The sequence below is a fragment of the Pan troglodytes genome, chromosome 5 (genome assembly GCF_028858775.2).
Source record: "Pan troglodytes isolate AG18354 chromosome 5, NHGRI_mPanTro3-v2.0_pri, whole genome shotgun sequence".
In the NCBI taxonomy this organism is placed as follows: domain Eukaryota; kingdom Metazoa; phylum Chordata; class Mammalia; order Primates; family Hominidae; genus Pan; species Pan troglodytes.
The window spans coordinates 75463241-76039956 of NC_072403.2; the positions used below are offsets into that span (position 1 = coordinate 75463241).

The window sequence follows — 576716 nt, forward strand, 5'->3', positions numbered from 1 at the left end:
ATCTAGCTTTGTCAGGAAACTAGTACCATAATAGAACCAATACTTGGATGCCTTTTTGTCTCCTGAGGTTCAAACCAGGGTTAAAAATACAACAGAATGTAAGGGAAATACATGATTGGATTCCCAACATCCAGGAGCAAGCAAATAACCAAGTTAGAGAGAAAAACAATTACCACGTGTGTTTTCCCATATAATCAGTTATATTTTAAGTTACAATGAAGTGATTTAGAAGTCCCATCTATGCAAATGTATATGTGTCCATTATATTTTGAAACCTATCATAATTAGAAATTGTTTCGCTCTGCAAATCTGACAGCATGCATCTTTCTCTTTGACTATAAAATGTGAATAACCAACAGAACAAATATTTCCAATCCATATCAATTTTTCCTAGTAAACATTTTGATGTATTAAATAACATTTTGAATGCATTGATTCTTAGACTATCTTAACATTTACAGAAAGAAAATAGGAATCTTTCTTTCCAATATGCAGTCTTATTAAGGCTCCTTTAGTTAACTCATGCTGTGTGTTAGAAAGCCTAATCACTGTGAGATTTAACAAAACGAAGTCAATACACTTATTCTCCTATGTGGTCTGAATTACATTAAATGGGCTTCTAGTAAATTATTACTTGTCAGACACCGAAATCATCGTAGAGCAGATGTTTCAGAGCTTTCACATCACCAGTCCAGAAAATAGAAAATCAACACTAACTTCTTCATATAAGGGTTAGGTACGTAAATGGAGAACATTTTTGGGACAAATTTGAGGGTTGTTCATGTGTGTCTAGATCTGCATTGCTAAACCATGGGGCTTTAGATAGCTACTGTTTGGTTTTATGACTTTAAATATATACAAGATTCTGTCACCAAAACATCTCCCCTGTGTGATTTTAGCCTCATAAAAATACTTTGGAAATAAAGATTAATCATAGACAAAATATGGCAAATTCTTACTTTGTCAAAAATGAGACCAATTCAGTGATAAAATAATTAAAAGTATCATGACGTTGTCCATTCTATTTCAAAACATTGAAAAATTTGCATTAAGAAAATAGAATTAATTGAAAATTAAAAATAATATGACAGAAGCCCTTGATAATTATAATCTATAAATTATATATATATACACACACATATATATATATACATATTTTATTTTTACTTATTAAAACTGGAGGACCAGGCCCGGCGCGGTGACTCACGCCTACCATCCCAGCACTTTGGGAGGCCGAGGCGAGCGGATCACGAGATCAGGAGATCGAGACCATCCTGGCTAACACGGTGAAACCCCGTCTCTAATAAAAATACAATAAATTAGCCGGGCGAGGTGGCAGGCGCCTGTAGTCCCAGCTACTGGGGAGAGTGAGGCAGGAGAATGGCATGGACCCGGGAGGCGGAGCTTGCAGTGAGCTGAGATCGCGCCACTGCACTCCAGCCTGGGTGACAGAGCGAGACTCCATCTCAAAAAAAAAAAAAAAAACAAAAAACAAAAAAAAACTGAAACTGGAGGGAGGACTACTTTAGTATTTATTAGGTAAGTCAGTTTTTTTTTTTTTTTTTTTTAAGACACAGCCTCGCTTTATCGCCCAGGTTGGAGTGCAGCGGCGCGATCTTAGCTCACTACAAGCTCCGCCTCCCGGGTTCGCGCCATTTTCCTGCCTCAGCCTCCCCAGTAGCTGGGACTACAGCCGCTTGCCACCACAGCCGACTAATTTGTATTTTTAGTAGAGACGGGGTTTCACCGTGTTAGCCAGGATGGTCTCGATTTCCTGACCTCGTGATACGCCTGCCTCGGCCTCCCAACGAGCTGGGACTTCATGCGTGGGCCACCGTGCCCGGCCTAGGTAAGGCAGTTTTAAATTAGTTAAACGTAGGAAGTAAAGCTACTTTGAACTGATCCTTTGACAAGACATTCACTTCTCAGCAGAGTGCTATGAGGGACTAATAAATTATTAAATTTTATTGTGCTAAAACTAAAGTGAATTTCAAATGTGAATAACAAAAATTTGTCCCATCCAAAGCGTAAGTGTACATGTTTCTTCCTTTAATGTTAGATTAGAACTAACTCAGTGTTATCATTAAGCTATCACATTTAGGAAATACTTGCTCTTCAAACCAAACATTTTTTTTTTAATTTAACTTTTTCAGCCAAGTTTAATTCAGGATAGATGAATAGTGGGCATAGAGTGGTAAAATATATGTCTCTTTCATAATGAAAATATTAATTTTACAGTAAATTTACTGACTGTGTTAAATGCAATGTCCCATAACCAGAATTTCTATAATTCACTTACATCAGTTTTAAAATATAATTTTATACAGTATACTGTATTGGAATACTTTTATATACATTTTTTCAATTTTCATAATTCTATGAAAGAATAATTTCTGTCTAACAGATGAGGAAGTAAGATTTTCAGGAGATTGCATGACTCTCCCAATTATACTGTGAATGAGTTGCGAAGGTGATGTCGAAAGGACCGCATTTCCTGATTTCAAAGCTGTCACTTATTTCAACCTGCCATAAGCTCCTGCATAGCTATGATTCTCAAGCATATCAGCATACTGAGGTGCCTTCAACAATGCCAAATAACACTTTAGGTTATTATTATTTCTATTGTACCAAAAAGCAAGTTCAGATCATAAGTGTTGATAATTGAAGTTTTTATGTGATTATAGTTCATGGTGCAGACTGAATTGTCCATAGATTACCTTTAATATTTAGATTCTTAAAGTTGGGAAGAAATCCCAGAAGGTTAAAGAGTTTAATTGATATGTATATCACTTTTTTAAAGCTGCATTTAGACAATTTCCCTGTACATGACAACTCAATGCTTGTATATTTCTGAAACCACAAAAAAATAAAAAGACAAGTGGACATAACAAGGAGAATGGATTTTGCCATTGCAGTCTTCCAAAATAAGACTGGCAGCCGGCCTGAGTGGGCTGCAGGCCTCCTCTAGGGGGCGCATCATTGAGGGTAGCCCGTGGCTGTGAGCATCTTTTAAGGTCATTTCCATGTGAATAGGCCTGAAATACATAAGCAGTGTTAACCTAAATGTTTTCAAATAAATATGGGTTCATTTACACTCAACATATGTCCAAAACATATTTGAGGTGGCCTATGATAAAAGCTACAAAAGAGTTAACATCAATATAATTGAAACAGAAAATAAAAGCCATAAAAAGGAAGAAGCATGCATGCCAACTGTGAGGAACACATATAATTATTGCATAGCTCTGAATTTCCTAGCCTTCAGGAAAAGGAAAAAGTTATGGGAATGTCAATATCCAAAAGAGGAATCAATGGTAAAATATATCTGAAATCCAACATTATTCTGTATCTCTACCCTTAGACTCTTGCAGCCTCATAACTAAGCATTCGACTCAACAGATAGTAATTAAGCATATGCTATTTGTTTGAATCTGTTCTACATCCTGGTAATACAGGAATTTTCAAAGCACAATAACAGTCTATTCCATTATGAAATTCACAAACAGTTCATCTCATAAATCTGACCGTGTTGTTCGCCTTAAATTTAAGTTCATTATGGACCCTTCTTCATCCACAGAGTAAAACTTACTGTGGAGCTTAGCATCCCAAGTTTTTACGACCTACCCTGAGAGATCCTTTTCAACCTCAGCTCCTGCTAGTGTTTCTTACTAGCCACATGGAACTTCTCTCTCTTAACTGCACATACCTTTTCTCACTGTTTACTTTTCACATCTGTGCTGTTGCCAAAGCTCTAATATCTGTCCCTAAGGCCCTTTCCTGTTCTTCTACATACGAATATTTGCTTATGATGAAACACCTTGCCAAATGCCACTTCTTGCTGTAGACTTCTTCCTGAGTCTCCAGTCTTCCCTGGCTCCTCATAGCATCAGCTTTTCCTATATCTTTCGGTGACTTGACAGTGAGTTTTCTGACAGCAGTAGTGAATATCCAGCATCCAGAACAGACTCTGGCCCCCGTGGTAGTCGGCCAATATTTCTTTGATAAATAAATGAACAAAGAATGAGCAGTGACTCTTCAACAAAAGTATTTTTTCTTCATGCTAAATTCTAGCAAAACATTGTCAGATGGGTTCTTATATTTGGGCCATTCATCATCATAACAGAAGTGTCATTGGTAAGTTTTCCTAAAATGTTAGGGTGATTTTCAAATATCCTAATTTTATAAAAGTCCTTTAAAACTTGAGGGAATAATTATAAAAGCAAGGATGATGATCATTCTGAGGGCCGAGATAATGAATTTCAAGAATGTACCATTTCAGAGATCTAATCAGCTATAAGGCTAGAACTCAATGTATCAGGAGGAAGGGATGGATGTCAAGGCCCTTCTTTTAGTCTCCTCTCACACTGTTATAGGTAACTACTTGAGACTGTAATTTATGAAGAAAATAGGATTAGTTGACTCACAGATCCACAGGCTGTACAGAAGCATCACTGGGAGCCCTCAGGAAACATACAATCATTGTGGAAGGTGAAGGCGAAGCAAGTCACATCTTACCGTGGTGGAGCAGGAGAGAGAGAGAGCCAAGGGGGATGTGCCACACACTTTTAAACCATCAGATCTTGTGAGAACTCACTGACTATCATGAGTACAGCAAGGGAGAAATCCTCCCCCAGGGTCCAATTACCTCCCACCAGGCCCCTCCCCTGATATGTAGGGATTACAATTTGATATGATATTTAGGTGTGGACACAGAGCCAAACCTTATCAGCCCTCAACTTCCTCTCTTAAATATTACTGAGTTTTTGGTGGTTCAGGTCAAGGCCATTCTCTAGGTTGTGGGACTTTCTGGCATTAGTGCCCCATGCTGCTGTTATCAGTTTGGACACTGCATTACAAGAGTTAGGGAGCTGAATCTGTAGATTTGACCTCAGATACCTGCCTAGGGGAGTTACCTATAAACCCATGAAACCCTTCCTGAGAAATTATCATTAACAATCACCAGAACACTTTAATTCCACGGAAGCAGTTTTAAAAAAGCTTAAAAACAAGATTTTTCTCAAAAAGCATCATCACATTTACGTAAGAATAAGTAACCTTTGATTCAGATCCCCCTGAGTTTTATAACATAAAACTCTGAAAGGATGATTTGACTTGGATTTTTTTTTTCTTTCAAGTCAAGCCAGCTTCCTCAGCAATAGAAAATACATCCCAAGGACTCTGTGTCTTTGAACTGGCTAGTGTACCTGCCAGGAGAATTTAACTGCCAAATGTTTCCATAGATATGTGAAGAAACTAGCTTACTTTGTAAAACGATTTCATATTGACTATTAAATTAAGTAAAGCATGTAAAAAAAGAAAATTGCAAATTTTGAGAGAATGTGTATGTTGTGTCTTGACAGACAGAAATAACTGAATTTTTTAAGCTCATGCTAATAAAATAACATCACTGCTGTAAAGGAGATAGCTATGGCAACAACATATTTGGCAAGAGGAAGGAAGTTAAGCTCATCTAAAAACTGTATCAGTTCATTAAGAACTTGCATTGCTGATAAGGGGCTAAAATAGCTCAGACTTATGCCATGAGAAACTATGCTTTGATGTGCTATAAGAGTATTCCTGGCTACCATTGTTCTTGAAATAATTTTAAATTCCTATGATGTACAAATATCAGACATCTATTTTAAACAGATTTAATTTTAAACAATATAATTTTTTATTGTTTCAAATACTGTTGATGGATGGATTTATGTTAGTTTTCCTGCAGGAGTCCAGCACAAGATTAAAAAACAACAACAACAACAAAAAACTGTCAATAGCAGAGAAAAACAAATAAAATGAATGTATTCCTTATATAAAACTTAAATGTGTACTTTTCAAAAGGAAAATAGATACATAAATAGAAAAATATTATTTTGAAAATGAGTGCATTGCTAACATCGAATAAATTGATGATTAACCTTAAAAAAACACCAGCCTCCGGCCGAGCGCAGTGGCTCACGCCTGTAATCCCAGCACTTTTGGGAGGCCGAGGCGGGCGGATCACGAGGTCAGGAGATCGAGACCATCCTGGCTAACACGGTGAAACCCCGTCTCTACTAAAAGTACAAAAAATTAGCCGGGCGTCCTAGCTACTCGGGAGGCTGAGGCAGGAGAATGACGTGAACCCGGGAGGCGGAGCTTGCAGTGAGTCGAGATCGCGCCACTGAGCTCCAGCCTGGGCGACAGAGCGAGACTCCGTCAAAAAAAAAAAAAAAAAAAAAAAAAAACCAGCCTCCTGTCTGGTTCTGCCATTTCTTTTAAACCTTTTGTCTTGTCACTCTTTCTTGTATACCCACCCTCACTATAAGGGAGCCATTAACCCAAATATTAAAGAAACACAAATGTAATAATTACAGCTACTGCTTGTATGGCACTGCTGTAAGTACTTAGCATGCATTTACTCATTTGACATTTATGACAGCCCTATGAGATCGGTGTTATATTATCACTACTCTGTAAATGAGGCAATTGAGGCACAATGATTAAGTAATTTGCCCAAGTTCCAGAACTAGTACATGCAGGAGCCACTCTGGCACCCTGACAGTCTGGTGCTAATGTCCTCATGGTCATACATGGTAGAGGTGAGGTCCCTGTTAGACTTTTGCTTTCTTATCCATTTATGCCAGGGAAGCTCACTTGCCCATTTTTGATAATGTTAAGTCACTGCATACATACTCCTGGAAAACCCAGGCCTTTGCATTTATCCTCATAATCTTCTCATTAGTGACTAATGATACTTATCTGGTTTTACTTCCTTAAAATTTGTCAAAAGTTCTTTTATCCAAAGTTTGGGTATTTCTGAGTAGCAGCTTGAAGCAAGAAACCCTAGGTCATGGGCTATTCCTTCTCTCCCAAAATGGCATCTTCAGTTAATAGGTACTCACTATCCCTGATTAATAGTTTAATCTTTTTTTAATGAGGATGTTCTCAGAACCTTGTTTTATTTTCAATGATCAGAGATATGTAGATACATTTGTATGTGTATGTATATACATACCTACATATTTAAAATAGTATAAAATATGGAACTGCATCACAGAAAGAAGCCATAACATTTTTTGTTTCTGCTTTTTATGTTGACTCTATCCTAATGATTTGTTTTTTTAATATTTTCAGATATCATTACTTATTTTAGTATTTGACAGCTCAAAATACCACAAGGTAAATGGAATAGACATTTGTTCTCTTGTTTCACTTATGCTGAATACTGTTTATAGAAAAGACAATACGCCCTGTGCTATTCCTTTTTTTCCTTAGGAAATAAGGTACTTAATCATAGGATATCAATGACTGGGTTTTTCTAAATTCCCAAGCAATGAAATTAGTAAATAAAAAGTTTTTAAAAAACCTAGAATTTAAGATGGGGAAGAGGAATTCTAGATTTCTTTAAAAAAAAAAAAAAAAAACTCTCCCAAAATAATGACAAGTAGAATGTACCTAAAAAACTCAAATAAAAAGAAATTGTGCCAATGTCAATCTGTTATTTTAGCAAACGTAATAAGTAAATTGGAGCTCTGCACAGTTAACATAATCAATGTTATGCAATCAATAATGAAAACAGGAAAAACACTGACTAAACCTTGCCACGGTCAATTTAGTCCCATCATCTTGACACAATCACATTGGTTTTCTAAAACAGTTTTCTTCCTGATGGATGCTCTGAGAACATAAAATAATCCATTTAAGGCTCTGTGGTAACAATTTACCACACTCTGCATTTGAATTTAAAATGTTTATGCATCTTCCACTAATTCCTTTCTAGGAGGACTTACTTGGTGAAACATAATAAACTAGGTTAATCAGTATAATTAACACAATTTCCTTTTGATATGCATGTTGGAGACATTTTAAACACCATTGGTATTTAATTGACACAAAACAATTTTGCCATACCTACACAATTTTTTTTTTCTCAGAACTGCACATTGTTTGTGTGATTTAGCCTTTTAAAATGAGGAAATTTGATGACTGAATGTCAGCTTAAATGCAGCTTTATATTTATATTATGGATGTTGTGTACCTGGAGCAAACATAAAATTGTGGTTCCTAGGAACTTGTCTAAGAGCGAACAGATACGTACCATGAAGCAGGAAAATTATGGTCCTTTAAAATTAATAAAATATTGCCTTTTCTATAAACTGTATTCAACATAAGTAAAACAAGAGAATGGATGTCTATTCCATTTACCTTGTGGCATTTTGAGCTGTTAAATACTAAAATAAAGATACCTGAAAAGATTTTTAAAAAATAACTGGATCTGTATACAGGACATTCTGGGGCAGGGGAGGGAATCTGTAAAAAATGATTACATTTGGCTAACAGTTCTATGTACTTATTTTTTATCATTTTATTCAATTTATTTTCATCATAACAAATTTTTATACCCCATATAAATTTGTTTCCTTCACTTGATTTTTAAACCCTCTTTATCAAAAACAGAGTGTTACTTGTCTACTTGTAGTAATGTCCACGTCAAAAGTTACCTTGCAGTAGACCAAAATGACTATTTCTGGTATCATTATAACTTTCCAAAGGCCTCTTCAATGAGCACGGCATTTCAGAGTTAAGCAGAAATGATCAAACTATAAGAAATAGCACATTATCTCATTTACTCAGGAGCAGGGATTTGTTTATCTTATTAACATAACTTATTGTTATGTTACAGTTCTCAAAATCAGAGACATGAACATTTTGATAAGGGGAAGCAACTAAGGAACTATAAAGCAGTCTGAGGCCAGGTGGATTTGCAGGAGGTACTAAGAGCTTTAAGTACAAAGAAGAAAGCAGCCTTAAAAAAAGACAGATAAGAGGTAGGATATGAGCAGATCATTCTGGCTTGTCCAAAAAATAAAAATAAAAAAATAATTAAGCCAGGACACACCAAAACAGTGCAAAAGTCTCACTCCTGAATTTCTTTAGTACACTCAATTGCACAGGCATGCCATAGCAGCAAGACTCCAAAAGTCTAGATTTAAAGCAAATGAAAACAAAGTCAGGCCCAGACAGTTGTTGACAACCACAGTATGCTTTACAAGCATAAAAGCTGATTAGCAGTTTCTAGTTAGCCAGGGGAATTTTCTGTTCTGTTGAATTAATATGTGAAAAGCCAAGAGACATAAAATAACATGACACAGTCTCCGTGTTTGGAGAGCAGATTTGGTGGGAGGAGTTTTGGGAAATAAAGTTAGCTATACATATAATCACCAGATTTTAAATGTCCTTATCTTCTATGCTTATTTTGATGGTTCATAATGAGATACCATCTCACGCCAGTTAGAATGGTGACCATTAAAATGTCCGGAAACAACAGATGCTGGCAAAGATGTGGAGAAATACGAATGCTTTTACATTGTTGGTGGGAGTGTAAATTAGTTCAACCAATGTGGAAGACAGTGTGGCGATTCCTCAAGGATCTAGAACCAGAAATACCATTTCACCCAACACTCTTATTACTGGGTATATACCCAAAGGATTATAAATCATTCTACTATAAAAACACATGCACACGTGTTTATTGAAGCACGATTTATGATTGCAAGACTTGGAACCAACCCAATGCCCACCAATGATAGACTGGATAAGGAAAATGTGGCACATATACACATGGAATACTATGCAGCCATAAAAAAGAATGAGTTTATGTCCTTTGCAGGGACATGGATGAAGCTGGAAACCATCATCCTCAGCAAGCTAACACAGGAACCAAACACCACATGTTCTCACTTATAAGTGGGAGTTGAACAATGAGAACACATGGACACAGGGAGGGGAACATCACACACCAGGGCCTGTTGGTGGGTGGGGGGAAAGGGGAGGGAGGGCATTAGGACAAATACCTAACGCATGTGGGGCCTAAAACCTAGATGACGGGTTGATGGGTGCAGCGAACTACCATGGCACATGTTTACCTATGTAACAAACCTGCACGTTCTGCACATGTATCCCAGAACTTAAATTAAAAAAAAAAATGAGTATGTAAGAGCTAAAAGAGGTAGAGAAAATGTGACTTGTTTATACTAAACTGACTATTTGACATGAAGGAATCAATCTACATACCAATAGATAAGAACAGAAGATTCTTGGGTTCCAAAAATTGTTTTCAGGACCTATTAGCTTTGTTACCTTCACTAAGCTATTTGATTTTCTGTACTTCCCTGTTCTCATCTATAAAATTGTATAATAATAATTTAGTAACTCTCTATAGGGTATTGTGAGCATTAAACAAGTTAAATATATAAATCACTTAGAGCAATAAATAACTTAAAGGATACTAACAATAGCTATTTATATGAAATATACTGATTGATGCTCTCAGAGAACAGAGATTGTAGAAAACTTCCACAAATCAAAATAGAGAATGAAAGTGTCTAAATAAAGTGAGTCTGGTTTTAATATACTTTATCATTCACTCTAACTATACTCAAGATGGAAGTTTGAAAACTTGGTGTGTTTGGTTTTCCTTACCTTTCACTCCATCTATACCCAGACTCTAAATAAGCTCACTTCCAAGTGCCCTTGCCTGTATGCATGTCATTACTATTATTTTTGTTCACCCAGGCTCAAAAATGTACAATGGCTCTGATTCATCTTTCTTCTTCCTTCCTTTTGTCAAGATAGTTACCAAGATTTATTATTTCTGAAAACAAATAATCAAAACAGCATCATTAATCACTCTTTTATATTCACATTTCCAAATCTCAATCTGGGTTGTTATTGTAACATGCCTGGGTTAATGGGATACCTTCCGAACTGGTTTGCCCGTGAATCTGTCACACTCACTCATGAGATTTTACATACACATCAGTTTAGTATATCACCCCTCTACCAACACTTTTCAGTATAATCTACTTCTAATACCTCTTCCCCTATACTTTTCTTCTATTTTATCAATTATGTCCCCTGCCCTTTTGCTAATCCTGCTCTTGTCAGTGGGTTTCTTGTGCTTGCAATCACACTGTGCCCATCTGCTTCTGGGCTCATGTTCATTTACTTGCCTGGAATGCATTGTGAAATTCTTCAACCATGTAAGATATCCAAATTCTATCTATTCTTCTAGAGTCAGATCATCAACTAAATGTTTAAGGATAATTATGTATTTTGAATGCAGAATGCTTCTTTTAAATTGGCTTGAGCAAAGATTACAGTCAGAGCCCTTCTTGACTATGCAAGGCCTCAGGCTTCTGAGTTTGCAAAGCAGTCACAGATAAAATTTTGTCTTCTGTTGTACACTATGTGCAAGTAGAATAACTTTGTAGAATGTGTGCTCCCAAAACAAATAGTATTTTGAAGTCTTTTATACTTGCATTGTGTCTGTTACTACATCTGCTATGGTTTCTGGCAAATAGTAGTAGGTCTTCAATATATATTTAATTGAACTGGGATTTGAGGCATTACTCGGAATTTAGTGGAAGTGAAGAAGAATGATAAAATCACAATATTAGGATAATAAAATAATTCACTTCCATAATTCATTATTTTTATACTATGGCATAAATCCTTTACAATATACAACAAACAGGAGACAACTAAATTATGTGGACAACTTTATAATTTGTAAAATAGAGAATCCAATCCAAGACAAAAATATAAACTTGTTGCTTTTGGAACTAAAAATTTGAAACTAATAATCACGTGGCATAATTTTAAAAGAAAATGAGTAGCATCCGCAAAGTTTAAAGAATGGGTTTGACATGAAAGCTTATAATTATAACATTTAACATTATAATTTATCTGAAAACTAACAAAAAGAATAATAGATATCTAAAATGGTTTCTGAATAATTTTCAAAGATAATACCAAAAGAAAATATGTAATGGATGGCAAAGTGGAGGGAGAAACAAGACTGAACTCTACTTAAGAAGAAAGATATACTTAGAATTAATATCTGCTTATATAATAGAATGAGACAATGACAATAAAAATATAAAATGACTTTGACACAGAGACATTCTTCTTATCAGTGGAATGAAGAAAAGAAAATTAAGTCAGAGCCCTTGTGCCTTAAAAATTAACTACTAGGTTTACAGTATAAACAAGCAAGGCCACTATTCATTTGCAGACAACTAAATGAAAGTCAAGAGAAACATGGTAGTTTTGTTGGATTTTTCATCACTAAACTATAATCCAGTTGTAATTTTTAATTCAAAAGAGATAACTTGCTAATTGTGCCACTTTCTCAATATTAAGCAAATCAAAATTTCCTACTTAATATTCAGTATTTATAAATATTCCATGGTATCAGGTTAAGAAAGCAAAGAATTAATCAGAAATTCCCTCTTTATTTAAATAATATATATTTTCCTAGCTGTGGACACCCCAGCCTCAAAGCCCATATTTTACTCACCTTTGCATATCTTGATTAAAATGAATGTTAAATAAATGAGTACATGAATTCATATTAAATAATGAAAGTAAATGTTGCCTCTTCTAGAAGGAAAAATATGTTAAGAAGAGTAAATTTTTAAAATACAGCACTTTTATATGTGTTTTTCAGGGTAATATGTTTTCAAAACAATGATTGAAGAGAAAATAAAAATCTGATATCATTTAATACTCAGAAAATATATTATTAAATCCTCCAATGGAAATTTAATTAAGTTCATTGAAATGACAGATGTATTTAGAATTGTTTATTAATTAAAACTAGAGAATCATTAGTGATTCATAGCATACAAAATAAAAAGAAAAATACAAATAACAAAAGGATAGTTAAGGGAAATAAAAGGTTTAACGTCTTACTCTATTTATGTCTTGTCTACATTGCTCATTTTGATTTGTTCAAATTGACTCCATCTGTTACCCTGTTTCCACAACAAAAGCCATCAGACAGTTACACAAAGTAAGAAAGGACTGCTGAAGCCACCAAGCACAGCACACGTCTAATTTGCTCGATTTCTCATTAAGTTTTTTTCTATTGGTATCACTCATTTAAGAGTTATTCTGGTCTGGAATGCCCTTTAGCTTCCATTTCATTCTATCCAAACCATTTTGATTCTTTAAGCCCTAATTCAAGAACCAACTTTCCTGGCTATTGAAGGACAGGTGATTCCAAGTTATTGTCATCTTCCAAGTCCAAGTTGAGATCCTCACTTAGGATATGACTTTAGGATATGTGACTAAAAAGCATATATAACAAGAAGCTAGTTGCCGAGTTGTTGTCTGACCTGACTCCTGGCTCCATGGATATTACATTCCCACCAACATGTATGTAGTAATATCCATGGATATTACATTCCCACCAACATGTATGTATCACATATGGCCAACTCTAGCCCCAACCAGAGTGAGTAGGGCAATCTGTTCTTTATTATCTTAGCAGTAAAATAATATAAAAATTTATTCAGTCTACTGAGAGAAGTAGGCTTGGCTACTTCTGCTACCTTACATGTGATAATAATAATCTTACATATGACAGTAATTATAAATCCATGAGGCTCCACCTGAAAATAAGCTGCTGAAGGATCATCAAAACTAAAGGTTTTTCAGAGCAACTAAGTTTTAAAAATAAGAGCTGTGATTAACTATGGCTTCCATATTTATATGCTTTCCATATTTATATGCTATTTATGAATCATACAGTTAATTTGATAAGACAGGTAATATAGATAAGACATGATGCATTTTTGCTGAATTTATTATCTGAAGCTGCAGTAAACATTTAAGTTCACTAGATTGATAACGGCTAATACTATTTATCGTTAGGATTGCGAAATCTGCTCATGAGTGATCCTCTCTGTCTTTTAAGTCAAATATGTGAATTTACTTCCAAGTATATCTTTAAAGACTTCTGAAGCAATCTTGTCCAATGGCACTTTTTCTACAAAGCCTATCAGGGTCTGTTGGCTGAACTTTACAGATGAAATATGGTAGAACCAATTTTTCATATAATGGAGAAGCTCTAAAGAAACAACTAATAAATGCCCTGATGATGCCCACCTGGGTTTGGTCCCTCAGACCTTTCAGCCACAATATCAGAGTATTGTGAGTAATGGATTAGTTCCTTCTAGAAAGAGGCCAGATCATCTGTTTTGGTTACTTTGATGATTTGTTATTCTGTAAGTCTGAAATAGAAAGACCTGGAGCCTAAGAAGAGGCCTCCAACTTAGGGAAGTCTGTAACACAAAGACTGAGCAAGTTTTACTTTTTCTCTATGTTTTTTAGTGAAGGGAAAAGGTGTTCTTGCCATGATCTGGCCTTACCCACATTGGGAAACGTGTGAATTTCAGACCAAAGACCAAGTAAATGTTAAAGTATTCCTTTCTCTCTCATTGTCCTCCGTACACGTATTTCCTTTGGAGGCCTCTCTCAAATGTATAGTTTGTAGATAGTTATGTGCTGGTATGTTTTTAACAACTGGCTCTAAGAGAAAAGTGAATACGCACATATACATACACAAAACATTTACACACCTATATCCATACATATATATGTTAATAAAATCCATGGTACCACTTACAAGTTAAAGTAAAAACTTCCACTAACATTTCTGTATATAATTTGAGAAATAAATTTTAAGCTAAACTGCTTTCTTGATTTTCAGTTTAGACCTATAACTTCAGAAGAATTACTATTTCTTGTAAAAATTCTATCAATTTTTAGAATTTTATTGCCAACAATAGTGTCACAAAATCAGACTGCAAACTGCTTGATTACTATCTGTTTGATCAGAGAAGTCACTTACACATCAACTAATGGGTGCAGTCCTGACATAAATGTTGGTTATGTGCTTTTATTTCAGGTTTCAAAAAAAAATGAAGGAAAATGAAAGTATGTCAAAACTTTGCTCAGATGTCAATGGCATGAGCAACTACTTGCTGAATTGGATAATAGTTTTGGGGTACTGAAATAATATTTCCTTAATATTTCGGGCTATTCAGAATGTAATAGCTATAGATATGTCATACTTTTAAGTTTAATCTACATTATTAACATTTTCTCCAAGATTTTCTTAAGTCTAGACAATCAATAATAAAGTCCTAATTTATAGTGGTTGTTGATTTCCATGGTGTAGGAATGTCCACCAGGCTGATTTCCAGCTACCCACACATTATTGAATGCAGAGTTGGGAAGAGATGCACAATAGCATACCATTAAATAGCATTTCTACAATTCAGATAGTATTGACATAAATAACCTCAAGAGCATGGAGAGCAAATAGTAAAATGTACTGTATTTTCACCTTTCTAAATTTAATTTAACTGTAATTTTATATAATTTAATTTTTAATAATGGTGGTGTTTAACAACCAGTTTGTAAAATTCCTGCAATTTTAATAATTGGTCCTTGTGAGTAAGATTGCATTCATTTGAGCCAGCTCCAGCACAACCCTGGCTCTGTGACTGCTTATAGAGATTAAGATTAAGTGACTGCTTAGGAGAATCCCAACTTTCTGTCTCAAGCAAACTGGACAGGTGTGTTTCCTCATATTTCACCACTTCCCCATTGCAATCCATCCACACTGATGCTACCAGTTTCTTGATTACTCACACATCTGACCATTTCACTCCTGTACTCAGAAGCCTTGGATGTCTACTTTTTAAATTAGAGTTTCCAATCTCCTTAGCATGCCACACAAAGGTTTGTGTCAACTGACCTTAAGCTGCCATCCAGTCATATCTCCCCACTCTATGTCCATGTTCTCTAGTCATATTAGATTAGTCTTTATTACTCAAAGAAGCCATGGCTGGCCACACCTCAGTGCCTTCAATGACTCTCTTCTATCTCCCTGAATGGACCTTGCCCTTTTCTCTGCATGGAACTTAGTGACACCCTTTTCCAGATCTGACTCAAATATTCTTCTCCTTGGGAAACTTTTCTCACTCTCTTCTCCCTCCAGTCAGAACCATATGCTCAACCCAGTAATTCTCATGAACTTTTGTACATATATCTGCTATAGCACAGCTTTCTTTCACATTTATGATTTTCTGAAAGCATGTGGTTTATTTATTTATCCATTTTATTACACATAAACTCCTTGAAACATTACCTAATTTTCCCAGGCCAGGAGCAGTATCTGTCATATGTGCATGCTCAGTAACCCTTGTTTAATGTGGATGACATTTAAGACCTTAACTATACTGGCATTGCAAGCATAAATCAAGTACTTTCACAATATATTTTTTCTTAATAAACTACTTAATTGAATTTCATATTATTCTGTTTAGGACTTCTGCATCTACTCTAGTAATTGAGATTAGCTTCAGGTTGTCTTGTTTTTCTTTCATCTAGTTTTGATTTCATGGTAACACTAACTCACAGAATTACATAGAAGGTGCTATATTTTCCTATGCTTTGAATTGGTTTATAAAACCTAGAAAGTTTTTTTTAAGTTTCTGGCAAAAATAGAAGGCATCTCATAAAGAATGTATCATCAGAGAACTATATTCAAAAGTCATTGGAAATAATCTGTTCTCTGTGTAATCATGTTACCAATACAAAATACAATTTATTTCATTCGTTTCAGTTTGCTTTCAGTGTCAGAGTTTGCTTATTTTCCTTTGGATTTAATTTTATTTCTTGAGCTTGTAAATCATTAACATGGTTTAAATTGTTACTCCTTTTTACAAAAAAAAGTAGTACTCAATACACAGTTTTTTCACCTTTTTTATAAAAACTTCAAATATATCATGGAGATTTCTGTACCAACACATGGAGATGATTCTCATTCATTTCCATGGCTTCCCAGGTGTTCTACTGTGAGTCTGTTCTAGACATTACTCAACATTTCCCCTGTGGATAGACTTTAACATTATTTCCAATTTTTAAAATTACAAATAATCTGCATGTACAACCTTGTACATCTTTGTTGTTTCATATATGTGGAGTTGTATTTTCAGGATAGATTGTCAGGAGAATTCCTGGGTCCATGGTTAAGGCATATGTTATTTTGTTAGGTTTTACTAAATTCCGCACAAAATGTATTAATTTGTGTTTTTATTTTATTATTATTTTTTGAGAAATGGGGTTTCCCTCTGTTGCCCAGTGCAGTGGCAGGATCATAGCTAACTGCAGCCTTGAACTCCTGGGCTCAAGGAATTCTCCCACCTCAGCCCCTTGAGTAGCTAGGACTACAGGTGTGTGCCACCACACCCGACTAAATTTCCCGCCATACATATTATACCATTGTACACTTCCACCAGCAGCTGTATGAGTGTGCCTATTTCTCTTCCAGCCTTGGAGTCCCCAGTAACTAGGATTACAGGTGCATACCACCACACCCAGCTGTTTTTTTTTTATTTTGTTTTTTGTTTGTTTTTGTAAAACAGCATTTCAATATGTTGTCCAGGCTAGTCTTCATGGTCTCAAGCCATCCTCCCTCCTTGACCTCTAAATAATGGGATTATAGGCATGAGTCACTATGCCCCACTGGGTTTTGGTTTTATAACAAAAGTTTCCTGCCCAGGTTCCCAGTCAGGCCCATTTATACAAATAAAGGATTTAAATTCACTTAGTTCTGATCGGTCAATGTAACTTAGTTCTGATTGGTCAATACAGTCAAGTCCTGATATGGCTGAACTCTGATTGGCCACCATAGTTGAACACTGATTGGTTGGCTTCCAAGCCCAGAAGTCTCTGGGCCAGATGATTCTTTTAACCTTGGAAGTGGTTGCCCAGAGGCTTTGGCTGTAGTTTTACCTTGGCACCAACAATGACCGGTTTGGCTTGATTATAGAAAGGGAAGTTTTGTGATACTTTTACAACATTTTTCTGAGAACACAGAGTATTTGAATGCTCCCTCACCCAGCTGTGGCCCTCTGGTTCTGTTTGAAGTTTGAGAGTCTCAGTTTGTCACAGGGAGTCCATTTTGTCTGTCGGCCAAGGATATACTTCAACAATGTGATATTTTGTATACATTTTTTTTTTTTTAGACAGAGTCTCACTCTGTCTTGGTGTGATCTCCGCTCACTGCAACCTCTGCCTCCCAAGTTCAAAGGATTCTCTGCCTCAGCCACCCGACTAGCTGGGATTACAGGCATGCACAACCATGCTCGGCTAATTTTTTTTTTTTTTTTTTGTATTTTTGTTGTTGTTTTTGAGACAGAGTCTCGCTCTGTCACCCAGACTGGAGTGCAGTGGAGTGATCTGGGCTCACGGCAACCTCTGCCTCCTGGGTCCAAGCGATTCTCCTGTCTCAGCCTCCTGAGTAGCTGGGATTACAGGCGGCCCATCACCACGCCCAGCTAATTTTTGTATCTTCAGTACAGACAGGGTTTCACCATGTTGGCCAGGCTGGTCTCAAACTCCTGACCTCAGGTGATCTACTCACCTCGGCCTCCCAAAGTGCTGGTATTACAGGCGTGACCCACTGCGCCCTTTTTTTTTTTTTTTTTTTTGGATTCTTAGTAGAGACGGGGTTTTGCCATGTTGGCCAGGCTGATCTCAAACTCCTGACCTCAAGTGATACACCCACCTTAGCCTCCCAAAGTGCTGGGATTACAGGTGTGAGCCACAGTGCCCAGCCATATTTTGTATACTTTAACAATGTGATATTTAGATACATGCATTCAATGTGTAATCATTAAATCAGGGTAATTAGGATATCCATCGCCTCAAATGTTTATCATTTCTTTGTGTTGGGAACATTACAAATCTTCTCTTTTAGCTAATTTAAAATATATAATAAGTGATTATTAACTATACTCATCCTACTGTGCTATCAAATGGTAGAACTTTTTCCTTTTATTTTCTACCTATTAACCAACCTTACTTCATTCCCTACCACCTCTTCCACCTTTCACAGTCTCTGGTAACCATAATTTTACTTTCTATCTCCATGAGATCAACTTTTTTAGCTCCCACATATGACTGAGAACATGTGATATTTTTCTTTCTATGCCTGTCTTATTTCACTTAACATCCTCCAGGTTCGCCCACGTTGCTGCTAATGACAGGATTTCCTTTTTTAAGGCTGAATAGTATTGCACTGTGCATATATAGCACATTTTTTAATTCCAGTCATCCACTGATGGACACTTAAGTTGATTCCATTTCTTGGCTATTGTGAGTTATGCTATAATTAACATGGAAGTGCAGATATTTTATATATTTTCTTAATGTGTTAGAATTGAGATTCATTTTTTGAACCATTTTATTTTCAGAATTATCTTTATAAAAATCTCAGAATAAACTCACTTTTCTGAGAAAGGAGCTCATCAGTAAAGTCAGTATCTTGCATTCCATATAGTCCATTCTTTGGTGGTTAAATTTTTTGCAACTTACATTTTATTGTAATTTTAAACCACCCCTACTGTTATTTATTCTTTTCCTAATGAAATTAGAAGTTCAGTTTAATAACTGTTGTAATACAACAAATAACTTATATTAATCAATAAGTTCTAATATTTGAGAAACCCAATTTTAAAAAAAAATGACTTCGTAGATGCTTGAAGTTGTTATATCTTGTAAATATCCAGGTGTTTGGTTTGTTTTTTTCCATTGTCTGGAGAATGTGGATCATATTTTAGTTTTCTAAGTAACTAAGGTTTAGGATCATTGTCTTCCCTTATGTCAGTCAGTTCCTGCTCCAGCCTGTGACTTTACATTTCTCTTCATAAAATTTTAATTTATTTTTATAATGTTATTTGATCCCAGATTTCTCCAGCTCTGGCTTTGTTTTCCCTAGTAACTAATGGATATCAGTTATACTGTTGCCTCATAGCTAAAAGGGGCTGGTTTTAACTTTTTGTTTTGAAATAATTATAGGTTCACAGGAAGGTGCAAGGCTAGTATACAGAGGTGCCCTGTATCCTTCATTAATTTTATCCCAGTGGCCTTATCTTAATTACTATAGCACAATTTCAAAACCAGGCATGTGACATTGGTACAATGTGTGAATAGTTCCATATAATTTTATGATGTGTGTAGATTTGTGTAACCATCACAATCAAAGTACAGAACAATTCTATCATCACAAGGATCTCCTTAATGTTACACCTTAATAACCACACCTCATGCTATCCCCTCGGCCTCACCATCCCAAACCCCTGGAAACCATTAAGTTATTCTCCATCCCTATGACTTTATTTTGAAATGTTATATAAATGGAATCATACAGTATGTAATCTTTTGATATTGGCTTTATTTTCAGTCAACATAATTTCCTAGAAGTCCATTCTACTCATTCTGTATGCCAATAGCTTTTCTTTTTTGTTGCTGAGTAATATTTCACGGTATAAATATACCACAGTGTGTTTAAACATTCACTCATTACAGGACATCTTAATTGTTTCTAAGGCTTACCTATTAAAAACAATCTGCTATGGATATATGCATACAGATTTTTGTGTGAGCATAACATTATAGACTGAATATTTGTGTCCCTTAGTTCATACGTTTGTGTCCCCTCAATTCGCATGTTGAAATTCTAACTTCCAGTGTGATGGTATTAGGAGGTGGAGTTTCGGGAATGTAATTATGTCATAAGTGTAGAGCCCTCATGAATGAGATTAGTGCCCTTATGAGAAGAGAATCCAGAAAGCTTGCTTTCTATCTCTCTTCTCTCTCTGCCACGTGAGGATACAAGAAGGCTATCCACAAACCAAAAAGAGTTCCCTCACCAGAGATCAGATCTGCCAGCACCCGGATCTTAGACTTCCCAGATTTCAGAACTGCGAGAAATATTTTTGCTTGTTTGTTTAAGCTACTTGGTCTATAGTATTTTTGTTGTAACAGCCCAAACTGACTAAAACACATACATTTTCATTTCTCTGGGATGAATGTTCCATAGCGGGGGTACTAGATCATGTTGTAAGTATATGTTTTGATTTTACAGAAACTGCAAAATGTTTCCCAAGGTGATCTGTACCATTTTATAGTTTTACCAGCAATGTATGGGAGATCAAGTTTTCCCATATTCATGCCATCATTTGATGTTGTCAATTTTTTTATTTTAGTTGCCCAGTAAGTGTGTAGTGATACCTCATCCTAGTCTTAATTTACACTTTCCTAATGAGCATTAATGTTAAACATCTCCTCATGTGCTTTTTTGCCCTTTGTGTGTCCTTGGCAGTGAAATGTTTCTTCATGAATATTGTTCATTTTTTACTGGGATAGTTTGGTTTTTTATTGTTGAGATTTGAGAATTCTTTATATTAACATAGATCAAGTATTTTACCATATATATGGTTTGCAAATATATTCTGTAAGTCTGCAGCCTGTCGTTTTTTTCTTCACAGAGACTTTCACAGAACAAAAGCTTTTGCTTTTTTTTTCTTTTCTGGATTGTTTTGATTTCATGTCTAAAAACTTTTTGCATACATCTAGACTCAAAAGACTTTTCTCCTACGTATTTTTTCTAAAAGGTTTATAGTTTTACATTTTTCATATTTAAATATATGATCTATATGAGTTAATTTTAGGCAAGGTGTAAGGTTTAAGTCAACATACATATTTTTGCCTATTGCTCTAGCATCAGCTATTGAAAACACTATCCTTCCTTCATTAAATTGTTTTTTAATCTTTGTCAAAACTCAGTTGGTCATACTTGTGTAGGACTATCTGTGTGTTCTCTCTTCTGTTCCATTGATCTATTCTGCCATTACTACACAGTGTTGATGACTATATTATATAATAAGTCCTGAATTTGGTTACAGTTATCCCTACCACTTTATTCTTTTTCAAAATAGTTTTAGATGTTCTAGTTCCTTTTACTTGTACTTTTAAGATTTAGTGTGATTTTTCACATAAACAATCATATCATCTGTGAATATAGGGAGTTTTATTTTCTCCCAAATCCATATGCCCTTAATTTCTTTTTCTTGCCCTGTTGTACTAGCAAGGACTTCCAGTATACAGTTGAATTTAATTGTGAGTGAACATTTCGCCTTGCTCCTGATCTTAGATACCAATCTAGAATCCAGGTAGAATCTGAATGTCTAGGATTAAGGGGAATCAGAAGAAACATGTTAAGAATAAAACACTTTATATAATGTAGGACTTATATTTCTCTGTCATAACAATCGTAGAGAAGACTCTTTTGAAGGAATTCCTAATTTTGTTATTATATTTTGAAAGGGGGAAACTGTCAGTGATCTAGTAACATTGTTATTTCATTGGAAGGCAGTAACTTTTATTTCCAAAATCATGTTATTTGGGTGCCATATGATGGTCATATATTACTGGTTGTAATAGCAGTTGTAACCACCCAATGGGTTTCTTTTGCCTGCTGCCCAGATAAAGCCAATTTATCAATATAAGGAAATTGCAATAGAGAAACAGTTTAATACATGTAAAACAGGCTAGAAGGGAGACTAGAGTTTTATTACTACTCAAACTAACCTCCCCGAAAATTTGGAGGCTAGGGTTTTTCAAAGATAGTTTGGCAAGCAGGGGGCTAGGGAATGGGTGCTGCTGATTGATTGAGAAAGCAATCATAGGGATAGGGAAAATGGCCTTCCTGAAGCTGAGTCCACTTCTGAGTAGTGGCCATAGGACCAGTTGAGTCAAGAGTCATGGATCCAGTGGGGCCATCCAGTCATCAGAAATGCAAAAGCCTGAAAAGACATCCAAAAATCCAATCTTAGATTCTACACTAATGACATTATTTACAAGAGTAATTGGAGAAGTTGCAAATCTTGTCACCTATAGAATAATGGCTGGTAATGGAATAATGTTTCAACTACAAATTAAGACCCTCTCATCCTCCTAACCTGGTAGGCTTTCATTAGTTTTACAAAGGTGGTTTAATTTATTGAGAAGGGCTATTATAACTTAAACTAGAAACTAAATTTCTCCCAAAGTTAGCTTGGCCCATGCCCAGAAATAACCAAGGGCGGTTTGGAGGTTGGTTAGGTAAGATCTAACAAGATCTAGCAAGATGAAGTTGGTTAGGTCAGATCTCTTTCACTGTCATAATTTTCTCACTGTTACAATTTTTGCAAATGTGATTTTATAATGAGTTCAGTTGGACCATGTAATTTTGTACAATTTAATGGAAAAGATAATAGGGTGTTAATTTTATTTTTACTGTGTAGAAAGACCTTGAGAACAATTTAGTTAAATATGGTCCAGTTCTGATAAATTTCAGGATTTTAAAAGAATCTTGGTGTGACAGAAGACACTGAGAGTCAGACCTGCCCATCCCACTGGTCTGATATGGGTTCTTAACAGTAGAAGGAAGGAATGGGTTAATGACCCCATGGAAGGGAGTCAAAATGTTCTGAGGATCCAAAAATCTTCTCAAAGCACCAGCCATACCCCTTGTTTGGCTCTAAATTTGTCTTCTAATTGCTTTACAGTATTAAAGGAAAGAGAAAAATTCCATCTTTTAGCTTAATTTCATGCTTCTTCCTTATTCTTATCCCTTCTGGCACACCCGGATTAAGAACAAAGCCATTTAATCTCACCGAAATGAGTACTGAGATACGGGGCCATGGTTAAAGACCAAACACATTTAATTGACTATGATTTTGGGGAGGGGTTTTTATTGTGTCAAGCCGAAAATTTTGCTTAAATTTGTCAGACAGATGTTCTTACAAAAGAAACTCATTATTGAGATAAATTAAGGAGGAAAGGGTGGGGCCCATTAACAGTTCTCTTCTAGGGTAACCGTAGACTAGAAAGAAAAGCTGCTGGGACTGAAGTCCTCAGAGAGTGGAATCTGAGATACACAGACATTCCCCCTACCACCCCACCCCCACCACCTTCTCTTTCAACAGCCACAGAAGTTTTTATTTCTGATGTCACCTTTATTTTTTTAAGTGCTCCAAGAGCAAGAGATTCAGCCACTGGCAGCTCTGGATTAATTTTCTAAAATTTTTTATTTGTCCTGCAACCCTATAAATATGTCTCTTCAATCTCCAGGTCTGAAAATATCAGAAAAGATTCTTACTGGCTCAGCTTGGGTGGCATGCCCAACCTTTGAACCAATCATGGTACCCCAGTGAGTGCAGTTCCTTTATTGATTAAACCTGAGTGCAGAGTGGAGTGCCCTGATTGACCATTTTCATCATCCCAATCTTGTTCTGAAGAGCAAGTCATGAACCACTTGTGAAATAGAACATACAATAAAACAATAGAACACAACACAATAATTTAGAAAGTAATGTCAGAATGCTTCCACCATAGCATATTGTTTTTGAAAACTTTTGTTTTAGCTCTTGGTGTGTACATGTTTCCCTAACTGTGACTTTGGTCATGGAATAAAAGGTATTTCTTAAATGTTTGTTGTAGTTAAAAAAAAAAAAAAGTGAAAAAACTTTTAGCTCTACTGTATGGTTTGGGTACTTGAATTCAGTCAATGTTGATGTTTCCAGATTAGGAGTTTGTGATGTGTTACAGCAGTAAGACTGTTCCCTTGTTTGGTCTTTTGCAGAACAGACTGCACTAGAGCATGATTGCTCACTTAATCTCTCTGCTCCTCATTCACCCACTTTAGAGGGTAATCAGATGTACTTATGTCCCTTCTGGGCTTTAACACCAAGTATTATGTGTCCTTGCTCATTCTCCATTTCATTTGTCTTTAATCCCGCTACATTCCCTATTTTCCACAGTATAATTACAGTAGAATATTGTCATTTCCTTTAGCAAATGTTTACTATGGCTTTCTGAATTTATAAATGAAAAATAGCCAACACTCACCAAAAATGTTCTGTTTTACCTATTAAAATCCCTTGTCATATAATACAATCTGCATGAACTAAGGATGATAGATTAATGCCATCATTTTGAAGCAGCTGCAATTACTACATTGAACATAAGCGAGTTACTGAAATGATATTTTTTGAAACTTGATCACAGCTCCTTTTCTGAAAGGGTGTGTGGCTCCGAGGAGAACTGTTGATTTCCAATAATTATTTCCCAGTTAATTGTGGGGCATTGCCCTGCAGTTGTTACTTAAATCTGATTTTATTTTCCTTCTACTAGTATAGGAGAATCTTTTTAATACCCTTTTTAAAGATTTGTCTAATCATCAAGAACATTATTAAATAACAGTGATTTTAAAAGTCCTCTAACAACAACTACCAGTATTCCACTAAGAAACAAAGATTATCCATCTAAACATATTAACAAATGCCTTTTAAGCATCTACTGAGTTTAAGATTTATTTTTCCTTTAGCAAACAGGTTTGCATTTTACTCAGCATTCAAACATCCTTACACTCGTAGATGGATCCTGGTTTATCACTGTTAACTTTTTAATTGGCTACCAGAGTTGATTGCTCATATTTAATGGAAGATTTGTGTATATTTACTTATAACTGAGAATGTGCTGCACTTAGTAGCATGCCTTCTTCATTCACTTTTGGGATTTTTTTAATAATTGGAAACCATTTCGTTAGCTATAGATTTATCCTTTTCTTAAATGTCTAAGAAGAAGCCTGATATTTGAGGATGTTAGCTCATTGGTAACCTCATTTTTTTCCCCATTCGTCTTAATCCTCACTGCTTTCTAGGTTTAATTTAAGCAATTTCTATTTTTTCAGAAACTCTTACATTTCTTCAATATTTTCAAATATGTTAACATAGGTTTTTTTAAACTATGTCCTTGTAACCTTAAAACAATTCCTAAATATCTCTATCTAAATTAAGTTCCCAGGAGGTTTAATAATTGTTTTCAACAAATAGCTCTTATATTTATTTAATTCTATAGGTTTAGGGTAATAATTTTATGGACACAAGGATTGTGAAGAAAATAACTTTTGGCCGTGCGCAGTGGCTCACCCTTGTAATCCCAGCACTTTGGGAGGCTCAGGTGGGCGGATCACCTGAGGTCAGGAGTTTGAGATCAACCTAACCATCGTGGTGAAACCCCGTCTCTACTAAAAATACAAAAAACTAGCCGGGTATAGTGGCACGTGCATGTAATCCCAGCTACTCGGGAGGCTGAGGCAGGAGAATCACTGGAACCCAGGAGGGTGGAGGTTGCAGTGAGATTGTACCACTGCACTCCAGCCTGGGCGACAGAGCAATACTCTGTCATACACACACACACACACACACACACAAACACACACACACACACACACACACACACACACACACAGTATTAGGCTTTGGTTTGAGATATAACCCACATACTAAAATATTAGTATCTTTATACTTATAAATACGAGTATTTATAAGTATGAACATATTTATATCTCAGCGTGTCCATTATATCTCAAACCAAAGGCTAATTATAGGTTTGTATCTTAGTGTGTATGTTATAAACCTTATAAACATTATAAACTTTATTATAGTGTATTAAGCACTTCACATAAGTAAGGTATCACATATCTGTATGTACCTTTTATCTTTTGGTTTATTAACATAGCATGGCTACGGTCTTCTAGACATATAACCATCCTAGAATTCTCGGAAGGTAATTCTTTGGCAGAAGAAAACATGCGCCCTAGGAGTATGTTTAGATATGCCCATTCCTTGACTGATGTCCATACAGTCATGCTCTCCCAACAAGAGTTGTGCTGAAAGCTGCAAGTTTACAAATCTTCCTTTGCTTCTAATCATTTAGTCTAATTCGACACTCTAACTAAAATGCAACCCCCAAAATATGATTCCCCATCTTCACATTATTTTTCTCAGGAATTACATAGGTTGTCACAATAACGTCCTAATTTGTTTGTTCATTTTCCCAAGAAGAATGGCATTTTCCCTTCCAGGAGCCTGCTATAATCACTGCTCTGCCTACCTGAAGTAGGTGCTGAAACAGTTCCACCCAGAAACATCAAGTTCTGCTGTCAATACTACCGAGTGTTAAAGGAAACTGCTTCGGATACCCCAATAACCAGAACTGTTCTGAGTCCTGTTTACGAAAGCTGTAGTCTTATTGACGAAACAGCATTGTGTAAATCTATTGTAAACTAGCTCTTTCTCAGAAATTGAGTGGCTCTGAAAAGGGCCTTTGATTTCAGCTTTGGGGTTTTGGTTTTTGGTTTTGTTTCTTCTACACATTAGACATTCAAGTCACTTCGCTGGCTTTTACAACTTGCGTGGTTATTCATACTGGACTTTGTGGTAGTGGCTCCCAATCCTTTGGGACAGCAGCACAGCTTGGATGTTGGGCAAAACGTCACCCTAAGCCATTGTCACTCGGGCCAGCAGCTTGTCGAGCTCCTTGTCGTTGCGGATGGCCAGCTGCAGGTGGCGCGGGATGATGCGGGTCTTCTTCTTGTTCCGACGGCGTTGCCCGCCAACTCCAGGGTGTCGGAGGCCAGGTACTCCAGAACCGCCGGCAGGTACGCTAGTGTGCAGCCCCCGACCCTCTCGGCATCGTTGCCCTTGCTGAGCAGCCGGTTGACACCGCCCACGGGGAACTGCAGAACCTCTCTGAATGAATAGCGCGTACCCTTCCCCCGAGCTTCCCTAGTCTAAGCCATAGCCCAAAACTAAAAGTTATAACGGAAAAAGACATCCGTTAAAACGGGTACTCAGCGTATTTCTAGTCTGAGAGCAGATTGTGGATTATCTGATTGATTGGCTGATAGCCATCTATCCAATCGGAGAACCTTACTGCTATTGCCTTATTTACGTACTCTACCTATTATCCAATCAGATGTTGGATGCAAATGACGTAGGTTGAGGGCCATGCCTGTAAATATCACCCTTCACTCCAGTCAAACATCAGTTAGTGATCTCCCCGTGAACTTGGAAGATAAACATGCTGGAGCTTGCTTCAAAGGGCACTACCATTTCCAAAAAGGGCTTTAAGAAGGCAGTCGCTAAAACTCGAAGGAGGACAAAAAGCACAAGAGATGCCGCAAAGAGAGCTATTCTATTTACATCTAGAAGGTGCTGAAGCAGGTCCACGCGGACACTGGAATCTCTTCCAAGGCCATGAGTATCATGAATTCTTTTGTTAGTGATATTTTTGAGCGCATTGCCTGTGAGGCTTCCCGCCTGGCGCATTATGACAAGCGCTCGACCATCAGCTGGGCTAGGCTAGGCTAGGCTAGGCTAGGCTGGGCTAGGCTAGGCTTCGCTAGGCTTCTTCTTGTTCCGACGGCGTTGCCCGCCAACTCCAGGATGTCGGAGGCCAGGTACTCCAGAACCGCCGGCAGGTACGCTAGGGTGCAGCCGCCGACCCTCTCGGCATCGTTGCCCTTGCTGAGCAGCCGGTTGACACCGCCCACGGGGAACTGCAGAACCTCTCTGAATGAATAGCGCGTACCCTTCCCCCGAGCTTCCCTAGTCTAAGCCATAGCCCAAAACTAAAAGTTATAACGGAAAAAGACACCCGTTAAAACGGGTACTCAGCGTATTTCTAGTCTGAGAGCAGATTGTGGATTATCTGATTGATTGGCTGATAGCCATCTATCCAATCACAGAACCATACTGCTATTGCCTTATTTACATACTGTGCCTATTATCCAAACAGATGTTGGATGCAAATGATGTAGGTTGAGGGCCATGCCTGTAAATATCACCCTTCACTCCAGTCAAACATCAGTTAGTGATCTCCCCGTGAACTTGGAAGATAAACATGCTGGAGCTTGCTTCAAAGGGCACTACCATTTCCTAAAAGGGCTTTAAGAAGGCAGTCGCTAAAACTCGAAGGAGGACAAAACGCACAAGAGATGCCGCAAAGAGAGCTATTCTAATTACATCTACAAGGTGCTGAAGCAGGTCCACGCGGACACTGGAATCTCTTCCAAGGCCATGAGTATCATGAATTCTTTTTTTTTTTTTTTTTTTTTGAGACGGAGTCTCGCTCTGTCGCCCAGGCTGGAGTGCAGTGGCGCGATCTCGGCTCACTGCAGGCTCCGCCCCCCGGGGTTTACGCCATTCTCCTGCCTCAGCCTCCCGAATAGCTGGGACTACAGACGCCCGCCACGTCGCCCGGCTAATTTTTTGTATTTTTAGTAGAGACGGGGTTTCACCGTGTTAGCCAAGATGGTCTCGATCTCCTGACCTCGTGATCCGCCCGCCTCGGCCTCCCAAAGTGCTGGGATTACAGGCGTGATCCACCGCGCCCGGCCTCATGAATTCTTTTGTTAGTGATATTTTTGAGCGCATTGCCTGTGAGGCTTCCCGCCTGGCGCATTATGAGAAGCACTCGACCATCAGGCGAGGCGAGGCGAGGCGAGGCGAGGCGAGGCGAGGCGAGGCGAGGCGAGGCGAGGCGAGGCGAGGCGAGGCGAGGCGAGGCGAGGCGAGGCGAGGCGAGGCGAGGCGAGGCGAGGCGAGGCGAGGCGAGGCGAGGCGAGGCGAGGCGAGGCGAGGCGAGGCGAGGCGAGGCGAGGCGAGGCGAGGCGAGGCGAGGCGAGGCGAGGCGAGGCGAGGCGAGGCGAGGCGAGGCGAGGCGAGGCGAGGCGAGGCGAGGCGAGGCGAGGCGAGGCGAGGCGAGGCGAGGCGAGGCGAGGCGAGGCGAGGCGAGGCGAGGCGAGGCGAGGCGAGGCGAGGCGAGGCGAGGCGAGGCGAGGCGAGGCGAGGCGAGGCGAGGCGAGGCGAGGCGAGGCGAGGCGAGGCGAGGCGAGGCGAGGCGAGGCGAGGCGAGGCGAGGCGAGGCGAGGCGAGGCGAGGCGAGGCGAGGCGAGGCGAGGCGAGGCGAGGCGAGGCGAGGCGAGGCGAGGCGAGGCGAGGCGAGGCGAGGCGAGGCGAGGCGAGGCGAGGCGAGGCTTTTGAAATGTCACATATTGTCTTCATTTGTATTTTCTGAAAATGTCTTCTTGTGTCTTATAAACTGTGACTATGGATACAATTTATTAGGCAATGGGCATACTGACAGGCTGTGACTAAGATAGATGTAATGCCCTGATGATTTCATGTCTTCATTAACATATGCTCGTTATTGGTTCCATCGTCTAATTTTAAAACTTCACAAGCGAGGCTCTTTCTATATTTAGATTAGTTGTTTTTAAATTCTAAATGCCTCGGACCCAATCGTTTGGTAAGAATTCATAAAGTGAAAAAATACTGTTATTTTCTTCTATTTTTAAGCTTGATTGAAAAGAATGCTTCTGTCAGAAATAAAATGCAGAGCTGTTGTGTTTTCTCTGTGGGCCTGCAAACATTTTGTTATTTTGTTTACAATAAGTCTGATAAGATTAGAAAATCAAATTGACAGACGATCAATGTAAGATCTACTGGAAGACTACCTGCACAAATAGAATGCAAGATGAAACCTCAAATGGTCACTCAAGCCTTGATGGTCATGTGGAAAGCATGCCTGCAGTAAACACTTAATGTAAAAGTGACTTTGATGTGAATATGCACTTAACATGAATTTCACATTAGCTTGTGAAGAATAGTTTTAAAATGTCTAAAGTATACATGATGAAGTAGCTATTCGTCATGATATACACTGAGAATTGACTTTTTAATCTATATCATTTTAATTATTAGACTGTTAATTATAATAATTTTAAAACTAAGAGACAAAACATACCTTTTTATTCAAAGTGAATTATCATTATATGTATATGTATATACACACACACAAACACACAAAAACATATATGTGAGATATACATGCCTCAGAATATATGTAATCTGGCTGCAGTTTGAATTTTTTAACTATTGAATCTTTTCATGCCTTTGGTATCCTGACAAAAACCAGACTAAGCTTACAGAATTCAATATGGTGTATTTTAAAAGTGAAGACATATGGTATTCGATAGCTCTTACCTTTAGCAGAAGAAACAATATAGATTAAGAATTCTACATTCTAAGTACTCTGGATGATTTTTAAATTTTCTTTAGAAATATTTTTGTCAATTTATTTAAGCAGTGCATAAAATACATTTCAAAGTTTAATATTTTATTTACAATGGCTTAAGTGATCTTTGAATTATTTATCATTATTAAAATAGCATTTCATTTTTAGGATGTGCAAGACTCAAGTACCGCCTTACCTTACCAGTGAGATAATTTATGCGATACTTTTATGTATTGTTATATAATTGAGAATTTTGAGAGGTTTCCATCTCTTAGCTCCCCCTATATTTTCCATTAATTTTCCTTCATTTAATAATCTAGCTTATCAAAAACAGAGAAAGAGGTTTGTAATAATGATAGCAACTAAGAAAATCAAGACTACCGTTAAGAACAACCACACAAAATGAATAAATGTACAAATAGTTTACTCTCAAAATAAACGATTAAAATCAGCTCGAAGTTACTAACTTCAAAAGTTGTCTAATATTCTTATAGCATATTTAGGTAATATAATTTGAAAACAACGAATTGTATTTTAGAATCAGTTTACATTTTAAACCAAATATGGTAAAGTAAATAAAGATGTTTAGATAAATAATACAGATTTTTTTTAACCAGGAGTATGACATTTTTAAATATATCTCTGAGAATTTGCCAGAAAATGTTTAATCAGAACAGGCATACTGGCTCAGGAACCAAGATCAGTCGTTTTGAAGAATACAACAGAATCTTTGACTTTCATCTCAGTATACACTACTGCAGGCAGAGGAACTTTTGTTTTGTTTTATAGGATTGCTGAGTAGGAAAGAGACCTATTATATTACCTTTTATATATTCTCCTGTCAAAACAAGCTAGATCATTCCCTCTAATCCCAGCTGAATTCTGGGATTTCATACAGCTTTAGAATAATTATTTTAGACCAAATTTGAGTAAAATGCTCAAGTTGCAGTTAACTTCTCATTTCTTAACACTATAAATACAGAACCATGTGTGTTTCTGTATGTGTTTGAATATTCACAGGATATAGAATAGCCAAATTGCTACTTTGTAATTATATAACTATGTTTATATAGCTTCATACTTGACTATAAAGATAGTTTTCTATAAAAGTCAACAAAAAAATCAACTTTTTGACAGAGCCATATTACCTGTATGTGCATGTATTTATAAAATGTTATTGTAGAAATAGTTACATATAGATATAACATTGCTAAGGTAGGCAAAGTAAAAAAAAAAATAACAATGATTGACTCCTTGATATTTAATAGGCATCAACTTAATATGGCTGTGACCCAACTTCCTCTCTCTTTTTCCTTCACTGACTTCTACCATTCTCCTATTTTCCCACTGAAAACTCTTTTATCACATGATATATGAAGAAAAATCAAAAGATTACATTGGATCTGAGGTATATATCAAATTAAAATTCAATAAATGCAGTAGAATGTCTCAGAACACCTGCAGTTTAATAACAGAATTGTGTTTTAATTCTGCTCTTTACTAGCCATATACCTTCTCAGAGTTTCGGGAAATATTATTAATCCTACTGTAATATTATTTGTCATGATCTTGCCAAACAAGGGTGATAAATACCATGTCTCTTCTAATTTTGCAATCTATATTTAACTTTTCCCAGAGGTTGATATTTTTAAAATATTACACTCATAACTTGCTGTTGAAAATTTCTCAGTGGTGCCTAATCATTTAAGAAACTAAATGAACACTTATTTCTATGTACATGGACACCTAATTTGCCCTTGCATATTATATTTCAGTATTACTGAATGATATATAGTTTTCTTGTAAAATGTATATTTTTCACAAATTATTGCCTCTGCTCTCTTTCAACTCTTCCTAAGCTTTCTGGTCTCACCTCAAATTCTCCTTCATTTTGAAAATTTTTATGACTTTATCAGGGAGATTAAGGAATTTTCTCTCTTAGTCATTATATCAAATTTTATATTTTATTATTAATTTTTCTTACGCAATACTGTCTTTTCTTGAGATTATTAAACACTTTGAAGGAAGAAAATGAACATTTTTCCTTTGTCTTCCCAATCTAACATAGCAGAGCAAACTATGGGCAAATATAAATGGCTAAGGGTTTTACAAAGTTTTTTTTTTTTTTTTTAAATCCACAACAAGCCAATGGTTTACCTCGTTGCTAGTTAACATCATTTTGCACAAGTGCATCAATTTGCAGAAAGTGAAATAACCAGTCAGTGTTGGGTCTGGGATTCCAAGTCAGGCAGGCTGACCCCAGAAAGTACACTGTTAACTATATTTATAGTTTGAGTTACCTGAGCCTCTTCTATACTACTGATTACACAAGGGCGATCTCTGCTTAGAAATTATAATCAAGAAGGAGTAATTTAGTTTAAATGCAAATATTTGTCTTTTTAAAAATATACCTGAAGAAGTTTCTTTTAACAATCACCAAAAATATTAAATTGCATCACAACTTCAAGAGACAAAAAAAAAATGAAGAATCAAATGGCAATATGATTAAACTCCATAAGTTACTAAATTTAAAAATATTTACATACTAGTTTACGCAGAGTGCATATGTTTTATTATACATACATGTATATATTTTTTATTTTTTATTTTTTTTGAGATAGAGTTTTGCTCTTGTTGCCCAGGCTGGAGTGCAATGGCACAATCTTGGCTCACCACAACCTCTGCTTCCCGGGTTCAAGCAATTCTCCTGCCTCAGCCTCCTGAGTAGCGTAGCTGGGATTACAGACAGGCATGTGCCACCACGCCTGGCTGATTTTGTTATTATACATAATTTTTAAACAATCATGTTCAGTTATAGAACAAAAGTTTCAGTCTTTTTATTGATCTTAGATATTATCTACTTTCTTCATCCTCCTTGTGGGGGTTCTGTATTCATCAGGTGACTATAGCATCAAAACCAGGACATTCTTAAAAGTAGTAAACACTAAAGCAATTAAAATGAAAACAAACGTCTAGGACAACCCATAGAAACCAGCAATGTACTGTGCAAGCTGAGATGGGTGCTTAGATTTGTCTATTGACCATTTCCTCAGTGTCTTATGAGCCATTATTTCACAAGACACACAGGATCTTCCATATCTCATTGCGTTTACTTCATGTCTTTTTTAAAAAATTCAGATGGATTTTCTAAACTTAGATGCATAAAAGCAAGTTCTTACTCCTCCTATTATCCTTTCCTAATTTTCTCTGTCATTATCTTTATACTTGAAATTCTATAATTTTCCAAATCTTAATACTTCTCTAATATTAAATATCAGACTAGTGACTTCTGCAGGTTTTATTGTAAAATAGGGTTTTTTTTATAACCTCATGTTAAAAATCAGGATGGTACTAGCAAATGTGTCCCTAAAATGCCAAACATCCTCCTTTCTCTTGCATTTTATAAACCACCACTGGTACAGTTTCGTTGTAACTATGGCCCAAGACTTAAAAAAAAAAAAAAAAAAAAAAAGAAAGGAAAAAAGAAGATTGTTTGCTTTTGAGGGCTGTGTCTCTATCAGAGCTCTCCTTCATCTTTTCTTCATTTTTACAAAGTTACAAGCTATATGAACTGTAAAATTATGCAGCATAAATTCATTGTAGAATACATAAGGAGAAAAATGGGAGAAAAGAGAGAGGAAAAAGGGAGGAAAGAGGGAAAAAATAAAACAGAAGTAAGGCTGGAGAGAGAAGAAAAGAAAGAGAAGGAAGGAAAATAGGAAGAAAGGAAGGAAGCGATGAAATCTATTTGACTTCTTGTTATTATTGGGAAATTTGATAGAATGCCTTATATTATTTTCTTGCGTAGTGCTACTTATGAAGACCATTTTACAAAGCTTTGTCTCACCTTGAAGTGTATGGTATTTATTTATTTATTTATTTATTTATTTATTTATTTGCTTAATAGATGTCTGAGCATCTAGGTATCTCAGGAGCCAAGACCATATGAAAGAAGGGATCAAAAACTTACAATGTAATGGTGCAGTTATTATTTCCAAAATTCTAAAAAGTAAAATATAAACCTTCTCTATGAGTTGAAAATTAGCCTAGAGTATATCTTTCAAACAAAATATAATGCAAAGCATTGAAAATTGTCTTTCCACCTTTTTTTAAAATTGTAGCAATTTGAAAACATATTTTAAAGAATGACTTTCTTTCTCCAGAACTGGATAGTTCTACATGTTTATAAATATTACATGTCGTGTTAGAACCAAAAAAATTATATGTTTTAGTCCCTTTATAGTTCCTTATGGAAAACAATTCTTATAAATGATTAATTGGAAAATTATACTTTCCATTTATATTTGTCATTGTAGTGACATCTTTTACAATTATAATATCACAAGGAAAAATGTATATCCACTTTTTTCATTACCAGGAAACAAGTATGAAAAGATCTTCTTTTAATAAACTAAGTACCTCAAATTAATATTTAGTGTTTTCTATGAATTATGTCAATTTTTTCATATTCTGCTTCTTTTTAATTTTATTTTTATAGTTTTAGGGAGCACAAGTGTGGTATTATTATATGGCTATATTGCATAGTGGTGAAGTTCACTCCTTCAGTGTAAACATCACCCAAATACTGTACTTTGTACCCGTTGGTAATTTCTCATTCGTCACCTCCCCACTTTCCAAGTCTCCTATGCCTATTATTCCACTCTCTATGTTCACTGTTAACATTATTTAGTTCTTACTTACAAGTGAAAATATGCAATATTTGACTTTCTGTCTCTGACTTTGTCACTTGGTATAATGGCCTCCAGTTCCACCTAAAAGACATAATTTTATTCTTTTTTATTCCTGAGTAGTATTGCATGGTCTGTGTTTATGTGTACAAATTTTCTTTATCCAATAATCCATTGATGGACTCTTAAGTGTATTTCATATCTCCTATTGTGAGAAGTGCTGCAATAAACATACAAGTGAGGTATCTTGTACTGGTGCCAAAACAGATATATAGACCAATGGAACTTAACGGAGGCCTCAGAAACAACACCACACATCTATAACCATCTGATCTTAGGCAAACCTGACAAAAACAAGAAATGGGAAAAGGATTCCCTATTTAATAAATGGTGTTGGGAAAATTGGCTAGCCATATGTGGAAAGCTGAAACTGGACTCCTTCCTTACACTTTATACAAAAATTAACTCAAGATGGATTAAAAACTTAAATGTAAGACCTAAAACCCTAAAGCCCTAGAAGAAAACCTAGGCAATACCATTCAGGACATAGGCATGGGCAAAGACTTCATGACTAAAACACTAAAAGCAATGGCAACAAAAGCCAAAATTGACAAATGGGATCAAATTAAACTAAAGATTTTCTGCACAACAAAAGAAACTATCATCAGAGTGAACAGGCAGCCTACAGAATGGGAGAATATTTTTGCAATCTATCCATCTGACAAAGGGCTAATATCCAGAATCTGCAAAGGACTTAAACAAATTTACAGTAAAAAAACAAACAACCCTATCAAAAAGTGGGCAAAGGATATGAACAGACACTTCTCAAAAGAAGATATTTATGCGGCCAACAATTGTATGAAAAAAAGCTCATCATCACTGGTCATTAGTTAAAGGCAAATCAAAACCGCAATGAGGTACCATCTTACCCCAGTTAGAATGGTGATCATTAAGAAGTCAGGAAGCAACAGGTGCTGGAGAGAATGTGGAGAAATAGGAACACTTTTACACTGTTGGCGGCAGTGTAAATTAGTTCAACCATTGTGGAAGGCAGAATGGCGATTTCTCAAGGATCTAGAACCAGAAGTACCATTTGACCCAGTGATCACATTACTAGGATATACCCAAAGGATTATAAATCATTGTACTATAAAGACACATGCACATGTATGTTTATTGTAGCACTATTCACAATAGCAAAGACTTGGAACCAACCCAAATGCCCATCAATGATAGACTGGATTTAAAAAATGTGGCACATATACACCATGGAATACTGTGCAGCCATAAAAAAGGATGAGTTCATGTCCTTTTTGGGGACATGGTTGAAGCTGGAAAGCATCATTCTCAGCAAACTAACACAAGAACAGAAAACCGAACACCACATGTTCTCACTCATAAGTGAGAGCTGAACAATGAGAATACATGGACACAGGGAGGGGAACCTCACACACTTGGGGGCCTGTTGTGGGGTGGGGGGCTAGAGGAGGGATAGCATTAGGAGAAATACCTAATGTGGATGATGGGTTGATGTAGGCAGACCCCGTGAAACTATTGCTACGGAATAAAAGATGAAATGCTCCTGATTATTGTAAATACAAAATTGCATGCAGGATTGTGTTAAGACAATGCTAGGTTGGACTGCCAGAATGAGCCAACAGCGCGTGATGTGCTTCCGCCTGCAGAGAGCCTATGAATGGACGTGCAGTCAGGGAGGTTTCACATCACCAAGATTCCTATCCCAGAAAAGCAGATGTTCATAGCTCTGGGAATGGAATGCGACCCTTGTGGAGAGTTTATAAACGGACGCATGAGGGGCGCCTGTCCATATGGATAAGATAGGGCTATAAACGCCCTCATCTTGGCACAGGTCTTCTAGGCCTGTTTAGGGTTAAGGCATACTCCCTTCTGAGAATTTCTGGTCTAACTGGTTGTCTAGCTTCACGTCCTGCTTCTATGGATTGTTTGTAACCAGCTTTTGCTGCAACTGTTACTGCTGATTAATATCTTGCTAATCATAGGTTATAGAAAGACTGTTTCTGTTTTAAGGCTCTGTTAGAAATTACTGATGCACACACTATATTGTAAATTCTTACCTCTGTATACTGTACTTCTGCATACAGATGTTATGTTAAAGAATTACTTCATCCCCATGTGACCATCTCACCTCATAATGAAATGACCCTAAATCCCTCACTAACCTACCCCCGCCCTCACTAAACTTAGTAATAAATGCTGGTATATCCAGTGCATTGTTGGCACTGCGGGACCAGAATGCGGTGACCCCCCTGGACCCAGCTTTCACTATCTTGTGTGTGTCTGTTATTTCTCGACCTGCCGATCCGTCTGGGAACAAAGAGAGATCCCCATTGCATTGAGGGCTGCTGGCCAGATCCCACAATATCTGGCGATGTTGGGTTGAGGGGTGCAGCAAACCACCATGGCACATGTATACCTATGTAACAAATCTGCACATTCTGCACATGTATCCCAGAACTTAAAGTATATATAAAAAAGTAGATTTTCTAAAGGAAGATCATATAAAGTTGAAAACAGGATGAAGCAGTAAAATACTTATGTTATTATTAAACATATCTATATTCATATATATCACAGCAACTCAAAATAATATAGGATAATTTTTTCTACTTTTCAATTTATCTTAATTTTTACACATAATTTTTTTTATTATACTTTAAGTTTTAGGGTACATGTGCACAACGTGCAGGTTAGTTACATATGTATACAAGTGCCATATTGGTGTGCTGCACCCAGTAAATCGTCATTTAACATTAGGTATATCTCCAAATGCTATCCCTCCCCCCTACCCCCACTCCACAACAGGCCCCAGTGTGTGATGTTCCCCTTCCTGTGTCCATGTGTTCTCATTGTTCAATTCCCACCTATGAGTGAGAACATGCGGTGTTTGGTTTTTTGTCCTTGCAATAGTTTACTGAGAATGATGGTTTCCAGCTTCATCCATGTCCCTACAAGGGACATGAATTCATCCTTTTTTATGGCTGCATAGTATTCCATGGTGAATATGTACCACATTTTCTTAATCCAGTCTATCATTGTTGGACGTTTGGGTTGGTTCCAAGTCTTTGCTATTGTGAACAGTGCCGCAATAAACATACATGCACATGTGTCTTTATAGCAGCAAGATTTATAATCCTTTGGGTATATACCCAGTAATGGGATGGCTGGGTCAAATGGTATTTCTAGTTCTAGATCCCTGAGGAATCACCACACTGACTTCCACAATGGTTGAACTAGTTTACAGTCCCACCAACAGTGTAAAAGTGTTCCTATTTCTCCACATCCTCTCCAGCACCTGTTGTTTCCTGACTTTTTAATGATCGCCATTCTAAGTGGTGTGAGATGGTATCTCATTGTGGTTTTGATTTGCATTTCTCTGATGGCCAGTGATGATGAGCATTTTTTCATGTGTCTTTTGGCTGCATAAATGTCTTCTTTTGAGAAGTGTCTGTTCATATCCTTTGCCCACTTGTTGATGGGGTTGTTTGTTTTTTTCTTGTAAATTTGTTTCAGTTCATTGTAGATTCTGGATATTATCCCTTTGTCAGATGAGTAGTTTGCAAAAATTTTCTCCTATTCCGTAGGTTTAGTTTAATTCGATCCCATTTGTCAATTTTGGCTTTTGTTGCCATCGCTTTTGGTGTTTTAGACATGAAGTCCTTCCCCATGCCTATGTCCTGAATGGTATTGCCTAGGTTTTCTTCTAGGGTTTTTATGGTTTTAGGTCTAACATTTAGGTCTTTAATCCATCTTGAATTAATTTTTGTATAAGGTATAAGGAAGGGATCCAGTTTCAGCTTTCTACATATGGCCAGCCAGTTTTCCCAGCACCATTTATTAAATAGGGAATCCTTTTCCCATTTCTTGTTTTTGTCAGCCTTGTCAAAGATCAGATGGTTGTAGATATGCAGCATTATTTCTGAGGGCTCTGTTCTGTTCCATTAGTCTATATCTCTGTTTTGGTACCAGTACCATGCTGTGTTGGTTACTGTAGCCTTGTAGTATAGTTTGAAGTCAGGTAGTGTGATGCCTCCAGCTTTGTTCTTTTGGCTTAGGATTGATTTGGCAATGTGGGCTCATTTTTGGTTCCATATGAACTTTAAAGTATTTTTTTTCCAATTCTGTGAAGAAAGTCATTGGTAGATTGATGGGGAGGCATTGGATCTATAAATTACCTTGGGCCCTATGGCCATTTTCACGATATTGATTCTTCCTACTCATGAGCATGGAATGTTCTTCCATTTGTTTGTATCCTCTTTTATTTCATCTAGCAGTGGTTTGTAGTTCTCCTTGAAGAGGTCCTTCACATCCCTTGTAAGTTGGATTCCTAGGTATTTTATTCTCTTTGAAGCAGTTGTGAATGGGAGTTCACTCATGATTTGGCTCTGCGTTTGTCTGTTATTGGTGTATAAGAATGCTTGTGATTTTTGCTCGTTTATTTTGTATCCTGAGACTTTGCTGAAGTTGTCTATCAGCTTAAGGAGGTTTTGGGCTGAGACGATGGGGTTTTCTAGATATATAATCATGTTGTCTGCAAACAGGGACAATTTGACTTCCTCTTTTCCTAATTGAATGCCCTTTATTTCCTTCTCCTGCCTGATTGTCCTGGCCAGAACTTCCAAACTATGTTGAATAGGAGTGGTGAGAGAGGGCATCCCACATAATCTTTATCTGTTTATGTTTAGAATCTTTCTACTTAGAGGTTGTTTTACTGCTGGAAAAGTGAGGTGGTAATTTATTACAAAAGGCAGAAAAGTAGGGAGTTATTTGACCTTGATATGTCCCTAAATTATTCCGATTTTTTCTATTGTCATTCACTTCAGCATATGTCATATTTAAAGCTGGAAATTTCCAACTGGACTGTTATGTTTATAGATCCTGAAATATTATCTTGAGTTTATCTTTTTTCTTGCATATATAACCTTGCATTTTTAGTATGTAATTTTTCAAATACTGCTGTATTCTTTTTAAGTAGTCTCAGTGCTACTGCTTATAAATTATTCAGTTGCATTTTTTATGCTTTAAAGATGTATAAACTTAAATCTGAATATTTCTTGGTTTCAAAAACACAAGAAGAACAATAATATGGCTAATGCATCATTTATCACTCATGCGTGAAACTAGTCTAGGTATAAATGTGTGACTAAAGAATATATTATGCCTTTTATTTCTATAGAATAATTATACTTCTAATACTTTAAATTAAAAATAACTTTTTTGTGTTCTAATAAAATCTATTTAAATAGCCTATAACATTAAAAAAAAAAGCTCCCTTTCAATTTTTCATGTTGTCACCAAGCCCCATCAAATCTAGCTTCCAATGAGTACCTCTTAACTTTTACCAGTGTCAATACCCAGCTTCAGGTATTCATCATCTCTCACCTCATGTGTTATAATAACCTTTGCATTGGTCCTGTTTATGTATACAACACATGGCTACTATTTGCCTTTTAGGAAAACATTCAGATAATAACACTCTCTTGCTTTAAAAACAATCCATTACCCAAGGGATAAATAAGAATTCCTTAAAGTGATATTTTAAAAGTTCATTTGTATTTATCTTTCATTTTGTAGTTTGTTTAACAAACATATGAATCCTCCTGTTCTCCCCATTTATGTGTGAGCATATGTTATATATGTGTGTTTATGTATTCGTATGTGTTTGTGTGGGGCTAGCACAAGCACAGAAGCATACACATGCATAACCACATAATCGCGTCGACTCCACTACATAGGCCTCCTTACTGTATGATCAAGGAGCCACTGGAGCACCAGAAAGAAAATAATAATTACTAAAAAATGGCATTGTAATAAATGGCTTTTGACCTTGGAGGAGGACTGATTCCAGTCTTTTCTGTCCCATATTAGATTTTTCAAGATGCAGAGGTAGACATCAGTATCAATTAAGGGCTCTTAGCATTGTCTTCTGGGGAAGAGCCGGGAAGAACGCCAGAGAAAATGGGCTCTGATACAGTCTAAATAAAGACCTCTAGAGATGTCCCTTCAGGTTGTCTTAAGTAGAAAAGAAAGGATTAAGTTTTCAGTCTGTTAGTTTGTTTTATACCTGCATCTGGCTATCATTAGACGTAGGGTGACACTGGGAAGAACATGATCTTAATCAAGGCAACATTCTTCAGGTAGAACAATTCCTGAAGTTGAGGAAGAGCTCGAAATAATCTCGCAATGCACTTCCAGTAGATGGGGGAATAAGTTTTTCAGTCTTGAACGGAGATCTGGGAAGCACACCATATGGTCTTCTGTACTTACCTTAGAACAGTGATCAAATATATTTTATATGAATTTAATGTTTAGAATATTAATTTGAGGATTGAAGGCATTAGAATTTTAATGAGAATATATTGCAACATTATTGTACCTTCTAGAATGTGAATGACTCATTCAGTACATAAAAGATATAGATTACAAAGGAAAATATGAAATTTGGACATATTAACTGTCTTCTCTCACATATGCATGGAAACACACATTTCACTGTAATGGAAATAAAAAGAGGTTAAGACAACAAAAAGAGAATATTAAGGCAAATATGTCAAATGATTAATACTCTTGCAGCTGGTATATTGAACAGGGAATGAAGGTTGAACTCTATGTGATATAAATAGGAAAATACTTTACTTTTCTCCAGACCTTGCCTTCAATTATACTCTAGTAAATTCTTTTTGCTGAACCTTAAGTCTATCTATTGGCTTTCCAATCAATTTCAATTAAAAGAAAATTTTTATTATGGTAATTCTGACACATTCAGACATTAAAATGTCTAGTTTATATAAACAAACCTTCAATTTGATGTCGTAGTTGTAGCTTCTTTCTTCCCAGCACAGACTTGATTCTTGATTCTAGGTTTAAGAAACAATAGAGGAAGTGAGCAAAGGAATTAGAGAAAAAATGCTGCTGAAATATGGCCATTGACGTCTCTATGTGTCCATCATTCAAATTGAGGTTCTTCTTCATGTATCAGGCTTGCTGTTTTTTGGAAGTGCTACAGGGACTTTGTCCCTACTCACCTGTCTAGTATAGGCTATGCCCTTATAGAGTGACCCATGTGAAAACATTCCTTCCATATCTTATTACCCTCACTCTAACCCTATTATAGGTTGGACTACATAAAAATAACAGGAGCCAGCCCATTATCCGCATCGTCTCCTCAGGCCATAGAAGCCCTATACATCTTTAGGCTGCCTGTTTTCATTCATAAGTTGGAGTTAAACATTGAGTACCTATGGACACAAAGAGGGGAACAACAGACACCGGGGCCCACTTGAGGGTGGAGGATGGGAGGTGGGAGGAGGTTGAAGATAAAAGAAAAACAAAAACAAAAGAAGAGAAAACAACAACAACAAAAAACTACTTATCAGATCTATGCTTATTACTTGGGTGATGAAATAATCTGAACACCAAAACCCCGTGACACACGATGTACCCATGTAATAAACCTAACCATGTACCCCTTAAACCTAAAATAAAAGTTGGAAAAAAAAAGGACACATGTTTAACTGCTGACCCTTCTCTCCTCACCTTACCATGGGAAGTATCTCAAAACAGACTGCTGCTGCTTTTAAACTTCTCCAGTGGAAAACAGCCCCTAGCTTCATGTATATTACCAAATTCTCTAGAACACACACAAACATGTATCAAAAACTCTCACACAACACTTCATTTCTGTACCATGTAGCGTCTATACATTTCTGCAGCTCAGCAAACATTGTTTGAGAAAGAAGGTTCTGGCGGGTGTCCTCTCTACATTCTTTTGAACGTGCTCCCACGTTTGGCTTTAGGAAAAGGACCCCCTCCCACCATCTGACAGAGGAAGTGCCACAGCTTTCTTTATAGCCTATTAATTCCCTTCAAATAATCCATTAAAATGTTATTATTTTCTTGTAGAGCTTGGGGAGATAAGAGGATTTGCTATTTTTAACTAAATCCTGCATGACTGTGTCTCGCACCCTTCTGTAACATAGCAGAATGTTTGTCTCCTATTGTTTTCAATCCTGGTTTTATCAGAATTTGAAGACAATAAATCAGTCCTTATTGTTATCATGTTACATCTCCACCAAACAAATTGCTTATACAAAAATTGATTGGCAAGTATCATGACTTTAATAAATTCTAAGGCAATGAATATTAATCTACAATCCACTAAAGAATAAACAGAAACCAAAAGGAAAACCAGCTTTTTCCCCTTTTAACAGTGATGATACCCTTTGCCTAAAACTTTGGTCCAAAATTAGCATTATTGCAAAGAAAATGAAGTAAAAACACAGTATAGTCCATTTGCACTGGTTCTATTTAAATTACTTGGCTTTAACTATTCATGGTTGAGAGAGGGAGTGGATACATTCAGATACTGTTGGAAATGTTGCCTGCCATTCTGCTGAGTATATGTCCTAGACCCAGTGGGTTGTGGAAGAAAATATGAATCTGCTGCTCTCTCAATCCTTGTCAGTTCCAACTCATGTCCCTGATACTGTGAGCTTCAGTAAGCACTGAATGTGCTGCTAGTTTTTAAAAACACAGTACTTATCTTAATAAAACATGGACCCTAAATACAAGCCACTACTTCATCTGATATTTCCATGGAGGAATTGTAAACTGTTTTACCATGGAGAAAAAAGTAGTGTTGTTATTTTGAAAGACAGATTGTGGATCTTCAAAATGGCACCTTTATCAGAAACTGACAAGGATAATTTGCACCTGACAGTTAAACAGGCAAGCAAACTTTATTCAACATTATTGCAATAGTAGTTAAGACTATTGCAAGAGGGGAAAGATTGAACTCAACACCACTGAAACAAAAGGCAGGAGAGTTTTTCATTGCTGGAGTAACCTAGTACTTTGAAAGACAGATTGTGGATCTTCAAAATGGCACCTTTATCAGAAACTGACAAGGATAATTTTGACTTTAGACTATTTTTCATCAGATGTGCTGACATTAAAACTAAATTCTAATGAAGATATAATACTGCTGTAAAATATTTTTGAGAAACAATTTGGCAATTTTTATCATGAGTGATAAAAACACATCAAATATATTTTTGAAATGAATACACCATGGGTAAAGAAGGTTTGGGAATTTATATTCCCTGTAGTTAATTCAAGACTATGACAGTTTCTAATAAGAGTCTCTGTGTAGAGCATTGCCTCTCTTTGATCCATATCTGAACATAGTACTGTTCTGCATAAAATGCTTAAATGGCACCACATCATTTACAAATAAAGCCCAACTTATTGATAGTGGCCTAAACTTTCCTTTCTGCCATGACCGCGTTTATATTTCCAGGTAATTCTAGCCTCTCTCATATGGTATTTACTGTTCCCTCAGATACTCCATATTAAAGCCATTTTACCTTCTTTTCTTTCTTTTTACTATATACATGGCCTTTCCTTCTCCTTGTCTGATAAATTTAGCATCACCTCTTGAAACTCTGTATTTGTCTCTGTGCTCTGGCTCTGATTTCTTTGAATGTGGTACACAACTAGAAAATTATTTAGCTGCTATATTGGAGCTCCTGGAGAGCATGAATTTACTGTGTCTTATAGCTCTTGATCATAGCATGTGATATATATTAGGCAATCTATAAAAATGTTTGTTGAACACTGTATTAAATAAATTAATATGTGATTGAATAATAAAAATATTTGTATTTCAAGAAATAACTATATTTTAATATTTTCAAATTATAATATACCAAATGAACAAACATTTATTATGTAAGTATTAACTCTTATATATAAAATTATTGGTGACATAGGTTAGGATAGCTAAAAGCCTTGGAAGATACAGATAAGGTTTCCTTTTGGGTCAGAGACAAGATTTGTCTCCTAATCAGGATAATAAATACCATGTTTTCTTCCCACTCCGTAGCTAAGATTGGACAGACTTGCTAGCAACCCTCTGATGAAACTGGAGTTTCCTATGCTTGTATTTCTCAGCAGTGACATAAACAAACTATTACTGCAGCTTCTACCTGGACCACTCTTCATTGCTCCCAAGAGACTTCAGAATTTCAAAGAAAAATTGCACCTGACAGCTAAACAGGGAGGCAAACTTTATTCAACAATATTGCAATTGTGGTTAAGACTATTGCAATAGGGGAGAGATTGAACTCAACACCACTGAAACAAAAGGCAGGAGAGTTTTTAATTGCTGGAGTAGCCTAGTGGAAAAGTATTGAAGACTATTTGTTATGTAGGGGTCAACGTGATTAGGCTGTGTTTGCTGATTGGCACTTACCAAAGTCAGAGTCCCACTCTCTCACAGAGCTTGACAGGTAGAGGCACTATATTTCTTAATGATTAGATTTTTAGAAGGATGGCTCTCAAGTTCTTAAGACAAATATACGTGAGCTATAAAACTAGCAAGAGGCTCAAAGATGCTTTACATCTCAAAGGGCGAAGGAAGTCAGGGGCCTAAAATCAAGAAGAAATCTGTTTAGCATTTACTCAAGCTGAGGGGAACATTAAAATTGTCTTGGTCAGAGGACAGGAGAATGATATTTATGCTGCCTGTTAAGCCATAAGTAATAAGGTCTTTTGTCTCTGGCCCAGGAGTCTCATGTCTTCTGCTAGCATAAAACACATTGTTCATGTCTAAGGGGAAAATTTAAATAAAGGCTTGTAGCCTACCATTGTAATTCAGCTCTGCTATATCGTGAAGATCATTAACGTAAAGCAAAAAGTTAATTCCTTTGTTAAATTATCTTCCTCACTGAAGCTTTCCACTGAAATATTGATATTGATTTAATTTCACTTAAATTTTTCTTCAGAGTGTGGTATTATGAAATATATATTTGGTCTTTGACCCCATTTCCTGGAATACAACTCCTAAAATCCTTAGAATCTCCAAAGTCTTTTCATATGCTAATGAGTTGGCTGATAGCTGTTAGCCCCCACAGATGATGACAGTTGGTTGCCAGATAGACCAAGGCTCTAGGGATGAGTTGGGGCTGAAGGTTAAAATGATCACTGGTGGCCAATGGGAGGCAATCTCATGAAACTGAGCCTTCAACCTGTGGCTCATTTGCTACGAGGTAGAGTGTGAGAACTGAATTGAGTTAGAGAATTGAATTGAATCCTTAGAATCTCCAAAGTCTTCTAATATGCTAATAAGTTGGCTGACAGCTGTTGGCCCCCATAGATGATGACAGTTGGTTGCCAGATAGACCAAGGCTCTAGGGACGAGTTGGGGCTGAAGGTTAAAATGATCACCGGTGGCCAATGGGAGGCAATCTCATGAAACTGAACCTTCAACCTGTGGCTCAGTTGCTACATCAAGGTAGAGTGTGAGAATTGAATAGAATTAGATGTAGCTCAGTTGCTACATCGAGGTAGAGTGTGAGAATTGAATTGAATTGAATTGAGTTAGCCCAGCTGGTGTTTCTGCAGAATTGATCACTTCTTTGCTGATGGTGAGGAATCCCCACATCTCCTCTGTCGGAAGAGAATTGTGAGAATATTTGTTATTAGGTCATTTATAATAGAAAGCTGAAATTGAACTCAGCATATAAATCAGAGTCAATCACAGGGCTAACCTAAACAAATTGCAGTCTTTAAACCATATTTACATTTTTAGGTCTATAATAAAGGAATTTCAAGATATTAGTTTAGCCATAGAAGTGATCCATTTTTCTTGAATCTTAGAAAACAAAATAAACTAGTTTACTTTACTGTCATTAATAGACTTTCAAGTTCTTATATTATTTTCTTTACTATAGAATGAATAAAATGCTGATGATGCTTTTAATAAAGTTCAAAACCACCAATTCTTTGCTTTTCAAAATTAAATTTTTTTGCTATTTCTGAGGTTGAAAACAAATAGTATGATTATCAGGATCTTATGTAATGTTGAAAGTGGTTGGAACTTTCAAATCTAGTTCGTATTGTTAAGGAACTTTGAATAGTTTTACTTAATTTTTGAATAGTTTTACTTAATTTTCTAGATCTGAAATTAGTATGGATTATCAGTAAGATTAGAAGAGTTTAGTGAAGATACGTGACCCACATCTTAGAGTCAAAGTCAAACAATGAATTTAACTTCAATGTAACTTATATTGATTAAGAACATTTGCTTTGTGTGTGTGTGTGTGTGTGTGTGTGTGAAAATTCAGGAGTGCATAATATATATGAATATAAGCTTTCATATAAAGCAATGTCACAAGTTTTATGTACATAATTTTCACCTGGAAAGAATACTTAAAATACAGATTCCTGTGTACCATCCACCATAATTCTGATTCAGTAGGTCTGGAGATGTTCTTAGATACCAGAGTTTTTATTCTGACTGAAGGCTACTGCAGACCACACTTTGTGAGAAATTGGTAGAAGAAACAAATTGCTATTGTACGACTTGAGATTAATAACAGATTACAACATGATCTCAAATAATTCATAAATATTTCAGGATGCAGTTTCCTTTACTATACCGTAGTGATTTTCTTGTTTTTAATTTGTCATAACAAGGAATACTTTTTATTGTGGTGAAAAAATCTCACACAACATGAAATATATCTTATTAACAGTTTTTTAGTTATACAGTACAGTGTTGTTAACTATATATACTTTATTGTAGAAAAGGTTTCTAAAACATTTTCATCTTGTATGACTGAAACTCTATACTTATTAGACAATAACTCCTCATTTCCCCATTTCTTTGGACTCTGGCAACCAACATTCTACTTTCTGCTTCTATGAGTTTGACTATTTTTTGGTGACTCATAAAAGTGGAATCATGCAGTATCTGTCCTGGTGATTGGCTTTTTCCACTTAGCATGATGTCCTCAAGTGTCATTTATGTTGTTACAGATGACAGGACTTCCTTCTTTTTTAAAGCTGAATAATATTCTATTTTATACATACACTTACATACACACATGCACACACATACACACACACATGCACACACATACACACACACATATATGCAACTTTTTAAACATTCATCTGTCAGTGGACATTTATGTTTTCATGTCTTGGTTTTTGTGAATAAAGGTGCAGTGAGCATGAAAGTGCAAGTATCTCTCCAAGATCCTGCTTTCAGTTACTTTAGATAAGTATGTAGGAGTAGAATTTCTAGATCATATAGTAGTTCTATTTTTAATTTTTGAGATATCTTCACACTATTTCTTATAGCCCCAGCACGATTTTACAGTAACACCAAGAGGGGATATGGGTTTCAATGTATTCACATCCTCTCTGATTATTGAGGATTATTATTATCACATCCTTACTGATTATTTTCTGTTTTGTTTTGTTTTGATGTCGGCCATCTATAAGAGGGATGACTTGATATTTCATTGTGGTTTTGATCTGTTTTTTCCTGTTTAAAAAGATTTAGCATCTTTTCATGAAGATGTGGGTCATTTGTATGTCTTTTTTTTTTTGGAGATGTATCTTTTCATGTCCTTTGCCCATTTATAATTGGATAATTTCTTTTTTTCTATTGAGTTTTACAAGTTCCTCATATATGTGGATATTGCTGTTTATTAGACATATGGTTTGCAAATATTGTTTTGTATTCTACAGGTTGCCTTTTTACTCTGTTGATTTTTTACTTTGCTGTGTTGAAGTATTTTAGTTTGACACAGTCTCACTTGTCTGTTTTTGCTTTTGTTTCCTGTGCTTTTTGTGTCATATTCATAAAATCGTGACCTGCACCAACATTATAAAGCTTTCCACTATGTTTTCCTCTGGGAATTTTATAGTTTCATGTCTTATAGTTAAGTCTTTAATCTATTTTGAGATAATTTATGTTTATGCTGTTAGATAAGAATACAATTTTATTCTATTGCATCTGAATATCTTTGGCATGTGAAAAAAATTCAATTTTTCCCAACACCTTTTATTGAAGATACTGATATAATTTTAATGTTTGTCCCCTCCAGATCTCATGTTGAAATGTAATCCCCAATGTTGGAGATAGGGCTTCGTGGGGAATGTTTGGCTCATGGGGGCAGATCCCTCATTAATGGCCATTATTGCAATAATGAGTGAGTTCTCACTCTGAGTTCACACGAGATCTAGTTGTTTAAAGGAGCGTGGTACCCCACATCCCCTTGCTCACGCTCTCATCATGTGACCTGCTGGCTCCCGTTCCCTTCACAATGATTATAAGCTTCCTGAATCCCTCACCAGAAGCAAATGCTGGAGACATGCTTGTACAGCCTGCAGAACCATTTGGCAACTAACTCTTTTCTTTATAAATTACCCAGCCTCCACTATTCCTTTACAGCAACACAACAATGGACTAACACAGATACTATCCTTTCAACATTGTGTATTGTTGAAGATCAGTTGACTATATGTGCATGGGCTTATTTCTGCACCCTCAAACTTGTTTCATTGGTTTATATATCTGCCTTTATGCCTGTATCATGTTATTTTGCTTACTGTAGCTTTGTAGTATGTTTTGAAGTTAGTCCTCTAGCTTTGTTATTGCATGAGACTGTCTGGCTATTGGGGGTCATTTGTGGTTCTTTATGAATTTTAGGATTATTTTGTCTATTTCTGAAAAATGAAATGGCATTGGGATTTTGATGGGATTGCCTCAACCCTATAGATCGCTTCGGGTGGTAATGACATTTTAATAATATTAAGGCTTCCAATATTTATACAGGATATCTTTCCATTTATTTGTGTCTCCTTTAATTTCTTTCATCAATGTTTTATAGTCATTCATTCCCTTGGTTAAGATAATTCCCAAGTATTTTTTTCTTCTTTTTGATGTCATTGTAAATGGTATTGTTTTTAACTTATTTTTCAAAATTGTTCTTTGTTAACGTGTAGAAACACAACTGATTCTATATGTTGATTTTTTATCCCGGAAATTTTCCGAATTCATTTACTAGTTCTAACAGTTTTTATATGAGATCTATTGTGTTTTCTACATGTAAGGTCATATCCTATGTGAATATAATTGATTTTATTTCTTCCTTTCTGATTTGGTTGCCTTTTATTTCTTTCTCTTGCCTAATTTCTCTAGCTAGGACTTCTGGTACTATGTTGAATAGAAGTGATAGGAGAGCACATTCTTGCCTTATCCCTGATCTTACCAGAAAAGCTTTCTTTCTTTCTTTTTTTTTTTTTTTCACTAATGACTGTGATAAAGCTATGGGCTTTACATATTTTACCTTCATCGTGTTGAGATTTTTTTTTCAATTTCTAGTTTTTTAAATTTCTTTAATCATAATCAGTGCTGAGTTTTGTCAAATTTTTTCTACATCTATGAAGGTGATCAGGTGGTTTTCACTCTTAATTCTGTAAATGTGGTGTATCATATCGATAGATTTTCCTATGTTGAACAGTCCCTTCATCCCTGAGAGAAATCCCACTTGGTCATGGTATATGATTCTATTAAGATACTATTGAATTTGGTTTGCTAGGAAATTTCAGAGGATTTTTACATCTGTATTCATCTGGAATATTGGTATGCAATTTTTTTCTAGTGTTTTTAATCTAGCTTTAATCTCAGAATAAGGCTGGCCTCATAAAATGATGTTGGAAGTATTGTCTCCTCTTCAATATTTTAGCAAGTGGAAAAAGATTGACATTAATTCCTCTCTACATATTTGGTAGAATTCACCAGTTAAGCCATCTAGTCCTAGACTTTATTTCTGTTGAGAGGTTTTTGCTTATTGATTCAATTTTCTTACTAGATATATGCCTGTTAACACTTTCTATTTCTTCATGATTTAGTCTTAGTAGGTTGTATGTGTCTGGGAATTGATCCATTTCTTTGACGTTATTCAATTTGTAGACGTATAATTTTTGTAATACTCTTTTATAATCTTAATTTCTGTGGCATCAGTTGTAATGTCTCAATTTATAATTTTATTTCAATACTCTCTCTTTTTGTCTTAGTCTAGCTGAGGTTTTGTCAATTTTGTTGATATTTCAATAAACCAATTCTTATTTTTGTTGATTTTTAAAATTGTTTTTCTATTTTCTATTTTATTTGTTTCTGCTCTAATCATTAAAATTCCTTCCTTCTGCTAACTTTGGGCTTATTTTGTTCTTCTTTTTCTAGTTTCTTATGGTATAAAGTTAGGTTGTTTATTTGAGATACCTTTTCTTTATAATGTAGGTGTTTATCATGATGAAGGTCTTTCCTAGTGCTGCTTTTGCTACAGCTCATAAATTTTGGTATGTTAGGTTTTCATTTTTGTTTGTCTCAGTACATATTCTAATTTCCCTTGATTTTGTCTTTGATCCATTGGTAGTGTGTTAGTTTTCATATAATTGTAAATTTTCCACTTCTCCTTCTTGTATTGATTTCTATTTTTATTCAGTTGTGTGCAAGAAAGATACTTGGTGTGATTTCAATCGTTTTACATTTCTTAAGACTTGTTTTGCAACCTACAATGTATTCTTACCTGGAGAAGAATATGTACACTTGAGAAGAATGTTTATTCTACTGGTTTTGTGTAGACTGATTCTATGTATCAGTTGGGTTCAATCAGACTATAGTGTTGTTCAAGCTCTCTTATTCCTTGTTGGTCAACTATCTGGTTTTCTATCCATAATTAAAAGGGGAGTGTGGAATTTCCTGCTATCATCATGTTACTCTCTATCTCACTCCAGTTCTGCCTATTTTACTTTACATATTTGGGTGCTATGTGCATATATATTTGGTATACATTCCTAGTGACTTCACCCTTTTATAATTCTAAGATGTTATTTTTGTTTTATGACAGATTTTGACTTAAATTATATTTTGTCTGATACAAATATGGCTACCTCTGCGTTCTTTTGCTAACCACTTACACATAATATCTTTTTTTCATCCTTTCATTTTCAACCTATGTGCATCCTTAAAGCTAAAGTGAGTCTCTTGTAGGGTGCTTATAGTTAAATCATGGTTTTGGTTTTTATCTTAATTTGTTTAGCTACTCTATATCTTTTTATTGGGGATTTTAATTTGTTTATATTTAAAATATTTATTGATAAAGACTTATTATTGCCATATTATTCATTGTTTTCTGTCTATCTTGTAGCTTTTCTTGTTCCTCTTTTCCTCTCTTGCAGTCTTTTCTTCCCATTGACTTTTATACTGTCAGTGTTTAATTGCTTTGTTATTTTCTTTTGCATATCTCTTATAGATATTTTCTTTGCAGTTACCATGGGGCTTCCATAAAACGTCTTATAATTATAACAATCTATTTTAAGCTGATAACACATAATTTCAATTGCATACAAAAAACTTTACATATTTACTTCCTCCTCCACACATACACTTTCTGTTACTGATGTCACAATTATACTTTCTTATATTGTGTATAAATTTATTTTAGTTATATTTTTATACTAATACTTTCATTATACACCAGAACTAAAAGTGATTCATATGCTACCATTATAGTATTGAAGGATTCTGTATTCATTAAATATTTACCTTTGCTACCAAGCTGTATACTTTAATATGTTTTTTTTGTTGCTATCTAGCATTCTTTTGTTTACAATTGAAGGACTCCCTTTAGTATTTTTTGTAAGGCAAGTATAATTATAAACTACCTCAACTTTTGTTAATCTGGAAATGTCTTTATTTCTTTTTCATTTTTGAAGGACAGATTTGTTCCATATAGTAATCTTGGTTGGCAACTTTATTTATTTCAGCACTTTGAATACGTCATTCTAGTCCTTCTGGCCTTCAATATTTCTGCTGAGGAATCCTGTGTTAGTTTTATGGAGGATTTCTTGTATATAATGAATCACTTTTATTGTACTGCTTTTTTTTTTTTTTTTTTTTTTTTTTTGAGACGGAGTCTCGCTCTGTCACTCAGGCTGGAATACAGTGGTGTGATCTCGCCTCACTGCAATATTGTGCTGGCTTTTAAAATCCTCTCTTTGTCTTTTATTTCTGACAATGTGATAACATTGTGTCTTATTGTTGTCTTCTTTGAGTTTATGCCACTGGACTTCTTCAACGTGGATGTTCATTTCCTTGCCCCAGTTTGGGAAGTCTTCTGCCATTATTTCTTCCAACAAGAATTTTACCTCTTTAACTCTTCCCCTTCTAAAACTCTCATAATGTGTATTTGTTCCCTTGATGGAGTCACATCAGTCTTTTAGGCTTTCTTCACTCTTCATTCTTTTTCTTTTTGCTTGTCTGGATCATTTCAAAAGTTCACCGTTTTTCTTCTGCACAATTAAGCCTGCTTTTGAGTTCTTCTAGAGAATTATTTAATTATATAATTTTATTCTTTAGTTTCAAAATTTCTGTGTGTTTATTTTTATTAGTTTTGCACCCCCTCCCTTCCCTACACATCAAGCTTGGGGATTTGCCCCTGCCCAGGACTGGCAAATTGACTTTACTCATATCAGGAAACTAAAATGCCTCTTGGTCTAGTTAGACACTTTCACTGTATGGGTAGAGGCCTTTCCCACAGGGTCTGAAAAGGCCACCGCGGTTATATCTTCCCTTCTGTAAGACATAATACCTCAGTTTGGTCTTCCCACCTCTATACAGTCCAGTAACAGACCGGCCTTTATTAGTCAAATCACCCAAGCAGTTTCTCAGGCTCTTGGTATTCAGTGGAACTTTCATACCCCTTACCGTCCTCAATCTTTAGGAAACGTAGAATGGACTAATGGTCTTTTAAAAACACGCCTCATCAAGCTCAGCCTCCAACTTAAAAAGGAGAACTCTGACAAGGATAGAGCCCAAAAACTTACGCTGAACCCCCTTGGCCACTCTCTAAGTGTATGTCCTGGGTCCTCCCAATTCTTAGTCCTTAAATACCTGTTTTTCTCTTTCTCTTATTCAGACCTTGTATCTTCTGTTTAGTTTCTCAGTTCATACAAAACCACATCCAGGCCATCACCAATCATTGTGTATGACAAATGCTTCTTTTAACAACCCCACAATATTGCCTCTTACCACAAAATCTTCCTTCGGCTTAATCTCTCCCACTCTACGTTCCCACGCTGCCCCAATCCCACTGACAGCAGCCCTGAGAAACATCGCCCATTATCTCTCCATACCACCTCCCAAAATTTTCGCCACTCCAACACTTCAACACTATTTTGTTTTATTTTTCTTATTAATATAAAAGACAGGAATGTCAGGCCTCTGATCCGAGCTAAGCCATCATATCCCCTGTGACCTGCACATATACATCCAGACAGCCTGAAGCAACTGAAGAATCACAAAAGAAGTGAAAGTGGCTGGTTCCTGCCTTAACTGATGTCATTACCTTGTGAAATTCCTTCTCCTGGCTCAGAAGCTCCCCACTGAGCACCTTGTGACCCCTGCCCCTGCCGCCAGAGAGCAACCCCCTTTGACTGTAATTTTCCACTACCCAACCAAATCCTATAAAATGGCCACACCCCATCTCCCTTCGCTGACTCTCTTTTTGCACTCAGCCCACCTGCACCCAGGTGATTAAAAAGCTTTATTGCCACACAAAGCCTGTTTGGTGGTCTCTTCACACGGACTCGCATGAAAATTTTCTGTCTTTGTTGATATTGTCATTTTATGTATTTATTTTCTGTATTCATTGAGCATCTTTACAATGGTAATTTTGAATTTTTTGTTGAGTAATTCATATATCTCCATTTCTTTAGGACTTATTTCTGGAGATAGTTTTTTGATACTTTGCTTAGTTCATGTGCCCAACTGTTGGTTACAACAGTTTCTTCATGTGCCTTGTTACTTTTTGTTGGGATCTATGCATTTGAAAAGTAGCCCCCTCTCCCAGTATTTATGGACCAGCTCCAAACAGGGAAAGTTTTTCTTGAAATGACCCAGCTACATATTTTGCGGGTCTCTCAAATGTTTTCTGTGAATTTGTAAATTCCTAATTAGGGAGATTTTACTGGTTTCCTTTTTTAGAAGCTTAAACTTCCTCCTTCTTATGGTGTCTGTCTCCACTAATGAAGATCCTTTGATGTTACTGTAAGTCACTCATTTCTTTTTCTCCTCATTGGCCTCAGGCATTTAGAGTATGCCAGCTCCCTTTAGTGCTCTGAGACTAGCAAGTAAACAACCAGTTTTTCAGGCAGCTCCTCCCGAAAGTCAGAATATTTGACACACCTTTTATTCTTCTCTTTTCCCCCTGAGGGACAAACTGTCAAGTTGAATCAGCTTCTGTCTGCTATACTGTAGGTCCTCTGGAGCTCTTATGTTTGTTTTCAGTATCCTCAAGCATCTAGAGCATTCAGATTCCTGTCAGTATGCCAAGTCAGGTGAAACTGTTATGCTGAGCTGGGGAGAAAGATGATGGTAACTGAGTGTGTGCTAGTTCAAAGGGCTGCCTCTGTTTCCACTGGTTTCTTATCTGACACCCTTTCCTGTCAGCACTTAGATTCAAATAGGGAAGAAATCAGTCTCTTAGGTAGTGCCCTCCAAATCTGAACATTAGACATATGTTCCAGTCTTCTATTTCCTCCCCAGGGAGAAGTGAGGAGTTAGGATCTTCCTTCTGATTGCACATTTCTGAGCTAAGGGCAGGGCTTTGGCAAGTGGGTGCCACAAATTTTCCCATCAACTTCAGTGTGGCTGGCATGATACTCACTTGGGCTACAGGAGTCTCTTGGCTGGTCTCTGGGTTTCTCACAAAGGAGAATGTTTTGCATATTGTTGAGTTGGTGTCCTTTTCAGAGGAGGGTTTGGTACTTATTCAGCCATCTTCCTTACTTCACCCTGCAACAAGGAACAAAATTTATTCCTAATATTATTGTGTCAAGAAAGCCTGTCAGAATTTTTTTTCCATTAGTTATGTGAAACATAACAGTATTTTATATTAGTTTTATTTTGTTCAAAGTTTATTATTATTTATTCCTCTTTTTAGGTAAACTAATTTGCAGAACACAAGTGTTAGTCAACCAAATTTTAGAACCTTACAAAATAAGATTAGTAGAGAAAAAAATACTATAATTTACCAATGTAATGTTTTTAAAGTACAACCCTTTGTTTTCATGTAAAATAAAATAATATCCAAAATAGAAACATTTACAAATTTGATCGTTCTGTTTCATGATTGAAACAAGAGTGGAACTGATTTTAATTTAATGATCATACTACCATCTGGCATTTGCAATTTTGTTATCTTCACAGATGCCCTAGGATGTGGGAGGCTGGAACAGGAGAAACAGAAAGTGGATGCATAAAATTAACATATAACATGGCATAAATTCTTAAATTTTAAGTATTCAATTACTACAATAAGGACTATCTCAAGTTATAATAATCAGACAAATCAATGTTTAACAACATTTGAAAAGACATATTTCTGAAGGTTTTCTCCTTTCTTTGTGCTTTAAAAGATGGGTTGTTAAATGTATCTTGGTGAAAAGAAATATAGGTGCCATTCATATAAAATGTGTTTTCTCCTCTGTGAGATAGCTATAACTGTGGCCAAGGAAAAAAGGATTGTAATTAACTTGCTCTTTTTATGTTAAATAAATGTTTTTAAATATGGAATGATGAAGAGAAAATATTCTAGTGTTGAGGGTAAACTGATCATTTGAAATGGCATATATTTTGGAAAAGAAGATAAATTAGTTCCTAAGGTAAGTAGCAGGGCTTTTTTCTTGAAATAAGGTCTGATTGTTTGATCCTATTAGTCTTAAGTTAGCATTCATTATCAATTGTTCAAATTTCTCAGTATCTGGCATGTAATAAGCTATTAATAGAGTTTGGATGATTAACCCTGAAACTGTTAGACTAACACTTCTACTGACTCCATAAAGATCATAGGCATCTGTATCAGTCATGGTCCTGGCACAGAACAGTAGCACACACAGAGTTTAATATGATATTTCAATGAAATAACTATTTACAGAAGTGTGAACAGAGTGAGGAAACCTTAACAGAATGGTGAAATACCTCATGCCTAGCAACAATGGGAATCCCTTACCACCCCTAAACCCAAAGAGATAAGGGAAACCAAAAGGTCCATCCATGCAAAAGGAGATATGCAACAGAAGTTCTTTGGTTCCATAATTGACTTTTAATGAGAGAGTGTTTATATTACAAGGAAATGTTAAGAAAATAACAAATAGTTGAACAATAAATAGCATTCAGTTAGAAGGCATCTAAACTAGAGGACAGAGAGAAATGGCCCTTAGAAAGAAGCCAAGTCCTCCATTGAAAGATGATAAAAGGAGAAACAGAAAGGTGCAGGGTTAATCTTGTTGTATTTGTTCTAATTTCTCAGGTGAAAGAGTAGCATATGGGTTACATGTTCAAAAATGATGAGGAGGAGGAGGAGTCAGAGAGACATGATGGAGGCAATAAATCATTTTTATTAGGACTAACTGTATGCTATGTACCATTAATGCTATCACAAGTATATGTTATAAACATTATTGTCATCATTTTACAGGAGAAAAAACTAAGAGATGGAGAGTTTAACCCATTTTTTCCAGATCATGCCATTCCTGTGTGACAAAGCCATAGTTAACTCACATATGTCCAACTGTGCAGGTGTTAATAACTCTATTTGACACACAGTTTTTACACAATGATAGTAATGAGGGAAACAGGAGTTTACAGAAAAAATGAAACAAGGTGGTCTTGCTATATTAAGGACTCATTTAATGGTGATGACCATGGATTTAATGTGCCACCAATATGCATAGCTCTTACATTTCTGGCCTGCAAATCATAGTTGTCTGTGTATAGGTGAAGAGAAGCTGACAGAAAGAAGAGATCAGAGCAACCAGTGAGGGACAGCTATTGACATCATGAAGGACAAAGCATTCTCTGGCAATTGGTATTATTTTTCTCTGATTTTAAGCTATACCTAATATTTCTGGAGGGCCAGAGAGGCCAGAAACCCTATTACAAAAGGGAAATTTCAGTCTTTTATAATCCCTACTGTACAGAGAGTCTGATGCCTTTAAAATTATTTAAGTGTTTTTGTATGACTAAATCTTATGCCTCTAGAAAAGGGCCTTAGCTCCAAGTCAGATTCCTTTTAGCATGAATATATCATCTACTTTGTTTATATATGAGGATTCACCAATGAGTCCACACACACATTCATCGCCTGTAGTTTAGAAGCAGGTACCTCAAGAGCATCTCTTTACCTTGTTGTGGGTCAAAATTAAAAGTTTTATTGCAAAATGAGAGATCCTCCTATCTGCATGAATGATTATATACCAAGAAATTCATAATAAATGTACTTTAGATAACATCATAACCATATATACTTAAATAAACATCATACATTTAAATTTTCTTAGAATCCATAGTTTATAACTGTATAGGTACTAAGTCAACAGGCTGTGTGCTATAGCTATGGGCAACAAATTGCAGATCTTTATTTCCAGGTACAAAATTAGTTAGCAGTGGCAGTAATTGCCCACCCCTTTAGTGAAACTAATCATTTTTTCAAAAGCTTAAAGCAGCATAATCTACTGATTTACACTGTGGTTTATTGGCTTCCTGCTAAATAAGGTAACTTGTCAATTAACAGTTTTATTAAGAAACTAGTGAAAACGAAGTAGTGTCTGTTTGCCAATGTCTTCAATGTTTAAAGGCTAATAAGAGATCTTGAAAGGTAATCTTTATATTGTATGGAAAGGGAGAGAGACAGATATGACTCAGTAAAGCTGATGGAAGAAAATGATTTGAATTTTATATAGTTTTTAATCTCTGTAAAACAGTGGTTTAAAGTAGGGACAAGGAAGCTTTCTGATAAAGGGCAGATAATACATATTTTTTTGTTTTGTTGGCTGTACAGTCTCTGTTGCAATGATCCTGTCATTGTAGAGTGAAAGCAGTCATACACAATAAATAAATAGGTGTGGCTGTGATTCAATAAAATCATGATTACAAAAACAGCTGCCAGCTGGATTTAGTCCAAGAGCCACAGTTAGCCAAGACCCAATATAAAATAATGAGGTGCAAGGTTATTGCCTATTTAATGTGATAATGAAGTAGTATTGAAAGATATTTTAGAAAACAGTCAGGCTTTCACTTTAAATGAATTGATTTTAGGGTACTTTTAAACACATATGTGAAGAAGCGTGTTAGTCACAACAGTGATTTCTACTAATCATTGATTCAAGTAAGACTAAGATTCACAGTATAAAGACAACACCTAATTAGAAGACAGGAAGAAATATGATAGCCCAAAATAAAGTGGGCAAAGGGGATCTAAAGAAAGAGCCAAATATGAAACTTATGGAAGAGTTAGAGTGTAAACTATTTCGTGATGAATTGGCTTTGTGTACTACTGATACTACTTCAATGGTGCATTTGCTGATATTTCTATTCACACTTCATGTTTCTCAGTTGCTGTTGTACAATACATATCAACCACTCACCCCATTACCATTGAATATCTTTTCCACACTTTTTATTCCAAATTTACTGATAAAATTCTGTTTGAACATCAGCATCTTCATATTAGCATATCAACAAGCTTCTCTTTTGATTTATGTCCTTTTATTCATTGCTTACACAAATATGTATTGTGATACTGTAATTTAGGAAATATTGTTCTGGGTGGGAAAAATGTACCAGTGGAAAATGCCAGCAAAATCTTTGGTCTCAAGGAGCTTGCAATCTTGCAATCAAGAGGTAGATGAATGAACAGATAATTTCTGAGAACAATCATGTTAATATGCTACAAGAGTAATGTGATTGACAATTAATAAGGGTATTCGTGATAAGAATGGAATTTAAACAACAATTGATTTGGTAGTTGGGAAAGTCCTCTGAAAAGAGGCGTCACTGAGTTAAGATCTGAATCATAAGAATATGGTAATGGTGCTAAAATCTAGATCCAATGCTTACCAGTCAGAGGAAATGGCAATTACAAAGTGTCTTTGCTGGAAATGAACATAAATGTGTTCCAGAAATAGAAAGTTATGGGTGAAGCCAAATAAGTGAGAAAGAGAATGGTATGAATTTAAGTGAGAGCATTAGGCAAGGAACAGATTACATGAGTTTTGTAAACAAAGGTGAGGAATTTAGTTGTATTTTAAGCACAGTGGAAGAATTTGAAGAGTTTTAGCAGAACAGTCACATAATCAGTTTCATGTTTTACAAAAATTGCTCTGGCTACTGTGGGAAAAATAGAATAAGTAAGAGCAAGAACAGAAGTAGAATAACAAATTAGGAGATAGGGCACTAGTCAGAGCAAGAGATTAATTCTGTGTTTGCATTTTTAAAATCACTTTCATCAAATCTCTTAATAAATCTCTTCAAAGGAAGTTCTGATTTGTTAGTACCTAGAACTTACCATCTCCAGGCATATGTATTGAAGGAATTTAAGTTAACAATTCAAATCTTTTTTTTTTTTTACATTGGGTGGCAATGTAGATTTATGTTTCTATTTTTTATATTTTTTATGTATTTTTTATTTATTTTTAATTTTTATTATTTTTATGTATTTTTCAAGAGTATTTATCCTTAATCTTTCTTAGCTTAATAAAATGAAATAAAAATAACAGATAAAGAACCTTTTTTATTCTATGATTCTAGAAGATGTCTATAGGATGCTGATATTACTTTATTTTCACATATGGTTTCTATAGTCTCATGAACCCAGCAATTCTATATTTTAGAATATTTTAATATGTTAGAGAAAAGTCAAAATTTAAATTTCTCAAAAATTATATTTAATCAATATCTGTAGAACACAATGAAGTGTGTACTATTAAGAATATTAGAATTGACAACCACAGCTTACTATTTAGTACAACCACATAATATTTACTACCTGACAGGTATAAACTTTAGTTATGCTAACATTTAATTACTACAGTAATTAGTAATTTAAATATGCTATGAAAAGCATATGTATAATTATCCCCATTTTAAAACTGAGAAAACTGAGACAAGAAATTTTGAGACTTGTTAGAGAACAAAGCAAATAAGAAATGGAGATGGGAGCCAATACAGATTATTCTGGCTCCAAAGTCCCTGTTTTTAACTACTATTGCTTCTACATTACTATAAAAAAATAAGTAAATATTGGCCAATGTGTCTATAGATATTTTATGAGAATAATGTTTGACAACCTATTATATAGCTTGGAGTACTGATTTCTTACATTTTTGTACACACATACTATTTCTTTCTGGTTTAGTATGATGGAATCTTAGCTATAGGGAAATGAACATGACACCAATGACTTAGTTTTAAAGAAACATAAATCTAAATTACCACCCAATGTAAAAAAAAAAAAAAGATTTGAATTGTTAACTTACATTCCATCAATACGTATGCCTGGAGATGGTAAGTTCTATGTACTGACAAATCAGAACTTCCTTTGAATACTGGAAAAATATTACCATGTTTTGAATTGGAAACCATCAGGCACAAGAGAGAAGTTTGACACAAATAACTGGGAGTGTATATGATTTATGAAGAAATAACCCACACTGTTATTGTTGTTTGTATCTTAAAAAGAGAAAGTTTACAAAGTTTATCCATACTTATCTTATTTAGAGATTTATTTATCATGGTTATGTAAATTTAGATCTGGTGGTTGTTTCAGTTAAAAGGTACAGATCCCAGAGTTTTGTTTCATTCTCTAAATATTTCATACAAATCATGAAGGGTAAGAATGGAATATTATTTAAGAATCTATTAATTGCTCACTGGACCCCTTCACACATTTTTACAACTATGTATTAGGAGACTGCATATTTACAAATATCCACAATTTCATATTATAACATCAAGGATACCTAAGTAGCATAGACTGAATATTTAGTACATGCCATGCATGATGCTAAGCAATGTTTCTGCTGTAATTCTCATAAAACCTTGTGCCATTTTTAAGAAAATAATCTATTTTACTGTGTAGGAATTCATTGTTTCCCACAGTTTAGTGGCCATTTCTTGAGGGGTCACAGCTATTATGAAACAAATATAAATTGAAACTCAGGCCTTTAGCCCCTTCGTCTTAAGACCGAGCTTTAAGAGATAAATGAAGAAAGAAAGTATACTTCCTGGCGCAATTATGTGAGGGACTTAAGAACATCTCATAGCACAAGTAAGACTGCCTTTTCTGTCCTTCAGTTCTCATACCTTAACTTCTTATGGATTTTCGATATTTGAAGTTAAGACATTATGACTTGTATGTCCCTAGTTAAAACTGAACTATAACCACAGACCTATTCCATTATGTAATTTTAGATTGTAAAGATTTCTCTCAATGTCTCTATGAAGATTTCCCTCAAAGAAAGCTGATGTCTAAGATCATACCACTGAAGGAGGAAACTGGGTACATTTAACTGCAGAAAAGTTTAGCCTGGATTATTAAGAGCTCTTTTCCTGATGGGCAGATCACAGAGACAGAATTGCTATGTCCCATCTTGTCACAGACCTTTTGTTATCTACTGGGATGAGAACGTTGAAAACTGAAAAGAAAACACAAAGCACAAATTCTTTTAACCTCAATATTTTGCCTAGTAAATATGGTGATCAGATACCTTAGTTTGTCTAAGTTTTGCACCTGTTGTCACATCATAATTATTAAAAGGATCTCTGTTTACTCCCTCTGAAAGAAATAATATGAAAACAAATTATTATCCTGTTTATTTGTGAGCATATTAAAAATGAATAACTTCCCTAAGGTGAAATAATTTATAAGTGGAGAAATTTCATATTGAACCCAGAGAATCCTTCTCCTCTGCCCACCATCCTCTCTAGCAACTTTCTCATATATACTAAGTGCTTATTAATGCCGTTGTCTTCTTTTCTCTATCAAATTATATTTCCCTCTGACTCCTCTAGACAATACTTCTTTTGTAACTCCTCTCTTCAACTTTCTTTAATATGTTTGCTTTACTTAGCTATCATATTAAAATATTCACAGCTGTAAAAATGCATTGTCTGAAGTTATCCATGGGTTTTGTATCCTGGATTGATGTTCTTCTTTTCTTTACTCCCTTCATTTCCATAACACTTCTTGAACCCTAATGACCCACATTCATCTCAGTCTGCCCTTTCTTCTGTGTGCATGGTGTGCTTTTGCCCATACCATTTGAGACTGAACGTTTGGTGAAGATTGTCACTTTCTGGTTCTTTCACTATTATTATTCTGTTTTTCTAATTTTGGTTGAAATATATAAAAATTTATGGGCCGGGCGCGGTGGCTCATGCCTGTAATCCCGGCACTCTGGGAGGCCGAGGCAGGCGGATCACGAGGTCAGGAGATGGAGACCATCACGGCTAACACGGTGAAACCCCATCTCCACTAAAAATACAAAAAAATTAGCCGGGCGTGGTGGCCGCACCTGTAGTCCCAGCTGTTCTGGGGACTGAGGCAGGAGAATGGCCTGAACCCGGGAGGCGGAGCTTGCAGTGATCCGAGATCGCGCCACTGCACTCCAGCCTGGATGACAGAGCGAGACTCCGTCTCAAAAAAAAAAAAAAAAAAAAAAAGAAAGAAAGAAAAAACAAAAAATTAGTTGGGCGTGGTGGCGGGCGCCCGTAGTCCCAGCTACTCGGGAGGCTGAGGCAGGAAATGGCCTGAACCCGGGAGGCGGAGCTTGCAGTGAGCTGAGATCGTGCCACTGCACTCCAGCCTGGGCAAGAGAGCGAGACTCCATCTCAAAAAAAAAAATAAATAAATAAATAAATAAAGATTTTATCTACTAATGATGTATCTACATAAGTTTAACTTGCTTTTGTACCGTGATCCAAACCATGACAGATGCATTTCAAAGCTATCTTTCTGCCCACTTTGGCCAATGAACCCATTTGGTTTCCCTGATGCCTCCAGTAAGGATAAGTCCAAGATGGTATATTCTCATTATATTTGCTAGTGATAATTCCTTTCTTTAAGTTTCTTCTCCTATCTCTTGACTATATTTAGTTTTGCTAATTACCCTTCCTTTTTGTAAATGGGACTATAGCCTGATGACACTCTACTCTTATTTTTCTATGGTGTCTCCTGTGGTCCTATACAAATTCATGGCTCTAACAATCTTTCTAAGGGTTTGACTCCTGTGCCATATACTCTTAGAATTGGTTTCTCTGCTGAGCAACATATCGAACTCTCTTCCTGTTCTCTAGATACCTAAACACAGACATAGTTCTAAACTAGCATGAATTTTTAGAGGCTCTAATCGCTGGAAAGAATGAAATTGATAAACAATGCCAAACTGTAGAGTGCATATAAGAGCATAAGAACATTGTGATTACCCCCGTATGATTACTTTGCTGCTTCAAGAAAGAAGCTGCTGCTTCTTTGAGCTGTCAAAAATAGTTTCAAAGTATTATTTTCAAATATTTTTCTTATATTTTAGGGGCGCTCCCTCTAAACCCTAACATACGCTTAGCCTGATCATCATTACATTTCAGAGTAGATTCATTTTTTCTTATGTATCCCATTTTGGGTATTATAGTGCCAACATCCTAGTTTACCAGAGGTAAAATTTTATTAAGTTTATCTAAATCGTCACATTTTATAACAACCTTGACTAACTTGTTATTTTTCTTCCACCTTCCCTTTTATTTTTTCTCTATAGTACTGTTTAGCATTCCAGATAATGCTAGCAGATATTAAAGATAAACCTTAAAATTTTAGTGTTTATAACAGAGCATGTAGTCATTTCAACACTGTGGTTCTTGACATGCTGCCTTCTTCAATACGGGGTTTCCACATCCACCCTGAGCATGGATTATTGAGCTGAAAGATGGGGCAAAAGATGTGGAGCACTCATTTATTGGGGAGAAATTCCATTTACAGACAATTTTATGGTAGATTAAAATAAAGCAAATATTAATTGCAATTGTATAAGTATGTAACAATGCAAAATAGATTGTTCTAAATTCTCTTGTTTTTTATTTAACATCGATGTCTCCCTTGCCTTTGAGAGAGAATATTGCATTGCAAAGCTGATGGGTGTTTGAGTGAAAAAATATATATCAAGCTCATCCTTAATGTAACTTGGTGATCATACTTTGGCTGATATGAGATTGGACATTAGCTTGGAGATGAGCCATTTCATTAAGCCACAGTGACCTTCTCTCTTCACTAAATTTGAGTAGAAGATAAACCTCTTCCAGAAATTAAGTGGTAAATTTTGGGAATGTTCAGAATCAGTACCTTTTATCTTTTTATTCTGTTGTTAGATATGTATGATAGGTTGCAAATAATTTATTTACTTTCACCTTTTTTTAAATCCTTAACCTTAATTTATCCTTAACCTTTACTTAAAGGAAGTCTAGAAATATGGTGTGACCAGAAAAAAAGTAAAATGAGTGTGGCGAATTTGCATCCAGTTTCTTCCCTACTGTCTAATCTCTGGTGATTATTAACTTTGCCTTAGCTGTAGCCTTTTAAGTAACCTCCTTCTTGCCTCTCCATCCTTTCATTATGCCTCCATTCAAAACTGACACAGAAAGATCCTATACATATAAGTAGGAATTCAAAGTTTTATAGATCAGCCTAATATGCATTTTCCAAGAATAGCTGCCATTTTGTGTTCTATTCTCTAACCAAACCAGACTGTGTATTGTTCCTTGTGCAGGCACAGATTTTTACCATCTTCATACATTTGCTCATATAATTCTAAAACTGCTTGGAAGAAGTGGTACAAATGACCACTCATGAAATCATCCAAAAGTTCCAGGTAGAATTTGCCTTATCCTCCTTTCTGTTCACATAGCAATATGTCTGTAACTAAATCATGAAAATAGTGTATAATGCAATTCCTTTCTCTTCCACGGAAGTGTAAGGCAAGAATATCTCATTCATTCAAAATTGTATTATTATTGGAGCCTAAGTGACTTTGTTTATGTGTTTATTATTGAGCTAAATAGGAAAATACTTTGTAAGTTGTAAAGTTCTGTGAAAGTATTTTAACATTGTAGCATAACCTTGTGCAAATTTACTCTGTTTAAATTTATATAATCTTTTTAAGCCTCAGTTCCCTCAAGATACGTATAATAATGGTCACTACATGGAAGGGGCATAGAACAAAGCAAAAACAAACACCAAACAAAACCTTTTTTGCTTCTGATATAGCCTGGAAAAAGTTCTCAAAAGATGCTTATTGTTGTAATTAATATTTTACCGTCTCATATATGGTGGTTATATAAACCTAAGTATGGTTCTCTGGAGGTGAGATATAGTCCCTAGGTCTCAGAAAGGATCTAAACATTCCTTTGGTAAGGAAGACCATCTTTCCATTATAATCACTTTCTGAATACATTTTGGAAAGTGTTTAGGAGCTGCAGAAAAACAAATAAAAGACTACCACTTATAGACCGAGTTATTTTGAGAATTTAGCATTTAAGCTCTGTAGACTGTACTTACAGCTTATTTCAAGGCACAATTTATATTATTAAATATCGCTTTTATTATCATCATTATCATAATAATCATTGTCATACTAGTGCTACATAGTAGAGTATTAAAGCAATTACATAAGAGCAGTGTGTTACAAAGCAATAAAAGAAGGACACTATGAGTCCTGAGGTGCTTTCTAATTGACTCTTTCAATTTCAAAATATAAGTTTACAAAGCTTCACATGCAAATAAAATGAATTATCAAGAAATTAAGGTGATCACAGTATCAGAAAGTTAATATATCAATTTTCTGTAAACATTGCATACGTCTGTTATTTCATGTTATATTCAAACATAATAGGGTACTAAAAATATATAATTGTGTGTGAGTGTGTTTGTGTGAGTATACATATATTTCCCTTACCATAGAAGAACATCTTTTTTCCTAAAAATGTAGAATTCAGGAAATTACAGTACATATGGATATCTGTCTTTAGATGTTCAGTTGTTTGTCCTTACAGGTTTCAAAAAGGCATATAGTTATATAAATTAAACATTAAAATAAAGAGCCATGAAGCGCTTTTCCACTCCTCACCTATGACTAAGTGCTACATGAGGAACTGTCCCCTCATCATATTTCATGTATTTGAAGGTTTATCAATTAAATAAATACAAGAGAAAAGCAGAAAAGCTTAAAAGGAGAGATAGTACATGCAATGGTATACCAAAGAAGAGAAAATAGTTTAAGATTATGGATTCATACTTAAAACAGGGGATCACTAAGTTACCAAAAGGAAAATAGTATTTATTCCCTAATTCTCACTACCCCTATGCAGGACCAGCTTCATGATTTTTTACATTTGCACAGGACTCAATGCTTAGAAGGTTCTTGCTGTTGGTTTCATGATCTTTTGACACCATTTTAAAATTCTGAATAAATTTTTAATAAGCAGCTCCTTATCTTCATTTTGCACTATACCCTGTCATTTATACAGCCAGTCCTGTCCCCAACTATAGTAGAAACCAGTTTATGTGACTAGTCAGTTCACAAAAATTTCTCTAAACTCATGAACACCCTCCATACTTAGGGGTGGACTTCCAAGAGCTGTTATCTGCAATTCTGACTTCTTGACTACAATAATTTGATTAGCCATAACCTTGTGTGCATTATTTTATTAACCACCTCAAAATGAAAGAAAATATACTCTTCATTGTATAGTAATGGAATACTGTACTTAGAATAATAAATAAATAAAATAGTAAGTTCATAAAATTAGTAAATTTGTTTGAAAATTCTAATGTTTGTGTCTCAAAAAAAAAAAGAAATAGAAAGCATAGCAGCTAAGAAGACAGCAAAACATTTTTTCATAGTATATGAATCTAAGGATATTTAGTATCTCCTATAACTCAGTATTTCCAGTTCTCCTTGTGATTCTTTTAACTTTTATCAGCTCAGCTGTTTCTAAAAATTGATCAGGAACAGTATATATATACTCCAGTAGTGAATTCAACAATGGCATGATAAGTTTTATGAATCTTGGTGGAAATCTGAGTTTGGTCTCAATCATTGAAATCACCAAAGGCAGAGATTTAGCACAGGATTCCTTATTTTATATTCCAACATTTTACTTTCTAGGATATTTTCTTACGGTTTTCCTTCATAAAGTGCTTAATATGTGAGTGTCATGCAGTTCTGTTTCAAATAAACTTGTATTGCCAGATAGTACTCCTGCACAATAAAAATTGTTGAAAACAAAGTTTCCTTTTGTTAATCCTGGAAAAAAATACTGAATATAATATATGTTGTTTGTGGCAGAGCAAATAATAAAGGAAGTTTAAAAAGTTATCTGCAATACTTTTATTTTTCCTTCTTAAAAATAAAAATCTAAAGGAACATTTTCAAGTTGTTCCAGGATATTGATATGTAAGGCTATAAATTAAATAAATCAAGAGAGATTTAAATTGACTACAAAAACAATAGGATCTAGATAAACTAAGAGTGAAATAAAGCTGCACCCATGTGGTCTTCAAAAAGAGAAAAAGAAAAAGATTCTGGAGAGTGTGAGAATAAAGCTAAACAAACCTTCTAGACTTTTCATTAAAAAAAAGAAAAAAAGGTTTAAAGATCATTTTTATAATGCTTACTATATGAGATACAATGTATTCTTTCCTTTATCCCCATCCCAAGACAATATCTGTAAACACAATATGATTTGCCAGTGTGCTTAGAGTTGGGTTAGTGTTGGAATTGGCAAGTAGGGAGGTGGAGATGCTCCATATTAAGTTAGGAAAGGCTGCAGTTCAATTCCATATATGTTACATGTATATCATAATTTAAAATTTAACTTTACTCATTTACTTCTGGGCAATGTTTTACTTTTAAGTATGTTTCCATTAAGCAAACATTAAATTTGAAATATACTGAATATCTGAGTAGATTGATCACTCAAAATACAATCATGTTAGTCATAGTTATCATTATTCATAGTTTTCAGGGAGTTTATTAATATTTTAACTATATTTTACTAATCTAAGTTTTTAAAAAAATAAACTTTTCATTTTATAATAGTTTTAAGTTTATGGAAGAGTTGCAGGAATATTAGTCTTCTCTTAAATTTCACACCTAGTTTCCCCGTGATACATCTGTTGCAACTAATGAACTGATATTGATACATTATGATTAACAAAAGTCCATACAGTTTTCAGATTTTTATAGTTTTTATGTCATTTCATTTTTCTGTTATAGGGTCCTATATAGGACATTATTTTACATTTGGTGGTCTTATCTCCTTGAGCTCATATAGACTGTGACAGTTTCTCAGACTTTCCTTGCTTTTGATAATACAGGCATACCTCATAGATATTGTGAGTTCAGTTCCAGGCAACCTCAATAAAGTAAATCCCACAAGCTATTTGGTTCCCAGCACATATAAAGCTTATGCTTACACTATACTGTAATCTATTAAGTGTGCAATAACATTATGCCTAAAAAACAATGTGCATATCTTAAATTAAAAATACTTTCTTGCTAAAAAATTCCAGTGATCATCTGACTCTCCAGCAAGTTATGATGTTTGTGCTGGTGGAGGATCTTGCCTCAATATTGGCTTTTGCTGACTGATGAAGGAAGGTTGGGATATCTTTGACAATTTCTTAAAATAAGACAACAATAAAGTTTGATACATCAATTAACTTCCTTTCATGAAAGATTTTTCTGTAGCACGCAATGCTATTTGATAACATTTTACCCACAGTAGAACTTCTTTCAAAATTAGAGTCAATCCTCTCAAACCCTGCCACTGCTTTCTCAACTAACTTTATGTAATATGCTAAATCCCTGTTATTTCAACGCTGTTCACAGCATCTTCACCAGGAATAGATTACATCTCAAGAAACCACGTTATTTGCTCATCCATAAAAAGCAATTCTCATCTCTTCAAGTTTGATCATGAGATTACAGCAATTCAGTCACATCTTTCAGCTCCTCTCCCACTTCTAGTTCTCTTGCTATTTCTACCACATCTGTAGTTACTCCCTCCATTCAAATCTTGGGTCCTCAATGTCATCTATGAGACTTGGAATCAACTTTTTCCAAACTTCTAGTATTGTTGATATGTTGACTTCCTACCATGAAACACTAATGTTCTTAATGGAATTTAGAATGGTGAATCTTTTCCGGAAGATCCCTCAGAGAAATCATGATCTACGGCATCTGTAGCCTTATGAAATTTATTTCTTAAACAATAAAATTTGAAAGTAAAAATCACTCCTCAATCCATGGGCTACAGAAGGATATTTTGTTAGCAGGCATGAAAGCAACATGCTTCTCCATTGTATACCTCTGTTAGAACCCTTGAGTGACCAGGTGCATTATCTATAAATAGTAATATTTTGAAACAAATCTTTTCCTGAGCAGTATGTCTCAAGAGTGGGCTTAACATAGTCAGTAAATCATGCTGTAAACAGATGTGCTATCATTGAGGCTTTGTTCCTCCATTTCTAGAGGACAGGCAGAGTAGATTGAACATAATTCTTAAGGGGCCTAAAATGTTCAAAATAGTAAATGAGATTCAGTTTCAACTTTAAAATCACCAGCTACATTAGCCTCTAACAAGAAAGTCAGCCTGTCCTTTGAAGCTGTGAAACCAGGCATTGACTTCTGTTCTCTAGCTATGAAATTCCTATTTGGATCTTCTTCTCATATTAAACTGTTTTGTTTCCATTGAAAATCCATTGTTCATCTTAATCATCTTCATCAATTATCTTAGCTAGATCTTCTGAATAACTTGCTGCAGCTTCTACATTAGCACTTGCTGCTCTACTTTGCAGTTTTATATTATAGGAATGACTCCTTTCTGTAAACCTCATGAACAAACATCTGCTAGTTTCAAACTTCTTTTCCAGCATCTGAGGTAATGACTTCCCAGTTACTTTCAAACTTTTCTTCTGTAACTTCCTCATCTCTCTGTCTTCACGGAATTGAAGAGAGTTAGAACCTTGCTGCAGATTAAACTTTGGCTTGGGCAAATGTTTTAGCTGGTTTTATCTTCTATCCAGATCACACAGCCATAAGCCTGTTTTTATCATTCATATGTTCACTGAAATAGCACTTTCCCTCACGAACTTCCGCTTTGCATTCATAACTTGGTTAACTGTTTGGTGCAAGAGGCCTGGCTTTCAACCTATCTCAGCTTTCAGCCTGCCTTCCTCTCTAAGCATAATCATTTCTAGCTTTTGATTTTAAATGAGAGATGTGCTACTCTTCCTTTCACTTGAAGATTTAAAGGCTATTGTAGAGTTTCTAATTGGCATAATTTCAATATTGTTGTTTCTCAAAGAGTAGAGAGACTGAGGAGACGGGGAGGAAAGAGGGAACCGCCAGTGGGTGGAGCAGTCAGAATACATACATTTGTTGATTAGGTTTGTGATCTTATATGGGCATGGTTTGTGGTGCCCCAAAACAATTACAATGGTAACACCAAAGGTCACTAATCACCTTAACAGATATAATAATGAAAAAGTCTGAAATATGGTGAGAATTACGAAAATGTGACGCAGAGACACGAAGTGAGCACATGGTGTTGGAAAAATGACACCAATGTACTTCTTTCAAAATTAGAGTCAATCCTCTCAAACCCTGCCACTGCTTTCTCAACTAACTTTATGTAATATGCTAAATCCCTGTTATTTCAACATTGTTCACAGCATCTTCGCCAGGAATAGATTACATCTCAAGAAACCACGTTATTTGCTCATCCATAAAAAGCAACTCTCATCTCTCCAAGTTTGATCATAAGATTGCAGCAATTCAGTCACATCTTGCTGGACACAGTTACCACAACCCTTCAATTTGTTAAAAAACAAACAAACAAATAAAAAAACACACAGCATCAGCAAAGCACAATAAAACAAAGTAGGCCTATTTTAAAAGTGTTGAGGAACATGATGAGATATTTTATGAAAAATCCTTAAGTCTGGGTTTTTCTCATGGCTAGATATGGTTTATCTATTTCAAGGAAAATAAAGAGGTAAAGTGCCATTTTCATTGTACCATTTCAAGGGGATACACTATCAACATATATTTATAATTGGTATATATACTATATATACTATAAACAACAACTTATTAATGATGTTAACCTTGATTAACTCACTAAAGCAGTATTTTCCAGGTATCTTGATTGTACAGATGTTATTTTTCCCCTCATTTTCATACTATATTCTTTAGAAGGAAGTCACTATATGCATCTCATACTTAAGTGGTGAGCAGTTATGCTGTATCTACTTGATGGCAGAGTATTTAAATAAATTATTGAAAATTCTCTATACATTATTTGGAATTTTTCTAATAATGAGTTTTCAATGTCATCCAGAAACTTATCTCTAAATCCAATTTCATTTGTATTACACAAAATTAATAATACATTTTAATTATAAAAATGCATTGAGTTACTACAAATTCCTGTTATGAATAGAAAAGTAATTCTCATGAAGATATTTTATTCCTGCTCTAAAATCTTGGACAAACACTTTTTTTTTTTTTAATGAATGACCCAGACTCTTCAGGAAGACAAGCACATTTTAATTTGGACATATTTCCATATGTGAAACTTTGACTTACCTGTTTTAGAATATCTTTTAAAAACAAATTACCATAGTTGTATATGGTAAACTTAATGAGCTGGTCTCTGGTACCACTTTGTGTCTCTCCGTGGTATGGTCCTAAATCATTTCTTTCGGTGATCTCACTTTTGTCAGGTAATTCTCAGGAACAATTATAGTTCTTTTTCCCTTTTATTGAGCGTTTCTTGACTCAATTCAGTGAACAATACTTGTGAGAACAGAAGTGAGTGACCTTTTTAATGGACTCTCACCTGGTATAGGGATGTCTCTGTAACCTTTTGACACCCAGTACTATGTAGCTCAGAATCTTTAACACTTTAGATGTCATTTCTGATATCTATCAGTTTTGAGGAAAACCAAATTTAAACCTTACAGTGGCAGGTCAAAAACTGGGAAGTCATTACCTCAGATGCTGGAAAAGAAGTTTCCTCAAGAGTAAATAAGATAATGGTCCATTTATTAACCATTTGGAAAAATCTTTGGGTTGTCAAAGAATAATATCCACGCCCAAGAGTTGTGTTTTCCTCTCCTACAGGATTTCTTATATACAATCTTATTTATTCCAAGTAGTAAAATAAGCCAATTACAGAAGCTCAGGTCTGTGAGTAACTATTACAGAAAGGCAAAGGAAAGTGACACATATACTATGAATTCATAGGCTATTTCTGACTGAAATAGTTTCATGCTACCTTTTTTAAAAGAAACTTTCACACTTTGAGAAAATTGTTTTGAGAACTAATAAATAATGAAAGGAGTAAAGCCGAGGGGTTGTCTTGTCAATTTATGACTAACTCTGAAGTATTTAGTGGGCATGCTAAAAACAAAAATAAGTATAAATACTTCTAATAATCCTATAACTTTTTATATCAATGAAACTTACTTTTCTTCAGTATGAAGGACTGTCAGATATCCATGGCAGGAAATGAAAATGGCAGCTCGGGTTGTGGTGGCTGTGTTGACCTAAAAAGTGAGGGCAGAAGATACAGACATATTTTTGCTTCTGGAAGTTGCCTTCCTATGTCCTTATAGATGACACAAAGGATGTGAGATGTAGAGGACACTTGGACTTTGCCAATGCATTAAACCTGCTAGTAACTGGTTATTTCCTAAAAAGCTCTTATAAGAGGAAATAGGGTTCTCTAAAGTCACCACTCTTCGGCTATGTCAAAAATCTGACTCTATTTGCCTGTCCTTGAGATACAGTGCTGAATATAAACAGATCCTGGAATGGGAGAGATGACAAACCAGTGCAGTTCAACATGGTGTTGCTGTAAATCAAGAAGACTTACATGAGTCAGAATTAAAAGTTGGATTGCCCGCAAATCAGTTTAAATGTTGTGAATACGGCAATGATATGATATCTGAGCTGAAGTGGGTTCCTGTATAAAATTAAATGGGTTCTGAAATTTAATTGTCTCAGTGGCACCAGTATCCTAATGGGGCTCTGAAATCAGTGTATATCAAAGCTAGTGCTAGGCAAACTTGTTTGGTGGCAATTTTATCTTCATTGTTACTTTATATCTCTAGATTCACTCTTTTTATCAAGTTATTTGATAATTTGGTCCCCCTTACATATAAACTATGCCCATCCTGGGTGTGTTTGACCAATTATTTGTTCTTTTCTTGCTGTGCTCTGTGTAACAGGAGTGATAATCTTGTATTTTCTGGGCAACCCTGTCATCTGCTTCTGGGTGGTTTTGGACAAAGGTAGGCACAGGTAAAAATTAATTAAAGAAATAGAAAACACAGGGTATTTCTCTCTCCCTCGCCCTTTCTCTCTGAATTAGGTAGTATCCAGAATCTGTGTATCCTTTGTGGCTCCCACTTTTTCAGGACATGTCCACATGATTGTAGCTTCTGCCTGTTAACACTATCTTCTGGCTTAGGTTGAACCTCCTCTTCGTTTATCCCTCCTAATTAGTATTGGTAGTGACTTCCTACTGGGAGATATTTGGCTTCTCCATCATCTGTGTAACCAAACCTCTGCATCACAGTCCTGTTATGGAAAATACTTGAAATGATTTCTTATATCCTGGATAGTTATCACTGATTCAAAATGTAGTTATTTAACATAAGTACAATCTCATGATTCATTAAACTAAGCTCATGTTGATATTAGATAACTGGTATTTCATCTGCACCCTTCCTGCCTTAAAGATCTAGACAATATCAGCTCAAAATTTTACTGTATTTTAGGGGAAAGTTCAATATTCACCCTAGTATGTCTTTACATTCCTGATGTTCTTTTTTTAGTGACCTCTAGCTAAGAGTTCCATCTTCTTCTAAATTATTTAAGCTTATTAATTTTCTTTTCACTGAGTAGGTGCTCTCTATATTTACACTAACTACACAGAAGTGGAATCAGTCCTTTCTGTGATTTGAACATACATTAAAAAATTTCAAAATATTAAAAAAGTGACACCAACAAGCCATCCAATGCCACCACCATTACACTTCTCTGGGATGTTTTCTTTCTCTTCCTGTCTCCTCCTCCCTATCCTCCTTAACTTCAGCACAATTTTTCCTCCAATTGCCTCAATAAACATCTAACTCGTTTCTTCTGCTTTTCAAAACAATTTTCAAAGTCAACTACAAAATTACTTCTGCATCTATAACTCCATCATAGTGTTCAGTGAGCAAAAAAATAAATTATTTCATTTCCTAAGATGTATACCCTTTAGTAAGCAGTATTGTTTGCAAAAAGCATTTTTCTTTTATTTCACATCAATCAATTCTTTGATTTCATTTATCATTTTCCTTCCTCAAGCCATTCCAGCTTCCCTCTAGTTTGAGCTACACATTTTTATAGTTGTTTTAATTATTGATGTTTTGCTTTTATTTATTTTAATTCTACACACATCAGAAAAAAATGGAGTTTCTATTGTGTCTAATACCATCAAAGTGAGATGGAGCCTAGGGATTTAGTGTAAAAGAAAGGATCTTTTATATGTTTTTCTCTCTTTCCAGGAGTTCTCAATTTAGCGTATTAGTTATTTATTGCTGCATAACAAATTATCCCAAATAAGAATGGTTAGTTTATTTTTTCAGTATGACTGCTAATACAGCACTGAAAATACACCTTGGATTAAAGAGACTGGTTACACAACTACAGCAGAAATTTTGACTGGATAATAGGAGACTCCGGATTTTTTACAGAAAAAGAGAGAACTGGATAGTTTCAAAAGTAAATATGAAAGTAAGGACATAATGAGATAAGAGAAGAAATAAAGTAAGACTTCCAAGATTCTAGCCTGCATCCTCTAGCGGTTGCTGTGTTATTCATTCATTTACAAAGAAGGAAGAGTTTTCCAACTGGAGAGGGGAAATGATGTCTTATGCTTTTAAAAATTTAAGTTTGAAATATTTATAGGAGATATACACGAAGATATCATAAGATTAAATATAAACCTAGGACTCAAAGAAAGTTATAGAAGAGACAATGGCAGTCAATATCAGATATATATGTACAGAAACACTATTGAATTAATATAAACATTGTCTCCAAAGAAACCGAAGTTTCTTTCTAAAATTGAAATCCAAGCTCTCTTACAAGCCTATATTTTCTGACAGTAACATTAAATATATGTATATATTTTAGACCATTCTTCTGGTTTTTTTTCACTTATTTTTCTGATCTAAAAATTTAAACAGTTCCTTTAGGTAAAAGCATGCAAGGTCATTCCCTGGAAAATGATCAGCTTCTTTGGTTTCCACCCATTTGGAGTAGCTTTCTCGAGTACAATTTGTAATTGATAATATTAACACGTCCCTGAGTTCTCTAAGACTTTTGCCACCATATAATTTAATAGATATTAGACATTTTATTATATTAATAAAGGTTTTTATATTTAAATTTGTTGGAAACTGCTACCTTGTTATCCAGCACTTTCATTTTCAAAACATAAGTGAATTCAGTCCCATTTTCTTGCAGCTCAACTCTCTGAAGCAAACTAATGTGATAAAATAATCCCTGTTATGGCGTTGATGAATGATAATGAAGTCAGTGACACTCCCATTTAGGTATTTTAGTTGCATTTTAAAAGGAACCTCCTAGATATGTAGGATCTGTAAAAATAAGATAAAACAGTAATAGAGATTAGTAGATGGGCAAATGTGAGAGTATAAGCAGGACACTCAGCAGCTAGAGCTGTTTTTGCTCTCTGTGTACCCTCAGTCTGGACTGCTGTGAATGTTGTTTCCCCAGAAGAAAACATCCTCCTGAAACACTTGTAAATTTGAACTTCAACAAAAATTGTCTCAAAATGCAAGAATAGAGGGAAAATAATTTATCATTCATCTTTGCCTTTGATGTCAATGATCGAACAGAGAATCCTGTTTACCTTTAACATAAATGACAGTAAAGCCACACAAAGTATTCTGAAATAACCATTGCAATATTTCAAACTCACCTGGCGTCTGGCAATACACTGCAGGTCTAAAATCAAAATGAAATAAAATAAATATATGGCTACTGTGTTACAACCCAGCCTGGCATGCTAAATAGTGTTAATCTCTTCAAGCCTAGATTTTAGTTTAATTGTAAGACTGAGAATCTGTTATGAGTATAGCCTTATAACCTTCAGACCTCAAAGATAGCACTGTGTGTTGAGTTGGAAGAGCTGTGTTTGAGTTCTTATTCAGCCTATAGATATGTAACAAAGGGCTAATGTTTTCTATTTAAAGTATTATATGGTATAGATACTCAGTTTTTTCTCTCTATTTTGCCTGCCTTCATTCAGAATAAGTTATGTAGGCAATGAGAATGCTCAGATAACCCTGAGAATACTCAGATAAAAAACTGCTTTCCCTTCATTCACAGAAAGTTATGTAAACCATTAAATAATTCAGATAAAACACTGAAAACACAGGCATCCTTTTCCTGCAAAATATATCCATTTTAATACATTTAATGCTAGTTTTAAATCATTCTTAAGTAGTGTATATTTAACTAATATTTTAGAATGCATTTTTAATGAAATTTTATTCATGAATTTTAACTCTTTTGACATTCTGTATGTTTCTATGTAAATTAAGTGTGTTTTCTTTCACCCATTGTCATCTACAGGTGACTTTTGGTTCATCCTCTGTGTCATTTTACCACTCTAGTGACAGAAATGTGGGGCTCAATGACACATCATTACATCGATGCTATTCACACCTATTAAAAAACAAATTCCTTCATACTGAATTTGTAAAAAAAAATCTAAATAGTTCTGATCTAGAGAAAGGAGCGAACTCATCAATGGTCTAATAAAAAAGAATGGAGTATTACTTTAAAGAAATTACAAATGGAGTTCTATTTTGCATGTATCAGCATTTCATGGATCAAACCAGTTCAATCCTGTTTTCTGGCATCAAACTTATCTTATGAAATCACTTATTTTTATTTATAATTTAAATGGATATTTGATGATTATATGTTTGATGAAGAGTAAACAATAAGGTTCATTATATTCTTAGTAATCAGCTTCTTTTAGTTTCAGTTATTACAAATGCACATGAATGTGTGTATGTGTGTGTGTGTATTTTAAGATTGGACACACTTTCAGAAAAGAACCTATGCTATACACATTATGCACAAACACATAGGTTAAGGTCTTTGAAAAGGCATCCAATCTTAAACACAAAACAAACAAAACAAAACACATACAAAACTCTTGCTAGAATAAAGGAAATCATAGAAAATAGTTGGGTCTTGCAAGTAATGTCAATTTTTATTGTTTAAGTTTTTCTTTTTTCCTTTTTTTTTTTTTTTTTTTTGAGACAGAGTCTCGCTCTGTCACACAGGCTGGAGTGCAGTGGCGCGATCTCGGCTCACCGGCCTCCCAGGTTCAAGTGATTCTCCTGCCTCAGCCTCCCGAGTAGCTGAGACTACAGGTGTGTGCCACCATGCCCAGCTAATTTTTTGTATTTTTAGTAGAGATGGGGTATCAGCATGTTAGCCAGGATGGTGTCTATCTCCTGACCTCGTGATCTACCTTCTCCTCGGCCTCCCAAAGTGCTGGGATTACAGGCATGAGCCACAAAGCCTGGACACTTTTTAAAAATCTTTTGTTCTCTTTCTTACATGTGTAAAAGCCTAGGTGGAATAGTGCGTTGTTCAGCCACCAATTTCAGTTAAATATGAATGAAGGTTGTTTTCTTTTTTCTTCCCTTTTCTCTGTTTGTTTTATAAATTGATTTTTTTTTTAATTTCAATGGGTGTTTGGGGAACAGGTGGTGTTTGGTTATATGAATAAGTACTCTAATGGTGATTTCTGAGATTTTGGTGCACCCATCACCCAAGCAGTGTACAATGTACCCAATGTGTACTCTTTTACTCCTCACGACCCTCCCACCATTTCTCCCAAGTCCCCAAAGTCTATTGTATCATTCTTACGCCTTTGTGTCCTCATAGCTCTGTTCCCACATATGAATGAGAACATACGATGTTTGGCTTTCCATTCCTGAGTTACTTCACTTAGAATAATAGTCTCCAATACCATCCAGGTTGCTGCAAATACCATTATTTCATTCCTTTTTATGGCTGCGTAGTATTCCATGGTATACACACACACACACACACACACACATATTTTCTTTATCCACTCATTGATTGATGGACATTTGGGTTCATTCCATTTTTTGCAATTGCAGATTGTGCTGCTATAAACATGTGCGTGCAAGTATCTTTTTGTTATAATGACTTATTTTCCTCTGGGTAGATACCTAGTAATGGAATTGCGTGATCAAATGGTAGATCTACTTTTAATTCTTTAAGGAATCTCCACATTGTTTTCCATAGTGGTTGTATTAGTTTACATTCCCACCAACAGTGTAAAAGCGTTTCCTTTTCACCACATCCACGCCAAGATCTATTATTTTTTATTTTTTATTTTATTTTGGCCATTCTTGCAGCAGTAAGATGGTAGCACATTGTGGTTTTGATTTGTATTTTCCTGATAATTAGTGATGTTACGCATTTTTCTATATGTTTGCTGGCCATTTGTATATCTTTTTTTGAGGATTGTCTTTTCATGTCCTTAGCCCACATTTTGCTAAGATTTTGTTTGTTTGTTTGTTTGTTTCTCACTGATTTGTTTGAGTTCTTTGTAGATTCTGCATATTAGTCCTTTGTTGGATATATAAATTGTGAAAATTTACCCCCAGTTACTGGGTTGTCTGTTAACTCTGCTAATTATTTATCTTGTTGAGCAAAAGCTTTTTGGTTAATTAACTCCCATCTATTTACAATATCTTTGTTTTTGTGGCATTTGCTTTTGGGTTCTTAGTCATGAACTCTTTGGCAAAGCCAATGTCTGCAACGGTTTTTCTGATGTTATATTCTAGAATCTTTATGGTTTCAGGTCTTACATTTAAGACTTTGATGCATCTTGAGTTGATTTTTATATAAGGTGAGAGATGAGGATCCAGCTTCATTCTTCTACATGTGGCTTGCCAATTATCCCAGCATCATTTGTAGAATAGTTTGTCCTTTCCCCACTTTATGTTTTTGTTTGCTTTGTCGAAGATCAGTTGGCTGTAAATATTTGGCTTTATTTCAGGGTTATATATTCTGTTCCATTGGTCTATGTGCCTATTTTTATACCTGTACCATGCTGTTTTGGTGACTATGGCTTTATAGTATAGTGTGAAGTCACGTAATGTGATACCTGCAGATTTATTCTTTTTGCTTAGTCTTGCTTTGGCTATATGGCCTCTGTTTTAGTTCCGTATAAATTTTTCAGATTTTTTTTCTACTTCTGTGAAGAATGATGGTGGTATTTTAATGAGAATTGCATTTAATTTGCAGGTTGCTTTTGGCAGTATGGTCATTTTCATGATTTCAATTCTACCCATGAGATGAGCATGGAATGTGTTTCCATTTGTTTGTATCATCTGTGATTTCTTTCAGTAGTGTTTTGTAGTTTTCCTTGCAGAGGTCTTTCATCTTCTTGGTTAGGTATTTTTTGAAGTATTTTATTTTTTATGCAGTTATTGTAAAAGTGGTTAAGTTCTTAATTTGATTCTTAGCTTGGTCGCTGCTGGTGTATAGCAAAGCTACTGATTTGTGTACATTAATTTTGTATCCTGAAACTTTGCTGAGTCATTCATCAGTTCTAGGAGCTTTTTAGATAAGTCTTTAGGGTTTTCTAGGTATACGATCATATCAGCAGACAGTGACAGTTTGACTTCCTCTTTACCAAATTGGATGTCTTTTATCTCTTTCTGCTCTGATTGCTCTAGCTAGAACTTCAAGTACTGTGTTGAATAGAAGTGGTGAAAGTGGGCATCCTAGTCTTGTTCTGGTTCTCAGAAGGAATGCATTCAGCTTCTTCCCATGCAGTATAATGTTGGCTGTGGGTATGTCATAGATGGTTTTTATTACCTTAAGTTATGTCCCTTCTATTCCACTTTTGCTGAAGGTTTTATTCATAAAGGATGCTGTATTTTATCAAATGCTTTGTCTGCATCTATTGATATAATCATGTGACTTTCGTTTTTAATTCTGTTTATGTTGGGTATCACATTTATTGACTTGCAGATATTAAACCATCCCTGCATCCCCAGTATAAACCCACTTGATCATAGTGGATTATCTTTTTAATATGATGTTGCATTTCATTAGCTAGTATTTTGTCCTTGTGCTCAACAGGGATATTGGTCTGCAGTTTTGTTGTTCTTGTTGTAGTTGTGATGTCCTTCTCTGGTTTTGGTATTAGGGTGATACCGGCTTTATAGAATGATTTAGGGAGGATTCCGTCTTTCTTTACTTTGTGGAATAGTATCAGTAGAATTCGTTTGAATTCTTCTTTGAATGTCTGAAGGAATTCAGCTGTGAATCCATCTGATTCCGCACTTTTTTTAGCTGGGAATTTTTTTTATTACCATTTCAATCTCGCTGCTTCTTATTGGTTTGTTCAGAGTTTCTTTATCTTCCTGGTATATTCTAGGAGAGTTGTTTATTTCCAGGAATTTAACCATCTCCTCTAGGTTTTCTAGTTTATGTGCATAAAGGTGTTCATAGTAGACTTGAATAATCTTTTGTATTTCTGTGGTATCAATAGTAATATCTCCCATTTCATCTCTAATTGAGCATACTTCAAACTTCTCTCTTCTTTTGTTGGTTAATCTCACTAATGGCCTATCAATTTTATTTCTCTTTTCAAATAACTAGCTTTTTGTTTCATTATCTTTTGTAGTTTTTTTGTTTCAGTTTCATTTAGTTCTGATCTTATATTCATTATTTATTTTCTTCTGCTGTGTTTGAGTTTGTATGGTTCTTGTTTCTCTGGTTCCATGAGGTGTGACCTTAGATTGTCTATTTGTGCCCTTTTAGACTTTTTGATATAGGCATTTAATCCTATGAACATTCCTCTTAGCACCACTTTTGCTGTATCCCAGAGGGTTAGATAGGTTGTGTCACTATTATTCAGTTCAAAACGTTTTTAATATCCATCTTCACTTTATTGTTGACTGCTGATCAATCAGGAACAGTTTATTTAATTTCCATGTATTTGCATGGTTTTGAAGGCTCCTTTTGGAGTTGATTTCTAGTTTTATTCCACTGTGGTCTGAAAGAGTACTTTATATAATTTTGATTTTCTTAAATTTACTGAGACTTATCTGTGGCCTATCATATGGTTTATCTTGTAGAATGTTCCATATGCTGATGAACAGAATGTATATCCTGCAGTTGTTGGGTAGAATGTTCTGTAAATATCTATTAAATCCATTTGCTGTAGGGTATAGTCTAAGTCCATTGTTTCTTTGTTGACTTTGTATCTTAATGACCTGTCTAGTGCTGTCAGTGGAGTGCTAAAGTCCCTATATTAGTTCATTTTCAACATTAGTACTGAGATGTGAGGTATTATTATCCTATTCATCATGCTATTTGTTGTCTGAATACCTTGTTTGTTTCATTATGTTATTGTTGTATAAGTCCTGTGAGATTTATGCTTTAAGGAGGTTCTATTTTGGTTTATTTTGAAGTCTTATAGCTCCTTTTAGCGGTTCTCGTAGTGCTGGCTTGGTAGTGGCGAATTCTCACAGCTTTTGTTTGTCTGGAAAAGACTGTATCTTTCCTTCATTTATAAAGCTTATTTCAGTGGATACAAAGTTCTCGGCTGATAATTGTTTTGTTTAAGGAGGCTAAAAATAGGACCCCCAATCCCTTCTGGCTTGCAGGGTTTCTGCTGAGAAATCTGCTGTTAATCTGATAGGTTTTTCTTTATAGGTTACGTGATGCTTTTGCCTCACTGCTGTTAAGATTCTTTCCTTTGTCTTGACTTCAGATAACCTAATGACTATGTGCCTAGGCAATGATCTTTTTGCGATGAATTTCCCAGGTGTTCTTTGAGTGTTTTGTATTTGGATGTCTAGATCTCTAGCAAGGCTGGGGATGTTGTCTTTGATTGTTCCCTCAAGTATGTTTTCCAAACTTTTTGATTTCTCTTCTTCCACAGAAACACCAGTTATTCTTAGGTTTGAATGCTTAACATTGTCCCAAACTTTTTGTAGGCTTTGTTCATTTATTTATTACTTTTTTGTCTTTGATGGATTGGGTTAATTTGAAAGCCTTGTCTTCAAGCTCTGAAGTTCTTTCTTTTGCTTGTTCTATTCTATTGCTGAGACTTTCCAGTACACTTTGGATTTCTCTAAGTGTATCCTTCTTTCTATAAGTTGTGATTGTTTTTATTTATGCTATCTATTTCACTGAAGGTTTTTTCTTTAATAACCTGTATCATGTTTTTGATTTCAAGTTGGATTTCACTTTACTCTGATGCCTCATTGATTAGCTTAATAATCAACCTTCTGAATTTTTTTTCTGGCAATTCAGAGATTTCATCTTGGTTTGGATCCATTGCTAGTGAGCTGGTGTGATCTTTTAAGGGTGTTAAAAAACCTTGTTTTGTCATGTTACCAGAATTGTTTTTATGTTTTCTTCTCATTGGGTAGACTATGTCAGAGGGAAGATCTGGGACTCAAGAGCTGCTGTTCAGATTTTGTTGTCCCACCGCGTGCTCCCTTGATGTGGCATTCTTGTACCCCCTCCCCCTAGGGATAGGGCTTCTTGAGAGGTGAACTTCAGTGATTGTTTTTGCTTTTTTGGATCTAGCCACCAAGCAGAGGTACTGAGCTCTGGGCCGGTACTGGGGAGTCCTCTGATGTGATTCATCTTCAGGTCTTTCAGCTGTGGATACCAGTAACCTGCTCTGGTGGAGATAGTAGGGGAGTGAGGTGGACTCTGTGAGGGTCTTTGGTTGTGTTTTTGTTCAGTGCGCTCGTTTTGTGTTGGTTGCCCTCCAGGCAGGAGGTGGCGCTTTCAAGAGTGCATCAGCTGTGATACTATAGGGAGGATGCAAACTTGCCCTAGGAATGTCTGGTTAAGTATTCAGGTTTCTCAGCCAGTGGACAAGGCCATAGAGCTCCCAAGAGATTATGTCCTTTTTCTTTCGCAACTACACTGGTTAGAGAAAGACCACTGGGTGGTAGCATGGATAGGCATGTCTTAGTTCAGGCTCTCCTTGGGTGGGGCTTGCTGCAACTGCTGTGTGGAATGGGAATGTGGTTCCCAGGCCAATGGAGTTTTATTCCCAGGTGTATTAGGTTGCCTCTGCTGAGTCGTACAGGTCACCAAAGAAGTGGGGGAAAGTCAGCAGTCACAGGACTCACCCTGCTCCCACACAGCCCACAGTCCTAAAGGCCAGTGTTACTCCCACTGTGTCCCCCCAACAACACTGAGTCTATTTTTAGGCAGCTGGTGACCAGGGCTGAGAACTTGCCTCAGACCACCAGCGTCCCTGCTGAGAAAGCAAGTACACTCACAATGTTTTGGCATCTCAGGGAGCCTGCAGTAGCAATCCAGTTCCTTCAAAGGGTCAGATAATTCTCTCAGCTTTCCTGGTATTTTCCTGTGGTAGTTCTTGGAGCAAAATTTTATGATGTAAGTCTTCACACACTGCTCTGTCTGTCCAAGCAGGAACTGCAAGCTAGTCCTGCCTCCTATCTACATTTTTAATCAAAGCTCTCTAAATTATTCTTAAAGTTATTTTCTGGAGGCTAGGTGTTTCCCATAATGGGAGGATTGTTTGTACAAACAATTCTATTAAAAACTTCTAAAAATCTGCATAAGATATATTTTAAAATATCTTCTTAAAATCACTGCAAGTCTTGTAAGAAAAGAAATAATTATTAGACTGAAATCAAAGGGAAAACTAGAACTAATAGTAGTATTTGTTAGTTACATAAATGTGAATATTTGTACTGACATATCTATAGTTAAAAAATATAGAACAAAATGAAGAATCTAACAGGTAAGTGTCCCACAATAAGTTGCTACCTAATAAATACACCTTTGGGACAAAGGTGTATTAAAAAAATAAAATGATTGGCTTTCTTGAAGAATTGTAGCCCAATTTTAAAAGTCTGGAGGCTTCAGTAATCTAACATATTCAAATTGTTGAATGTGACTGAGGACAAGTAATGCCCCCATTGACTGAAACAAACAGAAATCCTCTCTGGATGAAGGCTTTCCTTCATCTCAGTCCTCTAATTATTCCTACAAATAATTATGCAGTGCTTAATTATGCTTAATTATACAATTAATTATGTGTAATGCTTAGCTCGATCAAAGATAGCCAGGTACATAAAGTAAAAACACACCAAAAGCATGTACCCACCGAAACACAAACAACAAAATAAATAGACCCAGAAGTACATCCTATTGAAATCATCAGGGAGAGCACAAAATAATTTATCCTTTTTTGGCCATGCTTTTATTCAACAAATATGTATTGAGTACCTCTCAGATACTCAGAACTCCTCGAGGCCCTATATATTCAGTTGTGGATAAAATAAGCAAATCTATTTTTTATAAGGACTTTACAATCTAGTGTGATGTTAAACAAGGAGAACTTATTTATTACTTAGGAACTGGTCCAAGTTTTGGTTTGAGCTCAGTTGTTTCTAAATCTTTTCGTGGATTACTCTGTGAGATGACTAATTTCAGGCCAGAAAGACCACTAGAGCCCAGGAGGTCAAGGCAGAAGAAACTCTTAAGCTTTTTAACTTAAAGAAGTCAAAAACAAAAGTTAAGGATATCAACAGAAACAGGGAAATAAAATGTGATGCTACAGATGTAAAAAAGGATATAAAGAACATAAAGATCTCCAAAATTTAATAAATTAAAAATTCATTGCATAGACCTCATAGCTAATTATATACAAGGATGTGAAGTTAGTGTTCTTAAAAAGAGTGCAGTAAAACAGTACGCAGTACAGACAAAGTTCAACCATGTGAGCACTACCACTGTAAGTAATACAGAATAGGACATTTATTATAGCACTAAAACTTTAGACAACTACACAAGACACTGGGTAAGTAAGGGTCAGAATGGGTGAGTTAGAGGATGAGAAAAATTTGCTCTCCTCCTCTCTGAAGAACCAGTATGGGTGGACAAATTAGAACTTGCCAGAGATCTCAGAAACCAGGCATGGCTGACTTGCAGAATGGGACCATTAAGGAGAACTAGTGGAGACATCTGTGTCAGGGTATTGCCTTTGCATCTGAGATGGAGTAGGCCTGAGGTCACTCTTGGTCAATAGGGCTAGCAGGTGAATATTACAAATGCAGAGTTGGGAAGAGTATGGTTAATTTTGAATTTGCTTCTCTGAGCATTGATGCTTCTGGTTCTTACAGCCTAACACCAAAACAACCAACAGAGGTTATGGCTGTTTCTTCCTCTCCACTTTCCAAATCATGTACAAACTTCTATTTTGGCCCACTATAACCTGGAAGCATATAGGGAAGCACATATGGAAAACATATTTCTAGCTAAGCTAAGTTTACACTGTAAAAAACACCACAAGCATGGGAGACAAAGAAATAAAAGGAAAATACAGGAAGAGAATAAAGTATATACAGGACAGAGTGAGAAAATGTAACATTATTTCAACTGAAGTCCTAAGAGGAGAAAAAAAGAAATAGGGCACAGATAATAAATTTTACCGGCCAAGGGTAAAAAAAAATTGTGGCTGATAATTTTTCAGAAATGGTCAATGACAGAAATCCATAGAGTCAAGGATCCTAAGTAATTTCAGGAAAAAAGAAATAAAAATAAATCCACAACTAGAAACATTATAATGAAACTGTACCTCATCAAATACACCATAAAAAAATCTTTAAAAATGGCCCAAGAGAAAATATTAAGTTGAAAGGTGACTTGTCAATAGCAGCAATAAAAGTCAGAAAACAGTAAAATGATATTCTCAACATGCCAAATAAAAACCCAGAACAACACAGAAAGAACAATAACAGCAAAACTCCCAACCTTGAATTCTATATGCCTTGAAAATACCCTTCAAGAATGAAGATGAAGTAAAATACTTTTCAGACAGAGGAGTAGCTGATCTTGCTTTCAACAGCAACTGAAGACATATACATATTTCACGGATAGCCTATGTATTAAAAAGTTTCCTAAAGGAAAAAAAAAACTCTTTTTAATGAAAGAATTATTTTTGAAATTCATTTAGAGATACTCTCATGAAAATCATCACTATGAAAATACAAATATGATCCTGCATGTAATTTTAGAAGTTTCCTGCCAAGTTGAAGCCCTTTCATGGACCCACTGAATTACTGCTGACATTTCCCTAACATTTCTTTCCAGTATGGCATTTGGGTTCATAGGTTTAAAATACAATGGAATGGGAAAAGCATTATTCTATAAATAATGTACTATTGTATTATTTGAGCTTATACTTACTTTTATTTGTAGAATTTTTGTATGTCAATTGCTTTCAAAGACTTTGTTACAGCTACACTGCCCATTTTGAAAGTTAATTACCATCTTATTTTTCTCAGTAATTACACAGACAATAAATGCAGGACTATAGCTAAAGGCAGGATACTGGCTAATCTGAAAGGAGGGGATTATATCCCTCCATAAGATGTGGGAGAGCTTAGGGATGATGAGAAGAAACTGAAAGATAAAATAATTTTTCTTATTTCTTTTTTTCCAGCTTTGTGCCTCACTCTTCTCTTACACCTGGGGAGTCAAGTCTGGATCCTCTGCTCCATATTTATTTAGCAAATAAAACACTGATCTCAAACAGCAACGGAACCTGTGTACTTGAGGTAAGGATAAGAGTCATGAGGAAAAAACAGGTTCTGTATTTTTATAATCTTGCCTCATTCCCTGCTTTCCATGGCAATTTTTGCTTCCTTATTCAGAATCTTTCACCATTCATTAACATCCTACTCTAGAGAATTTCAGGTTTTATCGTTTTTGGCTCTACTAAATGGTTCCTACCTCTTAAATTCACTTTAGATCCGCTAAAAGTGTGCTGAAATATCTCAATTTTTGTAGTCACAATTCTATGGGTTTTCACATTGTTGGTGTTACTTTGTCATAACATTATTTGGGCCTTGGAAAGAGAAAGAGATGCATTTAAATAATCCATTATTAAATGCATCTCTTTCTCTTTCAAGATGAAAGGGTTGAAAATTTTTTTTTTTGAGTTAATGGATAAACATATACAGGTTTTTATTCTTCTAGAAGTGACCCTTTATTACTTCCCTAATAACTTTTCTTATTTTTTCAGACTGGAAAATTCTTCCTGAAACTTGACTTAATAGAGTTCTATTCTCTTCCTTTCTCTACTCCTTCTACTGACAACTAGTTTTAAATGTAGTATTTTCTCATATTGATATTATCTTAATCATACATTCTCAGCTTTTTTGTTCTCTGTATTTTATTATGAGCTTATTTGCTTTTTCTCTTAGATTTGGCAACTAATAGGATATTGTTCTGAAGTAGCTTGATATCTGCTTGTTCTAGTATCCTGCCAATCTCCATTTCAATCATGTTACTATTTGTTTTGTCTGAACTTTTTTCTACAGAGCAGCTAGGAGAATATAGAGCATGGTAATTAAGAGGGTATTGTGTGACTTCACAATTTCTAAATTAAAATCTTGGCAACACTGCTGTCTTGAGTTCCTTAGGGTGTTGCTTTTCCAGCTGGAAACCTCTGTGGCCAGTGGCGCGTTTGCCTGAGTTTTGCTTGGGCCCACTGGCTCGTTCTGCCCCGTCAGCCTGCCAGGCTGTGCTTGGCTTGCACCACCGGCTAGGATCCCACGCCGGCCAAGGGTAAGCCAGGCACGGAGTGGCAAGGGATATGTGAGAAAGTGAGCGTGGGGTCCACCCACTGCGCACAGCCAGGCATGCTGGCTGCCGCAGCGCGGTGGGCAGCTCCAGGCACCGGCACAGGTGCGGGCTCTGTGTAAGGCTGTGGCTGGATCAGATATACCACAAGCAGCTTCCACTGTGGGCACCTGTGTCTGGATGAGGGGACTGCGGTGGCACCCAGAAGCTTTGAGACGCCAGGAACCACAGAGCCCCAAAGAGGGTGTCACGGCTCTGGCTCGGGGAGCCCCTAGGTCTGGCGTCCCCAAAGGGCCTCTTCAGCTCTTCTCTCCTTTTCATCGTCCACAGCATGGCGATCGGGGGGAGTTTCAGCCCTGTTTGTGTTACAGCTCTTTCATTCCCACCATTCAGTTGGTCTTGACTTCTTGTCCTGCCTCTTAAAAAAATGAGGTATGCGGACAACTGGAGGGTGAGCAAGGTGGAGAGGAGCTTTATTGAGCAACAGAACAGCTCAGAGGAGACCCCTAGTGGATCGCTCCTTTCTGCAGACAGGTCATCCTTATCACTCCAGGAGACCTGAAGTGGGTAGTTCCTTCCCACAGCTGGTAGTCCCGACATATGTCCGAGTCTGGCTGAGTCCAGGGTTTCAGTGGGCTCAGAAGGGAGGAAATATGCGCTTATTTGTCCATGGGCTGTCATTGGCAGGCCCGAAAAAAGCACCGTAAGTTCTCACTCTGGGTAGTGGACTCCAGCTGGAACTGACAACCCGGCCCCCAGGCTTCAGGCCATCCCTGCCTTGAAGGTGGGGTTTCACCTGGGATGCACCTCTTTCCACCCAAGGGCCTGTCTGCCTCTTGCCACCATCAACATGCTGTCCCCAGTGCCCAGGCTGTTTGTGTTGAGGGGTGCTGCAGGCCCATGCTGACCTGCTCTCACCACCCACCCCGCCCGCCAGCCTCCCTCCTGTGCTTGTTGGTGCCCAAGTCTGGAGGAGGCTGAGGCAGCAGGGAGCTGGTGTGTCAGTGCTGTCCCGAGTGCCCGCACACTTGGTAGAGTTGCAACAGTGCCCAGGCTTGGTCACAACTTTGCTCCATGCCAGAGTGGGTGCTAGAAGTGGGGAGAGGCCAGGGAGCAGGAGCAGGTACTTTCAAGCCTGCGATGGCAAGGAGCTTCCTGGGCCCCCAAAGAGTGCAGTGATGCTGGAGTCCAGAGCCACAGCTGGGTGGCTGCAGCTGTGCCAGGGAGCACGGGCTTCTGCCTCATCAACTAAGTAGGGGTCTGGGCTCTCGCCTGCTCCTGGCTCCCACCAGCTCTGCAGAACATGCAACCCTGTCCATGTCTCATGCTGTGCAACCAGCATCCTTGCAGCAGCTGCTCCACACTGGTCGTCACTTCCATCACTAGTTACTAGCAATGTGACTAATGCCAATTATTTTAAATATAATAAATTTGAGTTTTTTCCTTTTTTCTGTGGCGGAAATAACTCATTAATGTGAGGATTAAATGAGAAAATGCATATTAAATACTTCACCAGAAACTTACTAAAAAATCTGTGGGCTCTCTACAAATAAAACAAACAAAATTTCTGCCTTTATCGTTTTTAAATTAAATTCAGGAAGACATGTAGTAAATAATAAATAAATGTGACCAAGTGTGTTGGCTCATGCCTTTAAGCTTAGCCTTTAATCTTAGACGCAGAGGTGGAGGATCGCTTGAGCCCAGGACTTAAAGACCAGCCTGCACAACATAGGGGGATGCCATTGCTACAAAATTTTTTTAAAAAACAACATATCCAACTGTGGTGGTGTAAACTGGTAGTCCCAGCTATTCAGGAGGCTGAGGTGGGAGGATTGCTTGAGGCTGGGAGGTTGAGGCTGCATTGATGAGCTGTGATGACACCACTGCACTGCAGCCTGGGTGACAGAATTGAGATCCTGCCTCAAAAAATAAATAACTAAATAAATAAAAGTAAAGTATATAGTGTCATAGAAGACACGAGTTAAGGAGAAAAAGCAAATACTTAAGAGTAGTGTATATTATAGTACATAAATTATATATCATAATAAAACGTTAATGATAGAAATAAACAAAGAATGGAAGATTAGAGAATATAGGAAGTACTAATGGGAAAGAGAAGTGGATAATCTTTTATGCTTTTATTTATTTTTATTTTTATTTTCCTCATTCTTGCTGTCATCTTAAGGGAAGTGGTTAATTGTTGGCTGTTTTATACAGAATAGTCAAGGAAGAGCTCACTGAGGTAATCAAATTTGAGCAGAAATTTGCAAGAGATGAGATATCCATGTAGCTAGTTGGGTGAAGAGCAATGCAAACAAAGAATAACCAGAGTAGACTTCCAGACAGGAGAATGCTTGGCATGTTCAGGAAGACAAGCAAGCAAAAAAGTGTAGCCAGAGGACAATGAATGAAAGAGGCTATAATATGAATTGAGGTCATGGAAATAACAAGGTAGGGTTGGGGAGGAAGTGGGACTGACTGCAAAACATTTTGTAGGTTGTTGTCAAAGATTTTGGCTTCTGTTTAAGAAAGACAGCAAATCATTGAAAAATTTTGAGCAGAGAAATGACCTTGTCTTCTTTTCAGTTTTACTGGGTCATTCTGACTGAGGTATAGAGAATAGACCAAATAAGACAAGAGTAGAAGGACAATTGCTTGATCAGTTCTTCCTGCCCGCTGCATAAATAAAGACCATGGCATTGCACTAAAGAAAAGTTTAATTGACACAAGGCCTGCCACACTACACAGAAGATGGGGTTGTTACTCAAATCAATCCCATCTCAGGCTTTTAGGTTAGCAGTTTTTCAAAGACAGTTTGAGGGAAGGGATGGGGTGGCCAGGTAATGGGTACTTGCTGCTGATTGGTTCAGGCAGAGATGAAATTGTAGGAGGGCACAGCTATCCTCTTAAGCTGAGTTGCTTCCATGTGGAGCCATAGGAGCAATCAGGTCCAGGTGTCAGACAGGCAAAAAACCTGAACAAATATCTCAAAAGGGCAATATACTATAGTGATGTTGCATATCTTGTGATCAGACCACACCTTAGCTCTTCCCCCTAGCCTGATAATGTTTCATTAGATTTACAAAGGTGGTTGAGTTTTGGGAGAGGCCTATTATCATTTAAAACTAAATTTTATATTGAATGGGTGCTGTGGCTCGTGCCTGTAATCCTTGTACTTTGGGAGGCCAAGGTGGGAGGATTGCTTGAATCCAGGAGTTTGATACAAGCCTGGGCAATATAGGGAGACCTCATCTCTATAAAAATAACAAAATAAGATAAAAGTCATAAACTAAATGTCTCTCAAAGTTAGCTTAGCCTAAGCTCAGGAATGTTGAAGGGAAAGGCAAGATGGGGCGGGGTGGTTAAATCAGATCTCTTTTACTGTCATAATTTTCTCCCTGATATAATTTGCAAAGGTAGTTTTAAACCCTGCTTTGGGCTCCATAGCACCTTACTCTTAAGGTGTTGGCTATAGAGATGGGAAAAGGCTGATGATCACTCTAGCTTCTTCCTGTTGACAAGAGGCATAGTTGTGGGGTTGAGGTGGGTTATGCACAAGGGAAATAAAAATAAAACCACTTTGCAGTTATCTGCATCTACTCATGGGGTTCCCAGTTAGTGTTCCTAGGCTTATGTGTCAAAGATGTTGATATCCTTACCAACAGTTTTAGCACAGCACTTAAATGAACTGCAGACTAGTCCTGAAACTAGATCAGTTCAGTTAAACAGCTGTTTCCAATATGAGGAGATGGCATCTCAGGTGGTCTAGGCTTCTGTCTGTGATGAAGGCAAATTGATTTTTAATAAGAGGCATTTCATAGAGACAGAAGAAAAATGAAGTTTAATGTTGGGCACAATTTATCCAGATGTTAGACTCAAAGAACTTTTAGTTATAGAAGAGGAAGGCACTAGCAATCTGACATATTCTTCTCACCTGTATAACAAGGACTAAGCTTCAGCTTGCAGGGCCTCAGGAAATATTTTGATGGGGTTACGACTAGATTTGCTAAAAATATGGAATGTAGATGACAGAGAGAAATCAAGGATGACTCCACAGTTGTTGGCACAAGCACTGAAACATTAAATTGCTATTAACTGGAATGGGGAAATCTTCAAGAGGATCAGGTTTTGCAGAAGTCAAGTTTGAAATACGGATAAACTTCCATGTAGAGTTGCCAAGTAGCTAGCTGAATAGATGACTGGCCTTGTGATAGAATTAAGATTAATCATCACATAAACACTGTATATTCATGAGGTTATATAAGATCGCTAAGGGAGTGGGTGTAGATAAAGGAGTAAAATGCTGAATCCTAAAGTGATTCAATATTTAGTGGCCTTAACATGGAAACTAACACTATTGTTATGACTCAGTAAATGACAGGACATTTGAATGCATCCATTATAATTTTTTAAAATTATAATCAAGTAACACTACTAACAGTGTATTTAATATGTAGAGAATCCTTTATAGATCCACGAAGTCCAGGGCTGAAGAAGTTGCTCAGAAATGTAATTAGGCACCCTAACTCTGTTTTCTTTCTATCCGTCCTCATTTGTCCATATGTTTGTCTCTTCATGTATACAAAGTAACGACTGCAATCCCAGGTGTTGTTCACAATACAGGTTGGAAGAAGCAAATATAGGAAAGGGACAAAGAAAAGAAGAGCCAAGCCAGTCAAGTCTGCTTATTTTAAAAACATTTCCTGGAAAGATTACTTAGAGATTTCTGTAGTTTCTGAAAGAATAGCTGCAAGAGTCTGGAAGTATACTTTGGCTTTTCATATTCTCTAGCAGGGGTCAGCACACATTCAAGGCAAAGGCCGAAGAGCACTGAAGACTTTGGGACCATGTGACCTTTCTCCCAACTACTTACCTGTGCCATTGCGGCGGGCAAACAGCCATAGACAATATGTAAATGAATGACTGTGGTTGTGTTTTAATAAACTTTATTTACAAAAGTAGGAAGGACTCCAATTTGATCTGTGGGCTTTAGTTTGCTGACCTCTGCTCTATAAAAGTGTGAGAAATTGGAAAAGGGCCAGTTTGTGGCTTTGAGGGTAGGTATTTCATAATTATAGTAGATGTATTCTAGGCAGCTACTATTAAGCAACACTGATTATCTCAGTAAACTGTAGAGGGAGAAGCACTGAATAATGGACAGCTTCACCACTTAATACCAGTGTGAACTTGGGCAAGTCACTTATCCTTCTAATGCCAAGTTTTCTCATCTATAAAACAGAGACATTAAAACCTACTTCGCCTACCTCTACAGATTAGTGGGAGAATTAAATGAAATAATGTGAAATAAAATGAAAATGCTTTGAAAACTCTCTGGTATTCACAAGTATGTGGTACTTCAGACTTGGCACAAAATGCATTCTGTAAAATACATTGAGCTTTTCTTTCCTCTTTTTTACAATGTCTTTTCATATAATTACAAAATGAAATATAGCACACTGCAAGAAGGTAAAGTGTTACCATTGTAGCCTAACCCTGCTTAGAAAAGTGGTGAGAGCAAAGTGAACTCAGATGTGAATTACTAGAAGATCTAAGTGAGAAAGCATTAGATATACAAAAGTCAAAAAATAAATCTTATGATGGATAGTTCAGAGAAAACACAACCCTAACAATGCAATGATTACGTTGTGGTAGCAAGAAAAATGCTTTATATAGTATCTTTATATGAGCCAACCTTTTTGACTTCTCATTTACTATTAAAAATACTATTTAATAAATTTCTGTAGATAGACATATTTGCTGTGTAACATTGAGGCTTTTATTTTATTAATTACATAAGCTACATGGAACACAGATTCAAGGGCCCTCAGTTATGGTCCTCGATTTATCCCTATTTACTAGTATCCTCTGAAATTCAGGGAAAATTATTTAACTTACTTGGGACTCAATTTCTTCACCTATGGAACATGGAAGTTAAACTAGGTATCATAAGATAATCTTCTAGTTTTTCAATTCTTTGTTTCTACTTGAGAAAATATAACTTACCTAGTGGTATATATTACATTCTTATAGTCATCCAAGTAGCATAATAAGTTATTAAGGAATAACTAATACATTTATAACACTGTTCAGAATGCATATTTCTTCTGCTCAAAAACCACACAAACAGCAACACTGACCTTTCAATGGAAAATGAGGATAGTAGTTGATATGCTAACCTGTAGCATAAAATGAAATTTGGAATATGATAGAGCATGAATAATAACATGCTCACCCGCACCAAGGGAGCTCTTTATACTATAGGAAAAAGAAGAAAATTTGTATTTTTGTCTGTATAGAGTTAGTGAGTATAAGTGCGGATTTCTTACATGCATACGTTGTCTAGTGGTGGAGTCCAGGCTCAGAAAAATTTTATTAGACATTGATTTTGAATTTTATTTAAGTATTTACACTTCCAAAATGCATTAACTTGTCAAGTGGAAATCAGGAACATTCATCTGTCTACTGATGAACGAGCAGAGAAAATCTGGTACCTATAAAGCATCCAGATAAGAATATAAGTACAAAGCATGCAGTTGCTTTGCATTCAGCATTGTAACAGGCACTTTCATAAACTCCTCATGAGCTCATTTTGCCTACTTTTTATTGGTTCTGTCCATAGAACTTTCAGGATTTTTTTTTGGTTTTTGGCAGTTAAGTGTTAGGCTCTGTGGCAAGTTTGAATCCCACTTCTATTACGTTAACAATTGTGTTACCTAAGACATATTGTTTACCATAATCTTTCTGTCATTAAATTTCCTCATATATAAAGTAAGAGAAGTTGTAAGAGAATTAGAGTGATGTGAGAACTAAAGAGTGTCTGCCACATTGTAAATATTCAATGACTTTAGCCACTAACTGAATTATAACCTTTCTTTCCATTCATTATTCTCTTTTATGCTTGGGAACTCTAACATCCATAATAATGGACTTTCTAAAATTTGGCCTCACAGTTCCTGGAACACCTACTAGTAAATTTTACTTATACTCTACTCGAATTATCCATAGGCACATTAGAACTGCTGACAGAATCTTATTTGCATGTTAAAAAAATTTATTCTCCCTCTATGGAAAGAAGACTTGCAGATTATGAACATGAAAGAGAAAAATCAATTATAAGTCTGTTATAGTAAATCAGAGTAGAGATGACAGTATTTGCGCTTGTTCAGTCATAATGAAGTTGTAGAGAAACAGAGATCAGACTAAATTTTTCAAGTAAAACTCACCTCCCACTTGCCCCAAAGAGGGAAAACAAGACAGGATTTTTTTTTTTTTTCCATTCATGTTAGGTGTCCATTATAGCCCATCTGGTGTATATGCCATCCTCATTCAAGGACCAAAGCTAATATTACTTTTCACAGTAGCTGGAGGAAATAACACACTGGAGGATAGCATAGTGGATTAAGTACTTTGGTCCAGAAATGATGTGCATTCTTCCACCCACACCTCACGGACTGAAACTCACCACCCAGCCCCATCCTCCAGACAGAATTCAGGAAGTGCAACTACCTTGTGTCCAGAAGGTGGGCTGGAGAATGAGGATATTTTTCAACAGCACAAATAATGGTCACATCTGTCTTCATTGTCACCAAAAACTTGGTTGATCCTCTTTTTTACAGGGGTCTCCCATTAATCACAGTAATTTATTCCTGCGAATTAGAGGTTTATGTGTGAAAATACTAACAAGTAGTCTATTTCTTAATAATTTAAATGAAAAATATTCCTAATGAGTTACACATCAGTCAAATATTTACAACCAATATATTACTTTTTAAAATGCATTGAAGAATACACATTATGAACTATTGCCTAAGTATATAAATTGCTTACATCTTTGGTTCTTAACTACCAAACAACTAATACGGTTGTTAACAAGCAGTTCTTTTGCATTCAGTAAGTTTTCTTCCATTGATACAGCTTTTCTCAATAATTTTTATACAAATTTCTTTATTGTTTGGAGGACTTGTTTTACTATTTTAGACAAGTACTATAGAAATATAAAAAGTAACGTGGCAAGATGTTCAACACAAGTACAAAGTCACAGAATATTTTAACTGACAATGACACTGTGATGTGCTTCATATAAGAATGGTATTTCTTTTGTTGATACTCTGCAAGTTTTCAAGATATCTGCATATGATTTAGAAGTTCTGTCAAATGTATTTGTTATGCAACCTGAGACTTTCACATATACCATTTTTGCTAAAATATTGCTATTGAGTTTTTGAAATTTTTTTAGATAAATATTGGTCAAAATATTTACATTGAGAAATATGTAAGTTCTACTAAGTTTGGATAGAAAAAGCAGAAAAATGCTCTATTAAGAAAATATTAATGGAGAAGATGTTCCATAAGGTGTAACTGTTTACTTCTTCTGTTTCTCCTGTTTCCCCAGGCGGGGGGAACACAAAGTCCCAAGCAATCTTAGTATCTAACTAAAATCCATGAATCTAGGTAATGTGATAGTCTCCAAATGAAGTCTGGATGTGATTCCTATTGACCTAAGTGTCAATGATCCCCTTTCCCCTACCAAATATTACATAGTGAAGCAGACACAAGACAACCACAGTGACCATTTTGACATGGGAAGAACAGGAGATATAATGGTCATTGATCAACAGCAATTCTGAAATCCAGCTGTGTGGAATTTATGAGGTGCTTTTACACTGGAAGTGTATTCCTTGATTAGACCCTAATTTCACTTCCTAGGATTAGCAATCCAGTTCTGTACCTTGTTCTCCATCATCCATGGGATTGACCTTTGGGAGTTCTTTAACTTTCTATTATCCTTCTTGTCTTCACTTAAAGTGGGAATTTGAGAATTTGTCTTCTCTGGAGGCTGTGCAGGATTTTTTTATAGGCTTGTTTTACATCTTTAGAATATTGAGGTCATTTTATTTTTTATTCCAAAGAGGTAGATTACTTAGTGGAATTATAGCCTCAAAAGGTTCATTGCCCATTGCCCTACGCACAAGACAAATCAATACACCAAGACATCAGGTTGCAGCAGAGAAGGAGGTTTAATTGTAGGGCCGCCAAACAAAGAGACAGGAGGAAACCTGAAGGCTGTCTTCTCGAGGAGTTTGAGGGTAGGGTTTTTAAAGGTTTTGGAGTGGACTGATGTGTGGAGATTGTTGATTAGTTGAAGAGTGCAGGGTGCAGTCATGAGACAGGGAGAAGAAGAAACTGCATTCTCATGCTGATTTAGTTCTCATGTGGGGTTTTTGGGTTGGCATCATCTGTTCTGCTGGAATTCAGGATTCTTAAAAGTCTTATGATTCTAACTTTAGATATCCTACCTAGAAGAACAATGGACATGCAAATGGTCGATATCTAGTGACTTTGATTTTGGTTACAAGGAAGTGAATCAAATTGCAGCCTGACTAATGCACACTTGTAACTATATTTCTGTCCAGAATTCTTGTTAACCCTGTGTTGACAGCTTCAGAATAACCCCCTTAAAGATTCAAGTCTTTTGTGTGTGTGTGATAACTTCTGGTTATAAAACATACTATTCTTTTAATGATATGACTCTCCCTTTAGATTTAATTTTGGGTACCTTGATCCTGCCAGGAATCTGTAGAACAGGCTTACCTTCAGTCTCATTTCCTTGCACTATTTGTTCAACTGAAAGGATTGACTGAGCATCATCTTAAACTACTGTATAGTTTTAACAGTGAGTGTGATAGTCATACACTTGACTTTACTGTGAATCTGAGTTTTGATTGACCTTTGCTGATCAAATCATTTCTCAATTTTGCTTTTTAATGGTTGTGGTTAAAAATGTGTTTCAACCCTACACACCCCTAAAATTCTAAACAATGCCATCATATTTTTGCATGAAAACCATTGAATTATTTTCCAAGCTCATCTCTTTCCTATAGTACTGTGTCTGGAATTGGTGGGTTCTTGGTCTCACTGACTTCAAGAATGAAGCCGCGGACCCTCGCGGTGAGTGTTACAGCTCTTAAGGTAGCGCATCTGGAGTTGTTCGTTCCTCCCGGTGGGCTCCTGGTCTTGCTGGGCTCAGGAGTGAAGCTGCAGATCTTCGCGGTGAGTGTTACAGCTCATAAAAGCAGCATGGACCCAAAGAGTGAGCAGTAGCAAGATTTATTGCAAAGAGCGAAAGAACAAAGCTTCCACACTGTGGAAGGGGACCCCAGCGGGTTGCCATTGCTGGCTTGGGCAGCCTGCTTTTATTCTCTTATCTGGCCCCACCCACATCCTGCTGATTGGTAGAGCCGAGTGGCCTGTTTTGTCAGGGTGCTGATTGGTGCGTTTACAATCCCTGAGCTAGATACAAAGGTTCTTCACATCCCCATTAGATTAGTTAGATACAGAGTTTCCACACACAGGTTCTCCAAGGCCCCACCAGAGCAGCTAGATACGGAGTGTCGATTGGTGCACTCACAAACCTTGAGCTAAACACAGGGTGCTGATTGGTGTATTTACAATCCCTGAGCTAGACATAAAGGTTCTCCAAGGCCCCACCAGAGCAGCTAGTTACAGAGTGTCGATTGGTGCACTCACAAACCTTGAGTTAAACACAGGGTGCTGATTGGTGTATTTACAATCCCTGAGCTAGACATAAAGGTTCTCCAAGGCCCCACCAGAGCAGCTAGATACAGAGTGTCGACTGGTGCACTCACAAACCTTGAGCTAGACACAGGGTGCTGATTGGTGTGTTTACAATCCCTGAGCTAGATATAAAGACTCTCCACGTCCCCACCAGACTCAGGAGCCCAGCTGGCTTCACCTAGTGGATCCCGCACCGGGGCTGCAGGTGGAGCTGCCTGCCAGTCCTGCGCCGTGCGCTCGCATTCCTCAGCCCTTGGGTGGTCGATGGGACTGGGCGCCGTGGAGCAGGGGGTGGTGCTCGCTGGGGAGGCTCGGGCGGCACAGGAGCTCATGGAGTGGGTAGGAGGCTTAGGCATGGCAGGCTGCAGGTCCCGAGCCCTACCCCGCGGGAAGGCAGCTAAGGCTCGGTGAGAAATCGAGCGCAGCATCGGTGGGCTGGCACTGCTGGGGGACCCAGTTCACTCTCCGCAGCCACTGGCCTGGGTGCTAAGTCCCTCATTGCCCGGTGCCAGCAGGGCTGGCCAGCTGCTCCGAGTGTGGGGCCGCCAAGACCACGCCCACCCGGAACTCCAGCTGACCCAGAACTCCAGCTGGCCCGCAAGCGCGGCAGGCAGCCCCGGTTCCTGCTCGCGCCTCTCCCTCCACACCTCCCTGCAAGCTGAGGGAGTGGGCTGCAGCCTTGGCCAGCCCAGAAAGGGGCTCCCACAGTGCAGCGGCGGCCGAAGGGCTCCTCAAGTGCCGCCAAAGTGGGAGCCCAGGCAGAGGAGGCGCCAAGAGTGAGCGAGGGATGTGAGGACTGCCAGCACGCTGTCACCTCTCAGTACCATTACAAATGCAACCATCACAAATTCTCTTTGTTAAACTTGTTCAACTTTTGACCTAAAGCTACAAGTTCACTGGGATATTTTCTCTCTTTCATGGTATCACAAGTGACAGTTTTATGTTTCACTCTTGCATAATACAAATTGCCATTCTTACAGCCTCCAGTAAGAGTTCCCTTGCTGTTTACTGCCCAGACTTAAAGTAAATACTGTGCATTTTATTGTCATTGTTACAGTAGCACCAATTTCAGGTAATCAATATTTATATGAAGATAAACTGGGAAAGGAAAGAGATGAAACAAAGAAAGAGAAAGAAAGAGAAAGAAAGAAAGGGCAGAGAGAGAAAGAAAGGCAGGCTGAAAGAAGGAAAGAAAGAAAGAAAAGAAAACCTGAAATATATTGGTTTTTAACAAGACAGTTTTTGTGTGTGTGTGTGTGTGTTTTTTACATAATATGCCCATTTCCATTGAGCCGGGGGCTCTCTGTTCTTATGAGTCCATACAATACATAAAACACTGCCGAGAACACACATAGTCAATATGTATCTATTATTACTATTACTATCATTATTAATTACAACTTTGAGGCTGGGATATTTGTTACTATCTTTGAATTTGTTATTTTGTAAATTAGTCATTCCTCACTTTTGACCTCTTTACTCCATTCCTGGTCTGTATTCTAATCTACTCCTTATTCGGGTCCATGGCTTGTTTTAGGTATACAAATACAATTGATTTCAATGGTCAGAGGAGCTTTAATTAAAAATTTAGGGTTTGTTTAAAACAGATTCAATTATACAGGGAGTGGATTAAGGTTTAGTTTATTCATTGTATCTATCCCTGTATAGACTCTCACCCTTATCAGAGGGATCATGTGAGTTCCACAGTACATCATATAGGCTTTTGGACATTCCAGACTTCCCAGTGATATGAGATTACTAAATGCATATAGAAGATAACAACAACAACAAGAAAACAAAGACTATGATCTTGGCCTTAGAATTCAAGCAAACTCTAGGTAGTGGCTCTGTTTTAGCCCCTAAATATGGCAAGGTCTGAGCCAGAAATGAATTTGATGAACTGTGTGACTTGATGAACTACAAATTCAAGAACCAAATAATCACTGTGAGATTTTAGACCTCAAAAATCTCCCAGGACTGAATAGTCTGACTATAAGTGCTTTGTATCATCGTCTAGGAGGTTCAAAACGTGTACAGGAGATGATTTTTGTGGAACCTCTTAGGGACTAAGAGACTATACACATCACTACACAGGCTTCAGTGATTTAGATCATGATTGCTACCTGGAAGCTGCTATCTGGAAGCTACATTTGAAAAATCTGCAATTAAAGGAAGGGAAGGAATAATTTCAGAACATCCACAGGAAAGTTCAGTAAAGATAAAATAGTTTTGGTAACTGAAAAATATTACATTTGCAAATGATTATTGCGATGTAGAATTCCAAGAGCAATTTTAGATAGACAATTGTTACATTTAACTTCAGGGACTACATTAAGAACCTTTTCTTGAGAAATTTGCCTTGCTTAATGGCTTTAGAGCTAAATGGAAATCATTGTCACTGTAATTTCAAATATAAAACAAAACAAAATAGTTAGATGCAAGTTTTCAATTTGCATATAAGCAATTGTGTTTAATTTTCAGAAACTTAACTCAAACTAGTTAAATTTCATTTATTCAGTAAACATAAAAATAGAAAACATGTATGTTATAATTATATGAGACTATTTCATAACCTCTCTTTGCCTAAAATATGCGGTATTATATTGACATTTTCACACCAGAACTTTCCTTTTGTTAACTGAGGCAAGTCACAAAATTAACATGTTTTTGTTGTTCATATTGGAAAGATTTAAAAGTAAGCAAATGAAAGCTGGATAAATTTGTAATTATCTGAATCCTCCATTATGCCTGCATTAGTTTTCTGTTGCTATAACAAATTGCCACAACCTTAGTGAAATAAAACAACACAAATAGATTATCTCACAGTTTCAAGAGGTCAGAATTTGGTGATTTCAGCTAGTTTCTCTGCTCCAAGTCTCCCCAGGAAGAAGTCGAAATGTTGACAGAGTACCATGGCTTTTCGGGGAATATAAGATCATCTGTTTCCTTGCTCGCTCAGATTGCTGGCAGAATTCAGTGCATTTTGATTTTGAGATTGAGGTCCCTGTTTTCCTTCTGACAATTGGCTTGAGGTCTTCTCAGCCTCTAGAGGCAGCCCACTTTCCCTGTATAACAGCCCCCTTCCTCTAGGTTGAAATTTTCTCAGGCTTTGAATTTCTCCCCTCCCTCCCTTTTCCAGAGCATCTGTATTATTCAGGGCTCACTAGAGGAACAACATTAATAGGATAGATGTGTATATAAAGGGGAGTTTATTAAGGAGAATTGACTCACACGATCACAAGGTGACGTCCCACAGTAGGCCGTCTGAAAGCTGAGGAGCAAGGAAGCCAGTCCAAGTCCCAAAATCTGAAAAGTAGGGAAGCCAACAGTGCAATCTTTAGTCTCTGGCCAAAGGCCCAAGAGCCCCTGACATACAGTAGTGTAAGTCCAAAAGGTCCAAAGCTGAAGAACTTGCAGTTCGGTGTTCAAGAGCAGGAACCATCCAGCACAGAAGAAAAATGAAGGCAGGAAGACTCAGCGGGTCTGCTCTTCCACCTTCTCCTGCCTGCTTTATTCTAGCTGCTCTGGCAGCTGATAGATGATGCCCACCCAGATTGAGGGTGGGTCTGCCTCTCCCTATGCACACTAACTCAAATGTTAATCTCCTTTGGCAACACCCTCACAAACACACCCAGGAACAATACTTTGCATCCTTCGATCCAATCAAGCTGACACTCAATATTAACCATCACAGCATCTTTCTGAATTCAGCTGAAAAAAGGCTCTCCTCCTTTAAGGACTAGAGTGATTAGACTGAAACTGTCTAATCCAGGATAGTCTCCTCATCATACCCTTCATCACCTCTGCAAAGTTTCTTTTAGCATGTAAGCTGACATATTCGTAGGTGCAATATCAAGGGATTGAAGATTAAGGGGGCAAAACTGCCAACCCCAATACTAAGTCATTTTAAAATACAGGGTTTAATGTAAACATAACAGTCCCATACTGATATCTATCAGGGGAACTTTCATTGCTTTTGTATAAGTTTGAGATTTCTATATAGCCACTAAGTGTGTCTCTTCTATGCCTAATATCATTATTTTAGAAAATATTTTCTCAGATTCTTGAACTGTAATATGAGATATTGAATTAAGTTGTAATGTTTACTTTAATTGCTGTTTGAGAATATCTGCCTGTCTGCCTATCTATCTATCCATCCATCTATCATATACTTACCTGTAGTTAATTATTTAGGAATAGGATGCATTAATTCCTGAAAGCAGAACATTCTTCCATGTGATTACTCCCTTGCTTCCCACTCAACATGAGCCTATGTTCAAGAAAGGTGAGTTATGCTAGGTTATACAAGAGAGACAGAGAAAATACCAATTCTCTTCTGTCTCACTTTATTCCAAAAGTAAACACTATGCACCATTTATGACTCATTGGACGTCTACTGCATGTTAGACATCATCTAAGAAATGTACATACATTACTTTTAATTCACAAAATAATTCCATGTTTATTTAACAATGATTCATATGTACGTACTCAAGACTCTGAACTGAACTGATTAAATGGCAAATCCAGGCTAACCTATTATCGCTTCAATTTTTTTTTCAAAAAGTTTTTAGTGAATACCTATTATGTATTAAACTTTCCCCTAGGCACAATACTATACTAAAAATTTGTACGTGTAAATTCATAAAAATTATTTATCTCAGCTGTCCTTTAAAGATAAATTTATTTATTATAAACAATTGTTAAAAATTACCCAAATTATTTTGAGCTGAAGCCACCTGAAATATCTGCATTAAATTTTAATGTAGTTCATTTCAAGGGATAAACATTCATTTTATATAAGCAGTTTAAAAATTAAGGCAAATGATTTTAAAATAATAATATATATGCAAAATGTTTTTCATGTTAGTTCCTCCTGGATGATGACTTCGCTGTCCCCTGCTTTCTACTAGGTTCCTACGAAAAATAGAGATTGAGAAAATTACAACCAAGTCTTTGGAGGTTATCCAGCAGGACATTGTCCATCAACTGCATCAGCTTGTGTGCCCAGAGCTCAGACTCTTTCTTTCCTCCCAATTCTGTAATTAGAAGTAAGGTCTACTGTTTGCCTGGCCATATCTCAAATTAAGGTATTAAAAAGGAGAATCGCCAAGCGTGGAGGCCCAGGCCTACAATCTCAGTACTTTGGGAGTCTGAGGTGGGAGAATCACATGAGCCCAGGATTTTGAGACCAGCCTGGGCAACATAGACAGATCTCAGCTGTACGAATAATTTGAAAATTAGTCGGGTGGTGTTGTGCATGCCTATAGTTCCAGCTACTTGGGAGGGTGATGTTGGGAGGACCACCGGACCCGGGAGGTTGAGGCTGCAATGAGCTGCAGCTGCCCCACTGCACTCCTGCCTGGGTGACAGGGAGATACTGTTTCAAAACCAGAAAAAAAAAAAAAGAAAGATTATTCCTATATAGTAAGAGATATTCATTAAAAATGTGGTCTTACTCTTGATTAACTCAAGAAATGCAACAATCTTAACAATGATAGTCTGCTTTGAAGTACGTTTTTCTCCAATGCAATAATCCAAACCAGGTGTCCCAAATATTTATTCTTATTATTCCAAGGAAAAATAATTTTAACACCACCATCCCATAAAACTGTTGTATAGATCTTAAATAGGAAAAAATATGCAAATTACTTACCATAATTGAATAATGTATAAAAGAATGTAGCTACTACTATTATTTTAATAATAATAATATTACAATAATAATGGAAAACATTTCTAACGAAAATTTGATTAATAGCAGAAGTAATTTTGAAATCTCTAAATCAGAAAATTTATAAAAAGTTGATGTATTTCAAGGTAATTTAAGTTGGTGCTCTAACTTATGGCTAACCAGATACAGAGCAACTGTTTTCAGTGTAGCCTGTAGAAATAAAGAAGAAAAATATAAAGTTCAAATTTCTCATCTCCAAAGGTTCTCCTCTGTGTCTAACCTGTATGAAGAAAACAATGGATTAACCAACTGGGGAGAAGAGTGAGCCCCAGAGAGAATCAGCTGAGAAGGACAAACGATTCTGTCTCATTCTGGCCTCCATTTAGATATCCCTTTATTGCTGACATAAACTGGAAAAGTTGTTCAGTAAAATTTATAGGCATCTCTGTCTTGTGCTTGGAGACTTGGGAACTGCTTATTTTTTGTTTTGTTTAGTTTTATTATTGTTTCTATAATGTGCCACAATATTTGCCACAAGGAAAGATTAGTGAAAGCGTAACACCACAGCTTTATAAACACCTGTTAATTAATTCACTTAACTTCTCTTCATTGAATGCTATGATTATCTGTATTTGGTGATTCATCATATTAGAGCTCAGTAAAAGAGACACATCAAGGAAACATTTAAAAATAAAAATTATACTTTACAGACAAGCAAATGCTGAGAGATTTTGTCACCACCAGGCCTGCCCTAAAAGAGCTCCTGAAGGAAGCGCTAAACATGGAAAGGAACGACCAATACCAGCCGCTGCAAAATCACGCCAAAATGTAAAGACCATCGAGACTAGGAAGAAACTGCATGAACTAACAAGCAAAATAACCAGCTAACATCATAATGACAGGATCAAATTCACACATAACAATATTAACTTTAAATGTAAATGGACTAAATGCTCCAATTAAAAGACACAGACTGGCAAATTGGATAGAGTCAAGACCCATCAGTGTGCTGTATTCAGGAAACCCATCTCACGTGCAGAGACACACATAGGCTCAAAACAAAAGGATAGAGGAAGATCTACCAAGCAAATGGAAAACAAAAAAAGGCAGGGGTTGCAATCCTAGTCTCTGATAAAACAGACTTTAAACCAACAAAGATCAAAAGAGATGAAGAAGGCCATTACATAATGGTGAAGGGATCAATTCAACAAGAAGAGCTAACTATCCTAAATATATATGTACCCAATACAGGAGCACCCAGATTCATAAAGCAAGTCCTGAGCGACCTACAAAGAGACTTAGACTCCCACACATTAATAGTGGGAGACTTTAACACCCAACTGTCAACATTAGACAGATCAACGAGACAGAAAGTCAACAAGGATACCCAGGAATTGAACTCAGCTCTGCACCAAGCGGACCTAATAGACATCTACAGAACTCTCCACCCCAAATCAACAGAGTATACATTTTTTTCAGCACCACACCACACCTATTCCAAAATTGACCACATAGTTGGAAGTAAAGCTCTCCTCGGCAAATGTAAAAGAACAGAAATTATAACAAACTATCTCTCAGACCACAGTGCAATCAAACTAGAACTCAGGATTAAGAATCCCACTCAAAACTGCTCAACTACATGGAAACTGAACAACCTGCTCCTGAATGACTACTGGGTACATAACGAAATGAAGGCAGAAATAAAGATGTTCTTTGAAACCAACGAGAACAAAGACACAACATACCAGAATCTCTGGGACACATTCAAAGCAGTGTGTAGAGGGAAATTTATAGCACTAAATGCCCACAAGAGAAAGCAGGGAAGATCCAAAATTGACACCCTAACATCACAATTGAAAGAACCAGGAAAGCAAGAGCAAACACATTCAAAAGCTAGCAGAAGGCAAGAAATAACTAAAATCAGACCAGAACTGAAGGAAATAGAGACAAAAAAGCCCTTCAAAAAATTAATGAATCCAGGAGCTGGTTTTTTGAAAGGATCAACAAAATTGGTAGACCACTAGCAAGACTAATAAAGAAAAAAAGAGAGAAGAATCAAATAGACGCAATAAAAAATGATAAACGGGATATCACCACTGATCCCACAGAAATACAAACTACCATCAGAGAATACTACAAACACCTCTACGCAAATAAACTAGAACATCTAGAAGAAATGGATAAATTCCTTGACATGTACACCCTCCCAAGACTAAACCAGGAAGAAGTTGAATCTCTGAATAGACCAATAACAGGATCTGAAATTGTGGCAATAATCAATAGCTTACCAACCAAAAAGAGTCCAGGACCAGATGGATTCACAGCCGAATTCTACCAGAGGTACAAGGAGGAACTGGTACCATTCCTTCTGAAACTATTCCAATCAATAGAAAAAGAGGGAATCCTCCCTAACTCATTTTATGAGGCCAGCATCATCCTGATACCAAAGCTGGGCAGAGACACAACCAAAAAAGAGAATTTTAGACCAATATCCTTGATGAACATTGATGCAAAAATCCTCAATAAAATACTGGCAAACCAAATCCAGCAGCACATCAAAAAGCTTATCCACCATGATCAAGTGGGCTTCATCCCTGGGATGCAAGGCTGTTTCAATATACACAAATCAATAAATGTAATCCAGCATATAAACAGAACCAAAGACAAAAACCCCATGATTATCTCAATAGATGCAGAAAAGGCCTTTGACAAAATTCAACAACAATTCATGCTAAAAACTCTCAATAAATGAGGTATTGATGGGACGTATCTCAAAATAATAAGAGCTATCTATGACAAACCCACAGCCAATATCATACTGAATGGGCAAAAACTGGAAGCATTCCCTTTGAAAACTGGCACAAGACAGGGATGCCCTCTCTCACCACTCCTATTCAACATAGTGTTGGAAGTTCTGGCCAGGGCAATTAGTCAGGAGAAGAAAATAAAGGGTATTCAATTAGGAAAAGAGGAAGTCAAACCGTCCCTGCTTGCAGACGACATGATTGTATATCTAGAAAACCCCATTGTCTCAGCCCAAAATCTCCTTAAGCTGATAAGCAACTTCAGCAAAGTCTCAGGATACAAAATCAATGTACAAAAATCACAAGCATTCTTATACACCAACAACAGACAAACAGACAGCCAAATCATGAGTGAACTCCCATTCACAATTGCTTCAAAGAGAATAAAATACCTAGGAATCCAACTTACAAGGGATGTGAAGGACCTCTTCAAGGAGAACTACAAACCACTGCTCAATGAAATAAAAGAGGATACAAACAAATGGAAGAACATTCCATGTTCATGGGTAGGAAGAATCAATATCATGAAAATGGCCATACTGCCCAAGGTAATTTATAGATTCAATGCCATCCCCATCAAGCTACCAATGACTTTCTTCACGGAATTGGAAAAAACTACTTTAAAGTTCATATGGAACCAAAATGAGCCCACATGGCCAAGTCAATCCTAAGCCAAAAGAACAAAGCTGGAGGCATCACACTACCTGACTTCAAACTATACTACAAAGCTACAGTAACCAAAACAGCATGGTACTGTTATCAAAACACAGATATAGATCAATGGAACAGAACAGTGCCCTCAGAAATAACGCCGCATATCTACAACTATCTGATCTTTGACAAACCTGAGAAAAACAAGCAATGGGGAAAGGATTCCCTATTTAATAAATGGTGCTGGGAAAACTGGCTAACCATATGTAGAAAGCTGAAACTGGATCCCTTCCTTACACCTTATACAAAAATCAATTCAAGATGGATTAAAGACTTAAACGTTAGACCTAAAACCATAAAAACCCTAGAAGAAAACCTAGGCATTCCCATTCAGGACATAGGCATGGGCAAGGACTTCACGTCTAAAACACCAAAAGCAATGGCAACCAAAGCCAAAATTGACAAATGGGATCTCATTAAACTAAAGAGCTTCTGCACAGCAAAAGAAACTACCATCAGAGTGAACAGGCAACCTACAAAATGGGAGAAAATTTTCGCAACCTACTCATCTGACAAAGGGCTAATATCCAGAATCTACAATGAACTCAAACAAATTTACAAAAAAAAAACCCATCAAAAAGTGGGCAAAGGACATGAACAGACACTTCTCAAAAGAAGACATTTATGCAGCCAAAAAACACATGAAAAAATGCTCACCATCACTGGCCATCAGAGAAATGCAAATCAAAACCACAATGAGATACCATCTCACACCAGTTAGAATGGCAATCATTAAAAAGTCAGGAAACAACAGGTGCTGGAGAGGATGTGGAGAAATAGGAACACTTTTACACTGTTGGTTGGACTGTAAAGTAGTTCAACCATTGTGGAAGTCAGTGTGGCGATTCCTCAGGGATCTAGAACTGGAAATACCATTTTACCCAGCCATCCCATTACTGGGTATATACCCAAAGGACTATAAATCATGCTGCTATAAATACACATGCACATATATGTTTATTGCAGCATTATTCACAATAGCAAAGACTTGGAACCAACCCAAATTTCCAACAATGATAGATTGGATTAAGAAAATGTGGCACATATACACCATGGAATACTATGCAGCCATAAAAAATGATGAGTTCACGTCCTTTGTAGGGACATGGATGAAATTGGAAACCATCATTCTCAGTAAACTATCGCAAGAACAAAAAACCAAACACCGCATATTCTCACTCATAGGTGGGAATTGAACAATGAGATCACATGGACACAGGAAGGGGAACATCACATTCTGAGGACTGTTGTGGGGTGGGGGGAGGGGGGAGGGATAGCATTGGGAGATATACCTAATGCTAGATGACGAGTTAGTGGGTGCAGCTCACCAGCATGGCACATGTATACATATGTAACTAACCTGCACATTGTGCACATGTACCCTAAAACTTAAAGTACAATAATAATAAACTTAAAAAAATTATAAATAATACCATATGAACTTATTTTGCTAATTTTATATAATTTTAATTCAGGTCTCATTAAACATTTACCAATATACCTTGCTAATTTTATATAATTTTAATTCAGGTATCATTAAACATTTACCAATAGATATGTGATAGAATAGTTTTTGAAGTCGTAACAAGTGAGTTTCTTTTTCCCTATTAATTTGCATTCTGACTGTCACTAGTAAACTAGATATTTTAAGTCTCTCATAAGTAAATCAGTAGCTTCGTTCACAGGCTCTTGTTATATTGTCCACCTGCTGAATTATTATCAAATATAGATCAGAGTTTAAACAATATTTTTTCTCCAAGTCAACATTTCTTAGTTATACATAGGTTTCTAACACTCTAGATGTTTAATGAATGTCTGCAGAAACAAGCACGTTAAAGTTATTTAAAATCACCTGAACTAAAGATCAAAGAAAGTATAAAAATATTTCTCCTTTTCCATAAAAATCCATGTCCTAATGTTAGAAATCATTTGTTGTAACTGCATATGATGTTTCATTTTTATTTGTTTTAATGTTTATACACATATTCAATACTTAATTCGTATAAATAAGCCAGGGAAATAATAACATTTTTAGAAGCTTCAATGTATTAGTTAGTCATAGTGATCAGTCACCAATCGAAGTAAAAATACTGAACTAAGCTATATACGTATTTATTTTTTCTTAGTTTTATTAGAAAATAAAGGCTTACTTTTTTTTTTTTGAGACAGAGTCTCACTCTGTCACCAGGCTGGAGTGCAGTGGCGTTATCTCGGCTCACTGCAACCTTGACGTCCCGGGTTCAAGCTATTCTCCTGCCTCAGCCTTCCTAGTAGCTAGGAGTACAGGCACGTGCCACCACGCCCAGCTAATTTTTGTATTTTTAGTAGACACAGGGTTTCACCATTTTGGCCAGGATGGTCTCAATCTCTTGACCTCGTGATCCACCCACCTAGGCCTCCCAAAGTGCTAGGATTACAGGTGTTATCCACTGCGCCCGGCCTAAAGATTTACTTCTTAAAACATATAGGAAAATAATGCCATATTAAATTATCTGGTTCAATAAAATTAGTCTTAAAATTGGTCTAACTTGTGGGTTTATTATTTGAAGCAAACAAGGTTGATTAACACATTAATTGTCTTAAACAGTGATTTGATTATTTGCAAGAGTAATGAATTTCTAGAGAGTGAACAAATAATTTTGAGTGAATTAAAACAAACTCAGAGAAGACTTAAACACAAGAATTAGTGAAGAAACTCACAGAGCAGAAACATTTTATATGACTATTAACACTAGAAAAATGTCATTACATCAGAAAAAATGAGTAAAACATGTAGAATAAAAGCTGGCTTTAAAAATTGGATATCAGCCTTCCATTATACTAAAATATATAATTTAATAAAATTAATTACTTAAAACTGAAAAACTGTAAGAGTAAACGTTTAATACTTGATGCTAATGCATTAACATGTTCTTCTAACTCTTGATACAATTTTGTGTCAAGAAGTTCACATCAAATTAATTTGTGTTCATACTATTTGATAATTATTTTTTCTTTTTTTTTTTTTCTTTTTTGAGACGGAGTCTCGCTCTGTCGCCCAGGCTGGAGTGCAGTGGTGCGATCTCAGCTCACTGCATGCTCCACCTCCTGGCCTCACGCCATTCTCTCGCCTCAGCCTCCCAAGTAGCTGGGACTGCAGGCGTCCGCCACCACGACCGGCTAATTTTTTGTATTTTTAGTAGAGACAGGGTTTCACCGTGTTAGCCAGGTTGACTTTGATCTCCTGACCTCATGATCTGCCCGCCTTGGCCTCCCAAAGTGCTGGGATTACAGGCATGAGCCACCGCACCTGGCTGAGAACTTTTTTTGCTAAGTAACCATATCTGAGAAGTATTCGTGTAGATGCCCTGGGGGAAAACATACTTTAAAAATCAAATATATATATCTGGTCTCAAGAAAACATAATATTTAAAAAATTAAAAATCATATTATCCAAAAGACAGTAAAAATGTGGCACAGTAAACATCATTTAGCCTTGTGCCTACATAGATAATAGAGTACATATATATGTACTAAATATATATATTTATATATACACACACACACATATATATATATATAAATAAAATGAACTCGGTTTTGAATATTCGGATAACTGGGATGAATTATTTTTCTCAGAGTATTCATTTAAATTGGCCAATGCTCATTTAATACCCACTACTTGCCAGTCTTGTTCAAAAGATGAAAACTGCAAAGTACCCTAAACTTTGTCTCAAGCAAGGTATTGATCAATAGTAATGTAGATGTAAAATTAAAAATGAAAGGACAAAGTAATTTGCAAAGTATTTTAAAATAATTATTCGAATTCAATTAACCTACTTGCAGACAAGTTACTAAGCAACATTTTTCAGATTTTTGAAATAGCAAACACGATGATTGAATTTCGCCTTTTGGTATGTTCTAGAAAGTTTTGTTTGATTCTGCACAGTGTAGCAGTAAGCTAGTGGTTTTGAATAGATAATGAACAATGAGAACATACCTCTCATCTTTTGCAAGGACTAGCCTTTGTAGTATGTATACATGCACACACAAACATGCATGTATATGTTTATGTCTATAATCTTTATTGATAATCTTTAAAGATTACTACAGAATATGCATAGATTGTATTTGAATATTTACAGATTTTATTTAAAAGGCTGGCATATAAATGCAGGCTGAGAAGTATTTCATTAACCATTTTGCCTCTAGAGGATTTAAGAATAATGACAAATAAAAAACAAATACTGTCATTTATTTGCTATAATTGATGCAACCACTTTCTCTATCTAATAATATAAATGTTTTTCTTGCCAAGTAGAGTAAACCTCATGTAGATCCATTTTAAGTACACCTAGTTCATTTTTATGCATTTTATAACAAATGTACATTTTGTGGAGACAACTGGTCATCTATGGGGAAGATGGTTTATTGTACTTTCTTCTGAGTCATGACATTCATTGGACTACATCCAACATATATATAATTTTTTAATACAAGGTATTCTGGATCCTTTCACAGACATAGATATTGCTAGGTGGCGAACTTTTCTGGAGATATCCATAGATATTACCATTTTTACCAAATATATGGACATTAAATGAATTAAAGCTTTGACCCCAGACAACAAGATTCTTTAATTAGGGTGTAATTGTTAACTAGTCCTGTGTATTTTGGTGAAGTACAGTGTAGCAAGAGTAATTTTTATATTGTAGTCTAAATTTTCAGCATCTCACCATCTGTTTGGGGGTCCATATCTCCAAAAACACTCATAATGTGCATTTATATAGATTTCAGATTTAGTTATGAAATGTGTAGTTATTATCTGTGAAATAATATAAACCTAAAGATAATGGAAAATGAAATAAGTAAAATTTAAAGACATGTCATATTGTATATCCCATGTGCCTGGCACTCTGTGAATAATTAAATTTTGTACTAATCATGGACACCATGTTGCCTATAGTAACTAAATTGCTTTTTTTTCAGTTGTTTAAGAAAATTATGCAAAAGTTTCCAACTTTATTAATTTAGGCTCTTTTATTTCATAATCTAAATAAATATTTTTACCTAATAACCATAAACCATCCATATGAAAAACATAAAAAAAATTAGGTTTGAAGTTATCAAAGTAGGAAATCATATTACAAATGAAAACATGTATTATGTGAAGACTGAGGTAGTGTGTTTTTAATCACTTTATCATAATTCATCATAATTCAAAAAAGTCAATACTCAGTTAAACGAATTGCCTGGATCCTTACATTCTGTTGTACACATGGCTTACATTCAAGACAAAGTTATCTGCTAACTTTTAGTACCTGTAAAAACTACCCTAAATCATGTAAACCCATTTACTTGTGTACATATTTAAATAAATTCTGTTTGGCTGGCAATCAGATCATGTATTTGAATTGCTGCTAATGCTCACACACAGAATATTTCAGGGTTCATTTCTTTCTTTCTTTTCCACTTAAAAATGATCTTACCCAGTGTACCAGACTGAAAATTATACTTCAAATTCAGATTTCCCACACTGCAGATGTTTTTCCTTTTTATGTTCATAATTACTATGATGAACAGTGAATTATTGACAAGATTGCTTGAAGAATATTCATAGAAAGGATTCAACTAGGTCTCTCACCTTATCCATAGAGAAGTCACCACCATATTAAATAATAAAATTAATTTAGTCAACAAATATACCAATATTCTGAACATCTATTGTATTCCAGACACCTCTAATTTAATATATTGATTTCTGCAACACTAAATAATGTGATTTTGCATGTACTGTTATATTCATAAGAAAGACAAGAAAATTAAAGTTATAAGACAGACGTGTATATCTGTGCAATGGAAATAGTTGAAGCAAAAACCATCTATAAACTGAGATGCCTCTGTAGCTGTTTCATTTACAGAGACTTCTGGGGTGGTTAGAAAAAAGTTAATTTAAGTTTTAAGATTGTTATTTTCTTTATATATTTATCTTGTTTACACAGTAATGCTCAAGAAAAATTCATACCTAAACAGCCTTCATATTTTTGATAAAATTGATGAAATTCTAACCAGAAAAAGTAAAATAAGTTAAAAAAAATACTTAAAAGGAGGGAAAATATGATGAGCAATTCTATTTTTCCCCAATCAAATAATATAAACTATCTCAATTTAAATTTAATCGCTTACTTTTTTTAAGTTATAATAAATAACACACCAGAATAAAGATTAATAACATTCTATAAAATATATGAAAAGAAAACTTCTATGATTAATACTATAGAATGAGTGATTATGTAATACCAATATCCACAATGTGTTTTAATTAAATGATATTAACATTTCATATTGTAGAATGTTTAGTTGTTGCTTAGTTAACTCAGCAATAGAAATATTTAAAATAAAGTATTATTTTTCCAGAGGGTTAGGAATTTGTTTATGAGAATATTTTTATTCCATAATGCAGTTAATAAATACAATTTAGTTTATAGCTTGCAAGAATTAGTTTAGTCAGTGCATAATAAATTTAGTATTACCTAATTTAATCAGTTCATGGTAAATTTAGTACCTGTGTTTTTCTTTAAGCAGTAATCAGATAGATGGACCAAACAACAATCCGAATCAGTATCAAGGAAGTTCAATTCATCATATTTCATGAGCTCTGAATTATCTTTTGATTAAAATAGTAATACCCACGATTATATGTCATACATAATAAATATATATGATATATACATATACACATATATATCATATATATACATATATATACAGGGTTTACATTCAAAGACACATGCCAATCCAAGCACCATTATATTAATTATTTTAACATCCTGTTAGGTGTCTAAAATGCTGGCTATGTCTAAATAATTTAATATATTTTTATACCATTATGAGTGTTCTTTTGGAGTTTGCTAGTGAAATTGTTAAGATAATAAGTATTGTTAGGGCCATTTTAAATGGCTTATATATGCAAATAATGTTTTCTGTATTACTAGATAAATTTTGAGAAATGTGACAAGTTTAAAGCAAATGTCTACTTTGCACTTTAGACTTTATTCTTCTGTTGATATACCTTTTGAGCAATGTTTCCTAAGCTTGGCTCAAGAATAGAACTTCTTGGGGATCTTTTAACGATCCTGATGATGAGGCAACATCCTAGGCCAATTAAGCCAGAAGTAGTGGGTTTGAGGCCCGTTTATTAGTATTTTTTAAAGCTCTATGGGAAATTGCTGTGTGCAGCCAATGTCAGAGAACTGTACTGTAAAGGTATAGAAATCTTGCGATAAATCGCAAATGCCATACTATTACAACTTTATGTGTACTAATAGGACATTTAAACAGATTGGAATTTGTAAATATAATATTTAACTGTCTCTGATCAATCAATATAATTTTTACGATAAAATAATTTTAATTCGAGATCTTTTCAGTCTTTTTCTGCTTATCATGACTTAGGGCTTTAAGGAATTTATCTATAAAAAGAAAGCTAAACATAAAACTAAGAAAATTAAGATTTCATGAGAAAACAAGAAATAGTCTTTCTTATATACCCATATTATATTCATACTGAAGGTATACTTTATACTGACTTTTCAAATAATTTATTTATGTTCTTAGAGTTTCACCAAAACTGGTTGGAAGCATGCTGCTTAAAGTTTTAAATTGCAATTATACAGAAAATGAACTTATGTAGGTTGAATTCTCTCAATTCTTCATCATAATCAGTGAAGAAGACATGCATATACCAAGGAAGGGTAGCCAAGAAGAAAGGAAGCTTTTTTTTTTCAATATTCTAATTATACCCACATGATTATTTGATTCAAAACATAAAAAAGTGTGGAATAAAAAGTATGTATTATTTCCTGGGCATTAATTTATTAAATTATCAAGCCAAAACTAATAGTGCCCTTTGGGTCAACAGGCCATTTAAGCATTTAGTTAAATTTATATGAGTACATTGCCTGAAAGATAATTGTAATCGTATAAAATGATTCAGTTCAATGATTCCAGTGTGGCATAAAGATAATGAATCTTTTGTATCATTCATCCTGGGAATATTAACATTATCGAGTCCTATGACTGCTAATGAGCTTTTTGCTAGGAAAAAGAATCAGTTACACAGAGAGATATTTTGATCATTATAAACACGATATTTTAAAAAGTAATTAGTATGCTTGTGAGTAAATAGCAGAATTAGAATTGGCTTTGATCATAAGGAAGCTGAATATTGCAAGCATCATAATCATACTGTGAAAATTAATCCGTTAATAAAACTAGAAAAGTTATAGAAGTTTTAAATAAAGTACAGTTAGGAAGACTTTGAAATATTGTCAGAGACAGAGGACATGTGTCAAATTTGAATACAATAATTTGCTTTATATATAGGATGTTCCCCTGTAGTTATGGCACATAGGTTAGAATATTTGCAATGAAAAAATGCACCTTTTGACAAAGAGAAGTAGAAAGTCTGGAATTTGCAGCTCCAGAAACCTAAAAGTATCATAAGAGGAAAATATAAACATAAAAATGTATCTAAATGATGGAACAAAATTTATCTGCGTATCCTTCTCTGCCCTCACCAATTTAGATTTCATTGTTAGCAATTAATGACTAATGAAGATAAATAATCCCTATGAGTTTGAAGTCATGCAAATCTGAGTAGACAAACTCTGATATGTTAAGAATAGTTTAAAAAAGGGGGAAAAAAAGAACAACACAATACAAAGAAACCAAAAAAAAAAAAAAACCACCAACAAATAAGGAATAGTTTAATAGGCCGGGCATGGCAGCTCATATTTGTAATCCCAGTGTTTTGGGAGTCTAAGTGGAAAGGTTCACTTGTGGCCTGAGTTTGCTTCAAGTCTGGACAACTTAGTAAGATACTGTCTCTACAAAAATAAAAAAAATGAAAAAACTAGCCAGGCGTGGTGGCATGCACCTGTAGTCCCAACTGCTAGGGAGGCTGATTCAAAAGGATACTTGAGCCCAGGAGTTCAAGGCTGCAATGACCTAAAATTGCACCATTGCATTCCAGCCTGGGCTGGATATTTTTATATCCAGTGTGTGAACTATATCTCAAAAGGTGAAACACAATGCATTCAAAAAGATAAGTGTAGACACATGATATGTGGCCTATATATTTTTAGTGGCATAACAATTTAGTTTTATGTAACTTGCTTATGAACATGATACATATTCATATTATGCATTTGATTCAGAGGATTAAATGTATTTAGAATAGCTTTGGAGAAACTGATTGTTTAAAGAACTTTTTGTCATTGGTTTTGTCTGCAAAGAAATATGAACTTGAATTTCCATGTTAGATATCTGATAAAGAGTGAATGTAAAATATATTATAATACACTGCCAGGTGGCAATTCAAACCTTTCCAAGTGTGTGAGATAATGCAATAAAGGAAATAAAAAGTGATATTCAGTGTAAGTGAAATTATATTATACTGAATGAGAATCTCCTTTTAAGATGATTTGCAATTGTGATGATATTTTTCTCATCTAGAAAAAGGAGAGTCAGCTAAGTATTAGGAGTAACAAGGGTACATTCTCTATTTTAAAAGATTCATGTAATTTTAAAATTAAATTTTATACAGTTCTTACAATGTTAGTATTAGATTTTTTTTTTTTTTGGCTATCTTGGATACGTACAGTTGTACACCAGGTAAAGTTGTTTCAGTCAAGGATGGACCACATATACTAAGGTGGTCCTATAAGATAATAATAGAGCTGGAAAATTCCTGTCTCTTAGTGGTGGTAGTCATGGTAATGTAGTAGTGCAATGCATTAGTCACGTGCTTGTGGTGATGATGGTGAAAACAAACCTACTGCTCTGCCAGTCATATAAAAAATATAAGCAAATATAATTATGTGCTACTTTATAATAAAAGATTATGTTATTGATTTGTGTATTTACTATACTATGTTTTTAATCATTATTTTAGATTGTATTCTTTCTACTTCTTAAAAAAGATTTAACTGTGAAACAGCCTCAGGTAGGCCTTTCAGAAGGTATTCCAGAAGAAGGCATTATTATCATAGGAGATAACAGCTCCGTGTGTGTTATTTCCTCTGAAGACCTTTCTGTGGGACAAAATGTGGAGGTGAAGGGCAGTGATATTGATGATCTTGACACTGTGTAGGCATAGACTAATATGTGTGTTCGTATCTTAGTTTTTAACAAGAAAGTTTAGAAACTACAAACGAAAATAAATTTTTAAAAATTTTTATAAAATCTTGTATAGTAAGGATATAAAGGAAAAAGCTTCTATAATAAGGATATAAAGCAAGAACATATTTTTTACGGTTGTGGAATGTTTTTGTGTTTTAACCTAAGTGTTATTACAGAAAAGTCAAAGAGTTAAAACCATTAAAAAGTAAATAAACCTAAAATGTTATGGTGAGTTAATTTATCATTGAAAAAATAAAATATATTTTTAGTAAATGTAGTGTAGCCTAAGTGTACAGTGTTTATAAAGTGTACACTGTTTATAAAGTGTACAGTGTTTGTAAAGCATACAATAGTGTAACATCCTAGGCCTCCACATTCACTCAGCACTCAATCACTGACTCACCCAGAGCAACTTTCACTCCTGCAAATTCTATTTGTGGCAAGTGCCCTATACAGTGTACCATTTTAAGTCTTTTAAACTGTATTTTTACCGTACCTTTTCCTGTTTAAATATATTAAAATACTTACCATGTGATACAGTTGTCTCCAGTATTCAGTACAGTAGTACCTCATACAGGTTTGTAGCCTAGGAGCAATAGGCTATAGCATTTAGTCTAGGTGTGTAGGAGGCTATCCCATTTAGGTTTCTGTAAGCACACTCTGTGATGTTCACACAATAACAAAATTGCCTAATGATACATTTCTCAGAATGTATCCTCATAATTAAGTGACACTTAACTATATCATTCTAAAGATTGCTGAATGTGTTTCCTCCACAAAATCAAGAATTTTTGAGTGGAATCTATTCTTATTCTTTAGCAAGGTAAAAATAAAAATATAAGAATATGAAATTATAATTTTAGAGTGTTTTGCTTTTGCTGCTTTCTCACATTCCAGGGAAAGCTAATTTGCTTTTCTGTGCAGAGATTGACACATAAGATGAAATGTAATTTTCTAACTGTATTTCCAACTAAACAATAAGAGTGGCATTTTATTTCTGTGAATATCAATTCTGAAAGGAGAAAATTCTGCATAATGTATGTGTGTGGTTTTAAATATAATTGATTTTCACTCCATTCTTTTCGCTGAGATAATGAACTTTAAAGCACAAATTTTGTTTGGCCATATTAAAACAGATTAATTATCTCAGATAACAATGCATATTTGAAGGTATGCAAAATAAATTTAAGATGAGTTTGATTAAACATACTTCTTAAAAATAAAAGTATTTATTTTTCAAAAAGTAATTAAAAGAAGCAGTAATATCATAGGGCGACTCTTATAAAAAGTACTATTTTAATAAACAGACAAAAATAAATAGAAGGCGTGAGGAAAGTTACAGCAGGAATCTTATTAGTTGTATTGGTTCTGTTACAATGAAATTTGCAGAAAAGTTGTCAAGAGCACAAAGGGTAAAAAACTTGAGAAAGAATAACTTTAGAGAGAAGTTACTATGGTTTCTGTCAGATGTGACAGTATTTTTTTTTAAAGTGAATACAGAGGAAAATAAATATTTTGCCTTGCCAATTTTGTGCAGAGTGCCAACTTTTATGACAAACTAAAAATGTGATCCAGGGTGAAATCTCATAAATGAGATTCTGGAGGCAAGTTTGAATATCACTGATGCCTGATAGCTAATTAATTAAATTGCAAGTGGTTGAGAGAATTTAAAGTTCCCTCAAAACATTAACTTCAAAAGTTTCACAAGAAATTGTCACAATATCTAAATTAAGCATATTTGCTGAGATCATTTTTATTAGTTATTCAGTTTTCATAAATAAATATCCAATATCTCATTCCTGTTCTTAGATTAGATTTTTGTATATTCTACTCATTCCTGCTTAAGACATTATATCCCATTATTATTTCTTCATTCATTAAAGTAACCAGTAAATTCAAAATTGCAAAAAAAAATACTTTGGAAGAGACTAATTCAACTCAGATATTAGAAAAAAGTAAACTGGTAAACTTCTCTTTTTTTACTTATATCTGTCTGTGGTTAGATTTCTAGCTTTAAGATTGTTTAATTCATGTTTAGATGCAGAAGGATAGTCAAGCTGATTAAAATTTTGAGTCAATAACTTTAACTTTTACTTTTCATTTAAGTAATTTTAAATGTATTAAATGGTTCAGATGTTGTAAAGCCAGTTGTATTTGTTATAGAATTTCAGTTTTCCACATTTTGAGTTGTGCATCATCCTGAAGGCTAAGAGTAATTGATTACCATGGTCAATGTCCAAAATTGATCTAATCAGGGCGGAATGGTGCTACATTCAAAGGAGATTTCATTTCTTCTTTGAACTCATGAATGATGATATAATCTGAATGTTATTTATAATCCTTTTCAAAAAAACAAAATTCAACAAATTTATCTTAGAATTTCATTTTACGAAAATGGTATTTTATTTATACAAACTCGTATGCTTTCTTTAGGCAATTACAATTACATTTTAAATACATTTTAGTATAGCTTAGAATATGTAGTAAGTAAATATAAAGCAATAAATAGTTTTACTTTGATGTGATCATTTCACACTTGTGTGTATAGAATATTAATGTACATTTAGAGTGGTTAAACATGTTTTTAAAACTATTTTTGAATACTGGTTGTAAATATGTGGAAGGTAAAGAATACTTATTCTCTATATTTCTTATTCTCTGTGTTTCCTAGAGACTACCATTTTGTCATGTAAATAAATATTGTTTTTAAAAATTTGCGACTGTTGGTAGTTTTTAACTGTAAGAACTCAGTACTTTAAGAATATTAATTATTCATTATATCTGATGTGAAATATTTCCTCAAGTTTTTATCTGTAAATGTTTATTTTTACTTTTCAAACTACTGAAATATGTAAAAGGAAATGTGTAAAAGGAAATATATAAAAGTAAACATTGAGCACAATACAGCATTTCCAGAGATAGCAAATTTTATTTTATTCTGCATTTTCAGACATTTATTCTTTTATGCATACAAACATATATAAATATATACACACTTACACACACATATATATTCAACATAATTTTTCATAGCTTGCCTTTTTCACTCAAAAAAGTGTGGCTATCTTTTTATGTCCATAAATATAAATCTATATCAGTGCTTACAATACAATAAAAAAGTTTAATCATATTATTTATACCAAATGTATTTAATCAAATAATTTTGCTAAATATGTATGTTATGTACTTTCAATTTGATAACTATAAACTTATGGATATATATCTTTGCGTCCAGTCTTTCAATGTTTTATGAAAATACATTTCTAAAATTTGAATTGCTGAATCAAAGGTAATGTCATTAAATTTATTAGACATATATTCAAAAGGAGTATTTCTAAAAGGCTGTACAAATTTATATACACGTGGACATTGTATATAATTCTCAACACCCTCACACTCAAAAACCTTGTGTATTATAATTTATTTTCTTCTTTCAAGACATAATAGAATAAATATCAATTTAATTTTAATTTATGTGATCGACAATGAAGTTATGCATTATTTTCATTTTTTTCACTTGTGTGTTTATTTTAAATTTGTTATTGATACCATTCATGTCACTGCAATTTTTAATTGGTATTCAATTGCATTATATTATTTATTAGAAGTCATCATGTAGAAATTTTTCAACATTTTATTATGAAAATTTCAAATGTGCAGTGAAAGCCAGTATGGTGACTCATGCCTGTAATCTCAGCAATTTGGGAGGCCAAGGCAGGAGGATTGCTTGAGTCCAGGAGTTCAAGACCAGCCTGGGAAAAATAGTGAGACCCCAGTCTCTACAAAAAAAAAAAAAAAAAAAAATAGCTGGGCGTGGTCGGCCACACGTTTAGTCCCAACTACTCAGGAAACTAAGGTGGGAGACTAGCTTGAGCCTGGGAAATTGAGGCCGCAGTGAGTCATGATTGTGCCACTGAACTCCAGCCTGTGTGACAGAGCAAGACCCTGTCTCAAAAAAAAAAAAAAAAAAAGGGGGCAGTGAATTTAAAGGTCTTTTACAATGAACATCATTGATCTACCACCTAGATTCTAACACTAATATTTATTTAAACTTGTGGCACAAACCAATCCATATTTCCTTCATCCTATCCATATATTATTCTACCTTATTTTTGGATGCAATTTAAAATACTTTGCAGGAATCAGCGTACTTTCGCTTAAATACCTTATTATTACTATCATTAACTAGAGTTCAAATTTATTTATTTTAATATAAATTTACATATAATAAAATGCACAAACCCTAAGTGTACATTCCAAATTTTGACAAATATATACACATGTATAACCCACACTTTGATATTTTAGTACTCATGTGGATAGTTTGTATTTCATGGCTTTACTTTTCCCTTTTCTCTTTTGAACTCTTTAATGTGTTTCCATGTGAATTTTTAAACGTAATTAATTGTGTGAATTTTCCCCTTTATGTATTCTGGGTTTTGAGTCTTCCCTAGAATTGCCCGCACATCAACATTGTAAAATTACTTATTATTAGTCTTCTGGCATCTAATTCAAATGTGATCGGAAGTTGAATGAAATTCCTCCTGTTTTATAGCAAAGTTGAGAGAAATAATGAATAATTACCAACATCAACTCCCTCCCATATTTAAAAAACAGGGCAGAACAAACACATTGTTCATGACTATTAATCAAAACAGAGCTAATTCCAACCAAACTATGTAAGAGAAAACTGGAAATCTCTTGGTATTTGTTGAGAGGAGACTTTGAGGACATAATAAGTCAGTATTCCTATTTTTTCCGCATCTATTGCTTAAAAAGTACAATTTGAAAATAATTCACATATAAGTACCTGAAAAGAAAAAAAAAGTCATTCAAATCAAGGAAAATCATCTAAAACATGAACAAAGATAAAGTTTGCAGGTAACATTCTGTATGACAATTTTTCTACTTGCTGTTTGAAACAAACAAAAAAAAATGAGCAGTTTTATTTTTAAATGTGAAAAATCAAGGAAGTACCCCAAACAATCATAACCTGCTAGTATAATTTATACAACAGGTTATGCTCAGAAATTTCTTTGAAAGCACTGAGGGGAAAAAGGAATAGAAACCTAAAATGTTTTTGTCTTATTTAAAAGATTTTTCATAGTGCTCATTAAGAAAGCTCTGGGGTTTACAAAAAACAGATAATAAAGCTCAAGTTTAAAATGAACAGAAGAGTATTTATGTAGGAACTCTTCAATGTGATATGTATTATAAAGTGTTTCCACGTTAATGTATTAAGCTTCTATTATTTTCATTTCAAAATAGATTGCCTTCTCAGGTAACAGGGGGTTCAAAGAAATATTAATAAATGGAATTATAAAACTATCTTTCTTCAGAAAAAATGTAAGCAATTTATGAAGGCAAATTGTAGTTTTCATTCACCAAAGTTAGGACCTCATACACCTACAGAGATATTATCCCAATTGACAAATGACCATCATTCACTTCTAAATCTCAAGTCCATGGTCCATTACTCTGTGAATCTTTTTTGTTTTTGAATATAGTTAGAATTCACCTCTCTTTCCTTGGTGATCCACTTACCCATTGCCAATTACACTAGGATTCCTGTAGCTCTAAGTTATATGCATGTGTTTATTTGTCTGTCTCTTTCAAATGGGCTGTGAGCCTCTAAAGCAGGAAGTGGTGTATCATTCTGTTATTTGAACTTTAGAGTCTTGAATGCTACTTTTTCTTTGAATAGATAAGTGACTTAAATACAGGAATGGAAAAGAAGATTATTTAGAGTATTTGTATCAAGTGTATCCACATTTCTGAATCTCAGTTACTATCACCCTAAACCCAATCAAAACCATCCCTTACCGAACCTGCTTCAATGCTTACAATCAGTCTCCTACTTTACCTTAGTCATTCTCCTAAATATTTGAGTGGAGCAAAGGCTACTCTGACAGACTGTTAGGACAACAAATGTGAATTAAAACTGTCTTAGGCAAACTTAAAAGTGTGTGACGCCATGGAGTTATCACTTCAAAAAGGCTTCCCTGTCTCTTCCCTACAATGGGCCTTCACACATTATTCTGTATCACATCACTCTTTCATTCAGATATTTACAACCTGTGCTTCCCCTGTTGACTTGTGTGAAGAAGAGTTTACTGCCTGCTTAACCACAAACTGCAAATGTCACAAAAATAGTTTTTGTCTTTTTTATTTAATATACAAAACATGAGCACAAGTACCACAAAGGCCAGCATTTAGAATGTTTTTGTTTATTCATGTGTTCTTGCTTCCAAGAACAGTGTCTGGCATATTTCAAAGCTCAATAAATATTTGTGGAAAGAATGGATAAATATTTTTCCATAGCCTAAGATGCATGTGGAGAAAACATTTGTGGAATTATACATTATTTAATTCATTAATGTTTATGTTTATTTAAAAGCCTCAACTAATCAAATTTAGTAAAAAATTAAATTTCATGAGCAAAACGTGTTTTTATAACTCAACTTGAGCTTGTGTTATACATTTTTACATGTATTACATGTGTTTCTATTATAACCCAATAACTTTAATGATGAGAGTTCTAAACTATATTTTCACATTTATAATTTATACTAGTAGACATACTTTTGTGTACATCTTGTTGAATCAGTGACTCACTACTTAATTTTAAGTTTTGGAGGAATGGAAAATATAAAACATTGACAAGATACTTTAAATTGTTGAACTTCCCCAAGAAACGTAATTATATCCTTAAAAATATCCATTCAATTTGATAACAAAATTATGCATCCACACTGCGAAAGACCCAGACCAGTGAGAAATTAGATATCTGGATGTTTTTGTCATGCTTTGTTACATAGGCTGTAACAATAAAGCTATTTTTATTTTCTTCATACCAACATTATAAGCCCACTATGAAAGCAAAATACAACAGATAAATAGGTATTTGTGTTTAATTAACCAAAAATTTGAAACTAATTATATGTTTTGATATTTCTATTTACAAAGTTTAAAAACTGCCACTATTTCCCACAACTTTATTCTCAAAGTTGGCATGTTATTACTTTTAATTGGTCAAGAAAGAAAAATGTCTCACACTTGACATTTTCCCACATATTCACTTCTTGAAACAGCTGCAGTTTTACTAATCTGTGTTTCGAGAAAAATTAACAATCAGTTCTATTTTTATTCATGGAGAAATTCATTTTGAGCTATTATTCCATCTTAGATCTCTAGTATTTGATAGGCTTACAGTGGAAAAGGTTAATATTGTCTCCTGGATAGAATTAGCATCCATCAGATGCATTGACTGGACCCATTTCTTATTATCGATATTTCGAGATATTCACAAAAATCACTGCAAGAGGCAGAATAAACTGTTCTCTTATTGGTGCTGGTATCTCTGTGGGGGAAAAAAAAGCATAACTGACTGTAGCCATGGGGATTCAGACAATTGTATGGGGACTGATAAGAGGGATTTATACAAGGTTTCATATTTCTAATCTCATATGGTTTCTTTGTAGACATTATTAGACTTATTGTTTTGCTATTGTTATAATTTTTTCCAGATGAAAAGATATGGCTAATGTATGTTCCTATGGAATTAAAACTACTCTCAAATTAACCTTAATGTATTTAATCTTAATGTATTTAGGCTATGCTTGAAAGGAAAGCACTAATAAACTTGCTTCCATGAAACAATATAAATGCCCCTATGTAAGCTACCTAATTTTAAACTGGAGTATGAATCTATAAATTCTGCATTACTTAACTTTAGTATTCATAATAAGCAATGTGTATTTAGATATATTTTGAATCTATCACGATACATAAATGATAGTTTTAAAAGGAAAAATAACTCATATAAAGAAATAGACATGGAAACTAAGTGACATGACTTGTACTAAAATCCCAGTATCATTATTTTCTTTGCAAAACAGATATACTGACGGCTTACCTGAAACAATAGGGAAAGGAATTCCATAGAATAGCCCATGAGGGTAGATAGTACTACCAAGAAAATTGCCACTTTTGTTTTGATTACTATGTGTCCTATATATATCTTTGTCAAAGTCATATTTTAGAAACAAATTTCATGCAACTAACATAATTATATAACTACTAAAAATTTTTATGTTTTAATTTTGAAATCAGAGGTACAATTTCAATACACAGTACTTATTCTCCTGATTGGGATTTGGCGGTACCACAAAATGCACATAAATTACCAGGAACTTGTTTTCGTGTTCATGAGGGGACATTATGCTTTCATCATTTGCATTTCTGAGTACCTCCCTATGTTGTTGTATAGCTTTCATTTGCTTGAGAATAAGGATGGAGGGAATATAAAGATGATGTCAGAGATAATACTTAATAGTTGACATTTAATTTAGGATTATATAAGAATATAAGAGCCATCCTTATCCATGAGGTATGTTACATATATTGAAGGAATAACAATGAGGAGAAAACTCTTGCCCATAGTCCAGGAGTCTGGGATGAGGTTCTTCTTGAAGGTTTACTTGAATCACTAGGGGCTCAGCTATAATTACTTAGCAATGCAACAGGTCAGGGAGAAAAGGCCCTATGTTGTAGCCTTTTGGAACCACCCTGGGTTCCAGAGTTACAACAGGACTCAGAATTTACCAAGAGGCTGATGGGAGAACTGTATGAAGTCAGAGGTCTTTGCACAAAAGGTTAGGAATCACTACCTGCTATCCCCAGATGAAGGAAAATGAAATTATAGCGAGAGCTCATAAGTGACAGGTGCAGTGGAAGCTGAGATGAACCTTCCACTTGATCAAGATCACTTGATCACATGATCACTTTTACATTCTTTCTAAGCTGAGAGACTCACACTCGATACAGAATCAGCAGTGATCACTAGCAGATGTCAACAGCACATAACCAATTCTGTGTCAACAGCACATAACCAATTCTTTGGAAACCGTAGAAATCTGAGGACATAGCCCTCAAGGTATTTGTTTGTTTGCTTCCCCTACCACCATGAAACCTTATAAAATAAGTTCCATTTATCCCCCCAACCCCTCCCCTATGAATAGGCACTATCTTAAGGAGACAAAAACTAAGAAGGAAAGGTGTCTGGGAGACTAAACATTTTTACCTAGAAGACACTGAAAGTCTACTGGACTAAATTTTTATCTGAATAAACATTTCATATTTTTTAATGCTAAAAATGGGTAGGATCTTCTAAATTTAATAGAAACATAAAATTTATATTTTTCTGAACATCTAGTAATAAGAGCTGTTCTTTTAAACCTGCTATAAACAAGAGAGTTTGAATCATTAAGTTCACAAAGATGGATCAAGGACCAGGGGCATCTACAAGTCAATGAAGTAAGAGAAAAAGATAATACAAAGTCTTGGACCTGACGGTTGGGATAGCAAGATGAAGAACATAACCTCTGTGAATCTTCTGGATCAGCCAATAGAGATAAATGTGGGCCCACACTCACATAAAAATAAACAAGCAAAGGAAGAAATCCTCTGGGTCCATGTGTTTCCAAATGGAGAGTCCAGAAGAGATATACAGTTTACCGTTGAACAACATGGTTTGAACTAGGCAGATCCATTTATATGCAGATTTTTTTCAATAATTACAGTTGGCCATCACTATACGTGGGTTCCTCATTCACATTCATCTGCCAAAATCAGCTAGAAAAATAGTATTTGCAGGAAGCTAAATCCGCATATATGGAAGGCCAACATTTTGTGTCCATGATTTCCACAAGGCTGACTGCGGGACTTGAGTATGCATGGATTTTGGTATATGCAGGCAGTCCTGAACCCAATCCCCTGAGGATACTGAGGGATGATTGTATAGATATAGATATATAAATATAGATATAGATATGTACACCACACACCTGTTCTAAGTGATGCATGTATTAGTACATTCAATTTAAGTGATGACCCTAACTCATACTATTACTACTCCCTTTGATGACAGTTGTGGAAAATGAGGCAAAGAGGTTAAATAATACATTCAAGGATAAAGAGTTAGTAAGTGACAGAGCGAAAATTTGAACCGAGATAGTTTGTCTCCAGCTACTGTGTCCTGACTGCCATAACACTATTTCTCTTGCTCCAGATTTTGGTCCAATGGACAATGTACTGGAAAGCCTGTAGTTTACTCAAGTATGGAACAGAAACCAGGATGTAATTTCCACAAAGGAGCTCTGAGAAACAGCTGAGATATAATTTAAAATTTCTCTGAAATAAAGTATGTTGGCAAATGGAGTAAAAAAGGTATATATGAATTATGTTTTTGGTGAGCTATCCAGATCATTCTGCTGCATGTAGGCAACACATCAATGCAGATATTGTGTGATTACTTGGTTCATATGCTTTGTTCGATTGGCTATAATCCAGGTGATGCTGGATGGTATAAATATTGGTTAAAAATCGTTGAATTATATCTTCAAGAAGTAGCCTAAAGTTATTCTCTCTGTGTGTGCCCTTAGAAAATCCAAAACTCATTGAAAATAGTGTATCAGTTTTCCTGATAAAAGAGAAAAAAAGAAGGAATTACTAAATACCTGGAGAGAAAAGTTTTAGTTTTTTTTTTTTTTTTTTTTTTTTTTTTGGGTGGGTGGGGAGGAGAGTCTTCTCAATAACAGAAATCTATTACTACCACCCTGTGGTAGAAAATTTTGCATTTAGCAGTGAGGACTTAAAAATAGAGTTTTTTTGTTTGTTTGTTTGTTTGTTTTGTTTTGTTTTGTTTTGTTTTTGTTTTGACAAGGTTTTGTTCTGTTGCCAGGTTTAGAGTGCAGTGGCCGGATCACAGCTCACTGCAGCCTTGACTTCCCAGGCTCAAATGATCCTCCCACCTCAGCTTCCTGAGCAGCTGGGACTACAGGTGCATGCCACCATGTCCAGTTAACTTTTTTATTTCAGTTGAGACAGGGTTTTACCATGTTGCCCATGCTGGTTTCGAACTACTGAGCTCAAGTGATCTGCCCGCCTTGACCTCCCAAAGTATTGGGATTACAGGTGTAAGCCACTGCGCTTGGCCATTTTTGCCAGTCTATGATGATTTCAATACCTTCCACCTGAATGGAAGCTGCACAGATACCAGCTTTCAAGGAACCTAAATAAGGTCTTGGATAACGTTGATATTAGCCGCAGTCATGACAGATTATTCTTGAGTGGAGGGTCCTTCCTTTGATCCTGTGTGCTGTTATAGAAGCCTCCAGACTTCTGAAGTGACCTTGCATTGAGATGCTGGTAGAAAGATGAAGAGAAATAAATCATTATTTGATGCAAGACTACAATTGAAAATAATATATGCATGTAGCTAATACTTTCCAATGTACAGTTTGGGGGTGTCTATCTATTCATTCATCAGTAATTTCCTAGTAAAAGCCTGCACTGTCAGTACTGTACTTAGTACTGGGAGTACACTGGGAATGGCTAAAGGTGGTTCCTGCTTTCTTGTAGCTTACTGTGAACTCTTTGAATTATGATACTTAAGAGTGTTCCTCATTTATTGTTCCATGGAACATTACTCTGGGCAAGGCTAATCGTTTAGCCTTCACAAAAATCTCAATGCTCAAATGAAGGTAGGAAATGCTGTTTCTTGGCTCACTCTTAGAGATTAATCGTGCGTATTAGTAATTTAAAGCACAGGAGAGCCCTACAATTAACAAGCCTGTCTAACCAGCATTTTTTTCTCAAACTTATTTGAGCATGAATCATTTTTAAAAATATTATAACTGCTTATATATTATTAGGTAAAATACCAGTTTGGGATGCAATGGTCTCTAATATAATGTTCATATGCATTAGTATATTTTGAACTTCTGATCCTTTGTGAATCTGTATCAAATTTGAGTTGCTTCAGTTCTCTGGCTTCAGCAGAAGTGCATCATTCTAATGATGTTCTTGAAGGACTATCATTTCCCTAATTGATGACTTTGTTCTGTTAGAACTACTGAAACAAAAATCTTATCATCCCTCTAAATAGTTAGAATAAGATATTAACAATGCTTTTTCATCCATATCAATTTTAAATGCTTTGTTATCCAAATCAATTTTTCTAATGGTAATGAATATTTCTAGTTTTATAAATAAAAAGTAAGAAAATGATGTACCATTCCTTATTTTTTTATGGAAAGCCTACTGACATATTTGGCATTAATAAGGAGAATTATCAAACACCTTTACTTAAAAAAAAAAATTCTTCCTGCATTTAACCTAGAATATGCTGTGGAGAACTGGTCTGTGAGAGAAGCCTCACTGTACATGAAAACCTGTAATTCATAGTGCCTGCTCCTGTCTTTCATTTCAGGATTCATATTGGTCACATTTTTGTTATCTGCACATATGGTGCATTTACATAAAAATCACATCTTTCCCAATATTCAGTAATGTAGGCCTTTGTTTTTATTTGGTTCTAGCTGCATATATATCTATCTGTTTGAAGTTTATGTGAAGATTCCAAAATGAATTCACATATATCACATAACCAAAATATAAATTATTAGTTATCTATTGCTGCATAAAAATTTATCCCCAAATGAAGTGCCTTAAGAAAAAACTTATCTCACAGTTGTGAATGTAGTTCAGTTGTGTTCCTCTGGCTCAAGGTCTCTAAGGACACCGAAGTGAATCAGCTTATCCAAGATGTTATTTAGCCACAGTCATCTTAGAGCTGAATTGGAAGATAATCCACCCCAAAACTTGTCAAAGGGACTGACAGTAGGCCTCAAAAGACGCTCTTTCACACTCACTCATGTAGCTATAGGCAGGCCTCAGAATTTTACTGGCTGTTGATGAGAGATATCAATTCGTCTTCAGATGGACCTCTCTCCTCATAGGGGTGCTCGCAATAGGCTGTTTTTCCACTGAGGTAGGGGGTTGGAGAGAGAAATAGCAACACTCAGAGCTCAAGGCTGAAGATACTTTCTTTTTATAACTTAATCTCAAAAGTAATATCCCATTATTTCTGATATTTTCCATTCATTAAAAACAAGTCTTTAAATCCAACCCAGACTCAACAGTAGGAATACCAAGACTCAGAGATCATTGGCGGTCACCTTAGAAGCTGCCTACCACACCCATATTCTGTATTTGGTGAAAAGACAGTGATGTCGCAATTCTAGACTGTTTTCTCTCTTACATTTCCCAAAGAGATAAACCTTTATTTAACTAAACTGATTTTTTTTTGAGATAAAAGAGCTGTTTTATTGACGCTTTATGTGCTAGGTATTTTACATGCATTAACTCCTTAGATTCCAAACGGTCCTGTGAAGTACCATTATCTGAATTTACAGATAAGGAAAGTGAAGCTTGTGGAGGTCATTGGCTCAAGGTTATGTGGATGATGGATTCTTTTTTTTTTTTAATTATACTTTAAGTTCTAGGGTACATGTGCACAACGTACAGGTTTGTTACATATGTATACATGTGCCATGTTGGTGTGCCGCACCCATTAACTCATCATTTACATTAGGTATATCTCCTAATGCTATCCCTCCCCCCTCCACCTACCACACAACAGGTCCCAGTGTGTGATGTTCCCCTTCCTGTGTCCATGTGTTCTCATTGTTCAATTCCCACCTATGAGTGAGAACATGTGGTGTTTGGTTTTTTGTTCTTGTGATAGTTTGCTGAGAATGATGGTTTCCAGCTTCATCCATGTCCCTACAAAGGACATGAACTCATCATTTTTTGTGGCTGCATAATATTCCATGGTGTATATGTGCCACATTTTCTTAATCCAGTCTATCAAACTATACTACAAGGCTACACTAACCAAAACAGCAGGGTACTGGTACCAAAACAGAGATACAGACCAATGGAACAGAACAGAGCCCTCAGAAATAATACTGCACATCTACAACCATCTGATCTTTGACAAACCTGACCAAAACAAGAAATGGGGAAAGGATTCCCTATTTAATAAATGGTGCTGGGAAAACTGGCTAGCCATATGTAGAAAGCTGAAACTGGATCCCTTCCTTACACCTTATACAAAAATTAATTCAAGATGGATTAAAGACTTAAATGTTAGACCTAAAACCATAAAAACCCTAGAAGAAAACCTAGGCAATACCATTCAGGACATAGGCATGGGCAAGGACTTCATGTCTAAAACACCAAAAGCAATGGCAACAAAAGCCAAAGTTGACAAATGGGATCTAATTAAACCAAAGAGCTTCTGCACAGCAAAAGAAACTACCATCAGAATGAACAGGCAACCTACAGAATGGGAGAAAATTTTTGCAATCTACTCATCTGATAAACTGATATTTTTTAAGAACGTCAGGCTAACAGATATTAAGTAAGACAGACAAAAATATATATAAAAAAAGGAAAATGTCTCTACTGCAAAGTAATGTAACTAAGTTTGAATCATAGATATACAAATTCAATTTAATTCAATTCAATAAATAATAGTTTACTACTGTTTTAGAAAACTATTATTAAATCCTGTACAGGATACAAAATGAAAAAGAAAAACGCCATGGTTTTAACTATGGGTTTTTGTTCAGGCTCATCTGCTTATTGGTTGGGTGACTGAGACAAGTTGCTTACAGCAGTAAGTGTTCTCATCTCACAGGGATATTGTGAGGTTAAAATGAAATAAAGCATATACAACCGTGTAACTATGTAAAGTTCTTAGCATTATGCCTAGTGCATGGTAATCACACAGTAAATAATAATAATCATGATCATAATGATAACAGTGAAGTAAGCAATAACCTAACACTTGCCAGAGCTGTTCTAATTGCTATATAACTATCAACTCATTATTTTGTTATTATTAGTCAAGAACCATGCTGCTCTGGGGTTGTATCATGTCTATGCTACCTAACAGCTGACTGATTTTTAGTCAAGTTATTTGACCTTCTCTATGCTCCAAGTTCCTTGTTTGTGAAATGAAGATAGCGATAGTGCTGTAGACTCAGTATTGGAAAAGTTTTTTGGAACAATACCTGGTACATTCTATGTGTTAATTAATTTTTAATGCAAAATATTATTGCATTATAATTATAAAGTAAAATAATTATAATACCTGACAGAAACACTTCCTAAAGAGAAGGACAAAATATAATTAGAGTACTAATGACCTCTTTGTAATGTATATGGGGAGAATAAAAAAATAATATCGTGGGAAATACATGAAATTTGTTACGGGAGAGTATGTAGAAAAATTGAATTTTAAGAATAGACTTTATTTGTTTAGGTTTCTTACCTCTTAAGAGTAGTTTTCAATAGTGTATGCATATGAGAAACACCTTGAAACTTTTCAAACTCTAAACATTCTGGCCCCATCCAATTACAACTTAAGTGTTCTGAGGTGGGCTGTCAGCTTTCATGTATTTACTGTTTCAAGGTGATTCTAATATGTAGTAGTATTAAAAGCCCATGCCCTAAGGCATTGATTTTCAACTCTTAGCTTGCACCAGTTTCACCCGAAGTATCAGAAGAAAAACAGACAACTAATAAAATATTATAGAGAAGCAAAAAGTCTCAATTTGATCTTCTAATATGAATAATATTTTGTTTCTGAAGAATATGGTTTTTTCCATTTATGTTTAACAAATGTCCTATACTACTCAACTATGTAAAGATAGCTGAATAGAAGTTTGTTTTGAAAGACAGTTTTGGAAAGACAGATGACATTTATGTCTAGAAATGTTACATAAGAATTTCTTAATAAGGTGCACCTTTAATGGTTACGCATCAGAGGCCAAAAACAAAGGATTTACTGGACTGTACATTGAAATAATATATGCTCTTCCCTAGCCCAACTAGGGGTAATGCTGAATTATTAGTGATTTATTTACATATTATCTTCAACATTGACTCCTATTGCTGGAGTTACTGGAAACAGGAGGCGGAATTAAAGATGGTTCTCATGCTGTTGTCCATAATGTTGTGCTATGTGGTAGAGAAGGATGCTACGTGCAGGAATCACAAAAGAATAAAGCCAATGTTAAGTTTCATTCATTTTAATTATAAACATGTTGTACTGCTCAGTGACATTAGGAAAGGGATTTTAATAAAACCAACCATTCTTCTTAGTTTTATTTCTCCTGCTCCCACAGATAAATTTTAAGGATATGTGTAGTTTAATTTTAAACTGTGTTTAATGCAATGAAGTAGTGGTGCATCATGGCAGGGCCTCAAGCATTTGAGTTAAGCTTCTTTTTTAGAACTGGATACCTAGTTATGACTATAGTTTCCTCATGTCTAAATGAGAATAGTGGCGTTTACCCCTCTGGGTGGTTGTGAGGGTTACATAAGATAGCATATGTCAATCACTTATCCTATACCTGCTCATGATAAATGTTAGCTGTGAGTTTTGTTATTGTCTTCATCCTGTATTTCAGTTATTTATTTATTTCAAGTAAATAAAATGCAATAAAACAGGAAACTTTGAAATATAGTAATAAAATATCTGTTTCATAAAAGTTACCAGATGTTAAATATTAAAACTTGAATTCAATGCATAATTTGTAAATATCTAACATATATAAAATTCAGTTATATACTATATTATAATTTGGCAACTTCTAACTTAACTAAATCCAAAATTAATCAAATTAAGTTGCCTTTTACTCTGAATGCCGTTAGAATAATTGATAAAGCCTTTTTTTGAAGTTATGAAAATGTTCATTTTTTATTAAACTTTAATTATGAAAAGTGAAAGCTATAGAATAGAAATGTGTTTTGAAAAAATGATCAAAATTAGCAAATATTAAGATGAACATACAAATTGGTACAATGATGCTAAGTATGATTAGCCTAGAAATACCATTTTCAAAATAGTTGATTATAAGGTACTGCAGTTATCCATCACATGCTTTTGTGTATCTGTTATGTTCTCATCATAGCACTGTGCTTGCCTGTGACAAGATATGTCAGAGATAATGACACATGGTGCTTGTCTTTAGGTAGCATATGGCTTAATGGTGGATACAGAAATGCCTTATTAAATATAAAAAATAATTTAATTTTCAATTTTGTTAAGAATAAAAAGAGTTAAGAATGCAAATTATGAGAGAGTATATAAGTCCAGGACCCAGAGGTTTTCCAATGCAAAGGCATGTCAAGTGATAGCTAAAGAATCAGTAGTACATAACCAGGCAAAAATCAGGGGAAAGATTATTCCAGACAGAGAGAATGGTGACATGCATATAATGTGTGGGTGAATATAACAAAAGAGGTTAAATTAGTAAATTCAGAAGAAATTTTTGCATTATTTGGAGCTTCAAAAAGTGAGTCAGAGATTTAGTCTAAAAAGGCAAGAAAATAAACCAAGAACTAGAAAGAGAAAGAGAAAAGATAATATCTAGAACTATGAAATGGGTTGTTTTCTTTTAAATGTATTGTGTTTACTGCAATTCCAAGGACCTTCTCAATATGTTCGTTACATTATGGAAAGGCATTATGAGAAACACACACAGGCACACATATATATACACACACACACACACACACACACACAGAGATTAAGTATATAGTAAGTAGCTACTTGGGAGGCTGAGGGGGGAGGATTGATTGAGATGGAGTCAGGGCTGCAATAAGCTGTGATGGCACCACTGTATTCCAGCCTGGGTGACAGAGTGAGACCCTGTCTCAAAACAAGCAAACAAACAAACCACTGTAAAATACCATCTCACCTCACCTTCAATGGCTATTATCAAAAGACAAAAAATAACAAATGTTGGAGAGGCCATGTGGCGAGAAAGGGGAACCTTCACACACTGTTGGTGGGAATGTAAATTAGTGCAGCCATTTTGCAAAAAAGTATGGAGATCCCTCAAATAATTAAAAATTGAACTTTAGTATGATATAGCAATCCCAGCACTGGGTATATATTCACAGGAAATGAAATAAATATGATGAAGAAATATCTGAACTCTTATGTTTATTGTAGCACTATTCACAATAGCCAAGTTATGGAATCTAAGTGTCCATCAACTGAAGAATGGATTAAAAAAATGTGGTATATTTACCCAATGTAATATTATTCAGCCATAAAAAAAAAATTAAAATTCTGTTTTTTGAGGCAACACGAAATTGCCTGGAGGACAATATGTTAAGTGAAACAAGCCAGGCATAGAAAGACAAATGCCACGTGATCTCATAAACGGAATCTTCAAAAGTTGATCTTCTAGAAGTAAAGAGTAGAATAGTTGCTAGCAGAGGCCTAGAGGGATTTGGGAGTGGGGGAATAAGAAGTTGTCCAGTGGGTACAAAGTTACAGTGAGATAGCAAGAATAATATTTAGTGTTCTGTTGTACAGTCAAGTGACTATAGTTAACAATAATATATTGTATATTTTTAAATAGGTAGAAAAGAGAATTTGGAATGTTCTCACCTCAAAGAAATGATAAATATTTGAGGTTATAGATATGCTAGTTACCCTAATCATTACATATTTTATACATGTATTGAAACATCACACTGTATCCCATAAATATGTATAAATATTACGTGTCAGTTAAAAATTTAAAAAGAAAAAGTTTTGTGTTGATATGTTTATGTGTATTGTAGGCAGCAGGATATTCTGCTTCAGGTTGATGGAGGCTCTACCATCTGTTGCACATTGCTTCATTGGTTACTGTGGTAGTGGAAGAAAGAACTAGAAGGTTCCATGCTACCCCTTCCTTGCTTTTGCCTATAATTGACACTCATCTTGCTACATCTTCAGAATCATTTTACAATTACACTTAATATTAAAGTGGAATTGTGGGAAAACACAAAGAATTTTATTAAGCACTAAGGTCTCTAGTATTGTGCTGTAATCCTTTCTTTCTTTCTTATATGCTTTAAAAATGTCCAACGTGTTCATTTTGCCAATGGTTTTGCTTTCAGCATATGACTTTTTAAATTATAAAGATATATTTAACAATTGTAGACATTATAAAGACATATTTAACAATTATAGAAATAATTGATTTCAGAAGTAACAGATTAATAAACATTAAGCCGAAGTTAAAACGTAGGCCATTATCACCCCCCAAAACCTTTAACATTTATTTCTAATACATTAGAAAATAGAAATGTCAGGAAAATGGTAAAATGCTACATTCAGAGAAAGTGTTTTTTCTCAGTTGAATTATTAGAAATATTAATATGTACTTTTAAGATTTAATTTAATTTTTTAAGTATACAATCTAGTTTGGTTTTCTAGGCATTCTAGAATGTAGCCAATTTCTAAAAAAAATAATAATCTGGGCCTTCAATACAGCGATAAGTCCAATTGAAGTTTATATATTGGCTGTTTGAAAAAATTTGCTACATAAGAGTACAAGCAGAATTCAAGACAAGAATCAACCATTTCTATCTAGAGAGGTAGTGACTGTGTGTACAAGTGTATGTACTTAAGTGGGTGTGAGGGTAATCATTAAAAGGAGAAAGTATTTAAAATAGATATTGAAATAGAAGTAAAATTTCAACTGGAGGTAAAGAAAAAAAAGATAATTGCAGACTGACGAAACAGGCTGAAGAAGAGCACTGAGTAAGGATCGTCAAGGAGTCAAATGAGAGGAATTCAAAGCAGTGCACTCTGGCCAGAATGCAACATGCAGAGTGCCTGGTGCTTTAAAGGGTTGGTTGGAAGTAGAGTACAACATGCACACAATGCTCTGCTTAGGATCTTGGGATCAGAGAAAAATAGTTTCCATTCAGGGATAGTGACTGTAAGCAAATCCTGGTAGGAAGTCACAGGGCATGAGGAACACACCATTATTCCTTTTGGAAGTTAAGAGGTTACTAGAAATTTGAGTGGTGTGATACAGGAGAAAATAAACTTATCAGGAGGGGAAGAAATGGAAGTAGAAACTTTTAAAGAATGATGACTATTATATAATAGCCTCATTTGGTTTAAAAAGTTAATTTAGGGGTTTCAAAAATATAAAAGTCATTGATTTGCCTCTAAGATCATATACGTTTATTTCACTTTTTAAAAAGAAAGCCTGATGTATATATCCTATTAATATATCAAAACTATCCAAATTATATATGATCCCTCTTGAATATATATATTGGCATGCCATCTGCAGAATGTTAGTTTAGGGGTTATAGAGTCCTGCAAGAGACACATAGTTATGATGAATACTGTTTCATTTATTTTTATACAAATGTGTCAATGTAGCTCTCTGAAAGGCTTCCCAGAGGAGCCCATCCCTTTGCCAAAAATATAGGAATGATCTTTCTTTGAGAAAGTCTCATTATTTTCCTGTGAGCATGTATTTTTAAGTAAAATTCTGTGTCTAATAATATTATATTTCGAATACAGAGGCACGATATGGACAGGGGGAAGGTTTAGAAATAGCTTAAAAGAGATCAGGGAAGGAAACAGACAGGCAAGTGTGACTGATGCCAATTTGCTGAGACCTCAGAGGCATAAAACTGCTTCTGCCATCTCCACAGTCTTAAGAGGCTCAGCAGATACTCCCCCCGCCACATGACAGGCCCACATCTGGAGATACCTCTAAGGATAAAGTGACATCTCTTTCTTTATGTTAGCCTGTTAGATTTTATATTAATAGTATTTGGCACAATAAGAATATGATTTGTGGGAGAAAAAAATCAGTAAAAATGTTAAATGAGGTGGATAGAGGTTTATGACACAGAGGAAAAGAAACACAATACAAAAATATGTGGCAAGAGAATTTATTCAGTGATGGTATGTGATACACAGCAGGAAATTTCATTATCTAATTTCATACTCTCAATTCCCTTTTGGATCAAGGATTTTAGAATTTAATCACTGTCACAAAATTATTCTTCTAAACATCTTTCTAATAGTAAATCTTAACACTATTTCCTCAATCTTCTCTAAGGGGAAAAGTAAACAACCAGCTGGGCACCACCCTCTGAATGATTTATTGTTCAAACTTAAGATAATTATTATTACTCTGCCATCTTTAATTTTGATAATAAAAGCTCAGTAATTTCAAATCTTGGAACTTCATCCACATCTTTTAATTTATGAAACTACAACTATAATAAGTTGGTTATATCTCACACAAATTTATACTTACAGTGAACTTCTAAAAATATTATTGCATATGAAAGTGTAATATAATATGCTGTTTTATTTTTGAATGAAGGTTTACAGTTCATCTTTTTATGTTTTCTTTTTAACTCTTAACTCCAAATACTGTTGTCCCAATAGAAAGGGATTTATGTTGGCCTTTCGTGTAAGTCCATTCTCACACTGCCAATGAAGACATACCTGAGACTGAGTATTTATAAAGGGAAGCAGTTTAATTGACTGACAGATCTGCAGGGCTGAAGAGGCCTCAGGAAATTTGCAGTCATGGAAGAAGGGGAAGCAATCACCTCTTTCTTCACATGGCAGCAGGAAGGAGAGAGTTAAGGGAAGGGGGAAGCCCCTTATAAAAACCATCAGATCTCATGAGAACTTTCTCACTATCATGAGAATAGAATTGGGGACATGGCCCCCATGATTCAATTACCTCCCATGGGGTCCCTCTCACGATACCTGGGGATTATGGGAACTACAATTTAAGATGAGATTTGGGTGGGGACACAACTGAACCATATCACCTTTTAACACCATCACATTAAAAACTTTGTTAGTTCTCTTCGGCTATCTCCAGCAAGTAGTAAGTTGAGCCAAAGGATTGTAAAACCAATGATGATAATAGTGTTATACATGGCAGCAAGGATTGTACTATAATCTAAACAGCTGGCTGTTTAGTTTCATGATTAGTGTTATCAAATGTTGCTTAGAGAAACATCTTCTCAATGGTAGCCTAAAATATGGAACATTTAATGCATATACTTCAAGATATTTTATATTTGAACACTCAGATTTTAATAATCTTTGTCTTCTAAGCTTTGGAAATAAAATAAAAGCATGTATTTAGAGTTAAGTGATCCATAACTTGAATTTTAAAAGATGTTTGACATCTAAGAAAAAAAATCGTACTGAAATTACTAAGGCATTTTAGTTGAAAAGAAAAAAATACGTCTAGTTAAAGATAAACTGTCTATCATAGAAATTTTAGTGGCTCTAGATTTAGACTTGCTTGTAATAGAATTGGACAGGGAATGTACACACTACTACTCAATATGTCAATGGGTTTATTTTTTACTTTACAAAATTTCTTTATTCCCTCTAATAACAAATATTTTCCTATCAAAATTATATTTCCTTAACTTTTTAAGTGCAATTCTTATTCTGTGGTGGGAATGAACACACTTCTTTATGCGTTTCATTCTTCAGTTGTTTCAACCTAATTTTAAGTATAAAAAGTATGTTGCTACTCAAATGTTCCACAGTTCTGACAATCAGTTTTGTCTCTAATGGTGAACTTGACAAGAAACAAATGCAGGTATGTTCTACATTTAAAAGTGCTGTCCTAATTCCACAATGGCTACATTCCTTAAGATAGGATACCCTTAATCTCCAGCATCTCAATAGTTGCCCCTTTTGGTTATAAAATTATTCATAGAATTTAATTACCTAAACTTCAATTTTAGTTTTTAATTCTTGTTTTAAATTACTTGACCAAGAGATCAGTGTAACAGCAGTGCATATTACCATATTAATTTGAAATTATCTACCTTTGTTGTTGTTGTTCTATAAATCCCTCTGTTCAGTTAAAAGCCTCTTCTGAAATTCTCTATGTGTATAGTTACAAGAGAAACTACTTTGATTAAAGTAAAATGAAGAAATTACATCCAACAAAATACCCTCTCTCCCAACCTCTCCTAATGCAGACATTCCTGAAACCATAAAGAAACTCTAGAATTCCCCAAAATGGAGCCTGAAACCACCAAATAATTGAGTGGCCACATAACATGGAATGTTAAATAAAATATTGATTTTCCTCCTTCTATGAATAGCTAGGTGCACAAGTAATTGCTCTTTTTGCCTTTAAAAGTAATGGTAAAAGCCACAATTACTTTTGCAACAACCTAATAATAAAATATTTTAGTAACAGGCAAATTCATATTGAGTAGTTACTAAACATTTTAGTATTTTTTTCTATAAGTGAAGCTTTTATTTTAGCTCTTACAACAATAACTGTAAGACTCTCATATAGTTTACTTTTATTAAAATCTTCTATTAATCTTTTCTAGGTAAAACTCCTTCATCATTGAAATACAACATACAGTCACATAAATGTAGTCTCATATGCCAGACAACCTTAATATTTGGAAAAGATGTTTAAAATTGTCTTCTCATTATGACAAAGAATGTTATAATATTTCTGCTTCAAAGAGTACACTAAAAACTTATTGAAATAATATACTGAATTGTATTATTTATTTAACATTTTTATATCACTTCAAATTCTTTATGTGAATAATAATTCAGTTTATTTTAAAAATATTTTAATGTACATTTTTGATTATGTTAGTTTTAAAATTATCAATATGTGTTTATACCATCTAGATTCATGAATTGAGGATTATTGAAGCAAGTCTTAAATTCCTTCAGTCAGTCACCCATGAAAATGAGCCAGTCTGTTTATTTCTTTTGTTCATTCATTTAAATAAATAATTGTTCTTTGTCAGAGATGAATACATTAGCAATAATCATTCAAAAGAGCTATAACTTTGGTAAATACAGAAAATGATGACATGAAATGGCTTATGTGACTGTTCATACATTTATTTTTTACTGTGTTCCATTTCATGTATTTATATTGGCATTCTTGAATTATCAAATTAATGCTTTATTGTAAATATTTTCTAATAAATTAGAAAGTATTTTCCTGGTGGTCTTAGTACTATTTAAAATTTAGAACTTTAGTAAAGCAAATAGCAATGGACCACACTTTTATCTTGTAAAATATCCTGCAGAAGCATGAACAGAAACATAAGATACAAATACAGTTTGAACAAAATTGTACTTTTATTGAAATTATAAAATCACAAAGTTTGGGGACAGAGAGATGAAAAATGTTATATATATAATATATATAATATTCCTATAGTGCTAACTTCTTAATATGTTTATAAGTAAATTGTATTTGCGTGTATACAATCATGTGTAAAAGACTTATATATTATTCATGCTTTAGAAGTGATTTAAATGGATTATAAAGATAGGTATATCATCCATAATATTCATATTATAATTATATAGCAATGTAAGATATTATTGTAAGACTGGATAAATAAATGCCATAAACTTTGGATGGGGACCTCCACATTGAAAAGTGAAAGATTAGCCTTAACATAGTATTTTCAAAGAAAAATGATTCGTTTGAAGGTATTTTATAGAACATTCTGGATAATACAGTTTGAACTAAAAGTTACTAATTCTTCAAATTTTTGTTTGAAAAAAACCTAATTGGTAAAAAGGCATCTCAGCCCCTCACTCTACCTCATGTTCCCCAATTAACTCTAAAAAACTCATCCTGAAATCCCAGATATAGAAACCATAAATACCGCCTGTTCTAGGGTCTCCTAATGTTGACATTACTCTTTTGGATTGGATAATTTTCTGTTGTGTGGAGTTCTCCTGTTCCATTTTACCTAGTAGATGCCAGTATTGCCAGCCCTAACCCCCTTCCCACTGTTGTGATATAAACAATGTCTTCAACCGTTGCCAAATGTCCCGTGGGGATGCAAAATCATCCAGCAAAGAACTGTTGATCTAATACAACCTACCTATTTTCCAGGTAATAAGACTATGATGCAAAAATACTCCATGAGTTATTAAATTCATGTAGCTAACTAGAGACATAGTATCAAAGAGAGATGGCTGGGGTTCTTTTTCAGTTGTGTTTTTCTCTATTTGTCATAGCTGGCTGAAATATATTTCCTATTCACCCTTAGAATTCATCCAGTCAATAAAAGTTTCTGCTTTAACTTTCTGTAGTCTGAAAATTTTTTTTTTATTTTAAGTAATATGTTCATAAGGTATGTTAGGTAATATGTTAATATGAACATATTAACTTTCTGTCAATATCCCTATTTTGTGTAAAACATAAAACCAAATATAATATTGTCCACTCATGTAAACTGTGAATATAAATGCACTTGTATTTTAAAAACAAATAACTTGATTATTTAAAGAAAATAATAGGAAGGTCCAATTGCATCAATTGCTTTCTTAAACAGAGAGCCACTTTAGACCATTATAGGAGCAGGTTCATTTATGAATGTATTAGTTGCTGATTTGTTAGCAGTTGAAGCTTTCCATTTTCCACTTTAAAAAGTGAAGATATTAATGAAAATGGGAACTCAAACTTTTTTTTCCTCCTGTCAGTGACCAGATGGAGTTCAAAGCTATCCAAATGAAATGAGAGTCATAGAATTAAAATATTATTTGTAGTGGAATACCGGCTTGGACTTGCCATTTTGTTTTACTTTTGGCATCCTTAAGGTGTATAAAGCACTACAAGAAAACTTCTACCACTTATATAAAGTAATTCATACTTAAGGAAAAGCGTAGTAATTGCCTTACTGAAAATGTGACATAAATATACCATTAAACTATCCTCTGCATTTTTATATTTAATATTCTTTATAAAATTCTTCTTACGGCAAATTAGTTTAAGAGAAAACAATATTAAAATAAGTATACTTGAGCCCCCATTTAAAATCTGGAGTATTATAACCTAGATTTTATTCCATAGCAGAAGGGAATTAAAAAGATTTTACAGCAGTATTATCTAACAATTAGAACAGTAACTTTGAGTTATAGACATGGAATTCAAATTTCTTTTTTTGTCACTTATGTAACTTAAATTAAATTTAAAAATAACTTTGCATTATAGCGATCAATATTACAATCCGCTTGCCATTACTGTGATGAAATGAAGTAGTAGTATACTACTATCAGTATATTAGTAACATGAGTGTTAGCTACTATTGTTATAAAGTCATTCCTAGAGTTTGCAAGTAAGATACTAGGCATAAACATTTTAGTATGGTTACATCTTTCAAAAAACAAAACAAAAAAAGTCCATAAAATAGTGATAATTATAACATTTCTTAGGTGTATTTCTTTGTCACTTATTACACATGAAATCTGTCTTGTTTGTACAGGAGTATTCCAAACTACTTGGTTATGGTATTCTAAATTTGTGAAATCCCTCTGTTGGGATAGGCTAAATGAATTTATTTATTTCTGTAGAATCATGATGGTGTGTGGATAGTGATGGGGGAGTGTATGGGTTTGTTGAAAGTAAAGAAAGATCATTTTATTCTGTTTTCCAATGATAGCAAAATATCATGTAATTCCCTCAGTCAAAAGTACAGATGAGTTTCATCCATTTCTTTGGTTCAGAATGACATGCAGAAATGAATACAGTTGACATGAGAGCTAGCCTTTGTTCTTTGAAAACTAATCTACCTAAGCTTCTATAAACAGGACTAAGGGGAAATTTATAAATTCGTTAGACAATCTTAAAACTGAATTTCTATTTATTAAGTTTCCTGGTCCTGACTGTGGGTGATGTCTTAATACATAACTCCAGAAATTCATGAAGTAATATAAAGTATTCCCTATAAATGAAATAACTTCACGCCTGCTTTTCCAACAAAACACTGGTAAAAGATCAAATGTTCTCAGAAAGCTTTTATTTATTTATTTATTTGTTGAGATGGAGTCTCACTCTGTCAACCAGGCTGGAGTGCAGTGGTGCCATCTCAGTTCATTGCAACCTCCGCCTCCCGGGTTCAAGCGATTCTCCTGCCTCAGCCTCCCGAGTAGCTGGGATTACAGGTGTGCACCACCATACTTGGCTAATCTATCTATCTATCTATCTATCTATCTATCTATCTATCTATCTATCTATCTATCTATATTTTTTTTTTTTAGTAGAAACAGGTTTTCACCATGCTATCCAGGCTGGTCTCAAACTCCTCACCTCATGATCTGCTGGCCTCAGCCTCCCAAAGTGCTGGGATGACAGGTGTGAGCCACCATGCCCAGCCAAGCTTTTAGATTTTAAAATCATTTTGAAAAAAATCACCAATAGGATTGGATGTATACATAATAGAGATATAATGGATTTATCTTGCTACTAATTTTTTTATTTTTACAGACATTTATTTGTCATTTTTATAAATGATTTTCATTATTTACTAATGGGACTAATAAAAGCATGATGTATATACACATTTTTGGTTAGGTGAATATAGGTACTTATTTAAGTATTACAATAATTTTGGTTAATAAGAGCATCACTAAGGAACTAAGATCATAGAGTTTACATAAAGCAATTAACAGTAACATTAAACATTAGAAGGGATTGTTGTAAAGCAACATTTTTGTTTCCCTCATTGACTGGCACACCAAGTATTGAACATTGGCAATTATTGTGTTTCCCTGGCAAAAATTTTACTTTGACCATTCCTGAGGCCTACTAAGAATAATTCTGGCCATTATAGATGAAAGATATATATTTATTAATGGTTTCCGATTGTATAGAAATAGAACAAATATAGCATTAATTTTTGTTAAGTGGCTTTTAAAATGTTTGCTGTACAATAAGTCAGTTTTTCTTTCATGTCTTTCCTCCATATCACTTTATAAATCATATATTCATAAAATTCTTGAACCAGTCCTAGTCTACATGAGCCACTTTTTTCCCCTCTATATTTAATAAAGGATGGGGTGGGTGAAGACAACGAGTACATGAAATATTACTGATTAGACCCACAGCAAAGTTGCAAAGAAGTCCCACATCAATTTACAGTTTCTTTGATTAAGCCATTAATAACATGTATTAATTTCTAATTATGTTAATAGATAATTCCTTAAGAGATCCATTATGAGAAATTCACTTTTTTAAAAGTTGAAACAAAGTGCCAAAATTACTCATTGCAACTGAATAGATTAAAATATGTCAAATTATATTTAACCACAAAATTCATTAGATGACATTTTAATGCTTACAATTTGAAATACTGGAATATTAATATATTATCTATATTTCAGGCTTACCTTGAGATAAAAAATGGCCTTTAATATCTCTGTCTGGGGGAGACATGACACTTGAAGTTTTAGGATGAAGTATTTAACATTATAAATTTCTGGTTAGAACATTGGCTATATTAAATTGAAATAGTAGCTTTATATAGAACAATGGAATCAAGGTTAAAATTGTATCCAATTATGCATTATGCCATTTTGAATGGACTCTGTCTCATTTCATTTTAATTTTTGTACAGATCTATGACATTCAAATAACAGCACAGAGTAAAGCATTAATCATTAATAATTGCTTCAAAGAATGCAATGTGTAGAGTACTTACAAATGCTATTTTTTCTATGACTGATTAGTTATATTTTAAGCATTCTACAAAATTAGGTTTTCAATTAAAAGAGAATTTCTTACATTTATTATCCTAAATCTTCTTAGTCTCTTAATTACTTTTGTAATTTGTTGTCTACAAATCTTCCTAATTTCAGGCTAGTAGTTACTAGACCCAATGAGTTCTGTTTGGATTCTAAATCTTGAATAAGCACAGCCATATTTTTAGTAACTTTATTGATCGTATCCTTAATATTTATAGTTGTTTTCTCTCTGAGTTGAATTAACTTTTATTTCAAAGCAATCTTTTCTCCAAATAGAACATTTGCAATTTTACTAAATACACTCCACTTTTGCTGAATTAATCTTGGAATATACTTGTTGATTTTGAATAATATTTTAATGGGCTGTTCCTTCCTGAGGATACAGATATTTTTCTGTGACATTTTTCAAAACCTAACAAAGTACTGATGCATGTGTCTTAGGTCTGTAAAACAAAATTATTGAATTAATTATATTCTGATATATTATTTAGTAAAATGCCATGGTAATGGAGATACTTAATATTTACATGACCATGTAGATACAATAACCCTATTATTTAAATTTTATGTAACTTACCTTTCTGAGTAAATTTCACATTCACATTTAAAAGATGGAAATTACAAAAGAGTAGAGTGAGAAACGTCTCCTTCTCTTTTTTGTCTCCCGACAATGCAAATTATCTCCCTGGAGACAAGATTCTACAGACTGAATTTTGCCCTCTCAAAATTCATATGTTGCAACATTTACCCTTAGTGTGACTATATTTGGAGATAGGGCTTTTAGGAGGTAATTAACGTTATGTGAGATTATAACTGTGGGTTTCTAACTCGATAGAACGGGTGACCTTATAAAAAGAAAGAGACAGATTTCTGTCTCTCTGCCTCCATAGCACATACATAGGTAAGGCCGCGTGAGGACTCATGGAGAAGGTGGTCATCTGCAAGGAAGAAAGAGAGGCCTCACCAGAACCTCACCGTGCTGGCACCCTGATCTCAAAGTTTCAGCTTCCAGAACTGTGAGAAAATATATTTCTGTTGTTTAAACCACCCAGTCTATGATATTTTCTTTTGGAAGCCGAGCTGGCTAATACACAAAGACCTTTGCCGTCTCTGATATATATTCCCAGAAATATATTGTAAATATATGTATTTTCTGTACAAATATCAGCATACTGTTTATATTCCCCCTTTTCTTCACTAAAATTATACTTTGGAAATCCTTGTATTTCAATGTCTATAAAGCTGCCTCATATTTCAAGTTTCTAAATCTAATATATGTTGTATCTTCTTGATTCTTGTAACTGGCTTATGTTTTTTAAGTACTTGCTATTTTCAAGTATGCTTAAGTTCCCTAAGAAAGGAACAAAAAAACACATGTATACAGGCAAACGAATAATCGTCAAAAGTTTCTCATTAGTCAAAGTTGAGTTGGCCATTAGGTCACTGCCATATTTGAAGAAAACTTAATCCAGTCAGAGCAAAAGTAACTGGACGAAATGTGTTTTCTTTTGTGTGCTGGATTTATTCTTACACGGCTTTGGAAAATAATTTAAACTAGAAGCATACATAAACAAAGTTTTAATTATCTAATTAAATACTGTGTGACCATAAGAGAATGGGGTATGTTGTAATCTTTGTGCTTCTTTAATGCCTCAGTCAATATGCAAGAACATTTTATAAAAGGATTAATAAATTAGTTATAGTCCTCAATTTATTATGAGGTTATTTTCTTGCAAGATTAAATTAAATGTGTGAAAGATGAGTCCAATTTCTTTTCTGTTTTTGTAAATTTAATTTTTAGTTAAGTAAAAATTATGTATATATTCGTGGTATACAACATGTATTGGTATGTGTATAAATTGTGAAATAACTGAACCAAGCTATTTTACCTATGCATTACCTCACACACTTATCATTTTTTTAATACTGAGAACACTTCAAAATCTATTGCTTTGCAATTTTTAAGTATACAATATATTGTTATTTACTGTGGTCACCATGATGTATAATAGATCTATTATATTTGTTTCTCTAACTGAAATTTTGTGTCCTTTGACCAACATCCTCCCAAGAATTCCACCCCAAAGCCTCTTGCAACAACAATTTTACTCTGTTTCTATGAATTTGACTTTTTTAGTTTTCTACGAATTTGACTTTTTTAGTTTTCACATGTAAGTAGGATCATGCAGTATTTGTCTTTCTGTGCCTGGCTTATTTCATTTAACATAATGTACTCTAGGTTCATCTATGTTGTCACAAATGATAGGACTTCCTTCTTTTTAAAGGCTAAGTAGTATTCTATTGTGTGTATATATATATATATATAATATATATTTTCATTATCTGTTCATCTGTAGATCTACACTCCTGTTTAATCCATACCTTGGCTATTGTGCATAGTGCTGCAAAAAGTGTAGTGTAGACATATCTCTTTGACATACTGATTTCATATTCTTTGGATATATCCCTATTGGTGAGATTGCTGGATCATTTAGTGCTCCTATTTTCAATTTTTTGAGAAACCTCCACACTGTTTTTCATAAGGTCTTTACTAATTTATATTCCAACAAGTGTACAGTTGTTCCCTTTTCTCAACATCCTCTCCAGCAGTTATCTTTCCTCTTATTATAATAACTATTCTAACAGGCATGAGGTGAGATCTCATTGTGGATTGATTTACATTTCTCTGATGATTAGTAATTTGAGCATTTTTTTCACATACCAACTAGCCATTTGTATGTCTCCTTTTGAGAAATATTTATTCAGGTATTTTGTCTGTTTTTTTTTTTTAAAAAAAACAGGCTTTTATTATTATTAATATTATTGAGTTAAGTTCTTTATATAGTTTGGATATAAAGTCCTTATCAGGTGTATGGTTTACTAATATATTCTACAATTTGGTAGACTGCCTCTTCACTGTGTTGTTTGTTTCCTTTGCAGTGCAGAAACTTTTTAGTTTAATGTAATCAACTTTGTCTATTTTTGATTTGTTGTCTGTGTCTTTGGGGTTATATCCAAAAACATTATTACCCTGACTAATGTCATGGAGCTTTTCCTCTATGTTTTTTCCTAGTAGTTGTATAGTTTCATGTCTTATGTTAAAGGCTTTGATTTATTTTGAGTTGATTTTAGATGGAGATGAGAGTCTAACTTCATCCTTTTGCATAGGGATATCCAGTTTTCTCAGTGCCATTTTTTAAAGACTGTCATTTCCTCATTCTGTGTTCTTGGAAATTTTGTCAAAAATAAATTTACCATAAATGTATGGATTTTATTTTTGGAGTTTCTATTCTGTTCCATTGGACTACAGGTTTTTGTTTGTTTGCTTGTTTTGCCAGTACCATGCTGTTTTGATTACTATAGCTTTGTAATAGATTTAGAAATCAGGTAGTGTGATATATCTGGCTTTGTTCTTTTTACTCAAGATTGCTTTGGCTATTAGGTTTTCTTGTGTGTGTTTTCATTTAAATTTTAAAATTATTTTGTCTATTTTTGTGAAAAATGTCATTGAAATTCTGAATTGCATAAAATTCATAGATTGCTTTGGGTCGTATGGACATCTTAACAATATTAATTATTCTAACCCATGAAGAGGAGATATGTTTTATTTATTTATGTTTTTTCTTTAATATCTTTCATCAGTGTTTAGAGTTTTCAGTATACAAAGTCTTTCATTTCTTTGTTTAAATTTATTCCTAAGTATTTGTTTTATAGCTGTGGTGAATAATCTTGTTTTTTGACTTTTTAAAAATAGTTTGTTGTTAGTGTATAGAAACACTAATCAATTTTATATGTTGATTTTGTATCCTGAAACTTTACTGAATTTATTAGTTCTAACAGTTTTTGGATGGAGTTTTTAGGGTTTTCTATATATAAGATTATGTAATCTGAAAACCAAAATGATTTCACTTCTTGTTTTCTAAAGAGGATGCATTTTATTTCTTTCTCTTGACTAATTTCTCTGGCTAGGACATCCAGCTCTATTTTTGAATAAAATGGGGAGAGTGGGCATACTTGTCTTATTCCTCATCTTACAGGAAAATCTTCCAACTTTTTACCATTTAGTATAATGTTAGCTATGGGCTTTTCATACATGGCGTTTGTGTGTTGAGGTACATTCTTTCCATATTTAATTTATTGAGAGTTTTTATAATAGAAGAATGTTGATTTTTTTCAAACTTATTTGATGCATGCATTGAGATAATCATATCGCTTTTGTCCCTCATTTTGTTAATGTAGTGAATCACATTTACTGGTTTGCATATATTAAATTATCCTTGCATCCAAGGATAAATCCTCCACTTGATCATAGTAAGTGATCCTTTTAGTGTGCTGTTGAAATCTTTTTGCTATTATTTTGTGGAGGAATTTGCACCTATGTTCATTAAGATTATTGACCTGTAATTTTCTTTTGTTGTAGTGTGCTGTCTGAATTTGGTATTTGGGTAATGCTGACTTCATAAAATCCATTTGAAAGTATTATATCCTCTTTAATTTTTGGAGGAGTCTGAGAAGAATTGGTGTTAATTGTTTGCTAGAATTCAGCACTGAAACCATCAAGTCTTGGACTTTTCTTTGATGGAAGAATACTCATTACTGATTTAATCTCTTTACTTGTTATTGTTTTGATCAAACTTTCTTTTTCTTCACAAAATAGTCTTGGTATTTTGTATGTGTCTAGGAATTTATCCATTTTATCTAGGTTATCCAATTTATTGGTGTATAATTGTTTAAAGTGGTCTCAAGATCCTTTATATTTCTGTGTTATCAATTGTAATATCTCCTCTTTAATTTCTGGTTTCATGTATTTGAGTCTTTCTTTTTTTTCCCTGTTGGTCTACCTAAAAGTTAGTCAATTTTGTTTAGTTTAAAAGAACACAAATTTTAATTTGGTTGATTTCTTTTCTGTTGCTTTTCACATGTCTATATTATTTATTTCTACCGTAGTCTTTATTATATCATTCATGCTACAAACTTTGGGTTTATATTGTTCTTTTTCTAGTTCCTTGATATGTCTGTCACATTAAGTTGTTTATTTGGGATCTTTTCCTTTTTCTTGGTAGACATTTATTACTAAACTTCCTTCTTAGAAATACTTTTGCTAAATGTTTTAATTTTGAATATGTTGTGTTTCCATTTCTGTTTCTCTGAAGATATTTTTAAACTTTTTTCTTTTAATTAATTAATTAATATTTATTTATTTATTTATTTATTTATTTTGAGAGGAAGTCCCACTCTGTCACCCAGGCTGGAGTGCAGTGGCATGATCTCAGCTCACTGCACCTTCCACCTCCCAGATTCAAGTGATTCACCTGCTTCAGCCTTCGGAGTAGCTGGGGTTACAAGTGTGCAATACACACTTGCAATACAAAAAAATTTTGTATTTTTAGTAGAGATGAGGTTCCACTATGTTGACCAGGCTGGTCTCGAACTCCTGACCTCAAGTGATCCATGCGTCTTGGCCTTCAAAGTGCTAGGATTATAGGCGTGAGCCACCATGTCCAGCCATAATTTATTCTTGACCTGTTTGTTGCTTAGGACCATGCTGTTTAATTTTCAAATACTTCTATTCTTTTTTGAAATTTCTCTTACCATGTATTTTTAGTTTCATAACACTATGGTCAAAAAATATATTTAATATGATTTCAATCTTCTTAAATTTGTTAAGACTTCTTTTGTGGACTAAAGTATAATCTATGCTGGAGAATGTTCCATGTGCACTTGAGAGAAATTTGTTTTCTGTAGCTGTGGGTTAGAATGTTCTGTATATGTCTGTTAGGCCATTTGGTCTAAAGCATATAGTTCAAGTCCGATGTTTCCTTACTGATTTTCTGTCTGGATGATCTGCCCATTTTTGAAAGTGGAGTATTGAAGACTCCTACTACTGTTGTATTACAGTCTATTTCTCTCTTCAGACATATTACTATTACTTAGCTTCTCCAATGTTGGTTATATATGTTTACAATCATTACATCTTGATTAATTAATACATTTATCATTATATATTGCCCTTCTTTGTCTTGTTTTAGAGTTTTTTACTTAAAGTTTATTTTACCTGATACACGCATAGCTAGCTACTCCTGTTCTCTTTTGGTATCCACTTGCATAGAATATCTTTTCCATTCTTTCACTCTCAGTGTACATATGTTCTTATGTGTTATGCTTTTTTTCTCTTGCTACTTGCAGGACCATCTCTTTGTCTTTGATTTTGGACAGTTTGATTATATCGTGTCTTTGTGTAGTCTTGTTTGGACCGAATTTGATTGGAGACCTTTGACTTTCCTGTACCTAGATATTTGTTGTACCTAGTGGGTTGCTCTTGGCACTCGGAATGGTTTAGGGTCCCACTAGAGGTGCCAGTGGCACCGATGTCTGGGTGGCACACATGGAACAGTCACAAAGCTGAGGACTAAAGAATGAGAATGTGTGGAGAAACTACAGTTTTGGGAACTGGGGCAGTAATAGCACTAATGCCTAGGGCACAGGGACTCCCACTGCCATGTTGGTTACTGTCTGTGAGGCATGGATGATTGTGAACTAGCCAGAGTGCCAAGAATGACAGAATAGGCATGCACAGTGTTAGAGCAGCCCCAGGACTAGGATACTGCTTAACTCTCTAGGCAGCTGAGCTAGTGCCTGGGTCATAGAGGCTTACACTGCCACATTAGTAACAGTATGCAAGGTGATCATGAAACAGTATATTCATGAAATAGTTGAGAAGATGAGAATGGGAATGCAGGTGTGTGCAGGTTTAGAGCAGCTTCAGAAACAGGTATTCATCACAGCTGGGCTGATGTTCAAAGCATGGGCATATACTGCAAGAATTTGGCCCTGGAGCCTATGTGTGCAAACTAACATCTTATAGCTGTGGTTCCAGTATCTGAAAGGTAGGCTGTACCAGTACAGCCACAGAGCCTGGAGCTGAAACATGGGCACTTACAGGGAGGCTGGGCTTCAGGGTCAGGTTTTGCACAGAATACCTGCGTGAACGTATGCATGTATCTATGGCAGTTCTTTTCCTGAAGAAGCTTCTTTCCTGAGGTGACTGAACAGCAGCCAATTCTTGTATGGGAGAAGAGTAAACAGTGGCGTCTCCCTCTCTGGGTTCCTCAGCCAGGATAGCTATTGATTCCTTCAGTGGCAAAAGATCCTGGTCTCCTTTGCAGAGCAGACTTGTGGAGACCACAGTGGTTCCGACCATGTAGCTGATATCAGTAGCTTTTACATTTCTTCTTTGCTTGTACTGACATCTTGGGTATTCTGATCTCATCAGTGATCCTTTCTATATACATGTTTTCCATTTTTGCTTCAACATGTTGTGGCAGATTCATTAATGAGCTCTTGAGCCCTCTCTGGCCTATTTTTGATTTTGAATAGCTGTCTATAGTTTTTCTGAGGGGGAGATGAGAGCTGCTATGCCCACTCCGCAATCTTTGTGACATCACTCCCAAGGTGAATTTCCTGATTCTCATTGCCTATATTAACATAACCATAAAGGCTAAATTATAGATGTTTCAGAAGCACACACATTAGATCTTTAAGAGCTTCCATGGAATTATCTCCTCAGCCCATTGAAGTAAATCATCAATTGTCTTGATAACATCTATCAAAAAGCAGGTATAAGCTGCCTGGAGAAAAATGTAGTTTTATTTAATGGAAAGCATGCAAATAGATTTTTAAAATGCTTAATCATGGTTTTTTTGCAATTTTTAAAATAGATGTTCCTGTATAAAACATAAAACTAATGGGGGAGTACATATATAAATATATTAATGTTTTGCTTAGCAAAAGGTACACATTCTGAGAAATGCATTGTTGGACAATTTTGCTATTGTATGAACATCCAAGAGTATACTTACACAGCCCGAGATGGTACTGACTACTACATACCTAGACTACACAGTATAGCCTGTTGCTCTGATCACCATCTTATATACGGTTCATTATTGACTGAAATACTGTTATGTGGCACATGACTGTATATTTTAATTTCATTTCCCCTGCATATGATAAAACTAGTAGAAAGAAATATAATTTATCCTTCCCCACATCGATTTTTCATGTATGACAAAAATTTCTTCTAATTTGTGGCTTATCATTTAATTTTCTTTACTTATGATTTGTGTTTTCTGAGACTTAACAACATTGTTTATTATTATTTTTGGCTTCTGTGCCTTTTTAAAGAACTGTTTCTCTATCTAGAACCAAGACATATATTTTAAAAGTTTTTAACATTATGTTTCACATGTATGTATTTAATTTACAAGAAATTGATTTTTGAATATGAAAGACTGCTATATAATTTTATATCTCTGTAAGGATATACAGTTATTCCAGCATGATTTATTGAAGAGTCTATAATTCTCCAGCTTGTCTACACTGTCATATTTATTCAATAATTAAATGCCATATTCTGTTTCATGAGTTGATTTAAAAGGAATTAATGGAGAAAATTGTGGTATCTTACAAGCATAGCTTTTCATGTTTTGATATTCGCCAGAGAAGATTTTCCTTTCTCATTTTAGGTAATGTTCCTTAAAAAAAAATTATTTAATGTTTGTAACTTTGGGCTTTTGCCTTTCCATATGCATCTCATTACATCTTTTCAAGTTTTACAAATGATCTGCTGAAAATTTGATTGAGATTTCTTAAAATCTATTGATAAATTTAGGCATAATTGACATCTTGAATGTATTAAACCCTATATCCATAAACATATATTTTCATTGATTTGGATCTTCTTTACTGTTTTTCGAAGGTTTTTTAAAAAATGTTTTTTATAAAAGCTTTCTATATAGACTGGACTTGGGCATTATACATTTTTATCAAAAGCATTTGAAAAATTTCATTATCAAACTATTGTTGTTTAGAAATGCAACTGATCCTAGTACATGGAATTTATATTATAGTGGATCAGAATACGTTACCCGGGACTATGGCTATAGGAGACCAGATTATGTCATCCCAAAATAAAAAATACACTTTTTTTGGCCTATAAGATTATTTTGAGAAACAGCAGATATAATAGAAACTCTAAAACCAGAGTAGAAATTACACTTTTATAAGGGAAAAGTACATTTATAAAGGAAATTTCTATTTGTAAAAGTCTATCCTTCTTTGTACCAGAAAGAGTATATGACTCTAAATCACAAGGTAATTTTATCTATGGAGAAGGCACTGACATAAATCTGCCTATCAACTTTTATTCTTGTTCACCTTGGTTTTCATGGTCACCTTGCCATAACTTACCTCTCAGATATCCTTCTTTTTATATATATATATATATTTTTTTTAGCTGAAGATGGTATTTAAGTTTAAATGCTGAGCTACCCCTTTGAGAGTTGATTGCCCTGTCTTTTCTCCCATGTATGTATGAGATATACACGTTTGTTTTTCTCTTGTTAATCTGTCTTTTTTTACAAATGCCCCAGCTGAAAACCTAGAAGGATAGAATGAAAACTATTGTTTTTCTAAAGTATAATATGTGTAATATATATTCTCCCGCCCCACCAAAGCAATTATTCAGTATTTATGGCAACCTTACAGAACATAACTGATGTGAGTAATGAGAAACAAATGTACATGTGTAATGGAGTTTCTAAAACATATGGCCTCCAAGTACATTTCTTTTAGAATATAAACAAAGGAACAAGTAAAAAATACATTGAAAAAAATCTCCAGTTACTTTTAATCTACTGAAGACATTCATTTTAAAAGGTATTCACTTCTATTTATTTCTAAGGCTGAAGTTTCCAGAAGCAGTCCAAACAATAATGCAAAAGGAAAGGAATGAAAATAAACAAAACCTTTCTTTTTATTGAGACTTTATTCAGCTTCCATTTCTAGATACATTGTAGGAAAGAGTCCATCTCTGTTTATCTTAAAAGTTATTGGCTATTTTTTGTTGACAGTTTTAACAGATTCACTTGGTGGAACCTAACTAGACTGCTCTGTGACAGTATCAGCAGGAGTTCTCACCCCCAGTTCAAGCAATCTATAAACCCAGCATGAGAGATCATGATAAAAATCAGTTGTGAAACTCATACAGTGGGTGAAGTAGATAGTAACTCTGCATTTTTCATGAATTTTGAGGGGAAAAATGGCACAGCAGTTAATCACAGCATGATAACTTCAAAATGACTTGCTGATGAGTTCCCAAAAAAGGTCCTAGTAAATCATTGAAGAGTATAGAGAACCTATTTGCTAAGCATAATTTAGCATGTTTTCTGCATAGGCTATTTACGATGCTAATTCATTACCATTCTTAAGAAAGGTCTAGGCTCTTCTTTCTTTGCAAGCTTCATTTAGTTGGTAGAGAAATTGTTCAGTAATCTCAAGTATACTGGCAGAATTGGAGGAGGAAACCTATCCCCTTGAATACCTTTTACTTTTTCCCTAGAGGAAAATAACTTTTTTTTTTTTTTTTTCCACCTATCCCCACACACCTAGAGCTGAAAACCTGCCAGGCATTGAGGTTGGAATAAGAGTCCATACTTAGAATATTTGAATCTTTCTTTCATGGCTGACTCCTCTTTCCCTCATTCCAACTCCCTTGTCCTTCCACATCAGTGTAACCACTCAACAGGTTCATTTTGCCTGCTGCCTAGATTGAGCTGATTTATCAAGGTAAAAGAATTAAAATAGAGAAAGAGCTTAATTCACACAGAGCAGTCTGAAAAGAAGACCTGAGTTTTATTATTACTCAAATTAGTCTCACCCCCAATTCAGAGACTGGATCTTTTTGAGGATAATTTGGCAGGTAGGGGGCCAGGGAGTGAACATTGCTGATTGGTCGGGTTGGAGATAAAATCAGAGGGAATCAAAGCTGTCCTTTGTGTTGAGTCAGATCCTGGGTTGAGACCACAAAACCAGATGAGCCAGTTTATTGATTTGGGCGGGGGCAACTGATCCACTGAGTGCAGAGTCTGAAGAATATCTTGAGCACCAATCTTAGGTTTTAGGAGAGTGGTGTTAACCCTGGAAACAATTGAGGAGGTTCAGAATCTTGTGGCCACCAGCTGCATGACTCCTAAGCCATAATTTGTAATCATGTAGCTAATTTGTTAGTCCTGCAGTGGCAGTCTGGTCCCCAGGCAAGAAGAAAATTTGTTTTCAAAAAACTGTTACTTTCACTCGTGTCCGTGTGAAGAGATCACCAAACAGGCTTTGTGTGAGCAGCAAGGCAGTTTATTTCATCTGGGTGCAGGCGGGCTGCGTCCGAAAAAGAGTCAGCGAAGGGAAATAAGGGTGGGGCCGTTTTATAGCATTTGGGTAGGTAAAGGAAAATTACAGTCAAAGGGGGTAGTTCTCAGCGGGCAGGGGCGGGGGTCACAAGGTGCTCAGTGGGGGGGCTTTTGAGCCGGGATGAGCCAGGAAAAGGAATTTCACAAGGTAATGTCATCAGTTAAGACAGGAACAATTCATTTTCACTTCTTTTGTCATTCTTTAGTTACTTCAGGCCATCTGGATGTATACATGCAGGTCACTGGGGATATGATGGTTTAGCTTGGGCTCAGAGGCCTGACAGTTATCATCTTTGTCTCAAAGTTAAACTGTAAACTAAGTTCCTCACAAAGTTAGTTTGGCCTATGCCCAGGGATGAACAAGGACAGTTTGGAAGTTAGAGGCAAGATGGACTCAGGTCAGATCAGTTTCACTGTCATAATATTCTCACTGTGATCATTTTTGCAAATGTGGTTTCATCAGTGTTTTTTATACGTACATTTGTCTCTAATTCTTCAATTTTGTATTCTTGAGATAAGTCATGAGTAACTTTTGTCAATTAGAAAAGACAGCCTGACATACACAGCACTATTTCTCAACTGCTTCTCCTGAGAAAATCAAATAAGTGAGCCACTTTAGAAACAAAAGCAGCTTGGAGGACATGACCACATAGAAATTTCCTAGTCTAATTTTGTCATTGAAAAGTCATGCTCAACTCTTTTGCTATTATTTTCTGTTTTTAATTTGAAGTATAATTTTCACTTATGTAAAACATAAACATGTGTTAAAAAGTTTATTTAATTGTTTAAATAGCTAGTGAGGGGGCCATGGGCTCTTGGTCCCTTAAAGAGTCATTGAAAAATCCCTGACATGAGGCAGATAGACTGATAAGAAAAATGGCATGCAAATGTATTTAGTGTATATACACAGAAGCCTTTAAAATGAAGACCCAACTTTCCAACGAGTTATGAGGAAGCTTATATACCATCTGGAGGTTACAAAAAAGGAAAAAAAGGAAGTGGGAGCTCAGATTCTGGTAAAACAGATTATGGGAGAGGGGAGAAGAGGAATTCTGTTGAAGGACAATAAATGGTTTCTAGGGAGGAATGAATGGTTATGGATCAGGAACAGAGATTAACTTGTAAATAGTTCAGTTGGGGATTTAAATAATCCTCAGAGACAGTCATCATAATTGTAAAAGGGTTTGCTCAGGTGTTGTTACTCTTGATCTTCTTTTCTGCAATAGATAATGAGGTAATAGGGAGGGGGAAGAAAAAATAATTATTGTTCTAGGTGGGAAAACGGAAACTTCAACATCTGTGGGAGATACATGGAGAGGTGGGGAAAAGTCAGAGAACTTGAGCTTCATCTTCAGTTCAGCATGTCAAAATGCCATATTTTGGGGTATTGTTTTCTGAGCTATTGTTTTCTGAGCCACAACATTAGCAAGCTAATTAGGCAATTATGAGTTCAATTAAGGGTCCAGAAAGGCCCACTTAAGGGAGCAATATTCAAAGACAGTATTTGAATAATATAACTAGCTTAGAAAAGAAACTGGTTAAAACCCTGCATAACTATAAATCCGCTAGGGGTTATCTTTTTTACTACCAAAATTTATTTTAATTGGTCTGAAAACTAGAGGTTAACATCTAACTTCACCAAGTGTAAGGCTTTCATTAATAGCAAATATGAAATATAAAATAATGATACATTTCCTAGAAACCTGAATAATCCTTACTGGACTTGAATTTTTGAAGCAATCCTTCAGTGGAATATTAGAAGACATTCAGTGATCATCTGGCCTTATTTAAAAAGCTGCATCATTTTTATTACCTACTCTTTTTAGACTATAGAGTTTAGATAGAATGTTGACTAATATATATTTAATAAACATCAATTTATAATTTAAAATTTTTACTTCTCTTTTATTACTATACAAATATAAATACTTTTTCATTTCATTTGGGTCACCATTTTAGAAAATGTATCTGTTAGAACAGGTAACTTATATTTAATTTATATGTATATATTATATATATGTGTGTGTATATATATATATATATTATTCATACACATATATATTTCTGACAGTTCTGAAGAGTGGGCATTCCCAGGTTGAAGTGCCTGGATCTCGTGACAGCCTTCTTGCAATGTTTTCTCATGGCAGAAGGTGGAAGGACAAGAGAGGGCAAGAGCAAGAAGGGTCTGAGCTAGATTTTATAACAATCCATTCCCACAATAACAGCATTAATCCATTCATGAGGGCAGAGCCCTCATGATCTAAGCACCTTTATTTGGCCCCACCTACCAACACTTGAACTGGGGAGTAAGTTTCCAACACATGACATCTGGGGGGACACATTAAAATCATGATGATGTGCTAAGTAATTTAACCTATGTTTCTGTGGTAAACAAATTTTCTTTGATTTTTAAAAATGCAGTCATATTGTAATTTTGTACTTTCTGTTAATTTCTGAGCTAACTCTTTGGATATGATTTTTTAAACTACTAAATCATATAAACCTAGAGAAGAAGGAAACTCTGAATTAATTGTGTATAATTTTCTTACTTTTTAGATGATGAAATTTAGGCTCTAACATGTTAAGTTAGCTTTTTCAGGTCATAGAGCTAGGCTGATGACACCATGATTAAATATAGAGGTTTTTGTTTGTTTGTTTTTGTTTTTTAACTTTTGTTACTGGTGGCAAGTCTGGGTAGACTCTGCAGTCTTCAATTCTTGTCTTGTTCAGAGAAAGAATTCAGCCAACACACAAAAGTAGATTTAAGGCAGAAATGAGAGTTTACTGATGCAAAGAAAAACACACTTGGAAGAAACCAAGTGGGCAACTCAACAGATCGAGTGCCCTACCTGATTGTTGGTTCAAGGCTCTTAAAGAATTGTTATTTCCTGTTCTTTTTTTTTTCCAGGTTTTGTCCCCTCAACCTTCCCCTTGTGTGAGCTGTTGGCTAATCACCGCATGCTCAGTGACTTGCCAGTATACTGGAGGAGCTGAGTGCGCCACTTGGTGGTTGAAGTTACAGGCATGCTCTCTTGGGGAACTTTTCCCTTACCAGTCTAGTGCATCTGGTGGAAGGTCAAACTCCACCATTTTGACCCTTACTGTAAACACCTATACATGTCCCCAAGGAAAGTCAAATTCCAACATTTTGCCCTTACTGCCCATGCCTGAATATGTTTGCTCAATTCTTTTTTTTTTTTTTTTTTTAATACTTTCAGTTCTGGGATACATGTGCAGAATGTACAGGTTTGTTACATAGGTATACACGTGCCATGGTGGTTTGCTGTACCCATCAACCCATCATCTACATTAGGTATTTCTCTGAATGCTATCACTCCCCTAGCCCCCCACCCCACAACAGGCCCTGGTGTGTGATGTTCCCCTCCCTGTGTCCATATGTTCTCATTGTTCAACTCCCACTTATGAGTGAGAACATGTGGTGTTTGGTTTTCTGTTCCTGTGTTAGTTTGCTGAGAATGATGGTTTCCAGCTTCATCCATGTCCCTACAAAGGACATGAACTAGTCCTTTTTTATGGCTGCATAGTGTTCCATGTTGTATATGTGCCACATTTTCTTTATCCAGCCTATCGCTGATAGGCATTTGGGTTGGTTCCAAGTCTTTGCTATTGTGAACAGTGCCACAATAAACATACATGTGTATATGTCTTTATAGTAGCATGATATATAATTATATATAGTAGCATGATATATAATTATATACCCAGTAATGGGATTGCTGAGTCAAATGGTATTTCTGGTTCTAGATCCTTGAGGAATTGCCACACTGTCTTCCACAATGGTTGCACTAATTTATACTCCCACCAACAGTGTAAAAGCATTCCTATTCCTCCATATCCTCTCCAGCATCTGTTGTTTCCTGACTTTTTAATGATCGCCATTCTAACTGGCATAAGATGGTATCTCATTGTGGTTTTGATTTGCATTTATCTAATGACCAGTGATGGTGAGCTTTTTTTCATATGTTTGTTGGCCACATAAATGTCTTCTTTTGAGAAGTGTCTGTTCATATCCTTCACCCACTTTTTAATGGGGTTGTTTGTTTCTTTTAAATTTGTTTAAGTTCCTTGTAGATTCTGGATATTATCCCTTTGTCAGATGGATAGATTGAGAAAAATTTCTCCCATTCTGTAGGTTGCCTGTTCACTGTGATGATCGTTTCTTTTGCTGTGCAGAAGCTCTTTAGTTTAATTAGATCCCATTTGTCAATTTTGGCTTTTGTTGCCATTGCTTTTGGTGTTTAAAAAGTCGTGAAGTCTTTGCCCATGCCTATGTCCTGAATGGTATTGCCTAGGTTTTCTTCTAGGGTTTTTATGGTTTTAGGTCTTATGTTAAAAGCTTTAATCCATCTTGAGTTAATTTTTGTATAAGGTGTAAGGAAGGGGTCCAGTTTCAGTTTTCTGCATATGGCTAGCCAGTTTTCGCAACACCATTTATTAAATAGGGAATCCTTTCCCCATTGCCTGTTTTTGTCAGGTTTGTCAAAGATCAGATGACTGTAGATGTGTGGCATTACTTCTGAGGCCTCTGTTCTGTTCCGTTGCTCTGTATATCTGTTTTGGTACCGATACCATGCTGTTTTCGTTACTGTAGCCTTGTAGGATAGTTTGAAGTCAGGTAGCATGATGCCTCCCACTTTGTTCTTCTTGCTTAGGATTGTCTTGGCTATATGGGCTCTTTTTTGGTTCCATATGAAATTTAATGTAGTTTTTTTCTAATTCTTTGAAGAAAGTCAATGATTACTTAATGGGGATAACATTGAATCTATAAATTACTTTGGGCAGTATGGCCATTTTTTCAATATTGGTTATTCCTATCTATGAGCACGCAATGTTTTTCCATTTGTTTGTGTCCTCTCTCATTTCCTTGAGCAGTGGTTTGTAGTTCTCCCTGAAGCGGTCCTTCACATCCCTTGTAAGTTGTATTCCTAGGTATTTTTATTCTCTTTGTAGCAATTGTGAATGGGAGTTCACTCATGATTTGGCTCTCTATTATTGGTGTGTAAGATTGTTTGTGATTTTTGCACGTTGATTTTGTACCTTGACACTTTGCTGAAGTTGCTCATAAGCTTAAGGAGATTTTGGGCTGAGACGATGGGGTTTTCTAAATATACAATCATGTCATCTGCCACATGTTTGCTCAATTCTTAGGATTTTATTGGGAGTTGTGGCCCACAATTAAGGGGCCACCTGACAATTACAAGACAGTCACCTGACATTACTTGGGGCACTATCCTGCCCTACTATTATCTGCCTATCTACCTACTCTAACTTCATAGCAAACCTGAATCTGATTCACAGTTTTAAGTGCCATGCATTAGTTAACTAAATTTTTATATTCTCTGTGTACAATGTCATAATGGTTGTCAATTGGAAAGTGGGGTTTTCTTTAGAAAAAAAAAACTGCAGAATTAAATTTGGAGATTGATAGTCTTAATTTTGTTATATATTTCAAAAGAGATACCATGCTTTATAAAATATTGCTGAAATTGAATGGTTTTCTATAACAAATAAATTTTGATCATACATGAAACTGTAGCTGAATATTAAATTAACAAAAATAAAAATATAACATAGTTTTATATTAATTTTCTCCGGCAATTACTCTGTAATATGACTACATATTTAGTGAATGAACTTGAAATACTTATTGAATATTCTACTGAATTTCTGAGATATTTTGATTTAATTTTGCAACTGGTATAATTGGTAATAAATTACTGATATCCTTTTCACTAAAACCTTGGCAGTGTTTTGTGTTGAAATGAGTATGTACTGAACTAGGAAGCTGGAGACATAAATTCAAGTTTGTCTCACAAGCCGGGGCTTGTTATATAATTGTTTGAACAATTTTTTCAAATTCTCTCGACTGCAATTTCTTTATTAGTAAAAAGAAGCAGTTGGATGAAAGGATACTTAATTCTTTCTAGAACTAACATTGTATGAATTCTATAAGTGTTGCTTAAAAAGTGGTACTACATGGCTCACTGGCTTAGAATGTATTCAGGCAAAAAAAGTACCATTTTATTAAACTTGATGAAGCATCAATGATCAGTATCAGCTTCAAACCACCCACAGATATTATAATTGCTTTGGAAGTCTTAGCCAATTAATATCACATTTTTACAAAATTATTTAAACTGTACTTCATGCAGAGGACTGTTAAAATCACAGCACATTTTTAACAGTTACCAAAGGAAACTTTTACAACAGACTATAGAAATAAAATTAACTTAATTAACACAGTATTTATTTCATTTCATTTCAGTCAGGCTAATTATATATAAGTCATATCTACGGAAGGCATTCTGTCCCTGTGAAATTTAAAATAAAATTGCCTCAAACTTTATATATTTTGGGAAATTGAGCACCCTGACCAACTATCTCCAGGGTCTTGCTATGTGGAGGTCCAGAGACCATGGTATACCTACTTCAAGTTTCCTATGTTTATTAAACTTGGAAGATTTCTAATATTTCAGGGTTTTTTTCATTTATTTCATTCTTTCCATTCTGTCCTTATGTTAACTACAAATTTTGGATAACAGTATGGGAATACACTACAATAAGTTATAGGTGACTATTAAAATATATTAACTCTTCCTCTTCAAATTGTTTGGCTATGACCCCATGGGTGATATGTACCCTGCTATATGTTTTATTATTAAACTGCCTCATTCGAATTTGATGTTTTCTTGTCTTTTCTAGCTCACATCTGATGTTTGTTCCTGATATTTGCTGATAACCTTTTGCAAATATAAAATGTCAAATTGCCTCTTGAACAAACATAGCTTCTTCCAGAGGAAATATAGTAGTCAGATAGTAGGCTAATTTTTTTTTTGTCTTTACTAAACGTGCATGCTATATGTGTATATGGTGTATATGGTAATTTTCTGTAATTATTATATACAAAAATTATTATATACATATATAGCATGTTTATATAATATACAAAAAATTTTACAATGAAAAAGTTGGTGGAGAAATTAGGATATTGTAAAATATTTACACTAAAATACTGTATTTTTATAACCATTTAACTAATTTAGAAAATTACTTTCTGATAAAAATATTAAATGTTATATAAAATTCTGCTTATTAATATTAACTAAATAATATTCATGGTATGAATCAGCACTTTCAAGGTTATAATAACATGTATTTTAAAAGATTTGTAATAGAAGTAGAGTAGTGGTTTTCATTGCTTTTGCATTTCTAACCCCCAAAAGTATTTTGAAAAACCGTTGACAGCCCTACATATTTTTAAGATGCCATCTAAAATTTATTAGTTTAAATATTTAAAAGGTGGTAATTTCTAAAACATTGTACATATTGACACTTAAAAATAAAACTGTTACATTACCTTTTGAATATATCTAAAAGATACCATTTAATACATACCATTACCCATTAGAAAAGCAAAATGAGACACACGAATGTGATACACCTGGGAGTTAACAATTAGGTCAACAAAACATGTAAGAGATAATGAGGGTCGGAATTCAATGACAAATGAAATAGAAAAGGGGGACTGCACTATAAATATTTGAGAAATAGAACTAATAGAGGGACCCTTGAGAGATAAGTAAATGGTGACTCAAGAAGTCTCTTCAGCTAATTGGGAGCATTAAAGATTTAGGTTTGGTTAATGGAAAGTGTTTGCCTAAGCCAATTTTGTGTTATAGAGTGTAATGTTAATAGTAGAGCTTACATGAAAATATCCAACATGGAGTTTTAAATTATCTCTGCCTATGGATGGCAGTCTAAGATGTGGGTCCCAACTTGCCTGTAGAAAAATAAATGCCACTGGGGGCAAAGTTGATTGTCAGCCTTAGCAGGAGATAACATTGATGCTCTGGGTCTTTCCAATCACATTTTCATTGGTATTGTCCGCAAGATACAGAGTAAATTCTAGAGCAAACAACTTTTAATCTGAGAATATCTGTGAATTATCCAAGGTAGCAACAATCAAAATAAGAGATGATGAAAAAATAACAAAGTACCAACAGGTCTTTAAAAAAAAATCTTCAGGCTTGAAGATTATGGCTAGACCATTGGTTGTCAAATCTCTCTGCAACTTACAACAATTGGAAAGCTTTAAAAAATATAATGACATGGATGTACCCATAGAATAAGAAGGTACTGTTATGGGACCAGTATATATAATAATATACATACCCACTTTATACTCTTTAATGTAAATGTTGTACTTTGTATATTCATTATATTACGCATATTCATTATATATATCCATTTAATATGCTTTAACTTAAAAGTTGTGTGCTTTTAGATCCTTCAGAAAGAATAAAATATGTGAAAGACATGCAGAATTATGTCTGCCTATGGATGGCAGAGATGCATGCCATCATTTCAGTGCATGTTGAACAATATTTTATATACAATGAGTAAGAGTCTTGCTTAAATACACACACGTACACCACATACACACACATGCATTTTTGAAGTGAAAATTACAAAATAATGGACACCAAGAACAGTCTAACACCTTTATTTGTGTCCTGCAATATATAGAAGTTTTGAATATTGTTATTATATAATTATATTATATATTATACACAATATATAATAATGTATTATTTTATGTTATATTATATACAATATATAACATATATGTTATAGTAATAATATATTATATATTATTATATGTTATATTAATATGTTATATGTCATATATTATATATATAATAATTATATATAATTATAATATATTATAATTATTATATTTTATAATATAAATATAAGTATAAATATTATTATTACAAGTATTATAGTGATTGATATAGCTTAGTATGAATGAATGAATATTAGCATCTTAGTATATTAGTAAATGCAGATTATAGTTTGTCAATGTTTTGAGTAATAGATATAATGTAGGATATGATCATTGATCATTATAAATATTTGACAAAACATAAACTAAAACTGAAATACATTCTTTAATATCATTTGAAAAAAATGTCATCAAAGTGTTTGAAATATTTTAAAGAAACTAGAACGTATTTTAAGTAAGACTGCAATAAAAATCTTTGAACTAATTTTTAAAATTCAAAGGACTGTAAATTCTAAATTAATGCTGCTTGAAAGGTACAAGCTAAAATATACATCAAAAATTAGATATAAAGTAATTTTCAGTACCATAAATTCAAAAATTGGACAACTTTATTGGAAAAGTTTTATAACTATATTATTTGTGTATCAAAATATCAGAGATATATTTAATGAAATAATTAAACATGGTATTTAAATGATAGTTATTCAGAAAATTGCTCAACTGTATACTTTATTTGATGATGTAAACTATAATAAAAACATAGTATTTCTTCTTACTTTATTAATAGTTAACTGAGATTGAGTTATTCCTGTTTGGGTTTGGTTATTGGCAAAGATGAAAAATTATATTTATGCCCATGAAAAACCTTACAGCCTAATTTTGGGGAGTGAATATGTGGCAATCATTTCTGTACCTGCAGAAAAACAACCCAGTAGTTACATGCAAAATCTATTGGGAGTAGCCAAAAAAAATTTTTTTTCTTTTCTTTCTTTTCTTTTTTTCTCTTTTTGAGATAGTGCTTACTCTTGCACAGGCTGGAGTGCAGTGACGTGATCTCAGCTCACTGCAACCTTGGCCTCCCAGGTTCGAGCAGTTCTTGTGCCTCAGCCTTTGTAGTATCTGGGATTACAGGCATAAGCCACCATGCCCAGCTAATTTTTGTATTTTTAGCAGAAATGGGGTTTTGCCATGTTGGCCAGAAAAGAACTAAAGACTGATTTCAAAATCCTGGCCTCAAGTGATCTGCCCACATCATCAGCCTCTCAAAGTGTTGGGATTACAGGCATGAGCCACTGCACCCGGCCTGCTTTTATTTATTTTGCTTAGGTTTTTATTTATTATAGCTTCTCTCTTTATTCTATTTCATGTTTTATGGATTTTGTATAATATTAACTTTGATGTTTCTAAACAGATTTTAAAGGACTGTGATATTATTAAAAGTGGGAGATTGTTTAAAATCTTCCATTTCATCAAACTCTCTCATTATAATTAAGGAAACTAGGATATGGTGAGGTTGTGACTTTTCTGGAGTTACGGAGCAAAACACAGTGTAGAACTTACCTAGATTTGACATTGTTAGAATTATCCTCTGTGTGTTCTCCAGACATAGGCCAGGCTGATGCATTTGCAGAATAAATGACATGACAGTGCATCTTGGGGTCAAGTAGAAAGGTAATTTCTTTCAGTCCCATTTTTCTTTTTGCTATATCCGAAGTCGTGTTTCTTGCTATGTTCTTGTTGTTCATCTTCTTGGTGGCAGTGGTGGCCCATCTGGAACAGCTACTACATGGAAGCCAGCTGCAGTGGAGGAGGCTTGACTGGGGATGTGCAATCTGTGGAGCTGGCAAGGGCTGGGAACAATCAGGAGCCCAGTGTTCCCAGGTGCAGTGGCAGCCACCCGGCTGTGGCTCCTGACCCAGATATCCTTGTGCTCTTGGGGTCCTGGGAAACCCCCTGCCCCTGCAGGTTCGTAAGTGCCTGCTCCTGGTCTCTGGCCTCTCCGCACTCCTAGTGCCTGCTCCAGTGTAGAGCAAAGTTGTGGCCGAGCCCAGGCACCGTCGTAAGCCAGCCTGGTATGCACACACTAAAGGCTGTGCTGACATACCACCCCTACTGCCGCCTTGACCCCCTCCAGGTTTGGGTGCTGGTGAGCTTGGGAGGGAGGCCAGGTGTCTGAGGTCAGCTTGGTGCTGGCCTGCAGTTGCCCCTTGGCACTGACAGCCTGGGCATGCCGGATGGCATGTTGATGGCAGTAGGAGGCAGACAGGTTTCTAGGCAGGAAAGAAGGTCCCCAGTGAAACCCCACCTTCAAGCAAGAGCAATGGACAGCCTGAAGCCTGGGGGCTCGGATGCCAGTTCTGGGTGGAGTCTGTGACCAGAGTGAGAACTTACGGTACTTTTTCTAGGTCCTCCCATGGCCACCCATGGATTTCCTCCCTTGTGAGCTCATAAAAACCCCAGGACTCAGCCAGATTCAGACACTCTTCCTGATGACCTCCCTGCAGATAGGAGCTACCTACTTCGGTTCTCCTCTACACAAAGACCTGTCTGTGGAAAGGACCCATTTTGGGTCTCCTAAGAGCTATTCTGTCACTCAATAAAACTCCTCTCTGCCTTGCTAACCCTCCAGTTGTCAGTGTAACCTCATTCTTCTTCGATTCAGGAAAAGAACTCAGGACCCACCAAACCTCGGGAGTGAAAGGAGCTGTAACATGTTCCTGGCTGGCTTGCTGAGCTGCAGGTGGTGACGCACTCCCGGACTGTAAGAGTAAAGAGTGGCAGTTCTGGGAGCCCAGACCTCGGAGCTCCACGAGCCAGGGCTGTGACATGTTGTAACACCCTCTTTGGGGCTCCGCAGTTCCTGGCATCTTTGAGCTCTCAGTTGCCACTGTGTTCTCCTCCTCTGGATGCCGGCGCCTGCAGCAGAGACTGCTTGTGGCGTGTTGTATGTCTGGTTCAGCTTTAGCCTCACACAAACTCGCACCTGTGCCAGGGACTGGAGCTGCCTGCCCCACTGCAGTAGCAGTAGCTGGCGTACCTGCCTGTATGCAGTGGCTGGACCCTGCACTCTTTCACGCACACACTCCTCACCACTCTGCACCTGGCTCAGCCTTGGCAGGTGTGGGATCTGGGCTGGCAGCGTGAGATGAGTGAAGCCTGCTGGGCTGGGTGGGCGGAACAAGCCTAGCAGGTGCCAGCAAATCTCAAGCAGAGGCTTTACTGGCCACAGAGGTGTCTGGCTGGTGAAGTGACACCCGAAGGATCTTGCGACATTGTTATAATTCTTGTTATAATTTACTTTGGAATATCAACAATTTATCATAACTATACCATCTGTACATTTTTAATTACTAAAATCTCTTTATATTGATTTCAAAACAGTTCTTAATATACTGAAACCAGATCTATGACATATATTATTACCATATACTGTTATGATACAAATAATGGTATTTGTTTTCTACTTTTATTGTCCAAATTATCCTAAGAAGTACATGTGATATTAGAGATAATTTAAAAACATTTTAAGGTTCATATTCATTAAGTTATATAGAATTCATATGAAAAGATAGTAACATTGGACAAGATAAAAGTACCAGCAGCCTTAAGTGAATTGTTGCAAAATTAAGTCAAGGTACACCTGAAAAAACTAAAGAGATATTACAAGAAAAATTTGAGGATATTAAAATTTATAATGCCCATGGAACTAATATTGCTAATATTTTTTTCTGAAAGTAGCTACATTATTATAATATGGTATTGTAAAGATTTCATCAATTAGGATAATGTTTTCTTTAGAGAACCACATACTGGACAAGTTACTCAATCTTCCTCAAGATTCTTTCTCTGTCTGTAAAATAGGAATGATATCTCTCTTACATGGACTTTAATTAAAATGAGACATCTCATGTAATATCACTAAAAGAGGATCTGACACATGTTAGTCCTTCAGAATTCTCTCTTAGTCACACACACACACACACACACACACAAACCCAGCAGTCTCCTCCACATATTAAATAATAAAGCTGTAAGGGAAATTTTATGAGTTCAGTTATGCGTATATTTTTTAAAATAAATGGGGTCTTTCTATGTTGCCCAGGCTGTCCTCAAACTCCTGGTCTCAAGCAATCCTCCTGCCTCAGCCTCCTGAACAGCTAGGACTACAGGTGTGTTCCACTGCACCCAACTTAAGAGTTTAAGTATTATAGGTTGGTACCAATAATGTGAAAATGACCCCCTAAAACAGTATTTTTCAGGTGGAAAAACAAAATAGCTAAAGATTTAAAGAAAAATGAGGGCAACAATATGCAGAAGGACCATTGAGCAAAGCTAGAACAGCATAGACCAAAGGAAATATAATGTGAGCCACAAAGGCAAGCTATTTATGCAATTTTAAAATTTCTAGTAGCCATGTTAAAAAAGTGAAAATAAAGGTAAAATTAATTTTAATTATATATTTGATTGACTCCAATATATTTTAAAAGTTTCAATTGCCTTATTGAGATATTTTACAGTATTCATCTTTTTACTGTTTTTGAAAATCTGCATTTTTTATACTTACAGCACACCTGAATTTGAACTACTCAAATTTTACATGTCTAATAGTGACTATTCATTATTGTCTCAGACAGTTCAATTCTAAAATGTAAATTAGAGTCCCAAAAACTAATTACGAAAGTAAGAAACAGTTATTAATTTGCCAACAAAATTTGGCTAGACAACAATGAAGTGTGAGTGTTTTAAGACTAAAAAATATTTGAACCAGCTTCTGTGAGTAATCACAACTTCAAAGTAAAATTAAATTACAATATGAATGTTTTTAATAAAAGTGTCAAATGTAGTTTTATGCAAAGTGAAAATTAAATATATAAACATTTTTTCTTGAATAAATGTATAATAATAAAAGTATATTGCTAAGTAATATGAACTAATATATAGTGAAAAAATAAACAAAGTAAAGGGCTAAATAGATCATTTAAGCAGTCATATGCATTGTAAAAGATAAGAGAAGAAATAAAACTCTAGGTGGTAAATTTATTTCTTACTACACTTTCAGGAATGTTATTTGGTAATTTATAAATCTATTAAAGTAGAATTGCTAGTAATGGTGTGAAGTAAATTCAGTTTATTTCACAAAGTAGAATGAATTAGTTTATTTCATGGTCGTTTTAGGTGTACCATAAAGATAATGAAAACATAAATTTTATTATTTGGTCAGAAATCACTTTTATCACTTTTGATTGATAGTGACTGTAACTATCACATTCCATAGCCTGATGATCATCTTGGGTTTGTGCTCTGAAATTTGCTTTGAAACCGTCTTTGGAATATAATTACACCAGGTACAATTTGAATTGTTTCTTCTTTTTTCCTTGTGTAAAGTTACAGTACAAAATCAATATTTTTATGACCAAGAAGAAATTGAAAACAACATATAAATGCATAATTGTGCAAATTAAGAGTTTTGTAGTGAAATATATGTTGAGATCAAGGCTGATACCAGACAAAACTGGGATATTTCTAACTTTAATTGTGGTGCACTGTATGCACTGACTTAAAGCCTTCTACTCCTTCTTGGCTAGACATTGCTTTCTGTAATTAGCCTTTGTGCCATTTTATGAATCAGGAAACAGAAGGCCGTTATTCACTTAGTAATCTTTCTGATAGGGCACTGCTATTTTTAACTGAGGACTTTATCTATTCAACTGAGTACCTGCAAAATGTGAAGTACTCAGTCTTGTGTCTGGGGGAAATGGTGAAGAGGACAGAAAGTAAAAGTGGTGTATAGTAATTACTGTAGAAGGCAGATAGATAAGTAGGCAAATATGGCATACCATGACAAAGTTATGGAAACTGTAATAGAGTGAACATATAGGAAAAGCATCTATCAAAACAAGATGGGCTAGGGAAGGATTCTTAAAAGAAAAGCGAATATTTTCTTGGCTGATATCAGTATAAAAGCAAGCCAAAAAATAAAGAAGGAGGTTGAGAGAAAGTTCAGGAAAGAGATTGTTTAATTAATTTCTTGTTCAAAGATACAATAATAAAAATGTAGTCAAATAATTGCTTGATAGGTGTTAGAACATATCACGCGGATACTAAATCTTTGAAAAACCCTCACAGGAAAGGGAAAGTATCTTTGTATCTTTGGGCTACTATAACAAGTACCATAGCCTGGATGGCTTATAAACAACAAAAATTTAACACAGCTCCAGAGGCTAGAAGACAGAGACCCAGTGACAGGACGATAGGATCCTAGTGATGGAATGCTTCAGATTGCCAATTGCCATCTTCTCATATCCTTACATGGCAAAAAGAGAACTAGTGAGTTTTCTGGAGTTTCTCTCATAAAGGCAGAGCCCTCATGACCCAATTACCTCTCAAAGGTACCACTTCCTAATGTCACATGGGTAGTTGGAATTTCATCTTGTGAATTTTAGAAGGACACATATATGAAGTTTATAACAGAAAGGTTTCTTTCCATTGACATATTTTTTAAATATTTTATATATTTTGATTAATGAATATGAGTATGTAATAATAAATAACTTCCTTTATTTAAATGTAAAAATCAGCTTGAGATTTGGACATTATCAATTGCTTAAAAAGGAGTACAGAACACCTCATGTTCTAATACGTTGGCAAAAATTAACTACATATAACTCATCATTATTTTATAAAAGATTATTATGGTGTTTTAGAGATGTTTTTGTTTGTTTTGTTTTAATTTGTTTTTACAAGCAAGATTTCTAAGTGTTAATCTTAATGAAGGAACTGGTAAATTTTCATCAAATTAACAATAACCAAAGTCTCATAGGTAAACTTTTTTTTCCTATTAATATGATTTCCCTCAATAGTACAATATCACTCTAAGATATAAATCATTGAATTCTCTGTGCTTGTTTTAGACAAAAGTACTGACAGGAGCATAATCCAGATTCTTGTTTTAGATGCTGGACATAGCTTCCTGTTTATCACTTTGTTTTCATGTTTCTACAGTTTTACATTTTCCTTTTATTGAACAAAACATTATGATCTATCCTATATCCCACGAAAGGAACCTCAGTAATAGATTGCTGTGATCTTCTGTTGCCTACACTGCCATTTCTAAACTGTTTCTGATTACTGAATCCTTTTCACATTACAATATGCTGTTTCAGATGAAGCCACTTGGCAAAAATAAGACATGTCAGGTTATCATTTTAGGAGGATATCACTATAGAAGTGAATTTATATTTTTCTAATGATTTTTGTCAGAATGATTTCAGTAGAGCTGTGGACATAGAAACTTAAAAACAATGAATTAATCTGCCATCACTTGCATCATATAAATTCAGGTGAGATTCTAACTCCAATACCTTGTTCCCAAAACCAAAGTGCCGATTTGAATCAATTCTTCATTTAAAAGAAACAACAGATAGTGAATATATTTTTCATTAATGCAATTTCCTCGATATTTGGCTTTATTGTTTAAAATAAGTACCTTAGAACTGAAAGGCTTTTGCCTCTGATCACAAATTTGAATCTCATAATTTCTGGCAATTTTGGTTACTCCTTTTATTTTGAATCTTAGCTCTAATGTGAAAGATAATTACATTAGTATCATCACAGTTTGAGAGTAAATTAAATTTAAAAATGGTTTGAACCCCTTGTGAGAAAGATGCTATGTCCCCATTAATATGACACATAAACATCTTATCCATTTGTTCCTGGGCATTAAATTAATTAAATTGCCAGAGAGAATGCATCTGCACATGATTAATAAATTGAAAATTTCAGCTTCAGCTATGTGTATAGTGTCATTCTTGATATATGAGAAATTCAGCAGGTCTTCAAATGTTACCTACTGAATTGGTAGTTTGTGCAGTATTTGAAAAGAAAATTGCAGTTTAAAGTAAAATTATTTAAAATAATTTGAATCATCAAGCCAATTTCATTTTCATGTTAAGTATAATGATTACAAGATTTTTAAAAATAAACTCCTGTTAAAATGTCTTGAACAACTTGAGAGAACAATGTTTATTTCTTAGTTAGTGGATTTTTACTTCTAATAAAGATGGATCACTTTTGCTTAGGGTCACTGAAAAAGTTCCAAATAAATGTAAAAGCAATCTTTAAAGACAACATAAAGCTAGCAAAGTAGTCGAGATAACAAGTTTGAGATGCCGTGAAAGATAAGGAGATAAGAGGTAAGTCTGGAATCTGAATCCATTTTGCCTTGAGGTTTTTCCCTGATCAGAAAGATATAGTAGAGTCAGATATTAACTTCTGACAGGCTTAGGGGAAAAACAGTTTCAGCTAAAAAAGGGCTCAGTGAAAAATAATGGATGGGAGTGGACAAAAAGCATCTGCCTAGTCATTTGGGGAATTCACTGTACCACTGCTGGTCCGGGGAGGATGGTTGCCACCTTGCCCCTCCCTGAGACATTTCTGGCCAACTCCAGAGCCCAATGCTCCCTGCATTCCAGACCAGGACATCTGTATGGTGGAACATGGATCTCCCTGACTAATGTAATCTGTAACTGTTCTGGCCAATGGGCGGCAGCCATTGAACCAGATCAGGAAGGACAAGGATAGGCAGACAGGGTTGACTGGGAGTAGCTGTCAGAAAAATTCTTCCTGAGGAGAAAGTCAGGTTGGAAAAACATATGAGCTGAGGCATTAAGCCCCCAGTATATCATATGTTATCCCAGCAGACTTTATAAACACTAATTCAAAAATGAATGTTTTAAGAATTTCAATAACGTAATTGCAGAAAATGAGACCTTAAATATAAGCCCTTCTCTGTGTGGTACCCTGTGGGAGTGCACTGGGCACATGTTCGTAAAGACAGCCCTAGGAATACAACAGATAAGGTGTTCATAGCAACTACACAGCTATAAGCACAAAAGCAGCTACACACAGCAGTAATGAGCAGAGGTGTGGTCTCATAAAATTTTATTTACCAAAACAGGAAGGCAGGCATATATGGGTTCAGGCTGCAGTTTGCCAAATTCTGGTACAGAGCATAACAAAGTAGAGCCAAAGTATTTTAAAATAGTTTATATAGGAAACATACTGCATCTCCAGTTCTCCCCATGGGCATTTGGTGATATAGCTTTAAGTCTCTGCATTAGGTTTAGTTAATACATTGCCTGCTATAAAATTAGATACAGATTATTGTAGTAAGATCTATTAGTCCAGGAATATCTGCTACAGCAAGCGTCCTCAGCCCCTGGGCCAGGGACCAGTGCCGGTTTGTGTCCATTTAGGAACCAGGCCTCACAGCAGGAGGTGAGGGGAGGGTGAGAGAGCATTACTGCCTGAGCTTTGCCTCCTGTCAGATCAGGGGTGCATTAGAGCCTCACTGGTGCTCAAACCCTATTGTGAACTGCGCATGTGAGGGATCTAATGCCTGATGATCTGAGGTGGAACACTTTCATCCTGAAACCACCCTCCCCTCCCATCTGGTGGAAAAATTGTCTTCCAGGAAACTGGTCCCAGGTGCCGAAAAGGTTGGGAACCACTGTGCTACATACAGAACATCAGGAGCACACCTCCTTCCTCAGGCATAAAACTGAGTTAGTCTTTGGGCAAGTTTGAGTTGAATTGTCTGTGTATTTGTATCCAGAGAATGCTGAAGCAGGGCTTCATAGGGTGGGTTTAATACTCAGCAAATCTTACACTGTAGAACAGTTGCAGAAAATTGAAGTGAGTTCATAAGGAGAAGCATGAATTTAGATCATCGGGTTCAAATTGGAAAGGATGCAATCATAGAGAAGAGGTGGAGATAAGTGCCGGGAATCAGACAGATACAGAATTTCTTGGAAATGGATTGGGAAAAAGGAACAGATTGAATCGCTGTGGAAACTTCCATTGGATAGTTCCTTTGCAGTGCAACTTAAAAATAAAAGTGTACATTTACTTTTCAAGAGGTACTACTGTGCTGGGTCTACAGAAGTCTACAGTTATTATGAAATGACTTCATTCAGTTATTAAAAGCTTTGACAAGTTGCAATTTTTTAATGTCCTATAAAAATAATAATTAGAAAAAGAAGTTGCCATAATTGATAACCTAATTGATTCAGTGAATACAGGTTTATGGAATTTACCTTCAATTTAGCAAACTAAAATTTAAATAATCACAAATAATGAAAATATATTTCATTTCCTTACATAAGTATCTTTCTTTATCAATAAATTCTGCATTAAGTATGATCATGTCACATTACTTATTTGTAGAATAGTTCTTTGGACATTTTCACTTTTGTAGTTTGTTAGTAGCAGATAACACCACTATTTTTATAATTTAAGAATAAACTATATACCAAAGTGTGGGTCAAAGTTCAGGGGCCTGGGTGAAGGAGAGAAGTCTGACTAAAGTTTGATTAAGTTTTATCTAAATTTGTCAGTGGGGAAAACAGCTCAGCCAACCATTTATGAGATAAAGAATGGGAATTTGGAGAGTCTGTCTAGCCTTGTCAAGGTAAATAAGGAGGCCTCTGTATCTGTTTAAATCATATTGGGAAGAGTGTTTCAGAAGCTGTTGCCCAAATCACAAAAGGATTAGGAAGATTTCTTGACATTCTCTGTTTCAGGGAGTATAGGGCTTAGGCAAGTTGCAACATTGTCACTATAACCAATTACATTTGATTCCCTTAACCTGAAAAGAATAACAACAACAAAATTCCAAAAGATACAGACAATTTTCAAAGTAAAAAGTTCAAATGGCACATAAATATATAAAATATTTTCCATTTCAGTTATTGCATAAATACAACTTTTACAAGTGTTGTATTTTGCCTATGATATTAGATACTACAAAATCCAATAATCCCAATACAATACAGACACTATATACACTAATATTAAAAGTAGGCATGCAAACATTCACATACATACACACACACATACAAGTAATCAGGAACATATTTTATCTACATAGATCTAATTCTAGAAGTAGTATAAAACATTCATTACTGTAATATTATTAAAATTTATTTTGTAGTTGAATATGGTATGTATACTGCTGTTCTCAGATCCATTTAAGATAGCAAACACTTGAATACCCTCTATGACCAACATTAGAAGAGGGCTTATATAGTTTTTAGTAGATTCATATCATGCAGCCATTGAAATCTTTCTAAGGATTTCCTAATGATATGAAAATATCTGTGGAAATAGTGAAATTTAAAATTGGCTATACTAGATGAGCTCAACTCTATAAAGAACATTTTGCATAAGAATATGCATACAGTGGCAGGAAGTAGATAAGACCTATAAAGAGGAGTGGGGGTTACAGTCAGCAAAATTTGTCAGACTTGAAACAGGCAGAAGAGATGACTGGCAGTTTTTTCGTAGTGGCATTCTCGACATTGTCTAGTGAACCTTCTGATTCTATAGAAGTGTGTACCTTTAGTTGTTTTAGATTGATTAAGCTATTTATAACTCTGAAGGAGTAGTAGAGTTGTAGAAAACTTAACGGCAAATGCTGCCTGCTCCTAGCCGTGAAGATACTTTTTCTTCATTAAAGTGCAAATGAATGGCCTGGTGTGGTGGCTCATGCCTGTAGTCCCAGCACTTTGGGAGGCCAATGTGGGTAGATCACTTGAGGTCAGTATTTCAAGACCGCCCCGGCCAACAGGGTGAAACCCCATCTCTACTAAAAATACAAAAGTAGCTGGGCATGGTGGCGGGCGCCTGTAATCCCAGTTACTCAGGAGGCTGAGGCATGAGAATCTCTTGAACCCAGGAGGCAGAAGTTGCAGTGAGCCAAGATCTTGACAGCCTGGACAACAGAGCAAGGCTCTGTCTCAAAAAACAAAAAACAAACAAGCAAACAAAAAGATCGAGTTGTATTTAAAAAATTAAAAAATACAAATGAATGTTGTCTAGTGGAGAATAAAACTCTTTGTAAGTCAAATTCTCATTTGAATTGACTTATTTCATTTATATTCACATTAATCAGTAAGTTAAATAAAATGAATGACATATGTTTATTTTATATTTACAGAGTCACAGTTTTACCATTTTGAAAATTATACATTTTCAATGTAATTAATGACCAGAGATAAAACTTAGAATTAAAAAAAAAAAAGTCTAGGCTGAACTTTGGGAGAATCCCAGAATTTTGGGAGGCTGAGGTAGGCAGATAGCTTGAGCAGGAATTTAACAACAACCTGGGCAATATGGCAAAACCCTGTCCCTATATATTAAAAAAAAAAAAAAAAAACTAGACAGATGTAGTCGTGTGCTCCTGTGGTCCCAGTTACTCAAGAGACTGAAGTGGAGGATCGCTTGAGCCTGGGAAGTACAGGCTGCAGTGAGTCATGATCACGCCACTACACTCCAGCCTGAGTGACAGATCCAGACTCTATCTCAAAAAAAAAAAAAAAAAAAGTTAAAATATTTTTTAATTAAATTTTTTACAAATCTAAAAAGGTTTGCCAAGATGCTTATAAGTTTGCTAAATAATATAAATACTAAAATGGTTCAACAGCAATGCTAGTGTATACAAGTTTAACTATTTCATCAATCAGCATCAAATCTTGTATAATCTTGCATAATTATCTAATCTTGTATTCAGCACTGGATCTTCCATAATAGTCATGAAATAATTGGTCTTTGTAAATTTTATTTGATGGTCTTTCTTAACTATTAAATTTGAAGATATTCCATGTTTGTTCATTGCTTTTAATCCTTTAATCCCTCCATAAATATGTAGCTTATTTTGATTTAGCCATTTGTATTGAAAATTGATTTGATACTTCTTTATCAATTTACATTACGTACATATACAACATACATATTGAAATTTAAAACAGCAAGTTGTAATTCTGTCTCTTGTAATTATAACATAACCCAGATAATATACTCTTTGATCCCACTTTCTTCATTGACATTTATGGGTTGAAAGATTATTTATATTGACATGAGATTCTTAAAACACAATTCAATTTTGAGATCATGGCCATGTGATTTTGCTACTCATATCAAGCTCCATAAAATCACTTTAAAAAATAAACATGTATAAAAATGTTTGTTAATATCTAAATACTAATTTAAAATCTGTAGTACTAAACCAAGCACCTATTCACAACCAGTCATATATTCTAACTAAACAACATTTTATTTTAATATTTAGAGGCAATAATGATCAGAGAAAAAAAAACAGAGTAAAAAAAATCTAGGCCAGGAACAGTGGCTCGCACCTGTAATTCTAGAACTTTGGGAAGCTGAGGCAATTTTTTAGTTTAGAGGCAACGTTTTTCTTTTTAACATCTTCTTTCTTTAAACTAAAGAATGTAAGAGTACTGAAAAGTCTCTTTCCCAATTTATTTTCCAGTAAAATGTAATTTTCCGTTATTTTTAAAGCAAAATTAGATTCACTGCCCAAGTGACTGCCTTAATACTTTTGAATAAAATAACTTTTTACATAGAACTTTAAAAATTATTAGTAATCTGTCTTGTGATTATCAGTTCTTTTAAATTATTTTATAAAGAAGATTTTTGTAAACATGTACTTTGGTTAGAATGAATTATGTCAAAATAATCTATTAAAATAATCATGTTAGTTATTCTTTTGCCTCAATGAGACACCAAGACAGAATTTTCTCAAACTGTTTAGATCACTGGCATGGAATTTCACATTTAAAAGTTTTGATGGCTTTTATTTTTACTTTTCTCTATATTAAAAATTTTACTCAGCACATGTTAGTCCATTCTCACACTGCTATAAGGACATACCTGAGACTGGGTAATTTATAAAGGAAAGAGGTTTAATTGTGTCACAGTTCTTCAGGGCTGGGGAAGCTTCAGGAAACTTACAATCATGGCGGAAGGGGAAGTGAACACATTCTTCTTCACATGGTGACAGCAAGGAGAAGTGCAGAGCAAAAGGGGGAAAAGCCCCTTACCATCAGATCTATGATAACTCACCCAGTATCATGAAAACAGATGGGGGAAACTGGAACTACAATTGAAGATGAGATTTGGGAGGGGACACAGCCAGACCATATCACAGTATATACAGGATACTTTAGTCCAAAAATAATTTTAGCCAAAGTTACCAGCCAGATGCAACTATTAAATTGGAAAATATGCACAAAATGACATTCTGCAAAATAGACTTAAACGAATTTTTAAAAACTGTTTTTCAGTAAGAACTTCATGTGTTCTCATGAGTAATGAGCTACTGCTATAAAATACAAAGTGCAATGACAAACAACATCCATATCCAAGTTACAAACCAAAGGCCACACGTGTGGTCATGAAAGAGTTAAATGGAAAAACAAAACAAAACAAAACAAAACAGATCTTCCATATAGGGTCTGTAAAGAGGTCTCTTTCTCTCTCTCTGTCTTTCTCTCTCTCTCTCACACACACACACACACACACACACACTTTCTCCTTTTCAATAATAAGTGGAAAAGTTTGATTCTGTGTTCACACTGAAATTTTTCACTCTCAACTCAAAAGCAAGGCCATCTCTACTATGATCCCTCATACCCTTCACTCCAGCAATGGTAGAGAGAAGTTGACGAATTACTATTCACTGCAGCAGACTATTTTTATGGAGCAAGGATTGTTCCACTCAAAGTCGTCTGTTATTTTAGAAACTAACAAATTGTGATTCACAATGTTAGAGCAAAAGCAAAAAATATCATAGTCATGACTCTACTTAAATCTGAATTTTAAGCAATTGTAGACTCTGGTGCAATCAGTGCTGACTATGGTTTTAAATCATAGGGAGATGATTAATGAATAACAAAGATTGAAGTGATTACAAAGCAAAACAACAAAATCTTGAAAACACCTGGTCTGAGAGATTCCCTTTTCTATGAAGAGATAAACATTTTATCAATTCCCATATGGTAAAACTATTGGGACTATAATATAATTATATATATATATAGATATATACACACACATAATTAATATATAAACAGTATACATAATATATAATGTATTTATACATAATATACATTTATATATTATATATTTACATATATAATTATATAATATATATAAATATTTAGCAAAAGATAATTAGTTAAGTAGGAAAATGCCAATGTAAAATAATGTAAAAAAACAGCTGACTGTGTGCAGTGGCTCACATCTGTAATCCTGGCACTTTGGGAGGCCGAGGCAGGTTGTTCATCTGAGGTCAGGAGCTTGAGACCAGCCTGGCCAACATGGTGAAATCCAATCTCTACTAAAAATACAAAAATTAGCCCGGCATGGTGGCAAGTGCCTATAATCCCAGCTACTCCGGAGGCTGAAGCAGGAGAATCACTTGAGCCTGAGGGGCAGATGTTGCAGTGAGCCGAGATCACGCCACTTCTCTCCAGCCTGGGTGAAAGACTGAAACTCTGTCTCTAAATAAATAAATAAAAGTAAATAAAACAGAGAACTGTGATCACATTCTAATTATATAATTGTCTAATTTAATTTTTCATGTGGTTTGTGCAATTAGTTCAGAGAAGAGAGATGTTAGTATAAATGTTGGTGCTTTTATTCATGTTATCAAAGTAACAGTGCAGATAAATATTTTGTGTAGAAATATATTTGAATGCTTAAAATATGCATGTCTTTACAAAAATTCAAGTCATTGGTAGATTTGCTCATAATAGTATTTACCAATGTCATTTTTAATGTTGCCAATATCAAGGTTTATCAAGTAGCAGGTGTTTATGTCATTGAAATAGAGTTGGGGTTATAAATCATCTTTGAGCCATCCCTTAGATAACTTAAAATCTAATTAATCAGCTTTTAATCTTCAAACATAATAAAAAATGGAATTTGGAATATGACCGAGGTTGCTGTCAAGACCAAATATTCTAATTTTTTAATACAGTGAACATATGATTGGTGTTGACACATATCCTTAGTGTTTCCAAACATAACACACACACACACACACACACACACACACATTCTATTGTTATCCATAGCCACAGTTATTTTTTTGAAAAATCTCCATATGAAATACTATTTGGAAAAGAATATTAGGTATTTTAAAATTCGATAGACTGGTGGTTATACAATGTTCACTCAAATACAAATTTAATGGTATATTGTAAAATACTTTGTAAACTATCAAGTCTGAGTCAAATCTAGCTATTATTGGAAGATAGATGCCTACTATATCTAGTTGATTTTATGAAATATTTTTTGTAATGTATTTAAAACCAGTTAGGAGTAAAGAAGTGCCTGGAAATAATCCCATAGCTGGAAATAATCTTAGAATTCATAAACTACTCAATGAAAACTGCTAAAAAGTCAAATCTATCTGTATATTTAGAATAAATGAAGTTAAATATTTGCAAAGTGTGCAGTCAATTCCTTGCACATTAATGTATTTGTATTTAAATATTATTAATTTGATTTGTGTAAGCTCTCTTTAAGCTTTCCAACCATGCTAGAAATTTTATGCTTTACTAGCCTTCCAGCTTATTAGAAAGTCAAACCTTCTATCATTCCAGGTTCCCAGGTAATTGCATTCCATCCTCCGTGATGGTGAGCACTTGGCTAATATACAATCACTCATGTCTTAAATGTTCTGTAGGCATTCATCAAAGGAATCTTATTGGAACACATCTTCATTTTGAGCAAAGAAATAGCTTATATATCTATTTAAAGCAGTATTGTTGGGCAGCATACAAGATCTGACTATAGTTTCTAATAAATACGCTATTATTCACATGGGACAAGGGTAGGCTAATTTGTAAGACAGCTTGTATCAACCCTTGGGGAAAAATGTTATGCATCTAGTGATTAAATCTTGGAAAGGCAGATAAAGTTTCTTGATGGGAAAGTTAATATTTAAAATTCAAATTAAATTAGCAATTAAGTTGAAAGATGTGTTAAAATATAGTCTGGATTATAACAAAATAATGGATAACATTGTTGTGATTTTGAAACACAAGAGATTCAGAATTAACCTCCAAATTCAGTTTAAACAAGATGGCTTAATCAGCTCAATTAATCTTCTAAAAAAATACAACTTACATAATGGCCAAATATTGATTCATGAACAAATGTTCATAAACTTCAATAATCTCTGAAATCAAACTTGTTTACTCAACAAAGAGTCTTACTCTTCAGTGGTTATACACTATTAATCGCAATGTTTAAATTAACTCAGAATCTCTTACAATCAGTATACAATTTGTATATTAGATTAAAGGAACATAGTTTTGAACTATTTAATGTACATTTGTGTGATAAAGTGGCACCACCTAACTTTAAGGGCTATATTTCCAGATTTTGCTGTGAGAAAATTTGCAGAAAAGGAATATGAGGCCAACAGGAAAAAAAAGTGTCAGCAAGATTGAAGATGTGAATAAATTTATGCAAACTACATAGGCAATTTTATTTACTAAAATGAAGGAATAAATATAAGTACTAAATAAAAATAAAAATTGTGATACTTATGTCAGTTTTATGGTAGTGATTTTTAATTACCTTTCTCTAATTTTTTTGAGATAGAGTCTCGCACTGTTGCCTAGGTTGGAGTGTGCAATGGCGTGATCTCGGCTCACTGCTACCTCTGCTTCCCGGATTCAAGCGATTCTCCTGCCTCAGCCTCCCTGGTAGCTGAGATCACAGGTGCCCACCACTACACTCGGCTAATTTATTTTTGTATTTTTAGTAGAGACGGGGTTTCACCATGTTAGTCAGGCTGGTCTCGAACTCCTGACCTCAGGTAATCTGCCTGCCTCGGCCTCCCAAAGTGCTGGGATTACAGGGGTGAGCCACCGCACCCGGACACCTTTCTCTAAGTTTTAAAAGAACATTGCTTCCTACTATATAAAAGTATGTGCTCACATTAATTTTGCTTTAATATTGGTATTTAAAAGTATGCTAAGAATTTTATGTATATTTGGCATCAGCTAAAATAATTAATTCCCTTCTAACATTACCTCATTCTGATCAATAGACTTTATAATTCTTGTCTCTAGAGGCACAAATTGGCTTTAAAATGTGGCATGTTTTTATCTGCTTGCATTTAACAAATATGGCATCGCTGAAGAGGTTCTAAAGCATCAGCTCTGAATTTTGATGCCTCCCCTTTCTCCTCACCCTCTTTATTTCATTTCCCTTGTTGCCCACAAAGTATTTATGCCACTAAAACTAGATAGTGGGGCAGGTTAGAGAGTTTGTTCCATTTTCTTAGAATACAATGTGCTTGGTATCATTGGAATGATGGCTTAATGGAGAAAGCATTGAGCTGGGGACAGAAAACTTCCATCTAAACCCAGCTCTTCTCTTATGTCCCTTCTGGATTTATGATTCTGTTAAAAACTAAAGTAAGATTCCCCTTTACTACAAATGTAAGTGTTTAGTGTGTGCAAAGACATGGGAATATATCAGTCTAAACTTTTTTATGCAAAGATAAACACCCGCTGAAACAATAATGTTAAAACAAGGCTTCACAGATGGCTGCGTGCTATAGTGGCAGCAAAGCATTATGAGCTTTCTCCCTTTCTTTTCATGGTCTTGAGCTTACACATCTGGTTGGATGAAATGCATGACAGAAGGTGTTTGAAGGACTATACTTCAGAGAGAATTCGATCAGTAGACAGTTCATGAATATTTTTAATACTTTCAAGATTGAAACTTTTCACTCATCAATTTTACTTCAAAGAACATAGTTTTCATCTTAATTTTTTCCAGCAAACTGCTGTAATATTTATTTATATTGAAAATGAAGCTTCATCAGACCGTGATATACTTTCAAACATTTGTTTTATGTCATTCTTAGTAGCTAGAAATACAACACATATTTGATATATATAAGAACCATTTTAAGGATATATGCCTACCTGTCTAAATTAGCATGGTGATTCGGAGTATTATTATAATGTCATGATTTGCAAATGTGATTCATTATAAACTATGTTGAGTGTTATCATTCTGTTTAATTCTAATCATTCTCAATGAATCGGTCCAATATATTTATATTGTATATCATAGCTTTCTCAGAAATTGCTATCTGATTAGTCTTCTATAAGTTTGTTTTAGGAAATTTTACTGAATGAGAACTATGTCTTTGGCTTATGTAGTGTTATAATTTAAATCAAAGTAAGGAACAAAGATGGCAGAAGAACTTCGTCTCCTAGTGCATTTCCAAAAATGTTTCTGAGAAATATTATTCTATGAGATGTGTTCTGAGGTCAAATAATTTTGGAAATTATTGAATCTCCTTAGTGATGCAATGATGCATATTTTTGTGCACCAGCTAGAAGACTGGAGAAGCAGAATTAATGCAATTTCCAGTTAGATATTCTTTAATCTGCAGAGTTTATATATTTTGCAGTGCAATAAAATAATAAACACTTTAAATACAATGGAGAATAATTTACCTTAAAGACATAATTATTCTAATAAGCTCTCTATTTCTTTTTATTAATTTCCATTTAGTTCACTTATGCTTTAACTGCATTAAACTTGTTGCCAGAATATTAACAGAAATTGTGTTTTCAGTCCCTGAGGATGGCATATATCTTTGCAATACTCAAGGTGTAGCAACACTAGTATGGCTGGAATGCAGTGAGTGAAGGCAGAGGGGTGAGGTCAGAGACTTAGCAGGATGCCAGATCATGTAGGGTTTGTAAGGCTTATTATGGTATGGAATTTTGAATACTAGGAGGAGTCATGGAAGGGTTTCAAACAAAAAAGTCTCCTTAAACTTTGAAAGAATTGTTGCGACTATATTTTAGTGTTTGAATGGATAAATGGGTCATTATATTATATGGGTCATTATCCATTCAAACATTAAAATATAGCAGTGGTCTATTCATGACATTCTCTGCTTAATTACCTACTTTCTTTGGGAGATACTCAATATATGTTTTATTTGTTAGGAAGGTGAACCTGGAAGTACTTGTTTTACAAATAGCAATTTTTAAGGGTTAAATGAGGTAATATTTGTGAAGCACTTAACAACAGGATCTGGTACAAAGGGAATGCTAAATATAAGTATGTCCTGGATACCTGTAACCATCTTTTTCTGTGCATAAGTATGATAATGTAATGCCAAGACAGTTTGTTAAAATATAGATTCTCAATTGCCAACCTCTATTGGACCTTTGGAACTGTCCAACAATCAAACTATATTTCATTATTATTATTCTTTATTATTTCCTTCAGCCACTCTTCTTGCTTTCTTAATTCTCCTAAAGACATTTACCTTTTCTTTCAACTTATATCCTTACCATTTATTGTGGAAAACAAAGGATTGTAATAATTGTCCACCAATATTAAACACTTATTTTGCTAGGAACTCTTTAAAGTACATTTTATTGGTCTTCTTAACAATTCACCTAATCAAGTTATATTTTTTATTGCTATTTAATAAAATGAGGAAATTGACACACAGAAAGGCATAAGTAACTTTCCTAGGCTTACACAGCTACTAAGAGGCAAAGCAGGAAATTCAGATTCAGACTCAGCCTGACCGAAGAATTTGACTCTTAATCATTCTCAATACTAATTTGAAAATCCTCTCAGCATCAGCACTTACTGCAGGGATCCTGCTATCAGTAAAGTCCAATCTGTCTTCATATTTCCTGGATTTTGATTCTTCCATTATTCATCTTCTGTTTCTCTAGCTGTCCCATGCTAATGGCTCATCCAATGAATATTCAAGCGTGTTCTAGTATTTTGCATATCTGCAAGTCTTTTCTGGTAGCAATAATTTTTATCAGAGACGATCATCTTAAAGTATCCATTAGTCTTCAGTGTCTGTTTCTTTAATTTCTGTTTCCTTTTGAAATGAATTTTTGATTTTCCAACTAATAGTAAATACATTCATAATTTAATGTTTATCCTCCCAGATCTCTCTCTCTCTCTTTCTCTCTCTGTATACATAAATATATGTGTGTGTGTGTGCATGTTATATATAAATATAACAAGTGTGTTATGTATACATAAACAAGTCTTATTTAATTATTGTTTATGCATAAATATATATAAATCTTAGGAAATATTTAATGTTTAGGGTTTAATTTACATATACACATACTTGAAGGGTATGATATTCCACATAGCATGAATTTTTATTATTATACTTTAAGTTAGGGGATACATGTGCAGAACTTGGAGGTTTGTTACATAGGTATACATGTGCCATGTTGGTTTGCTGCACCCATCAACCCGTCATCTACATTAGGTATTTCTCCTATTGCTATTCATCCCCTTGCCCCCTGCCCCCTGACAGGCACCAGTGTGTGATGTTCCCCTCCCTGTATCCGTGTGTTCTCACTGTTCAACTCCCACTTATGAGTGAGAACATGCAGTGTTTGTTTTTCTCTTCATGAGTTAGTTTGCTGAGAATGATGGTTTCTAGCTTCATCCCTGTCCCTGCAAGGGACATGAACTCATTCTATGTCCATGTATTCATATGTGGCTACATACATCAATACACATCTGTTTAGTTACAAAACTTGTTTTAGTAATTCTTAGTTATTAGCGTTGCCATATGAGTTTAAGAATAATATTCTCAGTTTCTATGAAAAAAGTCCAATTGTGATTTTTATTTTGGGTGCCTTGGATTGAAATTTATAGGTTAATTTAGAGACGTTTAACAACCTGACAATATTGAGGCTTTCTGCCCACAAGCATATTATATCTCCCCAAAGGGTTGTGCATGCTTTATGTCTTTTATAAGGCTTTATTATCCTTTTCTTTGTTGAGGTCTTATCTAATTTTTGTTTGATTTGTGGCCTTCACTACTTTCTTCTGTTTTACACCATCTCAGACAAGCATGTAAAAAATATTACTATCACATTTTTCTAGCATTTTTAGATATTATCCAAATAGCTAGTGCACTATAGCATTAAAACCAGAAGTTTGAAGCCTCTGCAAACCACATCAGGCTGGCTTTTTCTTGAACTACTCTAAAGAAACAGCCCTTGATAACTCCAATCATTACCTCCATGTTGTGAAACATAATTGTTAATATTCATTCAACTTATTAGTCTCCCCAGTACCATTTGATAAAGGTGTCACCTAGATTTTGTAAACATTTCCTCTATTTGTTTTTCAAGACACTTTATTCCCTGTCTACCTGAAAAAAAAAAAATCTCTGCTACTCCTTCTCAACCACTTGCCCTATATTATCTTCCTATCTGGCCTCTAAATACTAGAATTTCTCAGAACTCAGGTCTCGGTGCTATTTTTTTATTTAACTATAGTCTTTAACAAGGTATCTCTCCTATCACCATGCTTTGCTTGTCTTCTATAGTCGTATGATTCTCAAATTTATCTATTTAGTGTCATTGTCTTCTTCCCCGTATTTACTTGAATATATCATTCTATCTCAAATTAAATGTATCTGAAGTAAATTCATCATCACGTCACCACATTTAAATTTCTTCCATGATTTCCTCTTTTTCCTTATCTCAGATAATTTGACTTCGTGCTTTATATTGTCCATTGATAGCACTGTTTCCACTCTTTTCTGTGTGGTAGGGGCTAGACACCTGTATATTACTGTGATGGTTGATTTTACATGTCAACTTAACTATGCCCTGGGCTGCTCAGATACTTGGGCCAACATTATTCTGGGTGTTTCTGTGAGGGTGTTTTTAAGTGAAATTAACATTTAAAGTGATAAACTGAGTAAAACAGATGGCCTTTCCTAATGTGGGTGGGCATCATTTAATCAGTTGAAGGCATGAATAGAACAAAAAGTTTGACATCGCTGAGTAAGGAACAGCCTTCAGACTGGAATATTGGCCTTTCTTCTGCCTTTAGACTTAAACTAAAATATCAGCTCTATATTACTCTGTTCTCATGCTACTAATAAAGACATACCTGAGACTGGGTAATTTATAAAGGAAGAAAGTTTAAAGGACTCACACTTCCACATTGCTGGAGAGGCCTCATAATCATGGCAGAAGGCAAAGGAGAAGCAAAATCACATCTTACTTGGCAGCAGGCAAGAGGGCTTGTGCAGGGGAACTCCCATCTATAAAACCATCAGATCTCGTGAGACTTATTCACTACCATGAGAACAGCACAGGAAAGACCTGCCCCCATGATTCAATTACCTCCCACTTGGTCCCTCCCAAAACAAAATGGGAATTATGGGAGCTAAAATTCAAGATGAAATTTGGGTGGGGACACAGCCAAACCATATCAAGCTCTTTCTGGGTCCCAAGGCCACTGACCTTTAGACTGGAACTACATAGGCATTCCTGGTTCTCAGGCCTTCAGACTCAGACTGAGATTAAAACATCAGCTATCCTGGGTCTCCAGTTTACTAACTCACCCTACAGATCTTGGGATTTGCTGGCCTCTATAACTGGAGGAGCCAATTCCTTATAGTAACTAACAAAATATCTCCTATTGCTTTTGTTTTCCTGGAGAACCCTGACTAATACAAGCACATTTTCCAGACTGTCTCTCATCAGGATGATTTTTGATTCAATGAGATGCGTGTAAAAGAATATTTGAAATGTGAAAACAGAAACATCGTGTTTTCCAGCAGCAGCTAAATCAGGTAAATGAGTGTAGAAATAAACATAAACCACCCAAATGAGAAGTAAAAGTTGTTTATTCAGAGCAATGGAGTCAGGAATTATCACTTGTATTTGGCAAAGACTTAAAGGCAAGCAGTGGAGTGTGAAGCTTTACGGTGGAAAAAGGGGAAGGCTTCAGTTGTGCCCTGATTGGAGGCTGTTGCCATGGAGAAGCTGTAGATAAGCTAACTAGAACCAGGACATCCAATGTGATTGGTTATGTGTGCATCTTTGACTTTCTTCATTTGGTCCTAAGTTGCAAGCAGACGCAAAAATTAAGGAAGCCGTCAGTCAATGAAGTGCTGGCTGTTTTTCAGCTAGTTGCTATGGGGTTGTTTTTTGGCTTTCTGGACTGGTTGCTGTAGAGGTGGGTCAGAGCTCTACTTTCATATATGGTCTGGCCATTGTGTTTGTATATTCCGGCTCATAGTCACCCCTTTTGGTCATTCTCTTACTTTCAAGAGGTTAGCCAATTTAAGGAAAGCTGCAAATCCAGCTCTTTACCACTCAGAGATTATTCAGTAAAGTTCATATAAAACGGTATTACAAAATATTCTTGACCTTTTTGTTGTATTATCATAGTGATTTTCTGACTAGAGAGCAGATGTGCAGAACCTTTTAAAAATCTAGATAGCACGCAGCATCATGCCTCTCTCACAAAGCCAGAATGATTAATAGTTCCTATAAGGTGATTTGGAGCTAGGAACCTCAATTGCCAAATCAAGGCCAAAATAACAAATTTGATAGACCATGAAGATTAACCTTAGAGAGCCAAATAGCTTATACTTTAAAACAATATATAAATAGTTCCAACTTGCTTGTTTCTTTGATCCAAGTACAAGAAGTATGAGCAATGGCACAGACACCAGGATGACTAAAAGACAAAAAAAAAAAATTAGGGTAATGTTATTGTCTATCACTACCCATGCCAATGAGTTGAGATTGATCTGTGTTTCTACCTCGGACAAAGGCAATATCATCAATAACTTCTGCCAGAGTGAGTGTCTTAGTCCATTCAGGCTGCTGTACTAAAATGACATAAATTGGGTGGCTTATAAACAACAGAAATGTATTTTTTTCAGTTCTAGAGGCTGAGAAATTCAAGATCAAGGTGCCAGCAGACTCCATATGTGGTGAAAGCCTGTTTCTCATAGATGGCATCTTCTATGTGTCCTCATATTGCTGAATTGGTGAACAAGCTCCTTTGGGACTCTTTTATAAAGGCACTTATTCATTAGGACAGAGGCCTCTAACCTAATCATCTCCCCCAATTCACATCTCTCAGTACCACCACATTAGGGATTAGGTTTCAACATATGAAATTTTTGGGGACACAAACATTCAGACTATAGTATTAAGTGTTAGTTCTTTTACAGTCTTTTCTAGCTGCATGATTGCCACCAATGGGAACAATGCTCTGATTGCATAAACAATGAGGCAGTAATTTCTCCAGATAGTGTGCCTGTATAATCAGCAGTTACCTTATTTTGGAGCTCATATCTGAGTCAGTGTTTCCAGCCCTGGCAATTTATAGTACTAGCTAGGTTACATATTTGGATCTCTGTCAGTCTCTTTTAGGTATTTGGTCAATTGCCCCATAAAGGTTGTTGAATTCAACTTTAGAATTACCTAGGGACTGATGAATACAGCAAAATACTACCTACTTGGTGGATTGAACAACGGAAATTTATTTTCTCATAATCCTGGAGGCTAGCAGTTTAAGACTGAGATGTAGGCAAGGTTGGTTTCTTTTGAGAGCCTCTCTCCTTGGCTTGTAAGTAGCCCTCTTTTCTCTGGGTCTCCACATGATCTTTCCTCTGTGTGTCTGTGTCTTGATCTCCTCTTCTCATAATGACATTGGTTATATTGGACTAGGGCTCACCCTAATGACCTAGTTAAACTTTAATTATTTATTTAAAAGCCCTCTCTACAAATACAGTCAAATGTTGGCATACTGGGGATTAGGACCTAAACATTTGAAGGGATGGGGAGAGCACAGTTAAGCCATTACTACCCAAGTGAGAACAAACAAAAGCTATTTATTCAGAATATGCTATATAGCGAGGGAGTTGGGAACAATCACTTGTGTTTGGCCTAGACTCAAAAGCAGATGGAGGAGTGGGAAAGTTTTATAGTGAAAAAAAAGGGAAGACCCTGATTGGAGGCTGTTGGAATGAAAAAGCCGTAGTCTTATTTGGAACTCTGAAGTTTAATTTTTTTTATTATTATTATACTTTAAGTTCTAGGGTACATGTGCACAACGTGCAGGTTTGTTACATAGGTATACATGTGCCGTGTTGGTTTGCTGCACCCATTAACTCATCATTTACAGTAGGTATTTCTCCTGATGCTATCCCTCCTCCATCCCTCCACCCCATGATGTTCCCCACCCTGTGGCCAAGTGTTCTCATTGTTCAATTACCACCTATGAGTGAGAACATGCAGTGTTTGGTTTTCTGTCCTTGTGATAGTTTGCTCAGAATGATGGTTTCCAGCTGCATCCGTGTCCCTGCAAAGGACATGAACTCATCCTTTTTTATGGCTACCTCGTATTCCATGGTGTATATGTGCCACATTTTCTTAATCCAGTCTATCACTGATGGACATTAGGGTTAGTTCCAAGTCTTTGTATTGCGAATAGTGCCACAATAAACATATATGTGCATGTGTCTTTATAGCATGATTTGTAATCCTTTGGGTGTATACCCAGTAATGGGATGGCTGGGTCAAATGGTATTTCTAGTTCTAGATCCTTGAGGAATCATCACACTGTCTTCTACAATGGTTGAACTAGTTTACACTCCTACCAACAGTGTAAAAGTGTTCCTATTTCTCCACATCCTCTCCAGCATCTGTTGTTTCCTGACTTTTTAATGATTGCCATTCTAACTGGTATGAGATGGTATCTCATTGTGGTTTTGATTTGCATTTCTCTGATGACCAGTGATGATAAGCATTTTTTTCATATGTCTGGTGGCTGCAAAAATATCTTCTTTTGAGAAGTGTCTGTTCACATCCTTTGCCCACTTTTCGATATTTTTTTTCTTGTAAATTTGTCTAGGTTCTTTGTAGATTCTGGATATTAACCCTTTGTCAGAGGGTAGATTGCAAAAATTTTCTCCCATTAAGTAGGTTGCCTGTTCACTCTGATGGTAGTTTCTTTTGCAGTGCAGAAACTCTTTAGTTTAATGAGATCCCATTTGTCAATTTTGGCTTTTGTTGCCATTGCTTTTGATGTTTTAGTCATGAAGTCCTTGCCCATGCCTATGTCCTGAATGGTATTGCCTAGGTTTTCTTCTAGGGTTTTTATGGTTTTAGGTCTAACATTTAAGTCTTTAATCCCTCTTGAATTAATTTTTGTATAAGGTGTAAGGAAGGGATCCAGTTTCAGCTTTCTACATATGGCTAGCCAGTTTTCCCAGCATCATTTATTAAATAGGGAATCCTTTCCCCATTTCTTGTTTTATCAAGTTTGTCTAAGATCAGATGGCTGTAGATGTATGGTGTTATTTCTGAGGGCTCTGTTCTGTTCCATTGGTCTATATATCTGTTTTGGTACCAGTACCATGCTGTTTTGTTTACTGTAGCCTTGTAGTATAGTTTGAAGTCAGGTAGTGTGAGGCATCCAGCTTTGTTCTTCTTGCTTAGGTTTATCTTGGCAATGTGGACTCATTTTTGGTCCCATATGAACTTTAAAGTAGTTTTTTCCAATTCTGTGAAGAAAGTCATTGGTAGCTTTATGGGGATGGCATTGAATCTATAAATTACCTTGGGCAGTATGGCCATATTCATGATATTGATTCTTCCTATCCATGAGCATGAAATGTTCTTCCATTTGTTTGTGTCCTCTTTTATTTTGTTGAGCAGTGGTTTGTAGTTCTTCACATCCCTTGTAAGTTGTATTCCTAGGTATTTTATTCTCTTTGAAGCATTTGTGAATGGGAGTTCACTCATGATTTGGCTCTCTGTTTTTCTGTTATTGGCGTATAGGAATGCTTGTGATTTTTACACATTGATTTTGTATCCTGAGACTTTGCTGACGTTGCTTATCAGCTTGAGGAGATTTTGGGCTGAGATGATGGGGTTTCTAAATATACAATCATGTCATCTGCAAACAGAGACAATTTGACTTCCTCTTTTCCTAATTGAATACCTTTTATTTCTTTCTCTTGCCTGATTGCCCTGGCCAGAACTTCCAACACTATGTTGAATAGGAGTGGTGAGAGAAGGCATCCCTGTCTTGTGCCGGTGTTCAAAGGGAATGCTTCCAGTTTTTGCCCATTCGGTATGATATTGTCTGTGGGTTTGTCATAAATAGCACTTATTATTTTGAGATACGTTCCATCAATACCTTGTTTATTGAGAGGTTTTAGCCTGAAGGACTGTTGAATTTTGTTGAAGGCCTTTTCTGCATCTATTGAGATAATCATGTGGTTTTTGTCATTGGTTCTGTTTATGTGATGGATTATTGATTTGCGTATATTGAACAAGCCTTGCATCCCAGGGATGAAACCAACTTGATCGTGGTGGATAAGCTTTGTGATGTGCTGCTGGATTTGGTTTGCCAGTATTTTATTGAGGATTTTTGCATCGATGTTCATCAGGGATATTGGTCTAAAATTCTCTTTTTTTATTGTGTCTCTCCCAGGCTTTGGTATCAGGATGATGCTGGCCTCATAAAATGGGTTAAGAAGAATTCCCTCTTTTCCTATTGATTGGGGTAGTTTCAGAAGGAATGGTACCAGCTCCTCTTGGTACCTGTGGTAGAATTCTGCTGTGAATCCGTCTGGGCCTGGACTTTTTTTTGGTTGGTAGGCTGTTAATTATTGCCTCAATTTTAGAACCTGTTATTGGTCTATTCAGAGATTCAACTTCTTCCTGATTTAGTCTTGGGAGTGTGTATGTGTCCAGGAATTTATCCATTTCTTATAAGTTTTCTAGTTTATTTCCATAAAGGTGTTTATAGTATTCTCTGAGGGTAATTTGTATTTCTGTGGGATCGGTGTTGTTCATTATGATCATAAATACTTATTTTCTATTTAATATGGCAATAAATTATACACAAATAGAGCTTAGCAATCTTTTAAAGCAGCTAATATTAGTAACTTTTATACATATTTTTAATTAAAAACAAAATTTATCCTTTTTTATTATTAAAAATCTATAAAATCGACAATTGCAAAGTTAAAATTGAGGAAGCAATTACAATAAATTGTAGAGATATTTTTAAAGATCCTAAAACAAACTTCATTAAAAAGGATAGTTGAACTAGTTTACACTCCCACCAACAGTGTAAAAGTGGAAACTTCAGAAAGCAGAAGTAGAGATTATACCCTTTAGTTTATCTAAAAAATACTTGCCATATTTTTTTTCTGTTGGTAATGTTTACTCTAAAGCTTTTTAGTACATATCCATCTAGGGAATGTGGGAAAGGGAAGCATTAGAATCATTTCTAATCTCTGTTATTTGTCAGACCTGTGCTCCAGGACAGCAAAAGTGAGAAAATATTCCTGATTGTCCCGGTGTGAAATCGAGGCTGCTTTGCTGGAATTTTCACTTTTTCCCCTTTAAACGTAAAGCAATTTTTATACCTAGCTTGATAAAACAGTAACAAATGTGATATTACATTGCTTCTTGAACTAATAATGCATCAGGGACTGTAGCTGTAATACTTAATGTTTTGATCTAATCTTGAAGAAAGGCTAAGTCAGAACAAGAAGAATTAGACAGAATTAATTCACCAGCACATGGCAGAACAAAACAAGTATTCTAACATCATGCACCATAATATGGATATCAAACAATTTTGGATCAAAGAAAAATATTATGACTTGAGATCATTCAGATTGAATAGAAATATGAAGGCTTTAAAATACGTAGCAGAGTAAATATAGACTTTCTTACATGTAGAGTTATGATACTGGTTATAATCTTAGATTTTTGTTTTAATTTTAAAAAATTTGTTAAGCATATGATTATATATAATTTAGCAGGTAGTTGAGTTCAATAATTGTTTAAATTAAAATAAAAAACACCACCTTTTAAAGTATTTAAAATATCCATATTTCATTTTTATACATTTTCTATAACAGCAATAGAAATAATAACAACAATAATTTACATATGTAGAGTGTTTAATAAGTGCCTAGTATAATAATAAGAATTTTATCATATATTATCCACATCACACAGTAACTTACACAGAGTTAACAAATTCCCTTCTAGGTTCAAAGAATTTACATCACCAAGCAGATCTTGTGAATTAGGTTAATGAAAGATGTTTTAAAAATCAAGATGTTCTATATATTACCGATGAAACAAAAGGTTAATGTGTCAGTTGCTTCTTATGGTGGCTCCTAATTAGATAGCTCAAATCTATTTTAGCTGTTTTCTATCTTTCAGTCAGCATCTGTGGGCACCTGTTGATTACTGCTCCCAGCTCTGGCACCCAGCCCACAAATTCATACCAACCTTGTTTGCCCACACTGAGCAGCGTGCATAAAATGAAGAGGAAATAGATTCTGCCTTGACTTTAATATTTATGCTGCTCATAGGGATCTCCCTATCCGTTTAAAACTCTGAACAAAGGCTCCTATGTGCATACTAGGACTTGAATGTTTCCTTTCATGTAGTCTGACTTTGGGGATTGGGCTTTCAGTTAGTTATACCGCTCTGGTTCTGTCAGATTATAATGAGGCCACACTGTATCTTCTTTCTTGCCTCATGTTCCATTTAATCCCAGAATCCCGAATGCTGAACATAAGATAGACCTTTGTATTTCACTCATGTATTCATTCAGTTATTGAAAAACATTTATGAAGCATTTTCTTTATAACTCATGCCATGATAAATGTGGCAAATACAATGATGATAACATAGGTATTGCCTCTTAAAGCCATTTCCTTTAAGAGATAAATGCCTGTTTATTTCCCTCTTGCCGGGAGAACATTAATTTCTATAAAATTTCCTATCCTGAACTCTGTGGCATTCCTTATTTCCTGATCAGAGATCATAAGGCATCATGGATCAAAGAGTTTTAAAAGAACTGAATAATTAAATTTCAGTAAGGTCATCCACACTTTCCATTGTGCCATAACAAACACAGATTATGCATTTATATTTCTACTGTAAAGGAGATCTAAATACAGAAAATTCTTTAATCTATTACTATTTTTCTTAAAGGAGCGAGTGATTGTATTAACTATCATATTAAAATTTTGTAGGCAATTTAGATTCTTTATTTTTCTAGAAAAATATGTTTATTGGAATTATTTAAAGAGAAAAATATGGGACTTCATATTTTTAAGTGCAAGCACAAGGAACAAAAAGTATGCAGACCAAATGGCCCTAAAAACTTTTGGCCATACCTAAACACTCTACATACATGATGTCTTTTCAAATTCAGTGGAAATGTATGTTGTCTTTCCACATTCCTTTTCATAAACTGAGATGTAAAGCAGTTTAGTAACTTGACTGAGGTTAACTAAATGATTTTGTCAAGATGGCAGGTATATTTTATTATAAGAAAAAAATGAGTCATGAAAAACAGAGTATGAATCCAGTTTAATTCTTGGAATGATACAAAACTTATGTTTTTATAAGCTTTTTAAAATAATAACAACTGTTGACATTTAAGCCAGGGGTCCACCAGCATTTCTGTTAAGTCTAGGTAGATATTTTAGACTCTTTAAGCCATGCAATCTTTGGCACAATCCTGATCTTGTAGCTTAGAAGTCATAGACAATACTTAAACTAATGTGCATTACTGCGTTTTGAAAAACTGTATTTACAAAGACAGGTGGTGGGCTGAATTTGGAGTCCCATGGGCCATTGTTTGCTGACTCCTACTTTGGAGCTGGGTCAAAGAGTATGTGAATTTAGAGTTTGATAGACACTGAGAAATTGCTGTCTCTAGAAGTTTCACCAAGTAGGCTACCAAGCAAAATAATTGGGAATATCTTCCCATTTAAATTACTGACTGACAAATCGTAAGCTCACTGTTGATTATCTCATTATATTAATCTTAGTTTCTTTATAAAAACAAAAACCTGAGATGGATTTTAATGATTTATTATAGGATACAATCCCAAGGCTGAGACAAAAACAATAACAATAAAAATATGAGACAGGCCGGGAAATGTAAAAAGCAAACAAAAGATAATATTTTCTTCATCATTTTGAGCTGATATAACTAAGTACCATAAATTGAATGGCTTCTAAACAACAGAAAATTATTTTTCCTACTTCTAGAGGCTGGAATTCCAAGATCAAAATGCCAACATTATTGGGTTCTAGTGAGGGTCTGCTTCCTCATTCATAGACAGCATTCTCACTGTGTCCTCACATGATGGAAAGAGCAAGGGAGCTCTCTGGGGTCTCTTTCATAAAGGCATTAATCCCATTCATGAGGGCTGTAATGATTATTACATCATGATTTAATCACGAAGGCCCAACACTTAATACCTTCGTCTTGGGGATTATGATATCAACATGTTAATTTTGGGTGGACACAAACATTCAGTCCATAATAATGTGTTATCAGGCTGGTTGATATTTCATGAAGAACATGTGTTTCATGCTTACAAGACAACTCTGAGGGGAACGTATATAAGAAATTATTGCTTCAGGGGGAGTAATAGAAAGGCAATTTATTAATCAACTTCCTCTGGTGTCCTGTGTTTCATCTGTCAAAGTTTGTTCTAGGGGATTTTAGTTCTCCTGTACTTCTGAATTGTATCACCTGGTATCTTAAGCAGCTTCTGGGAAGCCAGATCTTTCTTCACATTCTTTGGTAATTCATCTGAGCCCAGAGACTCCAGATATTTGCTTTAGGTGATACAAGCATATAGGCCTCAACAGAGTGGTTACTTACACAGAATTATGAGGAAGTAAGCATCCAAAAGCCAGAACATCATAAGGTTGAGATAATTTTAGGTAAAGCTTAAAATGTGTCACTCCTTGCAACATTCACAATTGCTTGAACTGTCCTTTCATTATGCCAAGATCCCATACTATTTTTCTTTTAAGAATAGCAAGCCCCCAAGATGAAATCTAAAGCCTAATCAGTCATAACATCCACTTCAAGATGGTGGCTAATTTTGATCTTCTAGAGAACTTAAAACGGTTAAAGAAGTCATCTATAATACTTGCTTCTGCATCTCCTCTTGAGCAATTAATTGATATTTCTTATCTTTCTCTTGAATCATCCATTCTAGATTTCTGAAAATTTGCAAAAGACTTTAGCTTGTCTCAGAGCTTGCCAAGAAAAGAAACCTAGAACTTTATTTCTTAAGGGTCTGAACCTTTAATTACCATGTTCTTATTGGTTTGTTATTATTGAAATTTCCATAAAGAATTTTCAAGGAACATGGAATAATGAGTGACTTCTCTTTACTTTATATGTAAATAAATTTACCCAATTGATTGGTTAGTGTCTTAGTCCGTTTTGTGCTGCTATAACAGAATAGTCGAGACTAGGTAATTTATAATGAATGGAAATATATTGGCTCATAGTTCAGGAGACTGAGAAGTTCAATATCAAGACACTGGAATTTGTCAAGGGCCTTCTTGCTGGGCCATGACATGGCAGAAGGCAAGAGGGTGAGAGACGGCAAGAGGGGGTCAAGTTACTTTTTTACAAAGGAACCCATTCCTCTCAGGAGGGTAGAGCCCTCATAGCCTAATCAACTCTTAAAAGTCCTACCTCTTAATTGTGTTACAACAGCAATTAAATTTCAACACAACAAACATTCAAACCATAGTAGATAACATCAATCATAGATCCTCATTATAACCAGGACACCCAGCCTGCACAGCAAATACATTTTGTCTGCTTATCAATAGCATTAGAACCTAGTTGGTAGATTGTAGTTATCAATTCTATTTCAGTGAAATTTTTTTCTATGTTCCCCTTGGAGAAATGTTGCTCCTAACAATCAGAAACAGAGACTGAGTTTGTAAGGAGAGAATTCCACAATATGGACATTTTGAAATATAAATTATTTCTACTTTCACCTTTATTTTCTCAATTCATATTGTTACAATCTCATTATATTGGCCATTGTTTCAACATATGTGCTGTTACCAGAAGGACAGTTTCTCAACACTGAAATTATAGTGCTCGAGCTGATGCCTTAGTAACACTTTCAGCCATTCAGTTAATAGTTTTTAAAAACTGATCCTAGGCTATTTCACATGGCACAACCAGTGAATCCAATAGTCGTGAGCCTGTTGAACCAACTCATTTGCCATAAAATGAGCTTCTTAATTTCAGACAATGTTGTATGGATTATCATGTTGATGGATGTGTTACTTTGTAACCCTTAACTAAAGCTGTTTAGGGAGGTCCCATGTGTGGAAAATCAAACCCATATCTACACAGTTTATCATGTCTACTGTGGATGAATGACTTTCATTTCGTGTCAATGCATTTGATTGTAATAGGTGTATGCCCGGTCTCCCTGAGTAACAGTGTGATATCAAAGACAGCGTCCAATTATACTGGCAAGTCAGACATAGACTAGTGGAAATAACTAGATCAGTTTGGATGAGAAGGCATCTGTATTATTGGGCCTGTGCATAACCTTTTGTGCCACCATGACATTTATGACTTTTCTGTGCTAACACTGGGGTGACCTGAAGAGAAACTGGATGACTTTTGAAAGGTATGTCATCTGTTCTGTTGAAAGTTGTGATCAATTTAGTGCTCAGAGATCTATCCTCTGAAAGGATTTCTGTTCTCCATCATGCTACTGGGCTGTCCTGTGTAGGCCTATAATGAAGAAGATGTGCAGTTCTGAATAGTGCTACCATAAACCAACCCATACGTGAGTCATACCCCAGTATATTTCTCTACCATTAATTAGTCATAAGGAAACTCCTTTTGTGAATATAGTGTGAGTTAGGGAGGTGATATAGGTGTCTGTAATTTAAAATGCTTTCTAGAGTTACTTGGGGTTAACCAGAATATACTACTCCTAGGCCACAAGAGGTTGTTGCTGAGATTGACTAACCTTCATGTACCTAAGGACATGCACCTCATTGAAAGTCATTCTGTCCCATGGACTGACACTTAGTTTTTACTATGGTCCAGTAACAGACATGGAAATTTTTAAGTGATGAGAAGGAGAAAATTGCTTAACCTTTCTCCAGAAACCTAGGGACTCATCCCTTTGGGATACCCAAAACTCCACACACTCCTGTTCCAACACCGATTCCTATAGCTTTATAAAATGTACTGAATTATTTGGGTTGAGTTTTAGAGAAGCTTATACTGCCACCTGGACTTTATGCAGTGCCCTCTCGTTATTTCGATTCCACTCAAGATTAGCAGTCTTTTTTACATTTAATTTTATTTTTTGAGACAGAGTCTTGCTCTGTCGCCCAGGCTGGAGTGCAGTGGCGCGATCTGGACTCACTGCAAGCTCCGCCTTCCGGGTTCACGCCATTCTCCTGCCTCAGCCTTCTGAGTAGCTGGGACTACAGGCGCCCGACACCACGCCCAGGTAATTTTTTGTATTTTTTAGTAGAGACGGGGTTTCACCGTGTTAGCCAGGATGGTCTCAATCTCCTGACCTCATGATTCACCCGCCTCGGCCTCCCAAAGCGCAGGGATTACAGGCGTGAGCCAAGCAGCCTTTTGAATAAACTAAAAAAGACAGGTTGGAGCAGTGTTTCCAAATGTTTGCTAGCTACAAATCTAAAGAGACTTATCAAGTGCTGTGCATTATGCTTGGTGATGAGAGATGAGAAGAGTGATGGCATCTTTTAAGAGAAAAGAAATATTCTAAGATATTTCGGACCAAAGGACCTTCTCAAAATTTTACTTACAATTGATCTCTGAATCTTTGTGTTCTACACCTGCCGTGGTTTGATTTTTTCTGTAAATATCATGTATTGAAAACTTAATTCCCCAAATCATATGTCAATGGGAATCAGATTTGATGCCATTGGAAGATAACTAGGATTAGATAAGGTCAATAGAATGAGGCCCGTAACGGGACAGGTGGTTTTATAAGAAGAGGAAGAAAAGCCCTAACTGACATGCTATTGCTCTCTCACCATGTGATACCCTTCACTAAGTTATGACACGGCTCTCACCAGATACGCCTCCCTGACCTTGGACTTCTCAGTCTCTAGGAACCAGACCAAAATAACTTATTTTCTTTATAAATCACCCAGTCTCAGGGTAATTTGTAATTATAGCAAAAGAAAATGGACTAAAACACTCCAGACTCACTGCCATGTATGTAATTACTAGAACATTTAAGACATTTCTTATGTTATTAGTAGTCTAAGAGAATATAATTCACAAATGGGCAAGAGTGCTATTTTGTGAAATTCCAAAACAATCAAGACTTCTGAGCTACTCTGTTAGATAAAGTAGGAGCACTCATTGCCATGAGGCAAGACTGGAAAGATATACTGTTGTCCATTTCATCTAAAAGTAAACTGCTTTAGATACTTCCTGTTTATGGATATGGAAAACAAAAGAGTCAGTGATTAGTTACTTCATGTCAAATGCCATACTCTGTGTTGCTGATCTCCACTAACAATACCTTTGTTAGATTAATTTCTTTGAGAAACAAACAATAAGACAGGATTAATCAAAGATTTTATTAGAGAGATGCCTGTGAGAGTAATTGATGGTGGGCAAGGGGAATCAGAAAGGCTGGGAAGGCTAGCAGATCATGAGTTAAGTTGAATTTTCCGGTTAGAATGGATGGCCAGGCACTTGGAAGTGACTTGATTGGAAAATCAGTGTTGAGGAGATCTGGTAAGAGGTGTGTATAATAGACCTTTATGAATGGGCAAATAATGTGAAAATATTTGTTTTCACTCAGATGCTTGGTAAACAGTGACCTCTGCAGAGGATGATTACAATAATCAAGTTGATAGGATGACTTTTTCTGTGGATACCAGTCATGATTCCCCAGTTTTTTCAGTGACTTCTCAGTGGTTTCATTGAGCCCTATCTTCAAATGCTTTCAACATATGACTTTAAAATGGGTTTAGAAACCACCATGGCACATTTATACCTATGTAACAAACCTGCATGTTCAGCACATGTATCCCAGAACTTACAGTAAAATTGAAAAAAAAAAAAAACAAAAAAAGCAAAAAAAGAATCAGTTTAGAAAAAGTGGCCATGGTGGCAAGGATGGAAATTATGCATGGGCCCAGCAACGTGGACTTCCAGTCACCATGGTTGACCTGGCTAAAGCCATCGCTCAGTGCTCAATTTGCCAGCAGCAACGATAAACACTGAGGCCCTCACATGACACTCAAAGGTGATCAGCCAGCTTTCTGATGGCAAGTTAATAACATGAGACACTTCTGTCATAAAAGAGGCAGCATTTTGTTCTTGCTATATTAGATACTTTGGATATGGATTTGTATTCCCTACATGCAATCCTTCTGCTAGAACTACCATTCATGGGCTTACAGAATACATTTCTATCATCATGGTATTTCACACAACATTGATTCTAAGGAATTCACTTCATGGCAAATGAAGTGTGGCAGTGAAACCACACTCATAGATTTCACCAGTGTTTCCATGTCTTCCCATCAACCTGAAGTAAGTGGTTTGATAAAACAGTGAAATTGTGTTTTGAAGAGCTGGTTACAGTACCAGCTAGGTGGCAACATCTTGAAGGGCTGGGAAAATGTTCTCTAGAAGGCTGTATATGCTTCATGTATATGATTCACGGTCCAACATTTAGAGAGTGGAAATGAAAGTGGTACCACTCACTGTTACTCCTACTGACCCAGTAGCAAAATGCTTACTTCCTGTTTCTGTGACCTTGTGCTCTGCTGACCTAAATCCGTTAGTTCCAAAAAGGAGAATGCTTCCACCAGGAGACACAACAATTATTCCATTGAAATGAAAGTTAAGACTGCCATATGGCCACTTTGGACTCCTCATGCCTCTGAATAAACAGACAAAGAAGAGAGTTACTGTGCAGGCCAGGGTGATTAATTCTGACTGCTATAGGAAAATTGGACTTCTGGCCCGGTGCGGTGGCTCAAGCCTGTAATCCCAGCACTTTGGGAGGCCAAGGTGGGCGGATCACCTGAGGTTGGGAGTTCGAGACCAGCCTGGCCAACATGGTGAAACCCCGTCTCTACTAAAAATACAAAAATTAGCAGGGCGTGGTGTTGTGTGTCTGTAATCCCAGTTACTCAGGAGGCTGAGGCAGAAGAATCACTTGAACCCAGGAGGTGGAGTTTGCAGTGAGCTGGGATCGTGCCATTTCACTCTAGACTAGGCGACAAGAGTGAGACTCTGTCTCAAAAAAAAAAAAAAGTTGGACTTTTATTCCACGTTGGCTGTAAGGAAAAGTATGTCTGGAATATATCCTTGAGAAACACTAACTCAGCAAACCATCCGTATGGAGAACTTGTTCTCTCATAACGTAGACTACCCCTGATGTAGCTATATAATTTCCACCCACCTGCCATCTAGCAGTATATAAACATTTAAACTTTTTTTTTAAAAAAAAGTTATTTTTAATAAAATTGGGCATATTTAGGGTATACAACACAATTTTTTATAGACATATACATAGTGAAATGATTACTTTACATTAGACATCTAGACTTATTCATCCTACATAGCTGCAACTTTGTGCTCTTTGCCCAAAATTTCCCCATTTTCCCACCTCCTCATTCTTCATAACAACTGTTTGCTCTCTGCTTCTAAGAGATGTACTGTTTTAGATTCCACATATAAGTGAGATCATGCACTATTTTTCTCTCTGTGTCTGGCTTATTTCACTTAGCATAATGTCCTCCAGATTTACCTATGTTGTTTCAAATGACAGGATTTCTTTGTTTTTTCAGGCTAAATAGTACTCCATTCTGTCTGTCTCTCTGTGTTTGTGTGTGTGTATCACAATTTATTTTTTTAACTGTCACATAAGTGTTTTTATAATTTACAGTATGATGTTTTGAGGTATATATATGTTGTGGAATGGTAAAATGTAGGTAATTAAAGAATACATTACCCCATAATGCATTTATAAAATGTTACTAATAAAAATCATAGACATTTCAAAAAATGATATATAACAGGACTGCTCTTGGGGTTTGCATGTCATATGACAACAAGTGTCTTTTTAATTGTTAATCTATGTATTTGAAGATTCTATTTACATGTAATTGTACATATAATTCTCACAAAATAATCAGATATTAAATTAAAAATTGAAACTATTTGAACACAAAAATGTAATATCCTACATTTAACTTTATTTTCATGTTTTGTTGTGTTCTGGTAATTATAATTAAATGTTACACTAAATTGTTCATCGAGGATCAAGGAAAAGGTTAAAAGGCAGAATTAGCCATAAAATGTGAAAAGTTCAGTTATTATAAAAATGTTCAGATGCATTAGATTTTATAGCACAGCTGCACAAAAGGTATCAAAAATGTGAGAATATAAGGGAAGAGCAAATTAAATCAAATACATATTCAATAACTTTCAAAGATTAAACTATATAATATGCAAAATACATAATAAAAATTAGCATATAATTTGGAAGCAAAATTGCATTGAAATTCTTAAAGTATTTATGCTTGTATGTGTTTTGATACAAAAATATGCATACATATTTCAAAACTTAAGAACACTAACACCCCAGCCTGGATGACAGATCAAGACTCTCTCAAAAACAAACAACCCATCTCCACCCCACTCCACACACAGACTTAAGGACGATCCACACAAAATACTTTCACTATTATTTTTAATGTGCAGGCAGTGTCTCACTTCATTACCCAGGCTGGTCTTGAGCCACTGTTTTCAAGTGATCCTCTGGCCTCAGCCTCCCAAAGTGCTGGGATTACAGGCGTGAACCACTGTGCTGGCCCACTAATTTCTCATTTAATTTACAGCTATAAAAACTATGTTATACTATTACAGAGGAATATATAATTCATTTCAGAGATCAGAATATATAGAATCTTATTTTCAATTTACCAGAAAAATTACTCTATATACCTTAGATAAATAATTCAAGTAGAATGAAATCTAAAGCTTACGTAATAGATTTACATCAGAGTATTTTTTTAGAAATACTAAATATTTTTGCAAGTGCTGAGGAAAGTATAACATGTCACCATGATTTGATAGAATTGTTATAAATGTTAAAAGTGATTTTTTGTAAGAAGAGACCCACAGGAAATTTGAAGGTAAAATTCCTCAAACTCTGAACAATAAAATTATTTATGAGCAAAAATGAATTAAATTATCATTTATTCACTTACATTGTTGACTATTAATCAAATAAAATATTTTTAAAACATCCGTTATATACCAAGAACCCTACGAGACACTGAGAATATTTTGATGAGTAGGAGATATTAGAATCTCTGCCCTTCATAATTTGAGGACCCTTAACACGGAGTGGCATTAATAAAAAAATTACATTTACAATCTTCTGTAACTCTGCTAAGTGTGATAAAACAAGATTAGAAGAAATGAATACTTTAAATATAGCCAATCAAACAAATTACTTTCTTCCAAAATAATGAGACCTAATTCCATAAGAAACCTTATTCAAATTGTCAAAATTTTCTTAATGTAGATTTTTTGATATGAACTGTCAGGTATGTTCGGCTATGTAAGTTAGACTAAGATATGGGATAGAGAGGTTTTTTAACAAAACCTGATTATTGGATTTCTTCACGCATATACTATTTCATTAAAGTAATAAATTTACTAACTTTCTATTTGGAAGGTCTGAGTTCTCAAAAATACTTTTATGATTTATATAATTTAGTCCTCACATGATTTTGTGAGATAAGAACAAGCATTACCTTCTTTTCACTGATGGGGAAACTGTGTTCAGTAATTTATTCAGTGTAAGAAAGGTAGAAAGCAAACACACCCAGATTTCTTCCCCCAGGGTTTTTGACTCCAGAGCCTCTGTACTTAAGTACTGCAGTGATTTGATACAACACGTATATATGTTGAGCAGATGGTCATTCTCTGTCATGATTTCTACATCTCTAAAACAAAAGTTTTACTCAGCGTCTAATTATGTGAGAATAAAAATTGATAAGATAAGCCTGAACAAACTATATTTTTATCTTAATTGCAGCAAATGCATCCATATAAACTTGTTCAGAATGATAGAAATTGTAATAATTTTTTGGTGTCAGCCTTGCAAACAGCAAATTGGAACATGTGAGCCTAGTCCATCAGCAGTCATAATTTCATATTTGTCCTCAAATTTAGGATTTTGAGAAGATGTTTGTTACTCTTAATTTTTAATTGCCTCTCCAATTGCAAAGAAATATGCAATCAAGCACTAAAATTGGACTACCCTTCGTCCAATGAAATTCTCACTCTGTAAAATCCATGATTTATGTTGTTAATAAAAAAGAAGGTAGAAGAAACATTGCAGACAAAGACACTGGTCTTGCTTAGAGACCCTGTAAATAGGATAGACATAACAGTAACTCACAATTATCAGTCAATCCTTATTCTAGTCTATTCCTGATATATACATATATGTATATATGTATACATTATATTCCTCTGATATATGTATATACATATATACACACATATATATACATATCAGGAATAGACTGTTATATAAATGATATATATGTGTATATATAATTGTACCTCTGCAATAACACATATTGTGTAACATTTTTACTTCTCATGTTTCCATATTCTGCACTATATTATGAAAACTTGGACATTATAACTTCAAATTTCCTTAGTGTCCAGCACAAGGCCTACTTCCCAAGAGGGCTCATTACATCTTGAAGAAAATTAGCCAGTTCAACATATGTCTTGTTATCTTAGCAATATCCTTGTTACACTCATTAAAAATAAACACATTTTTAAATGTCTAGAACTATAAATTTTGTGGAAATCAAATTGAGTTTCTTTTTATCAAATATAAATTATTTCTGTATCTTATCTGATATCAAAAAGTACAGTGGCCAAATTCAGAAGTATTGGCCCCGTATGCTTTCTGAGTTTTCAAATGATAATGGAATTCTTTTGCAAGTACACATTTTCTATATAACACAATTATTTTATTTTGGATAGCCAGAGGGGGTGATGTGTATCAAGTACTACTGAAGTACATGAAATATGTTGTACATATTTGAAAAGTTAATCTAATATGCATAGTAAACTTAAAGGGTGAATCTATAAAGAGTAAAATTAATCTATAAAGAGTGAAAATCCATACATGGTTTAGAAAAGTATTGATTCCTAGGCAACATGGTGAAACCTCATCTCTACAAAAAAAAAATACAAAAATTAGCCAAGTGTGATGGCATGTGCCTGTAATCCTAGCTAGTCAGGAGGTTGAGGTGGGAGGATCACCTAAGCCATGGGAGGTTGAGGCTGCAGTGAACTGTGAGCACTCCGCTACACTCCAGCCTGGGTGACAGAGCAGGACCTTATCTCAAAAAAAAAAGAAAAAAAAAAAAATATATATATATATATAGTTACTACAGTTTTTGCAAGTGTTCTCAGTCACCTGGCCAAGAATATTATAACAATGAATGCAGACTAATAGAGACCGTAACAATTAATTGTGTAATTTCATGAAAAATATCTTATTCACTCATTAATTCAATTATTAATTTAGTATTCTATTATTAACTTATATTAACCTTTATAGATTAATATACATATATTTATTAGTTATCTAGTATTTGGTATGCCTTTGTTTACTAATTTAGATGTTAAAAATAATGTTTAAGGTAAAATCATAACTCTTAAATATCAATACACGATAAAAGTTTAATTTAACTCATGAATTGAAGAGGAAACTAGCACAATGTTCAAACTCATTTAAAGTTTAATTTGCCACCACCACCGCCACACACACACACACACAAACACACACAGAGGCAACAATGTATATTGAATTGAATGTACAAATAGATGCAAAATTGATAAATATCCACAATCCAATAATCAATTGTATCTCCATTGGACACAAATTGCATGTCAACGACCAAGCATTATTAGCATTATTAATAGTATGCTACAATTTACCGAATTGTAAAACAACTCAAACACAATGAAAGAGAGGGATATCCCAGAAGGATGTGCTTGATAGAACACACAAGAATCATTTTTCTTCATTTCAAAGAATTTCACAATTTGTTTTTCTGACATGGGCATTACACATTTATATGGTTTGGCTATGTCCCCACCTAAATCTCACCTTGAATTGTAGCTCCCATAATTTCCACGTGTCATGGGAGAGACCTGGTGGGAGTAATTGAATCATGGGGGCGGGTCTTTCTCATGCTGTTCTCATGATAGTAAGTCTCCCAGATCTGATGTTGTATAAAGGGGAGTGCAAGACCTGATTTTGCCACACCTTTGCCTTCTGCCATGATTGTGAGGCCTCCCCAGCCCTGCAGAACTGTGAGTCCATTAAACCTCTTTCCTTTATGAATTACCGAGTCTTGGGTCTGTCTTTATTAGCAGTGTGAGAACCGACTAATACACACATATTGCTATATTTATAGCAATGAACAAGAAAAGACAATAGCTTTTGCCCTCATGGGGTTTATATTCTAATTTTAAGATGATACCACAATTTTGCATGACCTAAAGAAAATAAATAAAATAAATCTTACCTTCTTGATTAGATAATGTGTTCACTAAATATAGAACATACATATTTCAAAATGTCTATTTCCTTCTTTAATGTTCATGGAATCCTGTGACACTTTAATATATTATTGAACATTTACCTTGTGTTTGCCAACTTGTTGTACTAGTGAAATACAAATACAAAAACTGAGATGTATTGCCTGCCCTTTTTGGAGAAGAGATGAAGGTGGAAAGTTGGAGGTGAAAACCATAATTTTTATAAGATATGGGTAATGCTCCAGATTTTTCATAATATGTTTGTTAATTTTATAGAACTAAAATTTTTCTTTCAATTTAGTCTACTCTAGGACAGTAATTAAGGACTCAGGCACTGATAACAGAATGCTTGGATATAAGTTTGGATTCTGCCAAATACCAGCTGTAAGACGTTGGGAACATTACTTTTCTGAGACTCAGTTTCTTCATTTATCAAATAGAGGTAATAATGTTACCTCTTAAAGCTGTTGTGAGATTTAGATAATGTATATATGTTAAGCTTGTTAAAGGAAGAGTGTCTATTAAGAATCATGTTGTTAATTATTTTTATTATCCTTAGCTTTTTGTTTATTTTTTCTATCTAAACATCAAGATTGTTGAGTGCAGGAACCACTTCCAAATCACTGGAAACTCCTACACATAGAACTTGTTTGGAGTTGAATTTTTACTATCCTGCCTCAAACTTACATGTGCAAACTTGTATATTCTTGAATTTTTTTATTCCCTTTAATGATTAATATCTGTAATTCGCAACAATGATAATAATCTGTCATTGGTGTCATGTATGCCTGTACTTACCTTTACTTGGTTGAAATAATTAAACTGTAATTTCATACTACTATTCTTAAATGTTAATTTCCAAATGTAAATTTTATTTATTTTACTTTAAAATGTTAGTTTTATTTAGCACAGATAAGTTGATAAAAAGCCCAAAATGACTTGCCTAACCATAGACCTAATGAGGATGTAATTACAGCATCATTTTAAAATAGTTTATTTACCCGTAACCTCACTTTACATAATACATAAGTATTGCTTCAACTGTAATTTTATTAGCTTGGATGTAAAGGCAGATTAATTCATTGTTAAAGATTTTTGAGTGATGAATTCAGGTAGAGTAAGAAGATTGATTTTAGTTATTCAAAGAAACTGGTTTAAGGTTTGGGCTTTTGTTTTCTTTCTTTTTTTTTTTTTTGAAAAAAACAGATTCCAAAATACTTTTGTTACAGACAATTATTTTTATTTAAAAAATGGGACAGAAAATAAGCTATTAAAATATGAGGTATAAAATATATCCTAGGTTTATAATGGAAAATAAAATAATATAATATCCTTAGATTTACAGCCCTTCCACACGCAGTAGTTGCTTTGGTATAAATCCAATTTCCATGTTCCAAGAGCAGGTATATTTTTCATTAATATCATGTTATAGCTAAGGAAACTGAGGCTAAGAATTATTTGCAAATGGATAAATAAGTTCATGTAATAGACATTGAGAGCACTATAAATAATAGAGCTATTATCCACATAGTATTTTTTATTATCATTTTAAAGGAAAAATAACAACATCATACAGTGTTATAGTTGAAAAGTGTGTGTTAACTTGAAACTCTTTTGTTCCCAGTAAGAGATTGTATTCTCTGACTAGGAAGTGTCAGAATCTAGAGTAGAATCTAATTTGTTTTCTCATAAACTCTTCTTCCTTTTGCATTGTATTCTCTTTGAGAAAAATTTTTTGAGGATAATTTTTAGAGAATTTTGGAGAAAAGAGGAGTTAGTAATACCAGGCATCCTTGTGCCTTTGTACATCCTCATGTAAAATGGATGTAAATATTTGTACTAATTTCAAAGACTGTAGATTAAAAGAATAAAACATACAAAACACTGATCATTGGGCCTGATGCAGATTAAGCCCTTAATAAAATTGTAACTCTTGCCCTGACATCTTTAAGAAATTATCTCACTCTATACTGAAATATCTATTTGTCTATTTCCCTATATTTTCTCCTGAAACATAAACTACCATTCATGCTTCTACTATGTCTTGTCAGTCCTAATCCTAAACAAGACTTCTGAAAGTTGTTTACATGTCATAATTTCTCCTTTCATTATTAAATTCACATTTGTAGGGACTTTAAACCTATCATCATTAAAAGTACCTAAATAGCTGTGAGGATTAGCAGTGGTCTTTGTCTAGCCACAGGCCTAAATGCTTAGAAGTAGACAGATTTCCATGAGAAATATTGGCTTTCACATATAGAACATGCAAGTATATAAATAAAAGATTTATTCATATACATGGGCAGGGAACTAATTTGTCACATTATACAAAAATTAACTGAAAACCTGCTATGTGCCAGAATTATTTTAATATATATGTTCTCTTTTAATGGTTTCAGCATCCTTATGCTTTATACCTTTCTTATTTCTTTCCTTCCTTCTTTTCTTTTTCATTCATTTTCTTCCCTTATTTAGCTATACTATAAATATTTTTCAGTCTTAATATGTGCCTAGGGGATGTGGATTACATATATAATATTTCCCTAAAGAACTTTAGTATATGGAAGAAGCATTTTATTTTCTTTTATTTTATTATTTTACTTTAAGTTTTAGGGTACATGTGCACAATGTGCAGATTAGTTACATATGTATACATGTGCCATGCTGGTGTGCTGCACCCATTAACTCGTCATTTAGCATTAGGTATATCTCCTAATGCTTTCCCTCCCCCCTCCCCCCACCCCACAACAGTCCCCAGAGTGTGATGTTCCCCTTCCTGTGTCCGTGTGTTCTCATTGTTCAATTCCCACCTATGAGTGAGAACATGTGGTGTTTGGTTTTTTGTCCTTGGGATAGTTTACTGAGAATGATGATTTCCAATTTCATCCATGTCACTACAAAGGACATGAACTCATCATTTTTTATGGCTGCATACTATTCCATGGTGTATATGTGCTACATTTTCTTAATCCAGTCTATCATTGTTGGACATTTAGATTGGTTCCAAGTCTTTGCTATTGTGAATAGTGCTGCAATAAACATACGTGTGCATGTGTCTTTATAGCAGCATGATTTCTAGTCCTTTGGGTATATACCCAGTAATGGGATGGCTGGGTCAAATGGTATTTCTAGTTCTAGATCCCTGAGGTATCACCACACCGACTTCCACAATGGTTGAACTAGTTTACAGTCCCACCAACAGTATAAAAGTGTTCCTATTTTTCCACATACTCTCCAGCACCTGTTGTTTCCTGACTTTTTAATGATTGCCATTCTAACTGGTATGAGATAGTATCTCATTGTGGTTTTGATTTGCATTTCTCTGATGACCAGTGATGATAAGCATTTTTTTCATATGTCTGGTGGCTGCAAAAATGTCTTCTTTTGAGAAGTGTCTGTTCATGTCCTTTGCCCACTTTTTGATGGGGTTGTTTGTTTTTTTCTTGTAAATTTGTTTGAGTTCATTGTAGATTCTGGATATTAGCCCTTTGTCAGATGAGTAGGTTGTGAAAATTTTCTCCCATTTTGTAGGTTGCCTGTTCACTCTGATGGTAGTTTCTTTTGCTGCGCAGAAGCTCTTTAGCTTAGTTAGATCCCATTTGTCAATTTTGGCTTTTGTTGCCATTGGTTTTGGTGTTTTAGACATGAAGACCTTGCCCATGCCTATGTCCTGAATGGTAATGCCTAGGTTTTCTTCTAGGGTTTTTATGGTTTTAGGTCTATTGTTTCAGTCTTTAATCCATCTTGAATTAATTTTTGTATAAGGTGTAAGGAAGGGATCCAGTTTCAGCTTTCTACATATGGCTAGCCAGTTTTCCCAGCATCATTTATTAAATAGGGAATCCTTTCCCCATTGCTTGTTTTTCTCAGGTTTGTCAAAGATCAGATAGTTGTAGATAAGCGGTGTTATTTCTGAGGACTCTGTTCTGTTCCATTAATCTATATCTCTGTTTTGGTACCAGTACCATGCTGTTTTGGTTACTGTAGGCTTGTAGTATGGTTTGCAGTCAAGTAGCGTGATGCCTCCAGCTTTGTTCTTTTGGCTTAGGATTGACTTGGCAATGCAAGCTCTTTTTTGGTTCCATATGAACTTTAAAGTAGTTTTTTCCAGTTCTGTGAAGAAAGTCATTGGTAGTTTGATGGGGATGGCATTGAATCTATAAATTACCTTGGGCAATGTGGCCATTTTCACAATATTGATTCTTCCTACCCATAAACATGGAATGTTCTTCCATTTCTTTGTATCCTCTTTTATTTCATTGAGCAGTGGTTTGTAGTTCTCCTTGAAGAGGTCCTTTACGTCCCTTGTAAGTTGGATTCCTAGGTATTTTATTCTCTTTGAAGCAATTGTGAATGGGAGTTCACTCATGATTTGGCTCTCTGTTTGTCTGTTACTGGTGTATAAGAATGCTTGTGATTTTTGTACATTGATTTTGTATCCTGAGACTTTGCTGAAGTTGCTTATCAGCTTAAGGAGATTTTGGGCTGAGAAGATGGGGTTTTCTAGATAAACAATCATGTCTTCTGCAAACGGACACTTTGACTTCCTCTTTTCCGAATTGAATACCCTTGATTTCCTTCTCCTGCCTAATTGCTCTAGGCAGAACTTCCAACACTATGTTGAATAGGAGTGGTGAGAGAGGGCATCCCTGTCTTGTGCCAGTTTTCAAAGGGAATGCTTCCAGCTTTTGCCCATTCAGTATGATATTGGCTGTGGGTTTGTCATAGATAGCTCTTATTATTTTGAGATACGTCCCATCAATACCTAATTTATTGAGAGTTTTTAGCATGAAGGGTTGTTGAATTTTGTCAAAGGCCTTTTCTGCATCTATTGAGATAATCATGTGGTTTTTGTCTTTGGTTCTGTTTATATGCTGGATTACATTTATTGATTTGAGTATATTGAACCGGCCCCACTTGATCATGGTGGATAAGCTTTTTGATGTGCTGCTGGATTCGGTTTGCCAGTATTTTATTGAGGATTTTTGCATCAATGTTCATCAAGCATATTGGTCTAAAATTCTCTTTTTTTGTTGTGTCTCTGCCCGGCTTTGTTATCAGGATGATGCTGGCCTCATAAAATGAGTTAGGGAGGATTCCCTCTTTTTCTATTGATTGGAATAGTTTCAGAAGGAATGGTACCAGTTCCTCCTTGTACCTCTGGTAGAATTCGGCTGTGAATCCATCTGGTCCTGGACTGTTTTTGGTTGGTAAGCTATTGATTATTGCCACAATTTCAGATCCTGTTATTCGTCTATTCAGAGATTCAGCTTCTTCCTGGTTTAGTCTTGGGAGGGTGTATGTGTGGAGGAATTTATCCATTTCTTCTAGATTTTCTAGTTTATTTGCATAGAGTTGTGTGTAGTATTCTCTGATGGTAGTTTGTATTTCTGTGGGATCGGTGGTGATATCCCCTTTATCCTTTTTTATTGCATCTATTTGATTCTTCTCTCTTTTCTTCTTTATTAGTCTTGCTAGCGGTCTATCAATTTTGTTGATCCTTTCAAAAAACCAGCTCCTGGATTCATTAATTTTTTGAAGGGTTTTTTGTGTCTCTGTTTCCTTCAGTTCTGCTCTGATTTTAGTTATTTCTTGCCTTCTGCTAGCTTTTGAATGTGTTTACTCTTGCTTTTCTAGTTCTTTTAATTGTGATGTTAGGGTGTCAATTTGGGATCTTTCCTGCTTTCTCTTGTGGGCATTTGGTGCTATAAATTTCCCTCTACACACTGCTTTGAATGTGTCCCAGAGATTATGTTGTGTCTTTGTTCTCATTGGTTTCAAAGAACATCTTTATTTCTGCCTTCATTTCGTTATGTGCCCAGTAGTCATTCAGGAGCAGGTTGTTCAGTTTCCATGTAGTTGAGCGGTTTTGAATGAGTTTCTTAATCGTGAGTTCTAGTTTGATTGCACTGTGGTCTGAGAGACAGTTTGTTATAATTTCTGTTCTTTTACATTTGTGAAGAAGCATTCTTATAATTAAAATTACTTTACAATGTAATTTTTTTTTTTTTTTTTTTTTTTTTTTGAGATGGAGTCTCGCTCTGTCGCCCAGGCTGGATGGAGTGCAGTGGCGCGATCTCGGCTCACTTCAAGCTCCACCTCCTGGGTTCATGCCATTCTCCTGCCTCAGCCTCCTGAGTAGCTGGGACTACAGGCGCTCGCCACGCCAGGCTAATTTTTTGTATTTTTAGTGGAGATGGGGTTTCACCGTGTTAATCAGGGTGGTCTCGATCTCCTGACCTCGTGAACCGCCTGCCTTGGCCTCCCAAAGTGATGGGATTACAGGCATGAGCCACCGTGCCTAGCCTACAATGTAATTTTTATACTAAGACGATCTGTAAGGCGTATGAGTAACTGCCGGTAGTAATGTCTAAGTGTGCCGGAAAGGTAGGGGAAAATTTCACAGAAATGGTAACCTGAAGGTGATCAACGTATTAAGAGTTAGCCACTAGGTTTTGAATCCTCAATTTCAATTTAACATATACAATTTATATGATTTTAGATGAGTCATGTGATTTTTTTTTTTTTTTTTTTTTTTTTTTTTTCTGAGACAGAGTCTTGCTGCATCACCCAGGCTGGAGTGCAGTGGCATAATCTCGGCTCACTGCAACCTCCGCCTCCCAGGTTCAAGTGATTCTCTTGCCTCAGCCTCTCAAGTAGCTGAGATTATAGGAGTGTGTGCCATCACACCCGGCTAGTTTGTGTATTTTTAGTAGAGATGACTTTTTGCCATGTTGACCAGGCTGGTCTTGAACTTCTGACGTCAAGTGAGCCCCCTGTCTTAGCCTACCAAAATGCTGAGATTATAGGCATGAGTCACCTCGCCTGTCCTGAGTTATTGGATCTTTTTGACATCAATTTTGCTAATCCATAAATTGGAAAAAAATAGTACCTACCTGGGAAGACTGGAATAACAATTAAAAAATTTACCTAATCTAGGTTAGGGCAGGTGGATTCCACAATACACATCATATTATAAGCAGTTTGCCTATAAGACTGTGTGATAAAGCATATGTAGAAGCATGTAGATGGGAGATGAAGCAAGCAAAGAGAAGGTTAGGTTGTTAACCTTAGGTCCTAGATAGGTGAGTATTTAAATCTAATTTCTATACTTTAGGAGTTCTGATAGACTTTCGTCTTGTAAAAATATTCTGAATACATGCTACAATTCCATCTCTCTAGATCTCTCTTTTCTCTCTCTCTCTCTCACGCGCGCACACACACACACACAGAATGCATTTGTATTAAGAAGTTAATAGTGTTAATTAATAATTTTCTCTGGTTTAAAATAGAATTATTTACATACTCTTTAAAGAATAATTTCTCCCTAGTAGATGAAAAGCATATACCATTAGTGGGAAAAGCAGCAGGTGTGCTATTTTCCTACAGCTCTTTTAAGTAATGTCATGTATAATGTATTCTTATTGCAAGAAAATAAAATAGTCTAGTTACTGTTTGTCAATTTTATTGCATGACTGTGAGAATGGAATTGGAATCTCTGTAGGTAAAATTTAAAAACAAATATATCCTTAAGGAATTGGTGAGAAAGTAACTCCTATTCACAAATTCTTCACAAATTAACCCTCGCCTTAAAGTGTTTTAAGTACAGTCAAAGAATGCTTTTGAAGTTCAGCCTCAAAAAGAGCAAGAGGCAGACAGAGAATATTATGTGCATCATCAAACATTGCACCATATTTACCAATGGAATAAGAAACCATTGAATGAAATAATTGCCTTGAGTAGTACTATTTTAGAACTAAATAACAAATTTCTAAATTAACAACAACACACATACATGCCTTATTTTGATACATCTAAATGAATGAAAACTGACATACTTCAAGTCTTAATCACTGAAAATTTTTTAACAATAGAGATAAGGATTTGTGGGAGAAAAACATACCAAAAATAAGGTCATAATCAAAGGATTTGAAGTAAGAATAATGGACTTTTACATCAAAGAAACTGGAAGAGATGAAGAAATACCTTTCCTACAGGAAAATGATCTTCAACCCAGCACTCTACTTCAGTCAAAAAATATTAATCAAAAGTGTGAATCAAATGATATTTTTGAGATATTTGAAGTTTTAAAAATGTATATCCCATTTCACCTTGCTGAGAGACCTATTGGAAAATTTTCCCAAATGTCCAACAATGATAGACTGGATTAAGAAAATATGGCACATATACACCATGGAATACTATGCAGCCATAAAAAATGATGAGTCCATGTCCTTTGTAGGGACATGGATGAAATTGGAAATCATCATTCTCGGTAAACTATCGCAAGAACAAAAAACCAAACACCGCATATTCTCACTCATAGGTGGGAAATGAACAATGAGAACACATGGACTCAGGAAGGGGAACATCACACTCTGGGGACTGTTGTGGGGTGGGGGGAGGGGGGAGGGATAGCATTGGGAGATATACCTAATGCTAGATGACGAGTTAGTGGGTGCAGCACACCAGCATGGCGCATGTATACATACGTAACTAACCTGCACATTGTGCACATGTACCCTAAAACTTAAAGTATAATAATAATTAAAAAAAGAAAAAAAAAAGAAAATTTTCTCCAGCAAAAAGAGAGATTATAACAATAATATGTGTGGTCCAGGAAACAAGGATCCAACAGAGAAGTGAGGCAATAGTAATAGGCAGAATGATGCTGATAGGAGGTTTCAGAAGTACAGCTGAGTTAACATCTAGAAGAAGTCACTTCACATTGCAGCATTCCAAGGTGGGAGTCTACAGTGGGGAAACAAACAAGTAAACAGAAAGGAATTGCTTGCTGTATTTCACCATATTGACAGGAGGTTTACATTTAAGTTTGAAAGCACTGAGAAAAAGTATTAATTGGACATTATCAAATGAAAATCGTAAGAGCTACTTCATCAGAAAATGAAAATTTAATCCACAGATTGTTAGGAAATATTTGCAAGTCATATGTCTAGCATAGAGTTTTCATCTAGAATGTTTAAAGCACTCTAAACACTCAGTAATACAAAAACAAAAAACCCAAATAACAGTAGGCAATATGTTTGAACAGTTATTTTACCAAAGAAGATATGAAGGTGGCAAACAAGGATTAAAAAGATGTTTGACATAATTGATAATTAAATTAAACCACAATAAAATATTTTAGTTTAGTTAAAATAGTTAAAAAGTTAAAAAGACCACCCATACCAAGTATTGGAGATGATACAGAGTAACTGGAACCCTCAAAAACTGCTGATGGGAATGTGTAATATAAACCATTTATGATGAAAAAAACTTAGAGAAAAGCTAGAATTCTACACCAACCATCTTAAATTTTCTAGATTCCACATCAACCATCTTAAATTCTCTAAGGAGAATCTGTTATGAGCTGTCAGTCTGTAGCTCCTGCAGAGGCTCTGCTTCCTTTCTGGCATTCTTCTGTCATCCAATCAATGAAAGGAAGATGTATGTTCTTTCTGTTTATAGTATGTTACTACTCTTATGTTATGTTTATTTTCATCTCCAATTTACTCATTGGATACCTCTGGGTTCTGAGTCATCTAACAAAATACACTTTGTGTATTCATGTGATTCGTGTGAGGGAGAATCTCCCTGGGGCTACACTGCAGTCTTAGGTAGGTCCCCACACTTTCAGAGGCTTTTCCTCCAGGATTTTTCTCCACGCTCTCACTGTAAAGATCTGAGAATGATTCTGTGAGATCCAGGGAGTGGGGAGGGGAAGAGTTATCCTTTTTAAATGAACCCAGATCTTCTTTCTAACAAAGGCCTACTCTCCAGTGGGGAAGAGTTTGGCCAGAGTCATGCCAGGACTGTTAGCAAGGGCATTTGTCATACTCTAGCCCCCTTTATACTTTCTATCTCAATGAAAATGGGAAATTCATATAAGAAGAAATATTTCTTTTTTTTTTTTTTTTTGAGACGGAGTCTTGCTCTGTCACCCAGGGTGGAGTGCAGTGGCGTGATCTCGGCTCTGCCTCCCGGGTTCACATCATTCTCCTGCCTCAGCCTCCTGACTAGCTGGGACTACAGGCGCCCGCCACCACGCCCAGCTAATTTTTTGTATTTTTTAGTAGAGATGGGGTTTCACCATGTTAGCCAGGATGGTCTCGATCTCCTGACCTCGTGATCTGCCCGTCTAGGCCTCCCAAAGTGCTGGGATTACAGGTGTGAGCCACCACTCCCGGCAGAAGAAACATTTCTTAAGGCTACAGGCTAGAGACACAGACCCAAGAAAAGACTGAGATTTAACTGGAGGATCATAGACCATAGATCATAGATTATATCATTTCCCTCTCTTATACATTACCATCAAACCAACAGAGCCTCAATACCATAAAAGACAATAGTTGAAAGCTGCAAATCATAGACATTCTCTGTAGATGAGTACTTAGGAAAGTCCAAAGCAAAAGGGACAACAAAACCAGACACTAAAGGAATTTGAAATCAAGTCTTAGGCACCGTTAGGTATAGCAAACTCTAAATAAAGCCAAAGCCCAACCACATTGACAGAGATCTCCACATTAGAGGCCTATTCATCTCAGTTCCTATTACCTGATACAATATGCTTGACTTTCAACAAAAATTTGCAAGGCATACCTAAAGGAAAGAAAGAATAATCTGAAGAGACAAAGTAATCATCAGAACCAAATTCATACATCACGAGGATGTTGTAAATACCACATAGATAATTTAAAATAACTATGAATAATATGTTAAGAGATCTAATAAAAAAGGAAGACAGAATGCAAGAACAAATGAGTAAACAGGGAGATGGCGACTCTAAGAAAGAACTGAAAGAAAATGCTAGAAATAAAAAATACCATAATAGAAATAAACACCATTGATAGGTTCATTAGAGAATGGACATAGGTAGAAAGCTAAGGAAAGATCAGTGGGCTTGAAAATATTTCAACAGAAATTTCCCAAACTAAAACTCAAAGAGGAAAAATAAAATAAAATAAAATCACAGCAGAGTATCTAAGTACTGTGGGACAATTTCAAAAAGTGTATTATGTGTTATTGTAATATTAGAAGGAGAAGAAAGAGAACAGAGCTGAAAAAATATTTGAAAAAATAATGGCTGAAAACTTTCCAAAATGAGTGACAAATGATTCTCATGTCCTGGAAGTTGAGAGAACACTAAGCTAAATAAGTTATAAAGATAAAAACAAAACAAACAAAAAAATTTCTCTAGGCATGTCATATGCAAACTGCAGAAAATGAAAGACAAAGGAAAAATCTTAAATAAAGCCAGAGGGATTAAAAAACACTTTTTCTATACAGGAACAAGGATCAGAATTACAGCCCACCTCTTATCAGAAACTGTACAAATGAGAAGAGTGCAATGATATACCTTTCAAGAGAAAAAGCCCACTAACCTAGAATTCTATACCCAGTAAAATGATACTTTAAAAGTGAAGAAGTAAAAACTTTCTCAGACTAACAAAATCTGAGAGATTTTAATGAAGGCAGACATGTCATGCAAACAATATTGAAAAAGGGAGAGTGAAATAATATAGGTCAGAAACTCAGATCTACATGAGGAAAGGAAGACAGAGAAGGAATAAGTAAAGATAAAATAAAATGCCTTCTTTTCCTTATTAATAGTTATAGAAATAACTTCAAAGTAATAATGATAACCTGATAACCATATATTGGGTGATTATAGCCTATGGATAGGTGAAATAACAGTCATGTCAGAAAGATTAGGAGAGATAAATTAGGAATACTCTGTTATAAGGTACAGGTGCTACACATGAAGCAGAATACTGTTATTTAAAAATCAAAGTAAATTAGTTAAAAAAGGATATTGTGACTGGGTGTGATGGCTCATGCCTGTAATCCCAGCACTTTGTGAAGCTGAGGTAAGAGAATCATTTGAAGGCAGGAGTTCAAGACCTGGGCAACATAGCAAGATTTTGTCTCAAAAAAAAAAAATTCATAGTCTGCTCTGGTGACATGTGCTGGTAGACCCAGCTACTCGGGAGGCTGAGGCAGAGGATTGCTTGAGTCGAGGAGATCAAGGTTACAGTGAGCTATGACCAAACTATTGCACTTTAGCCTTGGCAACAGCAAGACTCTGCCAAAAAAAAAAAAAAGAAAGGAAGGAAGGATATTGTAAACCTCAGGACAATCAATACAATAATTAAAAGAAGTGTAATTGGTGCTCTTAGAGAGAAGATAAAAATAATCATGTAAAGTACCCAACTAAAACCAGAGCACATAGAAAAAGAGGAATATGGAAATCAATGAAATACAGTTACAAAAAAATTGCTTATCAGAGTGGAGAAAAACAAATAAACAAGACCCACCTATAATCTATTTACAAGAAACACTTTAAATATAAAGACTCAGGTAGGTTAAAAGAGACGAGAAAAGATATATTATGCTCCCACTAATCAAAAGAAATCTTCAGTAGCTCAAGTAATTTCAGATAAAGCAGTCTTCAGGGAATCAATTCTGCAAACAGACATAACAATCCTATATGTGCATGCACCTAGCAACGTTATGCCAAAATATATTAGACAAGTGATAAAACAGACAGGAATAAGAGAAAACCCACCATTACGGTTGGATACATTAAATACCCCTATTTGTAACTGATAAGCCAAGCAGGCAGAAACCTCATAAAGATATGCTTGACCAATCAGCACTATAATACAGCTTGATATAATTGGCAATTATAGAGTACTCTATCCAACAGCAGGAGGAATTCTTTTGAGACTGTGTAGAACATTTAGCAGGATAGCACACATTCTAGACCATAAAACACACCTGAGCACATGAAGACAAAATGAAATCATAAAACATATATCCCCATGCCACAGTGGAATAAAAGTAGGATTCAGTAAAAGAAAGATAGTTGAAGAAATGTCCAATTATTTGAAATTTAACAGTGTACTTTGAATAACACATTGATCAAAGAAGTCTGAAGAGAAACTTAAAAAATATTTTGAACTAAATGAAAATGAAACTATAACTGGTCAAATCATGTGAGATCCAGAAAAAGCAGTGCACAGAGACAAACGTATAACATTAAATGCATATATTAGAAAGTAAAATCTATAATCAATAACTTAAGCTTCTACTTTAAGAAGCTAGAGAAATAACAGCCAAACTAAGCAAAAGAAGAGAAATAATTAAAATTAGAACAGACCTCAGTAAGATTAAAAATAGAAAAACAATAAAGAAAATAAACTAATACAAAAGTTATTATTTGAAAATATTAATAAAATTGGTAAAGACTCTAGTCAGGCTAATCAAGGGAGAAAAGAGAGAGAGGACACAAGTTATTAATATAATAAATCAAACAGGGATTGCCATTATTGTTCCTATGGGCATTAAGAGGATATATAAAAGGATACTAAAAACAATTTTCTGTCTCAATATTTGAAAATGTTGATAAAATAGACAAATTTATTGAATGACACAAACTATCAATACTCATGCAAGAAAAGATCATCTGAATAGGCCTCCATATATTAAAGAAATTGAATCAATAACTAATACTCTTTCATAAAAGAAATCACCTCAGATTAATTCACTGGTAAATTCTATCAACTGTGAAAGGAAGAAATGATGCCAATTCTAAATAACCTCTTCCAGTAAAATGGAAGCAGATGGAACACTTCCTAAGTCATTTCCTGAGGCTAGCATTACCCTAATTCCAAAAGTAGAGAAATGTATTAAAATAAAGGAAAACTATAGACTAATAACTCTCATGAACATAGACACAACATTCTCAACAAATATTTAAACTTGAATCCAACAATAAGTAAAAAGAATAATAAATTTTTTATTTATTATAGAAATATATAAACAGTAATTTATTCCACAGTGCAAAGTTAGGTCTCCATTTTAAAATTAATCATTGTAATCTACCATATCGATACTCTAAAGGAAAAATATTTTATGATTATATAAACTGACACAGAAAAAATATTTTACAAAATTTAACAACTAATCTGGATGAAAACTCTCAGAAAGCCAAAAATAGAGGAGAAAAACAGCAATTTAGTAAAGAACATCTGTAAAATCCTACAGTTATGCTAATTCGTGTAGAAAAATGGATACTTTCCTCCAAAGGTCTGGAACAAGGCAAGAATGTCCTCTCATCACTGCTATTCAACACTAGGAAATTCTAGCTAGTGCAATTACAAAATAAAAGCATGAAAATATATGCAGACTAATAAGAAAGACATAAAATGGTCTGTATTCCCAAATATTAAAAAATGCCTTAAATAAGTCAGTATAGCATGGGTCCAGGATAAAATTTAATACTGTATACAAAGTCAACTGCTTTCCCCTGTAACAGCAATGAACAACTAATATTTAAAGGAAAAATAATACCATTTGTAATAGTATCCAAAATAAATAAATAATTGGGTATATACCTACAAAACTATGTACTGACCTATATGTGGAAAACTAAACTCTGATAAAAATCTAAATAAATATTATAAATAAATAGAAAGAGATTTCATGTTCATTGACTGGGAGCCTCAATATAATTAAGGCTCTTCTTACCTGTTTGATCCATAGATTCAGTACAATCCCAATCAAAATTACATCAAGCTATTTTGCCAATATTGGCACCCTGGTTATAGAGTTTTTATGGTAAGGCAAAAGACTAGAATAACCACCAAAATACTGAAGAAAATAAGGTTGGAGAATACACTCTGCCTTATTTCAACACTTAACCATTAAGCAACAATAATCAAGGTAGCCTGGTATTGACAAAAGAGCAAGCATGTAGATCAATGGAACAGAATAGATAGTCCAAACATAGACCCAAACAAATGTAGTCAACTAATTTGTGATAAATAATCAAATGTAATTCAAAGCCAAAAGTATAGTCTTCTTATTAATTGGTTTTGGAAGAATTTGATATTCATATGCAAATAAAATGAACATAGGCATTGAATTTACAACTTACACTCTTCACAAAAATTAGATCAAAATGAATTACATACCTAAATGTAAAACACTTCACTACAAAATTTCTAGGAGAAAACATAGGATAAAATGTAGATGACCCTGGCCTTGGCAATACATTTTTTGATACAACACCAAAAGCATAATTCATGACAGAAAATGGAAATTTGGACTTTATTAAAAGTAAAATCTGCTCTGAAGTGACACTGTTAAGAGAACAAAAATAACTACTTGGAGAAATATTGGCAAAACACATATCTGATAAAGGATTTTTATCCAAATGTAAAAGGATTCTTAAAACTCAATAATAATAAAACAAAGAACTAATTAAACGTGCATAAGATCTGAATAGACAATTCAACCCCCAAAATATACAGATGGTAAATAAACATATAAAAAGGTGTTCAACATCATTTGTCATTAGAAATTTAAGCAAGCAACAATGAGATACCAGTAAATACCTATTTAAATGGCTAAAATCCAAAGAACTCACACTGCTACCGCTGGCAAAGATGCAAAGTAATAATAACTCCTGATTAATTGCTGGTAAACATTTTTTAAAAATCATGGTACCACCACTTTGGAAAACAGTTTAATAGTTTCTTCCAAAACTAAGTAAAGTTTATTACATTCCAAAGAATTAGTATGGCAATGGAGGCAGGGTTAAAAGAGTGGTGGTGAAACTTGACAAATACTACCTCAAGACCGGTGATCAAGGTTAACATTAATGGTGACTACTTATATACCATATGATGTGATGAAAATGACACTTCACTGCTTCACTTCTTAAAGAAGATTTTACTTCTGTGGTCTTTCTCCCCAGTACATATTACTTTTGTACAACAATGGAAAAGAAATCAGATGAATCATAACTGCAGGGTGTTCTACAAATACTTAACCAATAGTCCTAAAAAATCTCAAGGTCATCAAAACAAGACAAGTAACAACCAGGAAGAGCCTAAGAAGATATGACTACTATATGTAATGTAGTAGCCTGAATAGGATCCTAGAAAAGAAAAGGGAACATAATGTAAAAAATGAAAAAGTCTGAATAAAGCATTGACATTAAGTAAAATTCATTAGTTAATATCCTAATATTAACTCATTAATTGTAACAAATGTGTTATACTAATATGAAACATTAAAAATCATAGAAACTGGACAATATGGTATACATGAGAACATTCAGCACTCTCTTCCTAATAACTTTGTAAATTTAAAACTCTACTAAATTTTTTAAACAAAATATGTACTGAAAAAGTTAATATAATAAAGATCCATGTGCAGGATTTTCTGGGATGTAATTTTTCAACTTCTTTGAGTTAATACCCAAAGTATGATTTGTGTGAGTTGAGTATGATTATTGGATCACATGGTAAGAGTATGTTTAGTTTTGTAAGACATCCTTATGCTCTTTATAGCAGCTTTATTCATAATTGTCAAAACATGGAAGCAAAACATTTTTGTCTATAAGTCGCATATAGCCTTTGACTTTTATATACTTAAGCTATCTTAATTTCAATGAAAGGTCAATGTTTAAACAGAGAACCTTTTTTCATGAAAGCTAAAACATAGACAATGGAAAAGAAGTTATACTTACTTTTTAAAAAAAATCAATAATCTATAAGACCATATGTGGAGAAAGGAAAAGGAAGTACAAAATAAGGCATAATTTATTTAAAATCTTATTTTATAAAACCAGCTCTGTTTTTCAAAGCAAATAATCATGTTGGTAAGTGTATGATGCTATGGTCTCATCCATTTCTGTTTAATAATAATATTTTCACCCTCTAGATAACGGCAAAGTTGTCTAGATAATATTTTTTAAGGCAAGCTTAAAGTGTTTCAAAAAAACTAATTTCTTACAGCATATTTTAATATGTCAACAATAATCTCTATACTTTTTTATAATGTCATATATGGAATTATATATTTTGATAAAAATTTAACCACAAGCTAAAGAAATGTTAATACAAAATTTATAATTGCAATTGAAATAATATCTTGAATGGTAAATCTTCTATACTCTATAATCAGTGAGTTACCAAGTGTCATTCTTTACTCCAGTTACAATATATTGATGTTTCTTTCCATTTCCTTTACCACTTTTAATCCATATACTATAGACCAACTGTATAATGGCAACGATAATTTAGGTGTTTTTCTTAAATGTAGTTTTTCCTTATTAAAATATAAAATATTCTAGAAAAATATATTATCTCTGTTAAGAGATAGGAAATATGATCTTAAAAGAGTTGAATAATGAAACCTCAATGTAATCATTTAAATTCTCATTTTAATCATCTACAAAAGAGAAATAACTAACAATACCAATATGCTGTGATGACTCAAATTGAGATGAAGGCTGCATACACCTCCCTTCTCCCACACACAGACAAACGCACATGTATACATGGACATTCACAGATATAGTGATACTATTGTCAATTATTTTCCATTCTAGCTTACTTACAGAAAACCGATTTCCCTTCACAGAAGACAAACTGTTTCTAATAAGTACTCTTTAATACAGCTATTTAAAATTTCTGAGGCCTACTCATAGAGTGTGTGGATTAAAAAGGAAAATATTTTTTAAATACTGACATATTAAATTTAATCCCTAAACATTTAAGCATGTTAAAAAGCATTATAAAATTATACATTTGTAAGTAGCTGAGTGATGAGCAAAACAAAAAGTTCTGACCTTCCCCCACCCCCAAGGGTAATCCACAATGCACTTCATTCTTCAGCTCATCTGTGACAGTCTTGTGGCTCTTTCTACCTCCTGACATCACTGACCCTTGCACATTCCCTACAATCACTTCATTCCTGACTGTTTATTTACTTTAGGATTATATAAACCTGGGAGACAGAAATAAGAGGGAATTGAATGAAGGTACATTTCTGCCTATTATTTCTTCTTCAAAAAGGATACTATAATGTGAAGGCACTTGTAGAGTGGTGCTCAAGCTAGAGATCTGAGTTTAAACACAGCTTTATGAAGAAGTTGATGTAGGAAATGAGATTTTAACTCTATTTTGGCAACTTGATTACTGAATTACTCTTCTTCCATAGACAATTTTTTCAAAGATTTTTTAAATTTGATTTTTCTCTCCCATAATCCCACCATACCACTCAAATCTACCTGCTCTTATAGCATCAACTGACCAGTTACTGAGTTTACCACCATTATGATAATCAAATATAGAAAACTCACTTCATAATTTATAAAAGTGCCAACTCTAAAAATTCTGAAAACCTTTTTCTTTGTTTTTCTTAACAAAATGCAAGGATAATTTGAGATACCTTCTTTCACTTGTCTCTTGAGTATTATTGTTCTCCAGGATTGTTTATCATCTTTTGCCTGAGCCACTTTGTTTAATCCTATGCCTTATTGGCAATCATGTTGTGAATATTCTTTCTCCTAAATTACCTGCCTCCTTTGCCTCGGAAGCCTAACTGGGTGTGTGCATTTGTGTATGAGATGGTAAATGTGACTGAGAGCATGTGTTTTGGAGTCAGGTCAATACATGCACCACTGCTTATTGATTGTGTGAGCTTGGGCAAGTCCTTAATCTTTCTGTGCTTCAGTTTTCTCATTTTATTTTTTATTTTTTACTCTTTTTATTTTTATTTCTTTGGACACTATGGTGACTTAAGTTTTCTCATTTTTAAAATGGGGCCGTGACTATGTACCTCACAGGATCATTGTCATAATCACGACAGTGTACTAAAGAAGGACTGGTGTCTCCCAATAGTAGGAGCATAATCGATAAAGTCAGTCACTACTCCCTTAAAAAATATGAATAAATCAGCTGTCTCTTCTCTAGTACTCTCAGTTTTATTTTAAAATTTACCATTTTTTTCCCTTTTCTAGTATCCTTGCTAAAATGTTCATCATTCACACTGCTGGTAGCATTTCTGAAACACACATTTTCACTCCTATAATTTTAGTCCAATCTGTGGTAGGTAAAATTTGTTGCTTACTTTCTAGAGCACAGGCATAAATTATGAGAACTTTTATATCTGTTAATTTTATCTCTTCTATTTCTAACTTTCCTCTTTGTATATGTTTTGAAAGTACAATGTATAATTTATACAAATAAAAAGCTGCTTATTGTGGAGGCCATAGTTCTTAAAGAAGTGAAACATGAAAAATATCAGGTATATAGAATCAACTACAAGCTTATTAAAGGCTTCCACAGTTCATAATACTGTCTATTGAGTGCAAATAGAAATAAATTACATCCATCATCTCCAATCTCTACTCAACTATCTTTAATTGAATGCCTATTATATGGCAACTATTATAATGAGCATGTTCTATTCAAATTATTTTTTGGCTTATATAAAACTTATTTGTTTAAACTTATTACCGTGTTTTTTTAAAAGATGTAATTTAAGATGACAGCTGTTTGTGAAAGAAGAAATATTGTTCATGTTTTCTTAACTACTGAATTTAAGTTGGACTTTATTGTTAGAATAACCTAACTACAAAGCTACTATAAAAGTGATACAGTTCATACAGTTCTGAAATTACACATATTTTCCTGTGAAATATTTTTCTGGTAACGTAGCCTGTCAAGTGATTTTATGGTTGTAATTATGTGAAATGCTGTCAATGGCTCCATCGTAGTTCTGGGTTTCTGGACTTCTTGGCTCAAGAATTTATCAGATGTTAATGGTAATATCACCTGGGATAAAATTACTTCCTGATTTTAATCAATATGTGTGTTTAGAATTGAGGAGAATGCCATTTGGCTTGCTATTTTGACAGGGTTTGAAGAATGTCTTTATAAATGAAAAACTGAGACACATAACATCATACCTTTGGGGTCAAAATTACATCACCTTTTTCAAATTTATAATGTTTATATTACTCTAGTTCCCAAAAAAATCCAAAGCATTTTGTATTCAGCATGTATAGATATACAGTGACTTCATAGATGTTTTTCTGTTAGTGTTTTTTTTTCCTTTGCTGCTATTTTCATTTATTTAAATTTTCACAAGGCAGAAATGCAATGCATCAAGCCACTTTCTCTTTGAAAACATAAATCCACAATAATTAGAGACCCAGCGTGCTCTAAGAACCATGGGATTAGCCCCACAATAATGTGGGCTCACATCTGCAGTCGGTCTAAAAATGTCACATAGGCCTAATTTTGCTTCAAAGCAAATGTAATTTGTTTCCTCGCATTTACATGTGGAAATAAATTTGTGACTGTGTTTAACTCATTTGCTATTTAATCTTTAGTGTATCCTTTTCAACTAAGCTGCTGGGAAAATAATACACCTGTGCAAGTTGCCACTACTGTAAATTTGTGATTTACAGGTACAAAAGTATTTCAATATTGCCTAGTGATTCGTATCTTTCTCTAAAACCTCACTTTCTCTCTTGTGATTTCTGAACACTTGTGCTAGAAAATCACTCAGATAGACCTTAAACTGAGCGTATGCACAAGTGAATCAGACTTCTCCCCTCTTCCTTGCCGTCTTACTGCTCCAACTGGTCTTCCTGGATTTTCTTCTCTTTCTTTAGGCCAACAGCCTTGGAGATGTAGTAATTCTACCATTTCAATATTTATGGACTTCACGAGTGTTATATTTGTATTGCCTCTGTACTAATTGGTCTTCATTATTGTTTCACTACATTAGAGTTGTTTTCTCCTCCACAAGTGTCTCAATTCTTTTAATTGCACTCACCAATATGTTCCTCACCTTGAAACTAGACTAATGCTATTAAATTATAGTGAGTTCTCAATGTAGTTGACAGGTTCTTCAAAATTGTGACTTTAAGCAAAACGACACACAACATGTTGGTCCTCAACATCTTTTCCTTCTCTGTCTTTTCATTATAACATTGAAGAGAGAACAAAATTGATTTTGTCATATGTTGTTTTGAAGTCGCAGTTTCCAAGAACCTATGGACAAAGTTAAGTGAGGATTTATTTATTTATTTATTTTGTTAATCATCCATGTGAAATCTTCAAGAGGCTCTTCATTGCTCTCGAATAAAATATGAGCTCCTTTACTGAGAATGGCTGCTCCTTCTTGATATAATCTCTTCCTAAATGGAGTGCTTATCTTTAATTGTAATTCCTTTTCCCTCTTTGATGAGAAAGCTCCACTTCTCTTACTTCCTTAAAGGCATCCAGCGTCACATTCACCTCAAAATCTTTAGATGTAGATGCTCTCTCCTGGAACATTTTTCCTTTGGCAATTTTCCCAGGTGATTCCGTTTTATCATTTTAGCTTAGATTTTGTTTCCTGGATTGGACTAAATGTCCTTGCTACATGTCTCAGACCATTAGACTATTTTGTTGATAGCAATTTGATGATGTTGCTTGTCTAATGATCTGTCTCTTTCATTGAGTTCTTAATTCCTTCCATTGATACCCTATTCCAACTGATTATTGATGAATCTTGGTACTGAGCATATTGCCTTGCACATAGATTGAGCTCAAATATACTTGTTTGAATTATTTTTTAAACCTTTAGCAAGATTGATAATTTAAATCTATAAAATTAACAAGGTGATTAATATATTTGAAATTGACATGATTATGTAGAACATTTAATTATGTAGAAGTTGTATTTTATCTTTCTATATGCATATTTGTGTTATTTGTCACATGAATTTATATTTCATAGATTTATAATATGCAGAACTGAAATTGCAAAGAGGTAATTTATAATTCAAATTTGATTTCTGCCTGATCTAAAATACCCATTAAAATGTTAGACTTACCATAAAGATTTGATATGAATTAACAAATAAATTATATAATGGCATACCATAATGTATTTTAACAACATTTAATTGATCTTTGTGGTACAGTAGAAAATGCCGATATTTTGAATCTGACAAACCTGAATTTTAATCCAACATATACCACTTACCTGCTGGATGAAATTGTACAATAACAAAAATAAAAGCTACTATTTATTGAGTGACTCATATATGTTTACGTAGTCATTCCATCTTCAATACTACCTTGTTAATTAGGTGTACTTCTCCCTGGTGTACCTATTTGAAAGTGGAGAGAATTAAATCTCAGGTTGCCTAAGGACATTAAACAAACGAATAACATAACTGAGATCCAAAGAACACGTTTTTTTCACTAACGTCATTTACCTTTCCTCTCAAAATTTGAGTTTAATTGTGAGGATTGCAGTTTCTTTGTTAATCAAGTAGTAGAGTGATTTGTACAGAGAAAACCTTCAATAATTGGTAGTTACCTTTTAAAAAAAAATAGGTCAATATATTAAACTCAGAAATCCTTTATGTTTTCTTGCCCTCTGGAACAACAGAATTGATGGGCTGACCCCTCCTTTCAGTTACTACCATTTAACTTATATTTATTTTTACTTTATTTACTTATATTTATAATCTTTTCATTACTGCTTTGTGACTTTCTTTTCCCTCTTTATCTGGCACCTTCCACCATTCCTACAGAAGACTCATTCTAGGTTAGTCATTTGCACAACAGAATTTTACATATATATGGGAGTTCCCATCCTCTGGATTATCATAAAAGGAACATGATTATCACTATCAGTTATTTTAAGGCTTATTTTTATATAAAATATTACATGAAAAATATGTTTAAATGGTGTTTACTCTTCTATGTTTTAAAGGTGTTTTTTGAAAACTAATCAGAAGAGGAATGCTTATCTCCCAAGAAAATTGAAACCATCTGTAAAAGAATCTTGGCTGTGCTGTGTTTTGATTAGATTGAAGTTTGGTGTAAAGAGAAAACACAAAAGACCGCAGTAAGTTGCTGGCTTAATTATGTCATGAAACCAGAACTTTTCAGAATCAGGTGACTATATAAAGATTGACCAGATCAACATATCTTGATCATATTTTTCTTGGCCTTCTTTCCCAAAGAAGGTCCCCAGCTGCTGGTGACACTAACTTTGCAGTGTAGGCTCTTATGAAATCTACAAAAAGAGCTAGCATTTTCTATATTATTAATTTAGGGAAAACTTCACTAACAATATATGTTTTTTTTCTGTTTAAAGGAATATTTACAACATTTGAATTCCTGTTTCTCCATCAAAGCACATTGTCATCAAAGCTACTTTGGGGATAGAAAAAAGGTCAATTCCAATTCCCAGGAATCCCTAACCACAACTTTACTTGGAAATTTCCGGTAATACTTAAAACACCATTTTGCAGCAATTCTTTATGATAAACTGTAAAATACAGTTACCCGAAAATGACTGACAAATCAATCATCATTCTGAGCCTGATGGTTTTTCACAGCTCTTTCATAAATGGAAAAACATGTAGACGGCAATTGGTGGAAGAATGGCATCCACAACCCTCATCATATGTGGTAAATTGGACACTAACAGAAAACATCTGCTTGGACTTCTACAGAGATTGCTGGTTTTTGGGTGTAAACACTAAAATAGATACTTCAGGCAATCAAGCTGTTCCCCAGATTTGCCCTTTGCAAATTCAATTAGGAGATATCCTTGTAATTTCTTCTGAACCATCTCTTCAATTTCCAGAAATAAATTTGATGAATGTTTCTGAAACATCTTTCGTTGGCTGTGTGCAAAATACCACAACGGAAGATCAGTTACTTTTTGGCTGCAGACTAAAAGGAATGCACACTGTTAATTCTAAGTGGCTGAGTGTTGGGACACATTATTTTATCACAGTTATGGCAAGTGGTCCATCACCTTGTCCACTGGGACTTCGACTAAATGTGACAGTGAAACAGCAGTTCTGCCAGGAATCTCTGAGTTCAGAATTTTGCTCTGGTCATGGTAAATGTCTTAGTGAAGTTTGGAGCAAGACATATAGCTGCCATTGCCAGCCTCCATTTTCTGGAAAATACTGCCAGGAACTTGATGCATGTTCTTTTAAACCATGTAAAAATAATGGCAGTTGCATTAATAAAAGAGAAAATTGGGATGAGCAAGCATATGAATGTGTCTGTCACCCACCATTTACAGGTAAGATTGTTTAAAATATATAATTTTATTAAAATAGAGAAACACAGTGCATTTATAAACTGTTAACAGAAATCAAAGTACATTTTAAACGCGGTGGCTCACACCTGTAATCCCAGCACTTTGGGAGGCCGAGGCGGGTGGACCACGAGGTCAGGAGAGCGAGACCATCCTGGCTAACACGGTGAAACCCCGTCTCTACTAAAAATACAAAAAAAAAAAATTAGCCGAGCGTGGTGGCGGGCGCCTGTAGTCCCAGCTACTCGGGAGGCTGAGGCAGGAGAATGGGGTGAACCCGGGAGGTGGAGCTTGCAGTGAGCCGAGATAGCGCCACTGCAGTCCGGCCTGGGCAAAAGAGCGAGACTCCGTCTCAAAAAAGATAAAAATAAAAATAAAATAAATAAAAATAAATAAAAAATTTAATAGATTCCTTAGATTTGGCTGAATATAGATTCTGGACATATACAAATCCTATCAGGGATCCTCCAAAATAAGCTTTTTGCTTAACTGAAAGAGGGCTCTTAGAAACATGTTTAATAGTGAAATATCTATATCTACATCTTTCCCAACATTCATTCTTAACGTCTCATACATTAAAACATAAGATTATCAGAATAATATAAAAGCTTTTAGTCACTGAATGAATTCCCAAGATTATGGTACTTAGATAGGTGATAACTTGAAAATAAATTATACATCTCAGTAGAGGAAGTTAGGGAACTATGGTTGAAGGGAAGTGATTGAAACTGCTTGGCAGAATTGGAGAGGAACAGATAATTGTGAGCCAAGAGCAATGTTTTAAATGGATGTTGGTGTGGCATCCAAATGGTGATTTATAACCAATAGTGACAAGGATGGAAAGAAGATGTTATAATTAATAACGGTTGTAATAAGCTCAATAAAAGGCAATAATCAGAGAAGGTTGTAAAAAGATGTTTGGTGAGTAATTAAGCCAGAGGAAAGGCAATCTAAAAAAAATGTAAATGATGCTGCCTGAGGCTAACGTGAAGTTTGAAGGGAATAAAACTCTCTCTACTTGAGAATATACTAGAGGAATCTGGGTCATCGGAGGAAAGTGAGGAGAAAGATTGAAAAAATGTAGGGAACATTTAAAGCTTGGAAACTTGTGGAAGAATTTATTTGAGGGTTTGACAGACCTGGCATGGAGAGTTACAAGTGAAATAAGACCACGATGATCTAACAAAGAGAAATATTTGACACGGCTGATAATAATAGTATAGAAAAACAGCAGATTGGTATGTATTTTGGTCATAAAAGAGGAAGGAAGGTTAGAGCAGAGATATATCTAGAGCGGATCACCTGCAGGGATTTAACTGTAATTTTGTTAGGCAGGCTTTAGGGGGATTCCTTCTCCCCTGTGCCTGAGGCTGACTCCATTGGAGCCAAGTTTAAAGAGGCTGTGTGATAACATGTAATGGGAGCCGACTTGGAGGCGGCTCATGCCTGTAATCCCAGCACTTTGGGAGGCCCAGGCAGGCGGATCACCTGAGGTAAGGAGTTCAAGAGCAGCCTGGCCAACATGGTGAAACCCCGTCTCTACAAAAATACAAAAATTAGCCGGGCGTAATGGCGGGTGCCTGTAATCCCAGCTACTCGGGAGGCTGAGGCGGAAGAATACCTTGAACCAGGAGGTAGAGTTTGCAGTGAGCTGAGATCGCGCCATTGCACTCCAGCCTGGGCGATGAAGGGAGACTGTCTCAAAAAATAAAATAAGATAAAATAAAAAGATGTAATAGAAGACCTCAATAAGCCATTGTAGGCTGTAAAATTCACCTAATCCAATCTTTCAAATAGTCATTTTGAACTTGGTAGCTCAGTACCAAGATCATTATAGAAGTTAATACCAATAATAGCCACTGAATATATTGTCTCTATAACGTGGATCAAATTCTCATTTGACTGTGTTGGCATTGGTGATAGAAGGTGCAAGTTATACGTCTTCTTTCCGCTGGGGTATATCAGGTGATTAAAGTTAAGGAAGACTAGAGAAAATGTGAAAACACTCAAATTGCTGATTTGGAGTGAATGATAAAGCAATTTAATAGACAGTCTTTAAAGCATCCATTTTCACCTGTCCAAAGAGTTTTAAAGAACATTTGGCCAGAAAATTTCTACTATGTGTCAGAATATTAATTTGCGTGTATGCATTCATAGTTTATGGGATATTATTTTAGTGGTTTTATTATAACTGCATAGAATGGTTTGCTTCCTACTCAATTTCCTTCCTTCCTTCCTTCTTTCCTTCTTTGCTTCCTTCCTTCCTTCCTTTCTTTCTGTCTTTCTCTTTGTTTGTTTCTTTCTTTCTCTTTCTTTCTTACAGCCATAGGTGCTTTAAATCATTAAGCTTTGAGCACTATAAAATGCCTGAATAATGCTTACTTATTTTTATAACATTAAGAATACTCCATTTGCCACTTTAATTATAAATAATTACTTCAATTTTAAAAATCAAAGAAGATAATGAAATATGTAGAATTGTCAAAACAATTGAGAATGCTTACTGCATTAGTTTGCTAGAGCTGTCATAAAAAAGTACCGTAGACTGGATGGCTTAAACAGAAACTTATTTTCTCACAGTTTTAGATGCCAAAAGTCAAAGATTGGCAGATATGGTTTCTTCTGAGATCTATTTGCTTGGTCCATAGACTGCTGTCTTCTCCCTGTGTCTTTATATTGTCATTTCTCTGTATGTATCTGTGTGTAAATGTTCTCCTCTTGAAAGCACACCAGTCACATTGGATTAGGACGCACCCTACTGACCTTATTTAACCTTAATTGCGTACTTCTCTAAAGATATTATCTCCAAATATAGATACTCTGTGATGCTGAGGGTTAGAACTTCAACATATGAATTTGGCGGGGGTGGGCACAATTTAGCTCATAAAACTCACTAAGTTTTAATTAGGGTGTGGCCTATTATAATTAACAGTATACTGTTAACAGTATACTGTTAACAGTATAATTAACAGCGTTATACTGTTAATTTAGTTTTTATGTTTGGAAAACCTTTTGAAACACAATGATTTTTATTTATATTTTCATTACATTTAGGGTTGCTTGGAGGCAAATGAAGAAAAAAGTTCTGCATTAGTGAGGCAGGGATGTCAGTATATAAGGAATTTGAAAGATATCAATGATAATGGCAAAAACTGCTCATAAATTAAATTAAGAGCTTAATTAAACTGGGGAAAAAACATATTGCCAAATTACATGCAGTTGGTTTGTAACAACATTTGTCCACTTGCTATGCCCTGGGATTTTCAAGGCACATTCCTCTACTAAGGTATTATAAGATGATTAAATATGCATAGAATGAGTATGTTATGGAAGGCTGTGTGTGTGTGTGTGTGTATATATATATATATATATATATATATATATATATATATATATATCTGATATAGTGGGACCACAATAGTATGTGTAAGTGAGATTTGGAAAATTTGATATGCCAGCAAGTGCAAAGAAGTGTTGAATTTGGAAGTTTGTGCACATATTCTGAGAATCCAGGCAGCCATTTCTGCTTTTGAATTGTTCCCTTGGCTAGGGGGTAAGTCTGAGAAACAGTACACATTTGAATGTGTCATTTTGTAAATTATCACTGCAATACTATGAATGTATGTTGAAAAACTGGTACTTAAATGTATGAATATTATCTATCATGAAAATACAATTAAAATTTTAAAATATTATGTAAATTAAATAAAGCTCAAATACTACAAGCCAGAAAAAATATTTGGATATTATAGTCTGGGGTCAGAAGATGAAAACTTATGTAAAGTATCAAAATTAATTTTTATTTCAATTTAAATGCATCATCGTATAACATGGTTTCATAACTGAAATTACTTTAGTCAGAATTTGATATTTTCATTATTAAAGAATTGAGGGAAAACTGATGGTTATAATATTGATATCCAATGTAAAAAAAACTTTTTTTCATTGTTATAGGAAAGAATTGCTCAGAAATAATTGGCCAATGTCAACCACATGTCTGTTTCCATGGAAACTGCAGCAATATTACTTCAAATAGTTTCATTTGTGAATGTGATGAGCAATTTTCAGGTAAAAAATGCATATATACACATCCATATACACAAGTAACTTTAATTTTATCTATGTATTTCAAATTAAATGTGAAATATTTCCTTTATTATTGAAAAATACGATTTTAGAATTTATATACACTGAACTCTTTTATGGTAAAGTTTAATAAATCAATTTGGTTAATACAATTAAATCATACTACTTCTAAATGTTTTATGGCATAAGAAGAGTCTGAACAACAGTTCACATGCTTTTCACCATAAAATTACTTACATCTTTCTTCAGACTTGCATTTATGACCAATGAATTTGAAATTATTCATGTGTTTATTTGACACTTCTTAACCATTAAATTTTAAATTATGGACATTTTCACTGAACACATGTTGAGGTTTCTGTTAATTTCTTTAAAAAAAGTCTGCTAAAGGAAGATATTATTACATCTTTTTTTGATATAAAATGCAGATAAAATATATATTTTTAAATTACACTTTAAGTTCTGGGTTACATGTGAAGGATGGGCACTTTTGTTACATAGGTATGCCATGTGCCATGGAGGTTTGCTCACCCATCAACCCGTCACTTATATTAGGTATTTCTCCTAATGCTATCCCTCCCCTAGCCGCCAACCCCCAACAGGCCCCAATGTGTGATGTTCCCCTCCCTGTGTCCATGTGTTCTCATTGTTCAACCCCCATTTATGACTGAGAACTTCCAGCGTTTGGTTTACTGATCTTGCGATAGTTTGCTGATCTTGCGATAGTTTGCTGATCTTGCGATAGTTTGCTGAGAATGATGGTTTCCAGCTTCATCCATGTCCCTACAAAGGACATGAAATCATCCTTTTTTTTTTTTTTATGGCTGCATAGCATTCCATGGTGTATATGTGCCACATTTTCTTTATCCAGTCTATCATTGATGGACATTTGGGTTAGTTCCAAGTCTTTGCTATTGTGAATTGTGCTGCAGTAAACATATGTGTGCATGTGTCTTTATCGTAGAATGATTATAATCCTTTGGGTATATGCCCAGCAATGGGATTGCTGGTCAAATGGTATTTCTAGTTCTAGATCCTTGAGGAATCACCACACTGTCTTCCACAATGGTTGAACTAATTTACACTCCCACCAACAGTGTAAAAGCATTCCTATTTTTCCACAACCTCTCTAGCATCTGTTGTTTCCTGACTTTTTAATGATCACCATTCTAAATGGCATAAGATGGTATCTCATTGTGGCTTTGATTTGCATTTCTCTAATGACCAGTGATGATGAGCATTTTTTCACATATCTATTGGCTGCATAAAGGTATTCTTTTGCAAAGTGTCTATTCATATCCTTTGCCCATTTTTTGATGGGGTTGCTTGCTTTCTTCTTGTAAATTTGTAAGTTCTTTGTAGATTCTGGATATTAACCCTTTGTCAGATGGATAGATTGCAAAATTTTTCTCCCATTCTGTAGGTTGCCTGTTCACTCTGACGACAATTTCTTTTGCTGTGTGGAAGCTCTTTAGTTTAGTTAGATCCCATTTGTCAATTTTGGCTTTTTTTGCCATTGCTTTTCGTGTTTCAGACATGAAGTCTTTGCCCTTGCCTATGTCCTGAATGGTATTCCCCAGGTTTTCTTCTAGGATTTTTATGATTCCAGGTCTTATGTTTAAGTCTTTGATCCATCTTGAGTTGATTTTTGTATAAGGAGTAAGGAAGGGGTCCAGTTTTAGTTTTCAGCATATGGCTAGCCAGTTTTCCCAACACCATTTCTTAAATAGGAAATCTTTTCCCCATTGCTTCTGTGTGTCAGGTTTGTTGAAGATCAGATGGTGGTAGATGTGTGGTGTTATTTCTGAGGTCTCCATTCTGTTCCATTGGTCTATATATCTGTTTTGGTACCAGTACCATGCTGTTTTGGTTACTGTAGCCTTGTAGTAAAATTTGAAGTTAGGTAGCATGATACCTCCAGCTTTGTTCTTCTTGCCCAGGATTGTCTTGGCTATGTGGGCTCTTTTTTGGTTCCATATGAAGTTTATAGTAGAGTTTTCCAATTCTGTGAAGAAAGTCAGTGGTAGCTTGATGGGGATAACATTTAATCTATAAATTACTTTGGGAAGTAAGGCCATTTTCAAGATATTGATTCTTCCTATCCATGAACATGGAATGTTTTTCCATTTGTTTGTGTCCTCTCTTATCTCCTTGAGCAGTGGTTTGTAGTTTTCCTTGAAGACGTCCTTCACAAAATGAAGGCAGAAATAAAGATGTTTTTTGAAACCAATGAGAACAAAGACACAACGTACCAGAATCTCTGGGACACACTGAAAGCAGTGTGTAGAGGGAAATTTATAGCCCTAAATGGCCACAAGAGAAAGGAGGAGAGATCTAAAATCGACATCCTAACATCACAATTAAAAGAACTAGAGAAGCAAGAGCAAACACATTCAAAAGCTAGCAGAAGACAAGAAATAACTAAGATCAGAGCAGAACTGAAGGAGATAGAGACATAAAAAACTTTGAAAAAATCAATGAATCCAGGAGCTGGTTTTTTGAAAAGATCAACAAAATAGATATACCACTAGCCAGACTACTAAAGAAGAAAAGAGAGCAGAATTAAATAGATGCAATAAAAATGATAAAGGGGATATCACCACTGATCTCACAGAAATACAAACTACCATCAGAGAATAGTATAAACACCTCTATGCAAATAAACTAGAAAATATAGAAGAAATGGATAAATCCCTGGACACATACACCCTCCCAAGACTAAACCAGGAAGAATTTTAATCTCTGAATAGACCAGTAACAGGTTCTGAAATTGAGGCAATAATTAATAGCCTACCAGCCAAAAAAAGTCCAGGTCCAGATGGATTCACAGCCGAATTCTACCATAAGTACAAAAATGAGCTGGTACCATTCCTTCTGAAATTATTCCGATCAACAGAAAAAGAGGGAATCCTCCCTAACTCATTTTATGAGGCCAGCATCGTCCTGATACCAAAGCCTGGCAGAGACAAAACAAAAAAAGAGAATTTTAGGTCAATATCCCTGATGAACATTGATGCAAAAATCCTCAGTAAAATACTGGCAAGGAGAATCCAGCAGCACATCAGAAAGCTTGTCTACCACGATCAAGTCGGCTTCATACCTGAGATGCAATGCCAGTTCAACATACGCAAATCAACAAATGTCATCCATTGCATAAACAGAACCAACGACAAAAAGCACATGATTATCTCAATAGATGCAGAAAAGGCCTTCGACAAAATTCAACAGCCTTTCATGCTAAAAACTCTCAATAAACTAGGTATCCATGGAACGTATCTCAACATAATAAGAGCTATTTATGACAAACCCACAGCCAGTATCATACTGAATGGGCAAAAACTGGAAGCATTCCCTTTGAAAACTGGCAGAAGACAAGGATGTCCTCTCTCGCCACTCCTATTCAACATAGTGTTGGAAGTTCTGGCCAGGGCAATCAGGCAAGAGAAGGAAATAAAGGTTTTCAAATAGGAAGAGAGGAAGTCAAATTGTCTCTTTTTGCAGATGACATGATTGTATATCTAGAAAACCCCATTGTCTCAGCCCAAAATCTCCTTGAGCTGATAAGGAACTTCAGCAAAGTCTCAGGATACAAAATCATTGTGCAAAAATCACAAGCATTCCTATATACCGATAACAGACAAACAGAGAGCCAAATCATGAGTGAACTCCCATTCACAATTGCTGCAAAGAGAATAAAATACCTAGGAAAGAACTTACAAGGGATGTGAAGGACCTCTTCAAGGATAAAATATTTTTTAGGAGTTCTATATTTTACTTATTCAAAATCAGTTTGTTAGATAACATTTTCCAAGATATTCATGAAGTAAATGATTTCTATTTATTATTCTTTAGAACGTTTGGCTAAATTTAGATACTGCAAAGTTGTTGACTCTCTCAATTTATTTCCATTATGCTCTAGTATGTAAGTTTATCCTTGAAATTTAGGAGCCCCCTCAAATGCTTCCCACAAGCCCAGCTATTCCAAAGCACTGTTATAATATTTAAAATCTTATATACTTTTGAAATCTTATTAAATTTGCTAAGTGTCTTTCTTGAATCATGGAGGAATAAACTTCAATGCTTTATCTAAAAAATGCAACTTACTGTAATGTTCAAAAACTGATTTCTTTGGTACTTAAATTTTTTTAGCTGTTTAATCAAATTTTTGAAACTGATTTTGAGCAAGATGCAGCTAGAGCATTCTGTTACCAAAATGTCAAAGCTTCCCTGCACCCTTAGATTCATTTTCAAAGTCATTCTTTAGAGACTTAAACATTTCTAAATTTGAATGTTGATGAAAAGAAGCAAGAAAAAAAGCACATTATGCCATGTTACAATTTTTTCAATAATAGTTTTGTCACAACAAATTAGTTCCATTACTCTATAAGTATTTAAAATTATTTGTGAATTTTGAAACTACAGTTTTTATTTTAGTTGTGTGAATATCATGACTGATTTGAAACAAAATATGAACTATGTGTGAACCACAATACATTTCCTATATTTTCTGCTCCACATTTTTCTATATTTGATCAAAACAATGTATTATGCCACATACTTAACAAAATGTGTATTTAAAATTTCACCACAGGAACCAATAACTTTATTTTTGAATATTGTTTGCTGAATTCACAAATTCCCAATGGCACTACCAACATTGTCAGATGTCTTGCCTTTGACAGAATAAACTTGCAAAACTTTATTTTAATTTAATGAATTGGAGGGAAAAAGAAAACCATTGTTGGAATTAACTGATTATCAATTTGAAGTTTCTGCTTTTATTAATATGGCTCACTTTTTTTTTTTTTTTTTTTTTTGAGGCAGAGTCTCACTGTTTCACCCAGGTTGGAGTGCAGTGGTGAATCTCGGCTCACTGCAACCTCCGCCTCCGAAGCTCCAGTGAGTTTCCTGTCTTACGCTCCCAAGTAGCTGGAATTATAGGTGCATGCCACCACAGCCGGCTAAGTTTTGTATTTTTAGTAGTGACGGGATTTTGCCATGTTGGCCAGGCTGGTCCCAAACTTTTGTCCTCCAGCGATCCACTTGCCTTGGCCTCCCAAAGTGCTGGAATTACAGGAGTGAGCCACCACGCACAGCCCAAGCTGGCATTTTTTAACTGTAAGTGAAGTTGTCTACTAGCTGAGCTGACACTTTGACAACTATCACTTTACTTTTTGTATGCACAGAGGAACTTGCGATAAAAAATGACAAAAATAATTTTGGGACAGTCATTTGATCTAAATGAAAAGACGTGCTTCACAGAGTGTTATGTAAGAAGACCTGCCTATGAACCTAGCTCATCATCAGAAGACAGTCTTCTAAAATATTTACTAACATTTTTAAAAGTAGATGCTGATGATTGCTCAACTAATGTATGCATTCTGGTTTGTATATAGTCAGTAATGTCACTAATATCCTACAGTGGATCATTAATAGTGGCACAGTTTAGGGGCAACTACATATTCATCATTGATTTTCTAGGGAAACAAATTTGAAACTTAGTTTTATTAAAAAGTAAGTATTTTTTGTAGAATAAGAAATGTTCATCAGTGCATAGTAAAGTATGTAAATAGTTGTAGATTTATACCAATGGCTGGCAAATTTTTCTGTAAAGAGTTAGATAGTAAATATTTTAGACTTCTTGATCCATATGGTCTCTATCACAATGATTCAACTCTGCTATTGCAGCATGAAAGCAGCCATAGACAAACATAAATGTGTGGATTTCACTATATCAATAAAACTTTGTTTACAAAAATAGGTGGAAGGCCTTATTCAGCTTACAGCTATAGTTTACTGACCACTGTTTTGTACCACACAATAATTGACCAAACCTCTATAGCAAGAACATACAGACAATTATCTATAAACCCTATGACAAAACTAGTAGCCTCAATTTTCCTCTCATATATAACATAGACATAACTCATAATTTCCTGTGTTCCTACTGACCAAGCTCACTGGCAGCCTGGAAACATTGTGCTGGAAGAGTAGCATTATTAGTAGCTTCTCTGCATACCAACTGAAATAAGAAGGAATTACCTACTTTTGTCTGCTTGGGTCTTCAAAGTCCAACAAGCTGTCTTTGAATGATTGATACAATAAAATCTGCATCTGGAAAGCATTGAAAAAGAGAGATGTGTTATCACTGGTTATATTACCATATTATCCTCATGTTAAAAATAATTTTCTGCTTATGTATAACTCTATATCTCACACTTCTGGAAAAGATGATGGCAGAATATAAAATACCAAGTGGTGATTTATCAAACTCATCCCTATTTGTTTTAGTGCAACCATAAATAATAGTACTTGGTTAAAACATCCAGGACAAATGGCATTTTAATATTTGGAGAGAACTGAGATACTTCAGCAATATTCTGTCTTCTACCCCATGAGCATAAACTGGTGCTATCTTGAGCAAACTAGAGTGATTACCCTATAAAGGTTTGGTAACTATAATAGGGTTTTTTTAAAAAATATTTTGAGATGTACAGCCTGTGCCAAATGTATACAGGAAGCATCACATTTAAAAGATGTATAAAATATGTCTGTATCTATCCATCGGATATGGCTTGACTGTGTCCCCACCCCAATCTCATCTTGAATTCCCACGTGTTGTGGGAGGAACCCGGTAGGAAGTAATTGAATCATGGGGGCACATCTTTCCCATGCTGTTCTCATGATAGTGAATAAGTCTCACGAGAGCCAATGGTTTTAAAAAAAGGAGTTCCCCTGCACAAGCTCTCCGTCTTTGCTTGCTGCCATCCATGTAAGATGTGACTTGCTCCTCCTTGCCTTCCACCAGGATTGTGAGGCTTCCCCAGCCACGTGGAACTGTAGGTCCATTAAACCTCTTTCTTTTGCAAATTGCCCATTCTCAGGTATGTCTTAATCAGCAGCATGAAAACGAACTAATACACCATCTATCTCTTTATTTGATACATATTTTCTAATATTTTATTATTGGTTTCTTCAAAACTCTTCAGAAACCAATATACGTATATTTTTCTACCATGATCAACTGTGCATATTAATATATATTATTTGAAATATGAGTCTGGATTCATAATCAATATTATGTTCTAATGAGCCATAGTAAAACTATAGAAAATTAATATTCCTAATGCCATATCAACCAGTGATTATTATAAAATTAGCCATTATGTCAAGTTCTCATTGCTCTTGAATTTCCTTCCAAACAGAATTTTGGAATTCATATAATTTGGAATATTATAATTGTCATACCTAAAGCAGTTTAATAACTCACATCTAATGCAAATTTACATTAAGACTGCAAATAAATATGGTATAGAGTATGCCAATCATATTTCAAAACTTAAGAGCCCTTAGAAAAACAAATTCTTGATTTTTCAGATATCTCACATATTGTGAAATAGAGTAAAAATAAGAATCATTAGCCATAAGGTCAAACTTCAATTTCAAACATTATAAAAGTAAAATTAAGAATTAAAATATAATATAAGACCACATGAAAATGTATTCTTAATTGTAATCCCAAATTTGAAATGTTATGTAAGATTTATGCATCCATTAGAAAGTGATTTATTCAAATTTTATAAGATTTATTGCTAAATTTTTAAATGTGTATTTTTGATCAATGCCAGGAAATGTTAAAATTATTATGCTATACATTATTAGTTAATGACACATTTTCAAGTGTGAATTTGACATAGAAACAGGTGATTGTCAGAAAATACACTGTTTTTAGTTTGACTAAATTAAAGCTACCATAAACAAATTTAGTTTCAAGATAGGAAAGTTTATTTGTAAGGATGCTGGGATGTTTGAATCCAAGATGAGTGATGTTAAAAAGGTTTTGCAATGGCATTCAATGATGGTAACTTCAGCTACCATTTTGGACAGATAACAAGAGATCCAATCTGACTAGTAGAGAATAGTGTAAGACATTTAGTTAGCAGTTTAGATCAGAGGGTAGACAAAATATTTTCCAATGTAAAGTACGTATTTCTCCATTTGAGTAATCCTCACCAGTGGGTAGAATTTGTGAAGAATAGAATTTTGCTCATGGAAAGAAAAGCAGGCAGGAGCTAAATCAGATATAACTTTCTTCATTTTTAATAATTGAACTTTAATCCTATTTTGAGACTCAATTCTGATAGAGTTTGGAAAATTAATCTCTGTCAATTTAACCCTATCTCTAACCCCCTGCCATGTAGAGAATTGAACTAGTCCTTGCTCTCATAAGTGGAATTTTAAAAAATAATGGAGTCACATGAGCTGATAAGCACACATGTATAGTCAATGTTAAGACTTAGTATTTATAAAATTTGGAATGATAATTTATGGCAAATGTTTATCACATTTAATAATGTAAATAATTTTTAAGGCATTGAATAGGCAGGTGTTTATATAAGCTTATTCTAGGTTGCTATTAGTTTTACATTGTCAAACTTTATTTTGTAGCATTTTTCTTCTTGTTTCTCTAGTCACTATGATAATTATTAGCATTGATGGTGACTGTTATTTCCAAACACAGCATAATCCACAATAACACAACATTTAAAAGCAAAGGCTCTGTATCAATTACTAACATGAACAATTTCCTTTGCTACCGTACTCCATCCAGATAAAGAACTGAGTCTTCCTCTGAATCTTCCAATTAATTTCTTCCATTGTGATGAATCCTCCACAGATTTATTGGCAAAACATTATTTCCAAGTGCTCTCCACCCTACTATAAATTGTCTCAAAATTGGATTGGGCGCAGTGGCTCACGCCTGTAATCCCAGCAGTTTGGGAGGCCGAGGTGGATGGATCATGAGGTCAGGAGATCGAGACCATCCTGGCTAACACAGTGAAATCACATCTCTCCTAAAAAAAAAAAAAAAAAAAAAAAAAAAGATACAAAAAATTAGCCGAGCTTGGTGGCGGGCGCCTGTAGTCCCAGCTACTCAGGAGGATGAGGCAGGAGAATGGCGTGAACCCGGGAGGCAGAGCTTGCAGTGAGCCGAGATCGCGCCACTGCACTTCAGCCTGGGCGACAGAGCGAGACTCCGTCTCAAAACAAAACAAACAAACAAACAAAAAATTGTCTCAAAATAGTTTGTGTCTACCAACAAGGTAGTGTATACTATACTTAATAAATAGTAATTATTGATAATTATGAGATCTCAGAATGCTAATGAAACTTTATTGCTTATATTGAGAAATGAGAGTGTAAATTGATTATAAAATGAAAAGAGCTGAATGCTCAATAAAGCATAAATTTAGCTAAAGTTATTAAACAGATATACATATATGCCAATTTGAACGTCTTTTTATTGTTCTTCAATGTATAGAATACTTATTTTTTCCTTTTGCTTTTTTTGGTTGACACTTAATAATTATATTTATAAGATACAGAGTGATATTTTGATATATCTATACAATATGTAAGGATCAAATCAGAGTAATTAACTTATCCATCACTTCAAGCATTTATCATTTCTTTGTGTTGTGAACATTCAGAATACTCCCTTCTAGCTTTTTGAAAATATATAATAAATTACGGTTAACCACATTCACCTTACAATGTTGTAGAACACCATAAACCATTCCTTCTATCTAGCTATAATTTTGTATCCAGTAACCAAACTGTCCCTATCCTCCTTTTCCCTACCCTTCCCAGCATCTAATACTCACAATTCTACTCACTACTTCCATGAGCTCAAATTTTATTTAGTTCTCCCATATGAGTGAGAACATGCAGTATTTATCTTTCTGTGCCTGACCTATCTCGCTTAATATAATATCCTACAGGTTTATCCATGTTGCCAGGAATGACAGGATTCCATTCTTTTTATGACCGAATAGTATACCATTGTGTATATAGACCACATTTTCTTCATCCAAGCATCTCTTGATGGACATCTAGGTTGATTCCATATATTGACTATTATGAATAATGCTATAATAAATATGGGGGTTCAGCTATCCCTTTGGTATACTAATTTAATGTCCTTTGGTTATTTTTAACTACTATTTAATATGCACCTTTCTTTTTATCAGAAAGTCCATAAAGTAGTAAATAAAATAGATAATCTCATCTCTATTTTACCATTTGAGGGAATGGCAGAAATATAAGTATAATTTGGAATTATTTGACTCCAGTGATTTGATCTTAAATCAATATAATATGTTGCTTCTCTGGTTTATTCATGAAAATGTCAATGAAATATTTAATAATATGGTAGTATCTGTGTATATTTATATAAGGCCCGTAATATCCTGTAGTCATTGAAAGCCAGTATGGCTCACTCACTCTGCCATTTTTAAGTTGTCTTTTTATTAGTGATATGTAGAAAAACTGTATATGTCCTGGATAGAGGTCACTTGTCATGTATGCATATAATACAAATTTTTTTTTCTGTCTCTGACTTGCCTTTTAATTAATTAATTAATTTTACTTATTTGAGATGGAGTTTTGCTCTGTCACCAGGCTGGAGTGCAGTGGTGCAATCTCAGCTCACTGCAACCTGTGCCTCCTGGGTTCAAGCGATTCTCCTACCTCAGCCTCCCAAGTAGCTGGGACTACAGGCACGTGCCACCATGCACAACTAATTTTTTTTTTTTTTTTTTTTTTGTATTTTTAGTAGAGACAGGATTTCACCATGTTGGCCGGAATGGTCTCCATCTCCTGACCTCCTGATCCACCTGCCTTGGCCTCCCCAAGTGCTGGGATTACAGGTGTGAGCCACCACACCCAGCATACTTTAAAATTTTTTTCCATGTACTTTGATGAGCAAACGTTTTCAATGTTAATAAAATAAATTTATCATTTTAAAACACATTTTGTATGTTTTGTGCCTTCTTTATGAAACATTTGCATGTTCCAAAATCCCAAAGAATTTATCCAATGCGTTCTTCTAGAAGACTTACAGTTTTAGTCCTCTGTTTAGGTTTATAATCCACTCAGTTAATTTTTACATTTCATAGAAGGTTGGTTTAATTTTTTAATATATGGAAATACAGTTTAGCACCATGTGGCAACTTCCTTTTACCCATAGATTTGCTTGAGATCTTATCATAAATAAATTAAATATATATGTGTGTATGTCTAGTTCTGTAATCTCTGTTCTATTGGTCTATTTTTATTTCCTTAGCCAATACTAGTGTTTCTTGGTTAGTGTATATTTATATCAAATTTGAGGTTCTATAAAACAAATCTTCCAGTTTCTTAGTCTTTATTAAGATTGTTCTGACTATTCTAGATCCTTTGCATATACATATAAATCTTAGAATCCACTTGTCAATTTATTTTAAAAATTCTACCAGAATTTTAATTCAGCCTCTTTTGATATTTGCCAAATATATGCCAAGGAGTTATTTGCCAAAATGTCTCCTTCCTTTCCTTCTACAGTTACACGTATGGTAGATTAAGAATTCTCCTACTGGTCACTGAGGCTCAATTCATTTTAGTTCAACCATTTGTGGTCCTCTCACTATTCTACAGATTAGATAATTTCGTTGGATAAATTTCTGCGTTTACTCATGCATTCTATTTTTGCCTGGTTTTGTTCGTTCTTAAAGGACTTTGCAGATTTCTGTGTGTTTTTATACAGAATTTTTGTAGTTTTCAGTGAGAGAGTTCATCTGAAAAAAGCGACACCACCAACACAGAATAGCAAATGTCAATGTGGCTTTCTCTCTCTCTTTTTCTTTTTAATTTTAAGAACTTTTCTGTGTTTTCAGTGAAACAAGCAACTCTTCAGTGGTTCTAAACAGGGCCCTTCCAAGTAGAAACAGTAATTTGGGATATTTAACTAAAATCAATTATGTATAATTAGGCGTAAAGATCAATTTCTTGTAAAGTGGTCCTGACTTCACTATAATTTGGTAATTGTTTAAAAATGAAATTCACTAATATAAATGAGGAAACCAGTAAATGGAGCACTGTCAAGAGGGTGACTTTAAGGGGAAAGAGAATTGAGTAGCATCTTTCATGTGTTTTTCTTAAGACTAAATGAACCAATTCATGTAAAATACTTGGTAAGCACATAATTAATTTTAGCTTTTGCTACTTTTGTTATTGTTTGGCATAACAACTTCTCATTCAATTTTATGTCCACCATTTTGTGAATATAGCGAAATCCAGTATCCTTTTTATGGCATTCAGGTGTTTATGTAATTTATGTCTATCTACTTTTATAAGCATTTTTCAATATTTTCTTAACCAGTCGTTTGCTCTAATCAACTAGTCTTAGTGATTGTGTCATAAACAAGCCATATACATTCATATTTTCTCTGCTGTCATTCATATATTATATCTTCTCTAGAATGAAGTCTCTCTCCTTCTCCTTCACTTCTGCAAAAATCCACTTCCTTTACTCCTCCTACTGATTTGCAAAGTTCTTGACAGCAAAGCCTGTGATCGATTCAAATTTACAGCCCTATTTTACAGCACATATAAGGTATTGAATAAATATTTGATAATCAGGAGAATATGAGATGTGGGGATGTTCTTAATCTTAAAAGAAGTTCAAAGTATTATCATTCTCTTCTGACAGACATATTTGAAAATAGGTATGACACAATTTTTTAGTCTGAAATCACAGAGTTATATTTGAGTACTGACATTCTTATGGCCATGTGTAGAACGAAAAGAATCACAGCTTTCTCTCCATGTTTTATTAACACACAGAAAAAAGATTGAAAAATATATCATTTCTTAAAAATGAAATGTATGGTTTGCTACAAATGGCCATATGGAAAATATGATACCTGCTTATTTTTGACTCAGAGTGTATTCAATTTTTATACTAACTGAAAATTACATGATTGCTTTCTTTGTTTTAAAAGTGAAAAAAATGTAATAACTGCCTTTAGCCTTGTAATATTGAATGCGTCAATTGGCTTCCCTTGTAGAATGTTGAATTGGCTATCACTGGTGGCAGATGTTCTATACATCGCAGTAATACTGCTTATATAATTGTGCTAATTTTCCACTTCTAATTTGTCATTTTCAGTGATTTAAAAATCACTTCATGACTGCCTGAAAAATGACTGACGTTTTTCCTATATTAAGTAATTTCTGCTGGTAAAGTGTAAGTCTTTTAATGAGTTCTTGAATTCTGTTGAAGTCTGCATATTTTCATTCTTTGTTCAACTAAACAGGTGTGACAATTTATAGAACTCCATGTAGAAACATCTCTCTAATTACTCCATCTTGGGACTTAGAAATGTGTTTTATGGGGAAATGCCATAAGCTTATTTTTCAGATACAGGAACACTTCTGAACATATGGCTTCAGTTTTTATTTAGTACAAAAACTTGAAAATGAAAATCTAAAAAGTTAAATTTACAAGGCATTTTACCTTTTCTCTGTGGGTAACCTTATTATTGTATCTTGTCTGTGCTACTCAGTGATATTACAGTTTCAGAAGCTGGCTATAAAAGCACAATACCATAATTGTTAAAGTGTCATCATCCTTTCAATAGATACCATACTGGATTTCTTAGAATGTTGATTTGATTAGCGTGAATAAAAATTCGAAATTTTTACAACCTACTTAATCATATTCAGGCTTACCTTAATAACCCAATCAAATTCTTATTGTATAGGTTTAAAAGCAATTTTAGGCTGGCCACTGTGGCTCATGCCTGTAATCCCAGCACTTTGGGAGGCCGAGGCCAGTGGATCACAAGGTCAAGAGATTGAGACCATCCTGCCCAACATGGTGAAACCCCATCTCTACTACAAATATAAAAATTAGCTGGGCCTGGTGGCACGCGCCTGTAGTCCCAGCTACTCGGGAGGCTGAGGCAGGAGAATCACTTGATCCTGGGAGGTGGAGGTTGCAGTGAGCTGAGATCGCACCACACTGCACTTCAGCCTGGTGACAGAGCGAGACTTTGTCTCAAAAAAAGAAAAGCAGTTTTAGAAATGGCTTGTAATAAATGAACATTTCCTGATTCAAGATAAAGATTTGGAAATAATTAATATATTTTGAACTCAAATTATGCCACAATTCAGGAGAATTTTCCATCAAGTTTAAAAGCAAATTTAAAAATAATCTGAGATAAGTGAATTAAATTAAGATGTACATATAAATATCTTAATGAGCAATCAATTTTGTAAATTTGGGGAAAAATGTAATTCCTTTTTCTGTCCTTTATGCATTAGATTTTATTCTATTAGTATTTGTTAGTCTATCTATGGTAGACCAACTCTGATAGCAGGGTATAATTGAAATTAGAGCTTTTAAGGAGCATCTTTAACAGAGTTTATTCTGTTTGATAAAACAAATATCATGCATCATGGCAGATGAGGCCACCATTTGGTGTTTAGAACCCAAGGTTTCACTTCAGGAGCAGGGTCGCAAAAAACGGGAGCTTCTCTAATTCAATCATGCCTTTTTTTGGCAAGTTACTTTTTAAAAAATTTTTTTTTTAATAAGAGAGTAATCCTCATATCTTCTCCCTGACAAAATTTTACTTAAATAATTGCTCTTAAGAGGTGTTATACTTGTATAATGAAGAATATCATTGAGATAGTAAGAAATACAGAGTGAACATCATTTTTGGCTTACTGAAATCATGTAATCGGTTCTGTAATATTCCTTATTTATTATTTTCTGAGTCTAAGATTTTAAAAATGGAGTAAATTTAATTACTCCATGAAGAGAAAGCTGGGAAAACTGCTAATGTCTCTCTTTCTCTCTCTCTCTCTCTCTCCCTCTCTCTCTCTCTCTCTGTCTCTGTGTGTGTGTGTGTGTGTGTGTGTGTGTGTGTCTGTCTGTCTGTCTGTCTCATTTATAAAATGAGTATATACTTTAGGTAAGGTAAACAACATATGTCAGATGATTTTTATTTCAGTTATTTTAAAACAGTTATTGACCAATGACTTTCTGAGTAAATCCCAGATGTTAATTTGAAAATGGTGCCTTCTTATACTTTTCAGAATTTTTTCATAGAAAAGTAATGATCTGGCTACTTATCATTAACTAAAATTATTTTCAAATAAATATCCTTGACCACACAGAATTTTATTAGTATAGCATTATGTGTAAATTTAGCCTATAATTTTGAATTTTCAGTTTATTTTAAAATTTCAAAATATTATTAATAAACATTGTTCCACTGGGTATATATAAAGACCAATGCTAGAAAGATTCAATGTGCTTATTATTGAATAAATGAAAAGCAGTAGCTCCTTTATCTCACCTAATGTAGTTTGTTTTTATGACCCAAAACCAAGAACTACTTGTGTATTTTTAGTGTTTTGAACTCTGTACAATGTTTTCATACAAAGATGGCCTTCAGTGATTTTAACTATGAGAAAATAAATACAATAACCATTAAGTGCTATATATATATATATGACAGTTGGACTAGGAGGTGGTTAGTTTTCCCACAAGAGACACTATAATTTTCTGAGTAATTTATTTTGAATGCTGATAAAATACTTTTGTCTGAAAAAATCTGACTTTTATCAATAGCTGAAACTCTGAGATTTTAGTATATATTACAAGCATATTTTTTCTCTGTACCTTTGATCTATGTTCTTCTTATCCTCAGCCAAAATGCAAGTCTCTCTGTTTTTTACATTCTCCGGAGCTCTCATTTCTTTCCTAACTTTTCCTCCTCTGTCGTTCACTTCCAGTTCTTTCAGCACTTTTAATTCTTAGTGCTCTTTCATCTTCACTACTCAAAGTTTTTACTGGTCATCTGTTTCTGTGTAATAAACTAACCCTAAATTAAGTGGTTTAAAACAATGACAACATTTATTTTCATAAATCAGCAATTTTATTTTGATTTTGCTCTGATCATTGTCATTGCAAAGACTGGGTGCTAGAATTATCTAAAGATTGCTTCCTCCCAAATCTGGAAGTTGATGCCAGCCATTGGCTTAGATGTTGCTGATGCTATCTGTTGGAAGACTTACATACTGACTTTCTACATGGCATTGGCTTCCTTATACATGGTACTAAATTCCACAATAAGCTTCAATAGAGACAATGAGCTGTATTAACTTTTATGACATCTTCAGAAATCATACATTGTCATTCTCTGTATATTATATTTGCTGAGGATTTTATAGAAGCTCATTTAGGATAAAGGGGTAGAGAAAGGTCTGTAAGACCAATTTTGGTTGGAAATTTTGCTGAAGATATTTTTGATAGGCTACCACACCACAAGTTCTTTTTTCTCTTTCTGCAGTTTGCTATAGAATCATAGAAAGCTAAGCATTCTACCATATACCATTCCCCATGGGGGTCATTATTACTTTCTCTAAGCTAACAATTGCATTTATGAAACTATTGCTTTACACATATTATTCAAAATCTGCTTCTTCTTTGAGCTCCATGTCACCTTATATCAGCTTTGCTACTGCTTTTAGCTTTGTCATTTACTGTCTTCTTGGTTTCTCCTAATTGATGGATACACCTACTTGATAGTCTTTCTTTTCAAATACAAAACTTATCATCAGTATTTTAAAATCTTACTTCAAATTTTTTGGTCTCCTTAACTGCAAGGAAAATCACAACCACTTTAATGTAGCAACTCATCCACAAAAGTGCCAAGAACCTCATCATTACTCTAAAAAACACTGGGCCTTGTTACACTTCTAGTTCTCTCACTTTCTGAATCATTCTACATTTCCTTTTTTTTTTTTTTTTTTTGAGACAAAAATCCCATAACCAACATTGTTGTTTTTCCTGTGGAGGAAATTTTATTTGCTGGGAAAATATTTCTTTTGAAGTTCAAGGACTTCAATGTCACCCCATATCTACTATTTATTAATCTTGTCCAAAACATTTAACTTTTCTGAAGCTAAATTTTTTCATGTGCAGTAGTTGAGTAAAAAACAAAAAAGAGAATTATTCTGAAGTTTAGTTAGATCTTGTATCTAAAATATAAATATTGTGCTTAGCATCTAGATAGTACCAAATTATTAATTATTGGTTTTCTCTTGCATAAATTTTTGTTCTTTAGTAATTAATCAAAACCCAGGTGTCACAGTTACTGACCACAGTTGGTGGAAATCCCAACATTTTTTATAGCTTTAAAAATACAGTGGCCTCTAGTCTCAGCACTACTGCCAATACATTATTTCCATCTTTTCTTAGGTATTGACACAGTAACCTAGGGACCTTAGGAGTTTGGACCCACAAGAGGGGATATACCAACTAAGAGCATATTATTAAAAAAAATAAATCTTAAGAGAGAAACAATTTTATAAAGACAATATTTACAAGAACCAACCTAGGAATTAAGTAAGAAAAATAGTGAGTTTTAAATAAAATATGCCTAAATACATAAACCAGTTAATGAGATGGAGTGATGGCTCTCAAATACACAAATATATGTAGTTTAGTGTTTGACTTCCTCTCTTTTGAACTTTATCTCATCTGTAAATTTTTCCTGTCAGTAAAATCACATTTTTGTACAAATAAGACACTTTATATTTCTGTTTATGTGCTATATTATTGAATCCTATACTCTAGTGAATTCCAAATAATTTGTAAGTCATAATGAAGAGTTGTTCAGGAAATTCAAGGCATGTTATTCAAAAGCTCATCAAATTTGTAACTGCTTACATTAAAAAATTTTTAAGTTAAATTTGTTCCACAAACTTTTCCATAAGAATATGTATCTGACATTTTAGTGTAGATATTGAAAATATAATTTGCAAAATAATTATAAAACATCTCCCGTTTTGTGATCATCATAACGTACTGCCTTCCAAGAGAAAACATGGATCTGCCAAACATACCCATATTCTTCCATGATGGTTATGTTTACCAGACATAAATGGCTTTCAGACTTACAAAATATTTTGTTATAATTACATTTCATCTTCAACATTGGTACACACTTCTTTATATGGATCTTCCAACTCTATGATTTCGTTTTTGAGAAGTAATTAAACAAATACATATTGCAGTGTATCACATGATCCCCTTCAAAGTGCATGGAAACTGACAATATGATGTTAGTTTGTGTCCATAAAAAAATGTACTGTTTATTCAGGCACTGAGTAATATGAATTAAAGCAAGATGAACAAATGCAATCATCTTCATATAAACTATATATAGAAGAGTTTAACACTATAAAACATAGCATAATCTATCCAAATTTCTTCTCCCATTTAGGTTCTATATTTAGTTTTCAAATATGTCTCATTTAAAAGGATAATGCCATGAAAAATATTATGAAATATAGTTTAACATGACAATACCATGTTATCTTAAGGTTAAAATATCTTAAAATATTTTATTAGAAATAGAATAGTAATGGTAATTTACATAATCACATGATTTCTATTGTGAACAAGAATACAAATAATTATGATTCATAGAAGAGAAAAAATAGTCAACTAGTATTTTCCATATCATTTATTTTACAGTAAGGAATATTTTTCTTTCTAATGGCTCTGGCTACAGAGGTAATGAGGTCATATTCTGAATTTTCAATTACGTCAACATAAATTACAATGATGTCAAAGCAGGAGTTAGTGAAAAGCTGGTTGTGATATGCTAAGCAAGTTGTCCAAGATCTGAAAATCATTGGTTTTACTCTCTTGTACTAATATAATATACAATCCCAGAATTCATCGTCATTTATCTTTATTTTATTAGTTGATTTTATAAACTCCTTTTTTTTGTTTTTGTTTTTAAAACAGGGTCTCACTTTGTTGCCCAGGCTAGAGTGCAGTGATGTGATGTCAACCCACAGCAGCCTCAACCTCTTGGGCTCAAGTAATCCTCCCACTTCAGCCATTGTGTAGCTGGGACCACAGGCACCCTACCAAACCTGACAATTTTTTTTTTTTTTTTGTAAAGATGAGGTCTTACTATGTTGCCCAGGCTGGTGCTTTTGTAAACATTCTATGCCATCCTTTTTTTTTCGTTTTTGTTTGTTTGTTTTTTGAGACGGCGTCGTGCTCTGTCACCCAGGCTGGAGTGCAGTGGCGCGATCTCAGCTCACTGCAACCTCTGCCTCCTGGGTTCAAGCGATTCTCCTGCCTCAGTCTCCCAAGTAGTTGGGATTACAGGTGCGTGCCACCACGCCCAGCTAATTTTTGTATTGTTAGTAGAGACAGGGTTTCACTGTATTGAACAGGCTGGCCTCAAACTCCTGACCTCATGATCTGCCCTCCTCAGCCTCCCAAGCCATCCTTTTTTTATAGCTTCACCTTTAATTTTAGAACTAAACACTATATCCACATCCATCTTCTTAAGTGACTTTGGCGTGTAGGTAACAATTTCTCTTCTTGGTATCACACTTAACAACTTATACATTAATGTGGATGACATGTCAAATTCCAGAGATTTACAGTTAGCTCTCTTTGATTATAGTACTATCATATAATCATCAGTCTTTCTATCAGCTCAGTTACTTAAAAATTTCAGATTATTTTCATGTCTTTGGACTGGCTAACACAGTACTAGCCATATGTAATCATTTAACGTTTAAATGTGATATCTATTGTATAGAATGGTTAGTGACAATATATTGTATTCTTGATTAATGAATATTGCTTTTAATGCAAAAATATTAGAATGTATATTTAGATTGGTCAGACTGCATCAAGGACATCTAGCTTCATAAATTTTAAAACCAATCTAATATATTAAATTAAAATTGAATTAAAAATAATAATAAGTTCTATTTATTGAGTACTTGCTACATGTTGGGCAATGTGTTCATTGTATTTTATGCATTATTTACATTTAATCTTCAGAATGATACCAAATAGTATTTGCCACTTTACTTCCCATTGCACCCATTAATTAGAGAAAAGAAAGCTCAGAAGGCTTTCATGAGTTTAAAAATTTCTTAAGTCTATACCTTACTTGCAGTAAAAGGAATGTTTTTAAACATTAATGCCATCAGCATATTTTTCTCCTTGATGCTCAGTTGGAGACAATATTTTAATTGCTGGCATATACTCTTCTCTTGCTTGCTATCCGTCCTTTAAAGTAAGCACATTTTAAGGAAGATGGTATTATCATAAACTCCTCTAGAAACATCCTTTTCCTGAGAAAGTATTATTTTGTATCTAATCTCTTATATAGACAATTTTTAAAAGCCATACATAAAATTTAAAATGCCATGTGGAGGAAGCTTGTGCATTTTTCTTTGATATGATTTTAAGTCACAGTGCAATCTGGCAATTGCTATACTTAGGCTAAAGCTAGGGACTTAAAATCTTTGGAAATTTACTTACATCATTTCCTCAACAGATGCTTGGCAGAATAGATGCCTATGTATAGCTGAGGAAGAAAGTTTTTTGAGGATAGTGAGAGATGTGTTGAAGTTTGAATTCCTCTGGCTTTTTGTGACTAAAAAAAAAGAGCTGAATGGTATTCACCAGTACTAATGGCAAACTGTCCCTCTTTCTTGAACAATACAAATTTTCAAGAAAATTAAAGAAATAAAAAATACAGAGAAGAATAATTTTAAAAGAAAAACAACATTTGATTTTGGTGAAGTTCATGTGACTCATAGATTTGAAGGTGTATACATTTTCTTTCATACATTGAGTTTTGATCCTATTTTTAGATTCACTGACCTAAAATATTTGATAAAAGAATATATGAAAACATTATGTCCTTAAAAATTTTAATGGAAAAGAAATACATATCTATGTATATTTACCAGACTGAAAATATTTTTTATGAAGATTCAAAAGTATAACTGAAAGAATTTCACTGAAATAAAAATGTTGTTTTAAACTTTTTCAGTTTGAACTACTTATGATATTACATGTCAAAAAATTGGTTGTTACCATACTTCTTCCAATTTCATGATTAACAAAGTTTATGAACTCATAAAATTTGATGTATTACATAAGGTCGCTAGAATTGGCAAATAAAAATAGAAAAAAGTCCAGTTAAATTTGAATTTCAGAAAAGGAATGGATGTATTATTATATCTCATATCTTGAATGGGAAATACTTATACTGAAAAATATTGTTCTATCAGCAATTCAAATTTAATAGTGTACGATATATATTATCTGGCAACCCTAGAGGTGAATTTGAACTTTGATTTCTTCTTTGTTTCACAGAAAAATTCATTAGATCAAAGAAGTAAAGAAAAGTATTTAAGTAGAGACTACATAAAATATTAAAAAGAGTGAGATATTCCTGATGCCATATCTCATAGAATCTTAAAGTTTTAACATCTGTGAAGGACATTAAAGATATCCTTCACAGAAATGAATGAGACATTTCTGTGGAATAGAGTTTCAGTTTTGGTTTTTCTTGAAATGTAACAATCACCAGAACTGAAATTTCTCTCTCAGAATTCTCCTTCTATTGGGCTTCCATAAAACTTACACTGCTTTGCAATCATAGGTATATCAAGGTATATGTTTTTTATTTGTGATTTCCTTAATAGGTAACTTTTGTTCGAATTAACCAAAGGCACCCAAATACTTAAAAGGACGCTGGAATACATAAGAGTCATAATGAAAAAGGAGGTTATATTCAGCTCCTGACATGCAAAATAGGGCCATGCAACAAAAATAAATAAATAAATAAATAAATAAATAAATAAATAAATAACTTTAAAAGGCTGGCTGTTATGTTGTAAGTCCATCCCGAAGCACCCAGGTCATAGACTTCTCCCTCACTGTGCATAATATTATTTAACTAAATGTAAAGTAGCTAATCTAGCTTAGTGGGAATAATAGCAAAGTCCTAGAGGAAGTAAGAATAAAATTTCCCCTATTCTTGGCCCAAAAAGCATGAGAAGAAGGCTTTGAAAAAAGAAAACAGCAAAAATAAGTTATATGTGTCACTGTCTCTTCTTGTAGCTTCGGCTCTGATTAGGAAGAAGCATCAGAACATCTCTTGCCATGATTCCCTGTTTAAGGTTCTGGAAACAGCTTTTTGTTACTTTCCCTTTAAGGATAAAGTGTCATAGGAGTGCTCAGGAGGTTAATTTTCCTGAGCTGCCCTTAGTTCTTCTCTGGTATAAACCCAACAGGGAAACCACTGAGAGTCTAGTTTGAGACTTTGGGGAAAGGAGCAAACAGGGCATTGGAGTTCCCACAGTCAGTGATGTGCATTCTTTATTTTCAAAAGTAATGTGTGCATGATAGTAATTAATCCCTTCTAGTTTGGAGACATTTTAGGTATATCTCTTAATATATTATCTTTGTCTGTGGCTTTTTTTAATCAAAAGAAAAGCTATAATCAAAATCTACACATTCTTCTTAATATAATTCTGTCATATATTTTTATTTTGTCTGGACAATTACCCCCACACTATTATTTTCTAGTGTTAACCTACATTTGCGGCTCCTTTTTACCTATGTATTTTTAAGTAATGTTATTAAGCATTATTAAATATATAATTTAATTTGGCTTAAATTAATAGGATAATTTGGAGAGAACAGACAGTATACTGTTAATTCATGAAATCTCATAAAGTGACATATCTCTTCATTTATTCAGATTTTTAAATCTTCATTATGATAGTTTCTCTCATATGGGTTTTGTATGAGTGTTTGTGTGTGTGTGTGTGTGTGTGTTTAAATAGTCATGTGTATCAGTTTTGTCATTCTAGGGAATAATATCTTATTTCTGATTTTTTTTATAACTGTTAGTCTTTTGGTAAGGAAATGGCATTGAATGTTGGGCATCAATCTTGTATTCTGCAACCTTGTGGAAATCTTGTATTCATTCAGTATTTTACCTATTTGTTCTATGCATTTACTTGCTAGATAATCCAGTTTCTTTGCATATGGTTAGAATAACTAACTTATCTTCCAATTTTTAAATTTTGTTATATAAGTGAGGCAAAAAGGCCTCTGTATATTGGCCCCTACATTGATATTTCTTCACTACAGGCTGATATCTGTTAGCTCAAATGCCAGCTGGTACCACATTAAAATTTTTACATACATAATGGTTTTAAAAATACTCCAAACAAGAAGATTTTTAGCTATTAGGTGGGTGCAAAAGTGACTGTGTTTTTGGCCATTACTTTCAATGGCAAAAACCTGAATTACTTTTGCACCAAACTAATATTTAGAGCCTGCCTACTTTGTATAACCTGTAAAACTACATATAGCATCTGCTGGGCATTGATGAGCTAGAGCTTTGTGGTGATAAAGCCTAAGCTGCTACTGCCCTTAAGAGCTCTCTGACCCAGAAACTTTCCGTGGTGCTGCTTAGTTATCACTTGGACAAGTAAGTCTCTCTCGGATTCCCTTTTACCTCAGGAGTTTCCTTGTGTTCCTTCTCTTCTGGATGGTGGCCTCCTCACAATTAGTGTCTGAAGGTCTTAAGTTAGAGAGACGTCCCTTCTCATGCAACCCTGTCCAAGTGCCATTCAATGAAGTTTGTGTGTGCGTTACTGTCTTTTTTCATCACATCTGTTTTCCTTGATCAACCCCCAAATCTTTCCAATCTCCAAATATCTCTTATTTCCTTTTTTTTTTTCATTTTGGTTTGACCAAGACCTCTAGGACAGTAGTAAATGGTTGTAACAGTGAGAATTTTAACAATGTTCCTCATATTAAAGGGAATTAATTTAATTTTTCCATTTCATATGAAATATACATTGTCCAACATATTCTCCCATGGTTTTATTTGTAACTATCCTGAATGAATTTGTTTCTAATAAATGGTACATATTATATTTTCTTTTGAGGATTTATTTCTTTTGACTCATTTGCTTAATGTCGTATTTTATATTCTAGGTCTAAGTGTCAACAATGAAATATCTCTTTAACTGAATCCCTTAATAAAAACAGTATATACAAAATTCTTCAAGAAAATATTATCTTATATTTACTGCTTCCATTACCTCAATGCCTTTTTTAGTTCCAATTCTTGGTTTTAGTGGTGGTATTTGAAATCATATATACATTATAATATAATGATCTAGAAAAATTATTAAAACTTGTTACACTATTATACATTTTATATTGCTGAGGGCAATGCAATTTCTAAATTGTTTTTCTAATTCTCTGTCCCATTAACATTTCTTCTTTCTCAAAATTGTAGAATTTTCTTTCTCTTATTTATTATTGATTGATTGATTGATTGATTGATTGATACAGGGTCTCACTCTTCATCCAGGCTGTGGGGCAGTGGCACAATCACAGCTCACTGCAGCCTCAATTTCCCAGCCTCAAGGGATCCTCCCACCACAACCTCATGAGTAGCTGGGATCAGCCAACACATTCAGCTGATTTAAAAAATTTTGTAGAGTTGGAGTGTCATGATGTTGCCCAGGCTGGTTGTGAACTCCTGGACTCAAGTGATCCTCCTGCCTTGGCCACCTAAAGTGCTGCAGTTACAAGAGTGGGAGTAAGCGACCATGCCTGGCCTGATTTTGTTTTGGTATTAGAAAGTTCCTCCAATTTGAATTTTAAAAATATATTTATTTATCTCAATGCTAATTGTGCTTTTCTCTGACTCTGATGTAAATTTAATTCCAATTTTTATTTGTCTATAAATTCTAACTTATGTTACCCTTCTTTTCCATTTCATTCTATTATCTGTCTTTTTTGTTTGTTTGGTTGGTGTTTGTTTGTTTGTTTGTTTGTTTGTGACAGAGCCTCACTCTGTCACCCAGGCTGGAATACAGTGGCACAATCGTGGCTCACTGCCACCTGGACCTCCTGGATTCAAGTGATTTTCCCACCTCAGGTTCTGAAGTAGCTAACACTGCAGGTGTGCATCACCACACCTGGCTAATTAAAAAAAATGGGGGGAGATGAGGTCCCATTATGTTGCTCAGGCTGGCCTCAAACTCCTGGCCTCAAACTCCTGGCCTCATGTGATCCTCCCTCTTCAGCCTCCCAAAGTGCTGGAATTACAGACGTGAAGCACCACAACTGGTTTCTGCTATCTTTTTATCTCATTTATTTCTCTCTTGGTGTTCTTCTCTTTTCATTTTATAGACATTGTATGTTCTTGAATATGGCAAAAGGTTTTTCTTATTAATGCAGTAGACTATTATCTAAATTATATTTTATTTCAGTATTCAGAACAATGGTTCTATTCTCTATTTTTGTAGAACTAACTATAAATATTGCTGTTTGTTTTTTCAACACTACTTAAAGAAGTGAAAGCTACCCCAATTCAGAAATTTTTAGTAATTAGGTCATGTGGATACCTTTAAGCCTCATCTCTCTTCACTGAGTAATGGCAAAATAAATTTCTCAGTCCCACACGTGGAACACAAGGTAAGTTTCCAACCTAGTCATTGGTTCTTGTTGAACATCTACAGATTCTCTAGTCTACTGTGGTGGATTCTGCTTCTATGCTCTGAATCAATGGAAGCATGAAAAACCGAAGTTTCCAGACTCTCTCCTGTATGCTCACTTGGAGTATCATATGGAGTTGCTGTTTCAGAATAGATGCAAAACGACTGGGGAGAGGAGATGGTTTAGAGGAGATAGGGCTCCAATTTATTAAAAGGTGGCATGTAGACGGATGATGAAACTTTTTACTTTCTTTTAGATGATGAGAAGACAAAATATTTGTATATTGATTACATTAACTTTGATGTTGGTAGAGATTCAACTTTGGCATTTAGTTGTATTACAAACTTTGGTCTTATTTTCAGTTTTCACAGATATATTTGACATAATTTGGGAGATATCTTATCATGCACTACAACTCAGACATTCTTTAAGCCAGACAGTGTAATTTGCTATTCTGTAGTAAACAAAATTTAACTACCTTCATGGGACAGCCAAGATAAATATTAGAAATATCTACCCCCTGTAGTTGTATATCTAATCTTACAAACTGTATCCAAAAAGTCTTCTTTGCTTCTTATCTCCTGTGTCTCCTGTGATCTTGGTTGTATGTACAAAATAACAATTAAAATGCATCAATGTGTATACTTTTGAATGATCTCTGCATTAACTGGGGACCGCGTAATTGCATAAGGTTAGACTACATGACAATTTACATCCATTTATCGGAATCCAATAGATAGAAGAAAATTGAAAACATAACTGAAATTTGAAAAAAGAAAATAGGTAGATTTTTGTTTAGGATAAAGATAAAAGCACCAAATCATACATTTGTATGAAATTAAATATATTAAAAGTATATAGTATCACAATATATTAAAATTATATACCATCACAGTTAACCCATTTATGCCTGAGGTTGCAATTTTTTGAATTTTTGCAGTCAGACCTTGGTGATGACCTTGAGCAATAGAATATAAATAACTCCCACATGCTTAGCACTCCAATAATGGAACACTAGGCATAAATGGGTCAAGAGGGAACTTGAAGTATATCTCAATGTTCAAGACTGAGTTGTCATTTACATAATTATATTTTATTTTAAATTCAACGTTTATTTTCCTGACAAATATTTTAAGGAGACAAACCATATTTTTTTAAATAAACACATCAAGCAATATTTGATCATGAATTATTATTTTTATATGCATACATAAAATACTTCTTGCACAAATTAATTTATAAATTATTCTCTGGCATTGAACAAATATGTATTGATCACCTTCTATATGTCAAGCACTGTATTAGGTACTTGGAAATATAAATAATTTTATGTTAATATATGATAGGTTAATAAAAATAGAAAACAGTAAAACAATATGAGAAAATCAGCAAATGCTAAGAGAATAGGTTTACCAATTTTATATCAATTGTTTACAAGGTGATTAGAAGAAATCTCATTGAGAAAGTGATATTTCATCTAATATTTGGGGGTGTCAGGCAATGAACAGTGACAATTGTTTGGGAAATAAAGTTGTAGACAAAAGAAACAGCTAGTGCACAACCAGGAGTGTGTCAGGGGTGCAATTTAAAGAGTGGTAATAATAGAGAATTATGTCAGATAAGCAAGTAAGAGTCAGAACCTCAGAGACCATCTGAAAGACTTTAATTTTGACCCTGAAATGGGGAGCTACTGCAGAGTTTTGAGCAGAGGGGTAACAAGGTCTGACATGTTTGGAAACAGTCATTCTGACTGCTGTGGTGAGAGGGAAATACGGCAGAGATGAGGGCAGGAATAGAAGCAGGAAAGCCAGTTAAATGTCTTCTCCAGTTATCCATGTGAGAAAAGAAATTTTCCATGAAATAATATTATTTTGAATACCTTGGAAATCAAGAGAACAAGCTTGATTATTGAAGTATAGAAAAAAATTCAGCCAAATAAAATGTAAATATAATGAGAATGAAATGTGTACATGTTAAAAATTTGACACATTGACAACACATATTAAGAACCATAAAAAGTATACATATTTAAAATGTAAGCCATATAACTCACAATTTTAAATATCTATTGTGAGAGAATGAACAGTTTTAAATTTAATGACTATGAAATTATAGACATTCAAGTTCCTGTAAAATTTAAGAGTAATGGTGTGACATCAAAACACAGTGAAAATAATAATGGAATATTTCAACAGTTGCTTGTATGTTGTAGTAAAGACATACACAATCCTAAGAGAAAATATACTGTAAATAATACACTACAAATAATAAAATATACTATAAATAATAAATAGAATTCTAATATTTCTACTTCCAGTTATTGTTCAATGTAAAGACTTAAATTTAACTTTTTAAAGGAGCATACCCAAAATTGATTTTGTGTGTGTGCAGAGTTCTGTGAATCTTTACACATAAAGATTTTTGTAATCACCGTTTTAATTAGGATACAAAACATTTCCATTCACACCAAAACTTCCTTCACACTATCCCTGTGCAGCCACACTCTCCCTCACTCCAAACCCTACCAATCACTCATCTGTTCTTTGTCATTATAGTTTGACTTTTCAAGAACATTATATAAAAGTATCATACATTACATGAATTATTTAAGTTGACTTCTTTCACTCAGCATATCTTTGAGATTCATCCAAGTGTTGTTTATATTTATAGTTCACTTATTTTTATTTCTCAGTAGTTTCCTATTATACAAATGTCCCAAAATTTGTTATGCAGTGGCCAGTATAAGATATTCACTCATTTAAAGACATTTGAGTTATTTCCATTTTTAATGATTATGAATTAAAACTGCTATAAGCGTTCATGAATAGGATTAATGTTTCATTCTCTAGAGTAATAGGTTTTCATTCTCTATGGTAAATACCCAAGAATAGCATTGCTAAGTCATATGAAAGTATAGTTTAATTTCATAAGAGACTGATAAATCATTTTTCGGAATGGCAATACTGTAATACTACTTCCTATCAGTAAAGTATGAGAGTCCCTGTTACTTGGCATTTTAATTAATAATTTTACTCTTCTATTGTTTTAGTTATTCTAATAATTGTGTAGCAAGCAGCTTGTGATATAAAATATTTTAACGATTATATTTAAAATTTATTCAGTGCCCTTAAAACTTAAGAAGGTATGCTTAAAACTTGAGGGTTTCAGGGCTGATCAAGGAAAAAGACATGATCATGAAGTGGCAATAACATTTAATTGTGTAGATTTAGGATTACGTGGGAGGGGCATACACAGCAGATGTTTCAGAAACAGAAGCAGAAGGCCAGAACCCAAATCGCAGAGAGGGCAAAGGAGCTCCAGGAAGAAAGGAATATGAGAGTGAGCTTATACATCTGGGTGATGTAGCTCAGCACTATAACTGGAAGTCGATGAGTTAGAGAACTCCAAAGATCAACAGTCGCTTGGTGTCATCTATAGCCTCAGGATGTGTCTTATCTATGACTAACAAATGTTGAGTGAAGTTTTCCTAGATATGTAATGGAGCTAGGCTCTAAATTGCTAAAAATAATGCTTATCAGGAGTTTGTTCAGAACAATTGCATGTGTGAAAATTTGTGTTTGGCACCATTGGGCTTTTGAGGTAATGGTCTTAGCCTTCTGTGAAGAAGTAAACAATGGTAGAGTTAATTTACCAAGGCCATTGTTGCCTCATTTATATGACAGAAGAAAGTACAACTATATATGGCATTTGATCCAATCAATCACATCAATTAATACAATTTCTGAATAGAGAATCATAATATTTTATCAATATCTGGATAAACCAAACTTGGAAAATACATCTTTGGTAATTTATTATTTTAATGTTTGATATAGAAACAGTGTTTGACCTTCATGTATGAAGAATATTATGGATCATTTAGTAAACTTCCTTATTTAGAAGTAGAGTTGGGAGCATGTTAAGAAATTCATATATGCCAAATCTTTTATAGTAATGCATCGTGTTAATGGAATAGTTTTTCAATTTAATAATATAGTGTGAAGCAGTCAGTGTGTTTGTATGTGAACTAATTGATCTATATTTTAAGTTTATTTGGCAACTATTGTGTTGTTTGTAGTAATCCATTGATTTGTTCAGGCCAAAACACCACTAGATATTACCGGAATAAATGTTCATGTACTTGACTGAAAAATTGCCAAAGGAAGACTGAGTAAACTAAAGCTGGCTTTTGGCTCTACGTCAGCATGAATCTGAGCTAAATAGAACTAATTTTGATTTAATCTCATTTTTTCCATTATTAACACTATAATTATTTTCAACTGGCCTGGTCATAAGGTCCAAATTATCAGGTCTGATGAGATGAGCTAAACAGTTTCACAACTATGGAGAGTTCTTTCTTTCTGTACCATATGTTCTCAAAAGAGAAAATAATTAATCAAGATGGAAGAACAAGGGGACTTTATCTTCTTAGATATTTGACAGAAGTTACATTTTTATCTGCATATTAACAATGCAAACATTTATAGTATGGCTAGTGTAAATTTGTATTTTATATATAATAGAAATTTTTGCCTATTTCTTACTTTGTGGATTTATTAATTTATATGTAAGTTTAGAAAGATGTGATTATCTCTAGGGAGGAAAGAGTAGATACCATAACTCATGGTGTCTCTCTGGATAATTTCCTCTTTCCTTTTATTTTTTCTCTCTCCATTCTTTCTTTTCTCTTAGAGGATATTTTATATGTATGTCTGTGTGTGTGTGTGTATACATATATACATATATACACACATATATCAGTGATATATATTATATTAATACATACAATAAAATTATATATATATATATATATATATAAATACACAAACACACACACACACATGTACCAGAAAAAGTATGGAAAAATAAGAAAAGATACAGTAGTAATCCTTTTAGTTTAGGTAATTTCTGTTTAAGAAAGCCAACCAAAATACAGTGACTACTTTGTGAGAATGGACAATTTATCATACTATGACTGTAAATATATTTTCAAATATTTCAGTTGGTTTTAAATATTTATGGGCTAAAAAATATTTGTCTCTCCATGTAAACAGATATTTGAGATCTCTTGAACAGTCTTCTGTTCAAGACTCTCTATGAAACTCTTTTTTATCCATTCATTCATTTAACAAATATTTATCAAACATCTACCAGGTGTCAGGCACTTCTTGCCTTAGCATCTTTGGTTTAAAGTTGTATAATAATATTTTATTTTATCTTTTCATTCATTAAATTGTCAGATTTAAAATATCATATACTCTTCATTATATGTACATTCTTATTATCTTAATCATTTGCATATTCCAAATATTGATTTTGAAAGTTATAGTAGGTTCTTTAGTCATTTTGTTTCACACTTAAACTATAATGTTCTCTAAATTTACTCTGCTTACCTGTGCAAAACAATATACAGATAATGACAGCAATTATTCAGAATTAATACCACTGGCATTTAAAATATCACTAGGAACATCAATTGCTTCATCTTTTCTAATAAGTGAAAATATTAATTGAATATCCCTAGTCTCTGTGACATATACACTCAGCACATCCTCTCTCTCATTCTTTCATATACTGTTACAGCTGCCCTTTCAAGCCAGCAGGTGCATCTTGCTCAATTAATTTTGGCAAAGTTCACTTAGCAGGAGCCATCTTATCAGATTTTAATGACTGTGTGTATAATTCTATTATAGCAAAAGTGTTTTTCTCTGATTTTTGTAATGAAAATATAAAAGCATTTTTTAGAACAAATCCTATTAAATATCAACAATTTTAAAATTCTATACTTTTTAATTAAATTTTTTGTAAGATTATTTTGCAAGTACATTACAAAGTTGTGACAATAAGTCTCCCTATTACCTCTCTCTCTCCAAATATATATATGCTATTAGGCTTACAATAGTACCCGCAATGATGTTTTATTTGAAACATTGCAATTTCTCCTCAGTGTCTGGCAAAATTCAGTATTTTTAGTAGGCAACAAAAAAAGTCTTTGTCTACCCAAACTGTTTTCACAATTATATAAGTGTGTATGTGCTTTGTAGGCAAATATAAACAGGTAGCTTAGATTGGGTATACCCTAAATTACAAACTTTTAATGCATTACATGTACTTGATTAAATTATGTAAATCCTGAACTTAACAACAGAAACTATTTCTGAGCAATTCTATTAACAGAAATAAGTGACATTACTTCAGCTTTGCAGTGATAAATAGGAATTGGAAAATTAGTCTTGAAGTTCTCGAAACATTTCTGAGAGCACCTTTTTTGAGTCAGCATAAATTATGCTGTTTTTAGGTATTAATGTTTTGTCTTCATTTGACAACTAGGATTCTCATGGGATATTCCCTGAGGTTAGGCTGGGAACAAGTATAAGATGGGTGAGGGAGGATTGAGAACTAAGACTACAAAGATGAATCTGTAGTTTCTGTCCTCGAGCAAGTCACAGGTTGGTGGAGAATGAAGACAGAAATGTATACAAAGAAATTATGGTGGAAGATGTGACGTGCCACGGTAGAGAATATATGGTTGCTATAACAAACATTCAGTAAAGTACTTTATGCATGATCAGATTTGAATTTTACAGTGATATCTTGAATGACAAGATTAGAGGATAATTCAGAGTTTGGGAGGTTGCAACTAACCTAGTTATATTCCAAAGATGTTGGTCCAAACTTAGTAGTGCCAATAAGGAAACAGACAATGATAGATACATGTTCAAAATCCACATGATTTTCCATAAAGGTTTTTATGAGTGGGGAGGGATGAAGAGTTAAGAAGCAGGATTGCTCCCTGGTTCTCCCTGGATATGATTAAGAGATAATATAGGTTTGAGGGTAGGCAGAAATAATGGTCTAATTTTGTACTTGCTGAGCTTGAGCTACTCAAGCTTAATGGCTTGAGTAGCTACTCAAGCTTAATGGCTTGAGTAGCTACTCAAGCTTAATGGCTTGAGTAGCTACTCAAGCTTAATGGCTTGAGTAGCTACTCAAGCTTTAAATGGCTACTACTGTGGGCCATTTAAAAAGATGAGATGACTGATATTTGAGAATTTGTACCAAACTTGTACACATCTAATTAGGTCTAGGAACATATATAAGAATGTTTAAGCTTGATTTGTAGGTGAAAATATTAATTATCTTTAGCTTGGTAACTTTCAGCTTGATTCCGTGACAATGTAGCATATTAGGGTAAACTTGATTTTTTTTTTATTCATCAGAGTGTGCTAGATTATTTTAGGATAACAAAACAAATAATAGCACTTATTTAGAACAAGAAAGATTTATTTCTTACTTATACAAGGAAACTGCAGTTTCAGATGATATTCCAAGACAACCATCAAGCAAAGGATAGTTCAACTTTGCATTTCCAACATCAATTCCAATCGAGGATTGCCACTGCATTGAAAGAGAACCTTCGGCCAGGCACAGTGCCTCACATCTATAATTCTAGCACTTAGGAAGGCTGAGGTGGGAGGATTGCTTGAGGCCAGGAATATGAGACCAGCTTGGGCAACAAAGTGAGACCCCATCTCTACAGAAAAAAAAAAAAAGAATTAGCTGTGACCACATGCCTGTGGTCACAGAAACATAGGAGTCTGAGACAGGAGAATCACTTAAGCCCATGAGGTCAAGGCTTTAAGAGCCGTGTTTGTGCCTCTGCACTCCAGCCCACGTGACAGAGGGAGACCTAGTCTAAAAAAATAAATAAATAAAACACAACAACAACAACAACAAAAGAGAGAAAACAACCTTGGAGAGGCTTCTATCAGCAATTAATTGCTTCCATCTTTAAGTGACACATGGCATATGTTCCATCTGCATAGATTTATTTAGCTAAAACCAGTCATAAAGCTATGCCTAAACTCAACGGGGTAAAGAAGTTCTATACTGACCCTCATGTGCTCAGGAGATAATGGTAAGTAGCACTAACGTCTTCAACAGTTTTGAAGTCAGAAACACTTGAATTTCTCTATATAAGATCATGTTGTCTACAAATAGGGACAGTTTGACTTCCTCCTTTCTAATATGGATATATTTTATTACTTTCTCATGCCTAATAACTGGCTAGAACTTTCAGTACTATGCTGAATAGAAATGGTGAAATTAGGCATAAAGTTACATACTTCTAATTTGTTGTGAGGTTTTTTTTTTATCATGAAGGGATGTTGAATTTTGTCAAATGCTTTTTATGCATTTATTAAAATTATCATATGCTTTTTTTTTTCTGTTAATGGGATATGTATCACATGTATTTATTTGCATAAATTAAACCCTCATTGCATGCCTGGGATGATTTCCACTTGATCATAGTGAATGTTCTTTTTTTTATAATTATAAAATAATTATACAAGAACAGTGGTAATGAATCTTAAAATTAAAACTGAATTGTATTAAGTCATTAAGAGTAAATTTTTTTTTTTTGAGACAGTCTCACTCTGTCGCTAGGCTGGAGTGCAGTGGTGTGATCTCGACTCACTGCAACCTCCGCCTCTCAGGTTCAAGTGGTTCTCCTGCCTCAGCCTCCTGAGTAGCTGGGACTACCGGCACACTCCACCATGCACAGCTAATTTTTGTATTTTTTAATAGAGATGGGGTTTCACCATGTTGGCCAGGATGGTCTCGCTCTCCTGACCTCGTGATTCTCCTGCCTCAGCTTCCCAAAGTGCTAGGGTTACGGGTGTGAGCTACCTCGCCTGGCCTGTTCTTTTTAGTGTACTGTGGGATTGAATTTTTTAGGATATTGCTGAACTTTTTTGTATCTGTGTCCCTCAGAGATATGGCTTGTAGCTTGCATCTCTCTCTCTTTCCTTCTTTCTTTCTTTCCTTCTTTTTTTTCTCTTTCTTTCTTTCTCTTTCCTTCTTTCTTTTTCTCTTTCTTTCTTTCTTCCCTTCCTTCCTTCTTTCTTTCTTTCTTTCTTTTTCTTTCTCTCTCTCTCTTTCTTTCTTTCTTTCTTTCCCCTTCCTTCCTTCCTTCCTTCCTTCCTTCCTTCCTTCCATCTTTCCTGCATCCTTGTATGGTATTAAAATCAAAGTAGCGCTACCCTTGTAAAATTAATTTGGAAGTATTTCATTCCGTTCAATTATTTGGAATAGGTTGAGGAAAATTACTATTAATTCTTCTTTAAATTTTTGGTAGAATTCAGCAGTGAACCCATTAGACCCTGAGCTTCTCTTTGATGGAAGACTTTTTGTTACTGATTCAATTTTCTTACTAATTTTTGTTCCGTTCAGATTTTGTATTTCTACAAAATTTAATCTTAGCAGAGTGTACGTATCCAGAAACATATCAGTTTTTTCTATGTTGTCTAATTTGTTGGCATATAGTTGTTCTTAATACTCTCACATCTCCTTTTGTATTTCTGTGGTGTCAGCTGTAATGATGCATTTTTCACCTGATTTTACTTATTTGAGTCTTTTCTTGTTTTTTCTTAGTTTAGTTAAAGATTTGTGAATTTTATCTTTTCAATCATCCAACTCTTTATTTTGTTCACCTTTAAAATTGCTTTTAGTTTCTATCTTAAAATTCTTTATAGAAAACCTTAAAGATTCTATCAGGAAAAACTGTTGGAACTAATAAATTCAGTAAAGTTTCAGGATGTAAAATCATCATACAAAACTTAGTAGTATGTGTATACACTAATAGTGAACTATCTGAAAAAGAATTCAAGAAAGCAATTTCATTTGCAAGAGCTATAAAAAATAAGATACATAAGAATCAACTCAACCAAGAAGGAGAAAGATCTCTAAACTGAAAAGTATAAAACTTTGATAAAAGAAATCAAAGAGGACAGAAATAAACGGACATAATCCCATGTTTACAAATTGGAAGAATTGGTATTGTTACGTGGCTGTACTACCATAAGCAACCTATGCATTTATTACAATCCCTATCAAAATACCAGTGACATTCTTCACAAAAGAAAAATAATTCCAAAATGTATATGGAACCACAAAAAGATGCTAAATAGCCAAAGCAACCCTAAGCAAATATCACAAAGCTAGAGAAATCGGGCTACCTTACTTCAACATACACTACAAAACTAAAGTAACCAAAAGAGCATGGTACTGGCATAGAAACAGATACATGAATCAATGGAACACAATAGGGATCCCAGAAATAAATTCACACATCTACAGTGAACTGATTTTCAACAAAGGTAAGAAGAACACACATTGAGGAAAAGACAATCCCTCCAACAAATGGTGCCAGGAAAATTGGATATTTACATGAAGAATGATACTAGACCCCAAACTCTCACCATATACAAAATCAACTCAATATGAATCAAATATTTATATGTAAAATCTGAAAATATGATGAAACTATTAGAAAACAGGAGAGATGCTTTACAACTTTGGGCTGGGCAAGGATTTTTTTTTTTAAAATAAAACCTCTAAAGCACAGGCAACAAAAGCAAAAATAGGCTAATTTGATTACATCAAACTAACATGCTTTTACACAGAAAAGGAAACTATTAGCCAAGTTGAAACAACCTACAAATGAGAGAAAATATGTGCAAATTATACATCTAACAAAGGATTTATATTCACAATATATAAGAAATTTAACAGCAAAAGAACAAATAATCTGATTTAGCAGTGGGCAAAAAAACTTAATATACATTTCTCAAACGAAGACAAGTGATCAACAGGTATATAAAATATACCCAACATCACTAGTCATCAGGGAAATGCAAATCAAAACCACAATGAAATACCACTTTACTCTAGTTAGAATGGTTATTATCAAAAAGACTAAAGAAAACAAGTGTTGGCAAGGATATGGGGAAAAGGGAACACTTACACACATTGTAATCTAGTAGAGACATTATGGAAAGAAGTATAGAAATTCCTCAAAAAATGAAAAATAGAACTACCATATGATCCAGCAATCCCCCAGTGGTTATGTATCCAAAGAAAATGACATCAGTATTCAAAGAGATATCTGCACTTTCATACTTATTACAGCACAATTTATAATTTCCAAGATATAGAATCAACCTAAAAGTCCAACAAGGGACGAATGGATGAAGAAAATATGGTGTTTATACTCAATGGAATACTATCTAGCCATCAAAAAGAATGGAATTCTGTTGTTTTAAATAAATTTTTTAAATAAATTTGAGTTTTAAAATCAGTTCTAATTTTTTTTTTTTTTAAATACATAAGCTGAGATTATTGGTGTTCCTCCTAGAATTTGGAATAAAATGCCAAATGCTATCTAAATGTCCTAGCCTACTCCTCTATACATGGTGCAATTAGATGGTACAGTTTGCTTGAAAACAGTATAGAAGTTAAATACATAAATAGTTAAATACACGCTATGTTTGTATATGGACTTCGAACAATAAACCTGCCCATACATACCAACCACACATATGTCCGTGAAAATTTGTTCTTTTAGGGTATATTAGGCCATTTATTTTGAAAAATATGAACAAACAAGTAATCAACTTCAGGCTGTGTACTTATAAATGCTTCCCTGTGCTTTGTAGATGAATTTGTTTTTTGAGAACCTTACGGAGCTTGTCTGTGATCTAATGTCCTTCATGTCTTTCTTTAAAAGAAAGTCTTCTTTTGGATTTCTCATTATCAGATTGATTGCCTGTTACAGTTTGTTGGTCAATGGATGTTTGTTCATATTTGTATTCAACAAATTTACATCTTCTCTGATTGTTGATATGGGCCACGTACATGACATATGCAAGTACAGTGATTTATTACTTGCCCATATATAAGAAGACCAATATCTTGGACTGTAAGATACTTGCTAACATAGTTCCCTCAGGCTGGAATAATTCACAGAAAGTTCTTTACTACAACACTTCTTTGAGAACTTCCTTAGGGACAACGTCCATTGACTTTAGCAGTAGTCTGCAAATCTTCTAAATGACATTTTGATTTTAGGCAGATGTTGGTTTCAATTACATAATATTTTTTATTAGGAATATAAATTGAAAATTCCCAGTGAAGTCAACTAATTCCATATTATTATCTCGAATGAGGTAATACATTGCAAGCTATAATTTAATTAATCCTACCTAGTGGCGTCTATACATATGTCTGATACACACTAAAAAACTTAATTATTTTAAGCAGATAAATCTGGCTCAATATTAGAACATCTTATTAATTCAGAAAATATTTAATTTTGTAAAAAAAAAATCTTTCCATGTTCTTACTTCTGTCTTTAAAATGTTTTTCATGTTTTATTAAAATCAAAATACATTGTTTTCTATAAAAATGATAAAAATATCCCTTAAATTTTATGCTGATAATCTTACTATTAGAAAGTTTTTTTATACCCTAGTTATTTGTTTACTTCTTGCTGTTAATAAGAGCTGACCTCCATTTCACACTAAGTGTGAGGTCATAAGGTACTATTACAAGTGTATGACATATATTAACTCATTTAATTAAAGTATTATTAAATTCTACTAATAGTTGCATGTAAGCATATTAAAAATTAAGATTAGTAAAACTTCTCAAAGTTTCTGTGAATAATTTTCAAATTAAAAATTAATTTTCCTTTAAAACATTTAACAAGGCAAAAGATATAAAATTATTTACTTTAAATGAATTGTTCAAATTACAGTTGTTCATTAATAACATACCATTGAATACATTTTTTTTAAAAATTAGACACTTTAATTTGGAATCAATGTTTATAAAGATAAAATGTTGGAATATGCATTTAATAAAAAGAAATAAAAAGTATAGATCAGTGCCTATATTTAAGAAGTGCTAATTATAATGAGAAGTTTTCACTGTGGAAGTAGCAATTGTAAAAACAGTGTGTTTCATACTCAAATGACTTTATGTTTGCTAACTTTATTTTTTATTGTATTTGAGCAAACTCTTTAAGCTAATGACAAATCCAAGTTATGTGAGTTTAAAATGTGACAATACTATATATCTCTAAAGTACTATGTATCCCTAAAGTATTTGACAATACTGTATATCCCTAAAGAACTCTTAAGGATCTGTGATTGTGTATCTTTCAGATATTTATTTATTGAGCATTTACAGTGAAACAAGAATTATTAGATGCTAAAGGGGCATCTGAGTCGTTACTAGAGTGTCAAATAATGCATTTTGATTGAGGTAGTAAATACATAAATTCTTTGAATTAAACAAATGAAAGCATGGTCAAAATTGTGTGTGAGGTGTGTAAATAAACAAATTAATGGTATTTTCTCATTTATCCTCAAATGTGCTATTAGTAAACACTACAAACATGAGTCTTTATTATCTTTCTCTACTTTGTGCCACAATTAAAGGCTCCAACTTAGAATTGGCTACACTACTTATCTGCATGCATTGTTTTTCTATTAATCTAGAAATCTAGATTAATAGAATAGAAAAATTCTATTAATCTAGAAAATAGCAAAGACAAGTGAAGAATAAGTGATAACAACACTAATACCAGTAGTTTATAATTATAAGTACGCCAAAGGAAAAATAAAGCAAAAATTAAAAGAACTATGTGAGTACAAAGCATGTGTATACAGCAGTATCTCTGACCCATGAATAAAAGTTAAAAGGAAGATAAAGTATATGTGAATAAAATGGGTAATACCAAAAAAGGGTGAGTTTTGAGTTTGTCAGAAATTTTCATATTAATGATGAGCTAAGAAGGCATCAATATTTTAAAACAAAATTCTTCAGCATAAGTCTAGGGATGTTAAATGTTTCTTAGGTGTTGGATGTGGAGATGGGTCACCCCCATTTCGCAGGGAGTATCCTATTGCCACTGGTCTTAGGAGTGTAGGTGGCAGGAAAGCTTCAGCCCCTTAAGGGATTGCCTGAGTTGAGAAGCTGCCCTGCCCAAGGTCACACCCATTTCCAGAGCAGGGCACATCTGCATATCTGTGACTGACAGAGGGAGGGATATAGAGGCCTAGGCCACTTCCACTTCAAGCAAAACAACTCTGATTGGTCATTTTTACCTTCATAAATCACTGGGTCAGCTAAGTTTCTGGTCACCATATGGAAATCCACTTCTACCTCTGTCAGGACTACTTTCTTTCCCCCTTGATTCCACACACTAAACTCTGTCTCAACATCTGATTCCCAGAGAATCCAATCTGTAACATCTCGTAAATACAATGTAACTTTTAAAAATAATTATATATAAAATTGCACTTCATAAGAATGACTGCTTTTCCCCCTGTACCTAGGATAAAGTTACATTTATTCATAGCTGATTTTCTGTAGAAAGCATGGAACAGACATGGCAGAATCTAGAAAAAAAGGCTATAAAATCTGTGATAACTGTGTTGTATTTGAAGAAATGAATAGGCTAGGATTCTGATGACAGTAATCACACAAGCCAGAACCCAACAAAAACCTGGTTTGTTTTCAAACTGTGTAAGAATGTCAGAATTAGACATGCAATGTTAAAATAAGTGTAAAATTTAGACACATATCTTGTTTTTCACACTTTCTTTAAAAGGCAGCAGAGTCTCTAGTATCTTCTGTTTTACACACTAAACTATTTTGAAATCTGCCTATGATCACAGAATTTTTTGATGTGCTAAAGTGTTTAAAATACTCAGCTTTTAAAATTTCAATTAGTAAGTGCTAATTAGCATCTAAAATGAGGAAGAGGTCCTAGAGAAGTTGTAATAAAAACCAGGAAGATAAAAAGTTGAGAGGCATGGCCCCTGCGCAAGGATGACACGCAAATTCGTGAAGCGTTCCATATTTTTCTGTGATAGAATTCTCACAAAATAAACCCAGGGCATTACATGTTGACAAAAAAAAAAAAAAAGAAATTACTTTAAAACAGAGAAGAGTAGAATTGAAGAACAGAAGGTGGGAAATGAGCGGAAAAAAAGGAAACAAAATATTCTGAGGAAAGTAAAGGGAGGAAATGAACAAGGTCTTTTCTTCGTAAGGCTTATTTTTCTTGCCTTTGCTTTAAAATGAGATACCAAAATCATCTTTGTGTACTTGAATGAATTGTTTGATTTTGTTTGATTTTATCTCACAATTGAATCTGACCAAAATGAAATTCCATTCAGCTACTAGTAGCTTTCTATTTCCAATACTTAATAATTATAGGCAACAATGTATACTAACCTTAATCTCAGTGTTGTTCTTTTGTTTTCAATTGTACAGATTTCAATAGAAATTTATAAGGTTTGAGAAAGATAACAACCCAATGCATTCTTTTAATTATAAAAATTTCAGAAAAATCTCCTAAGAAATTATTTTCTTCTATGAATTGACAACTCAAATATTTTAATTAGAAAGTTCTTCACCTGTCTTATATGCATCCCAATAAGGGAAATGTCATATGACTGGCCATCTATGCTATAGGCAGCTGGAGACAATTCTTGAATTTCTTACAGGAAGAGAGCCAAGATAACCATCAGCAAAACAATAGGTCATTGAGAACATCAAGGAAACCATTCTAAAGGAAAACAACAGAAGCCTCAGAAGGCAAAACAGAGCAGATGGCCCCAAGAATCTTTTGGACTAGGTTATTTTTGTGCTGGGTCCATAGCTTATGAAAGAAAGTGAATAAAGTGGAAGCAAATTAAGCATTGCATATGGATGTGGGTGTTAGTTTCTTAAGGTGAGAACCAAATTCACAAACCTAACATTAAATCAGAACTGTTGTTTCTAACTAGAATGGCATGCTGTATTGCTTACAGATAAGATTATGTAATAATGTTGAAAAGAATCATACATTGTGGACACAGCCTTCTTGAATGCAGTAATTTGGCTGAAACATAAACTGTGTTTATTTGCTTTGACCACTATTTTCATCAAGTCTTAAGTTGCTTTTTGTTTTCATAATATAATTACTAAAAACATTGCATTTGATATTGCCAAATTGTTAAAAAAATAGAAAACAATTATTTCAAAGAAGTCAAAAACTTACTCTTCAAAAATACGTTTGTAAGAGCTTTATAAAGCAGTAAAGCAGTGTATACAAGTCTATGTGACTGTGTATGTATATGAGTGTGTGTGCCAATGAACAAAATATCCTATTGTGTTTATCTTTGAAGGCCATAAAAAAGTGTTAATAGAATAAGGACATGTTCTAATGCAGTTTCATGTCAATGAAGCAGTAATGGACAAGTGTTAAGTTGTCATAACCTGAAAATTAGCACATTCCATAACTGCAATCTCTATGAATTTTAATAAAACTTTTCACAGTTTTAAGAATGATTTCAGCTTTCCTCTTACAGTTTGGGCTAATCATATTAAGGAATTAAAATTGGAAAATTATACAGCATAATACAATCATGTTAGTCATCTAACATCTTCTTTATCTTCATTTGTCATTGAATATTGTCCAAATTCCTCAGTACTTCACATTGGCCCTTAATGCCGTGCAGTGTGTGTATGTGTGAGATTACAATTCCTGATGGAGGCACTTGGAAAAGTGATGGGAGAAATGGGTGAGTTGTGTTTGTATCAGCTTGTTGCAAATACTAGGGAGTACTTGGAATTTAGTGGATAGGGCAAGTGATGTTTAACTTCCCTCAAATAATTTGTCTGAACAAAGAAAAATTTGTCCAAATTGCCAGTAATATTAATGCTGAACAACACTTCATCGTAATCTGACTTGACTGTATTTCTGCTAGCTTACATTCATTTCATTCTAATTCACACACTACATCACAGGCAAACTGAGCATCCTATCTTCTTTAACCTGGGTCTTTGTACATTGTTTCCTTTTCCTGAAATGCTTTTCCTTTCTTCCATTCCCTGCCAACATGAAGCTAGACAACTAACTACTTTTCCCAGTTTCAGCCCACAGGTGGCTTCCTTAGCAAAGTGTTCCCTAGCTCCCTCATGATTCATTAGTTATTTATCTCTCTGCATCCGCAAAACACAAACCATTCCACTAATACGATGTGTGCACCTGTTTGTCTGATTTAATGTTGTTTGCATGCTGCTGCCTTCAGACAATGAATCACTTCTTATTTGTCTTTACATATGGAGACTCTAGCACATTGAAATCTATGTGTTCATTAAGTGCCCAATTAATGTCAAATGAAAAAAAAATACAAAGAGCATATGAAAAAGTGAGTAAATCTATGCAAAAAAAGAAATACATAGAAATACATGTTACAATGTTTGATCTGGGAAAGTGCTCTTGTTTTGAAAGAAATATCACACATATACACTAAAAAATTATGAAAGATTTATGACACAGTACAGTAAATTTATAATTCTAATTATATATAATTATATACATATATTTACATATATATACATATATATATATATATATACACACAGAGAGAGAGAGAGAAAGAAAGAGAGAGAGTCAGGTTCTGTGAAAATTGCTGGAAATTAGAAGTAGAAAAGCCAATATTGGTACCTACCCTCACAAATATTGCAACATTGGGGAACACAGATGATTAAGCAAATGAATAAAACAAAGTTTAATTACTGGTCTGAACTGTATTTAAAGTCTTACTTCTGTGCAATCTTTAAAAAAGTACTGAATCTTTCTGAATTTTAGCTTACAAAATATATAAAATTTAAAAGGAGACACTTCCTCTCACATACTGGTGATTATGTTATGAGGATTAAGATAGGTTATACAATCATCTAAGACGATGTCTGGAATGTGAGAATTCTTTAATAATTGATAACTAATATTATATGAAAACTGTATAAATTATTAGAATGGCTTTTTTTCTGTGCCTTCTCTTTTTCTCATAAAGTTTTAAGAATTAATATTTCTTACTACATTTTGTACTCAAAAACAGAAAATTTGCTTATAATATTTTATATATTTCTTAATTTTTATGTAATAATATATTAGTTATTTATTTCATAGGCCAGTTTAGATTTAGATCCCATGAACACTGCTTTAACATGTCTTTTGACAATTTAGGATGAATTCAGGAATGTATCAAAGTACAATCAAGAACAATGTTTTGCTTTTTCTTTGCTTTTCGTTACTGTGACTTATTTCCCTCTGGCTTTTTCAGCTTTCTCTCAAGTTAATACTTTCTCAACTCTTAGATGCCTGATATCTTGTCTTGCCATTAATCACTGTGAACTTAACAGCTAGCACAACTCTCAGTATTATCTTGAGTTTAATTCTGTGTACACAGCAATGAATCAAAGTCATGAAAACAGAGGATTGTACCTCTTCAAATCAAAGCATTTAAAAACATTTATATCATTTAAACTTTCAGGCTTAAAAATACTTTTAGTTCTGACAGTTTTCTCTTTGAAGTTAATATAGTTTAAACACACTATCTGGTAAAATTTTACTTGATGAAAAAGTATTAATTAGCTATAATTATTGAAGGTGATTTTGCCAAAAAAATTAATGGCTTCATTAAAAGTATTAACATTTTATTGTTTTTTCTAAAACTACTGTTTCTGTGTTTATTACTCAATATTGATGTATTATCTCTTGTGTCTTAACACCCTTTGGACAAATGATAAACTATAAATTTGCCACATATATGATAAAACAAGTGATCAATTGGGTCCACTAATTGACATTAGGCAAAGTGACTGAGTTTTTGAAAATATTTCGCTATGATTGATTAAAAAAACCTCTGGGTTAAAACCATGTTATTTATACTATGAAAATTTTCAAACTCTACTACTTTTAGTTCACATTTTATTTCTCCTGAATTATGAGTAGTAAACATGAATCTTATTGATATTATAAGCTAATTGGGAAATTTTATGTGGAAAATTATATATCATAACATTATGGAAACAAATAGTTTAGGAATTTAAACATTCAGTACATATTAACTTGTTTCTAAAATATTATCTCTTAAAAAGGAAGTTCAGAGAACATCAATAAAGTAGAACTGAATTCAAGATTTTCCATGACGGTTAAATATGAAAACATGATATATTATTTCTATATAAAGGCAAATATTTTAAAAGAATACCTTTTTGGTTTATTTCTGCACTGTTGAGACTGTGTCTTAGTACACATCTTATTAACCAATGATTTTGCTATCTGTTTGAATGTATGCTTTGGCTGTCAGGTAAATTTTTTCATAATCAAAAGTAAGTTTGAATAAACCTAAAATCACATGAAGGAGGAAATCATTAGATCCAAAAAGGGCTTCAAGTTTAACAAGTTAAAATATAAATTAGCAGGCAAATTTAATTTTATGCTTTTTTGTTTAAAAAAAGTGGTAAAATTTTATTCAAAATATTTATTGCTCTGATTTTCTCTTAGGAGAACTTTATAGTTTAGTTGTTAAAGATGAATACTATTATACTTCCCTAATAAATTAAACTATAGGCCTGAGCAAAGCAAGCCTTAGCTATTTTTATGTGATCAGCACAGGATTAATAAAAGTGATCATTTTCCACCTAGTACAAAAAGTTATAAGAAATATTCAATCATGGTGGATTGGTGAACCTAGACCTTTGGCTTGTCATACTAGGAACACTTAAATAACCATAAAAATAATTATCAAAACATTAACAATCAAAACTATCCAAGGAGTTTTAAAGACCTTTTTTTTTTCAGGTACCAACTTGGCAGGCATTAAATTCACTTTCATTTGTTAATGCAGCATTTATTCTAGAGATCTTTTGTCAGATTAATCGAGAAACAAATGCTATGCATAAAGTATTTGGATGTTAAAATAGAAACAAGATAAGGTCTTAGGTGTAGACAGGTAACAAGCTAGTGAAGACTGAAAAAGCATGAATTAATTGAATACATCATTGAGAAATGGAAGCGCAATATATTGGTCCTGCTTCTAGCATCTAAGTATAAATATAATCAAATAGTTGATATAGTTCATTACTTTTCTGTGAAATAAAGGAATTTGTAAAGATGACCTGTTGGGCTCTATAGCAGAAAATGTCATAATTGCAACTAATAATATTTATACTAAATGTTAATCTTGGCTAGAATAGAAGCTCCTAACATAGAAGACCTAAGGTAGACTGCCTAGCAGAATGTTTACCTGGTATTATTCTTTTTATTTTATAGAACAACAAAACCCAATATTTAAAAGGAGGATCAGAAATACTTTATAATTGGCCTAAAGTCACATAGTTTATAGGTGCCTTAAAGGATTACAATCCAACCCTCTCCAAAGACTGACCTTTCCGCTAAGCTGCCCAGCATCCTGGTCTCCCTGTATTAGTAGGCCTTGTGGCACAATAAACACCACTTGTTTATGTTCTTTTTATATAAACTTTCTTGTGAAGGAGGGGAGAATAAATCAATTACATCAACTTTAAACTAGAAGACTTTGAGTCCCATCCTGTACTTGTTTAAAGTCAAAAGTTAGCACTGTGTTGTTGTCTTTAGAATCCACAAAGCCAAAATTTAGTATGGGAAGGTTTATTGAAGATAAGCTTTTAAAAAATAGTGCCTGAAATTAGTAAAAATATATATTTTGAGACTATATTGAAGAATAGTGACTCTAGTGTACAATGGGAATATGTGGGTTAAGGAAATTGACTACTCTGGTTCCTTGACAGCAATTTTCAGTAATATGCGTATAATTAATGTCCTTCTAATAAAACTGCAGTCTTTAGATTTCAGACACAGACACAGGGACCTTACTTTTAACCATTGAACCATGCTTTAATAATTATTATTAAAGTCTATTATTACTATTATTATTACTTGTTCCATCCAGCTTAGGTTAATTATTTAAAGTGTTCTTCTGATCTTATGGATATAAAGAAAAAGGTATAGGAACTAACATGAGGATTAACTTAGATTTTTTTCATTTAATTTAGACTTATATTTGATTAATATTCTTAACAGTAAGGGAATATTACTACATATATGTGTACATAATGTATATGTAACTATATATGAATATATGTGTATATGCACGTATGTGTATCTATGTGTATATGCACGTATGTGTATATATGTGTATATGCACATATGTGTATATATGTGTATGTGTGTATATGATGTATACGTATGTGTATAGACACATATATGTGCCTATACACATATGTTTATATGTGTGTATATGTGTATATGATGTATATGTATATGTGTATATACACATATGTGTGTATACATGTATGCGTATCATGTGTCCATAAATATATGTATATACATACATGTGTCTATACATATAAGTATATGCACATATGTGTATATATGTGCATATGTGTATGGCGTATATGTACATATGGCTATATGTGTACATATATGTACATATATGTCTATATGTGTACATACATGTATGCATATATGGCTATATGTGTACATATATGTGCATATATGTCTATATGTGTACATATATGTGCGTATATGTCTATATGTGTACATACATGTGTGCGTATATGTCTATATGTGTACATATATGTGCATATATGTCTATATGTGTACATATATGTGCATATGTCTATATGTGTACATACATGTATGCATATATGTCTATATGTGTACATATATGTATGCATATATGTATGCATACATGTCTATATGTGTGCATGTTTGCATATATGTATACACATATGTCTATATGTTCACATATATGTGTATATGATGTGTACATATATGTGCGCATATATGTGTATGATGTGTACATATATGTGTATGATGTGTACATATATGATCCACATATATGTATATGCATATGCATGTATGTATAGACACATACATATCACATATATGCATACTCCCATATGTCTATATGTATATATGTGTGTATATTTACAGATATGTGTACATATACATATACGCACATATGTATATATACATATATGTACATATGTATGTGTATGTATGTGTATATACATATATGTACATATGTATGTGTATGTATATGTGTATATACATATATGTACATATGTATGTGTATGTATATGTGTATATGTACATATATGTACATATGTATGTGTATGTATATGTGTATATGTACATATATGTACATGTGTATGTATATGTGTATATGTATATATACATATATGTACATATGTCTGTGCATGTGTATATGTATATATACATATATGTACATATGTCTGTGCATGTATGTATGTATATATACATATATGTACATATGTATGTGTATGTATGCATATATACATATATGTACATATGTATGTATATGTATGTATATATGTACATATGTATGTGTATATGTATGTATATATGTACATATACACATATGCATGTGTGTGTGTCTATATATATATTTATTTATTATTTTTTTTTTAATTTTTATTTTTTGAGATGGAGTCTCGCTCTGTCACCCAGCCTGGAGTGCAGTGGCACAATCTTGACTCACTGCAACCTCCACCTCCTGGGTTCAAACAATTCTCCTGCCTCAGACACCCAGATACCTGGGACTATATGCATGCTCCACTAAGCCCTGCTAATTTTTTTGTAGTTTTAGTAGAGACGGGGTTTCACTCTGTTAGCCAGGATGGTCTCAATCTCCTGACCTCGTGATCTGCCCCCCTGACCTCCCAAAGTGCTGGGATTACAGGCATGAACCACTGTGCCTGGCCTATTCATTTTTTAAATTCATGAAAAACAGTAGTTTATAGCAGTATGAAGTAATAAAATTGCCTTACCATAAAATAAATAATAAAATTTCTAAGTTCTTAAACTTTAGAATGCATAAGAATATTCAAAATTTAGAATTCTAAGCCCATATAATTCAAACCCAATAATCAAAATCAATAGTCCTGAGGTGAGACCAAGTAATGAATATCGACTATAAGATATTGATATTTAGATAGGAAATAAAGTATCAGGTATTTCAGGAGTCACTAAGAAATGCTGAAATTTTCATATATGAAGAACTCTAATTATTAGAAAAATTATAGTCATATTTTTTAAAGAAGAAAACACAAATAATTCAATGGTCTAAAAGCAACACAATTTAAATAAAATTACTATAAATTCTAACGGGGTGTATGAAGTAAATAAACCAGGCTTTCAGTTACAGTACAGTCATATTTTTGGGAATGAATCATGTCACAAAAAAGAAAAAGATCTCCAGAAGGCCTCTATGAAGAAATGACATTTAGTTTTTCAAGCAAGCAAATTTAACGGCTTCAGATATGACTTTGGCCTTGAACTTGCTGTGTCATTCCTTGATATGTCTGAGCAGGATTTAGAAAATAGTACTTCTGAATGTCCTTGCAAAGGTCAATTCATTTCTCTGGTTCTCAGTGTCCTCCTCTGAAAGCAGGAGAATTTGAAGTAGATATATATTTAGTCCCTTCAAGTTCTACAGTTCTGTGTTTTTAGGTTGACTTTGCTTACTTTACCTATTTCGTAGGTTGACTTTGCTTACTTTACCTATTTCCTTAGCACATTTAAATGGTGCTAAGGAAAAGTTCCTGTGTTCCTCAGAATATTTTCCACTGTAATTATATTAACATAATCTTTTTGATGCACAGTTTTGATCTGCAACCGTCTGTCAACACATAGAACAGCTGAAAGACCTAACTGTTTAGTGAATTTTTTATAAGTCCTGGAAAGATTTTGTCATTCCATCTCAGAGGAGTCATGATTTCTAAAATACAATTCTTTCATAATGCATTTTCAAATAAGAGTTTTAGAAAATGGGAAAATCTGTTCATGAACATTCGTAAATAGAACAGATCTAAAACTAACACATATAGTGTCAAAATATAGTGCAAAAATATTAAAAAGTAAAAGTTCTTAAAAATATAAATATTGAGATGATACAAAATATAAAAATTTAAATCCTGAAGAGACATAATGTGCAATGAGTGAATTTCATAAAATTCAGTATTATGCTATGCTGATATTAAACGTTGAAAATAAATACTAATAAAAATGGTTTGTAGCAAAAAATATTATCAGCAAAATACACACATTTGTTATTGCTCCATGATTCACAAAACATGACAAATCAAGTCATTAATGAATTTAATTAATTAATCTTATTATTTTTCAGAAGCATATATTTAGTTCCTATGATGTGCCAAACACACACACACAGTTTAATATATATAGATATATATATACACTGTTTAATATATATATTTATATACATATACAGATACTGTTTTTTATATATATACTGTTTAAATATATATATTATATATAAACATATATAATATAAATATATAATATAAATAAATAAATAAATATATATGTATATATATATACACACACACATATATTTTTTTTCTACACAAAGGAATTAAGTCAGGTTCCTAAAGCAGTATTCCTGGTGAAGCAGACATTAATATAAATTAATGTTATTAGCCATATCAAAAAAATTTCTCAACGATACTTTATGCTACATCCCAAACACCTTCCAGTGTAGAAGTATATGGTGTGAGTACAAAAAAAATTAGCTTTACATGGTCAGCTTTATGAGGATGTTTATGGAGGAAATGTGGGGAAGACTCATTAAAGACAAGCAAAAATTACTTGTGAGCAGTAAAGTAAAAGATATCACCAGCTTGCACGTCCTATTAATACGTTTCTCAAACTCTATTCTCTGGGATTTTTTTCTTGATATTATAATGGGTCTTCCAAATGAGGAAAATATTCATTTTCATAAAATTTAGAAAATGTATTAAATTAAAGTCAAGGGGGCTTTTGGTTTTGTTTTTGGGGTTTTAATTTTTTTTTTTATTGAAGGTTGTTTATAAACTAACATGCATTGTAAGTTTTCAAGACAGTTTCAAGTAGACATATGGTATTGAATCTATCAAATGTTTCTCACTCCTGTTCATCTTGGAACTATTTATGCATAGAAGGCCCTGTCCAGTGAGCATTGTTTACGTATCACTGGTATAGAGTAAAATGCATGCTTGAACAATTGCTTAAAAAGCCACTGCAACTTTAACTTCACCTTTATTTTAAGCTCATCTGTATTTATCCATTTGTTCCATTGACTTTCACAATTATGTGATTTATCCTTTTTGAATCACTTAATTTTTTCTCTGAAAACTCTATGCACTAAAACAGCTGTTTAACCTTTCCAATGCTGTTTTATTTGTCTGAAACACCCCCTCCTCCTTGTCTGCTTGACAAGCACTTATTTGCCCTCCACTGTCACCTTTTATCTTTGGTTTCATCTGGCCATTATGAACTGTTCACTCATTTGTCTTTTATCAGCTGCTGTTTAAAGATAGATCCATTACAGTACTTTTCATATTATAGTTTTATGTCTATGAATGTTTGTTGAGTTTAATTAAATTGAAATACAGGAATGAGAACTGGGCATGATTGGGGTTGAAATTGTGAGGACACACATAAGAGCAAATGTCCTTAACCTGATAAGCAACTTCAGCAAAGTCTCAGGATACAAAATCAATGTGCAAAAGTCATAAGCATTCTTATACACCAATAACAGAAAAACAGAGAGCCAAATCATGAGTGAACTCCCATTCACAGTTGCTTCAAAGAGAATAAAATACATGGGAATCCAACTTACAAGGGATGTGAAGGACCTCTTCAAGGAGAACTACAAACCACTGCTCAACGAAATAAAAGAGGACACAAACAAATGGAAGAACATTCCATGCTCATGGATAGGACGAATCAATATCATGAAAAATGGCCATGCTGCCCAAGGTAATTTAAAGACTCAATACCATCCCCATCAAGCTACCAATGACTTTCTCCACAGAATTGGAAAAAAACTACTTTAAAGTTCATATGGAACCAAAAAAGAGCCTGCATTGCCAAGTCAATCCTAAGCCAAAAGAACAAAGCTGGAGGTATCACTCTACCTGACTATACTGCAAGGCTACAGTAACCAAAACAGCTTGGTACTGTTACCAAAACAGAGATATAGACCAATGGAACAGAACACAGCCCTCAGAAATAATACCACACATCTACAACCATCTGAATTTGACAAACCTGACAAAAACAAAAAATGGGAAAATGATTCCCTATTTAATAAATGGCGCAGGGAAAACTGGCTAGCCATATGTGTAAAGCTGAAACTGGATCCCTTCCTTACACCTTATACAAAAATTAATTCAAGATGGATCAAAGACTTAAATGTTAGACCTAAAACCATAAAAACCCTAGAAGAAAACCTAGGCAGTACCATTCAGGACATAGGCATGGACAAGGACTTCATGTCTAAATCACCAAAAGCAATGGTAACAAAAGCCAAAATTGACAAATGGGATCTAATTAAACTAAAGAGCTTCTGCACAGCAAAAGAAACTACCATCAGAGTGAACAGGCAACCTAGAAAATGGGAGAAATTTTTTGCAATCTACTCATCTGACAAAGGGCTAATATCCAGAATCTACAAAGAACTGAAACAAACTTACAAGAAAAAAACAACCCCATCAAAAAGTGGGCAAAGGATATGAACAGACACTTCTCAAAAGAAAACATTTATGCAGCCAACAGACACATGAAAAAAATGCTCATCATCACTGGCCATCAGAGAAATGCAAATCAAAACCGCAATGAGATAGCATCTCACACCAGTTAGAATGGCGATCATTAAAAAGTCAGGAAACAACAGGTGCTAGAGAGGATGTGGAGAAATAGGAACACTTTTACACTGTTGGTGGGACTGTAAACTAGTTCAACCATTGTAGAAGACAGTATGGCGATTCCTCAAGGATCTAGAATTAGAAATACCATTTGACCCAGCCATCCCGTTACTGGGTATATACCCAAAGGATTATAAATCATGCTGCTATAAAGACACATGCACACGTATGTTTGTTGCAGCACTATTCACAATAGCAAAGACTTGGAACCAACCCAAATGTCCATCAATGATAGACTGGATTAAGAAAATGTGGCACATATACACCGTGGAATACTATGCAGCCATAAAAAATGATGAGTTCATGTCCTTTGTAGGGACATGGATGAAGCTGGAAACCATCATTCTCAGCAAACTATTGCAAAGACAAAAAACCAAACACTACATGTTCTCACTCATAGGTGGGAATTGAACAATAAGAACACTTGGACACAGGGCAGGGAACATCACACACTGAGGCCTGTCGTGGGGTGGGGGGAGGGGAGAGGGATAGCATTAGGAGATATACCTAATGTAAATGATGAGTTAATGGGTGCAGCACACCAACATGGCACATGTTTACATATGTAACAAACCTGCACGTTGTGCACATGTACCCTAGAACTTAAAGTATAATTGAAAAAAAGAAAAACTGAAATAAAACCCAAAATATGAATGTTTAAATTTGGAGGTGTTTGAAATTGACAAAAAGCATAATGCCAGAGACTGTTTTATCAAACGTTTGCATAAAGGAGATATCAAAATCTCTAAGCCATTATAATAGGAATAAAAATGAATCTTCCCCACTTGAAAATATTTTTGTAACAGTTTTGGATGCCAAGTTTCTTAAAGAAGATTCTTCTATACAGTTCTTAAAGAAGCATACATGAAGTACTCTTTAAAATTTTAAGTTATATTAACATGTCCATATGTTATTCTGTGGGTAAAGTAAGTTCTGTACTTAAATATCATATGGTAACCAATCTAAATTACTATCTTTATTTTCTCAATTTCCCATTATAATTGTGGCGATAACAATGAAAGAAACTGATTTCCGTGAAAAAACTGCATACTGAAGAAATCCTAAAATTCCCTTTTTCTTTCTATATTTCAACTATCATCTAAGAGTTAATGTTCATGCATGAATTTGCAAGTATCCTAATAGAAAACAGCTTTTAATCTCATGTTACCATTAAAAAACACTAATATATGTTTTTCTCTCTTTAATCCTGTAATTAATTTTTGACACTGAGCACACCCATAACTGCAGTTGTTAGGATATTGCTTTATTATTTTGAAATAAATTTCACATTATGAGCCATTTTAGTAAAACAGCAGAGTTGCATAAATTCAGTGGAATCATCTGCAACATTTTCTGTAGTATAAAGAAAAAGAGAAACATAATAAATTAAGTTTTCCTTTTATATACAGACTTTCTATTCTGCTACCAATCAGCCAGCTTATACCAAAATACTATACTTTATTACTTACTGTAGATTTCTAATTTTTACTTTACATACCTGTTAAAACCTGCTTTCCCTTTATGCTTGCTACAGAATTGTCTTGGCCATTCTTGACTCTGTTTTTGTGTATTAAGTTGTAGGTTTTGATTAGAAATTTCCTGAATTTGTAAATTATTTTTGGGAGAATGGTTTCTTTAAATAAAATATTAAAATTTCAACCATTCTTTATATCTATTCAGATATTTTTTATTTCAATAAAGATTTATAATTATCTTCATACATATCTTGAACATCTTTTCTAATTATTTATTGAAGGTATATAGGACATTTATCTATTTTGTATATTGATATTTTCTCAGCAATCTAGATGAATACTTTTTCTGAAAGATTGTCACTATGTTGATTTACAATATAGAACAGGGTTCTCAACCATTTGCAGCAGAATACTGCTGTGTCACAAATGGTTTACAATTGAGGGAAGATATTGATCTGGTTCCTTTAGCAATTTCTGTGTTTCCCCTGAAATGAAAAATGCTGGGAAGCACTGAATAGACAATCAAAACATCATTTTTTTTTTCTTATTTTTTCTTCTTGTCACATTGCTCTGGCCGAGACCTTTCATATGGCTTTGAATAGATGTGGTGATTGCAGTCTACCTTCTCTTGCTCCTCATTTTCAAATAAAACGTTTGTAATGTTTCACCCTTAAAAATGATGAAAAAAATGTCTGTTGTTGGTTGTTAGTAAGTAGCCATTGTCAGATTTAGAGATTTCCGTTTCATTCCAAATGCTCTGGCATTTAATCTTCAAAAGTATGTGGAATTTTATTAAATATTTATTCCAGCATCCAAAAAGATGAGCCATGATTTTGTTTCATTCCATCTGCTAATATGGCCAATTACATTGATAGTTTTCTTTGCTATTAGACTTTTCTTCTACTTTTGGTTATATGTATTTTAAAATAAAATGCTCTGTTTAGTGTTATATTGATTTGTTAGGACAATCGTAAAAAAAAGTGCCATGTACTGGATGGCTTAAAAACTAAAATTTAATATTTTCACATTTCCGGAGACTAGAAGTTAGAGATTAAAGTGTCAGCAGGGTTGTTTCTTCATAGGCCTCTCTGTTTTCGCCTTTTAAATGGCCATCTTGTGTCCTCACATGGTCTTCCCTCTGTGCCTCTATGTCCTAATCTCCTTTACTTATAAGGACACTAATCATATTGGATTAGGGCCCACCCACATGTCCTCATTTACCTTAATTATATCATTAAAGGCCCTATGTAAAAATACAGTTACTTTCTGAATTATTGGGGTGGGGGCTGGGACTTCACCAAATGAATTTTGACAAGGACACAATTCAGTCCTTAGTAAGTGTGAAAATATTTCTATTAAGGTTTTTTTCATTTAGAGATAATTGTAGATTCACATGCACTTGTAGGAAATAATAAAGGAGGATTCCATGGGCCCTTCACCCAGTTAAAATTGTTAACTTTAAAGTTAACAATGTAATCTCTCTCTTTTTACTTAGTAATTCCATAAGAGACTGTAAACATGCTTACATAATCATTTCCTTTTAAGTTTTTGTGATAATCAGCCCATAAAAAGACATCTATTGTTAAATAATATGTATTTGTATTCATATATATAAAACAAACTTTTATTAGAAAATTTGTGAAAATAGAACTACTAAATAGCAAATCATAACATGTGAACTGTTATAATCTTTGACTTACAGAAATTCCTTTAAGTCTCATAAAGGCTTTATCATCATAAATAATTAATATTACATTGATACTTTCATCTACTGTCCCACAAGGTCAACATTTAATTATATAGGTAACATTTTAAGCATGTTGTTTTTTGAGGTTATTTTATAACTCTGTAACCAATTAATGAAACCCAATAGGTACAGTAATTTGTCTTTCAATTTTTTTTCTTAAATCAGATAGAAAATATCTTATTTAACATAAAATCTGGTGACTTTGGATGTGTGATATTAATTTACTCATCTATTAATTATTTAATATACTAACCCAGTAATAATGCAAAATACAAGCCATGCAGAATACTAGTCCTTCTGTCCCCAAGAGCCTATGTATAATAAATATTAAGAATACTAGGAATAGTAGAGATAATTAGATAATAAAGGTACAGAAAAGAAAGAGATATTTAATTGAAATGAGACAAACAGGTCTTCACAGAGAAGTAGCAATATAAATTAAGCCTTAAAATATTAATACATTTTCATATTAAGGGAACATTTTAGATATAAAGAGTAGCATATGTCAATGTTTCTAGCATTAAATGCATCTTTCAGGAGAAGAAGGATGATGAGAGATTTTAGGCGCTATGCAGCCTCTCATAGATGAAACATTTAAGTTGAAGTGACACTTTTAAAATTTTCCTTATTTAAAAATTTTTGTGGCCGGGCGCGGTGGCTCATGCCTGTAATCTCAACACTTTGGAGGCCAAGGCGGGCCGATCACAAGGTCAGGAGATCGAAACCGTCCTGGCTAACATGGTGAAACCCCGTCTCTGCTAAAAATACAAAAAATTAGCTGGGCGTGGTGGCGGGCGCCTGTAGTCCCAGCTACTCGGGAGGCTGAGGCAGGAGAATGGCGTGAACGTGGGAGGCAGAGCTTGCAGTGAGCCGAGATTGCACCACTGCACTCCAGCCTGGGCAACAGAGCGAGACTCCGTCTCAAAAAAAAAAAAAAAAATTATGCAAACCTAGGAAAATGTCCCTGATATAACCTGTTGTTGTTGTTGTTTTAATATTGCCTCTTCCTTCTGCAAAATTTTATGTCACAATACTTGGTGCTTCTCTTCATCTCTGGATAATGACTTATGTCTTCAACAAGGTCCACATTCTTAGCAAAGCTTAGTTCTTGAGGGCTCTCAGCACTATGCTGCACTATTCACTCCTCCACATTGCTCTCCAATCACTCTGCCTTTTTAAAATGTTCACTGAAGATCAGGGAAAATAAAAAATGGTTTATCTGGGATGATTATGAGGTCAGCTGTATTTCTGTTGAAAGTGTGATGCTTAGGAAGAGCTGTGACTGATGTGGTAGGAAATAGAGGTCTTTGTCATTCTCTAAGCCACAGAAGTGATTTGAAGAAGAGGTATATTTCATATTTCAAATTTCATTCTCAAATTAAACCCAAACATGGCATTTCAACTTGTTAATTTTTCCTCTGGGCCAAAAGAAAGATTAAAAGTAAATGAAATTAATTAAAGAGCCAAATCGTGATCAAGTAAAATAAAAAGTAAGTGCATATTCAAATGTTAAAGTCATTACTTGGTTCATTCTAGTACCATTTTTATTAACAAATAATCTTATAAAGCTATCAAATTATTAACAACTCCCGAAATATTTCTGTTTTGCCTTCTGAAAAACGTACTAAATCTGTCCCTAAGAGTCTGTAGGCTGACCCCAAATTTTAAATGTTTCACAGCCACTAAATTTGGCTGGGTGTTATTACTTTCATCTCTCATATAATGAGTTTACACATGATTTAATTATTTCCATGATTAATCTCAAACATTCTCTTAATCACACATTTACAGCACTGAAAAGAGATGACCATGAAAATATAATCTTGTTGAAGCATTCTGTTTTTTTTTTTAATCATGTACCCTGGTGAGTCCCACAAAATGTTAAGACCCGGAATGAATAGAGTCCATCAGGTCAGGTTCCAATGCCTCCAATTGCAGATGAAGTGACTGACATTCTAGAAGAGCTAGTGATTGTCATAAAATTGATCCTTCCTTGCCCTTTAAAATACCGTCTTCACTTGGACTCCAGGACACTACATATTGGCTTCCATGTCTTTGCTATCTTCATTTCCTTTGTATTCTTGTCTAGTTTTATATATTTAAAAACAATCCATAACCTGAAAAGCCTCAATAGACTTTTCCCATGGACTCCATAGTTTTGTATCTAACTGCCCACTTGATGTGTTTCCTTAATGGTACCTATTATATATTGATGTATCTTAAATTCAACACTGTAACTTAATTTCACAAAACAAACACGTGATATCCACCCCCTCCCATTCCTCCCTGAATTATCAGTCTATCTTCTCAGTTGGCCAAGGTTAAAAAACAAACAAAAACCTTGCAGTCTTTTTTTTTCTTGACTTCTCCTTTCTCTTACATTCTTACTTAATCTCTCAGAAAAGTTTGTTGCTCTTACCTACAAAATACATTTAAAATCTGACCACTTCTCACCCATTTCATTGCTGCCATGTCAGTGGCAGCTTCTGCCTTTTACCTCCAACAGCAGGGAGAACAATTCTGCTCAAATGTGGGTCAGAGCATGTCAATTTGCTAAATCCCCTTCTGTGTAGAAGCTTTTATATCACTAAGAAGAGGAGCCTTCAAAATGTCCTGGACCTAAATTGTCTGACCTCCTTTCCTTTTGGACCTGGTCTCCCACGTCTGTACTCCTCTCATTCTTTCACAGTCATCTTGGTCTCCTTCTTGTTCTGCACAGTTAGGCATTTCCTTACCACATTATTTAAAAATGAACCCTATACCCATACCTGAGCAACCCCACCCTCTTTTGTTTCATTTTTTTCATAATACTCGTCTGCATCTAAATTATTATAAATTATAATGGTTATTACATAATCATAGGTTTTGTGTGTATGTATGTACCTATGTATGTACTTATTTTTCTGTGTTCTCCCACCAGAATTTAAGTTCAAGGAGGTGATATATGGTTATCTGTTTTGTTCATTATTTTATCTCCAGTCCCTAGGAAAGCATCTGACACAATAATTTTATGTTTCATATAAATAATTAACTTCCAAAAACCCTATTTATAAAACAGCTATTGCAATCCTGTCTTATGAAAAGATTAATTTTTACCCTTACTCTGAAAATACAGCAACAATCCTCTAATGTTCTATCTACAAATATGAGTAATATTTATCTTACTTTTATGGATCATAAGATTTTAATTAACTGGGTTTAGAGAATTCCATTATTATTGGATATTTTCTTGGTTTCCAGAAGGAATCTAGTGAGGAATTGTTTTTGGTATTCTAAATTATTTTTAAAATGTACAATAACAACCTCCCACCAGAGATAGTTGCTCAACATTGTCAATACAAGCCTTGTGAAAGATTTATATTTGAGCTTCAAAAATTCAGAAATGTTCAAAGAATGATGAATTGCATTTAATTTTGTTATTTATTCATGAGTTTAATGTTAAAATAAACATTATAACTAAAATTACTAGCTCACATTTTAAAACTTAGTTTGATTTTATTCTTCATTTTCATTATGAAAATTACGGAAATTTAGAGATAATGTGACACAGATATTACCTAATAAAATTGATTTTAGAACAGCCAGTGATCATGAATATAATTTGAGCAATTTTTTCCAACACATAATATTTCCACCTAATAATGTTACTGTCATATAAAATGAACAAATATTTATGATAAATAATGTAGTGTTTTCAACATATTTAAAGAAGGAAAGCTCCCCAGAAGAGAGAATAGTAAATTACAAATAATATATTATTTATTTTATTGTCATAAATATCATATACATATTAGTTGACTTCCTGGGATCTGGTAGTATCCACCAAAGGAAAAAAGCTGAATAGAAGACAACTATCTTCAGAACAGAATAAGGAGGAATACCAGCAATTAAAGTGAAAGTGAAGTATGTGACAAAGAGACACTGACACAAAGGGCATTGAGAAGTAACAACCCAAGATACAGGATGGTGATATTAAGGAGTAAAGGAAAAGGTGTTTCTCAAAAGGAGGTTATGACCCACACTTTAAATGCTGCTTTGCTGACAGGTCAGTTAACAAAAATGGTGAAACAGTTCACAACGGATTCTGAAGTAAGATGGTTGTTAGTGATCTTGTCCACAATCTGGAGTGGTGGTAGAAAAGGCAAATTGAAAGTAGTAGTGTAGAAGATTCTTAAGTGCCCACTTGGTGCTCTGCCTGACTGTGGCAGTGCTCGTATCTAAAGTGTAAGACAAAGTTCCCTCTTCTTTTTCCTCTCTTTCCTCAAGAAGGATTTTTTTCCCCCATGGCCACCAAGGTTGGTAATGTGCTGCATCTCACCTGAGGACAGCAAGTCTCAGAGGCTCACCCAAGGCCCTCCACATAGTACCTGGGTGTTACTGCTGGTTTTTCAGGACACAAGGGCTCTTCAGTTAGCAGGTAATGAATGCTGCCAGGACTGGATCCTTTCCTGCAAGTCAGCAGGTTCCTTTCTGGCCCAGGATGTGCCTAGAAATGCCATCTGGCAGCTAGGGCCTGGAACAGGGGCCTCATGACTCTGACCAGTGTCCTATCCTGTGGCTGATCAAGATCAAAGATGCAAGATAAAGTCCTCCCCCCTCTTTTCTCTCCTCTGCTCAAGCAGAAGGAAAGGGTTAGGGTTAGCCTGGGTCTAGGGGAGGGGTAATGCCAGCATTCCCTTAGCTGCCCCAGCTGGTGTCTTTGTATGTCACATTCCCCACAAGTCAACTGTATCAGCTTAGTTCAGTGCTAGGACTTGCCTGTGAGTTGCAGTCCCTATGGCCTAGAAACTTATGCCTTATGCCTTTCAAGTTTACTCAGAGACCGGCATTTTGGACCTCAGTGTGAGGTTTGTGGGCACTCAAGTCAGGACTGCTGGGATTAGTGGTTCACCTCTGGCTAGGGTTGTTTAAATGCTCCATTTGTGGGCGGGTGTCAGATGAGTTCGGTCTGGTTTTTCTTTCTGCTCTAACAGAACAGCACTGAGTTCAGTGTCTCTTTCAGTGATATGAAGTTAAAACAGGATACTATGAGTGCTCACCTGATTTTGGTTATTGTGACGTGTTTTTCCTTTGTAGATAGTTGTTAACTTTGTGTCCCTGAAGGGGGGGATGATTGATGGAGCCTTCTATTCTGCCATCTTGCTCTACCTCTCAACCCCTGGTTCAGACACAAGAGTTTATCATTTGTAGCGGTGTCAATTTGAGCAAATTACTCATCTTTCCTATGCTTCACTTATCTGTAATGGGAATAATAATGCTACTATCTGATAGGTTATTATGAGGATTAAAACAGCTATCCATGTAAAGGTATTGAAACACTGCTTGGCATAGTAAACTAAAAGTATTACTACAAAACATTGACTATTATTGTCATTACAATAATTAAAAGTATCTCTTCTCTGTCTATCAAGTGTTATTTTCTTCATTTATTTTCCAAGACATTTTCATTAGCCTGAAATTATTTGTGTATCTGTTTTTGGAAACTCATCATAAATAAGGAAAAAAAATCATTCTCAATGTTTCTCCATAGATAATACATTTTATTCTCTTTTGCTTGTTTTATTGTATAGTCAAGTCCCAATATCACTTTGTTTATAGTGTGTAATCTGGAGGGTTGGTGTTACCAACATAAATTAGCAAATTGGGTTTGGAACCAATGAAGTAAGGATATTAGAGTGTGCTTGATACTACTGTATATGGACAATGAAGCCACTATGGTAGGGCTCAGATATTAGTATTTAGCTTTCTCTTTAGCTATAAGGCTGTAAGAAATGAAGCTGTTAGTATTTAGCTTCATTTCTTTGCCTGCTGGAAAATGAATTGAATAACTCTGCCTCACTGTTTTGTTTTGTTTTGGTTTCAATTTTTTATATCCAAGTGGAAGAATCCCAGAGGCTGGAAGAGTAAGCTGCTTTATAATACGTTTGAGGATTAGTGATTATTAAAGGGAGATTCCACATAGTATATTTCTAGTTGTACACCATGCACTGGCCCCTGGTAATTTCTCTTCCAGTTAATTGTTGCTACAAGTGTTGTGCCAGAACATTTTTTTTTTTGAGATGATTTTGCTCTTGTTGCCCAGGCAGTAGTGTAATGGTGCATCTCCACTCACCACAACCCCTGCCTCCTGGGTTCAAGCAATTCTTCTGCCTCAGCCTCCCAAGTAGCTGGGATTTCAGGCATGTGCCACCATGCCCGGCTAATTTTGTATTTTTAGTAGAGACAGTGTTTCTCCATGTTTGTCAGGCTGGTCTCGAACTCCAGACCTCAGGTGATCTGCCCGCCTCGGCCTCCCAAAGTGCTGGGATTATAGGCATGAGCCACCACGCCCAGCTCAGAACATCTTTTATTTATAGGCCACAATTTCATATTGGTGCCTCATGTGGGGGATTTATTAGCAATGAAGCACAGTGCTTCAAGATGCATTTGACAGTTTTTGGTATCTTTACTGCAATTTGATCCAACTTACATTAGATTTAACAAAAATTCCTCAGTGATTTTCAGTTCCCAATATGATGTAAGATTATCTATATTTTATATTATTTTATTGAAGACCTGAGGGCATGGGTGGAGTTTAAGGGAAGGAGAATTTTATGTGTCGAAGTGGTCAGTCCATTGTCTTGTCTGTTAATGGCTTGAGAAGAAGGAGAATCAAAAAACAGCATAGATTTGGCATACAATTCCAGCTTGGATAGTTACTTAACCTCAATATTGCTAAAAAAAAAAAAAATGAGTTTAATGACAGTGACTATTTCATAGAAAAATATGTGATATTTAAATGAGTTATACGTAAAAATGAATAGCAATGATTGGCACATAATTAGCACAATACAAGTGTTTGATGTAATTATTATGAAATTTAATGACTACTTAGCCTTTTATCATTTCAATGTATTTATTTAACCATTCTATGAATACATTCACTTTTTAATATTGCCTTTATTAAAAAATACTGTCATATAAATCTAGATCTTTGATTATATATTTGTATTTTAGAATAAATTTTCAGACATAGAATAACTGGGTCAATGTTCAAAATAATGAACATAAGCATACTAAGAAATTCCCTCTGAGAATTGATGAGCAAGTTTGTAATTCCATTATTGCTGTATAAAAGAGGCCATTGTACATCACTCTCACCAGCAGTAGTTGATATCATTCCAAAAATTAAAAAATATTTGCTAAGTTGAACATCAAATTTCACTTATTATGTATAACGTGTTAATATTTTAAATTTACATTTTATTACTAATAAAATGAAATTTTCTTGACTTGTACTTTCATACCATAGAATGTATCATGTATACTTTTGTAATTATATATCATGTTCTTGATATAACTTATATGTGGAAACATCCTAAATATATAATTTTGAATCTCCTGCTTTCTCTCCTTAGTATGTCATGAATTATATCCTGAATATAATAAATCATATATTGCATTTTATACTATTTTGATTATTTCAAATCTGTATGAATTTCTTTTGCAATTTTTATTACAGATGGTTAATACTGAATGATATTAATTCAGTTAATACTGAATGATATAATTCAGCATTCAGCGGGGTACTTCTACACCATAATGGTGCCCCTTTTACTGTTGCATGTCTGCAATTGATGAGAGCATATTTTATGTTGACTCAAATATGCTGCCTATCTTCCAAGTAATTCTTATTCTACCCCTGTAATGAAAAAAAAATTCTATTTTTTATGTACATTATATTTATTTTTAAAATATATGTTTATAATTACATTAATAGGCTATTGAAAACACAATTTAAAGGGAAATATTTTATAGTATTAACCAAAAATACATGTTAACTATGAAACAAATCTAACATGAGATAGTCAATGCATATCTGTATTTTGAAATATTTAAACGTGTAAATGTATTGAGGGAAATAGTATATTCATGCACAAGGAGACTTCATCATCTCCTTGAGATAATTCATCATCTCAATTAATTTTAAACTTCATCTATAATTTAAATTAATATTCCAAAAGAATTTTCCAAGAAATGTGCTAAAATGATTACAAAATTTGAATGGAAGGCCAAAGAATAACTATGATGCTCCTGAAGAAAAAGTGAAGTGAAATGCCCTGGCAGATATCAAGACTGCTTATGAAGGTGGAACTAGAGTAAGGGTTACCCTACACCATTTAAAGAAAAAGCTTCAGGGGGCTAAACTTTACAAATTTTATTTAAGGTTATAATAGAGAAGATTATGGCTTCACTATGGGAAATATTTCCTTAAAAACATACAGAGATACAACACACACATTCAAAAATTAAACCTAAAAGAAAATATTTATGTATTTAACTACATTAATATTAAGAACTTCTAATAATTAAAAATCCATAAAGTTTACATCAAGCCACAACATTTCCATATATGTAAACAAAAGATTCATTTTTAGGTGTTACATAATTAGTCATGTAAATTACTAAATTAAGGTTTATAACTTATTAACGGCTGTTGAAACTCCTAAAACAAAATTTTTACATTACAATATGTATTGTAAATTTCTTGCCTATGATTAAAAAGGAAAATAGTGTAGAAGGATATATAGTAAAAGAAAAGTCTCACAACCCTACGATTTATTCATCATATTATCTCTGTTCTTCCTAATTAACTTTTATAAAATCAGCTTTGATAGACAAAAAGAACAGGGCAATTTAAAAAGTGGAGATGATTCAGCAGGCAACTTTATTTAGGAAAACATGCTCCAAAGAATATAGGATCAGAAAATTAATCTGCTTAGGTCTAGCAGACATTTTACCACATTGCCTCTTATCCAAAGTGGGACAATCTCATTCATTCAGTGATTTTTTAGACATTAAAGATAATAATAAAATATATTTATTTATGTATATCCATACATCAGAGCCACTAAATGCAAGGTTACCCCTGTATTTTATTTAGTAGCCAACAACAGATGGAGAGCAATTTGTTTCAGCACAGGAAATGAAAAGTTAATAATAATAAAACAGAATTTTGGCTATGTGTAGTGGCTTATGCCTTAAGTAATCTCATCACTTTAGGAGGCCAAGGTAGGATCCCTTGAAGCCGTAAGTTTGAAACCAGCCTAAGCAACGTAGCAAGAACCCACCTCTACAAAATACAAAAATAAAAATTAGCTGGGTGAGGTGGCATACACCTCTAGTCTTAGATACTTTTGAGGATGAGGCTGTGGGATCACTTAGCCCAGGAGTTTGAGGCTGCAGTGGGCTATGATTGTGCCACTACACTCTAGCTTATGGGACAGAGTGAGACTCTCTTTCTAAAACTTAAAATGGAATTCTTCTGTTTGACTTATTAAGAAGTCTTTGTTCTGTAGTCTTCAGTTTGGTTACATGCACTTGAGTTTGGTGGATAAATACAGCTGAAAAACACCTAACATTTCTGCCATCATTTCTAGAGAGAAAATTTGTCATCATAAAGCCATAAAGTGCTGTAATACCTGCCGAGATGCCCAGTTAAATCCAGGAAGAGACTTTGGCAAAGATGAAAATGCTTTAAAAGACTGGTCCCTCACCATGAACTATAAACACTTGTCCATCAAAGCCAAAATTTTATGAGTAATAAAAGGATTCTTAGCCTCTGCTCGCTGTTTAAATTTCTTATGGAAGGACAACCTCATAAGAAGAAATCAAATCCAACCAAGTTTAACATAAATGCTTTAGACATTGTTTTCACCTCTAAAACACATAGATATTATTGAAGTTAATCTTGTTTTATAAAGCAAGATAGCCTCCCCAACAATTATGAAAAGCAAAAACAATTAAATTACCTACTCAGCCTCTTTGCAATCTGGGTCTATTGATTTTTTAGCTTTCCTCAATATATGAGTAATTTAATGGCACCATTTTAATATGCTCTAAAATCATAAAGAAAACAAGTGTATATGGAAGCCACAGTCTTGAACCAGAAAACACATTTCAAAATTTTACTTGTTTTGCACGTTTACTAAATCTATTTAAAATTGACTATATTAATTCTCTTCATGATCATGGAGAACACATCTAGAGACAGATTAGTTTGTAATTCAAGTATTTTAATGTACCCTTTACAGTCATTATCCATATACAAAAATAATATTTTCCTTCCCTGTTGAAAGAATAACTAACCACAATATTCAACATTACCTTTGTAATCAAATATACATTTATACAGCTAAAGGCTTTTCAGCTGACCAAGATAGTTAGTCAAAGGAGCGCTTTGGTACTGAATTGCACATATAATTACATTAGCCATTCAATTTTTATTCATTATAAATGTCTGCAATAACACCCTTAGACACAGAGACACCAAACAAGAAAAACAATCTCTAGCTTCATTTATTATTTGCCTTCCTGGAGTAAATTTCATTTGGGCAGAAAATATAGAGTAATAGTTCATATGCACTTGAGGTTGGAATGCAGAGAAAATCTCCCTGCTTTTTATTAATAATAGCTTCTAGGTTTGAGGGTTATTGAAGGCATACTATTTCTTCCATCTTCAGACAGAGGTGAGAGATCCATTAACCTGTACATGCCTCAGTTAATGTAACACACATCATCTGGATACCAGAATATTTAAATATTTCTGAGGTAGCAGCAAAATACCAAAGCATTTATAAACTTAGGATACCTACTCTCAAAACCTCACTTCTTAAAAATATAATTGTGTACTGATTGGTAAAATGAGTTAGATTTGATGTAATATAAAACAGATGCCTTTCATTAAACATGGAAAATCTGTAATATATTTTCAAGCACAAGAGGATGAATGCATTTATTTAATACTGTGTATTAAAAATAGGTTTCACTGGCCGTGAAAGGAAGAGAGAAAGGAAGTAACAAAGGAAGCATTATTTCCGAAGCCACAAAGTGAAGGACATAGGATAAATATTCATTTTCCATAAAGTATTTTTGTGGAGAGTAAGACTAAAGAAAATAGTAAGACTAAAGAAAATAATAAGGTAATTCACAGACCATCAGAAAAATCTTAAGAGCAAGGTTATATGAGGAAAAGAAAGAAAAAAATAGAAATAAAATTGCTAGGGAACATAATGAAAGGGAGGTTATGGATTGTTAATCTTCTGGCAACTTAGTAAGAAGGACAGTGCACCCTACCAAGAAAGAAGCAAGTAAAACTTCCAATGTATAGAAAAATGTTGGCAGTCTTTGGCTGAGTTAATGAAGAAGGAGGCTGCCAGGACACAAATTTCACGTTAAATTCATTACACCTTAGAAACCTGGAAGGAAGGTGTTCCCAAGAAAGCTGGGATTAAAGTTAGACTTTGAAATAGGGGGCTAAAGGCAAGACACATAGGAACCTAAAAGAGAAATTGACAACTGAAAGGAATTGAAAAGTCAATGGATGGGATTTATTTATTCAGCAGATATAATTAAATAAACACTCTCAGGGATAAAGTAAACCCTAGAGAATGTCGCTTATAGTGGGGCAATTAGAAGGCTAGACAGAGAGATAAAATATCTTAAGTAAATTTCTCAGGAAAATATTATGAAAGAATAGAAGCGGGCTCCCTGAAGATAATGGTAGGTTTGGGAGGAGAGGGTAACCTAATTATGCGGCCTTGCTGGAGTTGGGCCTAGGGTGAATGTAAAAGTGAGTTAGCTAGGTGACTGTGAGGACGGAGGGAAGTATATTTCAATGGGCATAGCAAAAGCCAGAGGTTTATAATGTGTGGTCCTGTATCAGCAGCATCAGAATCACCTGGGAACATGGCAATAAAAATTCTCAATTTATGATACCTAATGTAGACCCACTGAATCAGAAGTTTTGGAAGCTAGGTCCCGGGATCTGTTCTAAAAAGCTGTCCCTGTGATTCTGACATTGGCTAACATTTGACTCCCAGTGACACAAGCAAACAGCTAAAAACACTGAAGAACATCTGCCTGTCACACACATTACATTTTAACAAATTACCTGCCTTTTAATTTTATGCATGGTTTAATTACATGTATTTTTAAATTGAATAATTTAACATTTTGAATACAAAATTCTCACAAAGCAAAATCCCACATACATGTGACATAGACCAAGAAATAAAATGTTGCCAGCGTTCTCAGATCTTTACTCCTCCCCCTTCTCAGTAAATATGCCCCAACGATAAAAACCAATCTGAATTTTTAAATTTTAGTTTTGTTTTCCCTCATTTAATTTTTATGTGGGTGAGGATTATGCAGTATATTCTCTATTCTCTTTATCCTTTTTCTATTTATAGGATGTTTGTGTGATCATGTTGTGTTTAGTTTTAGCAATTATTTCTATCGTCATGTGCTTTTTGACTGAATGAACATATCAAAATTATATATCTGTTATAATGATGATGGACAGAATTTAGGTAATTTTAAGTTTGGAGTTATTATGAATGATGCTACCATAAGCTTTCTTGCACTTGTCTGTTGTTCCTTTGTAGGATGTACACATAAACATACATATATACATATGTGTGTATATATGTATATATATATGTCTCTCTATATAGAGAGAGGCTTTTTGGTCCTGATTTATGTATTTGTTAAATGTTATTAAATGATAACACATTGTTTCCAAAGTGATTGTTCCAACTTACCCTCCTGTTAGATGTGTAGGATATTTCCTGTTGCTTCATATGAACACATTACTCTGTGGGTCACAGATGTTTATTTCAGCCACTCTGGCAATTAGGTAGCAGCAGTTTTTTGTTTAATTTTATGTTTATTAATGATATAAAAGCTTTGCATGTTTATTGGGCATTTGCATTTTTTCTATGTGAAGTGTATTTTTCTTATTAAATTTCTTTTCCTATTGAGTATAAATGTAACTTATTCACAGATTTTCTAAAATTTTCAGTATTAAAGTGGATCCAATTTGGTTCTGTTTATTGCTACATGTCAATACTAATAAAATGTAATTGCTCATATTTCTTTTAAGATTCTTCCAACTTTAGTCAGTCATGGGACTAGAATTAAATATGGTACATTATAAGGTATTTGTATCAAGTTACAATAACTTCTTGAGATTAGATTGGAAGCTTTATTTATTTTCCATGCTCTAAAAATGTGCTACTCAGTATAGAACCACAAGCCATGTGGCTATTGAGCACTTGAAATTTAGTTATTTCAAAGTTAAATATGCTATAAGCATAAAATACAGACATACATTGTTTTCTTGTGCCTTGCTGTAATGTGCTTCACAGATACCTCAGTTTCTACAAATTGAAAGTTTGTGGCAATCCTGAGTCAAGAAGATCTATCAGCACCAGTTTTTCTAACACCATGTGCTCACTTTGTGTCTCTGTCACCTTTTGGTAATTCTCACAATATTTCAAACTTTTTTATTGTTATATCTACATGGGGCTCTGTGATCATTGATCTTTGATGTTACTATTGTAATTGCTTTGGAACACCACCAACTGCATCGATATAATACGGAAAACTTAGTAGATAAATGTCGTGTGGTTCTGATTGCTTCCAACTGACCGTTCTGCTTTCTCTCCCCCCTCTTCTCATGTCTCCACAGTCCCTGAAACACAACAATATTGAAATTAGACCAATGAATAGCCCTACAATGACCTCTAAGTGTTTCAGTGAAAGGAAAAGTCACACATCTCTCAATTTAAATGAGACAATGTATGTTTGTAGAAAGAAGCTTAATGAGGAAATCATGTGGAAAGCTCAGATAGCCCAGAAGCTAGGCCTTGTGCTCCTAACAGTTAGCCAAGTTGTGAATGCAAAGGAACAATTCTTGAAGGCAATTAAGAGTGCTACTATAGTAAATACATGAAAGTTAAGAAACCTAAAGAGCCTTATTGTTGATATGAAGAAAATGTTAGTGGTTTGAATAGAAGACCAAACCAGCCACAACATTTCCTCAAGCCAAAACCTAATCCAGAGCAAGACTCTAGCTCTCTTCAATCTATAAAGGCTGAGAGAGATGAGGAAGGTATAGAAGAAAAGTTTGAAGCTAGCAGAGATAGACTCATGAAATTTATGGAAAAAAGCTACTTCCATAACATAATAGTGCAATGTGAAGCAGGAATTCCTGATCTAGCTAAGATTATTGATGAAGGTTGTTATACTAAACAACATATTTTCAATGTGAAAAAAAACAGCCTAGTATCAGAAGATAGTGCCACCTAGGACTTTCACAGCTAGAGAGGAAAAGTCAGTGCTGACTTTAAACCTTCAAAGAACAGAGTGCTTCTCTTGCTAGGGGTTAATGCAGCCGGTGAATTTTAGTTGGAGCCAATGCTTATCTTCCATTCCAAAAATCCTAGGTTCCTTAAGAAAGATGCTAAATTTACTCTGCCTGCCCTCTAGAAATGGATGAACAAAGTCTGAATGACCACACACCTGTTTACAGCATAGTTTAGTGAATATTTTAAGCCCACCATTGTGACCTGCTGCTCAGGAAAAAAAAAAATATTCCTTTCAAGATGTTACTGCTCAGTGACAATGCAACGGATCACCCAAGAGATCTGATGGAGTTATACAAGGAGATAAATATTGTTTTCATGACTGCTAACATGGCATCCCTTTTGTAGCCCACCAATAAAAGAATATTTTTACTTTCAAGTCTTTTTATTTAAGAAATGCTTTTTGTAAGGCTATAGCTTCCATAGACAGTGATTCCTCTGATGGATCTAAGCAAAGTCAATTGAAAGCTTTCTGGAAAGAATTCACCATTCTAGATGCCATTAAGAATATTTGTGATTCATTAGAGGAGATCAAAATGTCAACAATAACAGGAATTTGGAGGTAGTAATTCCAACCTTCATGGGTGACTTTGAGTGGTTTAAAACATCAGTAGAAGAAGCAACTGCAAATGTAGTGGAAATAGCAAGAACACTAGAATGAAAAGTGGAGCCTAAAGAGGTGAATGAATTGCTGCCATTTCGTGATACAACTTTAATGGATGAAGATTGTTTCTTACGAATGAGCAAAGAAAGTGATTTCTTCAAATATAATCTACTCCTGGTGAGGCTGCTGTGAACATTGTTGAAGTTACAACAAAAGATTTAGAATATTACATTAATTTGGTTGGTAAAACCAAGTGCAGGGTTTGCGAGGACCAACTTTAATTCTGAAAAAAGTTCTATTGTGGGCAAAATGCTCTCAAATGGCATTGCATGCTACAGAGAAATATTTCATGAAATGAAAGCTTGTTGTCTTATTTTAAGAAATTATCACAGCTTCTCCAATCTTTAGCAACCACCACCCTGATCCATCAGTGACCATGAACATTGAGGAAAGAACTTCCATCAGCAAAAATATTAGGATTTGCTGAAAGCATGGATGATTGTTAGCATTTTCTGGCAATAGAGTATTTGCAAATTAAGGCATGTACATTGTTTTCCTCAGATATGAAGTTATTGCACACTTAATAGATTATAATATAGTGTAAACATAACTTTCATATGCATTGGGAAGCCAAAACATTTGTGTGACTTGCTTCAGATTGATATTGACTTTATTGTAGTGATCTGGAAACCTACCTGCAATAGCTCCAGGATATGCCTGTATGCACTTTACCACTTTGGTTTTCAAAAACTTAGTATAAACAAAATTTAAAATATAATGTTAATAATGTTTTATATTGATAATGTGTTATGATAATTTTATTTTGGATATATTGAGGTACATTAAATATTATTAAAATGAATATTACTTGCTTTATTTTTTAAAATGTGATGACTAGAAAATTTAAAATCGCATGTGAAATATTCTGTTTCTCTTGAATGGAGCTGTTCTAGAACATAATGAACAAAATTGTACAGATTACACAGGTTTTAAAGAATCAAAATTTAGGCTCAATGTGTTTTTGGAGGTTAATTCTCTGATTTTTTTTGATAAATTATATTTTGTTATTGGTATTTTCAACCACTATAAATTTATTTGTGTGAATTTTTGTACATGTTTAGATTGCAATTTTACTAGAACAGAATTGTTAATCATTCTCTTATATTTTCAGTCTTTTAAAACACATATAATCAAATTATAAAATTTCTATTTTAATATTCTTAATGAGGTGTAGATATGTTCTCTCACTTTTTAAATAAGAACTACTAAAGGACTGATTGCTTTATTTGTTTTTTAAAGCCTCATGTTTGGGTTTATACATCCGTAAGTTATACATTTATATTTTATTCACCTTCCAATAGCTCTGCTCCTGAAAAAAAATGACTGCCTTATTTTTCAACTTTTCTTTTGAATATTAACTCTTCATATGTCTGCCTTATTTTCTCTTTTTTCTCATTCTCCCAGAGAAATGACTAAATCTGCATGGTATTAGGGGTTGAGGTGATTTCAGCCAGAGATTAGGCAAGCCCCTGATCAAAGCTTTAAAGCTTTGATGAAACATGAAAATAAAATTAGATGTAGAGAGGCTTCACTGTCCAACCACAATTGGAGGTTTGCTAATTGTGGTTTGAGACCATACTTTTAGTATTCATGACAGATTTTTTCTCTTTATTTCTTCTAAAAAAATGGGATACATGTGCAGAACGTGAAGGTTTGTTACACAGGTATACGTTTGTCATGATGGTTTGCTGCACCTATTGACCCATCCTCTACGTTCCCTCCCCTCACCTACCAACCCCCAACAGGTCCTGTTGTGTATTGTTCCCCTCTCTGTTTCCATGCGTTCTCAATGTTCAACTCCCACTTATAAGTGAAAACATGTGGTGTTTGGTTTCCTGTTCCTGTGTTAGTTTGCTAAGGATGATGGCTTTCAGCTTCATCTATGTCCCTGCAAAGGACAAAGGACATGATCTCATTCCTTTTTATGGCTGCATAGTATTTCATGGTGTTTATGTACCACATTTTCTTTATCCAGCCTATCATTGATGGGCATTTGGTTTGGTTCCATGTCTTTGCTATTGTAAATAGTGCTGAAATAAACATATGTGTGCATGTGTCCTTATAGCAGAATAATAGGAATGCTTTTACAGTGTTATTGGAAATGTAAATTAGTTCAACCATGATGGAAGACAGTATGGCGATTCCTCAAGGATCTAGAACCAGAAATACCATTTGACAGGTCTTCTCTGTATTACTTTTTGTTTACATCATTTTGATTGTGTTGCTCAAAATTACTTTTCTAACTGGAAATGTAGTTTTTCTACTAGGAATACTTGAATTTATTACATAGGAACTTAGGCTGGTATGTACAACGTAGTCCCATGTAGCCTAACCTAAAATTGCACAACAGGATATGTAACATATGCATATTTTTCCAACAATTATACCTCACAGTCTGTTTTGAATTCTACCACACCCTTCTCATATCATAATTCAGTGCTCTGGGAGCCCTTTTTATTTCAGTCTCCTGCTTCTTCAAAGTAAGAGATGTGAATGGATTTATTTTAGGGGCCATATCTATTTGCTCCCCATGTGCTTTTTGTTGTTGGTATTCTATGCATGATTTACATGTTTTTAGGTACTTTCTTAAATCCAGTATTGCATTTTGGGCTTCTGGCAGCCATTCCTCGAAGTTTCTGATGAATAATGTAGAGATGGAATGTTTCTAGACTATCCCCCTTGTGCCTCAGTCACCTTGCTTCTAATAGGCATAACGACAATATCTACTTTATAAAAGTTGCTGCATTATTACATATAAAGGGCTTAGAGCACTGTGTGGTTTATTAAAGACATAGATGAAAAGCAATATAACAATCATTCTTATGCATTTATGTATAATCTTTCCTCTCATACTACAAGAGCAGAGTTGAATAATCCAAGAGACCTGATGGCCCACAAAGCCCAAAATAATTACTATCTGCTTCTTTAGAGAAAAAAAATTGCAGATCCATACAATGGAGGAATATATTGGGTTTTAATCTCCTTGCAATAGGTTGTGTGCTCAATCCTGGTAATTTAAGTGGAAGAGCTGAGTGGTGAGAGTCACACATTAGAAACTTAGCAAAGTCAGTACTTTTAACTGCTAAACTTTCATATCCTGCATGGCCAAAACTGAATTAATAACAAGATAATAACTTTACTTAAATGGTATTTGTTAAGGTATGTTTACAATGAATAACTTAAAATATTTTTTTGTTTATCTGAAATGCTAAACTAGCAACTTTTTACATAATTACTTTTACCATGGATGAATAACTGAGTATTTTCATTAAATGTTCTTTCTTATTTTGGAGCAATTCTTTGTCTTGGCAAACTCTTAAAAATGTAATCAAACATGGGTAAACAAGTTAGCTGTCTTTCTTCAATTTTCTTGTATTTACTTCTTCTGTCACTTTTCAAGTTCTTGAACAGAGCTCCTAGCAACCATTTCTTTCTCTCCCCATAGAAATGAAAGGCAAATTATCATGCTACTTGGTGATGCCTTTGTGTTGCCTATCCTAAGAGTATAATAGCTTCATTCTTACAGGAAAGTAGACTAAAACGAACTTGAGTGAATAAAATACTCAACTAACTGCAGTGCGTTATTTTACACAGAATTGCTTCGGAAATTTTTGACACTTCATCAGAGGATTGACCAAAAGAATTTACTGAAATTGTAATAAAACATAATGGTCTAAAATAATCTTTTATTCATTGTGATTTTTTTATGGATATATGCACATTGTTAGGATAGCAGAGCTAGTTTGTTTTATAGAAGCTCCATTATGATTTCTACTAAAATAAAAATTACTTAGATAATTTTAATAGGATTGCTGCTTAAATATTTTACTTCAAATTATTTGGGTTATGTCTGTATGTTTGTACATGTGTGTGTATGAGAGAGAGAGACGGAGAGAGACTTTTTTGAGATAAAAATGATAATAACTTACACCTGGAGAATTGTTTCTTTATCATGGACATCTTTTAATAAATGGCTCCTTATTTATGCCACACTTACTATTACTATGAAAAATGTACTGTACTCTTATAGCAAACCCACACTATGTATTTTTTGTATTTAGATAAACTTTTAAGCATTCTACTCCAGGAATATAACCCTGTCTCACTTTTCAAATTTGTTCCTTCTAGGATTCCAAATTCTGTTGGTTTTTCATTCCCTCAAACAACAAAGTCTATTGAGCCTTTACCATACTTTCATTATTTCCTCCTTGTGATGCCTTTCTCTTCTTGTGCAATTAAATTATATGGTCTGTCATTACTACCACTTTTTCACATTCTCAATTTCTTGTTCCTCTCTCCTTGCGTTGTAACCCCCTGCAAAATTACAAACCTGTTAAATTTATCTCTACTTATTAATTTGTTTGCAGTAAAATATACATGGAACCATGCTACCTGGTCTCATATATTCACTAATTTCAAGGAGTTCGTAGACACTGCCCATAAATTTTGATAGGTTTTTCTAATGTGTACATTTTTTTCTCTCAATATGCTAGGCAACCATTTATTACGTCTCTTCCTTACTCAAACTTCCACCCCTTTCATTAGACTTCATTTTTGTCTTTGCTTCATATTTTAGTAAACAGCAGAAACAACCAGAAAAAGAGATCTCCAGGCTCTGCCTGGATGCCACCAGTTAACTTGATTATTTGCCCATCTATTTTTGTCTTTTCTCCTGTTATATTGATGTCTCTTACCTGATAATCCCTTTACCGGTGGGTGGGATTCCATGTGTCACTCTACCTTATTTATAGACATTAATCTAGAATCTGTCCCCTTTATTGCATTCATTATCAATTTTCTTTCTCTAGTTAATCATCCCATCTGTTCACAAATATGACCTGACAACCTCTAAGACCTCCTTAGTTGCTACTTCATACCACTGTACTTCATACAACTCAGAAGAGATATTTGGATCAATGCTTCACAAATTTTTATTTACATATGAATCATGTGGGACTCTTGGTTAAATCGGATTCTCCTTCAGTTGGTCTGGAGTGCATTTCTAATGAGATACCAGGTGAAATCTTGATTCTACTGGTTCAGGGACCATCCTTTGAATTGCCAGGAATTATATACTACCTCTTTCCATTTTTATTCTTCTCATTTCCTCTTGAACCTATGCAACTAATGTTTATCCCCACTATACCATAGAAACAGTTCTACTAATGTTTATTAAATCGCCATTGCTAAATTTAATCTTTAATTAATTCAGTCTAATTCTTCGTCTTTTATAAACCATTTGCAGTATTTGACAAATTTTGTATTTTTAAAACATCACACTCTTGTTTCTCCTACATTCCCCCTTCCTTGGTTGTTCTTTCTTAATAACTTTTCAGGTACCTTCACATCTTTATATTTTCTATACATTGAAGTGCACATTCTATACATTGATAGCACAACTCTGCTATAGTAACATTAAATATCAGTGTTGTCATCTCTCTCTCCATTTTTTCCCTAAAGGATCATACCTGTTCTCTTGGCTTTAAATACTATCCTCATACAGGCAAATCTCAAATATTTATCTTCACTTATGACCTCACCCCAGAAACTGCAGATCGCTCTAATTAACTGCCTATAAACCAACCTCACTTGGATGTGTAATAAATATCTTGAAATTAACATATCTAAAAGTGATTCTGATTTCTTCCCTTAAATTCTTTTTCCCTATCTTAGAAAAGATTAATCCTTTCTTTCTGGTTACTTACATAAAAAAAAAGATTAAATCTTCCTTTTCCTTTTCCTTCACTTTAAATCCATCAACAAATGTAGATGACTGTACTTTCAAAATATATTTAGAGCATGATTTTTTTCTCACTGTCTTCTTCACTAGCATCCTAATCCAGTCTCTATAATTCCATTACTGCAATACTGCAGTAGTCTAAAATCTTGTCTCTCTGCTTTCCTTCTTGGACATCTACAGGCTACTTGTGAAGAAATATTTTGAAAATGTGAAATCATGCCACTATTTAGAACAAAATGCTCCGTAATCTTTCCATAGAATCTAAAAGCAGTAAATGCCAGAATTCCTGAAATAGTTTATTACATCCTCCTCTGAGCTCATCTCCATACCCATACAATTGTTGACTCAGTCTCTTAGCTTTCATTCTGTTTCTTGAATACCTAAGCATGCTCTCAACTCAAAGTCTTTGCATTTGTTGTTTTCTCTGTTGATATGCTCTTTATTTATTCATTTACTTGTTTTTTCACCAAATATTTATTGAGAATCTATTGTGGGGTAGCAGCATTCTATTTGCTTGTAATAAATCAGCCAATAAAACAAACAGAATTACCTGCCCAAGTAGAGCTTATATTTAAATGAAGGAAACATATTATATACACAAATCCTTATATAATATATTATTTTAGAACATTATCTGAACTGAAAAGTGTAAATACAACAAGATGAGGGAAGTTGGTGTTCACATTATTCCTTTTTTTTTTTTTTAAGACAAAGTCTCCCTCTGTCGCCCAGACTGGAGTGCAGTGGCGCAATCTCCGCTCACTGCAAGCTCTGCCTCCTGGGTTCGAGCAATTCTCCTGCCTCAGCCTTCCGCGTAGCTGGGGTTACAGGTGCCTGCCACCATGTCTGGCTAATTTTTGTATTTTAGTAGAGACGGGTTTCACCATCTTGGCCAGGCTGGTCTCGAACTCCTGACCTCATGATCGGTGCGCCTCAGCCTCCCAAAGTGCTGGGATTATAGGTGTGAGCCACAGCACCTGGCCCACTTTGCTCTTAAACAACCTATCCACAGGACTCATTCCATTATTTCTATAAATCTTAGATATTCCTTGCATCTTTGAGGCTGCACAATGTGCCCCCTCTCTTAAGAACTCTTCTTAGAAATCCTTTTACTGATTTATTTTTCTTAACATCATTTATTACTAGTAAACATACTGTATAATTAATTGATTATATGTATTTTAAATGTGTTCTATTTCCTTGTAAATTCATGACTTCATGAGGTTAAAATCTATTTTGTACATTGCTATAATCCAAGTATATAGAATATTTCTTGACATATAATCAGTGTCAATAGACACATTATTCTAAATTAATTAAAGTATTACTTTAATTGCTTCATAGCTGTGATGAAGAATATTTTACATAAGAAAAAGTCTGATATCTTAATTTGGGGGTCTAAGCATATATGATCATTTTCTTTTCATCAAACATTCCATAAAAATAAACAAATACGGTGTTTCTGAAGCATAACATGGAGACCATTATCAGACTTTTTATTCAGGAATTCTGGGGAAATTGAGAAGTGATTGGATCAGGTAAATTAAAAAGCCAAGGCACAGAAAATCACATCTTAAAATGTGCACAACAAAATGCTTTCACCTCAGAAAAAGCAGTTGTCCCCATTTTGAAATCTTGGGGTCAAGCTTATGAGAATGGATCACTGCAAGAGCTCTTAGATATGGCACTAAAAGCACAACTCATAAAAGAAAAACTAAATAGATAAATCAGTGTTCATAAAAATAAACTATTTTTTTCCAGAAATACCATGTTAAGAAGATTAAAAGACAAATGATAGGCTTGCAAACCACATATATGACAAAGTACTCATATATAGATGACAGAAAGGCATCTCAAAACTCAATACCATGAAAATCCAAAAATCTCGATAAATAATAGACAAAAAATACAAGGAGAAAATTCACTGAAGAAGCTATAAGGATAGCAAATAAGTACATGAAAAGATGTTCAATGTCACTGACCATGAGATAAATGCAAATTAAGGCCACAATAATATGTTGCTACATACCTATTAAAATAGCTAAAATAAAAAAATGATAACACAAAATGCTGGTGCATATGAGGGGTAACTAAATCTCTTATACATTGCTGTGGAAAATGTAAACTAGTACAGCCACTTTGGAAAACAATTTGACAGTTTCTTTAAAAACTATACATGCCTTAACCATATGACCCAGCAAATCCTAGTAGGATAAAAATTTACTTTCACACTGAAGCCTATATATTATTTGTGGTAGCTTTATTTGTGTCTTAGTCAGTTTAGGCTACTATAACAAATTAACACAGATTAAGTGGCTTAAACATTTATTTATCACAGTCCTGAAGGCTGGGCAATAGAGATCAAGGTCGCAGAAGATCTGTTGCCTGGTGAGGCACACTTCATGGTTTGTCAATGGCTGTCTTTTTGTTGTATCCTTCACATGGTAAAGAGCTGAGAAAGGGAGAGCAAGCTATCTGATTATTATAAGGGTACTAATCTTATACACGAGAGCTCCACTGTCATAATCTAATTACATCCCAAAATTCCCACCCCAAATCTATTGTATTGAGGATTAGGTTTCAACATAATATGTGGGGGACACAAATTTTCAGTCCCTAGCAATTTGTAATAGTGAAAAACTGGAAACAATAAAAGTGTCCTTCAATAAGTGAATGGTTAAACAAACTGTGGTACATTCATACCAGATACTACTATTTACCAATTAACTGAAAAAAAAAAAGACCTATTGGTACACATAAGAGCTTTAATGTATCTCAAGGGCATTATAACAAGAGGGACAAAAAAGACAATTCCAAAAAGTTACATATTGTATGGTTTCATTTAAAGAACATTATCAAAATAGCTCAACTATAGAGATGGAGAAAATCGATGGTTGTCAGTGATCAGGAAATGGTAGAGGGCAGAGAAGTGGGAAAGATTATAACGGGATAGCATGAGAGAGATCTTTGTAATCATGGAATGGTTCACATTTTTATAGTGGTGATTACCTCAATCTACACATGTGATGAAATGACATAGAACTATACCCAAATATTATGCTAATGCCAATTTTCTAGTTTGATATAGTGTTATAGTTACATAAGATGTAAACATACTCAGGATTTCCTGGTATTAACTTTGTAATTTCCTATGAATCTATTACTATTTCAAAATGAAATGTGAAAAATCACACATTTCACTGTTTACTATGTTACCCAATGGATTACTTTGGAAACTGCCATGACAAATATACACACAGGATATATTTATACATTGGGAGAATTTTGTTTGTTTCTGGAAGAAGCCAAATAAAATGCATTTGTTTTTGTATATTTTTATATTCAACATATGATGTTGAACAACATTTTATCTGAGAGTAGAAATATTGGTCTAGTACTAACAATCAAATGGTATTTGAGTCTTCTATTTTTTGTACAGAATTAATCTGGACATGTATTGCTGTGAAAAGAGCATGGAATTATTATGGGATTAGGTAGTATGCGGTTTTTAAAATTATCAATCTTCCATTAATTAACCAGTTGTGTGACATGTGGCAAATTGCTTAACATCTAGAAAAATTAGTTTCTTTTAAATAAAATAAAATGAAAATATACAACTCATTTATTTTACTTAACATAATATCCACCATTTCCATCCTTCTCACAAATAGCAGAATTTAATTATTTTATATGTCTGAATAGTATACTATTGTGTATATAGTTAACATTTTCTTTATCCATTCTTCCATTGTGGAACACTTAGGTTGATTCCGTTTGTTGGCTATTATAAATCATGCTGCAATAAACAGGGGGTAAAAATATCCCTTTGGTATACTGACTTCAATTCCTTTTGGAGATATACATCATATTAACTGAAATAGGCCAGACACAGAAACACAAAAACTGCAAAAACTTCATGATCTCACTCATAAGTGAAATCTAAAAAAAAAAAAAAAAAAAAAAAGCTGGTATCATAGAAGTAGGACAGTGGTTACTAGAGACTGGAGAGGGGAGGGAAGAGGGAAAATGGGTAGAGGTTGGTCAACAGGTACAAAGTACAATGAGATAAGAAGAAGAAGTTTTGCTGTTTGATTGCACAGAGTGACTATGCTTAAGTAAGGTGCTATATATTACAAAAGGGCTAGAAGAGATGGTTTTGAATGTTCTTGCCACGAATAAATGATAAAGGCATGAGGTGATAGATATACTAACTATCCCGATTGGATCATTATACCACATGGATATGTTTCAAAATGTCAAATTATACTCAATAAATATGTACCATTACAATGTGTCAACTAAAATAAAACTGGGTAAGAATAGACCTCTATAAATTTCAGGTTTTGTTTTAAGAATTTTATCAAATCTTTATGGATGTAAGCACTATGGAAATGCCAAGAATTACATACTTATAAGGTAGGATCATTCAAACAATGTTTTACTATAATTTCAAGTAATATTTATGTCTAATTAAGTACCACTAAATATCTAATCAAATATCGTCAATATTTGATTATTTAAAAGGAAAACATTATGTTAATGTATCGTAACATGGAGAAATACATATTTACTCTTTGTATGATCAAAATAAAAGCTTATATATTAATAAATATCCACAAATTAAAGGTTGAGTTGTTTTCAAATAATAATGTCAATGGTGTGGTCACTGAACATTTTATACTGCCTTTATGACTGTCTGTTTTAGAAACTGACACAATCCAAAATCCAAATGAATTAATATTATATAATCTAAGCAGTGTTTTCTGGCTAGTAAGTTGTCACTAAGTAACTTAATATTTTGTAGATAAGTATTTCTTGGTGCTCCTCTTCACATAGTAATAAATGAGTTGGATATAAGAAATTTTTCAATAAATATGTTGTTTACTAAAAACTCTTACACTATATAGTGATTTGGATGAAAATGGTTATAAACTTGAAGTACAAATACCTTAATTTTCAAAGTCCACATATATCATTTTTAGCTAGGAGTCAGATATCTCCCTTTTCAGTTTTTTCCAACATGTATCAATTGTCCAAAGCCTTACTCAAGGTAAGAGGAGTAAAAGAGTAAAATTTGTTTTCAAAATCTAGAAGTTCACAGAGATGGCAAAGCCTGTCAGCCTACTACTGCAGTTACGTTTTAATGTCACTATGGTGTGCCTAATGACAGCACATTGAACAGATTGACAAGTATTTGTTAACTGTGAAGTGAAACACCTGCTGATCCAAGTTCTATACAAGCTGCAGTGGGTACCCCAGGCTTGGACCTTAATAATACTAGTTTGTTAACTCTATTTGCATAATCTTAGTAGGGTGGGGACTAAGGGGAGGCAAGTGACTTGCCTAGGAAATCAAGTTTAAAGAGGCATTTGCTTTCACATCCCTTCAAGTGCCAAACCTCACTGTACAACTCTGCTGTTGATAGTGTATCGACGAATAGGCATGGCAAGAAAATTAGTCTTAATAAATCTAAAGGAATACAAATCATATCATATATGTTCCTCAACCCTCACAAAACTAATTAGAAATTAACAACAGATGTTGTTTCTAGAAATCTTCACATATCTGGAAATTATTATAAACAACATATTTCTGAAATAACCTGAGAGTAAAGAAGAAAAAAATAACATGGAACCATATGAAAAATTATGAAATGCAGCTAAGACAGTGCTTAGCTAAAACAGTGCTTATACTGTGCTTAAGTACTTATAACAGTGCTTATAGTTCCAAGTTTCTACACCAGAAAAAGAACTCTCAAATCAATATTTTAAGCTTCAGCCTTAAATAAATGGAAAAAAACCACATTAAGTGCAAAGCATACAAACAAAAGAGGACAGTAAGATTTGCACAGAAATCATTAAAACTTCTTAGAGAAAATCAATGAAACAAAAAAATTGATTTTTGAGGAAAACAAGATGGACAAATCTTTAGTCGGAATGAACAAGGAAAAAATACAAGGAAAGACACAAGTAAATAAAATAAGCATTGGAAGTGAGGACTCATTACTGACCACTCAAAATTTAGAAGATTATAAGGAGGTATTATGAACAACATTAGGCCAACGAATGTGACGACTTAGAGGAAATGAATAAATTCTTAAATATATGTAAATTACTAACAGTGACTCAAGAAGAAATGGAAAATTCATATAGACCTGCCAGATATTTAAGAGATTAGTACCAATCCTCGATAACTGGCACTAATCTCTTAAAAGAAGAGAAAAGGAAAAAGGAGAAGAGAAAGGAACACTTTTGAAGTCATGCTATCAGGCCAGTATTACCCTCATACCAAAACCAAAGACAAAGCTGCCACAAGAAAACTAAAGACCAATATCACTTATTAATAAAGATAGAAAATCTCCACCAAAATATAAGCAAATTGAGTCCAATCACATATAAACATATTTTTTTCTATCCTGATAAAGTACGATTTTTTCCCCAGGATTCAAGATAAGTTTGATATCTGAAAGTCAATTAATGTAATATACCATATTAATATAATAAAGGACAAAGCCTACATAATCATCTCAATAGTTGCAGGAAAAACATATCACAAAATCTAACACCTATTCATTATAAAAACTCTCAACAAATTAGAAATAGAAACACAATCCCTCAGCCTGATAAAAAGCATCTATGACAAATGTCCAGGGAACACCACACTAAAGGTGTCAGGCTGACAACTTTTCTTGGAAGAATTGGGAACAAGACTATGATATCTACTTTCACCATTTCTATTTAACACTGGAACATAGGAAGTTCCAGGCTATTTGTTAGACATACACACACACACACACACACACACACACACACGGACATATTAGTTGAAAGGAAAGCAGTAAAACTGTCTTTATTCACAAATGACATGATCTAATATGTAGAAAATCCTAAGTAATCCCCCCAAAGGACTACTAGCACTAGTAAATGGGTTTATACAGTTTTCAGACTACAAGCTAATATACACAAGTAATTTGCCTTTCTGTATATTAAAAACAATACTTCAAGGCCGGGCATAGTGGCTCACGCCTGTAATCCCAGCACTTTGGGAGGCCGAGGCGGGCAGATCATGAGGTCAGGAGTTCGAGACCAGCCTGGCCAACATAATGAAACCCCATCTCTACTAAAAATACAAAAATTATCTGGGCATGGTGATGCATGCCTGTAGTCCCAGCTACTTGGGAGGCTGAGGCAGGAGAATCACTTGAAGGCAGGAAGCAGAGGTTGTGATGAGCTGAGATCATGCCACTGCACTCCAGCCTGGGCAACACAGCGAGACTATGACTGAAAAAAATAAATGAATAAAAATAAAATTCAAAAATAAAATTAAGAAAGCAATTCTAGTTACATGACCTTCAAAATGCTTAGATATGAATTTAACAAATAAATGCAAGACTTTAACATAAAGCTATGCAACAATGCTGAGAGAAATGCAAGAATAGCCAAAGAAATGGAGATACATTGCATATTCATCGATTGGAATTCAATCTTGTTGGGATGGAAATTTTTCCCAATTTTATCTATTGATTTAATAAAATTCCTATAATATTCCAGCAGGCTTCTGTGTAGAAATTGACAAGCTCATAGAAAAATTTATAGGAAACTATAAAAAGAATCCATAGCATAGCCAAAATTATTTTTGGAAAAAAAGAAGGAAAGGTTGAATGACTACCCAATTTCAAAACCTACTATATAGCTATATGCATTATGTATTTATCTGGTCAATGGGTTATTGCACATAAAAAGGCATATAAGTCAGGAAAAAAATAGATATGCCAGAAATCAACTTTCTTGCATATCTATGTGCAACTTTATTGCACATAAAAAGGCATATAATAGGTCAGTTTTAACAGTTTTTAAACAAACAAACAAAGAAATGAGGGAAGGACAGTCTTAAAAGAAAAAAGTGTCATAACAATTGTACGTGTATACGTGAAACATATAAGCTAAATCATTATCCCACACCATATAAAAAATAAACTCAAATGGATTAGGAATCTAAACATAGGAGCTAAAATTATAAAATATATTAAAATGTCTTCATGACCTTAGGTTAGGCAAAATATTATTAGACACCAATTATATGATACCAAAATATATGATATAAAAATGACAAAATGGACTCAATTAAAGGAAAAGTAGAAAAATTGGATTTCATGAAATAAAAACTTTTGCTATCCAAATGTCAACAAGTGAGAAAATGGAAAGCCAAATCACATATATCATAAAGGACTTTTATTCAATATATACAAAGAACTCACTCAAAAAATGCTCCCAATCATAAGAAAGCTGATAACACAATTTAAAAATAGTTAATAGATTTAAAAAGACATTTCATTTTTGAAGATATACAAATGATTAATACACATACCAGAAGATGCTAAAAATAATTAGTCATTAGTGAATGAAAATTGAAGCCTCAGTGAGATACCATTGTACATTTACTAGAATGAGTACAACAAAGAAAACGGACAATATCAAATGTTGGCAAGAATGTGGAGCAACATAAATCTGACACATCGCTGGTGGGAATGTTAAAATGGCACAGCTACTTTGGAAAACAGTTTAGCAGTTTCCTAAAATATTAAACATGAATTTTCCATAAAATCCAGCAATTCCATTCCTGGGAATCTTTTCAAGAAATATAAAAAAAAATTCCCTCAAATAATTGTATATGAATTCATGATTCATGAGAACCAAAAACTGAAAACAGATGTCCACTGAAGGATGAATGGATTAACAAAATGTATATATTGTGAATTACTCTTTAGCAATATAAAGTACCAACTACTGATACATGATACAACATGAAAATTCTTTAAAAAACATTGCTATGCAAAAGAAGCCAGTCGCAAAAGACCACATAGTCCATCATACCTTTCTAATGAAATGCCTGGAACTGAGCTTGGGTACAAAGATTGACTACAAAAGAGCTCTTCTTTGGGTAATGGAATTGTGCTAAAACTGTATTGTGATGATGCTTGAGTAGCTCTATACATTTGCAAAAGTTACTCTAGAATTGCAGTGAATGAATTTTATAATATATAACTTACACTGCAATACATTTGTTAAATAAAAATATTTCATAAACTCTAGAGAAATTTTCTAGAATGTTTTGCTACATATCTATGCTCATTTCTTCTTTCCTTCCTTCCTTTTCTTTTTTTTTTTCTTCCTTGTGTGTGATTTTTTTAAGGTCCATTCTGTGAGGTGTCAGCAAAACCTTGTGTTTCTCTGCTTTTTTGGAAAAGAGGAATTTGCCCAAATAGCAGTTCTGCTTATACTTATGAATGCCCAAAAGGATCTTCCAGCCAAAATGGTGAAACTGATGTCAGTGAGTTTTCATTAGTACCATGTCAGAATGGTACTGACTGCATCAAAATATCAAATGTAAGTCTCAATCTAACATATAAGTGAGTGGTTTTAAATTTTTTTTACTATTACCAAGCAATTTGGAAAGAATAAATAATTAGAATCCTTATTAAGGTAGTTTGTTAAACTCAGACGAACAAGAACGGTCTACTTATTTTAATTTTTCCCATTTATATAGGAAAAAACTTTGCTCTTCCATCAGTATTTTCCCTTTTAAAAGAATATAAATTTGTACACTCTTCATTTTTACTTATTGCTTTTTTTCATCTTTTAGTTATTCAATATTGTTATACTTTAACTTTTCAATTTAACATTTAAATAAATAAGAGTAGGAAATATTTCATTAGCTCTTCTCACAAATTACTGTCTTTTCATTTTAGATTCATATTTGTCATTTATTCTTTAAAGAACCTTAAGAGATTATTTTTCCAACCTCCTAAACTTTTTGTTACTAACACTCTGAAAAGGAAATTTTTTTCCCCTGGAGAATTGTCCATTTTATCAAAAAAATTGCTGAACTTTTGCTGAGAAGAATTAGTTACATTATATAGAACATAACACACAGATAAAAGTTTATAGAAGAACATTTTTTACTCCACCTGAAATTTCTTCTACAATATGCAAATATTTGTTACCAATGTACCATATACTAGCCCCAAATATTTGGAGATACAAGGGCAAAGAGCAATAATACATGCTTCTTCTAAAAATCAAGGAAACTATTATTGTAGTAAGCAGACTATGTATGCCCCTCATCCTCCACCAAAAAATAAAATAAAAATAAAATAAATAAATATGTCCATGCACTAATCCTGGGAATATGTGCATGTGTTATGTTACCCAGCAAGAGGAAATTAAGATCGCAGATGGAATAAAGGCTGCTAATCAGCTGATGTTATCTTGGATTATTTGGGTGGATCCAGTGTAATCACAAGGGTCCTTTAAAGTGGAAGAGAGAGATGGAAGAATCAGAGTCAAAGGGGGATTTGATGATGTAATGAGGCTGGTTTTAAAGACGGAGGAAGGGACCATAAATGAAAAAATGAATGCATCCTCTAGAATAAGCTAGAAAAGTCAGGGGAACATTTTCCTGTAGAGCCTACAGAAGGGACACAGCAGACATCTTGGTTTTAGCCTTCTGAAACTTTTCAGACTTATGACCTCTGGAACTCTAAGATAATGATTTTTTGTTGTTGTTGTTGCTTCAAGCTACTAAGTTTGTAAGAATTTGCTATTTAAATAAAAAGTTGTTATATAAATAGAAAACTAATACAATAATCTATCAAGAACTATTAATAGTATCATTTAAAATGTTTTGCTTTTAAAGTTGACAATAATGAACAATTGAACACATTCTATAACTTTACTAGTTAAAAGAATCTTAATATAAGAAGCGACTTTTAATGGATGTATGCTTAACTATTAATTCATAGAAGTACTTTAATTCTATTTTGCTTCTCTATTATTCATTATTTATATTCTCTATTTAATATTCTCATTATTTAATATTCTCTATTATTCATTAGAAGAATTATTTTGTAGATAAATTACTTGGAAAATTGTACATGTTATCATTTGTACTGCTACCATGTATGAGGTTGGACAAGCTATATACCTCTTTCAACGTTAATTTTGGGGTAAATTAAATAAATTTTGATTGGATTCCATGAGAATAAAAAAATCATCAATTTTAAGTATACGGGCTTTTTACCTTGGAATCTTAATAAATCTTATTGTTCAGATAAATATGATAATGAAAATGATGGTAATGATGATGATGTTGATGATAAGGATAACAAAGAAAAAAGAGAAGAAAAAATAAGGAGGACAGCAAGAGGAAGAAATATGATGACTAGGTTGTATTTTGAATGCAGGTGAAATTAACTTTTGCCCAGCAAATTTAATTTCATTTTATTTTTACCTGCCCATGGATGCATGGACTTGTTTCAGGTGCCAATGGTTTATTTTCTATGCATAGTCACCCCAAAACTTGGTGGCTTAAAATAATTGTTTTATTATTATCTCTTACGGTACTGTGAGCTGACTTGTCTCAGCTAGGATATTGTTTAGAGTCCCTCTGAGGTTGCCATCGGAAAGTGTCTAGACTTGGACTTCATCTTGAAGGTTTTCTTATTCATATGTCTGGTAGTAAATGTTGGCTGTTAGCTTGGCCCAGAACTGGGCCTATTAGCCACAATCCTAAACATGATTTCTCCATGTGGCCTGCGCTTCCTGAGAGCATGGTGGCTGGGTTCAAAGAGCAAGCATTCTAAGATAATTAGATAGAATCTATATGGCCTTTAAAGCATCATTGTCTCCATGATCACAATCTTGCTTACATTCAAGAGGAAGGGAATATAGTTGCTAACTCTTAATAGAGGAGCTTTGATTTCACATAGCAGGAAGAGTGTGTGAGATGGGAGATGGTGTTGTGACATTTTGGAAAATAGAATCTGCCACATTGCTGACAGATAATTTCTACTCCAAGTTCATGAAAATAATTTTAACCCTTCTCCAGGTAAGAACCCATTCATTACCTTTGAAATATCCAAAATACTTTGTAAAAATATTTTTTTAATCTTTCCTAGGATGTTATGTGCATCTGTTCACCAATATTTACAGATTTGCTTTGTAAGAGCATTCAAACATCATGTGAGTCATTTCCTTTGAGGAATAACGCTACGTGTAAGAAATGTGAGAAAGATTATCCTTGCAGGTATAACTAATTTTCTGTTTATTTTTAATACAAAATACATGGTTTTTAAATCACGTGAACAAAAATATAATGATGTTCTGGTTTTAATCCTAACTTTTACTTAATGGTATATAATATTCTATTTGAAGTTAAAGTAAATTTTTTTGCATGTTTTGGGTTAATTGTTGTGGTATTAATTTAAAATAAATATTTGAGAAATTCTCAAGCATAATTTAGGTATACGGTTATCAAAAAAATATTTTGTTTCATAATGGAGGTTTTAATATAATCAAATAATAATTGAAGGTCTAGAAAGAAAAGAGAGATATATGTCTCCATAGTATTATTTCTGTTATACATATATAACGTTGAAATATTTTAAAATAATAGAATATTTCTTCCTGTATTTCACAAACCTCAGCAGATAGATATTAGTTAGGGTCTTTAGGCAGACTTTTAGGAATTCATTCTTTCTTTAAGTAATAATTTGCCACAGATTACTCATTTATAAATGGCAGAAGTGACCCAAATATCTGGGCGTATAATTTAGTCAATTTTAAATAGCTTTATAGACATTTTCTCACATCATTAAGAAATACAATTTATACTCTTCACACTTGCCTGACTTTTATCTGGCTGCTTAAAGTAAATTCTGTTGGGCATTATTGAAAAGCAGTAAGTAGCCTCAAAATTTTAGAATATTCATAAAGGCAGAAAATTAACATGCGGGGTACAGAATAGCCTTGGAACACACTGAAAAGAAACTTAGAATATGCATCCACTTCACACTGTACGATACTTTAATCTATTTCAAAGGAATCCAAATTTAAAGGTTTTTTTAAAATTAACCTTTTGAAATGTGACTTTTTCAAAAGAAGTGACAATAAACCTTATCATTATATCAAGATATTGAAAACTCTAACCCATTCCGTCAAATTTTTGCATGCCTTCAATCGTATATTAATTCATCAATAAACCTGAATGTTATCCCTTTAAAAATATTTACTTTTAATTTACAATTCTATTTCTATGCCTCAATGTGCTAGTAGATTAGTGAATGTACTTAGAAAAGTGATCAACTTAAAAAAAAAAACCAAATACATCTCCTCCCCAAACATAAAACTGACTGATTAAAAAAAATTGCTAACTCTGACTCAGGTGAAATAATGGAGATATAATAAATATTAATTAAGTATGAAGTTGAAAAAAATGACAGGAAATCAATCTTGAAATCTATTTTTCTGTTCTCATATGAGTCAAAGAATATCAGTGAATATAATAATAAAAATAAAAACGACTTGACTTCAATGCTTTTATGTTAAGGATTTATCTGTGTGTTACTAACTTATGAGGTATGTTTTCCTAGGTCAGTGACTCTAACACTTTGAAATTAGAACTTCTTGAAGAGCTAAAGTACAAATGGTTGTTCTGTGTCTCTAGTGTTTATAATTTAATAGATCTGGGATGAGGATTGCAAATGTACATTTCCAATCAAGTCGTAAGTGATGCTGATGGTCCTGATCTGGAGTCACCATACTTTGAGAACTATTAGTCAAGATGAGCTTGGCCTTAAACAGCTTCAATGAGGGAAATTGTCTTATACCTTCCAACTAGTTTAACTACTCTTTTCTACTGAAGTTTTACTCTTCTGAATTTGGGAGAAAAAAAAATGTGTTAAGGTGAAAAGGAGTCAAATGTGGAAAGGAGAAGAATAGAGTGATTATAATGATATTAGTTTCCCTACCTGAACATATGCTATAGATCTAAATTTATATGGGTAGATGAGAGAGAAACTGAAACAAAATTACCTCCCTGAGAAAGACAGTGAAACATTGGTTATGGAAATTTTTATTTGGTACCTAGTAACTTAAAGCAATACAGTTAGAAAGAAATTAATTTTCTCCAGTAGTTAAAATCAGAAAATTCCTTACCACCTAGAAGACTGAAAGCTTTAGATGTCTATGGGAAGTTAGCATAAAAATGTTATTATTATGAGCAGAAAGAGTTGTAAAGTATCAAAAGGGGCAATGCTGGGAGCAGGTAGCACACAAGTAGAGTCTGATAGGAAAGGAAAAGGAATAATTGATGTCTTGGAGGTATCAGACAGATAGAATACAACTTTGGTGACTCTCTTAAATTATAGAAGAATGGTTTGATTGTTTATGTGACTACTTTGGAAAATGATTTGAAAATAAAATGGAGTTTGTGAAATACAGCAACTGCAAAAAAAGAAACAAATATTTTAAAAAGGATACTTGAACATTATTTGGGTGGCGGTTTAGCCATCCAAATACTAGGAATTCCTAGAGAATTCCTCTCACTCTTCTCCAGCATTACTACTTTCCGTCTACAAAAGTGAAATAACTTTTTTACCCCCTACTTGCTTGTTTGGCCCTAGAAGGTAAATTTTTTCAAGGTATATTTGGCACTTTTGCATGTTGATACTTGAACCATTTGGAAGAAAGTCTGCACTTAAGATTAACAGTGAAACTCCTACTAGAGGTTTTAAAGGGAAATGAAAGTCACACTCTACAGTAACACTAAGAAACTGTATTGCAGCATGTAATTGTGCAACTGGAGGTCATTTTGCAACCATGAAGTCCAGCAAGGAGACAAAGCCAAAACAGATATAGAGCTGAAAGGATTAAAAGGAGAGCCAGAACAATGATCAGATTCTTTATGAAGAAAGAACTACCTATAGACAGTTTAACAATATGAGCCAATAATTCCCTGCATTGGTTTAGTCTGTTTGAGTTAGCATTATGTTATTTACCACTGAAAACTTTCCATGTAAATATACTGAAATTCTTTACAAACCACTGAGTTAGATTGCTCACATATTTTAAATGGTTAATCTTCAGCCATACAAGTAGTTTTATTGCTCACTCAATTATTAGTTATCTACTAAAAGAAAATCAAATATTTCTGTAATATTGCTGAGTACTCTATGAAAATGATTTTGAATTACTATGAAATTCTACTCTACTGTAAGATATTCAAGAAGAATGTGTTTTATTCATGACTGTATTTGTAAATTATTTTACTGTGCTATGTATAGAATATTTTCTAACTAATTTATTTGATTCATTATATAATTTGTTTATAATAATTATTTTGGATCTTACTGATTGAAATGGAAGGTCTTGACTTGGGCGGTGATATGAAAAGACTAATTTGTTTAATTTAAAGAATATTTATATATTTTTCAGAAACTTTCCTACTCTAAGTAAAACTCTTCCGCAACCATAAAAAAGGCCAAAAAAAATTAAAAAGAAAAAAAGCTCTTTTCGTTAGAAACTTACATTCCAGTAGGCAGATACTGCTTTAAATGATCACTCTGAGTCAATTTTATTAAATAGAGCATTGGTGTATGTTCCCAAGGGAAGGGAGACCAGCTAGAAAGCTACTATGAGTATGTAGCCCAGAGTTGGTGGTGACTGACACTGCCATCAAGATGACTCGCGATGATGGTAATTAAGGATCAGATCTGGAATATATTTCTAAGAATAGTTCAAACTTTTGCTGAAGGATTAGATGTGAGGTAACAGAAATAAGTCAAGGGTAACTCTAAGGTTGTTTGCTTAATTGAAAGGTTGGGAAATAAACCTTAACTGTTTTCTAATACCATTTCCAAAATGGAAAAATCTGTAGAAAGAAGGGCCTGGTTGGCAGGAGTGGAAAACAAGATGTCAGTTTTGAACATGTTAGACAAGACACCTAATAGAGCCAAGTAGAGATATTGAAGTAGATATCAAGTATGTTTCCATTTTAGAGAAGCTATCTGGGCTAAATATATAAATTTGGAAGCCAGTGCCAGAGACATGACATTTAAAACCAGGAAACTTGCTGTGCAGAAACCTTTTAGTTTAATTATATTCCATTTTTGTCTATTTTTGTTTTGTTGCATTTCCTTTTGAGAACTTAGTCATTAATTCTTTGCCTAGGCCAATGTCTGGAAGAGTTTCTCCTAGTTTTTTTTTCTAGGATTTTTAAAATGACAGGTCTTATGTTTAAGTTTCTAATCTAACTTGAGTTAATTTTTGAATATGGTAAAAGATAGGGGTCTAGTTTTATTCTTCTGCATATAATTCTTTATTTTTCCCAGCACTATTTATTGAATAGGATATTCTTTCCCCAATGTATATTTTTGTTGACTTTTTCAAAGATCAATTTGTTGTAGGTATGTGGTTCTCTATTCTGTTTCATTAATCTATGTGTCTATTTTTATATATCAATACCATGCTGTTTTGGTTACTATAACCTTTTAGTATAATTTTAAGTCAACAGAGTAAACAGACAAACTATAGAATAGGAGATACATTTTCAAGGAAAACATACATCAAAAGGCTAGTATTCAGAATCTACAAGAAACTCAAACACCTCTGCAAGGAAAAAATCAAATAACCCCACTAAAAAGTCAGCAAAAGGCATGAACAAATATTTTTTAAAAGAAGATATAAAAGCAGTCAACAAACATATAAAAAATGCTCTACATCTTTAATCATCAGATAAATACAAATTAAAACCACAGTGAGATGCCATTTTACACCAATCAGAATGGTTATTACTAAAAAGTCAAGAAACAACAGATGTTGGCAAGGATGCAGAGAGAAGGGTATGCTTACACACTGTTGATAGAAAAATAAATTAGTACATCTCTATGGAAAACAGTATGAAGATTTCTCAAAGAGCTAAAAATAGAACTACCATTTTATCCAGCAATGCTACTACTGGATATCTAGCCAAAAGAAAAGGAATCATTATATCAAAATAGCACCTGCACTCATATGTTTATCACAGTACAATTCACAATAGCAAAGTCATGGAATCAGCCTAAGTGTCCATCAATGGATGACTGGATTAAAAACATGATACACACACACACACACACACACACACACACACACACACACCATGAAATACAACTTAGCCATCCAAAATAATAAAATCATGTCTTTGCAGTAGCATGGATGGAACTGGAGACCATTATCATAAGTGAAATGACTCGGAACCAGAAAGTAAAAAACCTAATCTTTTCGCTTATAAGTGGGAACTAGACAATGGGTACACACTGACATACAGGGCAAAATAATAGATATTGGAGACTCTAAAAGGTGGGATGGTGGGAGAGGGTGTAAGAATGAAATATGAACTATTGGGTAAAATGTTCACTATTCGGGTTATGGGTACACTAAAAGCCCAGACTTCACTGCTATGTAATATACCCATGTTAAAATAACAAAAAACAAGCAAACAAACAAAAAACTGCACTTGTAGTCTCTAAATGTAAAATAAATAAATAAATAAAAGAGGTTAGCTTAGAAAAAAATAAAAAATACAACAGGAAACTCAATGAAATTACCTCACATTGAACCCAGATAGGAACAAGAGAAGGTTTTCGAATGAGACTTGGTACACTCATATTTGAGGGAGTTAATGGATTAGAACATGAGATTTAAAAGGACTCCGTGAGTTAAGATGATAAAAATACAGACAATTATTAGAGAAGCTAATAAACTGGCAACTAAGGAAACTTCAAAGTAGTTTATATTTAGATAGGAGTAGAAATGGGTTGGGATATAGGGCACAAGCAGAAGAGTTAGCTTAGATAGGATGGCAGATGTTAAATGAATTGTAATAGAAGGAAAAATAGAATAGGTTGCTTTGAATGTGTGGTTGTTGAATCATTTGGAAAGTGTCTTCTGATGGCTCTGTTACTCAAGTGAAATAAGCAGCAATGTCTAATGAAATAGTAATCCAAGTGAGTATGAGGAAAATAGAGTATTACTGATATGCTACAGCATCTCCTTGAAGTTAGTGAACATGAATTTAAAGTAAGTTCAGCCTGCAATAATATGTGTCAATCTCAAACCAAGTGTAATTTACTCATATGCCCATCAGAAATAGCTAGGGTGTTGAATTAAAGTAGGGTTGAGCTTTATCAGGCTATGACAATGGAGGGGAAAGAGTGATTTAAGGGTGTATGCAATTAGTGATTATAGAAGTAAAAGGTGTAATCTAATTCACACAAGGAGGCAATAGAGAATATGATGGGGATGACAGACACTGAAGGTTGGTAGGGTCAATGGATCGTGGGATGGAATAAACGTTGGGGGAGAAAAGGACTACAAGGAGTAAATTAGAAAGAGAAATGAGGCCGTGCATAAAATATAAAATACTTAACATTAAGATTATGTAAGTTAACATTGAGAAGATGACATAGTTATATATTATGGTAGTATAGAGCATACTAGAGTAGGAGTAGGTTGTAGAGTTAGAGGGAAGATTCAGATCTTTGAGTTGAGACAGTATGCTCCTAGGAGATGCTAATGTTGCAAATAAATAAACTTTGCAGATATTGAAATAATGAAGGCACTTAGGTGTTCTCCATGCCTTGGCTATTGTGATAAAGAGGATGTGATGTGTTTGCATGTGTATGTATGTAATATTACACAGCCACATAAAGAAGGAAATTTTGTCATCTGCGACAGCATGGATGAATGTTGATGGCATTATGCTTAGTGAAATGAATCAGCCAGATAAAGACAAACACTGTATCATCTAACTAATATGTAAAATTTTTAAAAGTCAAAGTCATAGAAACAGAATACTGGTTTTCAGGCAATTGGGACTGAGAGAAATGCGGGGGTGTTCAAAGGGTTATAATATTGTATATTTCAGTAGAGTTAGAAGGGAGAACTTGAAATGTTTCCAAGACATAGAAATGGTAAATACTTGAAGTGATGGATGCCCTAAATCTGACTTGATTATCACACATTCTCAGCATGAAACAAAACATCACATGTATCTCATAAATATGTACAAACAGTAGTTATCAATAAAAAAATAAAGGCAAAAAAGATGAATAACTTCTGGGGAATTAATGTTCAAGGTAATGACTATAGCTAAAAATGATGCATTGCATTCTTGAAATTTGCTAAGAGAATAGATCTTACCTGCTATCCCCCACACATACAAATGATAACTGTGCAAGGTGACAGATATGTTAACTAAGGATAATCGTTTCACAATATATAATATACCAAGTCATTATCACACTTTACACTTTAAATTTGTACAACTTTGTCAATTATGCTTCGATAAAGTTGGAAAAAAATAGCAAAGTAAGGTTGAGATTGCTGGGCTCAGTGGCTCAAGCCTATAATCCCAGCACTTTGGGAGGCTGAGGCGGGAGGATCACCTGAGGTTGGGAGTTCAAGACCAGCTTGACCAACATGGAGAAACCCCGTCTCTACTAAAAATACAAAATTAGCTGGGCATGGTGGTGCATGCCTTTAATCCTAGCTACTTGGGAGGCTGAGGCAGAAGAATCAATAGAATCTGGGAGGCAGAGGTTGCAGTGAGCTAAGATCGCGCCATTGCACTCCAGCCTGGGCCACAAGAGCGAAACTCTGTCTCAAAACAGACAGACAAACAAATAAAGTAAGGTTGGGATTACATTAGAGAAAGATATAACATGTCAGAGGTTAAATGTTAAAGAATTAGAGGGGATGCTCAGGAAGGTTGACTATGACTATGACAAGGAGAAGATATGGGTAGCATGGTTTGATGGCATCATCTTGAAATAAGTAAAGCTTTTAAGGAAGAGGACGGGACATGAGGAAAAGATGAAGACAACTATATAACATGTAGACATTGAGCTGTGAGAGAAGAGGGAGAAAGAATAACCACCACTTGAGAGTTTACAGTCAAAGGAAAGAGATTCCTAAGAAGAATATGAAAGAAGTGTACAGAGCTGCTTGGGGGAAAAGAACCACACAGTGAGGGATGACTTGGAAACCACTGGCTTCCTGGGATATCTGAGGTAATGGTAATAAGGGATTAATTTTAATGGCCTCAAAGGTAGATCATGGTGGGTTGATTGTGAGAGTTGGCATAAAGTTAATAGTGCTGGGTTCTGTCAGAAGCTCACAGAGCTGGATAGACATTTGGAAATTTCTCCAAAGGCAGTGCTACAGCTACAAGACTCTGTGCTGCACTTCACTTACACAGGTGGCAGTGTCCACGGCGCTACAGGACACAGCTCCAGTGATGCTTCCTAGGGTCTCTGATCACCTCTTGGATGGAGGTTCATGGGTAGAGAAGGGAAACTCATTGTGACCTGACATGTAGATTTCTGAATTCTCCACCATACTTCCCACTTTTGTAGAGTGGAAAGTGTTTATTCACCAAAATCACTTAATGGCTTTGAAGATTATCATGAACTACATTATTAGTATTGCCATTTTGCATACACACACACACACGTGCGCACGCGCACACACACACACACTAATTTTTACTGAATGCAATGACTCCAATATTCTCAACATATCAGGAGGATCAAATTTTTCTATTTAGAGTAAAATGAGGAAATGAGCCAGGAAATAAAGTTTCGTTAAACCAGCTGGTGTCTTCCTCATAAAAATTTTTCAAGTCTGAAAATCAACTATTTAACCAAATTAATCGGGAGAAAACTTTGTAAAATATGCCACTGACTAAATATTAGAGAAATATGAATACTATGTTTTTAAAAATCAGAAATGTTGTGATATAGAGAATTTTGCTTTCTAAGCCTTTTATTTTCTCCTCCAAAATTCTGAGATATTTCAACAATAATGATATTCTCTTTTATATTCTCAGCTTATTGTGTTTTTTTTTTCTGTTTTCTACTCACTGGATTTAGATTATTATAACTTACACTACTTAAATTTCGATTTGATGTATTAACATAACTTCCCCCACCCCCATCCCCAAGTCAGTTTCAGCATTTATTTTATTTGGCTTGTGATAAATCTCACCATGTCAGTCATGGGTAAAGTTAAGGTTTTCAGTTTATGTCACAAATATAACTAAGGTTTTCAGTTTATGTCACAAATATAACTAACTAAGTATGCACTGTGACTATGAAATAAGACACTGCATTTGCAGAAATGCATAGGTTGACATATTTCAACATATAATAAAATTATATTTTCTTATTAATTTTGAAAAATGATTTTAAAAATAGCAATCACATATTTGCATGAGGAATGTATTAATTAATGGAATGCTTCCACTTGGTCACTCAATAATTTTCAACAGGAAAGCTTAATCTTTTGGAGTTAATTATCTCAAAAGCTGGGCTGCTACATTTTTCTTTGCTTGAAATCAATAGTCACATTTATAAGGCTTTTTTTTATTATACTTTAAGTTTTAGGGTACATGTGCACAATGTGCAGGTTAGTTACATATGTATACATGTGCCATGCTGGTGCGCTGCACCCACTAACTCATCATCTAGCATTAGGTATATCTCCCAATGCTATCCCTCCCCCCTCCCCCCACCCCACAACAGTCCCCAGAGTGTGATGTTCCCCTTCCTGTGTCCATGTGTTCTCATTGTTCAATTCCCACCTATGAGTGAGAAGATACGGTGTTTGGTTTTTTGTTCTTGTGATGATTTCCAATTTCATCCATGTCTCTACACAGGACATGAACTCATCATTTTTTATGGCTGCATAGTATTCCATGGTGTATATGTGACACGTTTTCTTAATCCAGTCTATCATTGTTGGACATTTGGGTTGGTTCCAAGTCTTTGCTATTGTGAATAATGCCGCAATAAACATATGTGTGCATGTGTCTTTATAGCAGCATGATTTATATTCCTTTGGGTATATACCCAGTAATGGGATGGCTGGGTCAAATGGTATTTCTAGTTCTAGATCCCTGAGGAATCGCCACACTGACTTCCACAATGGTTGAACTAGTTTACAGTCCCACCAACAGTGTAAAAGTGTTCCTATTTCTCCACATCCTCTCCAGCACCTGTTGTTTCCTGACTTTTTAATGATTGCCATTCTAACTGGTGTGAGATGGTATCTCACTGTGGTTTTGATTTGCATTTCTCTGATGGCTAGTGATGGTGAGCATTTTTTCATGTGTCTTTTGCCTGCATAAATGTCTTCTTTTGAGAAGTCTCTGTTCATATCCTTTGCCCACTTTTTGATGGGGTTGTTTGTTGTTTTCTTGTAAATTTGTTTGAGTTCATTGTAGATTCTGGATATTAGCCCTTTGTCAGATGAGCAGATTGAGAAAATTTTCTTCCATTTTGTCGGTTGCCTGTTCCCTCTGATGGTAGTTTCTTTTGCTGTGCAGAAGCTCTTTAGCTTAATTAGATCCCATTTGTCAATTTTGGCTTTTGTTGCCATTGCTTTTGGTGTTTTAGACATGAAGTCCTTGCCCATGCCTATGTCCTGAATGGTAATGCCTAGGTTTTCTTCTAGGGTTTTTATGGTTTTAGGTCTAACGTTTAAGTCTTTAATCCATCTTGAATTGATTTTTGTATAAGGTGTAAGGAAGGGATCCAGTTTCAGCTTTCTACATATGGCTAGCCAGTTTCCCCAGCACCACTTATTAAATAGGGAATCCTTTCCCCATTGCTTGTTTTTCTCAGGTTTGTCAAAGATCAGATAGTTGTAGATATGCGGCATTATTTCTGAGGGCTCTGTTCTGTTCCATTGATCTATATCTCTGTTTTGGTACCAGTACCATGCTGTTTTGGTTACTATAGCCTTGTAGTATAGTTTGAAGTCAGGTAGCATGATGCCTCCAGCTTTGTTCTTTTGGCTTAGGATTGACTTGGTGATGCGGGCTCTTTTTTGGTTCCATATGAACTTTAAAGTAGTTTTTTCCAATTCTGTGAAGAAAGTCATTGGTAGCTTGATGGGTATGGCATTGAATCTGTAAATTACCTTGGGCAGTATGGCCATTTTCACAATATTGATTCTTCCTACCCATGAGCATGGAATATTCTTCCATTTTTTTGTATCCTCTTTTATTTCCTTGAGCAGTGGTTTGTAGTTCTCCTTGAAGAGGTCCTTCACATCCCTTGTAAGTTGGAATCCTAGGTATTTTATTCTCTTTGAAGCAATTGTGAATGGGAGTTCACCATGATTTGGCTCTCTGTTTGTCTGTTGTTGGTGTATAAGAATGCTTGTGATTTTTGTACATTGATTTTGTATCCTGAGACTTTGCTGAAGTTGCTTATCAGCTTAAGGAGATTTTGGGCTGAGACAGTGGGGTTTTCTTGAATCAATCATTCTGAAATTTAACATAGGGAAAAGTTTTTTAAAGTCTAAACATAGTTTTTAACTTCAGTTTCTGGTCATAAACTATATAACTATTAAAAATATCTAGGACATTGTTGCCATTTTCTCATCAAGAGTAGTTTTTGCTACTATTAGTCCAACTTTACATTCTGCAATATTGTTATAGGGGACAGGAGGTATCCTGTAATCTGGCCCCCTAAATGCCCCATTTAAGAACATATGTTCTCATCAGTATAAACTTTCTTCCTTCCTTCAATGTATTAATTTCCATATAAAAATAGTAAGTTAGTACAGACATGTGCAGATAAGATTTGAATCAACATCATGAAATCTTTAAGTCTTTCTGGCATACCTGATTCAAGGAATCTTAGCCCCATAATGCTTTGCACAACCTCCGATATTTCTTAATATCCAGTATTCTTCCACTGTGCCCTCTGTATCTCATTTTGTCCACAGAATATTTTCCAAGTATCCACAATGTATTTTCTTTTTCTTTATTTTTTTATTTTTTAGAGACGGGGTCTCATGTTTTCACCCAGGCTGGCATGTAGTGTTGTGAACCAAGCTCATGTCAGTCTCAACCTCCTGGGCTCAAGCAATCCTCTCAACTCAGCCTCCCAAGTAACCGAGTAGCTGGGGCTATTCACCTGGCTAATTTTTTGAAAAAAAGAAATTGTGGATATGGGGTCTTACTATGTTGCCCAGGCTGGTCTGGAACTCTTGGAGTCAAGCAATCCTCCTGCCTCAGCCTCCGAAAGTGCTGGGATTACAGATATAAGCCACCACACCCAGCCCACAATATTTTTTCTACACTTTCTTTCTTTTTCTCACTGAAACCTGAGGACAGTTTTTCTTGTAGCCTTCGAGTTGGTCACTATTCATTCTTCTACAGTTGTGTACCACAGACAGTGAAGTGTATAGACAGCATTGCCCTTGTTGCCATATTCAGGCCATTTTTTCCCTTCTCCTTCTGAAAACCCTAGCCAGCAGCTGTATCTTCTCTCTCTCTCTGACTCTCTCTCCCCCTCCCCCTCTCCCTCGCTCCTTTTCTAGTAGCTTTTCTCTCAGTTTCTGCTTATCCTTTACTAAATGTTTTAGCATCTAGCTTGCTGACCTTTTCTTTATCACCACTGTGGTCATATTTTTTGATAACTTTGGTATCCCTCTTGGAAATCCACTCACTCTGGTTGTTTAAATTTTTTGATAATTATTTTGCTAATTTCCCCCTCTCCTTCACCTCAGTCCATCTCCCATGGTCTTATCCTATAAGTTATCATGCCTTTAATTGCACACCCTGAAATACCTTTAATTTAAATTCTTTCACTCTCTGATCCCCACTTCCTGTATTTCAAGTTCACTCACTCATGTACTGTAATGACAAAATTTCATAAATTTTTAAAAAAGCAACAGGACTTCCAATTATATGACTACATTTGACATTCCTGTGTCTAGTATCCCCTGCAGGTCCCCATTTTCTTTTAAAAAACATACTTACACATCCACTTTCAAATTCCTTGATTCTCTTTTTCTATGTTCCATTGACCTGAAAACATCAAACCTGTTTAATTCTCATCCTACCATTAAACTCTTGTCCATTTTATATATATCTAATATAGCAGCTCAAACTTAATGTATTCCAAATTCATAATTGATTACTGAGCCCTGGACAAAGCTTCTTTTCTGCCAGTATTCGTTTACATTACTCTTTGATTTCTTCTTTTCTCTCTTTTGACACGTCTTGTCCATCAACAAATCCTTTAAACTCTCCCATAACTACATATCATGGATATGAACACTTTTATCATTAGGAATGTTAACACCCTTGTTCAAGCCAAATTCTCAGCTGGAACATTTCAATAGCTTCCCTCTTGACCTCATTGTTTTGAACCTTCATTCAGGTACATGTCAAATAGTGAATGGAAGTCTCATCAAAAAAGCTAATATTTTGGCGGAGATTTGAATGATGTGAGGAAATGTGCAGCTGTCTAAGGAAGAGTGTTCATGGCAGAGGGAGTACCTATTGCAAAATCCTTGGCCTATTCAGACTCTATCCATGCATGAGTCCAGACTAACTGCTCTGGAGAAAGCAAGGGAAGTAGCAGCAATGAAGTTAGAAGAGAAACCAGAATCTGGGGCAGCTTTAGATCATGAATGCCTTTGTAACGTCCTTCATTTTCACTCTAAGTACAATGGCAAGTATTGCAGTGTTGCTGGCAAATGAGTTACTTTATTTGGTTTATATTTTTGAATTGTTGTGTGACTGTTGTTTTGAAAGGAAACTGTACAGACACAAGGGCACATGCAAAGAGACCTGTTAATAAGCTATTATAGTAATTACAGTATAGCAAACTGGGTAGGACAGTGACTTAGATTAGAATTGGAGAGAGGGCATAATAAGAAGGGGTTGGATTGTGGATGTATATTTAAGATGGAGTCAATACAATGTTTCTTTAGAGCGGATTGAATGAGAAAGAAAAAGAACAAATATATTGGCTCCATAGTTTTTGACCTGAGCAACTAGAAAACAGATTGTGATTATTTTAGATGCTGAAAGTTACAGGTAAAGTAACTGTAAAATAGTTTGCTTGTTTATCATTTTTTATCCACAAAAAAAGAATATATATGTTTTAAAATCATGTTATTCCTCTGCCAATGCCATTCAGGGGGTTCCCGTACATTAATAAAACCTAAAGGATTTAAAATGCTTACAAGGTGAGCCATATTTTCCTCCTGCCTATCTCTCTGCCACCATCTCCTACTAAGTCACCACTTTGGTCTTTGAGATGTTTCCTGAATATCTCAAGGACCTCTTGCTTCAATCCTCGGTATTTGCCGTTCCCTTTTCTGAAGTGCACATTTCCCAGAAAGCACAGTAGCAATTTGTACACTTCCTTCAGCCATTCACTCAAATATTATCTCCTCAAAGATGTCTTTCCTGTTGATCCTGACACAGCCTGGAAATACCTAATCTCAATTTCTCCCTCCACTTTTATCGGATTTAATTTATTAATTATATAGCACCTCTCCCTATCTGTCATTATACTCATGTATTTATAATTTTCTCTCCCTTCCCCATAAACGAATGTATAATAAGGCAGAGGAGTTGCTGTTTTAATAGGTTTAATACTAGCTTTCTATATTCTAGGATAGAGGTATAGCATGTTAATTTTACTTATCAAATATGGATGGTTTTGTCTAAGATTCTTATTTTCATCTTTAAATAACTTTTACATCTGAATTATTTGCTTTCCGAAATCCAGGCAGTGACCTTGTTGCTCAGTTTATGCTTAAAAGATAAATTCGTCATATGAAGTAGTCCATAGGTCTGGACATTTGTCTATGCCCACACAAGTCACAGTATGTAAGCATGCAATAGTATTGCAAAGATTCTATTATAAGAATAAATCTTAATTTACTTCGAAGGGTTTTTTGCCCAAGTAGCGGAACAGGTTCAATGACAGCATTGAAACTGATACAAGGAACTTTCCATCAGAATCCCCATGTCTGCATGATGAAACCAAAGAGACAAATGTGAACTACAATGCTTTAAGACAAAAATTACAACTTAAACATTATAAAAATTACAAATATAACTGTTCATTTCCTGGAAAAAAATGTATCAAAAGTTGATTCCAAGTTTTCAAACAAGTGATGAGAGTATTTCAAGTTACCACAGGCAGAGAAAACTATCTGAAGTTAGTTTATAACTATCTCCTTTCCATTTGCTAGAATAGTATAGAGTTTGAAAAAGCTATTTCAGCAGCTAGAAAACTTTAAGCAAAAGTATACTTCCAATTTGAAGTTAACTCTTTAAAAAATATTTTTTCTAATTTTTTGCTTTATGAAATTATTATTTTAATACAGTAATAATTTTTACTAACTGTTAGTAAAATATTGAACATTTTATTTTTAATTGTATTAAATTTATGGGCTTTTCTTAATATTTTGAAAAAATACATTTTGAAACCTATTTAAAATGTAGTAAATATTGTTTCACTGATTTTTACCTTAATTGATAAATTAACTTTAAAAATAAATAGCAGTTATAAATACTAGTAGTTCTGTATTACATAAAACATTTACCAAAATGCTGGTGATGGAATTTTGTTCTGATATTGCTGTCCCTACTCTATTAATGCTGTGTTCCCAACAGTGCCTGACACTTCTCATTAAAATCAGTAGTGTGCATTCCATAGGTCACTGGACAAGTTTGGAATGTTATGTCCAAGAAATAGAGTAAAGCTAATTAACTAATGAATATTGGCTTTATTGGCAAAAGGAAAGCTAATAGTAGAAAGATATTTAAATCAGTGGTAAGAAATCATTTTAGGAAGGAAAAAGTAAAAGAGGATAAGAGTATTGTTTTTGTCTCCTCTTTTCCACTATTATATTTTATTTTCATTATTTTTTTCCTTCCCTTTCATGTATCTTCACAGATCCTCGCTGCTTTCCTATGTATCATTTCCCATTTTACCACTAAAATGACACCTTAAATATTTCCATCACAATCATGAGGTTACCCTTACCCTAAAGTCTCAAAATAGTTTTATATAAAAACAAACTATAAATTGGATGTTTTAGAAACATGGTGATCTGAAAGGTCTTTCCTTTCTCTCCCCCTGTATTTAAAACAATTGGCCTCTGACTAAAATGGCTGCTGGACACCTAGAGTAGCTCAAATTAGTTAGCTATAAGTCTCTCTGAGCATTTCAACAGAAGTTAATGCACTTTTGTAAACACATTTATTAAAAAGGTCCATGTTGTTTCAGAGTTTGCTTTTGTTTACTTTGCTTTTGTTTTCTCTGTTTTACATTCTTAAATGTCAAGGCTACTATTGAAACTTCTTTTTCCTTGACAGCAGGCTGAGTTGATAGGATGACATTTTTCTTATGAGTAAGACTTGGAAGTGCCTCTTAGATTTCAAGCCATCACTGGGAGTGGGGGATTGGAGATGATTGCCTGAAACTCAGTAGGAAAGTTTTCCCTTTTTGAAAAAAAAAAAAAAAAAAAAACTTTTAAGTTCAGGGATACAAGTGCAGGTTTCTTACATAGGTAAACTTGGGTCATGGGGATTTGTTGTACAGATTATTTTATCATCCAGGTATTAAGCCTAGTACACATTAGTCCTCCGCCTTTGGGTCAAACCTCTCTGAGCCACACATTGCAGATAGTATTTGGGGGGTCTCTTACCTAGTGTGTACTGAGAGTAGAAAATCTTTGGCCTTTTTTTTTTTTGGATCAATAAAACTTGCTCTGTTTAGAAACACTTTCTCAGAGTTGCTGCTGCCCAGTGTTCATCCAACACCATTTGGATCTGATTCTTCTTAGTGGCTAAATATTGGTTCTTCAATTCATAGACCTGATCCTGTTCTTTGGAAACTGCAACACAAAGTAAGCCCAAATGTCACATGTGTCTTTAACTGCTCTTGGTCAATTCAGTCCATTCCAACTCAAAAGGAAAATTGAAACTCATCAACTTTTAGGATGTGCTAAAGCTCTTCTCTTCTTCTCTATGCTATTACATGCTCATCCTCAACAGGAAGCGATGCTACCTCTCATTAAGTTGGTATTTGGAGTGATTTCTGGATATCTAGCCAGCCCCTCAGAATGAGAGACGTAAAGTAAATATATCTTACTATCTGTGGAGTGGTAGAGTAAAATACATAAAGGTCTTCATCTATGGAATAGCAGAGTATAATAATGCACTTAAAGTTAGGACAAACTTAATTTTATTAACCACTCTAAAATTTGTAAGTAATATGGCCAAAGCAACTAATGTAATTTCTATGGGTATGTTTCCTCATTTATAAAAGTGATAAATAATAATATATTTCACAACTTACAAGAATTGAATGAGAACTTAAGAAAATTGTGTAAAGGTAATTAGCCTAGTGGCTGGCATATGATGGGTGCTGAAAAAAAGTGGATGATTATTTCTGATATGAATGGAGAAATAATTTAATTCTGTAAGATGAAAATGCAAAGCTGTATGCCTCAAACTATAGGAAAGGTAAATTACTACAGCATTTTATTGATGCTATTTCAGTGAAATTGTGCCAACATGGCCTTTGATCCCTTTTATGAAATTATTTTGTGTTCTTATAACAGATTTAAAATAATAAATGCATAGTTAAATTCACTTCATTAATAAATCAGCTTCTACCAACTTAAAGTCATGAGAAGTCATATTTTTGGTCTTAAAATATTTGGTGTTTACATTAGAAAAAACATTCTTTCATTTGGGGTCCCATTTATTTTATAATAGAAGGTTTACTAAATATTAAGTGCCTAAAATTTAAGGCACAGGACTGTTTCCTACAAATTAATTAGAAGTGAGGGCAGTAGAAGCCAGAACACCAGTGTGTGTTCTTTAGCAACTTATAGATTGCAGTTAATGAAATACAGTAGACTGGAATATAGATTGTTTGAAAAACAATTTTAAAAATGACAACTAACAAACAGAAGTCCTATAAGTAGCCCAACTATAACTAGACCATTATCATCCACTGGCAGTCTATCCTGTCTCAAATTCATGTAGTCATCATTAACTCCTGCTAGCACATCATCAGTATATACTGGCTCTACTAAACATTAAAAAATCACATTTGTCATGTTTTTTCTTCATATTCCACTAGTTTTCCAAAACATATACTGTATTGTTAAGTATCAGTTTAGGCCAAAGTTTATTTTATTCTTAAATTCCCAAAAGAGATCATTAAGAGCATACATTGAAAATTTAGTTTACTGTAATTCTTTCCAAATACATAAATAGGAGCTTTTTGGCTAAGATCACAGGTATGTATAAAAAAATGATTAATAGTACCATATAATTTAAACAAAGCCTTATTCCTTTTGGAATAATGTTAATAGGCTTTTCTGAAAACATTTAAATTATAATTTTTCTAATTTACACTGATGTATTTACAGCTGTATATCAGGATTTACTGAAAAAAACTGTGAGAAAGCAATTGACCACTGTAGACTGCTGAGCATCAACTGTCTGAATGAAGAATGGTGTTTCAATATAATTGGAAGATTCAAAGTAAGTAATTTAATACATGGCAACATAATTTAGCCCTTCAAAATACAATAGACTCAGTTAGTCTATATTTCAAATGCTCTTATTAATCTTAGCCAGAGAAATATATCCTTATATCTATATTTAAATGTGAGTTATGTAAAGCTTAGCAATAGGGGTTTTAATTTATAAGAATTATGTTGGGAGGGAATTAATAAATGTTCTAGCAGGTGTTTTTATTATAAAGTAAGTATAAAGCTAATTGAGGCCTGGTGATATACTTCTTAGTATATAAAACCCCAGTTACTAATACTTTAAGCTCTTTAACTAGATGAGAAATAAAATCAGTCTAGTGGTTGATTGTTAGGGTCCATAAAATATGCTTTTTTAGTGAATAGTTTTGGAAATTACTTTACAAATACAATATATCTGTACTACACATGGTAAGGGATATTCCACAACCTAGCAATGTTACCTGTAGGTGTGTCTATTAGAGAAATTATCAGGTATTTACTGAGAGACCTACACAGGAATTTTCACTTCAAATCTGAAACTAAACCTGGTAAATAAGAGAACGGACAATTTCATCATGGTGTAGTCTTACAATGGAGTTATAAAAACTAGTTAAAATGAATAGACAATAGCTATATGTATTAATACTTACAAATATCAAAATATTGAATTTTAAAATTTTATAAACTTGAGGATTACACACACCAGCTTTATTTGAAAGGCAAACTATAGGGAGGTAGATGGGAGAATGAAATCAGGGAGAGTACAAAGGGAACTTCCAATGTTTCCGCAAAGCTTTTTTTTTTCAAAAAATAATTTTTTTGAGAAATAAGGCAAGAAAAATAAATACAACATGAAGATAGAATAAATAAAATGGTATGGTTTTGATAAGCATTCCTCATTACTATTCATTGGAACGCTATAAAAATTAAAAAGTAGAACTAACAAGTTAAATATGGCAAAATCCCAGGATTCATTATAACTTTTTAGAAACCAATAGTGCTTCTGTAATATGGCAACAACTAATTAAGACATGACACTAAAAATTAATACTATAAAAGTGAAATAAAGTATGATTATAATTGTATCAAAACACTTCAGAAAACATTTAACAAAATGTGGCTAATATCTCTATGCTGAAAACTAAAAAAAAGATTAGAGGGAAATGGAATATGCCCTATAAACAAAGTTATAAAATATTTGTGAATTAGAAAAATTAATATTTTATGATGTCCTTTCTTCTTACTGATATTAACAAATGTTTTGTAGAAATGGGTAAGCTGATTATAAAACTGATATGAAACATCAAAGGACTTCAAATAGCTAAGCAATCAAAAATAACAGCAAATCTGAAGGATTTTACCAACCTGATTTCAGGAGTTACTTTCAAGCTAGAGTATCAAGGCAATGTGGTACTAGCATGTGATGCTTAATACTGAGGGTCAACTTGATTGGATTCAAGGATGTCAAGTATTGACCCTGGGTGTGTCTGTGAGGGTGTTGTCAAAGGAGATTAACATTTGAGTTGGTGGGCTGGGGAAGGGAGACCCACCCTTAGTCTAGGTGGGCACCATCTAATCATCTGCCATCACAGCCAAAATGTAAAGCAGGCAGAAAAACATAAATAGGCTAGACAGGCTTAGCCTCCCAGCCTACATCTTTCTTCTGTGCTGGATACTTCCTGCTGTCGAACATTGGACTCCAAGTTCTTTGCTTTGGGACTCAGACTGGCTTCCTTGCTCCTCAGCTTGCAGACAGCCTACTGTGGGACCCTGTGATAGTATGAGTTAATACTCCTTAATAAACTCCCCTTTTCGTATAAATCTATCCTATTAGTTCTGTCCCTCTAGAGAACCCTGACTAATACATAGCATAAGGATGAACTAGAAGATCACACACACACACACACACACACACACACACACACACACACACACACAGAGGAAAGGAGACTTCAAAGATAGATCCACAGGGAAATTTCTGTTGAATTCTCTCAAAAACACCAAGGTAATTTAACTAACAAAGGAACATCTTATCAAAACACACGTGGAAAAAAAGTGAGTCCATATCCCCTACGTCAAACCACACAATAATTAATTTGACATGAAGCATAAACCTGAGAGTTAAAGAGAAATTTATAAAACTTATTGAGAATAAAATGGAGCAAAAAAAAAAAAAAAAACACCAAAGGATGAGGTTCTTCATGACCATGTATTAGACTAAACTTTGTTAGATAGGGCACAAATTAATTGGTTTATTGAACTTAATTAAATTTAAAAACTTCTGTGCATCAAAATAATTTTTAAAAAGACAACAATAACCAGTGATTACCCACCTAAATTTACATTAGAAATAAACATAATCATAATAGAGGTATGTACTGTTCACATGAGATAATATGAAATAAAATGTCTTTATTGAAACAAAATGATGGAAAAAATTGAGAGAAATACTAACCAGAAACCAGTTGATGCCTACCTTACTTTTATGTAAAACAGACCTTAAAACTTAAAATCAGAAATCATAAAATTCTGATTTTTAAAATTCTTAAAATTAAGAAATTAATAAATCCTCTTTCACGGTGGGGTGTATTTGTTTCTTCATGAAAAACTATGTGTGAGTTATATTGTTAATTTTTAAAGGGAAAGAACAAATAAAATTAGAAAATATATTGTATAGATAATCTTTAGATATAAATGAAAATAAAGGTAAATACACATTTTAAATGTTCAAACTGTCTCAAATTTTTAAATTTAATTTTATTTTGCTTTAAGTTCTGGGATAGATGTACTGAATGTAAACGTTCGTTACATTGGTATACATGTAGTATGGTGGTTTGCTGCACCTATCAACCCGTCATATAGGTTTTAAGCCCCACATGCATTAGGTATTTGTCCTAATACACTCCCTCTCCTTCTCGCCACTCTGCCTAACAGGCCTTGGTGTGTGATATTTCCCTCCCTATCTCCATGTGTTCACACTGTTCAGCTCCCACTTATGAGTGAGAACATGTGGTGTTTGCTTTTCTGTTCCTATGTTGCTTTGCTGAGGATGATGGTTTCCAGCTTCATCCACATCTCTGCAAAGGACATGAACTCATTCTTTTTTATACTGCATAATATTCCATGGTGTATATGTGCCACAGTTTCTTTATCCAGCCTATCATTGATGGGCATTTGGGTTGGTCCCAAGTCTTTGCTGTTGTAAATAGTGCTGCAATAAACATACGTGTGCATGCGTCTTTATAGTAGAATGATTTATAATCATTTGGGTATATACTCAGTAATGGGATTGCTGGGTCAAATGGTATTTCTAGTTCTATATCCTTGAGGAATCACCGCACTGTCTTCCACAATGGTTGAACTAATTTACACTCCCACCAAAAGTGTAAATGCGTTCCTATTTCTCCGCATCCTCAACGGCATCTATTATTTCCACGTTTTAATGATCATCATTCTAACTGGCATGAGATGGTATCTCGTTGTGGTTTGGATTTGCATTTCTCTAATGACCAGTGATGATGAGCTTTTTTTTTATATGTTTGCTGGCTGCATAAATGACTTCTTTTGATGGGTGTCTGTTGATAAACTTTGCCCATTTTTTGATGAGGTTGTTTTTTTCTTGTAAATTTGTTTAACTTCCTTGTAGATTCTAGATATTAGCCCTTTGTCAGATGGATAGTTTGCAAAATTTTTCTCCCATTCTGTAGGTTGCCTGTTCACTCTGAGGACAGTTTCTTTTGCTGAGCAGAAGCTCTTCATTTTTATTAGATCCCATTTGTCAATTTTGGCTTTTGTTGCAATTGCTTTTGGTGTTTTAGTCATGAAGTACTTGCCCATGCCTATGTCCTGAATGGTATTGCCTAGGTTTTCTTCTAGGGTTTTTATGGTTTTAAATTTTACATTTAAGTATTTAATCCACCTTTAGTTAATTTTTGTATAAGGTGTAAGGAAGAGGTCCAGTTTCAGTTTTCCGCATATGGCTAGCCAGTTTTCCCAAAACCATTTATTAAATAGGGAATTCTTTCCCCATTGCTTGTTTTTGTCATGTTTGTCAAAGCTCAGATGCTTGTAGATGTGTGGTGTTACTTCTGAAACCTTTGTTGTGTTCCATTGGTCTATATATATATTTTGGTACCAGTACCATGCTGTTTTGGTTACTGTGTAGCCTTGAAGTATAGTTTGAAGTTAGGTAGCATGATGCCTCCAGCTTTGTTCTTTTTGCTTAGGACTGCCTTGGAAATATGGCCTTTTTTTCGTTGCATATGAAATTTAAAGTATTTTTTTCTAGTTCTCTGAAGAAAGTCGATGGAAGATTGATGGGGATAGCATTGAATCTATAAATTTCTTCGGGCAGTATGGCCATTGTCACAATATTGATTCTTCCTGTCCATGAGCATGGAATGATTTTTTCCATTTGTTTGTGTCATCTCTTATTTCCTTGAGCAGTGGTTTGTAGTTCTCCTTGAAGAGGTCCTTCACATCTCTTGTAAGTTGTATTCCTAGGTATTTTATTCTCTTTGTAGTAATTCTCAATGGGAGTTCACTCATAATTTGCCTCTCTGCTTGTCTGTTAGTGGTGTATAGGAATGCTTGTGATTTTTGCACATTGATATTGTATCCTGAGACTTTGCTGAAGTTGCATATCAGCTTAAGGAGTTGTTGGGCTGAGACGATGGGGTTTTCTAAATATACAATCATGTATTCTGCAAACAGACACAATTTGACTTTCTCTCTTCCTATTTGAATACCCTTTATTTCTTTCTCTTGCTTGATTGCTCTAGCCAGAACTTCCAACATTATGTTGAACAGGAGTGGTGAGAGAGGGCATCCTTGTCTTGTGTCGGTTTTCAAAGGGAATGCTTTCAGCTTTTGCCCATTCAGTATGATATTGGCTATGGGTTCGTCATAAATAGCCCTTATTATTTTGATATATGTTCCACCAACACCTAGTTTATTGAGAGTTTTTAGCATGAAGCGGTGTTGAATTTTGTCGAAGGCCTTTTCTGCATCTATTGAGATAATCATGTGGTTTTTGTCATTGGTTCTGTTTGTGTGATGGATTATGTTTATTGATTTGCATATGTTGAACTATCTTTGCATCCCAGGGATAAAGCCAAATTGGTCGTGGTGGATAAGCTTTTTGATGTACTGCTGGATTCCATTTGCCAGTATTTTATTGAGGATTTTCACATCGAAGTTCATCAGTGATATTGGCCTGAAATTTTATTTTCTCATGGTGTCTCTTCCAGGTTTTGGAATCAGGATGATGCTGGACTCATAAAATGAGTTACGGAGGAGTCCCTCTCTTTTTTTTCTGTTTTATTTTATTTATTTATTTTTTTCTTGTTTATCTTTTTTATTATTGTACATTAAGTTCTGGGGTACATGTGCAGAATGTGCAGGTTTGTTACATAGGTATACATGTGACATGGTGTTTTGCTGCACCCATCAAACTGTCATCTACATTATATATTTCTCCTAATGTTATCCCTCCACTAGTCCCCCACCCCCTGACAGGCCCCGGTGTGTGATGTTCCCCTCCCTGTCTCCATGTGTTCTCATTGTTCATCTCCCACTTATGAGTGAGAACATGTGGTGTTTGGTATTATGTTCCTGTGTTAGTTTGCTGAGAATGATGGTTTCCATCTTCATCCATGTCCCTGCAAAGAACATTAACTCATCCTTTTTTATGAATGCATAGTATTCCATGGTGTATATTTGCCACATTTTCTTTATTCAGTCTATCATTGATGGGCATTTGGGTTGGTTCCAAGTCTTTGCTATTGTGAACAGTGCCACAATAAACTTTTGTGTGCATGTGTCTTTATAGTAGAATGAATTATAATCCTTTGGATATATACCCAGTAATGGGATTGCTGGGTCAAATGGTATTTCTAATTCCAGATCCTTGAGGAATTGCCACACTGTCTTCTACAATGATTGAACTAATTTACACTCCCACCAACAGTGTAAAAGCGTTCCTATTTCTCCACATCCTCTCCAGCATCTGTTGATTCCTGACATTTAAGATCGTCATTATAACTGCCATGAGATGGTATCTCATTGTGGTTTTGATTTGCATTTCTCTAATGACCAGTGATGATGAGCTTTTTTTCATATGTTTGTTGACTGCATAAATGTCTTCTTTTGGAGAAGTGCCTGTTCATATCCTTCACCCACTTTTTGATGAGGTTGATTGTTTTTGTCTTGTAAATTTGTTTAAGTTCTTTGTAGATTCTGGATATTAGCCCTTTGTCAGATGGATAGATTGCAGAATTTTTCTCCCATTCTGCAGGTTGCCTGTTCACTCTGATGATAGTTTCCTTTGCTGTGCAGAAGCTCTTTAGTTTAATTAGATTGCATTTGTCTATCTATTGTTTAGAATAGTTTCAGAAGGAATGGTCCCAGCTCCTCTTTGTACCTCTGATAGAATTCAGCTGTGAATTCATCTGGTCCTTGGCTTTTTTTGGTTGGTAGGGTATTAATTAATGCCTCAATTTCAGAACTTTTTATTGGTCTATTCACGATTTGACTTCTTCGTGGTTTAGTTACGGATTTTCTTCCTCCTGGGAGGATGTATGTGTCCAGGAATTTATCCATTTCTTCTAGATTTTCTAGTTTTTGTTTTGTTTTGTTTTGTTTTGTTTTTGCATAGAGGTGTTTATAGTATTCTCTGTTGGTAGTTTTTATTTCTGTGGGATCGGTGTTGATATCCCCTTTATCATTTTTTATTGTGTCTATTTGATTTTTCTCTCTTTTCTCCTTTTTTAGTCTGGCTAGTGGTCTATCTATTTTTTTAATCTTTTCAAAAGAACAGCTCCTTGATTCAATGATTTTTTGAAGGGTTTTTCGTGCCTCTATCTCCTTCGGTTCTGCTCTGATCTTAGTTATTTCTTGTCTTCTGCTAGCTTTTGAATTTGTTTGCTCTTGCTTCTCTATTTCTTTTAATTGTGATGTTAGGGTGTCAATTTTAGATCTTTCCTGCTTTCTGATGTGGGCATTTGGTGCTATAACTTTCCCTGTAAATACTGCTTTAGCTCTGTCCCAGAGATTCTGGTACGTTGTCTGTTTTCATTGGTTTCAAAGAACTTTGTTATTTCTGCCTTATTTTTGTTACTTACCCAAGAGTCATTGAGGAGCAAGTTGTTCAGTTTCCACAAAATTGTGTGGTTTTGAGTAACTTTCTTAATCCTGAGTTCTAATTTGATTAAACTGTGGTCTAAGAGGCTGTTTTTTTACATTTGCATCCATTCTTTTGCATTTGTTGAGGAGTGTTTTACTTCCAATTATGTGGTTGATTTTAGAGTAAGTGCTATGTGATGCTGATAAAAATGTATATTCTGTTGATTTGATGTGGACAGTTCTGTAGATATCTATTAGGGCTGCTTGGTCCAGAGGTGAGTTCAAGTCCTGAATATCCTCGTTAATTTTCTGTCTCATTGATCTGTCGAATATTGACAGTGGAGTGTTAAAAAGTCTCCCACTATTACTGTGAGGGAGTCTACGTCTCTTTGTAGGCCTCTAAGAATTTATTTTTATGAATCTGGGCACTTTTATATTGGGTGCATATATATTTAGGATAATTAGCTCTTCTTGTTGCATTGATCCCTTTACCATTATGTAATGCCCTTCTTTGTCTTTTTTGACATTTCTTGGTTTAACGTCTGTTTTATCAGAGACTAGGACTGCAACCCCTGCTTTTTTTGCTTTCCATTTGTTGGTAAATAGTCCTCCATCTCTTTATTTTGAGCCTATACGTGTCTTTGCGTATGAGATGGGTCTTCTGAATACAGCGCACCAGTGGGTCTTGACTCTATCCAACTTGCCATTCTGTGTCTTTGAATTGGGGCATTTAGCCCATTTACATTTAATGTTAATATTGGTATGTGTGAATTTGATCCTGTCATTATGATGCTAGCTGGTCATTTTGCACATTAGTTGATGCAGTTTCTTCTTAGTTTCATTGTTCTTTATATTTTGGTATGTTTTTGCAGTGGCTGGTATCAGTTTTTCCTTTCTATATTTAGTACTTCCTTCAGGAGTCCTTGTAAGGCAAGCCTGGTGGTCACAAAATCCTTCAACGTTTGCTCGTCTGTAAAGGATTTTATTTCTCCTTCACTTATGAAACTTAGTTTGGCTGGATATGAAATTCTGGTTTGCAAAATCTTTTCTTTAAGAATGTTGACTATTGGGCACCACTCTTTTCTGGCTTGTAGGGTTTGTGCAGAGAGACCCACTGTTAATCTGATGGGCTACCCTTTGTAGGTAACCTGAACTTTCTCTCTGGCTGCCCTTAACATTTTTTCCTTTGTTTCAACCTTGGAGAATCTGAGAATTGTTTGTCTTGGGGTTGTTCTTCTCAAGGAGTATCTTAGTGGCATTCTCTGTATTTCTGGATTTGAATGCTGGCCTGTCTTGCTAGGTTGGGGAAGTTCTCCTGGATAATATCCTGAAGTGTTTTCCAACTTGCTTCCATTCTCCCCATGACTTTAAGGGACCCCAGTCAATCATATCTTTGGTCTTCCCATATGGTCCCATATTTCTTTGAGGCTTTGTTCGTTCTTTTTCATTCTTTTTGTTGTAATCTTGTCTTCATGCTTTATTTCATTAAGTTGATCTTCAATCTCTGATATCCTTTCTTCTGCTTGAGCAACTCAGCTATTGATACTTGTGTATGCTTCACAAAGTTCTCATGCTGTGTTTTTCAGCTCCATCCGGTCATTTATGTTCTTCTCTAAACTGGTTATTCTAGTTAGCAATTCCTGTAACCTTTTGTCAAGGTTCTTAGCTTCCTTGCGTTGCTTCCTTTAGCTCAGAGGAGTTTGTTATTACCCACTTTCTGAAGCCTACTTCTGTCAGTTCATCAAACTCATTCTCTGTCCAGTTTTGTGCCCTTGCTGGAGAGGAGCTGTGATCATTTGGAGGAGAAGAAGCATTCTGGTTTTTGGAATTTTCAGCATTTTTTTGCTGGTTTTTCCTCATCTCCATGGATTTATCTACCTTTGACCTTTGAGGCTGATGACCTTTTGATGGGGTTTCTGTGTGTGGGGGTCCTTTTTATTGACTTTGATGTTATTGCTTGCTGTTTGTTGGTTTTTCTTCTGATGGTCAGGCCCCTCTTCTGCAGGTCTGCTGCAGTTTGCTGGAGGTCCACTGCAGACCCTGTTTGCTTGGGTATCACCAGCAGAGGCTGAAGAACAGAAAAGATTGCTGCCTGTTCCCTCCTCTGGAAGCTTCGTCCCAGAGGGGCACCCACCAGATGCCAGCCAGAGCTCTCCCATACGAGGTGTCTGTCGACCTCTGTTGGGAGGTCTCTCACAGTCAGGAGGCACAGGGGTCAGGGAACCCACTTGAGGAGGCGGTCTATCCCTTAGCAGAGCTGGAGCGCTGTGCTGGGAGATCCACTGCTCTTTTCAGAGCTGACAGGCAGGAATGCTTAAGTCCACTGAAGCTGCGCCCACAGCCGCCCCTTCCCCCAGGTTCTCTGTCCTAGGGAGGTGGGAGTTTTATTTATAATCCCCTGACTGGGGCAGCTGCCTTTCTTTCGGAGATGCCCTACGAAGTGAAGAGGAATCTAGCAAGACAGTCTGGCTATAGCAGCTTTGCTGTGCTGTGATGCGTTCCGCCCAGTCTTTAGAAGGGTCACGGGAAAGTCTCCTACTCAAGCCTCAGTAAAGGCGGATACCCCATCCCCACCAAGTTTGATGATCCCAGGTCGACTTCAGACTGCTGTGATGGCAGTGAGAATTTCAAGCCAGTGGTTCTTAGCTTGCTGGGCTTAAGGGAGTGGGACCCGCTGAGCCAGACCGCTTTGCTCCCTGGCTTCAGCCCGCTTTCCAGGGGAGTAAATGGTTCTCTCTCACTGGAGTTCCAGGTATCAGTGGGGTACGAAAAAAAAAAAAAAAAACTCCGCAGGTAGCTCAGTGTCTGCCCCAACAGCCTCCCAGTTTTGTGCTTGAAACCCAGGGCCCGGGGAATGTAGACACACGAGGGAATCTCCTGGTCTGCGGATTGCAAAAACCATGGGAAAAGTGTAGTATCTGGGCCAGATAGCCCAGTCCCTCATGGCACAAACCCTCATGGCTTCCCTTAGCTAGGGTAGGGAGGTCCCTGACCCCTTATGTAAACTCACACTTCCTAGGTGAGGCAATGCCCCACCCTGCTTCTGCTCACCCTTGGTGGGCCGCACTCACTGCCTAAGCAGTCTCAATGAGATGAACAGGGTACCTCAGTTGGAAATACAGAAATCAGAAATCACCTGCCTTCTGTGTTAGTCTTGCTGAGAGCTGCAGAGTGGAGCTGTTCCTATTCAGCCATCTTACTACAGTTGGTAATCCAAACTGTCAAAAAATTAATGAAATATTATTTAAGGCACTATGAAGATATCATTTGATATTTTCATATCACAGAACATAAAAGCATACGCAGTTTATATTTCTGTATCACAAAGGAAAATTGAGACAGTATGTTCACATGTATCCAGGGAAAATATGACTTGTAATAAGTCCACTGAATGGCAATTTAGCAGTATGTGCCTGAAATTTTTCAACCGGTAATAATTCAGTATCTAGAAATATCTAAAGTAAATTTAAAAGATTATATAAAACATGCATATAAAATGTTCATTATAATATTATTTATTGTAAAGGAAAATTAATCAAATTAAACAACAAGAATATTAAAAATTATAGTGTATCCATATAATAAAAGATGAATCCATTTGGCCTTGTTTTTGAAGGTTATTAATCACATTGAAAATGCTCAAGTTAAAATGTTTTGTGAAAAGCATCTGTATCATTCTATTATTTGGTTTTAGATATTTGTATGTATTTATCCACTTGTAAAAAAATAATTTTTATGTATTTTCTGAGGTGCTGAAAATGTTAGAAGTCATTTCAGGACTGCTCCCTCAGAAATTGATTTTACCTCCCAGAGTGGTATAGACACTAGAAAATATTATATATCGGGAGCAGAGGCTTTCCCAAGCAGCAGAAAGCATAAGGGAGGGGAGCCATTTAGATGGCAAAAGGTGATGTGGTATTTGATGTCATCCATCCCCATTCTCATTTAGCATTTAACATGAAATTTTCTTAGCATATTTGATTTGGTTTGATGGAAACATTAAAATTTCCAGAGCCTGTGACCTACCTGGCCCAGGGATAAATTGAAACAGACAGGGACACCGAAGCAAGGATCCAAAGAGAAACATGGGGAAGAATGCATTTGGAATTCACAGAGTGGCTCTGTTAGTATGAGCATTTAACTTAAGACCAAGTTTAATCAGAGTTTTGATGGCCAGTTGGGCCAGGATGAAATTTGTATTTGTGCAGATGTGTATTAAATAAGCTATAAGAAAATAAACCAACAAATTTAATAGTGGTTTACTCTTGTTAATGGGATTAGACTAAAATTAAAAAGAGAACAAAAATGTTTCTTTTTTAATATGCATTTAATGAAATTTTATGAAGAATAAAGCATTCTTCATAGTAACATTAAGATTAGGAAGCTGATATTAATAAAATAGGCTGGAAAATATGAGGAGATAAAAAAACCCTGTAGGTCAGAACCTTATTAATTCTAAGTCATGCTCTTCATTATGAGTTAAATTTCTCTATTTTCAATTCATTTTCTTTATAATTGAAGTGGCATAAGGATGGCGAACTTCCTCATTGAAATTGTGGTGAGGAATATCTAATCAAGCACATTCACAATGTCAATTGCATTCTCAATATTAATAATATAAATGGCCTCAATGATAAAACAATTGTTGCTTTACAATTGAGGGTGTTAGGTTTCTAATCACCATCACATATGTATAAACTATTGAAGAGATTAAGAGCTCATGGCAAAAAAAATCCTATAGTTATTTTCATGTTTATATAAATAAATGGCATCCAATACATTTAAAAATGTTTGATATTATGCATATTATAATTGTAAAATACAGGTACTATGCAATTAAATACTATTTATTATGCCTTACCGCAATGATTCAGGCATTCTTTTCCTTAGAGTTTCAGTAATTTACTGACACATTTATTTTCATTTATTTTATTTTAATACATATAGTTAGAAATGCACTTTCTGGTTTGTGTCTATTCAAATATTGTATAACTTCCTAATGTTATGACTTAAAGTTATCGAGTGTTGTTTGTTATATCAAAGAAAATAGCATCGGAGCTTTATACAAAGCTCCTTTGATTCTCTTCTTTTGCAACTGGCTCAGAAGTGTATATATAAGAATTCGGTTTATGTTTTATCTTATTTTTTTTAAATCTCCTATAAGGCGTCATTAGAGAACAAAGAAAAAAACACAAAATTTAAAACTAATCTACTTTAACTTCACCATCTGCTTTATTTCTGTCTTCTATTTCTATCCTCCAGTTAAATCATTTTTGCTTTTTTTTTTTTTTTACAATTATCCTCAACAAGAGTGACTTATGTAAACTCACGCTGGAAGAAGTAAAGCTCGAATTAGAATTCCATATGAGTACAATTTGCATTCGGGTAGGATTAAAAGTTTTAAATTTTAGTTGCAACAATTGAAAATCTAAAGAAAATCTCTCTCTGTCTCTGTCTTTCTCTCTCATTCTGTCTGTCCCTCTCTCCTTGTCCCCACTTCCCCCATTACACACACACACACACACACACACACAGAGAGAGAGAGAGAGAGAGGAATTTGAAGGCTCACATAATTAAACTTTGCAGAGAGGAAAGCAGGTAAGCTTTTAACCAGAGGCTCAATATTATCATACTTCTCCTGGTTTGCTCTACAATAACATCGATATCATCCTGGAAGTTCCCATAAGAACTCAGGCATATTCCTGCTTGAGGCCTTTTTTGTGAGCATTTACACCCAAATTTTCACCCACATTTATTATTCATCAGTTTCTTCATTCTGTGCAGGTATTTTCTCAAATGTTACATCCTCGGTTTGTCCTTCTGTAGAAACCCAATCTAAAATGTTATATACAGTCCTCCCTAGGTATCCGTGGAGTGTTGGTACTAGGGACCTCCACCCACTTGGATACTTCATGGATGCTCCAGTCTCTTATATAAAAGGACATAGTGTTTTCATATAACCAGTCTACATCCTCCCGTATACTTCACATTATCTATAGATTACTTGTAATACCTAACACAAAGTAAATGCTATGTTGTTATACTGTATTTTGAAAGGGATAATGACAAGAAAAAGGAGTCTGTGTGTTTCATACAGAGGCCACCATCATTTGTCTTAAAAAATATTTTCAGCCACAGTTGGTTGAATCCATGGATGCAGAACTCATGGAGAAGGAGAGCCAGCCACACTCCCATACTCTCATCCAGCCCATATGTGTCATCTCCACTTTCTGTGGTTTTTTTTTTTCTTGACAATTATTGCCATCTGGCTTCCCAGTTTACAACATAGTTCTTCAAACATTATTTTTATTGACTAGAAGACTAGATTAGGCTGAAATGTAATCTCTATGAAGAAAGATATATTTGTTTCTTTGTATGGTACTAACTTTCTTCCAGGGAAGGCAGAAAAATTGCCCTAAAGGCAAATGATGCCAAATGTAGTTGGTGGAACCCTATTTGGAGGGACTCCCTTATAGGAAGTGCGCAGACTATAGAAACTGACCAGGAGAACTCTTTCTTAGTAATGAGATAGTCAGAGCTAATTTGACCAAGCCTGGAAAGCCAGATTACATTTTATAGCAATACATAGAACATGGGAAAAGATGCATTTGTTGAAAGGTGGGAAAAATTAAGTGATGCATAAAAAAACATTTGCATTATGGTTTTATGTAAAAAAATATAAAAGTCGGTCAAAGAAAGAAGCGTTACAGCCAGGCCTGTAATCCAAACTAACAAGGAGACTGAGATAGAAGGATGGCTTGAGGCCAGGAGTTCGAGACCAGCCTGGAATACATCATGAGATGCAATTTCTATTTTTTTTTTAATTAGTGTGATCTGGTGGCACGCATCCATAGTCCTGGCTACTTGGGAAGCTGGAGTAGGATAATCACTTTGAGCCCAGGAATTAAGACTGCAGTGAGCTATGGTTGTGCTACTGCACTTCATCCTGGGGTAATAGAGTAAGATCCTGTTTCAAAAAAAAAAAAAAAGAAAGAGAGAGAAAGAAAGAAATAGAAAGGAAAGAAAGAAAGAAAGAAAGAAAGAAAGAAAGAAAGAAAGAAAGAAAGAAAGAAAGAAAGAAAGAAAGAAAGAAATGGAGGGAGGGAAAGAAAGAAAGAAAGAAGAGGCATTGGGTAAGCTAAGTATGTTATGACACTCAAAATATTAGTATTCAAATATACACAAAATTGCAAAATCTGAAATTCATGCTATGCTGATCTACGAAAGCCTGAATTAAACAGAAATACTGTGACCATCTATCACCTTACCAATTACATTTTAATCTGTGAAAGATACCTTCTGATTGTACCCCAAACCAAATAAACACACCAATATATTCATTATTTATCAGTCTTCGGAGACAGTTTCTTCACACTTAGGGACTGGGTTGTCAGTGCCATAATTTGTGCTGAGAGTCGCAGACATCTTTGAAAAGGAATAGTTAGAGTCAGAATCAGGAAGATCCCTGAAGGAACCAAGTGTGATTTTGCCCCTTAGGTAATATGTGGCAATGTCTAAAGACATTTTTAGTTGTCACAAGTAGAGATCAGGGCTGCTACTGGCGTTTGGCTATAGAAGCCAAGTTGCTGCTAAGGATCCTACAGTGCACAGGAGAGTTTCCTACAATAAAGCAATATTGAGTCCAAAATGCCAATATCGTTGTGGTTGAAAAATTCTTCCTTAGAGGAAGTTTAGGTTGCAGAAAATGGAAAATAGTAAGAAAAAAGGAAAGATCAAATGCATACAACTTTATGAAAGTTAGAGAACCCCAGACTTACAAAGAAAAACTGTTTCAGACTAGCAGACCGTAATAACAGGAGATAGATTCCAGATTGGGAAATCTTTTTCTGGTTCATGTGGGCATTGCGTCTGACAGTTAGATGCACATAATTGGTTAGGACAAATTGTTTTCTTGTTATTTTCTTGCTTTGTTGGAACAGACTAAGCACTTTTGGTTCAGAATGAGATATATATTATATATATATATATTATATATATAATATTATATATATAATATATAATATATACATAATATATATAAATATATATTATATATATACACACACACACTGCTTGGTCACAAATGTGTGTATATATATATATATATATGTACTGCTTGGTCACAAACTTTGCTTTTCAGTTCTTCCTTCTGAAATGCTTGCTTACATTAAATTTGCTTGATTTTTTCCTCTATGTATATTATTAGTCATGTAGGTGAAAAATTTGAAAGAGTTTTGTTAAGTAGAATGAACTTGTGTGATAATAACAGAGAGCTTGCTCTACTTCATTTTTAAGAAAACGGGGAGAAAGAGGTAGGATCCCAGATGTATTAAGCATAAAATAACAAAATCAAATAGCCACTGAATTGCTCTGATGTAGCTTCAATAATACCATATGATCATGATCCATTTCATTCATGTCCTGGTCTATGCCTTACATCTCCTCTCATCTCTCTCTTTCATGGACATATTTCTCAATGGCTCTCTGAAAGAACTTCATTAACTGAGTAGTTTATCCTGTACTTGTACTGACTCTTGGGAGGGAAGTTGGCTTATGCTTAAAGTACTACTTGAAAGAGAGCAGCATCCTCAAACTAGCTGTTCACTTTTAAATATTGTTCATGTGCATGTGTTACTGTTTTTCTAGTTCTATGATATATTTTAATAATTTAAATTACTCTCATATTTTAAATAAGCAAACAACAATGTGCTTTTACTTGGAAGAATTTTTTCAAATAACGTAAGAAGCATCTTTCACAGGATTCATGTTTAAGTCATTCTCAAATGGTTTTATTGCCATAAAATTGTTAGTCATTCAAAGTGGTAGAAACTTTATTTTTGGTCAACCATAAATAGTATTATCTGGGGCCTTTTGGCTTGTCCTTTCCTAGGCAGCAAACAATAATAAAGCTTCAGATGTGTTCAACTGAGAAGATTAATAGAAATCAAAGTTACCACATAACTTCCATTATGTGTGAAGGATTTGATGTACAGGAAATTTACCAGTATCTTAATAGATCTAGGACAAAAATAAAAATTAACATTGGTTTTTCTGTGTCCCTACCCAAATCTCATCTTGACTTGTAGTTCCCATAATCCCCATGTGTTATGGGAGGGAACCAGTAGGAGGTAATTGAATCATGGGGGCGGTTTCCCCCATGCTGCTGTTCTTGTGATAGTGAGTGAGTTCTCACAAGATCTGATGGTTTTTTTAAGGAGCTTTTTTGCCCTTTTGCTCAGCACTTCTCCTTCCTGCTGCCATGTGAAAAAGGACATATTTGCTTCCCCTTTTGCCATGATTGTAAGTTTCCTGAGGCTTTCCCACCCATGCTGAACTGTGAGGCAATTAAACCTCTATCCCTTATAAATTACCCAGTCTCAGGTATGTCTTTATTAGCAGTATGAGAATGGACTAATACAGAAATGCTCAGGAATTAGTGCTATGCCAATGTTACCTCTACATGCATGATATGTAAATTAACTAATTTCCAATGAGAAGTACTTTATAATTCCACATGTTTTCTGTTGATTGGCTATAATAATTGATATTAGCTATAGAGTAGGAAATGTTTAAGGGAGACCTCTAATAATGAATTCATAAGCTTCTTCTCTCACACTTTTAAACTTGATTTTTATGCTATTATCCATTTACAAGAGTAAGCACCAAAGGAGTTGCAAGTTTATCTTTTATCTTGCTTTTTTTCAGCGGAAGTTTTGTAAGTGATAAAATAAATTAAAACAACTATAAGAAGTGATAGATTAATTCATTCAAATTAGTGCAATGCTTGTGAATAGTTAAAACATTCATATTTAAAGGAAACATATAAACATTTTAAATGTCTTAGAGAAATTGAGAATGTCACAATGTCTTTACTAGTGCTGGAACAGGAAAAATAATTGAAAAAACCTTTTTTTAACAAGTTTTATTATTTAAAAATTCGCCTGCTATGGTTAAGAAAAAATCATTTGTGAAAGAAAAACAAAATAAGGTCAGGTTATTTATGTGAATCTATTTCATATTATGTTTTGGATCCTTAAGATAGCAGCTCTTCTACCAAGATGCTTATTAACAAGGATTTAGAGCCATTCTATCTGTACATATGGTAAAGCTCAGTACTTTAGAAGGAGTTTCACAAATATTTGGGAAAGAAACCAGAACATAAACTTTCTTCAACAGTTTCTGAGCATCCAGAGTATGCTGGGCTGAATAATGGTACCCAAATTTTCCTCTGTGGCCTAATCCCCATAACCTATGGATGTTATCTAACATGGCAAAAAGGACTTTGCAGATACGTTGAAGATAAGTATCTTGAGATGAAGAGATTATCCTGATTATCAGATGGGGCCTGATATAATCACAGAGGTCCTTATTAAAATGTTGCATACAGAATCAGAGACAGAGAAGGTGATATGATAACAAAGCAGAGATTGGAGTGTTATTTTTTAAAGCTGAAGGAAGGAAGGTACAAGCCAAATAATATAGGCTACCAATAGAAGCTGAGAAAAAGATAAAGAAACAGATTTCCCACTCAGAACCTGCAGAAGAAGCCAGTCTTGCTGACACCTTGACTTTACATCAATAAGACTGATTCCAGATTTCTGACCTCCAGAAATGTTGGAGAATAAATGTTGTTTTATGCCACTGCATCTGTAGTGTTTCATTACAGCAGCAATAGAAAGCAAATCCACAAAGGCTTCAAGAAATTTTATTCTAAAATTTACACCAATGTAAACTTGCTAGCTGAAAATCATTCAAGAAGCTCTCTAACTGAACACATAAATTTGAATGTAAATATGGTGATAGGTCCTCTCTAAAAATGTATATAAAATACACAAAAGAAGTCAATCAAGATTTATTCTTAGCAGTCATTTTTAGTCTTAGCTTTTAGATCCATCTGAACTAACTGATACAAGTGGATTGAGTGTAGATCAGGAAAAACCAAAACAGCAAGATGTTTAGTTAGTTGCATATCTCAGAACAAATGGATTTAACTTTCATTAGTTAAAATTCTGCATTTACCTTGACATTGTTGGCACGTTTAGGAGATCCATTTGTCAACTGCTTAGTGAAACAGCAGACTTTCACAAATGAGATCTTGGCTTGTAACATTTTGCAGTCCCATTTCTAACGCAGACAGGAATAGCCCGTGCTAATGCCATATCCTGCATGTGTACATACTTTACTAATTTATCATTCATACTAGGACACATTTGAGAATGAAAAAGGGTCCGAACAGTTGCTTGGCCTAGCCTAGCCTAGCCTAAACTAGGTCTGGTTTACACAAAAGGCACTAACTGGTATTCTTCCCAATATGAACATCTAATGTTTAGAAATTGGTGTCTACATGATTCTTATGTTATCTATAACAATTGCGAAGTCATGTTTTCACCTTGTACTCAAAAGTCAACAGAAACACTGATTTAAAAAATAAGGCAATCCACATTACAAAGTGAGAATCATACATAATTTACTAGACAGCCAACATTCTGATTGCAGATGTAATCACGGGTATTACAAGAGGCCCATGGACTAAGTAACTTTTGTTTGGCCTCAGTAAGTTTTGGTGAAATCTTTAGTCACTTGTCTTTCAGGAAAATCTCTCTCTAATTCTTTTGTAATCTCTTAGTGCTATGTAACTAGTACAGCTCATTGAAAGAATATCAAAAACATTGCATTGTGGAAACTCTCAACTCCAGGCACACAATGTTGAAGAAGACAGGCCATGATCTTACCTTATGCTTTGTAATAGTCACTCAATGAGATATATATCTTAACTTTAATTGCAAACAAAATAAAAGATAAAAGAGAAACCTAACATCAGTTGCTGAAAGTTCAGATTTGAAAATAGTGTCCACCTGTTACTGAGGAGGGACTGACCACACATACGCACTCACACAGGGGGAGATACAGGAGACGGAGACAGAGATCCACAGGTTAATATTTTCTATCTTTTGCTCAGTTCTTCATAATCATTTCCAATCTAAACCTGGGATCAGGCAGAAAATTTTTCAGGCGTAAGAAGGCAGGCAGATGGAGGGCCAAAACAGGAATCCTCCTAGGTCCTGGAAAAATATGAGTGAGTTTTTTGTTGGTTGTTGCTATTGTATTTTGGATAAGCTTACTATTAGCAAATATAGGTCAGTTCTTGACTATTCTTACTTCTGTTATGAGAACAGAAAAAGGAATTTATTCATTCTTTGTTGGTTACCAAGTTTCCCTAGATTGATAGTTGTCTGAAGTCCTGACTGTTTATTTTTCCAGCTGTTCTTCAGAGTTAGGATGACTTTTTTAAGCAATCTATCTCAACTCACAAAAAAATCCTTTTGACAGTATGCAGATGACCAGAACTCCTTAAAATGAGGTGGAGAGTTTAATTATGCAATTGTACCAAAAATGTTTGACACACACTATCACTGAGATTTTCATCCAAAGAAAAAGTTGCTTTTCGCATTTGAATAATGAATATAGAAATCTGAAGAAACACATTTCATTTTTTAAAAATTTAGCTGCCTCTCTTCTAACTCCATAATATTCTAATTGGCCAAGTACTTGTTTTTAATACATGTATCCTATCTCTTTAAGTAGGATACTCCTACTTAAAATAGGAGAGCTCCATGGTGTCATCCGGGGAGAAGGAGCTGAACTTTAAAAGTACCCAAATTAACCCAGAAGAGAACATTGTCCCTGAACTATCTCGTTAAAATGCCTGATATAAAAGGTAGATATAAAAAATATCTGAAATAATTATAAAATTACCTAGAATCAAACCTAAAGAGAAGGATATCATAATAAGTCTTAATATTTTTAATATAGTCCAACTTGATCTCTTTTATGAGGACCATGAATTAAAATATATCTGAAGCGCATATCTGTAATGAGTGGACTATTTGAAAAAAAATTTTTTCAACTCATGCAAGGTTATCATATTTTAAAGTTTTATTCATTTTGTATTTCTATATTATTACTCTAGTATATCTGTAAATGTTTCCTATGTAATGACTAATACAATTCTGAGGTTGATTATTTACTACTTCTTATGGAAGGAAATGTTCTAATCAATGTTCTACCATGAATTGAAAAAAAATTGAAAAAAAAAACATTTAGTTGATTTTATTTTTTAGTCAAAGCCTGAGAAAAATCATATTACCCTACAGTTTCAAAAATTCACAAAGACAAAATCAAATGATGTGATGTATCAGATGTTATTTAATAATTTACATATAAGGGATATTTAAGAAAAAATATCCAAGAATTTATTTGGAAAAACAAATTTAAAAATATATAGGGAAACTTTGAAAAAATACCAAAGAAGTACTTGGAATACCAGGTGAAAAAATTAATTATAAAGCCCCAATAATTAAGATATTATTGTAGCACAATAAAAAAGATAATTAAATTAAAATAGAGAAAATCAAATGCAAGAATATATTTAAAGTCATTTTCTGAATTTATAAACTGAAATCAGTGGGGTAAAGTTTGATTATATAAAAATTATATTAAAAAATTATAATAAGGTATTTTGAGGGAAAATTTAGTTCACATACACTTCTACAATTGGAAAAAATATGTGACACATATATTTAATCTAAGTTTTTAGTTAAATTACAAAATGCAAACTACTGATAGATTGAAGTAATCTAAATAAATGCTACTAAATAAACTTGACTTGTATTAAAAGAGTTAAATCGTCAATTATCAATCTAAGTTTTTAACTAATTATGAAAATTAAAAAGAACATTAAAGTCACTTTTAGCCTGTTAAAGATGTACTCTTCCTGAGATGGCAACGTTATCAGATATGTCTGTCTACGCCGTGAAAAACAGCATCAATCAGAACATTTATAATGTTGTGGAAACAAAATGACATATACTTAAAGGAGTTATTTTTCTTCTGAAATGATTAAATATAACTGTAACAAAAAATGAGTAGAGTCAATGTAGGTTATCTTGAACCTAAAGCTATATATTTAATTGCTTAATTGATTGTTTATTTAATATTATGCCACTATTAAAAGAAGTTTGCATTAGCAATTAGCTGGGAAAGGAAAATAGGGATTTTGTTTTTCTACAGTCATTTGTTTGATAGAAAAATGAAATAAATAGATGTTATGTAGCCTATAAGAGCAAAAGGAAGATTTAACTGCAAAAAAAAAAAAAGAGTTTTAATATCATTTTAAATGAGTAAGGTGATCATTTATCTTCTTTTGTAGCCCATGATGATCACATTCATTCCTGAAGTTGAATGATATTTGGCATGCAAGTCTATGTAGTATGTGAGAGACAACTACAAAGGTGTAATGTCACGGTAAAGGCATTTTTACCTCAGCAGCTGAAAGTTGATTTAGGACTAAATGCAATCAGATCATTTTCATGGTTCTTTGAGACTGCTTGCTTTCCTGTTGAAAAGAAAAGGGTGACTTCACTCTCTAAAGATTTCCCATAACTTTTCTAATTTTTTTTGAATTTAAAGCTATGATAAGAGTTTAATAAGAGACACTGTATTTATAAAGTTTAAAAATGAAAGTCCTTGAGAAAAAATAAATACATCAGAATCAGAGAACAGTATAGCACTGGAGAATATTACACTTTGTCTACAGTGATATAAAATACTAATGTAGAAATTTTTAAAGAAAATGTATATATTTAAGAAGGGGAAGAAACTGTCTCCTAAGAAGAAAATCTTTAAACACTTGTAGTAAAAACATTACATATATACACATACATATACATTACATATATAGGCATATATATAAATGTATACGTACATATATGTATATATATAATAATGTGTAATGTGTATACATACATATATGCATATATGTAATGTATATGCATGTGTATATACATTTATACAAACACACACACGCATATATATATACACATGCCCATAAATACATATATGTCAATTTTACTTTACTCCCAAATAGTAAAATATATCTACGTGTGTTTAAATGACATACTCAACTTGCAGCATCTTGGATTAACGATGTCCTAGAATGTATTGCCTTTAGGAATTGTGAGATTTTCATTTGTTTGTTTGTGTTCATTTTAAAGTTATATCTAAGAGAACTGGGACAATTTCATTCTTTTACTTTCTTTGTGCCATATGTGATTAATAACTCCCCAGAGCATACTTAAAATAAATACCTATTGAATAAAGAAGTGATCTTGAATAATAGTGATTATCATGTCTTAAAACAAGAAAATCAAATACTTGGTGATGAATTAGGTAGCCACATTTTTGTTCTTGTAGTAATACTTTTGAAAATCAGAGAAATCTTTAAAAGGAAATAAATGAAAATAGGGGAAGAACAGGTTCTCTGGCCATTAGCTATGGTGCACTTTTATGGGATACTACAGATTGTGAATAATAAATTAGTTACTCATATATGTTTTAGAATAGTGTACATTTGTTCACAATCATGAAAAATTCCAGTATTTGCTCAATTTCTTCAGTCATTTTCTCATAATTAGAAAATAAGAGGCTTTGCTTGTTTTGCTTTGTGTTATCTGTGTTATTTTTGGAGGGAAACATTAGATAATGAATCACTGTAGTGTAAGAAATTACTTTCAGGATGAGCATGGTGGTGCACGCCTGTAATCCCAGCATGTTGGGAGGCTGAAATGGACAGATCACTTGACCTCATGAGCTGGAGACCAACCTGAGCAACATAGCAAAACCCCATTTCTACAAAATATGTAAATAGCCAGGCATGGTGGTGCATGTCTGCAGTCCCAGCTACTCAGGAGGCTGACATGGGCAGATGGCTTGAGCCCAGGAGGTGGAGGTTGTTGCAGTGGGCAGATATAGCACTACTGCATTCCAGCCTGGGCGATAGAGAGAGACACAGACCAAAAAAAAAAAAAAAAAAAAAAAAAAAGAACGAACGAACGAAAGAAGGAAGGAAGGAAAGAAAAAAGAAAGAGAAAGAAATTCCTGTCAGTCACCTCACAAGTCATTAAATTAAATTGATCATTCACATATCCATATATGAGTATTTCTTCTTTTTTATTATACTTTAAGTTTTAGGGTACATGTGCACAACGTGCAGGTTAGTTACATATGTATACATGTGCCATGTTGGTGTGCTGCACCCAGTAACTCATCATTTAACATTAAGTATATCTGCAAATGCTATCCCTCCTCCCCCACTCCCCACCTCACAACAGGCCCCGGTGTGTGATGTTCCCCTTCCTGTGTCCATGTGTTCTCATTGTACAATTCCCACCTATGAGTGAGAACATGCGGTGTTTGTTTTATTGTCCTTGCGATAGTTTGCTGAGAATGATGGTATTTCTAAAGGAAATTTAGAAATTAATTATAATATCTTGGGTAAAAGTACAGATATTCAATAATTTATGGTCACCTACCATTCCTTGAACTCCAGTCACAATTTTATATGTAGAAATATAGATGGAAATATGGAAAAGATTGCATTTCCTATTTCATGTCTATCCCAATACATGCCTTCATCCAGAATGAAACTACCTCACAACATTTGTGATTATGTCGACTACTTCTTCCTTTCTGTTCCCATTGTTTGCAATACTGTCTTTCTACATAGCAGTGACTACACTAAATGGGATTTCTTGGAATGATCGTAAACACACATTAGACTGTGAGCTCAGTGAGAGCAAGGATGCCGTAATTTAAACTTTTTGTCTCTTTTTAGCATAACAAGTTGGAGAAGAGTTATATTTCAGACAATATTTGTTGAATTTTCACATTTCTCTAGAATATAGTATGGTCGTGGAGTTGTCAGCAACTACTGTGATTTATGGAAAAATGTTAAAGTAATAATAGGAGACCAGAAAATGATCTTATATAATTTCCCAAACTACTTGAGAATTTTCTGTTAAAATCAGATTTCCCTTGGTCCCCAGAGAGCCAAAATAGGCCAGCTTTGTTTTTTATTTTGCATTATTCTACATTTTTTTGATACAGTTCCTAAATTTAGGTGCTACCTAGAAAAGCTAGAGGAAAAATAATTCTAATGTTTTTTTAATTTAAATAATATAATTACTATTGATTTTACTTTATTAATTTTCCATAGAAGATTTTGACTATGAGTGGAAATTGAACATTAATTTATGTAAATTCATCATTGCTTTTTGAAGGATCATTACATTTCTTTAAACTGGATAGAATAAGATATTTTAGAAATAATCTGTTAATAATTTATTAGTACTTAAACTTCAGAAGGATAAGTGAATAAGTGATGTCAAAGCAAGAAGGTGGTGTCATAAAAACAATAAAACATCAGAATTATAAGGTTATATACTTCCAATTTTTAACAATAATAGTTCTTATGTGTCAATTAAAACTTCCATTGAAAATATTTTTATTGGGGAATAGAGAATAAATTTTAAAATAAAGTAACAATTGATGAGATTTGAAACCTAAGTATAAAGGTTTTATGTCTTAGACCTGTGAGAATTGAGGTGTGTGAGTTGAAAAAAATTCTATAATTTTTATTTCCTTATCTGAAGTATGGAAATGAATATACAAATATTCTATCCAGGCTATTGAAAAAAACGATGAAATGAATAGAATGAGTTAATGCTTTTGAACCCATTTGAACAATGAATTCACATATGTGGTAAAATGGCCACATATACAAATACTAAGAAAAAAGAGAAAGAGAGAGAGGTGAGGTTTTCCCACTATTAATATCTGCCTATATGAAGGAATTTCTTTTCATTTTTCTGTATGGTTTCTAAAAACTAGCAAATGCTTTAAATAAATATAAATAGAATCACCAGGGAATATAGATGCTGTAATTCTAGGTATATGCCATAATTTCATGATATAGTTTCTTTAAGAAAGAGAAGTTTACAATGCTTAATACATCATGAAAAGCAAGATTTCTAATGGAAATCCTTATCTTTCCTAAGAAAGGTTGCTGCTGAAGTAAGAAATCAGCATCTAAAGTTGCTTTAAAATCCTCTTCATACTAGCAATCAAAATTAGTTTTCCCTTATAAAATAGAAAAGCCTTAAGGAAAGCAACATTGAATATATTTGGCACATGAAATGACAAATCAGTTGGTTAAGGTTATAAAATTGTTATAAATATGTATTTTGTGTCAATCAAATAAAAATCACAAAACTTTGATACTGCAAAATTTGCTTATTTCTGATGTGACGTGAGATACAAGAAATAGATTACTTTCCTTTTTATAGACAATTTTCTTGATTCTCTTGTTTCTTTTTACTGTCATTGTGAAACCATTTCATCTTTGTCTTAATTTCACTGTTTGCTTACCAGAATTACTCCTCTCACAAGCTTATTGAGGTTCCAAGTCAGTTCAAGTTTAGTTGTCTAATATGCACCAGTTAATTAGTTCACTGTCAAAAGTAAGATAGATGTTTGCTTCCAAAGGCATGTTTGTGTATTTCCAAACCTTGGCATTCAACTCACTAAAAGAAGAAATAGATCAAATGCTGAATTGATTCCTCTTTTCAGTTTTTATATATCGAGTGGGCTGTCAAGTACAGGATAGATTAACACATTGCTATTTTTCATGTATATTGTTATTAGCAACTTATAAACACCTATTGTTTACTGCAATTAATGTAATTTTTATTTTCTTATAGAAATGTGAGCTATACATTTTATAGTATAAGGTCTAATTTAATATATTTGATAATGAGTTTAGTCTCACCTATAGGTGGAGGAAACTTCTGATAAGCATGTTAAGTTGGGTTATTCTATGGTAACTAAATCCCCCCTTCTCCCAACACACACACACACACACACACACACACACACACACACACTTCAGAAACCTACAGCAACAGAGGATCATTTCTCTCTCTCATGGCATGCCAAATACAGCTCTACTACTCATCCTCCTTAATTTCAGAAATAAAGCTTTGAGTGTATAATCAACACTTAGGAAAAGAAACCATCCCAGTTTGCCTAGGAATGAGTAGTTCGGTAGACATAAGACTTTTAGCTTTTAAAAAAAGAAAGTCCCAAGCAAACAGCTAAGTTGATCACCTTAAATTCGCCATACCATAATAAGTGAACTTATTTAAATGAAGATAATCATACTTCTATTTCAGAGGTAAAGTTTGAAATGTATAAATTTTGATATAAATTCCCAGACCACAGAAAATTTTCTGTTAAATATTTGTCACCTAATCTATGAATTAAATGGGAAATAGTATTTAAAATGAGATTATTTTAAAGCATTAATTCCAAATATTAATTTAAATAAATTAAAAAATCAAACTAAGTGAACACTTCCATGTAAACTAACTAATTTTTAATCTCTTTGGTTCTAAATAAGATTGATGGGCCAAAGTTAATATTACCATAGTACCTGAGGTCACTGTGAAACTTAAGATATCTTAACAGAGAAGATCATCATTCTACTGAAAATTAACTTCATTTTAAAAGAGAGGTCACATTAAAATAACTGAATTCCACAAAGACAGCTATCTGGTCATACAAATAACGTTTGACTCACTTAATTGTCTTTTTATTTAAGTTTACAAAGATGAAAAAAATAGTGTTTCAGCAAGCAATGAGCATTACATTAGTCGCCATTTCACTGTGAATTTGAAATAATTACTTTTCTTTTATTGGCAGCATTTTTGAACTTCATACTCAAAAAAAGGAAGTTGATTTAGTTAAAAATCATCTTACTTGTAAAACATAGTACTTAAGAAAACACTTTGCAGACTCCTGGTCAATATAATAAATATTTTTTCATAATAGTATTACCAAAGTATTGTCATTTGTTTTATATTCTCCACCATATAACAATTGTTCCTTAGGAATATCAACTGGAAATCTGGTTCATCCAATAAACCAAAATGAATCTACCAGTATAAAATTAATCAATAAAAAACAGCTGTGGTATATTTTAATGTTTCCCCTTTTCCCTTGGCTTCTAGAAAGGTCAGAGCAATTTAAAGACAAACATTTAGTTTATTCACTCAATAGATGGCATCACTTGAAGCTTAAGAAGGTGCACATGCGTATTATAGACAATGGACAAGAACAAATTAAGAGAGAAAAGGCCAGGAATGTATTTCATATAGCAAGCCAAAAAACACTTTAAGACTAAAAACAAAGCAACACCAGTTACCACTAATCTTAAGAAGATAAACATTATGAATGATTAAGAAGTTAACAAACTGAATAAAGCTTTTGTAAATATACAAAAAGAACTTGTACACTGCTCAAAAGGCCTTTCTGTTGAACCTCTACAGAAATGATGAGCCTCTCAACAACATGATGAAATTGAACCAAGTTAATACTGATGAAGCTTCAAGATTAATGGCTCATTTGTAATACAGCGGTGATGCATCTAATTCCTACAAAAGACCATTAAGTTAAATGTTTTACACAAAAAGTGCTTCCACTCTTCCATCTCACCATCATACTTTACTTATATTAACATGCTTTAAAAGTTATACTGTACATCTATTTTCATGTTGGTGCTGTGAAATGTGTGTGTGTATCAGCATCCTCACATGAACACACAAGGTAGAAATGAGAGGTCAGAATCAGAGATAGACCTATATGAAAATACTCCTAGCCTCTACATATGGCTTAAATAAATTGCTCTTTTAAATTAACTGCTCTTAACATTCAGGTTGTTATGTTAGAGGATAATGTACTGGTGTTGCAATAATTTTAAAAAGGTATTAAGAGCTGCAATCACAAATAACTCCCTCTAAATCCAAATTGTATCTAAAGTTATAATATCTTCATAGTGTCCTTATTCAATATAGAAGGTTATAAGTACAGATAAATCGTTCAGACACCCATTGAAATATATCCTGGGTGACTTTGTTTTTTTCATTAAGAAAAGCCAGAAGTCAAATTTGGTCTTCAGGTTAAAGTAGTAGGAAGAATACCACAGCACCCCTGTGAGCAGGGATTCATATTATTTGTGTCATTTTTCCTGGCATCTCTCATTGCTCCTTACCAGCTCATCTCTCTCAAGGTTGTTACAGAATACTTAATGTCTCATTTTTAAATGGTTCCTTAGCTCCTGAGTGGCAGAAACAGGGATTCATATCTTTGATCCAAATTCCTCTGATATTCTTAGTTCAAAAAACAAACAAACAAGAACAAAAACAATTGCAGACAAAACAAAATACCTTAGACAGGACTTAATTCAAACTTAGTTTTTGTTGTTGCTGTTTTGTTATTTTTTTGCCGCAGAAGACATGATTTTATTCTTTGTTATTGCTAAATAGTATTCCATTGTGTGTATGTATATGTACGTGTATGTGTGTATAAACAATTTTCTTTACCTAGTCATCAATTGGTGGACACTTAGATTGATTCCACATTTTTGGTATCATGAATAATGAATCTAAACATACTTGTGCTGGTATCTCTTTTATATAATGATTTCTTTTCCTTTGCGCAGATATCCGGTAGTGCGATTGCTGGATCAAATCACATTTCTGTTTCTTGTTCTCTGAGAAATTCCCATACTATTTTCCACAGTGGTTGTACTAATTTACATTCCTATCAGCAGGGCATAAGCATTCCATTTCTCTGCATCTTCACCAACATCTATTGTTTTTTGACTTTTTAATAATGGCCATTCTGATTGGTATAAGATGATGTCTCATTATGGTTTTAATTTGCATGTCTCTGATGATTGGTGATGTTGAGCATTTTTCCATATGTGGGCTGGCTATTTGTATGTCTTCTTTTGAAAAATGTCTATTCATGTCATTTGTCCACTTTTTAATTGGGTTATTTGGTTGTATTTTGAAGATGTTGAGTTGCTTGAGTTCCTTATAAATTCTGGATTTTAGTCCCCTGTTGGATGCATAATTTGCAAATATTTTCTCCCAATCTGAAGGTTGTCTGTTCACTTTATTGATTATTTCTTTTGCTGTGCAGAAGCATTTTAGGTTAATCAAGTCTTATTTGTTTATTTTTGTCTTAGTTGCTTGTACTTTGAGATCTCAGTCATGAGTTCTCTTCCTAGGCCAGTGTCCAGAAGAGGATATTCTGAAATTATTTTTAAATTTTTATTTCAATACTTTTGGGGGTACAGGTGGTTTTTAGTTACATGAATAAGTTCTTTAGTGGTGATTTCTTAGATTTTGGTTGACCAGTCACCAAAGCAGTGTACACTGTACTCAATATGCAGTCTTTGGGGACTCAGAGGGAAGGGTGAGAGGGGGATGAGAGATAAAAACTGTCTATTGTTTTGTTAAGTTTTAAGTGAAGAAATGACTCTACAGGATCCTATCTATATGAATAATGTACTATTCTGCTAAGTTTATTTTGTACAGTCATATATTCAGAATTTATTAGGCCTTCATATTTTCTATCACAATGAGGACCCAAATCCAATAAAGACAATCTCCACTGACGGTGAAGATTGATTAATGCCATTTGTAGAGTTCAACATTTGATGTCTCAGTATAAAAGTAATGGGTTAAAGCTTTTGATCATCTCACAACTTGGAAATATATCATAAAATTTTATTTTTGGTAATCATTTAATATAATTAAATGATAATTTTTTTAAAATTATTTCTTTTTTTTTCTTTCTTTTTCTTTTTTTTTTGAGACAAAGTCTTATTCTGTAGCCCAGGCTGGAGTGCAGTGGTGTGATCTCAGCTCACCGCAATCTCTGTGTCCCTGGTTCAAGTGATTCTCCTGCCTCAGCCTCCAGAGTAGGTGGGATTACAGGTGCACGCCACTGCACCTGACTCATTTTTTGTATTTTTAGTAGAGACAGGGTTTCACCCTGTTAGCCAGGCTGGTCTTGAACTCCCAACCTCAGGTAATCCATCCGCCTTGGCCTCCCAAAGTGCTAGGATTACAGGCATGAGGCACCACGCCTGGCCAATTTTTTTTTCCCTCACATTTAGTGTTGACTCATACTTTAGGGTTGTTGTGCAATTAGGAAATTGTGATTGCAAATCCAGGTAGACCACCATGACTTGAAACAGAACAATGCTTACTTAGTGTAGTAATTTCATTAATGGAACTGTCAGATTCCTTGTACTGCATGTCTCAGCTGTGCTTTTCTCTGCCAAATTCAAGGGAGATTTGTTAATAAAAAACGTGGAGAAGTAGAAATAATTGAGGGGTATGCTCTAAAGAGAATACATAGCCCTAGTTTGTCTCTAGGGCTTACATTTCATGCTGGTTGATGTCTTCCTAATACCCAAGTAGCGCAGCATGTACTAAAACTTAGTGATGACCTCAATGTGACCTAAAATGGTTTACATTTAGTTAGTTCAATTGTGGATATAACTATATATGATTTTTGTATTTGAAGATGCTGGAGATTACCATAAACAAATCATATTATTAGACAATATGCCCTGATTATCTTCAACTATTTTCAAATGATAGCAAAAGTCTAATTTGAACACACCATGACATTTATTGTGCTAATTCTACTGTTATAAGTGTTTTAAATGGTGTATCTCTTAATTTATACCATAGGTATTTTTAATTTGTGAGGGGAAAGATGTATTATAGCCCATCAAACAGAAGATTAGGGACTGCTGTATATTGAGAGTGAGTCAAAGCTAAAAGATTATCATATAGGCTTTTGAACATGGATATGACAAAAGATAGCACAGAAAGAAAAGATAAAGAAATAGAAGAAATAAAGAGAAGTATAAAAAGTGTGTCCCATAAAGTTTTCTATAATCACTGTGGTTTTAAAAATTAGTTGTTTATGTTATATGTATATATTGAAAAATATATCAAAAAACAATTTACCATTTTTCCTTGTTTCCTTTTTGTAGTATGTATGCATTCCAGGGTGCACAAAAAATCCATGTTGGTTTTTGAAGAATGTTTACCTAATTCATCAACACCTCTGCTACTGTGGAGTCACCTTCCATGGTATTTGCCAAGATAAAGGTCCTGCTCAATTTGAATACATGTGGCAATTGGGATTTGCAGGTAACAAATTTATGTAATTTTTTTCAATCTGCTTGAATCATTTCAAAATTTGCTAGTCACGTATTCATTTTCTAAACACACAAAGTATTTTACATCTCAAAACATAATATAAACTAAAAATAAAATTAATACTCTTATTTTCTGATGTATTCCTTTAACTGACATGTTTAACACCGACTACATCCTAGGAAATCTACTTGGTACAAGAGAGATAATAGTGAAGTAAACTAGAGCTATTTCCTACTTTCATAAATCCATTTGTTGGAAGGGAGTGGTTAATGGACAAATACAGTGATAACTATGTAATTTTATTTAAAAACAAAATGCTCTTATGAGAACAGGTAGCATTCCATGAATGCTTATAAGCAATGAGCCTATTTAGAAAAAAAGAAAAAAAAACTTGGCAATTGAGATATTGAGTTGGGTTGCCAGAAAAGGTTTCCATGAGAAAATGACCCCTGAAGAGAGATATAGAGAATAATGTCATGGCAGAGAAGTTGGAGAAGAGAGGATTCTGGGTTGAGGGAATTGTATTTGTAAAAACATTATATTAGAAGAAATGGCTTCTTTGAAGGCCTGTCTGGGGCTGTGAGAAAAGACTAATAACAATTCCATGGAGGGGGTGAAGCCAGAACTAAAATGCTGGGTTAGATATTTTGATTTCTATTCTAAAAGGAATAGAAAATTACTATAGGTTTTGACACATTCGATAAGTTTATAACAAGTAGAGAAACACATGGAAGAGAAGGAAAAAAGCTAGGGAGTTGGTTAGAGTAATAATGTGAGTCATAATGCTGGAAGCTTGAAATAAATGGAAGATCTTGTTTATGAATTGGAAATAGCAAGTGATGAAGGTGTCAACAGGACTCCTAGTTTTCTGTCTTACACACTTGAAATGAAATCATTCCAGCACTTGTGTTCCCATATATGTTTTTGTTTATATTATAGAGTTTCAATTTCTATCGCAATCTGTTTTGATGAGCTTAATTGTCATTCTTTGATTACATTTCTAATATTATTTAACTTAGCTGATGCAAATTTGATTTACATTCTTAAGACTATATGGTATTTTCATTCTTTTAAAGAATATTTCCTCTGACAGTGATATTTTGGCACTTCAGTTTACAAACAACCAGCAAATTAACAGTTTGATGTCTCTGTTTTTGAGTAACAGCTAACCAACAGCAGCTGAATTTCTAACATTGTATTACATCACAACAGTGTTGAAGTAAACTAACAATTAGCCTTTTAAACAGAAAACATGATAATTTATTTCACCATGCTCATAAAATAGTATACTGTAGAGTTAACAACCTTTAATGACAGAAATAGTTATCAGTTCATTAATCGGATCACACTGAAGACCAAAAGTGGTAGAAGAGAGCAAAGCATTGTTGATTATACTATGTTGATGCTGAAAGGAACTTTCAGAGACTCTGTTATGAATACTTACTATTTTATAAATGACACAATCAGACGAAACAAAGAAATAAATAGAGTTGAGGTTAGAGGAATTAACCTCAGTACTATTTAGGGATTGTGTCAGTTCAGTTGTTTTTAAACCCTGACCACATATTAGAATCATCTGAAGGAGCTCTTGAAACATACTAATGGTGAACTCTCATTACAGAACAATCAAACTGGAATTGTAGTGAGATGGACACAGAGTATTTTTTGAGGTTCCCTAAATGCTTTCAATGTGCAGATTGAGAAATGCTCTCTACTGTTACAACCAAATTAGTTCACATATTTCAGTGCTTGCATCATTTTTGCACTTCATTTTCCTTTGTCTCATAGTAGGAATAATGCTTTCATATGTTTGGTTATTTTTAAATATTAAACTTCTTTTGAGAACTATAAATTGCTACAGGGAACATATTCACAATGATGAAATGGCAAAAGTATTTTTGAGGGAAAATGGAAGGAATAATAGCAAGTCAAATTGCTCATGGATAAATCAGCTTTGAGCAAATATAGTCAACTTTATGAATGGCAGTAAAATAACAAATATATGTTTTAGAAAATGGGTGGTGTAATACAAATTTAAAATTACTCATGGAAAACTTAGAAGAAAGCAATTATCTTCAAAACAATGTATGCATATTTAATCATTATTCCTTCCTGAATTACTGGACAGAACTTACTGAATATAGCTAATTATAACAAAAATTAAAATTATGTGACCACTACATCTGAGAATCTAAATGACTTGGGCTTTCCAATGGAAAAGAAACAGTGTGATAATGCACAGACCGAATGAATGTTTAAGTAAAACACTTAAACTCATTTTGAATTTCAATATGAAGATTCAGCAGTGAAACTTCTCAAGTTTTCAAAACAAAATAGAAGTTAAAATAAATGAAAAATATGTAAATAGAATTATACATTTTACGTATTGCAAAATTCCTTCTTATTTCTTTTGATAACTGCCATTAAGATCTTCTTTTACTTTTTCCTCATGAAATATAAAATGTAATTGAAGAGGAACTTTAAAATCATGCTGGTAATTTTGCATGGGGTGCATTAATTTTACCAGCAGGAAAATTATTTTAATTAAGGGATTTTTCTAACAACTAAATTAAGTGTCTTACACGCCCAATCAATTCTTGCCAATATGATTGCTCTACAGAGAAGGGATGGTAATTAATTAGAAGAAGCCCCTTCAAGGACAATTGATCGACAGTGCACATCTTGAGAAAGAGCTGACATGAACTGTTTCTTTTCAGTGTCATCATCTATGTTCATTATGTGTATTATTAAGTTTGAGGAAAAGAGCTACTGACAGAGTGGATAAAGAGTTGTGAAGTGAAGTAAGACAATATGAATCATGCTTAAGAAAAGACAAAATCCTAGACAAAAAAAGAAAATAAGAGAAATTCTTTTAAATCTCTTTCTTCTTGAAGCATGTCATAATTTCAGTTTGCTTATCCAAGTTAAACATAGAGTTAAAACACTTAACATGTACTAGTGAACTTTTTTTCTAAATAAATAGTGATTGTTGCATTTGTGAGTTGATATTGCAAACAAATATTTACTTTGAAAGTTTTATTTTTCCTTTATAAAGTAATGGATCTTCTGGTAGAACACCTTCCAGAATATTAATTATAATCTATGCATTATATGTTACTTCTTAAATTTTAAACGATTTTTGTGAAAATAGGAAATGCTGTATCAACAAAGCAATCTTTATCAAAATCTATTTTTCTTAGTATATTGTTCTACCTTCAAGTCTTCTTTTGTCAAATGCCTGCTATTTATATATTTATTAAGTATTTTAGGGACTTTAGTTTTAATCTTATTTGAAGGCTTTTTAAAAAACTGAGTATTAAACAAACTGGTTTAGTATTTTTCATTCATATCACTTAATAGTAAGTTTTTAAAGCATTTTTACATGCTTTGAAAGAGAATTCTCTTAATTAAGTCGCTAATTAGAAATAAACAACTTTAATAAACAGAATAAAGCTAATTAAATCATAAGGAAGAAAATATTTCTTACAAACAAGAATTAAAATGTTAAAATGCATTGGACTAAAAGTAACAAAAACATGCAACTTCTACATGGAGAAAACTTTAGATATTGCTGTAGTATAGGCGCATGCATACATAATCTGAAAGAAAATCCTAAAGATATATTACACTGTAGCTACTATTATTCTTAATAGTTTTTTCTTTCAACCTTCATACTAATTATATTAGTGATTTACACACTACCATACACTATTTGAGTATTCTGAATTTTACAATGTGTTTACTTTTGCCAGTGAGTTTTATAATTTCAGAAGTGTTCTTACCACAAACATGATAACTATATGAGGTAATGCATATGTTAATTAGCTAGATTTGGTCATTCTGCAATGTGTATATACTTCAAAATATCATGTTGTATATCATACATACATAATCATAACCTTATGTATGATACATATGGTTTCATCTGTAAATTTAAAATAATAATAACCTTCCCCCTGAAAAACTTATATTATACTGGACATACAACTTTTAAAGATTTCAATTCTTCATATTATTTTGTAGGTTTATTGAGATTTTAATAAAATAATGGTGTTATTTTTGTGTTCTATGAAATTGACATCTTATTTCTTAATGTTCACATGGAATAAAAGACAAATAAAGCCAAGTGTACTCTGCGAAAGTGCATTGTTTGGACAAGTGGTGTATAGAATGAGCTCTGCCATATATTAAATTAGATTACATAGCTTCATTAATGAAAAGCATAGCACCACCGCATGCAAGTCAACAAATATGACAAAACACAAAGTCTCAAAATGAATCCAAAACATGAAAAAAGAAACATATAATAAAACTGCCATCTCAGATTATTAGAATAAGTAGGGACTATTTAATAATTAACATGGAACAACTGGATAGCCGTCTGAAAAAAAAATTCGACTTGTTTATACCTTTAAACATTCTATGGATTAAACTGAAAATAGATAAAAGTTTTAATACATAAAAAAGAAAGTATAAAAATATCAGAGAATGTTGGAGAAATGCTTTGTAAATTTGGATGGGGGAAGAATGAAACTAAACCCCTATCTCTCACCATATACAAAAAGCAAATCAAAATGGATTAAAGACTTGCATCTAAGACTTCAAACTATGAAACTACTAAAAGAAAACATTGGGGAAACTATCCAGCATATTGGACTGGGCAAAGATTTCTTGAGTAATACCCCACAAGCACTAGTAATCAAACAAAAAATAGACAAATGATCTCACACCAAGTTAAAATGCTTCTGTAGAAGAAAGGAAACAACAAAGACAAAACTCACAGAATGGTATATCATATTTGCAAACTATCTGTCTGACAAGGGATTAATAACCAGAATACAAAAGGAGCTCAAACAACTCTACAGGAATAAAATAATAATATGATTTTTAGAAATGGGAAAAAAGATCTAAATAGATGTGGCTCAAAAGAAGATATGCAAATAGCAAACAGGCATATGAAAATGTGCTCAACATTATTAGTCATCAGATAAATGGAAATCATAACTAAAATGAGATGTCATCTCACCCTAGTGCAAAGGACAGGCAATAACAAATGCTAGCAGGAATGTATAGAAAAGGGAACCCTTGTACACTGTTGGTGGGAATGTAAATTAGTACAATCACTGTGGACAACAGTTTGGAGGTTCCTAAAAAATACTAAAAATAGAACTGCCATATGATCCAGCAATCCCACTGCTAGGTATATACTCAAATGAAAGGGGATAAGTATATTGAAGAGATATCTGCACTTCCATGTTTACTTCAGCACTGTTCACAATAGCCAAGATTTTGAAGCAACCTGGGTGTCCACCAACAGATGAATGAGTAAGGGAAATATGGTATATTTACTCAATAGAATACTATTCAGCTATAGAAAAAAATGAGATCCTGTCATTTGCAACAACATGGATGGAACTAGATAGAGGTCATTATGTTAAGTGAAATAAGCCAGGCACAGAAAGACAAATTCACATGTTCTCATGTATTTGTAGGAGCTTAAAATTAAAACAATGGAACTCATACAGATAGAGAGTAGAATGATGGTTACCAGAGGTTTGGAAGGATAGTGAGGTGGATGGAAGTGGGGATAGATAATGGGTACAAAAATATAATTAGATATAATTAGTAAGATCTAGTATCTGATAGAACCACAGGGTGACTACAGGCAACAATAATTTACTGTACATTTTTAAGTAATTAAAAGAATATAATTGGGTTATCTGTAACACAAAGAAAGGATAAATGCTCGAAGTGATGGATACACTATTTTCCCTGAGGTGATTGCTATACATTGTATGCCTGTAGCAAAATATCTCATGTAACCCATAAATATATACACCTAGTATTTACCCACAAAAACTCAAAGGGAAAAACAAAAAAAAAATGGATGGGGAAGATGTTTATAGTTAATACTAAAAATGTTAATGTCAGAAAGAAAAGACTGGTGAATTTCACTACAAGACAAGTAAAAATATCTGCTTATGAAAGACATAAAAATCAAAATGCAAAAGAAACACTGCACAAACATTTTACTTCACAAAAGATAGATTAGGATCGAGAATATATCAATAACTTAGAAATTAAGAAGGAAAAACTGAAAAAGCTGAAAGGTAAGTCAGTAATATAAACACCCAGTTTACATACGAAGACACAGAGAGTATCCCTAAATATGTGGGGAAAATGCTAAGCTCTATTCATAATGCAATCAAAGCAATTTAAAAAACACTGTAAGTATATAATTTTTCTCCTCTTAGCCTGGTAAAAATTTTAGAATTGGACAATTTAATGACTATCCATTGCTGGCAATAATGTAAAATCACTATAATATCTAAGTGGGATAGTTTTGCAATATCCGTCAATATTACAAATTCTATACCATTTGACCTAGCCTTCTGATCATTGAGAATACATCCACATGCTAAATAATATAGGTGTAATTTTATACCTGGTATCATTGGTTATTAAGAAAAAAATAAACATAAATATGGAAATGAATGTAGAATTCATCTAGGACTGAGATACATGATAAGGTGGAAGAAAGGCATGCAGCAGTGTAGAATCATGTGTATAGTAGACAACCTTGTGCTTCTTTATATATAATTTGTGTTTATTTCTGTGGAACACTTTTCCATGTTTTTTGCTCAGTGTTCTGAAATTTCACAATGTTGAGACTTTTACATAGTATGTTCTTGTTGTCTCTTGTTAAACTCTTCTATTTGGAAGCATGGGTCTTTCCATTTTTAGGTAGTTTCTGTATTTTTTCCCCTAAAAAGTCCTTTTTCCTGTTTCTTTCTGTAGCCCCAATTCCAAAAATTGGGTATCACATCTCCTAAATTCATCCTCTCATTTTCTCATAATTTCTTTTCTCTTTCCTATTTCTTTTCATATTGCTTTATTTTCTACTCCATTCCTCCAATTGAATATCTCAAAATGAGTTTGAATTTTTAATTTGTTTTACTATATTTGTAATAATCTAGGGCAGTTTTCCATCCTTTAAATTATACACACTTCGGCCATTGTTTTTTTTTTTCAATAAGGGTAAAATGGCTTTTCTTCTCTCTCTAAAAATGTTATAGTTTTGTTTGTTTTAATTTTCTTCTTTTTTGCCTAGTGTCTCAGTTTTCTGTAAATACTGTTTATAAAGATTTGTTCTCTCTCGTTTGGAGTCTTTCTGCCAAATGTGGGGTGATCATATTTAACAGAGAGGAACTAAGAAGGCTGACTGGAAACTGACCATACAAGGATGGGCCATGATGACTGGAGCTCTATGACAGGGTTGCAGGATGGCAACTAGGCTTTCGCTAGGGGACCCTCAAGGAGCTTGGTATCCTTAAGGCAGGAGCTCCTGAGATTCTTTAACTCCTGAAAACAAACCTCGGAAATTGTTTGTTTGTAAAGCTGAGTGAGGAGTTAGAATAATAATCTGGATCACTGAGTTGGGAGAGAGACTCTCAGTGCCAGCTAATCGTGTTTCCAGAGCCCACCTTAGTATCAGATTCTCAGATGCTTTTTAAACCCAGAGCATCTCAGTATTTCTGCTAGTCCAATTTTTTTTTTCATAATTATGTCCCCTCACTTGTGTTTTGGCTGTAGCCTTTCTGCTAATTTAGTCAATGTATCATTTTTTTCATCTTCTCACTCTTTTTTGTGGGTTAAAACGTTTGTTTTATTTATTTTTTTAATTCTCTGTTTTCTTGAGGTCTTGGGAGGCAGAGGGAAGACGTTAAGAGTTAAATCCAAATGTTTAGTCAGATACATCATTATGAAAAACTTTATACTAATAAATTGGACAATTTAAATGAAATGGATAAATTTCTAAAAAAATACTAGTTGGAAAAACTGAGCAAATCATAAATTTCAATTCTAAACAATCCTACAATTTCTTAAATAACTGAATAAAATAGTTTTAAAAATCATCCCACAAAAGCATACTTGAAATATATGGCCTTCTATTAAAGTTCTCCAAATTTTCAATAAAGTATTCATTCTAATACTACATAAATTTGCACAAAAACACAGAGGGAGGAACACATATCAATTAATTATATGGAGCTAGCATAATCCTGTTTGAGTTAATTACTCTCAGAATGTTACAGGTAGAATTTTTATTGACCTATCATTAAATTTACTGATCTTTTCTTCTCTTGTGTTTGATCTGATAATCTCATCCATTAATTGTTTTATTAACGTAGCCATAATTTTCTGTAATCTTAAATTTATAAACAGTCAAATTACATACATATGATTGAAGAGATTTGGGATATTGTGCTTGGTTCCTAGCTCCTTCCTTTTTTCCAGTAATAAGTGAGATTTCTTGGTGAAATATTCACACGGTAGGGAGACGTCAGTTTATGAATCATTTCTGATTTACAACTCAGTTGTAAAATGCATAGCTTACATTCTATTTTCCAAGAAATGACGCCGTGCGAGTCCCTAGAGTTTAGATTTGTTTACTATAAGCAATCCAAAGCCAGAGATATTTTGCTAAAAGATTCTTTAGATAAATACTGTCCTCTGACAAATATTTTTTGTTTGTTTACTAGGAGATGTAGTCATGTTTACAAAAAGATTGGATCAGGTCTTCTATGTTCTTTTATTACCACTATTAATGACCAATAATGGGTTTTCAGCCCAGTTTAATTAACTCCTTTTTCCCTACAATTCTGAGATTTACCATTTTTTTGTTTGGTTTTTCCTACAATTTCAAAATCTCTCATCCCCTAATTCCTTATCTAATTATCTATTTTATTCATCTTTTCCTGTTGATTTTTCAGAAAGTTTAATATAATCATTTTAAAGTCCTTGTCTGAGAATTCTAGGTCTGGGCCTTAAAATTTTAGTTTTCCTCTTGAATATAGGTCACATTCTCTTGAATATAGGTCACTTCTTTCTTCTGCTCTTTTGCAATCTCTGCTTTTATTTTTGTTATAGGACAGTGTTCTTTTTATCGTTCTACCATCCTTTCTTACAATTATTAATTACAGTTTAGTCACCATTTGATTATTTTAAAAAATGAATTGGCCTGGGAGCTGTCTCTTCTTCTTCTTGTGATGCTGTATTTCTCAGTTCATGTTTAAAATGAGAGTGTTGGGCTTTGAGGTCTTCTTCAAATTCAATATCATATGCATACAGGAACTTATTTTGTGGCAGATGTTGTCAAATTTATCTTTTCAAGTAATTTCACCACAGTCCTTAATAATTCATTCTGAATTCAAGTTTGTAAGAGTTTATTTATTTTTTTATCTTTTTTTTTTAAAGGATCTGAAGGTGAAAAGTGCCAAGGGGTTATTGATGCCTATTTCTTTCTGGCTGCAGACTGCACTGAAGATGCAACCTATGTGAACGATCCTGAAGATAATAATTCTTCATGTTGGTTCCCACATGAAGGCACAAAAGAGGTAAGGTAATTTTATGTAGTTGCTTTTCATTTTTCTCTTTAGCTTGTAATTGTCTGATTTTTAGAAAGTTAGAAATGTTTAGGTTACAGATTCTTCAATATTCAAAATATATAGTTTGCATAGTTTAAATATAACTTCGTAAACAAATTCTCAACAGTCTACTTGGAAATTTATATTTATGTCATACATTTATAATATGGGAAAGTAAAAATTTTGAAGAATCATTTTGTTCCTAGTCTTCTTGTTTTTTATTAATGTTATAATTTGCAGGCTGACTAAAGCCTCTGATACAGTTGTGATTATGCCACTTTTTTTGCTTACAGATCATAATGAAATGCATTTGTCTTTTGGATATGTTTAAATCTCTGAGAGATTTCTAATCTCTTACACGAGCAAGCTACTTAAAAAATAAAATAAATAAAAATAAATGAAAATAATTTCTAATCTCTAGGCAGTTCCATCACTAAAAATTGTGAGGCCTATGGCAAGAATAAAAGAGAGGCCCTCCTTTTATCCCCTCACCACTGTCTTATACAAATTAAGATTATATTTTTTAATATGTAACAATAATTAAGAAAAATTTAAGAATCTTCATTTTAAACAACTTAGGAATAGGAACTTTTTGTTAAAATGATTCAAGAATTTTCCCAAAAGAGAATTAACAAAGTATTTGTAACCTATCTTGTCTTGATACATCCTAATTTGGTCATTTTAAGAAAGCCATGTTTTAATTCTGCATATTGTATACATTTCAGTAAAGACTCATAAGCCCTTTTCTTTATTAATGTATCAATTTATATTGAGTCAACCTTGTAAAAACTGATACAAGTCACTATTTCCTTCGAATTCATCTAGAGGCATTACAACTACAGGCAAAAAGACTTCAAATACCACAGAACATCTAAAAGTATGCCCTAAAATATATTTTGATATATGTTTACAAGTCATAAATATATGAAGTAAGCTTAATACGTTCTTACATATATATATATTTAGCCAATCACATATACATCACTATACACATAGATGATTACATTACAGCTTTATCTTTAAGACTTTTAGCTTTATCAGTATATTAAAAATAGTTACATATTATAATACACTTAATAATTCAGTAACTGTAAACCTTTGTTAGGAACAAGCAAATCATATTTGTTGTTTTGTTTATGTATTTCTAGTTCTCAGTATCCTTTTATAATATAAATCACCAACTTTAATTAAATTAGACAATTTCTTTAGACTCAAGAAAATACACAAATATAGCAATCTAAGATCATTTTGGCTATTTTATTACTTTATGATTACACATTTTATATAACTTTAACAACTTTTATCATAGGCAAAATAAATATAAATACACATCCTTCAACTGTATTTGCACACCTTATTTCCATTCTATAAGGACAGAGGTAATTTAAATCTATATTTAGAGACTATATTTTTATAATTTTCTTAATTAGGAATTGTTCAGGCAACCAAAATAATTTGATTAATTTGATTAATTGTTCAGGCATCCAAAATAATTTGATTAATTTGATTAAATATCTGTGTAAGTTCTTAATGTTGACTAAATATTTAGAAATTGCAAACTTACACAATCATTTTAAGTTCTTATGATTTGCAGTATCATCAATAAAACATTCTAATACATCAGTGTAGTAGAATTAGTAAGAATTCACAAGATTCAACCCTTTTAAATTATATCTGTTATTTAAAATTTCGATTATATCCATTTTAGATTGTGTAATCAGACAATTTGAGGACATAATTATAGAGTATTTCTCTTAAAGTTAAATTAAATCAGGCTAATTTTTCTGAAGTGTCATTTATTTAAAAATTACATGAGTCCTTTTTAAATAAATAAACCTCTTTAGAATAAATAAATACATATGTACTAATATAAATAAGCAAACCTCAGTATTTATGTATTTTGAAAAATCAGAACTTTAGGATTAAGCCAAAGCTCTGTGGAGCCCAATTTTTTTCTCAACTAAAAGACTAACAATATTACCCATACACATGAATGCTTTTCCTGATTTGTTAAAATTTGGGAAGAGAAATCATGTAAATAAAGCACAGTTAATCGTTTCCTTTCATTGTAAAATGTAGACTATCTGAAAAATCATCCTAGAATGGCAATATAGAATGTTACAAAAATATTTATGATCAATTAATTTCTATTTTTTCTAAGCAAAACAGAAAAGGAGAAAAAGTGAAAAATGAATAAATGAAGTTTATCTAGATTCTGGTAGATGTAAAATTATGATTGCAAAGTTTGATTATCTCCCTTCTGCACAGCATTGGAGATGCTTAAATGAAGAAAAACCTATTTTCAAACACACAAGAACAAATTATTATAGACAGTTTAAACAACTCACATACTTGACAATTCCACAGAGCCATATAATTAAAAATCTAGTGCTTCTTAATCCCAGAAGCATGAAAATGAAAGAGGAGGTTTTGTATAATACACAGTAATCTCTCTATTAGATATACAGGACAGAGAATCTCCTCATGAGGATTTTTCCCTTTTTGTTCTATTAGATCTGTCAAATAAATAATCTTGTTCATGTCAAAATTTCCCCAGGGTGGTCACTGCAATTTCACATTGTCCTTTGAGAAATTATGCCAATTAGAGAGATATGTATATGGCTTACAATATGAGGGGAGGAATGTGTGGTGTCCAGGTATAAAAGACTGAGAAGAACCCGTGAAAACTTATGTCAGCAAGCATTTGTACAATATCATGTCTCCAGAAAATTCAAAAGATCAATCGATTTCAAATCAACTAAGACTGTTTAGAAGATTTTTTAAAAGGTGACAATAAAAATGTTGCCCAAAGGAACACCAGAGTGATGTGATCATCTGAACTCATCGCTTATTTAGAACACTTGAATGATGTACTTATAGAACCCACACTTTCCTCTCCCAGCTGAGCTTCCTCTTATAGACTCACCTGAAAAAGTGATGAAGACGGAGAGTTTTCCTATTTATATATATTCGAATTTTTTTTATTCTTAAGAAACAACAGAAACATGACATTTGTGAAGTTGATGAAAAATATTGGAGTTTAGACTTGATACTGTACCTATGTCACTTTCACAGTTGGAGAGAATATCCAGTGGTCTCAGCGTAGTGCACTGGTTGCTATCCAGCCTTGAGAGTGAGGGCATTTTAATGAGATTTTGTGAAACTTTGGATTTATTCACTTTTTACCCTCCAAAAGACCACCAGACTATTCTGCTGATGGAGAAAAACTAATTATTTTAGACTTCTTTCAATAAGGGAAAACAACACCTTAGTAGAGTCTTGGTAGTGCATCAGATGGGAGAAGTTGTGGAAAGTTATTTATTTGGTGTAGAGCCTTGAGTCAGTTGTAGAGGGTATTTAGTGGGGATTGGTTAGAGTTTATGAAGGAAAGCTTCGAATTGGTGGCACAATATACTGAGAATCTTTAAAGTGAGTCTTGATGTGCAAACTGTTAGTTTTTGTAAATAACTTATTTTAGTTGGTTCACAGTCTTATGTTCCAGAAGCAAGTATTTCATAGAGTAAATAGTAAGTTAGTCTTGCTTTTTCTCAGTATTTTGAAACATATGATGGGAAATTAGGTTTATTTTAGTTTTCATCATCAAAGACAGAAATTCCAAGAGTGTTGTTTTAATTTTTTTTGTATTAAAATGTGTTCCTTCTCTGAGTGAGGTCCTTTTAAATGCAAATGCTTCTGGAGTGGAAACACATAATTACAAATAAGTTTACCTTATTTTCTACACCCCTGCTACAAAAATGTTATGAAATTATATATTATTATGAGTTACTGGGACGGGAAGGTGAATTTCAAACAAAGTAGAAGAGTCCATGGAGCACTAAAATTTGGGATGTGAAAGGTTTTTACCAAGTTTATTTTATTTCAGAATTTATGACTAGGTCTTAATCCAGTATAAATTTGAACTTTAATTCATCCAGATATGATTTTTAAAATCTGTTCCCTTTTAGTTAGCTAAATATAGAGCCAAAACAACCTTCCTCTTTCCCTCACCTTGAGTAAACTTCAGACAGGTTTCTTATTGCCTACAGGCCCCTGCACTCTTTTTTTCTTATAGGATGTACTTTAAAATTTTTGCAGTTGTAAATTATCTGCCTTTTTGAAATGTATGTAAATCTTCTTCCAACCTCTTGCCAGTTTAAGGATGCATGGGATGTCTTTATCAAGGACCTTGGAACCATGTCTCTGAAATGTAAACATCAAAGAAAATAGTACTCTTACTTCCCTGTGTACTCTACAGAAGGCCTACTCACAGAGCAAAATCTTTGCAAACTCAATAATAACTCAATCTGCTTGACACATTTCATTGATCAAACTCTTCTCCAGTGACATCAAGTATAACAGTCTTCCCTCTTAACTGCAGGGATACTTTCCAAGACCCCAGTGTATGCCTGAAACTGTGAATAGTAGCAAACCCTGTATTTACTGTATTTTTTTCTATACATACATACCTATGATGAAGTTTAATTTATAAATCAGGCACAAAAAGAGATTAACAACAATTACTAATAAAAATAGAACAATTATAACAGTATACTATAATAAAAGTTATGTGACTATGGTCTCTCTTTTTCAAGATGTCTTACTAAACCACACTAACATATTTTTGAACCGTGGTAACTGAAAGCATGGAAAGTGAAACCAACAATAAGGGAGGACTGCTGTCATTTTTTATTAGTTCAAGTTCGCAATTAAAATCTCTCCTGCTTCCTATTTTTGGAGAATTGAGTTTAGTTTCTCTCCCTTATTTCAATAGTCTTTAATAAAATTTAATTACCTATCTAACTTTGGTGCAATTTTTACCTTGACAGATATTATTTTAAGGATCCAGCTTTCTACCTTTCATGATTAAGAAAAGTCACTTTCACCTCTGAAGTCACTTTATTTATCTATTTAATAACAAGAGTCAAAATGGCAAAATAAAGGGCATATATTAGATCTTACAGAATTTTTTCCCACAGAGTCCTTTGCCAAGTGACCTTATGTACTAATATAATGTGGATATGACAAAATTATTTCTAGAAAACTACACGATATTCCCTGAAATGATAGCTGGCATTATTTAACTAGAGTTGTTTATTTACCTATGCAGAACATTTTCTGTAAGTATGTTATAAATATCCTTCAGGAAGGTTAATTTCTCTACAGATGAAGTGACTTTGGGGTAATAATATTGTGTTATGTATATACATTACAAGTAATGAATTATCAAAAAGGGAATTTCCAGCCGTTTGTTTTACTTCTGTTTCCTTTGGGAAGAAAAGATCTTCCACTGCCCAAAATCATGATTTTATTGCATTCCTTCATCAAGTAAACATTTTAAAATATCTAGCATAAAACTTCTAATTTAATTTGTGTGTATTTTGTAATATTGAGGTTTTTGTGCAATCAAAGTTTAATAATTAATTATATATTTTATGTACATAATATATATACAGTTGACCTGTGAAATACAGGAGTTAGGGTTGCCGACCCCTATTCAGTCCAAAGTTTGTTAACACGTTTGATGTAATGTTTTGATAGAATGTTTAATAGAATTTTTTGTATAAAAATTTTAAAGATTAATGGACTCCTTTAAGCAGATCTTTGATTCTCTGTATACACAAAGTTGAGAAATCTTTCCTCTGCTTTACAAGGCAGATTCAAGTTTCTATATGTCTACCGATATAATTTACTCTCTTGCTAATTTTTCTGAGAGACTTCTTATCTGTAAATTTTATAGAAAACCAAAATTCTAGTAGATGTCTAGACTACCTGAACAGATGAGAAATCATGTTGAAATCCAAAATTATTTTTTAGTCCTAGATATAGTACATAACTGCAGCATAAAATAATTCACCATCTTTTCCATTTAATAAAAGTATCTCAACCAGAGCATTAGATATAATTTAGGTGTTCATATCACATCCCTTAGACAAAATGTTATGTGGTTTTTGAGGTATAGCCAAGAGAAAAACTCATTATTCAACTTTAGTTCTTTCAGATTTTCTTAAATCCCAGTAATAATTATTTTGAAAATAAAAGGGAAAGCACATAGTTATATGAAGTAAGTCTGTCCTATTCCAAATTCCATACTAATATTCCTTGTTAAAATATTGCTCTCTTTCAAGATTTCATTATGTATTATTTTGTAATATAGATATACAATTATTAAAAATACAATGGGTAATTTGAAGTTTTGGTGTTTCATATTTTCTAATTATATATAAGGTGCAGAAATAATACATTAGGCATTTTTCCATAAAGAATATTTTAAAAATTAACAAATTTTGAATAAGGCTTATAAGCTAGAAAATATAGCTTTATAGCCAAGTCAACTTTCTAACTTTGGTAATTTTTCTGAGGTAACAAAAGAGAATATTCTCTTTTTTTAAAGAAAAGCACAGTAAGTTACAATGTTCAATATAGTCTCAAATCTCAGGAAGCTAAACTACCTGTTGATATAGAGATAGAGATAGATAGAAAAATAAAGTACTGTCATAAAATGCTAGAATTTGTTGCTTCTTATACGAGTGTTTATTAAATTTGTAAGCCAGTTATAAAAGTGCTCCTTTAATTGAAAAAAAACTTTACAACTAATATCCTCTGGATGTAGAAAATCATTACATACTCAAACAGAAATGAAAGCCTTTGTGAATTACAAACACATAGACATACAGACACAGAGAAAACTTATAGCTTCAATTGTAATATTTTAGACTTGGGGCAAGTGTAATTAACACTTTATTATCTGTTCATGTCAAAGAACTATTCTACTTCCTAGTAGATTTGACTTTCTTACTTGTTTTGAGCTCTATGTAAAAAGTGAAAAGACAGATTCTCATTTGATTCTAATTCAACAGAGAGTGAATCTCTATGAAACATTCATCTATTTAGATATCAATAAAGGATCAGACCATGAAACCAAATTCCTAATCTTTGTTGCTACACATGGAAAATAACTTGTTGGCTATGAACCAGAACCAAAACCAAAAAGAAAATGTGAAAATATGCAGAGAAATGATTTTAAAGATAGTAAAATTCTATTGTCATTTGAATTTACTTGTAGAAATTAGGAATATATGTATATGTAAATATATAAATATATACCTGTGTTTAAGCACTCCATAAGAAGTGCATTTCTCTTCTGACAGTTTACCTAACCATCAGGTGAATCCACTGGGCATATCTGTGGAAGATTTTTAAAGCTGTTAAAAATATAAATATAATTTTCAATAAAAGCATCATAACTTTATGAAAATATTAAACAAATATGTGTGAAAGATATTATTTAATTTACTTTTAATAAGGAACCCAGTAAAGCTTTACTATCAGTTCAAAGGAGAAAACAAGTAAACCACTGAAGGATAAAAGTATTTCGCAAAACCACAAATAGATTTTCCATGGATCTGTCTATCAATACAATGCTATTTCCATCACATCAGTTAGTATTTAAATAATGTCTATAAAAATTTGGTTAAAATAAAATGGAATTTTAAAAAATTGTGTAATAAATGTACATATATTCAATACATATATACATACATATATTTACACATACATATATATTTCTGTCACAATTTGAGTATAAACAATTTGACTATTAAAAATGATTTTGACATAAATCAAAACTGATTTTTTTAACCTTCGCTAAAGAAACATATTATTTCAACAAATAAATGAAAGCTTGAAATTCAAACTTTGAAATGATTGTGTCATCCAAAAGACTACCAAAAAGACTAAACAGTAGAAAGAAGAGTTTATTTGTGATATCAGTTTGCTAACTGGGTGTATTAGTCAATTCTCACACTGCTATAAAGAACTACCTGAGACTCGGTGATTTATAAAGAAAAGAGGTTTAATTGTCACACAGTTCCACAGGCTCTACAGGAGGCATGGCTGGGAGGCCTGAGGAAACTTACAATCATGGCAGAAAGTGAAGGGGAAGCAAGCATGGTCTTCACATGGCAGCAGGAGAGAGAGTAAAGGGAGAGGTGTTATATACTTTTACACAACCAGATCTCAGGAGAACTCACTCAGTATCAGGAGAACAGCAAGGGGGAAACTGCCCCCATGATTTAATCATCTCCCATCAGGCCCCACCTCCAACAGTCAGAATCGCAATTCAACATGAGATTTGGCTGAGGAAACAGAGCAAAATAATATAACTGGGAAAACTTCATCTCTGATGTGGACCCAGGGTGCTCTCCTAGAAGTGGTAAAGGGCAAGGTGATTTTTGTGCCTCATAAGGTCTGTGTTCAAAATAGAGTCAGACATATTCAGCAAGTTTGTGGGGAAAGCAATACATATTTATGGGGGACAGGCAAGCACATGTTCAATGAGTAAACATGTATGTAACATACATCCCATGTTCTCTTTGAAGCAGGGTTTTAGCTTTAAAATGAGGTGGAATTTGGCAGTTCACATAAAAAAAGTGAACTATAGGACACAAAGACAGTTTATGTCCTGTCTGTATAAACTGGCTGAAACTGGTTTGAGGCCTACAATTGCTTATCAGAAAAGTGTTTTGTAAGGCGATTCTCTGTCTGATAAGGGTTATGGTGGCCTTGGTTGTAAATCAGAGTTAGAAATGAAATGACAATTTGACTGATAGCTCCTATTAGGGAGTTTAGCAAGGGTGTGGTTTTTCTCGTAGCTCTAGAAATTTAGGGAATTGCTGTGCCAGCCAAGCTTTGAACCCTTGTCCAATAGTTACCTTCTGTTTCCTTAACCCTAGGTTTCATCTTAGTAGACAGAGAGGCATCTATCGTGATCTCTCAGGTCACAATTGTAATATTGTAGTAAGTGATGGGAATTCATAACATTTTTACTTCTTTTGTTGCTATAGATTTGTGCAAATGGATGCAGTTGTTTGAGTGAAGAAGACAGTCAGGAATATCGGTATCTATGTTTTCTCAGATGGGCTGGCAACATGTATCTGGAAAATACAACTGATGATCAAGAAAATGAGTGTCAACATGAAGCTATTTGTAAAGATGAAATTAAAAGACCCAGGTATTTATGTATCATTTGCGCAGATAATATCACATATCAAAAAGTTATAATTAAATTGATAGTCATCGAACTGTTTCATGGTAACAATGTTTTTGTTGATTAAAATGATTGGAATTTCCATAACAAACACTTACATATACATATATAGTTATTATATATTATGTTACATAATACATGTTATGTATAACAATTCTAGCACAATAAAAGGAGGGAAGAAGGAATATATCTGTATAGAAATAACTTTTCTATGTCATTGTAGAATTAAGTTAGCATAAATCTGTGGTAAATTCTGCTAAGTTAAGATGTGTACGATTAGCTCCAAAGCAACTACAAAAAACAACAACAAAACAAACAAAAACTCATATGCTTTAGTAAAATTAGCATTAACAAAAGTAAAATGTTGCCCTCAGGGTCTGGCACAGTGACTTAAGCCTGTAATCTCAGTGTTTTGGGAGGCCAGGGCAAGAGAATAGCTTGAGGCCAGGAGTTTGAGACCCGCCTGGGCAACATAGTGATAATTTGTCTCTACAAAAAATTTAAAAAATCAGCCAGGTGTGGTTGTGCACACCTGTACTCCTAGCCCTAGCTACTTGGGAGGCTGAGGAAGAAGTATCACTTGAGCCCAGGAGTTAGAAGTTTCAATGAGCTATGATTGTGCCACTGCACTCCAGCCTGGGCAACAGAGTGAGACCCTATCACGAGAGAATAAATACAATAAAATAAAATATTGCCCTAGAGATTTACTTAGTATAAAAGAAACTAGTATTAGAATAATTACAATGAAAAAAAATACAGGTACAAAAGAGATATAAGACATGTGGAAAACAAAAAGTAAAATGGCAGGCATAAATTCAAATATATCAAAAATATTTAAATAAAGTGATTTCAGAAATTCAGTCAAAATTTAGAGATGTTTAGACTGGCTGTTTTCTGATTTAGTCAACTATATATGATCTATAGAAGATACACTTTATGTATACGTGTGTGTGTATATATATATATGGTTTACGGAAGACACTTTAGATTCAAAGATACAAATAAGCTGAAAGTAAAGCAATAAAAAAAAATATCATTCAAACTGCATCAAGAAGAAAACTGGAGTGCCTATACTAACATCAGGGAAAAAATAGATATTAAGAGAAAAAATGAAACACTTAGTAGAGAAAAAGAAAGATATTTTATAATTATAAAAGAGTCAAACTATCAGAAAAGGTAGTGATTACAAACATATATGTGTGTGTATATATATATGTATATACACAACTAACAACAGAGCCTCAAAATAATGAAGCTAAAAAATAATTTAAGGGAGAAACAGCCAATTCAACAATAACAATTAGAGGCTCTAATATTCTACTTTCAATAGCAGATATAACACTTGGCTATAAATCAACTAAGATATAGGAGATTCAAACAACACTATAAATCATCTAGAAATAGTAGATAGCTATAAAACACATTACCCAACAACAGCAGAATAACCTTCTTAAATGTACATGGCACACTCTCCAGGATAGATCATATCCTACGCTATGCTATAAAGCAAGCTGTAATATATTTCAAAAAATTGAAATAATAAAAAGGACATTATCTGACCAAAACTGAATGAGATTAAACATCAAAATCAATAAGTAACTTGATAAATTTACAATTACATGGAAGTTAAATAACACAATCTTTATTAAACAATGAATCAAAGTGAAATTGCAAGAGAAATTAGAAAAGACTTTGAGATTATTGAAAATGGATACCAAAACTCATGGGATGTGGGTGATGCAGTGCTGCGAATAAAATTTATAGCTGTAAATACCTCAATAGCCTAAACTTCCACAACACAATGGATAAGAGAGGAAACTAAACCTAAATAAAATAAGTAGAAAGAAGGAAATCATAAAATGTAGAGTAAAATTAATAAAATAAAATATAGATAAACAATAAAGAATATCAAAAAACAAAATTTCATTTGTTTTAAACATTAACAAATATACTAAAATCAGGAATAAGATATAAAATATTACTGAAATTACAGAAAGAAAAATAATTATAAAGAAATGCTATGAACAACTGTAAATTAAAAAAATTAGTTAACTTCGATAAAATAGAAAAATACCAACTACTGAAATTGATTCAAGAAGAAATAGGAAATCTAACCTATAACAAGTAAAAAGATTGAATCAGTAATTAAACAAACTAACAAAAATTAACACTATGAAATGCTCATGCCTAGATGACTTCACTGAGACATTGTAACAAATATTTAAAGCAAAATTAAGAGTAGTTATTCACCACCTCCTCCAAAAATAGAAGAGAACATTTCCCAACTCATTTTATGAGGCCAATATTACAACAATAGCACAACCAGACCAATCACAAGAAAACTATAGGCAAATCTATGTTTTCAATCCATCTATATAGCACTATAAACCCTCTGTATACCACTAAGCTCAATGAAAATGAGAAAATTGTATATACTCTGAATAAATGGAAATATAATGCATAGACTTAAATATTAGGCCTTAAATTAGCTAAAATATTAATTCTTCCCAAATTAATTCACACAAGAATCCTCAACACGGTGATACCACACCAAATTCAGCAACATATAGAAAGGTTTATACAGCATGACCAGGTGAGATTTATCGTAAGAATATAAGTTTGATTTAGTGGCTTAAAATCAATTAATGTAATTTAATGTATCAATAGAATAAATAAAGAAGAGAATGCATGATAATGTAGATGGAGAAAAAAATTGTATTACAGAATCTCACAACACTTTATGAAACAAACACTCAACAAATAAAGAATAAAAGGGAACTTCCACAATCTGATAAGAGAAGTTAAAAAAAAATAAGAAGAATGAAGAAACATAACTAACATTATACTTTACGGTGAAAGGCTGAAAGACTGGAATTTTAAATCAAAACAATGAGATAACACTTTACACCCAGCAATTCTACTTCTAGTATATACTCAAAAAATTGAAAATATATGTTCTTACAAAAATTTATATGTGAATGTTTACAGTTTTGTTCGAAAGAGTCAAAAAGTTGAAACAACCCAAATGACCATCAACTGATGAATGGATATATAAAATTTGTTATATCCATACAATGAAATGTTATTCAGCAATAGACAAAGATGAATTACTGATATGTGCTTCAATACGAATAAACATTGAAAACATTTTGATAAGGAAAAGTAGTAAGCCACAAAAGACACATAGAATAGTGCTCAACAAATACTTGTTTAATGAAACAATGATTTTCAGAAGCTTTTTTATTTATTAAGAAAATTATCCTTCGTTTTGTGATGTTATTTCCTTTTTTCTGATTTTGTGATTCTCTTTTGTTTGCCATTATTTTTTGATATCCAGAGAACCTTGGATAAATTACAAAATTTTTGTAATTTATCAACACTTTAATGAGTTCTTGATATTGTCTCATAATTAATACTAACAATGGAGCCCAACAAATGTTGCAGATACCAGTATTTTATATAAAATTAAGTTTCTCTATATCAGTTGCAATATCTAGAAATTATATGTGTGATACCACCTGTTATAATGTCAAAAGATATGCAAAATCTTTAGAATTAAAAAAAAAGATGCTCTAATTCTCCATTAAAAAGACACTCTATATACCACTAAGCTCAATGAAAAAGAGAAAATTATATATACACTGAATAAATGGAAATATAATGCATGGAATTAAATATTAGGCCTTAAATTAGCTAAAATATTAATTCTTCCCAAATTAATTCACACATTTAATGCAATAGTAAAAATATTGCAAGTTATTTTAGAAACTAATGATCATGTTATATATATTTATGAATAATATTTTCTAAATTATGAAGTCATCTTTGAAAAGGAAGACTAATTGGGTGGGATCTCATGAACCATATGACATGACAGACTACATAACACATATGGGTGCCTTTAAAGGAAAAAAAATAATAATGGGTCAACAGAGAGCTCTGACAACAACCCGAGTATATACGGGAATTCAATATATGAGAAATTTGGCTATAATTTCATTTGAACATACAGGGTTCTTTAGTAAATGGTATTGAGGAAATGGCTCATAATGAGACCTTAAATGAAACTGGATTACAACCTTATACCTTATATAGAAGTAGACTCTAAATGTATATAGGGATCTAAAAGTTTAAGGTAAAATGACGATATAAATGAAAGAAATGTAGAAAAATATCTTTGTGATTTCGGGATGGAGAAATTTTTCAATTAAACTCAATTTATAAGGCAAAATAATGATAGTATTATAATGATAGACACTAATAATGTTGATGATGTTAACAGACACAAAGTTAATGAATAACGTATAAACATTTTCTTTTAAAGTGTATTTTAAATGGGTGCAGATTAAAATTCATCATATAAATGATGTATTTCAAACAGGTCTGCATATTACCACATTTTTTTGCCCTGAAATCTTCAAAAATTTTTTCTGGGAGTTTATAAAATGTTGAATGAGCCAAAGACTAAATCATACCAGCCATATTGTTACTTAAGACCAGGAAAGATTTGCTAAGTCTGGGATGTTAATTTCTTAATACCATGCCCAGACTGTGAAGTGTTCATGACTCCCACCTGTTTTTGAAGCCTCAAATTTATGTCTAAGTCACCAATCCCTACTTGCTACCAGAAATATCATAACAGAATGAAATATATTCATTCATACATTTATTATTTATTGAATCTCCTCTAACTGGAAGATATTTTTCAAAATGTTATGACAATGAGACATGATACCTGTCCCCAGGTAATGTACTATACATAGGTAAGATTGTATACTCTTCAGAACACATCTCATGGTTCTTCTGTTTCATTTAGAAAGTGAACACATTTTTAAAGTACTAAAGTAATTATTTTTTTCACTTTCTGAACATACAAGTTGCTTGATTATAGCAGTGTGTCTTCTGGCTTTCTTTCTGGAAGTTTTAAATTTAACCTGTTTCCTTTACAGGCTATTTTAGGAGATTCACATTTTCTGTGTAATGTTAAATATATCCAAAACATAATTTTCAGTTATAAGTAAGAGTTCTGTTTCAAAGTGTAGAATCTAAAAGTCCATAAGAAAATCAGGTGAAGTTTCAAAAACGATTTCTGTAGAGTCAGGAGGCTTGTAAAAATAGAGCTTTATGTGAATTTGGCACAAAAGCATAGTATAATTTGACCAGGATTTTCTTAAATTATTTCTGATCCCAAAAGTCTAATAATTATTTATTCTAAGACTATTGTAATTTCTGCCGTGATGTCTGTGATTTTATTAACAAGTTGAATAGTTGGTTTTAGGTTTATTTATTTATTTTGGCTATACTATGCAAACTTTTCTGCCTTCAAGTAAAAGTTTTATGTGGGTATATTTTTACCTTTAAAGCAAAAAAGATATTGAACTGCATATGAAAGTGTCATATTGAATGTATTTTTGGGTTGGGGCCAGTCTTGAAACCACTAGATCAAGTGTCTAAATCTTTTTGTCTAAGGCACTTACATACACTGATATATTTTCTCTCTTTATTATGCTCTAGAAAACCAAATAATCTTGGTTCTTAAATCCTTATAGTAAAATGATATAGAAATCATTCATTTAAGCAATTCTAGAGTACATATCATTGTATTACCCATACACATACCAAAATTATTATAACAAACTTCATTAAATGAAGCATTTTTGAATAATAAAGTTTCAAGTTTCATATGGGTTGAAATTTAACTCATCTATACACAATTATCTCTCACATATTTTTCCCAAATACATAAGTTATATATTTAAAATTAAAGTTTGACCATATTATAGCTTCAGGTTTTATGACTTTTCATACTTCAATTTCATATCTCAAAGAATAAAATGATTTGCGCATGTTATATAGTTTTATACTACCTAAGCCAGATTTTTATTTAAATTTATATTTAAATCATTTTTATAGGTATAACCTTTTAGCATTGCTTTTCAAATTATTTTCTAAGACTTGGAGTTTCATGCAGCCTTTTATGCAGAATCTTTAAAAGGTGACCTTTGTCTTAAGCATAGCTTGTTCAAGTTTAAAATGCATTTGTTGACCATATTAATGCAACAGTAATTGAGCATCCACAGTTTATAACTGTATTTGGGTCATAACTTTAGGATTCAGGATAATGTGTAAAGGAATACATTTTAGTTTTTCTATTCCTAGAATTTTTTTCATTAAAAACATAAATGATAAAAAACTAATAATTATAATATTTTCACATTAGATCATATTTTTAACTTATATAATTTTACCTAGTAGACTTCTGCTTTTTACTTTTTATCATATTATTCACTTGTTTCCCATTTATATTTTAAAATGTATATATTTAATACAGTTAGCAATACATTCATAAATTATTTTAGTCCAATTTGATTTCTCAAAGAAAATTTCTTTAGATTTACATATTTTCAAGATATCAATAACATTTATAGGTTACTATAATTTTCATCAAAATTGATATTTTAGCAAAATTGATGTACTCACTGAAAAGCTTTCAATCTGATAGCCATTTCTCTTAGTACTCAATATCAATGTACACATATATATTACAATTTATTTGAATTTATTAATTATGATGACAAAATGCTAGACGTACTAGTACATGGTTGGGTGAAAAGTGATGAGTGCTTTTGTAAATTGGAGAAATTTATTTCAGCTCAGTGATTTTCAGGGAGAGTATTTTGTCTTCTAGAGGCATCTTGGGAATTTCTAGAGTCATTGTCAATATTCAGAATAATTGACTGGAACAGTTTAATTTTAGGATATGGGTAGTGAATGATGAATGTTATAAATCTTTCAATGCACAGAACAGTTCAGGCAAAGCAAACGTTTTTCACAGATTGCACAATTTCTAAAAGTCACAGCATATGTTAATGTGTGTATAAAACCTATACATGAATATCTAAGCCTAGATCTGAATTTCATGTCACATATTGGCACGAAATATTTTTACACAATTTTAATAATCATTGACTATATCAGGAATAAATTTTTTATGTTAAGTCAATAAATATTATTTTTCATTCAGAAATTTCTTAGAATTTTTTAACTATATTGAAAAAAATACATCATCCTACTTGAGTGTCTAATAGGAAATGACTATTATCAGTCTTTATTTATGGCTACCAAACCCATGGTAATTCTGTGTATGAGTGCAAAGAGCTAACCACTTCAATGTATCTTCTAGTTCAGTCATTCCTTAGTATCTTTTGTATAGAAATAGTGGTCTTGTAAATTAGTGGTCTCTTATACTTTTTATATTAGAGTTAGGGAATTATCTTGGTTAATTTTTAATATTAGGTGTGTAGGTAGGATACATTATGAATTCCATTGTATGAAGTAAAGTGTGTGCTACAAAAACCAAAAATGCACTATTAACAGAAAATATTGGTCTCATTGATTTTAGTGTATCCATTTCAGGAAGTACAAAGCTAAGTAGATCATACACCTTTAAAAGTATAATGGAGGATCAAAAGCAGACAAATATTTCAAAATTATAAGAAATAAATAACATCACAAACCACAAAATAAATAAATAAAACACAATTCACATTTCAAAATAGAAAACAAAAATATTATAAACACATAAAAGACATATTGGTTATTAACATCTATTAAATTACCTCAAAAATCAAAGTAAGAGCAATTCTGGGTTAAGAGGTTCATTATAACACTTTGACTTAGAAGGATCAAAAATACACAACAGAAAAACTTACTGGAGAGATCTTAATGAGAACAAGGCTGGAACTACAGACTTGATATATCAAGGTGGAATTTAGGATAGAAAGTGTTAAACCAGATAAAAAGTAGTTTTTATTTAGCTTTATGTTGACGTAATAAAGCATTTTGCATTACAATCAATAATGCCTGCTATTAATTTAGGCTCCTGAAAGTATTTAAGTATATAAACAAGTCAAAAAATGAGGAAGTATAAATTGGATAGGAAGAAACACAATTATTGTGGTTTATAGATATGATTATGAATATAGTAAAACAAAAGAATTGATTTAAAAAACTTATTAGAAATAAAATAATTTTATTTTGTGGTCTACTGACAAATCTTTGTAAGAAATGTATAGATTTCCAATAAGAGATAAATGTCGTTTAGAAAATAAAATGAAGACTAATATTTTATTTACAATAGTAACCCAAAAGATAAAACACCAAGGAATAAACTGTTATAAATGCATAACAAAAGAAAATCTTAAAATTATAATGAATGATTTATGAAAGATTATTAAATGCTTTCAATTGCATAGCATGTTCGTGGGTAGAAAGGCTCAATGTTTTAGATATGGTAACTCTAAATTCATATATAAATTCTATATGGTCTCATATAAAACAAAAATAAATTTTTTGTTTTACTGTGTATATAAAAAGGATAAAAGTTGAAAGAAAGAAAAACTATAGGAGTATGAGAAAAGATATTAAAACAAGGTATTAAAATATGTTCTGGGGTGTTAAATCAAACATTCTACTGAGGGGGACACTGACTCATATATATGAGTCATATGCATATGTATATCTTATATATAAATATATGTACTTATCTATATGAATTTATTTTAATATACATAGCATTTCTAATCAATGGTAGAAAAAAATTACACCATTTAAAAATTTATCAGATAATTAATTTATGAAATAAATCTATCGCTTTCTAAAAGACAATGAGAGTGAATATTTGTATATCTTAAAATGGGGAGGCTTTTCTAAATGTGACACAAGATTGAGAAGCAATTAAAGGAAAAACAGATACAGGTGTTATATAAAAATGTATAATTTATAAAGGTATAAACTCCAAAAACATTCAAGCATCTGGAAAAAAATATTTACAGTACATTAGACAAAATGATATTTTATAGGTACTCCTGTTAAATATAGCCAATGTAGTACATGGGTTTCTATTTTTTCCAAAACCCATTAAAATTATGATCAAAGGGAACAAAGAGCATGGGAGAGGAAGCTATAGAATAAATAAGTAGATTACTCAACAACAAGAACACTGCTCTTTCATTAGCTTAATACTTTGACTATTTTGAGTTCAAGACAGTTTAAAATTAATAGGAGGCCTCTTACAGTTTAGCCAGTCTATTACAGGCAAAACCAAGTGAAAGATTGAAATAAGAATTCCTGTAACTCTAGCCCAAAGCTCATTTTTAACCTAAAAAATGATCTCGACACTAATTAGAGGCTGGAACTATTTCTAGGAGTCAGAGTGTCCCTACCCTGGGTAAAGCACCATTAACATTTCAACAGGCCACCCAAATCAGAAAACTAGGAAGTATTTTAGACCCCTTCTCCTCCTCACAGTCCCCTGTCCCTGACACATCCAATCACTAAGCCATCTGATTCTACCTTTTGAATCTGAGTGACTTTAGAACAAGTGTCCTGGAGTCAAAGAGACTCCAGGTTCAAATCTGAACCTCCAAGAGAAGTTCAAATCCTCCTGCCATCACTTATGAATTGTGAGACGTTAAGCAAGTCATTCTCCCTCCTATGCCTCATTTCTCTCAACTCCATTGCAGAGTTACTATACCTACCTTAAGGGAGATTAAATAATGATGAAATGAGACAGTGTATGTATCAAATGCAACGTTTGTTGTATATGTGCTTAAAAATTTATTTAAAATATTATTATTGATTTGCTGTCTCTATCCTCACCAGTACAACCTAAATCCAGGACAAAAAAATATCACAGCTAGATGAAGAAGGATGAGGAGGATGAAGAAGGGAGAGGAGGAGGGGAGAAGAGGGAGAAAGGAGAATTATGAGGAAGAGTAAGGGAGGAGGAGGAAGAGAAGTTTATGATGGTGGCGACAGCTGCCTTCATCGCCTCTAAATGTGAATTCCCCTTGCTGCCACCTTGTTACCAGGGCCAGCTGCCTGGGGGTGTACCTGTGCCAATGGTGCTGCCACTAACTGAAGTTATAGGGGCATGTCTGCCGAAAGCTCTTCCACCACCTGCTAATGCAGACTGACAATCCACTGTGCTAAAATATCTTTTACTTCTGATCTCTTAAAGGCCATGCTTTGTCACTTTAATCCCAGAGATACAGTATCTAGCTCTTTCAAAAATCTCTCTGACACTTTGTGAGGAAACAGTTCCTTTGGCTTTTTAGAGAACCTGACTCTCATGACCAAAGGAAGGATCATTAATTTCATTTTAAAAATGATAAAAACAACCTTAGAAAGGTTTTTAAAATGTTTTTCCAAGTCACACAGCAGAGCCAGGGTCCTCTGATCCAAAGTCCAGGTTACTTATGTACAATCAAATGGTCTCGTGTCCTCTTTCTTGTGAATTCACTGTTATAGGTACCATTTTCTCTATGCTTTCTCTTCTTTCCTGACAGTGGAGAAGAGCAAATGCTAGAGTGACCTTCCGAGGAAGGACTCTGGCTTTGACTCATTCCAATCTTCCTAATCTCAGCAAGGCAAGCGAAGAGGGTTGCAAGGAAGGTTTACAATATCACCGGTGTTTCGCTGTATGTTCCTTCCTTCAAGTGGCTCTGGTATTCAGAATGCCTAGAGGAAATAGCCTGGACTTAGGGTGAAGATGTGAACGGGAAATCTGGCTCCTTCCTTTCTGTCATTCATTAACAAATTTTCCTTAGTGGGCCCAGGCTCTGTTTTGGGCCTGGAAATAGAACAAATAAAACAAAGTCCCCACTCTCATACAGTAACATTCTTGCAGGAGAAGACAGAAAATAAACAAATGAAGAAATAAACAAATAAAAGCCAGGTGGTAACAAATACCATGGGAAAAACAATGAATCGGGGTAATTGATAAAGAAAGTTGGGAAAGGGGCTATTTTATATAGCGTAGCCAGGCAAGGGTTTGAAGGAGCAGTGACATTTAATCAGAGATGGGAATAAAGTGATAGATTTCTGGCAAAGGAGACAGAGCAGGTGTAAAGGCCCTGAGGTAGGAACATGTCAAGCTGTGTGGAGAATGGCAGCACTGAGTTCAGGAAGCAAGAGGGAGAGGTGAGACCAGAGTGACTGGGAAAGTGAGGGAGTGGGGAATAGATTATATAGAACCTTAGAAGCCCTACTAATGCTCTGGATTTTACCCTGAGGGATATGCCAGTGAAAGGTTTAAGCAGAGGAATGATATGATCTGCTTTATGTTTTTGAAAGGCTCACTTTGGTCACTATACAGGGGCCAAGGTAGAGGTAGCAGTTAAATAGATTTTGCAATAGGTCAAAAAAGATCATGGTGGCTCAGACAGAGATGGAGGTGACGGTGACAAAGGTGTCAATGGCAGGTGATTTTTCAAAGGCAGAATCATTTAGCAGTTGGGCTACTTTGACTGAGATATTTTGCCTCTCCTGGCTCAGGTCCCTCATCAGTAACATGAAGGTAACAATACCAATCTCATAAAATCACGGTACGGATTAAATGAGATAATTTATATGAAGGCTATACCTGTTGTTTTCCTTTGTATTAAAGACAAAGTCTGCAACCTTATGCAAAACTTTATTACATATATGCTCAAAGACTGAGATGTAAGAACACCTTGTCTTCAGAGTAGCAGAAACAATTTTGTGTATAGCAAGATTATTTACACTCATCTATCTCATCCTCTTAAATAAGAAAACTGATTACTATAAATATGTGCCAGCTTTTATGGTTCATTTTAGAATCTTAGTGCGTCAAAAAGTAGAAAATAGTTAGACAAGTGAGGGATAAGTGACTCATGAGAGTCTTATTTATAAAATAAAAGCTGGGAATATCTGTGAAAACATCTTAATAATGATTATGACTGGTGGATGATATTGCAGAGTTTTAAAAAATCCCTTTGTGCTTTTCTACATTTTCCACATCAATACAATAAAAAATGTATTTTAAGAGTATTTATTCCTATATCCATTTAGCAAAGAGAGTTAGAATCTCTGAAAGAAAACATGAGACAAGTAAAGAAAATAAGTATGTTAAAATTATAAGGGAAAAAGGGCAAAAATTAATATTTTGTGGGTATTATCTGCACAAAAGACACATCAAGTAGTTATTTAATTTTTGCAAATTAAATAGCAGGATGTGCTTTTTTCCCTAAATCAAGAGCCACTGAGGTATGGATGGAACACATTGGAACCAGTGAGCCTGAGATGGAGTCTGGCCTGGACTTTTTTCTTTCTTTTATTTATTTATTTATTTTTGAGACGGATTCTTGCTCTCTCACCTGGGCTGGAGTGCAGTGGCACAATCTTGGCTCACTTGCAACCTCTGCCTCCTGGATTCAAGTGATTCTCCTGCCTCAGCCTCCTGAGTAGCTGGGACTACAGGCGCGCACCCCCAGGCCCAGCTAAGTTTTGTATTTTTAGTAGAGACGGGATTTCACCATGTTGGCCAGGATGGTCTCGATCTCTTGACTTTGTGATCCACCCACCTTGGTCTCCCAAAGTGCTGGGATTACAGGCATAAGCCACTGTGCCCGTCCTGGCCTGGACTTCTTACACCCTGCTGGTCGCATGGATATATTCCTGCTGCATAACCAGCCCCAGTGGCTGAGCCTCTGCGGTCTGACTGAGATCAGGTGCAAAGCAGCAATCTCACTGTTATTAATAAGCAATGCTGACAAGCTCATACTAACCTTCCCAAAACTCCTGAGACCTGTGGTTACAAAATGACGCTATTAATCGGTATATTTCATGCCTCGGCTTAAAACCCCAGAGTCCTACTTCTTTCTCTTGAAGGTGAACCGTGCTTTCCGCATTTCATCTGGTTCCTCTCTCTGTGGATACGTCTGGATAATTAGATCCTGCATATGCAAGAATAAAATGAAGAAAAAGGTGACCTGCCTAGTCCAGTTTCAGGGTAAATTATCTGCTAGGTAAGCATAGAATCCCTTCTTGGCATAAGTGTAGCACATTAATTGGGCTAAGCATCTCCATCTCTTTTCTCTGCCTTGCCAAATATCTCATTCAGTTATCATATCTTGGTACGAGGAAGCTGTGAGGGAGTGGAGAAAAGAAAAGCATCCTGCCACACAAATAAGGAAAATGAGATTCAGAAGGTTTAAGTGACTTGCCTATTCTCTGACCCTAAAGAAATCTAACTTACTAAAGCCTTTTCTCCTTCACTAACTTTCCATCTCTAATCTAAACCAAATTTGTGCATTTCACCAGGCATCACATTGTCTCTCTCACTGATTTTGAGGCAATGGCCAGGCCCCCTACCAGCTCACACAACATCTTTGTGCCAGTCAGAAAAGGCACCCCTTCTTCCTGGCACATGCAGCCCCACATTGGCCAGAGCTCAGCCTCATTTTAGACTGGGCATGATACCATAGTGCTGGTTATAGCCTTCATGACTGTATTGCAGCCCCTTAATATGGCTGGACAACTAAGGTGGCTCCCAACACAAAGAAACTTCCTCTTAAATAGCTTGTTGACATTTTAAATTAGAGATGTCAAAACTTGAGGATATTATCTTCTTCATTAAGTCTCTTTCCATTTTGTCTGTTCCCATCCGTGACACTCCCAGAAAACTCTGCCCTCAATCTTGGAATCAATATTTATTCTAGCTGGCTTGTCTTCATCCTCACATCCAGGCTGACACCAAATCTTTCCAACTCTTTTTTGAAAAATAGCAAGTACATTTTTTCCCTCCAAGTGCAACCCTCTTTTAGCCTGTGGATTTACTCTTAGACTCCTGAAACAAATTCCCAGTCTGTTTTATATTTTACCGTCTTACACTTCCAGGCCATCCAATGAAACAAGAAGAATCATATTTCTTGGCCACCATTTTAAATCATGTTAATCCATTTCTCAGAATACTGCATCTGCCAAAAAAAAAAAAAAAAAAAAAAAAAAAGGCTTTCATACTCTCTACTAGTTTTAATCCCACAAAATCTCCGTAGTCTTACAGAGCACTGCCATGGGTTGAGTTGTCCAACAGCAGACCTGAAACAATGTTTAGCGTTTAGTATATTTCTAGGGTATCCCTTGGGACCAACAGCTGTGAAAAGAAGGGGAAAACAATTGAGCAGAGGGAGAAGTCAGGTTGTGATGCAGACCTGATTGCCTTAGCCAACTCCACAGGAAGCTGTAGGTGCCTGCTGGAGTTGCCTCACTTAGGGTGAACATGGCCCTCCATCAGTCACTGCATGCCAACCTTTGAGGGGATGGGGGTGGTGGCCTTAGCTAAGGCCACCTTTTTCAGGCCACCTGTTTAAGGCCACTTGTTAAGGGCCACCTTAAGGCCACCTGTTTAAGCTGCACCTCTGCAGCTAAAAGAATCCCTGAAGGGGCTGAGCCCTAGAGGCTATCTACTGGCAGAACTATAACTGGCAGAAGGACAACATGTCCTTCTGAGATGCACATCTCTGTTTCTACCACCATCTATCCCATGTGCCACTTGGATCCACTTCAAGGAGCCAAATGTGCCACTTGAATACATTCAAGGAGCAGTTCCTCCACTGTACCAAGAGGCATCTCTTGCCAGTGAAATCTACAATAGGGGAAGTTAATAGGAGGAACTCCACCCCTGCTTCTGCACCAGTCCCAGGGCTGCAACTGATACGCATCATCTCCTTCCTCCATTATCCATCTGGATTCCTCCTATATCAGGCTGCAGCTCTGCTAGTCTTAGTAGCTTACCTGATGGCATGAACTAGACACTCATTTCTGAGGGACCTGAGCTCCTGGTCACCATGCCCTTATCAGGCTACATGTGCTTTTGTCTTCTCAGCACTTTCTATTCCTTTTGGAATCTCTCATTGGCTGACTCGCAGCCCAAATTCTCCCTCTTGACTTGAGTCCCTTCAGCATGTAGTCCACATCCATTTTGTGTGTGTGTGTGTGTGTGTGTGTGTGTGTGTGTTTTTTTCCCCTGCATTGCATCCTTAGGCAGCTCCACTTACACTCGCTAGTTAATTCCTTTCTTTAGTCTTTCTGTCAGTTCTTCCCCATCTCCTTTTCTGTTCTATTATTAGGCATCACAGAGCTACAAAAGATCACCTGTGAGACCTAGACTCTCTTTAGAGGGTAGGAAAGGCAAAAGAATAGGGGAGTTGGGGAAATAAGCTGGCAAACAGAAAATTTTTCTTGAAAAATTGGATGGCTGGGGGAGAAGGAAGCAAAACTTCCCAGCAGGCCAGGAAGTCAATAGGAAGGCATTCTAGCTCTCTTTCAATGATTATGTCTAGCTCAAAATATGGAGTGAATACTTGTTCAGATAACCAAGCAGCCACTTCCCTGTTTAACAGACTACTTTGAGGGAGGGAGTCCTACACTCACCTCCCCTAGCAAAGCGGCATCATTCCTCTTTCAACCAACCATCCATCTATCTGTATCACTGATTCAACAAATACTTATTGAGTGTCTACAATGTGCCAGTTCAGAGAATGTTCCATGATTATACAGAAGAAATTTTAAACTCCTGTTTGGACATCATCTTAATAAAGACACAAATATAATTCAACAATGTTTTTGAAAATAAGAGGAATAAGAAGTAAGGCCAAGTATCAGGACAGTACATTTAAATGTTTTCGGTTCTTCTATGGAAAACTGAAGACTTTCAGATTCAATGAACAAAACCCATGATTTGCTAAAATAGAGTGGCATTTTAATTAAAAAAAAAAAATATATATATATATATTTTGAGATGGAGACTCACTCTGTTGCCCAGGCTGGAGTGTGGTGATGTGATCTTGGCTCACCACAACCTCCGCTTCCTGGGTTAAAGAGATTCTCCTGCCTCCGCCTCCCAAGTAGCTGGGATTACAGGCATGTGCCACGATGCCCTAATTGTTTTTTTGTTTTTTTTTTTGTTTTTTTTTTTTTTCTTTTTTTGCATTTTTAGTAGAGACGGGGTTTTGCCATGTTGGCCAGTTTGGTCTCGAACTCCTGACCTCAAGTGATCCACCTGCCTTGGCCTCTCAAAGTGCTGGGATTACAGGCCTGAGACACCACACCCAGCCAAATAGTGACATTTTAAAAGTTTAAAAATATAAAGATAAAAATCATGTAAACATATATATATGTAAATACACAAATCAAAAGTAGAAAATAATATTAATATCAGAAAAAAATAGAATTCACAACAAAACTATTACCAGGCTGGGCGCAGTGGCTCACGACGGTAATCCCAGCACTTTCGCAGGCCAAGGCGGGTGGATCCCTTGAGCTCAGGAGTTTGAGACCAGCCTGGCCAACATGGTGAAACCCCATCTCTACTAAAGATTCAAAAAATAGCCAGGCATGGTGGCACATGCCTGTTGTCCCAGCTACTTCAGTGGCTAAGGAAGGAGAATCGCTTGAACCCAGGAGGCGGAGGCTGCAATGAGCCGAGATCGTGCCCCTGCACTCCAGCCTGGGTGATGGAATGAGACTCTGTCTTAAAAAATACATATATATTATATATATAAATTATATATCTTTTATATATATTATATTACATATAAATTATATATACAAAATATATGTAATACATATAATATATAAAAAATATATAATATATATATAAAATATGTATATAACCAGGATCAGTGGTGACCAGCCTCCAAGATGACCCTCAATGACCCTGCCTGCCTCCGAGTACCCACACTCTTGTGAAGTCTCCTCCCACACGCACTATACCAGGGTTAGTCTGTTTGAACAATAGCAGATGTGGAAGTGATGGTAAGTCATTTCTAAGATTAGACTTTGAAAGAGTATAATTTCCACGTTGAGCTCTCTTGTTCTCTCTGTCTCTTTGTGTCTTTGTCTCTCTCTCTCTCTCTGATCTATTGCTGGAAAAGAGGAGTGAGAAGGGGAAAGGAGTGAAAAGCAAGTTGCCATATTGTGAACAGTTCTATGGAGAGGACTGCAGGGTAAAAAAAAAAAAAAAAAATGGAGCCTCCAGCCGGGCGCGGTGGCTCACGCATGTAATCCCAGCACTTTGGGAGGCCGAGGTGGGCGGATCATGAGGTCAGGAAATCAAGACCATCCTGGCTAACATGGTGAAATCCCGTCTCTACTGAAAATACAAACAATTAGCTGGGCGTGGTGGCGGGCGCCTGTCATCCCAGCTACTCGGGAGGCTGAGGCAGGAGAATTGCTTGAACCCCGGAGGAGGAGGTTGCGGTGAGCCGAGATCGCACCACTGCCCTCCAGCCTGGGCAACAGAGGGAGACTCTGTCTCAAAGAAAGAAAGAAAGAAAATGTAGCCTCCAGCCAAGAGCTAGCAAGGAATCGAGCTCTGTCGGTATCCAAGTGAGTGAGCTTAGCAGTGGATTCTCCAGCCCCAGCCAAGCCTTGAGACAATGGCAGCCCAGGAAGAAAAGCTTGACTGTGACTTTGTGAGAGATGTTGAACCAGCCAAGCTGCCCCTAGATTTCCTTGCCTCAGAAATTGCATGAGATACTAAATGTTTGTTGTTTTAAGCCACTAAGTGTTGGAGTAATTTGTTTCACAGCAGTAGATAACAGAATCAAAGACATTCATTTTATAAAATATACAGACCGTAACAATAGGAAAACAAAAATCATACCAAAACTACAAATGAAAAACAGTATTTACAAGAATTGTTCACACATTTAACAGAATATTAAATGTAGCTTTATATTAGTAAAAATAAAACATGCCTTTAAATGTATAATTTTCTGGAGAAATAGAAATGACTAAAAATTGACTCCAGAAAATAAACTGAGCAAATTAGTAATCAGTGAATAGATTTAAGTAGAAAATCAAACACCTATTACAGATTTTTTCCATTATCTCTCCACAAAGATCTAGGTTTAGCTGCTCCAACCAATGAGTTCTTCCAACAATTGAGGTAAAATAAATACTTTGACATTAAAAAAAAGACAAAATCAGCCTTAAAATGATAAATTGATAGCATATCCTAATTGCTAAGCCTTACAAACATAAAGAGAAATCATAGTTATAAATATAGATACAATATTTATTATATAAAATTTTCAAATTGAAATCCACACAGAATATAGTCTTTTCAACAAATGATGCTGGGTCAATTCAAGACACATGCACATGTATGTTTATTGCAGCACTGTTCACAATAGCAAAGACTTGGAACCAACCCAAGTGCCCATCGGTGATAGACTGGATAAAGAAAATGTGGCACATATGCAACTTGGAATACTATGCAGCCACAACGAAGGATGAGTTCGTGTCCTTTGCAGGGACGTGGATGAAGCTGGAAACCATCATTCTTAGCAGACTAATACAGGAACGGAAAACCAAACACTGCACGTTCTCACTCATAAGTGGGAGTTGAACAATGAGAACACATGACACAGGGAGGGGAACATCACACACTGGGGCCTGCCAGGGGGAGAGGGGCTAGGGGAGGGATAGCATCAGGAGAAATACCTAATGTGGATGATGGGTTGATGGGTGCAGCAAACCACCGTGGCACTTGTATACCTATGTAACAAACCTGTATGTTCTACACATACATCCCAGAACTTAAAGTATAAAAATAATTTTTTAAAAAAGTTGACGATTTAAAAAAGAAACGACCCTTACCACCCACCACACATGAAAATCCATTCTGGGTGATTGTAGATTTAACTGTGGAAAGTGTGAAAGAGAAAATAATAAAGCAATTAGAAGATAATCTAAGACTATAACGCAGATAATACCTTCAAGACTTTAGGACAGGTAAGGATTTGATAAATTGGGACCAAAAATGACTGTTCATAAGAAAAGATGGATACATTGGATGTTAAAATTAAAAACTTCTTTTCAACACAAACACCATTTAGAGACGACAAAAACAAGCCACAGAGTGAGGAAAGATATTTGCCACACACATAACTAACAAAAGACTTGCATCCAGATAAATAATTTTTAAACTTTTACAAATTAACTATAACTAGATAAATAATGCAATAGAGAAAAGAAGGAAATACTTGAGTGGACACTTCAGGAAAAGGATATCTGCATATTTTCAATCTTATTTGTAGTCAGAGAAATGCAAATTAAAACCTCAATGAGATACTACTACTATTTGCCAAGGAGAATAACTAAAATAAAGAAGAGAGATAATCCTAACTGCTGACATGGATATGTAGCAATAGGATGTCTCTTATATTGCTGGTGGGAGTTAAATTGGGACAATGATTTAGGAAAACTGCTTACATTATCTACTAAAGTTGAACATGTACATACCTATGACACAGATATTGCACTCCAAAGTGTATATTCAACAGAAAGGGGATCATGGTAACCAAAAATATTTCCAAGAATGCCCAGAGCAACATGATTTATAAAAATGAAAAGCTAGAAACAATATATTGTGATAAATTCATAAAGTGGAATACTATGAAGCAGTAATACTGAATGAACCACAGTTATTATATTCAATAATATAGATGAATTTCACAAACATAATATGGAGCAAAAGAAGCCAGATGCAAGATTTATACAGATGATTTCATTTATGGAAAGTTGGAAAAGAGACACAACTGAACTCCAGTGTTAGAATGAGCGTAACAGTTACATCGGGGAGGAAGAAGGGAGTAGTGATGGGGAGGAGACATCAGAAGACTTCTGGATACTGGAAATATTATTTTTTAACTTGAGTAGTTTTACAGCAATGTTCATCCAAGGACAATTCATTGAGTGGTATGCATTTATGTATAGTAGAGTATTCTCTATGTATCGTAATGTTCAATAAACATTAAGATACAAAAGCTCAAACTTTCACCCTATCATGGTATTTGAGAGAAAAAGACAAATAAAATTAGAATGTCTATGAATTAGAAAATTCTGAATAGAAGTAGTAAAACAGTCTATTACACTGGACCTCAGATTTGACACGCAGTAAACTACTCAGCAGACAACTGGTGATTTTCAGTTAAGTATGAGGCACAGGTATTAATGTATCCCTACGGCTACAAAAGTCAGAGATGATTATGTGTGCTCTGTGAGATTCCATTCATTTGAACGGGTATTCAGTGGGTGGTCTCAGCAAATTCCATAACTATCAAGCATTGGAATGAGAAGTGTTTTGGTGATATGATTTACTTTGAGTTATCAATCAATTTAATCAAATTAGTCAAAGTTATTTTGACCAGGCTTTGGAGAAATGTAAACAGTGACCCTTCTGTATGGGATTGTTAGTTGATACAGGACTGAAGTTTTACCCTGATAAACAGACCTTCAGAAACTTATTCCATGAACAAAAATCTATGTGAGTGAGCACAGTTCCTGAAAATGTTCCCATCATCATCATTGGCTATGTCCCATCCTTGGGTACTGAATAAATGATGTTCTTGGAGTTCAGTAGATACAAGATTTCTGAAGAGCTAGCTGCAACTCTCTTAATGGTGTAACTCAAGGATATTAGGTTTTAGCTGGAAAACACACACACACACACACACACACACACACACACACACACACACACACCATAAGGGGAAGTCCAAAGAAGAGAAAGAGGGTTGAGTGCTTTTGAACCTTTAAGGATTGATGAAGACACATTAAGCAAATGTTTAAGACTTTCTTATCCTGTTTTATGCATTCAATGGATATATGTTGAGTGCCCTCCATTTCTTGTGACAGGCACTATTCTGAGTGCTAGGAATGATAGAGCAGGAACGAAAACAGATAAAAACCCGATTTCATGGAGCTTATATTTAATTGGAAGAGACAGAATAAAAAATTTTTAAAAACCTCTCTTAGAAGTAATGAATGCTATGGAGAAAAATCAAAACAAGGATTAACAATTGTGGAGGGGGGGTTTTGATTTTAAATGGGGTGATCATTGAGAAGGTAACATTTGAGAAAGTACTTGAAGGAGGTAAGGAAGCATGTAAGCATGTATACACACACACGCACATACACACACACACACAGATAGACACACCTGAAGGAAGAGCAACGCAGGCAGATGGAACAGCCAATGGAAAGGCACTAAGTGGGGAAATGTTTGGCTTCTGTGAAAAACAGCAAGGTCAGCAAGGCTGGAGGGGAGTGGGTGGTGGATAAAATTTGAGAAGACAAGGACAATAGTCATTGCAGAGGGTCTGATCAGATACCACCTCGCAGGCCATTATAGGACTTGGGCTTTTATTCCTATTAATGTGGGAAGCTCTTGGAGGCTTTTGAGCAGAGGATAACTAACATGCTCTGACTTATGTATTGAAAAGACTGCTTTGACTGCTACATTGAGTACAGACTAAAGCTGGCTGAAAACAGAAGCAGGGAGACCAGTTAGGAGGCAATTACAAGGCCACGTAGGAGATGAGGTGGCCTGGGCCAGGTGTTTGCTGTGAAGATACTGAGAAGGGATCAGATTCTGGATATACCCTGAAGGTAGAGACAAAGGGTATTTAGTAGGTAGACTGTTATTTAGATAGTTTGAACAGCTAACGTGAGAATAACAGAGGAGTCAGAAATGACTCCAAGATTTTTGGCCTGAAACACTGGGAAGATGAAGTTGTCATTTATCGAGTTATGGAAAACTGCAGAAAGACCATATCTGGAGGCAAGATCAGGAGCTCAGCTGTGATCACAGTATGTCTGAGATGCCTAAAGGACACCCAGATAGACAGTTGAATTAGTTTTGAGTCAAGGGAGAATTCGGGGCTGATCCTTTAAGCATGTGTTAATCACGCATGTATGGGGTCACTTCTTTACTCTAAACCCTCCTATAATTTCCCAGATATAAACTAGGGAGCTGTCAACATTTGGATGGTTTTCAGAGCCATGACAAAAGATGGGATTACCAAGTGAATGAAAGTACCCAAAGAAAGACAGAAGAGGTACAAGAATAGGCCCCGGGTGACTCCAACATAATATCTCACCAGCCCTACCTATGGGGAAAAAATATCCCCCAGGGAATAGGCCAGGGCCATCTAGACTTGTAGGGTTCAAGATGCTCTTTAAGAGGTGTGAGGAAAGCTGGAGTTTGCCTTTGTGTCCATGTTGCTGGTGTTCCACGAAACAGTAGGGAATCTCTACTACCTCATCTGGGGGTTGAGGACTGGAGTAAAGCAAAACAAGCAGCTGTTAAATTAGGGGAAGTGACAACGCAGTGATAATCTGAAGATCGCAGGTCTTCAGATGAAAGCTCCCTCCTAAAGAGCCAGAATTTAACTTTGAGATTGGCATATATTCCAACTGGTTACAGGAACATTGAACTAGGTATCTCCCAGTGGAAAGGAAAACAGAAAGACCTGTTTAACGTTGAAGCTCTGCCCCCCATGTTCCTGGGAGCATACTGTGATAACTGTGACCATAGAGAAAAGAAAAAGCCAATAGCTGAAATGAATCAGGTTGTTGGGGGCCTAAGATAAGTAAGTGCAACTTGTTTACATGTAAAACATTTGTCTTGTCAATTTGGGCATTTTATCTGGAAATTATCCAAAGCAGCAATTATCTAGAGCTAGCATGCTAGACTGTTTATCCCTAGACATGGGTGGGGGATGAGGGGATAGAATGCAGGTTTTCATGGCACTTATAGAGTGTGGGAGGTCTCTTTGTTTTGTATTTAAGAAAAAGAATGCAAAATTAGGCACGGGGCCATGGAAGTGACCTATGCGAGTGACGGCCCTAAAGCTATAGTTTTCCTAACTTCACAGAAAATCCACCTCTGACCCTAAACCCAGATGACAGAAACCTTGGGAGCAATAACTGATCACTTAATTTATCATGACCAAGTTTATCTTACAAGTGCCAGGAAGTATTCAGAGTTAGTCAGGCATCATAGGAAAACTCTCCTTTATGTCTATTTCTCACTCAAAGGTATTCAAATAAAAGGAAACATATTAAAGGCACTTAGATAAAGGAAGGCATAGCAAATATTCTTGTTCCATGAAATACCATCTTCTAACCACCTTAACAGATGCAACAGTTGAACAATCTAGCTGTGCTCCGCTGATATTAGAAATACTGTGGTCTGAGCCAAAGGACCAGTGATGGCATCAGGAATTATGTCACTGGCTATATCCTATATATATGTTTACCAGATAAAATACATGATATCCAGCTAAATATAAATTTCAAATATACAATAAATAATTTTTAGCAAAACTGTACCCCTACATACTTATGCATAGGACATACTTATACCAGAAAAGCACTCATTTTTCTGAAATTCACATTTAACTTGGCATCCCATATTTTTATTTGCTAAGTTTAGTAATGCTACCTACACTGATTTCTGCTTTGGGATACATAATGAGTGATAATTTGGAGAGCCTACTAAACAGAAAATCAAAGGGACAGAGGATAAATATTGGATTAGTAGGTCACATGGTTGCTTCCAACATTGGCCCTGACAGTTATCATTACTCATATAATAATACTCAACTGTCATATCAGAATCTGCAAAAGGGGGCTGAGGGTTGTGCAGAATTCGTGCATATTTAATTGACACAAATTAAATATTAAATATTAATTTAATTAGTAAAAACTATTCACTTTTAACTAATGAAAAGGATGGAAACGCTGCTTTTGTAAATAGGCAGCGTTATTGGGAACACAATATTCTACTGCGTTCCCCATCCATAAGTCAAACCATCTGTAAGTCCAGGACTAAGTGTTATCTGTAATTGCTTAAAGTGCAACATTGGTCAAATATGCATAAAGCAGCTAATTGTGAAATATGAGTAATGGGTCTATTTGTTCAATGGGTAAAACTCACTTATCCTCCTTTGACATAGAAAATAGGATTAAATGTAAAACTTATGTCCCAGCTCATAGAGAAACTTACCAGAAACATGTCCAAGTACTTTGTTTACCATCCAACCCTTTTAGTTATATATCTATGAATATTAATATTGTAGTACTTCATACTTTTTAAGTATTTATAGATATACGTATCGCTTCTCGGCCTTTTGGCGAAGGTCAAGCGTAGTATTTATAGATATACGTATGTTCTTTTATTCCCTCCTCAAAAAATAATATTTTATTTATCATCCCCATTAAAAATTATGTATTCATTTGACAGATATTTAATGGGTATCGATTATGCGCTTGGAAAACAATAGTGAACACGACAGGAAAAGTTGGTCATTACAGAACTAACCTTCTAGTAAGAAATAAATAATATTTTAAAATAATAATAATAAAATTTCAGTTGGCAATATTGCCATGAAGATATAAAACAGAGCAAGAGAGACAGTGGCTGCTATTTTAGCTAGGATGGTGAAAACCCATTTGAAGTGGTAACACTTGAGTTAGACATGGAGCTTATATGATAATGATAAACCAGCCAGTGGAAATGGGAATCGCTCGAGAAATGGAGCCACTCCTTGGAGAAGAAATGAGCTTAGCAAATGAGCTGCTCATAGAACAGTAAGAACTAGATGACTGTAGCAGAATGAGAAGGGTGTGGAAAGAGCTAAGGTTCAGATGAGGCAGAAGAGGTAGACACGGCAAGGTCACGTGGAGCCTTGAAGGGCATACTGAAGAGTTTGGGTTTTTTTATTTCCTTGTTTTTGTTTTTGACTAACCCTGGCATAGTGTGTGAGGGAGGGAACTTCACAAGAGTGTGGGTACTCGGAGGCAGGCAGGATCATTGAGGGTCATCTTGGAAGCTGGTCACCACTAATCCCAGATATATCTATAGATAGATAGATAGATAGATAGATAGATAGATAGATAGATAGATAGATAGATAGATAGATTTAGACAGAGTCTCACTCCATCACCCAGGCTGGAGTGCAGTGTCATGATCTCGGCTCACTGCAACCTCTGCCTCCTGGGTTCAAGCAATTCTCCTGCCTCAGCCTCCCGAGTAGCTGGGATTACAGGCACATGCCACCTTGCCTGACTAATTTTTGTATTTTTAGTAGAGTTGAGGTTTCACCATGTTGGCCAGCCTGGTCTCAAACTCCTGACCTCAAGTGATCTGTCTACCTTGGCCTCTCAAAGTGCTGGGATCACAGGCATGAGCCACCATGCCCAGCCAAGAGTTTGTATAGTCCAGTGCAATGGGAGGGACCTGAAGGGGTTAGAGCAAGATAGTATTGTGATCCAATGCATCCTGAAAGGATCAATATGGCTATTCAACCAAGAAAAATTGAACAGGGATCAAGGGGAGGAAGACAAAAGTAGAAGTAGACTGGAGGCCAATTGTCTAGGCAATAGATGTTGAGGCCTTGGATGTCACTGTGAAAGGGAGAGAAGTAGTCACGTCTGTTTGAAAGTAGGATCAATTGGACGTGCTGCTAAATTGGCAGTAAGAGGCAAGGGGAAAGATACATAAAGGATAACCATAGAATTTTTACCGGGAAGCTTGGTTGCTATTAACTGAGATGGGAACTGATGTTCATTAAAATTAAAACACATTCCCATAATCACACTTTAAGTACCAGAGCGAAGATTCGAATTCAGTTCTTCCTAATGCTCCAATATTTTGGGGTTGGTGAGCTGATTAATGTCTACTAGTGTGCTTACTTATTTAAAAGTCCCCCTTTTAAGCTATAAGCTCCTCAGTGACAGAGACTTGGTGATATCTGATATCTAGTCGTAGGAACCAGAGGCACATGAATAATGCTTTTTTGAGAACATTTGTAACAAGATATGACAAGTCTACCAGGCCCCATGTTTCCCGTCACCCTTGGCTGATTCACCAATTTTTTTCTTTAAGGCAGCTATAGATGCTTTCTATAGTGTTGGTTTTGAATTCTGCTATGGAAGTACAATGGTCATTTCAGAGGCCTGCAAACTTTCCCCTTCTAAGGAAGTGTATGGGTGCAATTACGAACATATGTTAACGGAAATAAAACACATGCTAATTATTTCCCTACACGCAAAACCGTCTTGATGGAACCATCAACAGCCTTTATTTATTTGAGGAAATCTAGCGAAATAATATCTCATCAGCTATCTCATAACATTCTGTATTTGATTACCAGTTGAAATACTCCAAACTCCACACTAGTTTTTTTCTAATTTTTTTTAACCCTATAGGTTTTAATACCATGCAATTCTCAACCTCTGCATGACTTTTTTCTCCTTGTAAACAATTAGGAGCCATCTGGTTCCATGGATTTCCCGATCCTCCTGAGAATTTAAACTTAACACACCAAAAGGTTTGATTCGCCCAAGCACTACTATTACATTATTCAACTGGTTTTCTAGTCTTGGATCTTAAACAATATCTTCCTTAGAAAATCAGAAGAAATTTTCTCTTCATACTTCATATAATCCTCTTGCTCTATGTATAATACTAAGCTTTGAGGACCTCCTCAAAGCTATCTTGAAATGATTTACCAAAATATTTGCCAACTTGCCTCTTTCTATGGCAACATATAACTCAAACTGTATCACTTTGTCAATCCCAGTTTTTCTAAGTACCTGTCAAAAAAATTCAAAGGAGTTGGAGTTAGATAGAAAAGGAAACAGATTCCCCTTGGCACCTGTTTGTGCAATGTTGAGCTATGTCTGGGTACCCACTTCAATCTGAAACATTTGCATTCCTGATAAATAGGGGGAATTTTTTCTGAGAAGGCTAATGAAAACAGAGATCTTTCTCACTCAAGATACTAATCAACTTAAAACACCCTGGCTCAAATCCCTTTCTGATAAACACCAAGATCTTATTATGTAATAAAGTTTATTGATATAGTATTAAATGGCCCATTGAGATGTAGCCTAAGGAAAATTTCTTGGAGATTTTTATTATGGCATATCTGGTAAGAAAGTTGTTTTAAACTTGTCAGGCAAGACATTATCTAAAAGGCTCTTTATTCAGCCTGAGGCAGTGGCTCACGCCTGTAATTCTAGCACTTTGGGAGGCCAAGGCAGGTGGATCACCTGAGGTCAGGAGTTCAAGACCAGCCTGGCCAACAAGTGAAACCCTGTCTCTAATAAAAATACAAAAAATTAGCTGGGCGTGGTGGGATGTGCCTGTAGTCTGTCCCAACTGCTAGGGAGGCTGAGGCAGAAGAATCGCTTGAACCCGGGAGGTGGAGGCTGCAGTGAGCTGAGATCACACCACTGCACTCCAGCCTGGATGACAGTGAGACATCATCTCAAATAAATAAATAAATAAATAAAAATAAAAGGCTCTTTATTCAGTAAACACACTTATACACACATAGAAGTGGGAGAGTGGGGGAGAGAGAAGAAAACTTCCAAAGTTACCTAGGTTTTTGTTGGACAAGATTAGATACTATAATGCTCCTCGTTCTTATGATTTTTACTCCCCAAAATGAGGGGATAACAACTGAATTTTTCTCGTACACGCTAAAGCCACAGTCTCAGAAAAACATATCCCACAATTTAAAGGAAGAGTGCTGATGATGGGTACAGAGGAGGAATTATCTTTCATACAATGCATTAAGATATTCCAAGTGATTTATGGATGTATTTGAGAATTAACGGATTGAAGCTCGTGAAAACTGCTAAGAGAAACTGAAAATGGAAACATTAGTTGTTCACATTAAATCTAAACATGTTTAGAGCAAGTTTAGGGACTGTCACTTCTCAATGTGATAGAATAACTGGTACCAAATCTGTCTCTCTGCTGTAAACAGCTAGGAAATTGGACAAAATACATGAGACAGCTGTTTTCAGACGTTAGAAAACAGACACAGCACAGAAGTGTGAGTCTTCAGAACAGGAAAAGAAATGAGGTAAGCCCTATAACCAACATGGCTTTCTGGATGTAGGCACTTCCAAGACTGCAGTAAGAGAGGAGGAACCATGACAAGGCAGATCCAACTTACTGAATTTAATAGACAGAGATCAGAGTTAAAGGAGCTAAAAGAGCTGAAATGTGAGGCACAGAGAGAAAGAACTCCAGAAATCTATACAGGCAGCTATCCTGAGTCCTTCATTGAATATTAGGCTACATATGCATGAAATGAAACTCTATGAGGCCAGGCAAAAACAGCTACTGGGATTTGTGAGCTGGGGGTTGAGTTGCAGCCGGCCAGAATGGAGGCATTGCTGACCACCCTGAATATTTCCTCGAGCCTCCTGAAGAGGCGTGCTTCAAAAGGATAATTAAATTAGCCCTAAAGAAAAACTTACTCTAGACGCATACTCCCAAACTTAAAAATACGCTTAAAAAGGATCAGGTTGAATGGTAAGTAACTGAACTCCCCGGCAAAACAAAATTCGGCTTTCCAGAGGAAGACTACAAAATCTAGACTTTCTTTTTTTTTTTTTTTTTTTTTGAGACGGACTCTTGCTCTGCTGCCCAGGCTGGAGTGCAGTGGCACGATCTCAGCTCACTGCAACCTCCGCCTCCCAGGTTCACGCCATTCTCCTGCCTCAGCCTCCCAAGTAGCTGGGACTACAGGCACCCACCACCACGCCTGGCTAATTTCTTTCTTTCTTTCTTTCTTTCTTTTTTTTTTTCCTACATCGGTTGTATTTAAAACACAAACAAGTATTTCTCTTTCTGTAAGGGCAAATGGTTCAAATAATGCGGAACATGAAACATTGACTAATACAAGTTTATTTTTTAAAAAAGCAAAAGAATAAAGAATATATACAAAAGGGACCTGGAATCTGTAAGCTGATTCCAAAAGCGAAATAAGTAGAAAATCCGTGGTGAAACCTGAACATTCTACCCCTGCTTTGGAGAAGGGCTATCATACAACATTCATTCAGCTGAAGATGGATTGCTAGAGGTGTGTCGATACATAAATTTCAAGTCATTTTTGCTTGTGCAGAATCATCCCAATCTTAACAAGACTGAATGGGCAGTCCTGTGGCTTTCTTCCTTTTCCATATTCCCAACAAGGCTACGTGAAGTTCAACTCTTGATGAGCCGCTTACAACAGCAGTTCCTTAGGAGCCAACATGACAGGTGGGTCAGATTTCCCTATGAGAAACAAAACTGGCCACCTACAGCAAAATATCAAAATGGGTAAATCCTTCCTTCCTCTTCCTTCTGATTATATACAACATATCTCCTTTCAAGACTATTATTTCCGTCATGCTTATTCCTTCACAAATCTAAACCTTGAGGTGATATGAAGGAAACCAACATCAAGAAAAGAAAACTCAATTCAGAAATGAAGAAAACTGGCAGGTATACAATACACCCCCAGAGCATCTCAATATCCCTGGCACAGTACAATTCGGTGTACTGCTACAGCCCATAGATAAATATTGGCAGCTTGAATAAGCTCATTTTTTCCCTCAGGTGGTTAAAGGCCACCACATAAATACTGGGCAACAGGGGTTTGTTGGGAGAATTAGAAATAAAAAATTAACCAAATTTTGTCCCTGTGTTAATTCAATGCCAGCAAGGAGGCAAGTACTGAAGAAGAAAAGGGACAATTTTCATACGAAAAAAGAATTCCTCTAATCATGTCACCATCTCATATAATGAATCCAGGGAATCCCAGAAATAGAAAATTAGTTTCAGGGGACCCCTGAGGCACTTTAAAGCCTTTTAAAAAATTACAGTAATAATAAATTAGATATTGCTCTTCAGAGGCCAACAGAGCAGCAGAAGCATCAAGATCAGGTCCAAAGAGTTATGCCCACATTACAGGCTTCCTGAGCTGCTCAGCCCTCTTTAAAGCTTAGTTGAATCTCTAAATACCTTTACAAAGACATACAATTTAACACAGACTGAGTGGGTATTTTTGTTTAGTGGTAGCATAAAATTTGGTCCTTAATGGTAGCAGCTGTCTTCATCCATTTCAAACTCAGGTAATATTAAGTACATCAAGACAAGACATAAAGAATACAACAAAGGAGAAAAAAGCCAAAACTGACAAACACCTCAAGGAGTCACTAAGTTTGCTTGCACCCTTTCACTTGATCTCCCTCTCAGTCTCTTTTTTGTGGAGAGAAGGGTATGACAGAACTTTTTTCTCAAAAGATGATAAACAATGGCATCAAATGGACAAAATGGTTATAAAGTAACTTTAAAAATCTGACCCCAAGGAATCCAGGACACATACAGATAATTCAGAGGTATACTTCTGATTTGGGGCAAATTCTAGACTAAAGAAATGATCGTCTCAGGTAAATGTTACAATAGATGAAACTAAGTCCAGTTTTTTGGCGGTTTTTTTTTTAAAGTGTCCTCACTACCACCTTCAGCTATCAATCATTTCTCATAGCTCAAGCGGAAGGTCATCTTCATCTTTCCCAGGATCCAGGTCAACCTCAGCTTCCCATTTGCCTCCTGAAATCTCCCACGTTAGTTTCTCAAAATCATCCTCCACAGAGAGTGGGGGCTTTCCTGTTGAGGCAGAGCTGAGTCGGCGAGTTTTCATGCTCATTTGGGATGAGGAAGGGCCAGACGCCTCCGGGGGTGAGGAATCTGAAGAGGACTGGGTTGGAGGCAGCACAAGACTGTCTCTAACCAAACACCGCATATTCTCACTCATAGGTGGGAATTGAGCAATGAGATCACATGGACACAGGAAGGGGAATATCACACTCTGGGGACTGTGGTGGGGTGGGGGGAGGGGGGAGGGATAGCACTGGGAGATATACCTACTGCTAGATGACGAGTTAGTGGGTGCAGCGCACCAGCATGGCACATGTATACAGATGTAACTAACCTGCACAATGTGCACGTGTACCCTAAAACTTACAGTATATTAAAAAAAAGAAAGAAAGAAAAAAGACAAAGAAAAAGAAAAAGAAAAAAAGACTGTCTCTAGGATTTTCTGCTTCAGGCACAGTGACTGATTTGTCCTCAGAGACAAGCAGGACAACAGCATCCACAGCTGCCTTTTTGGCTGGGGGTTCCTGTAGGACGCTGCTGGAGCTGAGTGGCTTCACAGCGGCAGTGACAGCAAGGTGCATCTCCACTGCCTTACGTTTTGGGGCCAATTTGGGGGATGACACAACTTTAACCACAGATTGCTTCACGTTCACTTTGGGTTTCGCTTCACCCCTTTTTTCCAAGGTCTGTGCTGCCCATTTCACATTCAATAATGAGTCTGCAATCCCTGAGGTTTCCACCTCCACCTTCTGGGATGACTTTGTGGGAAGCTGCTTGGTCAGGTGCCATGTGATTCCTGGCACAGCAGTGAGCACTGGTTTCTCTGCCACTCGGGTATTGCAAGAGGCTACATCTCCCCGAAGAGGTGTCCAGACTGATTTTTCCCTCTCCTGCTGTTTCCGCATGCGCATCTCTCTCATGGTCGCACATCTCTTGACTTGAATTTTACTGATGTCAACTCCTGTGCTCTCAACTGAAGCCTCTGTAGCTTCCATTCTAATACGGCTCTGAAAATCAACTTCATTTCCTTCCTGAAGTATCTTCTCTTCTTTCCTCCATGTTCTTTGGGTGACTCGCAGCAGCAACCTTGCCCCCGGAGTGGCCTCATGTTGAGACGGGGAGCTGGTGCTGCTCTCAGAGCTCTGCTGCACCCTCCGTGCCTTCTCCAGTTTAATTTCTTCCAGCGTCTTCATGTGCACCTCCTGCATGGACTTTGTTTTACCTGCAGGCTCCTCTGATTGTCCTTTGCTGGCAACAATGGGTGGCAAAACTACTGTTTTTTTAATTTCACTATCAGTCTTCAGCTTCATGCAAGTTGTATCCTTTTTGCTTTTTTGTCTCTCTGCTTCCTGCTGCCTATGTTCTTCCTCAGCCAGGACCTCAGAGAAGGTTTTGATACGGAGAGTGGAGGAGCTTCTTGCTCCTGAAGTAGAATCATCAGTTTTTGAAGGTCCTTCTGTCTTGAGTTTAGTTTGCGATTCCCCATGTTTCTGACTGGCTCTTTCAAGAAGCATTTCTTCTAATGTCTTCACATGGATCTCACCAACTTTATTAACTTTATCTGTTGCGTCCTCATTATTTGGATCAGCTGACATGCCTAATCGCTCCTTAAGAGACTTGGAAACTTGAGCTGTCTTTGGTGTTTCGTCAGTGTTAGTTTCCGGAGCTTCAACTTTCTTCCCTAGCCTCTGTGCCAGGCTACGCTTTAATGGAGGATCACTGTCAGCGCCTGCCGAAAATTTTCGTTTCCCCAGTCTCTCAGTAAGACCCAATCTAACCAAGGGTTCTTCTCCTTGTTTGGTGGAGAGAGTTACTGTCTTCACCACAGTCCTGACATTTTCTTTTTCAGGACCTGGAACAGGCTCAGGGTGGAGCAAAAGACTGGAAACTCCTGAAGAACCCTCACCTTGCTTCTTAGATTTTTCCTTCATTTTCTCTGACTTAATTTCCTCAAGAGTTTTTATTCCAAAATGCAAACATTCACCTTGCTTTATATTGACTGCAGGTTTCCGGACAGAAGTCACTCGTAATCCATTGTGAACTTCAGGAGTTGGTTGCAGGGTAGGTGTTTTGGTTTCATCACCTTCCTCAGGAAACTGATCATCATCATCTTCATCATCATCTGCAGCATTAATTACAACTGGTGGATGCTTGGGGCTAGGAACATTTTCGGAACTTTCCACTTTCATAACGCTCCGCAGCTGAGGGGAAGGATTGGACTGGACAGACAATTTGTTCTGCTGAACTGAAAGTTGGCTAGCCTTCACTTCCTCTTCTGGTGACTCAGGCACAGTTGTGCTCGGAGGTAGGAAAAGGCCATCAACATATCGTCCTCTATTGTGATGGAAAGCGCAGTTTAATTTTTGACATCCTGTTGGCTGATTTTCCCAATAACAAGGAATTTCACTGCGTTTTTTATCAATCTCCATGTGCCGAAACCTGCACACCCGTCGAAAACAGCGCCCTTCTCGCCATAATGTGCAAACAGTTTCATTTCCTAGTGCAGCTTCACAGTGACGGAATGGGCAGCTGTCACCTTTGGTACATGTAGAATAGAAAAAAAAATAGCAGTCTTCTCCTTGATTAGGCATGCTGGGTAGATTCTTAGATCAGAAGTGGCTTCTTGAAACAAGCCACTGCTTCCTCAAAGCAAGGACAAGGCTCCAAGTCCTCGTGAAATGGGTTTAATCTTCCAAATGACAACTTGATCACAGCAATTGTCTTTAAACTGTAATCATTAGCTGGTTGCTCTCAACAGGAACGTCTGTGTCTTCACTGAGTTCCAATCTATTATGCCTGTAGGTCGAACCAACACTCAATCCATGAATTAATAATAATGAGGCAGAAAAAATTTTCCTCCTCACATTGCCAAGAAAACCTCTCAGCCACAATTCAAACACAGCATGTGTTTTTAAAACATCTCCCAACTACTGGGAGATTAAGTCCATTCAAATAACCTTTGTCAGACTGGAGACAGCTAGGGTTAGTTATCTCCTCAAAAACAAAACAAAACAAAACAAAAAAACAAAAAAAAAGTTCATTTAAAGATGAACTTGAGAGTCAAAGGATCATGAAAAATAATCCATCTTCCATAGCTGAACAATATAATCTGAAAAACAAAAAAAACATCAGTTTTTCAGTAAGATCCAATTTCTGGTCTTCAAGATTTCTTCACACTTAATACTAGTCAATTTTCCAGGAATTTTTTGGGCAGGGAATATCCCCAAATCCTAAAAAGCATCGCTATCTCTAGTTCCACAGCCTCCTTCTCAAGGTCCAGAACCAAGGCCTGGAAGATGTCAACACTATAGGCCTTCCCCACAGGAATCCGCACCGATTATGGGAGTTTAGGGGTGTTCTTCATTACGGTTTCACCAATCCTACAAGGAGTACGGAAGTGTCCCTGTTGCTCTTGACTCCCACGCTGAGGGCCAGGGGTGGGAGTGTAATGAGGGTGGGGAATGGGTGTAGGATACCGGAATAAGGTCGGTGGCTTTCTGTATGTGGAGTTTGAGACAAGCTCCAAAGTCGTGGGACCCGAACCGATGACACTATCCCCGACTCCCGCTTGCTGCCACGTCTTTCTTCTTGCTTGGCCGCTGCCGTCCGTCGTCCTCCCAGCAGCAGCAGCACTCGCAGAAAACCAAGACTGCCAGCGTCAAAGATGGCGCCCGGCTACAGGCTCCGCTCTAAGGCCCGGCCGGTAAAAGTGCCAGCACGACGCAGGGCGCGAGGGTTCTGGAAGACGTAGTTCCTCTATGACGCGATGCCTAAGATCTAATTTCTTATATCTTTGGTAGAGACGGGGTTTCACCGTGTTAGCCAGGATGGTCTCGATCTCCTGACCTCGTGATCTGCCCGCCTCCGCCTCCCAAAGTGCTGGGATTACAGGCATGAGTTACCACGCCCAGCCCCAAATCTAGACTTTCAATAAAATATTTACAATGTCTAACATCCTAACAAAAATTATTTAAAATGCAAAGGATCAGGAAAGACTAGAACCACCAAACTAAGTTGGTAGCAGAGGGGAAGCCACTAAATAAGCCGAATACTCGAAAGACAGGCATTGTACTCATCAGTCATTCCTGAGGGTGGGACCATGGTAAAGCTGAAAATCAAAGAATTGGTTGAAAGCTTTATGAGCACACAGTTAAACTCCTGAATTCTCTCTTTTATCTGTGTGAACAGCCTGTTCCATTCTTGAGCAATACACAGAGCCCAGGGATGTGGTGCAATACTACAGAGGAGAAATTAAGTAAAAATCTACTCCCAAAACAAAGGTAACAAGGTATTTTTCCCTATTCTGCTCTAAAAATGTGGGTGGTCAGGCCACTTCCCCTGACTGTCACTGAGTGGATGTAGGTTAAAGAATACAGACTCTGAGAGAATTAGAGAGTTCTTAAACAAATCAGCCAGGTCTCTTTGATCACAGTGCAATAAAGTCACTAGAAAACCACTCACAATGAATACATGGAATTTCAAACCATATTTTTTGGTGATTTATTTTTCAATATAAGTGGAGAGTCAAGCATAACCATGTAAGTTAAGAAATTCTCTAACTTCACAGCCAGAGACCAAAGTCAGTTGGAAGGTGGGGAGAAAATTCAGAGGAAATACAAAGAAGAGATGCATGTTAAACTTTTGAAAAAAACTCCAAAACTTAAGACTACTGCCCTCAAAGTAATAAGAAAAAGGTAGAAAAAATAGTTTTCAGATCTACAATATGTGAACATTTTTAGTTCTAAGAGGTCTAACCTAAAAATAATATGCTTCGCTTAAAATAGGAAGTCAAGTAAGGAAAAGATGAGGAATTTAGGAAACTGAGGATCCAAACCAGAAGACAGGCGGTAAAGCTTCCCAGGATGAAGGTGAAGAGTCATCCCAGAAAACACTATGAAGTGAGCCTGTGGATCTACCCATTCAGAAGAGGCATTTCTAAGGACAAAAAGACTGAGGCTGAGAGAATATCCAATGTATTTTGCATATTGAGGGACATGGGGAAGTAATGATGACTGGGTGCTTAGAATAAGTAAACAAAACTAAAAATATAGTGATTAAAAACTGCCAGGAAAACAAAAATGTTCTGTAAAAGTAAATGCATACGACCTCTTTCAGCTACAAACGATATCACTAAACACATAATTATATAAAATGAATGTTAATTTATTACAAAATTAACCTAATTTTATATTGGGAGAATGATATAAGGGCTTGGTGTGTTTATCTGTGTGTCTGTGTGTGTGTGTGCGTGTGTGTGTGTGTTTTGGGGTAAGGAGCAGTGTAAGAAATGTAAATACTTCTCTTCCATAGGATGACATCAATGAATAATGTTTAAATGTGCTTTTTTATTAAGTAATAAATGTAAAATATTTTATTTGGAAATATTGAGATAAATGAAAACACAAAAATAGTTAAACATCTTAAAGTAGTTATATATAGGTGGCAGGATGAGTTAGAAATGGAAACGCACTGTAATATTTGACCCTCAGAAGACACTATAGTTATTCTATAAGAAATATTTGCATTATTATAGGAATATTTACATAGTATTTGATGAAAATATAAATTAAAATAAACCAGAATATTAAAACTTGGAAATAAATTTAAAACCAAAACGCCTGGCATTTCAGAAATTTTGGACTACTTCCAATGCATCAGAAGCGACACTTTCCTAAGAACATCCCAATGAGCTTTCAAACAATGGCCATTAGAAAGCAATAGATTGCCAAGTTGTTTTTTGGGGGGGTCAGGGGAAGGGTGTGGTGCAAAGGAAAAGGAAGTGTTGATATCTTATTTTCTTTTGTGCTAATTATAAAATTAGTGTTAAAAATATGTTATTTATTGTAGAAAAATTACTAAAAATAGGTTGTTATTAGGAAAACAAAAAGGTAAATGACCAGTAACTTTGCAAAAAAAGTGCAATTCATGAATTAAACACATAAAAATCATAGCAAAATAGGACAGATTTTCTAATCAGACTGGTAAATACTAAAACATTTTATGATATGCAGAACTCTCCAGTGTTTGGGAAGCCCAGCATTCTGAACATCAACCTTTATAGAGAGGGCTTTGATAAGAACTATTAAAATTAAACACTTGATTTCCTTTTGATTAGGGCCAATTTTGCAAGGGATTTATCCTATGGATCCTCTTTATAGAATCCACTGATATATTTATACAAGGACTTCCATTTCTGTATAAATATTAACACAACAAATTAAAACACATAGTAACTACAGTGCCTTCTGAGGGTGAAATATTATGGTACATTCATATAATAGAATATTTGCAACCTTTGAAAACAAAATGTGCTAATTTGGATTGGTATCTCAGACATATCATTAAATGGAAAGATAAAATTTCAGAGCATTATATATTACTAAGATATAATCATTTTTGAGAATTTAAATATATATATATATAAAAATATGTATGTGTAGGTAGGTTTGTATTGTAGGAAGGTTGATATAGAAATGGTAATGCTAAACAATAAGGGAATGTGCCTAAGTTGTGTCAAAAATAAAATTTGAAAAATTCAAAAATTGGGAACAAGTAGGTTGTTGCTCTAACCACAACTCGTCAAATTTTAAAAAGACGAGTACACAAGAAAAAGTATTCTCTTGAGGACATTAAAGCTCAATAAAACAAACATCAAGAGGTCAATATAAAAATACATGAAATATAATGAAATATAAAAATAGGTCAATTACCATTTCAAATTTGCTATGGCCAAATGCAGATTCCTAGTTTCTACCCCAAATTTTCTCCTATTAAATCTTCCTCTTAATAAAAGGTGTCACTATCTCCACACAGCTCAGATTAGAGACTTAAGCAAGATCCTAATAGTTAAGTGGCAAACTCTCTTTCAATTAGTACAGTTTTTGTTTGTTATAGTATCTGAGCTAGTACTTCCATATTACTCTTAATTTTCAAAAATATTCTCAATGCCGTAAGCTTCCCATATATAATTTAGAGTCTACCTCTTGATGCCTTTATTGAGATTTAATAAACTAGAGATTAGCTCAGGAAGAATTATAAAGATATGCCTTCGTATTCTTGTACAGGATATCCTGTTCATTTAGGAAGGAACTTTCTAAAATTTTCTTTTCATTTTCATGGAATAACAAACAGCATTATGACTAAAGCTTGCATAGTAGAGGCACAGAACTATGTAATAATCTTGGCATTATACATAGGGCCCCATGTAATCTACCACCCCAATCAGAACACTGTTAAAAGTGAAAGAGCACTATTAACAATTTACAAAGATACGGTTAAACAAGGCCTAGCACAGGCCAACAATTTTTTGCCATGTGGCAGTTGTTTTGAATTTACCTAGGTTTTTTTTTCTTTTTCTGTATGTGGAGGGAGAAGAGGAAAGGTATTGAAGGGAAGTAACTGTGTTCTATGATTTTATTTCAGGTAACTTTGTTGGAAGGGTGTTTGATATAGTAGGTAACAGTTACTTGCCCAGTAAAATATGCATTCAATACTCTTCTGTGAAATAGATGTGCAACTGAGAATTTTGCAGATGAGGAAAACAGGCACAAATGTATTTGTTTAATACATGTTTGAAAAGAATTAAAACCAAAGTTTTCTCTCCAAGACCAGTGATTTGAACACATCAAAGCATCCACTACACTTCCTACCATTAATAATCTCAGTGATCCTTGACAAATTGCATTAAATGGCTAAGTTCTTTACAACTACAAGAAGAAAGGCTTGAACTAATTCACCTTTAACATTTTTGCTGGCTCCAAACACTTACCGTCATATACAGTTATAAGTGTAATGACTTAGGTTCAGTAGGTTAATTTGTATTAATAATAACAAGCAAAGTGATTTGACATTGCTTTTCTCAGCCCATTGACATATTTATATGCTAATGTTAAGTGCCCTTTGAATGCTTGGTAAAGAATTCTTGAAAATCATGATACTTTAATTTTTTTTCATCTTTTGCTTTCTTTTTCAATTATGTATGTATATAAAATATTCAAAGAAATGCATATGGATATATTATATAATGTATTATTATATTAAAATGATCTAAGAATTTATATTAATAACTTATAACTATGCCTAGATATAGAGGAACCCAAGAAAAGTTGTTCAATGTATAATGATCAAATAAATTAGGCCTTGAACAGATGTGTGTGTGTTTCTGTGCACCTCTGTATTTGAAAGGAAGAAAAAAGTGAAAAATCTTTGTCTCTCTAACTCCAGAAAAATATCCCCACTTTTGTTGATAGCCAACATAGTTCTCAGCATTAAACCTAAAACATATTTAAAATACATTTACATAAATTGCAGACTATTTCACAATTGTCTTCACTTACAAGAAAACTATGTAAAAAACTACTAGAAAAATATATTGGATAAATTGAAATTACTATGGGAAAATCTCGTCGAAATTTGCAAATTCATTAAAAATGTATCTAAAAAACTAAAATAATGAATGCATGAATTATGTTCATGTATTCAAGAGTACAGATATTTTAAAATTCAAAATATTATAGATTTAAAGAATAGTATAAGAATACCTGGCATTGCCTTACAGCTACATCTTAAATAATTGCACTGAGTGACAAACTGAGTTTGAATAATCTTATATATATGTATATATATATAGTTGTTACAAAAGTAATTGTGATTTTTTTCCATTACTTTCAATGACAAAAACCGCCATTACTTTTGCACCAACCTAATAATATATGAATACACACACACACACACACATTAGCATAGGCAGAGTTCATGATGTTATCCCAGCTAACATAGCAATTAAGTGGCAGAATATGTTTTTGAGACTAGATATATTCAGCACCAAAGTTATTTTCACTCATAATTCTGCACAGTAATCAAAAGTAATTTTGCCAAGAATGGACACTTTATGAAAATATTTTTTAAATGCACCCCACAACTATCTTCATTAAATATTTATTTCTGTGTTTTTAAATAAATGTGTGATTTAAATACTTAAATATATCAAAATAAAGTATATGACTAATTGGGTTTTTCATTTTTCTGTGTTTCAGATGCAGCTGTTCTCTTAGTTACATTGGCAGATTGTGTGTTGTCAATGTTGACTATTGCTTAGGGAACCAGAGTATATCAGTGCATAGCCTCTGCCTGGCCCTTTCGCACAATTGTAACTGTAGCGGTCTGCAAAGATACGAAAGGAACATCTGTGAGATAGATACTGAAGACTGCAAATCTTCGTCCTGCAAAAATGGAACAACTAGTACACATTTAAGGGGATATTTCTTCTGCAAGTGTGTCCCAGGATTTAAAGGCAAGTTTTTTTTTTTCCTGATAAATTAAATTTTCTAGTAAATAATGTTGTTAATATATTTATTTGATATATCTCAAATGTGTCTATTGATTGGTATTGTTGTCTCATTTCTTATTTGGCAAAGTAAAAAAAAAATGCATTCACTTGAATAATAGGATTGCTTCTTTGGGCAATTTAATCTGACTACACAGCCTTGCTCATGCAAATAAGACTAATAAGGTCAGGCTGAAGCATTGGGAATATGATGGTATATGTCAAAGGTCTGAAGGGAAAAGCAGGCAGCCATAAGCTCCAAATAATTTTGCCTAAACAGCTTAGTACTGCATTTCAACCTTTTGTTTGGCTGCATAAGCACATGGAGTGACAATTTTTTCTAGTTTAAGAATAAAATTTGGTTTCAGTATTGTCTAGGTCAGTTTGATGCCGTGACGTTAATAACATTTAAGAAAAAGTGAAGTCACAAACATACTATTTTCTCTGTACAGTCATAGAGAACAAGATTCAGTGTAGTAATAAGGCAGCTTTTAAGGTTAAATATCAGAAATTAAGCATTCAAATTTAATTACTTGACATTTTTCTGATTGGTCTTACATTGATATAATTATTTATAGTAATTTCAAACTTATTATGATTACCTTATAAAATCAGAACAGTGGCCATACAGAAAAACAATTACATTATCACTTATAAAACAACATTTTTTAAGTTTTGTCCAGTTGGATATTCCATTTTATTAAGCAGACCCAATTCGAAAAGTTATTTGGATTTTCATCGTAACATGAAAAATATTTTCCCTGCTTGGTATTTAAAGTAATATGTTGAAGGTTTTGGAAGCAATTTAAAGATAAATTCCAAAAATGGAAATGGTGATATCATTGGAATAAATGTATAGCCATCCAGATTAGCTATTTTAAGGCAAAAATAAATTTGAGCGCAAAAATTCTGGTAAGCTTACTAAAAAGTTGGTCATATTACTTCACACTCAAACATATTCTAAGTAAAAATAAAATTGCATAAATGTGCTAGCATTGTTAAAATATAGGTGTCTGTCTTAGAAAATAGATATATATCATTTCTTTAACAATCTTCCAAATATCAGTAAATATATAGTTAAGTAGTAATTTTACATAAAAGAAAGAATGAATTTAACTCTGCATAATGCCATTACTAATAGAATATGTAATTTGCCATAATCCTTTTGCATGGCTAAATACATATGTGTATTTGCAAACATGATCAATGAATCATCTATTATTTTATATATCAACTCTATATTGGTTGTACATTATATGATCATTAAATATATATTGTATATAAACTATATAGTTTTACCACATATATACATAATACTTATTACTGGAGTATAATATAAAATTGGTATGGCCTACTTCTCCAGGTGGGGTTAAACGCTATTATGTTTCTTTCACTTTTCAAATTAAACCCAACACAAGCTTCACAGGCCCATATTATAAGCAAGGCCCGTATTTTCTATTGTGTCTTTTTCTTTCCACTGAATTATAAAAAATCCTCTGGCTTTCCTCAGTTCAGTCCTACTTCTAAACTCTTCACACGGTGAGAAGTAAAGGAACTGATCTGCCTAAACTTTCCCAGGGATGCAGAGTTAATCCCACTAAAAGTGGAATCTTTTGGGGGCAGTTTAAAGTAGATGCCCCTCTTTCTCTCCAGCCCCCTTCTCTTCCTCTATCTGGTTCCTTCTGTTAGTTGTATCTCCCTTCATCTTGAATTCTTCCCATCTGATTTCTCCGTTTCCACCTGGTTTCTCTCCCCATCATATGATCCTCCTCCTTCCCTTTCTCCCTTTCCATTTGATTTCTCCTTGCTGTCTCTTTTCCCCCCTCCATTTGCTTTCTCTCCCTCCATCTCCAAACTCATGTGCTTTCTGAAGGCATTTGTTAACATTTTAAAAACAACGTAACCATGGCTTTTATATCAAGTATAATCACCTTTTATTTCCCTGATCCCCATCACATTTTTGGAAGTTTTAGCCTTACGGTCAAATTTCCAGATTAAATGTCAGTCTCTGTATCTCCAGCCCAGAGGATCACAAACGTTAGGTTAGTAGAATTACCTGGAGGTCTTGTTACAACACCAGTTATTGGCCCCACGTTAGGAGTTTCTCAGTTGGTAGCTCTAGCGTCCAGTATGTCGGGGGTGATCCTTACACTGCTGATCTGTGAACCACTTTAAGAAAACTGTTCTAAACCCAGTAAATTATGTTAATGAAGAGGAGTTGTATGGATCCTAAGATGTAAAATTCACTTCTGAGTGTGAACTACCATGAAACACAGCATGAGGAAAGCAGCTAGTCCAATCTTCTCTGCAGAAAACCACTAATCTCTGGAGTTCTTGAAGAAGCTGATACATTCATTTGGTAAGGCCATATGCTTGAGTGAATCCTACAGGATTTAAAACTGATTCCAATCAATTTTCTGAAACTCTCCAAAGATTTTTAAGTCTGGAAATAATTTCAAAGAATGTGTTTTTTCAGGTTATAACCTTTTTGCAATTCCAGTATTATTTATGTCTATAATATTTTAGTAATGAACTCAAAATTGATTTTTTTTTTTAGTTGATATTCTTCCCTCATCCTTTTGACACTTTCAGCACTACTATTCTCTAAAATTTTTTCATGGTCAAAACAAGACCATGCAAGTTTATCGTCCTTCTTGATTTGAGTAACCATCTTCTCATCTTACTTTTCTTATAATTGTCTTGATTACCAGAGAAGTCTAGAAAGTTCTCCTTTAACCAATAGGAGGATTCAAGTTCTTAGACAATATCAAGCCCAGCCGTTTCCTGTTTGAGATGAGACTGAGATAAGCCTTACTGATAGATTTGCTAGTTTTCATCTAATTTCCATGAGGCTGCTATCCTAAAGCAAACTCCTTTTCTGATACAATCTTATATATTATAAATTTGACTTGCAAATCTTTATGACTCTATTCTCCAAAATGCCAACCAGACAACTTTATTCTATTTTTAGGTCTAAGTTACCGTGGCAACACAAAACTGTTTAAATTCCAGGATTAATTTTTTTCCATAGGCCCCTTTCCTTCCTTGTCTGCTAACTTTTATTTCTGTAGAAGTGTACTAGTATGTTTCAACCACGTTTGCATTTCAGCTGGAACCTAGCTCCCACTGTACAGTGCCAATTATTGATGCCTAATTTTCACTGTTGTACTATATTCCTTCAGGTTATAATTTCATTTTCCCCAAAGCAGTCTACAAGTACCTAAAGGGGGTACTTTATATACAAAGGAGTTATATACAAAGAGAGAAACTTCTAGGTGCCTTCGTACTTCTAGAACACTCACTGGAGTGATCACACTGCCCAAGACTATCTCGTCCACATTAGAATTGAACTACTTCATGTTGGGTGTTCAAAACTGACCCAGTTAGTAAGACTTTTACCCTTGATTGCTTCCTTCCACATTCCAGTCTCTATACTTTGAATAGACATTTAATTAACCTAGCCATTATAATCACCAATTCTGTTAAGACCTCATGGATAGTTTTACAGAAAACAAATTTATAGTGTAGCCTATTTTGTGTTCTGATCTTTTAAAAACACCAATGCACAAATAACATTGATTTTATATCTTATGTAATTGCTTTTATTTTGTATATATTTTCTTTTGTAATTTATGCCTAAGAGGAGAAAGTAGGAGATATTATATAAGCCTGTTGCTTGTATTTATGGTTTTCCCCAAAATTCACCATGATATTGTAGTCTTCCTTCAGAAAACATTTTGTTTTTAGTCACTGGGGTTGTGCCTTAAATTCACTATTTTTTTTGTTGGTATCACTTATCCCAGCATATTCTGTCTCTCATGGAGCTGCATGTACATCCCTCTCTTCATAAAAATTCCATTAACATTTTGTATCTGCTCAGGGCTTTCAAGACATATTGTAGGATCACGTCAAGCTCAATTTCATCACTCTGCACTATATTCTGACATACTGGCTCTTAAACCACTCAGCTAGTGGCTTAAGATCTTTGATGTAGGTAGAAGCAGGATCCTACTCTTTCGATGTACTGAGAATTTAGTTCTTCATGAAAATGAGCCTCATCTTCGAAGCAACATAACTCTTTTAGTAGACTCCCAAGATGAGTCTCCACAGAGCTGATCTGTCTCTAGGAGTATTCATTCCTAAATTCCCAGAGATGAGCTCCTGGAGCATTTTCCTTTAGTTTTTGTCAACTTCCTACCCATTCATGTCATGGAAAGAACAACCTCCCTTATGAAAGGTTAACAGTGGATTTCATGTACATATGTTTATAACCTCCTTTTTTAAAAATAACACATGAATGTTGACCATCAGTGTATATCAATAAGATAAATACACAACCTCACTTTTTATGGCTTCGAAGTATTTATGTAAATGCATGCACCTAACTTGAAGAAAATTGCTAAATCAAAAAAAGCATGTGAGTGGTTGTTGATTTGGTACAACCAAATTCTCTGTCCTCATTTACACTTCAAACAACAGTGTGTAGGAGGACCATTTGGTTTACACATTCACTATGCCAATTATTAATCACTATGGTTTTGACTTTCCTCCACTCTTATGTATCAGATTGTATCTCATTTTGATTTTCACTTCTTGCAGCAGCAAAAAAACATTGAGTGCTTACAATGTGAAATTTTTACAGGCTCTTTACCATGTTTTCCTGAGAAGTGTATCTTACTTAGTTGCTATAGTTCTTTATAATTTAAAGATACAACTTTTCTTATTATTTCTAGAGAGAATTACATCTGCAAATAAAGGTAGTTTTTATTTTCTTTTTATTATTTACTGAACTAATATTATGTTGTTGTTTAATACCATTTGATCAAATTTCTAAGACAGTACAATATTAATGGTGAGAGTAAACACCCATTTTTTTCTTCCTGAATTTCAAAGGACTTTAGATTTTGCTATCATTAAACATGGTGATGGCTTGATATTAAGGAGATGATAAATAAGATGATATCATTTCTAATTAAAACACATTAAATAGGAATAGAAGGGGAAGTAATAATTTAGCACAACAGCTGTTTAATAAACTGATATTTTACTTTCATAATTTTTAAAGATTTTGCGAATTGCACACACTGATGCACTAACAATTTTGGTCTTTTAGATGCGTTCATTAGAAGTTTTGTTTATGGCCTTACAATCTTGTGCTGACTTTATACAAAGATATGGAAAGTACTTCTGACTCTAAACTCTAAAATGTTTTAAATAAAGTGAGATGAATCATAATGGTTACAAACATTTTAAAAATTCCTTAGGATTTGCTAAGAATTTGCTAATGTATATTACTGGAGTTACTTATAATATTCACATTTAAAAGTATAATTGTCATAGAATAACAATTCAATGATATGCAAAATTCTAGCTGTTCCAATCAAAAACTAATAAAACATGAGAAAAAAATATAGACATAAAATCAAAATCAATTTTTTTCATCTTTTGTATTTTCTCTTATAATAGTTAGATTTTTCTACATATCATTGTTATTTTCAAGAACTTATTTTCATAGATTTATTCTCAAGGTTTTCTCTGATTTTTGTTTAATACTTTATATGTTTAATGATAGAGTCCTTTCTCCATCTTTACTAAACTTTACAATGCTTTGTTCTTTGTGTTCTTTAATTTTTGATGTTTTGTTAACCCTTAGTCAATTTTTTATTATGTTTGTTGTTTAACAATAACAAGTTTGGAGCTATAAATACTTTGGGTATTGCTTTGCCTGTATTCTAAAAATGTTACATTAAAGTTTTTTATTTGTACTATTTTCTAAATAGATTTCAGACTTGATTTTCATTTCCATTTATGAGTAAATATGGCATTTGAAAGAAAAGACTTCTAAATTTACTTGGCAATACTTTTTACTCTTTTGGTACTAATTTTCAGTGTTAATGTATCATTAATAAAGAATATGATTACTAATCATTGCTTTTTGGTATATTTTTGCTCTTAATTTTTTTGAAAAATACAGAAATGTAAAATTATTTCTTATTATTCTTCCAATTGTAGAGAATTTCTAGCACCTACCAAGAGGACTGAAAGGAAGGGTGCTGAGAAAAATTCCTAAAGTTTGGCAGAAATACTGCTATGATTTGTTAGTAATGTGTGAATTTAGGAAGGAGTTAGGAATGTTGGATTCCTATGACTCATCTGTTATGCTTGGCTTAGCATGTGATAATTTTTGAACAGTGCTTGGATATTTGGAAGACATTTACCTTACGCATATGCTTTAAAATGTCTTTTTCTGTGGTATATATATCAGGCTGGGGGTAAGAATTATCTGAATACATTTTTCCGAAAGCAGTATTTTGATGCCACCTCAAATATAACACATCCACATATTTGGGAGTAGTCCTCAAGAAAAAACTCAATGTTTCAATCTATATACCATACTCCCATGTGGTTTTAAAGTGTAGCTAAATGTTGGAAATTTGACTATATAACATTTACATCTATTTATAATAAACATAAATGTATATACATACACACAAACCCAATATAAATGAGTTAGAGGTCCTCACACCAGTTGGTTTTAATAAGTTTCAAGTAGTTCTAAAATTTTACCTTTCAAATTTTGAGCTATATTATTTAGCATATACTTAAAAGTTTCTTATTTTAATCCATATTTGTATAAAATAAACATATTTTCTTATTTAAATCTATTTATGGGATACTACTTTTGCCTTTATCTTTTACTTGGAGACTTCACCTACTTTCATTTTATGTAATTAGTTTATATTAAGGTCTAAATATATGCCAACACTATTTGTTTTTTATTTGTTTCATCCATTCTATGTTATATTTTTCCTTTTTATGTATTCTTTTCAATTGATTATTTTGTCTGTCCAATTTCCCCTTTATTGATATTAACACTTACCTTTACTACTCTTTAAGTGCTTAACCTAGGGATTGCAATACTTTTAATTAGCTTACCATAATTTAATAGAAATTGGTACTTGTTACACATTCCAGACAAGGTAAAGGTCATAAATATTTAACCACATTTAATCCCCTTCACATATATGTGCATATGTATTATTCCATATATCTTTAAAATAGCAGGAGACATTGTTATCATTTTATAGATCCAATATTAGATTTACCCACATTGTACTATTTTATTGCCCTTATCTCCTACATTTGTGAAATTCCATACAAATTGCCATATGTATGGTAACTTTTTAAGTAGCTCTCGTGTGTTGAATTCTCCATTCTCTAATTACCTCTTCCTTTCACCTTTATACTTAAAAGATGTTTGATGGTAGGAGGTCAATATTAATTAAGTAAAATGAAAGAACTGTACCAAAACATATATATATATATATATATATACACACACACGTGTGTGTTTGTATCTATGAACACATATATACATATGTGTTTGTTTGTATCTATCTCGTATTCTTAGTCCTATAATAACTTTGACTCCTCTTTGTCCATTCCTGTATTTTTTTAAAGCACACCATGGTACAAAGAATTTAGTGGAAGACTCAGACAGCTATAATACCAAATATTTCCCATATTTTTTGTCAGAACTTCAGCTATTCACTCCAGTTCTTTATTTATAGGATTCCCTCAGACATAATATGTTTGTCAATATGTTTGTCCCTCAGACATAAGTTTGCCATTTCCTACAGGTCATTTATACACCTTACATTCTGAAAAACAGGAAATAGAAAGGGGGCTAAAGATATTTAACAAATTTAAAAAGTCCAATATTTCAAGATAATTATTCTGCTACATAATTTTCATTTTATTTAACAACTAATGCATATTTAGTCCTATTAATAGAATACTGTTCTATACAATGTCTGATGAAATTATTGATGAAATCAGGGAAATAAAGTTGGGCATTATATTTTTGCCTACTTTGATCCCTGGACTTTGAGTGTACTGAAGGCTAATCTAACCAAATAGAATATAGGAGCTCTAGAAACTTTTTTGAAAGGTAATATTAAAGAAAAGGTTATGGGAGACAGAACAGTTTTTCTTCACTTTGGAAGATTCTTGAGAGTCCTTTGTGAATTTAAATATTTAAACATCTTCCCATAAAAAGGCAAAAAAACAAAAATTAAGCAGAAAATTTGTGACTTTTTAAATGGCAAAGGAATTACAGACTCATGGAAAGTAGTGTGTGTTATTACAATTAGATGGCAGCTCTTTAGTACAACACATGTTTTGTTTCATTTTTTTTCAGAATCTGATTTAATTCTAAATTGGTTTCTCCCAAACTCATTAAAATGCAAAAGCTATACAAAACATTGTTTGCATAATTATAAAATAATTTACTAAATGTTGCATTTCAGGAAGGAAAAGGTTATGTGCAGGAATTTAATTAGTGATCTGGCAACACAAAATATTTGATGTTGGTTCTAATTGTATGCACATCTGGGATTTTCTCCAAAAGAACTACATTTTTAAAGGTTAAGCATTTATATTAAAGTGTTATAAAATAACCATCTTGGGAAGTGACCCCAAGGGAAATGACCAAATATATTCATCATAACATGAAGTATTTGTAATGATATGTTTAGCATTTATGCTGAGCCCATTTCTACACTGTGGAGTGTTCCAAAGTAAATGGTAGTAAAATTATAAGTGTGAGCACCATTCATTCTGTACCAAAGTAGCTAAAGGAGACCTGGTTTCTGATTCTGTTTCATCTAAATATGAAATATCTTATTTTTTTTCAATTTTCCCATTATTGGTGTATAGACATTCTGTTTCCCCTCTGTATACCTGCCCTACTTTACTATTAGGATAAATACTGAAAGGATCTTGAGCTTCCTGCGGGAAATCCAATATATTAATATAAGGTGATAACACTACTGAGCCCAAGACTTTTATAAGCTGCTCCAGGCTTTACGTAATTTAATTTTCTTACACATTCCCATTGAAGTTAAAAGAATCCCATTAAGAAATCAATCAACAATACAGCACCCATACAAATGAACAAATACAAAACTAAAACCCCATTCACTACTTTTAAAATTACTACTCTTCAATTAACTGCTTTTAAATCAAATATCAAGCAGCCCAAGACCACAGATAATTTTAAAGTGTGGGTTTTTAATTTTAATGTGAATTTACACAGCATAACTAAGTGGCATATCACTGAGACTTTATTTTGATAGCTTGTTTTTCTTCCCTTTTTATTCAGAACATTTTTAGTACTCTCAAAGAAAGAATTACTGTTATTCTTTGGGTAGAATTTTTGGTATTCATTTCTATAACTTATGTACATGGATAATATCGTTTTATCAACATTAAAGACATCACATGTTAAATTTTGAAGATATATGTATATTTCTGTGGGTTACAGGTCCTGATTTTTAATTCAACACATGTAGAAATGTATTTTTAAAAATTTAATCAAGAATCTGTCTTGATGGATAGTCAATGACTTTTGCCTGTGGTATTAGAAAATGTAATATTTGAGCTGATCCTTGAAAGATGAATGGGATGAAACTGAGTCTTCCAATACTCCATGAAATGCAAGGTAACTGTAAACAAGAAAGAAGTGAGAGAAAGACAAATCTACATTTGGCAGAGATTGAGATAATGTATAAAAGGCCAGCTTAATTTGGAAGTGTGATATATGCATACTGTATAATTATTTTAATTATCAAGCAACTGAGAAATAACTAAATGAGAGTAAATGAGAATAGAGATTAAAATGAACAGGTCTAAGTATGAAAATGACACATTTTCAATCAGAATTAATTTTCTGGCTGCAAATTCTAACATAATTTCTGTGTTTAGATTTTTTAAGGCATAGTATGGAAGTGATCGGTTAGAATTTCCCTCCTGTGACCTAGTAGCTTTGCTAACCCAGAAAAATTTTGGTGTTAACCTAGGCAACCTCACGATGGGTGAAGGCCAAAATAATCAGTGAACTACCAATTTGGTCACCCTCCAGAATACTGATAAAAGTTGTGTAAGTTCCTACAATACCTGGGGAACTTTTTCTCCTGATTTTTTATACCATTATAAGTTAAATGATGTAGTTGTCAAATTCCATTCTCTTTCTAACAGATACCAGGTTAGCTCTGCATTTATAATTCAATGTGATATGACAGTAATATTTCTCGATTTGTACACTTAGGACATTTTCTATCATTTAATACAGTCATATTTGTTGACACTATACAATTTATATTTTCGTAGTTTTTAAAATTTATCTGAAAATGTTATTTTGCAGCTACATTATATAAACAGCCTCCAAAAGCTACTGAAGGAAAGTACCTTTCCAAAATGATCTTTTTTATGAATAGAAGATAGCATGGCTTTTCTTGCTGTTAGGGCACTTCTTAAAAGATTTCTAATCTGTACAATTTTCAAAAATGCTGACTAAATGTAAAAAGCATTATAAAACAGCATCCAAAAATGCAAGAGAGGAAAGATACATTTTTTGCATTTCTCAGAAAACTAAGTGATTTCTCTATCTTTTGTTATTTTTGCTACAATGTAAAGGTGATACTGCCCTGCTCTCATAAATGAAAAGTTGATTGTCTTTAATTTAAATTCCATGGAAAATAGAAAAAAATGCAAATTATTCATAGTAAAATAGCTGCAAAATACAATTGCAGAGTAAAATTTCACATAATTAGGCCACAAAATGTAGCAGAAAATAACACAAATTTAAACACAATCCTCAAAGGGTTTATTTGATGTTTTAAATTTTAACATATATTTCTCAATTTTGTAAAAGATACCACGTATCAACAATCACTTTGAAAGCTTCCATTACATGTCATTCTTTTTTTTTTTTTTTTTTTTCCAGGGAAGACCTTTAATAGAAAAACATAGCCAGAAAACATCAAACACTTACAATAAATATGCACATGTTTAAGAAAGAAGGAAAATAGATTTGTTTGCTTTTAAAGATATTTTAGTGTTTTTATTTCATTACAAATAGAATACCTCTTGTTACATGAACACTATGTAAACATGCAAATTAATCAGATAAGTTATAGGATAATCTAAGCTTATTGCTTCAAACAATCTTTCAATAAGTTAGGTATTTTAAAATATGCTTTAACAAAGTTATGTATTATGGATTCATCCATCCATTCATCTGTTAACAACCTGTTTATTCTTCCATACTTGTATTTACTTACCTTGGCACAAGGTATGAAGTATAATGAGGCCATAGTGATTAATTATATATATAAAACCATTTAGCTATGTTGTTCCTTTTTTATTTATACACCAAAAATGAATGATGATTGGAGTTATATTAGTTAAGTTCAAGCTGGATAGATCTGTAAGCCAGGATATTTTCAGAGAAGCATAGGTGCGTTCTCATTATATAGCATTAGATAATATTCATTATAATAGATATTAACTTTTCTATTTTAATAGTTACAAGCATACATGGTAAAAATAGTTTTTAAAATGATATTTTTTCTTATGGTATACTTAACAGCTTCTGACTTTTAAAAAATCACCTGCAAAAAAAAAGTAGTAGCTTTTTTCATATGACAACTGAGACAGGCAAAATGTATTATTAAAAACAAAATGGCAGAAGCAGGATTTTCACATAAGTTATTTTTAGCAAAATAAAAAGCACAAAATTTGGCCAGACTTCTTTTTGAGAAGATAGATTTTCTGTTATCTGGTAGCCATTAGCTTTCCCAAAGTTTGTGGCTAGGGCATTGCGCAGCGTACAACATGAACCTAGCAAGCGAACAGAGGCTAACTGGAGCCCACAGCCACACAGGAATTCCTATGTGCCATTTCAATTCTTGGCAGGTGAGAAAGCAATCGCTCCAGAATCTTTCAACTCTTCCAGGAGTACTGGTGCATCGCTTTGATGGAAAACGTATATAACATTCAGTCAATCGAGTTTAGATCACCTAAGATTTTAATAGTGGCCACAGAAATGGCAAGAAGATTAAAATAAAAATAACCTACTATTTTGTAAGCAATTATTTAGATTGTTCAGATTTCTGCTCATACAAATTAATTCACTTAATATACAAAGCTCAAATACAGCCCATAAAAATTTGCAACATAAACCAAAATAGAAACGAATATTGACACTGAAAAGTATAATTCTTTATGAGATCTGCTAGAGATGAGAAAGCTAGCTTGACACAAATATTTTCTTAAAAAGGCATAGATACTGTGGAAAAAAGGTTATGAAATGAGACCACCGTAAAAATGAATAGCCACTTGAATAAAATTGGAGAAAAGTAGAGTTAACAGAGTAACTCTATTTTACTATTGGCATAGTAAAATAATCTCCATTAAAATCAGTAAAGAATGGGATTAGTATTACAAATGTCAAGTCTATAATATGAGAAAGGAATTTAGAATATTTTAAATGTAAAAAAATAGAAAAAATAAAAGATGTTATTAACAAATAGTCACGACAATGAACTGCCACCATATTGATAAATGTTGCTACTAAATGCTAACAAATAATAATCAAAAGTAAGATATAAAACTAATTTCTAATCCATATAAACAACTGATATTATCATTTGGAATTGTAAAATAAATATCGATGTATCTGGTTTAACATCATGAGCTGAAATATTTTTTAAAATAAAAATAAAATTATTACAGAATGAGACTTGTTCTTTTTAAAGTTCAGTGCCAAAAAGATCAAGTAGAACATTAGCTATGGAGTTCTGATAGGAAAAATATTAACTAACAAATAATATTGAGTCATATTGTTTTAATTTTCTGGGAGAAAAGAAAAATTAGTATTGCTTTGGGTAGTTGAAAATGTAATATATTAACAAATATCACATTTTTTAAATTATGCATTTTGTAAGATGATAGACATGTCTAATAACATATAAACAGTCACTAAAATGACAAATTTTAGCACATGGATGTATATATATTTAATGTTGCCTACCTGTAAAATGAATGGCATTTGGAGAAAATATGCTAAGTTACATGAAACTTTTTGAGAAATGAAACAATTTAAGAAACTCTGCAGACTGAGCCATTTAATTGTACAAATAAGACCAATAATCAACAGTATACAAATGCTACTGTATTTATTAATAAAAATATTATAGTTATAGAGCAATGAAGTAATACTAACAAAAGCATTGTACCTAGAATATAAAGTTAAAATGTGCACATGTCTTTATGGAAAGCCATTATTAGTGAGCTATTTTGTTAATATCTGTGACATCAATTATTGACAGTAAAAATGTATTATCTCATTCGGCCCCAGAAAGTATGGAATGTTTACAGTGCTTATGAAAAATTGGCTATATTTTCCAAGTTAAAGTTTTCTGTTCTCTAATCATGTAGTAAAATTTGAAAATCAGCATTGCACACAGTAACATACTTAAAAATTTGCTCACGTGTTAACAACTTATTTTTGTTTTACTTTTAAAACTATTACTATTTTTTCTACTTTCAGACATTTTAAGAGCCAATGTTATGTTTTTATTTAATTTTAGTTCATTTTGTTATTCAGTATATTGTTAGAAATTTGTTGAATTGTAAATCGATACTTTTTATAAATGTATGATGTACAGAGCAATGTTTTGATTTATAAATAGAATGTGGAGTAATTAAATCAAACTAGTTAACAGATCCATCACCTTAAATATTTAATATGTTTGTGATGAGAACATTTGAAATGTACTCTCCTAGTAATTTTGAAATGTATTTAATACTCTATTATTAACCTATATTCACCATGCTGTGCCATAGAACTATATATATATATTTTTCCCTCCTGTCTGAAATTTTGTATTCATTAATCATCACCCCCCACCCCCAATCAAATCCTCCATCCTCTGTAACAGTCACTCTACTCTGTTGCTATGACTTGAATCGTTTAAGATTCCACATATTAAGCATTCATTTCAGTACTATTCACAATAGCAAATATATGGAATCAACCTATTATGCATCAACAGATGAATGGATAAAAAATTTTAACATAGTTGTACTGTTTAAATATGTTTAAATTACCCAAATACTAAATAAAATTAGAAATACAAAACTATAGGTAAAAACTAGGAGACATATTTATCTAGAAATGGAGTTTTCCTTCAGAAGAACTTATAGAACCTGGTTGATCTGTTATGAGCTTTCAAAAGAAGTCCCCAATGTCATTAGTATTCAATCCATACCTATTCTCTTTATGATATGAGGCCTAGTAGAAATATATGGTTTTTCTCTCTCATGCTATATGTGACTATCAAGGCTTTATCCTTTCTTAGTTGAGATTTCAAGTAAAGTACTGACATATGCAAGAATGATCACACGTTCAAATGTACATTTATGTGATCTTTCAAAAGTGTGCAGCTGCAAGCATTCACAGAGTTATACTGAGAGTGATCTTTCTGAAATACAAGAAAATAACATAACACACAAGCTCAGGACACTATTTCCAATGTTTAAACTGTACTTCAAATTAATTTTCAGTGACTAGACAGAGACTAATTATCCCACAATAAGAACTACATACATTGTGAGTTATAAAAGGAAATTATTTTAGTGTTAATTATAGTGAAAATACATCTGAAATATTCTGTTGAATATTAACATTTATCTTTAATTTTGCTAGTTTTACTTACAAGTACTACTTCTAATAAGAGTAGTTGAATATCAAATTAATATACTCAAAATAGAAAACAAAATATAAGTGATTGTTAACTTAATAATGTTACTTAATGAGAGGTGGTATAGATAATATTCTAGATTTTCCAAGTATCACTTTATTAATGATGCATATGTACATATACATATATATGACAAAAAAAACTTACCTCAATAGTTAGGTGTTATTATTTCTTTCTTTTTTTTTTTTTTTTTGAGATGGCATCTCACTCTGTTGCCCAGGCTGGAGTGCAATGGCATGATCTTGGCTCATTGCAACCTCCATCTCCTGGGTTCAAGCGATTCTCCTGTCTCAGCTTCCCAAGTAGCTAGGATTACAGGCACACACCACCACACTCAGCTGATATATATATATATATATATATATATATATATATATATATATATATATATTTTTTTTTTTTAGTACAGACGGGGTTTCACTTTGCTGGTCAGGCTGGTCTCGAACTCCCGACCTCAGGCGATCTGCCCACCTTGGCCTCCCAAAGTGCTGGGATTACAGGCGTGAGCCACTGCGCCCGGCCAGGTGTTATTATTTATATGTATCAGATGAATTAATATCATAAAATAGCACTGGAAATTGTAATTTTACATTACAGGTATGTGAAAATTATATCCCCCACAGACCGAATTAAAAAAATGAAATCATGTAAAAGTAACTTACAAATATTTATTAAACCTAAATTCATAAGAAAAAATTACAGCTACAGATAGTTATGATATAAATTATACAGCATTAATTTCTTAGTATAGCTTGAAACTAGCATTCTATGTGAAACGTCAGGGTGCTCAAATAGGTAACTTCACTATTAATAATTTCCAAGTGCCTCTAATTAGCTATTATATCTTGAAAATATACGTACTACATAAAAACTAAAGTTATAATTCACCCAACATGTCTGATACAGACATTTGTTTTTGAGAATAAACACATTTCCTAGTGAGAACACTCAGTAGTCGTGCAGTGCTGGAGGTGGCGTCGATGGCAGAATGGAGGGAGGGGCTGAGTGAAGGGATGTTCTGTTGACTAATGAGTCATTGTTTGTGGATTGGAAGAGTGGCTAACAAACTGGAAATTAGTAACATTCTTTTAGAGATGCTGTTTAGTAGGTAGGGGAAGTCAGTTAAGTCTAAACTAAAGCTCCTCTGAGAAGAGCAGAAATAATATAAATCTACTTCTTTTATCCAGTACTTTATTAAGTGACTTTATAAGAGGATACCACAAAAAAATAAGTGGTTGCTATCCTGGGTCTATTTCCAAGTGATACTGAAAATGCTCTAGGAAAGCCTCCTTTCCTGAGGTATTCATTATTTCAGAGATTGTCTCCTAGGAAAATTAAATAATCTGAGGAACTCCTGTATTTTCTGGGCCGGTGAATGTCAAAATTATAGAATTGAAACCATGTTGGAAAAAGAATGAAGACGTTGTCTTTTTATAAAATCTTTAGCAAGATGTAAACAATCAAGATGTCACATAAGAAAGGTTTATGTAAGTCTACATTTAAAAAAAAGGGAAGGATTTCTGTTGATTTTAACGTGATGCCAGAATTATTTAAAGGATGCTTGATGAGTACTTAAAATAAAAGTTTATTTATTCACTCATTTAGTCATTCATATATTCACCCAACAGAATATTATCAGTTGTTATACTTACTGCTTGTCAGACATGCAACTATTTTGGGGGAATGGTTGGGGAAAAAAAAAAAAGAAAACACAGATGAACAAAGAAAAAGCCTGTCTTCTTTTGGGAAGCTAAAATTTTACTGGAGAAGACTGAAAAATATAAGTTAGGGAAAGTGTGGTATGTTGCCTAATGTTATCACTTGCTACAGAGGAAAATAAAGTGAGGCAATAGGAGAAGATGATATGGTGAGTAGAAAGCTATTTTAGATTGATAGCAAAGGGAGAACTCTAAGGAAATGACATTTAAGCAGAGATCTAGAAAAAATAAGAGAAATAACTATGAGAAAGTCAGGGGGAAAGAAAGTTGTAGGAAGAGAGAGCCCTAAGCACAGACATCTTGAGGTACACAGGTACCATATTTGTTATTTGTTATTATTATTCTTTTTTATAGAGCCAGAGCCTCACTCTGTCGCCCAGGGTGAAGTGCAGTGGCGTGATCTTGGCTCATTGTCAACCTCCACTACCTGGGTTCAAGCGATCCTCTCACCTCAGCCTCCTGATTAGCTAGGACTACAGGATGCCACCACATCCAACTAATATTTTTGTATTTTTAGTAGAGATGGAGTTTAGCCATGGTGGCCAGGCTGTTCTCAAACTCCTGACCTCAGGTGATCTGCCCACCTTGGCCTCCCAAAGTGCTGGGATTACAAGCAGGAGCCACCGGGCTAGGCCATGGGTATCATATTATGTAACACCTCATAGGACCCTCTTAGAGCCATGACTGACCAAGAGTTAATCATGACATCTGAGACTCAGATACTATTTGAATAAAACTCAATGGCTGAGTGGTAGTAAATGTAGTATATTTCACAGAACTGTTGTACAATCTCATGTCATCTGGCACAATAGAAACAATTATGAATTGACTAGAAGAGTCAGCAACAAATGATAAATTATGTACAATAGTGAGTATGACAAAGTAAACTCCTCTGACTTGGGCTTTGTGTTTAATTCAAATTAAAAACAAAACCCTATCAGTAACTGGGGTGAATACATTTATGCCACACTGAATAACCTTGAAATCGATCCTCAGAAATAAAAAGTAGAGTCAATATCCAAAAAGATTGCAGCAAAAGAATGGCATTATTAGAAAAAATAATTTTTGAATAATGTAATATATAGATATGAGCTGCTGTATTAGGGTTCTCCAGAGAAACAGAACCAATAGGAGATATATATCTATAAAATATATTTCTATAAAATATATATAATATATATTCTATATATAGAATATAGATCGAATTCTATATATATATAGATTTCTATAGAATATATATAGATTTCTATAAATATATATATAGAATATATATAGAAAGAGATTTATTATAAGGAATTGACCCACATGATTATGCAGGTTAACAAGCAGCCAGATCTGCAGTCTACACCAGAAGAGCCAATGCCATAACACTCCCAGTCCAAAGGCCTGAGATCCAAGACAGCCAAAGCTATAATTCCAGTCCACAGGCCAACAGGCTCTAGACCCAGGAGCCAATCTTTCAGTTTAAGATGGAAGGCAGAAAAAAAGAAAAGAAAAGAAAACAACCTGGTGTCCCAGCTAAAAGGTAGTCAGACAGAAGGAATCCCTCCTTATCCAGGGAGGTAAGCCTTTAGGTCTTTTCTGGCATCTAACTGATTGGATGAGGCCTGCCCACATTAAGGATGGCAATGTGCTTTACTGGGTCTACCAATTTAAATGTAAAGTCATGCAAAAGCACCTTTATAGAAACACCCACAATGTTTAAGCAAATATCTGAGTACCATGTGGCCCAGTAAAATTGACAAATAAACATTGTAAGTCCATCCCTTGTTAATTTAACCACCCATATGCATCTCTTTCATACCCAATCTCCAAATGAAGACAATAGCAAGGTCTGAATCTCCTAACTTGATACATCTATCTTGTGTACAGTGGAAAATGTATCACCACCTGCTCTAAAAAGGAGGTAAAGTCATTGAGTGACATTTGCTTTTCTTCATATCCCATAACTTAATTACTATGATGGATTAGTCAGTTTGGTTTCATATGACAAAGTACCACAGACTGGGTGGCTTATAAAGCAGAAATTTATTTTTCACTGTTCTTAAGGATAGATGTTCAAAATGAGGGTGCCAGCATGATTGAGTTCAGGTAAGGGTTCTTTCCCAGAATACAGACTGCTGACTCCTTGTATCCTCACATAGCAGAAGAGGAAAAAAAGTTTTCTGGGGCGCTTTTTTTTAAATTAATTAACTTTTTTTTTTTTTTGATGGAATCTCACTCTGTGGCCAGGCTGGAGTGCAGTGGCATGATCTCAGCTCACTGCAACCTCTGGCTCCCGGGTTCAAGCGATTCTTTTGCCTCAGCCTCCTGAGTAGCTGGGACTACAGGTTTGTGCCACCATGCCCAGCTAATTTTTGTATTTTTAGTAGAGATGGTGTTTCATCATGCTGGCCAGGAAGGTCTCGATCTCCTGACCTCGTGATCTACCCACCTTGGCCTCCCAAAGTGCTGGAATTACAGGCATGAGCCACCGCACCCAGCCCTGGGGTCCCTTTTGTAAGGGCACCAATCCCATTCGTGAGGACTCCACCTTCTTATGTCTAATAGTTACCTCCCAGTGGCCTCATTTTCTAATGGCATCACACTAGGAGCAACGATTTCAACATGTGAATTTTGGGGGAACATAAACATGTAGTTTGTTGTCATGATGTAAAATTAACAATACTTCAATACTCTGTTATATGTCTTATGTTGCATGACCAGGAAATAAGAGAGACAATAAAAATATTTTATACAAACATGCACATATTTATACCAAAATAAGAAGGAAATGCTCATGTCAATTACAGTTATCTTTTTCTGTAACTAGTCACATGGTCACAGCTGGCTGTGACCTAGGATAAATCCCTGCTTCTTCTACTACCCAATCTGTATTTCTTTTGGCTTCATTAACTACCTCAGCTGATCTTGGGTGACCTAGACGTTTATTCTTGAAGAAACTTAGCCATTAGTAGTCTTGACTGGATTCAGTTGTTTTCTGTTTTCCTTTGACCTTCATCAAAGAGCATTGTAATACCAAGAAATGCTTTCAATGATCTTTATTCCAGATATAGCCTTCCTTACCTCTGTTGTAAAACAGTAGACCAATCTACTCTAGTAGTCAGAGTCAATAACTACAGGCAGTGTAGTAACTCTTCTTTGCCTGTTGATCCTGAGGCATGAGGAGTTCTAAGTGACCCAGTGGCAGTCTTAACTAAGTGTCAGGAATCTTTTTTTTTTTCTTTTCTGGGTGAAAGCTCTTCCCTCTTTGTAACTAAGATCTCTAGGTTAGCAGAGCATAAGGTTTCAGAAACAAAAAGCAAAAATTTTTTAGTGGGTCACTAGGAATAATGGTGCTACTTCTATTTCTACTCTTCCTATCCTGGACCATGAGTTCTGGCAATGGGAGAAATAACTCATCTATGGACACTGATTTAGAGCATATACAGCCTTCTAAAGAACCTTGTTCCATCTTGTGAGATATTGTCACCTCACTGGCACTATAACTGAGCTTTCAGAAAACTCTTCTACTGTTTTATCAAACCAGTCATCTCAGAATAGTGGGAAACATGGTAAGACCAGGGAAATCTATGAGCATGGGCCCAATGCATCACTTCATTTGCCATGAAATGAGGTTTTCTTGTTTGTTTGTTTGTTTTGTTTTTTTTATTAGAAGCAGTGTTATGTGGAATACCATGATGGTGATAAGGTATTTGGTAAGTGCATGGATAGTAGTTTTGACAGAAGCAGTGCATGCAGAGAAGGCAAATCATATCCAGAGTAATTTTCTATTTTATTAAAAACAAAATGATGCCCCTTCTGTGATGACAATGTTTCAAGTAACCAATCTGCCACCAGGTAGCTAGCTGGCTGATCACCCTGGGGAATGGTGCCATATTTGGGGCCAGATCTATCTACAAACTTCTTTCCCAAATTTCCAATTTATATTCTTTTCAAGTCTGAGATCATCCAGTCAAACCATTGGCTACAGAAACAGCCCATGAATCCATCTATGATTGCCCTTTTGGCCATTTCTTCTTCCAAGCACAGGGAACAACCTGGCCTAAGTCTTCTTTCCTTTTCATGTCATCCTAGGAAACTCCTTATGAAGCCATAGATGCAGGCTCAAAGAGAGAAGACAGTGTGGCAGAAGTGGCAACCATGGGCATTTGGGCCACTTTATGTAACTTACTTGTGCCTTCAGGGCCTTCTCAAGCCCAATCACATACATAAAAGTTCCATTTGATGATGAAGTGCTGCTATGTAAGGTACAATGTTGTGACTTGGTGGGTTAATAACATCTAATTCATTATGGGAAACTCAGGTCACATGGTTGAATTTTCACCCATGTGAAAATTCAGTTCCGACTAAGGTCCAGTAACATACCAACAGCTGTTTCTCAAAAGGAGCATAGTTAGCCACAGCGGATGGCAAGATTTTGTTCCTAAGGGCCTGTACTATGATTTACCTATAGGAACCTATCAAAGGCTCCAAACAGAATGCCTGTCACTGCCGTTTTGAGCACCATTGGATCTACTGGATCATACAACCCAAGGGACAGAGTAGCTTGCACAGCAATCTGGACCTCCCGTAAAACCCTCCCTTATTATGGGTCCCACTCAAACTAGCAGCTTTTCAGATCACTAGGTAAATGGGAATACCCAAATAAAGAATATTTTAGCTCTAAAATCTAAAGAGGCCACTAGGTATTGTCTCTCTCTCTCTCTCTCTCTCTCTCTCTCCTTTTTTTTTGGCTGTAGGAGGAACCAGATGCAGCAACTTATCCTTCAACTCAGAAATGATATCTTGACAGGACCTATGGACCCCTAGAAATGTTACTGAGTTAGAAGTCCCCTGATTTTCTGTTGGATTTATACCCTCTGATATGTAAATGTCTTACCAATTGGTCCAGAGTAGTTGCTACTTCTTGCTCAATTGGTCTAATTAACATGATGTTATCAGTGTAATGAACCAGCATGATATCTTATAGAAAGTAAAGATAATAAAGATCCCTGTGAACCAAATTATGACAATGGCCTGAAGAATTTTTATAACCCTGAGGTAAAACAGAAAAAGTATACTTCTGGTAGTGCCAGCTGAAAACAAACTACTTCTGGTGGTCCTTATGAACAAGAATGAAGAAAACAGTTTGCTAGATCAATAGCTGTATACTAGGGACAAGGAGATGTGCTAATTTGCTCAAGCAATAAAGCTACATCTTGTACAGCAGCTGCAATTGGGATTACCACGTGGTTAAGATTTTGATAATCCACTGTCATTCTCCAAGATCCATCTGTCTTCTGCACAGATCAAATAGAGGAGTTGAATTGGGATAAGATGGAAATCACCACCCCTGCATTTTTCAATTCTTCGTGATGGAACTAACCTCTGCAATCTTTTCATAAATACTATACTGCTTTCGGTTTACAGTTTTCCTGGTTAGAGATAGTTCTAGTGGCTTCCACTTGTCCTTTTCTACCATAACAATCTTCACTCCATAAGTCAGCTGCTGAGTATGTATATTCCTATTGTGCATTCCAGAACTGGGGAAGTAACCACAGGGTGTGTCTGGGGACTCACTGGGCCCCTTGTGATTTGAACCTGTGTAAAAACTCCACTGCTCACCTGACCTCCATAAGCCCCAGTTCTAACTGGTAGACACCAGTGATGTTTTATGTCTCCTGAAGTTAGTATGGGTTCAGGGACAGTGTCCAGTAGTCCTTAAAAGGTCTGATTGTTGTGGGAAACTGAGGACAGGAGAGACCAATATGGAGAACAGGAGGATTGTTTATTTTAGGTACGCACTGGCTCAGTGGATTTGCATACAAAAAGCTGAACCTTGAACAAAGACAGAGTGGGGTTTTTATAAGCAGACCTACAGAAGCAAAACAAAAGCAGTTAATCATACAGTGATATGTCACGTAACGTATAGCATAACATAACTTGTGGCCTTGCATAGCTGGTGACCTTGTAGCTGCATTGCAAGGAAAACAAGAACGGGCTAAATACAGAAATTTGTAAAACATAATCATGCTTAAGAAACCAGGGAAATAATTTGTCTTTCTCTTTTTTTCCTCTTCAACCTTGCTCTGGATTGGGGGTGTCTGGAGCCCATTTCTTTGGCCTTGCCTTTCCGGACAGTGTTACCTTATAATTGTCCTTGAAGGGAGCTTGCTAGGTAGAGTAAAGTTTGTTCTTTTCTTTGTAACCCTTGCCTTGCCTGTTACTTTCCTTAGAGTGAATGAATGCATATTTATTTTTAAGTTTCTATCTCATGATTGTTTCCCTTCCCTTAATGCAGAGTTACACTGGTAAAAGGCTGTGGAGTCACTTGTGGAATGCTGGCAGAAAGAGTAACAGTCCAGTAGTCCCCACTTATCTGTAGTTTCACTTTCCATGGTTTCAGTTACCTGTGGTAACTGTATAGTCAAAGTAGTTGACTACTGTCCAAAATATTAAATGGAAAATTCCAGAAATAAACCGTTCAGCTATTTTAAATTATGTGCCATTCTGAGTAGCATGATGAAATCTCACATCATCTTTCTCCCTCCTTCTTAGGACATGAATCTTTTTTTATCCAGTGTATCACATATTATTCAATTAGCCATCCTGATTATTAAATTGACTGTTATGGTTATTGCAGTGTTTGTGTTCAAGTAACGTTTACATTACTTAATAAAGACCCCAAAATGCAAGAGCACTGTGACTAATTTATAAATTAAACTTGATCGCACACATGCTTATGGTAGGCCCTATCATCCTAATCTTAATCTTATTCATCTGTGGGAGATTAAGGCCGCTCATGCCAATATATTTATGCATAAAGTTATTTTTAGATATATTATACTTTTTAATGTCAAGATATTTTGAATGCTCATTCTACTTATCCGTGAGAATGAGTTTTAAATTTCTTCAATATAACATTAATGTATTCATTACTGTGTTTAGAATGACATTTATATATATGTAATAATTATAATACATGAATGGAGTAATATATATCCTAATGGTTCTGTTTCCATAACTAATACAGATTTTGATACTGAGAATGGTTCAAAAGGAAGAGATTTTTAAAGATGAGTTTGTTCAGAAATGGTTCTGGGGTTTTTGGAATTGACTCTGGAACATGACTAGATTTAGATTCTGATTGATGCAGAATGGCTGGGCTCCTGGCTAAACTCTACCCTCAAGCCTGGAATCTTGGCCCTAAGTCACCCTTTAGTGAGCTGTTAACTCTTAGCCATCCATGGACTGCAGGCTGAGTGAAATGAGCCCCTTCGGTTCCTGCTCATGAAGGGACAAGGTCAAGGTCAAGGGGTTCAAAGTCAAGGGAGCACTCTCCTCTCATAATGACACTATTTTCAGCAGTTCAAAGAGCACTGATTGCCCATGGCATGATCTGGCAATAGAGATAAATAAATAGTCACCATTGGGTACTCCTAACCAACCACTTATAAGAAGCAAAGATCTCGGTGACTGAGTATATGATACTTTTGAATATTTGTCTCAAATTTAGAAATATAAAGTAATTGGCTGATTTTTCCTAATGTTGCTAGACAGACTGGGAAAAGAAAAGGATGAGCTCAGGAATTTGAATTACTAGTTTAAGCAGCATATACACAATCTGAAAGCTGTATGTATGCTGAGAACTTTACCTCCTGTAGACATAGGACTAAGAATGCTGAAAGTCAAATTCAGGATTTTATCCTTCAACTGGCTGAAGGTAGAGCTCATGGTCTCTGTGATGGTGAATTTTATGTTTTGACTGGGGCTGGGTGCAGTGGCTCAGGCCTGCAATTCCAGCACTTTGGGAGGCTGAGGCAGGTGGATCACTTGACGTCAGGAGTTCAAGACCAGCCTGGCCAACGTGGTGAAATGCAGTCTGTACTAAAAATACAAAAAATTAGCTGGATGTGGTAGTGCACTCCTGTAATCTCAGCTACGAGGGAGATTGAGGCAGGAGAATTGCTTGAACCCAGGGGGCACAGGATGTAGTGAGCCGAGATCATACCACTGTACAACAGCCTGAGTGACAGAGCAAGACTCCAACTAAAAAAATAAAAAATAATAATAAAAAATTTAAAACTTGACTGGGCCACTGGATTCCCAGATAGCTGGTTAAACATTATTTCTGGGTATGTCTTTAAGGATGTTTCTGGAAGAGATTAGCATTTGAATTGGTGGGCTGAGTAAAGCATGTGGCCCTCCCAGGTGTGGGTGGGCACCATCCAATTTGTTGAGAGCTTGAATAGAATAAAAAGTTGGAGGAAGGTTGAATTTGCCCTCTTCCCTACTGTGTGAGCTGAGACATTGATCTTTTGCCATGAGTGCTTCTGGTTCTCATGCCTTCATACCCAGACTGGAACCATCATTGACTCTCTGGGTCTCAGAACTTCAAATTATGCCAGCAACTTTTCTGGGTCTCCAATTGGCAGACAGCAGATTGTGGAATTTCTCAACTTCCAGCTTCCTGTGAGCCAATTTCTTATAATAAATCTTCATATATATATATATATATATATATATATATATATATATATATATATATATATAAAATCTATTGATTCTGTTTCTCTGGAGAATCCTAAAACAGATTTTGGTATCGAGAGGGTGGGATGTTGTTATGATAAGTACCTAAAAATGTGAAAGCAATTTTAGAACTGGATAATGGATAGAAGCTGAAAGAAGAATATGCTAGAAGAAGCTAAGACTCTTGTGAAGAGACTTTTAAAGACAATTCTGGTGAGGGCTCAGAAAGAGAAGAGAGGTAGAGAAAGTTTCTGTTTTCTTAAATAATACATAAATCATATATAGAACACTGCATTATGGCTGCCATTATGGTCTCAGATGAAAACGAGAAACATGTTATTGGACAATGGAGCAGAAGTGATCTGTGTTATAAACTAGCAAAGAACTTTGCTGAATTTTATTTATGTTCTAGTTGTTTTGTGGAAGGTAGGGGTTGCAATCAATAAAATTAATATTTAATTGAAGAAACTTCTCAGCAAAATGTTGAAGAAGTGCTTGCTTCTTTCTGACTTTTCATAGTAAAATGTGTGATGAGATAAATGACTTGAAGACCAAATTATTAAGAAAAAAGAACTAGAAATTAAATATTGAGAAAATTCTCAGCCTATCCATATCACAAAAAAAATGAGAAAGTGTGTTAAGCGAGGACAGTTAGGATGTATTTTGTGTTGGTGTTGGGGACTTCACGTTGCTTTCAACAGTACAAATGGCCTTCACTCAAAACCATGAGCAGAGGGGCTGCCCCAAACTGTGAGGGTAGGGTCATCCAAAGCAATAAAGATGTAACTCCTGATCCAATAATTCTGGAAGGCAGGACACCTACCCCAGTGGGATCAGAAGGAAGAGCATCTAGCGAAAGAGAATTATCCTTGAACCTTAAGATCACCTGGAGTTTCCTTGCTAGGTTTTGAACTTGCTTGAGACCCATCACCCCTTCCTTCTTTCCTATTTCTCCCTTTTGGAATGAGAATGTTTATCTTATGCCTGTCCTACTATTGTAGCTTGGATGCACACAATTTGTTTGGTTTCAAAAATTCACAGCTGGAGAGGAATTTTGCCTCAGGATGAATTGGCTTTCAAGTTGCACCTATATCTAATTTAGATGATATTTAGGTAAGACTTTGCATTTTAAACTTTAGAGGTGATGCTAGTGTAAGTTAACTTTTGGGGCTGTTAAGTTGAATATATTTTGCATGTGAGAATGACATGAATTTGGGGGGAAGAATAGAAAGTTATGAATTGAATATTTCTTTCCCTCTAACCCACAATGTAAGGATATTTGGAGGTAGGGTCTTTGGGAGGTAATTAGGTCATGAAGACTCCACCCTCATGATTAGCAGTGTACTTGTAAGAAGAGGTCAGAGACTAGCTTGCCCTCAGTCTGCCATGTGAAGATGCACGAGAAGTGAGCAGTCTGAAACTTGGAAGAGGAAGAGGACCCTCACCAGATCCCCACCATCCTGGCACCCTCATCTCAATTTTCCAGTGTCTAGAACTGTGAGAAATAATTTCTGTTGTGTATAGGCCACCTAGTATATGGCACTTTGTTATAGCAGGCTGAATTAAGACAGTCTCCACGAGTGCCATAACTCAGATTCTGTAGCTTTACAGATAGGAATCACATCTAACCCACATATCACAGTAGCTGCTGTAGCAGAAACTCAGAACTACCAAGTCTTATAAGACTCAGGGCTGGATGTCACAAGTTCTTTACTGCTTGTTTCAGGAAATACCTACACATGACACTTGTCTGGAGATGACATCCCCCTTATACAATTGCCTCCACAGGTTGCTCCCTTTTAAATCCAGTTCTCTCACTGTGATATCTAGAATCTGAGTCACACACATATACCTAAACTCCAAGATAATCTAGACATGCTTGTTTGTTTCTTTGTTTGTTTGAACTTATGCTTTGGGAAGTGGGACACACAGTGTGGGTGATTATGAAATATAGGGAATATGTTCAAAGACATGAAGGACAAAGATTGACTAGAAACTATATTTGAATTATTGAGCAGGATTTGGTTGTCATTTTAAGAGCTGATACTGACAAACAGAGCCTAGAGTCAAGAAAAAATGATCAGGGTGATGACAAGGCTGAATAATGACTATTATTAGGCTTAGATTGGAGATAATATTTGCCTTCTTTTTTTATTCTTTAAGTATTTGTAATATGAGAAATTAAGGTATCAATTATAAATTTCGAAAAGAAAATTATAATGAAATTTACTGATTTGACTGCATTTTTGAAAGTTTTACAATCATTAAAGCTAACCATTAGTAGGATATTAGAAATGTAAAATAAAATTATATCAAGAGATCTTAGCATCTTTTTTTTTTAAAAAAAGCTTATGTTGAAATACCACGTTATGTTACAAAAAACAATTCCTCTTGCGTTTAGTTCTAGCAGTTTTTCTTTCCAGATAAAACGATGATGTTCTTCTTTCTAGAGAATGAGAATGATACAATCCCTTACATTTCCAATTTCGATATAGTTGCTAAAAAGTTCAAAGTTAAATGTTTCTTTCCAAGCTCAGTAACTGTTCTAACTTGGTTGCAATGCTTTCATAACCATTTCTATTATTCTCCCTATCTTCAGGGAATTGCTCTTGTGATCTCTATTTTTATCAATGACTTTATTTGTATTAATGTTTGATTGTATGTTTTCTCAAATATATTTTATGGAGTAGGGAAAAGGGGAGGATATAAATTATATCTAAACATCATAACTATTGTTTACTTATATTACTTATAAAACTAAGTATGATATTGAAATACATAATATTCATGATCTTTTCAAATCTATAATTTATCCTTTTTATCATACAATCTACAACCAAAACCATGGGTTACCTAGTAAAGTTTATCTCTTTAATAATTTGGTAGGTGGAAATCAAATATCTTAAATTGCTGAATCAATTTTAATGATAGATTTGTAATCTATTTCATATACATATTTGCAATGATTCTTTCATGATTATTGCTAAACACCAGTGTGTGTTTCATAGGTATTGTTTCAAGTGTAACTGATTAATTATTCATTGCATATCCACAGCATAACAGCATTTTTACATTGTGAATATGCAAATCATTTCTGAATATAATTGCCTATTACATTAGCAAATATCCTGTGCATAATAAGACACAAGTATGTTTTCTTTATATGCTTTTGTGTGTGTGTGTGGGTGGGTGTGTGTGTGTTTAGAGGGGAGAGATAGTGAGACACACATTTTCTAAGGTTAATTTCAATATGGCCAATTTTTGAAGAGGTATAGGTTTAAGAAGAGATCCATCTTGGTTTTTTGAAGAAATTGGATAGAAAAATGTAAAATATTTCATACTTTGCAGGAAACAGATTTCCATTTGCTTGTTTGTTTGTTTGTTTGAATTTTAAAGTTTTGGTATTTTGATTCTCATATGTTTACCTGGAATTTAGCTGGTTGCATGATAGTTACCAATCGGAATTGTTACGAACCTGTGTTCTAGCTTATACACTGCTGAGGGTAACATCTGTACATGTATCCCCTAAACCTAAGGACAGAAAAATACATACGTAAGTAAAATATAAGAGAGGTATTAAAAAGAACATATAAACATATGTTATTGTGCTTCATCCGATAAATTATGATTCATCAGATCTAGGGTGAAACCCCATGGAAAACACTGGTTGGACTTCTGTGTAACACTCCTGCAGGCAATGTACTATGACAAATTAAATGTCTTATAAAGACTGTGCCTCTCAAGTTGAGGCAGACTATGATTGATATTTTTGTCAAGTGATGGTCTCACAGTACCCTTTCTTTTTCATGCGATTAGTCATTTTCCCAACTATAGAATTATTGTATATCAGTGGAATGTTATTACAGTCTAGAAAATCTGAAAAGAAAATTGCAGAATTAATATCAAGAAAAATATTATATAACTGAGAAATATTTTACCCAATCATAATTGAAAAGTGGAGCTTTTTTATAGCCTTGCATAAAGCACCAGGAGTCCATATTTTCAAATCTCTTCAGGATCACACATGCTTCTGAAAAGCCGAGGTACTTGTCTGCTTGAGAGACATGTACAGAAAAATTCTGGAAGAAGCAAGACTTGTGAACCAAAAATAGGGCTTAATTCAAATTTTTTACATGTGTGATCTCTCTCTCTCTCTCTCTATATATATATATGTGTCAAGGTATGTGTGTGTGTGTATATATATATATCAATGTTTGTGTATATATGTCTCAAGATGTATATATATATATATGCACACACATTAAGATGTGTATTTATAACAACTATAAATGTTAATTTAAAATTTTCAGTGTTTTTTTATTAAACAGATATTGTAGAGTAGCTTAAGTAGAAATTAACACTGAAAATTTTTTATATGTTCTTTCTTGCTTTGAGCTCATGATACTAATGAACTAGTTTTTAATATTTTAACACAGTATTGTAAAAAACCTGGCAGAGATACAACAAAAAAATAAAATTTCAGGCCAATATCCCTGATGAACATTGATGCAAAAATCCTCAATAAAATACTGGCAAACCGAATCCTGCAGCACATCAAAAGGCTTATGCACCACGATCAATTTACATAAAGCATTTTTGTGGATTTAAAATTTTATTTTTAAATTTCATTCATTCATCCATTCATTCATTCATTCATGCATGCATGCATGCAACAAATCTTTGTAAAGTAGCTTTTAGGTGCCATGCATCAAAGTGAAAGAAAATAATGGTGAAAAAAGTATATGGAGTTCCGCCTTCATAGATTTATAGTCTTATATGTAAGAGTCAAACCTCTTTCACTGTTTCAGAATCAATTTCTATTCTATCAATATTATCATTCTCTAACCAGTCCTTAAAGTCTGTATGGTCCCCTAGCTGACTGACAGGAAAGTAAGATATAGGTTCTACAGGTGTTGCAATAACTAGAATGAATAGTAAAGAATATCATAATCTTAAGTTGATCGAACAGTTATACCAATTATCTGAAGGATTATCTGGTACACTGCAAAATAAAATATAAAAATTCTCTCTATATTATCAACTTGGATATAGTAAAATCAAGAATGAGATATGGAAGGATAATACTGTATTTCTTACTTACAAGGCAAACGTATTTTTTTCTTAAATGTTAATTTTTTTATTCTCTGATGGCCTAAAGAAATAGATGAAAAAATTTTAGATGTGTACTCAGAAACTACAAAATATTATCAAATTCTGTATTTCATTTAAACCTCAAAACACCCAGTAAGTTAAGGTGAGTGCTGTTACCTTCATTTTACAGATTAGAAAATAGAATCCTAGGTTAAATGGCTTAAGTTTGCATAGCTAAAAAATAAGAGCATTTTCTGAAATCCACAGCCTATGTTCTTCCCACATATCCTTACTCTGTAAGTTACATTTGATATATTCTTCAAAAGCAGGGTCAAAATTCACTTCCCCACAAAGTCATCCTGTTTTCTGAGTAGTTCTATATCATTTAATCTTCATTTATTCCACCTAACTTTCAAACATATAATTTCTTTTGCACTTTAAACAATTGGAAGTGGGGTATTTTAAACAATACTCTATACACATTGTTATTTTGTTTAGCTCACTACATTAAGCATACCATATTAAGAAAATATAATAATAGACATATTCACATGTTCCAGGTCCAGTCAGCAAACATCTACTCACTTCTCTTAGGAATCACGTTCAGAGTTGTAGAAAAGTCACAGAATAGCAAACCATAGTCCCTGCTTTAAATACCTTATCCCCTAATAGTGACACAATCCATAAATACAAATAATAATTCAAGACCAAATAAGGTAAAAGAACTACAGATAAGGTTCTATGCGATAACAAAGGGAAAACAAATTACTTTCTTTAGAGATTTCTTTTTCCAACTTTTATTTTGGAAAAGTTGGAAAGTAACTTTTGTGTGTGTGTGTAGGTTTGTTACCTAGGGTATATGGCATGATACTGAGGTTTGGGTACAAAAGATCTCATTACCCAGGTATTAAGCTTAGCACCCAATAATTAGTTTTTCAACCCTTGCCTCTCTCCCTCTGCCCTGCAACTAATAGTCTCCAATTTCTGTTGTTGCCCATGTGTACTTAAATTTTATATGGAGTAGGCTACTTATGTTTTAAAATCTTTCTGATCTTTTCTAGAGGGTAAAAATCAATGCAATCTGTATTACATTGTATACTAATGCAATAGAATATTGTTTATAAATAATATCAAAATAAATTATTTTAGATAAAATAAATAGAATAAGATATATCTACACAGATATATCTATGATAATGTAAGTAAAAATCATTCCAAATGTTTTTACTTTAGAATGCTAATGTGAGAATATTTTAATTTTTTTATATTTAGTAATTATGAGCAAAATTACATCAATAAGTTCAGTAAATAGTCTTTCATTGTTATCAATATGATACCTTTAAACAGCGAAAGAGATTCATTATATGTGAGACAAGAGAAAAATAAACAACCAATAACCTAAAGGAAACCAGCAAAGCATACCTTTTTATTAAATCACTTTTATTTATTTTCTATTTTTCTTTTGATTTCACTAACAACAACTAAACAGTCTTCTCAAAATAAAATGGCCGAAAGTACCCAAATTTGCAATATAATTTTGATTATTTAAGGAGAGACAAAGAAGTACTTCTATTCTGAGGTGTACTTATTTTCTAAACTTTTGGTGTTTTAAGTGAATGTCTTACATGCATCAAAATTCTGGCTATTTTTAAAAATCCAGTCTCATTCTCTGCATGTTTAAAAGTAATGAAAACAATTTGCAATGAAATGTAGTTACAATTTTGAAAACAAAGAATAACTTGGGTATTTTACAGAAGAAATGTTAATTAGCACTTATTAGTACACTTTTCCTACAAAGGAGAAATAAATATTTGAATGTTAGAATTTTTGGTAACACTTTCCTTTGTTCGCTGGTAAATAACTTTAAATTGGTTCAAAAAGTGCCTTGCTAGGTATAACAACTGGAAAGACATTTTATTGGTTATCAGAAATGCAGGTTGATTAATTTTTTTAAATAGAACATTCCAAATAATTTACTGCAGAGATATTATTTCAAAAGAAAGAAATAAAATTTAAATGTCTAATTTGCCTAACTCCTCTACTTTTTTCTCAGTACTGCCTTCCTCCACTATTAACCATCATGACTGGCTTTTTTCCTATTCTCTTGACTTCTTTTCTATGTTTTTTTCTACTTCCTTGTTTCTTATTGAGAGACAGGGTCTTACTGTGTTGCCCACGCTGGAGTTCAGTGACTATTTCCAGGTGCAATTATAGCACCTTAAAGTTTTGAACTCCTGGGCTCAAGTGACCGTCCTGCCTCTGCCTATCAAGTAGCTGACAAGCACAAGCTACCACAATTGTTTTTTATTTAATTTTAAATTACACACACACACACACACACACACACACAGCTTTGCCTTGTTTTTGCTTTTTAGGTTGAAGTTCTATGCCTTATTTGTAAATCAGCTACTTGCTACCCTTATAGAAAACATATTTTTATTGTTCCAATATTCATGAAAATAATAAATTACTTTTGATTCCTCAAACATTAATTATAATACAAATTCTTCAGCCTGTTTTAAAACTGACTTTTAATTTCTAGTTTTTATTAATTTTCTGGAATTTTGGAAGAGCCATTTCTTTATGTAAAGGGTAATAACACTTTATCATATTACTTTACTGAATTTTGGTGAGGATTTCAGGTATTTTACACTTATATGATCAACACTCTCCATATTTAACTTCTGATTTCTTACATTGTCTGTTTATTTTTGAGAAAGGGTCTTGCTCTGTCACCCTGGCTGGAGTACATTGGCATGATCATAGCTCACTGCAACCTCAACCTCTTGGGCTCAAGTGACCATCCCACTTCAGCCTTCTGAGTAGCTGGGACTACAAGTGCACCCCACCATGACCAGCTAATTTTTGTGTTTTTTATAGAGGTGGGGTTTTGCCATGTTCCTCAGGCTGGTCTGGAACTCCTGGGTTCATGTGATTCACCTACCTCAGCCTCCCAAAGGGCTGGGATTATAGGCGTTTGTCACTGTAACCTGCTTCTTGCATTGTTTACAATTCGCTGTCATCCAAAACTAAGTTATCTCCTTTTTATATGTTTTGATTGTTTACATTAATAACCATTTCTACTTCATAACAGGCCCGAGTTATACAATGGACTTGGAAAAATATAATATCAATGACGGATCCAATGGCTTTATGATTATAAGCAAGATGATCTATATGATGGACAGTTACTGAATAGAGTCCACCAATTATCCTCTTAATATGGGTGTCCCCTTAAAATCTTTTAAAGGTATTCTTGAAATATAGAGATACCTACATGAGCTTTAAATGAACCTAACTAGTGCATCTCAAACACACAATGTGTACGTTAAATAAATTGGGTGTCTGGTGTTTTGCCCATGGTTGAAAAACTAATACATAAATGTGTTATTGTTGTTCTTATTGTATCATATCATAATATATATCATTTCATATCATATTATATCATTAAAGAAATTATATCTTCCATCATATATATGATGAAGTACAGAAATTTAACCCTGAGACTTATGGGAATGCAAAAATCACTCTTGTAATTACCCAATGATAATTACATCTCATGCATTCTAGCTCTCGAGTAACAAAATGTCATTTTCTAAGTGAATGAGTTAACGTGTTTCTGGGCTGGGTAGGTCACTGAATGTTATTCTCAGTAGACGATTCATTATATTGAGTAATACATTTCTTATTCAATTATATATTAAGTCTTTTGTCTTCTAATCATCACATTTGATTAAGTATGTGCTTAGTCCTGTATGACATGTAATGTATTGAGAAAAATATTTATGATTAAATTGATTATGACCAATAGTACCAAGATTCTTTAGTAAGAAGTAACACAAATATCGCTGGCTAATTGAATCAAAGATATGTTACTGGAAAGATATAATGAGCTCTCAGAATTAACAGAAGGCTAGCTAGGAAAAAGCACCTGGGAGCTATTTAGAACTAAATCAGGTGCAGAGATTTAGGGATGGGATACAGGATAAATCTCAACATGATCAGTGTACTTTTCTCTTTTGATCTCTGATAAGAATTATATTCTAAGGAGGGAAGATTTGATTGAATAGTTTGATCCACTGGCCTAAGAGGAAAGTGTCCATAAATATAATGTTAGTAGACCTTGTTCAATTGGAAAAGCAAATTCTTCAAATAATATCGTGGTGCTTTCAGAACAGCTATAGACTGTTTCATAGACAGAAAACAGTAAACATTTTTGTATGCTGGTAAAACAACTCTATTTAATGAGCAAATAAAGTTAACTATTGAAAGGATTAAAGAAAAAATACAATTAAAATTTTCCAAGTGGAAAAATTTTGACATACCACTTATGATTGAAGAAACAAAGCAGTATAGATTTAGAATAAGAAAACTTAGGCTCAAGCCATGACCTTAAAATTTTTAACAATTTGATCATAGACAAATGACAATCTTCATATTTTTTATCTATACATAGCTGTTTTATCTGTTTTATATTATTAAGTGAATACCAAATAAATCAGTGTGTGAGAATAACACTTTGTTAATCATTATGCAAACCATAATTGAGTTTACTATTGCTTGGAACATGTCAGTCTTTTATTAAACACAAGCAACTTAAGAGTTTTCTTGATATTTGCTGCTTAACAACAGAGGAGTGGTAAACACATGCACACCAGACAGATATGGATTTTTCCTTATTTTCTGCTCACTTTGTATATATTTGGATGAGATGTAAAAATTATATCAGACATATATATGTTTGTGTGTATATATATATTCATGTGAATGTAAATATATATGTATAAATATACATATTATATATGTCCTTTCAAAATACAGTTTAAAAAATAACCATTGATTAAACTTTTTTCTTGATTCCACACTGTGACAATCAGTATTGTGTGAGATAATCCAACAGAACCTGAGTGATATAGATAACATTATCTGCTCTTAAAATATTCGTAATGCATTCTGAAATGTTGTTATTCTCCACTCTTTAAAGATCAGTGAAGTGCAAAGTTCCCCCAAGTAAAGTCGCTCCAAACAATGATGATAGTACTTAGTAACTCTGAGACCTAGATTAAGTAAAAGCTTTTAGGTTTTAGACAAGAAAATAGTAAATAGAAGTGTAATATTTGGAAAATGGATTAATAGAGTCAAAGAACAAATAATTCATCTTGATAGAATAAAGGTAGTGATCTCTTTCTAATAAGTTCTTATAGGAAAATAATTCTGTACAAGCCATGTTTCAGTTTTCTCTTTTATTATTTTTGTCCTTGTGTTTTTTTGTGCTTTTTTACCCATTGTTCTTAAAAGTGTATTTAGAGCACATACGACATAAAAGGGCCATATTGGATATTGTGTGACATATAAGTAATCTTAAACGTGTATTTCAATCTTAAACGTGTATTTCACAGTTTATAAATTTATAATATATTGAATAGGCAAAATATGAAAATAATTGATGGGTTAAAAAATAAACACTACAAGAGGCAGTGATAATGTAATATAATTCAAACAAAGACAATTTTAATGAGAGAAGAAAAGCTTTATGGAAAAAGTGGCATTGTGGTGGGTACTTGAAACATTGATAAACCATAGAAACAATAAGATGTTTCTAGGAAATAATAATAAGAAAAAGATAGGTCAGAGAAATGAAACAACAGAAATAAAAGCCTTTGTGTGGTAAAGTAGAGCAGGCATCTGCAGGCAGGTCTTTGAAATTGAGTGATATGGTTAAGCTTTGTCTCCCCACACAAATCTCATCTTGAATTATAATTCTTATAATTCCCACATGTCGAGGGAGAGACCAGGTGGAGGTAATTGCATCATAAAGCCAGTTTCCCCCATGCTGTTCTGATAGTGAGTGAGTTCTCACGAGATGTGATGGTTTTATAAGGGGCTCTTCCCCCTTCACTAGGCACGTCTCCTTTTGGCTGCCTTGAGAAGAAGCTTGCTTGCTTCCCCTTCGCCTTCCACCAAGATTTTAAGTTTCCTGAGGCCTCCTCAGCCATGCTGAACTGTGAGTCAATTAAACCTCTTTACAAATTACCCAGTCTCAGGCCGTTCTTTATAGCAGTATGAAAATGGACTAATATATTGCGTAAATTAAAGAGATTCTACTCTCCAACCACTTCACTTTACAGATGAGAAATTGAGAGAGATTGCATGAGCTGTCCAAAGACAGTTTCTACTCCAGGCAGAAGTGGAGTGTCACTATGTATCCTGGGTCTTAGTCATTTTTCATTATTCTGTACTTTTGGTTGAATTTTCAAGCACATGAAAATTAGGAGTACATTCCCACTAGTATCAGTTAGAAATTGAAAGATATGTCGAGTTAGGTCTTAAATTCCATGTGAAGATTTATCATTTTTACTGATCAGTCCTATGGAGCCAAAGAAGATTTTGAAAAACAAACAAACAAAACAAACCAATAATCTTGGCTTTGTGTATAATTTTCTAAACAGATAAATTTTTCATCTGAAATACAACAGTTCATCTATTTAATGTTGTAATTCTTAAGTGGCAATTTTACTATCTAAATTTGCATTCAAGTATAAAAACACATCAACCATTTTTTTTTAATTTATTCAATGTCTCTCTCAGGATAGGATATGTTATACTGTGGTGCACAAAGACAAAATCTTAGAAGATTAACACCGAAGACATTTGGTTCTGGGTTACAGAAAATTTGCTGCAAAACTGCAGGAATCTCTGAGGCAGTTTTTTTCCCTACCTAATGACTCACTCTGTATTTCCAGCTGTTTCAGTTTATTGCAACTTCATTTGTTACCACCAGGAGGGAAGAAGAGGACATGGGTGGAGCAATGACTCTTTAATGCTTCTATCCTGAAATGACCAACACCAGTTCCTTTCACTTTTCATTGACCAAAGTCTCAACTTACTTCAATAGGTATATGTATAAAGGAAGAGACACAAGACCTCAGTAATGTCTACCATCTAGGATTTGTCATTTTAAATCTTTATGAAAATATTTAAATTTCTGTAATCATTCTTAATCATCTTGCATAGATTTGGAAATTATCAGATATTCAGAAGTAACAAAAGTTTGTTTATTTTTTCTTCTGTACTCCCCTCCAGCTTGCATTTCCACATGCAGGGTTTTCCTACTTGTATCAATTTTTCTTTTTCCCCAAAATTTAAAAAATATTTTTATGGGAGATTTCACAATTATGTCATTTCACAAATGCTTTACCAATTTTAGTTAATTTCAAATGGTCAAAAACCAGAAAATGTTACTTTAACTTTCAGCCTTAAACATATGGTAAATTTGTGTTTTGAGAAACTCTGAGTATACATTCCATTGTATCTCCTGCAGTGGCATACCTGTTTGGATTCATTTATATTCCACCGCAAAATTTCTCTGTAGGTACTAGAACCAGACAATCTTGCTCTCATAATGTCTGATAGGAGTTTTATTAGTTTTTAACCAATGCAAGAAAGACATTTTCCTAACCTTTGAAATTATTTGTTGGTTGGATTACATAGCTCTCCCCCTTCCCCACACCTTGTGACATATACTACATCAACTTTTAAAGGGAAACAGTTTTTCTCTTTTGAGATTAAACTACCATGCACGATAGAATATACAAATGTTAAATACGTCAATAATCAAAACTTCACAGGAATCCTGTATCCCACAATATACAATGCAGATTTTCTCAGAAGATTACCTATATCACAGGGAAATTGTGGAAATTTTGGATCAAATTACTTTGAATGGAAAGTGCTGCTTTCTCCTCTAATTCAACTCTTCTTCCCTTGCTTTGTCTATTGTCAGTGGATTTTTCCCCCCACTTTTAAATTCCAACAATTTTTTTTCTGTCACTAACTGGAAAATGATATCCATGTTAATATCTTCGCATTTTTAACTTAAAAGTTATTTAAAACTTTATTTAAATTTTTATGGGTATGTATTAGATGTCTATATTTACAGGGTACACGTAATGTTTTGACATAGGTATACAATTTGCAATAGTCACAACAGAGTAAAGGGAGTATCTGTTGTCTAAAACATTTATCATTTCTTTGTGTTAGGTACACTCCAATTCCACTTTTTTAGTTTTTATAAAATGTACAATAATTTCTTGTTGACTACAGTCACCTGATCATGCTATCAATACTAGATCTTTTTCATTTTAACTATATTTTTGAACTCATTAACCATCCTTACTTTTCTCCTTCCCTGCAACCCTTTCCAGCCTCTAGTAACCATCATTCTACTCACTATCTCCATGAATTCAATTGTTTTCATTTTTACCTCATACAGTAAGTGAGAACATGTGAAGTTTGTCTTTCTGTTCCTGGCTTATTTCATTTAACATTATGACCTCTAGTTTCATTCATGTTGTTGCCAATGATAGGACCGCATTCTTTTTTATGACTGAATAGTACTTCAGTGTGTATATGTGCCACCTTTTCTCTATCCACTCATCTGTTGATGGACATGCAGGTTGCTTCCAAATCTTGGTTATTGTCATTAGTGCTGCAAGCAGCACGGGAATGCAGATATCACTCTGATATATTGATTTTTTTCCTTTTAATATTTATCCAGCAGCAAGATTGCTGGATCATATGGTAGATTTATTTTTACTTTCTTGAGGAACTTGCAGATTGTTATCCACAGTGGCTGTACTAATTCATATTCCTACTGAGAGTGCTTGTGGGTTACCCTTTCCTCACATCCTCATCAGCATTTGTTATTGCCTGTCTTTTGGATAAGAGCAATTTTAACTGAGGTGAGATAATATCTCATTGTGGTTTTGATTTACATTTCTCTAATGATGTTGAACATTTTTTATACACCTGTTGGCCATTTATATGTCTTGTTTTTAGAAATGTCTGTTCAGATCATCTGCCTAATTTTTAATTTGATTATTTGATTTTTTTCCTGTTATTTGAGCTCCTTATATATTCTGGATATTAATTCCTTGTCAGATGGGTAGTTTGCAAATACTTTTTTCCATTCTGTGTATTGTTTCTTCACTTAGTTGATTGTTTCCTTTGCTGTACAGAAGCTTTTAGCTTGATATTATCCCACTTTTACACTTTGCTTTGGTTGCCTGGGCTTATGGGATAATACTCAAGAAATCTTTGCCCAGACAATGTCCTGGAGTGTTTCCCCAATGTTTTATTTTAGTAGCTTCATGACTTATATTAAGTTATTAATTCATTTTGATTTACTTTTTGATTATGGTGAGAGATGGGGGTCTAGTTTCATTCTTCTGAAAATGGATGTCCAATTTTCCTAGCACCACTTATTGAAGATACTGTTCTTTCCCCAGTGTATATTTTTGGCATCTTTGTTGAAAATGAGTTTACTATAGATGTATGGATTTATTTCTGTGTTCTCTATTCTATTCCATTGGTCTATGTTTTGTTTTTATGCTGGTACCATGCTATTTTGGTTACAATAGCTCTATAGCATAATTTGAGGTCAGGTAATGGGATGTCTCCAGTTTTGTTCTTTTTGCTCAGGACGGCTTTGGCTATTCTGGGTCTTTTGTGCTTCCATAAAATTTTAGGATTATTTTTTCTGTTTCTGTGAAAAATATCATTGGTATTTGTGTAAGGATTTCATTGGCAGTTATTTTGCTTGAACTAATTCAAGTGATATGTTTGAGCATTATGAGCATGGTTTATTTAAAAATGTGTAAATTCATGTTTACTTTTTCAAAAGTGAAAATGGAGCCATATTAATACTTTTATCAAAATGTTACTTTATGCTGTAAAAATGTGCTGTTTCCTTTTGTGTATCATTTTAAATTACCAGTGTCTTTGATTTCAGATGAAAATAAATATTAGAAGAAACATTATTCCGCAAGGCACCAAACATCCATTTATTAACAGCCCTACATAACTTTCCACTGTTTTTGAACAGTAATAAATTGGGAAGCTCCTTAGAATATGAAAATTCTATACTGAATTCCACATTTTACTATGGTCTTGTTTTAAAAGATGTGTAACCAAATTAATCTTTCCACAATAACTTTGGAATCTAACATTTGCAGTTCTGTGTCTATCAATTTTTTATTGTACTGAACTTTAGAAAGTTCTTTATCATTCAAAATGCAGTAATTTTTCTTTTCATAATTAACATTCTATTCCATTCAAGTACAATTACCTCTTCCACTCCATCCTGCGTAAATTGAATTTCCTACTTGTTCTTACACTTTAACTAGGATCTTCTTCACTTTATTCAAAACGAGATAGAGTTGGAATATTAGTGGTCTTAGTAGATGTGTTTAACCATACCTGTTTTATCCCCCAAAATATCTCATCATTAAATCAATACACAAGCCAGTTGTTTTCTATGTGTGCACTGGTCTGTATATACATCAGGGTGTGTGGGTGCGAGAAGGGATTAGTTATAAAAGAGCAATACTCAACTGCTCAGGTGATTTGAAAAAGTTCTAAGAGATAAAAGTAAATCTGTGTATCAAAATAAATGCCGTGTTATCTTGGCATATGTTTTAAAGACTTCTTTTAGCAAGCCTTCTTAGAAACTTTGAAGTTCTTAGGTGACTTTATAGATATGACTTTATAGATATAAAGCACTTTTAAGCTTCCTACCTTAAGATTTATTTTAAATCCTCTTAATCTTTTCAATGAGATTAAGCTTTACTAAGAATTGAGTCTGATACAGTAGCATTTATATTGTATGGGGGAAATGCCTGAAAAATCAGAAAAAGATAGGATATTAGAAGTTTGACTAAGTCACTACGTAATAAAAAGAAAAAAGTTTCAATTTACAATGTGTACTCGTATATCCATGTATACTGTTTTGAAGTAGCACTCTATTAACTTTAACTTTCTATTGCTTGTATTTTTATGAATCTAGCACAAATATAGCTATGGTCTACAGTGACTTCTATTTTGAAGACCTTTCTGAATCAATGCAAATTGCTTTTAGAGTAATTTCATTAAAATATTGTTTTTAGAATAATTTCAATGATGGATGTCATTCACAATAATATGTATATGACTTATAAAATATCTCAATCTTATGTGTTACATCAGAACACTGCATTTACAAATAATTCAAATATATAAAAATTACAGTATGTTAATATTTTTCTGCTAGGTCATAAAACAGTTAAAGGAAAATCACCTTGGATAAGTAGAGTATGATGACCTCAGTGGGCGTTTAATTTTATTTTCACATATTTCAATTTAACAAAAAGGCAGAAGCTACAACACAACATTCTTTTAAAACAAACACCAGGATAATTCATCTGGAATTAATGAAGAAGAATAAGAAAATTATTTCAAAGCCTTTCTGGCAGATTGGAATAGCTTAGAGCCTAGATATATTATGTGGGAGTCCAACAGCAAGAGCTACAGTATAAATGTCTCAAGCTATATTATCCTTTTTGTCTTTAGCTTTCAGCAGCTTCCTTCTGATGTGTCTGTAGGGTTTTGTTTTGAATGTATAGATTTCACTGTATTTATTGAATCTATCGATTTATGTGTTTTAGCACAGTGGGGTCATATTCAGCCACAATTTCTTCGAGGTTTTTGTTTTGCCTGTTTTAGTACTGCATTCTTTCATTTCTTTTCTTGGTACATGGATGTCTCAAATGCTAGAAATTTTATTCTCTAACAGGTCTGAGGCTCTATTCATTTTTTTTCACCAATTCTTTTCTCTATTTAGATGGATAATCTTTATTAATCTGCTGTCAAGTTCACTGACTTTTCTTTTCTGTCATCTTCATTCTGAATTGAACCCACCCAATGAAAACTTTCACTTCAGTTATTTCAATTTTCAATTGTAAAATTTTCATTCAATTCTTCTTTATATATTTTATCTATTTGCTGAGACTTTGTATTTTTCCATTGAATTCAATAGTGTTCTCAATTATTTACAAGGGCATTTAAAAATAGCTACTTTAAAGTGTTTGTCAGATAAATTCGACATTTAAACATGGGCATCTATTGATTGGCTTTTCCCATATCAGTTGATATTTTTCTGGTTGTTCATATGTTGAATAATTTTAGACTATACCCTAGGCATTTTAAATAATAAATATGAGATGCTGGATCTTATTTAAATCCTATTGAGGATATATGCATTTTATTTTAGCAAGCAGTTGATTTGTTTAGTTTCAGGTCACAAATTCCAATGTCTTCCCTAAGCCTTGTCTCCAATGTCCATTCTGTTTTCAAACCTTTGTTCTGTTTGTATTTGTATTTATCCTAAGTGTTTGCCATCAATGGTCAATCTGTGATATGGTTGGTGGTCTATTACTATATTTTCTTTGTCTTTGGTATGCTGAATAAAATCAGATCCACATCTGTGCAACACAGGGGTGATTTAGGAGTTTATTAAAAATGTGATGGGGTCACTTTGCTTAGCTCCTCCCTCTGCCATCTCCCCTGTGCACTCCAGTTCCCTTTCCACTTAGACCTCTTGCCAGGAAGTTGGGGTTTAATACTCTGCTCTTCACTTCCATGACTGCACCCCCATCTGATGCAAGAAGCAAAAGAACAGGCAATATAAAACAAAAACAATAGGAGTCGCCCCTACCCCATGGAAAAATGACTGTAGCAAACAGAAAGGAAAGTTCCCCTCCCTCATAATTTTGACTACTATAAGCTTTTGTCACCATCAGCTATCACCACCAGCATGACGGAATTGCTTAAGGCTAGTACAAAGAAAAAGAGAGAAAAACAAAAACAACAAAAAAAGGGATGTGGCACAGGGAGGTTGGGATGGGGAAGGAATCTGGTATTCTCTTTAGGCATTGGGAGTCTCCTTTCCCACTCTTTGAGTCAGAACCAGAGTTCTCCCATCACTCTCTAACTCCATCTGTGGCCAGTTCTGAAGCATTGCGTTCAGACTATGGATATTTGAGGGGAAAAATGGTAAATTCACTGGCATTTGGGTCTTCTACCCATTTTACCTGCTACTGTTTGCTTGAGTCAGTCCTCATACAGCAGCTGCAGGCTTTCTATAGCTATATTCAGTGAGAAATAGTAGAGTGGAATGTCATTATTCCATCTTCCCTGGAATCAGAGTTGGTATATTGTTATCTTGACAACAGTGTCTCTATCTTGATTATATATTTCCCACAAATAATTAAATTTCATTTTTGTTGTTTTTTTTTTTGTTTGGAAGTCCTAGGAACTTATAACATCTTCAAAAATATTGAAAATAATTTTTTCTCTATAATTAACATTTTTATAGTTTGTAATAAATTGCTCAAAAATATACCACTATTTTATAGTTTATTTTACATACATTGATCAAACATCAGTATTTTCTAGTGTAGTTTACTTTTGATAAATTTTGTAATTAATTTTATTTTATAAAATTGGTGCTGTTTGTTCATGCATTCATTTTTAATTTTTTTGTTGGAAGATCAATTTTGTCTTTATTTATTAAATATTCCTAATTATTTCCACTTGACACTACCTATATCTGGATTCTCAATGCCATAAAAGTGCACATTTGTCTATTCATACAAAATTTTTGCCTGTTTAGATATGTGTTAAGGCCAGTGCTCTCCTGGTTTTTTTTTCTGTTGTTATTTATATTTTTCTTATCTATTTTCTGGATATTTTTTTCATATCACTTAAAATCATTTTAGCCAATCTCCTTTTAAAAAGAATAAACTCATTGGGATTATAATTTGAATTGCACTAAATTTTACATTAAGGTATGAGGACTAGCATTATTGTAGAATTAAGTCTTTCCACAGAGAAGCAAATTCTAACTTGCGGTAGATTAATTTTTTGGGGGGATGTTACTGTTTTGGTTCTTTAACTTGCAAAAGGATATATCTCTTGGACTTAAAATATCTATCTGTTATTTTGATTATATACATGGGTTTATATTCAAATTTGGTCATCTGTATTGTTGAAGTTTTTCATTATGAGAATATTTTTATAATGTCATTTTATCTCCTTGAGAATGATTTTTGAGGCCAGGTTCTGAATATGGTCGGAAGTAAGTTGGGATAAAAATAGAACAGAGTTAATTTTTAGCTTTAATTTAGTGGTGACGTTGGAAGTCAACTTTATTAAGGTACTGTTAGATTTCTTCTGAGAATTTTTGGTGAACAAAATCTACTCTGCTCGCTAGTAACCCCAAGAAGATCCATAAAAGATCAGTGGTTTGTTTTACAGGAGCTGCCTCATAAATGCAGGAGAATACCAACTGATAGTGTCTCCTCCCCTCAGCTAATAAGGATAGCCACTTAATAGGTATAACCTAGACTTATTTTTTTTTAGCCAAATGTACTTAAATAGAAAAATGTATAGACTATGAAAGAATATTTATTTAAACTTTGCTGGATTTTCCAGAACACTCTCCAGACTTCATCATGCATATAATAGAGCATAGTTTTAGTATGTTTGATTTGATGCTCTTAACCGAAAGCAACTATGGTATCATCATCCATTCAGTTGCACTGGACAAAATTTTAATCTAAGTATCATCTTCAATTTCAATATTTTCCACATATTCCACATACTATCTGCCAGCACATTTTTTGAGCCTTGCTTCTCTAATATCTCTGAAACTTGACATCTTCCATTACGTTTGTTAAATCCGGGCCCAATGCTTGAACATCTCTTACATGGATTTCTGCACAATCTTCTGGTATAGGGGGTCTCTTCACTAACAATACAAGTATTGAAACCACATATTGCCAGTGATGCTTCCAGTTATTAACCTTTTTTGCTGCAGTACCTTGTTTACCTTGCTTATTATTAATGAAGTAAGTGCTTTTAAGTTGTACATTATTTCTCCTGTGGGCAATCTTTTATAATTTATCTTCTCCACTGCATCTTTCATTCAGTGGTTTTCTCTATATTATGACAGAAGCAGAATATGTACTTTAAATTCAAAGAAAAAAGTGTTTCACACAATAAATGTGTTTTAATGCCTGCTTTGTAAATTTCCAACAATTTTTATACATTATTTTTGTGTTCGCAGACAAGAGACTTCTAATTCTGTTTTTCTTTTCTTGATAGTGTTTAAACCACTTTTGCCATAGCAAGAACAAAAGGATATTTATGTAATTGTTTGTGGATTTAGGCCTTTTGCTATTTAAGTGAGAATTTTTCCAATAAAATTCTAACTCTTTAGGGTTGTTTGGTGACCTTGCATGAAATACTGGACTGGGAGTTGCATGACCTGAGATGTTTCTCAAAAATTTGATTCTCTTCATTGTCAAGATGCTTAATTTTGGAATGTCTTATTTATTTTCATGGCTTTATACAGCCATTCACATCTTAAAACACAGTGTGTAAGTTCTGATTTATCATTAATGAAACCAGATAAATATTAATATTTTAAATTGTTGTGATTTTGAGCTTTTGGGGGTTGGTGTTCATCATATTAGACTATTATTCTTCATAATATGGTTTAGATAGTTATACTCTGAGAAATATCAGTGATGCTATTTTCTTTTATACTTTTGTTCTTATTACTGGCATTTTATTCCACAGTTTGTTCATGTTGGTTTGAGTTTTGTTTTTTTTTTCACTTGTCGGTTTTATAGGACACATTTTACTAAACCCAGAAAATATTCTTAAATCAACTTAATTGGATATGCTCAACATCACAGTATACTGAAATTAACAGTCTGAGCTCCACAAAGGAGTCTGGCAGCCATTGGCAAACTTGCCTATTATAGGACCTCCTATTCTTCCTCAGGATAACTTGTACACAGCATACCATGAACACATACATATCAATCTGAATATTACACACTTTAATGAAAATGAGTCCATGTTTTCTTATGTTTAGATAAATATGCATATAAATGGAAGTTCTAATATTTTCTTCCTGTACATGCACAACAAATCTATTTTTTTTCTGCCTTGAATATACGTCACCCTAATTTGTGGACTGATAGACAGCTAGGAGATATTATTTACAGTTAAATGTGATTTATAATTTTTTCATTTTTTTTATTCTAGATGATTTATTTCCTACAGAATTTGATTGCTATTTCAATTAACTCATTATTATTTTGCTACATAGGGTAACCAGAAACACAATCAAAGGCTCTAGGCAAACAAAACTTGCACACATTGCTGGTCACTAAGCTATCCCCATGTACTCTATCATTTCACTGTGGGGAAAATATGACATATGTCATTTCTTCTGCATTGAACTGTCTCTCAACAAGCTCACTTCCATGCACCCCCATCTCCTCTTCCTGGCAGGTCTGCCAGAATGTTTGATGACTTATTGTTACTATTACATTTATCCTGCATCATCAATAAGCAAGTCCTAGGAAGGGAATACAGATTAATTCACTAAATGATACATTGATACATTCTCAGTATTATTGCCTGTTACTCAAATGTTAATGCAATGGTTATGGCAATCTCAATGTAAAATAAAATATCTCTGACTTAATAATAGTAGGCCATTAAATCACAAAAATGTCTGAGAGCTCTCTGGGGAGTGTTAAAATTGAGCAGCCAAAACCAGCTGAGGAGGAAAAAAAAACAACAACAATCTGAGTATCTTTTGCTTTTCTTTCTTTTAAATAATCTTTTTTATAGAGTAAATTGTAGGGGAAATTATAAGCAATCTAAAATCACAAATGTATGGTCTTTAATGTATTATACAGGTTTTATAAAGGCACATTTTTTTCCCAAAATAAGCAAAATAAAGAGAGTCACAAACTATTTAATTGTAAAGCCTAAAGATAACCTTGGTCAAATTTTATTCTGATACTATTTTAAATTATTTTCTTTCCAATATAGAACAATATTAGTGACTGAACACCCAGTTTTAAAGAAATAATTGTGTATAGGCTATGGACAAAAATAATTTGGAGTGATTCTAGCCAAAATGAGACAGGAAACACAAAGAAATGTAATGCATTCTAATCCTTCTATTTTCTTCTGTGGTTTACAAATTTGCCAAGGTGTCTGGTAATTAGGTTAGAGTGCATAGTGAGATCATTGAAAGAGAATATGTTTTCTCCCCTATTTACTTTATTCTCTCTTCAAATAATTATGAGTTCTTGTCATATACTAGGCAATGTTCTCTCTATTGGAGGTGTAACAGAAGATAAAACAATGCCTGTTAAGGTTTCACTCTGCTAGAGCAACAAATAGTAGGCAAAACAATGAATATTTATATATTAGGAATAAAAAGATGTTACTGACAAAATACAGCAGGGTAAAAGATTAGTTATAGGAATGGGTCCTATCTGATAGAAAGTTATCAGAGGAAACTTCTCAAATAAATTGACATTGAGAAGTGATCTGAAGGAAGTGAGATAATGAGAAAATTGATATCTGGAAGGAAGGACACATAAACAGTCCTTGAGTCAAGTGAGCATATGTTGTATTCATGAACCTGAAAGGGACTATATGGTTGGACCCGAGTGAGCAAGAGAGAGTGATAAGAAAGATGATTATCGTGGACTGATACAGCTTATTCATTTGCCCCTGTCTCCAGTTTACTCAGGCCTTAGTTAAAACAATAATGAATCTGCTTTGAAATACATATTTTAAAACATAAAATCACCCTATGAACTATTTGTTTATTTTTTACTTTATCACCTTATATTGTTCTTCCATGAGACCTGGCATTGAGAGAACAATACCAGAAATAGAGATCTTTTTTATTCTCTTCATTTCTGAGTTTATTCTAGGCTTTTCATTTAGCCTTATGTTTGTTACTTTAGGAATGTACTTGAAAATATGCTTGTCACAAGGACACAGTGAATGAAAAAGCAAGAACTGAAATAATAGCTTTTAAAGATGGCCTGAAAATGGATTATCTGCTTAGCCATTCTTTGTTGTTTTAAAAGTTTTTGATTGAAGAACGTATGAAAGAGAGTGCGAGCGAGCACGCATATATGTGTGTGTGTATTTCCAATCTGAATACCAGAAGACTACAGTAAAACATACCGTGTTTCAGATGTATTTAGAAAAGGCAATATGAGCAAATGGGAGGATATATTAAAGGCAGGAAAAAGACAGGAAAAAAATATTACTATGGGGGGCTCTTTTCCCAGTGACCACCAAGCTTCTGTTAGGCACATTGAATCCCTGTGGATATACTTGTAATAATGGATAGAAAATGAAATTGAAATCTAAACCCAAATAAAGTTCTCTTAATTTGATTTTGTCCTCTGGCATACCATAAGACATGAATAATTAAATAATGTTACAAATTAACAGCCTTTCCTTGTGTTATTCAACAAACTTATTTGCATTCAGTCTTCTTGATGTGTGTGTACTTTTCCCTATACATTTTCATATTCACAATATAGGCTGAAAAGTCACCTATACTCTCTGTATGTCAGTTTCATCAACTGCAAACTGAGAATGATAGTAATTACAACATAAGGTGAGTATAGGAATCAGTGCAATAATCTATTCATAGTGCTTAGTACGCACACTGACACATAGTAAACACACCATGTGATAATTATTGCTGTGACATAGTACCATTTAGGAACAACCAAAATAAGATTGAATGAGAAAAATCATTTTGTATATCTTTCACATTGCTATGTTGCATTTGATTGCCCTTCCTGTCTACTGTACTAGGGAGAAATAATAGGAATATAAGGAAAATAGAAAGACAACAAGGTTGGTGGGGCAGGTTCCAGTTATGTCAAGGGCAGTATTCCCCAAAGTATATTTTTCAGAAATTAAAAATAAATTAATTATATTGTTAAATTCTATATTATTTAGCTCTTCGAGAGATCTTCCCCCCATGGCCAGAAAAAGAGGCCTCAGTGTCACTGAGATGATAACACAAAACGAGCACCAGAAACAACAAAAAAGTTGTTGTTTATCCAAGATTTTTCAAATAAAACAAGCTATAAATATCTAAACATCCTGCTAGTACCTCAATTTTCTTTTTTACTTTTTTTAAGGAGAAGGTGCAATTAGATTAAACTGAACACTAGTAAAAATGTAATTTAGAAGAAAAACAACAGATTTTGTTATCCTGAAAACCTAGTTCAGGGAAACGCACAAGAACTGAGAAAGAACATCAATATAAAGGCCTTGATATGAGAATAATAAGCTGAGGTGGCAGCCTTTTTTTAAAGTCAGAGCTATTGTATGATCTTTGTGTTATACAATTACATGTATGGGACTTACATGTAACTTAATAATTATGAATGAAATACAGTTTTAATTTGCCTGAATCCTGGATTGCAATTATCCATCTTAGTGCTATTTTTCGAAGCATAGATAAATAAAAACTGATTACATGTTTGGAAAAATAGATAATCTGTAGAGAAAATCAGTGTACTTGATGTATCCCTCCCATTGCATATTTCCTTCTCAAACTGAACAGAATCAGAGAATTCCATTTGCTAGTTACGTTTTCTTTATTTACATATTGGGTTGTGAGCATGCTCTGAGCTGCTGCAATAGGTTTAAGTCCACATTTTAGCAACACCATATGTAATGTGCTGGGATGATTCTAAATATCTGATAAACTTGTACTGAATTCTAGTACTGTTCAAAATTACAGCAAAAGAATATTCTAATAGTTAAAACATTTAATAATATGAGCAGCAGTACAATTTTCACCATTTTATGTCCTATTTGTTTCAAATATTTAAATTAACTTTATGCTAAAATAGTGGAACTATAATAAGCCAAATCTTTCGAATTAGACATTAGTGTGTCTAAAGGCCATAAATATAGAAATAAAAATAAACACATTTTTGGATGGTATTTCAGTATAACTTTGGTGAAAGATAGATGCCATGGTAGAAATAAGTTCGGGCCAGGCGCGGTGGCTCACGCCTGTAATCCCAGCACTTTGGCAGGCCAAGGCGGGCGGATCAGCAGGTCAGGAGATAGAGACCACCCTAGCTAACACGGTGAAACCCCGTCTCTACTAAAAAAAAAAAAAAATACAAAAAACAAAAAACAAAAAATTACCCGGGAGTGGTGGCGGGCGCCTGTAGTCCCAGCTACTCCGGAGGCTGAGGCAGGAGAATGGTGTGAACCCGGGAGGCAGAGCTTGCGGTCAGCATAGATCGCTCCACTGCACTCCAGCCTGGGCGACAGAGCGAGACTTGGTCTCAAATAATAAATAAATAAATAAATAAATAGTTCGGATAATTAAGGTAGAAATTAGGGTATAAGTATAATTATTTTAGAACAGCATGATTCTTTTGAATAGGAGAACATAGGAACAAATACATTATTTAGGGAGACATTTCTAGTAGGTTTTAAAGAATAACTTATGTGCTAATTTAATTTGTAGGTAAAGTGAATTTTAGTTACCCCTAGCCAATCTTCATGGTCAAATTGTATCAGCAATTAAACTTTATTAGGGAAAATAAGATAAAATAATTTGCGTGAAGCGACTAAAAGAAATATCGTACCAATGACCTCTTGTAATAAATACTATTCACAAAAAAGTTGTGTAATCTGTTCATGTGTCCTTAAAAAGACAAAAACAAGCCTAATTGGAAAATCTCCAAGCTGCTTAGGGAGAGGCCTCAGCCCTCTTATATTTCAACTCTAACCATTGCCATTTATCAGAGTGAGCGTTCAATAGGCCCAGCTCAGATGAAGGGATGGAGAGAAGAGGACTATGACAATGATAAAGGGTGAACTTATCTTTATTGGTTCAAAAATTATTTTATTTGGGATACAACTAGCAAAATGGAAAAAAATACAAACTTTAAAAACAAATTACTTTGAAACAGATTCTTAGTCACCTAGGCTAGAGTTCAGTGGCACAATCATAGCTCACAGCAGCCTCGAACTCTTGGACTCAAGTGATGCTCCTGCCTCAGCCTACAGAGTAGCTAGGATTACAGGCCCGTGCCACCATACATGGCTATTTTTTTTTCTTATTTTTCTGTAGAAATGGGGGTCTCGCTATGTTGATTGGGCTAGAAAAGATTTCCAAAATGGTAAGAGTTGCTCAGCATGTCCTCTCACCAGAGGAACATAAATTTAACTGCTGAAAGTTATTTATAAAAAAAGAAAAAAATAAAGTCTTTGACATTGTCTTAAATGGCATACAACAAAGGGAGAAACACCTATTAGAACCTTATGGTAATCAGAGACAGAGTCTGTGGTATTTGAGTCTTGATTGTTCCCTTAATTCCTCCCTCATTCCCACCCAACAAAGCATCACAAAAGCTCAGAAGCTCCAAAGCAAAGAAGTTCCTTCACCCCCCAACTCCTATTCTAGGACTACAGTTTCATTCTGAGAGGGGCAGGCCACCAGTAACTCTGATCTCTGCTGCTGTGATAGTTGACAGTATAGTGTAGCCATATCTTGTATGTGTACTAGAAAACCAAAATCTTAATGGCTAACTTTATTGTGACATTTGTTTTATTGTGATGATCTGAAATAGAACCCACAATATCTTTGAGGTATACCTGTAAAATCAAAAGTACAAATGATAAGATAAACACACACACAAAAAGTGAATGAATAAATGAATGCACATCAAAATATGCCTGACAAAATTAAGTTTATTTTTTGTTGCAAATCATATTGTTATATACAATGTAAGAAAACACTTGTTAATCATGTATCTGGTAAGGTACTTTTAGCCAGAACTTATAAAAAACACTTACAATTCAATAACAATACAGAAATAAACACATTAAAATATGAGCAAAGCATTTAAGTAGTTACCTCTTCAAAGAAGACAGCAGTGGCCTGTAAGCACACAAAAATATACTTGACATCATTAGTCATTTAAAAAAATACAAGTCTAAACTTGAAAATGCTACCACTTTACAACCACTAGATCAAATATAATAAAAATATAGACAATAATTTTCCATTAAGATGTAGAGAAATGGGAACCCTAATATGTCGCTAGTGAAAATGTAAAATCATCCAGCAATTTTGGAAACTATTTTGGCAAGTCCTCAAAATGTTAAATATAAATTTATCATATGACCCATCAATTCCAATTCTTACATGTTCTGAAGAAAATTGAAAATATGTATCTACAGAAAAGTTGTCCAAAAATGTTACAGTAGCATTAATAAAAATTTAAAAATGGAAATAATCCAAATGTCTATCAACTGAGGAATGGATAAATGAAATATGTTACATCTGTACAATGAAAGATTAGATGGCGATACAAAGGAATGACATACTGACGCATGCCACTAAATGGACTAACCTTAAAAAATTATGCTAAAAACAAGACAGTCACAAAGACAACATATTGGTCATTACCATTTATAAGAAATATACAGAAAAGGCAAATGCATAGACACAAAATACATTATTGATCACCTAGAGCAGATGGGGAGATGGGAACTGAATGCTAATAGATTCTTTTCCTGGTTAAAAAAAAAATTCTAAAATTAGATTTGTGATGATAGTTGCACAAATTTCTAAATATACTAAAATCACTGAATTGCATACTTTAAATGGTAAAGTGTATAGTTCGCGAATTATATCTCAATATAGCTGTTTAAAAAATACATAGAAATTTTACACATAAAGCTATTTTTTAATAGTGTAATGGAGTCATTATACAGGTAATCAAATTAAATGTTCATTTAAAAACTTATCTGTTGGAATTTTGCTGGAATTTGCACAATATTTTCTCTAATTCACTATTTTTAATATTCTCATTTTTTAATTGACAAATATAAATTGTATATATTTGTCATATATAATACCTTGTTCTGAAATACACACACGCATGCACACATTAGGAATAGCTAAATTGACTCGTTAATAAGTGTTAGGGAAGCAGAAGGAGTCAATATTCTGCCTAAGACAATCCCTAAAGTATAAGCTAACACCTGATTTACTCTTTCTCTGTCCAAGCAAGGTTAGATAATCACATATAGAACTTTAAGAAATACCCTCCAACTTGTAGAAAAAATCAAGTGTGAAACCATAAATATGGTACATAGGAAGGGGAGAGTTATTTTCCGGACTCCTTTAACTGATAAGCAAAGATACAATATATCATGGATGGAGACTCCTGACATACCAGTTCTATCAAAGCAGAAATTGCAGATATAAATTATTATAAATAATTACAAAATGAAATTTTTGTAAAAATTAGACCAGAGGGAAAATAAAATTAGGTGGGTCTTGATTTTTAAAAAGTGGGTGTTGGAGTGGATTATGAGTTTTGATTATGCATCCAGCTCTGAAATGTTTATAAACTTGTTTGCTACTGACTCTTTAGTGCAGAATAGAAACAGAATAAAAGCCTATACTTAACACAGGGGCACAATGGAAAATGTTGCTATGCGTGTAACTGTAACTCAATCATTATATGTAACAGACAAGAAAAGAGAAAACTAGCAAAGAGGACTTTCATAAATAAAATGGTCACTTAAATTCAAGTAAGTTTTATGAGTATATCTATTTCATGATTTTACTTTTAACATATTATTTTAACAATGTGAAAGGAAGAAGACTGAATCAGTGAAAAATAGCTATATATAAGATCTTCCATTTTTATGTAAGTCTAATTTCAAAATATTTAACAAAACCAGTCATTTTCTACCATGTAAAGTGAAATTAGTAAGTATTTGTATTTAAAATGAAATAATTAGAAAAATATTTATTCATTTATTTATGTTAAAATGTTTTAGGAAAACACTGTCAGGAATTTCAAGTAGATATTTCAGAGGAAAAATCTGTTATAAAATTGTGTTGCAAAGAAAGGGGAATGCTTATACACTGCTGATGGGAATGTAACTTTATTCAGCCACTATGGAAAGCAGTTCAGAGATTTCTCAAAGAACTTCGAACAGAAATACCATTCAAACCACCAAACCCATTACTGGATATATATCCAAAGGAAAATAAATTGTTCTACTAAAAAGACACATGCGATTGTATGTTCATTGCAGCACTATTCACAACAACAAATACATAGAATCAACGTAGATACCCATTAATGGTAGACTGGATAAAAAAATGTGGTGATATATACCACAGAATACTATGCAGCCATAAAAAAGAACAAAATCACATCCTTTGCAGTGACATGGATGTAGCTGAAGGCCACTGTCTTAAGGTAATTAACAGCAAAACACAAAATCAAATACCACATGTTCTCACTTATACATGGAAGCTAAACATTGAGTACACATGGACATAAAGATGGGAACAATAGAGACAGGGAGCTACTAGAGAGGGTTGGGAGGGAAGGAGGTGGGCAAGTGCTGAAAAAACTACCATTAGGTACGATGTTCAGTACCTGGGTGACAGGATCATTCATACCTGAAATGTCACCATCAAGCAATATGCCCATGTAACAAACCTGCAAGTGTACCCCCTGAACCTAAAATAAAACTTGAAATTTAAAAAAATTGGCCGGGCATGGTGGCTCATGTTTGTAATCCCAGCACTTTGGGAGGCCAAGACGGGTGGATCACAAGGTCAGGAGATCAAGACCATCCTGACTAACATGGTGAAACCCCGTCTCTACTAAAAATACAAAAAATTAGCTGTGTGTGGTGGTGGGCGCCTGTAGTCCCAGCTACTTGGGAGGCTGAGGCAGGAGAATGGTGTGAACCCAGGAGGCAGAGGTTGCAGTGAGCCGAGATGGCACCACTGTATTCCAGCCTGGGCAACAGAGTGAGACTCTGTCTCAAAAAAAAAAAAAAATCAAAATATATATGCTACAAATACATGGATTTTTAAAATCAGATATGTTTTCTGTACAGGTGTTTAATGTTAGTTTCTTAACATATTTTTTTTCTGCTTATAGTACAAAGTAAAACATTCATCAGGGTAGTAATTTGAGGTTTAAAAAGTTACCCATTAGAATTACATGTATGGTATTAGTATTTTGTATTATACAACTGAGGTAAACATAGCCATGCATTTAATATTATTTGTCCTTTCAAAAATAAATATGTATATCTTAATTTCAAAAACCATTTTCTTTAATATCAACTCTTGTTGCACCCAGCTTCTAAACCCACAAAATTCTGAAGATTTTCAAATTTGTTCATTTAATGAGGTTCTGTTACATTTCTGCTTATATCTGCTTGTTTATCTGGAGTCATCTTAATAGTAGGTGAAAAAAATATTAAAGGCAAAAATTTTAAAAGAATTTTTAAAATCCTAGAGTGGACATTAGCCAATTGAATAGAATAAATATATGAAAATTTACATTATGTATTTAGCAAAGTTTATACTTTCAGATAATTTTTATATATTAAACTAGCCTTTAGTTAACAAAAATATCCAGATTATAATTTGTACCAAGATATTTTTGTAAACCTTATTGGTCACATGTGAAGGGTGATTCTTGTCTATAATTTATTGATTCATTTATGTCAAAATAATATATAGAAATGCTTTATTAATTTTAAAATTGTGGTAATTGTTATTTTTACGCTCTCATTTCAAATAAATGATTAGGAGACAATGAGCATCACCCTGTGAAGACAGGATATGTCTTGTTTTGGCCTGTGTCTATGAGTTTTTCATTCTGCAGACTAATTTTTACACATTTTTTAAACCAGAAATGTAATGGAGATTAAGGGCAATAAAATGGAGATTACCTGACAAAATATTTTAGCCAAGCTCAATTTTAGTAAGCCTATGATATTCTCAGCTCTTATTTTTTGAACTATAATGAGAAGAATATGGCAGCTGTTTGTCATCCTATCATTCTTCCAATAACTTTTTTAAGCATATTAATATGATTGTAATTTTATATTAATCATGTAACTGACTTGTCATTGTAGCATTTGTTCATCTCAGTTATGTTACCAAAATTTGGGTGTTTTATTTATTGGTATTTCTAATACTTTTAAATGAAATTTTGTGGAACAGGACATAAAAAGATTTGGCTATTCCTACCTTTTGCCATTGAATAAGATTTAAAACCAGCAATATATGGAAAGGTTTTGCTCTGAATTTTAATTTTCTTTTGAGAGGAGTTCAAGAATGTAACCATAAATTATGATTATCATGTTAGTAATAATAGCAATAACAACATTATGGTGGATCATTGTTTTTTAAAAGTGCTTTCGTACTCTTTATTTTTAGTTCTGTCTCTCCCTCTCTCACACACAAAGAATAGAAAAGGCATTAACTTCTATTTCAGAAATAGAACACTATGATTAAAGAGGTCTAATAATTTGGGTATGATCACAAAATTACTAAAAATCAAACCTAGGATTCAAACCCAGCACTTCAGAGATCAAAATGAAATAACTTTTCAATATAATCATGATGATGCTTTGGATTATTTCTTCTGACAAGTGACAGTGAAATATTAATTGAAAATGGATAAAAAGTGATTCTAGTATTATTGATTCATGTATTGGTGTGCCTATCTTGAATATTACATATTTATATTATATATATATTATATTTTTAAAAGGATTATATACCTTGTCTGGCAATTATCTTTACATAATAGTATTTGAGAGTAAAAAATGTAACAGGAATTAATAGAAAATGAATAAAAGTATAGCAAACTACTTTTTGTATAACATAGTATTCACATTGTTAGACTTTAAAGTTCTGAAATCAAACTTTGGTAAAAAAGAAAAATGTTTCCATCTATATACATATACCTAAAGCCATTACTATGAACAAATCTTGGTAACTGAAAGAGAACTGTACTTTATGGTTTTACATGACCATTTTGTGATCATTTGAAACACAAATCAGTAATTTTTACTGTCTTAATTTTTACCATTTTTCTTTTGCCAAAATGGGCCATGATTCACTGTAATCAGTTAAATGTTCATTCTTTTACCAAATACACTGTATGATATCAATTTCTTGCATACCCATACATCATTCCATCTATAATTACTAGTTCAAAAAATGAAGAATTTGTATAACAGTATTTCAATGTTAGCAATGGGTCCTAAACAGCAGATCCTGCTTATGAACTCATTTAAATCTCATAATAACCTTAGATGGACATACCATTATTTGTCAGTATCATAAATGAGGAACAGACACCAAAAGCATAACTGTTTGCCCATGCAATTATACAAATGTGGTTTATAGCACTACCATAATCCTTGATTGATTGATTGATTGAGACAGGGTCTTACTCTGTCACCCAGGCTGGAGTATTTCTTTATTTTCAGTTTTTCCTACTGTCACTTCTTTAATCCCCTTTTGCCTAAATGGCACAAATGCCTCTCCTTTTAGATATCTGAGATCAGTGTGGAAGGTCTACTGGAAATCTGCATTCAGTTATAATGATACAAACCTATACTATTCAAGTCTCTAGAGAATGTTCTAAAATGTAATGATATTTCTAAAACATTCCTTATACTTTGTAGTTCAAGTAGTGTCCTAAGTGTTCATGATGATAGACTTTATAAGAGGCCCCTGACTTGTATATGCTCGAATAGTATCTGGGTATATGCAAATACAGTTATAGTGAGCAAAGTGCAGAGCTAATTTTTATACAAATTTATTTGGCTTTCGTTTATTCACGTAAAGGCATATGCTTACTCCTGGAAAATGTAGATGTATTACCCAGGTTTACCCAGTTCTCTATTATGTCCTTATATTTTAGATTTTCATTTTGTATTTAATATAAATGTAAAAACGTGTTAATATGTTCAAGTGAGAGAAAAAGAGCATAAACACAATTGGTCTTCAGCACATCTACCACCTTATACCCAACTTAATCATTTTCAGTATATTCCTTTTAATTTATGTTTTTGAACACTCACATAAGCAGAAAACCACATTCATTGTATTGGCCAAAGAAAAGATAAAGAGAGATTTAATCTACAAATGCTTAGCTTGCATCAGGCAAAGATGAAAAGTGGTCCTAAGTTGCTGTGACGAAAGTTTCACAGTAATTAGCTTTGAGGAAAACAGTGAAATCTTTGCTTTATAGTCATAGTACATGAAAGTTTCTACCTATTAAATGTAAAAGAAACTGTACCACTGAAGTCAGTACCATAAAGGTGTTATAAGCATATATTTGGTAGCCACAAACCATCTTCTGCCAAAATGATACTGTTATTTTTGTTTGTTTGTTTGTTTGAGACAGAGTCTCACTCTGTTGCCCAAGCTGGAGTGCAGTGGTGCAATCTCGGCTCACTGCAACTTCCACCTCCCAGGTTCAGGAGATTCTGCCTCGGCCTCCCTAGTGGCTAGGAAAACAAGCGTGCACCACCATGCCCAGCTAATTTTTTGTATTTTCACTGGAGATGGGGTTTCACCATATTGGGCAGGCTAGTCTTGAACTCCTGACCTCCTGATCCACCTGCCTTGGCCTCCAAAAGTTCTGGGATTACAGGCATGAGCCACCGTGCCAGGCCCATTTTACGGGTTCTATATTTACTTAGTAATTTTAGTTTATGGAGTAATTGAGTATGTAAGCCTAAGAAATGTATTCCAGTACCTTAGAATATGACCTAATGCCCAAAGTTTTGTACATTTTAAGTAACATAATGGAAATTCCAGTAATATTAGGATCCTCGATTTTTTTCCCTTTAAAGAGTAATTAATGATATGTAAGAAATGCTGATATAATCCAAACTAACAAATTAATGCTACGAATAATATTTATTACAAATTACTATAAATATTTTACTTTGTTACATAAGAGGTGCACATAATTCAAAAATCAAGGAAATTTTTCCTAAATAATCTAATATGTAAATTAGCAGAATCACATATGTAAGCCTAAGAAATATATGCCAAAATTTTTGTACATTTTAAGTAACATAATAGAAATTCTGGTAATATTAGGATCCTCAAGATTTTTTTTCCCTTTAAAGAGTCGTTAATCATATGTAAGCAATGCTGATATAATCTAAACTAACAAATTAATGCTACTCATAATAATGATAATATTTATTACAAAGTACTACAATGTGTATATTTTGCTTTGTTACTTAAGAGGTGCACACATAATTCAAAAATCAAGGAAAATTTTGCTAAATAATCTAGAATGTAAATTACCAGAATCACATAATTTTGCCATCTTAAAATATTGAAGCTCAAACTCTGAAGATTAGCGACTTGTTCAGAGTGACAAAAATTGTCATAAAGAGCTGGAATTACAATCTACATCACCTAATTCATGCTTCAATTTCCTACTGTAGCTGTCAGCTTGTACCTCTTGGCATTATGAACTATATAAAGGAGAAATATGATATGTGAAATAACTATAGAATAAAAATTGCCAAACCTTCATACCAGCTACTTTTGTTATAGCTTATTTCCTTATTGTGTCTTATTATGCAGTTTATCCACATATTTTCATTGCACATGTATACATCCAACTCTTCATAGTGTCATACATATTCCTTTTATTTCAATTTACTTCCAGTAGATTAAATGTGGCTCAGTCACAGTACTATTAAGGATGACAACCTCTCTGCATATTTAAGAGAAACTTGAACAAAGTAAATCAGTTATACTATTTTCCATGTTGAAGAATGAAATCTTGACATCCTCTGTAATAGCACAACTACAAAATTCTCCACCAATACTTTAAGGCAGAACATCTAGCTTAGGCTCCTATACTGAATATTTTCTTGCAATGCTAGCCAATGCATCTTGGTTTCTGTGACAATTTAATGCTGCAAAGATAAAACTATAATGAACCTTAAAATATTCTTCACCCACCCCTAATATGGCTTTAGCCATACTGAACTCCTTTAGTTATTTTAACACATCATGCTCCAAATTCCTCTGTGACTTTATTCTATATTCTTACTTGCAGGCATTTTTACCCAATCTACTCCCAATTTATTAGTAAATTCCTGCAGAAATTTTAAGAGATCAAATGTCACTAGCTATGTAGTATCTTTAAATCCTGGAAATTCAATTAATAAGATTGTTTCTCTTCGGCATCAACATATCTCACAAAGACATCTCCATATTATACAAACACTTTGTACATATTTATGCCTGCTAACTGACAATACAAATAGTATAGTTTGTGTTTCTTTTTAATATCTATCTGTTACATCGGATTATAAATACATTGCATTCTGTGTGTCTTATTCATCTTGGCATTTCCAGTATCAACTATAGTGATTGGTAAGAAAGGAGATGTTAAATAAAATCACAAATCAATTAATCTGATTCAAATTGGAAATGTGTTTTAATGCTGTAGAAATGATGGTGATCTTCAATTAGAGCTCCAAAGGCTACATCACTTCACAATATATAGAAACTAATGATATCTACATAGCCCTCACTGGTAGAGAAGAAGTTCCTCCTCAGGGATAGCAAGCAAAGAAATCTGAGACTTTGATTGCCTGTGGCCCAGGTCCCTGGTAATGTAGGAGTTCCTTGATAGAAAGAGCAAACCAGAAAGACCAGGAAATAATAACACCACTTCCATCCACTGCTTACTCTTAGAGCCGGAGTACCACTTTGAGAAAAAATGGTTCCCTCCACCCAGCTCTGATGCTGTGGCAGGAGGTTCTGCCCACAGGAGAGGCTGGCCATATGACAAAGAGCTCTGCAGATTTGTCTGAGATGACTGGGTTTACTTGGTACAAAAAGCATAGAATTCCATGCCTAAGGACACTATTAAAAATAATGAAGATCTTGGTGGGCAGTGACTAAGAAGAGGCTAGTAGACCCATAATATACACAGAACAACAGAGCAGCCGGAAATGTGATAGAATCAGGAAGAGAGACAGCCCAGGATGTCCCTATGGAGATCACAGTCAACTCAGGGCTTCTGGAAGGCTGTGTGCATGTGCTGGGTTGCCCTCACTCAGGAGCAATCTGAGCAGGACAAGGCATGAAAATGAAAACATTCTCCAAGCTACATGCAGACCCATCAACACAGGGCAGAAACCTCATAGACACAAGGAGCTTAAACACAACTTCTAGCAAAACAGTGACTGAACAGTTAATTATTCTGACATGGAGGTAACTACTAGAGAAGCTAAACGTAAAGATAAAATAACACTTATCCTCAGCTTTCTGGAAGACTGTACATGCCCAACAAGGCTGCACCCTCTAAAGCACAATAAGAGAAGGACCCTCCAAGCTGGCAGTCTGTTGAATGTGAGACTGACATAAACTCCCTAAATAATGATTGCAGCCTCCAAGCCACACACACATATCCAACAGTAAAAGGGTAAAACTCCAACTGGCTAAGGAGAGCTTATGCAAAATGTTTCAACAATAAATAGCTATATTCTTCCTGGGACAACCTCTAGATATTAGACTCAAAGATTAAAAATAATGGGAAAATATGATCAGGGGAAAATATGATCAGGGAAAACACTGCAAGGAAAATATCCTTCACAGAGTTAATTCAGGCAAATCACTATGCAAACAAATGACCAAGCAAGCAGCAGCAATAATAACCACTGCCAGATGGAGGGGTGGGTAATGTATTCATAGGTGCTACAACATATTACCGAAAATATCCCACTTGCAACAGAAATATATGACACATGCAAAGAAACAAGAAAATATGACCCATACACAGTGAAAAAGCAAACAAGAAAAACTGTCTTTGATGGGGCCTACATGGTAAATTTAGCCAAAAAAGACTTCAAAGCAGCTCTTAAAAACATGCTCAAAGAATTAAAGGACACTAAGATTAAATAAAGGATGGCATGATGACAATTTCATATCAAATGGAGAATATCAATAAGATACAGATATAAGAAATACAAAGGAAATTCTTTAATGAACTGAAATGAAAAATTCACAGGAGCAGACTAATAGTACTGACACATGTGACAATATTGATGGATCTTGAAAACATGCTAAGTGAAAAAACGAGTCACAGTATCTATAACATTCCATTTATATGAAAAGTCTAGAATAGGCAGTTTATAAGTAGATTAGTGATTGCCTAGAACCTTGAGGGTTATTATGGGTCAAATTATCACTCCCCACCCAAATTCATATGTTGAAGTTCTAACTTCCAGTACCTTAGAATATGACCTAATTTGGAAATAGTATAATGTATTCTATATGGGAATGAAAACAGGCATTAGGTAAAAACAGAAGCTAAATAAAGTATGGACTTCAGTTAATAAATCACTATTTTCATTAATTGTGACAAATGCCAGATCTTAAGCTGTTAAGAGGAGAAACTGGGTAAGGGGTATATGGGAACTCGGTGCAATCTTTGTAACTTTTCAGCAAATCTAAAACTACTCAAACGTTTAAGCATGAGACTGAGGCATAAAAAAAGATTTTGTCCTTAACATTATAGAGCATGTTAAGAAATTTGGACTTTAAGAATTTTGGAAAATAATTGAAAGATTAATTATAAGAAAGTAGTCACTTTTGAGGAGTCCATTAATACAGTAGATCACAGTGGTTTTAGGCAATATTTGTTCTCCGAAAGTACCACATGCGTGATTTGATGGGAAATCAAATATTACTTTTTTCTTCTCTGTAGTCATGTAGTGAGGATTTATATTTTAATTTTGGACATTATATCTGCACCCACAGTTCTGGTAGCTCCACCATGCAATGTTGCACAAATACAGAGACATAAACATAGACATATGCAACTTGGACTGATTAGGAATATGTCTCTTGGAACTTCAGAAAAGAGAAGGCTGAAGAAACTGTATGTAATATAATGTATCATATCTTCTACAGACCTGCTTTTTTACTTACATAGTGTATTTTATAGATAAATATAGAACATTTTAAAAAGAAATATAAACACTTAGATATGGTCTTGCACACAATAGTGGCATTGCCTACACTGGCATATAGATTGGATGCACTAATTGCTATGTGAGTTTTCCAGCTTAATCTCAGGAGAAGCCTTTATATCTTTTTCAACCACAAGACTTGGGAACTATTCATACCACTACTTGCTTTCTCCTGATTTAGAGTGCCTTTTGTTTTTAAATCATATGACTGCATAGTTGCATATTTCTCGGTAACTAAGGATTTAAGGAATTATAAATATATCCCATGACTGGAGTCTTTCAAAGGAGATGATGTATTTTCACTAAGAGGATATCTATCAATGTTTCGTTATTAAATTTAATTATTAAGCAACACACCAGAAGAAAAACTTGCCTGTACATATAACTTTCTCAAACCTTGATAGCACATTTATCCTTTGCTGTTCATCCATTTGTGTATTTATGGTCAAGGTGAAAAAAACTGAAATCTGTGATACAGACTTTATTGGCTTTGAGCCATCATGATGATTTTCTCTGCCAACACAATGTATTATTTCATAATTAGGTAAAGAGTCTCTCCCCAATCCTCTCTTTTAATAAAACACCACAGAGAGGGAATTTGAGCGACATAGAACAATTTTAGAATTTAACTGTTTTAATGAATGGATTTCATTCAAATAAATACATGCATATATTCATACATAATTGTAAGTGTGATTTTTATATATTTTATTTTTTCTGATCTAAGAGACAGAGAAATAAGCCAAAAATAATCATATGCAGGATATTATTGCTTAAAAAGCAACAGAAATTCAGACATATATGTCTGAAAAGAATATATATATATATATATATATATACTTTTAATTTTGGGGTACAAGTGCAGGTTTGTTACATAGGTAAACTAGTATCATGGAAGTTTGTTGTACAGATTATTTTATCACCCAGTTATTAAGCCTAGTATGAAATATATATTCACTTTTTGTTTTTCTTAAATATTGCCAGTAAAAGTAAAACATCACTTCACCTGTACAATTAAGAGCATGCCATGTAACACAATGAAATATTTTTTTCCCAAAACAATGATAGCTTTGACATGCATATTACTACTGCAAATTTTAAAATTTCTACTCATATAAAAGAGGGATATTCCAGACAAATTTCAGGCCTTACTCTCTGAAAAAAGATATGACTCAAAGAAAAATAATTGTCAACGTTGTAACTCAGGAGTATGTGAAAAATGAGGGGAGGCCCTCCACATGTGAGATAGGCCCATTGTTCAAATACAGACTCTCTAGGGAAAAAAAAGACATGAAAATAAATTTTGCATTGTTGATAATTGCATTTAACCAAGACGGTAAATTTTTCTCTCTGAAAACATTTTTAAGGGAGGAGGATTAGCAACTCATATTAAAGTTAAAAAGAGGTATTAAAATGTATGGCATTGTATAAAAATAATCTTCTGGGGGGAAAACTAATTGTATACATGAATAATTGTATTATACATGGGTAATTGTATTAACACATTGACCTCATTAGATGGTTGCTAAACCTGGACCAATCATTCTGGATGCTCTGCTATTCACCAATTATTTTTATTTTTTTCTTTATTGGATTTTAAAATCTGTCCAGTTATGGAACAAAACACAGTGTAATCTAGGAGAAAATCACATGAAAGTAAAAAATGGCAAGAAATGTGACTCCTTCTGTTAAAGATTTGATCACTTAATTTATCTTTAGATTACTTCTATTGTGTTTTTAGAAGAACAGTTGTTTAAACTGCAAGCTGTCTGTGATGGATTCTATCCTTTATTACTCAAGTGGTTATTGTATAAATATTCACTTTTCATAGTTCATTGACCCCTATACTTTCTAACAGTCTGTCAGCCTTTGTTTTCTTTTCATTTCCCCTTATTACTTAAATGGTTGATTATTTTAGGAACATTCCCCTAAGACCCTTGGATTATTTATGTATGTGTCATAGATCTCTGGCAAAACCCATGTGCACTTTATTCTGCTTCTTCAACTGGGCAATTACACAAAACTGTATTACCTCAAAATAAAGGAGAATTGTCTTGCAGTAAATTCAAGATCTCATATCTAAAATGGACACAGCAAACTGTCCAGATATCACACTTGAGACTTCTCAGTTTCACTCGCTGTCACTTTCTTCAACATTATGTTTTTTCACTGTTCTTCACCCTCCTCTGATTTCTGCAACTTGCCACCCAGCTCCAGTCTTAGAAAGAGTATAAACTCACTATCCATGAACTTCTATCTCTTCTTTCAATCTAAATCCCCACCCATCTGCACTCTTGTCTTCTCTCACATTAGAGAACCTTCTTTCTGTCTAATTTCCCGAAAGGGCTCCGGATTCTGCCACTTTTTTTTTTCTGTAACTTCGTTTATTAATAGTACATGTTATTTTCTATACAATTGACTTTTCTCCACCAATTTGGTCCTAAGAGCTTTAGGACCAAAAGCTCTTTTTTGTTCCATGCTCAGTTCTCTACTGTTATATAACACAAACAAAAACAACATCCCTGCTATGCTGTCTCCCTATAAATCTCTTGCTCAACGAAAAAGTTGTTTTCTAAAAATTACTGTCTAAAACCTGTTTCCTTTTTTTCTTTTTCTTTTTGTTTATCTAGCCGCAACACTAGTTGTTCAAATGGTCCATATCTTGCTAAATACACTGGACATTTTCTAATCTTAATCTTTTAAAACATTTCAGCATTATCCATTGAAGCATTCTTTTCTTTTTAAAAGTCAATTCTGTTAATTTGGCTTCAGTGAAATTGCGTTGTCTTGGTTTTTCTTCTACCAGTTTCTTTGCTCAATTTTGTCTACTTTCAAGAATCTTCTTTCCTTATGGTTACTTTTAGGTCTATAATCCATTTTGTCTTAATTTTTGTATATCTTGCAAGGTATGGATTAAGACTGGCTCTTTCTTTTTTTGAAACAACAATCTGATTCTCCCAGCATCATTTGATAAAATGCTCTTTCCCACTGAATCGCCTTTACACTGTTGTCAAAATTAATTGACCATGTAACTAGATTATTTGTAGATTCTGTATTCTGTGTCATTAACAAGTGTGTCTTTCTCTCTTACCAGTACCACCACTCTTGTGATTACTACAGCATTATAACAAGTCTCGAAGTCAGAGAGTGTTAGAATTCCAATTGTATTACTATTTTTTTCGTAGCATTTTCACATGATTTATAAAACCATCTTGCCTATTTCTATAAAATAACTGCTAGGATTTTCACTGGGACTATACTTAATCTGTAGATCAATTTGTGGAGGATTAATATCTGAAAGTATTGATTCAAATGGTAGGGTTTTCACCATGATTAAAAGCTGTTAGGATCAAATTGTTAGAGAAAAGCCAATAGTGTAAAAGAGGAAAAGTATTATTAATGATCCATGACCACAATATATCTATTTATTTAGATATTCTTTAATTTCTGTCAACAGTCTTTTGAAGTTTTAAATGTGTAGGTCTTGCATATTTTTGTCAGATTTACTATATATTTAATGTTACTGAAATATAACCATGTGGAACACATGTAATAGTTTTAGTATTTTTAATGGATTTAATAGGATATTCCACATAGACAATTATGTCATTAGTCAATACTTTTATTTTTCCCTTTTCAATCTGAGTGCTTTTTCTGTATTTTCCTTGTCTTATTTCACCATTTAAAAACCTCCAGTACGATGTTGCATGGAAATGGAGAAAGTGGATATCCTTGTTTCCGCATAGACTGCGCTAGCTATAGACTTTTTATGGATGCATCTATTTTTGAAAATTGTGTTAAAATATATGTAACATCAAACTTAACATTTTAACCCATTTTAAAACATATAATTCAGTAGTATTAAATATATTCACATTGTTATGTGACCATCATCCTTATTCCTTACTAGAACTTTTTAATCATCCCAAACTGAAACTCCCTACCCACTAAACAATAATCGCCTATTTCCCCCTTCCCACAGCCTCTGGTAACCACTCTTCTACTTTCTGTCTCTATGAATTTCAATTTATACATTATATAAGTAGAATCAAACAATATCTGTCCTTTTTTTGTCTGGCTTATTTCAATTAGCATAATGTTGTCTAAGTTAATTTATGCTGTATCATGTATCAGAATTTCATTTTTAAGATTGAATAATATTCCATTTTATGGCTATACCACATTTTGTTTATTCATTCATCAATGTATGGATATTTGAGATATCTCAGCTTTTGTCTATTATTAATAATGCTCCTATAAACATTAGTGTTAAGATACCTGTTTGAGTTCCTGCTTTCAATTCGTTTATTTATACCTAGAAGTAGAATTGCTTGATCATATATCAATATGATCATACATCAATTTTATGTCTTAATATTCTGAGGAACTGCCATATCATTTTCTACAGTGGCTTTATCATTTTATACTTCCACAAGCAGTGCAGAGAATTCTAATTATTTCATGTTCTTATATGTGTATTTTTAAATAATAGCCCTCCTAATAGATATAAAGTGGTGTTTTCTGTTTTATCACCTCACAAAGAAAACTCATACCCAATTAACTGTTACTTCTCAGCCCCTTGTAATCATTAAACTTCTTTCCATCTCTGAATTTGCATACTCTGGACATGTCATATATTGTGGAATAATTCAGAAAATATGTCATATTCACATTCAAAATTCTTTCATGTTGCAACATGTATCAGTACTTCTTGTTTTGTTGTTGTTGTTGTTGTTGTTGTTGTTGTTGTTGTTGTTGTTTTTCCCCTCAGCCTCCCGAGTAGCTGGGATTACAGACATGCACCACCACACCCAGCTAATTTCGTATATTTAGTAGAGATGGGATTCTCTATTTTGATCAGGCTGGTCTCTCACTCCCGATCTCAGGTGATCCACAAGCCTCGGCCTCCCAAAGTGCTGGAATTACAGGCGTGAGCCACTGCACTAGGCCACTTATTTTGCTTTTATAGCTGAATAATATTCCATTGTTTGTTATACCACATTTTGTCTATTTATCATCCGATGGATATTTGGCTGACTGCGTTTCTACCTTTTGACTGCTGTGAAGAGCACTACTAAATTTGTATAAAAGTATTGATTTGAACAACTACTATTAAGTCTTTTGAGTTTATACCAAGGAATAAAATTCTTGGGTCATACAGTAATTCTATTTTTAACTTATTTAGGAACTAACATTCTTTTCCACAGCGGTCTCGCTATTTCATACTTCTATAAACAATATATGAAGGTCATAATGTTTCCACATCCTCAATGACACTTGGTTTTTCTCAGGTTTTTATGGTTGTTGTTGTTCTACTCAGGATGAAGTGGATCTCACTGTGGCTTTGATTTGGATTTCCATATTGACAATTGATATTGGGTATATCTTTATGTATTTGTTTACTATTTTCTTTAGAGAAATGTCTGTTCAAGTCCCTTGTCCATTTTTAAATTGGTTGCTTGTCTTTTTGTTGAGTTAATGAGTCCATTATGAACACAGGATGTATTTTCATTTATTTAGTTTTTTAATTTTTTTTCAGTAATATTCTGCAGTTTAGAGTGTAAGAGCCTTACACCTTCTTGGTTAGTTTATTCATTGATTAAGTTTATTTCTAAATATTTAAATGTTTTATATGTTCTTGCAATGGAGTTGAGATTTTAATTTTTAAAAATTTGTTTATGGCTGGTATATAGGTACACAATTGATTTTAGTGTGTTGATATGTATTCTACAACCATGTTGAATTTGCATATTAATGCTAATAGATTTTTTTACTATTAAGAATTTCATATATATAACATCATGAAGTCTTTAAATATAAATAGATTTAATTTTTATTTCTAATAGAGATATCTTTTATTTTTCTTGGATAATTTTCTGTCTTAAACTTCCAGTGTAGTGGTAAAAACAGATTTCTTTTAGTTCCTGATATTAAAGGTAAACCTTCCCATCTTTTGCTATTGAATATAATATAGTTGTGTGTTTTCACAATGCTCTTTATCATGTTAAAGAAGTTCCCTTGTATTCATAGTTTCTTGAGTGTTTTTATTACAAAAGTGCATTGGATTTTTCCAAATGTTATTTTTTTCTTCATCAATTGAGTTGATCATGTAGTTTTTTTGGTCTCATTCAATTAAAGTTACGTGGATTGGTTTTCTTTTCCTTTTTTTTTTTTTTTCTTTTTTGATGGAGTTTTTTGCTCTTGTTACCCAGGCTGGAGTGCAATGGCACAATCTTGGCTCACTGCAACCTCTGCCTCCCAGGTTCAAGTAATTCTCCTGCCTCAGCCTCCCGAGTAGCTGGGATTACATATGCCCACCACCATGCCCGGCTAATTTTTGAATTTTTAGCAGAGATGGGGTTTCACCATGTTGGCGAGGCTGGTCTCTAACTTCTGACCTCATGATCTGCCCGCCTCAACCTCCCAAAGTGCTGGGATTACAGGCGTGAGCCACCGTGCCCAGCCTATGTGGATTGGTTTTCTATGTTGAAACTCCTTGCATTTCTGGGATACATCCCCCTTGGTGAGGGTATACAATGTTTTTACCATTTTTAATATGCTGCTTTATATTTGCTATACTATATAATTATAATTATATATTGTATTATAGATTCAAATATTTTCAATACATTATAATTAGTTTTTAGTTTTCTTGTAAAAGATTTTAGACTTAGTTTTGTTGATTACTATATTTCAATTCTCTTTTTTTATATATTATACATTTATTGAAAAGTTTTGCAACTATATCCATAAGATATATTGGTGTATAATTTTCGTTCCTTTTGTTTGACTTTGGTATTAACGGTAACACTTTCCTCATAAAATGAGCTAGAAAGTATTCTTTCATCTTCTATTTGAGAAAGATTGATATTATCTGAAAATTTCTGATATTATCTGAAAAACTTTCTTTAAATGTTCATAGAATTTGCCAGTGTGGCCATCTCGTCTTTGTGTTTTCTTTTTGGGGAGGTTTTGACTACGAATTCAATCACTTTACCTATGGTAAGTCCAGACAGATTTTGCAGTTCTTCCTGACTCATTTTTGGTAGTTTTTATTTTTTCAAGAATTTGTCCAGTTTGTTTTGGTTATATAAATTATTGGCATAGAACTAAGTGTTCCTTAGTATTCTTATAAATCCTTTTATCCTTTTATTTCTGTTAAAATAGCAGTAATGTCCCCATGTGCAATTCATTTCTAATTTTAGTGATTTGAGTATTCTCTACTGCTGTTTTTTTTAGTCAATCTAGCTAAAGGTTTGTCAATTCAAAGAACCAACTTTTAGTTTTGTTGATTCTCTCTATTGTATTTCATTTCTTGATTTCATTTATCTCCACTCTAATCTTTATTATTTTCTTCCTTTCAGTTTCATGTTTAGTTTGCTATTTTTCTGATTCCTTAAGGTGTAACATCAGGTTGTTGATTTGAGAAATTTCTTCTTTTATAATGTAGGTACTTATTGATAGAAATTTCTCTCCAAGTACCCCTTTACTGCAGTCTGTAAGTTTTGGCATACTGTATATCTTTTTCATTTGTCTCAACATATTTTTTTATTTAGAATTTACCTTGTGATTGCTGCTTTGACTGATTGGTTAAGAGTGTGTCATTTAATTTTCACATATTTATGAACTCTACTTTTTTGTTCCTTTTATCTATACTTATTTCATTGTGATCCCTAAAGATAGTTTGTATGGCTTCAATTTTTTTTAATATTTTGAGACTGCTGTGGCCTAATACATAGAGGATGTTCCATGAGAACTTAATAAGAATTTGTATTTTGTTGTTGGTATTTTGCTGTTGTTGGATGGACTATCCTGTGCATGTCTGTTAGGTCTGGTTTGTAGTGTTACTCAAGTCATCTTGTCAAGCAACTTCATTGTGCACTGGTTACCAACTTGTCTGAGTCTAGTGAGACAGGACACTCATGTGTGCAAGTTACCTTAAGTGAATGTATTACTTACAGATACGCAGCAAGGGAGATCAGAGCCTAGTATCCGTTGTGAGCTGGTACTCCAAGACAGGAAAGCTGCCCAGGATCGGTACAGTCTTATATGTGGTGGTCCAACTGGTACCACAGTGGAGGGACCCTGAAAAGCAGCCTGCCAGTTTCCTTCCCCAGTCTCTTCTTTCCAAGGCTTTTTCATGTGTCTGCTACTTGCCCTGGATGGTATCCATTGTCCTAGACTACTGTCGTAGTGTACTTTGCTATAAATGCTTTTGCCAAATGTGATATAAGGTGCTGTTCTTAGACTGAGAATACTTCTAGGCAGTTGAAATAAAGGCAAACTTCAGATCCAATCCCTCAGCAACCCACCAAACATGTCAACACACATCATATGTCTTTGAAAACAGTCATTTTTGCCTCCTCTGGCACAAGCTAGCCACACTAGGAATATAGACCACTTATCTCCACAAATAGCACTAAGTTAGAGACTGGAAGATGATAGAAGGTAAGTTAAAATGTCGTATGTTCTCTTTTTAATATTTGGCAGTTTATGTTGTTGTTCTTGTTGTTGTTGTTATCAGAGATGGAGTCTCATTCTGTTGCCCAGGCTGGAGTGCAATGGCGTGATCTCGGCTCACTGCAAACTCCACCACCCGGGTTCAAGTGATTCTCCTGCTTAAGCCTCCTGAGTAGTTGGGATTACAGACGCCTACCACCACGCCCAGCTAATTTTTTGTGTTTAATAGAGATGGGATTTTGCCATGTTGGTCAGGCTGGTTGGCAGTTTCTTTCATCATTATACATTCCCCTATTTATTGTGAGTTTTTGATTAGAGGTCCAGAGCTTTGAAAACAGTTGATTCTGACAGGTTTTGTTAAATTTATCATTGCTTTTGTAGAGGGACTGAATTTTGGAATTCTTACCATCATTGTTGATGTCGTCCTTAGGTCTATACTCTTAATCACTTCCGTTTAGCTGTTCTGTTGTGAGTTGCTGTGTACCCTGACTCTTACCTCTTCTTCATCCTTATTTCATGTGTTTTCTCTTATGTTTTGTTATCCAGACAAACTGACCGTTTTTAGTTCTTTAAGCTGGTGCCACCGTGTTTCTTCTTACTGTGATATCTTCTCGTTCCTGACAAATCCGCTTTTCTCTGCTATCCCATGTATCTAATTCACATTTTTCTCTGTAACTCAATCATTGTTGATTCCTGAGCAAAGATCCTGTGACTTCACAAAGTAGGCCAATTATGCATATCATATTCCTTAGCACTATATATGCATCCTTGTAAAACTTTCATGGTTATATTTCCATTTGATTCTGTTTTACTTTGGTTAAATGAGGCCAAATTCTGTGTTCTTTTGTATTAATCTGGTCTCGCTACTAATAAAGACATACTGAGACTGAGTAATTTATAAAGGAAAGAGGTTTAATGGACTCACAGTTCCACATGCTGGGAGGCCTCACAATCATGGCAGAAGATGAAGGAAAAGCGAAGGGATGTCTTACATGATGGCAGGCAAGAGAGCATGTGCAGGGGACTCCCCTTTATAAAACCATCAGTTCTCATGAGACTTATTCACTATCACAAGGACAGCGGAAAATCCCACCTCCATGATTCAATTGCCTCCCACTCTGTACCTCCCAAGACACATGGGGATTATTACATTTCAAGGTGAGATGTGGGTCAGGACATAGCCAAACCATATCAGTCTGCCTCTGGCCCCTCCAAAATCTCATGCACTCAAGTTTCAAAATCAATCATGTCTTCTAACAGTTCCCCCAAAGTCTTAATTCATTTTAGCCTTAACCCAAAAGTCCAAGTCCAAAGTCTCATCTGAGACAAGGCAAGTCCCTTCCACCTATAATGCTGAAAAATCAAAAGCAAGTTAGTTACTTCCTAGGTATAATGGGGGTACAGGCATTAGGTAAATATACCCATTTCAAATGGGAGAAATTGGCCAAAAGGAAGGGCTACAAGGCCTCATGCAAGTCTGAAATCCAGCAGGGCAGCCAAAATTTAAAGCTTCGTAATGATCTCCTTTGACTCCATTTCTTCCATCTAGGTCACCCTGATGCAAGAGGTGGGTTCCTATGGCCTCAGGCAGCTCTGCCTCTGTGGCTTTGCAGGGTACAGCCCCCCTCCAAGCTGCTTTCATGGGCTGGCATTTTGTGTCTTGGCTTTCCTAGGTGCATGGTGCAAGCTGTCAGTGGATCTACCATTCTTGGGTCTAGAGGACAGTGGCCCTTTTCTCACATCTCCACTAGGCAGTGCCCCAGTGGGCACTCTGTGTGGGGGTTCCAACTCCACATTTCCCTTCCACACTGACCTAGCAGAGGTTCTCCATGAGGGCCCTGCCCCTGCAGCAAACCTCTGCCCAGATATCCAGGTGTCTCCATACATCCTTTGAAATCTATGCAGAGGTTCCCAAATCTCGATTCTTGACTTTTATGCACCTGCAGGCCCAAAACCATGTGTAAGCCTCTAAGGCTTGCAGCTTGCACCCTCTGAAGCAATGGCCTGAGCTCTATGTTGCCCCCTTTTAGCCACACCTGGGATATAGGGCATCAAGTCCCAAGACTGCTCAAAGCAGCATGGCCCTAGGCCTGGAACACAAAACCATTTTTTCCTCGTAGGCCTCTGGGCATGTGATGGGAGGGTCTGCTGTGAAGATTTCTGACATGCCCTGAAGGCATTTTCCCCATTGTCTTGGTGATTAACATTTGGCTCCTCATTACTTAGGCAAATTTCTGCAACCAACTTGAGTTTCTCCTCAGAAAATGGGTTATTCTTTTCCATTGCATCACTGGGCTGCAAAGTTTATGAACTTTTATGCTCTACTTGCCTTTTAAATGTAAGTTCCAATTCCAAACCATATCTTTGTGAATACATAAAATTGAATGATTTTACAGCACCCAAGTCACTTCTTGAACACTTTGCTGCTTAGAAGTTTCTTCTGCCAGATACCCTAAATCATCTCTCTCAAGTTCAAAGTTCTACAAATCTCTAGGGTAGGGTTAAAATGTCACCAGTGTCTTTGCTAAAATATAGCGAGAGTCACCTTTATTTCAGTTTCCAACAGGTTCCTCATCTCCATCTCATACCACCTCAACCTGTACTTTATTGTCCATATCACTGTCAGCATTTTGGTCAAAACCATTCCACAAGTCTCTGAGAAGTTCCAACTCTTCCCACATCTTTCTGTCTTCTTCTGAACCCTCCAAACTGTTCCAACCTCTGCATGTTACCCAGTTCCAAAGTCACTTCCATATTTTTGGGTATCTTTACAGCAGCACCCCACTCTACTGGTGCCAATTTACTATATTAGTTCATTCTCATCCTGCTAATAAAGACATACTCAAGACTGAGTAATTTATAAAGAAAAGAGGCTTAATGGACTCACAGTTCTGCATGCTGGGGAGGCCTCACAATCATGGTGGAAGATGAAGGAAGAGCAAAGGGACATCTTACATGGTGGCAGGCAGGAGAGCACGTGCAAGGAATTTTTCTTTATAAACTATCAAATCTCATGAGGCTTATTCACTATCATGAGAAAAACATGCCCTCATGTTTCAATTACCACTCACTGGGTCCCTCCCATGACACATGGGGATTATTACAATTCAAGGTGAGATTTGGATGGGGACACAGAGTCAAGCCATATTATCATTTATCATCACAGTATTACCCTCACTACCTAGCAGAGTGTCTAGTGCATGGTAGGTACATGGTAAAAATGTACCTAATGAAGAGTGAATTTTTTTTCCAATATTTCTTTTTCTGGATTTGGTGATACTTTTAAAAATAAAATCACAGTCATTAAAAAATGCAAGTAGTCTTTTTGATGTAAACAATAAGGATAAAAATGCAAAAATCTGAGCCTATAAAAAGTTTAAAAAAATAGTTTTGCAGAGAGGTTTTCCCAAGGCTATAGGATTATATCACATCAATATGGAGGCTTATAGATGAGAGGAAGAAAGACAAAGTTATTGATATGGTTTGGCTTTATGCCCACCCTCAAATCTCATCTTGAATTGTAGCTCCCATAATTCCCATGTGTTGTGGGAGGGACCCAGTGCAAGATAATTGAATCATGGGGGCAGTTTTCCCCATACTGTTCTCATGGTAGTGAATAAGCCTCATGAGATCTGATGGTTTTTTAAGGGATTTCCTCTTTCTCTTGGTTCTCATTCTCTCTTGCCTGCCACCATGTAAGATGTACCTTTTGCCTTCCACCATGATTGTGAGAATTCTCCAACCATATGGAACTGTGAGTCCATTAAACCTCTTTTTCTTTATAAATTACCCAGTCTTGCATGTCTTTATCAGCAGCATGAGAGCAGACTAATACAATTATTGTTTTTGACTTCTGTGCTATTTCATTTCACTGGAATTCAGAAACAGATGTAAACAAAGATTTGTCTAGTGCTTCACAAATGAAGGAAAAAAAGATTGTAAATCTCATGGAATATTTCTTAACACTTGAAAGCTACATTTCTTAGTCTGAAAAAAAATTTCTCTAAACTCAGTAGAAGAAAATGTTATCTTTTCTTTTCAGCTGCTAATACTCCAGCATCTTTACAAGCAGACTTGGCAAACACTCTACTATATTTTAATCACCAAGATAATTTAGGTTGTGAAATATTCTGTATGGTTTTACCAATCACCAATTTTCTCTATTTTTCCTCTACTGAAAATCAACATTCCAGTTTATTTGGAACCATTGTTTTAATCTTTGTCAAATCTGGCAGCATGAACCATGTTTCCTGTATTGGCGAATGCCTACCATCCAAATATATGTATGTGTGCTTATATGTCTAAACGTCTCCAGAAATGATTACAGCTTTACTGTTTCTTGATTTAAATGCCGTATAAACCTACTTGAAGATTATGAGCCCCCTAAAATATTTTATGTGCTTCAAATCATGCAAAATTTGGAAGATATATCTTCTATGTAAATTAAGGCTTGCTGAGATCATAATAAAGAAATAACTTCTCTGTCTTCATTTTTCTCCACCTCTCATTAGCATTCTGAAGTTGTCTTATTTTACTTTTTGGAAAAAAAAGTTATCTTGATTTCTATCACTGTTAACTTGCTTTGTTTTCATTTTGGATCCTTGGTATTTTGCAAGATTTTTCTACCCTTTTCTCTTCTCTACCCGACCACAAAAGATAGATTGCCCTACTCCTTATTCCTCTTTAATTTTTTTTCTCCATTCTAGGCTAGATGATTTTATTTAGAATTCATTGTTTATATGACACATATTTAACAGTATTTCTGGTGAGACATCTGAAGTTTGGTGATTTAGAACTGTAACCATTTGTCTTTCTCACAAATCTTGAGTGGCTAGAGTAATGACTTAGGCCTGGGACTGGGTTGAAGTCTGATTCATGTGTTTTTCATTTCAGATCAACGGGTACTCAGAGTACGCTCTTCTCATGACAAATGGCAAAATCCCAATGAGTGAAAATATTTGATGTCTAATAAAGCCTCAGCTTATAACTGGTACATTGTCACCTCTACTCATGTTTTGTTTTTGTTTTGCTAAAGCAACTCACGTATCCAAACCCAAAATCATACATTCAAAAAACACATTCTTACCTCAGTGAGGTATCACAAATCCAGGGAGGTAAAGAAAAAATGTTAGCATCAAATATGCTTCAAACCATCTACATGCCAATAACTAAATTTTTTTTTTCCGTAATTGACTTATTTAGAAGTCGGTCTTATGTATCCCTATCAGGGTATGTTTAAGAGATGAATTAAATACAAAAGTCAGAAATAAAACACTTTCTGCTTTATAACTATCCCCCGTACTATCTAATGTTCATTTATCTTCTCTTAGTATTTTCGATTTACCTAATTACTAAAGGAAAATATTAAGATACTTGTTTAATTCCTTTCTCTTACTCAACTACCACACACATAGCCCCCAGATCTAGTTTATTCTATTTAAAAATATAAACTGAACTTATTCACTATTATCTAATTCAGCTGTGACATCCTCAGTAAAGGTTACCAAGATCTCTCAATGGAGACAATGTAAAACCTTTCATAGTTGGTCTCAGTGCTTCTACTCTTGCTTCTACTCGTCAATCTCCACACAGCAAGTCAGAATATTTTTAGTGTATATTTAAATCAGATAATATTTTTAACCTACTGGCATGTCAGTGTCCTTAGCATGACATCTAAACTTCTGACCACATCCCAGAAAACTATATTTTCTGTATTTGGCCTATCTTTCCAGCTTCTGGTTTATTTTTACACTTTGACATCCCTAGCTCCATGCTCGTAAAGATCGTTTGCATTTCTTATTCTTTCAGACTAAAAGGCTTTTCATATGGCTCTTTTCATTGCATTCCTGCTTATTTCCTATATGTCAACAGAACTATTACTTCCTCAAAAATGCCTTCTGTGATTACCCTAATTAAAGGAGCTCCCTTCCTTTGCTCCAGCCCATCTCATCATCTGGTTTCAGGTCTGTTTTGATCATCCCTAAAAATGAGAAACTAGAAGAGTGTTTGACAAATATTTATTGGCATTTTTTAGAATGCTAGGCCATCTTTACAGTAAATTTCTCATTGTTTAATACCTTATTATAAGTGATCAGATAATTTCTAATGCATAATTCATTTTTCTTTGAAAAAAGCATTGCTATACATAATACTTCATCTTCATGGAATGAAATGACCATAGACATTAGATTTGGATAATTGTCTAAAATTGCTACAGTCTTAAATTTATTCAGGTTAAAACAATCAATAAATTAAGTGACTTTGTTTAAAATGATACACTGAGTTTGGATTCCAGCTGACAATCCTGCAAGATTCATTTACTTCTCAAGAGCACAACATATTGTTAAAAATAACCACCAGATCATTTAGTATTCTACTATCTCCTGATCGGATACACTATTAAAATATTTTGATTGCCTCATTCACCTGATCTTGCTTAATGGACCATAAGTATTAAGCAGTATTGCTGAGGCTCATTTGTTCAATACATTCTAGATTGAGAGGTTGATTAATTGATTAGTATGACCTAGCAATTCTCATTTAAATGTGGGCTGATTCAAATTAGGTTTTCACTAATTTTGTGATATGTTTTGCATGTTAATGGAATTAGAAAATAATTTTGATTTTTACTTGCCAAATTTGTCATAGGAATAAGTTACTAAAAGTATATCATCAAAAATAAATTTTGATGTATAATATATGTATACATATTATATTATAAAATATTTGCAAGCCAAGTAAATTATAACAGTTTAAGATTGTGTTTTTATTATTTATATATCAGATGCTTTCGATGACCGATCACATCATTTTAAAATTATTTTTTATATTCTATTTATACTAAACTTCATAAAAGTTTTTCCTAGAAATTACTGCTAATATGTTAAACATTCTGTATTATTTTTAAACTCAGTATATTCTAATATAAAAATGTGCCTTAACCACAATAGCAAACTAGTGCTTCTCACACCACAATGTTTCAAAATTCACAAAAATATTATTTACTTTTACCTTATATTTTTGGTAAATTAAATATATTTGTGTACATTAATGCTATAAAGTAGCAATACAATTTGTATCATTTTATAGCATGGATTATAAACTTATTCATATTTCATGATACAATGCATATATTCACACTATAAATAACTTGTATATGTATGGGTATTCATACAATTTGAACATCAGTCATATAGACGTGAACAGAACCCACACTTCACTCATGTAAACACTTTTTACTCATTTAAGACAAACCTCAAAAAGAAATTACTATGCATATATAAAATATAAATATATAAACATGAACAAAAGATGAACTTAATTATATAATCTTTGCTTTTGTCCTTAATTTAAGAACTGTGAACATTTGCCACATTTATTTACAATTTATATGAAAAATTAGAACACTTTATATGTAAGTACATCTTTGTGTACCATGCTGACAAAAGAACACTGATTGTGAAGACTTACATTGAAATTACAGGTTTGGTTCTAGACCACTGCAATAAAATATTTTTGTTCTCTAGTGCATATAAAGTTATGTTTAAAGTATACTATATTCTGTTAAGTCCACAGTAATATTATATCTACAAAAACAGTATGTATAGCTTAACTGAAAAATTCTTCATTGTTAAAATATGCTAACAATCATCTGAACCTTCAGCAAGTCATACTCTTTTAGCTTGTGGAGGGTCTTGTCTCAATGTTGATGGCTGCTGGCTATCAGGATGGTGGTTGCTGAATGCTAAAGAGACTGTGCCAAATTTTAACATAACACAACAATGAAATTTACCACATCGGTGCACAATTCCTTTTACACAAGATTTCTCTGTGGCATGTGTTGCTGTTTGACAGCGTTTTACCCGCAGTGGAGCTTCTTTCAAAATTTAAGGCAATTCCCTTTAAGCCTGCCATGGTTTCATGAACTAAGTTTTTGTAAGATTTAAAATAATTTGTTGTTATTTCAACAATGTTCACAGCACCTTCACAAGAAGTACATTCCATCTTAAGAAACCATTTTATTTGCTCCTTCACAAACAACTCCTTATCTATACAAGTTTTATCATGAGATTACAGCAGTTCAATCGCATCTTTAGGCCCTACTTCTAATTCTAGTTCTCTTGTTATTTCTACCATATTTGTATTTCCTTCTTCCACCGAAGCCTGAACACCTTAAAATGATTCATAATGATTGAAATTAACCTCTTTTAAACTCCTGTTAATATTGATAATTTGACCTCCTCCCATGAACCACACATTCTTAATGGCATCTAGAATGGTGAATCCTTTCCAGAATGTTTCAATATGCCAGGATCCATAAGCGGAATCACTATCTATGGTATCTATAGCCTTATAAAATGGATTTCTTAATAATATTGAAAGTTATAATTACTCCTTTTCCCGTGGACTGCAGAATGAATGTTATGTTAGCAGGGATGAAAACAATATTAATCTCCTTTCACCTCTTCATCAGATCTCTTGGGTAACCAGGTACTTTGTATATTAACAGTAATATTTTGAAAGGAGTCTTTTTTTCTCACCAGCAGTTCTCAAGAGTGGGCTTAAAATATTGAGTAAACCATCCTGTAACCAGACGTGGCGTCATCCAGGACTTGTTCCATTTATAGTGCACAAGCAGAGTAGAAATAGCATATTTCTTCAAGGCCCCCAGGGTTTTCAGAACGGTATTCTGAATTGGCTTCAAATTGGCTTCAATGTAGTCATCAGCTGCATTGGCTTCTAACAAGAGTCAGCCTGTGATTTGAAGCTTTGAATTTAGTCTATGATGTCTGCTCCATAGCTGTGAAAATCTTAGATGATGTCTTTTTCCAATATAAGGCTTTTTTGTCTACGTTGAACATTTGTTGTTTAGTGTAGTTACCCTCAGCAGTGATCTCAGGTAGTTTTCCTGGATAGCTTGTCACAACTTCTACTCAGCACTTGCAACTTCACCTTGCACTCTTCTATTAATGGGGATGGGTTCTTTCCTTAAACCTTAAGATCCAACTTCTGCTACCTTCGAACTTTTCTTCTGTAGCTTCCTCACCTCTCTCCCGCCTTCCCTGAATTGAAGACACTTAGGGCCTTGCCCTGGGTTAGGCTTTTTAATAAGGGAATGTTGTGACTGTTTTAATCTTTTATACAGACTGTTAAAAACTTTCTCCATATCAGTAATAAGCGTGTTTCATTATCTTATCATTCCTTGTATCACTGAAGTAACACTTTTAATTTCTTTCACCAAATTTTTCTTTAAATTCACAACTTGGCTGCTTGGTACAAGAGGCCTAACTTTTTCAGCCTATATCAGCTTGCTTGCTTTTTTTTTTTGAGACGGAGTCTTGCTCTGTCGCCCAGGCTGGAGTGCAGTGGCACAATCTCGGCTCACTGCAAGCTCCACCTCCCGGGTCCACACCATTCTCCTGCCTCAGACTCCCGAGTAGCTGGGACTCCAGGCACCCGCCGCCATGCCCAGCTAATTTTTTATATTTTAGTAGAGACGGGATTTCACCATGTTAGCCAGGATGGTCTCTGTCTCCTGACCTCGTCATCTGCCTGCCTCGGCCTCCCAAAGTGCTGGGATTACAGGCGTGAGCCACCACGCCCGGCCAGCTTTCAATATCCCTTCCTCACCGTGCTTAATTATTTCTAGCTTTTGATTTAACCTGAGAGGTGCACTACTCTTCCTTTCACTTGAACACTTAAAGGCCATGTAGGATTATTAATTAACCTTATTTTACTATTGTTGTGTCTCATAGAATAGGCCTGAGGAGAGGCAGAGAAACAGATGAATGGGTGGTTGGTGGAACAGTAATAACATACACACATTTAGCAATTAAGTTATCTGACTTACGTGGGTGTAGTTTGTGGCAATTTGAGACAATTCCATTAGTAACATAAGAGATCACTGAACACAGAGCATGATAACAGATATAATAATAATGAAAAGTTGGAAATGTTGTGAGAATTGCCCAGCCGTCACACAGAGACATGAAGTGAGCATATGCTGTTGGAAAAGCCAATACATGCTCAATGCAGGGTTTCCACAAACATTCCATTTGTTCAAAAACTCAGCATCTGCAAGGCACAATTAAGCAAAGAATAATAAAACAAGGCATGTCTGTATTGTAAAAACAAAGGAACGTTTTTCTCAAAATTTTAATGCAAATACCTAAAAACAACTTTGAAGGTCACCGCTGGGCATTCAGCTAAAAGCCTCCAGCAGAGTTGCCGCAGGTGTGCACACGGATGACAGTTCATCGATTCTGTCAGAACCACTTTTCCATGAGCAGCACCCTCTCCATCTCAAAATTCTATTTTAAATAATGTCACATATTTTGTTCAGTTTATCAGCATCACATGCAAATATATGCTAATTTTGTTTAAAAGAAGTGTTTCTGACTATAAAATAACATGCCTCACTATAAATAATTCCTCCACATCAAAGGAAAAAAAAATAAAGAAAAACAGTTGGATAATCCTGCCACTTAAATATAACGAACATCGATCGATTTTATATATTAAAATTACATAAAATATAAGCCCCATTTACTTGTCCAAAATTGAAAGCATCTCAATTAATTATTAATATATTTTTACGTATTATCATAACAATGTTTTCTAGTGTGATAAATTTATTTTCTAAATTATAGGTTTAAATGCTTTATAATTTTTATGAATATAACTTATTTGAGTAGTACAATATTAATGAATTTTTTAACATGTCCTCTTAAGATAACTCTTCTTATACATAAATTTTCAAGAGCATCTCTCCTTATTTTCTAAAAATAATTTCTTAGAACAGCACTGTCTAGTAGGTCTTTCTGTAGTAATCAATGTGTTCTATATCTGTATTATATAATTCAGTAGCCACTGGCAACTCTGGCTATTAAGCCCTTGAAATGTGACTACTCAGACTGACAAATTTATTTTTAGATTGTATTTAATTTGGATCAATTAAAATTTATGTTTAAATAGTAACACATAACTAATGGCTAACATATGAGAAAGTTCATTGAATATATTAAGAAAACAGTGGGCCAAAAAGTATCAAGCTTCCTTTAGCTGTAATTAAAATATTAGATTCAGCTGTATAGATCCCAGATATCTTCTATTTTCTTCTTAAAGAGAAAATGTTATCTGATTACTTCCTCTGTTTCAATTCTTAATTTCTTCCTGGAAAATACCTTTCATTCTTACGTTAGACCACCATATTCTTTCTCTTCCAATTGTCAGTGTATCTCTCATCATTTTGTTTGTATTCTTGTATAGTACTCAAATTGTCCACATACTTGATAAAATTCCCATCTCCATCCATTTTAATGGCATTATTACAAAACTTTATTTCCAGCCTTTCTTATGTATTTCTGTTTCACACTATTTGGTGACTTTTAATTTTTTTTTTCTGGCATAAATAATTTTCTGAATCTCTATGTCTATGTTTTGTTTTCCTTGCTTCACAGTAAACACAATGGTGTTTTCCATAATCACAGTGGCGTTCAATTTTATACTTATTTGTCCATAATTTAGATGCTAAGATCTATTATGCCTTTACCTCACCCAAAAGACTTCATATATGGATGAAATTTTAACCTACTTTGTGTTTCCTCTGAGTGATATTTGAGCCTATTCTCATATGGATGACAGAGTGAATTAATAGTCCTCTCATTCTAGTTTTTGTGTGCGTACCTTGGAGTACACACACAAAAATAATAATCCTAAGTTTGGATAGCTATAGGGGCTTTTTTTTCTGCCCCTCCTACAGATATTCCTTTCTCTCTACTCTGTTTACCAGAACACAATTCACAAGGACAAGTCATACTCTACCTGTCTGCTCCTCTGATTTCTGGAAATTTCTCTCTCTAAATGTGTATGGATAGATGCAAGAATATTTGGTTGAAAATCAGAGTTAGAAAGTCAGTACTTTGGATGACTATAAATATCTTATACCTCAGAGTTAGAGGAAGAGTCAGACAATATATATACAAAGTCTTTGTCTTGTTTTTATTTATAAAGTAAGACCTACAGTCTCTAACAGTCCTGTTCCATCAAAATTTTTTCTAACAGTATGCCAATAGATGGTTTGCATGTTATGTCTCAGATAGAAAGCTAGTCTTCTATATTTTTCTCTGTGATAGCAGTTTTGGTTGGGATTCTACAAACTACATTTTTCAGATTCTTTTACCAAGTGACTTCCTGTTAGAATATGAAAATAATAGAGATGCTTAAAGGTATCAGCAGCACCAACACAAGCCCTTTCCTAGGAGATATGAATATTCAATTTGTGGTACTTCCCTGAACTTCAAGGTTCCTGTAACTCCAATCCTTCTCTTATTCTCCCATCCGTAAGAGTAATAGGTTTTCTTGAAGTTATTATATTTGGTTAATTCAGGATTTAATATCGCTAATACTTGTGTAAACACTTCCCCATTTTACATTTCCTCTTAAAATTACCTAGGAATAGTTTGTGTTTTTCCAGTTAGACACCGACTAGTATATTTATCTCTCACTTTTCAGTAACCATGTTTGTTTTCTTCGTGTGTGTGTGTTTGCATGACTTTATAGGTAAATTAAAACATCAGGAAAGGCTGCATGCAGGGACTTGCTAGGCAAGAGGCCATTATAATCAAGAATTATAAAATATTTCTTTTAAAACTTTGTCTAAAACTTAACACTGAGAAATTTAAAATCGCATTAAATATATTATAAAATTATCTATGTTCTTCATGCTACAAGTGATTTTCTATTTTTGCAATTGTCAGAGTTACATTTAAATTTTTACCCCCTATTATCTTTTTATTCATGATTCCTTTCATGTGGTTTTTCTCTATAATACACTATTATTTATTTTCTTTGCCATGTACTTACAAAGCTGCTGTCCCCTTCCAAGCTTTCCACAACTGAGATCATGCCAATTGATTTAATAATGTGAGGCTATTTTCCAGTGAGCATAGTAACTGCAGTCTTTGTTTTAATTGTTTGAAAATTATCCTTTTTCTCTTAAATGAAATTATTAAACGTCATCATTGGCCAAAATCAATTTTACCAGATAGTATGCCTTCATATGTAAGTGGGAAGATAATTCTGCCATGATTCAGACTTTCCTCTATTGTGTCATTATTTAAACCCGCTAAAGAAAAAGAGACAAATAGGATTCCAATGGGAAAGTTCCCATGTAATCAACTCCAACAAACACTGTTTCACAAGAGTCAAGACTGAAACATTATGCCTGTGAAACTCATGAGACTTAGCATATTACGCATTCACATGTAATTTGTCAATTCTAAAGCACTTAAAAATTTTAGAATTCAATCCTCTGCCTGTGTTTATGTCTTCATGTTTTGGACATTTCATGTTTGGTAACATATATCACTGTTTTCCTTTTCTTTTCAGCTGTCATTAATTTGATCCATTTCACTATTAATTTAATATTTTATCAACTCTCAACTACAGTCTCTGTACAAAGTTAAAATGCTCTACATGTTTTCATTACTTCCCACTGCTCTTATTTCTCTTCTCCTAACTGTTCCTCTCTGTTCATTGTGCTGGATGCAATACAGACTTTCTTACTCTCTTAAAGTCAACCTATTTCCCACCTGGGGCTTTTATATGTGTTGTTCCCTTTGTCTGTAATGCACTTCTCCCATATCTCCACATGGCTACTTCCTTCAACATTACTTAGGTCTCTGAAATTGTTAGCTCCTTAGATTGGTGATCCCTGACCATAGTATGTACAATGCTCCCTCCAGTAACCCTCAGAAAGCTTAGCAGGCTTTCTTGTAATGCATTGCACTTCCTCCACCTGAAAGTATATGTTATATGTTTTGGGTTCTATGTCATCCCCACAAGCATGTATGTTCCATCATCTTAGGAACTCTTTCCAGTGCCTATAACAGTGCCTGACACATAATACATATTAAATAATATTTTCAGATTAACAAATGCATAAAACATTAAATTGGGCCAGAAAATCAAGCTGAGGGCTCAAGGATATGAAAATAAACATTCCTTGTTGTGTTTATATTACTCTATATTAAGTGGGGGATCATTAAGTGGGGGATAAAAATGGTATTAATAAATCCTGATTTGTGGAGCAAATAATTGTTTCATTCTCACATATTTTTTCTTTTAATATAGGAGAAAGCTTGGAGTTTTTTCAAGTACTATGATTAGTTCAGTTTACTGAGAGTCGAGTAATAAATATACATAGGAAGTAAAAATTAAAAAAAAAAACTTCCCCACACACTGGGCTTTGCTGCTATTACATTTTACTACCTGATTTATTCCTCACAACCATTTTGTGAAAACTATCAAAATTATTTTTATTATTTTGCATATTAAAAGACAATCTTACCTTAAAGTGCTTCAGGAAACAAAAATAGGGCTTACTTTCAGAAGCCCTGATGCCATTCAGTAAGGCACTGGAATAACATCAAATTAGTTGTAGATTATTATTGTATTTGCAAGTATTTTCAACCTGTTGGGCTTATGTTTTATGTTTAAGTCTTATTTTTGAGGAATTATGAGTAATATATCTTACAATATTATTTTATTCAGGATGCACATGAGCAGGTTTGTGACTTGAATGTATTGCATAAGGGTGAGGTTTGGGCTTTTAGTATATTCATCATCCAATATTGGACATTACCCAGTAGGTAATTTTTTAAGCATCAATCCCCTCCAACCATATCCACTTTGGGCAACACCGGTGTCTATTATTTCCATCTTTATGTCCATGTGTTCCCATGGTTTAGCTCCCACTCATAAGTGAGAAGGTGTGGTACTGATTTTTCTGTTTGTAAGTTATTCATTTAGGATAATGGCCTCCAGCTTTATCCATGTTGCAGCAAAAGAAATGACTTCATTCCTTTTATGGCTGAATAGTATTCATGGTTTAGATATATAACATTTTCTTTATCCAATCAACCATTGATGGACACATAGCTTGATTCCGTGACTTTGCTCTGGTGAACAGCTCTGCAATAAACAGACAAGTGCAGGTATCTTTTTGAGATAATGATTTATTTTCCTTTGTGTAGATGACCTGAAGTAATATTGCTGGATCAAATGGTAGTTGTAGTTTTAGTTCTTTGATACATCCCCACACTGTTTTCCATAGAAGTTATATTAATTTACTTTCCCTCAACTGTTTATAAGTGTTCCCTTCTTCTCTCCACATCCTTGTCAAAATCTGTTGTTTATGCACATTTTAATAATACCCATTCTGACTGGTATAAGATTTCTCAATTTAGTTTAATTTGCATTTCTCTGATGATTCGTGATGTTGAGCATTTTTCATATGTTTGTTAGGTACTTGTATGTCTTCTTTTGAGACATGTCTTTTCATTTCCTTTGTCCACTTTTTAATGGGATTGTTGGTTTGACATAATTTGCAAATACTTTCTCCCATTCTGCAGGTGGTCTATATACTTTATTAATTATTTCTTTTGTTAGGTAGAAGCTTTTCAGTTTAATTCCCAGTTACGTATTTTTGTTTATGTTGCATTTGCTTTTAGGGTAGTAGTCATAAAGTCTTTGCTTAGGCCAATGTGGTTTTCCTAGGTTTTCTTCTAGGACTTCTATAGTTTCAGGCCTTACATTCAGATCTTTAATACATCTTGAGTTAATTTGTATATACTGTTAGTGATAGTCCAGTTTCATTGTTATACGTAGACTAGCCAATTTTTCCATCACCATTTTTTAAATGGGGAGTCCTTTCCCTATTGTTTATTTTTGTTGACTTTGTCAAAGATCAGTTTGCTGTAGGTATGTGGCTTTACTTTTAGGTTCTCTACACTTTTCTACTGATCTATGTGTTTATTTTTATATCAGTACTTGATCTTTTGGTTCGTATACCCTTGTAGTATGTGTTATGGTCAGGTAATGTGATGTCTCCGGCTTTGTTCTTTTAGTTTAGGATTGTTTTTGCTATTTAGGCTCTTGTGTGGTTTCATATGAATTTTACAATTGCTTTCTCTAATCCTGTGAAGAATGACATTGCTACTTGATAGGAATTGCATTCAATCTGTAGACTGCTTTGGGCACTATGGTACTTTTAACAATATCAATTCTTCCAATCCATGACATGAGATGTCTTTTAATTTGTTGTGTCATCTACAATTTTTTTTTCATCAGTGTCTTTTAGCTCTTCTTGTAGAGATCTTCCACTTAATTCTTTAAGTGTATTCCTAGGTATTTTTTGTTTGTGCATGTGGCTATTTTAAACAGGATTGAGTTTTTTATATGGTTCTCAGCTCAAATGTCATTAGTGTATGGAAATGCTACTGACTTTTGTACATTGATTTTGAATCTTGAAACTTTACTGCCTTTATGTATCAACTCTAGTACTACTTTGGAGTTATTAGGGGGTTCTAGTTATAAAACCATGCCATCAGTGAATAGAGATAATTTGACTTCCTGTTCTCTAATTTGGATGCCTTTTATTTATTTTCCTTGCCTGATTGCTCTAGCTAGGAATTCAACTACTATGCTGAATAGTATTTTTGAGAGGGAACATCCTTTTCTTGGTCCAGTTCTTAGGGGGAATGCTTTCAACTTCTCCCCATTGAGCAGAATGTTACCTGTGGGTTTGTCACATATGGCTCTTATTATTTGGATGTATTTTCCTTCAATTGCTAGTTTGTTGAGGGTTTTCATCTTGAAGAAATGTTGGATTTTATCAAATACTTTTTCTGAATCTATTAAGACAATCAAATGGTTTTTGTTTTTAATTTGGTGTATGTGGTGGATCACATTCATTGATTTGCAAATGTTGAATTGCCCTTATATCCCTGGAATAAAACCCACTTGACTATGATGAATCATCTTTTTGATGTCAGATTCAGTTTACTTGCATTTTGTTGAGGATTTTTACATCCATGTTCGTCAGAGATAATGGTCTGTAGTTATTTTTGGTGTTGTCATTGCATGATTTTAGTATTACAGTGATACTTGTTTCAGAGAATGAGTTAGGGAGGAATCCCTTCCCAAATTTTTGGAATAGTTGCAGTAAGATTGGTAGCAGCTCTTGTTTGTGCATCTGGTAAAATTCAGCTCTGAATCTGTTGGTCCTGGGCTTATTTTTATAATATTTTTTAATTGATTCAATTTTATTACTCATTATTGGTCTGTTCAGGATTTACATTTCTGCTTGGTTCAATTTTCGGAGGTTGTGTGTTTCCAGGAATTATTTACATCCTTTAAGTTTTCTAGTTTGTGCACATACAGCTGATGTTCACACTAATCTTTGGTGATCTTTTCTATTTCTGTGGCATGTATCAGATGTGATGTCACCTTTATCATTTATGATTGTGCTTATCTGAGTCTTCTCTCTTTTTTTGGTTAAACTATCTAGCAGTCTATTGATTTTGTTTATCCTTTCCAATAACCAACTTTTCATTTTGTTGATCTTTTGTATCATTTTTAAGTCTCAAAATCATTTAATTCTCTTCTGATATCTGTTATTTCTTTTCTTCTGCGAGCTTTGATTTTGTTTCCTCTTGCTTTTCTAGTTCCTTGAGATGTGACATTCGGATTTTAAATTGAGATTCTTTTTGATGTAGGGACTTAACACAATTACCTTTAGTGTTATCACAGCTTTTGCTATATCACAGAGGTTTTGGTATGTTGTGTTTCCATTTTTCTTTGTTTCAAAACTTTTGGATTTCTTCCTTAATTTTATTGTTTACCTGAAAGTCATTCAGGAGCAAATTGTTTTGTTTGTATGTACTTATGTGGTTTTGAGAGTTCTTCTTGGTAATGATTTTTAATTTTATTCTGCTCTAATCTGAGAAAATACTTCATGTGATTTTGATTTTTTGAATTTATAGAGATGCTTTATGACCAAGCATATGGTCAAATGTTCCATGTGCAGATGAGAAAAATGTATTCCCTCTGGTTGTTGAGTGGAATGTTCTGTAAATGTCTATTAGGACCACATAGTTTAGAGTATAGTTTAAGTCAGGGTTTGTTTACTTTGTACTTCGATTAGCTGTTTAGTGTTGTCAGTGAGGTGTTGAAGTTCCCAATTAATATTGTATTGCTATTAATCTCTTTTCTTAGGTTAAGTAGAAATTGTTTTATAAACCTGGGTGCTCTGGTATTGGATGCATGTATATATTTAGAATAGTTAAATATTCTTGTTGTATTGAAACCTTTATCATTATATAATGCCATTCTTTGTTAATGTTTTTAACTGTTGTTTCTTTGAAGTCTGTTTAATATAAGAATGGCTAGTCATTCAGACTTTTGTTTTCCATTTGTGTGCTATACCTTTTAATGCCCCTTTACTTTGAGTATATATGTGTCTAGCCATTAGACCCCCTATAGGTTCTCTCATAGGCAGCTGAGAGTTGGAGATAGATATATATGTATATTCTTCTAGAATATATAAAGAATATATAAATATATTCTTCTAGAATATATAAAGAATATATAAATATATTCTTCTAGAATATATAAAGAATATATAAATATATTCTTCTAGAATATATAAAGAATATATAAATATATTCTTCTAGAATATATAAAGAATATATAAAGATATTCTTCTAGAATATATAAAGAATATATAAATATATTCTTCTAGAATATATAAAGAATATATAAATATATTCTTCTAGAATATATAAAGAATATATAAATATATTCTTCTAGAATATATAAAGAATATATAAATATATTCTTCCAGAATATATAAATATGTTCTTCCAGAATATATAAATATGTTCTTCCAGAATATATTATTCTGGAATGTAGAATGTTTAGGCTATTTATGTACATGGTTAATATTTAAGTAGAATTATTAATATTTAAGTTCAAGGGTATTTAACTGGAATGTTAATATTGATATGTGAGGTTTCATTTTATTCCTGTTATAGTTTTGTGAGCTAGTAACCTTGGAGTCTCAATTGTGTAATTGCTTTGTGTAATGTGTGAGCTTTCTTATATATGCTTTTATGATGGAGAGTATTGTCCTTTTATTTCCATGTTTAGAACTCTTTTGAGCATTTCTTATAGGTCCAATCTGGAAGAAATTCCCTTAGTGTTTCCTCACTGGGAAAGACTTTATTTTTTCTTCGTTTATGATGCTTAATTTGGCCGGATATAAAATTCTTGGCTTTTTTTTTTTTTTTAAGGAGGCTAAAAATAGGGCCTCAATCTCTGGCTTCCTCTAGGAAGTCTGCTGTAGTCTGATGGCATTTTCTTCATTCAGATGATTTGATACTTCTCTCTAGCTTCCTTAAAGATTAGTTCTTTCATGTTGACTTTGTATAATCTTATGACTGTATGCCTTGGTAATGTACATTCTGTATAATATATTCCAGGTATTCTCTAAATTTATTGTATTTGAATGTCTACATCTCTAGCAAGATTGGGGAAATTTTCCTGAATTATTTTCTCAATTATGTTTTTCATAGTTTTACTAGTTCTCTCTCATTAATGCCTATAAGCCGTAGATTTGGTCGCTTTACATAACCCATATTTTTCAAAGCCTTTGTTTGCTTTCTGAAATCCTTTTTGTTACTGTTTTTTTTCTGACCATATTGATTTGAAAGACTGGTATTCAAGCTCTGAAATTCTTCTGCTTTTTTCTACTCTTTAAAGCTTTCAGCTGTGTTTTAAATTTTCTTCAGTTTTTTTTTATTTCCAGTTATTTAAAAAATATATCTATTTTGTCTTTTATCTCATGAATTGTTATTCCACTTTCTTTGAGTTGGTTTTTAACCTTCTCTTGAATCTCACTGAGATTACTTACAATGCATATCTTAAATTCTTTGTTTGAATTTGGTCATTTCAATGTTTTGATTTTGGTTATGATCCATTGCTAGGAAGCCAGGATGGTCCATAACATGTGTCATAATATCCATTATTTTGTTGTACTGGAGTTCTTGGACTGGTTTCTTTTCATATGTAGATGCTGTCATTTATTATTTTTAAATTAACTTTCATTTACATGACTTTTTTCTTCCTCCTTGAGAGTGTGACTGTTGCACATGTCAGGTAGAGTCCTTTGCTTTGCGTTTGTGGGGCCAAGGCTCTGTATAAATTCCTTGGTTATAGATAAACTGAGTGTAGTATAGTAGTGTAGGTTTTCTTAAGTGCTAGTTTTTTGTGGGTTGTGGTAGCAATATGCTGTGTATGTGGTCAGGCTCACTGTCTCCTACAGAGATGGTGAGGTACAGGGCTTGGGTTGCATATCTAGTTCCCTAGCACTGCACACTACTGTAAGCAAGAATTATGTTGGGTTGTGCAGCTCACCCTACCAGCAAGTAGGTGACAATTTTGGCTAAAAGCCAGTTAAATGGTATAAACTGGTTTCAGCAGTTGTGATGGGCCATGCAGTTTGACCTCCTAGCCAGTAGATGATACTTCCAGGCAAGAGGTAATTGTGGTGGTGGCAGTGGAATTTTTACATAGCCTTTGTTGATCTGGAGTAGTACTGGGATATTTCTGGTGATGGGCAGTGCCTGGACTCTCAGGATTTCCATCCTGTGCTCTGCCACTAAGGTGGCTTGAGAGGGCAAAGCTGTGCGGCACTGGGTCTGGTGAGCTGGCAGCCAGGCTCTCTGAGGCAGGTACAAGTACCAACCTTAGCAGGTGTCTAGTGGAAGCTCTCAGGCCTCAGGGACAACCCTCCAGAAAGGGTTGGAGGTGCCTCTCCTGCACCACAGAGCTGGCTCAGAGGAAGAGCCAACTCATACACCCTCTTATTGGTGAGTCTCCCTCTGGCATCCACTCTGGCAACTGGCCCTACAAGTTAGTCTGACCCAAAACCATTTGTGCCCAGATCACAAAGCTATTCTAGGCATCTCGATGGTGAGACTTCCTGCAGCAGAAACCACAGCCGTCAGGCAATAAGCTTTTCAGTCAGGTCTAAAGAAGGGAGGGGTACCCAGCTTCCTCATCACCATACCCTTCTCTATGTTTTGACAGTGTGGACTCCTCCCCTGCTGGAGATCAGGCCGCAGATGTCATCTTCATACATCCCAAACTGTGTGCTAGAGTGCTGGGGAACTGGAACCAGGCCAAAGTGTCCTCTAGCCGCTAGGGGTCAAGCTGTGATGAGGGTGAACTTGTCCAGGCCACCAACAGACTACTCAGGGAAATGGAAGATATGCTTCACAGCTTTCACAAACAGCTAGACAAGACATTTCTGAATTTATATATATGTAATATTATCTATAATTTTCCAAGTTATTTTGTACCCGTTCTATTATTAAATATCAGCCATCAGAATAGATAGCAAAATATATTGTGTCAATATACAGTATACCCGATTTCCTTTATTTTTTATTACTTTGATAGTGGTGTAATATGAGTTTTAATATTTTAAATAAAATTAGCATGATACATTATTCATCAGAGATTATATATGTCTCAGCATGTAAACCATGGTTGTAAAAAACATTTTTTTTTTTAGATGGAGTCTTGCCTGTCACCCAGGCTGGAGTGCACTGGTGCAATCTTGGTTCACTGTAACCTCTGCCTCCTGGGTTTAAGCTATTCTCATGCCTCAGCCCCCTGAGTAGCTGGGACTACAGGTGTGTGTCACCACGCCCAGCTCATTTTTGTATTTATGTAGAAATGGGGTCTCGCCATGTTGCCCAGGCTGGCCTCAAACTCCTGGCCTCAAATGATGTACCTGCCTCGGCTTCTCAAAGTGCTGGATTTACAGGCATGAGATACTGTGCACAACCACACACACACACACACACACACACACACAAAATCATTTTTTTGTGTGGCTTAGCAATGTTCATGACCTCCAGACCACAAGCAATGACATCTGTTCTGGAACATATAGGTGTTATTACTTTGAAATAGTTATAGGACAAAACAAAATAAGAGAGATAAACTTTATCCATGGCATAAAATACATTTTTGAAATCCATATATATTTTAGATAGCTCACACTAAATGAACAAAATATGTAAAATTCAGAAATGGCAGCAATGGATAATAATTAGTTATACATTAGCGTAAGATGGTGGAAGATGACATTATTCACCATGTTATTTGTAGAAAGATTTTTCAATTTAGTCATCCTCTAATGATTAACCTAGCCAATGGGGCCACTTAGAGCACATAAAGAAGAGTATTAAAACTATAACTAATTTATAAAGGAAATTAGTTACATTATTAAAATATATCAGGCATATTTACTACTTATTGTATATGTGTCCTTTTAGTAATAAAATGCTGGAATTTAGTAAAAGACAAAGCATTTAGAAGACATTTATTCATTTATGTTAACATACTAAGTCAATAATTTGTGCTTTTAAATTTAAATGTTATGTCAGATATTTTTTCTGCAGCCAGCAGTGTTTCCCCTCCACCACAGAAAGCCCCTAATCTTTATGTGCACCTTTCATAGCAAGATTTTACCTATAGTAAACTGAGAACTTTCTTTAGGCTCAGGTGTGGTCTTTTCTATTGTAGTAAACAATATATCGTCAATAGATAGTTATAACTAATTTTTATGTATCATCCATAATACATCTATTCAAAATAAAGTATCACTATGTTCTAATATCTTAAAAGAGACAGCCCCTAGAAAACTTTAAAAACTGTCGTTTTTACATAAAACATGAAAAACAGTCTTTAGAATACATTTTTATTCTCATTTTCAGGCAAAATGAATTACAGTTTTTCTTCTGTTTCTATTCCCTAATTTTTCTTCTATTTGTTCAGTTTATTTGATTTTATTACTATTTAATTTTTTCTTAAATGCAGATATGAACAGGAAGCTTGAGAAAATTTTGTGGCTAAGCAATTTTTTAATATTTAGAATTTCGAGAAATGTGAAAGATGTTAGAGCAATTTAAAGAACAGAGGGATGACAATACTCAAATGAAAGTAAAAAGTGTTCAATAATGAAGAAATATGGGTCATGGTATATACACATTTATATACAATAACTGTACTTTGTGTCAATTCTTAGCTTTCTTTTTAAAAATCACCTTCCTCTTAGTTTAGCATCTCTTCTTTTCTCTTTTGTCTCTCTGACAAGTCCCTTTCTTTTAATTTACTCTGGCTTCTGCTGCCTCTCCCTGGAAAGCCCCCACCCCTCAGAGTTTTATGCTGAAAGATCTTTTCTCAATTTAACCTATTCATAGGGACTTCATGGAGTCCAGCAATTACCACTTTCTTGAATATGCTAATGACTCTTAATTCTCTGGCTTAAATATTGATCTCCTGCCCAACAGATTGTATTTCTATCTAGTTACTAGTCATCTCCACCTGGATTTTCAAAACAGAACTTTTCTTGCCTTACCACTACTCCCTCATCAAATAGAATTTCCATCTTCATTTGAGGAACACCACAATTCACTCAGTCACACAGGCTGAGAGCTTCAGAATTATCTTTGACACTTAACTTTCCTTCACTCAAAACATTCACTTAGGAAGTTGTAATAACTCTAGTTTTGGTCTTTCTCACAATTCTTTCCTGTCTTTTTAAATCTCACTGTTATCGTCTTGAGCCATTTCATTCACTTCTTGAAATCTTGTCCTTTACTCCATCATATTGGAAATAAGATAACAGAGTATTCTCTCTAAAACCCCAACATAATCCGTTTATACTCATCCATGATTTATACTATCCGCAATGCAAACTCTGTAGAATGCTCCAACATGTTTTCGCAATCTAGGATGTTTCCTGTTTCAACCTCATCTCCAGTCACTCTCCTCCATGCATCCTTGGTGCCTTTCAAATGATGACTAGGTGTAATGCAAATATCTATTTATTTTCATTTCCTTGTTTTGCTTATGCTTTTGTTTCTGCTATTCAGCTTACCACTCATGTTTCTCCTTTCTTAGAAAATCCTACTATCTCTCCAAGATGGAACTCAGATGATTCAGTATTTTTAAGTCAATTAACTTTCTTGAACAGAATAATGTTATCTACATCTTTCATCTCATGTACATGTCACTTATATAATATTTGTTATGAGAGACACTCTATAGCATCTAGTGGTTTCATGGCACTGTCTGGTTTCTAAGTAAATTATACGCTGCTTTAAAGTCTGAGACCTTGGTCAGTTTGGGTTTTATTTTTAAATACACTGAGTACTTCACTGCTGTCGGTTAAATATGAATGAAATATTAGAAGCCTCAAAAATATGTCGTAACAATTTAGTAGGAAAACTTTGCATTCTTCTCAAAGAATTTCTTAAACTTCTGACAGGTCATTGGAGAATGGCCAATTTGACTCACCTCCTGTTTTGAAGTTTTGGCTAAAGGTTTTGACTTTGCAGTGGAAGCCCACTCAAGTAAAACAAGCATCATCCAAGTCCATGGTTACACAAATATTTATATTATATGCTAAAAGGATAATTTATAAAAACTGAGGATTCTGATAAAATTGTTTTAACGGCAGTAACGTGAAAGCATCTCATTGGGGTAGATCTCAGGTGCTCCTTTAAACTAAATCAGATTAGAAAAGCAACCTAATTGTTTACTTGACAGGACTACTGGATGTCTAATTTGTATCTCTAATTTGCCATACCCCAAGGAGAAATAATGCTTCCTTAACACCATGCTCATTTGCTAAGCTAGGCCCTTCTACATCATAACATGTTTCCCTATTCACACATTCACTCAAGCCAAATACTTAGGAGACATCTCTGATGTCTCTTGCCTCAGCACCCCCCAATCAAATCCATAAAATAGTCCTAATGTCTCTGCTGCCAAAAGATATCCCAATTTTGTTCATTTATTTTCATCTTCAAGGTTACCACCTAATCTGAACAACCAAATCCCCCTTTTGGATTAATAGCTTTCCAAAATGTCATTCTTGCTACTCACTTCCATGAAAATACATTTTTCAAAGAGTAGTCAATCGAAATACATAAGTCAGATTATGTTGCTCTCTTAACATTAAAGTTTCCAGGGGCTTCTCACTTCTTTCTGCAGTCAATGATATGCCACATGTACAGTGGTGGTCCCATGTATTGCATAGTGAAATTGTATCAATCTTAATGTCCTAGGAAAATGCATTATTCGTGTGTTTGTGGTGATGCAGGTGTAAAAAAAACTCCCTGTTGCACTGCCAATCGTACAAAATTGTAACACATACCATTCTGCAAAGTACACAATACTTCACAATGATAATAAACTACTGTGAGACTGGCTTATGTATTTACTATACTATACATTTTATTGTTACTTTAGAGTATATTCTTTCTAGTTATTTATAACAAAAAGTTCACCATAAAACAACCTCAGGCAGATCTTTCGAGGGTATTCCAGAAGGCAGCCTTGCTATCAAGGAGATGATAACTCCATACGTGTTACTGCCCCTGCACACCTTCCAGTGGGACAAGATGTGGCGGTAGAAGACAGTGATATTGATGATCCTTATTGTGTGTAGGTCTAAGCTAATGTGTGTGTTTCTGTCTTAGTTATCAACAAAACGTACTAAAAAGTTATAATTACTACAAATAGAAAAAAGCCCATATAAATAAATAAAATATTTTTGTAGAGCTGTACAATGTGCTTGTGTTTTAAGCTGACATTACAAAAGAGTCCAAAAATTGTAAAACGTATATAAAAGTTTATAAAGTAAAAATGTTGCTGTTAGCTAAGATGAATTTATTATAGAAGAAAGAAAAAAAATTAATGTAGCCTAAATGTAGTGTTTATAAAACCAATAATGTCCTGGGCCTTCACATTTACTCACCACTCACTCAGTGACTTACCCAGAGCAACTTCCAGTCTTGCAAGCTCCATTTATGTTAAGTCCTCTATACAGGTATAGCAGTTTTTAATCTTCTATACTGCATTTTTACTGTATGTTTTCTGTTTAGGTATGTTTAGATATACAAACACTTAACTATAGTTTTCAGTACAGTAACCTACAGACTCTACCATCTCAGTTTGTGGAAGTACACTCTATAATGTTTGCACAGTGATGAAATCACTAAAGGATGCACTTCTCAGAACATATCCCCCTTGTTAAGTGACATATGACTATATATCTAATGTCATCAATGTGGCTGATAAGGCCCAACATGATCTTGCCTTCACTTCTCCAGTTCGCATAATATTGAACTTCCTCTTCAAAACCACTGACCACCTTTCTGCTGTCACATAAGTGATATTTCACATGCTGTTCCTCTTTCCAGAACTCCCTTTTTTAATGGGCTCTCCATGGCTGTCTCTTTTTAGTTACTCTGGTCTCAGATTGAGTATAAGTCTTTATTAGATCCTTAATCAAACAAAAAGAAGTAATAGCTTCCACCTTTTGTCTAATCACACCAATCTGTTTTATGTCCATCCTGGTATTTATCACTAACCTGTATATCCTTTCTACATATTTATTTTAGCTTCGTTATTATATGCCCCCACACCAGAGAGTAAACTCCATGAAAAGAGAGTCTATTTTCTTCAATACCGTCCTGTATTCTGCCTCTCATGTACCTCTAACAGTGCCTACAACTGCATCTACTGTTGTTACTCTCCACAAAGCTACAGAATGACCTTTGGAAAAGCCTTGTTTAAAATGCAATTTACATGGAATTAAATTCAAAGTCCTTCCAAAAAGTGTTCTACAGAGCCTGATGATGTTATCTTTCTTTGACTAACTCACTGCTGGTACCCCATTGCAGCCACTCTTGTTGACTCCAGTTTGGTGAGGCTGCTGGCCTCTGCTATCCTCCAGCACACCTATAAATTCCCTACCACTCCCTCTTAATGGAAAACATTTGCAATTATTACTCCCTTGTTTTCTTTGGGTGCTTCCTCCAATGTAACATTGACAGAGAGATAATTTGTAATGAGTCTATTCAAATGACAATAATACCACCATCACTAAAAGTCCTGCATTCACTGTGCTCTTACTGCTTTAGTTTTCTTTATAGTACTTCTCAGCACATCAAATACATTTATGTGTGTGTTTTCTGTCTCTCTACACTAGAATTTAAGTCTCATAAAAGCAGTGAATTTGTATGTTTTCTTCACTGCTGTAGTCCCAAGGGCTTAATAATGCTTGGTACAAGATAGGTGCTCAAGAATGTTGATTGAATGATTGCCCTATGCAGGTGATTGAATGAATGAAAATTAAGAGTTTGATGAAGATTTGTTGAGTAAATAAGTGAATCAAACAATCCCAAAGGGGGACGGGGCATATTCAATTGCATGTGTAAGAAAATTTATATTTTCTTAATATGATACTATAAATAATATGTGGTAACTGGAAGAACATATACAAAACCATGGGAATGGTAAAGGTTATTTGAGCTTGAGTACGTGAAAAGTATAATGTATTCCTTAAGTGAATCCTATTAAAGGGTGAAGTTCAGTTAGTCACATTTCAGATAATTTCACTTGCTTAGAAACCATCTCTAGATCTAGTAGCACTCGTTTGGGAAATAATAGCTTTATGGGTGAACAAAATTATGGTAAACTGACAAAGAAAAATAGCAAAAAATATAAATGGGATAACTTGTTTTATTGCCTTGTAGATAGTATGTTTAGCAAATTACATTTCCAATTATCTTTCAAAACAGGTTGTGTCAAGGCATTCATTATCCACTGAAGGTTGAAATAATGTCCTTTCCATTTCATGCTAGGTGGATGACTGGCTGGTTGATATTCCTTGGAGCTGGGTCTCTGAGATTGGCAATTTTTATTCCAGAAGTCTGTGTTTGGAGACATTCCTGTTGCATGATTTATTTTTTTAAAGTCATTTTAAACACAGAGACAGAATACTGTTCTGTATGAAGCAGCATTTTTCACTCATATTCTTTCAAATTTATCTCTATGCCAGCTTGGGCATGAATATCAGAGGCTTTTGCATGGTTTAGTGATACATGGAGGTGGTGTGTTCATGGTGTGCTCACAAGTAAAATGAAAAATTGCTTGGTTGCTCTCAGCCAAGTGCTAGAGAAGATAGCAATATACTTAGCTCTCTGTTCAATGCATCTAGTAAGAATAATGTTCTGATGTTCAACACCTCAAAATTTCTCAATCTACTTTCCATTTAACACATTCAGCAGACATGGCTATAGCATCACTGATGAGTTCTTTTTAAAGAAGGGAAAAGGAAGTATGCAATATGAAAATGAAATTGTATGTTAACTCGGTTGTTTTTAAGTTAAAACAGTATTTAACCTTATCAAGAGAGATTCACAAGCAACTACAAAAGTAAAACCACAGCGTTAAGAATGAAAAATCCAGGCTGATGTTTTATGAATAGACATGCATCATTCTTATATAAAATATATTGATACGCTATATCCAGAAGAATAACTTACAAGTTGATGATGGAATTGTAAAAACAACTCTACTAATACATCATGCCAATAGGTCAAATAAGCAAAAGGATATGTAGTAATTTCTAAAAGTATATGAAAGTCAAGAAATTTTAAAATCCATTCCAATTATTTTAGAGCAGGAGCACAAATCCTTAATATAAGACAAAAAGGTCCAGGTCAAACTTATAGCTAACATGAAGTCATACTTAACACAATATCACATTGAAATGTGAATGATTACAATTAGAAGTTTTAAAAATTGTTTCACTATCTCTCATATCAACTAACATACAGCCTTTGTAATAAAATTAAATGAGTAGGAAAAAATAGAAACCCATAGACTATATTCCTATTCTCTTCTTTGAGAATATAAACCAACTAGGTTTAATATAGTGTTCTACTGGTAAGCCAGGTCTAAAAAAAAAAAAAAACAACTGGCAAACATGAGATTCTCCCTGGTATTTTAAACTGTTAACAACAACCGAAACTATTTTGAGGAGATTGGACCCGGGTCACTTGTTCTCCTCAATTCCCTGGGTCTGGATCTTTTCTCTAGGGTCGGGAGGACCCCTTCTGCTTGCTTCACTGTTCTCAAGGAATTCTTCCTCCTCACACTTGGGATACAGGCCCTTCAATGGACAAAGGCCTTAACACAAAGTGAGAAACTTGTTTAAATGAACGTGATTTCTGCTGGAGGTCCTGACACAACTTTGCTGTTGTGCAAAGGAACATGAAGCCTGCTTCCAGCATAAATGGAGGAAAACACAAGGGGTGGAATGGCTAGGCAAAAAAGTATAAGTTAGTTGCTGGAATTTATTATATCACATTTTATACATGTTATAAATAATACATTAGTATTTTAATTTTTAAAACTTAAATTTAACATAAAAAGAATGTGACTATGAATATTCTGTTGTTTCTTTCAGGTAGATAGTTATAAGTTGATTTTATAGACCGTTTTTCTAATTCATGAGCCACTTGAAATATCAAACTGTAGTAATGGAATACACTAGCAAAAGGAAGTAAACTTCTTTCTCGTTTGTTTGGTTGTTTTCTTTTTTAAAAACTCCTATTGAACAGAAAAGTTGCATTGACAAATGAACTACAGAGATCTTCAACTTAAAGAATACATTTCAACATATTAAAACCATACTGCAACAGGAATTTATTTTTATTTAGGCGGTAGCCCTAAGCAATCTATAACGCAAAGTTTATGGGTGAAAAGAGAAAAAATCCTATCTCATCAGATGAAGAATTTTGGTAAATTCAAAGGAAATCCATTTGAATTATTCATAAGGAAAGGCATTTTTTTCCCAAACCAACCTTTAATTGAAAACCTTGGTTTACCAAGAAGTTAAAACGATGTTATTATTGCAGGCATTTCAATTGGATCCACTTACTGGTGTCCTGAGACACTGATCCCATTGGTCCTCGGGTGGTTTGGTTGACACCTTTGTACTCAGGCTCTGAGCATCCCCCAAATTTTACCTCAGGGTGGCAATTGTTATTGTTTTCTTTACTGTTATTATCTCTTTTGTATTATATTGTTTACTTAACTCTCTTCCCAACTAGTAAATATACTAGATAGAGGCAGAGATTTTTGTTCCTTACGAAGCTCTAAATTTCTGAAACAGTGCCTGATGTAGGCACTCAATAAATATTTGTTGAACAATAAATGAATGGATGGGAATTTGGGGAAGCTCTCACCTAGCTTATATACAGAACTTGTTCTTATTTCCAAGATTACTTCAAACTTCCAGTAGAAAAAAAAATGGCATCATCACTTATACTCCATGATTCCATTTATCTTTCTCTGGCCCTGTACTCTCACTTCACCTTTTTGAAAAGACGCATCAATGTCTGTCCCTTATATAGGTATATGGGTGAAAACTAGCCAAGTTTTCTCATAAGTAATTTTCAGGGTTACAAAAGAAGAGGCATTACAGTAAACTGGTGATAAATGTGGACTCTGGCAGTAGACTTTCTAGGTACAGATGCTGAATAGGTTAATTACTAGCACTGTGAACCTGAGCATTTACTTAAAAGTTATGTACTTTAGCTTTCTCATCTGCAAAATAGAATAAAAATATAACTACTGCATTGAATTGTTGTAATAATGAAATTAACCTGTTAAGGATTTATTCTACTTCCTACCCCCATGAGATCAATTCCTTAGCTCCCACAGATGAGTGAGAATGTAAATGTTTGTCTTTCTGCACCTCACTAACTTCACTTAATGACCTCCAGTTCTATCCATGTTGTTGCAAATGAAAGGATTTTTATCTAATATTCAATAGCATAGTGGGGTGACTATAGTTAACAATGCATTTTATATATTAAAATAGCTTGAAGAGTGGAGTTAACATGTTACCAACCCACAGAAATGATACATAAGGTGATGGACATCCTAAGTACCTTCACTTGATCATTACGCTTCCTAAGCATGTGAGAAAATATTTTATGTACCCCAAATATATATAAATATTATGGATCAATAAGCCAAAAATCATTCTTATGAGAACAAATTCATTATTGCAAGAGCTAACCCAGTCTCTCTTGAGATTTTAACGACCTAGTCATCTCATAAAGGCCCTATCTCTTAACACCAATATAATGGCAATTAATTTCAACATTAGTTTTAGTGGGGACAAACTACATTCAAACCATAGTAGACTGTTAGATATTTATTAAGGACTCTAAAAATAGTAAGAGCTTGGATTTCTAAAATTCACATGTGCATCAAATTCAGTATGTTTACATCTTCTGATAAAGATATGTTTAGTACAGTATGAACTTAGCCTTTTTTGTAAAAAATTATGGTCCTTTATTAACATTTTTTTATCTTTGTTTTGCTGAAGTTACAATTTTTCTTGAAAAAGATATAAAATTTGGTGCATAAAATTTTTTACGTGAACTTGTATAGAAAGGCAAATTTTAAGAGAATATCACACATTACACACACACACACACACACACACACAGAGAGTAGAAAAAGCTATAGGGAAAGAAATAGTTGTTAACGTGTCTTATCCTGGGAAATGCTATCCATATTTTTTCTAATTGAGTGTTTTTGTTTTTTATGATAAAAAATCATGATTAAGAATTCTTTATGTGTAAAAATCAAAAGCCTAATCATTAAAAACAGTTTAATCATACTGAGCTTCTAACACCAAAGGACCTGGACTGTATTTATCATGGCCAGTTGAATATATTTAATCTTTTTCTTTCCTTACATTGGCCATTTCAATTTAAACAGCTGAATGGCCACTGAGTAGATTTCAAAAGCAATAGATATTTTGGAAGTCTTTAAAATTTGAAGAAAAAAAAAGTACAAATGAATACAATGCATTACCCTTAAGTTAACCACTGAAAATAGACCAAATTATTTCTAGTTAGCAGTTGTAAATGGCACAAGGCAGCATGGTGATCACCTGTTTTCACAGGGTCAGAACCTTTCTTTGTAGCTCTGCATCCCCAGATACATACATGCTGTATTGAAGGGTAAGTTAGCATATCAATCTACAGTGTCATTTGCCTAGAGATAACTCCTTGTTCAGGGTATTGGCACTGGTTGGCCAGAGTAATGTACAAGCTGATTTTCTTTTGGCAAGTCACAGTTTTCTCTCTCTCCCAATGCTGTGATGCATGCGTAATTTTTATTGTGGTTTAGCTGATTGCCTTGAAATTATTTTTCATCTCATGTAAATTTGCAAATGTCTATGTGTGACTGGCATTCACAGTTGAAAGAACATAATTTGTTCCTATTTTACACAGGTGATATATGAGCATATTTTTCTGAGTTCTTTGGGAAAAAAGACAATCAAAGGCTGAAAATCAAATAATAGTAATTTATCTGTTGTAGGAGTGGCTGTTACTGTGGGCTAAAATACCCATTCCATTTTTTGTTCTTTTGCCACAACAAAACCAATATTCATTAGGTCAAATGATATTTAACATATTCACTATTCTTATCGCTTTTTACAATTTTCTTTAGCAGGTAGGTGTTATTTTGTCAAAACTAAACATATAAATTTAACAGACCCTCACATAATCATTCTAATTCAGAGAAAGTAAGGCTGACTTTGTAGGAAGCTAAAATTACAGATCATTTTAAAGAAATATTTTCAGTCTAGAGAAAAATATTTAGCATACTGCATTATCTTGGAATGTAGACAAGATTGTAGAAGCTTCTAGTTTACCTAACTAACCTATAGCATTTCACATTCATGAAGAATTTTGCTAAGGCAGGAATAGATTTAGCTCAATTTTCCCAGGCCATTCTTCTCAATGCAAATGTTTCAGAATTAGCATACAAATTGTCATTCTCCACTTTTACAGTCCCTCATTCGCATCCTACAGAGTACATAGGAAAGTTCCTAGAATTTTTGTATAAGTAATAACCCACACCTACATGTTATCATGCATGTCTTGCCCTGATTAGTAGTCATTTCCAGTGTTTACTTGTTGGGTTAAGATGTGATACATGCAGATTATGGAATATTTTTAGAAAATACACATTATATTCAAATATGTTTTGGAACGCTTTGGATTAAAAGAGGGAAACAGATTTGAAAGCTCTAACAAACACACTAGTGCTTGAATGCATATACATAAACAATTTATACTGAGCCTATTCATATTTTGAATTTTAGGTAATCAGCATGCCCATATTCTTATCAACATGAATTTATCACAAATATAAAACTGGGGACATCTGAAGGTATACACTTTTAGATAGCAAATGGTTATAAAGACCAGAGACAACTTATTCGTCAGACACAGTAGGTACGGCACTTAGGGGTCATGAAAATTTTATAGGCCCATTATATTTTTAAATTTTAATGTATCTTAGAAACCAAAGAAAAAATGAGTATAACAATGAATAACAATGAATGTAAAATGGTGAACATAGCCTAGGTAATATTACATATATTTCATATAAAATATAATATATAAATATTTTATAGGAAATATATTTATACATGAAAATACTTTATATAACATATAAATATATAAATTAAACATAAATATAAATTTACATAAAATATAAACATATTTATATATTTTATGTTTTATACACAGAGAGATAGAGCATAAGAAAAGAGGCCCACGAAAGTTATAATGCTTGTATATGATGGTTGCATCACTCACATACACTGCATACTAATGATCATGCTAAACTTATTTCTCATTTTTCTCTATATTATTAATAGTACTTTAAAGGAAGTTCTTGCAAACACTAGGGAATATCATCTGTGGCCCTTGTGATCAACCACAGCATGACCTACATGCTGTCTCTGGCCAGAGGAACCTGAACGGAAGAAGCACAGACTTTTGTTTCTTTCTACATTGGTCTGCAACTTGTTTTGACTTTGTTCTTTTGCTCTTATGTTTATCTGTTTGTTTTCCTGTTTTGTTTTATTCAATGGTAAATATTCACTTTCCTCTGAAGAGGCTTGCAAAATGGTCACATATGCTTTTCTTCATTAGGATTGTTCAGGAATGATGAGGCTACTCGACACTTAGGGAGTAATTTCAATTTTAGAGCTCTTTATAAACATTAAGTGATGACAACTAACAAACTGTGATCCAAGAAGGTGCATTACCAGGGATAAATAGGTACTCCATCATTTCTAGTATATGCTGCTGTCATTGTAAACCTTCTTTAACGTAAAAGAAAAGGTCCAATCACTGAGACATAATTAATAAATTTTATTTGTGCTGATTTTGCTTTATTTTATTGTCTTCTGTGCTTTAATGGGGCAATATTTTATACTAACATTAAACTGCTCCTGCAAAAAAGCACTCAGCAGCATTGATCTTGATAACTTTATTAATATGTTCCATAGAGTGATACATGTGCTGTGGCTGCTTTTATTTCTTTTATAGAGTACAGGAGGATATGACACGTAAGCATGAATTATCCACCTGAAAACATCATGAACTAATCTTTGCAAAATAATTAACAGCATACTAGTGTGATTTACAGTGGGCAAGTTGATATTGAATAAGGAATAGTTTAATCATATAGACATTTATATAGACTGGTACATTAACACTGATTTATAATACATATAATACATTATTGCAAATTACTATCAGAAATATATAATAAATTATACTTTAAAAAATTTTCATATTACCTTTTTGCCTCTTAAGCACATGCTATATTGCTTACAACTTTTCAAGGGATATGCATGATAAAAAAAATTTAAAACTGTAACTATATAATTAAGATAGAGGCATTCATAGAAGCTATATTAATTTTATATGGTTACCTTTACAAATTACACAATTTTATGGCTTAAAACTACACAAATTCCTTATTTTACAGTTCTGTAGCTCAGAAGATTAAAATGGGTCTCACTGGGCTAGTCATGATACTGGCAAGGCTGCATTCCCTCTGAAGCCCCTAAGAAACAATTTGTTTTCTTGCCTCTTCCATCTTCTAGAAGCTGTCCCCATTTCTTGGCTCCTGGCCCTCTTCCTTCATCTTTTTTTTTTTTTTTTTTTGCATGCAATAAAGGATCGAGTTTTCACATTGCATCACTCTAACTTCTTCCCTGCCTTCCTCTTCCACTTTTAAAGACCCTTGTGATTACATTGGGACCTGCCAGATAATTCAGAATAATATCTGTATTTTAAAGTCAGCTGATTAGAACATTAATTTCATCTGCAACCTTAATTCTCCTTTGCTGTGTGCATTCATGCGCATTCACAAGTTCTGAGGATTAAGATATAAATGTCTTTGGAGGTGATTGTTCTGACTACCACTGAGACATATTGTAAAATATTTTCCCTGGATAAATTTAAGCTACCATGAATCTCAAGCATGTATTTTTAATAGAAGATTTCCTTGTATTTTGTTGACAACACAAACCTGTTTTTAAGAAAATAAGACCACTTTTAATGCTAATATTGTGAACATTGTATTCATTAGTATTTTATGCATTTAAGATTATTTTTTATTTCCATTAACTTTTATAGTTTATATATTGACAGTCTCATTATTAGCATTTTTTCCTAGTCAAGACAATTATCTTCCAGTTGAATTGAGAACAGAAGAAACTTCTAGAGCTAGGTTAATGTGAATTGAGAAACTTGTAAAATATTTGATATACCTTCCATTGTGTTTCTAATAAGATTGATATGAGTATATATACTTTATTAACTTTTCACTATGATTTATTTTTAGAATAGTAAAAACAGTTATTTTAAAAAGAGACTTGAAAGCAAATTTGAATATAATTTTACATGAAAGTTTAATGTAAAAGTCATCAGTTACGAAGGAATGCTACTCTAATGTCTTAAGAAAAGCCATTGTTATATATAGGGACAGTGAAATTAGAAGAAAAAAGAACATAGCTTAGTTTCAAGTTACTTTAATTTCAAGTGAATCTCAAAGGCAAAAATTAATTTGGGAAAAATAAAATTAGCAATATTTTTATATGAATATACCAATTCCAATAAGTTTTCAGAGTAAATGTTAGCCATAATTACCAAACTTTTTCTCAAGTTTGAATGAAACGCTTTCTCAATAGACGTGTCTCTCAGTTGACAAAGGAGAGTTTGCTTTTTCTTGGAAACTAAATTATTTTTGATGCTTATTACTGAGTCTTCACAGTTTGACCAGTTGCATTTATTTAACTTGCTTAACTGACAACACTATATAAAATACATAGCAAACACAAAATAATAACAGAATAAGCCCTGATTCTCAAATAGAAGTGAAAACTGCATGAAAAAGTTGGAATTATTCATATTCTTGCAGGAAATACCCGCCACTCTGGCTGTACTATTATTTTCTTTCCCATTCTATGTCTATAAAATGACATGTTGACATGAGTTTGACTTCCTAAAATCAGTTGAGGCTAGAATATGTTGAAAAAATGCGTGCTATTTTAATACTTGACATTAAAAAACTGTAAGAAGAAATCTAGAAATTGTTAAATTAACCTCTATTCTTTGATATCCTCCCTACCCTGAGTAATCTATTTCTGATGGCTTTTTCTCTTGTTTGAAGGTCTTAAAATTTACTCAAAATATAAAACCAAAAAACTATACTAAGAAATCACATAAGTTCTATTTGTAAATTGAATATTGAATAAATGTTGTGTGTGCCTAGAATAAATTTGGTACAATTTAAACTATAAAGAATGTGTTTAAATAACACTTTAAAAGATTAAGTTTCATGTGACCAGACTGCTTCTGTCTAAACTTGAGTATACAACCCCAAATAGTGCCTGTGTTCCCAGCCTATTGGAATCTGCCCAACCCTTGAGGCAATAATAGTGAACGCTGTTACTTTGGCTGCTAAGACAGTTTCTCATTGAGGAAATATAAAAAAGGGGTTCTACTTGCCTCAGCATATTTTCCATTTAAACAAAACCTGTTTATTTATGGAAGAAATATATCCAATATCATCAAGGACAATAGTATGTCAAAATTAAAATTCTCATGGTATCAACTAATACTTCCATTTAAATGTCTTCAAGTACTGTGATGCTATGGTGACTTTTTACACTTGCCACCTTAACCTAAGAGGCGACACCGTTCTGAAGCCCAATCTTTTAAGTGACATAAGTGCTTTCCATGAATTGTAATGTTTTAAAGTAGATATTTATGTTTATGAATTTGAAATGACCCATAATTCTTAGTGAATTCTATCATCTCATTTCCAAAGTACTTTTATCTCCATCATTTCATCTTTGTTGTCATTTCAGTCTGTATTTCTCACTCATGTGTTGTATAGTTCAATCCCCAAGGTAAGGAACTGTATTAAATAGGCTTAGTGACAAATATGTAGTTACCAGTAACCCAGGAGTAGTTTAAAACCAATGGACTCAGACACACTCTATCATCCCACTTATTTCATTACCATTGCACTAGACCTCTACATGCCTAAAGAGTAATTTTTGTCCATATATCCCATATCAAGAGGAAGTAGTGAATTGTGATTTTTCATATGAAACGTGATCTTTCCTATATTTTAACTCTCACAAATTGACAGGAGCACAAAATATTTTCTTAAAGAATATTAAATTCTCATTCTCATCTTCAATTTTTGTTGAGGTGAAATTCTCTCAAATAATTTCAGGAACAAAGTTAAGTTATCTAATATATCTCCAATAATCAGTGAAAATGTTAGCTAATAGATAACATCTAAGACAGATTATCTACTTAATTTCTTATCTGCAATACCAGAAAGCAAGTTAGTATTATACCTGTGTTTATAGTTCGGGAATTGTAGGGAACTAATACGTGAAGAGAAGTAATTTGTAAAGTGCTTGGCAATTAAATAACTTACTTCTGACAAAAGTGGATGTGGAGATTAAATATTCATTTCTAAAGAGAATATCAATGTTCTGAGTGTATATCATGGACATAGTAAAACTGGGACTTCTACTTTAAATTCTTATTTTCTATGTAACTTTTCAATAAAATCATATAATAAAACCAAGAACATACTATTAATAGTAGCCAGGTAACAATCAACTAGCCGTCACTAAAATCCATTGCTTAAGACAACTGTTTTTCCTTGATGAACTGTGCCCAAAATACAGTGCCATTCTCCTAAGAAAAAACAAAAAGAACGAACACATAGCTTAGAAATATAACAGAGCCTAGCACTCATGTCATAGTCTTCATGGCTTCTTTGAAATTAAAGTAAGGTAGGTTACACGCTGGAAACAGCCAAGAAAAATTATGCTGCTTTATTTATAATCGTAATTCTACCATTGGTTACAATATTTTGTGTTTAGAATAAATTGATTAAACTCCAGTGATCCATATTTTCAAATCTGTAGAACAAACGTGATGCAATAGATGTTTCCTAAATGTCTTTCAGCTCAGCTCTCTAAAACTGGATGCTGCTCTGAAACTAAGATTTCAGAGCTGGTGGCAATGGCTGCCATAGATATTTCTTAATATGTGAGTCTGAGTGTTCTGAATGTGAATTCTACTTGCATAAATTCAGTCAACACTTGTATTGAAAAAGTTCTAGTTTGGTGTGGGACATGATGTCACAAAGTTGGTGTACTCTACTCTCTAGTCTTCATAAGATACGTAATAAGTATATCAAAATGATTTATAAATATCTAGAATCTGAAAATCTAGAGACTGTTAATATTTTAGTGGATCTATGTGCATCTTTCTTCATGATAAAAATGAAATGTTATATCAATATATAACATTTGAAATTATGAGCAATTCAGATCAATCACACATATAGTTTGTCTTTCCTTTTTACATACAATATGTATGAAAATTTCCCACTTCAAATTTATTTTTATTACATACTAGAACAAAATATTTTATTGTAGCTATGCATCTATCCAAAATAAACATTCCATAGTGTTGTGCCAGACATTAGTGTCTTCACATCTTTATCCAAACGTTTTATCATATTTTAATAATACATTTCCTAGAAATGGGGTAGATTTTATTGATAAGTCAAAATATATAAATTTATTTGAGGTTTTATATTTGTGAAGCCAAATTGCTTTCCAGAAGGTTTTTAGACTTTTTTTCCAGAGACTGAATAACAAAACCCTTACAGCATTAGGTGTTATTTTTCTTAATTGTTTTTAAATTCAGTTTTAAAAATATGTTATTATTAATGTTATTATTTTATATTTGAATCTGTATTTATTTGGAATTGGAATGATTATTTTTATGCATTAGCCTTTTGTTGATTTTTAAATTTAAAATCAGGATTTATATATTTGTTCTCGGTTTGTTGCTGTTTATTTGTTTGAATCATGCTATGGTTTGAATGTTTGTTTTCTCCAAAACTCTTGTTGAAATTTAATTGCCATTTTTATAGTATTGGGAGAAGGGATTTTTAAAAGATGGCTAGTCATGAGGTCCTGGCTCTCATGAATAGATTAATGCTGTTATCATTATCATGGTTGTAAGTTTGACTCCTGTTGCTCTCTCTCCTACTGTTTGCCTTTCTGCCATGTGATGACTTCTGCCATGTTATGGCATAGCAAGAAGGCTCTAATCAAATGCTGCCTGCTTGATCTTGGAGTTCCCAGCCTCCAGAACTAAGAGCCTATACATTTCTGCTCCTTATAAATTACCTAGTCTGTGGTATTCTGTTAAAGCAGCACAAACAGATTAAGACACATCACGATGTTTTATGCGACTTTACTTTATCAATTTATTTAAAGTCATTCATAACATATTCTGAAAGTATTTATAACTAACCCTAAACTAAGGACAAGTCAGTGCAACAAAAGACTATGAATTTACTTTAGTCAAATGATATAATTATGTTCCATGGAATTCCCATTCCATTGAGATATTAATCCAGCTAAAGTATTTCTTGAAGTGCAGTATAGGCACACTGTATTTCAGCTTAAAATGTTTGTTTGGGGAGGAGGATGAGGTAACAATGCAGTCATTGCTTGAGAAAATTTTATTTCACTCATTGATTATGGAAGAAAATACCAACTACACTTTTTTTCCCTAACCTTTCCCTAATCCTAATCTTCCTATTTTTTTCTTCAGTGTCTCCATCTATATGACACATTTGTTTCAAGAGAATCAAAAATAGAAAATATAAAATACTAACTGGGTAGAAAGTATAATAAAATCAGTACACTTATAATAGTTCAAAAGCATATAAAATTAGAAGAAAAAATATTAAACAAGAAATATATCATAACTGGTAACACAAACACAAAATTTGATAAAGTAATTAAGGAAGAAGGATATGAGTGGAGAACATACTGTATTTCCAAATAAACTTTTTAGTACTATAAGATATGTATTTTCACTTTTATCACATCATCAAAATTCCATATACAATTTAAAGAAGATCCTTTAGAAACTCAAAATAACTCTGAAATTGTATTTGGAATTATAAATAGGAATATATACTTTAAAAATTCTGGTGAAATTTGTGGTGTATCACCCTTTTTACACTTTTTAAAAGGTACTTAGCAAAGCTTAAAATGTTTAAGTGAGACCTTTTGACAGATGGAAAATGCAACCAATTGAGAGATTACAAACACATTAAGAATGAGAACATATGGCATTATGCTAAATAATCATTTAATAAATGTTCAGGTAATAACTATATGAAAAAAATACTGTCCTTTATTTCTCAACATTTAAAAATTAAATTTTAAAAGTTGAAATTTTAAACATAAATGCAGATGAATGAAGAACAGAATAGAGGCTGGGCACAGTGCCACTTGCTTGTAATCCCAGCAGTTTTCAAGGCCACAGCAGGAAGATCGCTTGAGCTCAGGAGTTTGAGACCAGCATGGGCAACATGAGGAAATCCTGTCTCTACAAAAAAATACAAAAAATCAGCCAGGCGTGGTGGTGTGTGACTGTATTCCCAGCTACTTAAGAGGCTGAGGTGGGAGGATCACTTGAGCCAGAGAGGTCAAGGATGCGGTGAGTCAAGATTGTGCCTCTGCACTCCAGCCTGGGTGATAGAGTGAGACCTTGTCTCAAAAAACAAAACAAAACAAAAAACCCAGAATGATGAGTAACTGTCTTGTTTGAGACTTATCCAATTCCTTACAAAGTATAAAAGAAGTAAACAGAAAAGATTGATGTAATTCACTATAAAAAATTATATATCTACTACTAAAAAAACCAATTAAACAAAATTGAGACTAATAGATTTGTGAGGGTTAGCATTTAAATTATGATTGAGTGTGTGTTTTAATAATATTATATATGTCAAGGAAATACAAAACATGTCAAGGAAATTTAAAAAATCATGAAAATGCGCTAAATGCAGTGACGTGGAAATACTAAACATCAAGTATTTGGAGAAATGTTTGCATTATTATGATGTAAAACCTTAAGAACCATTAAGAAAAATATACTATATTTACTAAAAATGGGCACAGAATTAAAAAAACAAAACTTTTAAAAGCTTTAAAATTGGCCTGGAAAAATATAAAGATTTAAATAAAGTTTCATTAATAGCCTATTGTGTTCAAATTTTAAAAATAAGTTTCATTCTCTTTTTTCTTTTAACATTTAACACCCCCTTTATTTAAAGTTGGATTTGTTTTTTTATTTTATTATTATATATATTTTTATTATACTTTAGTTTTAGGGTACATGTGCACAACCTACAGGTTAGTTACATATGTATACATATGCCATGTTGGTGTGCTGCACCCATTATCTCGTCATTTAACATTAGGTATATCTCCTAATACTATCCCTCCCCCCTCCCCCTACCCAAAACAGGCCCCGGTGTGTGATGTTCCCCTTCCTGTGTCCATGTGTTCTCATTGTTCAATTCCCACCTATGAGTGAGAACATGCGGTGTTTGGTTTTTTGTCCTTGCTATAGTTTGCTGAGAATGATGGTTTCCAGCTTCATCCATGTCCCTACAAAGGACATGAACTCATTATTTTTTATGGCTGCATAGTATTCCATGGTGTATATGTGCCACATTTTCTTAATCCAGTCTATCCTTGTTGGACATTTGGGTTGGTTCCAAGTCTTTGCTATTGTGAATAGTGCCGTAATAAACATACGTGTGCATGTGTCTTTATAGCAGCATGATTTATAGTCCTTTGGGTATATATCCAGTAATGGGATGGGTGGGTCAAATGGTATTTCTAGTTCTAGATCCCTAAGGAATCGCCACACTGATTTCCACAATGGTTGAACTAGTTTACAGTCCCACCAACAGTGTGAAAGTGTTTCTATTTCTCCATATCCTCTCCAGCACCTGTTGTTTCCTGACTTTTTAATGATTGCCATTCTAACTGGTGTGAGATGATATCTCATTGTGGTTTTGATTTGCATTTCCCTGATGGCCAGTGATGGTGAGCATTTTTTCATGTGTCTTTTGGCTGCATAAATGTCTTCTTTTGAAAAGTGTTTGTTCATATCCTTCACCCATTTTTTGATAGGGTTGTTTGTTTTTTTCTTGTAAATTTGTTTGAGTCCATTGTAGATTCTGGATATTAGCCCTTTGTCAGATGAGTAGATTGCAAAAATTTTCTCCCACTCTGTATGTTGCCTGTTCACTCTGATGGTAGTTTCTTTTGCTGTGCAGAAGCTCCTTAGTTTAATTAGATCCCATTTGTCAATTTTGGCTTTTGTTGCCATTGCTTTTGGTGTTTTAGACATGAAGTCCTTGCCCATGCCTATGTCCTGAATGGTATTGCCTAGGTTTTCTTCTAGGGTTTTTATGGTTTCAGGTCTAACATTTAAGTCTTTAATCCATCTTGAATTAATTTTTGTATGAGGTGTAAGGAAGGGATCCAGTTTCCGCTTTCTACATATGGCTAGCCAGTTTTCCCAGCACCATTTATTAAATAGGGAATCCTTTCCCCATTGCTTGTTTTTCTCAGGTTTGTCAAAGATCACATGGTTGTAGATATGCAGCATTGTTTCTGAGGTCTCTGTTCTGTTCCATTGGTCTATATCTCTGTTTTCGTTCCAGTACCATGCTGTTTTGGTTACTGTAGCCTTGTAGTATAGTTTGAAGTCAGGTAGGGTGATGCCTCCAGCTTTGTTCTTTTGGCTTAGAATTGACTTGGCAATGCAGGCTCTTTTTTGGTTCCATATGAACTTTAAAGCAGTTTTTTCCAATTCTGTGAAGACAGTCATTGCTAGCTTGATGGGGATGGCATTGAATCTATAAATTACCTTGGTCAGTATGGCCATTTTCACGATATTGATTCTTCCTACCCATGAGCATAGAATGTTCTTCCACTTGTTTGTATCTTCTTTTATTTCGTTGAGCAGTGGTTTGTAGTTCTCCTTGAAGAGGTCCTTCACGTCCCTTGTAAGTTGGATTCCTAGGTATTTTATTCTCTTTGAAGCAATTGTGAATGGGAGTTCACTCATGATTTGGCTCTCTGTTTGTCTGTTATTGGTGTATAAGAATGCTTGTGATTTTTGCACATTGATTTTGTATCCTGAGACTTTGCTGAAGTTGCTTATCAGCTTAAGGAGACTTTGGCTGAGACCATGGGGTTTTCTAGATATACAATCATGTTGTCTGCAAACAGGGACAATTTGACTTTCTCTTTTCCTAATTGAATACCCTTTATTTCCTTGTCCTGCCTGACTGCCCTGGCCAGAACTTCCAACACTATGTTGAATAGGAGTGGTGAGAGAGGGCATCCCTGTCTTGTGCCAGTTTTCAAAGGGAATGCTTCCAGTTTTTGCCCATTCAGTATGATATTGGCTGTGGGTTTGTCGTAGATAGCTCTTATTATTTTGAGATACGTCCCATCAATACGTAGTTTATTGAGATTTTTTAGCATGAAGGTTGTTGAATTTTGTCAAAGGCCTTTTCTGCATCTATTGAGATAATCATACGGTTTTTGTCTTTGGTTCTGTTTATATGCTGGATTACATTTATTGATTTGCGTATGTTGAACCAGCCTTGCATCCCAGGGATGAAGCCCACTTGATCATGGTGGATAAGCTTTTTGATGTGCTGCTGGATTCAGTTTGCCAGTATTTTATTGAGGATTTTTGCATCAATGTTCATCAAGGATATTGGTCTAAAATTCTCTTTTTATGTTGTGTCTCTGCCAGGCTTTGGTATCAGGATGATGCTGGCCTCATAAAATGAGTTAGGGAGGATTCCCTCTTTTTCTAATGATTGGAATAGTTTCAGAAGGAATGGTAACAGCTCCTCCTTGTACCTCTGGTAGAATTCGGCTGTGAATCCATCTTGTCCTGGACTTTTTTTGGTTGCTAAGCTGTTATTGCCTCAATTTCAGAGCCTGTTATCAGTCTATTCAGAGATTCAACTTCTTCCTGGTTTAGTCTTGGGAGGATGTATGTGTCGAGGAATTTATCCATTTCTTCTAGATTTTCTAGTTTATTTGTGAAGAGGTGTTTATAGTATTCTCTGATGGTAGTTTGTATTTCTGTGGGATTGGTGGTGGTATCCCCTTTATCATTTTTTATTACATCTATTTGATTCTTCTCTCTTCTTTATTAGTCTTGCTAGAGGTCTATCAATTTTGTTGATCCTTTCAAAAAACCAGCTCCTGGATTCATTGATTTTTTTAAGGGTTTTTTTGTGTCTCTGTTTCCTTCAGTTCTGCTCTGATCTTAGTTATTTCTTGCCTTCTGCTAGCTTTTGAAGGTGTTTGCTCTTGCTTCTCTAGTTCTTTTAATTGTGATGTTAGGGTGTCAATTTTAGATGTTTCCTGCTTTCTCTTGCAGGCATTTAGTGCTATAAATTTCCCTCTACACATTGCTTTGAATGTGTCCCAGAGATTCTGGTATGTTGTGTCTTTGTTCTCATTGGTTTCAAAGGACATCTTTATTTCTGCCTTCATTTTGTTATGTACCCAGTAGTCATTCAGGAGCAGGTTGTTCAGTTTCCATGTAGTTGAGCGGTTTTGAGTGAGTTTCTTAATCCTGAGTTCTAGTTTGATTGCACTGTGGTCTGAGAGACAGTTTGTTATAATTTCTGTTCTTTTACATTTGCTGAGGAGTGCTTTACTTCCAACTATATGGTCAATTTTGGAATAGGTGTGGTGTGGTGCTGAGAAGAATGTATATTCTGTTGATTTCGGGTGGAGAGTTCTGTAGATGTCTATTATGTCTGCTTGGTGCAGAGCTGAGTTCAATTCCTGGATATCCTTGTTAACTTTCTGTCTCTTTGATCTGTCTAATGTTGACAGTGGGGTGTTAAAGTCTCCCACTATTAATGTGTGGGAGTCTAAGTCTCTTTGTAGGTCGCTCAGGACTTGCTTTATGAATCTGGGTGCTCCTGTATTGGGTGCATATATATTTAGGATAGTTAGCTCTTCTTGTTGAATTGATCCCTTTACCATTATGTAATGGCCTTCTTCGTCTGGAGCTGTTCCTATTCGTCCATCTTGGCTCCACCCCCCATTCTCTTTACTTCAGTCAAAATTAGACAAAGTTGTCATGGTCAACTGTCAGAGGCTGGCGCATGGGTAGTAAAGGAATTTACCCAAGACAGTAACAAGTTTAGAAAGACAGATTTATTAGAGAAAAGGGAACAGTACGTTGCAAGGGAGCAACAGGCAAGATAGTAAAAAGAAGGCTCTCTGCTGTCTGCAAAGAGGCAGGAGCTAGAGGGAAATTTTATAAGGTCATGCTGCTTAGTCTGAATGCTTACAGACAAGATGCTTGGGTGCATGTGAGCTGGTGAGCTCAGGGCCTGTGGCAGGATACTCGGGGGGTGCCAGTGAGCTGTTTGCAGTTGACCCCATTTCTTGGAACATTCACTCCCATCTACCCATTTGTCTGTTTTTGCAAGCTAAACCTATTTGTCAATTTTATTTTAACTCCTTAGTGCCCCACAAAAGTGAAAGGGACTAACAAACTGAAATGTAATTCTGGGAATGATCTGTGGAGAAAAAAAATCATTCTCATACATGATGCATTGTTGCTGGTGCTATACATTGCTAAAACGTCTCTGGAAGGCATTTTTACAATGAGTAACATCAAGTAACATAGGTACATGTTTTAAACTCACTAATTACTCTTCATGGAAATGACTCCAAATAATTATATCATTAACACAAAAAGACAGTGATCTATGTAGATTACGTATAAAATTTGCCAATATGAAAAAAATTGTTCATTTGTCCATTTAGAGAAACTGGTTAAAGCCATCTCTGAATGCAATTCAGACTTAAAATAATTATGTATGTATATGTGAGGGTATATGTACCTATATGCACATACACAGATACTGAATTGGAAAGAGAACAAACTTGCTAAAAAAAGACAGATACAAAAGAATATATATAGCGTAATCGTATAGCTAAACGTGTTTACAAACTACAAACAATCCTGAAATATAGTAAAAGACTCAACTGCTATGACAAACACTTAATTGGCAAATTAATATAATAATAAAATAGAATATTTCTTCTAACACATTAGAAAGATATTAACATAATGCCCATTTTATTTCGGAGGGTATATGCCATGAACTATTGCTCAAATTGCAAATGGATGAATAATCGCAAATTATTTCTAGTGGCCAATTTGATAATTTACATCAAAGTCTTTGAAATGTGGTTGCTTTTTAACCTGGCTAAATTACTTCTTGACATTTTTTTCTAATGAAATCTTGGCAGACAAATTAGTTGCCAGTAAAGATTTTTGAATATAGTCTTGTTTATAAAAAATTCTGAAAGTACTCAAAATGCTACGTTAAAAATTACAAATTCCCTTAGTTAATTGAAACACTCACAAATTAATGTTATGTTTATACAGGCATTAAGACACTTTTTAAAATAAGTAATGATTTGGAAAACACTTAAATTATCATAGTGCTAAGTTAAAAACCAGAATACAAAGGTATATGATAATGATATGAACTGACATATGAAAAACATATACCTAAAAATTCCATTATTTCACAATTATGAAGGATTTTAATTTTCTTAAAATTAACATGTTCTAGTTATTTATAATTAGCATGTATTTTACTGCAACTTAATGCCAATAATTTCAAATGATGTTACCCACCATTTAGGTAAGCTTTCAAATTTTACAAAATAATTGCAAAATTATATAATCATTTAATTCTTAAAATCTTTGCATAGACATTACTATCTCTAATTTATAGATAAGGAACTGAAATTTGGATTGTTGAAAATACTTCCTCACTTTTCACATAGACTTTAAGTGGTGGAGAAACTTAAATCCCAGGATTTTATGTGGATGAAGAATGGAAGTTAATATAGACAAGTAAGGCTTTTGATTTAAGTGAAAAGTATATAGAAAGTTATTATTTCAATATAGTTTACTATTGTTATAGTTTTTTTTTAAATAAAATGTCATTATATAAAAGTAAAATTATAACCTAAGTTTTGTGTTGTGAATCTTTACTCTTCACTAAATCATCTTGCTATTTCTGTGTCAATTTCTAATTTTCGTCTGGGAAGTCAACATACAGGGACCAGAGCTCCTTCCTGACTTCTACATTGCTTTACAATGTTGGTTTTAAGTATACATTTAGCTATGCATAACAAGGACAACTGATGAAGAGTAGAATTTTAGTTCCCAGAAGCTGAGAGGATCAGGAAATGGCAAGATCTTGGTCAAGGGATAAAAAGTTTTAGTTATGTAAGAGGAATAATTTCTGAAAATCTAATGTACAGCAATGTGAACATAGTTAACAATTCTGTATTGTGGATTTAAAATGTCCTAAGAAAATAGATCATAAGTGCTCTCTCACACACACACACACACACACAAACACACACTTAATTATGTGAGGTGAAGAATGTTAATTATCTTGATTGTGGCAATTATTCCACAATGTATTACATATATCAAAACATCAAAGCATATAAGAAATATATGCAATTTTTATTTGTTAATGATAACTCAGTAAAGATTTGGGGGAAAATAAACATCTCATTGGCATTTTGGTAACAAGCACAACTAACTAAGCATACCTATGCCTTGTGTGTAAATTAGTAAGTTCTACAAAGGTTATGGTTCTTGTATATTCATTGAGTCAGTTGTTTGTTGATTTTATTAAATTAGAATATTTTATCACACAAAACTTTTGACTCAGTGTCATTCACCATTATTGATATTATTTCATCATGATCCATGATCTCAAGTCCACTTGTTAAAATCTTCACCTTCATATATAAACTTACACTTCAGGATCTGATACCTGTTTATTCATATTTGTTACTCATTTATAAAACCAGTGAGAAATGCTTTATGAATAATTTCCTGTCTGGTCACTTGTGACCACAAACAACACTCTTTTCTTGTTCTTTATTTTTCTTCATTTTAATTTTTTTGAGAGCACCATTTTTTCCAGTAAGGTTTTCTTATCTCTTCTTTCTCATACCACTCAAATGATATGCTTTGCTCAAATAATCTTTTCTTGTGCTTCTCTGTCTTCATTATTTACCTTGGATATCCTGCATAGTTTGTAACTTTAACTATGACTGGTATAGTATCTAAAAGTTGTTACTATAGCTTAAGCACATCTCCTATGCTTGCCTTACTATTATATTCCAAATGTCTGAAAACTGTTTCCAGTTGAACATTCTATCAATGCTTCAAACTCAGTAGATCCAAATTCAATGAATGATATTATCTTACCTTAAAACATCCTTTCCTTTTCTTGACCTACTATTTTTGTTTGTGATAGAACCATTTTCACAGTCTCTCTAACTGTATTACCCTTTTCAGATATCCCAATGGTACTGTTCCAAAAAATAAAAGAGACTTTTTCATTAAAACCTTTTGAATTTCAGTGTGTGACATGTTCAGGCTGGCTTTTGTGAAATGAATGAAACTATATAAGGAGTGACTTTAGAGAGAGGTTATTTGTATCTGTATCCATGAACAAAAAATAATCTTAGTTTAAGAAAAAAATAGATGTCATATTTTTACATGAGTGAATATTTGAACTTTTTAACAGCTGCCAAAATTTCTGTTAGTATTTAGTTGCAATATGAGTTAAATGTGATATGTATTATCATATTATAATACATACAAATGTAATTTCTTATGAAAATTTCCAGTGCTCATCTTTTTATATTTAGTGCTTCACTTAGATGATTTGCAACAATTTATGGATCAGTCAAGCATAGAGAATGTGGAATAAAAAATGCTTGCTAACACGAATGTCAGCTATTTTTTTCTGGTTTTAAAATTCATTGTCAGATGAAACTTTAGAAGATCAAATTATCTTCTAAAATCTTTTAAGACATTTTGTTCTTGGTATTATTCACAAACTTTTTCCAACTACTGTTGACATATCAATTGACTTTAAATTGTCATAAATCATCAGTGATTGGCTTAAGCAAATGTTGGGGACTCTATTCTGGTCATAAAGAGTTTTGGAATTTGTAGAATGTTAAAGTCTAATGGCAATTTCCTTTTTCAAAGGTGGACAGAGAAATTACAAATATTTTTGAAATTTGTATTTAGAAATCAGTGCTATCAACTGATGTATCTTGTGCTTAGTTTAATGGAAAAGAGTGAGAAATATTTGTGGACAATGATGAGCAATGGAAAGTTCTAGGCCATATTTACAGCCATATAAATGTAATGTGGAGTGTGCTTTATATAAAATTATGTTCTCTTTCTTTTTTTTTTTCCAAGAAAAAGATTATTTATTTAAAATCTTCTGGTATGTAAGACTAAGTATCCAGCTATTATATATCTGTATCAAAATAAAATAAAAAGACATTTTAATAGCAACATTTATATGTCATTTACTAGGTCTCAGACACTTTTCTTTCTTTTTTTCTTCCTTTCTTTTTTTCTTTAGACAAAGTCTTGCTCTTTGCCCAGGCTGGAGTGTAGTGGTGTGATCTCGGCTCACTGCAGCCTCTGTTTCCCAGGTTCCAGCAATTCTTTTTTTTTTTTTTTTCCTTCTTTTTTTTTTTTTTTTTAATTATACTTTAAGTTTTAGGGTACATGTGCACATTGTGCAGGTTAGTTACATATGTATACATGTGCCATGCTGGTTTGCTGCACCCACTAACTCGTCATCTAGCATTAGGTATATCTCCCAATGCTATCCCTCCCCCTCCCCCCTCCCCACCACAGTCCCCAGAGTGTGATATTCCCCTTCCTGTGTCCATGTGATCTCATTGTTCAATTCCCACCTATGAGTGAGAATATGCGGTGTTTGGTTTTTTGTTCTCTTTCACAGCCTTTTTTCTACATACAAAAGTGGTCATTATAAGCTGTGTAAACAGATGTAGATTTACCATCTGTTGGGTTTGTGGGTGAAGCTTGCTTTAAAAATTTCCCAAACTGTGTCCCTGTTATAGCATTTTTTTCTTGTAGCTTTTATTATTTTGTATCATGTGGCTTGGTGTGTCCTATTTCTCATATTATTCAATCTTTATGAAGTCAGAGTCCTTATGTTATCTTTAAGAAAAAAGCTATATATACGTTGTGATTACTCAAGCATACACTTAAGGCTATGTATGATATTTTAGTAAAAATCTTTTATTCTGTCAATGTAATTGTAGCATATTTATGTAAGATTTAGCCTTACTATGCAACTAAATTTCAAGTAACTCTAATCTATTACTTTAGTTTCAAGGTAATCAATTCCAGAATGTGCTATAACAATTTTGTTCATACAACATAATTACAACTATATATACATATATTGTATCATAGGAGATTAAGCTGTATGTCAGATGATTTGCCAATGTTAAATCTGTTGGCAACATTCAGTAATGTCTTTGTTACTAAAATAAAAATAAAAATGATAAGCTTAATAATTTATATTCTCATATGGAAATGAAAAATTGTTATATAATCCCATCATTGCCTTCTCTTTATGATTCCTTAAAATAGGTTTTCATGTAAAGTTGTACTTCAAAGGTTACATTTGTTAATAAATGTAAGACCAACATTAGATGTCAGGGAAAATTTATTGGTGTTTGATAATACATATTATTTTTTGTAATACTTGGTTTGGTGAGTCCCCCGTTCTATTTTGATTTATATTTTATTCTTCTGATTCATATTTTAGAGAGGTTAGTAGATTTACAGTGAAGTAGCAAGAAGTTCTGTCTCATTCACTCCTGCTAAATATTTTACAGTTCTACAGAACGTGATCTATAAACCATCATCATTTTCAGGAAGCATGTTCCAAAAGAACTACAGACATGAAAAACCACTGAAGTTTAATATTTTTTATAGCATAACAAACGTAAGGCTATCACAGCACCACCGTAATTTAAGATGGGATGAGGTTATCCATTGCAACTCTTAGGCCAACATGATGGAATCTGCTGCCAGAATCCAGACAAGCTAATTAATCTCTTCTTTATTATCTTCTTGATAAAGCTGTACATTCTAAAGTAGAGAATTTCAATTAAAATTCATGTTTCTTATATAAGGCTCTAAGTTTGTTTTTTTTTTAATTTCCAGGCTTTAGGGCTCATATTACTTTCCAAAACAGTGCAACACAAATTTGATCCCTTGACCACACTGGGTTCCTTCATGTTCTGATAATACATGTCAAGCATACTATGTCTTCTATGTTTTAATTACAGAGCTCAAGATACTATTCTCTTATCTAAGATCAACATAAAAATACTCTCAATAAGTATTATTTGACATGTATTAATATAGACCTCTCAAGACCATGTTATCAAAGTGTTCTCTCATTTTTCCTAAATAAGTTTGCAAGGACCAAAATTGGAAACTGTTAACAAAATACACATCTGTTTTATGTCCTTATGAACTGTTCAGCTGTATCCTCCTTCCTGTTTTCTACTTGAATAGCTGATTGCCATATTAGAAATATAAAATAATGAATTTTTAATATAAATTTGGGACATGTTTTACATTTAAGAAAAACATTAACAGCATCTATATTCAATAAATTAAACATAAATAGGTAAATATATTCTTTGAATTTATCTTTCCCTCTTCAGGAAGCAGAATGGCCAATATCATAGGCTTTGGGAACCTGCATATGCTATTTGTCAGCATTCTTATTGGTATATGTATGCCCCTTTGTCAAAATTTCACTTGAGAAAGAAATTTAGATGATGTTTGCATGGGCATATTTTCCATATCAGCTGACTTTCAAGTAGGATTTCCGAGGTACTAATATACTTAAAAGGCTAAGGCTAGACAAAGATTTTCTGTAACTCAATTTACCTTCTATGAAATCATAGACTGATTTATCCTATGATTATTTTAATCAAAAGTACAAACTTTCATAAAAATAAATTGTCAACTTAATTGTGATATTAAGGAATAATTCAATGAGTATTGCAGTTCTCTATAAGAGGGAGACCCTGCTTAAATTCAGTTTACCATTTGTTCTTCCTCTACAATTTATGCCAAAGTTAAACTAAACATTTGGAGTTCTGGGAAATTTCCATGATCATGTATTTTCCTAACATGGCACTATTGGCTACTTTCTAAATTAATAAAATTCTGTTAACTCATAATATTCATGGTATATAATACTTGGTAAAATTAAAAGTAAGTTAAAACAACTGTTTTTAATTAAATAAAATACAACAAAAATTATATTAAATAACTTTCTTCTCAGTCCTTAAAAATACTTTCAGTCATGTATAGAATTACAGTGTCAAGAAACATTTTAAAAAATAGTTTACCTTCATCTGGTGGAATTTGCCAGCTTTATCTTTCCCGTAGAATGAACAATGCATATAAAAATGAGGTCAAATGATCCTGTGAGCAGTGTTTGCTTGGTAGGGTGGGTGGCAGAGTTTTGATTGTTTTTTCTTGGTGTGAACTGTTGTCATCACCAGTTCCATTTTAGCACCAGAAACGACCTCGCCCAACTAAAGAAATATACTTCAGTGTTGGGTTTTACCATATATACACAAATATGCATCTGGCATTTTGGGTCTTACATTTGAAATACTTTGTTTCTGTTTAACTTCATAAGTATGAATAGCATACTGGACTTTGTGACATAAAAGTTGAAATGTAAGCATTGAAAAGTTAAGTAAAGGTTTAGCCTCTGAAGAAGATCAGCAATTAATACAAGAATCATTGTCTTGCATGGATATCATGGGGATTATTTAATGTGTTACCTGTTGATAGTAGATGACTATAGTTTATGTATTTTCATGGAAAAAGAAAGGATATAAATTGTAAGGGTAATTAGAAGGCATGTAAGACCCAATAATTAGGAAATCAGTAATATCTCAACAGTGTTTTCAGGAAACTGGTTTGGTTTGGATTGCTAATTCTATACATGCTTTCCTAAAGCTGCCTATAACTATTTAAAATTCAAGTAACAGATAATTAGTGACACTGCCTTATAACTTACACAGGCTGTGCAGCTTCTATTCAGTTTTTAATTAGAATTATGAGTAAATTATTCATTGTCTGTTGGAGTTGCCTGGAGGAGAAAAAGTAGTTGAAGGTTTCATAAGTCAAGGGAGAGAGTTGCCACCTAAAATATAAAATTATTGAGAAAAATGTGGTGGAAACTGTTATCATTTGGAGAATCTTATTGTGTCTTACAAATTTCTCATTTTTGTTATTGGATATTCAAAGATTTCTAAATAACTTTAAAAATAAGTGAGAAAATTTATGATTATTTTTGTTGTTAATTTTTCATCTTAGATGTCATTGATTTCTATTTCCTTGATCCTTAGTAGTAATTCAATTCTTAATGCCATAGTATTTGGCTGATGTATTAAAATGTAACTGTGCTTCCTCAGGTTTCAAGTATTTTAATAATATTTAAATAAGATGAAATAAGCTACTTTTAGTATTTATGCTATTGAAACCATTTTTGGCTTAGACATTTTGGAAACCTTGTACCAATAAGTTTAGTAGTTATTTTCTGACCTTTTAAGTTGGCAGAAAACTGGCCTATTTCCAGAAATTGTAATAAATTCTTTGAAATTTAGATCACCACTTAGACTCATAGGATGTCAACAGAGCTAGATCATTTGGCCATGCTTTCATTTTCATTCCCACTTTAGTACGTCTTTTTGTGGTCAAGAAAATGGTTTATAGTATAATATATTCGCCTCAAAAATGTCAGTTTATTTTAAAATCAACCTCTTTTTTCTATATGACAAAAAACTCCATGTACCTTTCATTTCAGGGATGTTCTTTTCTATTATTCAATGGGTTCTTTCTTTCTCTCCTCTCTCTCTCTGTGTGTGTGTGCGCGCACGCGCGCGTGTGTGCGTCTGTATTTGTATGTGTGTATGTGTGTTCTAAAACCTGTAAAAATCCAACATCTTCACCATGGGGTTCTTTGGTAATTAACTTATTTAGCTGTTCTCTAAATTGACTCACTCAGGAAAGTGTCCTTATAATTATTTTATAGCACCATCATTACCTTATCACAAAAATAGTTCTTGCAGGTGGAAGTAAGTTTCCCATTTTTAGAAGATTGCACTACAATAATCTGTGCTTATTCTCTTCTGTTTTATTGCATACAATTCAAGGCAATACACATTAAAATTTTTGTTTTCAGTGCTAAAGCTTAGTGTGTTTCAATGAATCTCTTCTCAATGTGTATAGTACCAAAGGAAGTTGTTCCAACTGTTTAGTGTAACAATTTAGTAAAACATCCTTAAAAGACTTACATATATTAGAAAGAAGAGTGTAAGTACACTCAAAATTTGAGGATCATTATAGAATGTAAAATAATTTATTTAGCATAAGTTTGGATACTGTAGTTAGGTAGAAGTCAGTATATATAGACTTGCTCTCACCCCCAAAAAAATTTTGCCTTTAAAAGTTTCCACACAGTCTTATGTTTAATTTTTTACATTTAAATAATTGTTTTAACTCTTGTAAAAAGTACCATAATTGAAAAAGCATGTGTTGTATTGGCTGATTTATTTTGGCTTTATCTGGAAAATGGAATATCCAAGGAAATTAGAGGTTATACTGTATTTTCTGATATCTCTAATTAAAATGTAAACATTTAAAAATAGAACATAATACATATATTTGTATTTTTATTTTTAAACATTTTAGATATAGCAATTAAATATTTATGCAAACTATTTATCAATGCCACAAATTATCATATTTGCTTGTGTTATCTTGCACAATTATGTACAGCTTAGGTGTGATTTATGTGGACATTGGGTATTCCCTGTGGTACTAATATAGTGTACCAACTCAGCTCTTGGTCTTTTCCAATCTAATTTCATGAAAGATAATCAACTAGTTAAAAATAATAGAATACATTTTTCTCTACATGAAAACAGATTCATTATGGAAAATAATTGAAAACATATATATGAATTATCCCAAAAACCTTTCTTCTTGGACTCAGTCACATAACAATACAAGTACATTAGTACAGAAAGTAAATGTTCAGGAATAGGGAATGATTTCTCATAGATCACTTTTCCTGCTTAGAACAATTAAAAATGCTGAACAATTGTTTTGATATGTCTTAAAACATGGTAAAGGTAAAATGGTTGTAATTTTCACCAAAGCAATGTAAGAAGATGGATATCCAGAGAGATCAGCCATGATCTCTTTGGCCAATTTTGAAAAAGTTGCTTGTGAGATTAAAAACTGAATAGCTTTAAAAAATTGAGGAAGAGAGGGGATATTTTCTATCTGGTACAAAATTTTAAAAAGTTTGCCTAGTAAAATCCCTTCTTGAAAGAAGTTGAAAACCTCAAAGTGGCCACAATTTAAAAGGAAGAATGACTTGAACATAAATATATCCTTACATGGTACTATGACCTGAATGTTTGTGTACCCTCTACATTTCTATGTTGAAATCCTAACCCCCAAGATGATGGTATTGGAGGGTGGGTGGAGCCTTTAAGGCAATATTAGGTCATGAGAGTGTAGCCCTCATGAATAGGATTAGTGTCCTTACAAAACAGACCCAAGAGAGATAGCTTGCCTCTTCTGTCATTTGATGTTACAGGGAAGAGACAGTGAAGAGATAGGAAGGAGGCCTATACCAGACCTTGAGTCTGCTGGTGCCTTGATCTTGGAAGTCTCAATTTCCAGAATGAAATAGAAATAAATTTCTATTATTTGTAAGCCACCAGCTTATGGTATTCTGTTATGGCAGCCATAAATCGACTAAGACTCATGAACAACAGGACCATTTCAAGCCATCTTATTTTTTGCAATTAGATTTTGGTGGTACTGGACTGCTACTGAACTTCCAGGCCTGCCAAATGTAAAAATATTTACTTTTTATATAAGAAAAGATAATTTCATTCCCTGCCTCACATTCTTTCCATCAGCAACTTAAAAAATGTGATGTCACTAACAGATTGAGAAATAACCATAGATTTAAGGAAAAAGGACAATTTGAACAAAAACTAGTAGAAAAAAATAGAGAATACAGCAGTCCTCAAGGGCTGCAAGCATTTGAGGTAGACTTTAAAATAACTGTTCTCTCTGTTCAAGAAGAAATGGTAAGATTGACAAGCTGTAAAAAAATCAAGTGAAAATTCTAAAATCGAAACAAAGCAATAAACAAATCACAAACAAAATATAGAAACATAACACCAAAAAAACACAGCTAAAAAGGAAGGTATGGGAATTGATAATTATACCAAATGAACCTCAAGCAACTGAACAGTTGGAAAATATATAAAATAGATCAAGTTAGAACATAAAAGAAGAAGGTATAAAATACAGGCACTTGGAATCCCAAAAGACACAGTGATAAAGAATGTCACAGAAGCAATATTCGGAGATATAATAATCAATAGTTGCCCCAAACAGGTAATCTCAAGTCAGTTTCCAGAAGTTCTATAAGGCAGGAGCAAGGTTGAAATTATCTATCTTTATTCCTATCCTTCTATCTTTTAATCCATCTATATATCTGTGTATCCATGTACCTATATAGTCCCCTGGGCATTTCATAGCAAAATTGCAGAAAACCAAAGAGAAAGTGATCTTTAATTTAAAAGTATTTTTAGACATAATTCACATACCATAAAAATTCACTTTTTAAAAGTGTACAATATACCCATTTATAGAAAACTCACAAAGTTGTGCAATCCTTGCCACTATTTAATTCCAGAACATAATACTTTCAAGGTTAATTAATGTTGTAGCCTATATCCACAATCCATTCATCTTTTAAAATAACTGTTGGATATATTCCCTTGTATGCATCTACCACATTTGTTTATTCATTCATCAGTTGATACATTTGGGCTATCATCATACATGTACATATTTTTGTGTGGGTATATGTTGTCATTTTTCTTAGGATAAAATTGCTATGCTGTATGATACCTCTATGTTAAACATTGTGAAGGACTGCCAAAGTGTGTTCCAAAGTGCATTACCATTTTGCCTTCCCACCAATGGTATATGCAAGGTTCCATTTCTCCACATTTTACCAACAGTTGTTACATCTTTTTTTAATTGTTGTCATCCTAGTGGGTGTGAAGGGGTATTTCGTTATGGTTTTGTTTTGCATTTTCTCTAACAGCTAATGATAGTGATCATATATTTTTGAACTTATTGACTATTTATATTATGTATTTCTTTGGAAGAACTGTATCTTCAAATTCCTTGTCCACTTTTAATTGAGACAGTTGCCTTTTTATTGTTATCTTATGAGTTCATTCTATATACTGAATTAGTGGTTCCTTATAAGATATAATTTGGAAATATTTTCTACCATTCTATGGGTTGTCTTTACACTTTTCTGATGGTGTCCTTTGAAACATAAAATATGTTAATATTTTTTGTCACTTATGATTTTGTTATATGTAAAAAACTACTGCTTAATCCAAGGTCATGAAGGTGTATTCATAGACTTGCTTCTAAAAGTTTTATAGGTTTAGCTCTTATATTTAACTATTTGGTCCATTTGTAGTAATTTGTTTTGTATAATGTGAGATAAGGGTCCAACTTTAGTATTTTGTATGTGGATAAACAAAATAATACCAAAAGGATATTCTATACTTATTGAATCATCTTAGCATCCTTGTTAAAAATTACTTGACCATAAATGTGAGGAAATATAACTGGATTCACAATTCCATCATGGATCTTTTATAACTACATTTATGTTAGTAAAGATTGTCTTTATTAGTGTTTCTTGTGGTAAGTTTTAAAAATACAAAGTGCAAGTCTTCCAAATTTGATCATCTATTTCAAGATTATTTGGACGATTTTGTGACTCTGTCATAGCTGCAAACATTTTCAAATCAGCTTGTTAATGTCTAAAAAAAAATCAGCTTGGATTTCAGTAGGGCTTACTTTGAGACTATAGAATAATTTGGGGATTTTTGCCACCTTAATAATGAATTTTCCAATTCATGAACATGGGACATCATTCCATTTGTTTAGATCTTCTTTAATTTTTTTCAGTGAAGTTTGTAGTTTACAGTATATAGCTCTTATATTACTTTTGATTATATTTATTTTACTATTATAAATATTAGCCTTTATTATTTTTGAAGATGTTGCTAATGGGACTTGATTTCATTTAGGGATTGTTTATTGCATGTGTACAGAAATATTATTGATTTTCATGTATTGATTATTCATCCTGTGAACCTGCTAAACCCACTCTTGGTTCTAAGTTTGTGTGTGAATGTGTGTTTGTCTATTCCTTAGAATTTTCTATATGGAAAATTGTGTCATATGCCATAGAGATAGTTTTAATGTCCCTTTCCAAATAAGTTGTCTTACTTTTTTTTTTTCCCTAATATCCCTGGAAAAAATATTCAGTACAATGTTGTGGTCTGTTCCTAATCTTTCTGGGGAGAACTTCAGTCTTTCACCATTAAGTATAATGTAGCTGAGGATTTTCTTTTGGTAGGTCTTGGAAATAAAATCTCACAAGAAAGGGTAAAAAGAGAAAAAGTGAACTGTTAATGAATAAAAGTAAGAAATGCAACTAATTTTTCATATGAAGAAATGGAATTCATAAGATGATAAAATATTTTGAATATGTCACAGAAGATTTCTGAAAAATAGGATTCTGTTCTAAGAAAAATATATTTCAAGGATAACCATATGATATATTTTCTGAATTTATTACAAGTAGACACACTCTAAAATAAAATTTAAAGTATATTGTTTGTGCAAACAGGAGATAATTTGAGATGAAAGCTTGAAGATGTGCAAATAAATTAAAAAAAAACAAAGAAAACTTAAATATATGCAAAGCTAAGGGATAAAAAATAACCCCTGTGAGATTTAAAACATAGATAAACATTTACAAAAACATCATTTGTCAAGAGTTAGCTTAATGGAGTTATGGTATTTTGACATACTTGCATTAACTGTGTTAGAAAAAAAAGTACCAATTAATGTTAGAATTTATTTGCCAAGCATTTTGTTTTGTATATACTAGGATAGCTACTGTTATAGGTTTAACCGTGTACCCCTAAAGTTATATGTTCAATTCCTAAACCCCATTGCCTAAGAATTTGGCCTTATTTGGAAGCACAATCTTCATAGCACTAATTAAGTTAAAATGAGATCATTATGGTGGCCCCTAATTGAAATGAGTGGTGTCCTTATAAGAAGGGGAACACAGATACAAGCACACAAGACAGAACACATTATGAAGATGAAGGCAGAGATTGGGGTTGTACATCAAGAATTCAATGAGTGATGAATATTGCCAGAAAATCACCAGAAGCTAGGAGAACCGTGAAACCGACTCTTTTTCACAGCACTCCGAAGTAACCAACATCGCTGGCACCTTGGTCTCTGGAACTATGAGGCAATTGATTTCTGTTGTTAAGCCACCCAGTTTGTAATGTTTTGTTATGACAGCCCTAGAGATCTAATACAGATTTTCTAAAACAGTGTAAATAGTATATATGTTTCAAGATAATAAAGATAGATAGATCTAGATCTGTCTACATTCACATAAATGTGTAATGATAAAATAATATTTCATAAATCAGAAGTCAAGAGAGGTGATAAAAAAAGAAGCAGAGAAAATGGAAAGCATATAGTAAGAAAAGGAAAGTGTACAGTAATGAAACGGAAAGGAAAAAATAACAAATGCCGTAAAAGTATAATCGTAGAATTAAGCAGTCTTCTCTTAGCAATCAATAGATCAATAGACCTGAAATTCATTAAAAATACAGAAGGCCGGAACAACACATTTAAATAACTTGACCTAAATTAATTTATATAACATATGCATGATTTCCAAGTGCATGTGAACATTTGCCAAAATATATCATACTCCAAGCCATAAAACAAAGTTAACATATTTAAATGATTGTAGTCTTGCAAATATGCAGTTTACAAATGTATAAATGTATACTTTTTCCCCTGAGAATCTTTTTTAAAAACAACTCACAATTATTTCAGTTAATATTGTAACATTTATTTTTCCTCAGTTATCTGCTCATGTATGATTAAGCTAGAGTCAGGAGGGGCTGCTGTCTGTATTATAATAATATGGGGAAATGGAGAAAACACTTGTTTTAGTCTCAGGGATGTATCTGATAATAACCAGGCAAACTTGTGCAGAGTGCCAGCTAATTGATACCTTAAGCTTTGGAGCCATCTGGTATCTACCACAACTATTCAAATTTGCCATTATAGTGTGAAAACTGTCATGGACAATGCATAAACAAATGAGCCTGGCTGGGTTTCAATGAAAATTTGTGGACCATGTCATTTGAACTTTATATAGCTTTCATGTGTCAGAAATATTATTCTACTTTTCAATTTTTCTTCAATAGTTAAAAAAATGTAAAAATAATTTTTAATTCATGGACAATATAAAAGCAGGAATCGGATGAGCTTTGGCCCATATGCTTTATCCTTGCTCTACATACCTGAAGTAGAATAACTATATTGGCAATCCTTCTTTGTCAATAAAGACATGCCTTTTACACTCACTCCTTCACCCACCTGCTCGTCCCCTCACCATTGATCTAGTACACTGGCCCAGAATGTCCTTCTTTAAGAGTGACAAAGACATTTCCAATTTTAGAATTGTAAAACAAGAAAATTAAATTTTAACGTATTTCACGTAAGAAACATATGGACAATTTTAATGCAGTGTTTAATTTCATTCTAGAGTCTTTAATCTTTGAAAAAATGGTAATTCAGCTCTATTTTAACTCTCTTTTATAGTTACAACATGTTATGTTGGATGGAAATTTTCTTAAACCTTACGAACTGTGTTTACAAAACTAAAGTTTTGTATCTGTTATGAAAATGAATTTTAAAATACATAGGAGAGAATAAAAGTAGTTAAAGTTACCTAAAAAGTAAATAAACATTTGAAAAAGCTCTAAAATAATGGAGAACTCAAGAGGTGCATAAAGAGATTTTGAAAATCAGATTTGGGACATGGCAATGAGAACTTTAGAACCACAAATTATTTCTGCAGTGACACAGACTCCTGACCCCTAAATTTTGGCAATTTAGTACTGAAGGGATTAGATTTCTGATAACATGAATGTATTTTGGAAAAAAACAAGAGCATGAAAAATATGTGTTTGGTTGGGAACACACACACACACACACACACAAACACACACACACACACAGAAGAGGAGGCCTTGTTGCAGTGACAAGAGAAGTCACGTGTGATTTTCACTGGATAGGCCAAGGATGATGGAGATTGTCACAAAACAAAACATTTTCAAGTCCTGGCTTGTCCTCAGAAAGAAATGTCTCATTTTAATTTTTAGTTTTAGGGCACAGAGCACCTAAACACCAACGAGAATAATATAAGAAAAATTATCAGGATTATCAGGACTGTTTTTCTTAATAATATAAGAAAAACTATCAGGACATGGAAATATAATATATTTATATAATAGTTTTAAAGTAGCCAAAAAAAAATAAAGTAGCCATAAAGTGGTAATCAGAATTAGTTAATTGAAAAATGGAAATTTATAACATTATATTCTTTTTGTTGTATGTAATGTACTATATGTGTCTAATATTAAAATATCAAAATGTAGACTTACAGTCACAGGCCTAAAGCTGATGACTGATGTGAATTGAGAATTACCTTCACTGCTCATTGTCAGGTAGTGTTACTGAGGATTTTCCTCTCTATCTCACGCATTCTAATTATTTCTTGTATTTCAAGCTCAAGAAAATAACAATATTTTATTTTATCTGCATTCAGAATCATTGCTTTCAAAAGCTGACCCATGGATTATGTCACTTGTCTCATAGAATCCTGAGAAATGGACAGAACTGGTGTTATCTCCATTTATACATGGAGAAACTGAGATTAAAGACCAAGTGTTGTAGTCAAATACACTTGGTAACTGGCTGAAGTAGAATTCAGTTTGCCAGACTCCAAAGTCCATGCTCTTTCCATTAAAACACACTACTTTTTTCTGTAACTGTGTATTCCTTGCAATGGTTTGCCTGTTTCAGGTGTTTAATAGTTAACCATAAGTAAGACCTTATATTTGTAGAATGCTTTGCTATTTAACCAAATTTTCACATAGATTACTTGAGGTTATGGACCATGTGAGAAGGCAGGGAAACTAAAAATATTTCAATTTATACAGAAACCATCTGGATTTTAGAATGTTTGACCTAATTTTGTTGGCAAGTATACTCAGGCATAAATAAAGGATACTGAAATTTGATCTCTATTCTTTTACTTCCAAGTATTTCAAGTTTTTCTGTTACTACATATTGCTTCACAATACATATTCTTATTAATTGTTTGCAAATGTGTATAGTTCTGTATTTGTAAAATGCTTTCACATAAATTTTGTCAGAGTCAGAACATCTCTTTGAGATAAGTAAGGCAGCATTGTGAAGGGGAAACAATTTAGAATTTGGTAATAGAAAGACAATGAATCAAATGCTTTATCTTTCCTTTTGTTTTTCTTTCTTTGAAATTTTCTTACTGTATGTTTATTATATGATAAGAATTATTCTGAGACTATAAGTGAATCTATAAACAGCATTGAAGATTCTATAAATAAAATTGGAGGAAATGGGCAAGGCAAAAATGCATAATTTTGCAATAAATTCAGGCTCATGCTCTGAGAGGGGCTTGTACATTATCCTATGGGAATATCAAAAAAGAGCCATGGAAAGTAGAGAGGAGATTTAAGGGAGATCTTCCTGAAATGGATGACATTTGAGCTGAATTTTAAAAGATGAATAACAGCAATATCACATAGAAAGAAACTTATATGCTGGCAGAGAGAAATAGATCAGGAAACATTGAGACAGTAAAACAATATCTATAGACAGATTAACAAGTATACTGGGGGAATCATAGGAAGTGACCAGAAAGTTAAGCAGTAGCCAACTCCTCATTGGTTACTGAAGATAAAATGAAAAGACTTACATGATAATCTAAAGAGTATAAAATATACACCAAAATTCGTGTCAAGACATAGATTTTAAGTAGGTTATACCATGAAAACTTTGTGGCTTAGAAAAATCAGTGTAGATGTACAAAAAGCGTGTAGATGAGAAGAGATAGAAGGTAGGGAGATATAAGAATATAAATAGATGAATGAGACCAAAAATTGAGGCCTCAGATGTCAGTAATTAGTAAATTGGGAACCAGGAACAGGATAGGTAGTTTTGGGGGAAAATATAATAAACATAATTATAGAGACATTTGGTTTGAATTTCTCGTGATATCCACAGGTATATGGAATTTACATATACAAATCTTGTGCATATCAGAGAATTCTTGGCTAGAATTTTTAAGGAAATATAACTTTTAAAGGAAAATAAAAAATTTATTCAAATGCCATCTTTAACGTGGGATGAACAAAAGGCTGAGTAAAGAGCTTGGAAAATATTGAAATATAAGGATAAACATCAGAGACATCTACAAAAAGTATGGAGAAGAAATGTCCAAGAATTAGGGCCATAAAATTCAATGGGGTGGTTGCCAACAATGCCAAGTAGTCAAACAAAAGATAAGTGCCCCCAACTTTGAAAATTTGAAGGTTATCAGTATATTCATCTATAATTGTATAGCTTTATGGCCTTGGGTAAGTTATGTCTCAGATAATTTGGTCAAAACCAATAGAATATAGCAGTTACATTAAAGGTTTCATGAAGAATTAAAAACAATATGCAAAGTATTCAAAACAGTCACTATTTTAGAGAGGACATTTAAAAATGTCTCTCTAATACATTTCCTGTACCAGTAATCTGGAACTGAGATAAAGAAAGGAAAAGTTATAAACTGAAAGTTACATGACCAGAGAATAACAACCTTGGAACTCAAACCCAGCTCTCCAAATTTTACATCCAGTAGACCATAGTTAGCTTTCATAAATGCTGAGGTTAAAAAACAAAAGAAAACAAACAAAAAAACGCTGTACTGATTTTTAAAAACATATAGAGAAACAAATATGAGAAAAATTTTGGCACAAAAAATCAAATTGTGGCAGAAATATTAACAGTGGTGGGAAATATTCTAGACGTCCCATTGTAACTCATTTCCCATGTCCCATCAATCACCTTGAAGTTAAAACTTTGACTCTTCGTTACTCTCATTTCTAATTGTTCATTTCAAAATTATGCAGTAATGACACTTACATCCCTCTCTTCTCTCTCTCCAACTGTTATTTCTAATTGTTTCAAATTTCATGATAGTGGAGTAATGACATTTACATCATTTTTTCTTTCAAAGCTACAAAGTAAGGAAAAAGAAACACAACTCTGTCTTTGACAAAACCAGGATATCTACAATACCAAAACTTAATATGAGTGAGTATAGAGTAGATGGAGAGTTGTTAAGTGACTTAGCAGTGCTGAGAGAGGTCAGAATTAAGAACCTATGGAAGTAGATATTAATGGGAAGTAATTTGACTTATCTGGGAAAACTCAGGAAAAGCTTGGTAATTGATAGAGGTTACTGGTAACTGAAAACGAAGAGCTATTTTGAACGTGCGCTCAAAAAAACATTTAAATTCTGTGGGCCTCCTGACTTTGTACAGTCTAAAGGATGTTCCTCCCTGACCCATATGAAAGACAATAGATACAAAAATTAAGCCAAAATGTCATTGGCCTATTAAATGCAAACACAAAGGAGATAAAACAGAAGTATTAGGTAGTATGACATACCTAGAGCACTCTTTCTACATTAATGTTTAGAATGCCCACTGCCAGGTCACTGGATGATAGAACCAGAAGGGGTCTACAGAGTTGGCCAGTAGAAGTTCACATGTAATAAGAATATTGGCTATACAAGCTATCTATAATGGATCTCAATAATTAATGCATTGTGCCCAGATGTAGAGTTCTTCCAATTGGCTTCTTAATCTGTTATACTTAAATTTGAATAGAGGGGCAAAAATTATGTGTTGTTTTAGGCAGATTTCCAACATAAAAGACAGATCCCAAAAGAGCAAGATAAGAAGGGAAGCTCAGAATGTTTCCAGGAATACTGTGGCACGTTCTCACTATTAAAAATACGAACAAAAAAATAGCAATATTTAAAAAAACCCTCTCAGTGCAATGCTAAAAGTTCGTTGGTTGCATGCTTGGTTGGGACTCAGAATGCTTCATAGAACTTGCATTTTTGGAATAGTTTGGAATTGTTTCTATTAGAAGTGATTCCGCAGTGCAAATTCATAAAGGCAGAAAGTGTTGCATTATCTATGGGGGTGTATCTTTTGTGCTGAAATAAAATTACAATTTTAAATAGGACTTACCATAATACAGTTTTATTTTAACTGGAATAAAATTTTGAAACATATGTCTTTGAAATTACAATACTTTCATTTAGAGATACCCAGGTTATGAATAATTTCCTTGTTTTTAAACCCTGTCCTTTTTCTCTGCCACCAAATAAAGCATATTTGAACTAAACTAAGACAAGTTTAGTCAACTAATTTTAAAAAGGAAATTATCTACAAATGTTGACTTTTTGTTATCAACACAAACATATTTCTTTGCAAAGGGCCTAAAACACTAGTGAGCCAAGACATGGCATCTAAGAATATGACTATGACATAAGAATTACATTTGTTTCACATTGTAAAAGAATGTCACTGAGCATTAATTTTAAAACTCTTTAGCTTTATCATTGATTATTTATTAATTTTTGAGATAAATTATTAGGCCTATTTTGACACATTCCATGATTGTTCAGTCCAACTAAGGAGGTGTAGTTCAGGCAGTAGCTCCTGGTCGAACCACAGAAGCTTGGATATACATTCCTTACAATATTTCTTCTTCTAAAATATTTGGTTGTTTTATGCAGTTATCAAATTGGGGGTCTACAAATGCATAAATAGTTTATTGTGACTGGTGATTGTATGTTGTAGACAACTGCTTATTTTAAATACTACAGAATGAGAATGTTTGATGTATATTGTGTAATATCTGATTAGAAAATCATCTACCACCCCTATAGATTGTTATTCCCTTAAAGCAATTTATAAAGTTGGTATGATATTACAAAAGATTTATTTACTTTATGTTCTGTGCCTTCTAGTATAACATAGCATTAATGAATTTCATTCTATAGCCCATTTCTAGATTATGGTTGCCAGAAAAAATAATGCACAATACGCTATACATGATATAGGCTCAAGAACAGTACCTTAATGACATATAAATATAATGGCACTTGATTTATATTTTTATATCAAAGAAAACATGTTAAAGTTATAATTTGGGGGTAAAAACCTGTCATAGAAATATAACCTTTTCCTAAATAATTTATAATAGAAACAATAAAGGAATTCTTAAAGAAAACTTTCAGATATTTTGCTCAAAATAGATATAATATTTTAAGAAATTACATGACTATATAATTTTCATGCATTTTTCTAACCCAGACTAGCTTAGAGAACTAAATTTTTCTTTTATCTAAAAATTCTACTTTTCTAGTAATTTTTATGCTATTAATTGTAGTAGCTTCGCTGATCTCAAGAACAGTAAAACTTACAACAAATATCTTTTTATGTTTGAATTTTGATTTCTATGACTGAGTAGGCAGTAATTAACTACATTGTCAAATAACTTAGGTTAAAATTCAGAGATAAGAATAATGTCAGTGGTAGGTAAGTATAGAAATAGAAAAATCTGGGAAATAATTAAACTCTATAGATTTGATTAGAGATTCTAAATAAGATTAAAATATTCAATGGCTAGTAAACATTTCCATAACATGACCTAATGTATCATTTACATCAAGACATTGTATGATCCAAGTTGTTATAATTATTTTAATAGTAGTGTAGATTACATAATCACAGAGGCCTATTAGTTGAGTTAACATTTCCCAAGATCATTTAAACCCATGATAGAAAATATTTCAATAGAATAGGTGCTAATAAAGAAAAACTAAGAAATCGACATTCTAATGGAGATATTTTAAGGAGTCAATGAAGTCAGAACACTTAAAAGTAAGAGTAACTTGCTAAGAAAATTGAGAACTGAGTCAAATAACAGATGTAGGAGTTTGTTTGTAGAGGTTGAGCAGTTCTAGAGAAGAATAAGGTCATTATTTTTTGTTTTAGAATTGAGTGGCTAAAATAGAATAGATGAAAATGTCACTAGAGTTTAAGTTAAGGGACTGGGATGCCAATTTGTCAGAAGGATAATCCAAGTAGATTTTTACATTATCTTTGATGAGAAACTGAGAAGCAGAAGCAAAGAATGGGAGGCCAGGGAAAGACTGATGAAGATGATGTAGAAAGGAATAAAAAGGTGTGTGTGACTAAGTTTAAGTACCAAAGAGCAAGGGTATTTTGGACAATATCAAAGGGAAATGGTCTGGATAATTATGAGTAGAGTATGTGGAATGCCATCCTCATATCACACTCCTAATGACTGAGGCATGTGGAGAAAATTTCCCTTAAATTGAGAGGGTAGCAGTAAGATAATTTGTTCTCAGGAATAGCCAAAATTTAATTGAAATATTCAGCAATGATTATGTGGTCAAATTTCTTAACTGAGGAATATAGTTCTGAGAGAGCACAGTGGGAAATTTTAGGAGGAAAGGGAACTGAAGGAGGTTGGACTTGGAAAGAGGAAGTCCAGAAAATATGGGAACAGGAGCAATATGAGAGGATATATAATTTATAGTCATACATCTGGGCCAAAGATCTAGGACTACAAGAATACGGGATATGGTTAAAGAAGCCAAAATTTTGACAGCTGTCAGTCCCGGAAATTGGACTGCATAGGAATTGAATGAAAAGTACTCTGGGTCTTTTTAGGATTTAATTGTTCCTGGAATACACTATAATTCCAAGGGAGTCTCTGAAGCAGTCTTATTACTATTTTTACTCTTTCTCCTCCTCTTATGCAATCAAATCTAATGAGGCACTAGGTCTCATTAATTATATCTCTTGACTATTTCTATTATCTCTCCTTCCTCCCTTCACCATTGCTGCTGCCACCAACTTAGCTTGTGTTAATTCTCTTTGAAAAGAAGTTAAAAGTTAAAGCAATTAAAATCTACAGACTGAAGCTTGGCTGATTCTCTAAAATACAGATCTTCCTTGTTACTCTTCTGTTAAAAATATATAAAGGTATTCTCACTGTTTATTAAATGCCTTGGCATGTTATACAAGGATCTTTATAATCTGGAAACTTTCTAGTGGCATTTCCTGCCTTTGGACATATTCAGCCAAAGCTTTAGCAGAGTCAAACTGCTAACATTTCTCCAAACACAATGTAATTACTTAGTCAATGCTTTGACTTGCTTAATTTTTATCTACACTGCAATGCTTTTTACATAATAGACAACTTTCTGTTGAATAAATAACTGAGGAAATCATATTGAGTGCTGTCACTAAAATTTCCAAGAACAATTCATGTCAAATGTTTTAAAAATGAGGACAGTTAATCAAAATATTCATTTTATAGGGTTAATAACCCACAAGACAGTGACTGGAAAGCTAGTCATAAAATGAATCTATACATTTCAGCAAACGTTTCCAAGACTCATTTAATCTACAAGCTCCCCCTTTGGAAAGAAATAATTCAGGAGAAAATTCTACTAATCCCTCTGGCATGATCAGTAATAGCAATTGCTTCAGTGTTGTATTTGGTGAAACCTGTTCAAAGTCAAATTTGAAAGCTTTAAAGGAAATAATGGTACATGTTGGGTGGCAAAGCTCTTGGTGTGAGCACGACAGCCCTTTCTTTGTCTTCTTTTCATCTAATTCCATTAGAATCAGTCACCTACATGTCAGGGTAGTAGCTTTGATGAAAGAGTTATGTTAAGGATTAATCTAGATAAAGTGCAGGCAATACTAACCTGTCAGTGGTAATGCTGATAGAATGTTACCTGAAATAAAAACCACCTTTCTCTACAAAGGCATGCTACCTTTCTGTAATTCTGAAGATTCAAAATGATGTAAAATTCCTGAGTGCATTTGCTTATGTGTAATAACTTAAATACTTGGGAAATGTAGCATGCCTGTGCTCCATTGTCCACATTTCAAGATGTATTATATGAGCTTATTTTGCTTTCTAAACCCATTTGTCAATTAACTTATGGCATTTTAATTTTTCCTGTTTTGAAATAATATAAAAAACTAATATTGTACTTTTTGATAATGTGACCTGGTTGAATTCCTTATTAACTATTAATTTTGGTTGAGTGGCTTGTCTAATTTAAATATGAAAATAAATCACCTTTACCCTTCCTATTAGTATAATTATATATCCTGACTGAAAATCTGAGACTCATGTCCATTTTTTTAATATTTCAGTTGGAAAAAATAATCTGCTCTAGTAATCAAGCAGTGGGTATGCTTAATGGAGGTAATTAAATGTACTTAGTGAAGGGACTACTCAAAGATTATCCTAAGTATTAAAAGTTCTCCTGCTCTTCTCACTTCCTCTTTGCTCATATAACCATTACAGTTTAGAAGAGATATATTAATAATTATCAAATAACAGAGTGTGATCTTTAAAATTATTAAACATATAATTATAAAATTACTTTATATCAGATCTGTCATAGTAATTATCCAGTAAAGCAGTTTCTTCACAGTTAATCTACTTTAGCATTAATTTTAATACACCAAGCATTTCATTGTATAAAACTATTAAAATACATTGTCTTATTACATTTTCTATTTTTCAGTATATCATCCTTTTTTCATTTCTCACTCCTTTCTTTTCTTCCTTCCACCTTTTCTTTGCTCCTTTCTTTTGAAATTTTTTCTACTTTTGTCCATTTTAAGGCAGTTTATTCTTCCTTTCACCTGTACCTACGTGAATTTTCTATTTCCTTAAATGCTTCAAGATTCTTGAAGGTAATGAATTATCGAATCACATGATCATGTAAGTAAAATATCTACTTATATGTGGTAGGAGTTGGCACTGTGAGGTTCGAAAGACTTGAGCCCTGTTTTCCGAGAGCTTAAAATATTGTGAAGGATTTAAGACCTACAAATGAATAGGTGAATCCAAAGGCAATCTATGATGGACACCAGCTGAGTGGCATAACATGTAGTTAGTATTAATAGAACTATCGTTAGACAATTATTAGCTAATTGCAAAATAAATGGAGGCACTTTGAATGATATCAGATGATAATAATGTATCTATTAATAATATAAATGTCACTTGTGAAGAGAAGGCCATAATAGTCTTATCTACTTAACAATGATATTTTAAAGCCAGAGAGTGCAACAAATCATGCCTAAAGATGTGATTACATTAACAGTCTAAAGAATTTTTACATGACTATATTCTGCTTAAAGAAATCCAGAGAGATGCTTTTCAATCTGTTTATTAGATTTTATACCAAAATATCACTGATGATCACCCTTGTCACTTGTCAGTATGCAGTTAACAAGAGAATACAGAAGGCTGATTAGAAATCATAATGATACTATTGATAAAGAACGTGGCAGCACTGAGCATAACGTTTATAAGAAAATTTTCTCTAGAATAGAGAAGAAAATTAGCCTTCGTGTAGATATGGTGAAAAATAAGTACCCAGCTAAAATATTTAGCAAAACATGCCATATAATGTTTGAAGATAGGCATAATATTTATCTATTGCTGCACAAAAATATTACCACGCATTTAGTGGTTAACACACACACACACACACACACACACACACACACACACACACACACATACATTTATGATCTCTGAATTTCTGTGGGTAAGAAGTCCGGTACAGATCAATTGAGTCCTTTGTTTAGGCTCTTCCTTTCATAAAAATATTGACTGGAACTGTGAGATCCTTTGAGGTGAAAGCTCCTGAATGCTGTCAACTGAACATGGCCACCCTCAGCTCCTGCTGCATGGCCTTCCCATATGGTGGCTTATAATATGGTAGCTTGCATTTTCAATGCCAGCAGAGAAGAGCTTAATCTCGCGAGATGGATGTTACAATCTTATGTAGCATAATAATGTACAGACAATCAGATATTCTCATTAGTTAAAAGCCAGTAACAGGTCCTGTCAATATTCAAGGTAGAGATTACACAAGGACATGAACACGGGAGGCAAGTTGCAGTTTTTGACTTTTTTTTTTTTTTTTGGTCTAATACAAGTGTTGCCGTCTGTGCTCTTGTGTATTATTGGCATGAAATTAATTAACAATATGAAGTCATATTGTTAATTAATTGCTAGAGCAGCACCAGGGTGTATGTTACATAAAATCTAAAGCCATGAAAATATTTATTTATATTTTAATGAATAATATTAAAATTATCATTTTTTATTTTACATTGTTTTATCTATGATTCATATATTTATATATTTTATTTCATGGCTGAACTATTAAAGCGGAAGTAAAGTACTCAAAATGACCTAAGTATGCTCTTTACTATACTAGCTGCCTTAGTTTGCTAGGGTTGCTATAACAAAATACCACAAACTAATGGCTTAAATAGCAAAGATTTATTTTTCACAGTTCTGGAGGCTGGCAGTCTGAGATCAAAGATGGCAGGTTTCTTTTTTTCTTAAGTCTCTGCTTGGATTGCAGATGGTCACCCTCTTTCTGGCTCTTTACCTGATTGCCCTTGTGTGCATGTGCCCTGGTCTGTATTTGTAGAAAGTTCCTCTTCTTATAAAGACCAATTGTATTAGGGCCAACTGTTGTGGTCTCACTTTAATGTAATCACCTCTTTAAAGTCCTATTTCCAAATAAAGTCACATTTTGAGGTACTAGGGGTTAGAGCTTCAACACTGGGATCTTCAGGGTGGTGGACAAAATTCCTCTCATAACACTAGGTGCGTAAAGTATGGAGAGAAATGAAACAGTTCCTGCCTAGAAGAACATAGGCCAGCATAATTATCTAACAGAATGCAAACCCAATTTTATTTCTTAGCAACACAATCATTTTCTTTGTCCTAGACCTTGGAGAGATCTATGACAATGATGGTAACATGAGGCAATGGGTGCAACCATGAAGAACAACATTAGGAAATATTATGCTGGTTCGTGGCCTTTTGCAAGTAATTTGCTATTAGTAATAAAAGTATCATATAATTTAATTATTAAGTAATTTTCACTAACATTGATCTCTTTAATAAAAACATATTTTACAAATGTCATTTAGGTTAAAAATTAAATCAAAACAAAATTATAGAATATCAATAAAATAGTGGGAGGAAAATTCTAAATATCTGAACCAGTAATATAAGTTAAATAACAAATTTAACACTGGAAATATTTTCCTGAAAAATTAGACTTCCTATAATCTAATTATTAAGAGACTATGTCCAAATATTTTAAATAAGAAAAATATTATGTATTATATGTTGACTGAAAATACATAGCTAATCTCTTTAAATGTAAACAAAGTACAATTAAATGCATATATATGTGTTTGTATATTTAAAACAAAATAGCACGTTAGAATGAAACATGCTATAGAACATTACTATCTAATCAAACTATTACTATTTGTGATGGACTGAGGGCTTATACTTATTCTTCTAGTTACTAGAAGGAATGCTGTTAGACAGCTTTCTGCATGCAATTTTCTTCAAGAATCACCTAGTCAGAGCAGTATCACATTTATTTTCTGAGGCAGCCTGAATCCAATGAGTCACTTAGTTCCCCAAATCTTGACAATCTTAAATAGCCATTCTAGCTTCAAAGCTTCCTACAGGTTGAGTTAAAAACTTTCTTCGGATTATACCAGAACTGAAATTGTCCCTCTGCCCAATTATCTCTCCTTCCCTATCCTCTACAGATGAAGACCCTAAGAGCACTCTCTAATAACCTCCTGCATGTTAATCTCTGCCTCAGAGTTTTCAATACAATTACACAGTCATTACTTTTTCTGATGCTTGGAGCATTTTTCAGAATGTCTGCATGTGATTTTGATGTTCTACAAATGTTTTCCATATTTTTTTAGTATCAAATTGAGTAAATAGGTCATAAACTTATTTTATATAATCATTGTCAAAAATGTCATACTAAAAAATACATAATATTCTATGTTTTTCCATAATGAATCAGCAACAGATTCTATCAAATATTGTAAACTCAAGAAACATTTTGAAGATTAGATGTGAATACTGCCAAAGTTTGACTTAGGAAAAAGTTCAGAGCCCTGATCATATGATTTATTAAATAAGAAAAAGTGAAAATAAATTAATTTAGCATTTAGCTAAACAAAGAGGAACACCAAA

At 34.1% G+C, this 576716-nt stretch overlaps 2 protein-coding genes, 3 long non-coding RNA genes and 2 pseudogenes across 13 annotated transcripts; 3 read left to right on the forward strand and 4 right to left on the reverse strand.

Annotated features, from left to right (window-relative positions):
* Nucleotides 1–22198: 22198 nt before the first annotated feature.
* On the reverse strand, nucleotides 22199–27842 carry LOC129144372 (histone H2A-beta, sperm-like; annotated as a pseudogene).
* On the forward strand, nucleotides 27542–405927 carry LOC129144276 (protein eyes shut homolog). Of its 7 annotated transcripts, none has more exons than XM_054685963.2 (12): nucleotides 27542–28547; nucleotides 87658–87772; nucleotides 184264–184383; nucleotides 232519–232653; nucleotides 232906–233850; nucleotides 237820–237933; nucleotides 322614–322807; nucleotides 325378–325505; nucleotides 343505–343619; nucleotides 374484–374643; nucleotides 383911–384050; nucleotides 392924–393938. In XM_054685963.2, exons 5-12 carry the CDS (start codon nucleotides 233103–233105, stop codon nucleotides 393191–393193), a joined length of 1869 nt encoding a protein of 622 aa, XP_054541938.1. In that variant the 5' UTR covers nucleotides 27542–28547; nucleotides 87658–87772; nucleotides 184264–184383; nucleotides 232519–232653; nucleotides 232906–233102; the 3' UTR covers nucleotides 393194–393938. The 7 variants fall into 7 exon arrangements, with proteins under 7 accessions (XP_054541938.1, XP_063669216.1, XP_054541937.1 ...); XM_054685964.2 differs by lacking the exons at nucleotides 27542–28547; nucleotides 184264–184383 and adding exons at nucleotides 78423–78532; nucleotides 405820–405927 and having other exon boundaries at nucleotides 392924–393090; XM_054685965.2 differs by lacking the exons at nucleotides 27542–28547; nucleotides 184264–184383 and adding exons at nucleotides 78423–78532; nucleotides 405820–405927 and having other exon boundaries at nucleotides 383968–384050; nucleotides 392924–393090.
* On the reverse strand, nucleotides 129580–168765 carry LOC129144277 (uncharacterized). Of its 3 annotated transcripts, none has more exons than XR_008548552.1 (3): nucleotides 168352–168765; nucleotides 131255–131551; nucleotides 129580–129929 (listed from the first exon to the last, which is right to left on the reverse strand). It is a non-coding gene; the product is annotated as an uncharacterized LOC129144277 (long non-coding RNA). The 3 variants fall into 3 exon arrangements; XR_008548550.1 differs by lacking the exon at nucleotides 168352–168765 and adding an exon at nucleotides 147539–147627 and having other exon boundaries at nucleotides 131438–131551; XR_008548551.1 differs by lacking the exon at nucleotides 168352–168765 and adding an exon at nucleotides 147539–147627.
* Nucleotides 228521–247731, reverse strand: LOC134810316 (uncharacterized). Its single transcript, XR_010158060.1, has 3 exons — nucleotides 247617–247731; nucleotides 243998–244065; nucleotides 228521–231907 (listed from the first exon to the last, which is right to left on the reverse strand). It is a non-coding gene; the product is annotated as an uncharacterized LOC134810316 (long non-coding RNA).
* LOC129144448 (U6 spliceosomal RNA) lies at nucleotides 277744–277863 on the forward strand (annotated as a pseudogene).
* A 15546-nt stretch (nucleotides 405928–421473) lies between the features above and the next one.
* On the reverse strand, nucleotides 421474–426940 carry LOC112209478 (zinc finger CCCH domain-containing protein 11C-like). Its single transcript, XM_054685960.2, has 2 exons — nucleotides 426703–426940; nucleotides 421474–426335 (listed from the first exon to the last, which is right to left on the reverse strand). The coding sequence occupies exon 2, from the start codon at nucleotides 425815–425817 to the stop codon at nucleotides 423583–423585; it is 2235 nt and encodes a 744-aa protein (XP_054541935.1). The 5' UTR covers nucleotides 425818–426335; nucleotides 426703–426940; the 3' UTR covers nucleotides 421474–423582.
* A 468-nt stretch (nucleotides 426941–427408) lies between these two features.
* Nucleotides 427409–432350, forward strand: LOC129144278 (uncharacterized). The gene is made up of 3 exons (XR_008548553.2): nucleotides 427409–427506; nucleotides 428011–428199; nucleotides 432262–432350. It is a non-coding gene; the product is annotated as an uncharacterized LOC129144278 (long non-coding RNA).
* Nucleotides 432351–576716: the final 144366 nt, after the last annotated feature.

Excerpts from the sequence above, each read along its gene's own strand:
- LOC112209478 (XM_054685960.2), bottom strand. The coding sequence starts at position 425,817 with ATGCCTAATCAAGGAGAAGACTGCTATTTTTTTTTCTATTCTACATGT.
- LOC129144276 (XM_054685963.2), top strand. The coding sequence starts at position 233,103 with ATGACTGACAAATCAATCATCATTCTGAGCCTGATGGTTTTTCACAGC. Across the intron at positions 322,808-325,377 it reads ACTGCATCAAAATATCAAAT|GATGTTATGTGCATCTGTTC; the intron begins GTAAGTCTCAAT and ends AATCTTTCCTAG. Across the intron at positions 374,644-383,910 it reads GTGGCAATTGGGATTTGCAG|GATCTGAAGGTGAAAAGTGC; the intron begins GTAACAAATTTA and ends TTTTTTTTAAAG.